Here is a 576716-nt window from a genome sequence, read left to right on the forward strand (position 1 = left end):
GACACCTCTCGAATACCCCTGTAATCTCGTGTATAATTTCAAGAAGAAAGTTACAATTTTTTCCTTCTCGGTGGTGACACTCTAGGGTGCAAGGAAGACAATCACAATCTCAGTATAGATATGATGATGAAGAGCTCAGTGTTGATCACTGTCGAGGCACGTTAAAGATGAAGATGATACACTCTATAAGACATTGATTACTGTCTTGACATAATTGTGATCCTACAATAATTCTCTCTTAACATAATATACACAATCATGATCTCAGCACAATATCCTATCGAAGATAATGTCATAATGAAGAACGATATGATGACCTCGTTGATATGGTGAAGGCCTCTATGAAGATACAACAATGATGTTCTTAGTGATGACAATAGTAATGAAGATCTCAATAGTACAGTGAAGATGATCTCAACAGTGATAAATAATAAGATTGGTGTCTTGGTCTCGGAGTGACATAGAAGGTCAAGTGTCATGGTCCTGGTGTTCGTCAATTGGAATCTCTATAAGAAGAATTATGTGCGGGTTTTCCTATCCAAGAGGGAGAGGTTTTTGCCCTGGTATAATGCCAACTTCTTGTGTTCTTGTCTCTTTGTTTTGGTAGCTATTTGATGAAGTAAGAAACACACACTCTAATAATGTCAAAGAGAAGGTTGTGCTAATAAAAAAGTAAAATGCCTCAAAAATAGTTATCAATTCTAAGAAGAATCTCATTAACTACATGTGCCATAGATTCTTCAACAAATGTATGGGTGGACAAGGTGTTTAACACACCTAATTTTTGCACAAGACGACGATTGTTCAAATTCCTTATATTTAGGGAACCACTGATAGGATTGCTTGTATTTTAAGAAAGAATCAAGTTTCTTCCACCTATAAACCGATAAATACCATTCGAGGTATGCTAAATTATGTCAAGGATTTGGTCAACTCTTCTAGCATGAATTAAGTTCTGTGCTCTTGTGGTGCTCCCTGTGTTGGTGAAACAAACTGATTTGTCAAGCAGAGGATTCAAGAGCATATGGCTAATATTAGACATTATCGGTTCCTTTCCTCTGCTCTTGCTAAGCATGCTGAGAAAACCAAGCAACATATTTGAATTGACGACTTCAGGATCCTAACTAGGATAGACCACTATCATTATAGGAAGTTTAGGTAGGCCGTTGAAATTCAAAAACACTCTGGCAATTTGAACAGAGATGATGGGTGGAAGATTAGTAGGAACTGGATTTTTACCCTTTCTTTTGGTTTTACTTCCTCCTAAATCCTTTCTCTCCCCCTTCCTTTTCCACCATCGTTTTTAATTATCTTTTGTTCTCTTATTTTTTATTATTATGCTTATCCTTATATTTATGGTTGCTATTATTGATTTCCATTTTTTGAGCTAACTAATATACTACTTAAATATATACATAGTATTAGGATTATATAGTTTATATACATATAAAGTAGTTTTTTATATACTATATTAGTGTGCATAAAAAAGTTTTTCTATTATTAATACTTATTATATTAATTTTTGAACCATTTTATTTGGAAAAAAAAAATATTTTATTCTTTATATTATTTAATAATGACATTTTTCTAACACACACATGGTTATATCACTCTTTCCCTTTTTTATATTATATTTTTCCTTTTGATATTAATTTTGGCTTTAAATTATTTAATTATTTGGTCTTATCTTGTTATTACTAATGATTATTTATTTATAGTTTTTCTTACCGTTCATGAGCTTTTTATTTCTTTTATACTCTCATTAATTATTATGAACATATGATTATTATGATCTCCTAAAGTTCAATTTACTTAACAACTATTTTCCATGCATCTCTCACCTATTTATCTCTCCTCTCTGGATCATATTTCATATCTCTGTCCTAAGGATGAACCACACTTGATGGCACAAAACACCGACCATAAAAAATTCAATTTGACTCTCCCGTAAATGCAAGAACAAAATATGACACTTAGGAACATGTCATTTTTAAAATTTAATTGAAAGGAAAAAAAATGGCATAAATACCTTTGAGATAGATCTAAACTCTTTATCCCTGACTAGTACTAAAAATATTTTGTGGAGGTTAAATCTTTACCATACAACTAATAATTATTGATAATTAAATTAAGGGTTTGGAAGCCCTATTCCAAAATAGACATGCCTATTGGTGCAACTAAGGCTTATGCTTTGCATAATTGGTGAAATGGAGGACTATTTTTGTGACTTGGTTAAATATTTTTTTGACCTTGATTAATTGGAAACTCTTTTGGTCACTACTTGGTTGCTTATTTTGGTTTTGGTGCAAGCTTCCTCTTGTTGCACACTTTTGATGCATTGGAGCCTTGGTTTGCACCTTGTTTCTCTATCCTACTTCATATAATTTTGTTCTTGGTTGTTGTTTCTATTTCAACTCTTTATTGGTGGCACATTGTAGCACATTATGGCTTAGAAGTTGTATTCTTTGTGGACTTTTGGATTGGGTCTCATCATTGTGGCATATGGTTGACTGACTTAGTGGAGTTGCAACCCTTGTCTTATGTGTTGAATTAATGACCGGTTTGGAATTTAGCATTTGGAAAAAAAATTCTTATGACTGTGGCGATGGATTTGACATGATGGTGTTGGGATTTGTTTTTATTGAGGGTATAAGGTATTTATTTCACATGCATGCAAACATTAATCCTTCTTGATGTGGGCCATGGATTGTTAATCAGATGAGGAGAAGCTTATGGATTTGTTTATCCTACCCACCACCTCCCATGTATGCTATCTCATCATCTTCTATCATTTTGAAATTTCTCTCCATTTGTCTCTACATCTTGTTTTGAGAATGACCTTGCATGGTTCTATGTTTTTCCCTATATGATTGAGTTCATCGATCATTGGTGACCTATGAGTGTGCCCTACTGTTGTGTGTTTGGACTTGGTGATCATGCTAGTGTTTGGGGGCTCTATTGATGTTTTTTGGAGATGAAATTTCCCGCTTGTTAATACAATCACCAAGGGACCAAGGTAGGCTTGTGGCCTTGTCACTTTCTCCTTGAATGTTTGGTTTGTCCACTGATAACTGGATTGCCACCATGCTTTTATATTATGAGTCATCACACGTGCTTAGTGATTTCTATTTTTCCTTATAAGTACCTATTATTTAATTTCTCCCTTGAATGAAAGTCTTTCTTAGAATGTTTACCTAGGCCACTAAATTGGAGTTCTGGGTGTTTTTTTGGTTTTTTTTACTCTTTTTCACTTGAAATGGAGTTGGTGCTTAGCTTAAAGTTGTCATATTGTGTTGTATGGTCCTTTCAGTTTTTTCCTCACATTTCTTTTGCATAACTTGTAGGTTCATATGTTGTTTTCCCTCTTGTTTGGTTTCAAATTGTTTGTAGTGTTGTTCTAATTATGTTTTGAATATTGATGTCCTTAGGCCTATGCATTCTCCTTTCCCACTTGGTAGTCATTATTTGCCTTTGCATTGTTAACAAGATTTAGGTGGGTCTTTGCTAGAGTTTTGATGGACTATGCTTAGGTTTGTGGAGATGAATGACATGATTGTACGATGATAATATGCTCTATTTCATCAATTTCTTACATGTTTTGCGTGGGCTCGTTTTACGACCTTATTTCACCACCTTTGGAGTTTGATATGGTATTCTTGATGGCACATTGTTGAGTGTCTTTTCTACTCATGATTTTGCCTATACTCGTTTGGATTCAATGTTCACAAATTTGATTTTTGTTAGAAGTTGATGATCATGGTTATTATACTATCTCTATGATCTCACTGCGCTCAACTTGATATCTATGTCAAGGATGGTTACCATATTATTTATCTTTGTGGCCTACTTTCCCTGAATTTGATATATATAGGTTGTTTTGATTGATATATATGTAGGCCCTTTCACCCTCGACTTTGAGATTGATACCTAGTGTTAGTGCTTGAAATTTCACCTCAGGCTGAAAAAAGTAAACTCCAAGGCAACATCAAACCACTTAGCCTCGTAGCTAGCCCTACGGGGCAGGAGAGGGCTCTCTTCGGTCTATCTCGGCAAAGATCTTCAACGGGCAGAGATAACCAATAAAGAACACTGATTTTAGGCTAGTAAACTGATAAAAAGGTTTGATTTGCGATTTTTAGGGTTTCGGTGGAAAGTTGGGGAAAGGCAATTTTGGGTGCGGGGATTGGACACAGTTTTCGCAGGGGGCTCTTTGGGGCAAGATAGGAGACTGTATTGATGCCTTTGAAAGAGTTGGATGGATGAGAATGACTGGTGAGGAGCTAAGGAGAGCAAGCAATCACCTTGAATTCCCCTTAAACAGATGAAAACATTGATATTAAGCAAACTTAAAAGCAGAGCATGGCAATCATGAATTCTACTTTAACACTTCATTTGCCTAATTTGCAGAAGGAAAAGTAAGAAGATGATTCACATAACAAACTTACAAGTACAAAGAGAAACACACCATCAATACATGTAACCACAGGAATCCCAAAAAGGACTGCAAAACCCTGGTCTTTCTTCCTTTGCCAAAATTGCAGAGATACAATGAGTAATACAATAGAAGCTTTCTCCCTCAAGAGTCCAACCATGAAAATGACTAAGAAAGTACATAATATAGGCAATCTAACATCTTTCCTTGCCTCTAGGGGTCGAGCTCACTATCCTAGGAGCTGTTTCAACCAATTCCAAACTGAGCACTAAAATCTAGGCAGTCAAAACAACTTGCCTCTATAAGCTAGGAAACCGATTCATTCATTAAATTTTTGCCTATTTCATGAATGAATATTCTAGAAGAGATAAATAAGTGTCAAAGTATCATAAAATTACATCATTTACATAAAGGAGGATCAAAATCCACTCCAAAAAGTCAAACCTAGTCAAAAATGCGTTTTGTTGAGCTGTAGGTGCATTTCTGTGAAAAAAGCCTGATGCGTAGCGCCCTAAATCTCAACGCGTAGCGCGCCTTTGGGCCTGCTTTTGAGGCACTTCCCGGAGTCCAAATGAGGCAAAAGTGGGCTTGTTGGAAAGGTCTGGAGGTCTAATTTCCAACCCAAGTGGAATTTCTGAATTTGGTGACAATTTTCCCCTCCAAAATTGCAATCTCCCAAGACTGCTTCCTGTGTGTCAAAAAAGTGGCAGAAAGTCATTTTTTGCATGTTTTTTGACCTTCTGGAGGCTCAAAACTTGATGAAATTTCTTGGAAATTGCTGAGCAAGTGTATTTTTGCATGAAAAATCCAAAAATGCTGAGTTCTCATGAAAAGGAGTTGCCCATCTTCAGGGTAGCGTGCGGCGCGCTACGCGTTGGGGAGGAAAACCTGTTTTTTGCCCAAAAAATTCACAAATGACCAAAAATGCTCAAATTTTTTTGAAATTTGTGCTGTAGGTAAGTCATTTATCACCATGCTCCTTCAAGGAAGCCTCGGCCAAGATGTGGAGGGGATCGGGCCTTTTTCTTCGTTTTAGTGCCTTGGCCAACCGTCCTTTGAGCACCTTCATTTTTGCCTTACATACGTGCATTCGAGCCCAATAATGGTTTTTCATGTTCCAGAGCATGTCCTTATCTTTGTTAGCCTTGGCCAGTAACCTCTCCAGATGAGCATTGACCCGGAGAAGCATAGCCTCTCGCTCAATGGGTACCAAATCACCGGGTCTCTTACGAGCCAAGTTGCGGTCTTCATGGATCCTCCGGAACTCATCAAGAGTGTGCTCATCCTCTAATTGCTTGTTGCGTTGCTCTAAATATGTGATTTTCCATTGTGCCATCTCTAATTTTTCTTGCAACAAGCGATTTTCAGCCTCCCGCTGCTGAATGATCTCCTTAAGCTCCGGGCTAGGAGAAAGGATGTCAAGATCAATGATGTCAATATCAGGATCACCTGACAATCTCTCCTCAATCATGGGCTGCTTGCCCCTCTCTGATACCCGTGCTGCTATCGGAAACGAGGCCCCTTCCACCTGGTGTGGAGATAACACTCGCGGTGCTGATGAAGAAGGCGAGACCCCTTCCACCTGATGTGGAGAAAATACTCGCCGAGCTGATGCAAATAAGGCCCTGTGGCCTCTCTGATATGTGATCAATGAAGCGGAGCTGACATGTCTAGGCTCAGGGATGTCATACTGCTGTGAAGGTCCTCCCTCCTCATGAACAACCTCAGGGGGTGGCTGTGGCACTGTGAAGAAATCTCGAGAGATGAAATCCTCCCACGGAATACCCTGCTGTGCCAACTGATGCATGACCACAATCTTGATCAAAGCATAATGGTAGATGCTCCTGTGTTGCTGTTCTGGGCTATTTCTCTGCACCAAGGGCACCATCCTCTCAATATTCCGGCACATGAAGAAAGGAATGTTCATCATCCGTACTCGTGTGAAATGCATCAACAAGCGGATATGGTACGAATACAAACGTGAAAATCTGCCCTCACAGGTGAAATAGCGAATGATGACCCTCATCAAGGGTGCATACTCATCTCTCAAGAATCTGAAAGGAAATACACTAGTCATGTGCCTCATATATACTGGTTTAATGTAGGGCTCATACTGAAATCTGTCCAACAGCTGGCGCTTGTTCCACTCTTCTCCAACATTGGGTATCCCTGTTGCTTGAGCAACAATCTCATGTGATAATGTAAAATCCACCCCTGCAAGATTCACATGTACGTTGTGCAAATGTAATACAAACAAGCGGGCCAATTCTCTGTGGTGCTGAATTTGAGAAATTCTTTCACAATATTCATAGCATGCTTGATGACGGAAACATGTGACTGCAAGTGGACAAGCTTGCAAATAGGCCAAAGAGGTGGGCTCCTCTCTCACATGCTGACCACCCTTACCACCCCTGTGAGGCCTCCTTGGCACCTCAACCTCCGGTGTTGACTCACGGTCATCACTTTGCTCATAGTCTGTTTCGGTTTCTGACATGATTTCAAGAGCAATATGGCTGAAATGTATTGCTGCTTCTGCTCAAATGACCTGTTGTTTTGACTGTTTGAATGCTGCTCCAAGGGGACAAAAACACAAGGGAGATGTTAGGGAGGGGGATTTTTAAGGGGACTTAGGGAAAATATATATAAAAGGGAATTTAGGGAAGGAATTATGACACATACACCATCACATAATCACAGTTTGCAGGGGTTTGGTAGGAGCTAGGGTTTAGGGAGATTTTATTGAATTTTAGGGATAGGTAGGGTCTTAGGGCTTTTGATTTTTTGTTAGGGAAATTAAGTGAAGATGACAAGGGAGGTGATAATGGGAATGTGAGGAAATGAGGGAGTGAAAAAGATGACCTTGGGCAGCAAACTCAAAGTCCTAGCTTCACTTGCAATTTGAAATTTTTAAACATAATATATATGAATTTCATCATGCTTCACACTTGCTGGTATTTGACACATTTTGCATGCTCATTTTCTTTAGGTAAGCAAAAAATATTGATGATTGGAGGCCTACCTGAACAATTTCGGAAATTTGAGGTCGTTTTGAAGCTTGTTGGCAATTTGCTGTAGGTGAAACCCAACGCGTAGCGCGCGGGTTCTAATGCGTAGCGCCCGCTCAACGCGTAGCGCCCGTGCTTTTTAACACTGGAACTTCTGCCTTGACGCGTAGCGCGCGGGCCCTGATGCGTAGCGTGCAGGTGCTGTCGCTCAATTCGCCCAGTTTCACACTAAATCGCCTTTCACACTTGCTCTTGGAGTCTTGGAGGCAAATGAATTGCAAAATGAGGAGAGAGGGGCTTTTATAAGCTTGATTTAAATTAATTTCCCTTCAAACCCACTTTATAATGTTTATGCAATGACACTTTTTTTTTAAAACTAATTACTGTTGACTTGTGGTTTCCTTTTTGTCATGAAATTGGTTGAAATGATGCTTTTTCTTGAAAATTTTTGCAGGGATAGCTTCTGAGGAGTCTTGGCAAAGGAGACCAGGGCGGCATGCCAACTTCTGGAGAATTTGAATTTTTACAAATTTTTACAAAAAATGAGAAAATGACCTTGCCTTCAAAAATAGGGTTTTTGAACTCAAGGTAATAATTAGCTATACAATATGAAATCTTCTGAAGTGGTGCTTTGCTAGACATCCCTCTGGTCTGCTGGGCATTTATTGACCTTAAAGCCATGACCTTAAAAGACAAAATTGGACTAAACCCTAGACCTAGTACTTTGACTTTCAAGACAAGACCAATGACCCTGTAAAGGATTTATTGACTGAAACAAACTTGATCCAGCAGTGCCAAGAGGGGAATAAAGACACAAGCTCCTCCATCAGGGTTATGGCATGCCTAATGGAATGCAATAAGATGACACTGATGAGACACCTACTTATGCACATGCAAAGAGCTTTGATCGCTGGTGGAGGGCTACTAGATCGACTCTAACATTGGCTCCAATGGGGATGGTAGCTCCTTGGAGGTGCCAAGAACCTTAGACCTCTGGGAGAGCAGACCAGTGCCTTTTAATCATTGGGCAATGGAGTCATTATTTACATATTTGACCCAAACTGGGACAGCTTTATTGACTTGACAACTGACTGAAAATTAGACCAACTTTGACTCAAACTAACTCAACTTTAAACAGAAAATGAACTGATAAAAACAACATGACAAACTCACACCAACTAATCTTCATCTTCAGAATTATAGCCTTCACCGCGGGCCCCAGACTAAAGATGAAAGATCAGTTCACACTTGCAGTAGGATAAAAGTAAAATGGTAATTACAATGATAATGACTAGAGCAGAAAATGCTCAGACATGGTACCTTTTAAGCAGTCGACCATTGACCGACCCTCCGAGACAATCATCACCGTTCATTTCTTTGAGAAGAAAGGCATTTGGACCACGGTATGCTGCAATTTTGTAGGGACCTTTCCATAAGTTATCAAACTTTCCATGTTTCCCTTTGTCTTCATTTCGGGCATCCCACCTCAAAACAACATCATCGATTTGGAAATCATCTGGTTTTGCTTTCCTGTCATAGATTTTCTTTATGCGCTCCTGCAACTTGAGAGTATTGTGAAGAACCTCCTCCCGTGTCTACTGTAAATGAATCATTTGACTAATCCGCCTTTGCATGGGATCCTCCTCACCACCAGCTTCTTGAAGCAATTTTGCTACCGGAATACTAAGTGAAGTAGGAAACACTGCATCTGTCCCGTACACCAGTTCAAAAGGTGACATACCAATTGACTTTTTCTGACTGACACGATCAGCCCATAATGCATTTACTAACTTTTTGTGCTAGCTCTTCTTGTTGATTTCCAACAATTTCTTTATGATGTTTACCAAGGATTTATTCGAAGATTCAGCCAGCCCATTTCCTTGCGGATGATAGGCGATCGAATGCCCCAAGCTGATATTATATTTGTAGCAAAAATCAACCATCTTCTTTGACTTAAACGCTGCTGCATTATCTGTAATCAACTTATGTGGACATCCGAAACGTGACAATATGTTATTTTCAAGGAAAGAAATAATTACCAAGTCCGTGGCCTGCCGGGTGGGAATGGCTTCAATCCATTTCGTGAAGTAATCGGTGGCTGTCAATATCCATCGATGTTGTCCGAAGATGCTGGATGAATTTCACCGATGAAATCCAAGCCCCACTGCTGAAATGGTGCGCTAACTTCAATGGGCTTGAGAGGCAATGGCTGTAATTTCTGCTTTCCTTGAAAAATTTGACATTCATGACAACTCTTGACTGATTTATATACATCTGAAAACAATGAAGGCCAATAAAAACCTGCTCTTAGGATCTTGTTTGCCTTGGTCTTCCAAAACAAGTGGCCCCCGCAATCCCCTTTGTGAAAATCCTCTACAGTTCTCTTAGCTTCCTCCTTGACCAAACAATTCAGCAATATTCCACCGGGGTCTTTCCAATATAGTGCAGATTTTATGATGCAAAATTTGGTAGCCTTTAATTTCAATGTCCTAGCTTTGTTTCGAGGCATTCCGGGAGGTGAAGACAATTTTTGAAGCACATATACAATATCAGCATACCAAGGAGAAGAAACAAAGATGTCAGATACCTGTAGTGCTGAATTCTCCTCGTCTTCATCGGATAGGGCAGCAATCAAATTAATGTCTAGGACATGGAGATTTGTTTCAGCCATCAATTTAGCGAGACCTTGACCCTTGATCAGCTTGGTAGGCTTAATTTCCACATCATATTCTAATAGCGCAGCAATCCACTTACCCCGCCTTCCTTCTGGTTCTGCTTGTACCAAAACATCTTTAACAGCCGCATTAGGAACATATGCCAAAATGTGAGAATTCAATATGTATACACAGAAATATTTCAAGGCTTTTACCAACACCAGTGCTTGTTTTTCAATGATATTATACTTCAGCGCTCCGTCCCTTATGATACGACTGAAAAAAGCAATGGGCTTCTCAACTCCATCTCTCTTTTGCATCAACACAGCTGCCAATGTATGCTCAGAAGCAAATGAAAATAAAATAAAATCTTGTGTATAATCCGGGCTGATTAGAGTTGGGGCTGAAGATAAAATTAACTTTACCAAATTGAAAGACTTTACTGCCTCTTCAGTCCATTTGAGCTGGCTGTCCTTTTTTAGCATGCTAGTGATTTCTCTGAGGTGTTCGGCAAGATTCGGAATAAAGCGACGCAGAAAATTCAACTTGCCATTAAAGGACTGAATCTCCTTCTTGTTTCGGGGCTGCTCTAATTGCTGAATAGCTTCCACATGTGCAGGATCTATACGAATGCCATCTTTGGAAATGATGTGGCCCAACAACTTGCCTTCACTCATGGCGAAAAGGCTCTTCTTCGGATTCAATGAGATACCATATTTTCTGCACTTTTGAAACACCGTTGTTAGATGATACAAATGTTCTTCATCAGATTTAGAAAACACAGTTAAATCATCAAGATAAACGACCAAAAAGACATCCTTCTCATTAGCAAAGGCCATGTCCATCGCCCTCTGAAAGGTAGCGCCTGCATTTTTCAATCCAAACGGCATCTTGGCATAATGAAATGTCCCCCATGGAGTAGTGAATGCAGTCTTGTCGCGGTCATCCTCATGCACCAAAATCTGATTGTACCCGGAATACCCATCAAGTAACGACATCCTAGATGCCCTAACTACCCGCTGCAATATATGATCCATCTTGGGCAGCAGATAATTGTCCTTTAGTGACACCTTATTCAGATTTCTGAAGTCTATACACAAGCGGATCTCACCGGTCTTCTTTCTCACGGGCACCAAGTTGGAAATCCAGTCGGAAAATCTGATTGGCACTATAATTCTAGACTTGTACAACCTGTTAACTTCCTTCTCAATCAAAGGCAGCAAATTAGGATTAATTCTTCTCAACTTTTGTCGGAAAGGCTTTTGATTTGGCTTTATGGGAATGGTATGCTGAATGATACTTGTGTCATAAGTTTTCAAATCTGAATAATCCCATGCAAAAACATTAGAAAACGAAGATAACAATCTGATATATTCTTTCTTTACCTTTGGCGACAATGCCTTTGATAGCTTCACCATCTTTGGATTTTCAGCTGTTCCGACATTCACTTCTTCAACACCTTCTTCCGTTGGCCTCAAGGTTGGTTTGCGGGCCACGTCATCTTGATCGAACATCTCTTCCAAAGGAATTAATCCTTTAGGAATGAAATTATCTTTAAGTTGCAATACATCCATTTGATTTACTTCCTCAGGTTCTGTATCTATGGAGATGTCTTTGAACTCACCTTCAACTTGCAGAAAATCCTTGATTTCTTCGTCATCTTGGAAAACTTGCCAACATCTTTGATTGTCTGGAACTGTAGGACGGTGCTTCACATAAATCTCAAACTTATTGCTGGAATTCATGGGGATTTTTAGATTGCTTGCTGCCTTAGCCAGTGCATCCGCAACACCATTTTGGATACGGGGCACACATGTCAAAGTATGTTCAGAAAACAGTTTCAAAATATCTAGGACAGCATTTCGATATGCTCGCATACGAGGATGCTTGGCCTGGAAATCACCTTTTACTTGCTTTATAACCAACTCGGAGTCGCCATATACTGCTATCTTCTTTGCCTTCAACTTCCGAAGGATTTTCAGGCCAGCAATGAGAGCCTCATATTTCGCCTCATTGTTTGAACAATCGAATGCCAATTTGTAAGAACATATTCGTACCTTGCTTGGGACTTTGTTTCGGACAGAAAATGGGCTTCGAATCCACACACCTATACCAGCACCATCACTGCCCACAACGCCATCGAAATCCATGGTCCAAAGACCATCCTCATCGTCTTCTAAGTGCTGAAAATGTGATGTCTCTGCATTTTCTGTTTGCTGTCCATTGATTTCAGCTGTTGGCTCCATGACAGCGGACCTCTCTTCACTTTCCTTTCTCAAAATTTCTCTAAAATTTTCTGTAATGTCTGGTATATCTTCTGCTTGAACTAACTGACTATCTATCTCATTAAAATCATCCGCAAACAAAACAAATGACTCTAAATCTGTATGTACATAATTTACAGGATGATTAACTGGCTTTTCCTTACTAGTGATCATGTATTTCATCTTTTGTTCCCGATATAATTTCCTCATCTGACCGAAGACCGGGATTGTAGCATAAGAAAAATCGAGCTGAAGTGTACCTTTGAGCTTAGCTCCCCAAGATCTCGAAAGCAACATTCCGAATCGCGGAGGAATATCCGCCACCACCACATCCATCAAAACATTCTTTGCTGGGATTTGATCTAGGCTCACTACCAAGTCCTTGATCAAACCAATACATTTTACCCGACTGGAATCAAACGAATACAAATCATGATATTTCCTCGTGATGTCTAGTCCCAGCTTTTCCATGATTGCTTTTGGCATCAAATTATGCGAAGCTCCCGAGTCAAACATGACATTATGTAAAACATACTCATGCAATCACAAACTGATATAGAATGGAGGAACATCACTTTCGGGAGACTCGCCATTTAAAGCGGGCCCAAAAATCAATTCCGGCTGATCATCTTCTACATTCACCGTGTCTAGCATTAGATCAAAATTCAGCATCTTGGAGATTTGGCCTCGGTAAGTGCTGTTCTTTATGATTTCCGTCAAAGGAATGGACACTTTCAACTTTGAAATTTCATTCTCCAAACTGAAAGCTGAAACCTTCTCACCTTCTTTGGCCGGAACTTCTCTTTTTTCAACTTTATCTCTCGGTGTACTTGATGGCTGATCTATCTTGCTTGCTGATGATGATTGACCTGCTGAAGGATCGCTTATCTCTTTCCCTTTTTTCTGTGGGGCAGCTGAACCATTCTTTTCTGAAGTATCTGTCCTCTTTTGGATGGGATTTATGGGAACAACTCGGTTTCTTAATTGTCTCTGCTGAGCGGATAAAGCATTCAAGTACCCTCTTTGATACTCTTCTGATTCTTCTTCAAGCGCTGCATCATTTGATAAGATATAATGCTCATCCTGAGGGACGATGGAGTTTCTCACCAACTCTTCTTCTTCTGTAATATAAGTGGGCAGATCATCAGGAGTGAAAAAGTGATTTTCCTCTCCTATAGTATCACCTTAATCCTCGGATTCTTGGCTAACAAAATTCTGCTGAAAAGGAGGTTTAATTTGCTGCTGAACTGCTGCCTCTTGTGCCCTTGTTTCACGCTGCTTGATTCTGTATTGTGGCTGCTGTGGACCTTGGAAATTAGGATTACAGATCTGCGGTTCCGGCTTGCTGAGATGAGTATGTTCAAGTGCCCTTTCAATCTTTTCAACCTTACGGAGGAGCTGATCTGATGTAGAAGCTTCCTCTTTGATTGTGACTCGCTTTTCTGCCTTCATTCTCGCTCTTTTATCATTCAAATTCGCTTCAACACTAACAGCAATTTTCTGCATATCCTCCAAGGTAGGCGGATCTCTATCTCGCAATGAATAAGCCATCTCCAGATCAAAACCATACGGGAATTTGAGAAGTGCTGATTTTCTAGATGGCCTTAAATCATCTGGAATAGCATTGTAAACTGTATTAAATCTGATTATGTAATCTTGAACGGACTCACCATGATTACGCTTGAGGTTATTGTACTCGACATTAATCTGAAGTGGATCCTTTCTGATTTCCCATCGATCTAGAAACTGCCTCTGAAGTGCTTCCAAGGTGGGTATGCTTCTAGCTGTCAAACCTCTGAACCATTTTCTTACTTCTCCATCAAATGTTTGTACAAACAAACGCATAGTTACATCCTCTTCATCTATCTCATATAGATCAAAGAAAGTCGTCATTTTGTCTATATGTTGCTGAGCAGAGATACTTTGTGGAGTGCCATCAAACATGGGAATTTTACTCTGATAATCGGCTGGCATATCATGCAGATTTTGGGGAAGAGCAAGGGGAGCAAATCGGGCAGCCATTGCTTTAGGTAGATTGGGTCTAGGAGTAGCAGGTGGAGTAGGTGTAGCTGTAGTATGAGGAGTATGAGGAGGAGAAGTGGTATGGGATGTAGAGGGCGAACCAACTGTAGATTCTGGATAAGTGATTATAGGAGAAACATAAATAAAAGGAGGATTGCTCTGCTCATGCGCTGTGATAGTGGATCCAATATGAACAGATATAGTTTCAACGAACTCAGTAAGATTGGTAGCGTGAATATCTGACTGAAGAGATCTTAGGATGAAATTGTCAACCAATTTGTTGTGTCTCTCAATGTCAAGGGCAGCTGCAAAATCAGGGTTGGGAACTAGAGAATCAAGTGCACTTTCAGATTTGGTTTTGAACAAGGACAACTCAAAACTCTTGTCAAAATCAATATCTTCAAGATACTCAAAAATAGCTGGACATGAATGAGATTTGAATATATGACCAGAATCGGAAGCCAGTTTGGATATCAAGGAACAAATAACCAATCAGCCTATGAAAACTCTTAACTAATCATCCAAAAGTTCAGAGTTTACAAATGAATTGGGGTAAAATGCAATCGAAGTGGCCGTATTCACAAGCTCACGGAGATTGACTGAAGCAGCGTTTATCTACTTCCACTTATGCAAAGCAAAAGCGTTTCGAAGGCTACCTGGCATAACTTCAGGCTCCGTCTAAGACTTATGAAACAAACACATCAATCCACAAACAAGTTTGTTCTCCCTAGTATGGTCGCCAGTATGTTAGCGCTTGAAATTTCACCTCAGGCTGAAAAAGGTAAACTCCAAGGCAACATCAAACCACTTAGCCTCGTAGCTAGCCCTACGGGGCATGAGAGGGCTCTCTTCGGTCTATCTCGGCAAAGATCTTCAATGGGCAGAGATAACCAATAAAGAACACTGATTTTAGGCTAGTAAACTGATAAAAAGGTTTGATTTGCGATTTTTAGGTTTCGGTGGAAAGTTGGGGAAAGGCAATTTTGGGTGCGGGGATTGGACACAGTTTTCGCAGGGGGCTCTTTGGGGCAAGATAGGAGACTGTATTGATGCCTTTGAAAGAGTTGGATGGATGAGAATGACTGGTGAGGAGCTAAGGAGAGCAAGAAATCACCTTGAATTCCCCTTAAACAGATGAAAACATTGATATTAAGCAAACTTAAAAGCAGAGCATGGCAATCATGAATTCTACTTTAACACTTCATTTGCCTAATTTGCAGAAGGAAAAGTAAGAAGATGATTCACATAAAAAAATTACAAGTACAAAGAGAAACACACCATCAATACATGTAACCACAGGAATCCCAAAAAGGACTGCAAAACCCTGGTCTTTCTTCCTTTGCCAAAATTGCAGAGATACAATGAGTAATACAATAGAAGCTTTCTCCCTCAAGAGTCCAACCATGAAAATGACTAAGAAAGTACATAATATAGGCAATCTAACATCTTTCCTTGCCTCTAGGGGTCGAGCTCACTATCCTAGGAGCTGTTTCAACCAATTCCAAACTGAGCACTAAAATCTAGGCAGTCAAAACAACTTGCCTCTATAAGCTAGGAAACCAATTCATTCATTAAATTTTTGCCTATTTCATGAATGAATCTTCTAGAAGAGATAAATAAGTGTCAAAGTATCATAAAATTACATCATTTACATCAAGGAGGATCAAAATCCACTCCAAAAAGTCAAACCTAGTCAAAACTGCGTTTTGCTGAGCTGTAGGTGCATTTCTGTGAAAGAAGCCTGATGCGTAGCGCCCTAAATCTCAACGCGTAGCGCGCATTTGGGCCTACTTTTGAGGCACTTCTCGGAGTCCAAATGAGGCAAAAGTGGGCTTATTGGAAAGGTCTGGATGTCTACTTTCCAACCCAAGTGGAATTTCTGAATTTGGTGACCATTTGCCCCTCCAAAATTGCAATCTCCCAAGACTGCTTCCTGTGTGTCAAAAAAGTGGCAGAAAGTCATTTTTTGCATGTTTTTTGACCTTCTGGAGGCTCAAAACTTGATGAAATTTCTTGGCAATTGCTGAACAAGTGTATTTTTGCATGAAAAATCCAAAAATGCTGAGTTTTCATGAAAAGGAGTTGCCCATCTTCAGGGTAGCGCGCGGCGCGCTACGCGTTGGGGAGGAAAACCTGTTTTTTGCCCAAAAAATTCACAAATGACCAAAAATGGTCAAATTTTTTTGAAATTTGTGCTATAGGTAAGTCATTTAGCACCATGCTCCTTCAAGGAAGCCTCGGCCAATATGTGGAGGGGATCGGGCCTTTTTCTTCGTTTTAGTGCCTTGGCCAACTGTCCTTTGAGCACCTTCATTTTTGCCTTACATACGTGCATTCGAGCCCAATAATGGTTTTTCATGTTCCGGAGCATGTCCTTATATTTGTTAGCCTTGGCCAGCAACCTCTCCAGATGAGCATTGACCCGGAGAAGCATAGCCTCTCGCTCAATGGGTACCAAATCACCGGGTCTCTTACGAGCCAAGTTGCGGTCTTCATGGATCATCCGCAACTCATCAAGAGTGTGCTCATCCTCTAATTGCTTGTTGTGTTGCTCTAAATATGTGATTGTCCATTGTGCCATCTCTAATTTTTCTTGCAACAAGCGATTTTCAGCCTCCCACTGCTGAATTATCTCCTTAAGCTCCGGGCTAGGAGAAAGGATGTCAAGATCAATGATGTCAATATCAGGATCACCTGACAATCTCTCCTCAATCATGGGATGCTTGCCCCTCTCTGATACCTGTGCTGCTGTCGGAAACGAGGCCCCTTCCACCTGGTGTGGAGATAACACTCGCGGTGCTGATGAAGAAGGCGAGACCCCTTCCACCTGATGTGGAGAAAATACTCGCCGAGCTAATGCAAATAAGGCCCTGTGGCCTCTCTGATATGTGATCAATGAAGCGGAGCTGACATGTCTAGGCTCAGGGATGTCATACTGCTGTGAAGGTCCTCCCTCCTCATGAACAACCTCAGGGGGTGGCTGTGGCACTGTGAAGAAATCTCGAGAGATGAAATCCTCCCACGGAATACCCTGCTGTGCCAACTGATGCATGACCACAATCTTGATCAAAGCATAATGGTAGATGCTCCTGTGTTGCTGTGCTGGGCTCTTTCTCTGCACCAAGGGCACCATCCTCTCAATATTCCGGCACATGAAGAAAGGAATGTTCATCATCCGTACCCGTGTGAAATGCATCAACAAGCGGATATGGTACGAATACAAACGTGAAAATCTGCCCTCACAGGTGAAATAGCGAATGATGACCCTCATCAAGGGTGCATACTCATCTCTCAAGAAGCTGAGAGGAAATACACCAGTCATGTGCCTCATATATACTGGTTTAATGTAGGGCTCATACTGAAATCTGTCCAACAGCTGGCGCTTGTTCCACTCTTCTCCAACATTGGGTATCCCTATTGCTTGAGCAACAATCTCAGGTGATAATGTAAAATCCACCCCTGCAAGATTCACATGTCTGTTGTGCAAATGTAATACAAACAAGCGGACCAATTCCCTGTGGTGCTGAATTTGAGAAATTCTTTCACAATATTCATAGCATGCTTGATGACGGAAACATGTGACTGCAAGTGGACAAGCTTGCAAATAGGCCAAAGAGGTGGGCTCCTCTCTCACATGCTGACCACCCTTACCACCCCTGTGAGGCCTCCTTGGCACCTCAACCTCTGGTGTTGACTCACGGTCATCACTTTGCTCATAGTCTGTTTCGGTTTCTGACATGATTTCAAGAGCAATATGGCTGAAATGTACTGCTGCTTCTGCTCAAAGGACCTGCTGTTTTGACTGTTTGAATGCTGCTCCAAGGGGACAAAAACACAAGGGAGATGTTAGGGAGGGGGACTTTTAAGGGGACTTAGGGAAAATATATATAAAAGGGAATTTAGGGAAGGAATTATGACACATACACCATCACATAATCACAGTTTGCAGGGGTTTGGTAGGAGCTAGGGTTTAGGGAGATTTTATTGAATTTTAGGGATAGGTAGGGTTTTAGGGCTTTTGATTTTTTGTTAGGGAAATTAGGTGAAGATGACAAGGGAGGTGATAATGGGAATGTGAGGAAATGAGGGAGTGAAAAAGATGACCTTGGGCAGCAAACTCAAAGCCCTAGCTTCACTTGCAATTTGAAATTTTTAAACATAATATATATGAATTTCATCATGCTTCACACTTGCTGGTATTTGACACATTTTCCATGCTCATTTTCTTTAGGTAAGCAAAAAATATTGATGATTGGAAGCCTACCTGAACAATTTCGGAAATTTGAGGTCGTTTTGAAGCTTGTTGGCAATTTGCTGTAGGTGAAACCCAACGCGTAGCGCGCGGGTTCTGATGCGTAGCGCTCATGCTTTTTAACACTGGAACTTCTGCCCTGACGTGTAGCGCGCGCCCAACGCGTAGCGCGCGGGCCTTGATGCGTAGCGCGCAGGCGCTGTCACTCAATTCGCCCAGTTTCACACTAAATCGCCTTTCACACTTGCTCTTGGAGTCTTGGAGGCAAATGAATTGCAAAATGAGGAGAGAGGGGCTTTTATAAGCTTGATTTAAATCAATTTCCCTTCAAACCCACTTTATAATGTTTATGCAATGACACTTTTTTTTTAAAACTAGTTACTGCTGACTTGTGGTTTCCTTTTTGTCATGAAATTGGTTGAAATGATGCTTTTTCTTGAAAATTTTTGCAGGGATAGCTTCTGAGGAGTCTTGGCAAAGGAGACCAGGGCGGCATGCCAACTTCTGGAGAATTTGAATTTTTACAAATTTTTACAAAAAATGAGAAAATGACCTTGCCTTCAAAAACAGGGTTTTTGAACTCAAGGTAAAAATTAGCTATACAATATGAAATCTTCTGAAGTGGTGCTTTGCTGGACATCCCTCTGGCCTGCTGGGCATTTATTGACCTTAAAGACATGACCTTAAAAGACAAAATTGGACTAAACCCTAGACCTAGTACTTTGACTTTCAAGACAAGACCAATGACCCTGTAAAGGATTTATTGACTGAAACAAACTTGATCCAGCAGTGCCAAGAGGGGAATAAAGACACAAGCTCCTCCATCAGGGTTATGGCATGCCTAATGGAATGCAATAAGATGACACTTATGAGACACCTACTTATGCACATACAAAGAGCTTTGATCGCTGGTGGAGGGCTACTAGACCGACTCTAACACCTAGTATTGATTATGGGCTCTTGCATTTGAATTTAGGGCCCAACTTGTTGGGTTTAGTTGGAAATTTTTATGGATTCAAATGTGAAAAACACATGGATTCCTAGAATTGGTTTGGATATGCTTGCATTTGAGTTTAGATTATGTCTGTTGTTAAATGATTTTCCCTAAAATTGATGGTGTTATGGGTATTCTATTTTGATGTGTAAGTGTGAAGCTCTCACTTTATCTTAGCTACTACTCATGTTATTCAAAGTGTAAAGTATGAATTTGACCCCTTTCTATGAAATATTTGTTTACTTTTTGGAACAATATAGTTCTAAATAAAATTTCACAAGTATTTAATACAATTGTGAACTACAATTCTAAGTTTGGACTTTCATTGCTTTCTTTTATGGATGTTGAGATGTATGGGCACCCAATTTTGGTTTTCTTGAGCCTACTATTGTCATATAATGCAATGTTGTACCTCTTTAATATGTTCCCTTTGCATAATATTTTGAATTCAAGTTTTTCCATTTGACTATGAGGATCTAATTTTCTTTATATGCTAGCTTGTTTTTAGGTTGTTAAATTTGAATGTTATAACAAATATTTTAGTTCATTTGATGTTTAATCTTAAGAGGCATCATCAACACACATTTTATTTAGTAGTACTTGTTATGGTAATTTATGGGATATCATCTCCACGTGTTTGATTTTATTAAGGCTCTATTGAGAAAGTTGTAAATTGATTTTTAGTCCACTTTAGTGCAACCAATTGTGCATATTGATGGGACTCTATGTTCAACCATGGAACTTAAATTTCCTAGTCAAAACAATATTCTTTATTTTTTCCATCTTCTCAAATATGTTATCTCTTCATTACTTTCTTAATTGTTTAATGTATCATGATTGCTTTGTTAGGAAGTTATGGTCAATAGTCTAATTTTACTAGTTGTTTTCTATGAATAATTTGACTTAAGAAAAGGTCTAGTTATTTCGGAGTTTGATATGCTCCTTGGCTGATTGTTTGTTACCTTTTGTTTATTTTTCTAATTATGATATTTTGTGATAGAAGCCATTCTCATGGGAGAAGAAGAGGATGCCCAAATGTGAATACTTAGAATTTGAGGTGAAGGAAAAATATAAGGTTTTATTCACACTTTAATGTTGAGTTTGAAGATAAAATTGTGTAGCTTGCATGGAGGTCACTAATGCTGATAGTATATTAAGGAAAAATTGTCATAAGGAAGTGGATATACATAAACATAATGAATTCCATGTTGGGAATGTGAAAAAATTGAGGGTGACACCTCAAAAGATAGATCAAGGAAGTGATGGCTATTTTAATTAGGGTGGATTAATCGAAAGTAAGGCCATAGTTGAGATAACAATCTAAGAAGGATTAGAATATAAACAATATGGCCAAGGTAATGAAAGTTACGGAAGAAAGAGGAGAAGGCAAGAGAGAGGTATGCCTTACCTAAAGTATTCAAGGGACAAGGGAAAGGAGAAAATAAAGAGGATGGAAGGGAGAATGTGAAGCCAAGAGAAGTAAATAAAACGTTAAGGAGAAGATGAATTGGCTCAAGCAACTTAAGGTAGTTGATCCAAAAATATATGTAAATGGAAAAAATTTCAAAGTTCTCATATTAGAGTGAGACAAGTTCCATGTCATAGAGCTCAAATAATTGCTTCCATTGCAATTTAAATGGGCTCAAACCGATTCCGTATGTGAAAGTTATTATAGTTTGAAGTTTTGGTCAAAATTGGTCAAAAAGTCAAAGTAAATGGTCAAAAGTCAACGTATTGTAAGAGACAACCACGTGGTCCAATCAAGAGATAGTAATATTGGAAAATGAAATGACTCCATGTGGCCCTATTGGAGAAGGGCATGTGGCTTTGGTGGATGGGTCAAAATTTATTGGCTGATAATCTCGGCGGGGATAAAACACCTAACCTCTCGGCAACAAATCCTACAACTTACCATTACACCTGTTAGGGTCCAAGGTTTTAGATATTAAATGTCTTTGTCTCTTTAATTCATTTTTAGTTTTTGAACAACAATTTAGCCTATGAACTACTATTGTTGTCATAGTCTAAATGTCACTATCTGACATCCTTGCAAGTCTTTCATAAAGGTTCCATAAAGATAAATAAAAACTTGAAGTGAGTCTGAGTCAAGGAGAAGATCATGTGGTCATCTGCGCATATAAAGTCTTTTATGGTTTGAAAGGTTATGTATCATTGGTCATTGGTCAAAATCATGAACAAACAATAAAATCTTTGGTCATTTTTAAGGTTTTGTTGAGTATGTTTTTGAGAATGGTTCATTAGCCCATTCCACCATTTATAACTCATGTTTCCCCCTTCATATAACCCTATTATACATTTTTCATTCCTATATCCTTTCCATATATTATAATACCTAAAATTCCTTCCATACGCCACCCCCCTACATATACATTTATATTTAATATCATATCCATATACACACTCCCTCCTAGTTCCACTTCTCATCATTACCACCTATATTCATAAAATCACCTCTCATCGTTATCATTATTGATATTACACCCTTACAAATCATGACTACCATTTGTCTTACATGACCATAATTACCCTCTTCAATTCATACTCATGATCAAAACAAAGCAAAAAGGATCTCATACCGCCCTCATTTCTCTCTCCAATTTGAAATTAGCGTTCTTCACTAAGGGAGACTGATAATCACACAACTTAGGGCCAAATGTGTCTTGGCAGAGGTTCGAAGGTAGGTGTTTCAAGTGGGAGAAGGTTGTTGCGCACTTGCTACACAAAATTCCATGTCACACAGTCATTGCGCAGACTAGGATCAACCAGTTTGGAAGCCTGCAAGCAAGGAAAGAAGCACTTAAAGGATTCTACACAACAAACCATCATATCAAGCACACCCATCTGCTCAGTTTTGTTCAAAACCATCAGCAACCATGCCAAGAAGGGAGGTTTGCTACACTCTGCTACATAATTTCCTCTAAAATTGACTGTTTTGGTCATCATTTTAAAAATAGGTTTATGACCAAATGGAGCCGAATTTAAAAAATCGGAAAGAGGTTTTTCTCAAGAACGGGTCAAAGAACAATAAAATCTTCTAGTTTCTGCACACGTATCATAGATCAGGAGTTTCTAATGCATATTTTTCGGAATTTGTATTCCCTTGTTTTAGTCATGGTTTTGCAAAGAAGGCTATGAGGAGTTGGGGAATAATTTGAAGAAAATGAGAGAGGTTTATTTCCAGGACAAGTTAATATACAATAACCTCCTTCAGGGTTTACAGAAATTATACCATTTGGGATCTATAGGTGTTTCTTCGAGGCCTATTTTCGTAGTTGTTGTTGGAAAAATTGTAAAAATTTTGGAATTCGGTTTGAGATTGTGGAAATTCATGGATATTTGAGTATTCCATTTGTTATAAGGTGGGTGGATGAGTGCATTGCTGAGTTAGGAGGATGAATCATCATCGATTCATTAGCCAAGTGTTTTCGATTGTGTGGAAAGTCATGCCAACATGGCATGCTACCCAGCTGCTACACAACGCTGCTCTGAAGACTTTATGTTGTTTCCTCTTTTTATATCAAAAAGTATGGTTCAATGTTTAGAAGGATTGTTGTGACTTTGGATACGTTTTATGATAGGATAATGTGATAAGATCTTGCTAAGTTTTTTTGTTTTTTTTTTAATCAAAGAAAAACACTGCAAAATATGTTAAAGTTTCTTCTTTTGTGTTTAATTCGATCCACTTCATGGATAAGAGATGCATTGCATCTAGACATGGTATTTTGAATGTTGTATGGCTATTTAATGCCAAAGTTTTGAAGAAAGAAAGGGTTGGATAGTATTGTGAATTGGGTTATTAGAAACTTGTGTACTGTGGTCTTGTTTTCATGAATAAAGGTGCTTATTGCTCAGTTGTTCCAGTGGACATTCACAGAGATACTTGTGGTATTGTGCTTCAGATTTGTTCCCTTCTTGTGATAGCTATATTATTCTATTTCTTTTACAGTCCTTCAATTTATGGGTATAATGATTCAGCTGTGTTAGAATTCATTCTCATATTTATCTAATTAAGCTGTGTCAAATGTTTCAGTTGCAAATGAAATATATTATACCCTTATTTTCTGTTTTTTCTTCTTAATACTTAGTCTCAAATATGCAACATTAGAGCCTCATCTGTTTCTGTTATATGTGAATGAGTATTATTTATGTTCATCTCCCACTATACTACAATTTGTTTCCTTTATTTGAAGTATGTGCCACACAAGCCTATGTGTGTGTAATTGGTTGTTATATGCATAAGCATCATAAGCCAATAGTTTTTGGATCACAAATATTCACTTTCCAGTAACCTTCATTTAGTTTCAACAAACATTTTTTCAAAAAATCCTTTTAGATCTGGTCTCTGTATGCCTTATAATGCCAACATATTTAGTTAACAAAAAGAGATCCCCTCCAACTAGAAAAGACCAGTTTCTAGCTAGAAGCGGTTTGTGGTTACCTCTGTGGCCCTTTCCTCAGGCTGGAGGGATTCATAGAGTGCTAACAACACCATTGCATTGAACCTTGATATGATATGGCATCGAGCTATAGTTATTGTGATATGGTTGTTTAACCAAAAAAAAGGTGGGGCAGAGCCCACCATATTTGGTGGCTTTCCCATAGCTAGCACTCCCCTCCATAACTAAAAACTAGCCTATATCCAAAGGACGACCCTCCATAACTAAAATGGAACATTAATACGGTTGTTACACCAAATATTATGGTGTTAACACATTATCATGTAAACTTCACTTGAAACTCTTTTAAAATATTATATTCCACTTTGTGTTATAATATGGTTTGTTAGAAAAAACCATAAGTTTTGTGATACGACCATTTATCATTGCGTTGAACGGGGATGCGGTTTTGAACAGCCAACCTCCTCCACATTATTATAAAATTATACCAATGCACCAAGCCTGGAGGTGGAATATTAGGGTTAGTCAAAACTATGCAAAGGAAACCAATGTCCTAGTCTTTTTCAGTGTTTTCTGTTGTGTTGGATTTCTGAGATCGAGAAGAACACAATGTTGGCATTATGGCTAAAGTGTTGTCCTTGATGGCAACCCATTCAGGTGATAGATCACAGTACTTCAAGTCAGCAGCAGAGATTGATGATCAGCTATCAAATATTGAAGAAAATAAGGGGTACGCAGGTACACCTTACAGAGGGTGCGTACACGCAGGCCTGTGTTACATAAAGTGCGTACATATCCGCAGTTATCCCGTTCAGGAGGTGCGTACCCCCAGTTCACTTACTTCAAGGCAGAGAAAAGCACACGCGGGGTTTCTTATGTTTAACCCTTGGTATTTAGCCGACGGTATTGTGTTATTATGGTTTTGGCTCTTGGTATTGATCCATGATTTGAGGAAGAGCTTGCCTATATAAAGCAAAGGAGATCATTTGGCTTGAGTAGGTTTTGGGTTGAACATCTTATGGGAGCTAGATCTAAAATACTATGATCTCTTGGGAGTAATGTCTAGATCTAAATAAGGCGAATCTGCTGATGGATTGAGATCACTTCGGCGCATGATCAGATCTGTAGATCTGACAGTCTGGGTTATTCTTGAAGTCTTGAAATTATCTATATCCGCAGGTACGCAAGTACAGTGAAGGAAAAGTGCGTAGGTACGCAGGCGCAGAAGCGCTGCAGGTGCGGAGGTCCGCGGTGCCACAGAAGGCGCAGCTGCGGAGGTACGCGGTGCCACAGAAGGCGCAGCTGCGGAGGTGCGCGACGCCACAGAAGGCGCAGCTGCGGAGGTGCGCGGCGCCACAGAAGGTGCAGGTGCGGATCTGCACAAGGATGCGCAGAGAAGCAGAAGAGGCAGTGCGGAGGTGCGCAGACAGGTAGAAGGTACAGGTGCGGAGATCCGCAGGCTCGGAGCAAGTGGAAGTGCGGATATCCGCAGATCTATACCAGTGAAGTTGCGGTCCCTGCTTGAAATTTGTTTTAACTGCCTTTGACTATTCTGCAGGGTTTTGGGTGCGTAACTGATGTTTGGTTACTGGTATTGAGTTCAGATAGCAGTGTTAGTGTCGGTCTTGAGCCCTCCATCGGTGATCAATAGCTCTTTGCATATGCATAGGTAGGTGTCTCATTAGTGTCAGTTTTGCATCCCACTAGGCATGCCATAACACTGAATGGAGGAGCTGGTCTTTGTTCCCTTCTTGGCTTTGCTGGATCAGGTCATACAACAATGTAATTGAGTCATGCTTGTTCTTATTTTTTGTCTTGAGATCCCATGGTCTTAGGTCTAGGGTTTTGAGTCAAAATCATTTCAAGGTAATGAGTCATGGTCAGTAAGTGCCCAGCAAGCCGGAAGGAATTTTGTACATATGTTTCATTATCATTTTCTTCAGCTACAGCTCACTTTATGCCTTGGATTTAAAAAACCCTGTTTTTAAATCCAAGGTCATGAGGAATTTGTAAAAATAAAGAAATCTTCAAAAATTTGTAAAAGTGCCGGCAACAACCCTGGTTCCTTCACTACAGTCCATCAGGTGGTCAACCTGTAAAAAGAATGGAGTCAAACGCATCAAGAGAGCTCATTTCAAGACAAAAAGACTCTAAACAGTGTTAAAAAGCAAAGCAAGTTGAAAACATTAGAAAGTGGGTTCTAAAGTTAAATTTTTTTTAAAGTGACCCTATAAAAGCTAATTTCCCTCTCAATTCACTCTTATTGTGCATTTGAAAGTCAAAAAATTTGTGTTAGAGGCAAAAGGAGGCAATTCGGGCAAGTTTCTGCAAGTTTCAAGGTTAGAAGTGGTGCACGACCATTCTGGACAGGTGCGCGACCACCTGGGTGCGCGCGACCAAACGGAGGCCAAAGCGCAGTGTTAAATAACACGGGCGCAACCAAACGAAGGGGCACGACCATTCTGAGGGCGTGCACGACCAACAAGTCTGCCCGCCTTGAAACTCTCCCAAACGCTCAAATTCACTCAAATTCACTCAAATTTTTAAAGGTATGCCTATTCCACGTGTTGTGTGATGGTGTTGAGGTTACAAAAGAAGATTATGATGATGATTTTATGCCAAGAATCCGTAGAAGATAGGTTGAATTGACTTGATGTTTTGCATGCATATGTTTGACTGTTTGTTGTTTTTCAAGGCAACTTTTTCCTAGTCCCTCCATTCATTTTCCCAAAGTTAAATTACATATGTTAACATGTCATTTTCATTAATCTCATTTGCAAGAAAAGCTCAAACCCTACCCCCAATCCTATGAAACCCTAACCCCTTCTAAACCATTTCAAAACCCTAGTTTCCCCCCATGTGTCATGTTCAAACCCTACACTAGTATATACAGCAAATTTACATATGTAAATACACAGCAGAATGAAAAGAAACAATATAAAAACAAAAAGAAAAAATGATAGCAAGGCATGCTTATGAATATCACACAAAAAACAGTGAAAAATGTAACTTGCATAGCCTTATAAAAACAAAAGAAAAATGACCTCTTGCTGTGTAAATGTCAAAGATTAGTAGCTGTATGGTGCTCATGACAAAAATTCATTAAATATACAGTTGCATAGTTATCAAAAGAGCAGTTTTGCTGTGCTAGGGTTTGCAAAGTGACATGGTATTTATCTCCCTATCCCTAAACTCTGTTTTCCCTTACCTTTCCCCTCATAAAAACCTTGATTCAATTGCTCATTAATCCCCTAAAATCCCTATGCAATTGATACCCTTCCCTTTTGACAAAGTATGTAATTGAAGACCCTAATTCACATATGACAAAAGTATGAAAGCTGCCAGCATTGTAAAGGACTGCTATTATGAAATATGGTTGGCAGCATTGTTGATGGGTTCCTACTCCCTAACCCTAATTCCCATATCCCTCCATCTCCCTAGTTCCCTTGATACAGTCCCTTTCCCATTTCCTTTTCAAATTGTCATAAAAACCCTTCTCTTCCCCTTGTAATCAAAATAACAAAATCCTGTTTCCCATTTAGTATCAATGACCATTTCAAAAGCTATGAAAAAACAGAGTATGCTCTTAAAAGACATTCAAAGTCAAAATTTAAGGAGAACAACCTGTTAATGGTTTATAAATGATGCTGCCCTATTCCCCTATGCCCATGACATCCTCCCCTCCATCATGATGATTTTCATTGTCCTTTCCCTTGGTGATCATAACACATTTTCCCTAATAAAGTATTGATTTGCAAATGATGAAAGATAGAATGACATGTTTAACATTGTGTGATTGTTTCCTTCAAAATTCCCTGTTGTTTATATATATTTTTTCCCTTTCCTTATGTAAATTCCCCCCCCTAACATGTCCCTCATGATGTTTCCCCTTGAAAACAACATACTTCACAGCATTTTGCAGGCAGGGCAGCGGTCATCTTGACTTGTTTATTCCACCTTGCTCAATAACACCATGTCAACCACTGAGACTAATGAGCAAGGTGATGACCGGTCTTCTTCTACAGAGGTTGAGACACAGCAGAGGCCTCGTAAGGGTGGCAAAGGTGGTCATCATAGTGGTTACATGTTTGCAAGGCTAAAATGGAAATTCTCCAAAGGAAGCTGTCTGAGGCCCGGAAGAGGAAGAAAAGGACAAACCCACTCCGCATCCTGGCTGAGGCATCTCTCACTCATCATGGTACTGATCAGCCTTGATCTAGCATCAAAATGTGAAAATTTTGAGAATTTTGGAGCATTTTGGAAATTTTTGGTAAAATTACAGGTTTTGCCCACGGTTTGGTCTCACCCCGGGTGAGACCATTTTGGAGGACTGCTCGGAATTTTGAAAACTTGGCATTTTTGGAAAGGGCATGCAAAAATAAAAATTACCAATGCTTGGGAGAAGCCTGGTTTTGAGTTTTGAGCCTCCAAAAGCTCAAAATACATAAAAAAAATGACTTTCTGCCCACTTTTTGAGTTGCAGAAAGTGACCTTGGGAGAATTGATTTTTGAGGGGTCAAATCAACTCCAAATCCAGAAATTCCACTTGGGATGGAAAGTAGACAGATCAAGCTTTCCAATGAGCCATCTTGCACCTGATTTGGACCAGTGGAACCCACTCAAAAACATCTGTGAAGGTGCGCGACCAGAACTTCCAGGGGCGCGACCAGAACTTTCAGATTTGCCAGAATTCACATTTTTGGTCAAAAAACACTGTTTTGACTATGGTTGACTATTTTTACTTGTAGATGATGGATAAATGTAATATTTTCATGGCACTTTGGTAGATTTTATCTTTCTTTACCCTTCTAGAAGCTTCCATGATGTAAAAAGTGAAAAATTAATGCATGGATGAGTTAGCTAAGTAATAGAGGCAAGTTGTTTGGCTGCCTATTTTCTAGTTCTTAGTTTAGAATTTGTTCAAACTGCTCCTAGAAAGCTGAGCTCGACCCCTAGAGGTGGGGAAAGGAGTTAGATGGTCTAGATGGTCTATATTATGCTCTCTCCTTCTCATTTTGATGGTTGGACTCTTGTGTAAGGAAGCTTTATTGTATATTGTGCATCTATTTCTGCAATTGAAGGAAAGGAAGGCCAGGGTTTTGCAGACATCATTGTGGATTCTTGTGGATTGATGTGTTGATGGTGTGTTCTCTACATGTTCTTGTAAGTTTGTTTATGTATTCCACATCTCTCTTTTGCTTCTAATTGGACAGATGAAGTGGTAAAGTTTGAATTTATGCTTTGACATGCTCAGCTTTTTAGTTTGTTCAATATTTATGTTTTCTACTATCTAGAGAGGATTCAAAATGGTTGTTTGCCCTCTTTAGCTCCTCCTCTATCATCCTTGATCATCCATCTCAGATTAAGGCATCAGCGCCCACTCCTACCTTGCCCCAAAGATCCCCCTGCAAAAACTGTGCTCAATCCCCGCACCCTGAATTGCACTCCCTCCAATTGCCACCAAAAACCCCAAAAATCATTAAATCAACCCCCCTATCAATTTACTAGCCTAAAATCTTTATTCTTAATTGGTCAGCCTAATCATATTGAAAGATCTATCAAATCTGACCCGAGAGAGCCTTCTCATACCTCGTAGGGCTAGCTACGAGGTGAAATGGTTTGATGTAGCCTTGAGGGTTTACCTTCCTCAGCCTAGGGTGAAATCTCAAGCGCTAACAAGCAGCATGATTAATGACTTATCTTTATGTACTAGATCTGGTTGATAACTCTCATAATATCATTGTATGTGTATGGATCTGGTGATTGGGTGATTCAGAAGATTGTTTGATTATGTGCTTCAATGTTGTTGTTGGGTCCAGTATGAAAATTGGATGAAACGTGGCCTTTCAGATTATGTATTGTGCTTCAGTGTATCCAATATGAAAATTGATGAAACATGGTACCTGAAGGAGAGAAGATTGTAGGCCGGCGCCTACGTACTAGTATCTAAGCTAGTACAAGAGCTAAAGGAAATCTTTGGAGCATTGTAGCAGGTAGTAGCCTGCGTACTAGTAAATGGATCGGCTAGTACAAGAGCAAAGGGGGTTGTAGGTCCCGTACTGGTATAAGACTGCACCAGTACAAATATTGTAAAAGGATTTTCTTATTAAGAAGAAGATTGAGATGACTTGCAGCAGGTGGTTTTCTCTCGCATTGGGTTTCCACCTTATATCATGGTGTTCATGTGTGTGCCTTATGTGTGATGATCTATTCTATGTTACTGCATCTGTTAATTGATAATATGGTTGATAATGTTCTAATGCACTCATTGAAGATCAACTAACTTAATCATAAGAAGTTGTGGAAGTAGCATGTATGAATCTGATTATGGAAATGAAAAAGTTTTATTAATGTGATAATACTGATTCACCCCCCCCCCCCCCTCTCAGTATTATTTCCAACACACAACAACACCAATTAGATATATATTTTATCTACTTTTTATATACTTTGATAGCATTGAATAATTAATAAAAGAGGCCTCCTCAACGAAGACTAAGGGCCCTAAGATGTAGGCTTTTGAGATAAGCCCAACTTTGTTATCAATTTTCTAGTGTATTGTTTTATGGTTTGTTGTTATCATTTTATGTTTTTGTTGAAGATTTTTCCACAACCAATTTCACATTTTTATTAAGGCTTTAATTGGTGAAATTATCTCATGCAAACATACTTAACAATTTTATGAACCAAACATCAAATTTGAATGATTGGGAATTTTAGATCAAGTGGTACCAAAGTGGCATTTGGTGACTTTGTTTTGAGTATGCATGATCACCAAGGAAAATTGAAGGTGTGGTGAAGGAGAGCTTGTAAGAGGAGATATTAAAATCGGCTCAAGGAGAAGAATAGATCAAAGTGAAGAGATGCCTACAAAAGGTGGTGATGAACATCCTTTTGGAATAGATGAAACTTTTGTGGATGCTTTCATGACTTTGAGAGCCATGGTCGAAAAAATGTCCTGTTCAAGAAGTCAAAGGAAGAAGATAAACCTAAAGATGAGGAAGCATAAAATCCTAAAGATGAAGGAACTTCAAATTCGGGTAAGAAGGAAGAAACCAATGGAAATAAGAAAGATTATTTTTCTTCTCGTTTTAATCATCTTGAAACTTCCTCTTTGAAACCTTTGTTAAAAATGGATGTGAAATTTGAGTTACCCACACATAATGGTGAGATTAACGCTGAGAAACTTGATAATTGGGTCAGGTAGATGGTGTATTGCAATGTGTAGCAAATCATTGATGATGTGGTCAAGATCAAATTAACATTGCTTCATATTAAGGGAACAACACTCATCTGGTGGTAGAGTAAGTTGTAACATGGAACTCAACATATTGGTAAGATATTCCATCATGGCATGATTTTATTGCTACACCTAGAAAGAAATTCTACTCATTGGGGTACTGGAGAAGACCTTAATAGAATGACAAAGTCGTAGAGTAAAGAAGGACAATCAATGCAAGAATATACAAACGAATTTTGTAAGAAGGATTTGATGTTAGATATCCCATTGCATACACAAGAAACTTTAATAAAATATATATGAAGATTACGTGAATATATTCACACTACTTTATTCATGTTTAGTCCTACTAGCGTGGATTAGGTGGTTGTTCAAGCAATTTATATTGAAGTAAGAAAAATATAGTTGGTGGATTAGTGTAATCATCGTCAAGAAAAGAAGGCAAGAGAAAGGGGAAGGTAAAGAAAGAAAAATCAGTTATGAGGAAGAGAAACTCTCTTTCAAGCATTGCAAGAAGGAAGGGTATGACGATGAGGACTGCGAGAAATTGCACCCCGAGATGGGACCAAAGTGGTTTAAAAATAAGAAGGGGAAGCAAAAAGTTGCAGCAAAATCACAACCATTGGATCTAGGGTCAGTTTCGAGTGATGAGGCTCAAGATGTAGTAGTGGGCTTGGAAGGTAAATTTGGTGATTCTTCTATTTTGTCTTCCACCTCTGTAAGAAAAAGGAATGAATTGTTTCACATCAAGGTGATAACCAAACATGTTAAAGTAGATACATTGTTTGACACAGGATCTCAAGTCAACCTTATATTTGAGGCAGTTGTGAAAAAGTTGAATCTAAAATACCACATTATAAACCTTATCCACTTGGATGGATGTGTAACAGTGCTAAGCTGCATGTAGCTGAAAAATGTAATCTTAGATTTTCTATTACATCTAAATATGTGGATGAATTTGAGATTGAAGTGGTTACTTTGGATATATGTGGGATTGTTGTTGGAAGTCCTTATTTTGTCTAACAAGAAAACAATCTACTTTGGGAATGAAAACAAGTATCACCTCTTCAAATATGGTGTGAAATACGTCGTCTGAGCTCATCGTATGAAATATGATTCTTCACTAGTGACTACAGGGAAATTGAAGAGGCTTGTGAATGCAAGCAAGATATTTTCACTTACGTTTGCAAGAGTGAACAAAGTAGATGTTTTGAAGCATAATAATGAATGGGTTGCATGTACACCTATTAACCATATTATGTTTCAAGGAACTTCAATGTTGCAACAAGAGATGTTTTCATGGGAACCCATTAAAAGAATTAAACATGTTGTTAGTTCATTGTCATTTACATCCTTGTATTTGTTGATGTTATTGATGCTTAGTGCATGGGTAGTGGCTGAGGTAATAAATGCAGGAGGGTGTGGGAAACTATAATTGGCTAACAATGTGATTTTAGTTCTCATGGTTTCTATGCAACTTGTTATGATGAACCATGTACAAAAAATAGGGTGGACAAATTCCAACCAAGTGGGGAGGTAGTACCCTCACTTATTTTCTAAAAAATCAGACTTTTGATTGTCCAAAATGTCTTAGTGGGGAGGAATGATCCAAAAAGGATCTGTAAATGGCCAAAAAATAAAAGTTATAGGATTTGAGTGAGACTAGTGCGATTGTGTAGAGCTCAAAAAATATATTATGGTGCAATTTGAACAGGCTCAAACTGAGTTTGTATGTGAAAGTTATTGCAATTTGAAGTTCTAGTCAAAACTAGCCAAAAAGTCAAAGTCAAAAGTCAACGTCTAGTTAGAAACAGTCACATGGTCCAATCAAGAAACAAAAATATTAACAAATGAAATAATGCCATGTAGCCCTATTGGAAGGTGCCACATGGACCTATCGGAGAAGGACATGTGGCTTTGATGGATGGGTCTAAATTTATTGGTCAATGACCTCATCGGATCAAACACCTAACCTCTCAACAACAAATATGGCAACTTACTATTACACCACTGCATCGAACCTTGCTATGCTATGGCGCCAGGTTGTAGTTATTGTGATGTGATTGTTTAATGAAAAAAGGTGAGGCGAAGCCCGCCATATTTGGTAGCTCTGCCATATAGCTAATGACTTACAAATATCCAAAAGATGACTCACACATTTCAAAGATATGTTTGGTTGACAGGATATTATGTGATAAGTTTAGTACATATAAAATGCCACATTAACATGGTTGTTACACCATATATTATGGTGTTAACGGTGTTAACACATTATCATGTAAAAGTCACCCAAAACTCTTTTAAAATATTATATTCCACTTTGTGTTATAATATGGTTGGTTAAAAAAAAACCATAAGTTTTGTGATATGACCATTTATCATTGTGTTGGTTGAGATATGGTTCAAAGGACCATAAATTTTGTATTTAATAAAAGGGTAGATTATGGAGAGGCGGTTTTGAATTGCAAACCTCCCCTACATTATTATAAAATTATACCAAAATGCCAAGGCTAGGGGTGTATTATTGTGCGAGGGGTGTATTATTATGCAGAGTCAATTGAATTTATGCAAAGAAAGCGAACGACTTAGCAGAACTTTGGAGGTTAATTCTGAGAGTTGTACTCAATCTTTTTCAATGTCGTCTATTGTGTTGGATTTATGAGGTCGAGCAGAACACAACAAGACTAGTCATAAATCTATTTTATGTACTTTTGATGTATTTTGATAAAATTGAAGAATTAATAAAAGAGGCCTCCCTAGTGAAGACTAAGGACGTGGAGATGTAGGCTTTTGAGATAAATTGAACTCTATTATCAATTTGTTGGTGTATTTTTTATGGTTCACTGTTCTCATTTTTAAGTTTTTGTTGAAAATTTCTCCACAATAAATTTCACATTTTTATTAAGGATTTAATTGGTAAAATTACCTCATGAAAACATAACAATTTTATGAACCAAGCATCAAATTTAAAGGATCGAGAATTTTAGATCAGTAGTTATGGAGGGGAAGGAGAGAAGGATGATGTAATCTATAAATCCATATAGGAGATACACCTTCCAAATGAAGGTGGATAAGAGGAGGTATGTTAATGGAAAGTTTCATCTAAAACATGTTCCCAAAAGGAGGTATGTTATAGGATAAGGGTCTCACTAATATGTCTTAACATCCATCTATATTCATAGTCTATTTTTATCATGTTCTTTACAACTTGTTTTAGTGATGGTTAGAGAAGACTGGTCCAAAATCATGCAACTGGATCCATGTATAATCTAAAACATGAAATATACAAAAACATGTCTTCATATCGAAATATACATCGTGCAAACTGCCAACACTACTACATTTGGGCAAAAATTCTGACAGCAGAATCTGACAGAATGGATAAAATTAGAAAAAGTGTCGGAAGTTAAATGTATTTTTTTTTCTAAAATCTCAATGCCCGTCGAATATTTGGCGGGAGTTCTTTAATGGTCAAATATTCAATAAAATGTCCTATCCCACCGATTATCCAATATTTTTCCTATAATTCCTCCTGTCATCGAATATTTGACGAGAGTTCTCTTACCGTCAGATATCTGACACTATATCCAATATGAAAAATATGTTGTCCAATTTCTGACAAATGACAAATAACCATTGGATAACGTTCAATTCCACCATTAATGGATTTTTGCACTGACAATGTCTAACATGAGACTGCTTTACGTTGACCAGTTTAACTAATTAAAATAAATATAACATTAATATTATAATTAAACATAATATTATTAATATATATTACTACTAATATAATATTATATGATTATAATATAAATTATATATATATATATATATATGCCCTAACATCATATAAATTTGACAAAGATGCTATATATATTAGTTGTGATTGTTTTGAAAGGTTGTAGGCTTATTTTGAGGTTAATTTTTGAACAAAATCATCACTGAAAGTTTGGTGACAAAATGTGTCACATAAAATTCCTCAAGGAGACCAAGGATACGTGAGATCAACATCAAGGGCTTCTGAGGATCAGAAATGTTATTGCCTTTGTAGAAATTGCAAGGGCTTGAGGCTAAGGCGAATTATAATAAAATCAACTAAAAAACATTGTAGAGACTATGGTCATGCTAAACACAGACATGGATATCATCCATTTGTAAGTTATTTATTATATGTCTTTGTATTGTAGATTGTTTTTGTATATATTTATATGTATATTGTATTTTAGATTGTATGTCTTTGTATTGTAAATTGTATTATCTTTTTATTGTAAATGTATTTTATAATATTCTTTTGGGAGGCTGGTGTTTGAACTCTGTTGTCATCTTGATGTAGACTAGACATATTATTTGATTATTTTCGTTAGGGTTGATCAAGGGGTTAGGTTGAGTTAGGGGTTAACTACTTTATGGGCTTAGGTATAAGGGGTTATTATTTAAGGGTTTAGGGGTTAGGGGTAAAGGGATTAGGGGAATGAGGTTAAGGTGTTAGGGGGTTAATTTGGACCTAGAGGATTTAGAGGTTAATCATGGGTTTTTATGGAGAATTATTAATAAGCTTTTAAAGTATATTATGCAAAGTATGACATTAATAAAGAACATGACATTATAATGATGAATGAAAAATAATATCAATATGTTTTTTATTATGGTCGTGACTACATATCTTAGAAAGTGTCTCACTTCTTACATGTCAAGAAAAGTAACATCTTTCTTAGATTTTTTCAACATATTCTTAAATATCTTGATAAATTGCACATGCATCATCATTGATTTATTGTCTTTGTTTCTTGGTCTCACCTAAGTTGTCTTTCTTTTTGTATTGGTTGTCTTTGTTTTCCTTATATATTATATTTGTAAACTGTTGTTATATCGATGTTTCAATAATCGCTATATATACTAATATTACTTTGTTGTTTGTAATTGTATAGTATGCCCCCTAGGGCATTTCTCAACGAGGAAGAGGTCGTTGTAGTACAAGTGCCTGTTCAAGAACATGGACTGATTAATATTGAGGGTCAAGCTAATGATCCTACAGAAGAAGATAATGATGTTGATAACATAGTTGAAGAAGACGGGACAAACAGATTGATCCAGGAGGCATTTAATAATGTTGGAATGGATGATGATGACAATTAGTATGGTGACAGTGCTTTTGATTTACCTATACTTGAGAGGGAAACTAAACCTCTTTATGAAGGCTCAAAAACATCTCTTCTCTTTGTTGTATTGTTGTTTTTCAACTTAAAGGTGGTGAATGGTTTGTCAAACACATGTGTGACACAACTCCTATGGTATGTAATATATTTTGTGACATTTAGTACTATATACATGATAAAGCAATTAATTTTTCCATTTTTTTAATGTTAGTACATTGATCTGCATCATTTCATTAATTTGTAACATTTTGATGCAATGTGTATGATTAATATTGTTCAGTACATTAACCAATACTATTTTTCTATGTTGTAGATTATTAGGTGATTTTTTGTTACCACCGACAAACGTTTTACCTCATACATACTGATATTTACATGCCATTATGAAAGATATTGGAATTGAGTATGAAGTTATTCATGCATGCCTTAATGATGATATTTTCTATATAAAATAACATGCTTTGAAATACAAATGCCCAAAATGTGATGACAGTAGATATCAAACTGATAAAGTAACAAAAAGGTGCCTCGCAAGGTTGTTCGTTATATTCCCATAATTCCATGTTTGCAACAATTGTTCAGGTGCAAAATCATAGTATAACTTATGGATTACCATGCAACAAATAGAAGTGAAGATGGTGTTCTTCGAATTCCTGCAGATGGATTTGCATTTACGAATATAGAGGAAAAGTGGATAGATTTTAAAAGAGAACTTCATAATCTCAGGCTTTCATTAGCAGCTGAAGGTGTCAATCCATTTGGAGAGCCCAGATCTACTTACTCGGTGTGACCCGTTTTTGTTATCAACAATAAAATTCCTCCGTAGAATTCAATAAAGATGGAGCACATAAAGTTGACAATGATTGTGCTAGGTATTAATTTGTTTAAAATAATTTTTTTTAGCACAATAACATCTCATTTGTCTTGTTTGTTTCATAATTATGTCCTATAATTTTTTGTTAATTTACTCATATGTGTTCAATTATGCTTCATCATTTTTTTTGTTTACTCATATATGTAGTAATTATGTATTGTATATTCAATCAATTAGGTAAGTACCATGTCAAAGATATGAATATATATATCAAGCTTCTATTGATGAGTTAGTGGAGTTATGGAACGATTTCACTATGTATGATATCTTTGGACTAGTAGTTGCGCAAAAGGAATTTGAATTCCATGCAATGCTTGTATGGACAATTCATGATGCCCCAGGGCTAACACATTTATGTGGTATATTATAACGTTACCCTGCACTTTAATAGTGTTTAATTTTATGAAGTTCATTTCAAGTATGTTTTTTAAATAGTTCAACTTTCATTGTACATACTTAAAATAATTGATATAAAAATTATTCCATTTCTTGTAGGTCTTCAAACAAAGGGTAAATTTTCTTGTCCAGTTTGTGGTCCTAAGATGAAATCTCGTCGTTCAAGAAGCTTAGGAAAGGAGGTGTTTGATGAGTATAGGAACTTCCTTTCTAAGAACCATAGGTACTGAAGTACCAAAATACATCTTTGCAATGGGAAAGAAGAGATTGGATTAAGACCATAGAGAATGACACCTTGTGCATGGAAATTGTAATATAATAGAGTCTCTCAAGGTATGTATCGAATTGTCTATGTATCAATATACATGATATGTTTAGATTATTTTATATTTATATGGCATTTCTTCATTGCACTAATTGACAGGTTATATTGTTGTTATAATGTCTTTAACTATGATTCACGTTATAGGTCATCAAGCCATTAATAATAGGGCACTTCCATGAATAATGAAAAGTTATCTCAAGCAATTCAATAGACTCCTCTACTATGAACACCTAGAAATTGTTCATTTGTTTGATACAATGAACATTGAGAAGAATGTAACAGAGGCCTTATGGCAAATCTTAGATGGAAGGAGAGAGAAATAAAAAATTGTCAAGATTTGTAATGACATTAAGGAGGCCGATCATGCATTGCAAAGTGAGATTCATTCAAATAGTGATGGAGACAACCAAAATATAAGCACCCTTCCATGGTTATTGACAAAGCAATAAAGCAAACATGTTAAAAAGGATATTGAAAAGAATAAATTTCCAACTGGATTTCCTTCAAAGATAAAGAATATCCTTACGAAGAAAGGTGAAATAGGTGGGGTAAAAACTTATGATTGGCATACGTTTATTAAGGTAATTATTTTGGTGTATATATATTTTATACATTGGTGAAAAATATTGTTAATTAGTGTTTTTTTTCTACTAATTTGGGAAAAAATAATAATTGATCATTATTTTTGTTGCAGTGTGTTCTACCTTTATCTCTCCTAGAAAACTTTGACAACAATGTCAAACAAGTTATATATGATCTTGGAAAATACATGAGGTAAGTGGAGATTTATGTGCAAAGTGTAATTTGTTCAATAAGTTGTTGTGTCACATATTTTTTGTTACATGTATTTTTCGTGTCATCATGTACTATATTATATATTTTTTGTTGAAACTTGTGATTTATTGACTTCATTTGTAGATGGCTTTTATGTATATCGTACTTATTTAATTTTTAGTCTTCCTTCATAATCCATTATTATGAAGGTATAACATGATGACAAATTATATATATGTGAATTGTTTTATTGTAATAGAGCCAGTCAAGAGTGGGATGCAATACATTTATATATTGTGAACAATCAAGATTGGATGAAGGTATGGATTGAATGATGAAAACAAGCTAATAATGGTAGGCTATCATGGTATGGTGTGTCTACATTGGTCAAAGAAGCTCAATGTAGTGGATATACCAATACTACATAGAGGGAAAATTATTTAGCATATGGTTTAAAAGATTATCAGGTAAACATATTCACCCATACTAAGTTTTTTTTATAATTATATTGATGCATATGGCTTGCTTTTTTCTTAATTTTCAAATTTTGCAAGTATAAATATGCATGCTTATCAATTGACAATGCATTTTTTAAGTGTTTGACATATTGCAATTGAAACACCACAACAAAATGTAGCGTAATGGCTATGAATTTCACATCAAAAGGTTGGATGAAAATATGAAAACTTATGATAGTGGGGTAATTGCAGTATTTCAAGTTATCAATGTTTCCTCTAGAGGTGACAGAAATCCAAAACTCTATGACAATTGATACTATGTGTATATGCATGATATACTTGAGTGTGACATTGAATCCTTCAAAATAGTTGTGTTCAATGTTAAATGGTTTAGGCAACAAATCCATGAATGTGACCCTGATAGAACTGTTATTGAGCATGCTAACGGATTTACCATGGTTGATACAAAGAATCTTAAGCCATGATCAAAGTGATATGTTCTTCCAAGCCAATGTGAACATGTACTTTATGTAGATGTTCCATGTTAAGCAGGTTGGTCATATGTTGTTAGATATGATCCTAGAGGAAGGCCCACAAAGTATAATGTAGTGGAAGAAGATGAAATTGAAGAAGAAGATGATGTAAAGGACCAAGGGATTCATGCTGTGTCAGAGGAAGATGTCGAAGAAGTTCAAGGAGTATATTTTAATAGAGACAATGTTAATTTAGATGAAATATATGATATTGACGTGGTGTTGGATGAAGAACTTGAAGAAGTAGAAGAGCATGTTCCAAATGATGATATAGACAATGATGATGATGTTGATATGGCAAATCATTTATACATGAATTATGAATGAGATGATACAGATGATGAGTTGGATGAGGAATAATATTAATGATATCAAAATGTTGAAAAGTACGAGGTATGTATTTATATGTTTTTAACTGGTTTGTTCTCTTTCTTTCACCTTAAATTTTTATTTTCCTAGTTTTTATGTTTGAATGTTACTATGCTTTTTCAAATATATTATAGTATATAAATTGGCTATTGGGGAATTGAGAGTCATGTGAGGGGGGGAGGTGCTATATGAGCTTCCACCTTCACGTGGTTGGCCTTGCTAAGTATAGAATATATTATTCTTGAAACAAAGAGAAACTCATTTACTTTTATACCATAATTTCCAATTTTGACTTTGGTTCGTTAAGCAGACGTACTAGGTGAGTTGGGAAATTGGTGAACCAGGTGACACGACAGTCGGGTGAACGTACGAAGTGAGGCAAAACCATGAATACCCATGAATTGAGTTCCCACCATCGTGTCTCATAATGATTTTTAGAAAATTGACTAAATTAATATTGAGGTGTTAAAATACGGTCTATAATTGATTGATTATGCATCATGGACATACCAAAAAAAGATAATATTTTGTTTTCATTGATGATCTAATGAATTGTGTTGACTGATTTTCATAGTATGGCAAGCACTCATGCCCTAGATGCACCCACACAAAGGCGGAGTACCCGGGTGCCCTTGGGGCATCGCGTGCTGGGCACGCTAGGACACCCACCCAGTTGGGGCACCTATGCGACGAGTTGGTGGGTTGACTAACTTGGAAAGAGATACCCACATAAAAGAAGTAAGGTCAACGCATGATTTCCCATGAAAAAGGTTCCCACCAAGGGGTCTCATAATGATTTTTAGAAAATTGACTAAATTAATGTTTGGGTGTTAAAAGTCGGTTTATAATTGATTGATTATGCAGCATGGTGCTAAAAAATTATAATAGTTTGTTGTCATTGATGAGCTAATGATTTTTGTTCACTAATTTGTACAACAGGGAAAACAGCTGTACCCTAGGAGCGCCTGCACAAAGGTGGGGCACTTGGGTGCCCATGGGGGCATCGCATGTCGGCCGATATGCCAGTGCTCCCGCTCGGTAGGGGCGTCCATGCGACGAGTTGGGGGGTCAACTTGAATTAGAAAGGGGTGTCTGCAAAAAAGAAGTAATGTCAGCTCATGACTTTCCATGAACAGAGTTCCCACAAGGGGATCTCATAATGATTTTTAGAAAATTCACTAAATTAATGTTTTGGTGTTAAAAGTCGATTTTTAATTAATTAATTATGCAACATGGAAATAGAAAATGATAATATTTTGTTGTCATTAATGAGCTGATGCTTTGTGTTCACTAATTTTCACATCAGGGTGAATGCTCGATACTTGGGCGCACCTGCACGAAGGCAGGGCGCTCGGGTGCCCATGGGGGCGTCGCGTGCTGGGCACGTCAGGGCGCCCGTGTGACGAGTTGGTGGGTCGACCCGGCTTGGAAAGGGGAACTCGTACAAAAGAAGTAATGTCGACCCATGACTGCCCATGAATAGAGTTCCCACAAGGGGGTCTCATAATGATTTTTAGAAAACTAACAAAATTGATGTTTAGGTGTTAAAAGATGATTTATAATTGAATATTGATCATGTAACATGGAAATAACAAATGATAATATTTTGTTTTCATTGATGAGCTAATGAATATTTGTGTTCACTGATTTTCATAGAAGAGCGAATTCCCACACCTTAGGCATGCCCACACAAAGGTGAGGCACGCGGGAACCCATGGGGATGTTGCGTGCTCATGGCCACTCCAGGGCACCCGTGCGACAAGTTGGTGGGTCGTTCCAACTTGGAAAGGGGCACTATCACAAAAGAAGTAATGTCGACCCATGACTTCCCATGAATAGAGTTCCCACAAGGGGGTCTCATAATGATTTTTAGAAAATTGACTAAATTAATGTTTAGGTGTTAAAAGTTAGTTTATAATTGATTGATTATGCAACATGGTAATAAAAATGATAATATTTTATTGTCATTGATGAGCTAATTATTTGTGTTCACTGATTTGCACAACAGGGAGAATGGTCACACCCTAGGCGTGCTCGCACAAAGGTGGGGCACGTGGGTGCCCATGAGGGTGTCATGTGTTGGCCATGCCAGGGTGCCCACCCGGTAGGGCCACATGTGCGAAGAGTTGGTGGGTCGGATTGACTTGGCAAGGGGCACCCACACAAAAGAAGTAATGTCGACCGATCACTGCCCATGACTTGAGAATGGGGCCAACATTGAAATCTTTTCAGTTTGTGCTTATATGCACTGAAATTTGACATGGTTATTGTAGATGCATGCATTGATGATATGGGAGGGTTTTGAAACTCAAATATGAATCACATAAGTAATTTGAAACTCAAACAAAAAAAATTATAACATATATAAATTTCAAGGAGATGAAATTATTTATTATTATTTACCATTTGCGGGCTTATAATGTAATTCACAATCCAAAGGTTGATAAAACTCCTTACCCTTCCATTTGAGAAAAATTCTTACCCTTCATCGTCATCTTTGTCATCATCGTCATCATCACCATCATCTTTGTATCGGGCAAGTTAGGCGACAGGTGAACCTAGCGACATGATAGTCAGGCAAACATGGTTCAATAAAGCTTTAAAAACTAAGACTTGATAAACAATGTCCCATAAACATTTTCATGGTATGAAACCTTCTATGAATATTTATTAGTATTTATCCTATTATATTTGATTCTAGTGTTCAATCTATTGATCTTTTAGAATATTTATTCAAGGTTTCATTAAAAGTATTTAAAGGTGACTTATTTCTTCTCATTATTACTTGTAGTAATCAAATTCCTTGAACAAACTTACCCTCTAAAACTTGTTTGGAGTTCTCCAAATACACACATAGCTGATATGATTCACTTATTTTCCATAGGATTTAGGAGTTCAAGTGGAATTCTCCCCAAATGTTGATCTTAAATTATACCCATCCTCAATAAACTCCTAAACTTGACATGTTATAAGATAAATCTAGCATATTCCAAGCCTAATATAACTGATTTAACAACTCATATACATTCACAAACATAAATTATTAATATACCCTAGTAATTCATAAATAAATATAACCATAAATATAATAAATAAAATAGCCATAAATAATGAACACATCGATTTCTGAGGAAAACTCGCCATAGAAACACTATAAGAATAAACTTAATAATCGCAATTTTTTTTCAATCCATGGTGATCCGTCAACATTCTTGAATAGAATGAGTTTCCTCTCAATAAATAGCATGCAAATTTGGTTTTGCATTGTTTAAATTATGTGGACAATCTTTTGTTCTATGACTCATAATATTTGGGCATATCTTGTAGAAATATACAACTTTTCGTCAAGATAACATTTAGGTCCCTATTAGTCAATTCTATATTTGTAATTGTATTAATTAGAGTGACCTTCATTTGTACATATTGTACACCATAGGCCACTTCATTAAAGGTTCAAGTTTTAAAGTCATTTTTGAGGCATCTCAATCTTTTATTCGTCTTTTCTATCAAATGATGATGGGATAGACCAATATTCACATGATTCCATATGTTATTCTTTCTTTATGGCTTGGAAAGTTTTTATTTCATGTATTCAAAGTGTACCCCTTACATTTTATAGAAGGCATGCTATGAACCATTCTATGAGCAAGTCCTTGTTGATTATATATGGGATATGGCTAAGAAGATATATAAACCTCTCATTGTATTCCAACACAAGTTCACAAGGCATCTAATTAGTGCCTTTTATTTTTTTTTCTATTAGATGTTTAACATATTGAGTTTTAAGGAATGATAAAATTTTTTCCTTCACTTCTATTTTTGTTTTTGTTTTTGTTTAATTCTCCTTAACATTCATAAATCATGTTAACATTCTTTTATTTAATTCTCCAACACACTTTGCAAATTTATTTTCTTTGTGTGTGGTATATCCATCACAGCCCATTTTTTCTCACATATGAACCAATGCTTTTTAATATCTTCATCACCCTCGTAGAGGGGTAAATGGCGGTGCAACATTTGTTTAAGGAGGAGGGATTTTTTTACTATATCGTAGTAGGTGGAGCTAGTCATAAGATAGTCAATGGTTTCTTAGTGTTTAATTGATCAACTTTGGTTGATTTTACTAGAAGGCTTATTTCATCGATCTAAAATTTTGATCTTTATAGTATGTAAAATGTCTTGTTTGTGGTTGCATCACTTCCTTGAAATGTTTGAAAAAAATTGAGGTATCCTCCTCAAATATCAAATCATATAAGGGGTACTGTTAGAATCAGTGTTTGCATACTGCCATCAGTGATAAAAGCTCCTCTTTTATATCATATTAGTGTCCCATGTTGTAATTTTTTATCATTCCACCTAGGTCCTCATGCACAAATTTACTCACTGATGGTAGCCCAAGTCAAAATCCCACTCTCCCTCAAAAAATCAATATTTGTTGGCCCACCTTCCTGTGTCTTAATGAGCATACATTCATTTTAAAAGCTCATTTCATCATGTCTTATGTCAGTCAAGTCTACATGAAGTCTCCTCACTCAAGGTTTTCGTTAGGTCTCTAGGTTTCATTTTTTTCAAGATCCAATAAAACACCATTTCACTGCATAAGGTCAGCAAAAGTATGAGAGTGAAAGAGATAATATCCTTTTTCATTCAAAAAGGATTTTAAAACATGTAACTATGGTTGCCAAAGCTCTAATTTTCATTCCAAAAGTAAAATTTTTGTTTCAGATTGTAATTTTATTTGAAAAAGAGAGATGTAATAATTTTATTTCTTTATGTAATTTTATGTTTATCATATGTAATAAGTCACTATTCCTAGTTGTTTACTCAAACTCTATTGCCAATATCATCCAAGCAAAAGTCAAAAGTAAGGACTGCCAAAACTTCAACATCATCTACCTGCAAAGGAAAAAGTCAAAAAGGAAATTAGCAAAGAGGTCAAAAAGGTGAAACGAAACATTAGAAAGTGGGTTTTAAATCTAAAAGATCAAATTCACTCAGCTATAAAGGACTTCTTGGCTTCAAACTCAGCCTCTTTTTCCTCTTACCACTGATTGAGAAAACCCAAAGAAAACCTTTTCACAGTTCAGGGAAAAAATCAACAGAACAAAGCAGGTGTTGCAGGTTTTCTTTTGGCGCTGCGCGTTCTCTTCTGGCACTATGTGTTTACTCGACGGTGCACTTTTCCTTAAGGCATTGTGCGCTTGCCTGAGGCATTGCACACTCTGCATTGGCGCTGTGCGTTTGTCCAGGAAGCCCACAGATCTCAGGGAACTCTTAGCATCCCCTATGACTATGACATCCTTCAAATGGCTAGGTTGTTATGATTTCTACGAGCAAGTTCAGGCAGTCCAACACCATCCTGAGTTGACTAGGCTCTTCATATGTAAACTCCAAGACAACCAAGTCACTCTAGTAGGTATCACTTTTACTCTATCTACTGCCATTATATTAGCTGCCACTAGGATCCCAGATGTTGGGGAGAAATGGTTTAAACAAGGTGATTTGGAGAGGCATTATTATGAGCCTTACATGAAACCAAGGTACCGAAATGAAAGAAGGGGCTATTTTCCTTTTTCACACCTCCTTGATAGATATGCCCCAATGATGAAGATTATTATGAAATATTTTTCATGTGAAGGTAGATTTTCTAGGGTCTATTCTTATCATATCCGACTTTTAATGCATTTCACTAGGGTAAAAATGCTCAATATACCCTACTATATTTTCCAAAGTGTTGAGAAGATGGCCTACATTGCCCAAAAGAGGGAGTATAAAGATCAAATGAAGAGTCTCTTTCATCATTCCCTCATTAAAATTATAGTCCTTTATCATCTCAAGGAACTCAACATTGCTTGGAGCACCTTCATAGCTAATCCCATATTCACTCATTCATCTACTCAGAATGTTCAAAGCATCCCTTCATCATCTCATCCTTCCACCTCCATTCCTCCATCTCAGCCCATAGATCATTCATCCTCATTTGATGAGTCAGCCACACCATCACCTCCATCATCACCATTCCATGAGCATATTCATTCACCTAACAGAGATGAATTCAGAGAGCAAGAGCACATTGAACAAGTTGAGGTCAACAAACCTAAAGGGGCTAATTTGGGCACTTTGACACATACTTATCAGAGAGGACATAGGCAAGTGTTTTCCCCACAGATTGTGGGAGGGGCCTTGCCTTCTTCATCAGCAAATCAAGTACAGAAGGGCAAGGAGAAGATGACAGAAACAAAAAGCCAATAGCAGCAGGAGGACCTTCATGAGACAAAACAAGATTTTCACTTAGTTGACCTGAGTGAGCATGGTGCAGTGAAAGCACAAGAATTTTCATCAAAGAAAAGGATGCAATCATAGGGGATCTCCAAGTCAACTTGCAGAGGGAAAAATACATCATTTCATACTATGAGTAGGAAAACAAGTAGTTTGAGACCAAACATGAGCTCATGGAGATTCAACTCATCAAGGAAAAGAGGGAGGCTGAAAAGGCTAAGGCTTTACTTGATGAAGCATATGGAGAATATACTGACCAATTGGAGGAACAGGTGTCAAGAAGAATGCCAAGGACCAGAGGCCTAAAAAGAGCATTGGAGCTAGAAAAATAAAAAGAGGCTGAACTAGCTAATGAGCTCACCCTAAATGAAGAATTTGCCAAAATGGTCAATGAGAACCGAGAGAATTGGCTTGAGAGGGTGAACAACCATCTTGAAAACCTCCTAGACAAGGCCAAAATGGAAAATAACATTCAGACAAACATGGTGAAGTATTATTTCCAAAGAAACCAAATAGCAAGGGCAAAGCTAAAGGCTGCTAGGGCAAGAATTGAAGCCGTAACTCACTAGGAAGAGAAGAAGAAGCTTGATATACTTGTAGAGGCTTCACTCCATGCCTAGCAACATAAAACATCAACTCCTTGGCAAATTTTGAAGACTCTTGGCTCATTTTTGGTAAAATTGGCCTTCCTGTCTTTTTTGAGACAATTTCATATCAGCTGTTTGGTCAAACGTGTAGCACCTTAGGCATTGCACACTTTTTTGAGGCACTTTTTGGAGGAATGGAAGACACCAGTGGATTTAGAAGGACCAAGACATCCTAGAAAACCATGTTTCCAGCCCTGGAAAGAAAAACAGGTGAAAAAGGCAAAAAACCACCTACAAATCATATTTCTGCCTCATTTCTGGACCAGGCGCTGCACGTTTGAGTAGTCTTGGGAGAATGGAGTTTTAGAGGGTCAAATCAATCCAATTTTGAAGACCAAGGGCAATTTGAGAAGCTAGAGAGGATAATCTTTCCAATGAGATATCCTGGGCTCAATTTGGACATCAGGAATGGAGGTAAAAGTCAGGTTGAAGATGGAGTTGCACGTTTGACACTGGCGCTACGCGTTTGACACTCGCACTGTGCGTTTGACAGTTGGCCCAGTTTTACACTATTTCTTTCCAAAATTGTTTTTTACCTATGGGAAATAACTTTTTTACTGATGTAATTGATGTGGTTGATGTAATTATTATGTTTTTACTGTTACCTAAGGTAAGTACATTAGGTAAATGGCCTCCATGACTTGTAATGAATTAGTTTGCTTAAGTTAGGGATAAGTCACTTTGACCACCCTACACTCTATCTATTAGTTTAGTTTTTGCTGTAACTACTCCTCCTCTCATGGATTCGACCCTTGAAGCTAGGATGAGTTGGTTTGAGGCCTATATCATGTAATCTTTCAGTTATTCTACAGGTTGGACTCTATTGGATGTTGTACTAGTGTTTTGGACTTTGGCATGAAATATATTGGATGTGTTGCAACTAATTTGGTGGGATTCCTATGGCATAGTACTTTGACATTGTTTCCTCTTCAGTTACATATGTATGAATGTTTTGTACCTTTCATGATCTATTTTATTTTAAATATGTTTGATTTTCAAGGTGTGATAAGTAGAATTCATCTTCTATCCTCTATTTTGGGAAAATCATCATAAATTGTTTCATTTATTCAGTTTAAAAATAATTCATGGTTTTCATGCTCTTTTTAGCACCTCACCAGTCTAAACCATTTCATCACTATACTACAAAGTGATAAAGTAACTTGCCTACCTTGCCCCATCAGATGTCTACAATTCTGACTCTCTTTTGCCCTGACCTAGTTCACTCTCTAACTTAATTCAATCATCCAATGACTACCCCAATCAAATCAAATCAAACAACCCCCTGAGCTACTATATCTAGCCTAAAACCCTAATCTATCCCGCCCTCTTGGCTGTGATTCTTTGGAGAGATCCCTGTCCAACTTGGTAGGTCTAGCTACCAAGTCAAAAGGTTGGTATGTGGTTACCTTAGCTGGACTCTTTCTCAGCCTTGGAGATCTAGAGGAGTGATAACATACTGGCACCGTTGTCAGGGAACGAAAGATTCATTTTCCCTGGTTGTACGACAAAGTTTAGATCTAATTGTTGATGGTGAACAACAGTTGGACACATAGGAAGTTTGTACCATTCACCTGGTGACTCCATTGACCGAAGATTTAGAAAATCAACACTTCATGGTGACTCCACTGCATTAAGATCAATAGCTTGAAGAAATTTCAAGATGGAATTTGTTGCAAGAAGGTATGCTTCAATGAAAAGAGATTACATTCCAAGTTTCTGAAATAAAATGCCTAAGGTAAATTGGCAAAGCAATTTGCCTATATTCAAAGATGTGAAAGGTTATGATGTTGCTCTTCATCTAGTGAGATTTCACATGCATGCGCATAGATTAAAGATTGATTTTCTTGAAGACTGCTTGATGAAGATATTCATGGCCACTCTGGAAGGTGAAGCCCAATCTTGGTATGAAAGTTTGCCGCCTACTTGTATTTATTGTTTAAATGATTTTCATACCATGTTCTTTGAAAGGTATAAATAATCTTGTCCATCCTTAATATTAGCTCAGAAATTCTGTAAACATGGTGATAGTTTTATTGAAAATATTGAGAATGTTTATGGAGATGATGAATTCATGGATGTTGAGATCATGGAAGCCTTGTATGAAAATCCATTTCAGCAACATAAAGAAAGATTAGAGGATACTTGTCAAGATACTCAGGAAAGTTCTCAATAGGATGAAGATATTTGTACCATTGAAAATGATGGAAGACAATGTCTTATTTCATATTTTCTTGCAGCAGAAGATGGTATGAAGGAAAATCAAGTTCCAATTTCAGATTGTGATAAGGTCAAGCTGGCTATTCCAGATTTAGATTTAGATTGTGATGATGAAGAGTATGTTGTTCTGGATCCCATGAAGGAGAGCTCTATTGTTGAGATCACCTTGAATGAAGAAAATGAAGTTATCAACCCAAGTGTTCTCATCCCACCAGAAAAAAGTTTTCAGAAGGAGGTAATCCAACCCCTTTATGAAAAACAAGACGAAATCTTTGTTCAAGTAATTGAAAAATACTCTTTGGATGAATCTATGGTAAATGATAGAAATTTCAGTTTTGAGTTTCAAGGACAATCTGAAGAAGGTAGTCACTTTGATACACAAGTTCATAGTCAGTATACAGTAGCTTCCTCTTTGCTTGAAGATGAAGAAATTCAACATCTTGATAGTCAAAAGGAATCACATGAAATGAATCAGTAGTCTGATGAAAATTTATCTACTCCTTTGCTTGAAATCAATGAATATATTCAACATCCTTGTCAAACTTTAGGAGGGAAAGAAGACAATTACTGTTTTAGCAAAATAAAACAAAAAGTACTATCTCCTCTGTGTGAAGATGAGATAGATCAACTCCTGAAAGGTCATGTTACAGCCCAAGCTAATGCAGGTTTGCAGTGTTCACATAGTCAAGAAGGTGTTAGTGAAACTTCTTCCACTTTTGAAAATGAGGACAGTCTTGAAATTAGATTTATAGATCAGCTAACAGATATTGCTTTCTTTCATGAAGATGATAGGGCTGTCATGTTTGATAATCTTGAAGAATATTTTCTATTTAAGAAAGACTTAAACTATGAATTTGAGGAGTATGAGCCTGAGAGAGACAGTATGCTAGAAATCGAGTCAGAATTTCTCATGCTCGAGGAATTTACAACCAACACTTAGATAGCAGAAGGTTATACTTCCCTATGCCTTCCTATCAATCAACAACCAACTATTCTTTCACATAATAATTAAGGGACTACTTGTATTTTTACTGTTGGATCTCAAGACAAGGTAATGATTCAGGATTTTCAAGATCCCTTCGAGAGTCTTTTGCAAGCATTGGAGAAGATGAATGTTGTCTGGTTTCAGTTGGTATTGCGAGTTGCCTACATGTACATCATTCTGCCTGCTCCAGGAAAGTGAAAGCAGAAATTTAGTAAGTATCCATCTGCTGGACTGGTTACACTGGAAGGATCACTTCACATGATTATACATATTTCTTCAGTAGGCAGCTGGTTGTCATTAGGATTTGAAGCCCTCAAATCTCGACGGTCTATTGCCATTAATAAGTTTTGTAAGTACTTGTGTCGGTTAAGTAAGTCAGTATTGAGTCATTTTGTAGTCAGTTATCAATTTGTCACAAGTCAGTTTGTGTCATTTGAGTTGTCAGCGTTTACTCTTGCAATTCAGTTTAAGTTTTTGACTGTATTGGCCCATATGGTTAGGCACTTGGTCTACGGTGTTCTTGACACCTCCAAGGAGCTGCCATCCCCGAATAAGGCCGATGTTAGAGTCAGTATTTGCATACTGCCATCAGTGATCAAAATCATCTTTTATATCATATTAGTGTCCCATGTTATAATTTTTTATCATTCCACCTAGGTCCTCATGAAAAAATTTACTCACTTATGGTAGCCCAAGTCAAAATCCCACTCTCCCTCAAAAACTCAATATTTGTTGGCCCACCTTCCTGTGTCTTACTAAGAATACATTCATTTTAAAATCTCATTTCATCATGTCTTATGTCAGTCAATTCTACATGAAGTCTCCTCACTCAAGGTTTTCATTAGGTATCTAGGTTTCATTTTTTTAAAGGTCCAATAAAACATCATTTCACTGCATAAGGCCAACAAAAGCATGAGAGTGAAAGAAATAATATCCTTTTTCATTCAAAAAGGATTTGCAAACATGTAACTATGGTTGCCAAATCTCTAATTTTCATTCCAAAAGTAAAAGTTTTGTTTCAGATTGTAATTTTATTTCAAAAAGAGAGATGTAATAATTTTATTTATTTATGTAATTTTATGTTTATCATATGTAATAAGTCACTATTCCTAGTTGTTTACTCAAACTCTATTGCCAATATCATCCAAGCAAAAGTTAAAAGTAAAGATTGCCAAAACTTCAACATCATCCACCTACAAAGAAAAAATTCAGAAAGAAAATTAGAAAAGATGTTAAAAAGGTGAAATGAAACATTAGAAAGTGGGTTTTAAATCTAAAAGATCAAATTCACTCAGCTATAAAGGACTTCTTGGCTTCAAACTCAACCTCATTTTCCTCTTACAACTGATTAAGCAAACCCCAAGAAAACCTTTTCACATTTTAGGGCAAAAATTAGCATAACAGAGTAGGTGTTGCGTGTTTTCTTTTAGCACTATGTGTTCTCTTCTAGCATTGTGTGTTTCCTTAAGGTGTTGCATGTTTCATTAAGGCGTTGCGCGCTTTCCTGAGGTGCTGTGCACTTTGCATTGGCTGTGCGTTTGTCCAGGAAGGCCACAGTCACCTCCTCAGCTCCTCCAAGGTGCATTCAACCTCCAAACAAGTAAGTAGCAGCTAAGGAATGTGTTTTTCTTCCTCCTCAAGTCACTCCCAAAGTGTTTGAAAGGTTTAATTGAAGATTTGGTTTAATTTTATATCTAAACCCTAGATCTCCCCCAAAAAACTACCTTGCACTCTCATTCCCTTTTATACACTCCCCTACACCTTCCTTCCCTTTCCCTAAACCTTTTTATCCTAGATACCCTCTAACCCTTTGTCCCAAAACCCTAAGTCCTAGGTGATACAACTACCTAGGCTCCCAAACCCCCTATATTGTAAACAATTTCCCCCATCCCCAAAGCTATCATACTACTACCCTATATCCCCCTCCATTACATATATCCCTTCACCCATCATCTTCATATTTACCCTTCCCCATTTACTATTTCCAAAAAACTACATTCCCACTACCCCATACCTCCCTAGGGTTTGATATTTAACACCATGGCAGATGAGGAATACAAACCACACAATGAGGAAGAGGAAACTGATAGAGAAGAAATAGAGGTCAAGAAAGCTCACAAAGGAGGCCAGATACACAGATTTGAGCCCACAGATCTCAGGGAACTCTTAGCATCCCCTATGACTATGACATCCTTCAAATGGCTAGGTTGTTATGATTTCTATGAGCAAGTTCAGGCAGTCCAACACCATCCTGAGTTGACTAGGCTCTTCATATCTAAACTCCAAGACAACCAAGTCACTCTAGTAGGTATCACTTTTATTCTATCTACTGCCATTATATTAGCTGCCACTAGGATCCCAGATGTTGGGGAGAAATGGTTTAAACAAGGTGATTTGGAGAGGCATTATTATGAGCCTTACATGAAACCAAGGTACCGAAATGAAAGAAGGGGCTATTTTCCTTTTTCACACCTCCTTGATAGATATGCCCCAATGATGAAGATTATTATGAAATATTTTTCATGTGAAGGTAGATTTTCTAGGGTCTATGCTTATCATATCCGACTTTTAATGCATTGCACTAGGGTAAAAATGCTCAATACACCCTACTATATTTTCCAAAGTGTTGAGAAGATGGCCTACATTGCCCAAAAGAGGGAGTATAAAGATCAAATGAAGAGTCTTTTTCATCATTCCCTCATTAAAATTATAGTCCTTTATCATCTCAAGGAACTCAACATTGCTTGGAGCACCTTCATATCTAATCCCATATTCACTCATTCATCTACTCAGAATGTTAAAAGCATCCATTCATCATCTCATCCTTCCATCTCCATTCCTCCATCTCAGCCCATAGATCATTCATCCTCATCTGATGAGTTAGCCACACCATCATCACCATTCCATGAGCATATTCATTCACCTAATAGAGATGAATTCAAAGAGTAAGAGCACATTGAACAAGTGGAGGTCAACAAACCTAAAGGGGCTGATTTGGGAACTTTGACACATACTTATCAGAGAGGACATAGGCAAGTGTTTTCCCCACAGATTGTGGGAGGGGCCTTGCCTTCTTCATCAGTGAAGAAGTTACATAAGGGAAAGGAGAAGATGACAGAGACAGAGAGCTAGCAGTAGTAGGAGGACCTCCATGAGACAAAACAAGATTTTCACTTAGTTGACCTGAGTGAGCATGATGACGGTGAAATCACAAGCATTGCCATCAAAGAAAAGGATGCACTCATAGGGGAGCTCCAAGTCAACTTGCTGAGGGTAAAATATATCATTCCATACTATGAGTAGGAAAACAAGCAATTTGAGACCAAACATGAGCTCATGGAGATTCAGCTCATCAAGGCAAAGAGGGAGGCTAAAAATGATAAGGCTTTACTTGATGAAGCATATGGAGAATATACTGACCAGATGGAGGAATAGGTGCCAAGGACCAGATGCCTAAAAAGAGCATTGGAGGCTGAACTAGCTAATGAGCTCACCCTAAATGAACAATTTGCCAAAATGGTCAATGAGAACTGGGAGAACTAGCTTGAGAGGGTGAACAACCATCTTGAAAACCTCCTAGACAAGGCCAAAAGGGACAACATTCAGAGAAAGATGGCGCAATATTATTGCCAAAGAAACCAAATAACAAGTGCAAAGCTCAAGGCTGCTAGGGCAAGAATTGAAGCCCTAACTCACCAGGAAGAGAAGAAGAAGCTTGATATACTTGTAGAGGCTTCACTCCATGCCTAGAAACATAAAACATTAGCTCCTTGGCCATTTTTGAAGACTCTTTGATCATTTTTGGTAAAATTGTCTTTCCTATCTTTTTTGAGGCAATTTCATATCAGCTGTTTGGTCAAACATGCAACGCCTTAGGCGTTGCACACTTTTTTGATGCAATTTTTGGAGGTATGGAAGATACCAGTGGATTCAGAAGGACCAAGACATCCAGGAAAACCATGTTTCCTACCTTGGAAAGCAAAATTGGTAGGTGAAAAAGGCAAAAAACCACCTAAAAATCATGTTTCTGCCTCATTTTTGGACCAAGCGCTACGCGTTTGAGTAGTCTTGGGAGAATGGAGTTTAGAGGGTCAAATCATGCCCATTTTGAAAACCAAGGGAAGTTTTGGAAACTAGACAGGATAAAATTTCCAACGAACTATCCTGGGCTCAATTTGGACATCAAGAAGGTAGGTAAAAGTCAACTTGAAGATGGCACTGCACGTTTGGCATTGGCGCTACGCAATTGATAGTTGGCCCAGTTTTACATTGTTTCTCTCGTAAATTGATTTTTACCTATGGGAAATCATTGTTTTAATGATGTAATTGATGTCGTTGATGTAATTATTATGTTTTTACTATTACCTAGGGTAATTACATTAGGTAAATGGCCTCCATGACTTGTAATGAATAAGTTTTCTTAAGTTAGGGATGAGTCACTTTGACCACCCTACACTCTAGCAATCAGTTCAGTTTTTGTTGTAACTTCTCCTCCTTTCATGGATTCGACCCCTAAGGCTAGGATGAGTTGGTTTTAGGCCTATATCATGTAATATTTCAGTCATTCTACAGGTTGGACTCTATTGGATGTTGTACTAGTGTTTCAGAATTTGTCATGAAATATATTGGATGAGTTGCAACTATTTAGGTGGGATTCCTGTGGCATGGTATTTTGACATTGTTTCCTATTCAGTTACATATGTATGAATGTTTTGTACCTTTCATGATCCATTTCACTTTAAATATGTTTGATTTTCAAGGTGTGATAAGAAGAATTCATCTTCTATGCTCTGTTTTGGGAAAATCATCATAAATTGTTTCATTTCTTTAGTTTAAAAAGAATTCATGGTTTTCATGCTCTTTTTAGCACCTCACCAGTCTAAACCATTTCATCACTATACTACAAAGTGTTAAAGTAACTTTCCTACCTTGCTCCATTAGATGTCTACAATTCTGACTCTCTTTTTCCCTGACCTAGTTCACTCTCTGACCTAATTCACTCATCCAGTGACTACCCCAATCAAATCAAATCAAACAACCCCCTGAGCTACTATATCTAGCCTAAAACCCTAATCTATCTAACCCTCTTGGTTGTGATTCTTTGGAGAGAGCCCTCTTTGTCTTGGTAGGGCTAGCTACCAAGTAAAAAAGTTGGTCTGTGGTTACCTCAACTGGACTCTTTCTCAGCCTTGGAAATCCGGAGGAGTGATAACAGGTACAATTATGATATTTTTATGTGGATTAGTATGTTATTATCTCCTTCCATACTTAACCAATTTCAATTTTTCTGGGGTATTCGAAGGAACAACATATCTCTCACATTTACATGGTTGTCTAGTTGATACCACCATGAATATCGTCAAGAACATACTTGTAAATGTTTGAAAAAGAATTCTTGAACACAAGGAATTATTGAACATAGACGACTTGTTACATAAGGATTTGGATGATTACGTATCATATGTCCTAACTCTCAACCTCCATGCTTTCAACATTCTCTAACAATCAAAGGGTAGTCTTACCATTTATATGTTTCACCATCTAAAGAGTAGCCTTACAATATTCACGATACATGCATGGAGATGTGTTGGCTAATTGAGCTTCGAATTCTTAGGTGAAAGATCCAAGTACATAGTTACAATGGCGAGCCACTAACTCCAATAGTGGAACATTAAGTCACTTCTTGCTTCTCCAAAGAATGATATTCTCTCCTATGCTAAGCTAGAGAAGCCAAGGCTTGCTCTCCAAAGTCTATGACTCCCAAAATCCCTTTGCTTGAGTTATGAGATTGCTTTTATAACAAGAGGAATGACCTTTCATATCCCCATGAATCCTCATGACTCTTATACTTCCAATGTGACCTTTTTACTTCCATAAGACTTTTGGACTCCTAAATGACCTTTGAACTTCTATAAGGCTCTTTTTTCCACATGTGGCTTTTCATATTCCACATGTGACTCTTGGAATTCCACCCATTTACATTTCTCATTTTCTTGAAAATTACATATCTACATTCACAAATGATGTGGTAACATGAAAAATCATATGACTCTTGATATGAAAATTTCACAAGACATGACTTGACACTGATGGCATGGACTTTATGATGGTGTGTCAATGCCAAACTTCTCTTCTTGTTGCTTCCTTCATGTCTTCATGGAAGTTCTTGCATGTGCTCCATCTTCATCCTCTAAGGGACTGAATGATATGGAATATTCATACAATCCCGATCTTTTATCTTTTGTCGTAATCTAGTGTCCCTTCATCTTCTTGCTTGATGAATTCTTCATGTTTCTAGCTTCATGAGTGTCTTCTCTTATGATCTCCTTAGCATCCTCCTTGAGCATCATCTTGTCATATCAAGATACAATACTTGAAGATGGAATTCACTCATGAAAATATGACATTAGTCCAAAAAAATCCTAGTCTATTTGATTCTTCATGCATTTCATTGACTGATCTGGAACAAGGTGCTAGGCTGAGGAGGAGGCTCAAGGATTGTGCAGTGCGTAGTTCCAGGAGGCAAGAGTGATGGTCTAGATATTGCGACTACGCAATGTGCAACATTTGAGGGTGAGAAATTAGAGAAATTTTGAGGTCTAAAATGGGCCTCCTAAAGATTATTATAAAATAAGAAATAATAAAATAAGATTAGATTACATCATCAAATTTTAGAGGGAACAAGAAAAAATTGATTTTTCAACTCGTATTTTCAACTTATCTTCCTATGGTTATACTCAAATTTCGAGTGGGAGAAATCAGTGGATGTAAAGTTAATTCCTCATCCAGGGAGTACCTATGTTGCACATTTTCGATGGATCCTTCTACACAAAAAATGAGAGATACATGAAAAAACATGACTGCAATCACATTTTTCATGTATTTCTCATTTTTCGTGTCACAGAGTCCATAAAACGTATGCAACATGGGTACTCATTATATGAGGAATTAAATTCCACATCCAACGAGTGCTCCTCCTCAAATTTGATTAAAGCTGTAGGGAGATAATTGAAAAATTAGTTTATTTTTAGTCTTTTTACTTTTTTACTCCAAAAATGGTGAATCATCCCCTATGGTTGACATCATTATCTGGAATCCTATTGGTTCTTATAAAGTTGATTTTGGTTGTACATTTTTTTTTTTAGGCCCATTTTAGCCCTCAAAATTTCTCTAATGGAAATGATATTGCGCAATTGAGGGAGTTAAGGAGACAACAATGAGGGCTTGATCACTAAAAAATGCGTCGTTCTGAGAGATAGGGAGGCACATGACTGCACAAATGGACAATTTAATGAGATATTGAGACAAGATTGCTCATTGTGATGGTGTAGTGTGCAGTTCTAGAAGTCCAGAGATTGAAAATTGCGTAGTTGAGCAAGTCAAGAAGGAAGAGCTTGTCACTATGATTACATAGTGTGCAGTCTTGGGAGGCTAGTGATTGCACAATTGGGGAAATTAGTGAGACAAAGAGGTAACACTACTGATTGAAACTGCACAGTGCATAGGAAATACTAACTGAGAGAGTTGATTGTGCATTTTTTTGAGGGAAAGAATGCTTGATTGAGCATTGTGACTGCACAGGGAGCAGTCCTTTGAGGCAGTGACTGTGCATTGCGTAGTTCCAAGAGGCAAGGAAAGATTCTTGTGTCCTGAGGCTACAAAATGTGCAGTTCAGGGAGATTGTTTGGGAGGAGTTTGACAAGAGAAGGATCAATTGCAGAAAATGACTTAGTGTGGGATCCAAGAGGCGAGAGATGGAATCTCAACATGAATTGAACATGAACACGCACTTATAGATGACCAACCACTCAAAATGGAAGCATTTACCATCAACAATCAACATGTTCCTATTGAAACACAAGTAGTACAATACTTTCCTCCAAGTGCGACACTTAAGATACACTTTGCGACGCAAGTGACGACACTAGTGAAAATGTGCCCCAGAATTAAGGAATGTGTCTAGCACATGTTTGTATTATGAATAGAGCAAAATAATGTAGGAGAATGCATCATAACTCCCTTCAATAATTTACAAATGACTCCCTTTGACTATATTTGACACTTCCCTAACCACAAGACAACACTTGCAAAAGTAAGAGAAAAGTGTAAATGACACTTGCAAAGGCTAAATAAAGTGAAAGTGACACATGTCAGAGTGAAGATTACATGAAAAAACACTTGTTAAAGTGAAAGCAATACAAACAAAAGTCTTGAACGTGAAAGTGACACTTACAAAAACAAAGGTGTGCCAAGGCGATAGCTGGGAAAACTCACCGAAATAGAAGCAAAATTGCAACCAAAGTGAGGGAGAATGTCAATGAGAGTGCATACTGACTATCGACATAGGTTAAACATTGCATAGGAACTGTATTGATAGACTATGCTATGCCTGCTCAAGCTTGCATAAAGGAAGTGTGCTTATGAATTCATTACAAACTAATCATGTTTAAGCAAGAGACTTCGACAGTTAGGAACCAGGAAGAAGACTTAAACACTTAGAATGACATCAATCGACAATGAAGCAACCATGAAATGATGGATCAAAATATACTTAGTAGGCTTCAAAATTGAAGTGCAGGCCAAATTTTGGAGGGTGTTTGTCACATCGACAACAAAAGGGAATACATAACATGAAAACGCATACATTGTAGAACCAAGGAGAAAACAAGAATATGGCCATTGATCCATTGGAATAAAAGGATTTCTCAATCGAAGTAGGGGACAAAGACACTCTATCAAGTAATCTATAGAAAAGGAGAGTGGTCACAGAGGAGTGAAGGAGTGATTTGGTAGAAAAAAAGTTGCTTAGACAAAGAGAAAGGAGCTCCTGGAGCCAAAAGGAAAGACTGAACTAAACTGGACCTTAGGTTGAAGCCCTGTGATTTTTTTAGAGGAGTGAGGAAGCCACTATGGCACTTACTTCTAGAGGAAAGTAGATAAGTCACCTAGGCATTGGACTCCACCTCTCGAGTGTGTGACCCTATCCTTGGTGTGATTCCCTTGAATAAGCACCCTCTCAGACTCTGGATCTGGCTCGAGGGTGGTTAGCTGCAAGAAATATTGCAATGTAAATGACCTATGGTTGGGTGGAGAGTGGAAGTCCCTCCTTAAGTTTCCAACTAATTTAACTCACATAGTTAACTATAATGATTTATGCATATTTGAATGGTCCATGATGATTATGCATGTTATGTTATTGAATCGTATATGGTTCTGCATAATTCATGAAATAATTCCTCAGTCATTGTATACTCATGGTTAACAGCTTGTCAACCATGAGTATACAGTGATTGAGGAATTATTTAATGAATTATGCAGAACCATATATGAGTCAATAACATAACATGCATAATCATCATCGATCATTCAAATATGCATAAATCATTATAGTTAACTACGTGAGTTGAATTATATATATATACTGAACTATTAGAATTGTGTCCTTCTTACCATCTTTATGAATTGCAAGATCACTTATATGATTATGACTGATTGTCTGAGGTTCACTTAGTTGACTAGTTATTTTATGAGTTCTTAGCTATCTTATATGTTTATGAATTCGACAGGGCAATGCCATACCCATGACTATAGGTTATCTTACATGTGTTAAGTTTATGTTATATTGCATGTTAAATGAGTATTTGGTTATAACTCATAGTTACTTAGTATATGAATGATGTGATTAATTCTATGGTTTTATGCACACTTATACATTTTTGTAACTTATAATTGTAATCAGTTGTAACATCCTTAGATTCATCGCTTTAACATGACACTTTTCCCTAGAGAGTCTTTTCTTAGGCTTTGCCATTTATCTTCCAGAAAGTGGTATTATGGGTATATTCCCTTGATCTTGAGAGATCCTTGTAAAAATCCCCAAATTTCCCTAATTTCCTTTATTCTTGTAAGTTATTGTAGAAATTAGGTGATCCAGGCATATGAGGGTTGCAAGGGTCAACACTCTAGTGTGGAGGCCAAATCACCACAAGGCTGCATTTTTAATTTTAAGAGTTGATGATTTCTGGGTTGGGCCTCACATGGGGTGTTTCGTTTGGATAAGGACTGGATCTCATATAGGCCAGATTTCTTTTTAAGGTGTAGTATCATATGGGATCTAGGGAATATAGAGGTGGTCATGGAAAGAATAAATGGGAAGGCTTGGATGCATCTAAAGATGGATTAAGTTTTGGAGGAGCTGGAGGTCTAGAAAATTAGGAATTAGGGTGTGATGAGGGTGCACATCTCTTAGAAGGACCAAATATGGCATGGCCCAAATACAATGTGATGGGATGGATTTCGATCAAGACTGGGTTACACTCAACAAGCATTGAATCTAAGAATCAAGGGATTCTAATAGTGCTAATAGTGTTGAATTTTGTGGGAGACTGGGTTGGTGGTGAGTTGGATATCATCTGGTGGGTCTTGTATTGGGTACACTATGAAACTATGGATCCAGATATTTGGAGGTCCAAGAGTGTAGAATGATGGTATTGTGTTGTAACACCCAAATTACCATGAACTAGATATAATGGGAAACTGTTGCAAATTATAATGGGGAAGGGCCAAGTGGGGCACATGCCTAAGTTGATGTGTTAGTACCACACATATCTGATAGGGACCACATGGATGACACGTATAATGCCATTGATGATGTGGACACTAATTAAGTTGACATGGTGGTGCTACAAGACCCATGTGTGGATGCCACATGCCAGTGTCCCGATGATGTGGATCTGTGTCATGTTGATGTGGCAGTGCCACATGCAAACACAACGTTGAAGTGGCCTAATATGATGGGCTAAACTTCAAATGGGCATAAATTTCAATATAGGAGTTAGATTGAGAAAACATTATATCTCTAGAAATATCTCAATGAATTGAATGCAATGGTGACATTTTATTTGAGTTTTGATGATGTTGGAAAAAGAGGATTCTTGTAACCCCATCTTCATAATAAACCTTGGATATTGGGTTAGGTTATCAAATAACACCTCCCACATCCTAAATTAGAACAAGGGGTGGGAGGGAATGTTACATTACAAACCTATAGTTTATCCTTGTAAGAAGCAAAAGGTGGTCTCACTTTCCACCATCGATGAAAAATATCGTGGTGGAAATAATGTTGACATAAAAATTCTATGGATTCAACATCTTATTGGATGAACTTGGTTTTTCAATTGACACAATGATTGTGATATATTGTGACTATTTTAGTTCTATATAGGTTGTACAGAATCATGTTGCACATGGTAAGGTGGAGAAAATGGAGCTTCATGTTCATTACTTGAGGTCATCGATACAATATAATATTGTGAATATTGTTCATTATAAGGTATATGATCATATTGTCGATATATTTACATAGTCATTATCACTATTTAAGTTTGTAAAACTTTAGGACATGAGTGGGCTTTAGGAAGTTGAAATTATGGAGGTTATATAAAAGTAATTTTAGCTCCTGAATCTCTAGAGAACTGTGTTGCTCCAAGGGCGTTGGAACAAAAAGATAAGTAGGTACATCACACCTATAGATATTATAGAGATAATGAATCAAAAATCAATAATCAACTAGGTTCATCTCTAAACCTAAATCCCTAGAGTATGCTTTCGGTTTAGAAAGGAACACTGAAAGTAAAAATATGGCTACTAAAAGAGTGGTCAGTAACAACTATAGAGAACAACATTCTCCATACCCTAATCTTGGTCAACATAAAAGGTTGAAACTTCAACATATGGATTGTAGATGAGAAAAATGACTGTTTCAATTATGACAAGTATAGTAAGGGTCTTAAATGTAGTGAGAAGAAATTATTCTACATAGATTTCTAGGAGTAAGATGATCAAGAATTGGAACCATCTCAAGATTTAAAACTAGGAGAGGCTATTCTAACCATATATTTTCATGCATTGGCTAATATTATTACTCCAAAAACCCTCAAGAAGAAGTGTAGGTTTTAAATTTGTCCAACTAATTCCTACAAATAGATTCTTAATAAAAAAGAAAAGATGCAATGGAAAACAAACACATAAACATAGAGATTTTATCCTAGAAAATGAAAATTGTGAAAACCAACAATATTTTTTAATGTATATTCTTCTATACAGTTTTACAACATATATCTCTCTTGTGGAATCCATGAACCAGAAATCCATTTATGCTGGATTAGAATACAATTGTAGTTCCTTAACCAAAACTACAAAACAATGGGAAAACCACCATGTACCACAAAACTATTTTTAGAAAAACTGTGTCGAAAACTTCTGAAAATAGATGCAAAAAAGAGCCCAACAAATTTGTTTGGTGGTGTTGCTCCTGAACCCCCACATAGTGGAGCTTCCACCCTCCGATGTGCATTGAACATTATATACTATGTGGGGATATTCACACAAATAATATAACACATACCCAACATTCTCCCACTTGTTTTCTTTGCACATAGGGGTCACAAGAGTACATAATCAATAATCTAGGGCAATAATGTCTAATGTTTCTCTACACCAAGTTAACTTCTCAGTTCTCATATTTTTTTAATGAATCTATAACATTCTTCAAGGTGTCCACTTTTTCTAGTAACACCTTTTTTTCAATCATAAGTGATAGTGAACATCAATATCCATTATCTTCGAATGATAACTTGAGTGCTTTTATAGGAGTATTGCACTTTGATTGTCACAATCTATCCTTGCAACTTTTTGTACTAATATAATACTCGAACATAATATCTATAACCATATTTCTCCCTTTCTTGCATGAGTGGCTGCCATATATTTAGCTTTTGTAATCTAGAGTGCCATTATAGATTGTCTTTTTCTCCTCCAAATAAGATAAACACATACCCACTTTTAGATCTTTTGCAATCCAAATATCTATCCTAGTATACATCAATAAACCCATGTATGTCCAACACTCTATCCAATCCCGATCTTCCTTAGTAGCACAATCAATGGCCTATATTACCATAAAAATACTTGAAAACCGTCTATGTTGTTATCCAATGCTCCTTCCCTAGTTTTGACATATACACACTCAATACTCCACTGCAAGTGTAATGCCGGATCTCATACAAACCATTGCATGCATCAAGCTTCCAATCACACTGGCATATGGAACATGGGAAATGTCCTCTTCCTCCTCTCGTGTCTTGTGACACTATTATGTAGATAAATTTACACCTACATAAATAGGTACCTTTATTGGTTTACATTCATTCAGATTAAACCTCTACAATATTGTCTCTACACACTTTCTCTAACTTAACAGATTTCTTATTTTCCTAATCTCTTTTAATTTCCATGCCCAAGATAAAATTTACAACACTTAGATCCTTATAGTACTTGTATTAAAGCATTTAATGATCTACTTTGGTCCCAGTATATAAGTATTAATTTTTTGATACCACATCCTTAGTGATTGCTTTAACCCATACAAATAATTTTTTAGCTTACATACTAGCTCTTTCTTTCCTTTCATAAAAAATCATTCTAACTGCTTCATGTGGATTTATTCTTCCAAATCCCCATGTAGGAATGTTGTCTTCACGTCCATTTTTTTCTACTTCAAGATCAAAAGCAGTAGCAATAGAAAAAATAAATATAATATAAGTTAACTTGGCAACAAGAGAAAAAATATCACCAAAGTCAATTCCCTCTACTTGGGAATAACCATTTTCTACTAACCAAGCTCTATATTTCTCCACTTTGCATTCTGCATTCAACATCTTCTTAAACACCCATTCGTTGCCAATGGGATTTATTTCAACATAAAACTCCACTAGATCCCAAGCCTCATTGTTTTCCAAGGTTGCCATATCTTCAACCATGGCCTTTTACCAGAGTTTTCTATCCTTTGAATCCACTGCCTCCCTAACAATCCTAGGATCATCATCAATAATAAATAAATTCAAATTTGAATGGAAATCAGGTGGAGTATACCTTTCTGGCTATCACGTTTTCAAGTGTAATAGATAAAAGCACTAATTTTTGAAATACTGATAATTACTTCAAATGATATAGATCATCTTTTAACAATTCTAGTTTATCATTAAATAATTACACTTCAGAAATCCAATCATAAAACGATAAGGAAAATATAGATCACAATGCACAAAGAGAACACAAGATTTACCGTGGGAAAACCCACTTGGGGGAAAAACACAACAACCTTTTTCTTAGAGAAATTCTTTAGTTAAACAAGACAGACATGTAGTGTAGCTAGTCACCTATGACATCCAACAAGATAGGGTGAAACCTGGTCAAGCATCCCTCTAGTCAAGTCAATTTGAGTCAAACCTCTTCCCTTTAAACTTTAGCCCTCTTAGATCTTCCCAAATTTTCAGCCTGCCCAAAATAGGTTGCCCATAAATTACCCATAATTTTGGCCTATCCTGAAACTACCAAGCATTTCATCCTATCAAGAAACTTCTACCGAGAAACACAAGTGTGAGCTAGCAGAGAGAGATGAGAGTTAGAGAGAGAGATGAAATTCATCCTTCTTTTCATCCTCCTTTTCCTTGTTATACTTTGCTTGGATGCTCAATAATTGTCTTTCTTGTGTGAGGTCTAATGGTGAATTTGTGGAGGACGTCAAATGCCTTTATATAGTGTTATGCCTATCCATAATGTGTGTGTATCTTCACTAGATGACTTGACTAGTTTGGAGCCAAAAATTCAAATTTCAAATTTTGAAATTTTCTATTTTGAATTCGACATGAAGAACATGTCTTATATAAATTATTTTAAGGGCTAAATAATCAAAATGAAATGAAGAACATGTCTTACAAATTATTTATACATTACAAGGGATAAAATATAAATTATGATGGCTGATCATAGCCACAAAAGTTCAACTCTCCCTCTTAGCTATGGAGGATTCATAATGACTAGAGATGTGTTCTTCATGTGATCAAATTTCTCTAATAAAAGGTCATAAAAAATCATCACCATAATCAATTCACAATTGTGACACATGGTAATCCAATAGAATCAACCATTTACCATAATTCGATTAAACACTTAAGACCTATGACATATCCTCACCATAATTTGGGTCAATGCACCAAACAGATGGTAAATCAATTGCATGAGCTAATCACCATCATTCAAGTCAATACTTTAGATCTATGGTGTGTACTCACCATAATTCAGGTTAGTACTTCAGAGACATGGGATATCATTTAACATACAACTAGTCACCATAATCAACATCGGTACTTGACACATGGAATCCTATCTAGTCTTGGCTCACCATCATTCGAGTCAATGACACATGGTGAATCACCAAAGACCAAAGTCTAGCTGCACAATCTAGGGATTGATTCTAAATATGATTATCTAGGATCAATCTTCCTCATTCAGGTAAACATACTACATAGGAAGAATAACTACCCTCCATTGAATCATTCTCCCTAATTCAAGTCAATATACTTGACACAAGGAGAATGTTAGTCCACAATTCTATCTCATCAACACTCCCTCTCAATGAGAGAGGAATTCTCAACAAGTCCAAGCTTGTCCCTAAAGTATACAAACTTTGGTCTGGATGGAGGCTTTGTAAGAATATCAACAATATTCTCATTAGTGGAGACATACTAGAGCTTCATTTCTCCCTTCTGCACCATGTCACAAATGAAATGGTATTTGATCTCAATGTGTTTCAACCTGTCATGGAAAACCTGATTCTATGTCAGCTTCACATAGCTTTGATTATCACAATATATCATGGTCAACTCTAGCACATGATCAAATAGTCTTACAAGTAACTTCTAAAGCCACACTGCTGCACGACTCACTAAACCGAATACTATATATTCTTCCTTGGAAGTTATGAGTGTGGCATATGTATTCTTCCTGCTCATCCACTAAATCATAACGAGGCCCAAACTAAAGGAACCTCTGGAGAAACTCTTTCTATCTTCATCACTACCTTCCCAATTTGCATCCATATAATCTTGCAACTATATATCACCATTTGAGACATATCTCAAACCATTGTCAAATGTACCACACAAATATCTCAATATGTGCTTTGCTTCAATCCAATGATCATGTCTCGGTTCCACCAAACTGGCTCAAAGTGTTCATTGCAAAGAAAATGTCCAACCCGGTATTAACTAAATACATTAGCAAACCAATCAAATTTTAGTACATGGATGGATCTACCAAATATGAATCAAAGTGTCTCAACTTTCTCAGATTTTTCACCATAGGAGTTGCCATCGATTTACATTCAATCATTCCAAATTTATGCAGGATCTTGATTATATATTTTCCTTGACCAAAAAATATTTCTCCAAGTTGCTTCCGTGCTTTTAGTTCCAAATAATAACACATCAACCTAATATCCTTTATATAAAATTCAGAGGCCAACTCCCTCTTACTTAAAAAAATGAGACATTCCACACTCAAAAATAAGTCATCAACATATACCAATATAATCATAGGTTCATTCTTCTCGACCTTGAAGTACAGGCTTGGATCAACATCACTTTTGGAGAAACCAGGTCTTGTCAGATAATTGTCAATTCATGTATACTAGGCTCTCGGTGCTTTCTTAAGTCCATACAAGGATTTCTTCAATCCGCAAACATGAGACTCTCTTCCATGGACCTCAAAACCTTGAGGTTTCTTTATGTACACTTCTTCCCCAATCATGCCATTAAGAAAATAAACCTTTACATCCATCTGATGTAAATTCCAACCCATAGAAGAGGAAATAGAAGCAATAGATCTAATGGTAGTATACCTAGTAACTGATGCAAAAGTCCCATCATAGTATTCTCCCTCTTTCCGGGAAAATCCTCTAGCCATAAATATTGCCTTGTATTTGTTGATACTTCCATCCAACACATGCTTGATATTGTATACCCATTTGGAGGCCACCAAATATTTCCCTTTAGGTCTAGGAATAATCTCCCATACATCATTCTTAATAATTGATTGGTATTCTTCTAACATCGAATCCTTCCATACTTGTTGGATGGATGCCTCTTCAAAAGTGGAAGGTTTAGAATCAATTAGAATAGTCATTAGTGCTCCATAACTGAAATACCTTTTAGCTCTATTTCTCTCCTTGAAGGCACCACATGGTGTTGCATGTCCTTCTCCATCCTACAAGGTACATCTAAGCCAAGTTGGCCTCTCCCTTACTTCAAGAAATAATCAGATCCATCAGTTCACTAGGCCCTTTTGGCTCTTTTTGATGATCTAAGGGATGTTTTGCAACTTTGGATGGCCTTGAAGATTCTTCCTTGGGAGCTTCACATTCTTCATCATTATTAGAGTCCATGGACACTTATTTAGTTTTGCAACATGAAACATTCTCATCAAAGGTAACATCCTTGCTAAATTCAGCTTGTCTTTCACCTAGAAAATAGATTCTATAGGCCTTTGATGACTCACTATATCCAATGAATATTCCTTTCTTTCCTGAAGGATCTAACTTCCTTCTCTTATCTTTAGGTACATGGATGTAAACAAGACAACCAAATATTCTCAAATGACCAACATTTGGTTTTTGTACGACGAATTCTTCTTCAGGAGTATTTTTTTCCAGAATTCAATGAGGACTTTTATTTTGAATGTAGACAATCGTCATGGAAACTTCACTCCAAGAAACATAGGCAAGTCTTGATCGTGCATCATTGCCTTGATGGATTCTTTGATGGTTCTATTATTTCTTTCAATAACTCCATTTTGTTGTGGATTCTAAGGGACTATCAAATCCCTACCAATCCCAACTCCTGAGATATTCTCCTCCATTATCAAATCTTAGGATCTTGATCTTTTTTCCCTTCAATTTCTCCACTTTAGCCTTGAATTCCTAAAACTTGTAAAAGAATTCATCATTTTTATTCATGAATTAAATCCATGTCTTGCAAGAGAAGTCATCAATAAATGTTACATAGTACAAAGAGCCTCCAAGATATTTCATTGGCATTGGACCACACACTTCAGAATGGACTAGATCCAAAATTTATTTGGACCTACTTTCGCTGCTTGGAAAAGGATTATTAACATTCTTTCTAAGAACACAACCTTTACATACTTCTTCACACTCCACCTACAATTTTGGAACACTTGAAACCATTTTTTTAAAAGCAAGAAAATATCTATAGTGAAGGTGAGTTCATATTCTATTCCAAAGCTCACATGGATTAATATCATTATGTACAAATGCTTGAGAAAGTTGTGCGAGATTCTATGCAACCTTCCTTCACAAATTCTAATTACTCTAGCATAATCTATACTATATCCCTTTGGCCATACAAGAACTTTTCCATCAACATATGCTACTCTATCTCCCTTATCTTCCAAACATGAAATAGAAACCAAATTATTTTTCAAACATGGTACATATAGTATCTTGTTTAGATGAATGTTTTCACTTGATTCCAGCTCAATACAATCTTTCCAATGCCTTTGACTGCATAAATATTGTTGTCTCCAAGTGCCAAATTTTGAGATAATCTTATTTCCATTAAGCTTTTGAGATTGTCACGATATCTCGTCATGTTCCTTGATGCACCACATTTTCTACAACCATACATCATCATTATCTGCAATAGAATCTGTAAGCGAAGAAAAGTAAAATAAATATTTATCACCTAATTCTTTGTTCTTGGGTCTCTTTGGAAGTTTCAAAATCTGTTGCAGTGGCATGCTACATTCCCTTTCTCTTTCTATCATTCGATCTTTCAGGATGATCATGTATATAGTCACCAAATTTTTGACATTGATGGCATTGGATCTTTGACATATCTCTCTTTCCCCTAGGAGAAAGTCTTCTTTCTTCAGGTCTTCTTCCTTCATTTTATCTTCCTCCATTTCTTCTATGAAATCCAAACTTATTTCTTCCTCCACCCTTCCTGAAATGTGTTGCATATTCTTGAGAGTCAACTTCTTTGGATCTTTGAATCTTTCCTCTTGATATGAATGTGATTCTTCTTGAGTACATGCAGTCCATAGTCCATCAAACTTTGGAGCTTATTTTCTAGCACATATTCCTATTGCAAATGAGTCCCATGATTCATGTAAACCATTAAGTGTTGTAGTCATTAGTTCCTTTTTCGGGAATTATTTCATTAATTTCTTGAAGTTGATCTCTCAATTGAGAAATCATCATGAAATATGAGGCCATAATATCATTCCTTGTCATTCTAACATTATGAAGCTCATTCTTCAAACTCATTGCTTGCTCCAATATTGTTGATAGTGTATAATCCAATTAGGGAATCATACATTTTCTTTGAAGAGTCAAGATTTGCATTATATGGAATAAAGTGATCTGTGACAGAATATACAATAATATGTCTAGCTATAATATCATCTTTCTCAAATTTTAGTTTTTCTTCATCCTTTTCAAGTTCAGTGACCTTGCCTTTCACAATACCTAAAATATCATTCTTTGCAAGGAGGAGACCAATCCTTGTTTTCCAAGCCCTAAATTTTGTATCTCCTTCCAATTTGTTTTATGAATTCATCATTGAGAACCCATAGTCATAGACAAATATATATATCTTAAATGAGGTCTTCTTCGATGCTCTTCCCAAATCTTTCCAAGAGTGATCTCAATGTCTTATTCTTCACCAAAGCTTTGATTCCATGTTGAGTTTTCAAGTGCAATAGATAAAATCACTAATTTTTGAAATACTAACAATTACTTCAAATGATATAGATCTTATTTTAATAATTCAAGTTTATCATTAAGAAATTACACTTCAAAAATTTAACCATAAAACCATAAGGACATGTTGTAGCTGCTACAACACCCTCCAAATTTTTTCCAACATTCATTTTGGAGCCTCTTAATGATCATGTGATCTACTATTGCTAGTCATTAGTGTTGTTCCATGCTTTCTATGAGTTTCTCTAAGTGTTCAAGTTCCTTTCTAAAGAAACTCGAAGTGTTGTGTTTTGTTAGAGGCAGCCCTGACACACCTTCTAGAGGTAGCTCCAACACACTTTCTCACATTAGTTGATCCTATTTCATAAGTATATGCCATAGACACATTTCCTTTACCTAGCACACTTTCTGATTGTAGTCGACACATTTGTCGCAAAGAGTTGCACCCTAATTGTCACACTTGGAGATTATTGTTGTTTTGTTGTCATATTAATGTATACTTATTGGTTTTGGGTATTGTGCATATCCTTGTCATGAGTTTGATTGTGTATGTGTGTGTGATCATGTTCAATACCTATTATGCATTCTCTTTCTCTCTTCTTCGTCCCACTGATGTCACACTTAGTCAATTTTTGGGTTCTTCCTTGTTCTCACATCTTGCGAGCATATGGCACACTTCCAAGCCTCAATAGTGAGACTATTGTCTCCTTAACTTGTGACCTGCACCCATCCTAAAGTAATACCCTTTCTAGGAGCATAGTGAATCTCTAGAGCATAATCACCCAACCTCTTGTTGCTTACACCTATGCTCTATGCCAAGCCTTGACAATCTTTCCTTATGGATCACATACTGCACTCACTGTGGATAGTAAGGTCACCCCTTGGCCCTTGTAGTTGTGACATGTGCTCAACTAGGAGACTCCTTTGTAGATATAATGCACTGCGCATCCTCAATCCTCAAGTCTCTAGCCACTATCTCCAGGACCTACACTTTATGCCCAAGCTTGTCCCTATCTCTTGCCCTAGCATGAGCCTCCCCCACAGTCTTAGTGCACTATCCCATCATAGTTGGAATCTTGCATGAGAAAACAAGATAGAATAGGTGATTTTGGGATTGATATTGTCTTACCATGAGTGAATTTCATTTTTAGGTACTATCATCTTAACATGGCAGATGATGTTCTAGGAGGTTATCCAAGAGAGGTTTCAAGAAGACACTTTTGGAGATGAGATACAAAGATGCCATCATGCAAGAGATAAAGGAATTATAAACTATGATAGATAGATGACAACCCAAGATGGTTTGGAAGGCTCTATGTTATGAAACCAACTCACAAAAAGATAGAAAAGATAGATCAACGCCTTAGAATTCAGCCTCTTCGAGGGGGCAACCTCCTTTACATTACACAAATGAATGATTCTTTGATGATTCAAATGACAAAACCTCCTTTCTATAGATAGGAGTCTAAGGATTCACAATATAACCCAGCTGACCTAACAATAATAATATAAAGGCACAAAAATAACAATAGAGGGATTCTATGGGGCACCATAATAACAATATGGGGACAATAGGGGCACAACAATATTAATAAGGGATACACCTACAATAGTAATGCGGTAATCACTAGTATTATAGGGACCTAACATGCCCCTCTCCTTCAAAAAAGTGTTTTCCTCAACACTTGAGTAGTTCTGGATGCTTCTGTATAAAATTATCATCCTCCCATGTGGAATCTTCAGCGGATAAGTTCTTCCACTTGATGAGATACTCCGAAATTGATCGATTTCGTAGTTGTCAAGTTCTTGTTTCTGTGACTGCTTCCAGTTCCAATATAATTTTTCCTTCCTCTTCAAGTTCTGGCAATATTGTTTGAACTGAGAGCTTGTCGCCTATAACCTTCTTTAAACATGAAACATGGAAAACTGGGTGCACTCGAGAAGCTGCAGGAAGCTCCAATTTGTATGCCATAGTACCAATCTTTTGCAACACCTTGTACGGACCATAATACTTTGGTTATAATTTATTATCCTTCTTAGCTTGCTTGAGGGACATTTGTTTATATGGTTATAGCCGTAGGAATATGTAATCACCTACATCAAAACTTTTTTCGTTGCGATGTTGATCTGCCGGTTGTTTCATTCTATTATGTGCCAACACGAGGTTATCCTCTAAGAGTTGGAGGACTTGTTGTTGATGCTCGACGTGATGTTCCACTGCTTGAACCTTAAAATTTTCTCTTAAATATGATGTGATGGATGGTGGCTGATATCCATAAAGTGCCATAAATGGGGTCATTTTTGTTGCTGTATGGAAGGAAGTGTTATACCACCATTCAGTCAGAGGCAACCATTTGACCCATTGTGTCTGTTTATCAGATACAAAGCAACAAAGATATCCTTCCAAACATTTGTTTACTATCTCAGTTTTCCCATCAGATTGAGGATGATAAGATGAGCTATGAGCTAACTGAGTACCGAGATAAGAAAATAATTCTATCCAAAAATTTCCAGTGAAAATGGGATCTCTGTCACTTACAATAATCTTTGGGTTTCCATGTAGCTTTTGAATTGTTTCCATAAATGCAGTAGAAACTGTACTGGATTTAAATGGATGTGATAATGCACAAAAGTGTGCATACTTGGTAAGTCTGTCAACTACCACCATTATGACACTCTTTCCCTCAGACTTGGGTAAACCTATGATAAAATCCATTGAAACCTCCTCCCAACGTTGGCTTGGAATGGATAAAGGTTGTAATAGACTCGGGGTCTTAATTGTTTTAAATTTATTTGTTGGCAAACCAAACATTCTGCCACAAACTTTTGAATATCCAATTTAAGGGCATCCCAAAAAAATTCCTTCTTAACCCTGTGGTAAGTTTTTAAAAATCCTGAGTGCCCTCCTAAGGGAGAAGTGTGCAATTCGATAAGAATATTTTGTTTGAGTTGGGAATTCTTACAAAGGTATAAGCGATCTTTGTACCATAACGAATCATTTTTCCAACTAAATGTATCAGATGTACTGGAATCTTGTTGTAACTTTAGAATAAGTACCTACACTTCTTCATCATTCTTCCATTCCTCCCTTGCTTCGTTTATCCAATCTGGTTGGATAATAGAAATGGCGCACAACAATGCTTCCACATCCTCATCCTTTCTTGAGAGTGCATCTGCCACCACATTTTGCTTCCCTTTTTTGTAGATGATTTCAAAGTCATAACCCAACATATTTGTGACCCACTTTTGTTGCTCTTTAGAGGATAATCTTTGTTCTAAAAAGCATTTAAGACTATCATGATCTGTTTTTACCTTGAAGTGTCTTCCCATTAGGTAGGGTCACCATTTCTTAAGTGCATGTAGTATTGCCAACATTTCCTTCTCATAAATAGCTTTGTGTAAAAACTTTCCCTTGATTGGACGACTTTCAAAAGCAATGGGTCTTTCATCTTGCATTAAAACAACACCAATTCCATTTCCTGAAGCATCACATTCCACAATAAAGGTTTTTGTGAAGTCCGGTGTAGCTAAGACCGGTGCTTGGCACATTGCCTCTTTAAGATGTTTGAAGGCCTTTGTTGCTTCTGGAGTCCATGAAAATGCATCTTTCTTCAATAATGTTGTTAGAGGTGCTACTATTCTCCCATAATTCTTAACAAACTTGCGATAATACCCTGTCAACCCGAGAAATCCTTGCAGATGATTTATGGATGTGGGGATTTTCCATTCCTTAATGGCTTTAATTTTGCTAGGGTCTACCTTAACTCCTTCATGAGATACAATATGACCCAGATATTCCACCTCTTGTACTCCAAAAAAACATTTGGATCTTTTTTCATATAATTGTTTCTCCTCCAATAGTTGTAGCACCTTGTCAACATGTTCAACATGATCCTTCCAAGACTTGCTGTAGATTAGTATATCATCAAAAAATACTAACACAATTTTTCTAAGGAAGGGTTTGAAAATGGAATTCACCAAACCTTGAAATGTAGAAGGTGCATTGGTAAGGCCAAAAGGCATGACCAAAAATTCATAATTACCCTCATGAGTTCTAAATGCTGTTTTCAGAATGTCTTCAGTCTTCATTCTGATTTGATGATATCCTGAACGAAGATCCAACTTGGTGAAGTAAATTGATCCATGCAATTCATCCAGTAATTCATCAATGAAAGGAATGGGAAACTTATCTTTATTAGTGATCTTGTTGAGCTCCCTATAATCCGGACACATGTGCCATGATCCATCCTTCTTGTGCACCAATACTACGGGAGCAGAGAAAGAACTTTGACTAGGTTGAGTTATACCAGCCTCTAGCATTTCTGCAACCATACGTTCAATTTCACTCTTTTGGGCATAGGGATATCTATATGGCCTGATGTTTGGAGGAACACTTCCTGGAATCAGATGAATAGCATGATCATGCTCACGAATAGGTGGGAGACCTTTGGGAGTCTCAAATACCTTGGAATGATTGTCCAAGACTTTTTGGAGATCTGGAGAAATAGATGATTTCGATGTGGAAACATCTAGCGAACATAATTGTGCAATTATACCTCTTTATTCCTTTTTTTAGAAGCTTTATCATACCATTAGAGTTGATTATCTTTCCCGGTTTCCCTATAATACCCCTTAATTCAACTTCCTTTCCTTCTACAGAAAATTTCATGAAAAGTTCTTGAAAAATAAAAGCTATTGTACCCAAGGATTGTAGCCATTGGACTCCTAGTACAACATCAACACCTCCCATTGGAATGGAAAGAATTGGGCTAGTCAATACATATTCTCCCATGGATAGCTTGATATTATGGCACTTTCCCAAGCAATTTATCATTCCTCCATTTGCAACCATCACTTGACACTCTGGTGCTAGATATAGGAAGCAATTCAATTCTTTTGCTACCTTACAATGAATAAAATTGTGGGTACTTCCTGAATCAATCAACACTATTACCTTTTTCTTCTTTATTTGTCCTTCTATCTTGATGGTTTTAGGAGTGGTAATTCCAGCAAATGCATTACAAGATATGGTCGGATTCATTTCTTCTTTATCTAGGTTTTGTTCCTGGAGTATATCCTCTTCTTTTGACCTTTCTTGCTCCTTTTCTTCTTCCTCTTCACAATCTATATAGAATAATTTCTTCTCGCCACACTTATGACCTTTAGTGTATTTGCTATCACAACTATAACAAAGCCCTTTTGCTCTTTTTTCTTCCAATTGTTGTGGTGTCAACCTTATAGGTTGTGGAAGACTAGGGGCAACAACACTTCCATCTTTATAGTTGTGAGTGGTATGCTTCCTAGTTGCCGTAATTTTGCTTTCCATTTTTCTTGCTAACTTGAATGCCTTCTCTAATGAATCAGGTTCCCAAAGGTAAACATCATGTTGGATATTAAACTTTAAAGTCCCTATGAACACATCAATCCTATGCTCCTCTGGAAATTCTTTACCCTTATGTTCAATTTTTGGAACTCCTCAATGTGCTCCATTATTGAACCCTTTTGTTTGAGACTTATCAATTAGCTAAAAAAAGTGTTGTTTTTTGTATCCTCATAATGTGTTGTCAATTCTTCTGTAAAAATTGTCCAAGTGATAATTTGATTACGAGAGCAAAGCCATTGATACCATACAAACTGATTTGGTTCCAAATATAAAGTTGCAATACGTACCTTTTGTGTGTTTCGCACATTATTGAGATCGAAAAATTGCTCCATCTGTAATATCCATGTTGCGGGATCCTTGCCATCAAATTTCCTCATATCGATTTTTGGAATATGGTGGGTTTTCGATCCAACATTAGAGTCTATGAAATCATGATTAACATTTCTTTTGTTTGCATCACGAGTTTCCTTTACTACCCTTTCACCATTAGTAAGTATTTCTTGTAGAAAATTTGTCAAATTTGTCTTCAAATCTACCATGCTTGTCTTCAAATCTATCTTCAAATCGTCCATCTTAACTTCCACGCCATTCATCTTAGCTTCCACGCCCTTTATCTTAGATTCCACGCCATTTATCTGATCTTCTGTTAGCTTTTGTGAGAGTGACATTTGTTGCACTTGGTCTTGTAATTTTGATATATCATGTAGCATTTCTTCCTCTTCTTCACGAGTCATGCTAGAGCTTTCAGGTTGCTTACTAGGTGTTTGCACTTTCTTTCCTCGGGGCATCAGTTACCAATAATAATACTCTACTATGCCCTTTGAATTCCTTCAAAATAATTTTTCAAACCAAGCTTAAGCAAAAATTAAAAAAAAAATCTACAAACCTTTTTTTTTCACTTTGTAGGAGCTCGATATTGCCTCTGATGTATCTCTGTAATTTTGGATCATCCAGTTTTGAAATTGCGACCTGCAGTATCCCTCTGTGTCCTCTTTCCAATGCCACCAGTCTGATCCAAATTGGATTCTCCAAGGAAGAGTTATGCTAAATCTCCTATAGTGACCTGATTATAGACTAGTTCAGTAGAGCGAACTTGTACGACGTGCCACATGTCCTTGTTTCAACCTTTGGCTTTGAAAAATATATACAAGAAACTACAGTCCATCCCCTTTCTATACCTTCTTACGAAATTTCAATCTGATGCTTAGAGAGAAAGTTATGATGATTTTCCCCGGGTCACTTGTTTGAAATGTAATTCAGGAGTCTGCAAAAAGACCAACTTCCTCAAATCATATCTCGACAAATATAGTGCGAAAAGCTCTGAAATTCAAACCTAAGGTTCAGTGCAATTTCGTATCAAATGGTTTTTTTTTGTTTTTTTTTTGTTTTTTGTTTTTTGTTTTTTTTTTTTTTTTTTTGTTTTGTTTTTTTTTGTTTTGTTTTTGTTTTTGTTTGTTTTTTTGTTTTGTTTTGTTTTTTGTTTTTGGCTTTTCTTTTTTTTTAAACATTGTAGAAAAAAAGTTATAGCGAAAATTCCACGATGACCTATTTGGAGCAGCAAAACCCTAGAATCCAAAGCTCTGATACCAAATGTTATGAAACTAGCTCACAAAAAGATAGAAAAGATAGATCAACACCTTAGAATTCAACCTCTTCGAGGGGGAAACCTCTTTTACATTACACAAATGAATGATTCTTTAATGATTCAAAAGACAAAACCTCCTTTCTATATATAGGAGTCTAAGTATTCACAATATAACCCAACCGACCTAACAATAATAATATAAAGGCACAAAAATAACAATAGAGGGATTATATGGGGCACAGTAATAACAATATGGGGACAATAGGGGCACAACAATATTAATAAGGGATACACCTACAATAGTAATGGGGTAATCACTAATATTATAGGGACCTAACAATCTAATACTATATCTAGACCTTTTAGAGGGTGAATATGAAGTACATTCTATATTTATCATGAAGAGTTGAAGACCTAGCAACAAATAAAAGAACTTGGCATTTACACATTACAATGAAGTATAATGTCACAGTTGTCAAATTATAGCTTCTCAAATTGTGAACATGAGAGTGTTATTTTGTTCCATGTATTCTCACCACAACTTTGGTGAAATGTAATTTTATAATTTCCAAAATTAGAAAATGTAAAATGTATGGAATCCCAAGGGTCACACATGGATGTAAGAGTCACTAGGAAGTCCAAGGGTCATGTAGGAGCTCAAAAATCATATGGGAGCTTAAGAGTCATGAGGAAGGTTAAGAGTCACATGGGAGGTGAAAGGTCACCTAATTTATTATAAATAAACCCTCATAACTCAAGCAAAGGACTTTTAGCCTTGGATTCTCAAGCTTGGCATAGGAGAGAATATCATTTTTTTGAGGAGCAAGTGGTGGCTTCATGTTCCAGTATTGGGGCTAGTGATGCATCATTGTAATTGTGTATCTTGGCACTTTCACTTAATGTTTTGAAGCTCTCAGAGCTGGGCATACTTTCATGCATGTATCGTGAATGTTGTAAGACTATTCTTTCATGTTTACAATGTATGTTTGTATTCATATGTACTAAAGAAAATGAACTATTTTGTTGGCTTTGGTATACATATTAATTGAATTGTGCATCCTTACTTTCTTTCATGATTTTTTTTACTATGTGAACTATTTCACAGATTAATTAATAATTCTTTCTACCTATGTGTGTGTCTTTATTATGATAGTACTATTACTTTTCTTCTAAAGGCTCACTCTATATTTTCTCATCCGTTAAAGTACTTTATGCACACTGCAGTTGCGTGTTTCACAAGGATAACTTACTTTCTTATCTCAAAAGTATATACATGCTCTCTTATGTTGTTTATTGCAGCCAAGGAAAATCATTAAGATCAAATAATGGAAGTCAAACCCATTTCCCAGATGGGGCTCCTATCCCAAATGGTGTGAGGTCTAGTTGGGACTTCATACTGGGGAGACCCCCTTGTGTTGTCAGACTTCCAACACCATCAAAAAGACATTAGAGATCACATTGCATAAAGATAACACAAGGTTTACCCTGGGAAAACCCAACAACCTTTTTCTTAGAGAAATTCTTTAGTTCAATAAGAGATACATCTAAAGCAACTAGTAAACTATGAAATTCAATAAGCTATGGTCAAACCTATTCAAGTAGCCCTCTAGTCAAGTCAAGTCAATTCAAATTTTTTCCCTTCAAACTTTGGCCCTCTTAGACCTACATAGAATTTTAAACTGCTAGAAAATGCCTAGAATTTCGGACTATCTAGAAATTGCCTAGAAGTTTGGCCCATTCAGAAACTATTGCTTAGGAAATCCCCAAAAACAAATGTGTGAGCTAGGAGAAAGAGACACGAGTTAGAAAGAGAGAGAAATTTGCTTTTCGTCCTTCTTTTCATCCTTCTTGTCCTTCTTGCACTTCGCTTGAATGCCTAGAAATTGTCTTTCTTATGTGAGGTTCAATGGTGCCTTTATGGAGGAGGTCAAATGCTTTTATTTAGTGTTTTTCCTGTCTATAATGGGTGTGTCTCTTCATTGGGATGACTTGACTAGTTTGAAGTCAAAAATTCAAATTTCAAATTTCAAAATTTTCTCTTTTAAATACGACATCAAGAACATGTCTTATATAAATTCTTTCAAGGGATAAATAATAAAAATGACATGAAAAACATGTATTACAATTTCTTTATACATTATAAGGGCTAAAATATAAATTATGAAGACCAACCATAGCTACAAAAATTCAACATTGGCTTCCTTTATCCTAAATTGATCTGCTTAGTGCCATATTTTGTGGTTCCTTCAATTAAAACTCTATATTTTATGGTTTCTTCTTCTTTCATAGGACTTCCTATTTGACAACATATTTGACTTATATAAATACCACACCTCAAATATACACAACCTTCTTAGTTTCCGTGTTCCAAAACTTATAACCTTTCAAACCATATTTATATTGAATAGTGATACACTTTTAAACTTTGTCATCTATCTTACTACCATTCTCCTTTGGAACATATACATAAGCATCACATCCAAATACCCTAATATGTTTAAGAAAAGGTTTTGTGTTAAAATTGGCAACTAGGGCCAAACTCCATGTGGGTCAGCTTATTTATGGCAGCTGATATTTTTATTGAATCCCTCTCATTGAGAGGTGTAGGATTGATCTAAAGATCATTTGATTCCGATAAGTATTTATGGAGATATGAATTTATTTTGATTATGGAATTATTATCAGGCTGACCAGCAACTTGGGTAGGCTCAGAAGCCCAATAGATGTGTCTATTCATCATCCACGTTTTAGTATAAATTGGTGAGGACTTGAAGTCATTTTACACATGTATTCTTGAGGTGATCTCCTCTCCACGTCTTGGGTTTTTGGAGAAGGAGAGAACAAAAAGAATACAATGGCCTAGAAGGAGCCCTAGCTGCAGATGATGCCCCAACCTTATCCACTGTAAATGAAGACATACGCAGGTCATGAAGGTCCCTACACATAGTCAATGAAAAAGCCCTGATCACAGTCAAATGATGCCCTAAATACATTGTTCAGATGCCTTATACTGATGCCATAATATGCATGCAGTCCTAAAGCCTTATATGCAGGCCCTAATACGATGACCAAAGAAGTTTTACATGTTATTCATAAAGACTCCTTTCATGCAGATCATAGAGACTCCTTACACACTGTTCATGGAGTCATTTACACACAGATTATGGAAACAGTAACACGTTGTTCATGGAGTCATTTACACACAGATTATGGAAACAGTAATATGTTGTTCATGGAAACCTAGCTGCAGTCACAACCGCAGTCAAATATGAAAGGAGCCGCAGTTAAGGGAGTCGTCTCTGCAGTGATGTTCTCGAATCTGGTAGAGTAGATTAGGCTCTATGGTTCGAATATCTCCAAGACTCTGTTGAATTATAGTGGCACGCTAATATACTCTGAGGCATGCGTTGTGGCACGCTAATGATCTTTGAGATATCTGGCATCACATCACACTACAATGGATTCGAATTCAGTTATGAATATTTGTATCGCAGCAGTTATTAATGTTCCTATGGTAGAGACATATGGTTATATGACAAGAATTTTAAAGTGATCCTTAATATGACTTTATATGATAGTAACTTGGATGAGATACATTTAGCTGTCATTAGAAGAGGGCTAAGCTGCTACCTTGGATCTAGGAATATGGAACTATAGCCTAGCTGCTTTGCTAGGCTGCAAGCCATAGCAAGCAGCTAAGGCTGATACACATATGACTATATGATGAAGCAATAGAAGTATAGTAGTAGCTTGATGATGAATGAGATCATGGGCATGATGTAGATCATGGGCAACATGATGTATGAGCAGCATAGTAAGTAGATCATGGACAACATGATGTATGAGATCATGGGCAGCATGATGTATGGGCAGCTCAGTGATGTATGAGATCATGAGCAGCAAGATGGTACTACACGGTAAGGTGCAGTAAATGAACGAGAGGCATCCCTATGATAGGTGAAGGAGTCACCTTAGAGAATCAGTTGAAGCAATATGTCTTCAACTGATCTCTGCCGATATCAAAAGTCAAAGTGTTGACTTCTATTGTAAATGTACTATCTCTCTCTCTCTCTCTCTTTCTCTGCTGAACTTTGAAGAACATAAAAGAAGAATAATCAAGGGTTTCCCCACATTGGGGTGTCCCTGGCTAGCGCCACATCTTGTGTCCTCTTGTCTTGGCTTGTCTACGATTTATATTTATGTTCTATCTGCATTTTACTTTATGCTGGTGTGATTGCTAATCTGGAAAAGAAATTTAAATAAATTTCTCTAGCATAGAACATACCTAAAATTAACATGGTTTTAGAGTGGAGGTGAAGATAATGCCCAAGCAAGAGTGAAAGAGCAATCACCGAAGACAGCTGGGACATGACAAAAGGATCAATGGGTTCCTCATCCCTCTTCTAATTCACCTAGGGTGAAGTCAAAGAAGGTGCAGCGGAAGTTTCTGATGGCCTACCTAAAGATCACTTCATTGGGAAGTTCGGATCAAAGGGTGGAAGGAAAGACGAATGCCTTGGAATAAGTTCAGCCATTATGTGAAGGAGTGTCCGAAGGATAGGGACACATCTCTTGATAAAGATGATAATCATTTCAGGGACATCTTCAATGATCAGAGGAATGACGAGTAATGCAAGTCATCAAGGAAATGGTCGACTCTTCAAAGAAAACAAGGAACCCCAGAATCTCTTTTATGTACCTAATCGCAAGAAGAACCTGGTGTCCATCTTGGAAATGGAAGTAAAAGGTTTCAAGGTGGCACTCGTCAATGGAAAGGTACATGTTCGAAAATAGAATTTTCAAAGATGTTTTTGAGTTCAGGGTTGTATTAAGTTACAGGAAGTCCACTAGGGACCATGTCCATTGACACATAACACTGGAGGTCTGTGAGTCAGATGGTGACAAGGAAGCCTGAATTCAAAAGGTGCATGAAAGTACATGTCTGAGATGTACCGAAGGAAAATCTTACAAGGGGACCATTCCTCTCATGAAGCAGGTCCACAGGTTTGGAACAACCTGTGGAGTTTCAAATTCATGAACAAGAATCTCATGTATACAGGTGGAAGAAAGCCCTCTATGGCTTGAAGCAAAACACCCCGGGCATAGTATGAGAGGATTGATAGCTGTTTAATGAAGCTGAGATTCACTAGGAGTGAAACTGATCCAAACCATTACTCAAAGGTTGTGGATGATAGACCTCTCATACCGGCACCTTATATGGACAAACTATTTTTGATAGGTGCAAACCCTCTCATTTGTAAAAGTAAGAGGGAGTTGGATTTCGGACAAATGTTAATATGGTGAGCTCATATTTGGTTGAGCTTCTCTGGATTGGTGCCTAGAATCTCCTGAGATATCTTCAGGGCACAATCTATCACGGATTGAGATACACTGCCGAAATATTTCAAATGCTGAGTGGGTAGGCAGTGTGGAGGATCATTAGAGCACTTCTCAGTGCTAGTTCTCTTTGGAATCTGCCTCGATATCCTGGATGAGCAAGAAGCAGAAGCTGGTGGCTCTGAGCACCACCAAGCCAGAATACATTGCTGTTAGTATGGCCTCCTGTGAGGCAGTCTGGTTGTGGAAGCTCTTCAGTGAGTTGTTTGTACACATGATGAATACCACTGTGATTCTCTGTGACAACCAGAGGTGGGATTCGATTACAGAGGAATCCTGTATTCGATGATTGCTCCAGAAGATAAACATCAGATGCTGCCTTATCTGGGATATGGTAAGTCGATGAGCAAGGAGGCTCCATCACATTGAGATTGATGTACAGGTCAGTGATATCTTGACAAAGCCCTGGGGAAAGATCAAATCTGTGATTTTCCCGTACGACTTGGAGTCGTCGAGTGACCCTTGTAAAACGGTCCCACATGTTGCATACATTGAGCTCTAGGAGCTCTAGGGGCTTGCGATTCTTACTGGAACAACATACAGCCACAGGGTGACTCACCCTCCCCTGGTGGTGCGCACTGGAACAAGATGATTCGCTTTCTTGTGGGACAAAATGATTCGTTCTCTTGTGGGATAGGATGATTCGCTCTCCTATGTAGCAGGATGATTAGTTCTCCTGTGAGGTCTAGATGATGTGTTCTCCATGACAATTATAGCAGGATGATTAGTTCTCCTGTGAGGACGAGATTGATTAAGTTCTCCTGTCGAGACATCTTACCCATGCAGTCAAGGACTCATGGGAAGTACCTCTCATCTAATCAATGAGCAGGGAAATGAAGATAGGGACCATAGTAGTACCGATGGATGCATCACTGTATCTACCATACTCCCTACACTAGGATGACCTTAATTGATCTGGGATCAATGATACTGGTCTGGGACCAGTGGTAGGAGTTGTACCTACTATGATGCTGACTTCGGGTCGGTTGAGATTGGTCTGGGACTAGTGGTACATACTCTGAGACTGACTTCAAGTCAATGTAGGACTGGTCTGGGACCAGTGAGAGTGGTACATACTATGACGTTGACTTCGGGTCAGTTGAGACTGGTCTGGGACCAGTAGTACACACTCTAAGACTGATGATACTAGTCTGGGACCAGTGGTAGGAGTTGTACCTACTATGACGCTGACTTCGGGTCGGCTGAGATTGGTCTAGGACCAGTGGTACATACTCTGAGACTAACTTCGGGTCAATGTAGGACTGGTCTGGGACCAGTGAGAGTGTTACATACTATGACACTGACTTCAGGTTGGTTGAGACTAGTTTGGGACTAGTAGTACACACTCTAAGACTGATGATACTGGTCTGGGACCAGTGGTAGGAGTGGTATCCACTTTGACGCTGACTTTGGGTCAGTTGAGACTGGTCTGGGACTAGTGGTATGCACTCTGAGACTGACTTTGTGTCAGTGGAGAATGGTATGACACATTCTCAATCAATTCTTCTTCTTCATGGTTCAACAGAGCTGAGCTGAGTAGAGCAGAGCAGAGCTAGCAGAGCTGAGCAGAGTAGAGCAGAGCTAGCAGAGCAGCAGAGTAGAGCAGAGCCAGCAGAGCTGAGTAGAGCTGAGTTGAGAAGAGTAGAGCCATAATAGCTAAGTAGAGCTGAGCAGAGCATAGCCAGAGCCATCAGACCTGTGCAAAGCCAACAGAGCTGAATAGAACAGTGCAGGGCACTGATGGCAGAGACACTACAGTCGAACATATGGATCAGCGGATGGAGTTCTCCCTAGTTGAGAGGGAGTGTTAAAATTGGCAACTAGGGCCAAACTCCATGTGGGTCAGCTTATTTATAGTAGCTGATATTTTTATTGGATCCCTCTCGTCGAGAGGTGTAGGATTGATCTAAAGATCATCTGATTCTGATAAGTATTTATGGAGATATGAATTTATTTTGATTATGGAATTATTATCAAGCCGACTAGCAACTTGGGTAGGTTCAGAAGCCCAATAGACATGTCTATTCATCATCCATGCTTTAGTATAAATTGGTGAGGACTTGAAGTCATTTTACACATGTATTCTTGAGGTGATCTCCTCTCCACGTCTTGGGTTTTTGGAGAAGGAGAGAACAAAAAAAATATGATGGCCTAGAAGGAGCCCTAGCTGCAGATGATGCCCCAATCTTATCCACTGTAAATGAAGACATACACAGGTCATGAAGGTCCCTACACACAGTCAATGAAACAAACCTGATCACAATCAAGTGATGCCCTAAATACGTTGTTCAGATGCCTTATACAGATGCCCTAATACAAAATCCTAAAGCCTTATACACAGGCCCTAATACGGTGACCAAAGAAGTTTTACATGCTGTTCATAAAGACTCCTTTCACACAAATCATAGAGACTCCTTACACGTTGTTCATGGAGTCATTTACACGCAGATTATGGAAATAGTAACACGCTGTTCATGGAGTCATTTACACGCAGATTATGGAAACAATAATACGTTGTTCATGGAAACCTAGCCACAGTCACAAAAGCGGTCAAGTATGAAAGGAGCCGCAGTTAAGGGAGCCATCTCCGCAGTGATGTTCTCGGATCTGGCAGAGTAGGTCAGGCTCTATGGTTCGATTATCTCCAAGACTCTGTTGAATTACAATGGCACGCTAATATACTCTGAGGCACGTGTTGTGGCACACTAATGATCTCTAAGATATTGGCATCACATCACACAACAGTGGATTCGAATTAAGTTATGAATATTCGTATGGTAGCAGTTATGAATGTTCGTATGGCAGAGACATATGGTTATATGAAAAGTATTTTAAAGTGATCCTTAATATGACTGTATATGACAGTAACTTGGATGAGATACGTTTAGCTGTCATCAAAAGAGGGCTAAGCTACTACCTTGGATCTAGGAATCTGGAACTATAGCATAGCTGCTTTTCTAGGCTGCAAGCCATAGCAAGCAGCTAAGGCTGATATACATATGACTATATGATGAAGCAATAGAAGTATAGCAGCAGCTTGATGATGAATGAAATCATGGGAATGATGTAGATCATGGGCAACATGATGTATGAGCAACATAGTGAGTAGATCATGGACAACATGATGTATGAGATCATGGGCAGCATGATGTATGGGAAGTTCAGTGATGTATGAGATCATGAACAGAATGATGATGCATGATGCAGCATGATGGTACTACATGGTAAGGTGCAGCAAATGAACGAGAGGCAGCCCTATGATAGGTGAAGGAGTCACCTTAGAGAATCAGTTGAAGCAATATGTATTCAACTGATCTTTGCCCATATCAAAAGTCAAAGTGTTGACTTCTATTGTAAATGTACTATCTCTCTCTCTCTTTCTTTGCTGAACTTTGAAGAACATAAAAGGAGAATTGATCAAGGGTTTCCCCACATTGGGCTTTGTCCCTGGCTAGCGCCACATATTGTGTCCTCTTGTCTTGGCTTGTATTCTGCGATTTATATTTATTTTCTATCTGCATTTTAATTTATGTTGATGTGATTGCTAATCTAGAAAAGAAATTTAAATAAATTTCTCTAGCATAGAACATACCTAAAATTAACATTTTGTACCAATCCATACCTCATGTTGAGTCTTGACATACAACATTGATGAAGGTGATATATTTACCAGATAACACACTACATCTACCCATAATTCCTACCCTAACTAAGCACCATTGAACATGCTCCTTTCTTTCTCCATCAATGTCCTGTTCATCCTTTTTGTAAATCCATTTTTTGAGGTGTGTATGGAGTAATATTCTACGTTTCTATACGACACTTCTTCTAGAATTATTCAAATTCTCCACCATTGTGTCTCGTCAACAACTTAATTATTTTCTCCATTCTATTTCATAAAATCCTTAAACTCTTTGAACATGTCAAAGGATTTAGATTTGTGTCCGAGTAAACAAATCCACGAATTATTTAATAAGTCATGTATAAACGAGACATGGTATACAAATTTACTCAGTGATGTAATTGGAATAGGTCCAAACATGTCATTGTGCACCAACTATAATATTCCCTCTCAGTTTGTAGAACCAGGGGACATTCTTACTCGATTCTTCTTTCCATATAAACAATGTTCATAGAAATCAAATCTAGAGAGAAACTAGACATACCATCTACCATACCATTATTGTGTAGTACTCAAAGGGCCTTCTCTTTAAAATGTCCCAACATTTCATGCCACAACATAGTCTTTTCTCCAGAGTCTGCAAGAGTTTTTCCCTCGTTTTCTCCACTCTCAAGAACAACAAAATCGTTGCACCCATCATTAACAATGCTTCCCAACAACATATACAAAGTTCCAATATGAACTCCCCAAACAATATCATTTCTCCTCAAATCATTGTGTAGGTATCCTTTTCAAACACTGTTTTTACACCTACATCATTCATCTTGCTTATAGAAATCAAATTTATGGCTATCCTTGTAGAAGACTAGGGAATGTTCAAATCCTTGCACCCATGAGCTTCAACTTGAATTTTCTTCATCCTATGATTATGGATATCGAGTCATCTCCTAAAAAACCTCAACACCATTGAATCTTTCATACTTGCAAAACCACTCCCTATGAGGAGTCATGAAAGCATGCACTTGAGTTGACCATCCATACCTCATTATCTACATGTGTACTTGAAGAAGCCAAGTACACATCCCCTCCTTGATCTGAGGAGGTTTTTACTTTTGTAGAAGGAGCATCTTTAGATCCCTTCCCTTTCTCAACAATTTTGGATCTACAATATTTATTATAATGCACTTATATTCCACATCTCCAACACACCTTTACGAAATATCCTTGATATTTAGATCTCCCACTCGAGGAATTATTTTTTTTATTTTTATTGAGGGAAATCCTCTTATAGACAAGGCATATCCATTCTAACTTTCCATTTTTTTCCATCTCATCACAGTATTGAAGGCATTCATACACTCTATCACTAAGCCTCCATCCTTCATCCTCAGGTTATACACCTTCTTCCACAGGAACAATTTGTTCACCAGGGACTTAGACTGATACATAGCACTAACATGCCCCAAAAATCCTTTTTTGTAGCTTCCCTGAAACATTCAGCAATACTAAATATGAGACACAATCATATTGTTCTCTTTTCCTTTCGATCCAACTTGGTCCAGTATTTTTTTGACATCGTTGTTCCTACAGTACATGGATCCACAATGATTCACCTATCTTTGTCCACCGACAAATATTCCATTTTGATCTTCCAAAGCTAAAAAATATGGCAATTGAATTTATCGATTTCTATCTTTGAACTATTTTCCACTTCCTTTTCACCACACGAATCACTTCCAAATATCTCCCACTATAACAAGGTCTACCACAAGCTTGAGCCCAACCCCTTAGCCACAAAGGCATCCCCTTGAAGGAAAAATAACTTTGATACCAAATGTAGGTTTTGACCATGTACAATTGATTGTTGCAAACTAATTCTTAATAGAACAAAAAGGATGCAATGGAAAACACAATATGAGGCATTATTTATTGGATAGGGAAGTTCCATAATATTAAGCTCAATTTAGGGGATTATTTATTGGATAGTCCCATGAATGAAATTCAAATGGGTGGTGTTGATTTTTAATAGGGTCCAATGGTTTCAATCATTGGAAATATGGCCATTAATTTTAGGAGATTTTTTATGAAAATTTCCTTAGAAGGCAAGGAAATTAAGCTCATAGTTATCCAATGGAAACCCTCTAAGTGATAAGTTCTAGCAACATGAAAAAAATACTCAAAATGGGCCATGGCATGGTGTCATTGCAAAAACAAATTCACAATATTTTAAAGCATCCATCATCCTTTACTCCAGTGGATCTCCAAAAGGTTATCAACATTCATTCCAAATTATTTGGAAAGATGACAGGGTTTCCACCTACTCAAGATCATGGCCATGTTATCCATTTGAAACCAAGAAGTGTACCACCTAACATTAGGCCTTACATGTACACATATGCACACAAGAGTAAGATTGGGCATATTATTCAAAAAATGTTAAATGCCAACATCATTCAATCTAGCCAAGTGCTTTATATTCACTAGTGGTGATGGTCACAAAAGGATGACTCATAGCATATGTGCCTAGATTATAGTAAAATCAACAAAATGACCATCAAATATAAATTTCCTATCCCTATCATTGATGAATTATTAGATGAATTGCAAGGAGAATTTTTTTTTACTAAGTTCAATCTTTACTCTAGATTTCATCAAATTAGAACAAGGAAAGAAGACATTCCCAAAACAACCTTTAGAAAACATGAAAGTCATTATGAGTTTTTGATACATCCACTTGGCCATACTGATGCACCTTCAACATGTCAAAACTTGATGAATTCTATTTCGAACCCTTCCTTACATTTGCGCTAGTATATTTTGATGATATAATAATCTACACCAAATCTTAGCAAGAGCATGTACAACATATAGACATGGTCTTAAAACTGTAGGAAGAGCAAAAAATGTATGTAAATCCTTTGAAATTTTCATTTTGGGTTCAATAAGTGGAATATTTGGGTCATATAATATCTCATGAAGGTTTCAAATTGAGCCCTAACAAAGTTAAAGCTACGATGGAATGGCCAATTTCCAAAACCTTGAAGAATATTAAAGGATTCTTAGGAATGACAGGCTATTACCATAAATTTATAAAGAATTATGGTAAAATAAAAACAACTCACAATTAAAAAAGGAGGCCTTTTCCTGGACTTAAGAAATAACCACAACTTATGAAAAATTAAGGAATCTATGTATACAACTCCTATCTTGGCCATGCATGACTTAACCAAAAACTTTATTATGGAGTGTGATGCTTCAAGACATCACATTGGTTCAATTTTAATGCAAAGAGGAAGGCCCCTTGCTTATGAATGTGGCCATATTAAAATAAATAACTTCCTCAAACCCATTTATGAAGGAAATGTTAGCCATATTACATGCAATTAAGAGGTGGCATCCTTACCTAATAGAAAGACACTTCAAGATAAAAATAAATCACGATACTTTAAAGTATTTCTTGTAACAAAAATTATATTCATAAGAAAATAAAAAATTGGTTACAAAGATGCTAGGTTATGACTTTAATATTATCTACAGAAAATAAAACACAATATGGTGGCAAAATCACTTTCAAGGAAAGAAAAATAAATAGAGGGTTTTCTATGTACTATTTCCATTTTGTGATATGATTGGATGGAAAAAGCAACAATATAATGTAAGAAAGATCACAAGCTATTCAAGATCATTCACAAACTACAAGAGGACCCAAGTATGCTAGATAAATTTGTGTGCAAAAAATGATTCATTTTGGTATCAAGATCACGTATATTTATATAAGAATTCCCACCTCAAACATAAGGTCCTTTTGGAATTGCACATTTTGTCTATAGGAGGGCATTTAGGGTTCTTGAAAAATTACCACAATATCAATAAGGATTTTTTCTAGGAAGGTCTAGAAATTAACGTTAAAAAACCTGTGGTTGAATGTGTAGTTTACCAACAGAATAAATGAGAGACAATCAAGACTCCATATCTCCTACAACCATTAGTTATACCAAGTCAACACTGTGAAGAGGTTTCATTGGATTTTATTATATATCTACCCAAATATAAAAGAAATAATGTCACCATGGTAGTAGTATATTATTGTGAACCTTGTGAATTAAAAATGATAACAAACCAATAATTATAGTCGGCTTCGAGGGGGAAACCTCTTTTTACGATGAATACAATGTACAAGAAAATATTTTATGATCCTAAGACTAGGCCTCCTTAGTGTGTGTGTGTGTGTAGGAGATAAGGGGCACAATTATAACAAAATGGGACCATCAAAGATTCTAGTCGACCTCCTAATATAAAAATTAAATAATGAATACTTATTATGGCCTTAATATAGGGCCCAAGGACCATAACATGGTCCCCCTATTTTAAAAAAGCTTTTCCCTAAAATCTTGTAGTTAAGGATGTTTCTTCATGAGCTACTCATTTTCCCAAGTAGCTTCTTCTAGAGGCATGTTCTTCCACTTTATTAGGTACTCCATGATGCTTCTATTTCAAAGAGATAGAGAATGTTGATCCATAATTTTTTCAGTTTCAAGAATAAACTTTCCTTCTTCATCTAATTATGAAAGTTATATTTGCACTAGTATTGTTTGTCCCACAAGATTTCTTAGGAAAGATACATGAAAAACCTTATGAATGTGAAATAAGGAAAATCTAATCCATACACCACTTGTCCAATCTTGTGAATAATCTTGTAGGACCCATAAAATATTGGAGCTAATTTTTTATTCTTATTCTGTTTAAATGTAGATTGCTTATAAGGTTGTAGTCTCATTAATTCCCAATTACTCTCCTCAAATTGTCTTTTGCTTAATTGTTGATTTTCTTGTTGATTCATCCTGTTTCATGCCATTTGAAGGTTTTCCTTAAGAATTGTCAAAGTTTCTCTAGCTTCCTCCTGATGTGATTCTATTTCTTGTAATTTGGACTTATCTTGTAAAAAATATGGGATACTAGGAGTATCAATCAAGGGCCTCAAATGGGGTCATTTTAATAGATGTATGATAGGTAATATTATACCACCATTCCACCAGAGGAAGCCATTTCATCCATTAAGATTGATTATTTGAAAAATAACATCATAGACAACTCTCTAAACATTTATTTACTATTTTTGTTTAACCATATGTTTGTGGATGATATGTTGAACTCAGTGCTAGTGTTGTGCCACTCATCTTCTATAATTCCTTCCAAAATTACCTATAAAATCTAGATCTCTCCCATTACTATCACGTTAGGAAGACCATGAAGTCAATCCATTTCCTTCATGAACACTTTGGATACTTGGATGCTTGTGTATGTACTTTGGATTCCACAAAATTGTGTAAATTTTGTAAGTCCATTGTCGACCACAAAAATGGAACAAGGAGGAGTGCTTCCAAATAATCAATCTGATGTTCATGGTCTCTAGATGGAGGTAGACCTTTGGGAATTTCTTGAACGACCCCATAGTGATTTTCCAAGGTGCCTTTAAATCATAGGGAACATTTTCATCTTCTTGCTCAAATTCCATAGAATATAGTCTAATCACAATTCCATTGCTACCCTTTTTAGGAGATTTCCATGAGAGTTGATGGCTTGATGAGTCCATATTTTAACCCTTTAAAATCATAGTGAACTCCTTCCTATTCAAATCTCATGAATAATCTATTATAGTTTGTAGAAATTGTAACCATTTTTCTCAACCATTGAATATTTAGAACAACATCGATGCCTCTAATTGAAATGGAATACATTTAGTTTTCAAATTTATATTCTCCCATACTCATTTTAATCATGTGGTAATTTCCCACACAATCAATACTCCCTCCATTCACAACTAATGCTTGAAAGTTTGTCACTATATATACAAACAACCAATATGCTCTACCAATCTTTTATCAATGAAGTTATGGGTATTACTTGAGTTAATAAGTAGTATGAGCCTTTACTTCTTAATTTAACCAACAATCTTCAAGGTTTGAGGACCTAAAACACTTGCTAATGCATGAACAAATATCTCACGCATGTTTGAATGAATGTTATGCATAATTTTCGTCGATATTTATTTCTATTTTAAGTTGACAAGTTCTTCTTCACTTCTTTGTGTAGATGCCTCCATTTCCTCATCATTATTATTTTCCAAGGTGAAAATTTTTGTTTCTTGACATTTATGCCCTTTTGACAATCTTTTGTTACAACCAAAGTATAGTAGTTTTGTTCCCATTTTCTCCATTTCCTTTTCTGATATTATATTAGGTTGAGGTAGGGTTGTCTTATGAAACCCAAAACTATCTTTGCTTCATAGGTATGCTCCCATGGAAAACTTGTGTGTATCCTTATTCTTGCCTTGAATATGACAAGAAAATTGCATAGTTTCCATAACATTTTCTGGTTGTTTTAGGAAAATATCATGTTTAATGTCTTCTTTTAATCCACCCATGTAAGATTCCAATAAATGTTCATTACTTATGTTATCCACCCTTGTGGAAAAAACCTGAAATTCTAAATTATAATCTTCAATTTTTTTATTCTTTTCAGTGGAATGAAACATTCTTGATCCCAAGCTTTCCCATATTGTGTTTCTAAATCTCTTGTAAATAAAACCAAAGTATAATGATAAAAATGGGGCTTCCTTTTAACTACCCATTGATACCATTGATAGGATTTTATCTCAAAATTCAAAGTTGCTATGTGAATCCTTCACTTGTCATCCATAATATTATGCAATTCAAAATATTTCTCTATTTGGTACAACCATGTAAAGGACCTTGTTGCATAAAACTTCTTTAATTCAACATTGGGAAGTTTCACGCCTTTAGGAAAACATCCACGAGTAACTCCACAATTAGAGTAAAATCCGCTTAAAATTTTCTTATTTTTGATAATTTATTCAACTTGAATATTACCTTTGTTTTCATGAATTTATTTAGACACATTAGCAATTAGAAGGAACCTCCCATTTACAACTTCTATAATATTTTGTCTAATTTGTTTCATCTTCTTATCAATTTCTTTCTTATTTTCCTCTATTTTTTATTTGATATCTCTTTTAACTGATTCTTAATTAGAAGGAACCTCCCGTTTACGACTTCTATAATATTTTGTTTAATTTGTTTCATCTTCTTTTCAACTTCTTTCTTATTTTCCTCTATTTTTTATTTGATATCTCTTTTAACTGATTCTTGCAACTGTGCCAACTAACTCTCCAACTTAGTTTACTAATAGTTTCCATATTTTATTTTTCATGAGTTATGGATGAGCCTTCATTAGGTTTAATTGGTGTAGTATCTTTTTGATCTTTCTTTGGAGGCATATGGGATAATAATAATACTCCTCTTTATCACAATTTTTAGTCACACAAAAGAAAATAGATTTTTTAATCAAAAGTTGTCATTTGTAAGTTACATACCTTATAAACTTAATTTGGAGAATATCTAAATGGCTATCCTTTTTTTTTATATATCTCTGATATTTGAGTTCTTATAAATCTAAAAATGTTGTTATGTAATACTCTGATACTACTCTACAATTCCACAAGTATGACCAAAATTTGATGTGTCAAGCAAAAGTTACAACAATTTTCCCAAGATCTGTTGATTTTTTGCCTTTTCCCAAGAGCAAACATGAAATGTACTCTGAAATTTTACAAGAGGTACTTCATTATGTCTGTTCATATCTTTCAAATTTCACAATCTGAGGTATCATAGAGAAAAGTTATAGCAAATATGTCAATATCACTTGTGTGAAACGAATTTCAAAACCCTTCACAAACCCTAAATTTTGGAGAGTCTCCAAAAGTATAGAGAACCAAAATATAAAATTTTAACCTAATATTCCTAATGATATCTTCGTAATGTGCTAAAATTTTCGTTATCTGAAGCATCCCAAAAAAGGGTTATAGAAAAAATCCCAAGATCACTTGTTTGAAAATAATTTCAGGTCGGGATCATTTCCAAACTCTAAATTCCATAGATTATAACCTAGACAGTATAGAAAACCAAATTCTAAAATTTTAACAAGATGTTTCCCAAGATCTTACCTTAATATGGTCCAAACTTCACTATCTGAAACATTCCGGAAAAAATATAGAAAAATGCGAAATTGACATGTTTGAAATTGATTTTAGGAGCATTCAATTGAACCAAGATATAAAAAAATTAAAAATTAAATTAAATTAACCAATTTTATCCAAGATTTATCTTCAATATGCACAAAATTTCACCATTTAAATTGTCACATGAAAAAATTATAACAAGAATTCCAATATAATTTGTTTGAAATAACAAAAACCTAGGATCATATGCTCTTATACCAAAATTTATGAGTCTTGTGCCTTGAAAATGATAAGAAACCAATATTTAAAGTCGTCCTCGTGGGGGGAGACCTCCTTTTACAATGAATACGATATACAAGGCGATATTTGAAGATCCTAAGACTAGGTCTCCTTAGTGTGTGTGTGTAGGAGACTTGGGGTATAATTATAATAAAATGGGACAATTAAAGGTTCTAACCAAACTCCTAATATAATAATCAAACTAATAATGAATGCTTATTAGGGCTGCAATATAGGGCCCAAGGACCATAACATAGAGGTTTCAGTGTATTTTTTTATATATCTACCCAAATCTAAAATAAAGAATGTTGTCATGGTATTAATAGATTGACTCACAAAGTAGGCCTATTTTTTCTCTCTTTCTCATCCTTTTAAAGCAAGTACAATAGCCACAACATTCAAGGAAATAGTTGAGAAGCTACAAGGAATCCCCAAGATTATTGCATGTGATAGAGATCCAATTTAAAACTTTGACTAAATCATTTTCTTGTTTAGAGACTCAATTGGCTCAACTTATCTTACCATCCTTAATCTAATGGGAAAATTGAGATTCTAAATAAACGTCTACAATGATATCTCCATTGCTTTGCACCTGATAAAAACCACAATAGGTCAAGCAGTTTCTCTTGACTTAATGGTGGCACAACACATCCTTCCATACTTCATAAAAAATGCCCCCATGTATTGCACTTTATTGTTATCATCCTAAATCCATTACATCGCCCTTGAAAGGGAACACAAACATTCAAGAAATGGAGGACCATATAAAGCACCAACAAGTGATTCTCAAACTATTGAAGGAAAATTGGCTACAACACAAAATATGATGAAAGAACAAGCAAATCAACATCACAAAGAAAGAGAATTTCAAGTTGGGGATTAGGCATTTTTTAGGATACCACCATACAAACAGATGCCACTCAAGCAACAAATGAAGAGTGATAAATTATGACCCAAGAATTATTGTCCCTTTAAAATGTTGCGGAGGATTGAAAGTTTGGCTTACAAATTAAAGTTACCTCCATCTTTACATGTACATCTAGTATTCCATGTTTCTTGCCTAAAGAAGGTAATCAATAACAAGATCCTAGTTCAAACTATTCTACTAGAGATTTATGAAGAAAGGAAAATCATGCTAGAATCAGAAACAATACTTGAAACATATATTAAACAACTATAAACTCGAGCAATTATCATTTCTCATAAAGTGGAAGAACCTACTAATGGAAGAGGAAAAATGGGAAGATGAACTTTTCACACAGACACATCCACAACTAATCATGATCCAAGTGGATATCGATGGCCATCCACCTACTCCACTAGGTGAAAGAAAATTATCCATCTTGGTAGTTTTTCTACAATTTTTCTAGTCCTAAATTTTTTGGGTTATTTTGAGCCACTAAATGGTGTTTTTTTTTATGTGACAGGTACCTAGGCTATAGCCATAAGTAGAGCTTGGGTCAGTCGAAATGTGTAATTCTTGGATAGACCTTTTCAATGAGCTACTGAACATGCCAAATAAATATTATATGCAAAATCTATGACCTTGGGAAGTTGATCTACCAACTAACCCCAGTGGGGTCCATAAGCCTTTTGGATTCATCTCCTAAGGTTAGGTTTTTGGATGTTTAGGGTTTCCCCATTTCTTCTAATGTTAAAAAGGGCCTTTTGACCTCATTGTAACTCACTCTAGCGAAGCTGCGTAGTTGTCATATTTCTTATTAGAGATAAGCTACCACCATTCAAGCTAGTTTATTTTCATTCTACATTTTTACAATTTTAGCACTTTCCATTTATTAATAGAAGTCAAGTTTTACTGTATTTATATGTTTTGGTTATAAATATGTATTTCATTTTGTTCCCTTCATAAATATGAATAAGTGGTGTCATAGCAATCTACTCTTTATCTGTTTTTATGTGCATGTCCCCAACGAGGTCGGGGTATAAGGATTTGGGACTCAAACTGTTTGAGCCCTTGCAAAATCGTCCTTGTTGACCTCTCATGGCACAAGAAAAGAAAGATGAGGGAGTAGGAGATCCTATTAAACAATTGCTCGAGGAATCCTCGTGTGAAAAAGGAACGAGATGATGGATAATTTTTCCCAAATACTTTGATAGACACCAATAAACAATGCATCTTCATCAAGTGGCCACTTTGGAGGCATCACCTCCTTCAATGTACAAGTTAATTTTGATATTCTTATCTTTGAAGGCCAAATAGATGTGGTTCTCTAGATAAATGGTTAAATATGCTAGAAGGGTATTTTTTGGTCCACAATTTTTTTTGATAGAGATAAAATTAATTTTGCACTCCTTAAGGTTATCCCCATGTCAAGGATTGGTGGGAGTCTTACCATGGGAAAAAGGCCATGGAGGAATCCACACTATTTATAGTTTCACCCACTTAACACTCTTTTTGGTATGCTATTAAAGAACAATATTACTCTATTGGAAGATATGAAGACCATCACACAAGATGGACCACACTATGACAGGTGAGGGACCAAGCAGCGCTAGAGTTTAGAAATATCTTTCATACTTTGTGCACCAAGCTAGGTATCAAAGGCTCTAAGCGACATCTAGTGCTCAAGTACCGTGGTTGTCTGCATAGATAAATCCAGACAAAAGTGAACTTTTTAGACATCTCCTCACTTGGTGTAGGATACCAATATGTTGTCAAATTAAGCAAAAATATAAATAGAAGAAGTGATACTTTGGATCTTGTGAATCCCTTAGATTAGAAACCGGACGAGGGCATCCCCAAATCATTGAACAAATGACGGAGATAGGGTGGACCACCCTAGGACAAACCATCTAAGCCACAAACAATGGTAATGGGAAGATGAAGAAATAAATCAGAAATTGGTGTGAGTTCCACAAGAGCTCCTCTCATAACATTGAAGAATGTCACACAAGGAAATCATTGGTGGCTGAGTTGAAAGTCTCAAAGTCTTATGCAAGTTTTGACTTTGAATTAGACTTATTTATTAGGAAGAAAATCATTGATGTAAACCTAGTGCCACTGTTTCCACCACCAAGGTCCAATAAATTGAACCCGAAGATACAGAGGAAGGTGAGTGCCTCTTTCACTCACATATGTGGGTGAAGGGTGCTCCACTACATTTCATTGTCAATAGTGGAAGTTAAAAGAACCTCATATTATTAGAGGTCGTCAAGTGGTTGAACCTGAAAACAACACCACACCCACAACCATATACCATCATGTGGCTCTACCAAGGGATAGATCTCCGCATTAGCCAATATTATTGCCTACCCTATGGCATCAAAGCCCTTCAAGGAGGAGGTATTGTGTGATATTGCTCCCCTCGAAATTTGTGACATTTTTTTAGGACAACCATACTTGTGGAAGTGTCATGTTGTATATGAGTCTAGACCTTGTAGTGTTTTTATTACTTCGTGTAAACAACTATATTGGATACTAGAGGTAGCTCCACCTACTGTCATTTCTTTGATCTCTACCAAGCAATGCAATAAGGTCATCTCCCATATAGGGAAGTTCCTCTTCTTCTTGATTCGCTCTCAAAGTCAGGAGAAGATTGTGGCCACATCTATGGCCTCCACACAAGGCCCCTCCACACAGCAGAAGCAAGTGGATAAGGATGTGGAATAATACAAATACATCTTCTCCTCACACATTAGGGTACCTCTGCATTGTTAGGCCAATCATTCAATCGATCTAACGCCTGATGCACCTCTACCCAATGGGCCAATCTATTGCCACTCTCTTTTGGAAAATGAGGAAATCAAGCACTAGGTCTCATACTTGCTCCAAAAAGAGCACATCCAACTGAGTTTCTCACCGTGTGGAAACCCAATTATAATCATGCAGAAGAAAGACGAGACTTGGAGAATCTACACTAGTTATGAAGCCCTGAACAAAAACACAGTCAGGAACTGACAATCAATTCTCCAAATTGATGAAATTATTGCCCAACTCAAGGGGGCCAAGTACTTTAGTAAGATTGATTTGAAGTCTGGCTACCACCAAGTCCCGATAGAACCAACTGATGTGTGGAAGACTGCTTTCAAGTCCAAGGAGGGTCTTTTTTAATGGCTGGTCTTGCCCTTTGGTTTGACAAATGCTCAAGCAATGTTCATGAGGATGATGGATGATATCTTGTAGCCTTTCACTAATTATTTTTTGGTTGTATATATGGATGATATCCTCATCTTCAACAAGAGTTGGGAAAAAAAATTGCAACATATTGAGCAGGTCCTTCACACTCTACGGTAGCACAAGCTATGCTCTAACTTGGAAAAATTCTCCTTCAACATGAACAAGGTCCAATACCTAGGCTACATTATTGTTGAGAAATGTGTGTGGATCCAACTAAGATCCAAGTCATCTGAGATTGGCCAGTTCCAACAACTCTCATAGAGGTTCGTAGCTTCTTGGGTGTTATGTAACCAACTCACAAAAAGATAGAAAAGATAGATCAACAACATAGAAATAAGCCTCTTCAAGGGGGAAACCTCCTCTACATTACACAAATGAACAATTTTTTGATGATACAAATGACAAGACCTCCTTTCTATATATAGGAGTCTAAGGGGACATAATATAATCAGAGCCAACATAACAATAATAATGTAAGGGCACAATAATAACTATAGTGGGCTTCTATGGGGCACAATAATAACAATATGGGGACTACATGGGAAAAACAATATAATAAGGGGGTTGTACTAATAACAATAAGGGGTTAAACTAGTAGTTCTGGATGCTTCTGTATAAAATTCTCGTCCTCCCATGTGGAATCTTTAGGAGGTAAGTTCTTCCACTTGATGAGATACTCTAAAATTGATATATTTTGTAGTTTTCGATTTCTCGGTTTTGTGACTGCTTCATGTTCCAATATGACTTTTCCTTCCTTGTAAAGTTCTTGCAATATTGTTTGAACTGGGATCTTCTGCAACTTTTGAATGAGTTCCCACCTTGCTTCATCATTCTTCTATTCATCCCTTGGTTCATTTATCGAATTTGGTTGGATAATTATATCAACCTCTAGCATTTCTACAACCATATGTTCAATTTCACTCCTTTGGGCATATGGATATTTGTAAGGCCCTATGTTTGGAGGAACACTTCCTGGAATCAAATGAATAGCATGATCATGATCACGAATAGGTGGGAGGCCTTTGGGAGTCTCAAATACCTTGGAATGATTGTACAAGACTTTTTGGAGATCTAGAGAAATAGATGATTTCAATGTGGGAACCTCTAGCGAACATAATTATGCAATTACGCCTCTTTGTTCTTTCTTTAGAAGCTTTGTCATTTCATTAGAGCTGATTATCTTTCTTGGTTTCCCTGTGATACCCCTTAATTCAACTTCCTTTCCTTCCGAAGAAAATTTCATGAAAAGTTCTTGAAAATTAAAAGCTATTATACCCAAGGATTGTAGCCATTGGACTCCTAGTACAACATCGACACCACCCATTGGAATGGAAAACATTGGGCTATTCAATACATATTCTCCCATGGATAGCTTGATATTATGGCACTTTCCAGAGCAATTTATGGTTCCTCCACTTGCAACCATCACTTGACACTCTGGTGCTGGATATAGGAAGTAATTCAATTCCTTGGCTATCTTATAATGAATAAAATTATGGGTACTACCCGAATCAATCAACACTATTACCTTTTTCTTCTTGATATGTTCTTCGATCTTGATAGTTTGAGGAGTGGTATTCCAGCCAATGCATTACAAGATATGGTCGGATTCATTTCTTCTTTCTCTAGGGTTTGTTCCTGTTGTATATCCTCTTCTTTTGACGTTTCTTGTTCATTTTCTTCCTCCTCTTCACAATCTATGTAAATTAATTTCTTCTTAGCACACTTATGACCTTTAGTGTATTTTCTATCACAACTATAACAAATTCCTTTTTCTCTTTTTTTCTTCCAATTGTTGTGGTGTCAACCTTGTAGGTTGTAGAAGGCTAAGGGCAACAACACTTCCATATTTATAGTTGTGAGTGGTAGGCTTTTTTGTTTCCATAATTTTTCTTTCCATTTTTCTTATCAAGTTGAATGCCTTCTCTAATGAATCAGGTTCCCAAAGGCGAACCTCATGTTGAATGTTATCCTTTAAAGTCTTTATGAACACATCAATCCTATGCTCCTATGGAATATCTTTTACCCTTATATTCAATTTTTGGAAGTCCTCAATGTGCTCCATCATTGAACCCTTTTGTTTGAGGTTTATTAATTGGCTAAAAAAAGTGTTGTTTTTTGTATCTTCATAATGTGCTATCATTTCTTCAGTAAAAATTGCCCAAGTGACAATTTGTTTACGAGAGAAAAGCCATTGATACCATACAAACATATTTGGTTCCAAATATAAAGTTGCAATGCATACCCTTTGTGTGTTTTGCACATTATGGAGATCGAAAAATTGCTCCATCTATAGTATCCATGTTGCGGGATCTTTTCCATCAAACTTCCTCATATCAATCTTTGGGACATGGTGGGTCTTCAATCCAACGTTAGAGTCTATGAATTCATGATTAACATTTCTTTTGTTCTCACCATGAGTTTCTTTTACTACCTTTTCACCATTAGTAAGAATTTCTTGTAGCAACTTAGTCAAATCTATCTTCAAATCTTCCATGTTGCTTTTCAGTTTTTCTTCTATACCATCCATCTTAGCATCCATGCCATTCATCTTAGCTTCCATGACATCCATCTTAGCTTCCACGCCATCCATCTTAACTTGCACACCATTCATATTAGCTTCCACGTCATTCATCTTAGCTTCCATGCCTTTCTTTATACCATCAATCTTAGCTTCTGTTACCTTTTGTGAGAGTGAAATTTGTTGCACTTGGTTGCGTAATTTTGATATATCGTGTTGCATTTCTTCCTCTTCTTCATGAGTCATGCTAGATCTTTCAAGTTGCTTACTAGGTGTTTCCATTTTCTTTCTTCGGGGAATCAATTAATGATAATTATGCTTCACTATGCCCTTTGAACTTCAAACTATTTTTTTCAACCCAAACTTACGCAAAATTTTAAAAAGACTACACAACTTTTTTCGTTTTGTAGAAGCTTGATATTGAATCTGTTGTATCTCTGTAATTGCGGATCTCTAAGATCTGAAATTGCTTCCTACCATGTCCCTCTGCGTCCTCTTTCCAATGCCACCAGTCTGATCAAAATTGGATTCTCCAAGAAAGATTTATGCCCAATCTCCTAAGATGACATGATTATATAATTTTTCAATAGAGCGAACTTGTACGATGTGCCACGTGTCATTGTTTCGACCTTCGGATCTGAAAAATATACAAAGAAAACTAAATTCCGTCCTCTTTTTGTAACTTCTTATGCAATTTCAATCTGATACTCGGAGAGAAAGTTATGACAATTTTCCGAAGGCCACCTGTTTAGAATGAAATTCGGGAGTCTACAAAAACCCTAACTTCCTCAGATTATATCTCCGCAAAATAGCGAGACAAGATCTGAAATTCAAACCCAAGCTTCACCACAATTTCAACTCAAATGGGTTTTAATTTCAGAGTCTGAACCTTCGTAGAAAAAAAAATTATAGCGAAAATTCCACGATGACCTGTTTGAGATGAAATTCTGGAGCTTGCAAAAACCCTAGCTTCCTCAAATCATATCTCCGAAAATATAGCGAGACAAGATCTGAAATTTGGACCCAAGGTTCAGATCGATTGCTTCTCAAATGGGTTTTTTTTTAGCTTCTGAAACTTCGTAGCGAAACTGTTATAGCGAAAATTCCACGATGACCTGTTTGGAGCAACGAAACCCTAGAATCCAAAGCTCTGAAACCAAATGTTATGTAACCAGCTCACAAAAAGATAGAAAAGATATATCAATGACTTAGAAATAAGCCTCTTCGAGGGGGGAACCTCCTTTACATTACACAAATGAACAATTCTTTAATGATACAAATGACAAGATCCTCCTTTCTATATATAGGAGTCTAAGGGGACATAATATAATCAAAGCCGACATAACAATAATAATGTAGGGGCACAATAATAACAATAGTGGGCTTCTATGGGGCACAATAATAACAATATGGGGACTACATGGGCACAACAATATAATAAGGGGGTTGTACTGATAACAATAAGGGGTTAAACTAGTAGTATAGGGACCTAACATTGGGTCTTGCTAACTTCTATTGAAGATTCATGTTGGGGTTCTATTATATCACTTGGCCCTTAAATCAAGTGACCAAAAGAGGAGTAAAAGAAAATATTTTTTGGTTTGAGTCACAACAGAAGACATTTGATAATCTAAAACACCACTTTTGATATACACCAATCCTCACATTGCCAGACTTGTAACAACCATTTGAGATTGACACAGAAGCCTCTAACTATGGTATTGGTGCAATCCTCACTCAATAAGAACATATTGTGGCCTATCACAGTGAAACCCTCTCTGGTATTATCCAGAGATACCCTACCTATGATAAGGAGATGTACTCCATTGTGTAGGCCCGCCAACAGTGGAAGCATTATTTTGGGAAAGGAGATGATCATCCACATTGATCACATGCCTCTACAATTTATTCAAACACAGGGGAAGTTAGAGAATGACTGCCAGCAGAAATGATCCAAATACCTGCAACAATTCAATTTGAACATCAAATACAAGAAGGGTAGCACCAATCATGTTACATATTTCTTCAGTTGGCCCCCAAACGTGGCACTAACCACAATTCTTAACTTTTGTGGGCAAGAGACCTCTGGGTGGCCACAATTATACAACAATGACTCAGAATTTGCTATCACATACCAAATGTTGATAGGAGGAAAGTAAGTTCTTGACTTCCACCTCTAGGATGCATTATTTTTCTACTTGGGCCACCTTTATGTTCCTTCAAGTGAGTGTGCCAAGCTAATCTGGGAGGCACATCATGATCGATTGGAAGGGCACTTTGGTGTGGAGAAGACAATAGCAATACTTCAGTAATATTTCTACTAGCCAAAGCTTCGATAGGATGTCTAGGAGTATATTAGATCATGCATTCCTTGTTCCATTACTAAACCAACCATCAAGAGTAGGGGTTGTACACTCCTCTACCTACCCCGGACAAGCCCTAGGAGTCAATCTCCATGGATTACATGTCAAGTTTTCCATACACCAAGCATGGAAATGATTGTGTGTTTGTGGTGGTCGATCAGTTCTCTAAGATGGTCATTATGGCATCGTGCAAGAAGATTATCCCAGGTGAAGCCACTGCTTCACTTGTCTTTGGGCATGTTTGGGTCCATTTTGGGCTACGTCAGACCATTATTTCAAATAGGGACAATAGGTTCCTCAACACCTTTTGGTCCAACCTATGGTGCCTCATGGATACCAATTTAACCAAATTGATTGTCTTTCATCCCCAATCAGATGGACAAATAGAAGTAGTCAACAAGATGATTCTGCATATCTTGCGCATGTACAACTCGAAGCAATACATGGGATGAAAACCTTCCATATGTTCAACATAGTGGTAACAAAGTCCTCCACACAACTCTATTGGCCATATCCCTTTTCAAGTGTGCTTGGGGTTCTAACTCACAGTAAAGCATCTTCACCGACCGAGTCCTCCCATGTCTTAGATCAAGGAAAATAGGGAAACCAAATTGTTGGAAGAAAATTGTCATTGATGTCAAAGGGAGAATTGTACTACATGCACATTGCTGAAGGTTTATCGCAACATTGCACCTATGCCACTTGTATTTGTAAAAGCTCAACAGGGAAAATTTTAAGAACCCCCCCAAATTTATATTTATAATAAATGGGTGAATCTCCATGGTATATAGGAAAAATGGAAGGCGATTTTATTAATAATATAATATGTATATATAATTTTTTGGCGAATCTCTCACCAGGCATGGCAAATATTTTACTCAATTATAAAATTTTGTAAGATCTTGGTGAGTCTTTCACTAAATAATAAAACTTTGTAAGGTCCTAGTGAATCTTAGCATTGTGATCTCTTAGAGAATTTTTTGAAAAGTATAAAACCATATATGATAAGAGCCACATGGTGGCAACATCACTGTTTTTTTTCACATTTCCACGAAATGGAACTTGTTTATAAAATTATAAAAAAACCAACCAAGTCCCTTATAATATGCAGGTAAGCTTATAACAGAGTCTGATACATCTACTATGCTTGTCTTCATTCAAGTGTCATAGCTGCTATACTTAACATTGTGAATCACAACTCTCTCAGAACTCAACTCTATAGTGTAATTAAAACCTTTGGAAATTGAATCTGACAACTCTATAAAAAGGATTAGTGAAATAGAAGCTTTTGTGAATGAGCCCACTAATTATCACTGCTAAACAATCAATCCAGACTATGAAGTCTTCCATCTTGATCACAATCGTGCTCACGATCAAGGGAGTGCGACCACCTAGCATGACATAATGGCCATCATAGCTTCCAATAATCAACAACCACCTTGCAAGGACATCCTAGCTCATGTCTCATGAATTTTATTCATCAATCTTAACTAATATAAATCTTATAAAGATAATATTAGAATCCTCTCCGGATTCACTGTTAATACAAGGGTAAAGGAAATTTTCTAGCTCAAGGCACTAGCCAATACCAACTTTGGTATTTGTGACCCCTTTATGGGGATGCACCTACCCTGCCTCGTTGGGTTTCTGCCTTGTAACATAGTTCAAGGATCACAAGACTTTCCAATCTTCCTACTCCATTAGACACACTTTATGAAAAGAAGCATTATAGAACACAAAATTTCACAAAAGGAAGAAAAATCTTAGCCAATTCAATATCAAAATCTTAACCACTGATTAATAAAGAATAACAAGTAGTGTAATGAATTGTTCCGAGTTATTTATTTACAAGTTGTAAAGAATGTAGTGGAATGGAAAATATTACTTAGGCAACCCTTCAATATTTTCTACTAATATGTATGTGCATGTACATATGAAATTAAGAGCATTGTTGAATACAAAGTTTCCTTTTCTCTTGCCTCCATTTTGACAAATCAGTGTGAAATCAGTGTCACTTTGAATCTCCTTTCCTGTGTGGATGTTTTGACAAATCAATGTGAAATCAAAGTCACTTAGAATTTCCTTTCCTGCGAGGGATCACATCCACAGTTGATTAGTAAAATATAATCTACTATATATTATGTTCAAGAAACTGACTGCAATCTACAGTGGAAACGAGACCTCAATTCTTATTCTGAATTTGAATATCTCAGGACAACATAAGAGATAAAAATGCATATGGCCTTAGTAGCTAGAAAACAATCACTCCATCATTACAAGACCACCTAGATTTTGGCACTTAATCTAATTTAAATAATGGCACTAGTTGTAGTGCTTATTTGCATTAACACCATGGAAAAGCAACAACAATGCTTCAAAGAACACTTACTAGAAAAGTTGCAACGTTCTGAGAATATTTAATGATAGCATATGAACCTCATAGCTATGATGGGGAAACTAGGGAACACAAATATTGGAAGATATCTCATACCAAATCTGAGAAAAAAAAAAAAAAGGGAAAAAAATCAAAATCTATAAATCAAGCAATGAATTGTTTATAAATCAAATACAATTCCTTTAACTAACAGTTAAATTGTGGTGATATATTTAAATATTTACTAAGAGGGTAACTTCAAACCATGGAATATTACCTTTGTCATTACTATCATCCCTCAGTGATTGAGATTACAAATCAATACTTATGGAAAGATTGTAAGAAATTCTGTGAAATAGTAAAGCGTAACCTCTATTTTCAAGCAACAAAATCAAGACATTGTTACATCAAGAGCCATAATTGATACATAATCAATGAATCAAGTCCTTGTATGGCACAAGCTTGTTTCACAACCTCTATTTTCTCAATAACAAAATCAAGACATTGTATGTGGTTATTGCCAAAAGGAAATTGCGTTCTAATTTGGAAGAGGATCTTATCAAAAGACATGGATTTATTCAAAGCTACAAAGCCTAATGGGTTACTGAAAAATAAGTTGGAATATGGGATCATGATACTTAAATTGAAAAAATATGCTTTCCTTTTAGAAACATTACAGTTATACAATGTTTTTTGAAAGCATTAGAATTTGAAATTGAGCCTTTCTATCAAAACAAATCTTCATTAACAGAATGTACTTTCCTACCTGAAACGTTATAGATATCCAAGAAAAACTTGAAAAGCATAAGAGAACTTAGCATAATGTACTTTCTTTCCTTCCTTAACATTCTTAAAGAGTTGAGGTTCCCCAAGTCATCAGGTAACTTTCGAAGGAAATGACAGTTAGTAATAGTCCAATTCACAACTGAAGATGTGCCACAAATACGAGGGGGCATCTACTCCAAATCACAAAAGTGCTCCAAGTTAAAATCTAGCATTATTGGAAGCTTAATGCTTGACTGGTTGTTATTGAACCCAGACATTTTTCCCTTCTTCACTAAAAGCTTAAAGATAGCTTCTCCAAATTCTACATGACTTTACTATGCTCTTGAAGTGGGGGCACATGCAGGCTCTCCAAGTGAATAGTCTTAAACTAAGTGAAGATAAGGCCGATAGATCATTCAGCGTGGATCTCTTTAACCCATAATTGAATACTATGTCTCTCTTGAACCCATAATTGAATACTATTAGGACTTTCAAATTTTTCATGGAACTCAAAAATGTTGGAAGAAAGTAATTGCTTCCAAAAAGAGTAAAACTAAAGCCTCTGCTTGAGGACAATTGATGTCACACCACTAACACTTCTCCATGGAATCTATATAGGTAAACCACAAATGCAGAATTCCATTAGAATATTGTGTTTATTGAATACACAAATGAAATCATTGCATTTCTTTAAAATATCTTTTGAAATCAAAATTACTGAAATTACATATCGATAACCTAGTGGGTGTAGGATAAAATTCACCCATGTCATTCATAGAAAGCATGAGAAAAAACCTAATACTATATATAAAACCAAGAAAAATTCAAATTCATCACTTCTAGGGACCTCATAACCACCCTGCCAATACACAAGTATGTTCCTGTTTGCAGCTAGAAAAATTACCCAAATTACAATCTGTTTACTCCAGCATATGTTGGAAAGTTATAGAAGGATGACTAGTGCAATCAATCCATTCCTTTTAGCCCTGGATTTGTTTCAGTTTAAAACAAAAGTATACAAATATACTTGTCCAATGTCTATGCTTTAACCATTCACCTTAAGATGTTTTTACAATATAATTTCTTAAGTCTATTTAATATTTTCATTATCATAAACAACCAACCTATATCCATCTTAACTCCACATCTACCACTCTTAGGGGGATGAAATTTATTTATCCCTCTGAGCACTTGGTAGACCCAAAATTAAGATGGATATAAGATGATAGAATTTCCCCTTTAAATAGTCTATGCTCACATCAATACCATGGTATTACCATGGGTCAATACCATGGGTTATCATAAACCTGGAGCCTAAAAATCACTATTAGTAATTTATAAAAATTAATAAAATTAATAGTTGAATTTTATTTTATTTTTTATTTTAACCAAGCTAAAATGTTTAACATACATTAAATTACAACATCCATTTTTACTCTTGATCCACCAAGCCCCGAGAGGAATCAAATATTTTTTGACTCTATGCTAGTTTGCATATCACGATATTTGGTACCTCTCGGAGTTAATAGACCCAGAGTAAAGATGGATCTATCCTGATTTAATTCCCCCATTTAAATAGGCTACATTCCAGGTGAATATCATAGGTCAATACCATGTGCCATTTTTATTTTTATTAATACTAATATTAAGGTTAATAATGTTTTTTGCATGGTATTAATAACAATCTAGTCCATGGTATTTGTCCCATAGTATTTTGGCCATAGGTTTCACCTAAATATAACGCATTTTTTGAGTGTTCGTGACTTACGGAGTAAATATTAAAAAATGTTTTATTTGTTTACCATACCTCTCGTTTATTTATATTTTTATTAATTTATCATACCTCTTTTACAAATATGGTATTTGGCCCATAGGATTCACTTAAATAAAACCTCTTTTTTGAGCCTTCATAAATAGAACGAGGGTTATGGACTAAATATAAAAAGAGATTTTATTTATTTACCGTACGTCTAGTTTATTTATATTTTTATTTATTTACCATACCTTTTGAGTAAGTATAAAAAGGGATTTTATTTATTTACCATACCTCCAATTTACTTATATTTTTATTTGTTTACACCCTTGCATGTATATAAGGTGACTTATGGAGTAAATATAAAAAATGTTTTATTTATTTACCATACCTCTCATTTATTTATATTTTTATTAATTTACCATACCTCTTTTATAAATATGGTATTTGGCCCATAAGATTCACTTAAATAAAACCTATTCTTGAAAATGGGTGAATGGAAGGTTGTAACTCCTAGTTTCAAGGGCTAAATTTGTTTTTTTACCCTCTCCCTTAAAATAAGGTGGGTTATTTGAGGTGATTTGTAAAAATGTGCTATGATGCAAAATATTCGCCCACTAAAAATTTAAAACCCCTTAATTTCATCAAAAAGCGAACATTTACCCCTAAAATTTTCTATGAAGCTCAAAATTACTTAACAATCACTTTCCAATTAACTCTAATGGTTAACTGCACCACAACGACGATTTATAAATATGGAGCAGCTAACACATAGTGGTGATCAATACGTAATGAACAAATCAATATTGGAGATGTCAACCCAACCACTGAAGTTACTTAAACCAATCTGGAAAATTATTTGCTTGCAGCTTTACTGTGAGTTGAAAATGTTGTATAGTCAACAAAATTGTGTACATATCAATACCCATGTTTGGCACCATTATTACGCTTACATCAGAGTGGTTTAAAGTAACCAACACAGTTTTCAATCGTATAGGCACGAGTCTCTTTCGATTCAGTGTTCAGTTGAAATTAACCATGAGCACACGATATTATTTGGTTCAACAAGTCAGCCTACAACTCATGGTCAGCTTCCTTTTTACAGGTCAACCCCAATTTAAACTACATGTCAAACATAAATTACAGTTCAACTTAAAAAATTGACACATTTATCTTATGAATATAAACGACTGAATTTTCCATGAGATTACAAAACTTGGATCGTGTGAAATAATTTAGTGAGAGCTCGGTGGTTTAGTCGATGAAGCCCCTGTGGATTTAAAAATGACTAACCCTGTGATATAGACGAAGCTATTTGTGCCAATGTTAACGAACAAGAAGTTGTGTGTTTGATGAGTATATAGTTCATTTTCGAGACACAAAGTTTGGATAAATTATACACAGTATCCGACGGGAAGAGAGATCCAAACTTATTAAAATTGATCATCACCGGTATAATCATTTTGCTTGGAAAATTTATCTAGTTTTTGCTCAGAGTGATATATTTTGGATTGAATCGATGCTTGAAGGGAAAATTTCCCTGTGCTCCGTTGATCCCGTTCCCGTGTGCACATTTGATCTGATCTCAAATCTATCTTTAGAAACATAAACATCCAATATATGTTGAATGTGTGAGACCCAGTACATTACTCAAAGTTTTCTTTTTGTAATCAGATAGGTTTTATCCGTAGATGGTTTGGTTATGCAAAGCCAATTTTTGAGCACCATGTGGTTGGTTATACTAGCATGGAAAATATTTGGGGTAGAGTATTTGAATCAGTCCTAGCATGACGTTCTTGGTACTCCAGCATAAATTGCGGTGAGTTGATCAATCACATATTCTGAGGCTATCTGATCTTGTAAATGTTTGAGTACGATGAATGGTCAAACTCCTTTGGCCTCTGATCAGGTTGAATATCCAGGATTTCAATAGTTCCATTGTTTGGTTTTGAAAGGGATAAAAAGCATTGGTGCATGGAGATCAAAACTAACAACATTGTCGCAGTTGAGTGTTGAAATGTTCTTACAGACCATTGTTGGGATCTTAATCCATAAGAAAATTGGTTTCTGAGCAGTGATCAAAAGTGTTAAAGGTTATGATAGTGTGTTATATTGGGTAGTAGGTGAGACAGATAGAGCCCAGTCATAAGGCAGACCAAAGGCACATTGAGTTGTGTTTGAGAAAGCAGCCCAAGGACATGTTTGGATGAGTACAAGTTCAATGATGATGATGCAATGAGACAACAATTGATAAGCAACAATACTTGATAAAGAGGGCAATGACAAGATTGTATAATTGTAAGTGGGCCATAAAAATTGTATAATTGTATAAAGAGTTTGTTTAGTGTTTTTGTAAGTGGGCCATAAAGATTGTATAATTGTATAAAGAGTTTGTTTAGTGATTCTGTAAGCAGGCCATTGTCCCTGGTATGGGAGCCCAAAGGTTTTATTTTATTTTTTATTCTACAGGGTGGTGTTAGGGAAGAAAGTTGTAGCTTCCTCCAGGAGGTTGTCACCTCCTTCCAATGGATGTTGGTATCCTTCTAGTAGTGGCCGGTAAATATCTTGGGGTTGTAGTCCTTCTAGTTGTAGCTGGTAAAATGGAAGTTGTAGCTTCCCTTGTAATATAATAAATTGTTAATATAATTATTTTGTACTCTTGATGTTATGTTATTGGTTAATGCTCTATGATCTTTAATTGTTGAAATTTATGAAATATTGATTCACCCCCCTCTCAATATTTCCAACAATTGGTATAAGAGCATGTTCCTTCATCATAGTCTAACAGTTGGAAGGCAAATTTGGGAACAAGATGGGAAAGGAAAAAATACTAGCCTCCAAATGCTTCAAGGAAAAGGAAAATGAAGCCTTCTTTGTTGCAATGATGTCAAAACATGTCGAAGTCATTAATGAAGATCAATTTGACCCAATTGTCATATCTTCACCACCTCTCGTATTTGATGGAACAAACTATGAGTTATGGAGCATATCTATGGAGACCTATTTGAAAACCCTAGATTATATATGGTTCACAGTTGTTACCAGAGATACAATGACAAAGGAATAAAAAGAAGACGATGTAAGAGAAATGAATATCATTCTAAGAGGATTATCAGATCCTATAAAAGGCAAGGTGGGACAATGCTCCTCAACTAAAGATATTTAGGAAAGGCTAGAAGATCTTTATGCAAAACAAGATGAAAAGGAAGTTGCTCACTTAAAGAATGAGGTACAAGAGGCAAAAAGGAGATAAGAAATTTTGGCAAGTCATCTTAAAGAAAAATCTAAGGACTTGATCAAGCTAGAAATTGAATTTGATCAACAAGAGAGAAATCTTATAGAAGAATTTATCTCCATGAAGACCTAGCTTGAAGAAGCAAGAAGAATTGAAGAAGTGACCAAATGCCAGCTAAAGAAGAAGGAAGAAGATTGCGAGAAGCGTGAAGAAGTTATATCATTAAGGGTTGAAGTTAAGAAGCTTAATAAAAAGTTGAAAAGCTTGCAAGGGAACATTGTCATTTGCAACAAATCAAGTCCAAGTGAACCTTCATGCAATGAATATGTAAGCACCAAGTCCCCAAAGGACATATTTGAAGAAAAAATTGAAAGAAGAAAGTTTTTCCTCGAGAGGCCAAGCGAGAACCTTAAGAAGCGTGAAGTTGCCAATCCAAGAAGTTATGATAATGTTCTCAAGAAGACACCTTATCAAGAAGAGCAGCAGAAGATTGGACCTCCTCCAAGGTAGAACAATTTCAAAAGACCATCATGGTAATCCAACTCACCAAGGTACCCAAGTATATTTCTTGGTTATTGTTATTCATGTACAAATTTTGGGCATAAGGCTAGGGATTGCAAAGCTTATAACAAGGTTAACTACAAAGGATATCATCAAAACCCTAGAAGCATGTTTACAAGTAGATAAGTCAATGGATTCTCTAGCAAAAGGTACACAACATTTGCTCCATCATTCAAGTACAACATAGAATGATTTAAATGCCATAAGTTTAGACATTTTGCACAAAATTGTAGATGTGACATGAAGTGGAAACCTAAGCAAATTAGGTAAGAAAACAAACCCACTAGGGTTTGGAGAAGAAAACATGTCAAGAAAGAAGAAGAAACATCATCAAGGGGAGGAGCCCAACAAAAGGAAGACACCCATTTCCGCTGATGCCAAAGGGGGGAGAGAGAAAAGATGGAAGAAGCATGATGACAAGGGGAGCATAGGTGTTGAAATCAATGACAAAGGGGGAGATTGTTGGAAGAAAATTGCCATTGATGTCAAAGGGTGAATTGTAGCACCTGCACACTGGTGAAGGTCGATTGTAGCAATGTGCCTATGCCACTGGTATTTGTAAAATCTCAAAGATACGTAATAGTCACTTTCCAATCGACTATAATGGTTAACTCCACCACAACGACGATCAATGAATAACACATAGTGGTGATCAATACATACTGAATAAAGAAATACTGGAGATGGAATATATGTGCAACGTCAATGCAACCACTGAAGTTCCTAAAACCAATATGGAAACTTATGTGCTTCCAGCTTCTCAGTGAATTGAAGATGCGAGATACTCAGTAAAACTATGTGCATATCAATGCCCATGTTTGGCACCATTATTATGCTTACAATAGAGTGGTTTGAAGTAACCAACACGGTTTTCAATTGTATAGGCATGAGACTCTTTCAATTGAGTATTAAGTTGAAATTAACTATGAGCACTCTATATTATTTGGTTCGACATGTTAGCCTACAACTCATGGTTGGCTCTGGACAAGTCATTCTTTTTTACAGGTCAATCCTAATATAAACTACAAGTCAAACATAAATTACAGGTCATCTTAAAAAATTGACACATCTATCTTATGTATATAAACGATTGAATTTGCCATGAGATTACAAAACTCAGATCACATGAAGATCATTTAATGAGAGCTCTGTGGTTTAGTCAATGAAGCCTCGTGGATTAAAAAAGGATTAACCCTGCGATAGAGACGAATATCTTTGTGTAAATATTGACGAACAAGAAGTTTTGTGTTTGGCAAGTATATAGTTCCGTTTGGAGACACGAATTTGGATGAGTTATACACAATACTTGAAGGCAAGAGATATCTGAACTTATTACAATTGATTGTCAATGGCATAGTTGCTTTTCTTGGCAAATTTATCATGTTTTGGCTTAGAGTGATAGATTGTGGATCGATCAATGTTTGAAGGGAAATTTTGCCTGTGTACCCCATGTGCCAGTCTGATTTGATCTCAAATATATGATTGGAAACATAAAGATCCAACATATGCCAAATGTGTGACACTCAATACATTGCTCAAATTTTTCATTCTATAATAAGATGGGTTTTATTCATAGCTGATATGGTTATGCAAATCCAATTTTTTAGCATCACGTGGTTGCTTATACTAGCACGACAAATCGTTGGGATAGAGTATTTTGAATTAGTCTTGGCATGACATTCTTGGTACTCTGGCACAAGTTGTGTGATTGATCAATCACATATTTTAAGGCTTTATCTATCTGGTCTTGTAAATGACTGAGAATGTTGAGTGTTGGAACTCTTTTGGCCTCTAATCAGGTTGAACATCCAACATTTCAACAGTCCATTTGTTTGGTTTTGAAAGGGATAAAAAGAACTGGTGCATGGAGATGAAAACTAACAACATTGTTGCAGTTGAGTGTTGACATGTTCTTGTAGACCATTGTTAGGATCCTAATCCATAAGAAAATCGATTTTTGAGCAGTGATCAAAAGCGTTAAAGGCTATTTTTGTGTCTTGTCTTGGGTAGAGGTTGAGACAAATAGAGGTTGGTCATAGGCAGACCAAAGGTACATTGAGTTCTGTTTGAGAAAACAAACTAAGGACATGAATTTGCATGAGTACATGCTCATTGATGATGATGTAGTGAAACAATAGTTGTTGAATAGTAGTACTTGAGAAAGGGGACAATGACAAGATTGTATAATTGAGTCTGTTCAATGTTTTTATAACTCGGCCATTGTCCCTGGGACAAGAGCCCAAGGGTTATTCTATAGGGTGGTAGGGTGGTGTTTGGGAAGGAAGTTGTAGCTTTCTTCAGTAGGTTATTTCCTCCTTCTAATGGACACTAGTAAATTAGGAGTTGTAGCTGGTAAACCAGAAGTCGTAGTTTCAATTGTAATATAAACAAATTTCTCATATAATTCTTGTGTACTCTTGACGTGATGTTATTGGTTAATGCTTTGTGATATTTAATTGCTGAAATTTATTAAATATTAATTCACGCCCCTCTTAGTATTTCCAACACAAATTTTTTGAGTAAATCCAACACCTCCAACAAGAAGTCCATGATAGCCTGGAGAAAGCCAATGCCAACTACAAGAAATGACATAACCAACACTAGGTCCCACATAACTTCAGATTGACTATAAGGTATGGCTACATTTACAAAAAGAGCAACTCTCAGGGCCTAATAGGAAGTTCAAACCACTCTAATATTGCTCATACACAATCACAAAGGTGGTGGGTGATAATACTTTTGAATTGAGCATTCCCCCATTCCTTGGCTTGCACCCAGTGTTCAATGTGTTGGAAAATGTAACTAGTATTGGTCTTCATAATTATTTAGCTCATGACATGATGTAATTTTTATATTTGTCAAAAGGAAGAAAAAGAAAAATATTGTTGCTTGGGTCATTAGTCAAATAGGTCAAGGCATCCATTGCATGCCTATAGGGATTGTGATGAGAAATTGTCATTGTCATTATGTAAAAGACCCTATTGGGATCTTAGATCAAAGAAATAAACACTATTTTGTAATTAAATGTGTCCTCCAAAAGACAAGTCGGCCAACCTACTCAAGTCGTCTTAGAGAGGGCTTAAAGAGCCTCTTGGAAAGGCTATATATAATAATGTACTTTGACCTCCTCAAAGAGTGAAATCTTTTGATCTGCAGTTAAGGAAAAGGATTGTGAAGATGCTAGAAGAGCCGAGAAGGAAGAAGAGTAAACTTGAAGGTTTAGATCTCTATTTCTTGGACAAATCACACGTGCATCCAGATATGGTTCAGATATGAAGTTGCAAAATAAGTGTGCATACATTGTTTATGGAAGTCACGATGGTCTACTTAGTCTTTTTGGGAGCCCTGGTATATGGTTAGGTCTTGGAAGTCTCCTTTAAAGTTGATAAGAAGAGAAGTTCTTATGGGTTTTCCCCTTTGATAGGTTTCGCCCTGACTTGGAGCCTATATCTTGTGTTCATGTGATCTTCATTGTTTTTGGCATTTATTTGATGATAAAGAACATAAGCATAATCAAGTTAAAGAAGAACCTAACGTCACAAGTAAATGTCAAGTAAAGGAAAATGTTAAGTTAAAAATGTTGCACTAATCCATTTTTCCAACATGGTATTAGAGCCAAGTTCAATGTCATTGGCAACTAGAAGATCACTATGATTTGAAGATTTGCAATCTCCTTGAAGGATGAAAATATCTAAGGAAAGATCAACGAAATTTTTGGATTGGATAAGGCCTAGAATAGGCCTATCTTCATCACCTTGTCTACTAAAAATACATATTTAATCTTGGTATCAACAACCTCAGGCCTACAACCTTATGTCAATGCTTCTAGAGGGATATTTCAATATTGTTCAGAGGGATGTATATCCCTGTGGTAGAGCAAGTGGTCAAACAAAGACCTGGAATAAGGATTAGGCTGAAATTCAATAAACTTGAAAAGTAGCTAATACAGATCTGAAAAACATTGTAAGAGGCCTATTCTTGTGGATGCAATGTGATTTCAGGAACCTAAAGATAGTCCTTTCGACCAACAAGAAGTAAGGAGAACCGAAACACATAGTTAATTTTGCTCCTAAGTTTACCCATACTACAATTACTTATCCAACCTCTGGGCGAAGGTACAGTGGTACCTTAGAGATCCAAAAATTGTAGTAAGAGATATTGAGAGGTCCAAAAATTACAGAAGAACAATGGTATCTTTAGAAGTCCAAGATTGCAGTAAGGCCGAAAATCACCCCTAAGACAACCTTATTGTCATTTTCAGAATCACCATCTTGTAGCATTTAAAGAAGGGTCAAGATCCCTACATTGAAAGGTCTGAGGTTCAAATAAATAACAAAGTGTAGACCGCATTGGATAAAAGGTCGATGCAGTAGTTTAGAGGTAGTTTAGGACTGTTTTGAAAGGAAATATTAATCCAAATCAAAGTATTTTTTGAGCCCTAAACAAAGAGAACAAATTACCTCTATTCTTATGTTCAGAACCAAGATTATAAGAGTGAAAAGTATTGTGAAAGAAGATTGGAGAAGAACAAGAGTTTCTCATGATATGATGTATAAGCTTCAAAGTTTGAAAGTCTGAGATAAGTACCAGACCTATTTCTAGATAGGGACTTTCGTAGAGTACAGATACCAAGTTTGAAAGAACAATGGCAGTCGCTTATTCAAAGTCAAAGAGAAACCTTTGTCGGTCACCTTGATAAGAAATGTTTGTCCAATAGAAAGAATATTCTTAGGATCATCAGGAGGCAAGCTTTGGAGTTTTTCACTTTTGAAACAATAGGAAGGTCATGGCAACAATGGAAGTGACAATGTCTTGGACAATGAAACCTAAAAGAAGGCTTTGTAACAAACTTCCAGTGATCATGGAGGACTAAGATATGTAGTCCTTGTATGTAAGGTACGTATAATTGCTTTTATGAATACAAGGTCTAACATGAATTGTATTAGCTTTTTCTGGGACATGTTTGGTTCTAAGGGTTTGTAGTCTTCACCTTGTCAAAGGTTGTTGGTAACTAGGATTTTGTAAACCCCAGTTGCTACTTGGAAATCCTAGTCAAGAGAGAAATCCTAGCCCTAATATGTTTTTTCCCTAATAGAAACCCTAGCTTTTGGTTTCTAGGGTTTGTAGATAGTCTATGGTGTATGGAAAACCCTAGTGAGGGTGGAATTGGATGAAAATTTGGGTTCAAACCCTAGGGATGATGTTTCAAAGGGAAATATCAAAGAACTTAGGGTTTGGATCTGAAAACCCTAGGAATTCTCCCTCTAAGATACCATAGAATCCCTAGATTAACAAAATTGATATCTTGCTCCTGTATTTGTATATTTTGCTTGGTGGCACTTGTCAGTGAATATTACAGGTTCATAATAAAGGAAGCAAAATGAGAAATATGGCCAAGCAAAGAAGTTAATGATGAGCATAATGCTAATCAATACTAAATCCAAAGGAAGCCATTGATGTTAACAAAAGATAAGTATTCTATTTCTTCTTTTTTTTCATTATATTATGGTTGACTTCCTTAGTATATCTAGTTTTATTATCACTTAATTATAACATTTTCTTTTATGACCTCCATGAAAGAGGATTGCAGGTATATTCCAAAAACTATTCGATAAATATGAAGTCAAGAGATTGTAGCTTGATTCAGAGGGAGCCTTATATTAAAATTTAAGGGTTTGGATCTAAAAACCCTAGCAATTTTCCCTCTAAGATACCATAGAATCCCTAGATTAACAAAATTGATATCTTACTCCTATATTTCTATATTTTGCTTGGTAGCACTTGTCACTCAATATTACAGGTTCATAATAAAGGAAGCAAAATGAGAAGGACGACCAAGAAAAGCAGTTAATGATGAGCATAATGTTAATCAATACTAAATCCAGAGGAAGCCATTGATGTTCACAAAAGATAAGTATTCCATTTCTTTTCTTTTTCATTCGTTATGGTTGATTTCCTTAGTATATCTAGTTTTATTATCACTTAATTATAACCTTTTCTTTTATGACCTCCCTGAAAGAGGATTGCAGGTATATTCCAAAAACTATTCGATAAATATGAAGTCAAGATATTGTAGCTTGATTCAGAGGGAACCTCGTATTAAAACTTGAAAAAGAAAAGCACCTACCCTATCTTGGAAAGTAAGTAAAAACAAAGAGGTACGATAGGAATCTAGGTAAAATATAATATATTTTAGATGATAGGAATCTAGGGCTTTAACTAGGGTTTATAGATAGAATCTAGGGTATATGGTCAAACCCTAGCAAGGGTTGAATTAAGTAAACTCGAGGGCTTGAAAGTCAAAATCCCTAGGTTGATGTTTCCACTGAAAGTAAAAACCATATTTAGGGTCAGGTCTTGAAATATCTAGGGTCTGTAACTAAAACCCTAGTAGTATCCTTTGAAAACCCTAGACTGACAAAATTAACAGCATGCTCTTGTACATGTATATGTTTTTGGTTCCACATTGATGATTGAAGATTAAGTTGTACCTCATTGTTACTTAAATATAGAACGTGCAAAGAAAAATAATAACCTTAGAAAAAGGTTTGATGAGATGGTGTATCTTAGGTTGAATAGCTCGTATGATGGTACTTAGGGTTGGTTGTTGATTTGGGTCAGCATCGAATGTGCTCTAGCCATGAAAATTGGTGGAGAGGCTAAAGCACATGAGATCTCCAAGTCCCAGAAATCGTTTTGGAAAATTCCATCCAGATGAAGAGTTATTAAAATAATTAATATTTTAATGAGTTCCTAAGTCTAAACTTAGGAAAATAAAAATATTTATTGGGTATTAATACTTATAAGGATGAAAAGTTTCTAATAGACGAAGATCAAGTCTATTTTAATCTTAGCCGTTGATTACGGACTTAATCTCGACCATTGATTCATCAACAGGAAAAGTATAAGAGAAGGCTTGAGGGTCAGTTGGAAAAATACGGAGGGAGACCAGTGAATTTTCGAGCGGGGCTTGCTAAGAAATTTGAACTAGAAGACTAGATTGTAGCAAGAGGTAGGGAGTACGCAACAGAGAGGTAGGGACAGTGCTAGAGGATCAGCACAGAGATCAGAGAGGCAGACGCAGAGTCACTCAGGAAGACGTAGAGGCAGTAGGATTGCACAGTCATTTGAGGGCCTGTGTGGGTGACGCAGAGAGGCCAAGTGTTGACGTGGTAAGGCAGAGCACTGACGCAAAGGATCTGGGAGCTGCACAAAGGGTAGTTGGACTGATGCTGAGCCTAGGGGAGGTGTCGGAGAATTTATCTCTGTTGGGTGAGCCAGTTTGGTACCCTAGTTGTACTCAAGAAAAGCTGATTAATAAAATCCTCCTCTGCTGCACCGGTTTTCCCGCATTGGGTTTTTCTGGGGACAATTGTCCAAAAATAATTGTGTTGCTATGTTTGATTCTCGTGCATGGGTTTGTTTCTGTTTAATGGTGTGATTTCTGCAGTAGAATTTATTTTAATATTTACTGAAGGGACTTTGTAAATAACTTATTGAAGAATAAGTAGGAAAAATAAATCAGTTGTTGTAGTAATAGATTTTTCACATGGTATCAAAGCAAGGAATCAAAGACAGGAAGGGAAAATCAATTATGGGTCGAGATCATGATGCAGAGGCATCTACGTCAAGAGACCCGTGCAGATTTTCAGATAATAGCACAAGAGATAGTAATCTGATTTCTCTATGTTGGCATCCAAATTGGAAGAAGAAGTTGCTTGTATGACAAGCTTTGCATCATTAGAGGTATGGTATATAGACAATGGAGCCTCCTGGCATATGACAAGAATTCGGGAATGTTTCTCAGATTATCAGGAGGAAAGGATGAATTTTTAGATCACCATGGGGAATAAGGCAAAGTGTACTCTAGTAGAGAAGGGTACCATAGTTTTTCAAACAGAAACGGGAGAGTGGTTTCGTGCTACCAATGTGCTACATGTGTCGGGACTAGAGATGAACTTACTTTCTGTATAACAAATTCAAAGCAAGGGCTATGACGTTTTCTTCATTAAGGAGAAAGTATACGTCAAACACCCGAGTTGGAAAAAGAAAGTACAGATCGGAATCAGAAGTCAGGTTGTACAGGTTACAACTAGAATCACCAATGGCACTGATAGGTAGTAATGGAGACAAGGATTTGAATGAACTATGGCACAGAAGAATGTGACATTTGCACTATGGGGCTCTGAAAATTCTCAGGAAAACTGTAACAAGAGTTCCAGATCTTAATACAGAATGATATGATGTATGCAGAGGATGTGCTCTGGGCAAGTATGCCAAAGCAGCATTTCCTAGAAGTAAAAATAGGGCCAACATTGTACTAGGATTGATACACTCAGATATCTGTGGACCAATATCCACTAAAGCTCTTAGTGGTGTCGAATACTTCATCACCTTCATTAATGACCACTCTAGGAAAACTTGGATTTATTTTTTGAAAACCAAGGACAAGGTTTTCTGTCGATTCAAAGAGTTCAAGGCTCTGGTGGAGAATCTGACAGGGAAGAAAATAAAAGTTTTGTGCTCAGACAATGGTGGAGAATATGTCGATAAGGACTTCACTGATTTTTGTGCTAGAGAGGGCATCAGAAGGGAGTGGACAACTCCCTACAATCTGGAGCATAATGGAGTAGCAAAAAGGAAGAACAGGACTATCGTGGAAGCAGCCAAAGCCATGATGTATGATCAGGATATGCCAAAATTCCTATGGGCAGAAGCATGCAACACAATGGTCTATGTTCATAATAGAACTCTTCATAGGGCATTGGGCAAGATTACTCCAAATGAAGTCTTCACCAGGAAGACACCTGAAGTCAGCCATTTCAAGGTATTTGCCGTATACCCGAGGAGAAAAGGAAGAAGTTAGATCAAATGGCAAAGAAAGGATATCTAGTGGGATATAGCGAAAATTCTAAGGCATATAGAATCTCAAGGAGCAGGAAGGTAGTAGTCCGACACGATGTGAAGTTCATGGAAGATAGGGCCTTCAAAAAATCTCGAGAAATTCCTTCTGAGGAGCAGTCAAAAGATGAGCTGTTGGTCAAACCACTTCAACCAGCAGAGGCCAAGAATTATCCCTCGGAACAGGAAGAATCAGAGGAAGAGGAGGAGATAACAGATGCACCTGTTACCAGAGGAAGAACGAGCCGAGAAATTCGACAGATTCTGCGGGATGCAAAAGATTTCATTAGCGCACTAAGAAACAATAAAAGGGAGTGAAAACATCTAGCTAGATATCATGCCTTAGTAGCTGAGGATGGGGAACCTTCCAGTTTTGAGGAGGCCACTCAACATCAAGTTTGGATGGATGTGATGGTAGAGGAATACAACTCTATAATGGTGAATGATGTTTGGGAAGTAGTATCTACGCCTCAAGAGAGATCGATGGTAGGTTCAAGATGGATCTACAAGATTAAATACGTTGCAAACGGTAGTGTGGAAAAATACAAAGCCAAGTTTGTGGCTAAGGGGTATGCTTAGAAGGAAGGAATTGACTACGAAGAGACTTTCGTCCCAGTAGCCAGGTATACATCTATTCGAACCGTGATATCTCTTCCAGCACAGATGGAATGGGAGATTCATCAGATGGATGTCAAAATGACATTCTTGAACAGGGTAATAGAAGAGGAAGTATACATTGAACAACTAGAAGGCTTTGAGACACATGAGAAGAAGTCTCATGTATGCAGATTGAAGAAAGCCTTATTGGGCTCAAACAAGCACCTAGAGCGTGGTATGGTCGAACTGATGGCTACTTACAGAAGATGGAGTTCGTCAAGAGTGATACAGATCCAAATCTCTATTATCTGGTTGTAGAGAATTAGCCTCTAATACTAGTATTATATGTGGATGATCTCTTCCTGACAAGATCATCTAGGCTCATCAAGGACTACAAGAAGAATCTAGCCACAAAATTCGACATGAAAGATTTGGGACAGATGCATTATTTCTTGGGGTTGGAGTTTGGTAGCAGAAGGGGGAGATCTTCTTTGGACAAGGAAGATATGCTACAGAAATTCTGAAGAGATTTAGGATGCAGGACTATAGGCCTATGGCTACTCCAATGATCACCAATTGGAAGAAAATTGATGCATCAGAAGACAAGTATGTTGATCCCACGTTATACATGCAACTCGTAGGGTCCCTGATGTATCTGGTCAACACTCTCAATCAGTTCATTGTGGAACCAAAGAGGGTGCACTGGGCAGTATCCAAACATGTTCTCAGATATATATAGGGAACAATCGATTATGGACTCTTGTACACCAGGAGTAAGGATATCAGATTGAGTGGATTTACTGATGCAAATTGGGTTGGAAGTTCAGTGGATCGAAAAAGTACCTCTGGGTACTGTTTCAACATTAGATCGAGAATGGCCCCCTGGTGCAGTAGGAAACAAAAATTTGTAGCTCTGAGCTCAGCTGAAGTGGAATATATGGCTTCTAGCACAGTGTCGTGCGAAGCCATATGGCTCAGAAAATTGCTTATGAACCTATTCATAAGAAGGATGGAAGCAGCCAAGATCATGTGTGATAATCAGAGTTGCATCAAGCTCTCCGAGAATCTAGTATTTCATGATCGGTCAAAGGACAATGATATTTGGTGTCACTTTGTCAGAGAGTATGTCCAACGAGGAGTTGTACAGTTGAGCTACACTCCTATAGGAGAACAGGTGGCATACATCCTTAGCAAGGTCGTTGGAAGAAAAAAGTTTTCTTGTTTCGGGGAGAAGATGGGGATGATAAAGAATCCATTTCAGTAGCAAAAATGGGTATGATGTTGCAGTGCAGATGCAGTCATGGGAGGAAAGGACCAGCAGTAGCACAGATGCAGAAGGAGTTGCAGTACAGATGTAGCAGTGGCAATGGTAGAGCCATGGGTAGCAGTACAAGATGCAGTAGTGCAGAGGATGTTGGGCAGAAAGGCCAAACATCAGCACAGGTACCGGTGTCGGATGATCAGGGTGATGCTTCGTTGTGGAGTATTACTAGATCACATTCCTCGCTAAGAGGGAGTGTTGATTTGGGGTAGCATCGGATGTGCTCTAGCCATGAAAATTGGTGGAGAGACTAAAGCACATGAGATCTCCAAGACCCAGAAATTGTTTTGGAAAATTCCATCCAAATGAAGAGTTATTAAAATAATTAATATTTTTAATGAGTTCCTAAGTCTAAACTTAGGAAAATAAAAATATTAATGGGTATTAATAAAGATAAGGATGAGAAGCTTCTAAGAGACAAAGATCAAGTCTATTTTAATCTTAGCCGTTGATTAGGGACTTAATCTCAGCCATTGATTCATCAACAAGAAAAGTATAAGAGAAGGCTTGAGGGTCAGTTGGAAAAATACGGAAGGAGACCAGTCAGTTCGATTTTTGGAGTGGGGCTTGCTGAGAAATTCGAACTAGAAGACTAGATTGCAGTGAGAGGTAGCGAGTACGTAACAGAGAGGCAGGGACAGTGCAATAGGATCAACGCAAAGATCAGAGAGGCAGACACAGAGCCACTCAGGAAGACGCAGAGGCAGAAGGGCTACGCAGTCACTGGAGGGCCTGCAAGGGTGATGCAGAGAGGCCAAGTGCTGACGGAGTAAGGCAGAGTGCTGACGCAGAGGGTCTAGGAGTTGCGCAGAGGCTAGCTGGACTGACGCTGAGCCTAGGGGAGGTGTCGTATAATTATCTTTGTTGCGTGAGCCAGTTTGGCACCCTAGTTGTACTCAAGAAAAGTTGATTAATAAAATCCTCCTCTACTACACTGGTTTTCCTGCATTGGATTTTTTTTGGGACAATTGTCCAAAAATCATTTTGTTGATGTGTTTGATTCTTGTGCTTGTGTTTGTTTCTGTTTAATGGTGTGATGTCTGTAGTAGAATTTATTTTAATATTTACTGAAGGGATTTCATAAATAACTTATTGAAGAATAAGTAGGAAAAATAAATATGTTGTTGTAGTAATAAATTTTTCACATTGGTATCTTGGCAAACCTAAAAAATACCTAGATCCCTGTTATGGTGGATATCTTGGTCTAGATGATACCTAGATTCTAGTTAGGGTTGGTATATTGACATAGATGATATCCAGATCCATGTTAAGGTTGGTACCTTGGCAGGGAGCCTAGATGGTACCTAGATCTTTGTTGGTGTCTTGGCAAGTAGCCTAGATGACACCTTGATCCTTGAGTTGGTGTCTTAGCAAGTAGCCTAGATGACACTTGGATCCTTGTTGAGTTGGTATCTTGGCAAGTAGCCTAGATGATACCTAGAACCTTGTTAGGGTTGGTGTCTTGGCAAGTAGCCTAAATGACACTTGGTGTCTTGGCAAGTAGCCTGGATGACACCTAGATCATTGTTGGGATGCTACTTTGGCATATAGCCTAGATGGTACCTAGATGGGTTGATACCTATATCCCTAACATTGTACATGTTGTTTGTGATACTCTTTTCATGAGAACTTTTCAAAGAGAGCATTGTCATTGTATCGGTTAAACAAATATGATTACCACGCTAGTTAAGAGGGAATGTTGGAAAATGTAACTAGTATCGATCTTCATAGTTATTTGGCTCATGACATGATGTAATTCTTATATTTTTCAAAAGGAAGAAAAAGAAAAATATTGTAAAAGAAAAATTGTTTTAGCATGGGTTACATGCTTGGGTCATTAGTCAAATAGGTCAAGGCATCCATTACATGCCTATAGGGATTGTCATGAGTAAAATTGTCATTGCCATTATGTAAAAGACCCTATTGGGCACTTAAATCAAAGAAAGAAATATTATTTTTGTAATTAAATGTGTCTAGAGGGTTCCAAAAGACAAGTCGGCCAACCTGCTCAAGTTGGCCTAGAGAGAGCTTAAAGAGCCTCATGGAAAGGTTATATATAAGAAGGTACTTCGACCTCCTTGAAGAGTGAACTCATCTAATCTGTGATCCAGAAAAAGGAGTACGAAGAGGATAGAAGAGACGAGAAGGAAGAGGAGTAAACTTGAAGGTTCAAATCTCTATTGCTTGGACAGATCACACGTGCATCCATATATGGTTCATATCCAATGTTGCAGAAGAAGTGCGCAGACATTGTTTATGGAGGGTAGGCTAGTCTACTTTGTCTTCTTGGGAAGCCTAGTCTATGGTTTGTTCTTGGAAGTTGATAAGAAGAGACGTTCTTGTGGGTTTTCCCCTTCGAGGGGTTTTCCCCTGCCTTGGAGCCTATATCTTGTGTTCACGTGATCTTTCATTGTTTTTGGCATTTATTTTTATGATAACGAACAGAAGCATAAAGAAGAACCTAATATCACAAGTAAATGTCAAGTAAAGGAAAATGTTAAGTTAAAAATGTTGCACTAATCCATTTTTCCAACACAATGGAGAGTTGCTTCGACCATATTATCCACCTTCGTTGGACACCTCAGAGGAAGCTGAGAAATTGGCCCCCATAAAGCTCAATCCTAACTACATTGAACAAGTTACAATGGATCATATCATGGACACCAAGACAAAGTATACCGACCAATAACACATCAAACTCTATCAAGTTGTGAAAGCCAAGCAACTTCTTCACTAAGGCAAGTGGCTCACCACAAGCGAAATTCAACAGAAGTTTCCCCATCTAATGGGGCACTCAATGCAATGGAGACCATTGCTTCTTAAGGGGAAGGATTGATCCAAGTGGATATTGGTGATCATCCACCTACTCCACTGGCTCAAAGCATAATCTCCATCTTAATAATTTTTCTACAATTTTTCAGGTCTTAAACTTCTGAGGCCGTTTTGAGGCATTAAATGGTGTTTTCTTGACGTGGTAGGGACCCACTCTATAACCATAAGAAAGCCTAGGTTAGTCGAAATATGTAATTCTCAAGTAGACCTTTCCAATGTGCTATCCAGAATGCTAAATGGATATTGTATGAAAAAGTTAATGAGCCCGAGAAGTTGATATACTAAATAACCCCAGTCGGACCCATAACCCTTATGGCACTTCATCTCATAGCGTTAGGTTTTTGAATGCTTAAGGTTTCCTCATTGTTTTTTATGTTAAAAAGAGAATTTTGGCCTCACTGTAACTCACGTTGGCAAAGACATGTAGTCATCACATCTCTTCTTAGAGAAGTTACCACCATTCAAGCTAATTTGTGTTCATTCTGCATTTTTATAGTTTCAACACTTTCCCTTTATCAATAGAAGTCAAGTTTCATTGTATCTTTGTGTTTTGGTTATAAAATTTGTATTTCATTTTGTTCCCTTCATAAATTTGGATCAAATCAAGTGTGAAAATAACACTTGTTTGAAGGGGAGGGGCATATTAAGCCCTAGACAAATCCACATGTTAAGCATAAAACCCCATCTAAAGCCCTATATATTGAATTATATATCCATGTTACAATAATGTTGTTTGTTAAACCCTTTAATTGTAATTGTATTTTTTGTTTCACATGCACTTATAAGAACGAATTTTACAATCATCTCATCTCATTCTTAGACATGTTTTATTGTAAAAGTTGGTCTCCCCCTCAAAGAGGCTTATCTTTAATTCTTATATATTTCTCAAACTATTGAAACTTTTCTGTTTCTATTTTCAGGGTATTTTCTCTTTATATATTTTGGTGTTTGGAAGTGCCAATGAAAGTTTGATGTATGTTATTGTCTATATTAGAGCATACATCACCTATGGAATGAGAGTTTTGAATAGGTATACATCAAAACCAAGAAATGAATGTTGGACAGTTGTAAAAAGGATCTTCAAATATTTGTGTGACACTTTAGATTATGTAATCTATTACCATGAAGGACTTGGACTAAACAATGTTATAGATGTAATCTAATGAAGACTTGCACTGAACAAGTGCTCAACCCATTTGGCAAAGTCATTATGAGGAACCAAAGGAAGATTGTCAGTACACATAACAACAAAAGATTAGTGGATGAAGCCCTGAGGGTTAGCTCAATTGGTTGAGTCCCCATTGTTAAATCACTTTTGCTATTGAGAGGTCACAAGTTCAATTCTCTCGACACTCTCAAAGTCAGGCTTTATAGTTGCGCTGGTGGGAAGTGATCCCTTCGGGTGGATCTTCATGGTACAAATATTTCGTGGACGTAGTGGTCATTGATCTCTAGGGTCGTGAACCTCGTAGAGAAATTAAAAAGTAAACAAACAAACAAAGAATTAGTGGATAAAAACCACTCGTAGCAATGAAGTTGTAAGATTGCAAAGAGTGTGTTCGTGTATTGGTTTTATATTAAAATCTACGAGGATAAATTGTGACAATTGAAATGTAATATCACTAGAAAAAACGCTGCCAATGATGCTAACATGAAGCACATTGATGTGCAGTATCATTTTATTACAGACATGCTTGAAGACAACGCATCGTTGAAGGAAGTTGACACCTTGAAATATGTTGCAGATTCATAAATAGTGTCTTGAGTATTGAGAAGTTTTCTCGATGCAAGGAATCAATTGACTTCACTACCCCAAGTAGTGGATTTTCTTATTTTGTGAGCTTCCTATTGCAAAATATTCAAGTGGGAAATTGTTAGATGTGTTGTACTCTTGCAAATATATAGTGTACTTCCCAACACATTTTTGTGAGGCCTAAACTAATAAACCCTAGATTTAAATAAAAATAAATAAATTGCTCCTTATTGTCCAAAGACAGTTATAGGTGCACTTATGGGTTTTCTGGTTGGTTTGAGATCATGGTTTTATACCTAATCAATTAAGCAATTAGAGTTGGGATCTGATCCCGTTTAGTAAATTAAATTAATTGAAGTCCTGCAATACCTACATATTGTATTGTGAATGGTTAAATTAATATAATTAGAGAGGTATGACTCTATATGTTGATTTTCCAAGATAACGATTTCTGAGATATATCTTATGTATGCTTTTTTTGTAAATATGCCATTGTTTCATTGTTTCTTCTATTAGTATTATTATGATTGAATAAGCCAAAAACAAACAATTCCAGAAGAAAAATTCAATTGGATGGACTTGAAGTTGATTCCACCACAATTGGATGGTGACATTGACGTCGGTATTGGAGCTTCAGGAGCATCAAGTTGAGAGAGCAAGAATAGTAACGCAGAAAATGATCTAGAACATGACTTAGAGGATGCTGTGTAGTGATGATTACAATATGAAGACTTTTGGACTTGATTACCCATTTATACCCTCTATGTTTACGTGTCTCACATAAATGTAATTGCATATATTTCAAAACTTGTATTTCAAAATAATGTTAGATATTCACACCCTGCACCATAGATGAACTAACTTTCTATATTTGGTGTTTACTAGTTTAGATTTACATAGATGTACACGAATACATGTTTTCATTAGATTTTGATTATCTTGTGTTTTATTCAACGCAGATTTTATAGCAATTGTTCAATCACACTGGTTCGGCTCCAGTGTTTCTAATTTGAGCGCAAAACAGTTCCAGTTCTCATAACTTTGTTTCACTCGTACGAGATTCAGTAAAAAAATATGATGTCTTTATTGAGCTATTTTGATCTTCAGATTGTAGTATTCGACGATGGTTTAAAACATTGATCCAAGCAGAGGCAAACCGCTGAAGAGCTCTAACGCTAGAAATTCTTGTAATATAAAATGTGCATAAACAAGCAATATCATGTAACATATTACATTATATTATGGTGCATAAATAGCAAAACAGTGACTCTATTCATGATAAAAACACATTTTTATATTTCTCCATAACGAAAAGGTCAAGCTGGATTTCTCCAATAACCTCCACGATAAAACACACTATTATCTGCAGAAGATGGAGAAACTAAAATGTTTAAAACAAATTGACGATCACTCGATCTTAATACAACCTTTTTACATGGAAGATTAGTACAGTAACTGTGGGAAACTTGAAATCCCTCAATCACTAATTGAAAGAATTATCTCTAGCATGTAAATGTAATTATGTAATTCTAACAAAGTCCTGGAAAGGATGATGATATGGCCCGGAGACTCGTACATATTTGGACATTAAAAAAATGGTAACTGTGGATATACATGGTGAAAAAATCAACCAGTCAACCACAGCGGTTATATCAGTAAATACAAGATCAGACAATGGACACATTCGCTTGCAGAATCATACATATTTGAACAATGTGACATGAAGCCACTTGCATATCGGTCGAATAGGAATCATGATTTGTAAAACCCATCGGAGTTAGGATTAGGAGATTATTAGGAAGGATTTCTCAGCAATATTTCGTACAATAATATATAAATAAAGAATATGGACCATCATCAGTGCTGTATCCCTTTGGTAAAGAAGGAATCAATTGGGACATGTTTTCTTTTCTTTTGAGGACTCCCCGGCTTCTTGCCAACATATGGCGTCCCATGGGATGGCTGGCCGCCAGGCCTGCTAATTAAAAATAAACCCACCTTTTATAAATATACAAGTTTGCAAACTTAAATGACCCACTGAAAAATATATAGAACCTACAACATCTTGCAACATACATTGGGTAAAGAACTCACCATCTAGGCCTCTTGTTGTGTTGCATATTTAATTGTGCTGATGTGATAGATGGTGAGTCCTCCTCCTGAAGCATCTGTGCCAGATGGTAGTCGGAGTGTTCCTGCCTCTCTACAATAAAACTTGCAGGTAACTCAAACCCACATAGTGAGCAACTGGAATCATCTTTCCAAAACATCATGTCTGAGAATCGAGATAGCAAATCTACTTTATCCTGTCTCTCGTTACTACTGCTGTGCCATTCACTTCCCAGAGATTCATTAATATCTTCAATACAATTCCTTTCAACCTTTGACCTCGAATTCTTGAAGTTCCACTCTGCTGTGCCCAACTTATGCAAAGAATTGGAGCTAGCTTTCTGATTCCTGCCCTCATTTAAGCTTGGTTGTTCAAATTGATCAGATGCAATTGTAAGAGGTTCACCTTTAGTATGGGCTAGGTTCCCCTGATGAACACCTTCAATGAAATTTTCTTTTGACCCAAAATCAGCATGTGGATTTTCTATTTTGGCAGAGACCTGCTCAGCAAGTAGCCTTGATCAGTTCAATTTGCTCATTATATTCAAATAAAGTGTAGCTAAACCAACAGGAAACAAAATTAGATACCTTCTCAATCTCACTGGCTAAGCATTCTAATCCCCCAGTCTCCCTGGCAAATATGTCATGTTCCAATGTTAAGGGTTGTTGTGCCAAATCATTTACAGGATATTGTGGTCGATAATACTTGAGCAGACTATTACTTGAGTCAATATTGACAGCATCATGGCGATCAATTTCATTGCCAGGAATGGTACCTTCACTGGAATATGTCAAATCCATTTCCATATCATTGTAAACATCCCTATCAGTGTTTAAATAACTTTTAGAACTGCCACCCCGTTGAGTAATATTTCCTGAAGATAAATAGCTGGTAAGAGTTTTCTGAGTGGGATCAGAAGGCCCAGATTTTTCATCCTTGAAATGTGATATCCGGAGACCTGCTCAAGAAGTAGCAGTAGCACAGACTTTAAAAATAAAGCAATTTGCAAATAAAACAGTAAATGGAACAAGCTAGTAACATTATTGCATAAAGTGAGACCTGACATCCAATCACTACGCTTCTTGCATTTTTCATTTTGTTTCTTACCCATGTGATCTTACACTTAATCTCTTCTATTATCCATGGCTCTTACTTCCATCGCTATGAGAACCAAACTCATCATTGGATAGTATAGAAAATTATTGTAGTAAAAGATAATCTTGTGGTTCTTTTTGGAGGTGAAATAGTATCTTCTTATGTGTTCATATAATAATTATTAATAAATAGTAGTCATAATATGTTTCTAGTCCAGCTGAGTCCCACTGGTATACCAGCTATTGTAGTTGGTGGTTGAGCCACCCTCCATCTAGAATTTCTCAGGAAAAGGTGGAGAGCCTGCAAAGCTTTCCTAGACCCAAGAAAAAGTGAAAACTAATCACTTGAAGACAGGAGAATTTTCCAAAGATAGATGTAAATTTATAAAACTCACAAAAAGGCTACAACAGCAAACTGCTATACAACCACCTGGGAGCCTACAGGCATGGAAAACATAACTGTTACAGAGTCTTGATTTGCAGCATTTCAAATCATAGTCATTTTCTTGTACAGCAGAAGGAAAACAATGAACAAACAGACAGAAGTCATACTGGATATAGCAAACAAGGAAACTTTTAAAGCTACACAAAACAGAACACTGAAAATGCTATAAGTTTAATAAGTGTAGAGCCACCTTCTCTGCAGCAAGCTAATAGAAATAACAAATAAGACATCAAATTGCAAAAAGGAAAGGAAAGGAATAACAATGCTCCAGTAAAGCCATGGTTTCAGAATAAATAAAAGACAGTAGTCACAACAATACAAACCATAGGAAATTAGCATGCGTACCAAAGGCAAGTCAAAAACAATCTTTATTATGTAGTTATCTAGGTTCTACAATATGAATCTCATATTAATAATATAGTTATGATTACTTTAATATTATTCTTATTATTTAGAGTTTAGGTTTTTAATTTTACTTTAATCACTATTGTTTGTTTGTGTGTATACGAGTATAGGCCTTTCTTATTTTAGGCTTTAGTAGTATTTTATTAATTAATGTATCCTTAGGGTTTCTGATTTCTTAAAAAGCTGACCTATTCATTTCTTCTTTCTGGTCCCACATCATCTATATTTATTGATTTAACCCACATACCTGTTCCTGCAACTCATTGTCCTGAAGATGAATCCTATTGTGGATTTGAAATGTCAACCACATAAGAATGAACACTGTGGATCATTCTCCAGACACATTTTCTACAAATTCCAACTACAGAAATCTCCAAACAGTGATTAAGGTTATATATGATCAAAAAGTACAAAGGTAGGCAGCCAAAATGATATGACCTTAAGGGGAGCATATATGGAGTTAAATGTTTATGTAATGGCATAATGTATATGTTACCTCAAATCTCGCAGGTCTTGTAAGAGTAGCTCACAAAGCAAGAACTAGACCAAGGGACAACAATATGAAGTGTGGCCCACTATCACTACAGCCACTACCTCCTGCTCTTTTGTGGACTTTCACCACTAGAGAGGCTTCCCTATGTTAGGTCACCTAAAGGATCTATCAATTCCAAGGGATAAAGTAAAAAATAGGCTTAAGGAGGGCTGATCTACTTAAGAACAGGGCGTAGCTAGCACAAGGCAATTCAAATCCTCTAGTAGACCTAATTAAGGCACAATGTGACCTAGGGCTTGAGAATTAGCAAGGTAGATAGGTCAACCTAGGATCACAAGGCCAAGAAAAGGCTTCCAATATATGTATACCTTCAGTTCATGGAACAACAAGCCTTCAATAAGCCCCAAGTTGAAACCTAGGGCAAAATATGGCTTTTCTAGGGAAAAATATACCTAGGGCAAGGGGTGTTTTCCCTAAAATAAAGAGATTATCCATGGGAATGACTTGATTTGGAGGTAAATACCTTACCTCCACGTCTTGAATCCCTCTACTAAGGAACGTTTCAAACTCTAGTTGAAAAAAGTACTCTAGCACTAGCTAGCGGCCTACCTTAAGAGGCTAAAAAACAAGTCTTAGAGGAGAAAAGTGAATTTTAAGATGAGTTTCAGGATGATCAGCCATGCAACAAAGGCCAATGCCTTGACCTTGGCTGATAGAGCCTAGGGGATGGTTAAAGATGACTAAACCTTGGCAAAAGAATAAGGGAATAAGAAACCCTAGCTATCACTTTTGTGAGGGAGCAAAGTCAATGGGGACAGCAAGTTGATAGGTTCACCCATGGGATTATCATTCACATTCTATAAGTGGGTAATGCATGCAATACTATCATCAAGAGTCCATAGTATAATTTTCAACCATAAATTTGCATATATAAACCCTAGATAATCAACCATTCCATATTATAGGCACAAAATAACAAAGATTTATCAAATACAAGGTACACTAACAAAATAGAATGCATGAATGAGTCATTCATTGCTCCAAAATGATATCTCCAGAGCCAAAGAATAGCTCCATTAGCAAAAATCCACCATAGATCACATCTCCATAAAATTCAAGTCACAATTTAGCTAGGTCGAATTCTCTAAGAGGGATGAAATATTCATAAGTGATGATAATCAAATGAAATGAACCTATACTCTATTTATATGAGGATTAGATCACCTAATTATGATTTACAAAACCCCTAAAACAAGTTTAATTGCTAATTGACCTTGGGTTACAAGCCAACCCATTAGCTAACAATAAATTATGCCTAATTTTCTCACACGTGTGAGTTGTATCCTCTAAAATGCTAATGTCATCCATCATAAGTGCTCCAACTGCCATGTCCAAGGGTGATGAGGTGTCAAAGGAGTAGAAGCCTGAAACATCCAAAATTTGAGGGTTGGCCCTCAAATTCACCTCACTATCTCTTGTGGGGTCCCAAGATCCAGCTAAGGTGCCATAAAGTGGCCTCCATAGGTCTCCTCTATCAAACAAGGCCTCCTTCTCTCCAACGTTAGGGCTTCCTTTGGTGTAACAATCCCTCCCTAGTCTCTCACTGTAAGACCATCCTCATCTGGTCTTTGAATCAACTACTCCCCATCAAGTTGTGTCAAAGCCAGCCTGGGGACATACTGGGTCCAGTGGTTCATCCTGAAGAATCCTCAAAACCACATCAATGTTGACCAATGTCACGGATCTTGAAGGTAGTCTAGGACATGTGACATCTGCTAGTGCTGCTAGGAGGCTCGAGTCTCTCAATGTTGCACCTTCTTGGGCCAATGTACTTCTCTACAAGGCTTGGGTACATGTGGAGTGGGTGCCCAAATCTTGGGTTGTTGAACCACCTAACAAGAACAACATGGATTCGACTAAAAGCAAACATTCATTAGGGACTAAGACAATAATGCACCCAGGTGAACCAAACTTGAATGTTAGGGGCAATTAAATACTTCAAACAAAGATCCCCTTCCAAAATCAAGACCAAGATCTCACAAAAGTGTTATTTCCCTAAGTAGGGTTGGCTAATGGTTAGTCGTATTAGGTGTTTCCAGCCCCTAAGGGGCAGTAACAGTTCCCTAGTCCACCCTTCAATTGATAGGTGCTAGTGCACAATAATGTGGTAATGGAGGGGGAGAAGACTTCATGGTCAAGTGCTATGGTCAAAGAAACTAGCTGATGGAGGAATCCACATCCTGAGTTTATAGATGTGAGAGAGCATTCGTGGATGCATGAGCTACCAGTTCGAGCTTGATTTTTCCACCCCTCGTGTGCCTTTTAGCTCTTCTTGATTATTCCTTGTATTGCTACTTATAACTAAGAGTTAGAGCTTACTTTCTATGATGTAGCGGTTTTATTACCCCTTTAAGATGAAACAATTTATCACTCATTGAGGTTGGGACATGCAAGGGTTCCTTTTGATGTAATTGAGCATCATGTGCTCAGGAATCAGGTGATGACCATATGAGGTAGGTAGAGCTGATGTTAGGCTTTTTCCCACGTGCTAATTCTTATGTCCCAACCATCTTTTGCTTTTAGATTTTTCTTTATTTGTTTTGTTGTGGCCATGATATGCCTTTTCCTTTTATTTTAGCTAAATCAACCCCCCCAGGGCAAAGTTTCCAAGCCCTACTCAAGGTATGTGAACATATGAGTGCCAAATCTCCAAGAACAATGACAAGTTGTAACCGAAGAATGGAGATGAGATATGAGACTTGTAATGTGGCATGGAAGGTGTTAAATATAATATAAGGAAGATGGAACACACTCAAGGGCAGACTCACTATCCTCTCTATTTGGAGTTTTTGACACTTTCAACCAACCTATGCCAATCTGTAGATCTGTTTGTGAACAAGTTTGGTATGGTGCTCATTCTATATGAACAATGTACTTATTTTCGATCCAGGTCAAGGGTTTATGTAGAAGTGGATCTAAAAGGGAAGATCACTCCACTTATCTTTATCATAAATTTAGATGGTATTTGACAACATTAGGTCATATACCTTAATCATTCAAATGCTTGCTTTTCTTGTCAACCGAAAGACCACCTCATTCATGACTAACCCATCAAAGGCATTCTCCAAATACCTCCTAGGGTACGAAGTTTTACTAGTGATTGAAGCTTCTTTTCCCTCGTGGATATGATACCTTCTGGTTCTAAAATGACCCTTCCTTCATCTCTAAGGATGGAAGCGTTGTTTGTGCTGATCGGTAGTCACCAAATTGTTAAAGGAAATGTAACTAGGTTCGGTCTTCATAAATGTACTTTTGATATTTGTATTTATTCAAGAAAAGAAATATTAGTTTTATAATATATGTCAATGAGTTTTTGCTCATTGAAATAGGTCTAGCACAAGTTAAAGTGCTATAGGTGAGCCAAATAGTCAAAAGAAAATGTTGAAGACCTTAAGGGCATGTTGCACCATGTATATGTTTGTACAGAAGTCAAAGAATACTCCTCCAAGCAAAGTCAAGTCTCCTCCTAAGCAAAGCCACCATCGAAGAGTCTCCTCCAAGCATGTGACACCACCAAAGAAGCCATTTGAAGTAAGCATAACAAGTTAGCCTACAAACAGTCTACAAGTCGGCCTAAAAGGAGGGACAGTCCTCTATATATAGAGTGTGAAAATTCTATCACTGCAACATCTGATTTACTTTTCCTATTTATTCTTCAATAAGTTATTTATGAAATTCCTTCAATAAACATTAAAATAAATTCTGCTACAGATATCACACCGTAATATAGAAACAAACACATGTACAAGAATCAACACATTGACACAGATATTTTGGACAATAGTCCCCGGAAAAACCTAATGTGGGAAAAACAGAGTAGCAACAGAGAATTCTATTATTCAACAATTCTTCAGTACAACAGGGTGCCAAACTGGCTTACCCATAGAGAAAAAAATCTCCAGCACTTCTCCCAGTCCTAGCGTCAGCTTGGCTGACCTCTGCATGGCTCCCAGACACTCTGTGTTAGCCCCTGCTTGACTGCATCAGCCCTGGGCCTCTCTGCGTCACCCATGCAAGCCCTCTAGTGACTGCGCAATCTCCTGTTGCCTCTGCGTCTGCCTGAAATGCCCTGCGTATGCCTCTCCTGCCTTAGCGCTGGTCTCGTGTGCCTGATCTCGTCTCTCTGTTCCGTACTTGCTGCCTCCTAACTGCTCACCAAACCACTAGTTTTAATTTCTCAGCTAACCCCACTCCAGAAATTGAACTGACTAGTCTCCCTCAGTGTGTTCTCCAAGCGACCCTCAAGCCTCCTCTTATACTTTTCTCGTTGACAAAATGACGGCCAAGATTAAGTCCCTAATCAACAGCTAAGATTCACTCTAGCTTGATCCATGACTTTTGGACCCTTCTAAGACAGCTTTATATTAAATCGCATTAATATTTTATTTTCCCTAAGTTTAGACTTAGGGACTCCATTAAAAATATTAATTATTTTAATATCTCCCAAACTGTTTAGACTCCGCCCAAACCATTTCTGGGTATTGGAGATCTCGTGTGCTTTAGCCTCTCCACCAATTTTCGTGGCTAGAGCACATCCGATGCTACCCCAAATCAACACTCGCTCTTAGCGAGGACTGTGCTCTAGTAATACCCCTCACTTAGTATCACCCTGATCATCCGGCATCGGTCCCTGTGTTGATGCTAAGCCTCCCTGCCCAACATCCACTGCATTACTGCATCCTGCACTACTACCCATGGCTCTACTACTACCACTGCTGCATCTGTACGAAACTCCCTCTGCATCTGTTGTCGCTGGTCCTTTCTCCCAACACTGCATCCGCACTGCAACTCCCTCTGCATCCGTGTTGTTATCACTCCTATTTCTGCTACTGAAACGGGTTCTTTACCATCCCCATCTTTTCCCTGAAGTCGTCAAACTTTGTCCTTCCAAGGGCCTTCGTGAGGATGTCTGCCACCTGTTCTCCTGTAGGAGTGTAGCTTAACTGTATAGCTCCTCGTTGGACAGAGTCCCTGACAAAGTGACACTGGATATCAATATGCTTCGACCTATCATGAAACACTGGATTCTCAGAGAGCTTGATGCAACTCTGATTATCGCACATGATCCTGGTCGCCTCCATATTCCTTCTGAAGAGGTTCACAAGCAGTTTTCTAAGTCATATGGCCTCGCACGAAGCTGTGCTCGCCGCCATACATTCTGCCTCAGATGAGCTCAGAGCCACGGACTTTTGTTTCCTACTGCACCAAGAGGTCATTCCTGATCCAATGTTGAAACAATACCCAAAGGTACATTTTCGATCCACTGAACTTCATGCCCAATCTGCATCAATAAATCCACTCAAACTGATATCCTTACCTTTCGTGTACAAGAGTCCATAATCGATTGTTCCCTGTAAATACCTGTGAACATGTTTGGCTGCTGCCCAGTGTGCCCTCTTCGGTTCCACCATGAACTGACTAAGGGTGTTGACAGCATAGCAAATGTTTGGCCCTGTGTTGACCACATACATTAGGGACCTTATGAACTACCTATATAGGGTGGGATCAACATCCTTGTCTTCTGATGCATCAATCTTCTTCCAATTGGTGATCATTGGAGTAGCCATGGGTCTACAGTCCTCCATCCTGAATCTTTTCAGGATTTTTGTAACATACGTCCCTTGCCCAAGGAAGATTTCTCCCTTCTGCGGCCAAACTCCCAACCCTAGGAACTAATGCATTCATCCCAAATCCTTCATATTGAATTATGTGGCTAGATTCTTCTTGCAGTCCCCAATGAGCCTAGATGAACCTATCAGAAAGAGATCATCCACATACAATACTAAGATTAGCGGCTCGTTCTCTACAACCAGATAGTATAGATTCGGATCCGCGTCACTCTTGACAAATCCCATCTTCTGCAACTAGCCATCTATTCGACCATACCATGCTCTAGGTGCCTGTTTCAGCCCATACAAATCTTTCTTCAATCTGCACACATGAGACTTCTTCTCATGTGTCTCAAATCCCTCTAGTTGTTCAATGTATACCTTTTCTTCTATTACCCCATCCAGAAAAGTTGTTTTGACATCCATTTGATGAATCTCCCATCCCATCTAAGCTGCAAGAGATATCATAGCCCTAGTAGACGTATACCTGGCTACCGGGGCGAAGGTCTCCTCGTAGTCAATTCCTTCCTTTTGAGCATACCCCTTAGCCACAAACTTGGCCTTGTATTTCTCAACAATGTCGTCTGCAGCGTATTTGATCTTGTAGATCCATCTCGAACCTACCATCGATCTGTCTTGAGGCCTTGGCACTACCTCCCCGACATCGTTCACCATTATGGAGTTGTACTCCTCTACCATCGCGTCTAGCCAAACCTGATGTTGAGATGCCTCCTTGAAACTGGCAAGCTCCCCATCCTGAGCTACTAATGCCTAATATCTATCTTGTCGTTTTCGCTCCCTCTTATTGTTTCTTGGCTCACCGATGAAGTCATCTGCATATCGCAGAATTTGAGGAAGTTCCCTGCTAGTTCTTCCTCTGCCAGCAGGTGCTTCTGTTAGCTCCTCCTCCTCATCCTGAGAATCTTCCTGACCCGAGAAAGAATTTTTTACTTCCATTGCTTGAAGAGGCTTAACCAGCGGCGCCTCTTTTGACTGCTCCTCGAAAGGCATCTCACGAGATTTTCTAAAAGCCCTGTCCTCCATGAACTTTACATCTCGTCGAACTACTACCTTCCTGCTCCCTAGAAGGTAGATTCTGTATGCCTTAGCGTTCTCACTATATCCCATCAGATATCCTTTTTCCGCAATTTGATCCAGCCTCTTCCTCTTTTCCTCTGGTATGCGGCAATATGCTAAACTCCCAAATATCTTGAAATAACTGACTTCAGGTGTCTTCCCTGTGAAAACTTTCTCTGGAGTAATCTTGCCCAACGCCCGATGAGGAGTCCTGTTCTAAACATAGACTGTTGTGTTGCATGCTTCTACCCACACGAATTTCGGCATATCCTGATCATACATCATGGCCCTAGCTGCTTCTACAATAGTCCTATTCTTTCTTTCTACTACTCCATTCTGCTCTGGATTGTAGGGAGTTGTCCACTCTCTTTTGATGCCCTCCTTAGCGCAAAAATCAGTGAAGTCCTTATCGACATATTCTCCACCATTATCTGAGAGCAAAAAAATTATTTTCTTCCCAATCAGATTCTCCACCAGAGCCTTGAACTCTTTGAATCGACAAAAAACCTCGTCCTTGGTTTTCAGAAAATAAATCCAAGTTTTTCTTTTATGGTCATCAATGAAGGTAAGGAAATACTCGGCACCACTAAGAGCTTTGACGGACATAGGTCCATAGATATCTGAGTGTATCAATCCTAGTACACTCTTGGCCCTGTGTTTGCTCCTAGGAAATGTTGCCTTGGCATACTTTCCTAGAGCGCATCCTCTGCATACATCATCTCGTTCCGTACTCAGATCCGAAACTCCTGTTACAGTGCTCCTGAGAATTCTCAGAGCTCCATGGTGCAAATGACCCATTCTTTTGTGCCATAGTTCATTCAAGTCTTTGTCTCCATGATTGCCTATTAGTGCCATTGGTGATTCTAGTTATAATCTATACAACCTGTTACTTTTGATCCCGATCTGCAATTTCTTTTTCCAGCTCGGGTGTTTGACGTATACCTTCTCCTTGATGAAGTAGACATCATAGCCCTTGCCTTGAAGTTGTGACACGGAAAGTAAGTTCATCCCCAATCCTGGTACATGCAGCACATTTGTAGCACGGAACCATTCTCTCGATTCTGTTTGAAAAGCTATGGTACCCTTCCCTACTATAGTACACTTTGCCTTGTTCCCCATGGTGATCTGAAAGCCCATCTTCTCTTCTCGATATTGTGACAAACATTCCCTGATTCCCATCATATGCCACAAGGCTCCACTATCTATATACCACACTTCTGATGATGTAGAACTAGTCATACAAGCCACTTCTTCTTCCAACCTGGAAGCCAACATAGAGAAATCGAAGTCTCTTTCTCTTGTGCAATCTTCTAAAAATATGTGCAAGTCCCCCGACGTGGATGTCTCTGCATCGTGGTCTCGACCTATCACTGATTTTCCCTTCCTATCTCTGATTACTCGGTCTGATACCATGTGAAAATTCTATCGCTGCAACATCTGATTTACTTTTCCTACTTATTCTTCAATAAGTTATTTATGAAATTCCTTCAATAAACATTAAAATAAATTATGTTGCAAATATCACACCGTAATACAGAAACAAACACATGTGCAAGAATCAACACATTGACACAGATATTTTGGACAACAGTCCCCGTAAAAACCCAACGTGGGAAAAACGGTGCAGCAAGGGAGAATTTTATTATTCAGCAATTCTTCAGTACAATAGGGTGCCAAACTGGCTTACCCACAGAGAGAAAAAAATTCTCCAACACTTCTCCCAGTCCCAGCGTCAGCTTGGCTGACCTCTGCGTGGCTCCCAGACACTCTGTGTCAGCGCCTACTTGACTGCGTCAGCCCTGGGCCTCTCTGTGTCACCCACACAAGCCCTCTAGTGATTGCACAGTCTCATGTTGCCTCTGTGTCTGCCTGAAATGCCCTGCGTCTACCTGAAATGCCCTACATCTGCCTCTCCTGCCTCAGCGCTGGACTCCAGTGCCTGATCCCGTCTCTCTATTCCATACATGCTACCTCCTGATTCCTCACCAGACCACTAGCACTGACTGGTCTCCCTCAATGTGTTCTCCAACTGACCCTCAAGCCTCCTCTTATACTTTTCTCGTTGACAAATCAACGGCCAAGATTAAGTCCCTAATCAACGACTAAGATTCACTATGGCTTGATCCATGACTTTTGGACCCTTCTAACACAGTTTTATATTAATTCGCATTAATATTTTATTTTCCCTAAGTTTAGACTTAGGGACTCCATTAAAAATATTAATTATTTTAATATCTCCCAAACTGTTTAGAATCTGCCCAAACCATTTTTGGGTATTGGAGATCTCATGTGCTTTAGCCTCTCCACCAATTTTCGTGGCTAGAGAGCATCTGATGCTACCCCAAATCAACATAGAGGTTGTCCACTCCATTACAACGTCAATCAAGGAGCTCTGAAATCTGCGAAGAAAAGAGGCAAGAGAAAGGGTAACGAAGGATGAAGAAGAGGCCTCCTAGTGTAGCGAAGGAAGGAGGAGAAAAACCGAAGTGAAGAGGATTGTTTCTAGGGCTAGAAACAATCACACGTGCAAAGAAAGGGTGGTTAAGTCTGCGGGTATGACAGCAGGGACAAACAGTCCATTAACTAGTGTTGTTTGGGCTTGAAACTAGGCCTACAAGGCCTCCCAAGTAAAGTGAAGAAGCCTATCTCTCTAGCGAAGGAAAGGAACCCTAATTCTCTAGGGTACATATCACACGTGGGAAAGCTAGGGCAGTTGTATAGTCATACACCTAGACTTCAAGAAGGGTTCCGTTGGATCAAGAGAAGGGTGTCTCCTTAAGTGAAGAACATCTTGAAGGAAGGAAGACGGATATCTCATCAAGAAGCAACATAGCCGAGGTCTATCTCTAGTCAAAGCAGTGAAGAAAAAGGATGAAGTGTTGGGGAGCAAAGTGCCGGAAGGAGGAAGTCCATGTGTCAAGGAACATAGTACAGAAAAGAGGAAAGACTTGACTTGTGCTTGGAGGACATTCTAGTCAGGGGTCTAGGGTTTGGTATTGGTTAATAAGAAGCTTCAATAAGAGAAACTTTCTAAAGGGTTTTCCACTCAAGAGAAGAGAGGTTTTGGCCCTGACAGAGAGCCAACATCTGTGTTCTTGTCTTTACGTTTTTGGTAGCAGTTTGATGAAACACACACACTAATAATAAGAAGAAGATCAAGCTAAGATAATTGTAAAAGTGCTCCACAAATTGTTATCAAGTCAAAGAAGAATCACACTACATAGGATTGCCCTAGATTCTTCAACATGGTATCGGAGCTAAGGTAACACATCAAGGAAAGGGAAACTCAAGAACACTGATCAAGGAAATGCATCTACAAGGTTGAAGCATCAAGCCAAATCTACTCAAGGACAAGAAAGAATTACAAGGAGAATATAAAGCAAAAGGAGAAGCCTTTTGTACAAAGGCACCTACAAAGAAGCACAGATCAAAAAGGGACCTACACCTCAAACCAAGCCATCAAGCAAGTCTCACCATCAAGCAAGCCCACTTGGAGAAAACATCTTGAGGAAAATCAAGATTCAAGGAAAGCAAGCCATCAAGACTTCAAGGAGAAAAGAAGTCAACTACATTTCAAAATCTATCAAGTATATCTCCCCTTCTGAATATACATCAATGTCTTTTTGCAAGGAAAGCAACAAATTGGTAGGTACCAATAACTTTCTTGCATGGAAGAAGAGGACTGATCTACTTCTCAAGGAGAATGAACTTCTAGAACATGATAAAGGGAATATCACCATCCCTGCTAAGGAACAAACCCAAGCCTTAGCCAAAATAAGGATAAGACAAGAGCTCGAAGCATTCTAATAGAATCTATCAAGGACTCTCTCATTCCTTATGTCTCCAAATTTGAGACATCAAAAGAAATTTATGATAAGCTAGTAGAGCTATTCTCGGTATCCACAGTCGGAGAAGTGATATCTCTAAGGAATGAATTGTACAAGATGAAGATAACAAAAGAAGGAATAGCTCCCTACTTCACGAAAATCTCTGAGATGAGGGACCAACTTCAAGAGCTAGGGGAAGTCATGTCCAACAAAGAAATGACAGTCGTAGTACTCAATGCTCTACCTAAGGACTGGATTCACATCAAGCATATATGCCATGAAGGAAGCTACCACACTTAGTGAAATGTGGTCTCTATGCAAAACAGAGGAAACCAAACTTAAAGCAAATGAAGATGTGGGATCAAAAGAGCAAGCATTTGCTACCATGGCCAAGAGAAAGGGAAAATTTGGCAAATTTGGTCCATGAAGAACAAACAACAAAGATATGTCCAAAATCCAATGTTTTGGATGCCAAGAATATGGACACTACAAAAGGAATTTTCCTAAACTTAAGAAGGGCAACAACAACAAGAGAAAAAGGGAAGAAGCTCATATGACTCAAGAAATAAAAGAAGAAGACAAGAAGCAAAAGAAGGAAGATCCTCCGGATCTCTACTGTGACTAAGTCAACCTCGTTGCTTAAGTCTTCTTTAGAAGTTTTGAGTAGTATAGGAGCATGTAGGAATAGAATAAAATTACATGGCTAGAAACATCTTCTAGAATCTAGAAGCATGATGTACATGAGTGCAAAATACTCATGTAGAAAGAGCACTTATAAATAAGAACAAAATGCATGGTTATAAATATCTTCTAGAATATAGGAGCATGGTAGATATAGCTCGAGATATTCATGTAGAAGGAGAATACCTAGAATAGGAACTCATCCACTATGAAAGAAAATTGATCATGATTAAGAATCTTAGAAGACCTCCATCATCAAAAAGAAAAGAAACATTTGCAAGGTAAGGGTCTTCAAGATCCTATGATGGAATCTTCAAAAGTAGATTCATAAACAAAAGCAGATGTCTCATTGGGAATCCCATTCATGGGATTCAAGAAAAGGATGATATGCAAGCAAGCTAAGATGAAGCAAGAAGGGCCACACCAAGGAAAATCAAATGAAGCTAAGATGATCAAAGGAGAATCGAGATGAGGTATGTATGCATCAAAGTCATGTTATCATTTGTATATTATTGAGTCATGGGAATGGTTCTATGACATGATCAAGTAGGAAAGAATATCTTTCACCAATGACATGCTCGAAGGCATGTACTACAATGCAATGAAGGTCAACAAAAGGAAATACTCACATAAGGAGTACAAGATTGCTGACTAAGAAGCAAGAAGAAAGGTCGACTAGTCCTAGAAGCAAGCAATGCTCCCACAAGGACCATAAGGTGGTTGACCAATCCATCCAAGAAAAAGAAAGAGATCAAGCATGTGAAGAACACCATGGTCAAAAAGAATCACTATCTGACAAGATACTTTGAAAACATCTCTCAAAAGAAGGCATGACAACTCTGACAAAGGAAGAAAAACACTGAAGGACCCTTGACACATGTGAAGGCCTTGGAGATACAAAAAGTACAGATAACTGATTCTGCTCTACAAAGATGTCATGATTAAGAAATCCATCTAGCAAAACTCAAAGCAATAACAAGATGAAGTCATGAAGGACTACTCGACCAAAGCATGGGAACAACCAAGTTCAATGAAGCATCCATGAGAAGAGTATTCTGAAGCATGGACATGATGACAAAAGAGTAGCCAGATGACAAGAGATCTTGTTATATGCCAAGAAGACCACTTTCAACAAAGGAAGCAATGACATGACAAACCAGGAAGGAAAGTGATCGATGGATGGTGCCCTACTAAAAGAAAGTTTGAACCAAGACTTCATGACATTGAAGGAAAGAAGAAGATCAAGCAGCTGAAGGACCCACGAAAAAGAAGTTGTTGATGAATGGACAAGTCCCTAGCTAAGAGGGAGTTATCACAAGTTCCCAATTACAAAGGAACTTGGACAAATACCTAGTCAGAGGATACTTGGGCAAGTCTTCCTCAACTGAGAGGAAGTAATAGACACAACATTCTTGTCTTCACTTGGGAAGAAAGAATAGGAGGATTGGGTAATCATCTGGCACCCGATACTCTTTGAGGATGTGTAAGGCATCCAAGACAAGAGTAGGCAAGAGAAGCGATATTCTTTGAGGGTTGGGAACCCAATTCAAGTGTTGTGATGGTATGTCTAAATAGATGAGGAGAGGCCAATATTTATAGTGTATGAAGGTTGTTCATTAAGCCGACATGCCATACCTTTAAGCCGACTTGAACATGATATAAAGCCGACATGAACACTCATATATAAATATATATTTATGCCGAAAATGCTTTGCTTCTTTTATATTCGTTTGGAGGAGTCAATTGTTAGCCTTTTGTTCTTGACCTTCAAGGAGTCTTGCCACATGATTCTGCTCTTGATCTTGGAGTCATACTTGTACATTTTCAAGTGTAAACATTTACATCAATGGCACAAACCTATCACCTAGCCTAGAGCTCATAATGAGAGCTATTAAAACAAATACATTTTTGAGCATGAAACCCATGACTCAAGCCCCAAGGGTTAGCTCAATCGGTCAAGTCGGGGCCTCGCCAATGGGAGGTCACAGGGTCGAAACCTGAAAGCTCTTGGGGTTAGGTCTGTGGTGACCGAGGGGTGGACCCCCTTCGGGTGGGGTCCACCCAGATTTCTCGAACCTGGAGTAGCGGATCAACTGACTAGGGTCCGTGAACCAGCTGAAAATAAAAAAAAAAAAAAAAAAAAAAAAAAAAAATGAAACCCATGACTCAAATTGACAAAATATTTTGCTAGATACAATTTACATCATTTACATTGGAATGTGTCATTATGAAGACGGAACCTAGTTACACTTTCTTCAACACTCCCTCTTAAATAGGGAGGTATTCATACATACATGGTCATTGGACAATTTTTCAAGTTCACATAAGAATTCCCATAAGAAGATTGGATTTGCAATCCATCTGTTATAGCATCATTTCAACCAACATTGTTTTCACACAGCAAGGCCTTGACTAATAGCTTGATCTCTCACTCAGATTAGAGCACAATGTTGGCGAGACCAATGAATGATAGACACACATCATCATTGTCTCTCTCAGGGTTATACCCACCTGAGTGTTCTCTGAGTATGCCCTACTAGGACTATTCTCATCTTGGGTTCCCAGCCCTCAAGAATATCGGTCCTCTTGCCCACTCTTATCTTGGATGCCCTACCACATCCTCAAAGAGTGTCAAATGCTAGATGATTCCACAATCCTCCATTCTTTCTTCCAAATTGAAGACAAGAATGTCGTGTCTAACTCTCCCTCTTAACCAGGGATGAGTTCCAAGTTTCTCTTTACTCAGAAACTTACTTATGTTCCTTTGCTCATAGGAATCTTCCAGAGCTCCCTCTTAAACAAGGACTCTATCATTAGTGCTTTATAGGGTCTTCTAGTTAACTGATGATCCAACATCTTGATGTCATCAATTTCTTCATATGTAGGGCTCAGCCATCCTTCACTTTCCTTCATCATGTCATTTCCCGGAAAGTATCCTCCTTGGATCTACATCTGGGGCTTTCTTCATAGGGCCAACTAGCTCCACCTTTCTTTCAGCGGTGATTGCTCGAGGTACATAGTTGTGGCACAACTCTTCTTACCATGGCCCTGCACACATACCCAAATTTATCCAAAAAGTTAGAAACCAAAAAAAACAAATCACATATTACCTTTTTGGTGATGGCCTTTTCTAGTGACATCTTCTTGTAGGAATCAACACCCTGCATACATGTTGACACATCTCCATAGATATCTGTAATCAAGGGTCTTCAACTTTTCAGACTTCTATCCAAGTCTCCATATCTTTCTGGGAGATTCCCTCATCAAATCTTCTCTAGATGTTGACTGCTTCCATCATGGTTGCATATCTCACGATCTCTATCATCCTTACACCTTTCATTTCCAGGAACTTCCAATCAGAATTCCTTAATTGTAGTCAACTACCTCATACTTCATATGAGGACATATTATGTTGATTTCATCTTTAAATCTTTCAGAGGATGACATCATGCTTGATCCAAGCTACCTGCAACCATGTGACATGATATTATTAAACACAAATATACATACCTCATTCATCTTGAATCATACCATGATTCTTGCAGCAGACTTCTTGAGGGACCTTTGACCTGCAACGGAATTGACTGGATCCTTACAGGTTTTCTTGGTACCATCATTTTGACCTGGATTCTTTATAGAGGATATTTTCCTGTAGAAATTCTTCAAAGATTCGGAGAATCAAGATGTTCTCATCTTAGAATTTCCTACACATAACAATTTCATTTCTACCTAGAATCCTTACCTAAAGACATACAATATACATTAATCATAACCATTAACAGTATTCCCAGAGAATTCAACATATCCTCAGTCATCAAATGTTCATCTATGGATGTTACCATATCCATAGTCAATTCATTTTAAAAGTGTTACTTAAACAACACATAAGAATGTTCATAATCACAACATGTTATGCTAACTAAGACCTATAAAAGAAAACAGAAGGTGATCCTTTAATCATAGTAAAGATCCTCAGGCTCCTCCTTCTTCGGCTTCTTTTCATTGTCTTTAGTTTCCTGGGCGACATGAGCTGCTTCATGTTTCCTCTTGCCATTCTTCTTTCGCTTGGGACAATCTCTTCAGTAATGTCCATATTTGTGACATTCAGAGCATTAAATATTTGACATGTCTTTCTTGGGATGTTGCTTGTGACCGGAACTTTCAAACTTTCCGAACTTCCCTTTTCTTTTGAACTTGGCAGCAAATGCTTGCTCCTTGGATGCAACTACAATATCTTCCTTGGCCTTTAATTGGGGTTCTTCCACTTTGCATATTGCCCATAGATCATTGAGTGACGATGCCACCTTCTTAGCCCATATGCTTGTTGTAAAGTTTCCCCACTCCTCAGGTAGTGCATTCAGCACTATTGCAGTCATCTCTTGATCAGACATGATTTCTCCTCGTTCCTGCAACTGATCTCTTATTTCAGAGACCCTCATGAAATATGAAGCTATACCTTCTTCTTTTCTTATCTTCATTTTGTATAACTCATTCCTCAGAGAGATCCCTTCTCCTGCAATGCTGACGAAGAATAAATCTATTAGTTTGTCATAGACCTCTTTGGCTATTTCAAGCTTGGCTACATAAGGAATCAGAGAGTGCTTGATAAATTCTATGAGAATCTTTTATGCTCTCACTTTGTTCTTGTTATGCTTAGCTAGATCTTGACTATCAGAAGGAGCAGCGATTTTCTGTTGTACATAATCAATAACTTCTTGTTCTTTCAAAGTGAGGTCAGTGCTCTTCTTCCAAGCAAGGAAGTTGGCAACTCCAACTAACTTATTGCTTTCCTTGCAAGAAGACATCCTTTCAAGATTAGGTTTTGCTCAAATCAATAAGATACTTACTTGATGTAATGATCCTTGAAGCTTGACTTTAGATTGCTGCCTTGAAGGAGCTTGAGGAAGCTTGACTACCCTTGAATGTTAGGGAACCTCAAATTTGCTTGCCTTATCCTTGAGGATCTGCTCTTCAACTAAAGTAAGAGGATTCTTGATTACTTCCTCTCATAGATCCTACACTTTGATAGATCTTGGAGTTTCGGAATGTGGAGCTGAATTCTAAATCTTGCTTTGCCTTCAATTTCAGTTGCCTTGCCTCTTCCTTAATGTTCTTTATCAGCCCTTCCTTGATCTGCTACCATCCCTCTGATACCATGTTGAGAAATCTGAGGGGCTTGAGACAATTCAACCAAGATCTTTTATATGTTAGTGATCACTAACTTCATCAATCAACTACCATGCATAATACACAAAAGAACAATAACAAGATATAGGCAACAGCCACGGCAAAACCTCTCCAAACCTGAGAGGAAAACCCAAGGTAATTCTTCTTATAGTTTCTTCACTTTGACAAAATTTCCAAGACCAATACAAAGACCCTTTGACCAAGTGACTCCAAGATCAAGGCTAGAATCTTCTCTTACTGTTGTCCTTTGATTTACTGCAACATGGATCAGATCTGCTACCAAGAATGGATGATCTGGCTTCCTTCTTCCTTCCTCTTCCTCCTCCAAGCTTCCCTTGCTCAAGATGGTCCACTAGCCTAGTGGATCTCCTCAACGCTTGCCTTGAAACAATGTGATCTGTTGAACTGCTCAGAAACCCTAGCCGTAGTCCTGAAAATGTCACTGTCTTCTCACGTGGGAGTGAGCTATTTTCTCTTGTAGCCTTCCTCTTGCCTCGCTATGATTGGAGCTTCCTTCTAGTCAAATATCCGAACTCTTTAGGCCTAGAATTAATCCCTATCATTAAGATAACCTAGGACTGTAACACAACCCTAACCGTGATTTGTTCCTTCGCACGTGTGATAGGGTTATGGCTCTTCTAGCCCTCCAAACACTTCGTTCTTGATGTCTCTGCTCTCCAAGCAAATTTGTCCTCCAAACAAACCCAAAATCGAACTCTTTCCTTGATGATGAGAGCACATATAGTGATGCCCTAGCCTCGCACAGAATCCCTGCGGTTATAGACAGTAGAACAAACCTTCTACTTATGGTCCTGTGGCTCCTTGAGATGATCCTTTCTTCGCACCTTTTGACAGACTTCTTCGCATAGGAGAGAGACCCAATTCAAGTGTTGTGATGGTATGTCTGAATAGATGAGGAGAGGCCTATATTTATAGTGTATGAGGGTTGTTCATTAAGTCGACATGCCATACCTTTAAGCCGACTTGAACATGATATAAAGCTGACATGAACACTCATATATAAATATATATTTATGCCGAAAATACTTTGCTTCTTTTATATTCGTTTGGAGGAGTCAATTGTTAGCCTTTTGTTCTTGACCTTGAAGGAGTCTTGCCACATGATTCTGCCCTTGATCTTGGAGTCATACTTGTACATTTTCAAGTGTAAACATTTACATCAATGACACAAACCTATCACCTAGCCTAGAGCTCATAATGAGAGCTACTAAAACAAATACATTTTTGAGCATGAAACCCATGACTCAAATTCACAAAATATTTTGCTAGATACAATTTACATCATTTACATTGGAATGTCTCATTATGAAGACTGAACCTAGTTACACTTTCTTCAACACAAAGTGTCAGAAGGAGGAAGTCCATGTGTTGGGGAACATAGTATCGAAAAGAGGAAAGACTTGACTTGTGCTTGGAGGACATTCTAGTCAAGGGTCTAGGGTTTGGCATTGATCAATAAGAAGCTTCAATAAGAGAAACTTACTAAAGGGTTTTCCTCTCAAGAGAAGAGAGGTTTTGGCCCGCAGAGAGCCAACATCTATGTTCTTGTCTTTATGTTTTTGGTAGCAATTTGATGAAACATACACACTAATAATGAGAAGAAGATCAAGTTAAGATAATTGTAAAAGTGCTTCACAAATTGTTATCAAGTCAAAGAAGAATCGCACTACATAGGATTTCCCTAGATTCTTCAACACAAGTGCCCTTTAAGGCAAGATACATGGAAGACATTGTGGACACGACTCTTATCCAGAAGGCTTAAACTATATGCAACTTGGTTGATCTTTTTGTTGATCTGCTATGGTCCATAGAACTTTGGTGCCAATTTATTTTTTCCTTTTTGTTTTAAGGGCAGTTGTTTGTATGGTTGGAACTTGACAAATACCCAATCTCCAACTTCAAATTCTCTCTCGGTTCTATTTCGGTCATCTTGTTGTTTCATACGATTCCTTGCATTATTCAAATTTTCTTTTAGAGTTTGGACGACTTTTTGGGTTTCTTCTAACTGGTTTTTAACAGCTAGCAGCTTCGTCTCGATGATAGCAAGGTCCTTCCATTTCAGAGGTTCGTAATCGTACAAAGCTTGAAAGGGAGTCATTTTCACTTATGTGTGGTAAGCGAAATTGTACCACCATTCGGCGAGATGTAACCATTGAGCCCACTTGTTTTGTTTGTCTGTGGCATAACAACACAGGTAGGCTTCCACACATTTATTGACAACCTCGATTTGGCCATCTATTTGAGGGTGGTAAGCGAAACTCATGTTGAGGTAGGTTCCTATATGATTAAAAAATTCCTTCCAAAAATTACCCTTAAATTTGACATATCTATCGTTCACAATAACCTTCGAAAATCCATGTAATTTGTAAACATTTTTGCAAAATATTTCAGCGATTTGTTGTGCTGAATCTAATTTCCTCATTGCAATAAAGTGAGCATGCTTGGTGTTAGCGCTTGAATTTGGCCTCAGGCTGAAAAAGACAAAATCCAAGGCAACATCAAACCACTTAGCCTCGTAGCTAGCCCTACGGGGCAGGAGAGGGCTCTCTCCGGGTCTATCTCGGCAAAAGGTCTTCAAAGGGCGGAGATGACCAATAAAGAACACTGATTTTAGGCTAGTAAACCGATTGAGAAGGTTTGATTTCAGATTTTTAGGGTTTTGGTGGAAAACAGGAGGAGAGCAATTTTGGGTGCGGGGATGGGACACAGCTTTTGCAGAGGTCTTTTTGGGGCAAGGTAGGAGATTGTCTTGATGCCTTTGATTTAAGTGAATGGATAGGAATGACCGGTGAGGAGCTAAAGAGAGCAAGAAACTTTTGAGAGTTCTCTTTAGATAGAGGAAAACATAGATATTAAGCAAACTTAAAGGCAAAGCATATAAATTATGAATTCTACCTTAACACTTCATTTACTTAATGTGCAGAAAAGAAAAGTGGGAAAATGATACACATAACACACTTACAAGTACATGAGAGAAGCACACCATCAACACAAATAACCACAGGAATCCCAAAAAGTGCTGCAAAACCCTGGCCTTTCCTTTGCCAAAATTGCAGAGATACAAAGTGTAATACAGTCTAAGCTTATCCCTCAAGAGTCCAACCATGAAAATGACTAAGAAAATACATAATATAGGCAAGCTAACACCTTTCCTTGCCTCTAGGGGTCGAGCTCATCCTTCTAGGAGCTGTTTCAACCAATTCTAAACTGAGCACTAAAATCTAGGTAGTCAAAACCACTTGTCTCTATAAGCTAGGAAACCAATTCATTCATTAAATTTTTGACTTTTTATGAATGAATCTTCTAGAAGAGATAAATAAGTGCCATGACATCATAAAATTACATCAATTACATCAAGGAGGATGAAAAATCACTCCAAAAAGTCAAAACTAGTCAAATCTGCGTTTTGCTGAGCTGTAGGTGAAAATCTGGCAAATTTCCCTGATGTGTAGCGCCCCAATTCTCAACGCGTAGCGCGCCTTTGAGCCAACTTTGAGGCACTTCCCGGCATCCAAATGAGGCAAAAGTAGGCTTGTTGGAAAGGTCTGGATGTCTACTTTCCAGCCCAAGTGGAATTTCTCAATTTGGTGGTCATTTGCCCCTCCAAAATTGCAATCTCCCAAGACTGCTCCCTGTGTGTCCAAAAAGTGGCAGAAAGTCATTTTTTGCATGTTTTTTGACCTTCTAAGGGCTCAAAACCTGATGAAATGTCTTGGCAATTGCTGAGCAAGTGTAATTTGTCATGACAAATCCAAAAATGCCGAGTTTTTGAGGAATGGACTTGCCCATCTTCAGGGTAGCGCGTGGCGCGCTACGCGTTGAGAGCAAAAACCCGTGTGGCACAAAAAAGTCAAAATTGACCAAAATTGCTCAAAATTTCCTGAAATTTGAGCTGGAAGTGCATCATTGAACACCATGCAAGGTAGCTTCATCCAAAATATGAAGGGGATCGGACCTTTTCCTCCGTTTTAGTGCCTTGGCCAAGCGTGCTTTAAGTACCTTCATTTTTGCTTTGCATACATGCATTCGAGCCCAATAGTGGTTCTTCATGTGTCAGAGCATGTCTTTGTCCCTGTTTGCCTTTGCTATCAACCTCTCTAGATGTGTGTTCACCTGAATGAGCATAGAGCTTTGCTCCTTAGGTGTCAAATCACCGGGTCTCTTACGAGCCAAGTTCTAGTCTTCTCGGATCCTCCGCAACTCATCAAGAGAGTGTTCATCCTCTAATTGCTTGTTGCGCTGCTCTAAATAAGTAATTGTCCAATTTGCCATCTCCAATCTTTGCTGCAACAAGTCATTTTCAGCCCTTAGCTGTTGGATGATCTCCTCTAACTCTAAGCTAGGAGAAATGATATCAAGGTCAACAACATCTATGCCTGGAACACCTGATGGCCCCTCATCAATCTTGGGCTGCTTGCCTCTCTCTGGTACCTGTGCTGCTGTCGAAAGCGAGGCCCCTTCCACCTGATGTGGAGATAACACTCATTGTGCTGATGAAAAAGGCGAGACCCCTTCCACCTGATGTGGAGATAATACTCGCCGTGCAGATGCAAATAAGGCCCTGTGGCCTCTCTAATATGTGACAAATGGAGGGGAGCTGACATGCTCGGGCTCTGGAATATCAAACTGATGTGAAGGCCCTCCCTCATCACGGACAACCTCAGGAGGTGGCTGTGGCACTGTGAACAAGTCACGAGAAATGAAATCCTCCCATGGAATACCCTGTTGTGCCAACTGATGCATGACCACAATCTTGATCAGTGCATAATGATAAATGCTCTTGTATTGCTGTGCTGGGCTCTTTCTTTGCACCAAGGGCACCATCCTCTCTATATTTCGACACATGAAGAATGGAATGTTCATCATTCGTACCCGTGTGAAATGCATCAACAAACGGATATGGTACGAATACAAACGTGAAAATCTGCCCTCACAAGTGAAATAGTGAATGATGATCCTCATCAAAGGTGCATACTCGTCTCTTAAGAATCTGAAGGGAAAAACACCAGTTAGGTGCCTCATATATACAGGTTTGATATATGGCTCATAATGAAATCGGTCCAACTGCTGGCGCTTGTTCCACTCTTCTCCAATATTGGGTATCCCTGTTGCTTGAGCAACAATCTCGGGTGACAATGTGAAGTCCACTCCTGCAAGATTCACATGCCCATTGTGCAAATGTAGGACAAACAAGCGGGCCAATTCCTTGTGGTGTTGAATTTGGGAGATTCTCTCACAATATTCATAGCATGATTGATATCGGAAACATGACATTGCAAGTGGACAAGCTTGTAGATAAGCCAAAGAGGTGGGCTCCTCCCTGACATGCTGACCACCTTTACCACCCCTGTGATGCCTCCTTGGCACCTCTACCTCTGGTGTTGATTCACGGTCATCACTTTGCTCATAATCTGTTTCGGTTTCTGACATGGTTTTGGAGGCAAGTGACTGAAAAATAATGCTGACTGTGCACCCAATGAACTGCTGTTTTGACTTGTTTAGATGCTGTTACCAAGGGGACAAACACACATGGGAAATGTTAGGGAAAAGGGAACATTGAGGGGATTAGGGAAAACAAATGTGAAAGGAAATTTTAGGAAAGGAACATGGAACATATACAATCATAAATTGTGGGATTTTAATGGGAAGTGGGGTTTAGGAAATTTACATAGGATTTTAGGAATTAGTAGGGTTTAGGGATTTTAATGATTTTTAATAGGGAAATTATATGATTGCATGGAAAAATGTCAAGGAAAATGGTGATGAAAATATGGGGAAAGAGGAATGGAAAATGGGTAACCTTGGGCAGCAAATTTCAATGAAACCCTAACACATTTACATTTTTAAATTTGATACAGCAAGGTAGGGTTTTACTCCATATTAGCATGGCATTTTTGCATGTTCATTGCTCATTCATCTTAGCCAAACCAAAACTACCATGGATTAGAGGCCTACCTGAAAAGATTTGGAGAGAGAAGCAGTTTTGGTAGCTTGCTGGCGATTTCCTGAGCAAGAAACCCAACGCGTAGCGCGCCCAGCCTGATGCGTAGCGCGCCTCCAACGCGTAGCGCCTGAGTTATTTAGCACTGGAAAATGCGCACTGATGCGTAGCGCGCCCCCAACGCGTAGCGCGCCTCCTATGATGCGTAGCGCGCTGCTGCAACTGCTCAATTCGCCCAATGAACCTTGAAATTGACTTGACAAGTATTCTCTTGAAGTGTTGAGAGGCAAATGAGCTACCAATGAAGAATGGCATGCTTTTATAGGCTTCCTTTTAATTTTTACTTGCCCAAAACCCACTTTGTAATGTTTTGAATGTTGACACTCTTTGCTTTAATTGGCTCTGACCTTTAATTTCATTTCTTTGAAAAATTGGTTGAAATGATGATTTCTTCTGAAAAATTTTGCAGGGATAGCTTCTGGGATGTTTTGGCAAAGGAGACCAAGGCTACACTTCGACATTTGAAGAATTTGAAATTTTGAGAATTTTTACAAAAATGAGATAATGACCTTGTTTTCAAAAACAGAGTTTTTGAGAACAAGGCAAAAATTTAGCTGTACAATGATAAGAAATGTTTAATGAAGGACATCCCTCTGGCCTGCTGGTCCTTGATGACCTCTCAAGACAAAATTAGACTCAACCCTAGACCTAAGACCTTAAAACTTAAAGCAAAATGAATGACCCTTTGAGGACTTTATTTATTTGAACAAACCTGAACCAGCAGTGCCAAACAAGAGGGGAATAACGACATAAACTCCTTCCACCAAGATTATGGCATGCCTAACGGAATGCAACATGATCACACTGATGAGACACCTAACTATGAAATGCAAAGAGCTTTGATCTCTAGTGGAGGGATACTAGACCAACTCTAACACTTGGTAAGTCTATCAACTACTACAAGAATCTTATCCTTACCATCAAACATAGGTAAACCTTCAATAAAGTCCATTGATATTTCCTCCCATTTTTGATTCGGAATGTTTAAGGGATGAAGTAATCTGGGTGTCATAATATTTTCATTTTTATTTCTTTAGCATTTATCGCATTCAACTACATACTTTTGAATATCATTGCTCATTCCCTTCCAAAAGAAGGATTGGCGTGTGTTGTAGTAGGTATTAAAGTATCCTACATGTCCCGCTGACAGTGAATCATGCGCCTTTTTGAGAACCTTGGCTTTAAATTTGGAATCTGCATTCAGATAAATGCTTCCCTTGTACCATAGAATATTGTTCTTCCATTCAAATTTTGAATTATGAGGAAGATTATTGATTATAACACTTGTTTCTAGTTTTTTTGCGTATTCACTTTGAATTTCATTAAGCCATTCGGGAATAACCACTGACACTATGAGTAACGATGGTTCTTCGTCTCTCCTCGATAAGGCATCAACTACTACATTACCTTTCCCTTTCTTATGTAATATATCCATGTCAAAGGTAGCAATTTTTTCTATCCATTTTTGTTGTTCTGTAGATAGCGTTTTCTGCTGGAGAAGATGTTGAATACTATTATGATCTATTCGTATTAAGAACTTACTTCCCAAGAGATATTGTCTCCATTTGGCTAATGCGTGCATAATAGAAAGCATTTCCTTGTTGTATGTAGACTTGAGACGTTCGTGCTTATTGAGCTTTCTGCTTTCGAACGCAATTGGATGACCATCCTGCATTAGTACTGCTCCTATGCCAAAACCCGAAGCATCACATTCAATTACAAATGGTTTTGAGAAGTTTGGAGTTGCTAATACAGGGGCATTAGACATAACTTCCTTCAAATCTTCAAAACACTTTCCTGCTTCATCATTCCATCGAAATGAGTTCTTCTTTAGAAGGTTTGATAGGGGTGCGGTTATATGGGCGTAGTTTTTAATAAATCTTCGATAATATCCGGTCAACCCTAAGAATCCTCTTAGCTTGGAGATATTAGTTGGTTTGGGCCACTCCTTTAACTCCTTCTTTGGATATTATATGTCCAAGATATTCTACTTCTTCCTTCCCAAAGGTACATTTGGACTTCTTGGCATAAAACTGATGATCTTCCAATAGTGTAAGAACTTTCTCCAAATGTTGTAGGTGTTCCTTCCAAGTTTTACTGTCAATTAAAATGTCATCAAAGAACACTAAAACGAATTTCCTTAGATATGGACGGAATAACTTGTTCATAGTAGCTTGGAATATTGTTGGTGCATTGGTTAACCCAAAAGGTATTACTTTAAATTCGTAGTGACCTTCATGTATTCGGAACACAGTTTTTGGTATGTCTTCCAACCATAGTTTTTAAAACCTGTGCCGGTGACCGGACCAGTCCACCTAATGAACCGGTTCACTGACCAGAACCAGTCTAACCGGGACTGGTTTGGTCTAAACGAACCGGTTTTAAAAAAATACATTAAATAATTAATTTTTAATGAAACAAAACTATTTTTAAGATGTAAAACCATGATTCCAAGCCAATAGAGACAAAATATGCAATTTTTGCTCATTTATATACCATGTAAAGGTGAATATATCAAAATGGCACCGATTGCAATACATATCATTGACAAAATAGCAAAATACATAAGAAATGAGGCTCTAAATGGCCTATAAAGTCCAAAGACAATGCTGCAAGCTATGAGGCCATTGGCTTGCTACAAGTCTACAGTGTACACATGATCAATCATCAAGTTCATCACCAATACTAGACACAGGATCATCATCAGGAGCTACATAGACATCATTTGGTTCAGAGTCTGAGGATGCCTCAGCTTGATCTGCAACCTCAGTATCAATGCCACCAATGACAATAGAAGTGGACCTAATGGAAGCACGAGTTTGTCGACCTACATGACTAGTGCTTTCCATTGGTTCTTTGCCTTTCCTTGATGCCGCTACTGATCCTAATTCTGATGCCACCACATAATCTGCGTCATCCCCCGCTAAAGCCATGTCGATATCAAAATCAGCCTCAAACACAGGTTCTTTAGTCTCCTCCACCCATTCTGATGTTGGATCAATATCGTCCAACACAATGGGATCTAGATCAGGAGTTTTGCTCATCATTTGGAGCTCCAATTGCATTTATTGTTTACCCCCAAACCATAAATCCTGAAAACCATTAAGTCTGCTGAATTTTGAGTGAAATCTAAAATTCTAGTTTCTCCATATGAAATCCAATGAGGTCGAAACCACTCTCAAACATCCCGAGTCATTTCATTTCATCCTTTTACTTTAAGAATTTAACATTACCATTAATTGCCAACATTGTTAGGGTTGAAACACCCTTAGTTTCCCCCCAAAACCCCTGAAACATAGTAAAAAATATGCTTTTTTAACTTTACGGTGGGTGTGCCTAAAAACCGGCCGGTTCCGTCCTATACCGGCCGATTTTCACCGATTAGGGCAAAAAATTGGCGAAATGGCCTTCCCAACCGCGTTTTCTGGCCGGTTTAGACGGCGGCCTTGCTAATCGGTTGGTTAGACCGATAACCGGTTTTTCAAAACGGTTTTGAAAACTATGCTTCCAACCTTATTCTAATTTGATAATATCCTGACCTTAAGTCCATTTTTGAGAAATATTTAGCGCCATGTAGTTCATCCAGCATTTCATCGATGAAGGGAATTAGGAACTTGTTTCTATTTGTTATTTTGTTTAGTCCTTGATAATTGATACATAACTTGAACGATCCATCTTTCTTCTGCACCAATACAACTAGAGCAGCATACGAACTTTTACTTTTTGAGATGATGCCACACTTTAAAAGATCTTGGATTAATCTCTCAATTTCCGTTTTTTGATGATGTGGATATCGATACGGTTTGATGTTGATGGGATTTGATCTTGCTTTGACTTCTATTGTATGCTCAATTTCTCTATTAGGAGGCAATTTCATTGGCATGTCTTGGAAGACTCTTTCGTGCTTCTGAATTAGGTCTTGTACTTCTGGTGCTTCTTCGTTGATCAATTTTGAAGTTAACATTTCTAATTGGTGACATTGTACTACATAGGCTGGTGCTCCTCTTCGAATCATTTTCATCATTTGGGATTATGATACGATTTGATTCTCAGGTGATTGGAATCCATATAACTTGTATTTCTTCCCTTCCCATTTAAATTTTATAAACTGCTTTTGATGGTTGGCAGGGTAAGTACTGAGGGTTTGTAACCATTGGATACCTAAGACCACATCTACTCTTCCTAATGGTACAATTATGTAGAACAAAAATTCTAAATTAAAGTCTTGAATCTGCAATTTGACTTTATGGCATTTCCCTACCTTTTCAATCTTCTTATCGTCGGCTACCATAACCTTCATGTTGGGCATGGTAATTGTGAAAATGTTCAATCTCTTCACCATGGTTGAGTCCAAAAAAGTGTGGGTGCTACCAGTGTCGATGAGAACCATTACATTGTTCTTCTTGACATGTCTTTTTAATTTTAATGCTTGGGTTGTGATATACCTATCATAGCCAATAGTGATACTTGCGGAATGCTTTCGTCGTCTAGTTCTGGAGAGAATTCTGGGGTATCTTCGATTTCTTCTACGTTTGATTCATCACTATTTGAATCATTAGTTGCTTCACCGTTATACAGATTCTTGGTCTCTTTTCTTTTAGCACACCTATGTTTAGGGTCCCACTTTTCACCATAGCGTTTGCACTTGCCCTCTTTTATCCTTTGCATTTCCACGCTAGATTTTTCTCCTTCACGAAGATGTGGTGGAACACATTTTGTGTTATCCGTATTCGCAAACTAGGGAAATCTTCGTCTCGAATATACTTTTTTAGCCTTTGACCACAACATCTTTTCAAATTTCTTTTCAGTAGCTTTTGCTTTTTGTCTTGCTACTTCTATCTACGTAATGTCATGAAGCTCAAGTTCTGCTCGTAGATGGGTTTTAAGTCCGGAGGTGTACGATTGGATTAGACGAGTTTTTGATAATCCAAGTACTCGTGTTGCTAAAGTCTCCCATTCTCAAGTGTATTCATCCACATCTCCTTTTTGTCGCAATCTGGTGAGTGTTGAAAAGAACTATTCTTCCTTGACACCTTGGAACCTTTTAAAGAACGCATCCTTAAATTTTCTCCAAATGATAGCAAGTGTCGTCTTCTTCCACCGCATATGCCAATTATATGCCTCGCCTTCCATTTTTATGGAAGCATGCCTGATAATTTCATCATCATTGTCAATATCGTAAATCTTGAAATATTCTTCTCCTTTATTGAGCCAAGCAATGTTGCATTTTTCGTTATCGTCGAATTTGGGTAACTTTATTTTTGCTCTTCGTTGATATGTCACTAACGGCGGGGCAAAAAAAGAGCATTATTGGTGTATGGATTCCAAAGTTTCTTATTTTGAAAATTCGTGTTACTATTTCCTTGATTAAGCATGGAAGATGTCTTCAGAGAGTCGGGTTTCTCATGTGTCTGATGATTTTGACGAATTTGGAGAATTGAGATGTTGAGTCGCTTTATTATTCTGGGGTATTTGATTGAGTGTAATCTTCACGCTGGTACAAATAAAACCCAACATCACCATAGCTTGATCCACCTTAACTGAAAGGTTTACCTGATTCTTTTTAAATTCATTCTTGTTCTCCTCGAGCTAACTCTTTATTTCATTTGTTGTGTCCTGCAATGTCTCAATTTTGTCACCATGTTCAGTCACCTTAGCCTCAAGTTCTATCATTTTTTTATTGAAATCGACCATCGACATTGATGCAGCCATTGATCTGGTATGCGGTAGAGTATACTTATCCAGCATAAATTTTTATTTTTATTTTAAATTGACCTAATTTTTTTTAAATAATAAAATAATATATATATATATATAATAACTATATAATATATATATATATATATATATATATAAGTTACAATATGAACAGTTTAATGGGTGGCGGGGAAAAAACGGGATCGACAGTGATGACACACGACGTGGACATGGAACAGGGATACACAGGAGGCTGAAGCAGTGGAGACATGCGACGACGAGACGACTAGAGATGGCAGTGGTTTTAGTGGTTGTGGGTAGTGGAAAGGGACGTCGACATTTGTGAAAATGGGCTCTGGTCACTACAGTGGTAGCGATAAATGGACAGGCGGTTTGTGTGGCAGAAACGGGCGGCTTGTGTGACAAAAACGGTGGATTGACTTGTGTGGCGGAACCGGTGGATGACGCGGCTGGAAAATGGACAATGGTTGGCAAGCAGGGACAGAGGAGTAGTCAGCAACATGGTGGATGGAGTGTGCACTGTGCAGCGAGGAGCAAATCCGCTATGATACCACATGCAGGAGACAAACCGGCAATTGTCATAAAAATATGTATTTTATTAATAATGAATTGAATTGATGATTTACAGGATGAGAGGCTCAGGCTTAAATACAGCCCTACGTGCCCCTTAGTGAATGGGCATATCTTTGATCATGCGCTATGCCCTAATTAACTAAATAGTTTACAAAATACTTAATTTTTATATAACACGATCCTAAAGTTCTATTGTAATTTGATGATCTGAGGTATGTGTTAGGATTCCTCTTTTATTTGTTGGTCAAAGCTTGTGGAGCAGATCTAAAATTAACTTAGCACAAATAGCAATCATTGAGCAATGTTGTAATTGGGCCACTACCCTTGGTACAGGAGCTCTAGGGTTTTTGTTTCATCTTTTATTATAAAGGGTGGTAGGGTGGTGCTAGGCAAGGAAGTTATAGCTTCCTTCAAGAGGTTGTCACCTCCTTCCAGTGGGAGTTGGTAAACCTAGGATTGTCACCCTTCCATTTGTAGCTGGTAAAACCAAATGTTGTAGCTTCCATCATGATATAAATAAGTTGTTTATATATATATCTTGTGTTCCTTTGATATGATGTTATTGGTAAATGCTTTATGATACTAAATTGTAAGAAAAAGTGAAATACTAATTCATCCACCCTCTCAATGTTTCCAACACCTTCAGCCAATTAAACCCTAGTATAAAACACTAGGCTTGTAGTGGGTTGGTTGGAAAATCTCATGGGAAGCCTCCCATAGCCTTGTGGTAGGATTTGAAGGTTGAAGAGTGCGGACCTAGGCCGAGGTGATTGTGAGCCTTTGTCCTGTTTGTGTGTATACCATAGCAGATTGTATTATCTTCAACAATCCTCTAAACGGAGCAATAACAAACTAAAGAGTGGGGACTCATGTCAAGGTGACAGTGGGCACTTGTCCTGTGTGGTGTCGCCCTAACATCTTGTCTAACCTTAACAAGACTACTAATTTGTTGGCAACAGGCCTAGGTATATGGCGCTTTCCTACTATTGGTTTTGTAAATGGGACAGATCAGAAAATATTGTCAATACAAGAGCATCCTAGATGCCATGTTTAGGATTGAGAGAAAGTTGCATTACTCCTATGTCCCTACTCAAGCTATTATTATCTCTCAATTTTACAAACAGTTAATCCAAAATTTGAAAATTTATTTCCTGTTAACCTTGTTGGGTGGTATGAAAGAATTGGCTACGATACCCACTTGTCATCATTGAAGGAGACACCATCACGTCAAGCTAGAGTATGTCCTACTATAACAAAATCTAGCAGCACTTGCAGAGGGAAACCCTACAAGACAAGTAGCTAGACTAAGGGTTAACAATGGGACAATGGCCCACTGTCACCACTGCCAAGTTCCCATGCTCTTTACGGACTTTCACCGATCGGAGGAGTCTCAGTAAGATTATGATTACCTATAATAGGTATTCTAGGGTTTAAGTTGCAAGGTGATGGACTAAGATCTTTCAAGGAATGCTCAAAGTTATGATATAAGGCTTCAAAAGACACTTCATTTCCTATAAGAGAACAAGGAAAAAGAAGCACAAGATCTAGGGTTTCATGATTCCGCTTGGTTAAAAGTGCTCCTAAGATCAAGGAAATAAGGAGAAAGGGCTTCTTAAGATATACTTCACCCTGTACTAAGCTCATACATGTTGAAGAATGTAACTAGTGTCAATCTTCATAATTGTATTTGTCACAAGAAATTTTATTATTAAAGAAAATGACTTATTAAAGCATAGGTTTCATGCTTGGATCAATGATTTTTAGGTTTAAGCCTCCATTGAAGGCTTCTAGGTTTTCTCTTGAGTCAATAGAGTCATTTCCATTTTTATTAGACCCTTCTTGGGCTTTTATATCATGTAAAAGAATTGTTTTTGAGTCAAAAAGGTCATTTGTCACCTCCACACCAAGTCGGCCCTGTCCTCATGAAGTCGGCCTGGATTAGGGTTATTCGACCCAGCAAAAAGGCTATATATAGAGAGGCAACTCGACCTATTTGGAGCACTCACTCATCAAGTTCAATCTACAAGAGAAAGAAGCAAAAAAGAAGAGTGAAGTAGTTGGACAAGGAAGAAAGAAGTTGGGAAGACCTAAATCGAGTTCTTGGGCAATCTATCTCTCACACATGCAAAGTTTCTAGGATGTAGCTGGTGTCAAAATTATGAATCTACTGCAGGTCCAAAATTTTGTTGTTGGGGGCCAAAATTTTGTGTAGTAGATCTGCCCTGAAAATATATTAAAATAGAAAATATACCTAGAAATAACAAGATCAATCCAATAATATAACATGAAAATGCTTCTTTATTGATAAAACCTTTGAGGTAGGGTAACACCATACAACTACTTCTTAAGGAAGGAGAGCACTCCACAAGCCATATGTTTGTCAATACAATAATCTTTGACATCCCCTAATGAAGAGTCTCTAACCTCTACATAGACTTCATACATACAATACCATCGGTCATTACCATGGGTCTCTCAATATCATACATCTAATACAATGGGCTTATCGCATTATTCCTAACTACTTGTGGTCCCTTACATTATGTGGGTTAATCACTTTATTTATTAATTATGGCCCATCACATTATCACATTATTCCCTTTGGTACCTCCCTCTGTACCCCATATTATCCCCCCTAAGTATACTACTTTCCACCCCCTTAAACATGTTTTGTCCCCGAAACATGACAAGAACACGAATAATAAGATCTACTCAAAAGAGTAGTCCACTGGTACCATGCACGTGCATCTAGCTATCCAAGAGAAAGGTGATTACTTGATCTAGTTGATGCCTCACTCGCTTGAGATGGACCTTGTTTCTGGTAGTTCCTCTGTGTTGATGTGTTGTGGGTGATCGTCGCGCCTCTGTGTGTGTCATCCAGGGGTTGTTGTCCTTGTTGTTAATTCTTTGCCCCCTTGTTGGTTGGTGTCTAGCTAGGTGTTATGGGTGGTGATATGTTGAAGTTTTAACAAATGGTGTATCTTTCTTTAATTCGCCACCTAATGGAGCCTGAGTGGTATTTGGTACCTGTTGTGGCGCCTGCTGTTGTTGCTTGTCTTTCAGTGTTACTTCCACCATTGATTCATCATCTGATGTGTCTACACCTGTAGCATTTTCTATTTCGGCCTCTTTGGACTCTACCTATTTATTGATGGAAATATCATGTAATGTAATTTTCTTCTTTTTATACCAGAGCTTAAAGAATTTCTTTTGCACATTAATATTGATAGTACCAACAGATTCCATCCAAGGGTATCCCAAAACAACATCCAAATTAGCCATATCTTAAGCATAAACATCAAAATGCAATACATACTTATCCATAGAAATCTTCAAATCTTTATAACATTAAACATCCTCATTATCAACCTGTGTGTTTTCAATGTGTTTTGTTTGGATTTGAAATCTTTTAGCTGAATGGACATTAATCAAATTATGTTTGCAACTAGGATTGATGGACACAGTGATATTCTCTTTCTGAATATATCCATGAACCTGTAATAAAGAGATACCAGCAAAAAATAACCCCTTATTTTTCTCTTTGTCCTGTTTTCTGGCATAAGACCATTTGTCCAGAAGGACTTTTTCAAATTCTTCATCAAGAAGGCTTACCAACTTCTGACTATCAAGTGAGTCCCACCATTTAGCCGCCTCATTTTTCAAATAAAGTCATGTTGCATCTTTCCAAAGTGTTGTCCATGCTGACTTAAGATTTTTTAGGAATTCTTCAATAGTGGGACCATTATCACGTCATGTAACAAACATTTCAGTATAAGCCATGAAGTAGAATAAGGGTTTTGAAAAAATTTACCTATTTTATGCGGCAAATTTAAAATGGACACAACATGATCAATATGGTTTGGAATCCTTATTATAGCTTGTTTTTGGAAATGGGACAATCATTTTGCATCCTCCCATGTGATGGAAAATTTGATCTGAGAACTTTGGAACTCGAATTCGCACTACAACTGTCCTATCATCACAAAAATTCTAAAAAAAGAGTTGACTTTAAATCAGCAATATCTTCCTCATCCGAACTTCAATTCGACCGATTTTGTTTTTTAAATTGGGTAATTTTTCAGACGAGCTTAGATTTGCACTCTTTTCTGAAATTCTGTAAAAAAAACTGCGAAATTTGACAAGAGGGCCATCGTCCATGAATTTCTATCAGAAAAATTTCTACAACACAATTGATTTTAAATCAGCAATATCTCCCTCATTTGGACTCTGATTCAGTCGATTTTTTTTTAACTCGAGTATTTTTCTGCAAAAAATGCAGATCTGCTATTTGTTTTCTCAAATTTTGCACCAAAAGTTTCAAATCTGATCTGCAAACTCGCCATCCAAAATTCCTACAAGAAATGAAAAAAAATGCTTCCCCTCTTCACCCAAGAAAGTGCTCTAATACCACTTGTAGTAGATCTGACCTGAAAATATATTAAAATAGAAAATATACCCAAAAATAATAAGATCAATCCAATAATATAACATGAAAATGCTTCTTTATTGATAAACCCCTTGAGGTGGGGCAACACCATATAACTACTCCTTAAGGAAGGAGAGCACTCCACAAGCCATATGCTTGTCAATACAAAAATCCTTGACATCCCCTAATGAAGAGTCTCTAGCCTCTATATAGGCTTCATACATACAATGCCATGGGTTTCTCACTACTATACATTTAATACAATGGGCTTATCACATTATTCCTAACTACTTGTCATCTCTTAAATAATGTGGGTTAACCACTTTATTTATTAACTATGACTCATTACATTATCACATTATTCCCTTCGGTACCTCGCTTTGTACCCCATATTATCCCCCTAGGTATACTACATTCTTGATTGAAACTGCGACTAGGAAACTGACACTTGGAGAAACTAGCAAGGGTCATCTACAAGGAGGAAGGGTTGACTTGATAATTGGAGGAGGTCATTGTCTAGCTCTAAAGGGCCTTGGATTGTCTCATATTGATTTGAATCTATTAGTGGAGGAATTGGACTAGGTTTTCCCTTTGGAGGGGTTTTACCTTTGCTGAGTGCCTACATCTTGTGTCTCTTGTTCTTGAGATCTTCATATACATTTTATTTGGTAATTGCTTGATGAAAGATAAACTAATAAAAAAGCAAAAGAAACCAACATAAATCACAAGTAATTATCAAGAAAGAGAAATCAAACCCTAAGCATTGTTTTCTCAACATGGTATCAGAGCTAAGGTGAAAGAAGCGCTAGTTGAAGATCACTTTGTTGGCTATCATTTGAAGAAAGGAAAAGCAATCTTGGAAGGAAGGGTTACTCCCTCAATGGCAAGTTACTTGAAGATGGGACTCAATTGTTGATTTTAGGTAGCATCGGATGTGCTCTAGCCACGAAATTTGGTGGACAGGTTCGAGCACATGAGATCTCCAATACCCAGAAAGAGTTTGGGCAGATTCTAAACAGATCAGGAGATATTATAATAGTTAATATTTTTAATGGAGTCCCTAAGTCTAAACTTAGGGAAAATAAAATATTAATGTGTATTAATATGAATCTGTGTTAGAGTGGTCCAAAAAACATGGATCAAGCCAAATCTAATCTTAGCCGTTGATTATGGACATAATCTCGACCGTTGATATGTCAATGAAAAAAGTATAAGAGGAGGCTTGAGGGTCACTTGGAGAATACATCAGATGATCAGTCATTCTATTCTTTAGAGCGTGGTTTGCTAAGAGACATAGAATCAGTGATCAAAAGAGCAACAGAGGGGCATTGAGTACAGAGGAACAGAGAATGCAGAGATTGTGCCGGGAGAGCAGCGCAGCAGCCAAGGAGGGTGACGCGAAGCCAGAAAGGGCTCACAGAGGGCCACACAGAGGCAACCAAGTGTTGCGCAAAGCACTAGAGGGGCCAGCGTAGTTGACGCAGAAACTCCCAGAGCTAACGCGAGGCCTCTTGGGGCTAACGCAGGCCAAGAAAGGCTGACGCAGGGCCAGCATGAGACAGAGAGGGGCTGACGTAGTCCAGATTGGGCAGACACTAGGGTTGCAGGAGCAGTTTTGTGCTGAGGAGATACCGAAAGGGTTTTTCGGGGTTTCAGCGAGAAGATTTCTCTCAAATTCTCTATTGGGTAGGCTAGTTACGGCACCCAGATTGTACTTTGATATTGTTTAATAAGAAAACCCTCAGATAGTTGCACCGATTTTTCCGGGAACATTGGTCCAAAAATAATGGTGTCGTGTGGTGTGTTTGTTCTTGTTTTTTTAGTTGTTGATCCGTAATATGTTGAGCATGCACTGGTGTTTATTTTCAGTATTTACCTTTCTAATAACTTGTTAAAGAAAAATAACAAGTAGGTAGGAATAAATCAGAAAAAGAGCATGAAGAGTTTCTAGATTAAGTAAACTTAGAAACTTCAACATGGTATCAGAGCGTGATTGCAGATCACAGGAGAACTAAAATACATCAGCGGAGCGGAGCAATAGCAGCAGAAAACAGTTGTCATGAGGTGACAGAAGTTGTTTCTAGCAGCGCGAAAGCCAAGGAAGTGTGACGTGGAGCCATCAAGAGCCACGCAGAAGAAGTCGGGAACTGCACAAAGCCTCAAAGAGGCCAGCGTTGCTGACGCAGAGGGCCAGAGGGCTAACGCAGGCACATCCAGGGTGATGCAGATCCAGTGTGAGACAGAAAGGGGCTAACGCGGTTCACAGAGAGGCAGCTGTTGGGGTCTAGAAGGCTGCAGGAATATTGCAAAGTGGAGCTGGTGAGGTCTTCTAGTCAGAATTATACCTGACAGAGCAAGGCTAGAGGAGTTGTTACCGAGGGTTTCTAGCCGAGGAACCCGGATCAGCAGTGCAGTTGCACAAGACGATCAGAGTAGGGGGCATCTCGACAAGCAGCAGAAGGATTTCCAAGAGGAAAATCAAGATTCAGAGGGAGCCAAAAGATAACTTCCAGACGGGAAGTAGAGACTTAGAGGAGTCAAATAGAGAACTTCCAAGAGGGAAGTAGAGGAGCGTCATGGCACTACACGGAGTAAGAGACCAGGATAGACTGGACGGAGCATCGAACTTCGCGGTCTAGAAGGCCAGAATCTTATCATTGCTTGACAGGAATCATGTCAAGAACTTCGCCTTGAAGGTTATAGCTATCCTAGTCGACCCCAATGATAACGACAAGTACGAGGAGGTGATGGCGAGGGCCAAGTGCATTATCCTTGACAGGGTCAAGGATCATGTGGTACCACATATAGCCGAGAAGGAAACGACAGTTGAGATGTGGGAGGCTCTCAAGAACTTGTACCAGCATACTTCTATGCAGAGAAGAATGCTGCTCGAGAACCAGATGAGGTCGTATCAGATGAATAAGGGTCAATCGATTGACACCTTCCTCGGAGGACTGAATGAGATCCGAGACCAGTTGATTGCTATAGGAGTGACTCCGAATCAGGAGCTTATGGTGAGGACAGCCCTGAATGTTGTCTCAAAAGATTGGGAAGTGTTTTTCCATAGCATCCTAGGCAGAGGGACTCTCCTACCTTGGGACAAGATGTGGGTAGCTCTTCGCCAAGAAGAGATCAAACAGCAGTCGAAGACAAGTAGCAGCAGCAAAGGGATCAAGGTCAAGGAGGGGGAGGAGGATGTGGCCCTAGCATCTAAGGGAAAGCAGGAGAAGCGGAAGAAGAAAGATCTCTCCAAGATCAAGTGCTTCCACTGTGGGGAGCTGGGTCATTATGTGACCCAGTGTCCAAGGAAGAAGAGTAAGGAAGATTCTTTTGAAACTAAGGCAGTGCCAGCACGGGTAGAGAAGGAAGTTTTGATAGACGATGACTATGCCATGAGTGCATATGCACCACTTGAGCGGAAGTGGAGAGACATCGAGTTGTAGTCAGGCCGACTACAGGCGATGAGGGGCAGGATCCTTGAGGTACCTAGCCTCTTGGATTAGACCTTGCTACGGGAGCCCCAACGAGGAGTAGCAGGACTGGTTGGGTGGGTAGAGACGAATGTGGATGGAGCGACAGAGGGAGCTACAGTGCAGGAGTCCCGAGACAGCGCAGAGCTAGCATGCTGCGACAGTGCAAGAGGCACAGGAGTGTTGCACCAGTGCAGGGAGGCACAGAGAGGTGTGCAATGGTGCGAGATACAGGTAGTTGTTGCAGCAGCGCAGAGGTCAGAGAGGGAGCACTTGTCAGTGGTAGAGGGAGCTTCAGCATCAGTGGGTGTCTCTAGCCCAACAGGGAGGTCAGTTGGGAGATCAGTTACTTATTTCTCAGTAACTGAGTTGCAGTGCAACAGTGGGCAGCACGATGCAACATGATGAGAGGAGATGTAGTGTTGGGAGAAAGGACTAGCAGTAGCACGAATGCAAAGAGAGTTGTCGTACAAATGCAACAGTGGCAGTGGCAGAACCATGGGCAGCAGTACAGGAGGTAGCAATGCAGAGGATGGTGGGTAGGAAGGCCTAGCATCAGCATAGGTACCGATGCCAGATGATCAGAGTAATACTCAGTGAGGAGTATTGTTAGAGCACAGTCCTCGCTAAGAGGGAGTGTTGATTTGGGGTAGCATCGGATGTGCTCTAGCCACGAAATTTGGTGAAGAGGTTCGAGCACATGAGATCTCTAATACCTAGAAAGGGTTTGGGAAAATTCTAAACAGATAAGGAGATATTAAAATAATTAATATTTTTAATGGAGTCCCTAAGTCTAAAATTAGGGAAAATAAAATATTAATGTGTATTAATATGAATCTGTGTTAGAGTGGTCCAAAAAACATGGATCAAGCCAGATCTAATCTTAGCCATTGATTAGGGACTTAATCTCGATCATTGATACGTCAACGAGAAAAGTATAAGAGGAGGCTTGAGGGTCACTTGGAGAGTACACCAGATGACCAGTGATTCTATTCTCTAGAGAGGGGTTTGCTAAGAGAGATAGAATCAGTGATCGGGAGAGCAGCTGAGGGTCATTGAGTATAGAGGAACAGAGAAGGAAAAGATTGTGTCGGGAGAGCAGCGTAGCAGCCAAGGAGGGTGACGCAGAGCCAGAAAGGGCTCATGCAGGGCCACGCAGAGGTAGCTAAGTGTTGCGCAAAGCACTAGAGGGGCTAGCGTAGCTGACGCGGAGGCTCCCAGAGCTGACGCAAGGCCTCCTGGGGCTGACGCAGGGCTAGCGTGAGACAGAGAGGGGTTGACGCAGTCCAGATTGGGCACACACTGGGGTTGCAGGAACAGTTTTGTGCTGAGGAGGTGCCGGAAGGGTTCTCCAGGGTTTCAGCTAGGAGATTTCTCTCAAACTATGAGGTAGCTGCTAAGGAAATTCTCTATTGGGTAGGCTAGTTAAGGAACCCAGATTGTACTCTGATATTGCTTAATAAGAAAACCCTCAGATAGCTGCACCAATTTTCTCGCATTGGGTTTTTCCGGGGACATTGGTCCAAAAATAATGGTGTCATGTGGTGTGTTTGTTCTTGTTTCTTTTAGTTGCTGATCTGTAATATGTTGAGCATGCACTGGTGTTTATTTTCAGTATTTACTTTGTAAATAACTTGTTAAAAAAAAATAACAAGTAGGTAGGAATAATTAGAAAAAGCGCATGAAGGGTTTCTAAATTAAGTAAACTTAGAAACTTCAACATCAATATCCTAAGAATTGCAGGAAGATGGATTGGAATGATCATCTATAATCTGTCTAGGAGAGTTAAGAGTGAAGGATTCTTAGTTGCACTTACAAGTACACTTGATGATCAAAACGCATGGATCATTGATAGTGGAGCCTCAAGACATATGACAGGAGAAAGTGGACAACTTCATACTCTATCAAGGGAACTATCACCACATGCAGTGGAGCAAGGAGACAACAACAACTATGCAGTCAAGGGCCTTGGATCTACACCATTGAAGCTAGAAAGTGGAGCAAAGCTACACCTCAATAAGATCCTTTATGTCCCAGGTTTGGAAAAGAATTTACTTTCCATTTCTTGTTTAGAAGATAAAGGAGATAGGGTTGCTTTTGTAGATGGAAAAGTTTTGGTTTGGGGAAAGGATTCAAGTATTGGAAATGCAAAAGTTATTAGAGTTCGTGAAGGAAGCCTATATAGAGTTATAACACCATCTCCTCAAGCCCTAGTTCACATGAAGATCAATCCTATTGAACTTTGGCATATTCATTACAAGATAATACCCTCTTAGTCAAATGGTAAAGGGCATCCCAAACATCAAGGAAGATCATGAAGGAATATGCAAGGGATGTGCTTTGGGAAAGAATACTAGGACCCTTTCACAAGCAATGATACAAGGTCTAAGGAGATATTAGACCTCATTCACTCCGATGTGTGTGGGCAATGTCTAATAAATCTCTTGGAGGCCATCTTTACTATGTGACCTGTTGTCGCATGGAATGTCTAGGCACCACAACAACAGCTCAGATCGGGGGTTGTCACCCTGATCCCCAATCTTTTCATCAACCTTATCATTGGGAAGAACTATGGAATTAGACAGAATAGCATAATTCCCAATGTCAATTGTTCTTTAATTATCTCATTATGAGGTCTCTTAGGATCTTCAACATGGAATCTTCTCTCGGACTCTATTAAGTCTTACAAACCCATCACCTCTACAAGAAGGAATCGTAGCATATGACCAATTCATTTGAATATTCCCTCCTAGATCAGAGGCCCATTTTCTAGATAAAAGCATACCCCAAGCATCAAGCACATCCATAACAACAATGTCCATAACAATCATAATGTCAGGGTAAACCGATAAATGAACTTGTAAATCCTTGATTAACCCATGAACTTCAATCTTCTTAAAATCCATGGCACATATATTGTAGTAAGGCCTAGAAACTCTTAAATTAAGTTGTTCCATGACCCTCTTGGTCATGACACAAGCTGATGCACCAGAATCCAGTATACAATTATTCAATTTATATCCATTAACCATCAAAGTGATAAAGAATGGTTGATGATCCTTCTTATCTGAATCCAAACTTTGCAAATATATAGGAGCATCCTGATAATCAGCTTCAGGTGCCTTCTGTTGAGAAACATTCACTTGAGGAGCTTCAATAGCTTTTAGTAACTTAGCCCTCCGGGAAAGAATCTTCGCAATCTCGGCGATATGAACCCAGATTTTTGCATTATAAAACCAACTTCCCAAATCGATATCTAGTCCAAAGTTTGAACCCAGGTTAAAACTTTGAGGGGGAATTTCATTCCCACTTTGATCTTTATCCCTTCTTTGATAAGTTAAACCTTTATCTTTAGCAATTTCCATGACTTGCTCTTGATAAGGCTTTTCACCAAATAATTTAACCATCATATCATTTTTATGCTCAAAATTATTTATACTAAAAGTTGATGTGGAAGGCCCAACATCTCGACTATTTTCCTTAACTTCCATCCAGTCTGCCATAAACAAAGAAAACTCTTTACCCACTACATTTATTTGATTACTTGCCCCAAACATTCCACTATCCAAAATCCTTTTAACCATGGGGCAAGTAGCCTCCTCATGAAGAGCATCACAAACCCGACAATAAGGCGGAGCTTCATCGATCAAATTAGTAGATTCAAGCAGAATAGGTGGTCTCTACTCACTAGATTGACCTTTCTTCTGTATATTATTATTTCGATTATTATTATTACTTTTAGGCTAGAAATTCTGCATTTGAGCTCTTTCCATTTGAACCAACCTAGTCTGCAAAGTAGTTATCTCCTTAGCATGGTTAGAGATTAATTTCGCTTGGTTAAGCTCCATGCTTTCAATTTTTTGCAGTAATTTTTTAATAGGGTCGTCATCAAATTCTTTAACCTCTTTTCCTTTAGGTTCTTTCAATTTTGTTGAAGCCCTATCAAAACCTGGGATTTCAGACTTCCCAGATGCCTTCTTATCTTTTTCAAGCTCTACCGCTAAAGCTTGACAATCCCTATAATTAGGAAGTTTAGCACGTCTTAATTCATAAGAGGGATCAGGGCTAAAGGCATCAATATAGAAGTCCCGAAGAGATTTATCAGGAGGTTTATAATCTTGAGGTAATTCCTTAATAATATCATTGAACCTCTTATTAAATTCTTCTATGGTCTCATTTTCTTTCTTTTTAATGATACTGATAGCTTTTACGAGATGCCTTTCTTCTCTCTTATCTCCATACTTTTCCTTAAAGGCATTAATAATCAATTGCAAAGAATCAAATGAATTATGAGGCTTTTCCGTAAACCAATCTAAAGCATCCCCCTCCAAGGTAAGAACAAAAAGGCTCATTTTTACATCTTCATGATTATAATCAGCAGCCCTCGCATACTTACCCAGCCAAGAACCAAAAGCTTTCAAATGAGCATTAACACTAATTGCATTATTGCCCTGAAAGGAAGGCAATTTATCCATCCCATGATCTGGAAAATCATTGGGATAACCTTGAATGTTAGCAAAGTTACAAGGGTTGAACACGTTCATGATGTCATACTCAACCAGGTTAGGAAAAAGCAAATGGATATCAGAGAGAGCTTCTTGTCCGAGATTAACAAGAAGGGTACGAGAAGAGAGTTTGTGTAATCGTACTCTGAGAGCCCTTTCAGGATCAGGAGCAGGATTAACCAAACTGCTCGAATGTCTTCTAATACACACTATTGTAGAAGACAGAGGAAGTGGAGTCGCCACTCAGACAAAAATCTAACTCGAAATAATCCAAAAGCAAGGAACCAAGGACAAGGAACTTATCCTAGCAAGAGACGAAAGGATGAGAAGAATGGAATGAGATGAATGTCAAATTTCGTAAAGCCAAAGTCCAAGAAATTGGTCCCCGGCAACAGCGCCAAAAAAATGTTGTCGCATGAAATGTCTAGGCACCACGACAACGGCTTAGATCAGGGGCAGGATAGAAGAGCGAAAAGAGGTTGCGGATGGCAGCGAGGCAGGAAGGCAGGGGGTTATGAAACTTTTGAGGGCCGCAAGGGCTACGGATAGGTAGAGATGAGGGAGAAATATGTAGGTTCGGAGGTACGATGATAGCGGAAAGGTGAGCAGGGAGGGGACGCTGCAGGTTAGAGCTACAGACAGAATGCGTGAGTGGAGGGTTTTGATTTTGAAGAGGCAGTGAAAGTTTGCAAGCACGCAGAGGAAGATGCAAACCCGGGCAGTAAATGGATCTGCAGATTCGTGGAGAATGTAGACAGCAGCGAAACACTGTGGGCTCTATAAAAAAAAAAATTCGAAATTTTTTTGCAACAGAGAAATTGAAAACCTCAGTTAGTAGACAGGTAGCCAAAAAAACAAAGAGAAATTTCCAGATTAAGATGCTCCACTTCTGTTGTACGTTTCCCTCACAGCAGCCAAAACCTCGGCCCTCACACCCCGCATCCAGTCAACCCATATCATATTCCTCCCTATGCGTGTTCTGCTCTCTGCCTCGACCTGCAAGCCTTCACGCAGCTCCTTCCCATTGCTCAGATCTCATCGCTCCACCATCGAGTTGCTCTTTCCGTCCACCTGCACACACAACAAATACGCATTCAATTTTTTTTTATTGCTATGTATGCAGTTTGGTTAGGTTAGGTCTTATTTCTATTTAGTTTGGGTTAGTCTGATTTCATTTCTTTTGAAACGTTAGTTAGATTTGTTTTTTTAATTTGGGTTTTATGTTTTGACTTCTATTTTTTAATTTTTGGTTTTAATTTGATTTTTGTATTTTACTTTTGTTTCATTTGATTTTTTTATTCCATTTAAAATAAAAATCTAAAACATTTAGAAAAATTTTAAAAAGCCTCTTTTTTTAAATCTTTGTGACATTTGTTTTTTTCTTTTATTTTGATTTTTTTTATTTTTACAAAATTAAAAATCATAAAAAAAATTTAAAAAAATCTAAAAATCTAAAAAAGATTTTAAAAAAAAATTGTGTTTGGGACTGAGAATAAAATAAACTAAAAAGAGGATTTGCATTTTCACATTAAAAATTTTAATGTGGCCTATTGCCCATTAAAATTTCAATTTATTAATCCTTTTGATTAATTTTGGGTCACATTAAAAATTCCTAATTAATCATTTACCACATTAGTCTTGCTTCATAAAACTTAGCACATTGAAAATTCTTCCTAAGGACTAATTAAATTGTTAATCTATAGTTCCTTCTTGGTGTCTTTTTGTGTTAAGGGTAAAATCTCTAAAGAAAACTATTGTGGTATTAACATTTTTTCATTTCTCTATAATTAAACACGCTTAAATTTTTTGTATCTAAAGATTGACTATAGGAAAGTGATATCCCGGATGCGGGTGTTTGTACGAGTGGCAGCGAGGAGCCACATGTATAACATGTGCTGCCTCGTGTTCATCTGGAATTTTAATACCTCTCGCCGCCGAAGAGTTAAGTAAGGAGAAGCGATTGCAGAGCATTCAATGCTGCGCAAGGTGAAATGGGTAGGATGCAGAGGGCAGTTAAGGAGTTCGGGTTTCGAGAGAATTTCAAGCGGTTTAAGATGGAGGAGAGTATGTTGCAGGTCCCTGCTCAGAGCAAGGATCACGCTGCTCAGGCTCCCGTGGGCAATCTCCTCATTCACGCGGCAGTTCTTGTGGATTCAGCAGGCTATCAGAAGGCCGAGGGAAGTCGCGAGCTGGTATACTCTGTTGTATGTTGTTTTTGTTTTGGTGAGCTTCATCTCAGAATTGTGGCGAGAGGACTTATTGTTGTTGGGGGGCGACTCAATTCGGGAAAGAGCCCATTCGCAGCTCAGCTTCAAATCACCGGCTCCCCGGCAAACATGGTCAGACCAAGGCAACGGTTGCTCAGCAGGAGAGGGTCCGCTCGAGGAGGTTCTTCTCGCCGCCCTGGTGAGGAATCCCACCACCACTGCTGCTGTTGTTACTGTCACAGAAGGACAGGGGCCACGTCCATCCAGGCAACTCAACACATGGAGGTGGGTAATACCAGCGCTGGACATCACTCTCTTCCAGCTTTCGGGTCTACCATCTTCACGCTTGGCAGTTCGAGGGACAATTCCCGCATCAATGCACACATCTCAGTTCTATTCACTGAGGATTTTCAGGAAGATGAAGGCGGTTCGGGCAGCAAGGAAGAGCTCCCAGGCGAACAGCCGGGAAAAGTCGAGAAAGACCCAGTGGGGGTACCTGAGCAGCCTCCCAAACGACCTCAGGAGCAGGAGGCGTCGACTTCAAAGAGGGATGCAGGGGAAGAATGGGACGGCCTCCCCGAACACTACGGATGGTGCCGAATTATTGAGGAAGAGCCGGAGGACTAGCGTCCAAAGGCACACTCTGGCGCTCTCCACTTTTGTTCAGGTCTGGTATGGGTCTCTCGTTCCTGTCTGTGTCTGGTATAGGTCATATGTCTATGTTTGTGTCTCCCCAGTTTATATTCATGCTTATGTACGCACAGGTTATGTCAGTAGGTTCTGTAAGGGTGCTGTCAGTCTTCTAACGCCCCTGCGAGGGTTGGATTTTTGTTCCGAAGCCCCTGCGTGGGCAATTTTTGTTTGATTGTGAACAATGTTATGTCATGTTATGATCTGGAAGAGGCTCTGTCTGGAAACGAGGCCCCTGCGAGGGCCAACTCTGAGATGTGAAATGCTAACCCAACGAGCCACAGTAGGCCTTGGGCAACTTGACTCTTTGCTTGTAATGCTTTCTTGTACATAATATAATAGAATAGAATAGTTTTACCGAGAAAAAAAAAGACTATAGGAAAGTGATAAATTTTCCTAGATCTGGGTCACTAAGCATAAATCATTTTAATTCTAGGATTGTGAATTTGTTAGCAATTAAACTTCATGGTTTTTTTTAAGTATTTGGATCCCTAGAAATTTAAATGCTAGAATATTTTGCATCTATTAAAATCGATCGTCATTGCTTGAATTATTTGATGTGTGTTACATGTTAGATATTTTGCGAATATTTTCAAGTAATTGTTAAAGTACTCTGTCGTGGAATCGTAATAGATTGCATATCTTTGTTTCCTAAGCTGAGTATTTTTGAACATCTGTTGACATTGATATTAAATTGCAAAGAAGTTTTTGTTCTCTTTGAGCTATAATTGTATCAAAAAGATTTGAAATAAGCTTGTGGTTTAATTGTAATATTTTCAGGGGTTTATTTTTAAGTCTTCATCCAATAAAGCAAACATTTCATTTTGGTAATTGAGGGCTTTTGCGACACAAGTGTTTCTAATCCTCAAGTCTAACTTCATCTCATCATCTAGTGCATTTGCATATAAGTTAGTTTTGCATAAATAAAATTTACTTCCAAGCATAAGCTTGGTCGATAGAGAGATAGGTATCCATCCATCTTTGCTTGAGAAGCTTGCTTTTAATAGTACTTAAAGCAGTGACGTTGTAGTCATTAGAGCCACAGTTCTCTGCAGCGTTGGAGGCACCAGGTATTGTTAGATTTTCAGGAGAGGTATCGTTAGTCACACCTTAGTGTGCTTCACCTTATCTTCTCTCTGCCAATTACTACGAAATCAGGCTCAACACAGAAAGGATCGAAGGATTCAAATTCAAATAGGCATTTAACTAAAATTAACCAAGATTCTTGCATCTCACATTAACTTTAAGATCTGCATTTCATATAAGATAGTCATTCATCTAAGCAAGGGTTGTTAATCGATTACTTGGTCTTAATTTCCATAGCAAGATCGTTGACTCCATAAGGCACTGGTATCAATCATTTAAAATCTAATCAAATCTTATAAGTCTTGCTAAATCTTAATCAAGTACTCAGTCGCTTTACTGTGTCTCCCAAACTGGTTGGTTCCCAACTAGTTCTTCTTCATTCCATTTTTCCATAGGGCCTAACCCCCTTAGCCTGTTGTAGGGAGACAGCTTAAACGGAGAGATTGGGGATCAGGGTGACATCCCCCGATCTGAGTCGTCGTCGTGGTGCCTAGACATTTCGTGCGACAACATGACCTTCATTGACGATCACTCTAGAAATCCATCACTCTATCTTCTCAAGACAAAGGACGGAGTATTTGAAAAGTTCAAGGAATTTAGAACCGAAGTTGAGACCTTAACTGAAAGAAAGATAAAGACCTTGAGATACGGTAATGGAGGGGAATACACTTCAAAAGAACTGATTTCAAATTGTAAAAAAGCAGGTATTGAGAGGGAGCTCATTGTTCTCTACAACCTCAAGCAAAATGGATTAGCAGAAAGGAAAAATAGAACCACTGAAAAATGCATAAGGACAATGATATTTGCTCAAGATCTACCAAAATTTCTATGGGGATAAGCAGCCATGACAAAATAGACGTCCTCATAGAATCCTTGATAATATGACACTGGAAGAAGCACTCGCAAGGAAGAAGCCATGTGTAGACAATCTGTGAATATTTTGGTGTCTCGCATTCATCCATGTTCCAAAAGACAAGCGAAAGAAGTTAGACTCTACAAGTGTAAAAGGTATCTTCATTGGTTATAGCTTTTCATCAAAGGCTTATCAAATCTACATCAAGGAAGGAAGACAAATCGAAGTTAGTAGGCTTGTTATATTTGATGAAAACCATGCTTACGAAAGATCCAAGGATATACCAATCGAATCCGATGAAGAATATGTATCGCTATTTGAAGAAGAAGAGCGACATGACAAGGCACTTGCAAACCAAGAAGAAGAAGAAGAAGAAGGACCAAGTGAGCCTATTCAAGAAGAGGCAACATTGGTTAAAAGCTACACTTTAAGATGCCAAAACTTAAAAGGACATGGAGCAACTAAAGGAACTTTCAAAGAAAGCAAAAGACCAAAGAGATAATCAGGATATGTAGCATACATGACGAAGTTAATCGAAGTAGAACCAACTACCTTTGAAGAAGTAACTCATCAAGAAGAAAGGAAGAAAGCGATGCAGGAAGAATATCAATCCATCACGAAGAATGGGGTTTGGGAACCTAGAGACAAATCGGTTGTCACTTCCAAATGGATTTACAAAATCAAACATGTTGCTGATGGAAGCATAGACAAATACAAAGCCAGATTTGTTGCAAGGGGTTTCTCACAAAAGAAATAGATTATGAAGAAACCTTTGCTCCTACTGTCAGGTATACTACTATTAGATCTTTGGTTTCGCTAGCTACTACTATGGGATGGAATATCAATCAAATGGATGTCAAAACAACATGTCTAAATGGAACCATTGATGAAGAAGCATATATTGAACAACCGAAAGGCTTTGAGATAAATAGCAGGGATACTCATATTTGCAGACTCAAGAAACCTCTATATGGCTTGAAGCAAGCTCCTAGGGATTGGTATGCAAGGATGGATGCATGTGTCTTAAGAATTGGGTTTGTCAAAAGTTTTGCCGATGCAAACCTCTACATCAAGATAGTGAAGAATGAACCAGTCATTATACTACTATATGTGGATGATTTGTTTATTACAAGTGTGGAGCACAGAATTCTAGAATGCAAGAAAATGTTGGCAACAGAATTTGAAATGAAAGATTTGGGACTCATGCACTATTACTTGGGCTTGGAAGTTTGGCAAAAACTCAGTGAGGTATATCTTGGTCAAAGTAAGTACATAATCAAGATGTTACAAAAGCTCAGTATGATGTATTCCAAGCCTATGACTACTCCCATGATCACAAATCTCAAGAAATTGAGAAGGTCCGACTCTAGTCTCGTCGATCCTACAAGCTATCATAAGTTGGTGGGCTCTTTGATGTACTTGGTGAATACGAGACCTAATATATGCTTTGTTGTAAATGTTCTTAGTCAATTTCAGTTGGAGCCTCGTCATGACCATTGGATAGCTACCAAGCATATTTTGAGATATGTACGCGGTACAATTCATCACTACATGAAGTATGATGGAAAAGAAGTTAAGTTAACAGGTTTTATCAATTCTGATTAAGGTGGCAGTGAGACTGATTGAAGAAGCACTACCGTTGGTTGTTTCAGTTTGGTATCTACAATGATTTCATGGATGAGAAGAAAACAAGACCTTGTTTCGTTAAGTAGTGTTGAAGCGGAATATGTTGTTTCATGTGAAGTAGGAAAAGAAGTTGTTTGGTTAAGAAAACTCGTCAGATTTGTTTGGAAAGCCTCTAGATCCTACAGTGATAAATTGTGATAATCAAAGCAGCATTAAGATGTGTGAAGACCTTGTATTCCATGCCAGGACAAAGCATATTAATAACAAATACCATTACATTAGGAGTTTGGTACAATATGGGGTCGTGAAGCTACAATATATTCCAACGGATGAACAGGTAGTTGATGTGTTGACGAAATCTCTTTCGAATAAGTTTGAATATTTCAGAAGCATGCTTGGATTGGTTGATGTTACAAATTTAGTTGATAAGGAGAGATGAATCATCTTGTGGCAACAAGAAGCTTGGGAGGACATTTGGCCAACCTATGTGTTGATGTCTAGATCCCAAAGAAGGGAGGGTGGTGTTGGTCATGGAGCTCCGACCTTGGATACACGCCTAGATCCCTAGGTTGGTGTTAGAGCTTAAAAGTTTGATGGTACCTAGAAACAATAAAGATTGAGTACACCTTAGTCCCACCCAATTAGAGCACCCTGCTCAAGTATCTAATCTGTAGCACTGTGTGCGTTAGAACCCTTCATAGTTCATATCATTATGAGATCTTCCATGTACCTATATTTGTATGTAATTATGAAAACCTCCCTAGTTAAAAGGGAGTGTTGAAGAATGTAACTAGTGCTGGTCTTCATAATTGTATTTGTTAAAAGAAATTTCATTATTAAAGAAAATTACTTATTAAAGCATGGGTTTCATGCTTGGGTCAATCATTTTTAGGTCTAAGCCTCCATTGAAGGCTTCTAGGTTTTGTCTCGAGTCAATAGAGTCATTGTCATTTTCATTAGACCCTTCTTGGGCTTTTGTATCATCTAAAAGTAATTATTTTTGAGTTAAAAAGGTCATTTGTCACCTCCACACCAAGTTGCCCTTGTCCTCATGACGTCAGCCTAGATTAGGGCTATTCGACCCAGCATAAAGAAGTAGATGGAGAAGGAAGAAAGAGGATGGGAAGACCTAAATCGAGTTCTTGGGCAATCTATCTCTCACACATGCGAAGTTTTTGGGCTATAGTTAGGGCTGAAATTCTGAATCTATTGCAGGTCCGAAAATTTGTCGCTGGAAACTGAAATTCTAGATTAAAGCTACAACTAGGAAGCTAACAATTGGAGACTTTGGCAAGGGTCATCTACAAGTAGGAAGCATTGACTTGGTGATTGGAGGAGCTCTTTGTTTAGCTCTAAAGGGTCTTGAATTGTCTCATCTTGATTTGAATCTACTAGTGGAAGAGTTGGACTGGATTTTCCCTTTGGAGGGGTTTTGCCCTAGTTGAATGCCTACATCTTGTGTCTCTTGTCCTTGTGATCTTCATATACATTTATTCAGTAATTGCTTGATGAAAGATAAACTAATAAAGAAGTAAAAGTATCCAAAATAAATCATAGGTAATTATCAAGAAAGAAGAATCAAACCCTAAGCATTGATTTCTCAACAATACAACCCTCAAAAAGTGCCCAAGTTAAGGAAGCATAGCTAGGGTTTCCCTCTTAGGGCAACACCTAGGGCAAGATATTTTATGGACGAAATCTAAGTGGATGCCCACCAAACTTGGAGGTCAAGTGGCCAAAATCCTAGGCTTGATGTTTAGGCTCTTAGATTCCCACAAAACCTCTCCCAAGGAAATTTTCTCTAAGCCCTAATTAGATGTCCTACCTTAAGAGGGCTGAAATTTAGAGAGAAGATTTTATGGAAGAAAAATAAGGTTGACCACTAAGCACTTGGATTAGTGCCTTGTCCTTTGGGCATATGGAGTCTTAGGAGGTTCAAGAGGAACTAAATCGTCTCTAAGAGTTGACAAACCAAGTACAATGTGTACAAGTACTATTTCTAAACCACTGATAATTATTTGTGAATTATTAGGGCTTCTTTTAATCTTTCTTCTTCATCAAATAATTACACTTTAGAAATTCAACTAATAGCAACGACAAGAAAGTAGAAATCACAGTGCACAATAGACAAGAGACACCAGAAATAGGCCAGTGACCAGGGAAAAACCCACAAGGGGAAAACCTAGCAATCTTCTTTCCTTAGAGAACCAATCCAACAAGAGATATCAAAGTCAAGATATGGTCAAACTAACCAGCTCCACCAAGTGTACAAGTCAACCCTCTTTGTAACAACTTTGTACTAGATCTTTGTCTCACCGATCACCACAAATTCAGATCACAAGTCACGATAGACCTCTGTATAGCAGTCAGCACAAGTTCGGATCACAAGTTACCACAAACCTTTGTAGAGCAGTCACCACAGGTTCGGATCAACACAGATTCGCACACCAGTTTCTCAAGTGTCACCACAGGTTGACAAAATTCAGATCTTTGTTCACAATGTATTACCACAGTTTCGGCCTTCTAGCACAAAATTCAAACTGTGTACAGGATACAAATCACTTCAAGAGACTTCAAAGATACTTTTTATTCAAGATACCTTTTCAACCTACTTCTATATATGATCTTTATGCCCAGAATGATGTATATATGCTCAAACAAAATTATGCCTTTGAGGAGGATGAAGTACCTTTATTTATATCCATTCATGAGGTTGAATGGGTGTGTGTATTAGTTGAGACGACTTGTAGAAGATGGAGGGCCAACTTGCACACTTAGAAGCCAAAAACAAATTTTCAAACATTTAAAGTTTTGTTCTTTTGATAGATACAAAATTTTGATTCTTTTATGAACATATACATCAAATACGAAGACCAACCATAGCTACAAATTGATGCCCTAGGTACCAATTCCCAACATTTACACACTTTTGAATGGTGTTGTCATTGATGCCAACATTAGTTCCTGAATGCTTTTAATATTTGTCTGGATTGCATCAGTTGGAAGCTTCAATGGACAAAAAGTCCCAGAAGATAGCTAGCCTCTATAGTGTACCCCACGTTTGATGAAGATTTTGGCTAAGCAATCAGTGAAGTTGCAAATGAGACTATCATAAGATGTTTCTCCTCGTCCTGCCAATTCCAACGATATACGACATGCCTCGTCATTCATCTTGGTTAGGGAGATATGCTCGATCAAAGATTGAAGCCATGTTCTTGTGGTCAAAGTCCCCATAATGAGAAGATGTGGCAACTTATTAGTGGCTAGAAAATTGATCAAATCTTGAAAGGATTAAGTTAAATATTTTGTGGTGTTGTCACACAGAATGTCTAGGCACCGCGACAATGTCTCAAATCGGGGGTTGTCACCCTGATCCCCAATCTCTCCGTTTAAGTTGTCTCCCTACAGCAGGATAAGCAGGGTAGACCCTATGGAAAAATGGAATGAAGAAGAACTAATTGGGAACCAACCAGTTCGGGAGACACAGTGAAGCGATCAAGTACTTGATTAAGATTTAGCAAGACTTATATGATTTGATTAGATTTTGAAAGATTGATACCAGTGCCTTATGGAGTAAACGATCTTGCTAGGGAAATGAAGACCAAGTAATCAATTAGCAACTGTTGCTTAGATGAATGAGTATTTTATATGAAATACAGATCCTAAAACTAAGAATCTTGGTTAATTTTAGTTAAATGCCTATTTAAATGTGAACCCTTAATAATTTCTGTGTTGAGCCTGATTTTGTAGTAATTGGCAAAGAGAAGATCAGGAGAAGCACACTTAGGTCAGATTAACGATACTTCTCCTGAAATTCTAACATACTCGGTGCCTCTGACGCTGCAAAGAACTGTGGCCCTGACGACAGCAAGGTCACTGTTTTAAGTACTATTAAATCAGGGTTTTTCAAGAAAAAACAGATGGAGATCTATCTATCTATTGACCAAGCTTATGCTTGCAAGTAAATTTTATCTATGCAAAGTTAACTTATATCCAAATGCACTGGAAGATAAGATGAAGTTAGACTCGAAAATGGGAAAACACTTATGCCGCAAAATCCTTCAATTACCCAAATGAAATGCTTGCCTTTTTTTAAAAAATAAACTCTTGAAGATATTATAGTTAAAACACCAGCTTATTTCAAATCTTCTTGATACAATTTAGCTCAAAGAGAACAAAAACAACTTTGCAATTTGATATCAATGTCAACAGATGCTCAAAAAAATACTCAGTTTATGAAACAAAGGATATGCATTTTATCACAATTCCATAACAAAGTACTTAATTTTCAGAAATTAATTTTTAGGACAGCAGTAAGAAAATCTTTATGACAGCAGCAATATGACAATGAAAACAATAAGCTATCAATGATATCTTTATGCCAAAAATTTACCGAAATTTTTCCAAACTTGCCCACATGAATTATCAAAAAATTTCAGCCTATTGTGATGTGATGTTCACACCTAATCCTCAGCGGTTGGGTAAACTGGAACGTGAACAGTCATCAAGAAGATGAACTGTTCCGTCTCCTTTTTGTATATAAACAATAGTTCTCTAATGAAATAATATATCAGTTTTTCTTCTGCTCATTCTGGAGTTACCCTGCGCTGACATGGTATCAGAGCACAGGTCCCAAGTCCCTTTTTCTGGCGTGCCTTGTAACTCCTCTGCCTCTGCCAGCGCTCTCTCCTCTAGTGTAATTGCATTCGTTGGTTAACGCCTCTGCCTCTGCCAACGCTCTGTCCTCAAACGGATATGTCAATCTGCCACACCTGCTCTGTCCAAAATCGTTCCAGCGTTCCTCTGCATGACAACGCTTGTCTCTGACCTGCATCTGCCACACCTGCTCTGTCCAAAATCGTTCCAGCATTCCTCTGCGTGACAACGCTTGTCTCTGACCTGCATCTGCCACACCTGCTCTGTCCAAAATCGTTCCAGCGTTCCTCTGCGTGACAACGCTTGTCTCTGACCTGCATCTGACATTTGAAATTGAACCGTCAAGGTACCTGAAGCGCTCCACATCAAGCCTTGAACACATCCGGCTAAAGACTGGGTTTCAATGCGTTTGTGAGGTGCTGGGTATTAGATGTGTCTGTGAGGGTCTGGATGTATATTCCCGGTTCATTGAAAGCCGCTCGAGCAAGTTCTTGTTGCTGAACGTGTCCCCTGCCCACACAGTGAAGACAGTGAAGTCCATTCCCAAGTTGGAGAATTCATGGCGCCCATCGTGGGGCACAAGTAGAGCTCTGAGGCCGGACTGTATTTTTCGGCATTTGTAGCTCCGCTTGCATTGCTGGAGAGCCGGCGTTTGTAGCAGATTGACTATCTGTGCGTATAACATCAGAGAAGCAGCTTCCATTGGAGGGCTTGGGCAAGGCGTGAATGGGAAGTTGAGTGCAGCGATTGCAGACATTTTGGAGTCCAAACTATCAGTGGACAAGTCACGCTTTTATATCAAGTTTTATGACGTGGAGGGATCCTACTTTGGTTTCAGAGGCTCCACATTTTAGAAATTTGCGTGGCGGAAGGTTCCAGCTCTAGAGAATTTCATATAATCATAGATGGTTGATGCAAAATAGCTCACATGGACTGGACATGGAAAGCATTTATAAGTTTCATAACATTTTTAGCATAGTTTATTTAGTCCACGTTGCATCTTGTTATAAATAATGTTTCATATACTCAGAAACTTTTGCACCAGATTCATATTGCAAGACTTGTGAAATGAATAGAAGTGGCATTCGTAGATGGTTTTCGAAAGGCTCAGTAGTAAATGTCTTATTAGATAGCCAATTTAAAAATATGGCGACATGAGAGCACTGTAATTTATTTGAGAGCAGTTTTGTCATCATTTATTATTTGAGAGCAGTTCGGATTCTGTTTGTCATCACTCACGACCGCAAGGATATGAGTGTGAATGTCCGAATGGAGTCAAGTATTGCGCAGTTTATGTAAGCAGTCTTTCAAAGCAGTCAAAGTATTGTGCAGTTTTCAAAGGGTTTATTTATCATTCTGAGTATTGCGTTGTTCTTCAAAGTATTTATATATATCAATCAAAGTGTTTGATATTACGCAATTTATTACACAGTTTTCTTTTGAATGATAATGCTGCATTGAAAAGTTATCATTTCAATGTTGATGCTTCTAGCAAACATTAGAGGGATTTGAAGGCTGTAACGTAAGGAAAGTTTTTTTTTATCAGCAGAGATATTTTTTTACAGAATGCATTCAATCATCTCTATGGTCGGAATAGTTCTCACTGGCAAGGAGAACTATTCTGAATGGTCTCGGATGGTAAAACACACCCTCATCTACAATGAGTTGTGGAAAGGAGTGTGTGTCGGAGAAGAAGACAAAGACCCTATGCAGCCTACATCAGATAAAGAACCTGTCATTTGGGAAAACAAGAACAGCAAAGCCTATGCATTGATCGCAGCATCTGTAAATGAAGAAGTAAGTCGTCATATTTCATCCTATTCCACTGCCTTTGAAGCTTTACAAAAGCTGAAAGAACTCTATGATTCACATTCTGCACTTGAAGTTGTTCAGCTCATGATTAAACTCTTCACTCTTGAACTGAAAAATAATGATCCCCTTGCTCTTGCATCTGAAATAAAGTCTATAATGCATGATATTAAATCCACTAAGGTTGAGCTGGATATCTCTCTTATTGCCTTTCTCAAAGCACTCTATCCTACCTACTCCAATTATCTTGAGTCTTTACAAGCAAATGGAAATCTTAAAGACATAACCTTTGAGTCTCTTGTGAAAAAGTTTGCTGAAAGAGAGAAAGCCTTTGGAAAGAAAACAGTCCCTGAATCTTCTGAAGAGACTGTTTGCCTTGCTCATAAAGAAAAGCATCCTGCTCAAGATTCTACAAGAGGAAGAGGTGGACGAAGAGGAAGAGGAAGATACTTCAGAGGCAGGGGGGGCAGTCATTCTCAAAGAGAAAAGGCAGATCTGCATTGCATTCGCTGCAAACGAAATGGATCACATGATGCTTCTACATGCAAGCTACCATGGGACAAAATTGAGCAGAGAAGAAACCAGCAAAAAGGTAAAACTAATGACACAGACAAAGGTAAAGCACCTGAATCCGCTCACTATATTGAGGCACAATGTAACATTGGAGTAAATGGAGATTTGTTTAATGCTTCACTTGCTTCTTCGAAAAATGATTGGCTGCTTGATTCAGGAGCAACCTGTCATATGACTCATAGGAAAGATTTTTTTGAAGATTCACTAACAATGTTGATGGAGCAGTATACTTTGCAGATCAGTCAAAAATCAAGCCATCAGGGCTTGGCACAATCAGGCTTAAACTGCCTGGTCTTCCAGACTTTCTTCTGGATCATGTTCTATATCTCCCATAGCTCAAGAGAAACTTGCTGTCCCTGGTCCACATCCGCCAGCAAGGTCACTCCATTCATATGTTTGATGGAAAGCTTGAGGTAAGAAAGGCATCTGACCACTCACTTGTCATGAGGGGTATAGAAGAAGAAAGACTTCTTAAACTGCAAGGAACTTCTGCTCATGCACAACATTTCTCATATATTTCTCATCATGAAGAAGGTACACTTCCATCAAGTTTATTATGGCATGCTAGATTTGGACATTTAAACTATGACAGTCTCCGCTTATTAAAGAAAAATGGTGTTGCTGGTTTGCCTACAATTCCTAGAAAACATAAGCAATGTGATGCTTGCATTTTAGGAAAGCATAGCAAACAGTCTTTTCATGATTCACATTCAAGAGCACATAGGAAGCTTGAACTCATTCATTCAGATTTATGTGGTCCAATGCATGTTCCTTCTGCAAATGGAAATAAATATATCATGACATTTATTGATGATTACACCAGAATGTGTTGGGTTTATTTATTGAAGAACAAATCTGATGCTTTTCAAACATTCAAGAATTTTCATAAGTGGATTGAAAATGATGCACAATCTCATATTGTGTCTATTCGCACTGATAATGGAAAAGAATATACATCAAATGAATTTGAAAACTATCTTCGCCAACATGGGATCAAACATCAAACAACTGTACCTTATAATCCCCAACAGAATGGTGTAGCAGAAAGAACGAATAGAACAATCTTGAATATGGTACGATCCATGCTTTTCTTCAAAAATGTAAAGATAATGTTTTGGGCTGATGCTGTTCTATGTGCTGCATATATAAAGAATAGATGTCCATCTAGTGCTATAAGAAACAAGACTCCTTATGAATTGTGGTATGGACATGTTCCTTCGGTAAAACATCTCAGGATTTTTGGTTCCACCTGTTATGCTTTAATACCAAAGGTACATAGAAACAAACTTGGTGCTAGAAGTCGTAAGTGTATCTTCCTGGGGTATTCAAACACCTCTAAAGCATACCGTCTCTATGATGAAGTAAATAAAAAGTTTGTTGTATCTAGAGATGTCATTTTTCTTGAATCATCCAAATCTGACAGTGTTGTTGAGCGGCAACTTGATCGCTTGGATAGATTCACAAAAACAAAATCATTTCAAGAGTTTGATAATCAGATTCCACATCTTGAAGGGGGGATTCCTATACTAGATCAACATGTGGAATCTTCTTCTGAAGAACAATCTCCCTTGCGTGAAACTCCAACACCGGATGATCCTTTAAGTGATGTAATTGATAGAATTGGGAGACTCAATCTTGATTCAGTCCCAACTCAATCAACAGAGCAGCCTGGACCATCTCAGAAAGGTCCCCCAAAGTGGCTGACAAAGACACTTGAAAGTGTTCATCCTGATGAAATTAGAAAAATAGGAACCAGAAATACAAACCGACAAGATGGAGGTGATGTAGATGACTCTAATTCACTTGTTGATATGGATGTTACTTATGATTGTGAATTGAACTTGTCTACAGATTTTGAACCAACTTCCTTCAAAGAAGCTGCTTCTCATGATGAATGGAAAGAAGCGATGTAGAAGGAGTATGATGCCCTCATAAAGAATGGCACTTGGAAGCTGGTTGATCCTCCATTTGGAACCAAACCAATTGGCTGCAAGTGGGTCTACAAGAACAAGTACAAAGCTGATGGCTCACTTGACAAGCACAAAGCTAAGCTTGTGGCAAAAGGTTTTGCACAGAAGGAAGGGGTCGATTATGAGGAAACTTTTGCCCCCACAGCAAAATGGGCCACCATCCAGACACTCTTTGCACTAGCTGCCCAGAACGGTTGGAAAGTCCATCAAATGGATGTAAACACTGCATTCTTGAATGGAGATCTAAAAGAGAATGTTTTTATGTCCCAACCTGAAGGATTTGTTGTGAAAGGACATGAACATAAAGTATGCAAACTTGTGAAGTCCTTGTATGGCCTCAAACAAGCACCACGAGCCTGGTATGAAAAACTAACTGAGCATCTTTTGAAACTCAACTTCAAACATTTTGATCTTGATGATGCAACTTTATTTGTCAAGAAAGTTGGCAAAACAGTTGTATATCTTGTGGTATATGTAGATGATCTTTTAATGACAGGGAACAATGAAATCTATATTGCATCCATAAAGAAAGAATTAGGAAAAAGTTTTGAAATCACTGATTTGGGCTATGTTCATTACTATCTTGGCATTGAAGTAACCCAACATCCAAAATCCATATTTCTTTCTCAAAAGAAATACATTGGAGATTTGTTAAACAGATTTGGCATGACAGAGTGCAATCCTCTTTCTACTCCAATGGAACAAAACTTGAAGCTCACATCTATTGAAGGAAAGGAATTTGAGGATGCAACAAAGTATAGACAGCTTGTAGGAAGTCTCATCTACCTCACTACTACCAGACCAGACATTTCATTTGCTGTTGGAATCCTCTCCAGGTTTATGCAAAAGCCTTGTGAGGGACATTGGTCTGCTGCAAAAAGAGTTCTAAGGTACTTGAAGGGAACTCAAAACCTTGGAATCAAGTATACACAGGTGGACGACTTCAACTTGATTGGATACTCTGATTCAGACTTCGATGGAGACAAAGAAACTAGGGTATCTACTGCATGATATGCTATGAGTCTTGGATCAGGAGCTATCTCCTGGAGATCACGCAAACAATCAGTTCCAGCAGATTCCACAACAGAAGCAGAATACGTGGCAGCAGCTGAAGCAATGAAAGAAATTGTGTGGCTCAGGAAAATTCTTGAAGATTTGCAGGTAAAACAAGTACAATCAACTCCACTCATGATTGATAACACCTCTGCAATAAAGTTGGCCAAGAACCCAAAATTCCATGATCGTACTAAGCATATCAATACTAAATATCATCTGATCCGACATCATGTTGAGGCCAAAACAATCCATCTCCGTCATTGTTCCACAAATGAGCAAATTGCAGACATCTTCATTAAAGCGCTTGGAAGAGAAAAGCTTGAAAGATTCAGAACGATGCTTGGACTCACCAACATCCCTTCAGATTAAGGGGGGGAATGTTCACACCTAATCCTCAGCGGTTGGGTAAATTGGAACGTGAACAGTCATCAAGAAGATGAACTGTTCCGTCTCCTTTTTGTATATAAACAATAGTTCTCTAATGAAATAATATATCAGTTTTTCTTCTGCTCATTCTCGAGTTACCCTGGCCTGACATGTGATTTCCGGAATTATATCAGATCTGATATACTTATTATAGCCAGCAATTAAAACATGAAATAAGCCTAATGATAAATGCCCAACTCAAGAAATTAATTCCTTAATGTATTAGAAAACTTAAGAACTGATTTTAGGCTAACCCACATGAAATTTTTCCATTGTTATATTCCAGACTTCAGAAATAGAATTATTCAGAGATAACAGTCACCCAAAATGTAGATCTAGGCCAAATTTTTGATACACATCAAACATAAATGACTTATTAATGTATTTAGCAATTTTTTTAGTTAATTTCAAACCACTTAGATGTGTTTTTCACCACTATTAGAGAAGTATATGACTGTTGTAGCAAACAATGAGGAAAAAGATGGTTTAGAGATCAAAACCTTAGGCCCTAGGCCTTGAAGATCACTTGCCCAAGTTGCCCAAAAAATTTCAATACTTGAAATCCAAATTTTCTGCAAAAACCCACCAATGATTAGTTTCAGAAAAATTAAATATTCAAATCAGAAATGAAGCAAGGGGAATCTAGGGCCAATGAGAGCTAGCACAGGGCCAATAGAACTAGCGTTGGGCTAGGAGAAGGCAGATCTGGGCTTAGGAACCCCAAAACTTGAAACCCTTGTTCTGAAAAAAAATTATTTTGCTTCAGATCTTCAAATTTATTGCAAAATCTTTAATGGTTGGCCTTGCAAAAATATTTGGGACAAGATATTGCCCTCCAGGGCCTAGATCTGTCTCAAAACCCCCAGATCTGCTTGAAAAAATCTCAGATCTGAAGATTTACTTGGCTGATTTCCCAAATCTATTCATGCAAACAATCTTTGAGCCCAGATCTTGCCCTCCAGGGTCTAGATCTAGCTCAGATCTGAAAATTTTCTTGGCTGATTTCTCAGATCTACTCCAAACAATCTTTGAGCCCAGATCTTGCCCTCCAAGGTCTAGATCTAGCTCAGATCTGAAGATTTTCTTGGCTGATTTCTCAAATCTATTCCTGCACACAATCTTTGAGCCCAGATCTTGCCCTCCAGGGTCTAGATCTAGCTCAGATCTAAAGATTTTCTTGGCTGATTTCTCAGATCTATTCCTGCACAAGTGAAAAGAGAAAAACCCAATACCCAATATGTACAAAAATAGAGAAAATCCCAAAAACCCAAGTGTTAAAATTCAAAATTATGTTACAAAATTTCATATCTACACAAGTAAATAACAGATCTATACAAATAATTTATAGATCTATCAGATCCGAGGAGTATGATTCCAACTCCACTCCCAGATCTGATAATCTAAGGCTCTTAATAGCCAGATCTATCAAAATTTCCACAAAATATTTAAAAGATTTTGAAATTTTAGAGAGGTACTAGCCCAAAAGGACCCTGCAAAGAAAAAGATTATCGTTAGATAAATCTTGAGGCTTATATAAAGTAGGCTCTTCAAAAAATATGTGTTGAGAGTTGGTTGGTCCAACCGAGAACTATCCCCAAACGCTCAATGAGAACCTGAGAATCTTCTGCAAACACTAGATCAACCATCAAATCAAATAGAGAAATAGAACAATAAAATTCTAAAGAAATAGAGATACCTGCTACTTCAATCAAAATAAAAAATATTACCCTAGATCCAACAAACTGAATAAGATACCTGTATTCAGATTATTCTAAGAGAGCTATTGATTGATAGTTTTCACATAATATTAAGCAGAAATTAAAACAATGTTACCATAAATTCGTGAAGAAGAACACTACAACACATTGAAACCCCAAAGACTTTTGCATTAATTCAAAAAAGTATACAAGAGAGCTTGAGAGCTTAGTACACGATCAAAAGATCGAATCATCTCAACTGACAACTGACCTCCTATTTAAAGATAAATCTTCCAACGGCTAGTTTGAGTGATCCTTATCAAAGTAATCTCGACCGTCGATGAGAATTAAAATTTCTTTTAATCTCATTCGTCGAAATATTAATTATTGAGGAAATTTCGAATTTCTCAATTAAATGCATTTTAATTAATTCAAAAATTAAATTCTTGAATTAATTTCCTCAAAATTTTGAATTTGACTTAACTCCAGGGACCAAAGGCCTAAAATTTAGCAAAATAATCAATTTACCTTAGTCCCTGGATCTTTTAAAATTTGAATTTTTAAGACCCACGAATTTTGCCTTCGGAAAATTTAAATTTACCTAGGACCTATAATTAATTAAATTTCTGGCTTAGGATTTTAATTAATTTTGGCCAAAAAATTTAATTAATTAACCTATGAGGGGATAAATTATTTTTCCAACCCTCAAGACACTTTACATCATTATTTTCATATCTTTTACATCACAAGGGGAAAACCCATCTGAAATAGACCCTCACAGACTACCCATTTCTGCGACACAAATATAATCCAGCAGACTAAGCAATTTGTAATAAAATAACCTAACCAAATAGTTAGGATTATTCCCAAATCACTTTTACACAGATTCGATCTATAACACTAGGACTTGCTTAAGATCCTAGTGACAAAATTCATTCCGACTTTGGGGTAAGACTGAAGGAAAACTCTGCCGACCATCTGAGAATGGATCGGTGAGACAAAAAACCTCCCGGAATGTAGATTGTCACCAGAAAATTAGGTTTACCTAGGCAATTACATACATGACATGGATCTGCTAAGACTTTTTACAATTTACACATGCAAAAAAGGTTTACTATGTAACATGATGATCACACTGATGATGATAGTTGAACGGCATGGACACGTTGATCTAACGCTATCCCTTTGCAAAAAAGGGGGGTGTACTGTTATGGGTCGTTGACACATAGTGGTCAACATGTGGTTAAAACATTTTGTGGGGTTCAAATTTCAAATTTAAACAATTACTTCCAAAGTGCAAGTTAGCCTCAAATAAACATGGGGTTTTTGGCTCCAATTAATTTAAAAATTGAATCATTTCCCTCCATTTGAAGGTTGATTGGGCCCCTCCTAGAAGCCTTCTCGATCATTATGAAAAGAAGCTTATTCTCTCTTCATAAGGCAAGCAATTTGAACGTTGATCTTGTGCAAAAATTCTTTGAAATATCTCTACGACCAAGGTAGTCAATCACATCTAAAGAAGGTCAAAATCCTTTGGTTTGTCTCTTATTGATGGTTATGGAATTCGCTGAGGATTTAGGCCTATTCTAAGGCCATCCATCTCTCTCTCAAGGGAAAACTGATGCAATATCTGAGACTTCTGCGAACCTACCAGTTCAGAGTCTTTTCGGGACCTACTAGGGCATAGATCATTGAGATTTGAAGTAGTTTTTTCAATGTTTTCTTTGGTTAAGGGATTCGTTGAGGGTCTGAAGTCATTTGGCCTCCTCATCAGGGATTATATGAAATGTTTTAGGCTCCTTCATGTAGAGAACTGAGGTTGCCTGTGGAAAAATTCAGGCCTGTAGCAAGGCAACTTCTGGAGTCTGGACATATTTATGACATTTTTCGTGGAAGCGTGACAGCTATCTGAGGTTATTATATTTGTTGAGGTCATTGCATTGCATCGCTTGGCTTATCTGAAGATCAGAGGCCTCCTTCCTTTCGACCTAAAGCTTATCAAAAGTTCATCACACAAGTAATCCGTGGGACTGATCCTCAACTAAGTACTGTGTGTAATTTCCATGGGCATTTGAAGGCTAAACAAAGATCTGTGGACTCTCTTTTGTAACCCTATTCACTGAAGAAAACAAAGGTTTGATTTGAATAAGATAAACAGACCTATTTGGCCTTGAAAAGAAATCATCTGTGGATATGTTGTTCACTCCTAAACACATCAGATCTGAGATATCTTAAGAGGTATGTTTTGTATGCTAACTTTGATTTATGTTGCGCAAACTAAGGTCTCCAAGATTGGCTATAGCAAGTTTGATACAATAAGACTTGAATGTGTGATGACTAAGGTTGTTTGGCACTTGTGTTGTCCTTTTCAAATCAATTTTTGAGCCATTCATCCAAGCTTCTCTGAGGCATGATTGCAGCACTCTTTTGGCAAGAAACCGCTTGATAGGACTTACCTAGCACATCTTTTAATTGCAAACCCAGATTGTGTAAAAAGATACATCTATGTGTGGTATCTCAATGGTACAAGCTATACATCAAATATACTAAACCAGACATGTACCCTCTCCTAGCAAATCTAAGAAACATCTTTAGAGGGTTTGGTATATAAAAGCATCATTGTGTCTTCAATTGATCAGTTGACCAATGTTTTCAAAGAATTTCAATTAGGGCATCATTGTATTGAGGACAGTTCTGTTAAAACATTATTTATATAAGCTAATTATGCTCTCAAATGAGAGTGCATCATTGAAGTAATATTTATGCTTTGTCTCAGACCTAATTTGAGGTTTACAAGGTCTAATCATTGTAAGTCAGTGGCATCTTTAGCATCTATAGCAGACTAGACAATAGCAAAATAAGAAGATTGGACCATTTGACATTAGCAGACTTAAGGGTATCTACAGTGGCGCATTGGTTCAAAGGGCTAAGGAATCTCTATTTCAGGGTTTATCAGTGAGCTCATCAAGTCTTAATGTATTGTTTTAAGTATATATTTTATTGTTGTTAAGAAGATAGAGATGTTGAAGTCTGTCGGGGTAATTGACAGCAGCATTTGGGTTGGTAGCATTGCAGACTAGAATAGTTGAACTAACTGCTTGTGGTCAAGACAGAATATTATAGTTATTGATTCCTCCATGGTTGAATGAACTTTGTAGTGTAGCACTGTTACATTGAGAAAAGAAGAAAGAGTGTTCGATGTATTGCTGAACTGAGCAGCTAGTGTTTGCGAGTATATGTTGATTTGTTGTATAATATTACTAGGGTTTGACAAAGACACATGTGACTTCAACAAAACTATTCACATAAGGCTTATTGTTGAGAGGTTGGTGTGGTTGATGTGTTGAGAATGACAGAGTTTGTCATATGGATGATAAGATCATGATGTTAGGGTGATACTATTAGGGTTTGAGGACTGACAACAAGCAGATTTATGATGCAATGAAATTATTTATTTACTTTGAGCAAAGAAGAGACAGGTGGATCCAATCTGAAAATTATGAAAAGTGGTCCCCTTGCTGATTAGGGTAGCAGACTGCTGCAAAGAAAGAGAGTGGAGATCCTGATAACACTTCAGGGTGGCAAGGTGGTGCTAGGGCAGGTTGGAGCCAATGCAGGATGTTGGAGCATCCTTTCAGTTGGAGCTGATAAAACCAGGGCGTTGGAGCGTCCTTCCAGTTGGAGTTGGTAAATCAGGGAGTTGGAGCTTCCTTTAGGTTGGAGCCTGTAAACCAAGGCATTGGAGCGTCCTTCTAGTTGGAGTAGTCAAATCAAGGCATTGGAGCATCCTTCCAGGTGGAGTTGGTAAATCAAGGAGTTGGAGCTTCCTTTAGGTTGGAGCCTATAAACCAACGCATTGGAGCGTCCTTCCAGTTGGAGCTGGTAAATCAGGGCGTTGCAACATCCTTGAAGTTGGAGCCTGTAAACCAGGGGGTTGGAGCCTCCTTCAATTGATGTTGTAAATCTTGGAAGTTGGAGCTTCCTAATTGATGTAAATTTTCAAGGCCTCTATCAAGAAGCATTCGGTAGTTTTTCTCCTGGAAGGGTTTCAACCTAAAAATCTTATGTATATTGTCTCCGATATTGTGCATTGTTGAATGGTGTTCTTGATTTGTTTTTCTAATCTGATGCTAATGTTAATTAATGCTCTGTGTAGTTAAAAATTAACTAATTGAAAGGAAATATTGCTTCACCTATTGAAAATTGGTCGTTGAGGGTGTTGAAGAATCTATGGCATTCAAAAAATACAATTATTCTTCTTTAAATGATAACAATTTGTGAAGTATTTATACAACTTATCTTAGCTTGATGTTTCCATTATTATTAGTGTGTGTATGTTAGCTTCATCAAACTGCTATAAAGACAAAAGAGACAAGAATACCAATATTTGGCTTTCTGCCAGGGCCAAAACCTCTCCTTCTTGGAGAGGAAAACCCACGCAAAATTCTTATAGAGATTCCATTAACGAATACCAAGACCATGAACCTTGACACAATCTGCCTCTCCAAGACCAAGACATCAATCCTCTTCCTTGTCACTGCTAAGATCATCATCACTTCTGCGCTATTGCATCATTGATATCTTCATTTTTGCTACCATCATTGATCACTTCATTGTTGCACCATGATTGTCCCTTGAATTTGCTACAGAGGTGATCTCTGCATTTTCAACAAGATCATGATCTTACACAAACTAGATCATGATTTTATCCTTGTCACAGCTTCTTCCATTATGTCGCCATCACTGTCATTACTACAGTAGCACTTGACACTGCTTGAAACCCTCATCACTGCACCTCTATATCCTTGGACTTCGGAATTCTTTTCAACATGATGATATATACATATGTCGAGACTGCGATCTAGGATCATTGCGATATCTATTAAGTGGAGACGAGGATAGTAAGGGTTTTGAAATCCTTCCCATCATATACGCATACCTTGACTGTTGTGAGGTAGATCCACGGAGATTGTGAACTTACCTTCTAACTAGGCCGAGACTATGATCTTACCTTCCTTTCATCATGCCAAGATTGTCATGCTCCTTCACTGTTATGGATCCGAGACTAATCATATTGTTATTGTTGATACTGCAGTTTACCAGGACTATGGAGATATTCTTATGCTGAGGTTAACTATCCATTCGAGGTCCTGTCTGCTCCTCCATGCATCCAAAGTGTAGCTTGCCTGCACCTAATACCCATCTAAGGTGCAGTCAAGCCCTTCCATGTATGCCTACTCGAAGTGCGGATCTGCTCCTCCATTCTCATGCGAAATTTCAGAGAAAGAACCCGAGATTTGTCTCTTCTTATTTGCGGAGACCTGCACCCATCTTCACAAAGTTTCAAAGAGAAATGCGAAACTGTGATCTACGTTTTGTGGATACCTTGACGAGGTATTTATAGTGGTGAGTCACCTATATTTGAGCCGACATGACTTTTATTTATTTAATTAATTCTATTTTGGAGCCAACATGAAGAATTTCTTCTTGTTTTTGCTTGCAGACTTCTTGGAGGATTATGCTTGGTCTTTGGAGGGCTTCTTCACAACTTTGCGGACTTGTATACATTTACATAAACTCATGAAGAGTTTCTATACATATGACATGACTCTTTGACATATAAATAAATCCTAAGGACATCAAGAAGAAGTGTTTCACCTAGTGACACTTCTTGCTCATGAAACCCATGTAGCAAGGCATACAAAAATAGTTTATTTCCTTTTATTACATCATTTAAAAGATCAAGTCATTATGAAAACCGAACCTAGTTACACTTTCTTCAACACTCCCTCTTAACTGGGGAGGTATTCATAATGGTACTTGGTCATTCTCAATCTAAAGAATTTCTCATAACAAGAATCGAATTTGCAATCCATCTGTTATAGCATCATTTCAACCAACATTGTTTCAGATAGCAAGGCCTTGACTAACAGCTCCATCTCTCTTAGATCATAGCACAATGTTGGCGAGACCAATGACTGATAGACACACATCATCATTGTCTCTCTTAGGGTCATACCCACCCGGGTGTTCTCTGACTATGCCCTACTAGGACTATTCTCATCTTGGGTTCCCAACCCTCAAAAATATCGTACTCTTGCCCACTCTTGTCTTGGATGCCCTACCACATCCTCAAAGAGTGTCGGATCCCAGATGATTACACAATCCTCCATTCTTTCTTCCAAACTGAAGACAAGAATGTCATGTCTAACTCTCCCTCTTAACTAGGGACGAGTTCCAAGTTTCTCTTCACTCAGAAACTTGCTCGAGTTCCTTAAATCATAGGAACCTCACAGAGCTCCCTCTTACCCAGGGACTCTATCATCAGTGCTTTATAGGGTCTTCTTCATCACATGTAGCGTTCAGCCATCCATCACTTTCCTTCATCATGTCATCATCGGAAAGTATAATCCTTGGCTTTACATCTTGGGCTTTCTTCACAAGGCCATCTATCTTCACCTTTTCTTCAACGGTGATTCACAAGGTACATAGTTGTGACATCCTTCACAACTCTGCTTACCTTGGTCCTGCACACATACCCAAACTTTTCCAAGAGGTCAGACACCAAAAACAAATCACATATTACCTTTTGGTGATGGCTTTTTTCCAGTGACATCTTCTTGTAGGTATCAACATCCTGCATATATGTTGACACATCTCCCAACGATATCTGTTGTCAAGGGTCTTCATTTTTTCAAACTTCAATCAGAGTCTTCACATCTTACTGGGATATTTCCTGGTCAAGTCTTCCTAATCCTCTGGATGCTGATTGCCTTCATCGTGGTTGCATAATTCACGATCTCTTCCATCCTCACATCTTTCATTCCCAGGAGCTTTCAATCAGAGCTCCTTAATTGTAGTCAACTACCTCATACTTTATATGAGGACATATTATGTTGATTTCATCTAATGTGACTTAAGTCTTTCAGCATCCTTTCAGAGGAGGAGATCTTCTTTTCTCTTGATCATGCTAGATCTATGTCACCTGCAACCATACACATAACATTACAATATTAAACAAATATAAGCATACATACCTTGTTTTACCTTTGCTTCTTCCAACAGCTTCCTTGATTGAAAAGATTTTCAATCCCTTGATCTGCTTCATTTCTTATGTCCTCGGACCCTCATCTCATGAATTCCAAAAGTTGGATTTCCTAATGAGACATTTGCTGCCTTCCCGGACTAGGGATCCTCCGCTGAGGTTTCTATCAGAGATTCTTTAGGATCTAGTATATCCTTGTCTAGAAAATGCTTTCTTTGTCCTCGATGACTTCTTCCTTTTCTCAAGAGCTATATCCTTCATGATTCCCATGTGAGCTCTTGCTTCCATGATGCCACGATGCATCTTCTTACCATGATCATACCTGCAAGGATTTCTGATAGGATCCTTTTGAGAGGGACACCATCTCATTCATAATGGAGATCTATTACTCCCTCTTTCCCTGATCCCTTTCTTCAGCTTCCTCCATCCTTCAGGTAATCTTTCCATAGCACTATTTTGTCAACCTTTCCTTTGCACATATTTGAGTCCTTTGTCTTTCTCTATTCAACATAGAGACCACAAACTGTTGATCTAGGTAACCTTCTTGTTCATGGACATTTGTTACCTTGCTTGTCAATATCAATATCAATGATGATTATTTTCTCATCATTTTTCCCAAATCTCATAACTAAGATCTCATGAAGATATTTCTTCATTCTTCTTTACTGCATTTCAGATAGTATATCCTCTAGTATTTCATGTATCCTTCTTATGTCTCCTTTCTTAAGAGTTCTCATGAATTCAAAGGAGACCTTGATGTACTAACTTCTCTAAGGATTATAACAATCTTTTTCATTCCATGCAAGAACCTTGATGACCCATCCAATATATAGGTCTTCTTGCAATCATGAAGTCATAAAACCAAACTTTATTATAAAATGAAAAAGGTACTTACTTGATTGTGAAGATGAAATCTTCACCTTGATCAAGTTGGCAGAGTTAGAGTAGACATATTGGTGCTTCCTTCGGTTGAGATCTTTGATAGGCAGATTGCCTTCCTTGCCTTCAAGCTATCTTGATTTATATATCAACAAACTGTTGATATAATTGTGTAGTATGCAGCATTGACTTGTGATTGCTTGTCATGATATAGAGATCCATCAATTAGTGAACACCTTCATTCTACATCAAGTATTGTCCATGCAAATTTGAAAACCATGCAGTAGATGATCTGCTTCTTTGAGTAGGAATCCGAAATGTTATTTATTGAAAGGATCCAATCACAGGAATGTTGAGATCATGCTATGATGTGGATTGTGGAAAACACCAAAGTTGTTGCTATAAACCAAAGTTCTGAATACTTCGTCTTCAGATTATTGATCTCCAAAACCCTTGTTGTAGTTCACTGCAGTTGTAGACTACTTCTTAGACTTCGATCCTCTTCGAAACGGTGTCGTCTTTAAGATACAAGATCTTGTTGTTGTAGATTGTCTCCTTCATCAACCATCTTTGTGTTTACATACTGTTGTGCTAGACTAGGGTTTCATCAAGGTAGAGATCTTGATATTCTTCAACTTGCTATCCTTGAAACTTGATGTTGGCATGTCTCTTTTCTGCCCTCTCTTTGACTTCTGAACCAATCCCTCTAATACCATGTTGAAGAATCTAGGGCATTTAGAAAATACAAGGATTCTTCGTTACATGATAACAATTTGTGAAGTATTTATACAATTTATCTTAGCTTGATGTTTCCAATATTATTACTGTGTGTATGTTAGCTTCATCAAACTGTTATCAAGACAAAAGACAAGAACACAAATATTTGGCTTTCTCCCAGGGCCAAAACTTCTCCCTCTTGGAGAGAAAAACCCACGCAAAATTCTTCTTATAGAGATTCCATTGATGAATACCAAGACCATGACCCTTGACACAATCTACCTCTCCAAGACCAAGACATCAATCCTCTTCCTTGCCACTGTTGAGATCATCATCACTACTGCATCATTGATATCTTCATTTCTGCCTAGCAAATCCTATAGAGACCCCTCTTCCACTTAGGAAAAGTCAAATTTGCACTTGGAAAAATATTATTATGTTTTTGTTGGTTGGGGTCAACATGAAAACTACAAGTTGGCCTAGAGAGAGAAATTGACCCTCCAAGTCACCATATGAATACAAGTTTGTTGACCTCACTTGGAGACCATCATCACACATCACTTCATTCATTCATTGGTTCATACACTTCTGAAATTGCAGGGCCGAATTCACACGTGTGAAGGAGAGAGATGAGATTTTGTTTATGAGATGACTTTCTATTTTTGGGCATACTTTGACCAAAATTGACTTGGGCTGATTTCATTTGGTTTGACTGGATTTTGGATCTGTTTTGGAAGGTCGAATTCAGGGAGACTTTGACCGAATTGTTCTAAGCACTTTGACTGGTTTGACCACAGGTCTGAAGCTAGGGTTTGACCACAGGTTGACTTTGTGAGTTGACTGAAATTGATGGCAAATTTGTGGATTGTTTTGACTAGGTTTAACTAAACAAGAGAGGTCGAATTTATTGCTACTTTGACCGAACTATTCAAAGCACTATTGATCATAGACTTTGACTGGTTAGGGTTGTCATTGAGTGTTGTTGACTGTACTTGCGCAGGGCCGAAAATTGCAAACTGGTATTTTGACGAGATTTGACTTTATTGCTCATCATTGATTGGTTAATGGATTGTTGTATTTGATAGTCAAGGCTTTGACCTTTGACTTGTTGATGGATGTACTTTTACTATGTATCTCAGTTGAACAGTTGATGAATATCTAATAGAAAAATAATTTGGTTGGGTTTGTGAAAATTCCTTGAAATGCAACAACTAGAAATCATTCTTCTAACTGGTTAATTATTATGTAGTTTATTTCCTACGACAAACAACAAATAATTCACACTACAATTTCTTCACCATAAAAAAAATATTGCGGAAGCAAAAATAGGAACTAAGAAATGCTAGCACACACACATAAAAACGACAGTTATTTTTGGTCAATTGTGCCTAAAAAATCCCAATGCGGGAAAACCGGTGAAGCAATTGAGGGTTTTATTATTATGCAGCAGCAGAAATTCTAAGTAGAATAAAATGACACCAAACTAGTGTTTCTATCTAAGTGAAATACTAGCAAAAATATCTAAGGGAATTTACCCTCCTCAAGCAATCTCGCAACAAACTAAGCCTCAGAAACTGTCTCTCCAAACCTTTGTGTAGGCCCTTTGCGCTGCCTCTGCAGAGGCCTACACGCACTAGCTAGAAATTGCCTCTGAAGATGAAGTCCTGTGTTGCTGCCTCCAAAAGTGATTCTCCTGGCCTCCTGGAAATTTTCACGACCACTGGAAACTAAATTGACCTACTCAATTGAATTGAACTGCTCAACTGAGGCTCTGCGCAACCTCCTAGAGAAATAATACGGCCTCCTCTCACTGCCTCTTCGAAACTGGAAACTCCTCCAGAATATTGTTATACTGCCCCTCTGCCACTTGCTACTTGATCACTGACTCGATCTCATTGTCGAGTCACCTCCAACTGGGAAATCGAACTGCCTTGATCAATGAGTATCTACAACTGGTGTATTCTCCATCTGCCCATCAACCTCCTCTTATAATCTCTAGTTGGGACTCCAACTGCTAAGATTAAAACTTAATCGATGGTTGAGATCATCTCCAAGTCGATCCTTGTAAGTTTCTAGAGAATTCTCACCTTTCTCAATTAATTACAATTAATTAACCATTTATCCTAAGCTAAACTTAGGAAAATTTAAATGATGGTCAATTAATTTGATTAAGCTATCTCTAGGTGGAATTCCATAAACAGTTTTTGGGTTTTCGAGAACTCATGGGTTTTAGCCTTTCCACAAATTTTCAAGACTAGAATATCATCTGATGCTACAAAAACTAACACTCCCGCTTAGCGAGGAAGGTGTTCTCCAACTATCTCCATAACATCCTCCCCACACTACTAATGTCTGACCACTGTAGTTGCCTGCCACTGTCCACCAACCACTGCATTAACCTTGATTCATCTACTATTGACTATAGTTGAACCATGTTGTATCTGTGCAACTGTTGACACTGCACTGTACAACTTGTACTGTTGCCAACTTTGCATGCACACTACAACCCAATTAACATCCCTCTCACTGTTGTTGCTACTGCTGCAACTGAAAAACATCCAAAATACTGAATCAACTATGTCTCTGTGATGCAACTATCCCCTGAGCCTTTGACTGCTACTAGCCTCTACACAAAAAATATGCCTAGAATTTCCACTTACTCATACATTCAATTAAGCTGGAATCGAATAATTGGGATGCAGAAGAATACCTGGTTATCCGTTTGAAGGCATTTTGGACTGTTGTTGCTCTCATTGCGGTTACCAAACTAATTATTTCCTCCCAGCCTATCCGGGATAAACCTGTCTGGTTCCCAGATCCATAAGACTTCGAAATAGAGGTCTTCTGGCCCCCATGCCCAAAACCACAAGAACAATTGCTCAAGATTCTGTGTTTCTCTCTTTGCTTCTCCCACAATTAGAAATAGAACCCTCCTTCAGTGCTCTTCGTCCTCCCCTGTCATGATCCTCTCAACTCCCTTATATGCCCCAAATCCACCATCTCCTCAACAGCAAAAAATCATAGAAATTATAGTCAAACAGATCCACACATGTCAAGACGAGAGAGAAAACTCGTTGTCCAAGAAGAGATGTCAAACTGCCCAATCATGTGAGGAGAGAAAAGAAGATTTGTGTTTGTGGATGTGCCAAAATGATCTCAACTCAACTTGTATTTATACAAATCAATGTGGGTCAAAAGTCATGTCTCTTGGGCTTCATAAGCCTACATGATTGTGGGGCCGACCTTGACAAAAGTCATCTTTGTGGGCTTGACTTCAAAAATACATCTCTTCTTGTCAGAATCCATCGTGCCTTACGTCAAAATTGATCCTCTCAAGAAGAGGAATCCAATGCCATCATCATCGCATGCAAATGAGCTGTGTATAGTGGAAATGGACCTTAGTTGTCAATTTTTAACAAAAGACAATATCTCAGACTCCAATCTGAATGGGCACAAATTCTGCAAATGCCCTATTCATTTTACATGCCAATGGATAGACAACAATCACAAAATGAATTTCCTTCTGAAATCAGCACCAAACTTTCCACACGCAATAATGATTAATAAACAAGGGTAGTTTTCTCCTTTTAAGGGTTTTTCAATATATTTCATCCCTTTTTTGTAATTGCAATTTGGAACCATATCATATACTTTAAAGTCAAAAGTGTATGACAATGACTTGATCACATGACTGTTTGACTACAGTCTAAGTCAAATCAGAGAATTAGGGTCTGAATTGACCAATTCTGACTACACTGATGTGGAGATGAAGTAGCAATTCTTTGCAACTCCAAACACAGTGATTTAGAAGAATAGGAATAACTAAGGAAAATGTGGAGAGCCAAAGTCACTAAGGAAAATGTGGAGAGAAAAAATAAAATGGAAAAAAGAGCCAAGGTCTAGTGCTTCATAGGGATCCCACAAGCATTTGATTATGGGTTTCTTTGTTTGTTTTTGTTTTTATTTTGTTTTCTTCAAGTTTCTTCAGGAGGTGGGGGGGATGCTGCTTACAGTGATCCTCCAGTTAAGAGGTTGTACTAAGAGGGGCATTTCTATGCCATCAAAATCACCCAAAACCTGCACCTCACCTCATCCACACCAACTCGGGGGATTCTGAAATCCGGTCCCAGTGTTAATATAGTTAAATCAACTCATGAGTTACAACTTCCCACTAGACCACACTCTGATGGACATTATTATGACTAATTAAAATCTGAGGACAAATTAAGAACAGAAAAAGGAAATCAAGCAAGAAAATCACTGATTCTTTCCATATTTATCATTATTGCTGCAATAATTCCAAGAAGCACCTTGGTAATGTCTCCTACTAAGAAAGCATTCACTATAGACTAATCATAAAAACAAACCTTAGACTTATCTATGGGATAATTCAAGTGATGCAAATCTTAGATTTTAGGGAGAACTATGCATGAGACAAAAAAAGACATTGATATTCTCATTGCTAACGAACTATCTTCCCCCTTCCTAAGATGCACTCATACTATTCTTGTTTCCCTTCATATAAAAAAGAGGCAACTTTGGGTTAAGTCATATATATATATATATAGCATGCCTTAATGCACATGGTAAACATTAAATCCATTGGGCTAAGTTCATTTCCCAATAAGAAAACTTCAAAGTAAATCCCTTACCTATCAATCTCAAGGATAGAGGAAGCTCAGCTTTAAGCAACTTCAAAGAATGATGCAAAATGTCGTCTTTTGAGCAAATATATAATTGTAAAGAAACTGCTCTGGTTCGGACCTACAATTACAGTTGAATTTTCAGTAATATTATAAGGAAAATGGAACAATTAAATTAAAATAATTTCAAACATCGAATTTACACTTTGACATGAGATACCCCTCAAGGAATTATTTCATCATCTTTCGACTTCTCAACGCACTCTCATACAGGTTATTTCTTCACAAATATATGACTAGAAACCATAATGAGCAATTGAAAATAACAAAAAAATCCAAGCATTCCAATAAATGATCATGTCATCAAATAAACACCAAGTCTCATCTGCATTACAATCTTACTTTAGATGTACCTCAAATGCTATGGTCTTCAGCTTGAGAGTTAATGTACGCCCACGAATACCTTCCTTTTCCATGTCTTTTGACAATGTATTGGCAATGTCATCTAAAAAATGAGACATAAAAGAGTTAAAAAAAACAATATTATGAGCTTCAAACATGGAAAATTTATTCAACGTAGCCATGCCGTGCATCCTATAAGAAAGATTACATACACTTGAGATAAACCAACAAATCACTACATCTGGCATAAAATTAAAATCTCGCTATTTGAATTAGCTCAAACCAAACCAAAGTAGTTGACATTTTTACAATATTGGTACCTTTGTGAATTTTATAGAGTATTTGTGTTGCAAATAGACAGTGTATTATAAATATGACAATAGATATGTATAGATTCATCTCCCGTGACAAAAAAATAACTCATACAACCAACTACCATTTTCTTAATATATATAAATAAAGACTATTTAACACTCTACATATTTTAACCTTACTTATTAAGGTAACATGGGACTTTATGCATTATGTCGTGTTACCAAAAAATCGTGCACCTTACTGCAAAGCCTCACTAGGTGGGTAACACAATCTATAACATAGGAGAGTCATCACTGTCACCTTAGAAACTACTACTCTCGTTATAGTGATGGATACAATCCAGCACATAGTAGGCTTCCCTAGTAGATCCCCAAGATCAAATAACCCAGCCAGACCAAGCTCAGAGCCCCCAAGGACTCTACGATAATTACCACCAAGTAATAAAACTATACAGTTAAGGTTTACTGTGAATTTAAGGGGAATATCCAGATTTGAGTTCAAAGGGTCCTGTTGACCTCTCAAATGTCAACTAGGGGATTGTCAAAGATGCTATAAGCAGAGTACATTTTTTTATGGTCAAAGCAGTCAGAAATTCAAATGGTCATCATCATCTTTCAGTGAATTGTCAAAATTATGTAATCCAAATTCTGCAGCCCTGGGGTAATTGTAAAAATGTTCTAGTACGATGAAATTGAGTCATGTAACACATCTAGGTAAGCTTATGATTTTTGCTAAAGAGTTTCACTCTAGGGAGTTTTTTTTCCTTAGCTAAATATTTGTATTTCCTCAAACATCAAATAATTGGTTAAGTTTTTCTCCCAAACATACCCGAAAGCTAGAGTGGGGTTTGATGGTGAAGTCTTATGTGAATCCTAGTGTATAGAGGCAATGTAAAATACCATACTAGGTCATGTCTAAACTCTTGCAGAATTTGGTTGTGTCTAAGTCTCTAATTTTAATTATTAAAATTTCCCACTAGTTAGGATTTTAATAATTGTTTTTGATGTAAATGTAAAATGTAATGTCTATAGAAGTTGATGGGGGTATCCGTAATCATAATTAGACCTCAACACCTCAACTTTCTATTGAGACGCATTTTGAGGGTTGAAAAATATGTCTATCCCCTCAAATTTTTATTATTTTCATTTTCCGGCAAAAAATGGCAAATAATTAGCGAAAATTTGGTCATAAAATTAAAATGAGAGAAAAATAAAATTCTCTCCAAGTGAAAAATAATTTAAAAAGCATGTGGACTTTCCCGAGGAAGGAATCAAGTAAAAATTTGTGCAATCTCCATAAATCAAGGAAAAGTCCCACAAGAAATTCGTTGGTCTAGAAAAGGAATTATTCTCCAAGATATTCAATTTTTTAATGAGATGGTCCAAGTTGGTTAAGTTGAATGAGAAGATTTCGAGGAGAAAATTTGGAGAAAATATTTTTTGGACTAGGATCAATTTTTTTTTGTTAATCCAGCGCCATCATCAAGGAAGATCGAACTTCATCAATGGTCAGGGTTATTTTGACATGGATCAAGCTTTCAACTAGTCATTTTTTGCTGGAATCAAGTGAAATTTGTGCAATTCATTGGACCTAGCCATTTTCACTTGGAGAGGGATCTAGATCTCTCATTTTTTTCTATAAATTGAGCTCAAAGCTCCTCATTGTGACATTTTGTAATCAGGCTCTTGGCTCTGGAAGTTCTATGTACTCATGAATTTTCTGAATAATAAAGCAAATTTTTGGGGTCAATTCATGGTGGTGTTCCTCTTTAGCTCTCTATGGTAAAAAAAAGATTTGAATGTGTTCATAATGCTCTATTGGTAAAAATATAAATTTGCTATTTCACTTAACAATTTGTGGATCTACTATTTGTACAGGTATCTTGCATTAGTAGTTGAGTTTAGAGAAACACTACAAAAGTAGCAACTCTAGTGGGTTTTCGGTTGAACCCCTAGGCCTCCATTTCGTAGTGTTATTTGGCTCCTTGTGATCTAACAAATTCTATCTTAAGTGTGTAGATGTTCAACTGGTGCTATTAATTGTTATTTCTATTTTCCTTTGTGGATTTATTAGTGTATAATTATCTTACAATGGTATTTGGACTTGGAGAAATACTTTAGATTTGGGCGGATCTAGTGGGTTTTTGGTTGAACGCCTATACTTCCCTTTCACTGTACTATCCAATCTCATTCAGATCTAACAATCATTTTTCGAATGTGTGTAGAAACTATCTTGTGATTCAGATCTTGAGCACTTGGGGATGTTCTCAGTTGAACTAACCAACTACTCAAGCAATGGAAGCTGAAGAGCCTACTTTGGTTATCACCAAGGACTTTCTAACGAATTTTTGCTGGGGTTTCTTGGTCATATCTCGCGAAAATTATTTATTTCTAATCTATTTTCTCAAGTATTGTGCTTTTATCGAATAGACCTAGCTATTTAGAGCTTGTATTGTAAAACCCAAGAGCGAAGTTGTACTCACACTCTTTCAGCCTATAGATCTGTAAATTTGTAAATAATTCTTTGTATATCTTTACTAACCCCTTATATATAATTTTGTTCATCTTGTAGATCTTGTGTATTTTTCTATGTTGCACGAGTTTCCGATACATGGGTACTTCGGGTACGGGGGAACAAGTATCCGGTATGGCTAGAAGCTTTGCCCAAATTTACAGGAAACGTCAAGTTGGGAGCGACAATAATATAATATATTAAAATTTAATATATATTAAAAATAAAAATAAAATAATTTATTTATTTCCATCCAAAACTTGCCAATTAAATTCCATCCTATAGATTCCATCTTGCAATGAAATATGTAAAAGATTGAACTTTGAAACACTGCCAAAAAAAATCAAAATATTAATCCATCAACAATTTGCCAATGAAATTCCTTGCCAGCAAAGAAACATGCGAAACTCCCAAACCAGAAAAAAGGCTATTATTACTTGATTATTATGTGATTTCATGCAACACTATATTATATTCAACTTCAAAATTCAAGTTTGGAAATTCATAAAATGAGACTGACTAACAAACTACTCTTTCTCTTTCTGACCATCGCTTAATTTGTTGAATCTTATCATTAAAGCTTCAAGATAGACTTCAAGAAAGTAGACTTATTTGCAATTGTTGAACTTCAAGATTTGCAACAGAAGTTGCCAAGGAATGATTGGCAACTGTCTATATTTTGTTGAAACCTTTGCTACATCTCCACATCTCTGTCGCTTTACAGAGCCCATGCAGTCCATCCCCCTAACCTGTCATGTATCACTTAGAAAATAAACAAATGGTACTTTCTCTGCTCAAAATAGGTACCCGAAAGTTGAAAATCTGCTCAAAATAGGTACCTGAAACGTCAAAATCTGTTGTAGTGAAGCTCCCGAAAAGCTCCAAAGTACCCTTTGAAGCTCTCAACAATTTTGGAAAGTTTCCTACCAGCTCCCAAGCTCCCAGGAGCACAGGAGCGTGGGGTACGTGCTCTCCAATCCCTGGGAGTAGTACCCGTGTTACTATGGTATTTTTCAATTCTCACTCTCTTTCCTTGCAGATCTGAAAATGAAGTGAGGATTTGGACTTGGATTTTTTGACATATTGCTTTGCAGGTTGATTTTTTGAAAATTAAGTGGAAAATCGATTTTTTGCTGAAGCCAAACTCTCGTCTTTCCGGACAGCTAGGGTTTCTAAGTGTATTAAAATTATTTTGATTGAAGATCAAATTGTTGAAGGCCTGGAAATAATTTCTAATTTCTTTTTTTTTTTTTTTTGATGAAGGCCAAGAGCTTTTGAAGGCCTTCTCTTTGTTCCTAAAGCATAGATCTTTAAGGGTTTCACTTAACAAAATTTATAAAAAAAATTCCATGCCATTTTCTTAAGATCGATTTGCAAAGACTACTTGAGGTTTTAACGATTGTTTTTTGCAAATTTAAAACAATTTTTTTGTGAGGCCGCAAGCAGATTTTGAAGCCATTTTCTTGTCTGGCAATAAGCATTTTTAGAGGGTTTTGATCATTAATTTTTTTAATAAATTTTTGAAGCCCCTTTTCACATCGATCTGAGAAATTCGTTTAAAGGTTTCACGCTTCTTCTTGCAGGAAATTTCACATTTTCTTGGGCTTTGAAAATTAAATTTTTTGAGCAATTTTCCCTCAAGTCGAGAACAAACAAGCCATCATATATCACTGGATCGAATTAAATTATGGGAGCCATCCTACCCTTCTAAGCAAAATCGAATTTCTTGGAGGGTTGTTTTCAAATTTCTGAAATTGAATTAAATTTTTGGAAGTCATCTTCAATTTTCTATAAGTCGCCTTCAGATTTCATTTAGAGCAAGATCAAATTTGAGGGTCTTTTTATTATTTGAAGCAAAATCGAATCTTTTGAGGAGTTCTCTTCATATTCTGAGCCTATACGAAATTTCTCTGACGTCTTGCATTCAGAGAAATTTAATTTAAGGATACTAAAGTTAAAATTTATTTTTTTTTAGGCTCCTCTCCTTGCCGTTGGGTTTCTTATTCATCCATTACGTTAATTTTCTTCTTAAGCTTAGATGTCAATTTTTGGGAGTGGATTTCAATATTGGGGAAGTTGTTTCCTTTGGGATAATTTTTTTCAATTAAATGTTTAAATAATCATTATAAAAATCTCTTCCCAAAGGTTAATTTGAGGAGGGGTATTTAATTCCCACTTTGTAAATCCTCCTTAATATTTTTTTTGAATGCTCACGTTTGTCTAATTAGGGTTTTCTTTTGTAATTTTAATAAAATAAATTTGTTTTTCCTAGAGGGGGCTCGGGATTTGTCCCCATGGTATCCCACCTCCTTATTTAAAGGGAGGATTTCTTGTGGTGGTGACTAGCTTCATTAGATTAGTTTTCTCTGTTCATTGCACTTTGGATCTAATCTCTTGCATTGCTTATTTTGGTTGTTGTTAGATCTAAGCTTCATTGTTAATTTGATCTAATTGCTATTGTGATTCTCTTAGCAACTTGGTCTAATTTACACTTGAGAAGTTCTTGTCTTATCTCAATTATGTCTTAGATTGAAAAATTTTATCTCCAACAATTAGATACTTTTAGCAATCTCATTTGCCATCATTTACCTATGCTTTCATTATATAATTCTCACTTGATCTATTTGTCATAACATAATATAAGTGAAGGAACATTTTAAGAGCACTTTCCATTAAAGAAATTTGAGTTATTGTTTTAGCATTTTCATCTAATTGTCATTTCCTTTAGTATCTTAGTTTCATTGAGTAATCTTTATATGCTTCATTGAATTATTTTCATAAGCTAATCTTATTTTGTGCTTAAAATAATCTTGATCTTAAATGGATTGGTATTGCATTCTTTGAAGCATCTTGTTCTAATTGTATCTTATTGAAGCATTGTATTGACATTTGCATCTCATTTTCCTATTAGATTTAGGCTTACATCTCTAAAATTTATCTCCAAGCATAAGCTTGGTTGATAGAAATTTTAGGACCAACTTCCCTAACTTTCATTTCAATTTGATAAATTTGAGTTTGAAGTAAGGTTAAAACATGTGACCTCACAGTTCTCTTGCAGCCAAGCCCTTGTAGGAACGAAGGCACGTGGATTTTCAAGGAGGCTAGGTGGGTATCATTAATGATGGACTAAGCACCTCCTCGGCCTATCCTTCTTGCAAACTACCCCAGTCCTTACCAAGTTTTGATAAATTGAGGGGAAAATTCATCATAGTCTAGGCATATAAACTAAAACCAACCAAGATTTTTGCATCACATGGTCTAATCTTGCATTCATTCATCTAACATTGTCTCATTTGGCATTTTGTTGATTTGTGAGCATTTCATCTTACTTGCAACATTGCATTGTATTTCTCTTGTTTATCATTTTGAATTACTTGATCATTGGCTCACGTGATATTGTTCTATGTTTTATGAGCATTTCTTTAAAGTACAAGTTTCATTTACATTGCAAGTTCTATCTTATTGCTCATATTTCAATTTCTTGTACTTTGACTTGCAGCATTGCTATCTTAAAATTTGAAGCATTATTTTCATTTGCAAGTATTATATCCTTACTTGAGTATTTTTATAAGACACTGATCTCTCACCTTTATATCTATTGATGCCATATTGATCTTAGTTAAATCCATCTTTTAACTTGCTCATTAATATTCATGCTTGCTAATAAATCTTTAAATCAAGTTACTTTGAGATGCAATAGTCTTGCCCTTAGTCTCCTAAAACTTTTTGTTTCAACAAGTTTTCCTTTACTAATCATCTATAGGGACTACCCCCAGCAGCTTACCTAGGAGAGAGCTTAAACAAAGAGAGTTGGGATCAGGTGACAGCCCCTTCTCCAAGTGTTGCGCCTTAAAGATTATACCTTGTGGGCTTGAAAAATTTTCCCACATTTAGGTGTACATCTTAGATGACAACAGGTCTTATGGTTGTTTTAATAGTTCAAGTCAACCAATATAAACTCAACGAAGGTCCATTAGCAATAAATTATACAATGTTGTAGCAAACTAGCTTGTAAAATGATAAATTGCAGCAATACACCAGTTTATGACAATAGATATAAACAACCCCGGAATCTATGACATTAAACTAAAAAATAAGGGTTATGATAAGAATAAAATAGAAACTTAATTATTGTTGAAAAAGGTATAACTAGGTTCAGTCTTCATGACATTGTAATTATGATTTTTGAAAACAAGAAAATGAAATTATTATTATCTCTTGCTGCATGGGTTTTATGAGAAAGAGGTTTATTATTTAGTGGCTCCCATTGGGAGCCTTAGGATGTATTATCAAAATTCAAAGTCATGAAAAGCTCTTCTTGAGCATATATGTAATGGATATGATTCTACCCAGTGTCTAGATTAGCCCTCCAAGACAAGCACAATCCTCTTGAATAAGGCAGAAAGCCAAACGATGTAAAACACAATAATGTCAACCTGCAAATGAATTTAAAGGACAGTCATGTCGGCTCAATAAAAAGACACAATGGTTCACACTGACACGTCAGCTAATTATGGAGGACAAGTCACAAACCACAATATATACCCCATTAGGGTCTGTGCAGAAGAGGGGTACAGAACTCAGATTCATCTGAGATTTTCGATGAAATTATAGTGTTTCAGGACTTCGGATAAGGTTCAGGAAACTCGGTTGCCCCTACACCTTCATGGGTAATCACAGAAGCAGCGTTCCAGTCTTGGCATACTTATGAAGAGGAGGACACTCTTTGTCTCAGCCTCCTCACAAAATCTTAGCACTGACTGCCTCAACGCACAGTCATAGTCTCAGCATACATGAAGGATCTCGGTAACACTCTGTCTCGGGCCTCGGCATATACAACGCAGTCACAGACTTGATGATCATTGTCTCATAGTCTCAGTGGTGTTCTAATGAAGATCTTTGTGGTAGCACAGCAAAGTGCAACAAAGATGTAACAGCAATGGTGGTACAGTAGAGATGATCTCATTGAGAGTGCAGCAATGATATAAGTGAAGGAGCAGCTATGGTGAAGTCCTCCATGAAGGTGCAGCAATGATGTTGCAGCAATGAAGATCTCGATAGTAGAGTAGTGATGGCCTCAATGATGCAGCAATGATGATGATCTCAGCAGTGTCAAAGAAGGGGATTGGTGTCTTGGTCTTGGAGTGGCATAGTAGGTCAAGGGTCATCGTCTTGGTATTCGTCAATTGGAATCTCTATAAGAAGAATTTTGTGCAGGTTTTCCTCTCCAAGAGGGAGGACTTTTGGCCCTGGCAGAAAGCCAACATCATGTGTTTTTGTCTCTTTGTTCTTGGTAGCTATTTGATGAACTAAGAAGACACACTCTAATAATAATAACAAGTGAAGATTGTGCTAAGAAGTAAAGTTAAATAACTTACAAATAGTTATCATGCAAGAAGAATCTCATTAACTCTCACTGCCCTAGATTCTTCAACATGGTATCGGAGCTAAGGTGCTGAAGTCAAAGGAAGGGCAGCAAAAGAGACATACAAGGATCAGTCTTCAAGAAGGACATCAAAGCAAGGTTGAAGAACTTTGTCAAGATTGAAGGATTAGTCTACAACAGCAATCAAGAATCAGTCTACAACAACAAGAGCTTGTATCTCCACAGTCATCATCAAAAGGCCACCAAGACCCTCATCAAGATGTCTACAAAGTAAGGTAGCACAAAGGACTTCAAAAACAAAGATTACATCATCTTGGAGAAGATCGAAACTCTAGGAGCAATCCAGATCTACAAGAGAAGGCAAAATATATTGAAGGCAATAACGCATTGTCATCTTCAATAAAGAATCATCTCCTTGCCCTAGAAGAAGATCACCCGAGGAAGCAGCAAATCATCCTCATCAAAAGGAGCAGCCTTTTCTATTAAGGAAAGGCTCTCTCATTTGAATGAAGATCATTCAAGAGGGAGCTCTAATGCATTTGCTTCAACCACTTCCAACATGAACAAGGTGAGGATTTTATCTTCACATCTCAAGTATCTTTCCTTTTATAATCAAGTTGGGTTAAATGACTTCGTGTTTGCAAGGAGATCTATAAATCGGTTGGGTCATCAAGATTCCTTGCATAAGAAAGGAGGATAGATATAGTCCTCGAAAGAGAAGTCATATGAAATCAGTCCTAGGTCCTCTCATCCCTATGTAGCAGGAGAGGTGACATAAAAGAGAGATATGAAATGCTAGAAGATATACTCTCTGAAATATAGTGAAGAAGGTCATATCACTTAGACCTAATTGAAGGTATCAAAGAATGAAGGAATATCTTCATAAGATCTCAATTGGGAGATGAAGATAATCATCATTGTTCTAACTGATAGGCAAGGTAACAAATGTCCATGAACAAGAAGGTTACCTCATTCAACAATTTGTGGTCTCTATGCTAGATAGAGAAAAGTTGATGGCAAAAGTATTGAAGGTTAAAGGACTCAAACATGTGCAGAAAGGAAAGGGAAGTTTGATCCTCAAATAGTATAGCTAAGATTCAATGCTATGGAAAGATTATGGAAAGAAAACTCATATCGCCGGAAGGATGGAGGAAGTTGAAGAAAAGGACAAAGGAAAGAGGGAGTAACAAATCTCTACTATGATTGAGATGATATCCCTCACAAAAGGATCCTATCATAAGCTCCTAAATCTTTTGTTACAGATATGACCATGATAATAAGATGTATTGTGGCATCATGGAAGCATTAGAAACAAGAGCTCGTGACATCACCATGGGAATCATGAAGGACAAAATCCATGACAATCAAACATGAAGGATATAGCTCTTGGGAACCTCATTGGACATTAAAGGAAAGGAAGAAGTCATCCAGGACAAGGCTCATCATACATCAAGTCAAAAAGGAAACATCTACCAGATGGGGATATGCAAGATCCTCAAGATTCTCTGATGGAATCCTCAACAAAGGGTTCACTAATCTAGAGAGGAAGCAAGTGTTTCATCAGGAAATCCAACTTATGGAATTCATGAGATGATGGTATGATGACATGAGAAATGAAGCAGATCAAGGGATTGAAGATCTTTTCAATCAAGGAAGTTGTTGGAAGAAGCCTAGATGACCTAAAGGTAAAATGAGGTATGTATGCTTGTATTTAATATTATAAATTCATGTCGTATGGTTGCAAGTAACATGGATCACTACTTCTATCTTGAGAAGCATGATCAAGAGAAAAAGGATCTCCTCCTCTGAAAGGATGCAAGAAGGCATAAATCACACTAGATGAAATCAACATAATATGTCCTCATATGAAGTATGAGGTGGTTGACTACAATCAAGAAACTATGATTGAAAGCTCCAGGGAATGGAATGTGTGAGGAAATAAGAGATTGTGAGATATGTAACCATGACAAAGCCAATCAACATCCAAAAGACCAAAAATATTTGACTAGGAAATCTCCCGGAAAGATATGAAGACTCTGATGGAAGTCTGAAAAAGATGAAGACCCTTGACAATGGATATTTTTGGGAGATGTGTCAACATGTATGTAGGATGTTGATACCTACAGGAAGATGTCATGATGAAGAGCCATCTCATAAGGTACTATTTTGTTTAATGTTATGTTTTGATTTCTTGAATAATATCTGGATGAGTTCATGTAGAGCTACTAGAACAAGAGTTGTAAGTACAAGAACAACTAGCATTCATGTGGTGGATGGAAATCCCTGAAAGAAACATGATGAGGAAGAAGTAGCCATATGAGGAAGGTTACAGATATGTATCAAGAGGCCACTTTCCATGAAGAAAGGAATGACATGACAAACCAAGAAGGAAAGTGCTGGATGGCTAATGCCCTACAAGGAAGAAGCTCGATTGAATTTCATGACATCAAGGAAATAAATTGATCAAATAGCTAAAGGACCCACGAAGAAAAATTCATTAAGGATTTTGCTACTGTCATATTTCTTTCAAACTGCACACCGAAAACCATCCATCCTCTACGCATGTTGTCTCTTCCTTCTACCATCTGGCAGCCTCAGTGTCCTGCAACAGTTGCTCTTCCTCTCTGCGTTTTCCGTACGCTCTTAAACCTACATTACTGCAGTCTCTCTTAGCGAAATCTCTTCAGCTCTGTACGCTTCTCCTTTCCACGCATCACTGGCACGCTGTTCTCATTGCAGCTCCACACTCCCTCAAACCTGCAAAACTTGCGTGAGACCCTTCCTCCATCCATCTCCGTTTTTTTGCGTCTTCACCATTCCATCGCTTTCCTCATCGCTATTCGTCCTTCACCTTCTGCCAACGGATCTTCAAGCTCCACGCTGCCGTACTACTCTTCAATCTCCACGCATTTGCATGCTAGCTCCTCACGCAATTTCATTTCTGCTGCCTCTTAACGCTGCCCATTGTTGGCCTTACTCTTCCACACAACCATCTAAAACCTGCGTAGTCATATTCTCATCGAGCCGCCTGGTCTTATCCGCGTATCTGCACATATGCATTACGAACAGCAAACAAAATACACACAGGTTTCTCATTTCATAAATTATTTAGGGTAGTGTATTTCCTTTCTTAGTTTCGTTTCAGTTAAGAATTAATTTTTTTTAGTTTTAGTTTTAGATATGCGTTAGCTCATTTTAGTTTTAGATTTTAGATTTAAATTTTTGTCTTAGTTTAGATACATTTAATTTTGTTCGATTAAAGTTATTTGTTTTGTGTGATTTTTCTTAAGACGGGCTTTAGTTTTGACATTTAGATCTTTTTCTTTAAAGTTTAGTTTTGTTTTCATAAATCAAAAAATCTCATTAAAAATATAACAATAAAAAAATTTTAAAAAATGAATAAATCATAAAAAATATAAAAATAAAAAGAATTTCAATTTTCATTTTCTTTTGTTATAGATGAGGTGTTAGTGCTTTTATTTTGTATTTAGCATAGTTAGTCTTAGGGTTAGTATATTTAGATTTTAGTTTTAGGAATTAAATCTTTACGTTAGCTTAGTTCAGTTTTAAATTTATTAAATTTTAAGTTTTTGTTTAGCTTTAGATTTCTTTAAATAGATTTAATTTTGTTTAAAGTTAGATTTTAATAATAAAAAATCATAAAAAGTTTAAAAATAAAAAATTTAATTCTCATTTTTTTCTTTTTTCAGATTAGCTGTTAGTTTCAAGTTTTGTTTTGTTTTATTTTTTTAAATAAAAAATTATAAAAAAATAAAATAATAAAATCATTAAAAAAAAAAACTTTTTTCAAGTCCGAGTTTTATTTAGAATTCAGATTTTATATTGTGTATATAAATTAGAATTTAGATCTTAGTTTTAGACTTTATTTTATAATATTTAGTTTTAAATTCCATTTCATTTGTATATATTTAAATTTCATTTTCATTTAGTTTAAATTTAGATATTTTGGTCTATTTTGATATAAGAAAAAATATATAAAAATATAAAAATTAAAAAATTTTGAAAAAGACTAATTAAAAATTGAAAATTCATTTTTGGTGTCTTTCGTGGTATCTATGTTCCACTTTTCTATAGTTAAATGCACTTAAATGTTTATTTAAAGTTAGCTATATGAAAGTGGTAATTGATTAGCATTTAAATTGTATGGTTGTTTAAAGTATTCAATCTTTAGAAATTTAATTGTTGGATCATTATCAAAGCGTTGAGTTTATTGAACATCTTGCATCGCTTAGGTTATTTGATGATAAATGATTGTTGATGGTGGAATTACAAAGTTCATATTTCTGCGGCATTTGATAAACAACTATTTAATCATTAACTCCATAAGGCACTGGTACATTAATTCTTAAAAATCAATCAAGTAGTGGTATCGCCTTGTTGTGTCTCCCAACCCAACTGGTCCACAGTTGGTCTTCCTTTGTCCCATAGGGTCTACCCCCCTTAGCCTCGGGAGACGGCTTAAACGGAGAGATTAGGGATCAGGGTGACAGCGCCCGGTCTGAGCATTGTCGTGTCAATCTATGCGACAACACGGTCCTTACCATCATCTCTTCATCTGGCGTGGCTCCTATGGAAGTTATTTGGTCCCGGATCTCCTTCAACTGACCGAGGAAGTGATCTATCCGCTCCCCCTTATGTATCTGGTATGACCGTAGCTGATTCTCAAGTAACATCTTTCTCTGCACAAAAGTATGTTGGTACAACGTCTTCAAGGTGTCCCACATTTCCTTTGCTGTCTCCTTCTCGGCAATATGTTGGACCACATGATCCTTGACCCCATCAAGGATGATACATTTCGCCTTGGCCATTGCCTCCTCGTACATCTCATTATTAGTCGGGTCAACTGGGATAGCCAATGTTCTAAAGGTGAAGGCCTTGATGCAATGCCTATCTAGAATGGACAGGATCCTAGCCTTCCAAACCACAAAGTTGGACACCCCATTCAGCCTGTCCTGATCCCTCAGTCCATTCATGGCCATCTCTCTGCTCCTTCTGTCGACTCCTCCAAGTCTCTCTACTTCCTTCCAGAAGTTCTCTCTTCGACTCCTGCTGAGTCTCTCTACTTCCCGCCTAGAAGTTATCTATTAGACTCCCTCTGAGTCTCAATTTCCCTTCTGGAAATCCTTCTGCCAATTGTCAAGTCGCACCTCTCCGATCTCTTGTGCACCTGCAACACTGATCTGGATTCCTTGGCTAGAAATCTGCCTTGGTAGCAACTCCCTCTACCTCGGTTTTGCCCTGTTAGGTATTGTTCTACCCACAGTACCCCACCAACCTCACTCCCGCAAACTGCCCATAGCTTCCTAAACCCTGCAACCAAAGGACTGAGCCTCTAGGCTCTGTGCAATCCCAGCACTAGCTGAAATGCTCCCCTAGCCAACTGCATCAACCCTCCTAGTCTTTGCGTGGCTCTGCGTGAGCCTTTTTCTGCCCTCCTCAGCCTCTGCGCTGGCCTCTCTCTGGCCCAGACTGATGACACAGTACCTCTGCGTCAACTCTTCTTCTGTCGCTTTCTGCAAGGAACAACTTCTGTCACTCGAGACAGTTGTTTTATGCTGCAAATGCTCTGCTTCAACTGATGCCTTCAGCTCTCCTGTGATCTGCAACGACGCTATGATACCATGTTGAAATTTCTAAGTATTACCCGTTAGAAATTTAATCTGTATTCTTTTGGTTTATTTCTTCTACTTGTTAATTACGAAAAAGTTATTTAAAACATATAAATAACAAAATAAACACAATACAAACTCAACTATCTACAGAAAAACAACTGAAAGAAAACAAACACACAAGTGACACCATTATTTTTGGACAACTCGTCATCGGAAAAACCCAATGCAGGAAAACCGGTGCAGCAATTCTGAGGGTTTATTATTATGCAGTATGTAAAAAATTATATCATTGCAACATCTGATTTACTTTTCCTACTTATTTTCAATAAGTTATTTATGAAATTCCTTTAATAAACATTAAAATAAATTATGTTGCAGATATCACACCATAATACAGAAACAAACACGTGCACAAGAATCAATACATCAACACAGATATTTTGGACAACAGTCCCTGAAAAACCCAATGTGGGAAAATCGGTGCAACAAGGGAGGATTTTATTATTCAGCAATTCTTCAGTACAACCGGGTGCCAAAATGGCTTACCTAAAAAGAAAAAAATTCTCCAACACTTCTCCCGGTCCTAGCGTCAACCTGGCTGACCTCTGCGTAGCTCCCAAACACTCTGCGTCAGCCCTTGCTTGTTTGCGTCAGCCCTGGGCCTCTCTGCGTCACCCACGCAGGCCCTCCAATGACTACACAGTGTCCTGCTGCCTCAATGTCTGCCTGAAAGGCCTTGCGTCTGCCTCTCCTGCCTCTGCGCTGGTCTTTTGTTGTTGATCCTGACTCTCTGCTCCGTACTTGCTGCCTCGTGCTGCTCTCCAAACCACTAGTTCGAATTTCTCAACTAATCCCGCTCCAGAAATCGAACTAATTAGTTCCCTTAGTGTGCTCTCCAACTGAACCTCAAGCCTCTTCTTATATTTTTCTCGTTGGTCCATCAACGGCCGAGATTAAGTCCCTAATCAACTGTTAAGATTAGATCTGGCTTGATCCATGACTTTGGGACCAATCTAACTCAGTTTTATATTAATTCACATTAATATTTTATTTTCCCTAAGTTTAGACTTAGGGACTCCACTAAAACTATTAATTATTTTAATATCTTCCAAACTAGTTAAATTCTGCCCAAGCCATTTTTGGGTCTTGGAGATCACATGTGCTTTAGCCTCTCCACCAATTTTCATGGCTAGAGCACATCTGATGCTATCCCAAATCAACAGTCCCTCTTAGCAAGGATTGTGCTCTAGTAATATTCCTCACTGAGTATCACTTTGATCATCCGGCATCAATCCCTGCGGTGATGCTAAGCCTCCCTGCCCAACATCCTCTGCACTGTTGCACCCTGTACTGCTGCCCATGTCTCTACTACTGCCACTGCTGCATCTATACAGCAGCTCCCTCTGCATCCATGTTGTTGCTGGTCCTTTTTTCCCAACATTGCATCCGCATTGCAACTCCCTCTGCATCCGTGTTGCTATCACCCCCATTTTTGCTACTGAAACGGGTTCTTTATCATCCCCATCTTTTCTCTGAAGTAATCAAACTATGTCCTTCCAAGGGCTTTGGTGAGGATGTTCGCCACATGTTCTCCTATAGGAGTGTAGGTTAACCGTACAGCTACTCGTTGGACACAGTCTCTAACAAAGTGACAAATATGCTTTGACCGATCATGAAACACTGGATTCTCAGAGAGCCTGATGCAACTCTCATTATCGCACATAATCCTAGTCGCCTCCATTTTCCTTCGAATAGGTTCACAAGAAGTTTTCTAAGCCATATGGCCTCACATGAAGTTGTGCTTGCCACCATATATTCTGCCTCAAATGAGCTTAGAGCCACAGACTTCTGTTTCCTACTGCACCAGGAAGTCATTCCTGATCCAATGTTGAAACAATACCCAGAGGTACTTTTCCAATCCACTGAACTCCCTGCCCAATCTGCATCAGTATATCCACTCAATCTGATACCCATACCCCTGGTGTACAAGAGTTCATAATCGATTGTTTCCGTAAATACCTGAGAACGTGTTTGGTTGCTGCCCAGAGCGCCCTCTTCAGTTCCACCATGAACTAAATGAGGGTGTTGACAGCGTAGCAAATGTCTGGCCTAGTATTGACCATATACATCAGGGACCCTATGAGCTGCCTGTATAGGGTGGGATCAACATCCTTGTCTTTTGATGCATCAATCTTCTTCCAATTGGTGATCATTGAAGTAGCCATAAGTCTATAGTCCTCCATCCTAAATATTTTCAGGATTTCTATAGCATACCTCCCTTGCCCAAGGAAGATCTCTCCATTTTACTGCCAAACTTCCAACCCTAGGAACTAATGCATTGGTCCCAAATCCTTCATATCGAATTTTGTGGCTAGATTCTTCTTGCAGTCCCCAATGAGCCTAGATCATCCTATCAAAAAGAGATCATCCACATACAATACTAAGATTGGTGGCTCATTCTCTATAACCAGATAGTAGAGATTCAAATCCACGTCACTCTTGACAAATCCCATCTTCTCCAAGTAGCCATCGATTCGACCATACCATGCTCTAGGTGCCTGTTTTAGCCCATACAAGGCTTTCTTCAATCTGCATACATGAGACTTCTTCTCATGTGTCTCAAAGCCCTCTAGTTGTTCAATGTATACCTCTTCTTCTATTACCCTGTTCAGAAAAGTCATTTTGACATCCATCTGATGAATCTCCCACCCCATCTGAGCTACAAGAGATATCACGGTCCTAATAGATGTATACCTGGCTACCTGGGCAAAGATCTCCTCGTAGTCAATTCCTTCCTTTTGAGCATACCCCTTAGCCACACCTGGCTACCTGGGCAAAGATCTCCTCGTAGTCAATTCCTTCCTTTTGAGCATACCCCTTAGCCACAAACCTGGCCTTGTATTTCTCAACACTGTCGTCTGCAGCGTATTTGATCTTGTAGATCCATCTCGAACCTACTACTGATCTATCTTGAGGCCTTGGCACTACCTCCCAAACATCGTTCACCATTATGGAGTTGTACTCCTCTACCATCGCATCTAGCCAAACCTAATGTTGAGCTGCCTCCTGGAAACTGGCAGGCTCCCCATCCTAAGCTACTAATGCCTGATATCTATCTGGTTGTTTTCGCCCCCTCTTATTATTTCTTGGCGCACCGATGAAGTCCTCTACATCTCATAGAATCTGACGAAGCTCCCTGCTAGTTCTTCCTCTGCCATCAGGGGCTCTATTAGCTCCTCCTCATCCTGTGAATCTTCCTGATCCGAGGAGGAATTCTTTACTTATGTTGGTTGCAGAGGTTTAACCAACGGCTCTTCTTTTGACTGCTCCTCGGAAGGCATCTCACGAGATTTTCTGAAAGCCCTGTCCGCCATGAACTTTACATCTCGTCGAACCACTACCTTCTTGTTCCTTGGAAGATAGATTTTGTATGCCTTAGCGTTCTCGCGATATCCCACTAGATATCCCTTTTCCGCAGTTTGATCCAGCTTTTTCCTCTTTTCCTTGGGTATACAACACTACACTATACTCCCAAATATCCTGAAATGACTGACTTCAGGCGTCTTCCCTGTGAAAACTTTCTCTGGAGTAATCTTGCCCAACGCCTGATGAGGAGTCCTATTCTGAACATAGACTGTTGTGTTGCATGCTTCTGCCCACAGGAACATTGGCATATCCTGATCATACATCATGGCCCTAGCTGCTTCTACAATAGCCCTGTTCTTCCTTTCTGCTACTCCATTCTGCTCCGGTTTGTACGAAGTTGTCCACTCTCTTCTATTGCCCTCCTTAGCGCAAAAATCAATGAAGTCCTTATCGACATACTCTCATCCAGTATCTAAGCGCAAACTTTTATTTTCTTCCCAGTCAAATTCTCCACCAAAGCCTTGAACTCTTTGAATCGACAGAAAACCTCGTCCTTGGTTTTCAGAAAATAAATCCAAGTTTTCCTTGAGTGGTCATCAATGAAAGTAAGGAAATACTCGGCATCACTAAGAGCTTTAGTGGACATAGATCTGTAGATATCTGAGCGTATCAATCCCATACACTCTTGGCCCTGTGTTTACTCCTAGGATACGTTGCCTTGGCATACTTTCCTAGAGCACATCCTCTGCATACATCATCTCGGTCCATACTAAGATCCGGACCTCCTATTATAGTGCTCCTGAGAATTCTCAGAGCCCCATGGTGCAAATGTCCCATTCTTCTATGCCATAGTTCGTTCAAGTCCTTATCTCCATGACTGCCTATTAGTGCCATTGGTGATTCTAGTCGTAATCTGTACAATCTGTTATTTTTGATCCCAATCTACACTTTATTTTTCTAGCTCGAGTGTTTGGCGTAAACCTTCTCCTTGATGAAGTAGATGTCATAGCCCTTGCCTTGAAGTTGCGACATGGAAAGTAAGTTCATCCCCAATCCTGGTACATGCAGCACATTTGTAGCACGGAACCGTTCTCCTGAATCTGTTTGAAAAACTATGGTACCCTTCCCTACTAGACTACACTTTGCCTTGTTCTCCATGGTGATCTGAAAGTTCATCTTCTCTTCTTGATACTCTGAGAAACATTCCCTGATTCCCGTCATATGCCAAGAGGCTCCACTATCTATATACCATACTTCTGATGATGCAGAACTAGTCATACAAGCCACTTTTTCTTCCATCCTAGAAGCCAACATGGAGAAATTGAAATCTCTTGTGCAATTTTCTGAAAATCTGTGCGAGTCCCCTGACGTGGATGCCTCTGCATCATGGTCTCGACCCATAATTGATTTTCCCTCCCTGTCTCTGCTTACTCGCTCTGATACCATGTGAAAATTCTATCACTGCAACATCTAATTTACTTTGCCTACTTATTTTCAATAAGTTATTTATGAAATTCCTTCAATAAACATTAAAATAAATTATGTTGCAGATATCACACCATAATACAGAAACAAACACATGCGCAAGAATCAACACATCGACACAGATATTTTGGACAACAGTCCCTGGAAAAACCCAATGTGGGAAAACAAGTGCAGCAAGGGAGGATTTTATTATTCAGCAATTCTTCAGTACAATCGGGTGCCAAACTGGCTTACCCAACAAAGAGAAAAATTCTCCAACACTTCTCCCAGTCCCAGCGTCAGCTTGGGTGACCTCTACGTAGCTCCCAAACACTTTGTGTCAGCCCTTGCTTGTCTGCGTCATCCGTAGGCCTCTCTGCGTCACCCATGCGGGCCCTCTAGTGACTGCGCAATCTCCTGCTGCCTCGGCGTCTGCCTAAAAGGCCCTGCGTCTGCCTGAAAGGCCTTGCGTCTACCTCTCCTGCCTCTGCGCTAGTCTTTTGTTGCTGATCTTGACTCTCTGCTCTGTACTTGCTGCCTTCTGTTGCTCTCCAAACCACTAGTTCAAATTTCTCAGCTAACCCAGCTCCAGAAATCGAACTGACTGGACTCCCTCAGTGTGTTCTCCAACTGACCCTCAAGCCTCTTCTTATACTCTTCTCGTTGGTCCATCAACGGCCGATATTAAGTCCCTAATCAACGGCTAAGATTAGAATTGGCTTGATCCATGACTTTTGGAGCATTCTAACTCAGTTTTATATTAATTCACATTAATATTTTATTTTCCCTAGACTTAGGGACTCCATTAAAAATATTAATTATTTTAATATCTTCCAAACTGGTTAGATTATGCCCAAACCATTTTTGGGTCTTGGAGATCTCATGTGCTTTAGCCTCTCCACTAATTTTCATGGCTAGAGCACATCTAATGCTATCCCAAATCAACAAAGTATATCATTGAGTACAACTAGGTGCCAAATTGGCTCACCCGACAAAGAAAAATAATCAACAGTAATACCTCTCTATTCGGAAGGAGGTATTTAGAAAACCTGCCCCACGAAACCCTCACCAGCAAAACTGAAGCACTGCGTCAGCCCTCATGGCCTCTACGTAGCCCTCTGAGGCACTGCGCAGCCTCTGGGACCCTATGTGTCACTCATGCTGCCCTCTGCATGGATGATGAGCCCTCTAGCCTCTGCGCTAGTCTCTCGGCACTATCTCTACCTCTCTGTCCAGTGCTCACTGCCCCTCGTTGCTAATCATTGATTCAAATTTACTTAGCAAACCCTACTCTAGTAAATCAAATCACTGATCACTCTGGTGTATTCTCCAACTAACCCTCAAGCCTCCTCTTATATTTTTCCTATTAGTCCTTCAATGGTCGAGATTACATCTCTAATCAACGACTAAGATTAGATTTGGCTTGATTCATGACTTTTGGAACCTTCTAACCCAGTTTTATATTAATACCCTTTAATATTTTATTTTTCCTAAGTTTAGACTTGAGAACTCCATTAAAAATATTAATTATTTTAATATCTCCCAAACCAAGTACAATCTGCCCAAACCATTCCTGGGTCTTGGAGATCTCATGTGCTTTAGCCTCTCCACAATTTTCATGGCTAGAGCACATCCAATACTACCCCAATCAACAACTTAATTAATTATGCTCGAGGTGGCATTCTGGAAAGATTAATTGATGGAACACCTCAATGTAATAGCTCGTTGGAACAGAAACGAGAAGATCTACATGATGGGACTTTTGGATGGGAGTTTCAGTGACGTGAGGAGACATGGTGACCAATTTATCCTTTTCCCGCATTAAAAATAATATTTTAATTAAAATAAAAGAGGAAAAGTGCTCCATGATTAAAATAATAATAAAATAGAAAATTCTAGAGGGGTCCATCAGATCTATAAAAGAGGACGAGACCAGGGGAGGACATATTAGTTTTGATATTGTTTCTTGTATGAGAGGTTGAGAAATTGGTTCTCTACTCCATTGGTAGCCCTAGGACGAAAACCCTCGGGTGGTATAGAGAGATTGGGCAAGCACCCATCTCCCTTTGGTAGATTCATTCAGAATCCACAGGTGTAGTGGTTGATTTCATGTTCAGTTTGGAAGGCAGTTTCAGTATTATTAGATATCATGGAGGGCCATCCCCAATGATTGTATTAGCATATATTTCTATAATAAAGTTGGATCTTGTTGCTGCATTTCTCATTGTTTCTCATGTTGTGATCTTTAAATGAGATTTTGTGCAATTTATAGATTTATGGTTCGGGTTTTACACGGAAATCTTTTGGTTCCCCTCTTTCCCCTGTTGTTGCGAATCTTTTTATGGAAGATTTCGAAGCCAAAACTTTAGCCTCGGCTCTTCTCCTTCCCAAGCTTTGGGAAAGATATGTAGATGACACTAATGTCATCTGGCCCCATGGCCTAGAGGAGCTGGAACTTTTCTTTAATCACCTCAATAGCCAGTCCTCTGCCATTAAGTTCACCATGGAAAAAGAGGTCAATGGTAGCCTCCCTTTCCTGGATATTCTTATATCCAAGAATAACGATGGCTATCTTTCCCACACTGTGTTCCGAAAGAAAACGCATACTGAGCAGTATCTTCATGCGGATTCCCATCATTTCCCCGCTCAGAAGATGGGTGTTCTCAACACCCTCGCTACTCGTGCCCTTAGGATTTCTGATAGTAAGAGCTTTGATAAGGAGAGATCCCATCTCCTTGATGTCTTTGTGGAGAATGGATATAGTAGGCGCCTAGGTCAGAAGGCTTTCCGTAAAGCCTCTAAAAATATGTTAATTAAGAAAGAGCCTAAAGTGCGTCGTCTAGGTGTCCATCTTCCCTATGTCCAAGGAACCACGGACAAGATTGCTCGGATCCTTAAGAGGTATGAGATTCCCTCAACCTTTAGGCCCCTCAACACCATTCGCAATTCCCTCTGATCGATGAAAGATCCCATTAACCCCAAGGACATGAAGGGTGTCTACTTGATCCCTTGTTCTTGTGGGACCCCCTATATTGGGGAAACAGGGCGCTCCATCCATCAGAGGATCAGCGAACATGCAGCTGACCTAAGACATGGGAGATCCAAGTCTTCAGCTTTGGCGGAGCATGTAGAAAAGACCAAGCATTAGGTGTGTATAGAGGAGGCCAAGGTTGTCGCCAAAGTTGCTCATTTCCATCATCGTAAATTCAGGGAAGCTATTGAGATTGAAAGAAGGCCAAACAATCTCAATAGGGATGACGGCTGGAAGATCAGTAGATGTTGGATCCCCGCCCTTTCATCCTAGTCTTTCTCTTCCTCCCCCCCCCCCTCTTTTTTCTTCTTCTTTGCTGTCGTTAGTGTTTGTCCTTCTTGTTTTAAGGCTTTTTTTGGTTCTTCTCCTTCTTTTCTAGCGCTCTTTCTATTTGCTTCTTTCTGATAATTTTTTTTTTTTTTTTATATATATATATATATAAATATGATCGTAAATATTAGTATTATTATTATTTTTTTTTTTTAGCATATTAGTAATTTATAATTACTATAACCATCACCTTGAATTATATTACTTATACATTTATCTAAATAATTTCTGTTGAAAATTAATAAAAATAAAATAGATAAATAAATAAATAATAAAAAATATAATGGAAAATAAAATTTTAACCTACCAATAAGTAATCACCATATAAAATAATATTATTTCTTCTTTTCTAGTAATTTAACTAACTAACCTAACTCTTATATATATATATATATATATATATATATATATATGGTCTTTATTATAACTAATTCCCCTTAATTTATTTTTAGATTTATACCTTTCAACTAACTTTTATTTATTTTTTAATATTAACTTTAATTTGGTCTTTATCATAACTAATTCCCCTTGCTTTATGATAAGCATCGAAAGAAGTGTTATGATAATCCAAATAGAAATCAATGTCTTCAGGGTTTTGGAAGGTGAGAGCTCGCGGCGATGGTGGAACCCTAGCTAGGGTTTCGGTTCAGGACCCCGTTTCATGGCGATTGGCACCTGGATTACCACTGGAATGACAGATCTGACCGCCTGAGCACCGACAGTGGACTCGCTTTTCACGGGGTGCTATTTGTCTTTCTCTGCCGCGATCCCCTCCCCGTTTACCTGCCGTCACCGCCCTCCGTTCTTCCCGCTGGACGGCTCCAGCTTCGATCACGGTCACAGGCTATACTCCGACAGTTAAAATGGGTGATGAGGATATTGTAGATTATGAAGCGGACCCCATGCCCCAACAGGAAATCTGGGCACACACCAGCAGACCGTGCTTAATACCGAGGAGTGTCGCACTCAGGGTCGAGACAGACAGGTGCTTCATCGAGGAACCCGCATCTGCCGCTCAAAGGAATAGCAAAATCTCCTGAGTATAACCTCGCCGACGCTTCACCGCTGGATTGTCCGCCATTATCTCCTGCTACCCTTCAGATCTTGGGCCCTTGTTTTCAATCCTCGCCAACCTTGGACGCTCCGCTTCAACTCCACATTAGACCTGATTTCCCCCCGCCCCCGCCTCCTCCGCCCCCTTCTAGCTCCCACTCCCTCTCAGTCTCCTTTATGCCGCAGACCCAACGGCTCCCCCCCCACCCCTCCATTCCCCCTCCCTGGGTACTTCTACCTCGGCTCCCCGTTCCCCTATTAGGTCTGGCGTTTTCACTCCGCCGTTGATACCTGCTCGCTCTACAGGATCCGCCCAACACAGCTCCTCGGACCCGTGCCGCAGACTTCTAAAGGAGACCCCTTTTGGTAAGCGCACTGAGAAGGTAAAGAAAGGCAGATGCCTACGTGCTATTGATCCTGATTTCAGCGTTATTTTTGGGCCTGAAGCTCCGATGCCAGACGTGATGGACGCCTCTCGTAAAGTCCTGGTGGGTCGGGTTCGTGGGCGCACCTACACGACCGAACGATTAAAGCTATGGGTGGAGGAGATTTGGGGTTCATTGCTTAAGGATCTTCCAGAAGTCATGGTCCTCACCCGGGGCTGGTTCGCCTTGCACTTCAATCGGCCAGATCTCACCCAGTGGATTCTTTCACAATTCTGGCACATAGAGCTAGCTCCTGTCATGCTCAAGCGATGGGATCCCTTATTTGATCCGGAAAGAGAACAATTGGGGGCCGGCCCCATCTGGGTTCGTCTCCCTGGATTGCCATGGCAATTTTGGAACACGTATGCATTTATGAGGATTGGGAACACACTCGGTACTTACTTGGAGCACGACCGTTCATTTGAGAAGACGGGCAATAGGTCCATGGCTCGTATTCTTGTTCACATGGATATCAAACCGGGCCTAGTGGAGAAGATCACTCTGCACCACGGACATGTCTCCCGGAAACAGCTACTGGATTATGAGGGCGTCCCCTTCCGCTGTCGTAGATGCCATAAAATTGGTCACCTGTACAAGGATTGCCCATTGGTTACAGGGTTGTCAACGGAGGATCCAAAAGGCCCTCGTCAGCAGTCTACTGGGGACCAAAATACTGGAGACAACATACCTACTACTGGTGGTCTGGCACAGCAGGAGAATTCTACTAAGAAGCAGGGTGTTGATGCAAATAAGAGCACTCGAAGGAAGGCATTATCCTCCACAGAGCCGCCGCGTACACGTTCCAAGACTGCAGAGGCTGCACCAAAATCGGCGGAGGCTGCATCTACTCATTCGGGTATTGCTCCATTCCCTCTCAGTAATCCTTTTATTTCTGATGCATTGCAATCTTCTATGCACTCATCTATTCGGACTCCCTGCACTGATTATGATCCCCCCCCATCCATTTTGTGTACAATTGCCCCGCCTCCGCCCACTTTTTCTACCACCCCCCCTCCTACAATCCAAAATTGGATTGGCCTGATTCCCCTCCCTCCCCGGTCGCCTCTGGAGCACATCATTACCACCTACGGTCCCGGGCCCGCGCTAATGTTTTGGGACTGGGATCATCCCCTGGTCGTCACCGCAAGCAAAAGCGTGGTAGACCATCCCAAATCTCCTCTGCTAAGCTTAATGCGGTCGCAGATGTCGCCATGGGCCGATAGGTTACTATTGAACGGACACTTAGAGCAAATGAGCCCCTGACCTGTGTTTCCCAATATCTGGCTCTCCTTCAATTGTAGGGGACTAGCCAACCCCAAAAAGCGTTTGGCGCTGAAGCGGCTCATACATGAATCTAGATGTGACATTATTCTTCTACAGGAAACTCTATGCACTGCTGAGATGGCGGTGAAAACTCTTCAAGCTATGCTACCTGGTTGGGTTCTACATGGGTTGGATGCCTGTGGTAGATCTGGTGGGCTTCTTATTGGCATAAACCCTAGAAAATGCAGACCTATCTCGGCTTGGGGGGGCTGTGGATTTCTTGGAATGGACATTATTCTGGGAGAACTCGACATCCCGATCAGATGTATTAATATCTATGGGCCTAACCAGAATCGGTACACCTTCTGGCAACATTTCCTGTCTGGCCACCATATCACTCAGAATACTATCATTGGGGGCGATTTCAATTTCTCTTTGGGCGCTGGGGAAACCTGGGGTCATCAGGCACAGTATGACCCTCTTGTGGAACAGATGAGCATGTTACTTGATGCACACCATCTTGTGGATATTCCTATGAACAAGAAACTCCCCACTTGGCACAATCAAAGAACTGGTGAGGCTGCTCTTGGAAGGCGACTTGACAGATATATGATGCATGAAGAATTGATTCAGATGTTTCCCTTATACAGACAGTGGGTCGGAACTGGGGGCCTCTCGGATCACCAACCGATTCTCTTACAGATAAGTGACAATAATACAAAGCCGCGCTCTCCCTTCAAATTTTTTGTTGGTTACCTCCAAGACCCGGATTATCACAAGCTGGTCACTGAATTCTGGGCATCACAACCTCCATTGAGAGAGCAGAGGAAAGCGATGGATTTTTGCACTCGGCTAAAGATGCTCAAATCTTTGACCGAGACTTGGGCAAGAGCAAAACGGGATAGAGATGATCAGTCCCTGAAGTATATGGAAGAGCAGATCGCTAATCTGACTGATGAGAGAGGTGCTGGATTTCAATCCGATGCCACAAAATCTCAATTGTGCCAATTGATGGAGCAAAGATCGAAGATATTGCAAGATAAAGAGGAACTATGGCGACTCAAAAGCAGGGCCATCTGGCTCAAAGCCGGGGACAATAATACAAAGTATTTTCATAATCTTGCAAACGGCAGAAAGGCATCCAATACCATTTGGAAGCTTCCAACGGAACCAGATGGATGGGCTACTACACATCATCAACTTGCTAGATTGGGGGTTGAACACTTCAAGAGACTCTTCACGGCCCCAAACAATGTCAATCTGCCTGACATCATCAGACTTGCCGGAAAGTTCCCTCGCTTTGTTGGGGAGGAAGACAGAGAAGATCTTGACCTACCAGTCTCATCACAAGAGTTAGAAAGTACCCTCAAATGGTTTAAGAAGGATAAGAGTCCTGGGCCTGACGGATGGCCAGTGGAGTTTTACCTGGCCTTCTACGATCAGATAGGAGCGGACTTATTAGCTGTCGTCGAGGAAAGCAGGATCACAGGGCACATTCATCCCCCTATGAACCAAACCTTCATTGCCTTGATACCTAAATCAGATGACCCCATATCCTTTAATGATTTCCGCCCTATTTCCCTCTGCAACTGCCTTTATAAAATTATCGCAAAAATCATAGCTAATCGCATCAAACCTATCCTATCTTCGCATATCTCAGCTGAACAATTCGCCTTCCTCCGTAACAGGGACATCCAAGAGGCCATTGGCACTGCCCAGGAAGCCCTACACTCCATAAAGCTGAAAAATCTTAAAGGTATCTCATTAAAGATTGATCTAGCAAAGGCCTTTGATAAAGTGAATTGGCTCTATCTCAAGATGATCCTTACACATCTGGGATTCCCACACCTTCTTATAAGCTGGATTATGGGATGCGTCTCCTCGGTCTCCTTTGCTATCCTTATCAATGGTGCAGCCTCGGAAAGATTTAATATCAACAGGGGTATTAGGCAAGGATGCCCCCTCTCCCCACTACTCTTCCTCATTGTCATGGAGGGTTTGAGTAGGCTCATAGCGGAAGCTAAAAGGAATGGTGATATCAGCGGACTCATAATCACTGAGCAGTTTTCACTTACCCACCTTTTGTTCGTTGATGACATTTTAATTTTCCTTAATGGAAGTGTACGAGACATCATTGCTTTGAAGGAGATAGTGCTGCTATTTTGTAAAGCCACGGGCATGGAAATAAACAGGGACAAATCCACCAGATCCCTGATGCGATGCACACAACAGGAAACTCTGCTGGCTGCTCAGCATTTTCCCTTCTCGGAAAGCCAGCTGATGGATGGTATCAAATACCTTGGCTTCAGATTAAGACCGGATGGATATAAAGTGGCCCACTGGACTTGGCTCATTTCTAAAATTGAAAAGAGGATTATAGGCTGGCAACACCGTCTACTGTCAAAGGCGGGCAGACTTCTATTAATCAAATCTGTGCTTGAGGCAACACCTGTCTATTGGATGTCGCTTACTTGGATCCCAAAAGGTATTCTACAAAAAATACAACAAATTTGTAATAGATTCCTGTGGAATGGCAACAAAAAGGGTAAGATTTTTGCTTGGACCAGGTGGGCTATTGTCGCCATGCCGAAGAGATGGGGAGGATGGGGGATTAAATCTCTGTCTGAATTTGCACAGGCCCTGACTGCAAAGCAGGGTTGGTCACTAATCAAAATGGACAGCTTATGGGCGGAAGTGGTTCACCACAAATACATTTGGCCTTCCAGCATTACGGATTGGATTCGCAGACCTACTTGGCACCACTGGCATATCCGCAATTTGGAGGGCTACTCTAAAAGCTATGCCCCTAATCCGCGACAACCTGCTATGGAAAATAGGGAATGGTGCACAGGTCCGCATCGGTTTGGATCCATGGCCCGGCTCGGGGAATGCTCATCTACTGCCTGAAGGATTAATTCGACACCTCAATAACAGAGGCATCAAATATTTGGCTCAAATCGGAGACCCGCATCGATCAACTATATTTTCACAAGCTTGGGTTACGGATCGACAATGGTTTCTGCCAGAGGATTGGTCTGCACTTTGGCAAGGTTACATTCGGGCCCTCATCGAATCTCACATCAAGTTGCAGGAGGAGGCAGATGAATTAATTTGGGCCCCAGCCAAATCTAGTACTTATGCACCAAAGCTCGGTTACATGAAGTTAATCGAAGCAAAAAAATCGGACATTCTTAAAAACTGGTGGCGGGATGTCTGGCAGCTACAGGCACAGCCCCGTACCAGACTTCATATGTGGAACATCATAGCTGATAAACTCCCAACAGGTACCACCCTAAAGAAGCGGGCTTTCTCTGGTCCAACCTGGTGCGTCCTCTGCAAGAATGAGGAGGAATCGACGGTTCATCTTTTCCTTCACTGCGAAGTCACAAAGAATATATGGACACAAGTCACGCAGATGCTCAATATAAATACTGTCTGGCAAGGGGTTGATATTCTCTCGGCATGGGATCAATGGTGGACTGTGGTGTCCTCCGAAAAGGCCAGGAACCTCCCGCTGGTGGTTTCCTGGTACATCTGGAACAGTCGAAATGTTATAATTTTTGAGGACTATAAAGTTACCTGGCATCTTCTTCCGCCTTCTATCTGCGCGGCCTACACTGAAATTCCCTTTGAGCATAAATCTAATATCCCACGGAACATACAGCCTGAAATCATCAACAAGGAATTGCCCTGGGCTTATTTTGACGGGGCTGCGCCCCTACAAGGATGTGGGGGGGGTATTGTTTTCCATTTATCTGACTCACATTATTATCACTTGAGATTGGGTCTGGGGATGGGCTCTAATAACTTTGCTAATTGATTACTTTGAGACATCTCCTCTACTTTGCTCTTACCAAACATTGCAGACAAATACAAATTTTTGGGGATTCAAAGATTGTTATTGATTGGGCAAACAATATCTCTATTTGTCAGGCATATTCTTTGAAACATATCTTGGAAGAAATTGTTTTTCTAAAAACACATTTTGACCAGATCACTGTTTCTCACATCTACAGGGAAAGAAATGCGCTTGCTGACCGGCTCTCGAAAGAAGCGGCGGATCGTCACATAGGCGACTGGCAGATTGATGAGTACACTCCTGAAGGCATGCACAGTTACTACCACCGCCCATATATCAACGGCCTTCAACAGGGGGATCCCCCTGATACATAGAAGATTTTGATCTACATGTTTATTTATTGTATATATCAGCTACACTATATCGACTCTATGTCTAGCTATTACAGCATGAGGATTCTATGCCTCGGATACCTGTTTTATTTACTGCTACATAACTCTGTTATTTCCGGTACTATGTGTGTTTTGGATACTGTATACAGTATCTACCATTTTTGGACATTACAGGACGGTTTGTAAACATTTTGATCAGTGGATTATACCACATTACAGCATATGCTTCGGCATCAACAACATGTAATCTCTGTTATTATCTTTTTAATAGAAATTACGAACTCTATTTCTTCGGAAAAAAAATTCCCCTTGCTTTATTTTTAAATCAAACCATCAACTAATTTTTATATATTTAATATCTATATATATATATATATCTATATATATATATATAAGTCAGGTCCTTAATCTAACTAACTTTTATATTTATATATTTAATACATATATATATATATATATAAAAGTCAGGTCTTTAATCTAACTAATTCCCATACAAGTCACGATTTTATTAATTAACGTAATCAACATCTATAATCTAACTAACTCCATTTAAATTATCATTTTGACTTTTTAACTACTATCCCTAAGTCAAAGTTAGCCGTTGATCAAGATAGCCGTTGGAGGCTCTGCTCAGACTATTTAACATGCATAGGCTAGATTTGTTTCTTCAACTTGTCCTGACGATGAGCCACACTGGTTGGTTCGAAACGCGTCGACAAATGTCTCTCTTTATGTGATTTACGCCGAAGTTCTACTTATAAATGCATCATAGTTTTATATGAAGTGTCTGTTCCAAAAAAAACTGACTTGGGACATTACAATAAGCCTACAATGGCTTATTTGTATGAGGGCATGGATAGGGTCTGTTGTCACTCAGATTGTATAGGTACATGCAACAACGACTCAGGACAGGGATGTCACTCTGATCCTAGCCCACTCCATTCTAGTTGTCCCCCAACAACAAGCTATGGGGGGTAGTCACTATGGAAATACGAATATGAAAGACAAGTTGGCAACCAACGAGTCCGAGAGACACGATTGAATGGCCTAGCTACTTGGTTAATTTTAGCAAGACTTAAAGATTAGATTAGACTAGATTTGTATATGAGACTAGTGCTTTATGGAGTCAATTTCATGCTTATTACCAACTAGGTGCCAAGTAACCAAATGAACAATTGTTGTTTAGATGCCTAACTATCCTAGATGAAGTGCAAATCCTAAAAGCTAAGTGAAATGCAATATCTTGGTTGATTTTAAGTTAGATGCCTATTCTAAATGTAACCTTCCTCTTAACTGTTTTGGAACTAGTCTCTAGAGTAGGTTGTGGGCTGGAAGCCAACGGGAAGCAAGCAAAGGCTTGATTAACAATACCCCCCGTGTTCCAACCACCCGATGCCTCTGGCGCTACAGAGACCGTGGCTCTGATGACTGCAAGGTCACAGTGTTAACCACTAAAGAGGTGTTGAGTCCCTCAAGCTAACTTGAGAAAGGGTGGCCCTAAATGTCTATCAATCAAGATTATGGTTACAGGTAATTTATTAAGTCCAAGACTGACTTAGAATGATATTCAAGGATTGAGTGTTTCTTGGGTTAAGATTGCTTAATGTTTTAAGTACTTTAGTTATGATTGGCCTTATGACAAGAGTACTTAACAATATATTGAAAGGCAATCTTAATCAAGACCAAGTGCTTAATGATACAAGTGCCAACAATAAACAAGAGATATTCACACGATAATTACCCAAGTGCTCAAGAAAAAATTATCTTCCACAAGATATTAAATAACAATAGCAATCAAGGAAACTTAGAGCACTTATCCACTTAACAATTAGCCAATGATTTACCAATAATGATTTTACAACAAGATTACCAATGATCTTATGCCAAGACAATACCATGTAGATTTTACAATGATTACTACAATTAGAAATCTCCAAAGATGAATGCCAATGTTACTTAACTCCAATTGTCAAGAGACATTCAAATAGATTAGAAGCCTTTTAGCAAAGAACACTTATATGCCAAGATATTAAATCACAACCAATTAGATTGCAAGTGTTTTTAGCAATGTTGCACGGGTACCGCTCCCGATCATTGGAGAGAAAGTACCCCAAGCTCCGACGTTCCTAGGAGCTTAGGAGCTGGTACGAAACGCTCCAAAATAGGCAGAAACTTTGGTTGGAGCGTTGTAGCTTTTTGGGAGCTTGTATCGGCAAAAAACATGGTTTCCAGAGCAAGTTTCAAGTAGGAGCTTGGATTGGGAGCCCGTAGGAGCTCTGATCCATCGAGGAGCGTATAGACGCTCCTCGATGGTCGGAGCTCCTACGGGCTCCCAATCCATGCATACCTGATATATTAAAAATTAATACATGAGTTGTTTCATGGTGGGAAAGGACACAAAACTAGTAGCTCAAGTATTGGAGGGATTAGGTTATGACGATACTCTGGATTGCCTAGAAAGTCTCCATCAAAATGCCTTCTAAAATATCATCTCGACATCCAGTTGGATGATGAATCTGAATGCACGCCGGAAAAACCTGTAAGAATTATTTCTGTATTTAATCTTTGTCCTGTGAAAAGTAGATGTCCCGGTGGATTCTTATTGCCCCTAATTGTTTGTTTTTCTCAGATTGGTGACGACTATAATATCTACCTTCCACACCCAAGGGAAAGATATAAAATTGCAATGCATGATCAAATAAGGAGTTTAGCAAGACGTTACGCTATGGAAGAGTCTCGTACCCCTAACCCTCTTTGACTCAGCTGCTCAGATGATATACAGAAGATATTGTTGTTGCAAGTATGTGTATTCTGTGCCCAGTTTTTTATTACTTTTAAATAATCCATAGAATACAAGCATTTGACTTAACTTTGTTATTCTCGTTTGTCAGGGCAGAGCAGAGTCGTGTTGGATATGAGAGATTCGGACTCAAAAAGGTCAGAATCAAGTTGTTTGCATGAAGTACTTAATTAAGAAACCTAGGACCAATAATCGTCTTGTGGTTGATCTCTGAGGTGCATCGGTGGGTGTGTAATCTTATTACTGTAACTGTGGTAAGTTTAATAAGACTAGTGGATTTGGGAAATCTGTGTAGACATCAGCCTCTCATGACAAGCTATCAACTGCTTTCTTTTCTGGAAAACTAGGGAAGTCATCAACTATCCCTCGAATTGGGGACACGGCGTTTTATGAGATTGTGGGTGTTTAATTTTTGCAGAGATTAGATCTGTAATAACAATCGATACTTTGAATTATTAAAATATTTATCACTTGAAATGGACTTACGAAATTTTTGCAGATCACCCCATAAATACATTCCATCGCACGAAAGTTTAACGTCAAAGTGGTGGATTTTGTCTTTGTTGCATCTCCATCTAAGTTTCATGCGAAGATGGAAGAGTTCCAATCGCACGGTGCTATATTGATGTGCTTTCTCACTTTTCCATCTCCCCGCAATCACAGACAGGATCCATGCGTACCCGAAAATTAATATATATTAAATTTTAATTTTTAATATATTATATTATTGTCGCTCCCAACTTGACGTTTCCTTTAAATTTGGGCAAAGATTCTATCCGTACTGGATACTCGTTCCCATGTATCCAAAGTACCCACGTACCGGAAACTCGTGCAACATTGGTTTTAGCCAATATCCTTCAATGATTACACAACATAAAATGATTATTATGAGATGCTTGTAACCAAGAGTGACAAAATTCACAAATTCACCTAAGAGACACAATGATGTTCAATTATGGATTAAGTGCTTATATGAGTGGATTTAGTGCAAAGAGAAAGAATTTTAGAGAGTATGCAAGAGCTTATAAGAGACAAGCGAATGTTAGATTCCAATGTTTAACGACCTTCTTCACAATAGCACTTAGAACCATGAAACAACTAACCAATTAGAATGTAAAGCAATGAGAGCAATTATGTAAATTGTATTCCAATGTTAGGATAGATTTATGAAAGTAGTAAGTTAATTATGTTTAGAGCATTCCTAGATACAAAGTAAGATGTCCAATGCAAACAATAGAAGCCCAAATGCCAAATAAACTTTACCAACACAAGATCTTGATTACTTTAGCTCTCTTATGGTGCACTTTTCACTATTGTATCAGATCTGATCACACATATTATGCAGGAATACCAGTCAATGATATATATGAAGTTCACTTAAACAAGATTAGCCCAACTCATGCAATTGATTCCTTAATATGTTAGACAATTTATGAATTTATTTTAGGCTAGTTAGAATGAGATTTTTATCACTGTTATGAACCAGATAAGGTTGTTGTAGCAAACAGTGAGAAAGAATGAGGGTTAGAGGTCAAGCCCTTAGGCCCTATGCCTAGTAGACCACTTGCCCAACTTGTCCAAATTTTTGTCAATGAATTGAACACCTGTAAACACAAAGCTTAAGCCAAATACCTCTGCAAAACACACCAATATTCAGTCCAAAAATCAAATCTTCAAATCAAAGATGGAAGAGGGCAATGAGGCAAGGAATGAGGGCTAGGATAGAGGGGATAAGGCCAAATAGGCCTACGGCTAGGCAAGGAATCCCATTAGGGTTGCAGCTAGGGGTTTAGGGGTTGCCAAGCCCATGGCAAGCCCAAAGAAGGCTACCAAGGCTTGTGGCAAGGTCAAAAGAGGAAGCTGAGAGGGATTGGATGGGCTAGAAGCCCATGGCAAAGGCAGTGAAGGCAAGCCGGGGCCCTCTAAGGGCCAGACAGTCGCCCTAAAGGGAGCCGCAGGCCTTAAAAGGCTATGACCAACCTTGAGGAGGCCCTAAAGGTTGAAGTTGAGGCTAAGAAGGTTGACGCTGAGACCAGAAGGGGCCATGCTAAGCCAACGAGGAGAAAGACTGGGCCTAGGAGGCCTGAAAATTTTGAAACCTCGCTAGAAAATTTATTTTGCTTCAGATCTTCAATTTCACTACAAATTCTTCAGTTGTTGGCCCTGCAAAAAAATTTAGAGACTAGATCTTACCCTCAAGGGCGTAGATCTAGCCCTAATCTAGCAATTCTTCTTGATTTTCTCCAGCACAAATGAGAAGTAAAATGCCCATAACCCCAAATATATAAAAAAAAAAAATCAAAACCCCAAACCCCAACTACAAACAAGGTTTAGAAAAATAAAATTTATTTACAAAATATTATTTTACAACATAATTTACAAATTATACAAATGTACAATGCTTGAAAAGATTTCTTGAGGAATAATTTTTTAAATAAAATTTTGACGATTGTTAGATGTGTTTCGAAAAATAGATGTTAACCATAGCCTTAGCGAAGTAAAAACATCACATAAAAGGTTCAAAGTCCAAACATGGTCAGCCTATGTCCACAGTCTGTGAACTTGGAGCCCAAGGGTCAGGGAACCTGCAAACTCTATATATTTTCTCAAGAAAAATCATTAGAACATATAATGAATTGGATCACCTAAGATAAGCCCAAAACATACCAATAGAATGTTCCTATCATCTGCAAATGAAATAACGATTCAAATAATATTAAAGCATAATATAGGAATGCACATACCACAGATCAGTGAGAGAAAGACAACATGAACTATACCCCAAAGTCTTTTATTATTATATTCAAACGTTCTCAGCAGAATAGTGGCTTCACACCAGCGTTTACAAAATTACATTAAATCCAAATCATCCTAAGATGTATAATAGAAGCAAAATGCCTTCTATTTATAGAGAAATTCCTCCAAGTGGAAAATAACGGCTAGTTGGCTTGATCCCCATCAAAATAATCTCGACCATCGATAAATCCTCGATCAACTTTTAATCTTTGTCGTCGAAAATAATTATTTTTGAAGAATTTTTGAATTTCTCATTAAAACCACTTTTTATTAACTCAAAAATAGTTATTTTGAACTAATTTCAACAAAAAATTGACTTTGGCTTAACCACCAAGGTCCAAGTGTCCAATTTTTCTTGAACTCTCCAATATTCACTTGGTGGGGGGCCTCCAAAAATTAACTTCTTCATAACCCACGAATTTTTTTGGTCATTTCCACTTGAAGAAATTAATTTCTCTAATTTTAGTTTTTGACACTAAATTAATTAATTTTTTGGCTTAGGATTTAATTTTATTTTTGAGAGAAAAATCAATTAATTGACTCATGACTGGATTAATTATTTTTCCACCCTCAAATATTTTAGCCATGGTGTCTAAGTATACGAGGGACCATGCACTAAAATATTTTTTACATAAGATTTTACAAATTTAACGCTCAAAAGGGGAATACCCATTTGTTATAGACCTTTATAATATTTACCCAATTCTGCGACACAATATGATCTAGTAGACCAAGTAATTTGTAATAAAATAATTTAGCCAATTAGCTTAAATTACGCCCAAATCACTTTTACAATAGACTCGACTAAAACACTAGGACTCACCTAAGACTTCGATGATAAATTCCACCCTAGATTTGGGATGAGGCTAGACAGAAAAGCTATGTCAATCATCCATGCTTAGAATCAGAGATAATCAGTGAGACAAAAAACCTCCTAGGATGAAATTTGTTGCCAAAATCATAGGCTTACCTAGGTTGTTACATAATTAAACAGGCGTACTAGCATCATTTACATTACAAATTTGCATGACAGATTGCTGGTTGATGATTCTAACTTTGAAAATTTCCCTCAAGACTTTGGACCCTACTTCCTTGAGAAAAGCTGAAAAATGGGGGCAACGGGGCCAAGGAGATCATTCGTGCTTATTATGCATATGGGTTTCGTTAGGTTTAATACAAAAATGATGTTATAAAATGCGATTGATAGTCGGTGGAAAGGGATGCTTCATCGACCCATTCATGCAGTAACATTGTTCCTCAACCCCGCATTTTCATACACATGCAGCTTTGATTTTGATGGCAAGGTGATGGAAGGGCTCCATACCTGTATTCATAGGATGGTACGTGATCTCGAGCATTGCGTCAAAATCAATCACGAGATACAGATGTATCAAGATGGCAATGGCCTATTTGGCTTTGAAGATGCTATTCGTGAGAGGACCCTCTTCATGCCACATAAGTGAAGTCATGACTCATTAGGATTTTCAATTTATTAATTTATAATTCTAGATTTTTTAAATTCAATTATGTTTTATTTGAAAGTTTAATTATGTTTCAAGTTTTTAACTTTTAAGTTTTCTTTATTTTGTTGTAGATGTTTGGTGGCGAAGCTATGGCGCAGGGGCACCAAATTTGCAGAAATTGGCCATCAGAATCCTAAGTCAAACCTGTAGCTCTTAAGGGTGTGAGCGCAATTGGAGTGTATTTGAGAAAATACACTCAAAGAAGCGTAATAGGTTATAACTTTGGACTTCAACTTTCAACTGAGCAATTACATTTATTATAATTTACTAATTTATGACTCTCAAGTGTCAAGACACATTAAATTTTTTATGACACTCTTACAGTTTGGAGTTCTCACGACTCAATGACTTAGTGTATGTGCGTTACAATCTCCGACTACAAGTGAAGCGAATAGAGAAACTATTGGATGTGGATGCCATTTCCCTAGACAATATTGATGTATTGTCTAAGTGGAGGGTGGAGTCTGAGGTTCCCATCATGGAAGAGTCACCTACATGGTTAGAGGAACCATTAGTACAAGGGCAACAAGAGGAGGACTCGGGGGAGAAGCAGCAAGAGGAGTAGGAGGCGCAGGAGGAGGAGCATGTGGGAGCATCAGCGACAACACCATTTGCTATAGATATAAGAGAGCATAGCTCTGTACCTAGCAGTCATTATTTGACATTAAGTGCAGGGGCCAGGGCCTTCTACTACTAGGGGCAGGAACAGAAAACAGCCCATTATGTTTTCCTGTAATGTAATGACCCATCTACCAGTACAAACGAAATTGAATTATTAGCATGCATACGAGGCATGCATATGATAGCTACATATGCATGTGTCGCCTGCACTGCACTAGTAGTCATATTAAATTATGAAGAGATTCCAAGTATAGGATAAAAGACGTAATTGTTGAAAATACTAAATAAATATCTAGCTCGCAAAAATATATTGGAATATGTATTGTAGTATGTGTCGTCATCATAATAAGTAACCATAGAATATTATCCAAAAGTTTTAAATTAAATTATTTAAAGTTTAAAAGGGAGCTATATTGTCATAAAAGAAGTAACTCTTAACTAAAGGTTAAACATTAAAAGAGGTATAATATAATAAAATATTAAATAAATCTTAATTAAAAAAGGGGACTACGTAATATATGTTAATATCACCTAAACCCTTATAAAGTGATGAGTGTCAAAATAAAGTGTGACTACCTCTTTAATTCACTGTGAGGAGCCACGTAATAGACAGGGGGCACTCAACCAAGGCAATGGAGTATGAATGAACGGAGGTTCTAAGAAATAAAAGGAGAAGGGAGTGCAACTGAAAAGGGATCTTTTCTGTTTTGGAAGCGCAGTGTGGGGAGGAGGTAGAGCGCAGTGTTGGGAGGAGGAAAATTACCTGGAGAAGTACAGACAGTAAGGACTGAGCCTTGTTGTTCTTGAAGTTTTTGGGCACGGAGACTAGATTGCATCAATTGAGAAGCATTCTGGAACTGAGGTTGTACCCAGTTTGGCTAGGAGGTTTTGGTCGTTTTGGTAAGGCAGCGGGAGCTAGAGTCACGACAGAGCAGACAGGTTGGTACTCAATAGAAGAATGGATAAATTTTGTATTAAAATTTCATATTTGTGAGTAGAAATATTGTTAAACTCTATTTAATTTCAAATTTAAGGCTTCACAGTTTTTCTGAACATGAATTTGCTAGACCCTGTTAAATTCTGAATTTAGGGCCCTTACACGTAAAAGGGAGAGAGGACACTGATCGCAGATAGCTAGCTGCTAGTTTTGTTTGTTTTGCTACATATAACTCATGATGATGAGATACTTTTATATCTGTGATGTTATTTTGTATTGGTTCACCACATTTGAGTCCTTGATTGGACAATTATCGGGGATCAGCAAGATTTGGTATCGCTTTTGATCTATCATTTTTATTTGACATCCACTATCTCATATATATCAGTGCTTTCTTCATATTTATGTGCCAATCTGTTTATTTCATGTTGTTGTTGCTCTATATGTTTAAAAATCTGAAGAAAAAAAATGAATATATTATGCATTTTTTATGTTTGTCGATATTTTCGTTGATATTGCCGAAAAGATGTTTTCAGGACCCTCGTCAATATTTTGCCAATACCGATATTATCAACACTGGTTTAGGAGCTCATCCGAAGGTTTTGAATGATTCACATATTTTATATGGCTCGCATATGTTTACAATGGTTTAATCTGAACTAAGGCTCACTTTATAGTGGTGGCTCATACGCATTGTTACAGCAATGGCTCATATGAATTGTTATACAGTGGCTCATACGCATCATTATAGTGGGACATTATTACAATGGCTCATACAATGGCTCACATTGAATTTTCTATTGCATGCTTTCTCTAGCTCGCAATGATTTTTCTATGGCACGCATTGGTGGCTCGTATACTTTGTTCTGCAGCTTGCACAAATATTTGTGGCTCGATATTTTTATTGTAACTCGAATCTATTCCTTGTGGCACGCACTGTGAATTTTGTAGCATTGTATTTGACATCGCTACATTTGTGTGATATATCAATGGTATCACAGTACTCTAAACATCATCAAATTACAGTAGCATCATTGTTATATGGTTCATCTAAGGCTCGATGGCATGATCACTATACCCTATGGTTTATATCACATCATGATGGCTCGCTCTTGAGTATAATGGTTTGCAAAGAGTGACAGCAGCTCGTTATTGACTACAGTAGCTTGTATTATTGCTTATGAGTTTCGTTTTATGCTTCTATGGTTTATATTCATACTTTGTAAGGTTCACATCACCCTCTATGGCTCACATTTGTTATGGCTAGCATACATACTATAGCAGCTCACATTAGTATTCTTTGTGGTTTGGATTTCAATGATCAATGTTACTACGTCGTGTGTGCCTATGAGTGAAGAATAACAGGGACCTATGGCAATTGTATATATGATGGAACCTTGACATTACGAGGATCTTTTATGTAGTAGTAACCCTATATATATCAGTGACCTTAATGAATAGTAGTGACAACAACTTAAATTCAGTATGAAAGTGGTATACGGACATCAATAAGGATCGTGATGATGACATATGTTAGAATAAACTTGATCACAATAATAAGATACTCTTGCTAATAGTGACTTTGATGACAGTTGGCAATTGACATACTCTTGATATGTGACAATGATCTGCATGGCATTTGATGACTGACATGACAATGATTTTGATGATTGACATGGCAGTTACCTTGATGGTAACATACCCTTGATGACAGTAATAACATGATGGATGACATATGTGATAGTGTCTCTATGGCAGATGTAATATTGTATATGACAGTGATATGATAGTAGCTCTCTTGGACTTGTTTCGTTCAGCTCACAAACGAAGTTGTGAACTGACATGGGTTGGCCCTAGGAGGTCTGATGTGATTGTTCTATCTCATTCTCATTGTACCTTGTATCTCAGTTGAACAATTGATGAATATCTAATGGAAGAAGAATCTGGTTGAATTTTCCCCCTCGTAGGGTTTTGCCCTGGTCTTTGACCTAAATTATGGTGTCTCTATTGTGTATGCTTTTCTTCTATTATTCCTTATTGTTTTGTTGCATCATTGATGTTTATTGTTCTCTCTACATAATTGATAATGATGATATGATGTTATGGGGTGAATGTAATATATAAATGAAAAAGTTTGGAAATGCAATTATCTACAACAGAGAAAAATCTAGCCCTAAAAATTAACATGGTATCAGAGCTGGGCTGAAGAAAAGTCATTGAATATCGCCCCCGTGAAGACACCTACGATGAAATTCATAATCGAAGCAGAGTGAAAGGGATGAAGATGGCAAAGACCTAAAGGAATGCTAGGGTTTGAAGGAAACCCTAAGGAAGTCCTTTGTTTTTGTAAATTGAAGCTAGGGTTTGAGAGAAAACTTAGGAGTGGCCTTGGATATGGCTTGGGTTCTGTAGCATTGAAACCCTAGCGTGAAGCAAAATCATCATGATAAGTGAGAAGCTATTGAGTCATGCAAGTACTTGTGACATATCAAGTGTAACCCTAGATGGACTAGTCTCCCATTAGGAGATGGTATGATGCAGATCTAGTAATCATCTTGTACATCGATAGTTGGGCTCGATTGCCGATGAAAGAGATCAAGGATATAGAGGAAGCATTTCTTCTTTTGCAGACGACATTGACATATGGTTGATGCACAATGGTGAATCCTAGAGGCGGGATAAGAGGGAGCTAATAGCTTTCTACAATCCTCGTTAAAGATAAGTACTTTCAAGATTTATGTTATTTCTTTGTGACAATGCTCTTGTTTAGATCTATCGATTTAGACTATTGTTTAGTTTTCCTGCATGAATATTTGAATGCTTCTTTCACTAACCTCTTAGATGAGATCAAGAAAAGCAAATCCTAAGGATCATCGGGATGTAGAATAGTGCAAAAAGAGTTAGGTCCAAGAGGGAGCCTCATTCATTATCAGGTACACTTTCAATATGTTTATTTACTTTGCTATTATTGTTCTTGCTTTTATTCTAGGGTCTATAAGTACATCAGATGAATGTGAGGACCAAGTCCTCCATATCGAGATTGAGGAGAATGTTGAGCCATCCCATGATTAGGGTTGCACTTGATAAATGGAGAAGAGCTCAGACCTTAAAGGAAGGATTATGTCTCTCAAGTTGATGTCTATGATTGAGGAGGTTTCCTATTCGGAGGGAGTGGACTGTTAGGTTGAACGCAATCGTCTGGTAAGATGATGAGAACAATATGTCCTTCATGCAAAGATCATTCTCAATAACAAGATGCAGTAGTGTCAGATGCTTCTGCGATATCAAGCTCAACAGTGACAAGGAAGACATTCTCAGAGGGAGAGGATTGTGATAAGATCTTAGCACCTGTTGTCAAATGCACTATTATCTAATGTATGTGAAGTGAGATTCCTTCATGATATTTAAGGAGGTAGCATACTCAAGGCTACATCAAGGCCTTGATGTGCATGAGATGAGACTCATGATTTCAGATTGAAGAAAGTCCCATATGGACTCAAGCAAGTCCCTTAGCCCTGACATGCTTGGATTGATGGACACCTGATGCAGATCCCAACCTCTCTTTAAGGTTGAAGGTATTTCCTTAATGTTTGGTTTTATATATGCTAATAGTTTATTTCTGACAAGATCAAATCATCTTAGTTTTTCTATGACAGAGGGAGTTGACCTCTGAGCCCAGATGATCAACATCTTGAGATGGAAAGTATAATAGAGAGATGTTGAGGTCTTCATTGTTAAAGTATGTTGTCAAAGACTTGACATGTTTAGAGTGAATCCTCCTCTGATTCAAATTTGATAGCCAGATTCAGAGTGTATTTTCTTTGCATTATGCATCTGAGACAAATAGAGCCTAAATATGTATTGGGATAACTACATGAAACAATTAATCATGGACTGAGATACACTGTTGGACTTCATGGATTCACCGATGTTGACTGAGACTAAAAATGTTGTTGACAGGAAAAAGCACATCTAGGAGCTACAGTAGTAGCTAGCATGGGGTCTTCCATGATTTCATGGATGATCTAGAAACAAAAGTTTGTTGATTTGAGTACAACTGAGGCAGATCTAATTATTGAGGTAGTGTGATTGAGAAACCTCATTGGAGAGTTATTTGAGCATGTGTTGGGCATGACTATGATATATATACTATGATACTAAGAGTGGGATCCAATTTTCAGAGAATCCCATGTTTTATGATCAGTCCAAGCATATTGATATTAGATATCACTATATCTGAGATATGTTGCAGAGAGGAGCAATAAGGCTCCAACTCATCTCCTGATGAGCAGATAGTTTACATTCTTACCAAGCCTTTGCCAAAAGGGAAGTTCTTGGACTTTAGAGAGCAGCTTGGACTGGTGAATGTGACCCTCCTGGGAAAGGATCATGGTTGATTGACGACATTGAGCTATGCTCCTCCCCCGTGTTTGAGCTCCCATGGAGAGGAATCGAGTCGGAGAGCTCTTGGGGTTGAGGGAACTCTGGACAATAGGCATGCGTGATCCTTACCTTCTGTGGTAAGTTGTATCTCTCCTATTGTCACTATAGGGTGTGTGTGATCCTTGCCATTTATGGCAAGTTGTATCTCTCCCTATCAATTTTAGGACATGATAGACTATACCCCAATATGCAACCTACCCACAAGCTAGGCTTGTACGGATTGCCACCCATCTGGCCAATGTGTGCAGAGACTTGGGTGTGTGTGATCCTTACCATTTATGGTAAGTGGTATCTCTCCCAAGTGATGGCATGCAGGTGTTCTACCACTTGAATCTTGAGGGTGAAGGTGGGAAGATCAGTAGACAATAGGTGAGCATGATCCTCACCCTTTGCAGTAAGTTGTATCTCTCCTATTGTGAGAGAATAGGTGTGTGTGATCCTTACCCTTGTCGGTAAGTTGTATCTCTCTTATTGTCGATAAGATATAGGGTAGCAGATTAATCCCCCCTATTGCATGTGGATACAGAGGGTCAAAGTGTCTTGAAGGACCTTCCCTACTGTTAATGACATGAGGTGAGAGTGTCCCATAGGACCTTCCCCATTTTCGGAGACATAGGGTGGTAGTGTCCTTAAAGACCTCCCCTATGATGATTCTTCTTCTTTAGATCGAGACATCATTGTTCAGCTAATGATCAAAGTTGAGATGAGATGGATGACTTGTTGATGCAGCTGAGATGAGGTCATGGAACTTGATCTAGAGTCCAGTAGGGCTTGGAGGATCTAATCGATTCCCCCAACCGTCAGTTGTAGATTATTCTTCTTCTATGAAACGAAACGAAATGAAATGAGATGAGACGTGATGAGATGTGATGAGACATGATGCAACAATGATGACAGATCTGAGAGGACACTTATGATGAGGATGGAAATTCCTCCCTAACTGAGAGGAAGTGTTGAAATTTGGGCAGCTATGGGACGAATTTCCCATGCAAAACCCTACTGCCCCAAAGGAAGCCCAACTACCCCAAGATGAATCCAAAATTGTATAAAAGAAAATTGTTATTATTGATTAATTAAGTGACCCAAAATGATGTTAGGGAAATACTCAATCTAACATATGCAAATAATAAATTTATGTGGCATAAGTTCAAGTTAGCTCTCCTAAAGGAGGCACCCTTTCACCCATCCTAATGTCTATATATTCGACCTCTTTAAGCTCATTAGAAACACAAGTAGTTCACACAAGAAGATCATTTGATCTCTAAGGCAACCATAGGTTTAGGAGCTCATCTGAAGTTTTACAATGATTCGCATATCTTATATGGCTCGCACAGGTTTACAATGGTTTGATCTGATCTAAGGGTCACATTACAGTGGCGGCTCATACGCATTGTTACAGCGGTGGCTCATACGCATCATTATCACAATGGCTCATACGCATCATTAAAGTGAGCATTGTTATAGTGGCTAATACGCTGGCTCGCATTGAATTTTCTACAACACACTTTCTCTAGCTCGCAGGGATTTTTCTACGGCACACATTGGTGGCTTGTATAATTTGTTCTGCAGCCCACACAAATATTTCTGGCCCAATATTTTTATTGTAGTTGGGATCTATTCCTTATGGCACACACTAAAACTTCTGTAGCATTGTATTTGACATCGCTACATATGTGTGACATCTCAATGGTATCACAGTACTATGAGCATCATCACATTACAATAGCATCATCATTATATGATTCATCTAAGGCTAGATGGCATCATCGCTATACCCTATGGTTTAAGCCACTATATCACATCACAGTGGCTCGCTCTTGAGTATAATGTTTTCCAAATAATGACAGTGGCTCATTATTGATTACAGTAGCTCGTATTATTGCTTTTGTCGTTCACTTTTTGCTTCTATGGTTTATATTCATACTTTCTAAGGTTCGCATCACCCTCTATGGCTCATATTTTTCATGGCTAGCATACATACTACAACAACTCACATTAGTATCCTTTGTGGTTTGTATTTCAATGATCAATGTTACTATGACGTGCGTGCCTATGAGTGAAGAGTAAAAATGACCTATGGCAATTGTATATATGTTGGAACCTTGACATTACAGGGTCTTTGATGTAGTAGTAACCTTCTATATAACAGTGACCTTAATGAATAATAGTGACAACAACTTAAATTCAGTGTGACAATGGTATATGGACATTGATAAGGGTCGTGATGATGACATATGTTAGAATAAACTTGATGACAGTAATAATATACTCTTGTTGACAGTGACTTTGATGATAGTTGACAATTGACATACTCTTAATATGTTACAATGATCTGCATGGAATTTGATGACTAAAATTACAGTGATTTCGATGATTGACATGGCAATGACCTTGATGGTAACATACTCTTGATGACGGTAATAACATGATGGATGACAAATGTGATAGTGTCTCTATCGTAGATATGATATTGTATATGGCACTGATATAATAGCAGCTCTCTTGGAGAGGATGAAGCGTCTGCATCTGCCTCGAACCTGCATAGAGGCGGGTTAGGGTTTTCCTCCTAAGTCACTCTGCACATCGTCTGCCCCGGTCACGCTCCCTAACCTACACACTGCCTCCTCTGACTTACCCTCCGTAGTCTCTCGGGGCATACCTGCATCACTGATTGATCTGGCAGCTGGTGCGGATATCTCTCGGGTTGTCGTTAACAGAAGCATGGAGATGGATCAGGTGGACTATTCGAAAGATCCCTTCGCATCGGTCCCCATCTGGATGACCACACGCCCCCCCCCCCCGGATAACAGATGTGTCTTTGTCCTCACTTCCTTCTTCCCATGACGGTTTCCCCTTGGCGGTTTCTTTGTTGTTGCTCTCAAATCCCGATCCCTCGTGTCCGGTCAATCAACTACCCGATGTCTCCCTCCCTTGGTCGGATTATGCTACCCCTCCTCCCTCTCCGGCATCCCTACACTTCCTAGCCTCCTGCATAGACCTTGTTCCCCTTTATTACCCATCGGGTTATTATATTTCTCCCCCTGTCGACGTTTCAACCTACCCCTCTTCCTCTGTCCCAGAACCAAACCCTTCGGTTATACCCTCTAGACCTTGCTCTACCCATCCGAATACCCTTGTTTCTGGCCCACCCTCATTGGGTTATTTCGAAGGGACTCCGACTTGCCCGGCGAAAGGAGATACTGAATAGAGGACAGAAGAGCAGGATCTTCCACCTAAACCCTCCTTGGGTGCTCGGCACGACAAGCAAGCAAAGCAGGGAAAGAAATCAAAGTGTGTCAAGGCAAAGAATCAGGACATATCACTCTGCCTTAGGGAAGGTATAGAAATGTGGGAAGTTGTGGATATTGCGGAACAGGTCCTGGTTGAGCGCATTTGAGGGTGCACCTACTCATCAGCCAGGCTTCAACAGTGGATCTTGGAGATTTGGGGGCACATACTATCAGAACTTCCAACTGTTACCACCCTGGCACGAGGTTGGTTCGCTCTACACTTCCAGAGGGTTGATTACACATCATGGGTACTCTCCAAGTATTGGCACATCGAGCTCACCTCGGTCTTGCTCAAGAGATGGAGCCCTATGTTTGATCCAGAGCGGGAACAATTAGGAGCCGAACCCCTTTGGGTAAGACTCCCCGGCTTGCCCTTGCATTTTTGGTCTAATGACATTTTCAAGCGCATTGGCAATGCTTTGGGCACTTATCTGGACCATGATAAATCCTATATTTCATCTGGTAACATGTCCCTGGCTCGGATACTGGTTCATCTAGACACTCAGGAAGGATTAGAGGAACAAATCACTCTCTATTGGAAGCATTTCACTTGCATTCAGATCCTCGACTACGAAGGGGTACCCTTCCGATGCCGTCACTACCACAAAGTCGGGCATCTTTATAAGGAATGCCCCTTGGTAAAGAATACCACTGCAGAGGAACATCAGTCTGTGGATCAGGAGATCGCCCCAGATGCTCAAGTTTGTCTCGCTCCTTCGGGCACTGTACTAGTGACTACTGCAAAGGCTCGTGAGAAGAAGCGCGGCACAACTCAAATTCGGCCTCCCTCGCCACCTCTCACCAGGGCTCGGGCGGCGGCTGCTGTTGCGCTTTCTTCGGGTAATTCCAATCTTTGTTCCTTTGTCAATTCCCTTACATCTTCTGCATCTGTGATATTCTCCACTGCATCTCATTGTAGCTCTGCATTTGTATCTGCTCCCCCCTCCTTGACTTGCCCCTTGAATCAACCCTCCCCTATCTTTTCCTGTACCCCTCCCTCCTTCCCAGAGCACAACCTAACGGTTACTCCCTCAGAGGCATCGGACTCCTCTATCCACTCCCACTCCTACAACCTCTGATCCCTGAATCGCCCTCTGATTCAAGATTCTTGTGGTATTGGAATTATCTCCCCTCCCCTGCCTCCTAAACCACCTTGGGGTCGTCCCTCCTCTATTTCGAAAGTTATTTTACAAGCTGGTATAGATGTGGTTGTTGGTCGTCAACTAGCTATTGATCAGGTTCTTAGAGCACAGAATACCCTGGTGTCTTCCCCCCAATGAAGTGGCTCTCTTTCAATTGCCGAGGGTTAGCTAGTCCCGTCAAAAAACTAGCCTTTTGCAGACTCTTGAATACAGAGAGGGTGGATGTCATTTTTTTACAGGAGACACTCGAGCTTATTGATCACATTATTCCAACCCTTGAATCACTGATTCTCGGTTGGCAATTTCATGCTTTGGATGTGTGTGGGAGATCTAGAGGCATCACCTTGGGGTTCAATCCTAGAATGGTCAAATTATCCAATATCTGGGGAGGGTTTGGATACATTGGGGCGAACATTTATTCATCTGATCTTTGTTTAGATATTTGGCTGATCAATGTATATGGCCCCTGCCACAATCATGTCACCTTCTGGGAACATCTCCTCAGATCAGGTCCCCTTCAAGCTGATAATATCATTTTGGGTGGTGATCTTAATTTTTCAATTGGACATGCTGAATCATGGGGACACAATGCCCAAACTGACTCCCTATCTGATACATTTGAATCCCTCCTTGAGGAGCATGGGTTAATTGATATACCCATGGCTCGACTTCAGCCAACTTGGAGGAACAGGAGGACTAGGGATGCTATGCTAGCCCGAAGATTGGATCACTTCCTTATCAAGGAGAGACTATTAGGGAATTGCCATAATTACAGACAGTGGGTTGGATCGGGGGGTTTGTCAGATCACTCCCCCATATATCTTGAAATCAGTGGCCACGATCATAAGCCCAAAGCACCTTTCAAATTCAATGCAACATGGTTGAAGGATCCTGAGTATCTTTGTCTTGTATCTGAATATTGGAAGGCAAATCCTCCCAGTTCGGGCTGAACCATATCAAAGGGGTTCTCACATAATCTCATCAACCTCAAGCGTATTCCCATGAAATGGGCCCATAACAAATGATTGCATGATGATGATTCCCTTCGAACAATTGAGTCTGAGATTGTGAGCTTAGAGGATGAGCATGGAAGAGGCTATCTGTTTGATGATTTTAAGTCACATCTCACTTCTCTTGTAGCTGAACGGGATAAAATTTTGAAGGACAGGGAAGAATCATGGAGACTCTGAAGCAGAGCAATTTGGCTGAAAGAGGGGGATGATAATACCAAATTCTATCATAAATTCGCCAATGGTTGTCGTGTTATCAATACTATTTGGCAAATGACAAATGATCAGGGACAGCGGGTACAATCATTTCAACAACTGGCCTCCCTCAGCTCATCACACTTCCGGAACCTATATAGGGCTCCTCACAATGCATTGTTGGCCAAAGTCATAAGAGTGGTTGGTTTATTTCCCTGCTATGTGGAACAGGAGGATGTTGAGGATCTGCTTAAGCCTATCTCGATGGGGGAACTAGAGTGCACACTTAAATGGTTTAAGAAGGATAAGATCCCTGGACCAGATGGATGGCCTGTTGAGTTCTATATTGCTTTTTTTGACATACTTGGGGAGGACCTTCTAAGCATTATTGAGGAATGTCGTACTTCGGGTCGCATGTATGAAGCCTTCAACTCCACCTTTATTTCTCTCATTCCGAAGACAGACTATCCTGAACCCTTCAATGATTTTCGACCAATCTCTCTCTACAATTGTATTTACAAGATAAAGGCCAAAATCATTGCCAAGTGACTTCGACGCATCCTCTCAGCACATATCTCACCAGAGCAATTTGCATTCCTCGACAACCGCCAAATACATGATGCTATTGGTACAGCACAAGAGGTTCTCCACTCAATCAAGACGAAGATATTGAAAGGTATGATTCTTAAGGTTGATCTTTCTAAAGCTTTTGATCATGCAAGTTGGCTATATCTTAGAATGCTATTAACACATTTGGGATTTCCTCTGGAGTTCATCAATTGGATAATGTGTTATATCACAAAGGTATCTTTCAGTGTACTTATAAATGGCTCTGAATCTCCATTCTTTCATGCAGAAAGGGGACTCAAACAAGGATGTCCTCTCTCTCTACTATTTTTTCTTATTATGGAAGGTCTTAGTAGACTCATATCTAAAGAGTGTCGCTTGGGGCGCATACAGGGCATCAAGATCACCAACGATTACACATTAACACACTTATTATTTGTAGACGATGTCTTGCTTTTCCTTAATGGGAGTATTGGGGATCTGACAAATATATACTCTGTTATGCTGCTATTCAGCACTGCTACAGGCATGGAGACCAATGACAGTAAATCTACCATTACAACATCTGGTTGCTCTCCCCATGAGATTCATTTCGCACTTCACAGATTCCCCTTTACTTTACAATCTATGGATGATGGCCTCAAGTACCTTGGGTTTCGTCTTAAGCCTTTGCATTATAGAATTGCAGATTGGATATGGCTGGTGGCAAAGATTGAATGCAGACTCAATATCTGGCATCATAAATACCTCTCGAGGGTCGATCGCCTTGTACTCATCAAATCTGTTTTGGAAGCAACTCCTGTCTACTAGATGTCCTTGGCTTGGATCCCAAGGGGCATCCTTATGAGAATACAAAAACTATGTTGCAGATTTCTATGGAAGGGAAGACAAGATGGACGAATATATGCCTAGGTCCGTTGGGAACTGATAGCCCAACCTAAGAAATGGGACCTGACTCATTTCTCCACCGCCCTAGTAGCCAAATTGGGGTGGCAGATTCTCACTGCACATGGTTTATGGACTGAGGTTGTACTTCATAAATATATTTACCCCCTTCGTATTCTGGATTGGATTAGATTACCCTCTTGGAACAGAACAGGCATCTCGATAATCTGGAAAGAAGTTCTTAATTCTATTTCATATATAAGTGATGGTCTAACTCGGAAGATTAGGTCAGGTACCTCTGTTAGAGTAGGATTGGACTCCTGCACAGGAAGTGGCAATGCATACAGTCTACCACAAGAATTGATCACATTATTATCCAACACAGGAATCTCACATCTTGAGATTGCAGACCCTGGGAACTCCAATTGTTTCTCCCAAGCTTGGAAATCAGCTATCCAACTGGGCATACCAGACATATGGCATCAAGATTGGCTTAACTACATTAATGCTCTCACAGAATCTCATGTCAGGATCATTGATGGGGACGATGAATTGATATGGGCAAAGGCAAAGCACGGCAAATATACCCCCAAGGATGGATACCCTATCATATTTTCTGCTTATCGACCACCAGTTCTTGAGAGGTGGTGGAGCATACTGTGGAAGATGAAAGCCCCCCCCCCCTCGCTCTAGACTATTCATGTGGACTGTTCTCCGGAACAAAGCACCCACTGGGGATAACCTCATGAAACGTTCCTTTAATGGACCTTCATGGTGTTGTTTATGTCGTCAAAACTCTGAAACCATTGATCATCTTTTTCTACACTGTCCTGTTACAATGGAATTCTGGGGACTGATCCTCTCTTCTCTTCCCTTACCCACCCGATGGCAAGGCAATTCTATTCAGGAGGCTTGGCATACTTGGTGGTCGTTGGTTAGGCCACTAAAGGCTCAGAATATTCCTATCCTTTTCTGCTAGGCCATTTGGCCTGCTAGGAACAAGCTTATATTCAGTAACATAACACTCCATTAACCAGAGAATCGAAGAACATGCAGCAGATATTAAGCACAACCGCTCTCGTTCCTCGGCTTTAGCTGAACATGCACTGAAATCCAATCACCATGTCTGCATCGAGGATTCCCGGGTCATCACCAAGATTGATCACTTCCATCATAGGAAGCTTCAAGAAGCCATTGAATTTGAAAAATGTTCTATTAATCTTAACAGGGATGATGGTTGGAAGTTAAGTAGAAGTTGGATCCCTGCCCTCTTTTCATGATTTTTTTTTAATATATATATAATAATTAATAATTGATTATTTTTATTTTTATGTTGCAATTTATATCCTCTTTGACCTCCCTATTAAAATATTATCCAATCTTTTAATATAATAATATTTAAATATAATTGTTGAATATTATTCATTTTTAATAATAACCATATTAAACTTATTTTTAATTATATATTTACAAATATTCAATTCTTATTATATTATTAAATTAATCTAACTAATTTTGAATTCAATATTATTTTAATTAAAAATATTAATAAATTAAAATAAAACATAACAAAATAATAATAAATTTATTCAACTATTTTTTTTAACGGCTAATTCATAACATCTATTTCCTAACAGCTAACTCTAGAACAGATGCATCCTTGCTATTTAAACATTCTGATTGACTAATTTTTTCACCTTTGTCCTGATGATGAACCACATTAGATGGTTCAAAACATCGACCAAAAACTCATGATGTGATTAATCCGAAAGAATTTATCAAAACATAACACCTCTCTGGAATCTTGTCTCTGCCCAGGTACTATCCATCTATTCCTTAATGCCTGATGATGATCAACCTGCCTCCCAGCGCACTGTTATCCTTGAAGTAATTGATAAAAATATCCCCTGGGCCTATTTTGATGGCTATGCACAAGAGGTGGGATGTGGGGGAGGGAGCCATATTATATCTATCTGACACTCACTTTTTCAAAATCCAAATGGGGTTGGGCAATGGGACAAACAATTTTGTTGAACTAATCACCCTCAGAAATCTTCTACAATTTGCATTAGAAAAACAGTGTAGACATCTGCAAATATATGGGGACTCCAAGATCATTATTAATTGGTTCAACAATATATCTATTTGTCATGCTTTTTCTCTGAGGCATATATTGGATGATGCACTTCGTTTAAGGGCCCAATTTGATTCCATTGTTTGTCACCATATCTACAGGGAATGCAATCAAGTTTTCGACCATCTTTCCAAGGAGGCTACGGTCAGGCCTAGGGGTTCATGGCTGATTCTGGCGCAGTTGGACAGGGAACATTACCAGTACTACCACAGGCCATATATTGACATCAGAGTATAGGGGCCTGAAGGGCCTATTTTTTGTATATTTTTTATCTCCATCCTGTATATATCCTAACTGAACACTATGTTGTATATATATAATATTGACATGTAAATATGCTATCACTATCAGCACTCCCCATGGAGGTTTTTGTACTCAGCATTTTTGAAGGGCGAGTTGCCCCAACTTATAGCATACGCTTCTATAAGCATCTAAAATATGTAATTTTATAATCTTAATGAAAATTACGATTTTTCCTTGAGGGTAAAAAAATAGTAGCTCTCTTGGACTTGTTTCGTTTAGTTCACAAACGAAGTTGTGAACTGACTCGGGTTGGCTCTATGAGGCCTTATGTGAATGTTGTATCTCATTGTCATTGTACTTTGTCTCTCAGCTGAACAATTAATGAATGTCTAATAGAAGAAGAATTTGGTTGGGTTTTCTCCCTTGTGGGGTTTTGCCCTAGTCTCTGACCTAAATTGTGGTGTCTCTATTAAGTATGATTTTCTTCTAATGTTCCTTATTGTTCTACTGCATTGTTGATGTTGATTGTTCTCTCTACATAATTGGTATTGGTGATATGATGTTATGGGGTGAATGTAATATATAAATGATGAAAAAATTTGAAAATGCAATTATCTACATCATAGAACAATCTAGCCCTAAAAATTAACATCGATATAGTGGTTGACAGTTTGACAAAATTTGCACATTTCTTTGCGATCCCCACAGATTACTCGGCCAAGCAGGTAGCAAAACTCTTCTTCAGAGAAGTTTTCAGGATTCATAGACTACCTAAAAATATAGTCATTGATCAGGATAGTAAATTTTTGGGGGCATTTTGGCAGGAACTCTTCAGGCTAGTCAGTACAGAATTAACCCCAAGCACTAGCTATCACCCGCAAACAAATGGAAAAACGTAGATTGTGAATAAATGGATCGACATATACTTACGTAACTACATAACTAGTCAGCAAAAGGTGTGGATCAAATGGTTATATCTCGGGGAGCATTGTTACAACACCACTTATCATTTGTTTATTGGGTTGGCACTTTTCAAAGTACTGCACGGTTATGATGCTCCATCCCTTCTTGACGTTGTCTTCGGAGACAGTAGGGCCCCATTAGCTAAAGATTGGATACAAGAGAGCCAGGATATTCTCATGATACTCAGAGAAAACATGTAGGCCGCCCAAAATCGGCAAAATATTTACACATACCAGCACCGAACAAAGTGCATTTTTGGGGTAGGGGACCTCATATTCTTGAGATTGCAACCATATAGGCAATCTACACTCAAGAAAAGAAGTGTTGAAAAGTTGAAGCTAAGATTTTATGGACCCTACAAAGTTCTCCAGAAAATAGGAGAGGTGGCATATGAGTTAGAATTGCCAAAAGAAAGCAGAATTCATAATGTCTTCCATGTTTCCTGTCTCGAGAAGCTTGTTGAGCAGTGGGTCACTACTTATCAAACCACCCTCTTTGGATGAAGAAGGACAATTGGAGTTAATTCCAAAAGCAATCATGGTTGTACGAGAAAAGAGACTAAGAGGCAAAGTAATTTCATAATATATTATTAGATGGAAGAACCTTCTCGAACAAGAGCTACATGGGAAGGAGAACGAGTTTTATAGCATCCTAATCTGCAATTCCTTGAGAGCAAGCAATTTCAAGAAGGGGGGATTGTAATGTCCTCTCGAAATTGATGGCTAATGGAGGACGAAATATCCTATCCAACCTCGTAGGATATAGCCTTGTTAAAGGGGTAAAAACCCAATTTTTCATATGTTGGGGCTCAAAAACCCAAAATTAGGGGTTGCACCCACAACCCCTCACATTTTGGAGCCCATGGAAAATTTATAAATAAAAGAGGGTTAAGATCAAATGAGGCATCATCAATTGTGGATCATATCATCTGTTTTCTTGAGTTGTGGCTCTGAGGGTTTTAAGAACCCTTCTCTCCTCCTAATTTCGGTGGTTAAATATTCCACCCTAGTTGGTTCTAATTTCCTATTTTTCTACTTGTTCTGGCACAAGTTATTGAAAAAAGTCTCTTGTCTGAAGAAGATTAACAAGTTAAACAAATCTTTTCTAAGGCAACATCCACCTAAAGCAATATAATTCGAATTTATCCCTGAGGTCCTGCAAGTTGGTTTGAAGGTCAAACCATGGCAAAGTTTTGTGACAAACCAGTCTAAGGCCTTACGTATCTACTTTGTGGAAAAACAAGAGTATGATTCATGACGCAAACCACATATCTTGAGACCAAGTGAAGACAAAACAAGATTCTTGTAGCCCTTCTGCAACAGACATGGATCATGTGGTCATGTTGTGATAGGCCAAAATTCCAGAAGTGATCTTGCGACAAACTGAAAATTCTGAAAGTGATTTAGTTGGTAAATCCGATTTTTCTGAGGCTGAGCAATGTCTTCTGAGTTCGTTTTCATTGGTTCATGTAGCAAACCAGATATTTTTATGAGGTTAAACGTACCAACTAAGGCTCCCAGGGTTTCAAAAGTCGGTCCACAAACCCGAAGTCCTAAGTGCGAGCATTAAGCTAAAACAGATCCAAGACTGTTTAGAGGCAAAACGAGTATAGACCTGAGGCCAACTCGGGTATTTGAGTAGACTAAATTTATTTATCTAATTAGGGTATTTTTATACAAATTGAACTTGTTAGGGTCTATTTGTATTATATTTGGATCTCATTGGTTGATGGTACCGTTGGAATATATTGTTGGGTTTATTACATTATCAGTTAGCGTTGTTTATTGAAATTATATACTTTGTATTTGAATCAATATGTTGTACACAAAAACAAAAACAAAACATATTGTATTTATTTTTCTTGTTAGATCAGGGCCTCCCTCTCGTCCTAATGATGAACCACACTAGATGGTTTGAAACATCGACCCCAAAAAATACTAATGTGATTGATCCAAAGAGCCAGTTCTCTAAACATTATGAATCACAGAAGCTTGAATTCAGATAAAAAAATAAATAAATAAAAAATTGTCTCTAAACATTATGAATCACAGAAGCTTGAATTCAGATAAATAAATAAATAAATAATTAATTGTTATTGAAACCCTATCTATTTAAGGAAACCTAGGGCAAAATTTTCCTTGCAATATTACAGCATTCAGACTGCTTCAAAAGACAAGCGATTCATCTAGGCATAAAGAATCAAATGAACACCTTTTGTGCCTAAAAACTTGTAGCATGATGCCTTGGAAGATGCAAATGCATTGTGAACTATGAGACTATCAAGATGCAAAACCAAGGCCAAGGGAAAGTGCAAAATACATAAGACACATGGCACATGTGGGGTAGGAGGTGCACTTGGATCAAAAGGGATAATGACAGGGAAAAATACAGATAGTAATCACCCTTACAAGGCATTTTGGATGCAAGTTCTCCCTTAAACCATGATTCCTCGCAATGCCTATTTCATGATAGACGCACACCATCCCGGGATATAAGAATATCCATCAAGGAAGGGATTTAACACCTCCCAAGGGTAAGTCAACAATGCCATAGAGGCACACAAGTCATGAAACAAACAATACCAAAAATAGTCATGGTTGTTGACACAAACAGGGATCTAAGAGTCACTTTCACAAACAACACACACCCACATGGCTTTGCAAGGCTATAAGGCACATCCTCAAGGCTTATATGGCATGGCCAAGAAGTCCTGGAGTACCCCTATTGAAAGAAGGGCAACAAGTTGAATGACCAAGGCTTTGGCCAGAACCTTCTAACAGGTACACACGGGAAATTGGCCACCAATTAGGAATCAACTCTAGGTCACCCACTTTGGGGATGAATTTGATAAAACCCTAGTTGTTGTCAACTCCAAAGGATTACTTGCTCAAGGCATGTTTGTATATCTGTAGAAGGTTCAACCTGATGAATGGCTACATGGCCTTGTCAAACTAACACAAGAAACCATCAAGCCTAAGCACTTTTTCATCCAACATTTCTTTGGGCATAACTGTCAACTCATCCAAGGAGAGGATCTAATAATAGATCATTTTCTAATCCTTGAAAACTTTGATGGGAATTTCATCCAAACATTCATGCATGCACACTTCATGTTTTCCATATAGGCTTTGCCTTGGAAAACAATCTTGCAATTGGCATTAAACTCATGTTTAATTGCCTCTTACTCCATGATACACCTTTCCCCAACTTTGAGGGTTGTTAGCTACTCTCTAGCTTCCTTCATGTCTAGGACTTTTAAAAAAAACCCTTCATAGGATGATTTGCAATTCACAAGTGGTGCAATCTAGCTCTAATCTAGTCTCTCGAGGTTTTACACTTCTCTTCAAAACACAACAAATGGAGCAACTTGGCCATCCTTTTTTGTCCCAATCAATGGCAATATACTTTAGTCCATGCGAGACCTCCTTAAATTCTTTCTACATGACCCACCTGCAATTATGAATGATGGTAGCAATATGTTGCCCATATTCTCTCATAAATGTCACAACACAAGAAATGGCATCAACCCATTATACAATCCAGCATTCCACTTAACAAGGTTGAATTATAAGATTCCAAATTGTCTTGATATAAGCAATGAAATTGAAACTCTAAAGGTTACAGATATTCATGATGTAGCTAGTCCTTTGCATATGCATTTTCTGTGGTCCCCATAATATCTAAAACCATGTCATCTAGTGGCTCAAAAGAGTAGTTATGCTAATTATACACATTGGTTAGCTATCAAGGGCATCAAAATAGAAAGAGTTGTGTTTTGAAAACATGTAATGGTCAAGCCCTTTTAATTTTCTTCCCTACCCCAAATGAAAATTATTCCAAGTAAATTAGAGCTCCATAGAGAGATAATACCAAGCTTAGTTAGGGTCATACAATTCATCTCTAGATCTGAGGGACAAATAGGCCACATTTTCCACAAAGAGGATTCAAGATGACAATATAATCTCCTCATATTCTTGGTGTTCGACCATACTGAAATCCCCAAAGAAGAGCCATGGGGCATTCGAAAATGCATCTACCAATAAGCATCACCCTACTTCTCTTTCCCTAGAATTATTAGAGGCATAAATATTGTTGCCCCCAAAAATGCGACCATCCACATTGAATATTATCCAAAGAAAATGTTGAGAAGAGTCTACCACTATGTTGAGTACAACCCCTACAAGATGCGGAGCAATGAGAGCATCTAGCTCAAAATCACCTTCCATGTGATTTGAAACAAACATTTTGGAGCCCAATCAAATAACAAATAAAGTCATTGATAGCATTAAACCAATGATTTTGACTTCCTATAAACATAGCAAACCAAGTCTAGACAAAATTTGGCAAAGTGTGTTTTTTTCCAAGGTAACTTAAGCATGGACATTCCATGATACAATCTTCATTGGGAATTAACAATATCTTGCATCTCCTCCTCATTATCATTGAGACTAAGGAGAATGTCAAAAGAGTTCAGAGATACTACCAAGCTTAGTTGGGGTCATACAACCCATCTCTAGATTTGGCGAGAACTAGGCCACATTTTCCACACAACAGATTCAGGCTACCAAGATAATCTCCTCATCTTTTTGGTGTTCGACCATATTGAAATCCTCAAAGAAGAGCCATGGGGCGTGTTGTCGCACGGATTGACACGACAACGCTCAGACCGGGGGCTGTCACTCTGATCCCCGATCCCTCCGTTTAAGCCTGTCTCCCGCGGCTAAGGGGGGTAGTCCCTGTGAGATGAAGAGACCAACTGTCGACCAGTTGGTTGGGAGACACGAGACACGATATGAAAAACACCAGATAGATTTGATTAACTTAGTAGACCAGTGCCTTAAGAGATTTTTATTTTAATGATTACTTGTTAAATGATATAGAAGAATAAACCGTGAACAGCAATCATCTATCATCAGCTAAATCACAATGACCAAAACGATATCCGGCAACTGAAAATTTCGAAAAGATGAATGCTAAACCACCACGAGAATCATAAGTCATTAACCAGATGTCAATTTCGTGTCTCGACTTGAAAATTTTAGATCTCAGTATGAAAGATATGACAATTCCCGAAAGTGACTGGATCTGATGAAGAGAATTTTCCACAAAAAATTTTTATATTTTTTCAAAAAAAAATTTAAATCTTTTTTATATTTTTTATTTTTCAATATTATAAAAAAGGGAAATTAAAAAATCTAAAAATTTAAAGTTCAAAATCTATTTAAAACTAAAATCTAAAACACTAAACCTAAGCCTAAAATTTTTTTTAAATAAAATCTTTTATTATTATTATTTTTTTTTTTTTTTTTAAAAAACAAAAAAAAAATAATTCTAATCAAATCTAAAACATAAAATTAAAACAAAACTATACAAATTTTAAACTAACCTAAAAATCAAATCAAAATCTAAATGACAAAACTAAGCTTAACCTTTTTTTTATTTTTTTTTTATATTATAAAAATCCTAAAATCTAAAACTAAAATCTAACGTAACCTAAAACTCTAGATATAAAAAAAAATAAAATCTAACTAAAATCTAAAAAAAAATTCATTTCTAAACTAAACTATGCAAAAGCTATAAATGGAATAATTTACAAACTAAATCTAAAAATATAAATCAAAATCAAAACGCATTTCTTTTTTTATTTTCTATGAAAGCAATATATATGTATATAAACAAAAACTTCAAACTAATTAAAACCTAAAAATTAACCTACGCCTATCCCCTTTTTATATATACATATTCTTTTTTTTAAATCAAAGACTCAAAAGAAAATACGATTCAAAGTCTAAAAGAAAATAAAAACGAAATTACAATGAAACCCTAATCTAAAGACTTAAATTAACTAGACGTAACCAAATACAAGACTGTAAAGCAATTACTGTGCATAACGTGATACACTACGGCGACTGGTAAGGCGGAATCGTGACGGCTCAGGTAAGAATGGATCGGCTTGAAGCACACACCAGACAAACGATGATATACTGAATCGTGAACCTGGCTCAGCGAAAGGATGAATGCGCAAATAGAAACCACGATGAAAGAACAGTCAATGGCGGCGGACAGAAAAGGAATCAAATCGGTTTATCGTTTTCATAGCACAGGTTGACGGCAACTGCGTGAAGAGTTTCAATGTGATAGCAGATGACAGCGATGGATAAAACTAATTCGAAGCTTAGCTGAAATGCTTGCGAACGATAAAAAAACTGTTAATCCTTACCACAGTTAAATACGCAGCAAATCGTGTGTCAATCTGTGGTCATGTCTGGAAAAAGCCGCCGGTTTTTTTTTTTTTTTTCTGAGGAATTCTGCGTTGAGGGATTTCTTACCTGAAGAGAAACTGCTCACGCCAGAAAGCTTCAATAAATGCTTATCTTACATGGCATCGCACTCAGTTATGCCCACGTACAAATGATGAAAATCGATGCCTCATGTTAAACTCCTGATCAATGACAGAGCTCTGAGCGTGCACATGAAATTTAGACCAGTATCTGCGTCCCTGATGAAAATAGAGCCTCCACGCAGAATAGCCACCGCCGATTCACTTGAGCGCAGTGACAGGTTGATGTAGCAAGTGTATTGCCCAGCCAATGTACTGATATATGAATGGATCGCCCCCAAAAAAATTTCCGCCCAGAATAAATGTATGCTTTGCAACCTCCGCAAAACCCTTGCTATCGAAAAACTAATCCTATACCTGCGAAAGAAAAGAAAGCTTAAAATAGTATATGCCAAAAATTAACCTAAAAACCCTAAACCCTAATGAAGACGGGGTAAAATGCAAAATTTTGAAATTTGAAACCCTAGAACAGCTAATTAATTTACAGATTTGGCCCCTTTAACAGCCAGATTTAGCAATAAGCACGGAAAACATTTTAAAGAACAGAAATTTCAGATCCTCACTGCGAAAAACTTCAGAAAATCTCTTATGCAGATCAGAAAAATAAAACTGAATGATAGACCCAGGATCAAATCCAACTGGGCTCAGCAAAAAATGCTTGCGGGAGTTGGCTGGTTCAGCCGAGAACTTCCCCAAACGCCCACAAAATTTCCTTCAATGATGTTTTCTGCACAGCTCAAAACAACTGTCAATAAAGAGGGCAAAAATGCTGCTAGATCTCAGGAAGTAATGGAGATACCTGCCATTACTTCAGAAACCCTAACAGCACCCAAACCCCAGCAAGTGAACAAGATACCTGTGCTCACAATACTCTACGAAAAGCTATTATTAACGGCTAAAAATAACATATGCAGAAAATGAAACAATCTCATAGCATTTCAAGAGAGTAACACCAGCAAGATATGGACCCCAAAGTCTTCTTTTATTAACCAGAAACAGATTTACAAGAGAGCTTCTTCAGTATCAGACTCACAGATCGAATGAATTGAAATGACCCCTAGCACCCTATTTAAAGGTAATGATCCCAACGGCTAGTTCGAGTGATCCATGTAGAAATGATCTCGACCGTTGATGAGGATCAAGACATCTCTTGATCTCATCCGTCGATTTATTCACTTAAAATATTATTATTTTATTAGTTAGGGTTTTTGCTTTATTATTATTAATTTTTTATTATTTTTTTTTTTTTTATTTATTTCATTTTTTAATTTTTATTTATTTTATTATTTTATTATTTTTATTCATTTTTTAATTTCTTAATTCATTTTAAAATGGATCATCGAACTAAGCCTTCGGAAACATCACCTAAGACCTAGGACTTAGGACTCATGAGGGGATTTAAAACATTTTTCGACCCTCAGGACACATTACATCATGACTTTTACAATTTACATCTCAAGGGGACAAGCCCACTTAACACAGACCCTCATAAATCACCCAGTTCTGCGACACAACTATAATCTAGCAGATTAACACACTAGGATTCTCCTAAAGTTCTAATGACAAAATGCATCCCGGCTTTGGAGTCAGGTTTGAAGGAAAACTCTACCGATCATAGATCGGTGAGACGAAAAACCTTCCGGGACATAGATTATCATTAGAAAGTTAAGTCCACCTAGGCAATTTTACATACATGACTCTGATCTGCTTAGATTATTTACAATTCATACATGCAGACTGGGTTTACAATTGAAATGATCAAGCTGCTGATGACTGTAGGCTGGCACGGACACGTCGTTTAGGTGCTACCCCTTTCTGCCAAGAAAAGATGGTGTACTGCATGGGAAGTTGACCAGTAGTGGTCAACATCTGGCTCTACTTGGGGACACGTTGCTGCTTGCAGGAATGTGAGAATCCAGAATCTGCATCCATACAACACAAAAATAAGTAGCATCCATCCAAAAATTATCATATAACATTAAGCACAGGAAAGATAAAAGCTCTTCATTTATTGACTATCTAAAGCAGAAACAAAAATGCGGAAAAAACAAGGAGTAGGGTTAGAAATACGATACAAAGGATGCCCTATGGCATCAGATGTGTTCAATATAGTGCATACTGAGCATTTGCCTGCTTTCAGGCAAATCTGTCGGCTGCTTGTCGGATATGCCATGTCCAATTCTGCATATGGTAGGACTTTTTCCTATCCGAAAATCAAGCTGCTCACGGCCGTCTAATATATCAAATCTTCGTCTTATCTTCTTTCTCTTGCGCTTTTTCTTTCTGGCTGGTTGAATTACTGATGACCTGGTACTTTCTGTTTCAAAGCTATCAGATGAAGTATGTAAGATATGCGTGCTATGTCTTTCTTCATCTTGCCTCTGATCTTTATCATTCTTAAGTCTGTCTGGATCACCCTCAATCAACCATCTTTCAATCGAATCAACAACCTCCCAATAATAAGATGAATCTTGTTGCAGCAAATGAGAAGACTCCTGATCTGTTGATGTTTGCTGGTTTCTCTTATCCTCTGCCAGTTGCTGAAACCTTTGAACTTGTATTTTAATGGCATCCATCTGACTAGAGTGTTCAACCTTTGTAGCACTGATTTGTCTGGCATGGTGTTCTTGCATGTCTTTTATTACTTTAACATTCTTTTCCTTTATGTCCATCAAGCAATGCTGCATAAAATTTATTTCTTCTTTATGATTCGCTTGCATGTCAGCCACTTGATTATTATGATTGAACGTCATGATAGTCATTTCCTCATCCATAGTTAATAACTTGTTTTGCATAGAGTCAATTTCCTTATCATGATCAGCTTTCATGGTCATCATATTTTCCTCTAAGACTGACAACCTGCTTTGCATGATTCTAATTTCTGTTTCATAATTAGTTTTTATGGCCTCAATTTCTTTAGCATGGTGACTTTGCGTGACCTCAATCTCCCTGTTACGTTTTTCCAGATGGGTGCATAAAGTTTTCACATCATTGACATAATTAGTTTGATTGATTTCCATATTTCTCACCAGCATCATTAGGTCTCGTATAATTTGCTTTTGCTCTTCTTTTTCATTGTCAATTGTCCCTGATTTTTCACTATCATGAACTTGATCTGCAATATTTCCAGTGGATGACACATTCTGACATGATGAATCGTCTTGGGATCTTTCAGCTGGACCTCTTATCAAATTACTTTCATTCTGTTGCACAATTTTAGAGGCAGAAGGCAAGCTGTTTGCATAACCATATCTATTTTTAAAAGCATCGACAATGTCTTCTAAAGAAGTGAAAGATTCCTTTGGAAAATTGTTAAACCAATTCAAAGCATCATTTTTTAAAGAAAGGACAAATAGACGCATTTTGATATCTTCATGATTAAACTGAGGGGATCTACAGTATATGGTCATGATGCGAGTAAACAAGACTATATGCCTTCTAACAGCGATTGGATCACCATCCGAGAAAATAGGTAACTTAGGAATGGCGTCTTCCGGAAAATCATGGAGACGTTCAGTAAAACGACATGGCTTAAATGAATAATCCATGATGAATGATAAGGGATTAAAAGGATGATAGAACTAGATACCTGCTCAAGAAAATCAAGGGATGAAAACAGTGGAGTCGCCACCTGAACAATGAATCTGATTCTAGGATCCAAAAGGTAACCACAAGCAAATATGAGGAAAGCTTCTTGTCTGAGAAAAATGAGAAAGTGGAGTCGCCACCCAAACAAGAAACAAATCCAAGAGATGCTGCTGATATGGGACGAAAAGATGTCAATAATATTGAATCTGCCAGCTCAACTGAGAGATGAGAGATGAGAAGATAAATGTCGATGAAACTCCGAGAAAACAATTTCCCCGGCAACGGCGCCAAAAAATGTTGGCGTTGCCGGGCCAGATGAAGAGATAAGAAATGAGAAAAATGATTTGTCGTTTGAAACACCGAGAAAAAGTATTCCCCGGCAACGGCGCCAAAAAATGTTGGCGTTGCCGGCTCAAACGAATGATAAACAGATGAACGATGAATGATGAAAAGACGAATGAAACGCCGAGAAAAAGTATCCCCGGCAACGGTGCCAAAAAATGTTGTCGCACGGATTGACACGACAACGCTTAGACCGGGGGCTGTCACTCTGATCCCCGATCCCTCCGTTTAAGCCTGTCTCCCGCGGCTAAGGGGGGTAGTCCCTGTGAGATGATGAGACCAACTGTCGACCAGTTGGTTGGGAGACACGAGACACGATATGAAAAACACCAGATAGATTTGATTAACTTAGCAGACCAGTGCCTTAAGAGATTTTTATTTCAATGATTACTTGTTAAATGATATAGAAGAATAAACCGTGAACAGCAATCATCTATCATCAGCTAAATCACAATGACCAAAACGATATCCGGCAACTGAAAATTTCGAAAAGATGAATGCTAAACCACCACGAGAATCATAAATCATTAACCAGATGTCAATTTCGTGTCTCGACTTGAAAATTTTAGATCTCAGTATGAAAGATATGACAATTCCCGAAAGTGACTGGATCTGATGAAGAGAATTTTCCACAAAAAAAATTTATATTTTTTCAAAAAAAAATTTAAATCTTTTTTATATTTTTTATTTTTCAATATTATAAAAAAGGGAAATTAAAAAATCTAAAAATTTAAAGTTCAAAATCTATTTAAAACTAAAATCTAAAACACTAAACCTAAGCCTAAAATTTTTTTTAAATAAAATCTTTTATTATTATTATTATTTTTTTTTTTTTTTTTTTAAAACAAAAAAAAATTAATTCTAATCAAATTTAAAACATAAAATTAAAACAAAACTATACAAATTTTAAACTAACCTAAAAATCAAATCAAAATCTAAATGACAAAACTAAGCTTAACCCTTTTTTTTTTTTTTTTTATATTATAAAAATCCTAAAATCTAAAACTAAAACTAAAATCTAACGTAACCTAAAACTCTAGATATAAAAAAAAAAAAAAAAAAAAAATCTAACTAAAATCTAAAAAAAAATTCATTTCTAAACTAAACTATGCAAAAGCTATAAATGGAATAATTTACAAACTAAATCTAAAAATATAAATCAAAATCAAAACGCATTTCTTTTTTTATTTTTTATGAAAGCAATATATATGTATATAAACAAAAACTTCAAACTAATTAAAACCTAAAAATTAACCTACGCCTATCCCCTTTTTATATATACATATTTTTTTTTTTTTAAATCAAAGACTCAAAAGAAAATACGATTCAAAGTCTAAAAGAAAATAAAAACGAAATTACAATGAAACCCTAATCTAAAGACTTAAATTAACTAGACGTAACCAAATACAAGACTGTAAAGCAATTACTGTGCATAACGTGATACACTACGGCGACTGGTAAGGCGGAATCGTGACGGCTCAGGTAAGAATGGATCGGCTTGAAGCACACACCAGATAAACGATGATATACTGAATCGTGAACCTGGCTCAGCGAAAGGATGAATGCGCAAATAGAAACCACGATGAAAGAACAGTCAATGGCGGCGGACAGAAAAGGAATCAAATCGGTTTATCGTTTTCATAGCACAGGTTGACGGCAACTGCGTGAAGAGTTTCAATGTGATAGCAGATGACAGCGATGGATAAAACTAATTCGAAGCTTAGCTGAAATGCTTGCGAACGATAAAAAAACTGTTAATCCTTACCACAGTTAAATACGCAGCAAATCGTGTGTCAATCTGTGGTCATGTCTGGAAAAAGCTGCCGGTTTTTTTTTTTTTTTTTTTCTGAGGAATTCTGCGTTGAAGGATTTCTTACCTGAAGAGAAACTGCTCACACCAGAAAGCTTCAATAAATGCTTATCTTACATGGCATCGCACTCAGTTATGCCCACGTACAAATGATGAAAATCGATGCCTCATGTTAAACTCCTGATCAATGACAGAGCTCTGAGCGTGCACATGAAATTTCGACCAATATCTGCGTCCCTGATGAAAATAGAGCCTCCACGCAGAATAGCCACCGCCGGTTCACTTGAGCGCAGTGACAGGTTGATGTAGCAAGTGTATTGCCCAGCCAATGTACCGATATATGAATGGATCGCCCCCAAAAGAATTTCCGCCCAGAATAAATGTATGCTTTGCAGCCTCCGCAAAACCCTTGCTATCGAAAAACTAATCCTATACCTGCGAAAGAAAAGAAAGCTTAAAATAGTATATGCCAAAAATTAACCTAAAAACCCTAAACCCTAATGAAGACGGGGTAAAATGCAAAATTTTGAAATTTGAAACCCTCGAACAGCTAATTAATTTACGGATTTGGCCCCTTTAACAGCCAGATTTAGCAATAAGCACGAAAAACATTTTAAAGAACAGAAATTTCAGATCGTCACTGTGAAAAACTTCAGAAAATCTCTTATGCAGATCAGAAAAATAAAACTGAATGATAGACCCAAGATCAAATCCAACTGGGCTCAGCAAAAAATGTTTGCGGGAGTTGGCTGGTTCAGCCGAGAACTTCCCCGAACGCCCACAAAATTTCCTTCAATGATGTTTTTTGCACAGCTCAAAACAACTGTTAATAAAGAGGGCAAAAATGCTGCTAGATCTCAGGAAGTAATGGAGATACCTGCCATTACTTCAGAAACCCTAACAGCACCCAAACCCCAGCAAGTGAACAAGATACCTGTGCTCACAATACTCTACGAAAAGCTATTATGAACGGCTGAAAATAACATATGCAGAAAATGAAACAATCTCACAGCATTTCAAGACAGTAACACCAGCAAGATATGGACCCCAAAGTCTTCTTTTGTTAACCAGAAACAGATTTACAAGAGAGCTTCTTCAGTATCAGACTCACAGATCGAATGAATTGAAATGACCCCTAGCACCCTATTTAAAGGTAATGATCCCAACGGCTAGTTCGAGTGATCCATGTAGAAATGATCTCGACCGTTGATGAGGATCAAGACATCTCTTGATCTCATCCGTCGATTTATTCACTTAAAATATTATTATTTTATTAGTTAGGGTTTTTGCTTTATTATTATTAATTTTTTATTATTTTTTTTATTTATTTCATTTTTTAATTTTTATTTATTTTATTATTTTATTATTTTTATTCATTTTTTAATTTCTTAATTCATTTTAAAATGGATCATCGAACTAAGCCTTCGGAAACATCACCTAAGACCTAGGACTTAGGACTCATTAGGGGATTTAAAACATTTTTCGACCCTCAGGACACATTACATCATGACTTTTACAATTTACATCTCAAGGGGACAAGCCCACTTAACACAGACCCTCATAAATCACCCAGTTCTGCGACACAACTATAATCTAGCAGATTAACACACTAGGATTCTCCTAAAGTTCTAATGACAAAATGCATCCCGGCTTTGGGGTCAGGTTTGAAGGAAAACTCTGCCGATCATAGATCGGTGAGACGAAAAACCTTCCGGGACATAGATTATCATTAGAAAGTTAAGTCCACCTAGGCAATTTTACATACATGACTCTGATCTGCTTAGATTATTTACAATTCATACATGCAGACTGGGTTTACAATTGAAATGATCAAGCTGCTGATGACTGTAGGCTGGCACGGACACGTCGTTCAGGTGCTACCCCTTTCTGCCAAGAAAAGATGGTGTACTGCATGGGAAGTTGACCAGTAGTGGTCAACAGGGCGTTCAAAAGTGCATCTACTAACGAGCACCACCCTATTCTTCTTTCCCTTAAACCATTAGAGGCATAAATATTGTTGCCCCAAAAAATGTGATCATCCACATTGAAAGATATCCAAAGAAAATGTTGAGAAGGTTCTACCACTAGGTTGAGTACAGACCCTCAAGATGGGGAGAAATGAGAACATCTAGCTCACAATTTCCTTCCATGTGATTTCAAAACAAACATTTTGGAGCCTAGTCAAATAACAAATAAGGTCATTAATAGCATTAAACCAATGAATTTGACTTCTTATAAACATAGCAAACCAAGTGTAGACAAAAATTGGCGAAGTATATTTTCTCCCAAGGTCACTTAAGCATGGACATTCCATGATACAACCTTCATTGGGAACAAACAATATCTTGCATCTCCTCCTCATTATCATCAAGACTAAGGAGAATGTCAAAAGGGCTCGAAGATGATACTAGTCTTCTTCTAAATAATAAAATCCTAAATAGTGATAGATAATGGCCTTTGAAGTATGTTATTAGTCACTTCCTCCTCCTATATATAGCATTGGGGGTGGACAAGGCAAGCCCTACACATCCCTCCTTACTAACAAGGACCAAAGTTCTTGGCACCACTTTCCACACTAGAGATACCAAGAGCCATGATGGTGTGGTTGGTGCATGCATCTTTTGCACCATGGCCTTTGTAGGCCCCTCACCTTTGTTTCCACTCCCCACTTCCACGCTACGCCCAGAAGCATCATGGGAATAGGTATCAGCAAGGCCTTAGGTGGTTTGAGGAACTGGTTTACTAAGGCTCAACCAAATTCATCAAGGGGCAATCCAAAATATAATGATCCAGACTTTGGCAATGATAGCAGGTGGGAGATTAAAATATCACACAATCTAACAGTGAATTTTGTCCCCCACCTTAGTATAGACACACTGTTACAAATATTTTGGCATGTTAAGTTTGATGCAAACAATAAGTTAAGGTTAGGCTTAAAGAACCTCTCCGACTCATGGCAGATAAACCCTACCAACAGTGCTGAAATCTTTTTTAAAAACGGTCATATTTGCATTAGTAGGCAAAGGAATTCCACCCAGAATGGAAAAGAAAGCTAGGTGGCTTAGTCAACAATGAAGCACTCAAACCAAAAGAAGAGGACTTGTTGTCCCTCAAATTGTACATGCACAGTGCGACAACGACTCGGGTCGGGGGTTGTCACTCTGATCCCAGACCTCTTCGTTCTAACTATCTCCCAACAACAGCTTATGTGGGGTGGTCCCTATGAAATGTAAGGATGAAAGACTTACTGGCAACCAATAGGTCTGGGAGACACGATTGAATGGCCTAGCTGCTTGGTTAATTTTATCAAGGCTTAAAGATCATATTAGATTTAAATGTGAGACCAGTGCTTTATGGAGTTAGTTTCTTGCTTATTACCAATTAGATGCTAAGTAACTGGATTAACAATTGTTGCTTGGATGCTTGACTATCCTAGAGGAAGTGCAAATCCTACAAGCTAGGTGAAATGCAAAATCTTGGTTGATTTTAAGTTAGATGCCTACTTTAAATGTAACCTTCCTCTTAACTATTTTGGAACTAGTCTCTAGAGTAGGTTGTGGGATAGAAGCCAACGAGAAGCAAGCAAAGGCTTGATTAACGATACCTCTCCTATGTTCTAACAACCTGATGCCTCCCACGCTGCAGAGATTGTGGCTTTGACGACTGCAAGGTCACTGTGTTAACCACTAAAGAGGCGTTAGGCTCCTCAAGCTAGATGAAAAAGGGTACCCTAAATGTCTATCAACCAAGCTTATGCTTGGAGTTAAGTTATTAGATGCAATACTAGTCCTAGAATGAGATGAAAGGATTATGAGTGCTTCTTGAGTTAAGATCATTTAATGTTCTTTAAGTACTTAGTATTGATTATCTTATAACAAGAGTACTTATCAACAAATTGAGAGACAATCTTAAAACAAGACAAAGTGCTCAATAATACAAGTGCCAACAAGATACAAGATATAATTCCTCAATAACCACAAGAGATATCAACTTAATACATGAACCATCAAATGACAATTAGAACAATTAGCCAATGATTCTCAATACAGGATGCCAACGCTTAAGGTAGACAACAAGATTATCAATGCTCGATTAAAGGCTTCCCAAGATATGTCAATATTACTTAATGACAATTATTTAACTTAAATCTTTAATTATCATTCATAAATAGAGATTAACAAATGAAAAAAGAATGACAATATTGAGAGCACTATTTACCAAGGTTCTTATGCCAATTATGAAAACAAAAGATTACCCAATAGATTAAATCTTTTCATTCAATTAGTGTTAACCAAGATAGAAAAATCTAATGAGCATTTAGGCTTATTCACTTAGGCAACCAAGATGATATCAATGTGCTTTAGAGAATGAGGTTATTAGATGCGAACTTAGGAAAACTTTGAAACTCACAATGAACCACAAGTGTTAGTCCTCTAATTGTCAAATCATTTAGCAACTAAATTGAAAGCAATGCCTTTAATTATGAGCAATAGAGCATGAGCAAGTGAAAGCACTTACGTCATATATGTTCTTATGATATTCAACAAGCAATAAGTAACTTCTATGACAGCAGTAGAGAAATTATGAGAGCAGTGAGCTACCAATGAGCTAACTTGTGCCAAAATGTATCAAACAATTTCTAAATGCCAATCCAAGTTTGCCAATATGAAATCTTAAATACTTTAGCCCTCTTATGATGTAATTATTGCTGTTATATCAAACCTCAGTATGCAGAATGACTGAGATTACAGTCACCATGATTATGCAATTTAACTCAAAACAAAAATGCCCAATTTGTGCAATTAATTCCTTAATGTGTCAAGCAATTTACAAGTTGACTTTAGGCCAATTTAAAGTGTCTTTTGCCACTGTTATGAGTTTGAATTCTTGCTGAAACAAAACAGTGAAATAACTGCTGAAAAGTGTAACTAGGGTTGGTCTTCATAAGAACATGTAATTGTGATGTTTGTAAATGATGTAAAGAAGAAAAATAAAATTGTTATTATGCTTGCTTCATGGGTTTCATGAGCAAGAGATTTTATTTTTAGATGGCTCCCATTGAGAGCCTTGGGATTTGTCATTAAAGTCAAACAGTGAATGTCATGTATGGAGAGCCCTTCATGGGCATGCTACAAATGTATACTAGTCTACCGACTTTTCAAATAGCCCTCCAACGACAAGCACAAGTCCTCCTCTCGACCTCCAAATGAAGTAAATGGCACATGTCAACTCACCAAAATTAGAGACACATCCCTTCGATGAGGTCGTGTCGGCTTATATATACGGACAAACTACTATATATAGGGACCTCGGCCTATTCCATAGTCAGAGAATTTCAGATAATTGTTGCGAAAATCGCAATTGGGATTAAATCGGCGAGGGGAACAAATCGGAAAAAATGGGAAAATTTCAGAAAAAAATCATAAAAATGGGGAAAAATCGGGGGAAAAATCGTAAAATACAAAAATATTCATTTTTTTCAATTTTTTTAATATCTAAAGCATCTACAACATAAAATAAATACATTGACACATAAATATGATAAAAGAAGTAATATATAAGATGTGTAATATCATTTCTAGTGCTACATCACACATAACAGTGAATCATGTCCTGAATAGTAAGTCCTGACTCCTGAGTCCTAACTCAGCTTCAAAATATCAACAAAAAATATAATAATGTATCTCATATCATGAGTCATAATGTCATATACAATGAAATGAACCAAATAACTAATACTATTGATTTCCTCTGCCCCTCTTGCGAGAAAATGCAATGGCTTTCCCTTTCCCTCTAGAAGTAGATGCCGGTGGAGTTGGTAGTGGACTCTGCTATGCTCTAGAAGCTAAAGAACTAGGAGCTATAGGAGGTAGACCATATCCTCTACTGGTCGCAGGGGTAGCCTGGGTAGGTGGTGTCACCTCCTCCTCCTTCTCCTCCTCCCCCTGTACACCTTCCACTACCTCCTGCTCTAACCAATCATCGGTAGACTGCATGAGAGGCCTCTCGGCCTCAACCCTCCATGTAGCAGTGGTGTCAATCCCATCCAATGAGATGGCCTCCATATCAGGTATCCTCCCAAGTTCCCTCACCCACAATCGAAGATTGTAGTAGACGTAGACCATGTCATTAAGTCGCTAGAACTCCAACCTGTACAAAGATCATAAAATAATAATTATAAAAAAAATATTATTGAATGAATTCAAAAAATTAATTGGAAATTTGGAATATTTTAAGTTTTGAGTTTAACCTGTTGTGCTTCTTGTTGTGAAATTTTTCAAATACACTCCAATTGCGCTCGCATCCTGAGGAGCTACATGTTTGGTTGAGGATTCGAATGGCAAGCTTTTGCAGATGGGGTACTCTGGCACCATAGCGAGTCCACCATGCATCTACAACAAAATTACAAATAAGATAAACATAAGAAAAAAATGAAATTTGAAAGTTGAAGCAAAGTATTAAGTTACGAATTTGAAGAGACAATGAAATTTGAAACAAACTAAAAAATACCTGGCATTTTAGTCTTCCTATCAACCACAGCCATTTCAAAGCTAAATGTGCCACATACCATCCTGTATATCTCCATTTCTTTGGAGATTTTTGCATGTTCCGCTGGAGATCGCACCATCCTTTGAACACAGGTTAAGAATCCATCCATGATCTCAGCATCAAATAAGAACCCACATGGGCAAGAAAATGCAGGGTTCAGGTAGATCCCTACAGCATGAATGGGACAATGGAGTGTGTTGTTCCATCGTTCATCAATCACTTCCCATAGGAGGAGTTGTTTCTGAAACCGCTCATTTCTCTTATCATCATAGTAGGCCCGAATGGATTCTTTGAACCTGTCCATGGCCTCATACACATAGCGCATTGCGGGTTTCTCACCATCAACTAATCAAAGAACCTTCACCAAAGATTCAATAATGTTGCACACCTCCTGCACTCCCGCCCAAACGTTTTCCTAGTATGAAACTAATCTGCATATGGCCTCTCCCTCTAGTTTGCGGCTAAATGTCAAAGCACGCCACTCATCTGAAAGAAACATTCCTGCATATGGCCTCTCCCTCTAGTTTGCGGCTAAATGTCAAAGCACGCCACTCATCTGAAAGAAACATTCTCTTCACATCCCACATAGAATTCAAGAGAGATTGAAAAGATATGAAACTGGTGGCAAACTGTGTAATAGCGGGGCGCACCAACTCCTTGTTGTTGGTGAATTTTCTCATCAAGCTAAGCACAGATGTATGATTATATATAAATTTTGTAATGTTTTTTGATGAGTCAACAATATCTTTGACAAAGGAAATTTTTCCTATGTCCTCCAACATCAAATCAATACAATGTGCAGCACAAGGTGTCCAAAATAAAATAGGATGCCTCTCGATAATCATCTTGCCAGCAATAACATAATTTGCAGCATTGTCCGTTATGACTTGGACAACATGTTCTGCACCCACCTCCAAAATAAACACATCCAGCAAATCACATAATAATTTTGCATCTTTGATATGTGAAGATGCATCAACAGATTTCATAAACATTGTCCCCTTGGGACAATTAACCATGAAGTTTATAAGGGTTTTCCCCTTTTGGTCGGTCCAACCATCTGGCATCACAATGCATCATGTTTGTGCCCATGATGCCCTAAACTCCTCAAATATTTTGGTGCAATCAACCTTTTCATCTTGAAGAATGCGGCCTCTAAAGTCATCATAAGAAGGGATTTTGTACTCTGGACCAACAATTGCAATAGCATCAATAGTAGGCTGGAAAAATGGATTATTCCTTACAATGTTGAAAGGAATATCACTCCAAAGGAGAAACTTGCCCAACAACTTGTCAGCTTGTTCTTTCTCCTTTTTTTTTAAGCATTGAAGTGATAGATGGTTGTGAACCAGTCGTGGTTCTAGGAACAAAAAATGATGAGGTAGCTACAGGGTTGGTTGTAGACATTGATGTTGAAGTAGAACCAGTGCCACTTTCATATTCACCTCCTAACACTCTCCCTGCTAGTTGCTTCTTCAGATCTGCTTTAGTCACTTTGTCTTGCTCTAATTCTTCCAATGATCTAATGGCTCTTTGGATGATTTCCGCATTTGTATTGCTGCAAGACCCTACCTCATGTCCAGGGATTTTTGCAAGGTGATACTTCAATCTATAACCCCCCCCCCCCCCTTACATATGATACCCACACAACTTGCAAAACAAGTTTGATCTATCAAACCCTCCATCAGGTTCACCAAATTCCCACAGAGGATCCAATTTCCTTGGCATGTTTGTAACTTGGTTGAACTCTTGAGTTTTAATGTAAGCTGAAGTTTGAAGTTGAACTTATGGCACAATAAGAATTGCAAGTTAAAAAAATTTAAAAAAAAAATTACGTACATGACACAACACATTGAATTTTTGACAACAACAAAAAAAAACCTCAACTCAATCCAAAAATAATAGAAAAAATGCACATTCAAACCCAATCAAAAATGATGCAAAAAAATAGAGCACGAGAAAAAATTAAACTAATAAATTTAACAATCAAGTTTTTGCATTTTTTACCAAAATGAACCCTCTCCACTCTATGCAACAAAAATGAAAAAAAAAAAACAAAAAACACCATCAAATCCACTCAAAAATCATTGATAATCAATGGGTTATAGAAACCCAAGCAAAAACAAGAAAAAAACAAAACAAAATGGCCAAATTTGTTGCCCATACCTGGAAACCACGGTTTGCCAAAGAAATTTGATCCAAACACGAAGTTCTCTTGCTTGGGATGCTAAAATCTCATGTTTTTTCCTCCTCTGCCCTAGTGGACACCTTCCTCTCCTCCTCAGCTCTCAAACAAGTCTATTGTCTGCTAAAAATGAGAAATAAAACTCATCAAATTGCTTATAAAACGCGTTGTCCCAGTGCCCCACGATTTCTTCCATTCGAATAGCAATTTTTTCAAAAAATCGTGACATTTTCAGCAATTTTTTCGAAAAATTAAACAAAAACAAAAAACTTCATAAAAATCAGGCGATGACATCGGCTGATTCAAAAAGTTGCAATTTTCGCAATACTATTTCAAATACATCTCTGAGTTTTTCAGAAGGACTGTTGAAGGGACAAGTGCGAATCCCTCTGGGATTTCAGGTGGCCTAATGCAGAAGCAAGCTCGGATATCAGTGCAATGAAAGAAGCTCGGATAGGGTACAAAACTATAGAGATAAGTTCGTTGTCATCTCGCTGTCAAGAAGTGGAGACCACCTCTGAATATTTGAGTGACAATTGCAGTGACACAGTTCGGTACAACTCAGTGTTCAAAGGAGACTACAATTAGATAAAGTATCAAAGGTGAAACTCTGTCTCGGTACAGCAAGGAGAAACTTGATGAGATTACAATGATAAAGTAATAAAGGCTCGGTGCAATGTTATCAAGGACTCACAGAAGTAAGGTCTCGGTTATATGACAGCGAGGAGATCTCAGTGTGAAGACAGTAATAAGATCCAGTGACGCTACGAAGGTCAAAGTGGAAGAGGAGACAAGAAGAGTGATTGTCAAGAGAACTTGTGTCTTGGTCTTGGAGTGATAGTTGAAAAGTTCATCTTCACTTGTCAAGTAAGTATCTTTCATTCTATAATCTAATATAGTAAAATGACTTCGTTTTGCAAGGAGATCTATAAGCTAGTTGGGTCATCGAACTTCCTTGCATGGAAAAGGAGGATAGACATAGTCCTCGAAGAAAGTGAAGTCATTTCAATAGAAAAGACTCCAAGCCATCTGAAGTTCAAGCATTATCTAAATACATGAAAAGGGATCAAAGGGCTCAAGGAATTCTTATGAAATCAATCAAAGGTCCCCTCATCCCTATATAGTAGGATTGGAGACATCAAAGAGATATATGATAAATTGGTAGAACTATTCTCCAAAGATGAGCTAAGAAAGTTCATATCACTTAGATTTGATCTACACAAATTGAAAGTATCAAAGGATGAAGGGATATCTTCATAAGATCTCAACTACAAAGATCTGGGAGAGATGATAAGGAGATAATCCTCATTATTCTAAATGCACTAACTCATGAACAAGGTAACAAATGTCTATGAGGATAAGAAGGCTATCCCATTCAACAACTTGTGGTTTATATGCAAGATAGAAGAAGACAGGTTGAGGGCAAAAGTTGAAGGTTAAAATGAAAGGATTCAAACATTTGCAGGAAGGAAAGCGAAGTTTGCAAAAAATGGTCCTCATAGCTAAGATTTAATGCTATGGGCATTATAGGAAAGATTGTCCTAAGCTCAAGAAGGGTAATAACGAGAAAGATAGAGAAGTCATCCAGGACAAGGCTCATCATACATCAATCAAAAGGTAACATTTGTTGGATAGGGATATGCAAGATCCTCAAGATTCTCTGATGGAATCTTCATCAGAAGGTTCACCAATCAAGATAAGAAGCAAGTGTTTCATCAGGAACTCCAACTTGTGGAATTCATGGGATGATGGTATGATGACATAAGAGATGAAGTAGATCAAGGGGTTGAAGCTCTTTTCAATCAAGGAAACTACCAAAAGAAGCCTAGATGACCTAAAGGTAAATGAGTTATGTATGTTTGTATTCGATATTATGAAGTCGTGTTGTATGGTTGCAGGTAACATGGATCACTGCTCTATCTTGAGAAACATGATCAAAGGAAAGGAATATCACTGCTCTATCTTGAGAAGCATGATCAAAGGAAAGGAATCTCCTCCTATGAAAGGTTGCAAGAAGGCATGGGTCACACTAGATGAAATCAACATAATATGTCCTCATATGAAGTATGAGGTGGTTGACTACAATTGAGGAACTCTAAATGGAAGCTCCTGGGATTGAAATGTGTGAAGAAAGGAAGGAAGAGATCGTAAGATATGCAACCATGGTAAAGGCAATCAACATTCGAAAGACCAAGAAGATTTGACTAAGAAATCTCCCTAAAAGATATGAAGACTATAATGGAAGTTTGAAAAAAGATGGAGACCCTTGACAATGGATATCTTTGGGAGATGTGTCAACATGTATGCATGATGTCGATACCTAAAGGAAGATGTCATGATGAAAGACCATCACAAACATAAGTCTAATTTAAGTGTTCATTTCTTATTTTGAACAAGTATCTAGATGGGATTAAGCAGGACTGCCAAGGGAAGAACTATGGATGTCTTCCTAGAGGACCATGTAGAAGGATGTAAGATCCTTCTGAAGAAGATAACATGAAGAAGGCAGCATGACATGAAGCAAGACCAGATGTAGGCTGATGGATCACTTTCTGATGAAAGGAATGATGGCATGACTAACTCATGGATGAAAGTGATGGATGGTTTGTGCCCTATGAAGAAGTCCCAAAAGATGAAGACTCCTTAACGAAGAAGAATTTCATGAAATCGAAGGAAGGAGTTGTTCAAAGCAGTTGGTTGTCCCATAATCTCCACCTAAGGAGCTGTTGTAGGTCCCTAATTAAGAGGGAGTCTGAAAACAAGTTTTTTACATGGAAGAAACTTGGAAATTCCTAAGCCAAGAGGGAGCTTAGGCACATTCCTTCTGTAGGAATGAATACATTCCTTTATAGAAATAGATATGTCCTCCCTAATTGAGAGGGAGAGATAGACACATCATTCTGGTCTTCACTTGGGAAGACAGAATGAAAGGATTGGGTAATTATTTGGCATCCAATACTCTTTGAGGATGAGATAGAGCATCCAAGATAAGACTAATCGTGGAGGACCAATATTCTTTGAGCACTAGGGAGTCCAAGATAGGAACAGTCCTCATGGAACACACCCTGAGAACGCAGGTGGGGTATGTTCCAAGAGAGACAATGATGAGAGTGTCTATAAATCATTGGTCTCGCAAGCATTGAGCTCAGATCTTGTGGAGAGATAGAGTTGTTAGTCAAGGCCTTGCTATGTAACAATGTTGGTTGATCTGATGCTATACAAATGGGTTAACAATCTGATTCTTCTTATGAGAAATTCTTCAGATTGATAATGACCAAGTACCATTATGAATACCTCCCTAGTTAAGAGCAAGTGTTGAAAAGTGTAACTAGGTTTGGTTTTCTAATGACATGAAATTATGATGTTTGTAAATGATGTAAAGAAGAAAAATAAACTTATTATCATGCTTGCCTCATGGGTTCCATGAGTAAGAGATTTTATTTTTTGATGAGAGGTTGCCGCTAGGCTAAGGAAAGGGCCAAGAGGCCCTAGAGGGCAACGAACTAGGGTTCCAAGGCCTAAAACACCTGCCGCCAGCCACAAAGAGGTTGTGGCTAGGAGAGGGAGGAGAGGGAGGAGGGATAAGGGAAAACAAGGGTCGAGGAGGAGGAAAAAGGGAGGTTGAGGCAAGGAGGAGGCCTTCTATGGCCTGTAGCAAGGATCTCAGGGGAGGTCGAGGGCTTAGAGGCTTACAGCCAGGCCTGCAAAGGCCAAAAACACCCACGGCAGGGGCTAGGAAGGCAGGTTGATGCCCTTAGGGGCCTACAGCTAGGCCTAGAGGGCCTAAAAGGCTGACGGCAGCCCTAGAAAAGGCCATGCTAGGGTTTCAAGGGGAAAAATAGGCCAACAGCTAGGCTAGGAGTGCTAGACAGTTAGGATGGAGGAGGTTGTTGGGCCTAGAGGCCTAACAAATCTAGAAACTCTTGCCAAAAATTTGAATTTGCTTCAGATCTTCAATTTCACTGCTCAATTCCTTGATGTTGGCCCTGCAAAAAATTGGAGACTAGATCTTACTCTCAAGGGCCTAAATCTAGCTCAAACCCTAGCAAATCGTCTTCAATCTCACTTGCACAAATGAAAATACAAGTATCCAAAACCCCAACATATATACAAAAATTCAAAACCCCAAAACCCTATCTGCAAAAATTAGAAAATTTTATGTACAAAGATTAAAAAATTGATTTACAAAATATACAAATATACAATGCTTGAATGATTTTTTGAGGGATAATTTTTTTGTAAATTTTGACAATGGTAGATGTATTTTGAAAGATAGATATTAACCACGGCCTTAGCAAAATAAGGAAATCACATAAAATATCTGAAGTACAAACAAGGTTAGCTTGAGCCCATAGTCTGTGAACTTGTAGCTCAAAGGTGAGGGAACTTGCAAACTCTATATATTTCTTGAGAAAAATCATTAGATCATACAATGAATCAAATCACCTAAGATAAGCACAAAACTCACCAATAGAATGTTCTTATCATCTACAAATGAAATAACAATTCATATAATATTTGAATCACAATATAGGAACACACATACCCAACACACACCACAAATCGATGGGACAAAGACACCATGAACTGTACCCCAAAGTCTTTTATTATGAAATTCAAAATGTTCTCAACAGAACAGTGGCTTCACACCAGCGTGTACAAAATTACATTTGAACAAAGATCAAGATGAAAAATAGAAGCAAAATGCCTTCTATTTATAAAGAAATCCCTCTGAGTGGAAAATAACGGCTAGTTGACTTGATCCCTGTCAAAATAATCTCAACTGTCGATAAATACTCGATCAACTTTTAATCTTTGTCATCCAAAATACTTATTTTTGAGGAATTTTCGAATTTCACATTAAAACCATTTTTTATTAATCCAAAAAAAATTAATTTGGATCAATTTCCACAAAAATTTGACTTTGACTTAACCATCAAGGTCCAAAGGTTTAATTTTTCTTAAAAAACCTGTTTTTGTCTTGATGGGGGACCTCCAAAATTTGACTTCTTCATGACCCATGAATTTTTTGGTCATTTTACACTTGGAGGAATTAATTTCTCTAATTTTAATTTTTTTACTCTAAATTAATTAATTTTTTGGCTTAGGATTTAATTTTTATTTTGCCAAAAAAATTAATTAATTGACACAAAAGGGTATTAATTATTATTCCACCCTCAAATACTTTAGCCATCGTGTCTGATTGTGAGGGACCATGCAAAGGTATTTTTAAATCTAATATTACAATAATTCAACCCTCAAAAGGGGAATACCTGTTTGTTATAGACCCTCATAATTTTTTACACAATTTTGTGACTCAATATGATCTAGTAGACCAAATGATCTGTAATAAAATAATTTAGCCAAATAGCTTAAATTATTCCCAAATCACTTTTACAATGATTCAACTAATAAAATTAGGACTCACCTAAGACCTTGTCAATAAATTCTACCCTAACTTTGGGGTTGACGCTAGAGAGAAAAACTTTGCCAATCATCCGTGTTAAAAAACACAAATAATCAGTAAGACGAAAAACCTCCTAGGATGAAATTCGTCGCCAAAATCATAGGCTCACCTAGGTTGTTACATAATTTAATGGTCGTACTAGCATCATTTACATTACAAATTTGCAGAATAGGTTTACAATGACATAATAAGCTGTTGGTTGATGACCCTAATCTTTGAAAAAAATTGGTAAGCTTCCTTGGAACTATGAAAAGATGGGTGCAACAGGACCAATAGGGTATTTTTACATATTGAAGTTCCTTGTTGCAGTGCATTCCCAACATGGTTCTTGTTAGGAATTGAAATACAAAAAAGTCATTCGTAAGGCTTCTGGTTTGGAAGCATCACCACCCAAAGGGCTCCTAGGCTCTCCCCTAGTCAAGTTATGGATAATAGCTTCAAGGGGAACCTACCCTACCAAATATCCTAGCAAGATTCACTCCTTATAAGCATCAGTGGTCACAAATAGTATCATACTAATCAACAAGAATTTCTATAGTACCCTACCAAATATCCTAGCAAGATTCCCTCCTTATAAGCATCAGTGATCACAAATAGTATCATACTAATCAACAAGAATTTCTATAATAATATAAGGGTCTAATTAAGAATTACCTCATGGTACACTTTCAGTACAAACTTCCATGGGCTCTGTTGTCGCACAGATTGTCACGACAACGCTCAGATCGGGGGCTGTCACTCTAATCCCCGATCTCTCCGTTTAAGCTTGCCTCCCGCGGCTAAGGGGGGTAGACCCTATGGGAAAATGAATGACCAACTGTGAAACAGTTGGGTAGGAAGACACGAGGGAAAACAAGCACTTAATTGATTTTTATTAAGTTAATAGACCAGTGCTTTATGGAGTTAATGATTAAATGACTAGATGTTGCAAAAATATATATCGTGTAAAACAAACATTTATCATCAAATAACCCAAGCAATGCAAGATATCCAGTAAATTCACAATGCTTTAAAGATGATCCAACAATTAAACTTAAAGAAAAATTAAATGCTTTAAAAGATCACAGAATTTAAATGCTGATCAGTTGCCACTTTCACATAGCTAACTTTAATTAAACCTTTAAGTGCATTTAGCCATAGAGAAATGGAACATAAACACTGCAAAATTCGCCCAAAATGAAATTTCCAAGATTTTGTTAAGCCTTCTCAAAATATTTTAATTTTTTGAATAAAACAGAACTAAAGACTAAGTAAATGGAACTTTAAATCCAAAAAATTGAACTAAACTAAAAGGAAACTTTTTATCAATTTTTTTTATTTTTTACTTCTAACAAAATTAAATCTAAACTAAAATAATTCAAAACCTAAACTATAAGAAAAGAAAAAAATTTATGTTTTTTATAATTTTATAATTTTTACGATTTTTAATTTTTATATTTTTTATGATTTTTAAAACTTTAAATTCAAAATAAAACTAAAAAAATAAAATTTAATCTAATCTAATCTAAAACTAACACATTAAATCCAAAAATTAAACAAAATACAAAGCTAAAACCCTAACCAAAGTCTAAAGAATTTTTATGAATTTTTTTTAAATTTAAAATGAAACAAAATAATATCTAATTTAAAACTATCCCAAGATTAGAAATCTAAACAAAAAGAATTAACATAATCTAATTCTAAAACTAACTATGCTAACCTAACTATAATACCTATACATCCAACGCATATAATAAAACCTGGCCCGTATATACAAAAATTCAAAACGTGCTCTTACTGTGACGGCGGAGTGTTTTCGACAGCGGACGGGGAGCAACGATTGACAACGGCTTTGCAGATGGGAAGGTTGGACCACGCGTGTTGTCGCAGGTGATGAGGGCGGGCAAGGGAACTCCTGCGTATTTGCTGATATTTTCAGTCTTCAAGCCTGCCGCAGGTGAGGGAATATACGCAGGTGGTTTGAAGAGGCACAAGGCATCTACGAAGGAAAGCGATGGTGAGTGCGTTTGACAGCTTGCAGCAGAGAGGAGAGGACTTCACGCAAGAAAAAGGCACAGCAGCTATGAAACAATGCATAAAATAAACGTGGGTGGCTCAGATTTGAGGGAGCTACGTGGGCAAAGAAAAACCGCGGAGACGTGAAGAGTATGCAAGGAAATATTTCTTGGGTTTTATTGTGCAGGCGATATTGCAAATGGATGAGGGAAATGGGCTGCGTGCAGCATGAGAGGATGAATGAAGGACACAGCGTGAACTTGCAGTGAAGGCAGCGGATTTGAAGAGGGAGATTGATCGTGTGTATCAGGGAGAGGTGAGGACGCAGCAGCTGCTGGAATGAGCTTGGGGCAGCGTGGAAGGATGGCCAGCGTAGGAGAACTGTAGGGTAAATGGCCAGTTCTGCAGTTAATTTCCAGATTTGCAAATAACTGAATCTGAAACCCTCGAACAACGAAATGGATACCCTGCAAAAAACTGATTGTGAGGCCAGATCTTGCCCCAGGGCCTAGATCTGGCTTCCAACGAGAAATCTCTTCCTGCAACCTGCAAAAGAACAGAGAAACCAGAGACAAAATATACAAGGATAAAACCCAAAATTTAATAAATTAATTACAGTTTTAATAGATAAATGACTCTAAACAGCCAGATTCATCAATAATCCACAGACATGTTATCAAAATTCCAGATTTACTGTGAAAAACTTCAGAAATCTCTCATGCAATTCAGAAAAACAAACTTAAATGATAAACCCAAGATCGAAACTGATTGGGCTCTACAAGAGAATGCTTGTGGGAGTTGGTTGGTTCAGCCGAGAACTTCCCCAAACGCCCACTGATCTTCTTCAATAAGGGTTTCCTGCACAGCTCACTTCAACCATCAATAAAGAGAGAAAAACAGTACTAGATCTCAGATGCAATGGAGATACCTGCCATTATTTCAGAAATTCTAATGCCATTCAAACCCTAGCAAGTGAACAAGATACCTGTGTTCAACAATACTCTACAATAAGCTGTTACTAATGGCTGAAAATTAAAATATGCAGAAAATAAGATAGCTCACAGCACTTCAGGAGAGTAACACCAGCAAGATTTCAACCCCAAAGTCTTTCTTTATTAGCACCAGAAAAAGTTTACACGAGAGTTTTTTTCAGCACAAGACTCACAGATCGAATCTTGATCTCAAATGACCCCTAACACCCTATTTAAAGGAAAAATCCCCAACAGCTAGTTCGAGTGATCCATGTCAAACTAATCTCGACCGTCTATGAGGATCAAGATTTCTTTTAATCTCATCTATCGAATTTTTAAATGCATTTTAATATATTAAAAAATTAAAATTCTGCATTTATTTACTCAAAAATTTGACTTATTATTATTTTATTATTTTTTAATTTTTTAATTTATTTTTTTAAATTTTATTTTATTTTATTTTTTATTTTTTAATTTTTTTTTTAAATTTTAAAATTTTATTTTTATTTTTAAATTTTAAAATTTTATTATTATTTTTATCTATTTTTTTTTAATTTTTTTAATTTTTTTTTTTGGATCCTCGAACTTAGCCTTCGGAAAAATCACTTAGGACTTATGAGGGGATAAAAACATTTTCTAACCCTCAAGACACTTTACATCATGACTTTTACAATTTTACATCTCAAAGGGGAAAACCCATTTGACATAGACCCTCATAGACCACCCAGTTCTGCGACCAAATATAATCTAGCAGATCAACACACTAGGATTCCTCTAAGATTCTAATGACAAAATTCATTCCGGCTTTGGGGTTAGGCTGAAGGAAAACTCTGCCGATCATGGATCGGTGAGACAAAAAACCTTCCGGAACGTAGATTATCACTAGAAAATTAGGTCCACCTAGGCAATTTACATACTGACTCAACTCTGCTAAGATTATTTACAGTTCACACATATGCAAACTGGGTTTACAACATAAATTGATCAAGTCGATGATGACTGTCAAATGGCACGGACATGTCAATTAAGCGCTATCCCTTTTGCGAAAAAAGGGGGTGTACTGCTATGGGAAGTTCACACGTAGTGGTCAACAGGGCCATTAGCAGAGCCACCTCCACTTCCTTCATCTGTCCTAGTGTTTTCCATAATGACAACAGCAATTGCCAATATCTAGCATTGGGCTAACCATTACAGGCTACCCTATTGCTGTATGATCTGGGTCACAACCTGTCAAGGCCAATTAGGCCAGCAACGAAGTCAAAAAGACAAGTTAATGCAGGGGGTGGGCAGCAGATCTCAAACATTGTACCATATCCAAAACCCTAACTCTCTCTTTATTCAGCAGGATGGATGTTATTGGTCCTGGCCCCTGCGTGATTTTGACAGCATAAATACACCCTTCATAGTGGGGCAGCTTAGAAAATGGATTCTATAAGAAGTATTTCCCAAATGAATTTGAATAAATATCAGAAAAACAGTGTAAAACCATTCTATGGTTGCTATCGTATTCAAATTTTCCCCAGATAATGCAAATCACTAGATACTCTAAATTGAACCTAATATGTAATACAAGATGGAAACTGCATAGCTCAATATCCTCCAACAATTTTACTCATCATTCTACACCATCTACAAAATCTGACACCCACATGCCACTGAGTTCCTCCTTCCACATTTGGATCACAGGTCTAGTAGAAATTTCCTGAAACAAAAACTTTGTAACAATACAAAACCCTGATTTTATGCATCATCCCAGTTGAAAAGGTTAATGGTCAGTGAAGCAGAAAAATGACAAGTTTCACAGGACACTTGAAATATTGTAGTCACTATTTACAGAAGCATATAAAAAGTGTGCCAATGATTTTGTCCCCATTACAAACTAAGCAAGAAGAGAATATTATTAAATTAACCAACATGTGATGCAGCTCCACTAGGCAAGATCTTTCCTATAATTGCAAACCCCAGTTATATTCTGTAAAATTGTAGAAATTACCCAACAATACCCAAAATCAATCTCTTGTGTCTAGCCAAATTCATCTAACCAAAAAATAACAGCAGCCATTGTGCTATGTAGTATAAGAGAGGTAACAAATTAATATATTATTTGCAAATTTAAAAATTAAAATTGATAAAATATCTATTTAATAAAAATATCCAATTGATAAAGGGAACAAACAAACAGTAATACAAGAAGGCCTGATATGCACTAACCTAGCTTCTTAAAAATCTCAACTTCATCATTAGTAGCTGGAAAGGTGCGCTCAGTGCTTATACTCTTGCGATGTTCCTCTTCTGGAGGTTCCACTCCACCCAAACCTAACCCTACAGATAAGAAAAAATCTGCAACAAATTGCTGAAAATAAGAGAATGCATTCTCATAATCATAAAAATAGATGTCCAACACTAAGCTACAGATATAAATATGCCAACACAATATTCACAGATACAAGGCCTACGATGGTGTCCAACTCTAAGCTAGAAGTATATATGTCATCATGTCTCCTCATTCTATCATTCATTAACTATCCATGCCTCAATCAACAGTATTTAAAACAGTTTTCTGGAACCCCTGAGCAGAACTTAGAGAGCAATCTACTACAAGAAGAGTGCATTGTACTTGAGGTCCTATTTATGAGCATTCATTCCAGAATACTAACATTTCAGGGAAGCAGTGATGAGCACTGACTATATTTCAGTGCAAGTATATTTTTAGTGTTCCTCGTGCAATAATACAATTAGAAAAGCGGAGAAACCTATTATTGATGCTATAGCATATCTTAGACTAGATCTATGAAAAGATGAAGATATATTTTTATCTTCAGTGACCAATTTTGAAATCTCATGTTATAGATACATGTCATTGTGCAAAACAAATTCTTTGGAAACGAGAGTGATTACCTCCCAAATTAATTGTTTCCACTATCTGGTCAAATTAGATTGGTATCAGAGCACTATTTTATCTCTTACCCTAGTCCCCTTGGAAATTGCATTTGCTCCTAGGCATTTTCTGAAGATTTCAGCACATCTTGATTGAATATAAATGTGAGAAAACATAATTATAAGAAGAGAAAGAATAGAAAATCATTTTTCTCTCAAATTAATTGTCTCGACTACCTTCTCTCAAATAGATGTCTCATACCCAAATTATTCACTATTACAAAAGACAATTCTGACACTAATGGTAGGAGAGACATTTTGTCTATTATATACTTATTTCTCCCAATCTATTGGTTGTTACTTTAACTTAGAGAAATATAACAAGATTAGAGATTCCTCAAAACACTTCCTCACTTTATTAAACTAAATTGATATATCATAAGTTATAACTTCTTTTCTTTTCTCGGTGCCCTCATATGTATGACGTTCCTCCTCTCTACTTTAAACGAAGGCATCATCATATACATTACCATCGGACTGACTGAAACTTTAATATTTTTCTGATAAAAAATACCTTAACACAAAATGATCCATATTCGAAACAACTAAATGCTGCATGATGCGCACCTGCTGAACATTGTGAAAAAAGTGCACACACCATAGCACGCTTTTGAAGCAAATCATCACAAGTATTGATGCCTAAGACATCCTTCAGCATACGCTCTGTCACCTTTCCAATTCCGCTAACCTGTAACAATCAGCTAGCATTTCCATCAACTTGTATTACAAAAACAAGCATCGAATGCCTGCATTGCACCAAGTGAACATAAGAAACAAGTGATCACTTGAGTTTTAGAATAATAAACACTCCTTATGTCTTCTATTTAAAGAACTCTAGTATCTTTTGGCACAGGAGTATACAAGCAAAAATCATTCATAAATAGTCCAGGAAATTCTTAATACAAAGATACTATCAAAAGATGAATAAGATAGCTGCTAATATTAGATTAGAAAAATTTATTAAGCTTGCAACCAACATAACCCAATGTTCTCATTTAGTCGAGGATATAATGCAGAACAACGGAAAAATTGGATTTACGTCCAATCCCTTGCATAACATTTTATAAATGCTAATTTTAGGCAACAATGGTTTGTTCTATGCTTTAGAGCAATTTTACTTCAATTTCTTTATTAACCCAGTATCAGTATTCAGATTAGCAATCACATCAACATGATAGTAAAATGCAGATAGAACACAAACATAAACAGTAGAAGACAAGCCAAGACAAGAGGACACAAGATGTGGCACCAGCCAGGGGCAAACCCCAATGTGGGGAAACCCTTGATCAAATCTTCTTTTAGTCTTCAATAGTTCAGCAGAGAGAGATGGTACACTTTAAAAATCTGATAATTTATAACAGCAGCAAAAGAGCCCTAAACAGAAAGGTCAACACTGGTCAACAGGGAAGATTTAACCCTCAGCAAATCGGTCAACTTCAATGTCCAAACAGCAAGACAAAACAGCCCTCAAAACAGTCAAATTCAGCCCAGTCAAAGTCTGGTCAAATAGCCCACCTGCGGTCAGCCCTAGTTGCAGTCAACGATTGTCAACACTTGGTCAAATTGTCCAGAAATTCGGTCTCCTAAAATTTCGGCCTCCTAAAATTTCGCTCTCCTGAAATTTCGGACGTGTGCAGAGAGACCCCCAGAAATCCGTACCCAATCAATGAGGAGGGAGAGAGAGAAGTGTGAAGATGAGTGTGTCCAAATGAGGCTAAGTCACCTTCTATTTGTATGCAACGTTGAGGATGAATAGACGTGACTATTGGGCTTTTGGAATCTGAGCCTACATAAGTTTGCTAGCCGACCTTGACAATTTGACCATAATCAAAATAAATTCATAACTTCATTTGTACATGTCAGAATCGGATGATTTTTAGATCAATCCTACACCTCTCAAAGAGAGGAATCCAAGAAAAATATCAATTGTCATAAATAAAATGACCCATGTGGAGTTTGGCCCTAGTTGTCAATTTTAACAATAAACAATCGTGTAATCTCATGCAATTGTAAACCTGGCTTCCATTTTAAAATATAACTTGATGCAGGAGCATAAGGCTTGAAGACAAATTCGAAGAATTATTCCAAAAATACAAAAAAATCCTACAGGCAAAGGTGTGGGATCTTTTAGCCATCAATTTCCATGTTTTTCTAGTTAAGCATAGAACTAAAATATAGGATTTGATCATGATATAATAAATTTTAGTTAGTTAGCTATAGTGGAGATTCTCGAGGAGAATGCCTCGCAGGACAGATAGGGTTAAATTTTAGCCTTTGAATTAGGATATGGTTGTTAGGATGAATAGTACTTATGTCATTTTCACACTATTCTAAGGGGATTTTGACTGTTAAAGAAATTTGGCTTTCCAAGAGCAAATCTAGTGAATTGGAGAAAATTAGTCTCTGTGCATGTGAATGAGAAATTCCTGTCAAATCCCGAAAGATAATCTCCTTCGAAATCTCTTTGTTGTCGTGAAATTCGAAGTTTAATTGTTGTTTTGCGAGATTGAATGAAATCGTGTTGACTGTGTTAAATTTGTGTTTTTCCTTTTAACTGAGTTTCTCGTGAATTTTGAGTGTGCTGAGCGAACGGTCGAGATCAGTGGAGGAAGACCAAGGATGTTGTGGCGTGAAGATTGAACTTGGATCATTAGATCTTGGTCGAGACAGATCAACGATGTTCGAGCGCAGAAGTTAATAGACAGTTAACGAGCCAAAACAGGTTGGAGAAACCCACAAGCGGATTTCTGGCAGAAGAAAGGCCGTAAGCGGTATTTTTCCGATTGGCTCCAATTCCATACACGTCATGACACGTAGCAGAGAGGAGAGAGAGAGAAACCGCTTATCGGGCGGGTTTAAAGTGCGCAAGTGTCCCGGCCGATATTCGTTTGAACCGTTAGATCTGGTGGAGCAAGATCGATGGTTGACAGACGAGGAGCAGGTTCGAGGTCGGGGAGAGTTGTGACCGTTGGATCTTGAATAGATCAATGGTGAAGAAGTGTCGACGAGTTTTAGAAGGCGGATTTCAAGTTTTATTAAGCTATGGTTTATATTACCGTCGGGTCCGGACTAGTGGAGGTTTAGCGGAACTCTGCGGTTCTTAGAGGAGTCTGCTAACTTAGTGGAAGCTCTAAAGTTGTCAGTGGATGACAGAGAGCCCATTGAACTAGCAATTACACCCGCAAACAAAAGTAGAAGATATAATCTCGCAGTTTGGGAGATTAACACTCCTGCCTGCACCCAGATCGCCATCATTAGTGGTATCAGAGCAACCTGTTGACACTAAATTGAATCTTAGAAGCAAGAGAAGGAAGTCCAATATGGCTTTCAGAGTTGGAAGAGGACGAGGACGTGGTAGAAGAGGATGACCAATTGCAAATGCTGAGGTGATGGAAGCTATGCAACAGATGCAGGCTAGATTAGAAGCATTAACAGCAGGGAGAAATATAGATGATGGAGATGTTAGTGAGCCTGAGGTTGAAACTGAAGAAGAGGAGGAAACTATAGTAGTTACTCCTGAGATGAGATTCTTCCAATCAGTGTTGAGATCCACAGCTAGGCCAAAAACTGAGGTTTCAATATATGCAGGAGGATTGAATCCAGAAGAATTGATAGACTGGATTAATGGCATGGAGAAATTCTTTGATTATGAAGAAACAGAAGATGAGAAGAAAGTAAAGTTTGTTGTCACCAAGCTAAAAGGACATGCAACACTTTGGTGGGATGGAGTGCAGGCAGAAAGAAAGAGTCTTGGCAAGCAACCAATCAGGAATTGGAATAGGATGGTAGCAAAGCTAAGAGGTAAGTTTCTACCAAGTAATTATCAGCAAACCTTGTACAAACAGATGCAGAATCTTAGATAGAGGTCTATGACAGTGAGAGAATATACAGAGGAATTCTATAAGATAAGTATAAGAGCTGGACAAACTCAGGATACAGATGAGAAGAAGGCTAGATATGTGAATGGTCTTAGGATGGACATCCAAGATGAGATAAGTATACTGTCTCCTAAAAAAGTAGAAGAAGCTTATCAGGTGGTACTGAACGCTGAAGGAAAAATCATGAGGAAACAATCTGCCAGAGGAAGAGGTACTTTCCAAGGAAAAGGAAGTCAAGGTGGTAGAGGAAGATCTACAGTGCCTAGAGATGGAGCTAGCAGCAGCTCAACCCAGCATGAAACCACAGAAGGTGATGCAGGTAGCAGAGAGAGTTTTTCCAGAGGAAGAGGAGGCAGAGGCAGAGGAAGAGAAGTAAGATGTTACAGATGTAACAAACTGGGACACAGAGCTTTTGAGTGCCCAGAGAATGCAGGAACAAGTCAGAGGAATGCAATTGTTGCTCAAGTTGAGGAAGAAGTAGCAGTAGTGACAAAAGAAGAAAATGTACCAGAGAGAGGAGAATCTTTGGTAGTCAATAAAGTTTTGCTCAAGCCAACAAAGGAGATAGTTGAACCATCACAAAGAAAGACTTTGTTTAGAACAATGTGTAAGGTTCGAGGGAAATGTTGTCAGATGATCATTGATAGTGGCAACACTGATAATTTGGTCTCTACAGAAGTGGTGGAGAAATTGAAGTTGAAGACAATGAGACATCCAACACCTTACAAGGTGTCATGGTTACAAAAGGGACATCAGTTGTTAGTGAATGAACAGTATGAAGTGGAGTTGCAGTTGGGCAAATATAAGGATAAAATTGTATGTGGTGTGATGCCTATGGATGTGTGTCACATATTGCTTGGGAGACCTTGGTAATATGACAGAGTAGCTATGCATGATGGAAAAAGAAATACCTACAAGTTTGGTAAAGATGGTGTTAATCATACATTGCTGCCTATGGAAGAAGAGGATGCATCAAGAAAGAAGATTGATCCAAAAACTCTATTACTAGGAGGAAAGGAATACTTACAGCAGATTGAAGAAAATGAGGTAAATTTTGTTGTAATTTGCAAGCCCAAAGTGATAATGACTTCTACTAAAGTTTCTGATACCCATTGAAATTCAAGAAATGTTGGAAAACTATTGTGATATCATTGTTGATGATTTGCCTAATGAGTTACCACCCATTAGAAGAATTAGCCATCATATAGATTTGATTCCTCAAGCAAATCTACCAAACAAAGCAGCTTACAGAATGACTCCCACAGAAAATGAGGAGGTTAGAAAGCAGGTTCAGGAACTGCTTGACAAAGCACTGATCAGAGAAAGTTTGAGTCCATGTGCAGTACCAATAGTGTTGAGTCCAAAGAAGGATGGAGGCTGGAGAATGTGTACTGATTCAAGAGCCATCAATAAAATCACAATCAGGTACAGATTTCCTTTACCCAGAATTGAAGATTTAATGGATTGTTTGAGTGGAGCAAAGTATTTTACAAAACTAGATCTTAAGAGTGGGTATCATCAGATAAGGATAAGAGAAGGGGATGAGTGGAAAACTGCTTTTAAGACAAATGAAGGATTGTATGAATGGAGAGTAATGCCTTTTGGGTTGTCAAATGCACCAAGTACGTTTATGAGACTCATGAATGAAGTTCTTAAAGAGTTTATTGGTAAATTTGTAATAGTATATCTGGACGATATATTAGTTTACAGCAGGTCTAAGGAGGAACACATGAGACATCTGAATTATGTCTTGCAAACGTTACAGCAAGAGAAATTATTGCTGAATTTGAAGAAATGTTCATTCATGACAGAGGAATTAGTGTATTTGGGTTTTGTTATTTCCGTTGAAGGATTGAGGATGGATCCAGAGAAGATCAAGGCAATCATGCAGTGGCCTTCACCTAACAGTATCTTTGAGGTAAGAAGTTTTCATGGTCTTGCTAGTTTTTATAGGAAATTCATAAAGAATTTTAGTAAGATCAATGCTCCTATTGTTGAGACTATAAAGAAGGATAAACAACCATTTAGATGGACTGCTGAAGCAGAAAAGAATTTTCAGCTGTTGAAGAAGAAGATCACTGAAAAACCTATTTTGGTTCTACCTGATTTTAGTAAACCTTTCCAAGTGAAATGTGATGCCAGTGGAGAAGCTATTGGAGGTGTTTTAAGTCAGGAAGACAGACCTATAGCTTATTTTAGTGAAAAGCTGAATGATTCAAAGAAGAAGTATTCTTCTTATGATAAAGAGTTTTATGCAGTTGTGCAGTCATTGAAGAAGTGGAGACATTATCTAATGTCAAAAGAGTTCATACTTTATTCAGATAACCATGCATTGCAGTATATTATGCAGCAGCCAAAGCTTAACCAAAAACATGCCAAATGGGTAGAGTATCTTCAGGGCTTCCATTTTGTCTTGAAGCATATAAATGGCCAATCAAACAAAGTTGCAGATGCTTTAAGTAGGAGAAATACATTATTTCAAGAGAGTCAAATTCAAGTGTTGGGTTTTGATTTTCTTAAAGAATTGTATGAGACAGATTTAAATTTTAAAGAGGCATTTGAAGATTGTAAGAATCCTGTTTTGATGGATAGGAATAAATGGTTGGATTATTTCTTACAAGATGGATTGTTGTTTAAGAGAAATCAGTTGTGCATACCAAATTGTTCTATGAGGGAGAACTTAATCAAAGAGAAACATAGTGGTGGACTTGCAGGACATTTTGGTATAGATAAGACTTATGAACAGATGAACAGATTTTATTTCTGGCCGAAAATGAGATTTGAAGTGGAAAAATATGTGAAAACTTGCAAAGTCTGTCAATATGCAAAGGGAAGAAGCCAAAACACAGGTTTGTATGTTCCATTACCAATTTCGGATAGGCCTTGGGATATGGTAAGTATGGATTTTGTTTTGGGCTTACCAAAGACTCAAAGAGAAAATTATTCAATTTTTGTTGTAGTGGACAGATTTTGAAAAATGGCACATTTTATTCCATGTTATAAAACTAGTGATGCTACTCACATTGCTAATTTGTTTTTCAAGGAGATTGTAAGAATGCATGGGTTGCCTAAGAGTATTGTCTCAGACAAGGATTCCAAATTTGTTGGACATTTCTAGAGGACACTATGGAAAAAGCTGGGAACTAAACTTAGTTTCAGTTCTGCCTATCATCCACAGACTGATGGACAGACTGAAGTTGTGAATAGGAGTTTGGGTAATCTTTTAAGGAGTCTTACTGCAGAAAATCCAAAGCAGTGGCACTAAGTATTGGCACAGGTTGAATATGCATATAATGACTCACCTAACAGGAGTACAGGGCAGAGTCCATTCCATATAGTTTATGGAATGCATCCAAGAGGAGTATCTGAGTTAAGAAACTTGGGAAAAGACGAGATGAGAAGTGTCGAGGGAGAAGATTTTGCTTCAGAAATACAAGCAATACATGAACAGGTGAAACAACAACTACAAGATAGAAACATCAAGTACAAAAACAAAGTAGACATGAGAAGAAGAGAAGTGAAATTTGAAGTTGGGGATTTGGTTTTAGCACACCTAGGGAAGGAAAGATTTCCAAAGAGGGAGTATAACAAATTGAAGTTCAAGAAAATTGGACCATGCAAAGTATTAAGGAAATTTTCTGCAAATGCATATGAAATTGAATTACCCCGTGATGTTGGAATATCTCCAATTTTCAATGTTGCTGATTTGTACAAGTATGAAGGTGAAATTGCAAATGATACAGAAGAAGACCAAGAGACACAGGAAATTGACTGGGTAAAACAGTTACCTACAGCAAAGGAATTACAGCTAGAAAGGATTTTAGACAAGAAAGTGTTCAAGAAAACCAGAGGACAGGAGTACTTTCAGTATTTGGTCAAATGGAAGGATCAGCCAATTGTTGAAGCTACTTGAGTAACAAAAAACATGCTACAGAAATTGGGCAATTATGTAAAAGAGCTCATGGACAGGAGCCCATGAAGAATTTTGTCCTCAGAAGTCTGATGCAGGAGCATAAGGCTTAAAGAGAAATTCGAAGAATTATTCCAAAAATACAAAAAAAAATATTACAGGCAAAGGAGTGGGATCTTTTAGCCATCAATTTCCATGTTTTTCTAGTTAAGCATAGAGCTAGAATATAGGATTTGATCATGATGTAATAAATTTTAGTTAGTTAGCTGTAGTGGAGATTCTCGAGGAGAATGCCTCGCAGAACAGATAGGGTTAATAAATTTTAGCCTTTGAATTAGGATCTGGTTGTTAGGATGAACCAATACTTATGTAATTTTCAGTTTTCACACTATTGTAAGGGGATTTTGACTGTTAAAAAAATTTGGCTTTCCAAGGGCAAATCCAGTGAATTGGGGAAAATTAGTCTCTGTGCATGTGAATGAGAAATTCCTGTCAAATCCCGAAGGATAATCTCCTTCGAAATCTCTTTGTTGTTGTGAAATTCGAAGTTTAATTGTTGTTCTGTGAGACTGAATGAAATTGTGTTGACTGTGTTAAATTCGTGTTTTTCTTTTTAACTGAGTTTCTCGTGAATTCTGAGTGTGTTGAGCGGACGGTCGAGATCAGTGGAGGAAGACCAAGGATGCAATGGCGTGAAGATTGAACTTGGACCGTTAGATCTTGGTCGAGACAGATCAACGGTGTTTGGGCGCAAAAGTTAACAGACAGTTAACGAGCCGAAGCGGGTTGGAGAAACCCACAAGTGGATTTCAGGCGGAAGAAAGGCCATAAGCGGTATTTTCCCGATTGGCTCCGATTCCATACACATCGTGACACATAGCAGAGAGGACAGAGGGAGAAACCGCTTATCGGGTGGGTTTAAAGTGCGTAAGTGTCCCAGCTGATATTCATTTGAACCGTTAGATCTGGTGGAGTAAGATCGACAATTGACAGACGAGGAGTAGGTTTGAGGTCGGGGAGAGTTGTGACTGTTGGATCTTGAATAGATCAACGGTGAAGAAATGTCGCCGGGTCTTAGAAGGCACATTTCAAGTTTTATTAAGTTATGGTTTATATTACCATTAAGTCCGGACTAGTGGAGGTTTAGCGGAACTCTGCAGTTCTTAAAGGAATCTGCTAACTTAGTGGAAGCTCTAAAGTTGTCAGTGGATGACAGAGAACCCATTGAACTAGCAATTACACTGCAAACAAAAGTAAAAGATATAATCTTGTAGTTTGGGAGATTAACACTCCTGCTTGCACCCAGACTGCCATCATAACTCATCTTTACAAAAGAAGTTTAACAATAGTGAATTATTTTGCAATATTCTCTAATGTAAAACAAGATCATTTTGAAGGCTAAGCAAACAGATAGAGATATAAATGTATGATGTGAAAATAGGATAACAAATAAATTTAAGATTGAAACTCTTAATATCTATGAAACCGGATTCGTCCCCTAGGCCCTATTGTGTTCTAAATCCGGCAAATCGAACACGATTCGGGCAGATTCAAATCCGGAAATCGGGATTCGTCGTGTCCGATCAAAACATGATCAAATCTGGATCGTGTCCCGATTAGACACGACGAATCCCGATTTTTGGATTTGAATCCAAAAAAAGGGATGTCCAGCGGCATTATAAAGGCTTTTTAGGCCTTTCTATTTTCACATTCACTTGTATAGTTTGTTGTGGGTGTTTCGGAGCAAAGAGAAAAGGGTGTGGAAGCATTTTCAAATCAATTCAAGCAACAGGTAAGTGCATTTTCTCTCTTTTTTTTGTATTTTTATTACAGCAGTTTCCATGTGAATTTCTTTTACAAATTTGTGCATTTTTTGTTTATTTTTTACAGCATTCGTGGTTCAATCAAGGGCAGCTAGGAAGGGACAAAGGAAGGGGAAGAATGTCCCCATTGGAGATGCCTCTCCACTCCCAATTTCATCAAGGTCTGCAAGTGTTCCCTCTATTGCAAGTGGGGCTGCAATAGCAACTTCAAATGTTGAAGGAAGACTTCCTCCTCAAGGTAACAAATATCCCTTGTCGAAATATGTCACAAGAGAGCAAGGGCCACCCAGCAAGGTGAAGGGAGGAGGCAATGTGAGTTGGAAATGCAGCTATTGCCACAATACTTTCACGAGCACATATTTCCGGGTGAAAGGTCATTTGTTGCCTTTACCAGGTTGTGGAATTGAAGCTTGTACAAATGTGCTTTTACTAAAGAGGAAAGAAATTCTAAGATAGTCTAATGTTGGTATGGCGAATGTGGCTACAAAATCAAAAAAAAACCAAGAATAATGACCCCCTTCTATTCTTGAGGAAAAGAAGCAACAAATTACCATTTGAGAGTTCTGGTGGGGGACAAGTAGCAAAAAGAAAGGCAAATTCACTTGGTCCAATGGACAAGATTTTTCAGAAGAAGAACCGGGAAGAGCTTGATCTCACCATTGCCTTTTTTTCTATCAAAACCTCATATCCTTTAATGTTGCATGTTCACCTCTATTTATTGATATGTATAGAGCTCTAACTCAAGGGGCTCCATCAGGGTATGTGCCTCCTGGGTCAAAAAGCTTAGAACCACATTGTTGACGAAGGCAAAAAAAGAGGTGGAAAAAATGCTTGAGCCTATTAAAGCATCATGGCCAACATATGGGGTTAGCATTGTTTTTTATGGATGGACAGATCCAGCACGGCACCCACTCGTCAACTTCATGGTGTCTTCCTTGAATGGTTCAGTTTTCTTGAAAGCAATGGATGCACTTGGACAATACAAGGATGCACAACATATGGGTGAGTTGTTTATTAAAGTTACTAAAGATGTAGGTGTTGATTCTTGTGTTCAAATCATTAAAGATAATGCACCTATTTGCAAGGTTGTTGGCATGATTGTGGAAGCTAAATATCCACAAGTGTTTTGGACACCTTGCCTTGTCCATTCATTGAACTCAGCATTGAAATCTATTGCTTTTGATGTGCTTTGGATTGGTAACATTATTGAGGATGCACGGCATATCCGTAACTTTGTACAAAATCATACAAATGCCCTCACTATCTACAAGAAGTACGTCAATCTATCATTGTTGAAGATTGTGGATACACGGTTTGCCTCTTCATTCATCACTTGAAGAGGTTGAAGGAGATCAAGACCGCTCTTGGGGCCATGGTTATTTCAGAGTTTTGGTCTTTTTGGAGAAAGACAGATCAAGTAGCTTCTAAAAGAGTGAAGGACACAGTGTTAAATTATGTTTGGTGGGAGAGGGTAGATCTACTTATTCAGATCATGGACCCTATCATTTATTTGCTTCGATTTGCAGATACAGACCAACCCATCCTAGGAGAGGTTTATGAGGGATAGGATTCCACGATTGAGTCTGTGAGGCGCATTATTTTATAGTGTGAGTGCCCTGAGTATGACACATCATCAAAGGCCTTCTTCACCAATGTTGAAATTTCTAAGTCTAACCGTTAGTTATTTCTCCTACTTGTTAATTACAAACAAGTTATTTAAACATATAAACATCAAAATAAACACAATACAGTCTCAACCATCTACAAATCAATAGCTAAAAGAAATAGCAAAGACACAAGTGACACCGTTATTTTTGGACAACTCGTCCCCGGAAAAACCCAACTTGGGAAAACCGGTGCAGCAATTCTGAGGGTTATTTATTATGCAGTATATCCTTGAGTACAACTAGGTGCCAAACTGGCTCACCCGACATGGGAAAAATTATCAGCAGTAATACCTCTCTATTCAGAAGCAAATATTCAGAAAATCTGCCCCACGAAACCCTCTCCAGCACAACTAAAGCAGTGTGTCAGCCCTCCTGTCCTCTACGTCAGCCTCAAAACCCTTTGTGTCAGCCCTCTAAGGCACTGCGCAGCCTTTATGGCCTTTTGCGTCACTCCTGCTGCCCTCTGCGTGGATGACGCAGGCCCTCTAGCCTCTGCGCTGTCTCAACTAGCCTCTGTGTGGCCTGCTCTGGCTTCTGCGTCTACCTCTCTTCCTTTGTGCTGGTCTCTTGGCACTATCTCTGCCTCTCTGTCCAGTACTCACTAGCCCTCGCTGCAAACTAATGATTCGACTTTTCTTAGCAAACCCCGCTCTAGAAAAATCGAATGACTGATCACTCTCGTGTGTTTTCCAACTGACCCTCAAGCCTCCTCTTATACTTTTCCTATTGGTCCTTCAACGGCTGAGATTAGATTTGGCTTGATCCATGTCTTTTAGAACCTTCTAACCCAGTTTTATATTAATACCCATTAATATTTTATTTTTCCTAAGTTTAGACTTAAGAACTACATTAAAAATATTAATTATTTTAATATCTCCTAAACTGGGAAGAATCTGCCCAAACCATTTGTAGTTCTTGGAGATCTCATGTGCTTTAGCATCTCCACCAATTTTCATGGCTAGAGTACATCCGATGCTACCCCAAATCAACACTCCCTCTTAGCGAGGACTATGCTCTAGTAATACTCCACACTAAGCATCACTTTGATTATACGACACCGGTACCTATGCTGATGCTAGGCCTCCCCGCCCAACATCCTCTGCACTGCTGCATCCTGTACTGCTGCCCATGGCCCTGCCACTGCCACTGCTACATCCTGTACTGCTGCCCATGGCCCTGCCACTGCCACTGCTACATCTGTACGATAGCTCCCTCTGCATTTGTGCTACTGCTGATCTTTTCTCCCAACATTGCATTTGCACTGCAACCCCCTCTCATCATGTTGCATCGTGCTACTGCTAACTGCTACTGCACTGCATCTCAGTTACTGAAAAGTAAGTAACTGATCCACCCAACTACTGACATCCCTATCAAGCTAGAAACACTCTCGATGTTGAAGCTCTCTCTGGCGTTATCTCGTGCTCCCTCTACTGCCTCTACGCTACTGCAACAACTCCCTGCCTCTCGCACCACTGCAAACCTCTTTGTGCCATCCTACACTGTTGCAACCTCCTCTGTGCCTCTCGCACTGCTGCAGTCTACTAACTCTGCGTTGCCCGAAACTACTTCACCATAGCACTCTCTGTCGCTTCATCCGCATCCGTTTCTACCGACATCCGTCAATCCTGCTACTCTCTCTTCGGGGCTCCCGTAACAAGGTATAATCCAAGAGTTTGGGTACCTCAAGGATCCTACCCCTCATCGCCTATAGTCTTTTTTACTACAGCTCGATGTCTCCCCACCTTCGCTCTAGAGGTACATGAGCACTCATGGCACAATTGTCATCCTCCTCTACCTCCTTTTCCGCCTTCGCCAGCACTACCTTGGAGTCAGACACCTCTCCCTTATTCTTCTTCCTCGGACACTGGTTCACATAATGACCCAGTTCCCCACAGTTGAAGCACTTAACCTTGGAGAAGTCCTTTTTCTTCCTCTTCTCCTGCTTCCTTGCAGATGCCAGAGTTGCATCCTCTTCCTCTTCCTTCTTGATCCAGACTCCTTTGTTGATACTTCCCGTCTTGCTCAGCCGTCTGATCTCTTCTTGGCGAAGAGTCGCCCACAATTCTTCCCAATCTGGAAGGCTCACCCTGCCCAGAATGCTCTGGACGAATGTCTCCCAATCCTCGGAGACTCCGTTTAGAGCGGTCCTCACCATCAATTCCTGATCCGACGTGGCCCCCTATGGAAGTTGGTCCCAGATCTCCTTCAATCTCCCGAGGAAGTGATCTATCTGCTCCCCCTTCTGCATCTGGTATGACCGCAGCTGATTCTCAAGTAACATCGTCCTCTGCAGGGAAGTATGTTGGTACAATGTCTTTAAGGCGTCCCACAATTCCTTTATCATCTCTTTCTCAGCAATATGTTGGACCACATGATCCTTGACCCCATCAAGGATGATGCATTTCACCCTGGCCATTGCCTTCTCGGACTTCTCATTATCAGCTGGGTCAACTGGGATAGCCACTATTCTCAAGGCGAAGGACTTGATGCGATGTCTATCTAGAATGGACAGGATCTTGGCCTTCCAAACCACAAAGTTGGACGCCCCGTCCAGCCTGTCCTGATCCCTCAGTGCATTCACGGCCATCTCTTTGCTCCTCCTCTCGACTCCTCCAAGCCTCTACTTCCCTCTGGAAGTTCTCTCTTTGACTCCCTCTGAATCGCTACTTCCCTTCTAGAAGTTCTCTACTAGACTCCCTCTGAGTCTTGATTTCCCTCCTGGAAATCCGTCTGCCAACCGTCGAGTCGCCCTTCTTCGATCTCCTACACACCTGCAACATTGATCCAGACTCCTTGGCTAGAAACCCACCTCAGTAGCGACTCCCTCTAGCTTGGTTTTGCCCGTTAGGTACTGTTCTAACTCAGAAGCAACAACACCCCACCAACTTCACTCCTCGCAATCTACCTGTAGCTTCCTAAGCCCCAGCAACCAAAGGACTAAGCCTCTAGGCTCTGTGCAATCCCAACACTGGCTGAAATGCTCCCCTAGCCAATTACGTCAACCCTCCCGATCTCTATGTGGCTCTGCGTGAGCCTTTTCTGCCCTCCTCAGCCTCTGCGCTGGCCTCTCTCTGACCCGAACTAATGATGCAGTCCCTCTGCGTCAACCCTTCTTCTGTCGCTTTCTGCAAGGAACAACTTCTATCACTCACAACAGTTGTCTCTGCTGCAAATGCTCTACTTCAGTTGGTGCCTTCATCTCTCATGTGATCTGCAACCACGCTCTGATACCATGTTGAAATTTCTAAGTCTAACCATTAGAGATTTTATCTGTATTCTTATGGTTTATTTTTCCTACTTGTTAATTACAAACAAGTTATTTAAACATATAAACATCAAAATAAACACAATACAGACTCAACCATATACAGATCAACAACTAAAAGAAATAGCAAACACACAAGTGACACTGTTATTTTGGAACAACTCGTCCCCAGAAAAACCCAACTTGGAAAAACCATTGCAGCAATTATGAGGGTTATTTATTATGAAGTATATCCTTGAGTACAACTGGGTGCCAAACTGGCTCACCCGACAGAGAAAAATAACCAGCAATAATACCTCTCTATTCAGAAGCACATATTCAAAAAATCTGCCCCACGAAACCCTCTCTAGCACAATTGAAGCACTACGTCAGCCCTCCTGGCCTCTGCGTCAGCCTCAAAACCCTTTGTGTCAGCCCTCTGAGGCACTACGCAGCCTCTATGGCCTTCTCCGTCACTCCTGTTGCCCTCTACGTGGATGACGCGGGCCCTCTGGCCTTTGCGCCATCTCAGCTAGCCTCTGCGTGGCCTGCTTTGGCTTTTGCATCTGCCTCTCTTCCTTTCTGTTGGTCTCTTGGCACTATCTCTGCCTCTCTATCCAGTACTCACTGCCCCTTGGTACAAACTAATCACTGATTTGACTTTTCTTAGCAAACCCCGCTCTAGAAAATCAAATGATTGGTCATTCTCGTGTGTTCTCCAACTGACCCTCAAGCCTCCTCTTATACTTTTCCTGTTGGTCCTTCAACGGCCGAGATTACCTTTCTAATCAACGACTAAGATTAGATTTGACTTGATCCATGTCTCTTAGAACCTTCTAACCCAGTTTTATATTAATACCCATTAATATTTTATTTTTCCTATGTTTAGACTTAGGAACTACATTAAAAATATTAATTATTTTAATATCTCCTAAACTGGGAAGAATCTGCCCAAACCGTTTCTAGGTCTTGGAGATCTCATGTGCTTTAGCCTCTCCACCAATTTTCATGGCTAGAGCACATCTGATGCTATCCCAAATCAACACGGCATATCCCAGTGCTGTGAAAAGCGCGATTAAATCGCGATTTAATGAAAAAAACGCGATTTTTTCACCTTACCGATTTAATCGCGATTTTTATATGAAAAAATCGCTTACTTTTTTTGCCGATTTTTATTGAAAAAATCGCGCATTTTTCAAAAAATCGTGCTTTTTTCGAAAAAAAAATCGTGATTTTTAACGAAAAAAACGCGGGGGCTCGGGACAACACGATTTAAGAAAAAAAAAATGGTTTTTCATTTGGTCATTTGGCCAGTCGCGCACGTGGAGGGAGGAGGAGCTCTTGGAGACCATTGAAGAGGGTTTTCAGCCAAATCTAAGTGCTTAGAGGAGAAAATCAAGAGCAGACCACCGATTTCTCCATAGAAACGGTATGAGGATTAATTTTTTTTTGTTTTCATTGTTTAAAAACATTGTTTTTGTATGTTTTTCATTGTTTTTGGTTGGGAAACTTGGTATGGGCACCATTTTTCTTTTGTTTAAAAAAAAAAATTGTATTTCTTCATTGATTTGGGATGGGTAACTTGGTATGACTATGGGAACCATTTTTTTTTTGTTTTCATTTTTTTTAAACATTTTTTATGTTTTTTTCATTGTTTTTGGCATTTGGCATTTGCCATTTGGTTGGGTAACTTGGGTTTGGATTCTGGAATGGTTGGGTAATTTGTGTTTGAAACTTTGAACTTTGGAATGGTTGTTTTAGGTTGGGTTATGGGTAACTTGGATTTTCATTGTACAATCATCAATGTAAAAATTAAAAATTAAAATACTAAATTGTAATTTGTAAATTTGTAACTTGTAATTTTGTAAATGCTAAATTGTAATCCTAATCCTTATTTTCCCATAGGTTCACAACTGCACCAAAACACCATTCAAGACTTCAAGTTTGCAAATTCAAAGTTCAAAAACAAACATGCCAAGGAAATTGGATCCTTTCTAGGAATATGGTGAACCTAAAGCTCCAAATGATAGACAAAACTTGAATTGCAAATTGTGTGGAAAGGGATATACGGGGGGGTGTACAGGTTGAAGTTTCACCTTGCACAAATCCCTGGACATGATGTGGGGCCCTGTATAAATACAAATCCTGAAATTAACCAAAGAGCCATGAGAGCATTGGAAGAATTAGAGCACACTAGAGAGGCCAAAGAAGAACTCAAAAGGCAACTAAAAAGGTCAGCTGAAGGAAGTGGGCCAAGTGGCACTGGTTCTACTGCAACATCAGTCAATCTGGTAGCTACATCATCATTTTTTGTTCCTCGAACCACACCTGGTTCACAACCATCTATCGGTTCAATGCTAAAAAGAACTGATAAAGAACAAGCTGACAGGTTGATGGCAAAATTTCTCCTCTGGACTAATATTCCTTTTAGCGTTGTAAGGAGTAATCCATTTTTCCAACCTACTGTTGATGCTATTGCCAGTGTTGGCCCGGGGTACAAAATCCCTTCTTATCATGATTTCAGAGGCCGGATTCTTCAAAATGAAAAGCGTGACTGCACCCAAAGATTGGAGGATTTTAGGGCATCATGGGCACAAACAGGATGCACTGTTGTGTCAGATGGTTGGACTGACCAAAAGGGGTGAACCCTTATAAACTTCTTGGTTAGTTGTCCCAAAGGGACTATGTTTATCAAATCTATTGATGCATCTCATCAAATCAAAGATGCAAGAACTTTATGTGATTTGCTGGATGTGTTTATTTTGGAGGTGGGTGAACAACATGTTGTCCAAGTCATAACGGACAATGCTGCAAATTATGTTACTGCTGGCAGAATGCTTATGGACAGGCATCCTACTTTATTTTGGACACCTTGTGCTGCCCATTGTATTGATTTGATATTAGAGGACATAGGGAAAATTCCCTTTGTCAAAGATATTGTTGACTCATCAAAAAGCATCACAAAATTTATATATAATCATACATCTGTGCTTAGCTTGATGAGAAAATTCACCAACAACAAAGAGTTGGTGCGCCCCGCCATTACACGGTTTGCCACGAGTTTCATATCTCTTCAATCCCTCTTGAATTCTATGTGGGATGTGAAGAGAATGTTTCTTTCAGAGGAGTGGCGTGCTTTGTCAATGAGCCGCAAACCAGAAGGAGAGGCCGTATGCAGACTAGTTTCATACCAGAAAGACTTCTAGGCGGGAGTACAGGAGGTGTGCGCCGTTACTGAACCTTTGGTAAAGGTTCTTCGGTTGGTTGATGGTGAGAATCTCGCAATGGGCTATTTGTATGAAGCCATGGATAGGGCCAAAGAAGCCATTCGGGCCTACTATGATGATAAGGGAGATGATGGGTTTCAGAAACAACTCCTTCTATGGGGAGTGATTGATGAGCGATGGAACAACACACTCCATCGTCCCATTCATGCTGCTGGGCTTTTCCTAAACCCTGCATTTTCTTATGCATGTGGGTTTGATTTTGATGCTAAGATCATGGATGGATTCTTATCCTATGTCCAGAAGATGGTGCGATCTCCAGAACAACGTATAGAGATCTCTAAACAAATTGAGACATATAAGATGGCAGGTGGCACATTTGGCTTTGAGATGGCTATCACTGATAGGACGATTAAAATGCCAAGTATTTTTTAGTTTGTAACTTTGTTTCAAATTTCATTGTCTCTTCAAATTCCATTTTTTTCTTATGTTTATTTAAAATTTTATCTTTAATTTTGTTGTAGATGCATGGTGGAAAATGTATGGTGGCAGGGTACCCCTTTTGCAAAAGCTTGCCATTCGCATCCTCAGCCAAACATGCAGCTCCTCAGGATGTGAGCACAACTGGAGTGTATTTGAAAAAATACACAACAAGAAGCGCAACAGGTTAACACTTAAACATTTAAAATATTGCAAATTTCCAAATAAATTTTTGAATTCATTATACAATATTTTTTTTATAATATTAATTATTAATTATTATTTCATGATCTTTGTACAGGTTGGAGTCCCAGCGACTTAATGACATGGTCTACGTCTACTACAATCTTCGATTGTGGGTGAGGCAACTTGAGAGGACACCTGATGTGGATGCCATCTCATTGGATGGGATTGACACCACTGCTGCATGGAGGGTTGAGGCCGAGAGGCCTCTCATGGATTCTACTGATGATTGGTTAGTGCAGGATGTAGTGGAGGGGGAGGAGGAGGAGGAGGAGGAACAGGAGGAGGAGGTGACACCGCCTACCCGGGCTACCACTGCCACCAGTAGAGGACGTGGTCTACCTCCTATAGCTCCTACTTCTAGTTCTTCAGCTTCTAGAGCACATCAGACTCCACTGCCATTTCCACCAGCACGGGCACCAGCATCTACATCTAGAGGGAAAGGGAAAGCTGTGGCATTTTCTCGCAAGAGGGGCAGAGGAAATCAATAGGATTAGACTTTCATTTTATTGTATATGACATTATGACATGATGAGATACATTATCATATTTTTTGTTGATATTTTGAGGCTGAGTTGGGACTCAGGAGTCAGGACTTACTATTCACGACATGATTCAATGTTATGTGTGATTTTAGCGCTAGAAATGATATTAAACATCTTATATATTAGTTTTTTTATCATATTTATGTGTCAATGTATTTATTTTATGTTGTAGATGATTTAGATATTAAAAAAAATGAAAAAAATGAATATTTTTTTACCAAACGATTTTTTCCCGCTTTTTTCCGATTTTTTCCCGATTTTTCCGATTCGTTCCCTGCGCCGATTTAATCTCGCTCGCGTTTTTCACAACATTGGCATATCCGTAACTTTGTACATTCATTGAACTTAGCCTTGTCCATTCATTGAACTTAGCGTTGAAATCTATTGCTTCTGACGTGCTTTGGATTAGTAACATTATTGAGGATGCACGGCATATCCCTAACTTTGTACAAAATCATACAAATGCCCTCACTATCTACAAGGAGTACATCAATCTATCATTGTTGAAGATTGCGGATACATGATTTGCGTCTTCATTCATCATGTTGAAGAGGTTGAAGGAGGTCAAGACCGCTCTTGGGGCCATGGTTATTTCAAAGTTTTGGTCTTTTGGAGAAAGACAAATCAAGTAGCATCTAAAAGAGTGAAGGATACAGTGTTAGATGATGTTTGGTGGGGGAGGGTAAATCTACTTATTCAGATCATGGACCCTATCATTTCTTTGCTTCAATTTCCAGATACAGACCAACCCATCCTAGTAGAGGTTTATGAGAGATGGGATTCCATGATTGAGTCTTTGAGGAGCATTATTTTATAGTGTGAGTGCCCCGAGTATGACACATCATCAGAGGCCTTCTTCACCACTATACAAGATATTCTTGTCAGCAGATGAGACAAGAATTGCACACCTTTACATTGTTTGGCTCACTCGTTGAAACCAAAATACTACAGCCATGAGTGGCTAAATGGTAGACCTTCCCAAAGATTCCCTCCTCACATGGATGGTGAAATCTCACAGGGGAGGAAAGATGCATTAAGGCGGGATTTTAAGGATCGAGCATCCCTTGATGAAGTGGAGGATGCCTTTGCAGAGTTTTCCACTAGCACTGGTCGATTTGTAGGATATGATCTAATTAGAGACAAGGGGGCTAAAAAGCCCTATTCTTGGTGGGCAAATCATGGAGCAATAAGCCCTCCTCTATAGCAGTTAGCCATGAGGCTCCTCTCTCAGGTGACTTCATCCTCTTATTGCGAGAGGAATTAGAGCACATATGGGAATTTGTATAGTGTCAAGAAAAGCAGGCTTGAGCAATCCAGAGAAGAGACAATGGTGTATGTGCACACCAACCTTCGTCTTATTTACAAGCACAGGGATGGGTGGTTGAAGGAAAAGACAAAGATGTGGGAAGTTTTTCCTGATGATATGGGTCTGGACAACAGTGTTGAGTTGGCATTGGCCAACTTGGATCTCAATGATCCAATGCTAGAGCCTGTTAGATTTGATGATGATGATATTATAGAGGGGTCATCATCCACACCATCATATGCAGAGATGACTTTGGATACAGAGGAGGATGATGCAGCAGAGGCGAGTAGTGGTGACCATGTTGATGAGGACAGTGATGCTGATTTTGATGATGACTATGAGGATTGATGAGTCATGAGTCATGAGCTACCTACTACCTTGAGGCTTGTATACTTGTAGACTTGTAGTTGTAGTTGTTTTGTATTTTCTATTTCTATTTGCCATTGGCATTGCACTACCTATGTAAACAGTAACACATTTTGATTTTGATGACTTAATGAGAAAACTACAGTATCTTTATCTTACTATCTTGTCTTTCTCCTATTGGATCATTTATGAATTGAATATGTATTATAATTTATCATTTATCATTTATGTCACAATTGTATTTGTAATTTTGTATGCATAATGTTACTTTGCGAAACTTACATCTAGATGAAAATCTATGTTTGAATCAATGAATCAGTATCATGAATGAGAATTTGTGTAAGAAATATCTAATTTTAATATATATATATAGATATATATAACATATCCGAACGTGTCTGTATCCGACACTCGAATCCTCGTATCCATCGAATCCCAAATCCGCGTGTCAGGGGACTTAGTTTAATATATGTAAAATATAGTTTATCTTTAAAACATTAATTAATAGTCATTGGGAAATCTCGTTATACATTTTTAAAGGAAATACAAATGGATATGATGAAGCCAGCAGGGAATCAACGTCCATACAATTTGCTTCTAATTTTGAAAAGGTAAAACAGGTTGTGATGAACTAGGCTCATCTAAAGAAGCTAAATGATGAGAAGAAAATGGTGGAGGGTGGATGAAAACTGGATATCAGATACAACAGTGAAGGGGTGGATTTTCTCTTCAAGGAAACAAAGGCAGAAGTCAGTCAGCTTGAAGAAAGAAGTTACAAGATGATATAGAAGTTGCCTGGATGAGCAAATGCAGAGCTCTTTGGCTATCTCTAGGTGACTAGAACTCAAAATCTATTCACCATTATGTCAACTACATGAAACACATAACCACAGCTTGGAATGTGATAAGCATTGATGGAACTTTGGCAACCAGCTTTGAAGATATTGCAAGGAAAGGTGTTGACCATTTTGAAAGTATTCACAAGGACTAAGGACCCACCACAATTGCAGAAGTGGTAAGATTAGGATTATTTTGCCCTAGTTTTGTGACTAGAAAAAAAATGTAAGTTTGTTCAAGGAGGTTTCAAAAGAAGACTAGCAAACAACCCTGTTGCACACATTTTGTCAAAGTTCCAAGGAAGCAGGAGTACCAATTTTTTCAATAGGATCGGATCATCTATCAGCGGTTCATATGTTATTGTACACTCCTTCTGGAAGTTATGTAATGTAAATGATGCTAATAAGACCGTGAATGTATGTAACAACCTAGGTAAACCTATTATTTTGGTGAGAATTTCATCCTATGAGGTTTTTCATTTCACTAGTGCATTTGTGTTTCTAAACATGGATAGTCGGCAAAGTTTTTCCCTCTAACCTCACCCCAAAGCTAAGGTGGAATTCTTCGTCAAAGCCTTAGGTGACTCCTAGTGTTCTAGTCGAGTCTTATGTAAAAGTGATATGGGAATAATTTAAGCTATTTTGCTAAATTATTTTATTACAAATCACTTGATTTATTAGCTCATATTGTGTCGTAAATTGGGTATTTTTTTGAGGGTCTAAGACGAACGGGTATTCCACCTTTGAGGGTTGAAATGTAAATCTTATGTAAAAAATATTTTAATGCATAGTCCCTCATATTTAGACACCATGGTTAAAATATAAGAGGGTGGAAAAAATAAATAATCCTCTCATGTGTCAATTAATTAAATTTTCTAGCAAAATTAAATTAAAATCCTGAGCCAGAAATTTAATTAATTAGTGTCATTATTAAAATGTTTTAGGAAAATTAAATTCTCCAAGTGAAAAATTTGTGGGTCCTAAAAGAATTAATTTTTGGAAGTCCTTCACTAAGGGAATATCAGATATTTCAAGAAAAATTGGACCCTTGGGCCTTAGAGGGTGGAAAAAATAATTAATCCTCTCATGTGTCAATTAATTAAATTTTCTAGCAAAATTAAATTAAAATCCTAAGCTAGAACTTTAATTAATTAGAGTCAATATTAAAATTTCTTAGGAAAATTAAATTCTCCAAGTAAAAAATTCGCAGGTCTTAAAAGAATTAATTTTCGGAGGTCTTTCACTGAGGGAATATCAAATATTTCAAGAAAAATTGGACCCTTGGGCCTTAGTGGTTAAGTCAAAGTCAATTTTTTAAGGAAATTGGCTCAAAATAATCAATTTTGAACTAATTAAAATGGAATTAAATGATAAATTCGAAAATTCCTCAAAAATAAAAATTCAACAGCTAAGATTAAAAGATGATCAAGTATTTTTTGACGGCCAACACTATTTTGACAAGGATCAAATAAACTAGCCGTTATTTTTCACATGGAGGATTTATCTATAAATTAGAGTCATTTGAGTCTCTAGTCATCTGATTTGTGGCTAAGAAATTGCTGCTAAAGCATTCATGTAAACTATTGTCATGCTGGGAACTATTTTTTCTATCATAGTAAAGTCTTTGGGGTGCAACTTGAGGTGTCCATGTTCATTGATTTGTGGTATGTATTGACTACGGGCATTCCTATGTTGTGTCGATAAATAGTAAGATTTGTTTTTCATTAGATGGAGATAAAATCATTCTATAGATAGTTTTTGGCTAATCTTAGGTGATTTGATTTGCCATATAATTAGCATATTGTCTTGAGATAAATACATAGTGTTTGTAGATACTTCAGTCTTTGGTCTCTAAGTTCACAAATTGTGGACAGGAATCAACTTTCATTGGATCATGAATATTTATGTGGTGGCTTAAATCTTCGTTAAGGCTATAGTGTGCATGGAGTTTCTAAAGTGGTTTTAGCCATTTATCAAAGAAAATGACCATAAAAAAATTACTTATCAAAAAATTAATTTTTTAAAACCCTTGTTTATTTGTATGCTCGTAAAAAAAATATGTAAATTATTTTGCTAATTGGGGTTTTGGGATTTTTAAGATTTTGTATATATTTGGGTTTTTGGGTGTTTTATTTTCATTTATGCAGGTCAAATCAAGAGCAGAGACTGAAGTAGAGCCTAGGCCCTTAAGGGTAAGATCCAGTCTCTAAAATTTTTGCAGGGCCAATCACAGAAGAATTTTAAGAAAGTTGAAGGGTTGAAGCAAAGTAATTTTTGGAGCAAGGGTTTCAATATTTTTAGGGCTCATACCCTGGTTTACTACTCCAAACCCTCAACATTAGCCCTTCTGCCCTCTACGTCAGGGTTTCAAGCCTAACCTCAGCATTAGCCCTTCTACCCTCTGCATCAAGGTTTCGAGCCTCACTGAGGTTAGTCGTAGGCCCTAAGGCCCTCGTCCTTCCTCCTCTTTCCCTATGTCTTGGTTTAGGGCCAGTTTAGGTCAGTTGTGAGGTTTTGAGGCCTCAGCCTCCCTTCCACGGCCCTTCGTCCCCCTCTGTCCTCCCTTCTCCCTCTTCTCCTCCCTCCTTTCGTTAGTCGCAACCCTTTAAGGGCTTGCAGCAGCCTTCCTAGTGTTGATTTGGGGTAGCATCGGATGTGCTCTAAGCCTCAAATTTTGCAAGGAGGTTTGGGCACAGGTATTACAAAGAACCCAGAAAGCATTTTGGGAAATTCCACCCAGAAGTGATTTTATTAAAATAATTAATATTTTTAATGTCCTCCCTTCTCCCTCTTCTCCTCCCTCCTTTCCCCTCCTTTTTTTAGTCGCAACCCTCTAAGGGCTTGCAACAGCCTTCCTAGCGTTGATTTGGGGTAGCATCGGATGTGCTCTAAGCCTCAAATTTTGTAGGGAGGCTTGGGCACAAGTATTACAAAGAACCTAGAAAGCATTTTGGGAAATTCCACCCAGAAGTGATTTTATTAAAATAATTAATATTTTTAATGGAGTTCCTAAGTCTAAATTTAGGAAAATTAAAATATTAATGGGTATTAATCTAATCAACGATGAAACTTCTAGAAAGAATCACGGATCAAGCCAAAACGTTCTGAGCCTTTGATTATGTTTTAATCTAGGCCGTTGGTTATCCAACAAGAAGATATAAGAAGGGGCTTGAGGGCCATTTGGAAGACACAGACAAATTGAGAAAATCGATTTTATGAGGTGAGAAGTTCTCAGGAGGAAAATCGATTGAGGAGATCTTGCAGTAGAGGGGCAATGAGAATCTGGGAGAAGGAATTTCCGAAGAGTACCACGCAGAGAGAGAACAGAAAGACATCCAGAGGAAGGCTGACGCTGGCCTACATAATGCTGACGCATAGGCAATACAGTCAGTGAGGGGAAGTCGAGTTCCTGCTGAGGGAAGTCGAAGTTCAGTTGCCGGATGCTAGGGTGTGAGTCTGGGAAGCAGAAAAGTCGATTTCTTAGCCAGCAGAGGATCCAGAGGAGAGGCAGCGTAATACCCTAGAGGGGTGACGCAAAAGTTGCCTAGGGTGACGCAGTTTTGTGCAGAGGCCACGCAGAGGGTAACACAGAGCCTCTAGAGCTGAAGGACAGTCTTTGATTCTCCAGTGACAGGGTGAGATCATTTCACCAGTCTTTTGTTTAGTATTTTCACTGTAATGGATTGCTAGTTGAGCATCCTAGAATTGTACTCAGAATTTTCTCCTGCATAATAATAAACCCTCAAAGTTGTTGCACCAGTTTTCCCGCGTTGGGTTTTTCTGGGGACTATTTGTCCAAAAATAACTGTCTTATGTGTTGTATTTTTCTTTCTTGCTCAGTATTTTGTTTCCGCATATATGTAAATTAAGTGAAGGTTGCAAATGTATTTGCTTCGATATTTACCGTAGAACACAGTAAATAACTTGCATGATTTAATCAGGTAGGAGAAGTAACATCAGTTTGCTGCAGTAAGGATTCCAGCTTCGGAATTTTCACACCTAGGCCTCTAGGCCTTTAGTCCCTAGGCCCTAGGGCTCTCCCCAAGCCCTCGGCCTCCTTCAAACCCCAGCTTCCAACGCTTTTGGGCCTCTTCCTTAGCCGTTAGGCCCTCCAAGGCCTCTTCCCTCCAGCACTGACCCTCCCTGGCAATTTTTGGCCCAACGCTTAACCTATTGGGCTTGGTGTTGGCCCTCCTTGGCCCTAACTTGCCCTAGATCCATCCTTGAAGTGTTTAGGACTGACTCTTGGTGGGTTTTGCAGAGTGTTTGGCTCAAAAGGTTTGATTTGCAGGTGGCAACTTCATCACAAAATTTTGGCAATTTTGGGCCAAGGGATCTTCAAGACCATGGGCCTAGAGTTTGCTCTCTAAACCCTAGCTTTTCACTATTTTACTACTGCAGCAAATTTTGTTTCATAACAGTGATATAAGTGCTCAAGAATACATTTAAATTGGTCAAAATAAGTTAAAATGGCAAAATTTGAAGTTTCTTAAAATTTGGCCACTTAGGCATTCATCATCTAGCCTAGATCTGAAAATTCTTGAGTAGTTTTGATTTACATCTTGTGTTGATAATCATTAGTGGATAAGTGCTCTGGTCTCTTTCAATTGTTAGCATCTTGTGGATTATAGTTGAAATTTGCACTTGTATCTTTAAGCATTTATGTTAAATTATGGTATGTTCTATGTTTATAACAGTTTACCCTTTTTTTATTATTATATTCCACGGATTAGCAATCACATGTACATAAAGTAAAGTGCAGATAGAACATTAAACGATTGACAGAAAACAAGCCAAGACAAGAGACGCAAGATGTGGCGGCTAGCCAGGGACAAACCCCACAATGTGTGGGGAACCCTTTGATCAAATCTTCTTTTATCTTCAATAATTCAGCAGAGAGAAATAGTACAATAAATCTGATTTATATCAGCAGTAACAAACCCTAGATCAGCAGCACCAGCGTTAGCAGCTTCATCATCAAACTAGGGCAGACGATATCTCTCAAACCGACCGTCGGATCGACATGATTCCACCACCAACAGTTGCGGCTTCCAGAGGAGGTTCAGATGAACCTACAGCACAGTTCAGATGAGGAGATCTTCTAATCCACGCAGGTCAAACTTTACTTCTGCAGTGGCAGCTTCAGTTTCAGCAGCTTCCTTCAAACTAGGGCAGTCGATATCTTGCAAACCGTCCGTCGGATTGACTTGATTCCACCACCAAAAGTTGCGGCTGTCAGAGGAGGTTCAGATGAACCTACAGCGCAATTCAAATGAGGAGATCTTCTAGTCCACGCAGATCAAACTTTACTTCTGCAGTTGCAGCTTCAGTTTTAGCAGCTTCCTTCAAACTAGGGTAGTCGATATCTTGCAAACCATCCGTCGGATTGACTTGATTCCACCACCAAAAGTTGTGGCTTTCAGAAGAGATCCAAATGGACCTATAGCGCAATTCTAAGGAGGAGATCTGATGGTCAACGCTGGTCAAACTTTGGATCTGCAGTTGCAGCTTCAGGTTCAACAGCTTCCGGCTTCACATGTGTGAGAGAGAGACCCTTTTCTGCGCAGTAGAGACAGAGAGATGTGATGAGATGAGTGAGTCCAAATGAGGAAAAGTCCTATATTTATACACAACGTTGGCGTTTGAATAGATATGACTGTTGGGCTTCTGAACCTACATGAGTTGTAGGTCGGCTTGATAATAATTCCATAATCAAAATAAATTCATATCTCCATGAATACTTATCGGAATCGGATGATCTTTATATCAATCCTACACCTCTCGACGAGAGGAATCTAATAAAAATATTATCATCCATGAATAAGATGACCCACATGAAGTTTGGCCCTAGTTGCCAATTTTAACAATTTATCTTGTTAAGATTGTTGTTTCATCATTGCTAGGTACTCTTGCTTTAAGATAATTCATATCAAGTACTTAAGTAACATAAACTAATCTTAACTCAAGACTCAAGAACTTATCATCGTTGCACAAGAATCCTCGGACTTAGTTTACATTAATAATTTACATCCAAGCATTAGCTTGGTTGATAGAGTCCTAGGGCAACTCTTTTCCAATTAGCTTGCGGAATTCAACTCTTCTTAGTGGTTAACACAGTGACCTTGCAGTCGTCAGAGCCACAGTCTCTCCAACGCCAGAGGCACGGGGTGGGTGGAACACAGGAGGAGGTATCGTTAATCAGGCCATTGCCTGCTTCCCGTTGGCTTCCATTTCACAACCTACTCTGCAGACTATTTCTCAAATCAATTAAGGGAGACGTTCAACTTAGACTAGGCATTTAATCTAAAAATAACCAGCACCCTTGCATTACACCTACGTCTTAGGAATTGCATATCATATAGGATAGTCTATCATATTAAGCAGCGGGTGTCCATCTGGTCACTTGGTTTCAATTTATATAAGCAAGAGTTGTGACCCCATAAGGCATTGGTCTCATACTTGAAATCTAATTTAATCGTTAATCTTGCTAAATTCTACCAAGTAGCTAGGCCACTCATTCGTGTCTCCCAAACAAGTTGGTTCTCAACTTCTTTTCCTTCATCTCATTTCCATAGGGACTACCCCCCATGGCCTACCATTGGGAGACAAGTAGAACGGAGTGGGTGGGGATCAAAGTGACAGCCCATGTCCTGAGCGGTTGTTGCAGTGCATGTGCAATCTGGGTGACAAGTCCTACATAGATTTTAAAAGGATAGAAGTCTTGGCCCATATGGCTGACCAATTGAATTCGTTTTAGATTTTAGGATATTATTTCTTGATGTTTTTAGCTCAAGCAAGTAATTCTACACAAACCAAAGTGTCTAGGCATGCAAGAAGTAGCCCACAGATCTCCTTAGAACACTTCCTCAAGAGTGAGCAAATTGTTTTTGTAACTTAGCCTAATTTTTTACTTAGGAAACGCACATAATTATTATGTTGGCTAATTAAGTTAAAGTAAAATTAGAAAAAGTAAAGTAAAGTAAATTACTTTAATGATTATATTTTAATGTTAGCCCTTTGTCTCAAGTGAGACAAGATCTAATCTCAATCGTCAATCACTTTGAAGATTGTGGTTAGGAATATAAGTCAATGTAAAGTTATAAAAGCAAGGCTAGGGAGAGGAGAAGACACACCATACAGCAGCACAAGACATTGAGAGAGGCATTTCAATGAGGAGTGGAGAAGGACTTCCATTCTAGTGTGTCGCGCCCAAGTAAGTGTAGAAGGGCAAGTTCGAGATCCAAAACGGAAAAGGGGCTCGAGGATCGATCTAGGGCCTAATATGCTGGACTCGTTCCAAGACATTTTGTATATGTAATCTTTCTCCAAGCCATTATCCCAATATGGGAGCCCAAGTAAGTTATGAATATTAATGAAGAACAATTAATTTGGCAAAATCTATTTGTGTCAATATGATTTACATTGGTTGTGTGAAATTTGCTTCTGCTAATTAAGTTAAGAACTTAGTCATGCTTTCATTTAGTACATCTATAATATGCAAGGTTAATAAATTGTTGGGTGTTAAGTTTAAGGAAATATTAACATGGTATCAGAGCAAGAAACTTTGAAAACCAATCTTTGAATCACGCAAGAAGCTAGGTTCATACAAGATTTTCAATGCCAAGTTCAGCCATGATCGTACGAAACACAGATTTTTTACAGGGCTAAACAAAATCGAAGGTATGAAATTCGTAAAGTGGTATGGATGCGAGTTCAATTGCTACATAGAGGGGCTAAAGACAAAGTATTAAAATATTTTTTTTTAAAAAGGAGAGTCAACAACCCATAGTGGGCTATCAAACATCTCAACAACTATCTGCAAAGAGTGACATTAGAGTGGGTCGAGTAACAAAGAGAATTCGTTGGGCGGGCGGTTGTTTGTAGGAAGTTGGACAAAGCATGAGCATGAGACTGTAGTCGCCAAAGCCCGTGCAGAGAGCCCAACCTATGGTGGCTAACAAGGGTTGTCAAGCCAACCATAGCTGCCACAAAAGACAGTGCAGCAGTAGCCGAGGGTGTTAAGTAACAACAATGTGCAACAGGTCGAAGTGGCAGGTAGGTCAACCGATAGAGCAGTTTGTAGGCACAGTTGGTGTGAAAACAGAGGTCAAGGTGACATGAGTTAAGTGGATGCAAGGACATAAACAGCCACAACCACCACAGCTAGCCCACAACAAGGAAGTCCATACTGCGTGAGAGGAGCCAATTGCATAGGCAAGGTACTGTCGTCAAGGCTAAAGAGAGGTTGACAACAGTCGGTAGTGGTCTGAGAGTCAAGTAAGGTAGCAAGTTTTGGAGAAAGCAGCCCATGTCATTGACAACAAAGGAACGATCAATGGGGTCTAACCGACAAACAAAGAAGCGTGTGAGTGGACATGTCGTCACTAATTGTAGACAACAAGTTGTGAGCGGGGGAGGCAAGGCAAGTAGTGCAGAGTGCAGGGTCGAGAGAAGAGACTCAACTGGCTAGCAGAAGGGCTAGCCAACAGTCAAGAAACAAATGTCAAGACCCACCGAGGTGAAGGAAGATTCAAGGTGTGCGCAAGTGATGAATTCGGGTAGCAGGCTAGAAGTGTGATTACGACCCAGAGTGATTGGCGAAGGTCAATCCATACTAATCAGGATGTCACAACCAAGACTTTCTAAGTTGATTTTTCGATTTCAAGATGGCAGCAACCAGTTTGAGGTTTAAGGAAAGGTTGGAGGGAAATTATAATTTTAGTCCATGGAAGGAGAGAATAGCATTGGCTCTCATGGAGAACAACCTATGGGATTTTGTAAAAAGTCCAATTACACCTCCTACAGATGCTACAGCTCTGGCTGCCCATAATTTGAAAGATATGAAAGCCAGACATATCATCATGGATATGATGAAGGATCATATAATCCTTCACATATCAAGAAAGAATAGTGCCCAGAAGATGTTGACCATTCTGATGAGTCTATATCAAAGTGACAATCAAAATCAGAAAATGGCATTGAGGGGAAAGTTAAGAAACACCAAGATGACAGAATCAAACACAAAGGCATCGTACCTCACTAGGATTCCACAAGTTTGAATGGAACTGTTCGGGTAGGCCATATTAGATAAGAAACTTGTAATGTTTGCCTTAACCAAGTTCGCAAAACCATGGGCTACCTTTGTGACAAGTGTTCTAGCACGAGAAAAACTACCATATTGGAGTATATTATGGGATAACTTCACTTAGAAGAAACTCTGGGAGAAAGCATTGTCTAGAGGACAACAGAAGAGTGGGAATAATGAGAATCTTGCTCTTGTTAGTTAGGCAATGAAGAGCAAAGGTTCAAGCAGCAAGGGAGATCAGCCAACCTCACAACCAAGAAGACGAAGGACTTAACTAGGTTCAAGTGTTTTGCATGTCATGAGATGAGACACTATGCTTCATAGTGTCTAGATAGGAAGAAGGGTGGAGAGGGCATGCAATCAACGTAGCTACGTTAGGAAAAGCTTAGGAGGGGCTTTCCAAGAAGTTTGAAACTAATTTCACACTTTTGTAATGTCCCCGACCACTTAGGGGAAATCAGACGGGTTATGCTTCTAAGTTTTTGTAGCATCGGATGTGTTCTAGCGACGAAATTTGATGGAGAGGCTAGAATGCATGAGATCTCCAAAAGCCATAAATCGTTTCCGAAAATTCCACCTAGAGATGACTTAATTATATTATTAGCCTATTTTTTTAATGTTTCCTAAGTCTAAACTTACGAAAAGTAATTAATTAAACAAAATTAATTAAGTTAAGGTGAGAATTCTCTAAAAACTCACACAGGTCGATCCAGAAATGACCTAAGCCATTGATTAAGATTTAACCTTGATCATTGGAGTCCCAACAAGAAGATATAACAAGGGATCAATGTGGTGATGGAGAATACACTTGAGCAATTTGATTTTCTTAGCAGATCAATTTCCAAAGAGCAGCAGCAGTTGCCGGAGAGCTAAAGATCTCAAAGATAGTGAGGGGCAGAGAAAATGATCTGGAGGAAGTTCTCCAAAACCGAAGAGGCAACAACAAGGAGGTCGAGTTATTCCTAGTGAGGCAACGCAAAGGACTGCACAGTTTCTTCAGAAAAGCAATTCAATTTGGCTAGAGGAAAAATCGATTGAGCTTCCAAAGGCCGAAGAAGTCTTCTAGAGGGCTAGAGAATCAGTTTCCTCAACATAGACAGGAAAAGTGACTTCATTAGATACAGTTCAAGGGCTAGACGTCATAGGGCCTGCGCAAAGGCTGATGCAGAGGGTCCAGGAAGACAAGTTTTCTGAAGCAAAGTTGTGTCCAGGATGTTTGTGGAAGGGTAATTACCTTACATAATTTTGGCCAGATTTTCCTCCTGTTTGGATTGCCAGTGGGGCATCCATAGATTGTACTCAGAATTCGTTGTTGAATAATAATAAAACCCTCATCTACTGCACCAGTTTTCCCAAGTTGGGTTTTTCCGGGGACTTTTGTACAAAAATAACAGTGTCATTTTTATGTGTGTGTGCTAGAATTTTCTCAATTTCCAACGCTATTTTCTTCCGCAGTTTTATTTGTGAAGATTGCAATGTGATTTATTTGATATTTGTCGTAGCAAATAAATTGTTAAATTAATTAACAATTAGAAAAATAAAATTCAGTTGCTGCAATAGGTGAAATTTTCACATGGTATCAGAGCATGAATGATCAGTCGGGAAGTTCAGAAGCAGAGGAACGAATTTCACAGCTCAGAGGGAGCAGCATACCGAAATTCTTAGAGGCAGCGCAGTGCTCAGACAAGTAGGCCAAATTGTTGGGGCATGAATTTGATTTTCAATTGCAAGGTTGCAGAAAAGTCGAGTTGCCTAAATTAGTGATTCCAAAGTCAAAGGAAGCAATTGCAACTCAATTTTTCACTGAGTAGATTCCTTAGTTGGGCGCAGAGAGTTTTGCAGCAACAGAACTAACATCAAGTGGAAGAGAAAAGTACACACGGCAGAGGGAAAATTTCTCTCAGGGAACTTCGAGTCTTAGAAGTTCGATTTTTCCAGGCAGATTGGTAGTAGCAGCTAGTAGAACTGTGCATTCCAGAAGGGAGTGCGAGTAGTAGAGCAGCAGCCAAGCAGAAGGAAAGGGGGAGCTTTCGAATTGATCAAAGATGGCCACAACGGGGCTTAGAGATCAAGATAGGTTGGATGGAGCTTCCAACTACGTCATCTAGAAGGCTAGGATGTCCTTCTTTCTAGATGAATATGGCCTAAAAGCCTACATATATAATGTGGTGGCAGTGCCCCATGAGGCGGATCAGCTCAAAGAATACAGGAAAGAGATGGCAAGGGCGAAGCAGTTGATCTTGGATGGAGTCTGAGATCGTATAGTCTCACATATGGCCGATAAAGGTACAGCCAGAGAGATGTGGGTAGCTCTCTCCACGCTATATCAAGGTACTCCTGAGCAACGAAAGACGTTCCTGGAAGAAAAGTTGAGATGCACAAGAATGCAGAAGGGAGAAGGCATAGATCCCTTCCTCGTCAAGATTCAGGACGTCCGAGATCAACTTGTAGTTGTTGGAGCAGCACCTCAACCATCAGAGCTAGTGTAATTGGCACTAAACTGTCTCGAAGGATTAGCAAGTGTTTGTCCAAAGTATATTGGGCAGAGACACTTTTCAAAGATGGGATAGGATGTGGGCTGCAAATTGGCCCTGTGCAAGCACGGTGCAGAGGCTGACACAGAGGGTCCAAGAGGACGAGTTTTCTGAAGGAAAGTTGTGTCGAGGTTGTTTGTGGAATAAGGGTAATTCCCTTACATAATTTTGGCCAGATTTTCTTGTTGTTTGGATTGCCAATTGGGCATCCATAGATTGTACTCAAAATTCATTGTTGCATAATGATAAAACCCTCATCTGCTGCACCGGTTTTCCCAGGTTGGGTTTTTTTATGGACTTTTATCCAAAAATAACGGTGTCATTTTTATGTGCGCTAGGATTTTCTCAGTTTCCAGTGCTATTTTCTTCCGCAATTTTATTTGTGAAGGTTGCAGTGTGATTTTCTTGATATTTTTTGTAGCTGATAAATTGTTAAATTAATTAACAATTAGAAAAATAAATTCCAGTTGCTGCAATATATGAAATTTTCACAATGCTAGCCCAATAACTTCCCGTAGGCTAAGGCAGGGAAAAAAATTAGTAGGGGAACATGATTCGCCTAGAAAAACTTTATAATTGTCTAAGGGGTAAAATGGGAGACATATCCTAGGCTAGTGAAAAGTCACTTTAATTTTATATAGTGAAAGTCTTCTAAAGTGACAATAAAAAAAATAAAATGGTAAAATAACAGCAAAAATTGGCCACTCAATTATAAAAAGAGAAAAGTGAGAAGTCTTTTCTCATTCTTTCACTTGCATTTTTGAGAAAATGAGTTCTTGAAGAGTTTATGGGAGAAAAGCATAAGGTTTGAGAAACCCTAGCCACCATAGCTAGCTTCGGTGTTGAAACTAAACACCCTAGCTAGTTCAAGAGTGAAATCACTTAGATTTCACCATTGTGCTTTCATGGAGAAAAAAATTGCAGGAGATATTGAGTTGGAAGAGGTTTTATCAGTTGATTTTATTTCCTGAGATTGTGTTTTCTATATTTCTTGTCACAGGCTCACGAGGTGTAGAATAGACGGTGATGGGGTGTACTGTTAAGTCACTCTGTGATGGGAAGGTCACCGGTTCAAATCTCTATGGGCAAAAATCCAGCCATGCTAAGGGCTGGTGTGGCCCAGGCCGGGTGCGATCCCCAAGTGATTTTGATGGATTAGATGCCCCTGGGTCGTGGTTTCTCAAGCCACGAGTCAAGCCTGCAGTCAAACTCAGACAACTTGACAAACAATCAAAAAATATTTATTGTCACAGGTGGAGGCACACGCTATAGCTAAGAACAATTTGGCCATTGAAGAGGGTCTACGCTTGGTCAAAAGTTTGCTGGGTAGAAGTGGTCATTTGTGGGCTCACCAGAAATGAGTTTCTCTGCTAAAAAGAGGTTCGAGCTCCTTCCTTGCTACCCAGGTCGAGTTCTGTTGGCTGAAGGGTGATTTTTGCTATGTATTGAGGGTTGTAGACTTCCATAACAGTTGTTGGTCTTATCCCTTGTGAGATGGGATGTGTATATTTTCATAATAGATAAAGGTCGAGTTTGACCCTCTTACCTGAGGGACGAAGTGTTGGACAAAGGACAAATTTCCTACCCATCTCTGTTGGACATATTGCACAGAATTCTTATTTCTCTTGTGGGTCGAGTCCTCTTACATTATGGGTCGAGTTACTCACTGGAAGGGTGTGGTTAAACTGCTGTAAGCTGGTGAAATGAGTACAGGTTCTTCTGTGTCATTTTGAGATTGTTGTCTCTATTGTTTATCTCTGTATTGACCGAGAAAGAAATTATCAGACTTTGCCATATGTACCTATGTGATGTTTTAAAGCAGAAATCCATTTAATATGTTGCAATAAAAATATTTATAACAGTGATGTTTCTCTCTAGGTTGGTTATGTCATCTATCTTTATTTGGGAGTATGTTTCTTCTTTATCTTTATTTATCTTTATGTCATTTATCTTTATCTTTATAACAGTGATGTTTCTCTCTAAGTTGGCCATTCTTATTTCTCTTGTGGGTAGAATCCTCTTATGTTATGGATCGAGTTACTCACTGGAAGGGCATGGTTAAATTGTTGTAAGCTGGTGAAATGAGTCCAGGTTCTTCTGTACCATTGTGAGCTTGCTGTCTCTATTGTTTCTCTGTGTTGACTGAAAAAAGAAATTATCTGACTTTGCCATATGTACCTGTGTGATGTTTTAAAGGAGAAAACCATTTCATATGTTGCAATAAAAATATTTATAACATTGATGTTTCTCTCTAAGTTGGTTATGTCATTTATCTTTATTTGGGAGTCTGTTTGAAGCTCATATGCCTCTGCGTACTCAGGTTTGGAAATACAAATATATATGGTTATATCTACAGCAGTCCACAATTTCCAGTTCATTGGTAATGATATGCATATCAATGAATGGTGACATTTTGAAGGTCAAATGGTAACTTGGGTTGTTGGCTGAAGTTTGGTTGCATAGATTTGCCAATGTGTTTGCCCAAGTTAAAAATAAACAAAAACTACACCTCCAACAGTGCTCTCTCAATATGCTTGACGAAACCTCTCACTAAGAAGTTCATTAAACTCAGAGATTTCAGTGTCCATCTTGTGCTATTTCCTAGTGGCGATCTTACAACTTCTTTCCTGCCTTTCCTCAGGCACATTATCAGTGGCTGTGTGGCTACTAGATAGTGAAGCAACATGGCATATGATAAGGGCACATGAGTTGTTTCACAGCCTTACCGAGTAGGACTGAGAACTGCAAGTAGAGTTTGGTGTTGATTCCAAACATGTAGTGAAAAAGGGTTGGTATGGTGATATTCCAACTTGAGTCGAGAGGCAAGCTAAAAGTAAAGGACATGCTATGGGTGTCAAAACTCAAGTGGAGTTTGCTCTCAGTATCTATGATAGAGAAAGAAGGGGTTTTGTGTTGCATTCTGGGATGGACAGGTGTTGATCAGAGTTAGGGGATCTAACTCTGACGATGACCACGTCGTTGGAGTTATAGAGATCAACCTATATAAGATAATGGGTCATCCTATTCGAGCAATGGCAAGAAACAAAGCAGTGACAGAGAATAAGGAGCACGTAGTTCTGAAGGTTGACCAGTTGAGAGGGGGTCAACCTTCAAGTTCAAGTGGCGAAGAGTAGTCGACATATTCCTCCAAGTCAGTCAAGATCTTTTGATATGAGATGACCTTACAGGATGTTCAAGAAAAAGATGTTATGTAAAAAATATTATTTAGCATAAATTTTGTTATGCAACCAGCTCACAAAATAGAAGAAGAGATAGATCAACGACTTGAAATAAGCCTCTTCGAGGGGGGGAACCTCCTTTACATTACACAAAGGACCAATTCTTGGATCATACAAATGACAAGACCTCCTTTTTATATATAGGAGTCTAAGGGGTCACAATATAATCAGAGCCGACATAACAATAATAATGTAAGGGCACAACAATAACAATAGTGGACTTCTATGGAACACAATAATAACAATATGGGGACTACATGGGCACAACAATACAATAAAGAGGTTGCACTAATAACAATAAGGGGCTACACTAGTAGTATAGGGACCTAACATGCCCCTCTCCTTCAAAAAAGTGTTTTCCTCAATGCTTAGTTCTGGATGATTTTATATAAAATTATCATCCTCCCATGCGGAATCTTCAGTGGTTAAGTTCTTCCACATGATGAGATACTCTGAAATGGATGGATTTCGTATCGGGCAGGTTCTTGATTCTATGACTACTTCAGGTTCTAATATGATTTTTCCTTCCTCGTCAAGTTCCAGCAATATTGATTGAACTAGGAGCTTGTCACCTATTGATTTGGGGTAGCATCGGACGTGCTCTAGACATGAAAATTGGTGGAGAGGCTAAGGACATGAGATCTCCAAGACCCAGAAATGGTTTGGACAGATTGTACCCGGTTTGGGAGATCTTAAAATAATTAATATTTTTAATGGAGTTCCTAAGTCTAAACTTAGGAAAAATAAAATATTAATCGGTATTAATATAAAACTGGGTTAGAAGGTTCCAAAAGTCATGGATCAAACCAAATCTATTCTTAGCTATTGATTAGAGATTTAACCTCGATCGTTGAAGGACCAACGAGAAAAGTATAAGAAGAGGCTTGAGGGTCAGTCGGAGAACACACCAGAGTGATCAGTCATTCATTTTGCTAGAGCGGGGTTGCTAAGCAAAGTTGAATCAGTGTTCAGCAGTGAGGGGCAGTGAGTACGAGACAGAGAGGCAAGGACGATACTGGGAGACCAGCGCAAAAGCAGAGAGAGCGAGAGCAACAACCAGTCCAGGCTACGCAGAGCCCAGAGGGGTTGCGTCATCCACACAGAGGGCAAAGGGAGTGACGCAGAGGGTCCCAGAGGCTGCGCAATGACTCAAAGGGCTGATGCAGAGGGTCCTGGGGCTGATGCAGGTTAGTAGGAGGCTGATGTAGTGGCCAGAAGGGCCAGCACTGAGGTTCAGTTGTGGCGGAGAAGGTTTCATGGGAGAGGTTTTCTGAATACCTGCTTCCACATATAGAGGTATTGATGTCGTGTATTTTTTCTCTGTATGGTGAGCCAGATTAGGCACCCAGATGTACTCATATAGACTACATAATAATATAACCCTCTGAATAGATGCACCTATTTTCCCGCATTGGGTTTTTCCGGGGACATGTGTCCAAAAATAACGGTGTCACTTGTGTGCTTGTTTTCTTTCAGTTGATGATTTGTTGATGTTGTGACTGTATTGCATTTATTTCGGTATTTAAATGTATTAAATAACTTGTTCGAATTGAAACAAGTAGAAGAAATAAACTAGCAGAATACAAATTTATTTTCTAACGGATAAACTTAGAAAATTCAACATCACCTATAACCTTCTTTAAGAATGAAACATGGAGAATTGGGTGCACTAGGGAACATGCAGGCAACTCCAATTTGTATTCCATACGACCAATCTTTTGAAACACCTTGTAAGGACCATAGTACTTTGGTGATAATTTCTTATCCTTCTTGGCATGCTTGAAGGGCATTTGTTTGTATGACTGTAGCCGTAAAAATATCTAGTCGCCTACATCAAAACTTCTTTCGCTGCAATGTTGATTTGCCTTTTGTTTCATTCAATTCTGCACCAAAGTGAGGTTATCCTTTAATAGTTGGAAAACTTGATGTTGATGCTCGATGTAATCTTCCACTGCTTGAACCTTAGAATGACTATCCAAGACTTTTTGGAGATCTGTAGAAATAGATGATTTCGTTGTTTGAACTTCTAGTGAACATAATTGTGCAATTACGTCTCGTTGTTCTTTCTTTAGAAGCTTTTTCATGTCGTTAGAGTTTATTATATTTCCTGGTTTCCCAAAAAAAAAATTAAAAGCAATTGTACCCAAAGATTGTAAACATTGGACTCCTAGTACAACATCAGCACCACCCATTGGAATGGAAAGCATTGGACTATTCAATACATATTCTCCCATGGATAGTTTGATATTATGGCACTTTCCAGAGCAATTTATGGTTCCTGCATTCGCAACCATCACTTGATACTCTGGTGCTGGATATAGGAAGCAATTCAATTCCTTGGCTATCTTAAAATGAATAAAATTATGGGTACTACTTGAATCAATCAACATTATTACCATTTTCTTTTTGATATGTCCTTCTATCTTGAGAGTTTGAGGTGTGGTAATTCCTATTAATGCATTACAAGATATGGTCGGATTCATTTCTTCTTTCTCTGGGGTTGGTTCGTGGTATATATCCTCTTATTTTGACGTTCTTGTTCCTTTTCTTCCTCCTCTTCCCAATCTGTGTAAATTAATTTCTTCTCAGCACACATATGACCTTTAGTGTATTTGCTATCAAAACTGTAACATAGCCTTTTTGTTCTTTTTTCTTCCAATTGTTGTGGTGTCAACCTTATAGGTTGTGGAAGGCTAGGAGCAACAACACTTCCATCTTTATAGTTGTGAGTGGTAGGATTCCTTGTTGCCATAATTTTGCTTTCAATTTTTTTGCCAACCTAAATGACTTCTCTAATGAATCAGGTTCCCAAAGACGAACCTCATGTTGGATGTTATCCTTTAAAGTCCCTATGAAGACATCAATCCTATGCTCCTCTAGAATATCATTTACCCTTATATTCAATTTTTGGAAGTCCTCAATGTGCTCTGCTATTGAACCCTTTTGTTTGAGATTTATCAATGGATAAAGAAGGTGTTGCTCTTTGTATCCTCATAATGTGCTATCATTTCCTCCGTGAAAATTGACCAGGTGACAAGTGGTTTACAAAAACAAAGCCCTCTATACCATACAAATTGATTCGGTTCTAAATATAAAGATGCAATACGTACCTTTTGTAGCGTTGCACGTCATGTAGATCAAAATATTGCTCCATCTATAATATCCAAGTTACCAGATCCTTGCCATCAAACTTCCTCATATCGATATTTGGAATATGGTGGGTCTTCAATCCAACGTTAGAGTCTATGAAATCACGATTAACATTTCTTTTGTTCTCATCATGAGTTTCTTCTAGTACCTTTTTGCCATTAGAAAGCCTTTCTTGTAGCAACTTTGTCCCACCTTCCTTCAAACTTTCCATGTCTTTCTTCAAATCATCCATGTTGCCATTCAATTTTGCTTCTATACCATTGATCTTATTGATCATATCTTCGATAACATTCTTCAAATCATCCCTCCAATTTTGCTTACTAGCTGTTTCTATTTTCTTGATTCAGGTCATTCTTTTTCTTGCTTTCAGAAGCTAGATCTTGAATCTGTTGTATCTCTACGATTTCAGATCCCCATGGTCTGCAATTTCGTCTTGTGGTAGCCCTCTGAGTCCTCTTTCCAACCCCACAAGTCTGATTGAGATTGGATTCTCCAAGAAATAGTTATGCCCAATCTCCCACGATGACCTGATTATAGACTGGTTCAATAGAACGAACTTGTATGACGTGCCATGTGTCACTGTTTCGACCTTCAGCCCTACAAACAATACCCAACAAACTACAGTCTGTCCTCTTTCTGGCACTTTTTACGAAATTTGAATCCGATGCTCAGAGAGAAAGTTATGACGATTTTTCCAAGGTCACCTGTTTGAGATGGAATTCGAGAGCCTACAAAAACCCTAACTTCCTCAATTCATATCTCCGAAAATATAACGAGACAAGATCCGAAACTCAGTCACGAGGTTCATCAAGATTTCAACACAAATGGGTTTTAATTTCAGCGTTTGAAGCTTCATAGAAAAAAAGTTATAGCAAAAATGCCACAATGACTAGTTTGAAGCAACAAAACCCTAGAATCCAAAGCTCTAATACCAAATGTGATGCAACCAACTCACAAAATAGAAGAAGAGATAGATCAACGACTTAAAAATAAGCCTCTTCGAGGGGGCAACCTCCTTTACATTACACAAATGTACAATTCTTGGATCATACAAATGACAAGACCTCATTTTTATATATAGGAGTCTAAGGGGTCACAATATAATCAAAGTTGGCATAACAATAATAATGTAAGGGCACAACAATAACAACAGTGGGCTTCTATGGGGCACACTAATAACAATATGGGGACTACATGAGCACAACAATACAATAAGGGGGTGGTAATAATAACAATAAGGGGCTACACTAATAGTATAGGGACCTAACAAATTTAGGTTAATTAGATGAAAGGGAATGATCATAAGATCATGCCCTTTCCCAAAAGGGTACCCATGGCGATATATAAGCTAGGGACCCTCATTGTAATCATCATCATTTAGTTTATCAATAATATATGTTTCTATTTTATACTTAGCATTGTTGCTCCATTTGGTATCAGAGTGAGTTCACTCCTCGGTGTGTACAGTGCAATGATCAGGCATTGGTTCCAGTTGTCTGTTCGTCCTGCCCGTCCATCGATCGTAAACCCTCCCTGTTGTCCATGTTGATCAGGCATTGGTTCCAGTCGTTCGTTTTGTCCGTCCATCGATTGTAACCCCTCTCCGTTGTCCGTGCTATTTTCCCTATCTTCGCGTGTCCCGACCAACTGTCCAACCAGCCGTCATCCAAACACTGTGTCGTTAGCATCCATCGAATATAACCCTTCTCTGTCTGTCTGTGTTGTCTTCCCTATCTTCATGTGTCCCGACCAAGCCGCTCGACCATCCGTCATCCAAACACTGCGTGGTTAGCGATTGGTATTCTTAACTCTGAATACCATCCAATAAAAAATAATAAATAAATAAATAAAAATCATGTATGGATCTCTCTATATATATCTACATAATATATGTTGTGATTGATTATATAATTATTAATTATATAATCATTTTGTATAGTTATAATTATATAAATTAATTAATAAGCATGTGTATTAATTAATTAAAAAAAGGTAAAATAAATAAATATATATATATATATATATTAAAAAAATTAGGGTTAACTTGAGAATAAAAAAATAAAATAAAAATAAATAAATTAAGTTGGATAAATATACACCACCACATACCTGATCAATGTCTTCATCAATGTCAATGGTTGATTTTAACAAGAAATTGATAGATCTTTAGAGTAAGGTCAACGGACATGCCGAGAAAATTGAGGAACTCCAAGATACAACGAAGAGAATAGAGAGCCAACTCGAGCAAAATCATAACGAATTTAAAAAGGATCCTGCGATCCAAGGTGGACCAAAATCATAATGTTGCTTCAATTGCTCATGATCAAGCAATGGCGATGTTGACCTGTATTTGTGACAAGTTGAAGATTACACTTGATCAAATACCCCAGAATAACGAAGCTACTCAACATCCAAATTCTTCAGATACATCAAACTCATCAGACTCACATGAAACCCTTGAGTCTCCAAAAACATCTTCCATACCCAATCAACAAAATAGTAACACGAATTTTCAAAATATGCAACTCTAGAATCAATTCTCAAATATGCAATTCTCGAATCAATACCCCTTCTCCACTCCACCAGTTACTACAAATCAACAAAGAGAAAAACTTGAGCTTTCCAAATTTGACAGTAACGAGAAATGTAGTGTTGCATGGTTCAATAAAGCAGAAGAATACTTCAAGATTTATGGTATTGACAATGATGATGAGAAGATCAGGCATGCATCCATGCAAATGGAAGGTGAAGCATATAATTGGTATATGTGGTGGAAGAAGATGACACTTGCTATCAGTTGGAAGAAATTCAAAAATGCATTCTTTAAGAGGTTCCAAGGTGTCAAGGAATAAGAGTTCTTCTCAGCACTCACCAGACTGCAACAAAAAAAGAGATGTGGATGAATACACTCGAGAATGGGAAACTTTAGCTACATGAGTACCTGGACTATCAGAAACTCGTATCATTCAATCATACATCACGGGACTTAAACCCCATCTCCAAGTTTAGCTTGAGCTTCATGACATCACTTTTATAGAAGAAGCAAAACATAAAGCAAAAGTTGTTGAAAAGAAGCACGAAAAGATGCACTAGCCAAAAGTAGAAAGAGTATATTTGAAACGAAAATTTCCCCAAACTGCGAACACAGATAATACAAAATATGTTCCACCACATCTTTGTGAAGGAGCCAAAACTAATTTGGAAATGCAAAGAATGAAAGAAAGTAGGTGCAAAGGTTGCAGCAAAAAATGGGACCCATGTGCTAAGGGAAAAGAAACCATGAACCTGAATACATGTGAAGCAATCAATGATTCAGACAGTGAAGAATCAGATGTAGAAGAAAATGAAGATTCTCCACAATTTTCTCCAGAATCAGATAACAAGAAAATTCCACAAGTGTCATTATCAGCCATGACAGGTATATCACAGCCCCAAACATTAAAGTTAAAAGGACATATCAAAAAGAGCAACTTAATGGTTCTAATCGATACTGATAGCACCCACAACTTTTTGCACTCAACTATGGCGAAAAGGCTCAACATTTTCGCGTTTCCTGTGCCCAACATGAAAGTTATGGTAGCTGACAGTAAGAAAATTGAAAACGTAGGGAAATGCCATAAAGTAAAATTACAGATTCAAGACTATAATCTAGAATCTCCGTTCTACATTGTACCATTCAGAGGAGTGGATGTGGTCCTAGGTATTCAATGGCTACAAACCCTTGGCACTTACTCTACCAACCATCAAAAGCAATTTATAAAATTTAAATGGGAAGGGCAGAAATACAAGTTATATGGATTCCAGCCCCCTGAGAATCAAATTGCATCATCATCCCAGATGATGAAAATGATTCGGAAGGGAGCACCAACTTATTTAGTGCAGTGTCATCAATTAGAGATGCTAACTTCAAATCTAGTTAACGAAGAGTCACCTGAAGTTCAAGAACTAATTCAAAAGCACGAAAAAGTGTTCCAAGACCTTCCAATGAAGATGCCTCCTAAAAGAGAAATTGAGCACACAATTGAAGTCAAATCAGGATCAAATCTCGTCAACATCAAACTGTATCGATATCCACATCATCAAAAAACCGAAATCGAGAGATTAGTCTAGGATCTTTTAAAATGTGGTATTATCACAAAAAGTAGTAGTCCATATGTTACTCCAGTTGTATTAGTTTGAAAAAAGGATGGATCGTTTAGACTATGCGTAGATTACCGAGGGCTAAACAAGAACAATTAAAAACAAATTTCCAATTCCTTTTATCGATAAAATGTTGGATGAACTAGATGGAGCTAAATACTTTTCAAAATTAGATTTGAGATCAAGTTACTAACAAATAAGGATAAGGTTGGAAGACATAGCAAAAACTGCTTTTCGAACACATGAAAGTCATTATGAATTTAAGGTAGTGCCCTTTGGATTAACTTATGCTTTCGTGACCTTCCAAGCCACCATGAATGAGGTATTTCGTTCATATCTAAGTTTCTGTTAGTTTTCTTTGATGATATTCTAATCTATAGCAAAACATGGAAGGAGCATCTACAACATCTAGAGCAAGTTCTCACTATATTAGAAGAACATCAGTTCTACGCAAAGATGTCCAAGTGCACCTTTGGAAAAGAAGAAGTAGAGTACCTCAGACACATAATATCCAAGGAAGGAGTAAAAGTAGATCCTAATAAGATCAAGGCTATAAAAGAATGGCCCAAACCAGTTAACATCTCCAAGTTAAGAGGATTCTTAGGATTGACTAGGTACTATCGAAGGTTTATTAAAAACTATGCCCATGTAACCGCACCCCTAACGAACCTTCTAAAGAAGAACTCATTTCGATGGGATGATGAAGCAAAAAGGTGTTTTGAAGATTTGAAGGAAATTATGTCTAATGCACCTGTATTAGCAACTCCAGATTTTTCAAAGTTGTTTGTAATTGAATGTGATGCTTCAGGTTTTGGCATAGGAGCAGTATTGATGCAAGATGGTCATCCAATAGCTTTCGAAAGCAAGAAGCTCAATAAGCGAGAACGTCTTAAGTCTACATACAACAAAGAAATGCTTGCTATTATACATGCACTAGCCAAGTGGAGGCAATATCTGTTGGGAAGTAAATTCTCCATACGAACAAACCATAACAGTCTCCAGTACCTCCTCCAACAGAAAACGCTCTCTGAAGAACAACAAAAGTGGATTGAAAAAATTGTTGCTTTTGACATGGAGATATTACATAAAAAGGGAAAGGACAATGTAGTGGCAGATGCTCTCTCCAGAAAAGATGAAGAAACATCCTTGTTTGCAGTCTCAGCTATAATCCCAGAATGGCTTAATGAAATCTGAAGTGAATATGCAAAAGACCCAGAAACATGTGCTATAATCAATAATCCTACTCAAAATCCAAAATTCGAATGGAAAAACGATATTTTGTGGTATAAAGGGAGAATTTACCTAAGCCCTAACTCTAAATTTAAGTCCAAGGTCCTCAAGGAATCCCATGACTCATTTTCAGCAGGACATGTAGGGTTCTTTAAAACCTACTATAATGCACATCAATCTTTTTTCTGGAAATGAACGAGTATGGACATTCAAAAATATGTAGCTGCCTACTCAATATCCTAAATATTCCTAATCAAAAGTGGGAAGAAGTATCAATGGATTTTATTGAAGGATTACCTATGTCAAACGGAAAGGACAAAATTCTTGTAGTAGTCGATAGACTCACAAAATATGCACACTTTAAAGGGATGAAGAAAACAGATTCAACAATAGAGATCATTGAGATATTTTGTAGAAATGTCTACAAATTACATGGTTTTCCCAAAGTCGTTGTTAGTGATAGAGGTGAAATTTTCTAGATGGAAATCCAACTGCAATCACTGATATTATTTCTTCTACTTATTAATTCAGAAATAAGTTATTCACCATGTTTATATGGCAAATATCAAAATAAATACTACAACAGCCTTCACAATTAAAATACTACGGAAAATAAATGCAAGGAAAAATACTAGCACAAGTATAATCACAATGACAATTATTTTTGGACAATTGTCCCCAGAAAAACCCAATGCGAGAAAATCGGTGCAGCGGATGAGGGTTTCTTTATTAATCTTCAGCAAAAATCTCATGTACAAGATACAACCAGTGGAATAGAAGAGGAATCTCTGTGAGAAATTTACTGACAGTTCTCTCACACTTCCCGTCAAGATTCTGATCCTGGAGAGGACATGTTGCCCCCTTTTCGTCTTACTGCATCAGCTTTTACGTGAGGACTGCACATTCCCAGTGTCAACCTTTGTGTTGTCCCTCTGCGTTGTCCCTTCTCTGCTCTGCGTCTTTTGCTCTTGCACTCCCCACTGATGTTGCTAGCCTCTCTCTCCTCCTCACCTGCAACTCTCCCTCTGAATCGATTTCCTCTTGCCAAACTTCGACCAGTGAGAAAATCAATTTTACTCGGGTCACTGACTATCTGCCTGGTTTATTTTCCAAATGCCCATTGAAGTCCTTGTAATCCTCCAGTTGAGAACCAACGGCCCAGATTAGATTCTAATCAATGTCTCAGATCATTTGGACTCGATCTTCGTCTTCTTCTAGAAGTTTCACCCACGATTAGATTAATACCCTTCAATATTTTAATTTCTAAAGTTTAGACTTACGTTCCCATTAAAAATAATTAATTATTTTAATAAAACTGCCTCCGGGTGGAATTTACCAACACAATTTCTGGGTATTGTGAAATACATGTGTCCAAGCCTCCCTGCAAATTTTGAGATGCACAACCATCTCAAAAAGATCCTCCCTCATCTGAATGGAAACTCCACGCTCCTCCAATCTACCAACCTCCTGCAAAACTATCTTCTCAGACTCTCATACCTCTCGAGGATAAGTGTCTACAAACACTACCACCCTGCTAGTTGTTTGTACATCTGCCTGCTCCTCATCATTCGCTGGCCCCAAGGATGGTTGTGCATCCTCCTCCACCATGGGCTCAACATGAACCTCCAACTGACTCTCCCCAAAAGGGTCATCATGCATACAGTGTATATCATCCTCCTCAGCCGACTCATTCTCCACCGTATGTCGTGCTATCTCTTGCCGCCTACACCAACTTGTTAGTGAGAAAAGTTTTTAACCCCACAAGGTTTGGTTGGTGGAAAAAACTAAGAGAAGGGTTTGTCACCTATTCCTGACTCTCTTCGTTTAAGCTATCTCCTAGATTAACTAAGGGGGTGGTCCCTAAATGGAAAACTAAATTAGCTAAAGGGGTGCTCCCTAAATGGAAAACTAAGTTAAAAGATGTGAGGTTTCTAGGAGATGTTAGAGTCAAATGGATTACTTTTTTAAGATTACAAGCAAATATGATATGAGCAATATGAGCTAGAATCAACTTCAATAACTATCAACACATGAGATAATAATAAGTATATGTAAAACCAGTGCCTTCAAAATATTGCTCAAAATGAATGATACTTGCTCAAAATAAAATAAGGTGCTTCAGATTGAAACACAAGTAATCCTGAAAATGAAACAAAAGATGTTAGCAAAATCAATGCAAGATATTAAAATGCTTTCAAGATATATGATCACTTATTAATCCAAAGCATACAAAGAAAGAATATCTTGCAAAGGAAACCAATTAGAATTCTACTTGCATAATGAGATAATACTTGCCCAAAGTATCCAATTCAACACATATTCATAAATGACAAGTGTAATGACTATTTGCAAGTAAAACAATGAGATGTGTTAATATGAAATGCACCTAAACTAAAATTGGATGCAATTATCTTGGTAACTTTTAATCTGAATGCCTAATCTAGGTGAGAGATCTTCCTTTTGAGCTCTTACCAAAGGGTAAAGATTGGGGTGACTGTAAGAAAGAGGGGCCTAGGACGCGGTGGTGTCATTTACGATACACTTCCCCTGAGTCTTGTGAAAATTCGGAAACCCGAATCCTATTGCAGCAACTAGAAATTGTTCTCCTAATTGTTATTTTAATTAACAATTTATTTACTATTTCCTACAGCAAATACTGAATAACTAACACTGAAACCTACACAAATAAAATTGCAGAAGAATAAACGCTGGAAGAAACGCTAGCACACACACATAAAATAACACAGTTATTTTTGGACAAATGTCCTCGAAAAAACCCAACTTGGGAAAATCGGTGCAGTAGTGAGGGTTTTATTTTATTATGCAGTAGTGAAATTTGAGTACATCTATGGATGCCCAACTCGCAATCCAAAAAACAAGAAAATATGGCATAGATATTCCCTAAGAAACCCCGGCGCTCTCGCTTCATGCACTTGTGTTCCTGCACTTGCACGTTCCTGCACTCGCACGTCCCTGCAATTGCATGTTCTTGCACTAGCGCGTTCCTGCAATTGCGCGTTCTCAACCTCTTGTTGCTTCCTCTCTAGATCTGGAAATCTTCCTCCATATCACTATCCCTGCCCCTCACTGACACTGTGTCCCTCTCTAGATCGAACTCTACTGCTACTAGATCGATCTGCATAAGGAAATACTGCTCAAGTGTACTCTCCAAGAGCCCATCGAATTTTTCTTATAATCCTCTGATGCGACTCCAATGGCCAAGATTAAATCTTAATACATTTGAGGTTCTAGAACATTCACACCTTGAGTTAAATAATTCTGATTAATTAACCATATTCCCTAAGTTTAGACTTTAGAAATATTTAAAAACTGGTTAATTATCTAATTAAGTCATTTCTAGGTGGAATTTCCAAAAATGATTTCTGGGTTTTGGAGATCTCTTGTATTTTAGCCTCTCCACAAAATTTCGTGGCTAGAACACATCTGATGCTACAAAAACTAACACTCCCTCTTAGCAAAGAATGTGTTCTAATGCTCCACTGCACATCCCATGACAACACCCTGTCTCTGCATCATCTCTTGTCATGCTACTAATGTCTGACATTGCTGCCCACCAACCACTACGCGACTCTGATATATGTTGCATCTGTGTTGCTGCTAACGTTGTTGAACTATTGCCAACACTGCAACTCCCTCTCCTCTATTGTTGTTGCAACTGCAACATCTACAATTGAAAAGCATCCTAAATATTGAATCAAATGTGATCAATATGATGCATCTATCTCCAGAATCTCTGACTGCTACCAGTGTCTGCGTTGTCCTTGAGGAATCTGTGTTGTTGTTGACTCTACACTGTGCCACCTGCACTGCTGCCAACTTTGCACTGCACTCCTTAGCATCTGACTGCTACTAGACTTTGTATTTATCACTCTGGCATCTGACTGCATCTACTGGCATTGAGTATACGTAGGGGGTATTATGGGGTAAAAAGAGAGGTACCCAAGGGAATAATGTAATAATGTGATGGGTCATACTTAATAAATAAAGTGGTTAACCCGTATCATGTAAGGGACCACAAGTAGTTAGGAATAATATGATAAGCCCATTGTATTAGATACATGGTACTGAAAGACCCAGGGTAGAGGCTAGAGACTCCCCATGGAGAGATGTGAAGGATTATTGTATTGGCAAGCATATGGCTTGTGGAGTGTTCTCCTTCCTTAAGGAGTGATTGTATGGTGTTACCCTACCTCAAGGGTTTTGATATTAATAAAGATCTTAAGTTTATCTATTCTTCTCTTGTATTGGCTCTTGGGTTTAATTGCAGTATTGGTTCGATCTTGTTATTTCTGGGTATATTTCTAGTTTTATATATTTTTAGGTCAGATTTATTTTCATATATTTGCAGGTCAGATCTATTACAGAGCACATCCGATGCTACCAGAAATTAACACTCCCTATTAGCGAGGAATGTGCTCTAGAAATGCACGTTGTTGAAGCATCACCCTGTTCTGTAACATCTCCCTCTGTGTTGTTGATGTCTGACATCACTACCCACCAACTATTGCGAAAATGTTGCATCCGTACTACTGCTGACCCTGCCACTGCCAACGCTGCAACTTTCTGTAACTGCAAAACCATCTGTTTCTGCAACTGAAACAGATTCTCTACCATACCCATCTGCTCCCTGAACTAAATGAACTTAGCTCTTCCTAGAGCTTTTGTGAGTATGTCTGCTACCTGATTTCCTGTGGAGACATACTGCAACTGTACTGCCCCACACTGAACACAGTCTCTAATAAAGTGACATCTAATATCAATGTGTTTCGACCGATCATGAAATATTAGATTCTCAGAGAATTTAATACAACTCTGATTATTGCAGAAAATACTAGTCGCCTCCATCCTTTTCCTGAACAAACTCACAAGCAGTTTTCTAAGCCATATAGCTTCGCACGTAGCTATGCTAGCCGCCATATATTCTGCTTCTGCTAAGCTTAGAGCTACCGACTTCTGCTTCTTGTTCCACCAAGAGATCATTCCTGATCCAACACTGAAGCAATACCCGGAGATACTTTTCCGGTCTGCTGAACTACCTGCCCAATCTACATCTGTGAATCCATTCAATCTGACGCCATCTTCTCGGGAGTATTTCGACCCATATTTGACTATTCCACACACATATCTAAGAACGTGCCTAGTTGTTGCCTAATGCACCCTTTTCGGTTCCACCATGAACTGACTAAGGTTGCTGACAGCGAAGCAAATGTCTGGCCTACTGTTGACCAGATACATGAGCAACCCAATGAGTTGTTTGTACAAGGTGGGGTCCACCTCCTTGTCTCCTAATGCATCTATTTTCTTCCAGTTGGTGATCACGGGCGTAGCCATGGGCTGACAATCCTGCATTCTGAATCTCTTGAGAATCTTTGTAGCATATCTTCCTTGTCCAAGGAAGATCTCCCCATCCTTCTGCCACACTTCCAACCCTATAAAATAATGCATCAACCCCATATCCTTCGTTTCAAATTCTGCTCCAAGTTCCTTCTTGCAATCCTTTATGAGCCTAGATGACCCTGTTAGAAACAAGTCATCCACATATAATATCATAATAAGTGGCTCATTCTCCACCATTAGATAGTAGAGATTGGGATCAACATTACTCTTGACGAATCCCAACTACTGCAAGTAACTACCAATCCGACCATACCATGCTCTGGGTACCTGCTTGAGCCCATACAGGGACTTCTTTAACCTACATACATGAGTTCTCTTCTAATGAGTTTTGAAGCCTTCGTGTTGTTCTATATACACCTCTTCTTCTATCACTCCGTTCAAGAATGTTGTCTTGACATCCATCTGGTGAATATCCCATCCCATTTGAGCTGCTAGGGATATAACGGATCTGATAGAGGTATATCTGGCTATTAGGGCAAAGGTCTCTTCATAGTCTATTCCTTCCTTTTGTGCATACCCCTTTGCTACGAACCAAGCCTTGTACTTCTCTATACTTCCATCTGCAGCATACTTGATCTTGTAGATCCATCTTGATCCTACAACTGATCTATCCTTTGGCCTAGTACCACTTCCCAGACATCATTCGTCGTGATAGGACTATACTCTTCTACCATGGAATCCACCCATACTTGGTGTTGTACGGCTTCCTAAAAGCTAGAGGGTTCTTCAACCTGTGCTAACAAGGCTTGGTACCTGTCAGGTTGTCTACACTGCGTCTTCTCGACTCTAGGAGCTCCAACAAACTCCTCTACGTCCCTCAATGTCTGTCATACTTCTCTACTGGTTTTTCCACTCGTGGTGGGAGGCTCAATCAAATCCCCCTCCTGTTCCAGTCGTTCCACCTACTGAGAACTACTTGGATTTCCTTCTTTCGAGGAAATATTGGTATTGGTCACTATGCTAGTTCCAAGTGTTTGTCCTCTTGCTTGTCCTCCTTGCTGCCCTTGTTGCTGTTGGACTAAAGGAATATCTACTGACTGATCTTCTGCTGGCATCTCTCGGGATTTCCTGAAAGCTCTAGCCTCCATGAACTTCGCATCTTGTCTTACTACAATCTCCCCGCTACTAGGAATGTAGATTCTGTATGCCTTCGAGGTCTCGCTATATTCTACGAGGTACCCATTTTATGCAGTCTAATCCTGTTTATTATGCTTCTCGTCTGAAATGTGACAATATGCCACACTTCTGAATATTCTAAGATGACTGACTTCAGGATTCTTCCCTGTGAAGACACTTTCGGGCATTTTCTTCCCCAAAGCTCTATGAGGAGTTCTATTATGGATATGCACCGTTGTGTTGCAAGCTTCTGCCTATAAGAATCTAGGCAAACCCTGATCATACAACATAGCCTTTGCCACCCCAACAACAGTTCTATTCTTATGCTCTGCTACTCCATTCTGCTCCGGATTATATGGAGCTGTCCATTCTCTTTTGAGGCCCTCTTTTCCGCAGAAATCTGTGAAGTATTTGTCTGTATATTCTCAACCATTATTTGAACGCAATACCTTTATCTTTTTCCTTGTCATGTTCTCAACGAGAGCCTTAAACTCTCTAAACCGATCAAAGACCTCATCCTTGGTCTTTAAGAAATAGATCCAGGTTTTTCTAGAGTGATCATCAATAAAGGTGACGAAGTATTCGCCACCACTAAGAGCTCTTGTGGACATTGGACCACAGATATCTGAGTGTATCAATCCCAATACACCCTTTGTTTTGTTTTTACTCTTGGAAAAAGTTGCTTTAGCGTACTTCCCTAGTACGCATCCTCTACATATATCATCATGCTCAGTACTAAGAACTGGAACTCCTGTAATAGACTCTTTGAGCATCTTCAATGCTCCATGGTGTAAGTGTTCCATTCGCCTGTGCCATAGCTCATTTAGTTTCTTTTCACCATTAAGATTGATGCCTATTAGTGCCATTGGAGATTCGAGCTACAACCTATACATTCTGTTGCTTCGAGCTCCAATTTGTCTCTTCTTCTTCCAGCTTGGATGTTTGATGTATACTTTCTTTCCAATGAAGTATACATCGTATCCCTTGTCCTGTAACTGGGACACTAAAATCAAATTCATTCCTAAGTTGGGCACATGCAAAACATTAGTGGCTCAAATGTTGGTTCTCGCTTCTGTCAGAAATGCTACGGTGCCTCTCCCTACTGGAGTACACTTCATTCTGTTTCCCATAGTAATCTGGAAGTCCATTTGCTCTTCTTGATAACTCAAGAAATATTGTCGTACTCCAGTGATATGGGCTGAAGCCCCACTATCAATGTACCAAACATCTATTGCTGTTGAACTTGCCAAGCATGCGAATTCTTCTTCTAATCTAGAAGATAATCCAAAGACATCCTGATTTTCCATCCTTCTTTGTGTTATTTTCTTATCGATTTTTGACGCTTTTCTGCCCCAGCAACTGTTGCAAAATATTGTGTCCCAGCTGAAGATCTGCTTTGCAAGGAAAAAATACTTTGCTCCCTTCTACCTCTGGTAAGCTTCAATCTGGAGATCGAATTTCTCTGTCGACTCACTCAGAGAAATCGATTTCTCCTCAAAACTTCATCCTCCTTGGCCTTCGAATTGTGTTGCCTCTGGGGTTTCAAATTACTACCTCTACAATAATTTCGAAATTATTTTCCTCTCTGCTTCTAATCTCTTCTACTTAAGATCTATGCTCCAATACCATGTGAAAATTTCTAGATAGTTAGAAATCCAAATGTAGTGATTGATATTATTTCTTCTACTTATTAATTCAAAAATAAGTTATTCACAGTGTTTCTATGGCAAATATCGAAATAAATTCTACGGCAGCCTTCACAATTAAAATATTGCGGAAAGTAAATGCAAGGAAAAATACTAGCACAAGTATAATCACAATGACACAGTGATTTTTGGACAATTGTCCCCGAAAAAACCCAATGAAGGAAAACCGGTGCAGTAGATGAGGGTTTCTTTATTAATCTTCAACAAAAATCTCATGTACAAGACACAACCAGCAAATAGAAGAGGAATTTCTATGAGAATTTTACCGACAGTTCTCTCACACTTCCCGGCAAGATTCTAATCCTAGAGAGGACCTGCTGCCCCCTCTGCGTCTCACTGCGTCAGCTTCTGCGTGAGCACTATGCAGTCCCAACGTCAACCTCTGCGTTGTCCCTTCCTTGCTCTGCATCTTCTGCTCATGCACTCCCGACTGATGTTGCTACCCTCTCTCTCCTCCTCACCTACAACTCTCCCTCTAAATCAATTTCCTCTTGTCGAACTTCGACCAGTGAGAAAATCGATTTTACTCGGGTAACTGACTATGTGCCTAGTGTCTTATCCAAATGCCCATTGAAGTCCTTCTTATAATCCTCCAATTGAGAACCAACGGCCCAGATTAAATTCTAATCAATGGCTCAGATCATTTGGACTCTATCTTCGTCTTCTTCTAGAAGTTTCACCCACAGTTAGATTAATACCCTAAGCCCTTTAATTATTTTAATTTTCTAAGTTTAGACTTAGGGTGCCATTAAAAATAATTAATTATTTTAATAACACTGTCTCCGAGTGGAATTTCCTAAAACTATTTCTGGGTATTGTGGAATACATGTGTCCAAGCCTCCCTGCAAATTTTGAGACTTAGAGCACATCCGATGCTACCAGAAATCAACAAGAGATGCCAAATTTAAAGGGAATTTTTGGAAAGAACTCTTCAAACATGTTTGGACACACCTCAACATGAGTTCAGCGTATCATCCTCAAATAGACGGACAAACCGAGACTGTCAATAAATGCTTAGAAGCTTACCTTCATTGTTATGCAACAAATAAGCAAAATAAGTGGGCTCGGTTGTTACACCTCACTGAGTGGTGGTACAATTCAACATATCACACGTCTGCAAAAATGACCCCATTTCAAGCTTTGTACGGCTATCAACCTCCTAAATGGAAAGACTTGGCCTTCACTGAAACTGGAGTTCTAACAGTTGAAGACCAGTTAGAAGAGACCCAAAATATCCTTCAAGCATTGAAAGAAAATCTAAGTATTGCAAGGAATCGCATGAAACAACAAGCCGACCGGCATAGATCGAAAAGAGAATTTGAAGTTGGAGAGTGGGTATTCGTTAAGCTTCAACCTTACAAACAATTATCCCTAAAGTAGAAGGGTAAAAACAAGTTGGCACAGAAATTCTATGGTCCATACCAAATCAACAAAAACATCAACCTAGTAGCATATAGCTTAAGTCTTCTTGATAGTAGTCGAGTTCACAACGTTTTTCATGTATCTTATCTTAAAAAGGCATTGGGAAAACACCAATCGGCACAAACTACCTTGCCAATGTTAGATGATGAAGGCAAGCTCATTCTAGAACCAAAGGGAATCATCACTACCAGGGAGAAGAAGTTACATTCACGAGTAATTAAAGAATACCTTATCAAGTGAAAGAATATGCCAGAAGAAGAAGCCTCTTGGGAGACAGAAATATTTTACCAGAAACACCTGTCATTACGTATGCTTTGAGGACAAAGCATCTTTCAAGGGAGAGGCAATGTTATGTAAAAATTATTATTTAGCATAAATTTAGGTTAATTAGACGAATGGGCACAATCATAAGATCATGCCCTTTCCCAAAGGGGTACCCATGGCGGTATATAAGCCAGGAACCCTCATTATAATCATCATCATTCATTTTATCAATAATATATATATATATATATATGTTTCTATCTTATACTGAGGATTGTTGCTCCAAAGGAGGCTCCTAGGAACGAGTCCAAGAGGACCAATAATTTGAGGATGTTTCCAGACCAGGGGGTAGGGAAGGCTTCCAATTCAAAGGGAGAAGCCATAATAGTGGATGCAGTTCCAAGATCAAAGCCAGTTCTAGGGGGTAGAAGTACCTCCCTTACTAAGAGGGAGTGTTGATGTTTGTGGCTTGGGTAGGTACTTCTACATAGGTCTAAGTGTCTAGGTGTGCAAGATGTTGCCCACAAATCTCCTTATGGCACTTGCTCAAGTGTTAGCAAGTTGCTTTTATAACTTATAGCCTACGTTTTGACTTCGGAAAAGCACATAATTATTATGTTGGCTAATTGAGCTAAACTAAACTTAGGAAAACTAAAGTAAATTACTTTAATGATTATGTTTTAATCTCAACCCTTGATCTCAAGTGAGGTGAGATCTAATCTCTCATCAATCACTTTGGACCACACCATGCGGCAACATAAGATATTGAGAGAAGCATCTCAGTGAGAAGTGGAGGACTTCCATAATTCTAGTGTGCCGGCTCCGAGAAAGTGTAGAAGGGCAGCTTGGAGATCCAGATCAGCCATGGGGATTGAGGACCAATCTACGGCTTAATTTGTTGGATTAGTACCAAAACATTTTGCATATGTAATCTTTCTTAGTTGGGCCATTATCCCAGGATGGGAACCCAAGTATGTTATGAATATTAATGAAGAACCATTGATTGGGCATAATCGGTTTGTGTCATTGTGATTGAGATTGGTTGTGTGAAATTTGCTTTTGTTAATTAAGAACTTAGTTGTGGTTTCATTCAGTAGATCTACAATCTCCTAGATTAATGAATTGTCGGGTGCTAGGTTCAAGGAAAAATTAACATTATTGTCGAGGATCTGTCAAGAGTTGTGGAAGAGTCAAGAGCAACTGACAAAATCCTTGTAGCCTTTAATGCCACCTTTATAATTTTCATCCATAAAAGTGATAAGCCATCTTCTTTGGATTGATTGAATACAGACCTATTTCCTTACGTAACCACATTTACAAGATCATCACAATGGTTCTCGCAAAGGTTATTAAAAGAAGAGTTAAAAGGATGCTCTCAAAATCTATCTCTACTTAGTAGTTTACCTTGCTTGAGGGAAGACAAATCCATGACGCCATAATTGTAGCTCAAGAGGGTCTCCACACCATAAAAGCCAGGAAATTCAAAGCTATGGTGATAAACATGGATCTGTCCAAAGCCTATGATCAAGTAAGCTGGTTGTATTTAACAGTAACATTAATTCATTTGGGTTTTGGTTTTCCTTTTGTCAACTGGGTAACTAACTGTTTGACCACTGTATCTTTTACTATCCTATCTAATGGTGCTGCCACCAAATTCTTCAAACCTGAAAGGGGTTGAGACAGGGCTGCCCGTTAGGACCCCTTCTCTTCCTTGTTGCTGAAGGGTTAAACAGAGGCTTGATAGAAGCAAAGAGGTCTTAGAAAGACATAGAAGGATTAGCTTCAGGTTCGTAAGGTCTGGTTGCAGGGCGAAGAGGGGAATCCCACTGGTGAAGTGGAAAAGACTGGCAGTACCAAGGACTTTGGGGTCTGGGGACTGAAACATGTCTTCGACTTCTCTAGAGCTGTAGCTGCTAAAAGTGCTTGGAGACAGATACAAGGCAAGGGCCTATGGTGCCATGTGGTTACACAAAAAATATATATTGCCTGAAACTGTTGAAAAATGGATTAGGAAACTAGTGAAAGGGATACAGAATATATCTATAATTTGGAAAGCTGATATACTGGCTTGCCCAGTGATTGGTGACTTGATTCTATTGATTCTTGAAGGTGGGGGATGGCAGGCACTGCAGAATTGGAGAAGACCCCTGGACTGGATGTCATTCAGACTTCAGGGTCCCTGCAGGTATGGTTCAGTATATAAGGGACAGGGGTCTATACATGCTTTATCAGATAGCTGATCCTGATGTAACAGTCAGATTCCAGCAATTCTGCTAAAGAAATCTGACTGTTACAGAGGAGAAATACGCAGATGCAGATGGGCTGTCAAAGGATGGTTTACAATTAACTCATGGACAAAGGATTATCCAGGAGGATGACAATGAACAGTTCATAAAATATGAGCACATTCCTGTTCCTCAGAGCATCAATATTTAACATACTGACTGGACTGATCGAGACCTGTTTATTCACTATGTTTTTCTGAGAAATGCTGTATTTTTTATGTAATTAACCATGGCACATATTATGCTATATTTCAAATGCTTTACTACTGGATAGGGATACATGTAGACAGAAAATAGAGGGATGCCATATGGGATCCTTTTAAGATTATCGTCTCTTGTGATGCATACTGTAAAAGGTTTTATATGAGGTAATATTTGACCTGGGGGAATATTTATTTGTACAGAACTGGTGACAATATTTCATGGAGCTCATTGTAATGTTCCCTATGAATTGACTGCCAATGGAGGACAAAATAGCCAATCCGACCCCATAGGCTATAGTTGTGATAAAGTGGTAAAAACCCAATTTTTCCAATGTTGGAGCAACATTGTGCAAAAATTGGTTGGTTGGGGCAAAAAAACCCAAAATTGGGGGTTGCCCCCACAACCCCTCACATTTTGGAGCCCATGGAGAAATCTATACATAGAGAAGAGTTGAGATAAAATGAATCATCATCATTGGATCAAATACATCTGTTTTTTTTGAGCTGTGGCTCTGAGGGTTTTAAGACCCCTTTCCTCTATTAATTTCGGTGGTGAAAGATTCCACCCTAGTTAGTAAACTTTCATTTTATCTTCTGTTTTGCTCTGGTAAAGCGGGATTCTATCTATCTGAGGATATTGAAGTTTGGTGGCAAATCAAGGCAAGAACTCAACTTGTGGAACTGTTCAGGACTATTCTGAGATGATTTTCGGTGCATTCACCTCTGCAACAGTCACATTTCTGTAGCAGAATTGCGGGTATTCTGGTAAGGTTTCTCTGAGGTGCTTCGAAGTTCGACCTACTTGTGGCCCTATTCAACACCCTATTCTGAGGCTATTCAGGGCACCCTAAGGCAACCCACAGACATCCGCAGGTCGCAGGGGCTGCAGACTGGCCACAGGGCCGAATCTAAGGCAGAATTCAGTGTCCTTCTTCTGAGTCAACATGGAATGATTCTGAGGGAGCTCGGTCTGAAGCAGCTTGGTCTTTTCTTGAAATTTACCTGAGGCAGCTCGGCCACATTCTGAGGCAGGTTGGGTACTTTGAGATAGGGCACAGTAGGGTTTTTGCAGGACTTTGATCCCTACAGATTTGTAGCAGGAATTTACTCTAAGCTATTGACAATAGGCCAAGAAAGAAGCTCATACTCTGTAAGTGTTAGTAGAAATTAAGGCAGTGAATCTGGTTCGTTTTACATACAGTATTGAAACGGTACGTTACTGGTTTTCTTGGACAAATCAGTCCTGTTCGTCGTGGACTTGCATATTGTTGTAAATTGATCCTAACTGTCTGCTATTGTTATTTGCAAAATTGGTATATTTTATGCCTGCTATCGTGTGAATGTATGGAGCCCTATTGATTTTCTGTTGAAGACCCTAGCTGAAAAAAAGAAGCCCTGGGAAGAGAAATTACCTTAGAACACCACAGTGATGTCAGACTTGTGCATCCTGCCAGCCTAAGGGATTACAATGAGATCTTGGTTATTGGGTGAGTGACCAGCACTCGTTCAAATCAGAGCACTGGCTTCTCCCAAAGCAATCATGAGGATTTTGGTTTAGTCCCAACACTGATCTTCATAAGTACCCAGTCATAAAACAAGTGCTTGAGGGGTACAAGGCACACCCTGGTCAGTGTACATGGCTATACCCTCCTGTTGAAGTTTCTAACTTTACTTAATTTAGAAACCCTTGATGCACTTTTTCTGATTTATTCCTACCTACTTGTTATTTTTCTTTAACAAGTTATTTACAAAGTAAATACTGAAAATAAACACCAGTGCATGCTCAACATATTACAAATCAGCAACTAAAAGAAACAAGAACAAACACACCACATGACACCATTATTTTTGGACCAATGTCCCCAGAAAAACCCAATGCGGGAAAACCGGTGCAACGATATGAGGGATTTCTTATTAAGAAATATCAGAGTACAATCTGAGTGTCGAAACTGGTCTACCCAATAGAGAATTTCCTTAGCAGCTATACCTCACAGTTTGAAAGAAATCTCCTAGCTAGAACCCCAGAAAATCCTTCTGGCAGCTCTTCAACACAAAACTACTCCTGCAACCCCAGCATCTGCCCAATCTAGACTGCGTCAACCCCTCTCTATCTCACGTTGGTAATGCATCAGACTTTCTTGGCCTGTGACAGACCCAGAGGCCCTGCGTGAGCTCTGGGAGCCTCTGCGTCACCACATTGGCCCCTCTGGTGCTCTACGCAGCACTTCTCTGCCTCTGCGTGAGCCCTTGCTAGCTCTGTGTCACCCTCCTTGGCTGCTACGCTACTCTCCCGGCACAATCTCTGCCTTCTCTATTCTTTTGTACTCAATGCCCCTCAGTTGTTCTCCCAATCACTGATTCTATCTCTCTTAGCAAACCCCGCTCTAGAGAATAGAATGACTGATCATCTGGTGTTCTTCTCCAAGTGACCCTCAAGCCTCCTCTTATACTTTTCCTTTTGAAACTTCAACGGCCGAGATTAAGTCTCTAATCAATGGCTAAGATTAGATCTGGCTTGATCCATGTCTTTTGGACCACTCTAACATAGATTCATATTAATACACATTAATATTTTATTTTCCCTAAGTTTAGACTTAGGGACTCCATTAAAAATATTTATTATTTTAATATCTCCTGATCTGTTTAGAATCTGCCCAAACCCTTTCTGGGTATTGGAGATCTCATGTGCCCCAACCTCTCCACCAAATTTCGTGGCTAGATCACATCCGATGCTACTCCAAATCAACACTCCCTCTTAGCGAGGAATGTGCTCTAGTAATACTCCTCATTGAGTATTACTCTGATCAACCGGCATCGATACCTGTGTTGATGCTAGGCCTTCCTGCCCAACATCCTCTGCACTGCTGCCTCATGTACTATTGCCCATGGTTCTGCCACTACCACTACTGCATCTGTAAACAGCTCCCTCTGCATCCGTGTTGCTACTGGTCCTTCCTCCCAGCACTGCATCCGCACTGCACCTCCTCTCATCATGTTGCATCGTGTTTCCCACTGCTGCACTGCAACTCAGTTACTGAGAAGTAAGTAACTGATCCTCCAACTGTCCTCCTTGTTGGGCTAGAAACACCCACTGATGCTGAAGCTCCCTCCACTGACAAGTGCTCCCTCTCACTGACCTCTGCGCTCCTGCAACAACTCCCTGCATCTCGCACCGTTGCACACCTCTTTGTGCCTTCCTGCACTGGTGCAACACTCTTGTGCCTCTCGCACTACTGCAGCCTACTAGCTATGTGTTGTCTTGGGACTCCTGCACTATAGCTCTCTCTATCGCTCCATCCGCATCCGTCTCTACCACCCAGCCAATCCTGCTACTCCTCATCGGGGCTCCCATAGCAAGGTCTAATCCAAGAGGCTGGGTACCTCGAGGATCCTGCCCCTCATCGCCTGTAGTCCGCCTGACTACAGCTCGATGTCTCCCCACTTCCGCTCAAGTGGTGTGTGTGCACTCATAGCACAATCATCGTCTATCAAAACTTCCTTCTTTGCTTGTGATGGCACTGCCTTAGTCTCGGAAGACTCTCCCTTACTCTTCTTCATTGGGCACTAGGTTGCATAATGACCCATCTCCCCACAATGGAAGCACTTGATCTTGGAGAGATATTTCTTCTTCCACTTCTCCTGCTTTCCCTCAAATGCTAGGGCCACATCCTCCTCCTCCTCCTTGACCTTGATCCCTTTGCTGCTGCTACTTGTCTTTGGCTGCCATCTGATCTCTTCCTGGCAAAAAGCTACCCACATCTCATCCCAAGGTAGGAGAGTCCCTCTACCCAAGATGCTCTGGAAAAACACTTCCCACTCTTCTGAGGCAGTGTTCAGGGTTGTCCTCACCATAAGCTCTTGATCCAGAGTCGCTCCTATAGTAGTCAACTGGTCTCGGATCTCATTCAGTTCTCCAAGGAAGGTGTCAATCGATTGACCCTTCTTCATCTGCTACAACCTCATCTGGTTCTCGAGCAGCATTCTTCTCTGCACAGAAGTATGTTGGTACAGGTTCTTGAGAGCCTCCCACATCTCAACTGTCATTTCCTTCTTGGCTATATGTGGTACCACATGATCCTTGACCCCGTCAAGGATAATGCACTTGGCCCTCGCCATCGCCTCCTCGTACTTGTCGTTATCATTGGGGTCGACTAGGATAGTTATAACCTATGTCACAAGGTTCGCCGAATTTGAACCTTGAGGTTCGAAATTCGGCGAACCCAAAAAAAATATCAAATTTGTTCATGTTTGGCGAATCTGATAGTCGAACCTCAACGAATTCGAATTCGAACCTGAAGGCGAACCTAAAGACGAACCTAAAGCCAAATTTTAAAATTAAAAAAAAAAAAAAATTGTCGTTCGAGGTTGAGTTTGAGTTGCTTTTGTCAGTTGTTTTAAGGTTTATGAGAAAAACCACGGGCAGCACATGGTTTTCTCTTGTTTCGCTTACCACCACTTAGTTTCCCATGGTGGCCACTGGTTTGGCTTTATTTACCATGGTTGTCTATATATTTTCACAAGCCAGCTTCAGTTTGAGTGTACTTGCTCTATTGTGCTCAGTGTTGTCGTTGTGTGTTGTATTGTATGCAATTTCCTCAATTCAATTTCTAAATGCTACTTGTCCCTATCGCCTGGAGTGTGAAGTGAATAGTGGTCGTGATTTGTGGCTCGTGGATGCTCACTGTTGTTCATATAGCTTTATTGATTGATTTTGATTTTTTATTATTTTATGTCATATATATATATATTGAAAAATATGTAGAGTCGAACTTAATGTCGAACCTCATCAAAAAATTCGAATTCGAATTGAACTTAATTGTTGTCGAACTCGAATTCGAACCCGAACTGTGTGACATAGGCTATAACCTTCAAGGCGAAGTTCTTGACACGATTCTTGTCAAGCACTGATAAGATTCTGGCCTTCCAGACTATGAAGTTCAATGCTCCGTCCAGTCTATCCTAGTCTCTTACTCTGTGTAGTGCCATGACGCTCCTCTACTTCCCTCCTGGAAGTTCTCTATTCAACTCCTTTGAATCTCTATTTCCCGTCTGGAAGTTCTCTTCTGGACTCCCTCCAAGTCCTGATTTCCCTCCTGGAAATCCTTCTGCCGCTTGTCAAGATGCCCCCTACTCTGATCGTCTTATGCAACTGCACTACTAATCCAGGTTCCTCGGCTAGAAACCCTCAGTAACAACTCCTCTGGCCTTGCTCTGTCAGGTACTGTTCTGACTACAATACCTCACCAGTTCTACTCTGCAATATTCCTGCAGCCTTCTAGACCCCATCAACTGCCTCTCTGTGAACTGCGTCAGCCCTTCTCTTCCCCATGCTGGTTCTGCGTCACCCCGGATGGGTCTGTGTCAACCCTGGGATGCCCTACATCAACCCCCTGGCCCTATGCGTCAGCAACGCTGGCCTCTCTGAGGCTCTGCGCAGTTCCTGGCTTCTTCTGCGTGGCTCTGGTTGGCTCTGTGTCACACTTCCTGGCTTCTACGCTGCTAGAAACAGCTCTATCACCTCGGGACAGCGGTTTTCTGCTACTATTGCTCCGCTCGGCTGATGTCCCTTAGTCCTCCTATGATCTGCAATCACGCTCCGATACCATGTTGAAGTTTCTAACTTTACTTAATTTAGAAACCCTTCATGCACTTTTATTTATTTATTCCTACCTACTTGTTATTTTTCTTTAACAAGTTATTTACAAAGTAAATACTGAAAATAAACACCAGTGCATGCTCAACCTATTACAGATCAGCAACTAAAAGAAACAAGAACAAACACACCACATGACACCATTATTTTTGGAGCAATGTCTCTGGAAAAACCCAATGCAGGGAAATCGGTGTAGCTATCTGAAGGTTTTCTTATTAAGCAATATCAGAGTACAATCTGGGTGCCAAAACTGGCCTACCCAATAGAGAATTTCCTTAGCAGCTATACCTCACAATTTGAGAGAAATCTCCTGGCTGAAACCCCGGAAAATCCTTCTGGCAACTCTTCAGCACAAAACTGCTCCTGCAACCCGAGCATCTGCCTAATCTGGACTGCGTCAGCCCCTCTCTGTCTCACGCTGGTCCTGCATCATCCTTTCTTGGCTTGCATCAGCCCCAGGTGGCCCTGTGTCAGCTCTGTGTGCCTCTGCATCACTACGATGGCCCCTCTGGTGCTCTGCGTAGCACTTGGCTGCCTCTACGTGGCCCTACGTGAGCCCTTGCTGGCTCTGCGTCACCCTCCTTGGCTGCTGCGCTGCTCTCCCGGCACAATCTCTGCCTTCTCTGTTCTTCTGTACCCAATGCCCCTCGGCTGCTCTCCCAATCACTGATTCTATCTCTCTTAGCAAACCCCGCTCTAGAGAATAGAATGACTGATCATCTGGTGTGCTTCTCCAAGTGACCCTCAAGCCACCTCTTATATTTTTCCTCTTGATACTTCAACAGCCGAGATTAAGTCCCTAATCAACGGCTAAGATTAGATCTGACTTGATCCATGTCTTTTGGACCACTCTACCACAGATTCATATTAATATACATTAATATTTTATTTTCCCTAACTTTAGACTTAGGGTCTCCATTAAAAATATTAATTATTTTAATATCTCCTTATATGTTTAGAATCTGCCTAAACCCTTTCTGGATATTGGAGATCTCATGTGCCCCAACCTCTCCACCAAATTTCGTGGCTAGAGAACATCCGATGCTACCACAAATCAACACCTCCTATAGAAAATAAAAGAGATCAATCTCTTGAATCTAATGGTAAGAGAGGCCTAAGGAAATGGAACGAGTTTTGGGCCAACTGCAGGAAAGACAAATCTGAAGGTACTAACGGTAAGCCAAGAACAGGAAAATAGAGTGCAAAGATTGCGTCATTAAGTGTGAACTATGGCATGGAAACTCCAGGCGGGAAAGGGGATGCTACACAAATTACTCCCAAGATTGATCAAGCACTTGAGTTAGAGGATAAGAGGCACACTGGTGATAAGGTCAAACAATATAACTCTCTGGGTGAAAGAGATATGGGCCATGCTGACAGTGAAGAAGTATTGGCTAGCCAAGATTCATTGGAAATGAGTGTTGTTGTTACATCAGATGCCTTTGGAAAGATTACCTCTTGTACCAAATATGCAGAGTACTGTTAAAAGAAGGTTGCATACCTTGCAACCCAAGGTGAGTTTGGGAGGAAAAGTGCAGAAGGCAATGCATCAGGGTGAGACTCTTCGACAGCATATGTGCATGGTGCTGCTTCAATACCATCTGCTTCTGAACCTGCAACCGTTGAAGTTGTCATCCAAAAGGGAGAAAGGATACACAAATTGGACTTCACTGCAAAAGGTTCTTCTGGATTGGGGCATGATCTTCCAAGTGTATAAGACGATGAGAAGGAAGGTGCATTTTCTGCTGACGACTCTGTAATCACGGGTACTGTTGATAAGTATAATAAGAGTGTTGTATATGAAAGTGAACCAAAACTCCTTAGAGTTGTTATATGTCATGTAAATCCCCCTATATATAACAAGGCAAAAGCAAGTCCAGCAAAGGCAGTGTCAACAGATGAAAGGAATATAGCTAGTCACTTGAGTGCAAATGTTGCGGAAAAACATTCCAATATAGTAAGTTCAGTCAGTGAAGTGCTCACTGAATCTGAGGATGTACATGTTCAATATCCTGTAAAAAGTGGAGGAAGGGTAGACAGATGAAAGGAATATAGCTAGTCACTTGAGTGCAAACGTTGCGGAAAAACATTCCAATATAGTGAGTTCAGAAGTGCTCACAGTATCTGAGGATGTGCACGTTCAATGTCCAGTAAAAACTGTAGGAAGGATATAGACAGTTTCAAGAAGGATACCGGTGGGAGGCATAAGTAGGAGGCTGCATTATTTGAGGAAATACACACAGCCTCAATCAATTCTGAAAACATAGGTGATAATGGCAGAAGTGCCCTCAGACACGTAATTTTATTAATCAGAAAAAATAATTACATAATTGATTTTGCAAGAGTTTACACCCGAACAACACAAACACTCTTGCAATGAGCTATATATAAGCTCCATGTCCTAACTACCTCTAATTATGGATCACTTATTAAATAACAAGTGTCCATTTACAATAAATGCTATTCAAACCAACTAGCTAACTAATCTCCTAAAATAGAGCCTAAGATACGACACATTTGGAGAGTCATATCTAGTTACAACAATATGCTAATTCTAAAAGTCTCCATTAAATAATTAAACATTCTAGAATAATAATTATTAATTTAATACCTTAAATTAATAATTATTTTATTCTAATTTTATAACCTATGATAAAATTGTATTTTTGGATCATCTAACATTCCCCCCTATGATCCAAAGATACATTACAACGGATACCAAGTTCATCCCTGAACTTAGTAAATTTTATTCTGCCAAGCGGTTTCGTGAAAATGTCAGAGATCTGATCTTCGGAAGGACAATAAACTGGCTTGAGGACATCTTTGGCAATGAGAGATCTGATATGATGATACTTGGTGTCCACATGCTTTGTCTTTGAATGAAAAACTGGGTTCTTGGCAAGTTTGATGGCTGATTGGCTGTCAATGAATAATGATGTAGCTTCTGCCTGACAAATGCCCAAGTCCTGCAAAATTCGGCGCAACCAAACAATTTCACATGCTGCTTCCCATGCTGAAATATACTCTGCTTCTGCTGAAGAAGTGGCCATTGTAGCTTGTTTCTTACAACTCCAAGATACTGCTGCTGACCCCATATTCATTAAATAACCTGATGTTGATGCTCGATCATAGCAAAGTCGGCATCAGAATATCCACCAAGTACAAAAATTTTAGTCTTTGTATAAAGAAGACCAAAATCTTTTGTTCCTTGGATATATCGAAGAACTCTTTTGGCTGCATTCCAGTGGCTGTCTCGTGGTTCCTGCATAAAACGTGAAAGAATACTGGCTGCATAAGATAGATCAGGACGAGTATTTGTCAAATAAATCAAGCTGCCAATCATTATGCATTTTAAACTTCTTGAGTCAAGCTTAGTTCGTTTTTCTTTTGGAACTAAGGCATAACACACTGACCCAAAAACTCTAAGATGTTTAACTCGAGGTTTGAAACCAAACCAAGCTTCATAAGGTGTGATTCCGTCTAAAGAAGCAGTTGGAGATCTGTTTCTTAAGTAGACAGTTGTATGTATTGCTTCCGCCCAATATGTTGGACTTAACCTTTTGAAAGTTAACATGGATCTCGCCATGCCTAACAAAGTGCGATTCATTCTTTCGACTACTCCATTTTGCTGTGGAGTGTAAACATTAGTGAGATGTCGTCTTATGCCATTTTCACTGCAATAAGTTTTGAATTCATTTGAAGTGAATTCTCCTCCATTATCTGTCCTGAGAGTACCTATCTTTTCTTTGACTTCATTTTCAACAAGTTGGCGAAAAATTTTAAACTTATCAAATGCTTCTGACTTGTTCTTCAAAAAGTAAACCCAAGTCATTCTGTTGAAATCATCGATGAATAGTAGGAAATATTTGCATCCACCAAAGGAAGTTTGTAGTGGTCCACAAACATCACTGTGAACTAGTTGTAGCTGCCTGTTTGCACGCCATGAACTTGTTGGAAAACTTTCTCGACTTTGTTTGCCATAAATGCAAGCTTCACATTTTGCATTTTCCCTTTTGAATGTGGGAAGTCCTTTAACCATTCCTTGTTTCTGCAATTGAGAAAGACTCTCAAAATTCAAATGTCCATATCTTACATGCCATAGTCTTATAGGTGAAATACCTGTAGTCACTGCCCCTGCAAAATCAGAATGCCTTGGAATAACTGTCCCTTTCATCCGTAACAGTTTTCCATCTTCATAACCTGTCATGACTGTTTTCAAGTTCTGTTTCACTGAATTAATCTTCACTAAACCATCTTCCATAATCACCTGATGTCCTGCTTGTCGAATCATGACTAAAGAGAGCAAATTTTTCTTAAAACTGGGTACATACCATACATTGGAAATCATTTTTTCTCCAATGCCAGGGAGAAAAACTTTTACTACTCCTTTTCCATAAGGAGTATGTTTTGTATCATCAGCAAGAAAAATGGAATTAAGTTGGCAATCTTGAAAATTCCAAAAAAAATCACGTCGACAAGTCATGTGCTGAGTTGCCCCGGAATCCAAGATCCAGGCATCTTCATAATCACTTCTAAGATGGGATGAAATTTGTGATGCTGGTGAGGAAGTAAAAACATATTCTGAGTTATCACCATCTTGATCATTTGCAAATTGCGCTGAATGCTGCTGAAACTTGGGAATTTTATTAAGTGATGTTCGACAATCTTCAGCATAATGGCCAACTTTGTTACATCTTCGACACACAATTTGACTTAAGTCTCTTCCTCTTCCTGAAGATTGTCCTCTGCCTCTGCTTTGACTTCTATTTTGAGATTGTCCTCTACCTTGATTATTATATCCTTGTCCTTGAAAATTGCCTCTTCCTTGGTTGTTTCCTCTACCTTGAAAATTATTTCTTCCTCCTCTGTTAAAATTGTTTCCTCTGCTTTGGCTTCGACCTCGATTATGTGCTGCTTGATTCTGATTCCATCTGCCTCTGCCTCGAGAACTGTCTGCTGATGATTTACTACTGCTGGCCTCTGTGAGAAAAACATCTTCACCATCTTTCTTCTTCTTCCCAAAAGTTTTATCATGTTGACTCAACATTTCACAAAGCTCATCAAACTTTAGTTTCTCTAATTTCCCAGTTACTTGTAGAGTCTCTAAAAAATGTGTGTAGGAAGAAGGAAGTCCAGCAATTACAATTGTGACCATAAAGCTATCATCAATTGCGGGAAAACCAGCATTAATAATTTCTTGCTTAATATTTTTAAGTCTTGAGATATACTCAAGAACATCACCGCCTTCAGTTAATTTTTGTTGCAACAATTTTAATTGTAGATCAACTTTCTTTGATTCAGGCTGTGTATCAAAGAGGTCTTTAAAAGTTTTCAACGCAGACCATGCATCTATAGCATTTTCTATATGGACATACATTTCATCATTCACAGACGATTTAATAAGAGCTAAGGCTTTAGCATTCTTGATTTCCCATTTTGCTAGTGCAGCTGCATCTGTGGGTTTATTTGGCTTAACATCTCCATCACATATTCCCTGCCATAATTCATTGTAAATGAGTGTGCTTTCGATGAGACAATGCCATGTTTTATAAGATTTGATGCCTTCAAGTTTGTCAGAATCAGAAAACAAATTAATCAACTTAGACATTGTAGCGTTGAAGCGTCGCACCAAGAATCAGAACAGAAATGACAAGATAGTCAACATAACTCACCACACAAAAAACACGACTATCGGGGCTTGGCCTTGACCCTCGAATAGTCGTCAAAACAGGAGAAAATTGACTGAGCTTTGCACTTGGCTCTAGTCAATTGCTCAAATTTTTACAAGGCAACTTTCAAAATTTGACTTTTTACAATGGTGCTTTTGCACAATATGGTAAAAAAGAAATTACCCCCCCTCAAAGTAAAATTACTTTGAGTTACAATGTGATGATCCCAAAAAACTTCTTAAAAACAAATTACAAATAAAGTCTCCTTATTACTCCAAAATTTACAATCCCTAACATTTACAAATATCCCTTATTACTCCACAAAACATAAACTCCAAAATTAAAAAATCATGAGATTTCTCCAAAATACAATATACCTTATCCCTCCAAATAAAAAATATTCCTTGTCTCTCCACAAAAAATTACAAACAATGGAAAAAACTTTTCACTCCATTAACATTACAAAATTAAAAAAATTCTTATTGTTGGCACTCTGGCTTGTCGCTGGCAGGTTGGCTCATGCTGGCTTGTTGCTAGCAACAAAAAAAGACAAAGCAGCTCAACAAGATTTCGATGTCGTTCATTGGGCAAAACCTTCAGGTCATTCATAAACGCTGCGTTGCCCTGACTAGAAATTGCAGACAACTTCTTCTCTGCTATTTCTTTTCCATCTTTTGTGTTTCCCTTGTATACAGCGCCATGAAAATTATTCGTTGACTCTATGAGTGCTTCCAAGGTAAAGAGAATTTGTTCCTGATTTAGTGTCCGTTCTGAACCATATTCATGTGTGTCTTCACCCAGCGCAAAGGGTATTGGCCTCCTTGAAATCGCAAATTTCAGTTTGCTCCGCGTGGTAAACAGACAGATCACTACGGCGAGGAGAACGCCTCCCAAAATCCCCAAAATAGTGCATATTATTTCTGAGGAACCTTCCCTCTAGAAGTAGTAAGAATAGATGTGCTGCAAAAACAATAGAGGAAAATAGGCCTTTGTCCTGCGGTTATATGTTATACTTCAAACAATTTTGATCTTCAAAGTTAAAATATAGCCTTAATTGTCACTTTTACTGCGCACATTTGTTCAAGTTGTTTCAGTCCTTCGCCTAAAATCGACTCTGATTGATCCTGAAATGCTGATTTCTATCTCGTTGTCATCACAGCTAGAATTGCTTCCGATCGCGTTGTCATCACGGCTAGTATTACTACTCTAACTACTATCAGAGGAAAACTCAGATGTTGTGATAACAGATGACTGAAGACTTACCCGTAATGCTCCGCTATCATCACTGTTGTCAAAGCTAGATATCAAAACTCACTCACACTCCTCTCTGTGAGAAATTCGGCGACCAAATGAAGTTGTGGCCTTTCTAACCGCATTCGTGTGCAATACCCTTAATAATAGAATTATATAGAATGTTTGAAAGTTAAAACAGACGCAAACAAGTTATTTGGGCCCAATCTTTCAATGCTTAATCCGTGGCAATCAAGCGAATGCACAACAGAGAATGATTTTTAGATTTAAAAATCTAAAATCGATGATATAATTAAAGTTGTTTTCCAAAAAAAACAGATGCCAAATCAATAGATTGCATATCAAATATTAACTGACCAAATTAATGGAGTTTTTCATGTGCCTATAGAGCTGGAATCTCCTCTTCACATCCACTGCGGCATTACTGGAGCTCTGATACCACAATAATGGCAGAAGTGTCCTCAGACACGTAATTTTATTAATCAGAAAAAATAATTACATAATTGATTTTGCAAGAGTTTACACCCGAACAACACAAACACTCTTGCAATGAGCTATATATAATCTCCATGTCCTAACTATCTCTAATTATGGATCACTTATTAAATAACAAGTGTCCATTTACAGTAAATGCTATTCAAACCAACTAGCTAACTAATCTCCTAAAATAGAGCCTAAGATACGACACATTTGGAGAGTCATATCTAGTTACAACAATATGCTAATTCTAAAAGTCCCCATTAAATAATTAAACATTCTAGAATAATAATTATTAATTTAATATCTTAAATTAATAATTATTTTATTCTAATTTTATAACCTATGATAAAATTGTATTTTTGGATCATCTAACAGGTGAGTATGAAGCAACTGTAGAACAAGATGTCTTTCCTATCAATGAAGACAATGCTGGTGTGGAACAACCATCCAAAACCACCCACAACAGTGAGGTATCAGCTATTCAAAGTGAAGTTTCTAATGCAGAATCCGATGAGGCCAGCACTACTATCAAAATAGAAAGTCCTAGTAAGGAAGATCCACTTAAGCAAATAAATGAGACGCTGAAAGATCCAACGGAATTTATGCAATGCTCTCTTGGTGAGAAGGACGAGTACGAGAAGATTATAAGCTTCAAAGGGGTCAACAAGGAAGGTGTTGAAGTAGCTTTTATGTTGTTACGACATCTTCAATCAAAGGATGTCTTTGAGAAGTACTACAAAGTTCAAACAACTTCTCTCAGGCAAGACTGTTTCAGATAATGCAGAGAGCAGCCTGATTGAAAAATGGCAGGCGAAATGTGGTTATCAGTTCACATCAAAATTAGAAGGTATGTTTACAGATATGAAGACCTCTCGTGTCACAACACAAGGTTTTACTACAATATTGGCTGCATCTAGTAATGACAATGAAGGCCCTCCTGAAATTGTGATTCCATACAACAACTACGTAAGAAGTTTTAACTACTCATTTTCTATTGGGACACAGTTAATAAAGAAAGTTGAAACCAAAGATGCAACTGAAAGAAGGTACACTGGAACAATTGTTGGAAAAAGTGGTGTTGATCCTATGAGGTGGCCTAATTCAAGAGGGAGATCCTTCAAGGTAGGTTGGAATGAGCATGCAGCACAGGAAAGGCAGAACAGGGTGTCTCCATGGGAAACCGGGCCACTTCTGTTACAGGATTGAATGCTCCATCAGATCCAAGAGTGAAAATACTGAGGACAAGTTTTCACTCTACACTGACAGAACTGTCTATCCCTAATGGGGATACTTTATCAGACCTTGGAAAATCATCAAGATTCCAAAGGATCTTGCAAGGTCAAGAAATGTCAGTGTTAAAGATGCTTTTTAAAAGTGATATAATGGATTTGATGAAATATCAAATATCTGATTTAAGGCACTGAATATTGAACATGAATTCTCTAAAGGATCAAGGAGGACAAGACATGAAATATGGCCTCTATCAGGAGGAACGGATATTTCTTCTTCCTCAGAATTACCATGTGACAATCAGAAGTATGGATGGTCACATGAACTTGAAACTCCAAGCTCCATAAATTGCCCATCAGCAAAGAGCCCAGATGCAACCTAACAACAATGCAGGTGCTTTACACAACTACAAGGTAGGGGGAATGGTGTTGCACTATCTTTAAGGAATGGGACTTCCACTACACCAGCTTCTTTACACTCTCCTCTTTTCAAGTCACCAACAGTAAGCCATTCAGAGCTACATCTGTCTACAATATTCCCAAGGTCTGTAGTAAGTGACCCTCAGAAAAGTGAGTTATAATGGGGCTTTGGGCAACCTTTTTCTTCTGAACAGAGTCCCTCACAAACCATGAGTGCTACCTCCAAAACAGTGGAAACAGTTGCCAAATGGGAGACTTCTCCATCCTTCCCTCGTGTATCAGAAAATACTGAAGTCAAGAGAAGTAGGGAATTTCTCAGAATTCTTCCCGAGGGAAACCATGTGTTTTGTATTTCAGGCAGCATGACATTACTTCAGAAGCACCCTGCCCATGGGCAAAAGATATTAACGCAGTGAAAGAAGAATGGCATTGCAAATACTTTGGGATTTCTCCGCTCAAGGAATCTACTTTTATAAAGACAGAAGATGGTGTCAGCTCAGATGGTGGGTTGCATAAACCATGCAGTCAGGGTCCTCTCTAGACAAGGATGTCCAACCAAGAAAAGCCTTCACTCTTGAAGATAGGAGCACAGATTTTGCAGCACCCAGGTTGGACATTGCTTGAGGACAAGCAATTTCAGAAAGGGGCAACTGTAATGTTCCATATGAATTGATTGCCTATGGACGACAAAATAATCTACCTATGGAGGTTTTTCTACCCCTTTAGGCTATAGTCATGATAAAGGGGTAAAAACCCAATTTTTCCAATGTTGGGGCAACAGTGTGCAAAAGTTTGGCTAGTTGGGGCAAAAATACCAAAATTGGGGGTTGCACCCACAACCCCTCACATTTTGGAGCCCGTGGAGAAATCTATAAATAGAGAACAGTTGAGATCAAATGAATCATTATCATTGGTACAATACATATCTTTTTCTTGAGCTGTGACTCATTTTAAGACCCCTTTCCTCTACTAATTTCAGTGGTGAAAGATTCCACCCTAGTTAGTAAACTTTCTTTTTATCTTCTGTTCTGTCATGGCAAAGCAAGAAACCTATATATCTGAAGATATTGAAGTTTGGTGGCAAATCAACGCAAGAACTCAACTCATGGAGCTGTTCAGGACTATTATGAGGTGAATTTAATTTTTCGGTGCAATCTCCTCTGTAACAGTTGGATTTCTGTAGCAGAATTTCAGGTATTCCGGTAAGGCTTCTCGGAGGTGCTTCGACCTACTTGTGGCCCTATTCGTCACCTTATTCTGAGGCAATTCAGGACACCCTAAGGCAACCCGCAGACATCTGCAGGCCGCAGACTGGCCACAGGGCCAAATCTGAGGCATAAATCAGTGCCCTTCTTCTGAGTCGGCGTGGAATGATTCTGAGGCAGTCCGGTCTGAAGCAGCTCAGTCTTTTCTTGGAGTTTTCCTGAGGCAGCTTGGGCACCTTGAGATAGAACACAGTAGGATTTTTGCAGGACTTTGTTCCCTACAGATTTGTAGCAGGAACTTACTCTAAACTATTGACAGTAGGCCAAGAAAGATGCTCAGACTCTGTAGCTGTTAGCAGGAATTAAGGCAGTGAATCTGGTTCATTTTACATACAGTATTGAATTGGTACATTACTGGTTTTCTTGGACAAATCAGTCCTGTTCATTGTGGACTTGCGTATTGTTGTAAATTGATCATAACTGTCTGCTATTGTTATTTGCAAAATTGGTATATTTTTTGCCTGCTATTGTGTGAATGTACGAAGCCCTATTGATTTTCTGTTGAAAACCCTGGCTGAAAAAAAAATCCCCAGGAAGAGAAAATTACCCTAGAACACCACACTCATTAAAGGCGTAAACAATGCTGCACAGCATTTACAAAATGTTATTTTGTTTTTTGGAATAAAATTACAATATGTTTTTGTGGATAAAATGGTTTTAAGATGTAAGAATGGCAAATATAAAGGAGTAGCACAATGTGATTACTCAATGATAGAAAACAATTATAAAATCCAACAGATTAATAGAATTGAAAGTCATATAGTGTAAAAATTTAGTGAGTTTCTTTATGCTTTGAAACTTTAATGGGGATAACTAGCAAGAGAAAAATACCAAGTAAAGACAGTCAAAATTTTATAAATGCAGTCTTGTTTCCAATATGAAGATACAACAGAATGTCACAATCAAAATGAATTGATGAGAGATACAGTGAATACAATATGCCATAAAAATGATGTCTTCCAGGTAGGTAATTGTAACAATCCTTGGAAAACTTGTTTGTAAAAGTGCAGTAAAGTTGTCACAACTTGAAAACCAATTACTAGGTAAGCCATCAAATATTACCGATACATAATTGAGATTGAAAGAACTCAAGATAACATAGATATAAAGAAGAAAACTATCGTTTTAAGCCACAAAAACCTAGCAAGAAACACAATTTTGGGAAAACCTTTCGTATTGGCAATGATGACATGAATGCCATGATAGCAGGCTGCTCGTTTGGCAAGACAAACTGTCCATCGGGTTTGTTAATGTCAGAGCAAACCTGTAAAAACAGCCCTGAAAAACAATCAGTCAACTTCCAAAACTACAATTAGAAAGCATGGCACCCACAGCTGAGAATATAATATTACAAACCCATTACCAATAATAAGCGACAGAGTTTAGAAGATTCAATATTAAATAATAAGTAATAAAATGCATTACATTTGATAGAATTTGACCATTCATCTTATGAAAATCTTAAATGTTAATTACAGGTGATTTTTATGTTAGTAAGGGTTAGTAATTAATATCAGAAAAACTTTATTTATTGGTGGTACTGACTGACTAAATTTTAACACAACCATAGGATTAATTAGTGTCTAGGCAACATCTAAAATGTGAAGAGACTACATACATGAGGAATCTACTCCATTCTATACATTCATAATTTTACTAAAATAACTTGTTGCTAATGTATGATACTATTCCTGTGTATGCAGCTGATGTCAACATGATATCAAAGCAACGTTGAATAAAGAAAAAAACAAATTTACCATGCATGGAGAATGAAGATCTGATAGGAGCACATCAGCAATGTCCAGCATTCAAGTTTTTTTCCTTCGAAAAAACCATACTTCCCTTCAAATTTGAAAGAAAATACATTTTGTATATACACACTAGACGTGTGCATTCACCAGGAATTTGCCCAGATCCTTGTGTGGCATATATAGTAAAAATTTTGCATATGCTTAAAGCATTCAGAGAAGACGGCCAGAACGGCACTGAAGAGAAACATAAACAAAAGAGATAAACAAAATATAATACAATGGGGAAGATCAAGTAATGTAGAAGTCGCTTATCTTCCCGTTCTTTCCTTTCTTTTTTTGCACCTGCTGCCATTCCCGGGATTGGGGCCAACTGGAACCAAAGCCAACTCACTCACGCATGTCTCTGGACGATGTTCTTTATCCGAATCTGAGCTTTCTGAAACATGGACAAGCTTTGTGCCCACCAATCAATCCTCCTTGTGTGTCTCTTTTGTCTGATGATCTGAACCCTGGATTGATTCTATATCTCCCCTGTTCTGATCAAGGGTAGCAACAGCGTGGGTCGCATCTTCCCCTACTGCTTGTTTGCCATGATGAACCTATGCATCCACTTCTGCTTGGACTGGTTGGCTCTCCATGAATTCTTCTTTCTCTTCGTCTGAAAGGTGTGGATCTGGAAACTGCCATCCTTTTTGTTTATAGGCCTGCCTCTTTTTCTTTTTTGGGTTCTGTTTTGCCTGTGGACATGTGTTCTACAAGTGTCTGACTTGGAAGCATGTTTGGCACCGGAAAGTCATACTCTCGTAATATAATACATGGGTCCAGCTGAAATTTTGTGTTTCATTTGAATATGGTCAGGTAGCCCTTTACTAAGGTATATCTCTAGAGTCTACACATATTCTGGCAAAAATAAAAAGACCTTTCTCTGTTCTTTCACGGTCCATCTTCTTGAATTTTCCAAGAGTATTCCCAATGTCCTCTAGGAACCTATGCTGCCAGAATGGTAGGGGGAGGTTTGGAAGTCTCATCCATACCGGCATTGACGAAACCACCATAATTGTAGCATCAAATTCCGGAAACTATGGTGTAATGAAAAGGCCATCATTACCCAAAACCATGGCCCTTCATTCAGGACAAAATCCAGTTCTTTTTGTGTCAAATTGAACAATGAAAAATCTTTAGAGCATAAATAAATTTCACAATTTGGTGTCCAAAGAGAAAAAATCCATTGGTGTAATGCTTCGGCTTTAGGCTAAAAACCATTAAACCTACTAATAACAGCCTTAGATTTGAGGGCCAAAAAGACAGAGTTTATCTCAAAGATTTACTTCCATGGCTAGAGCTTTCTCCATTTGTTCAACAATGTAGGCACCAAGATTGCTTTGGATTTGTGGTCCTGGAATATTTTGGGGTTGTTTGAAAGGAAGGGGAGCCTTTCCTTTTGCTGCATCCTTGCAAGAAACTGATCCATTTTGTATCCTAGATCCTGCAGCTCCAACATGCAACCTCAAGTTCAGAACTATGGTTGTATTCCTGATGATGCCATAGTCTTTGATCTTTGAACCATCATGGAGCAGCTTCCCTTCAGATATTAGAATTTGAAGCTCTACAAGTATGCCCCACTTATACTCAATACTTTGTTTCAGAAGATTGACAGAGTCTGAGGCATTTGTCTAGAAAAGGGATGTCTTCCCAAACACATTCTTTATAAAAATCTGGAAAGAAAGCAAATCCCCCCTGGCTAAGGAATGAAACGCTCCAGACAAATAGGGTGTGTGGCCTCTTTTTGTGGGACAAAATCCCTTCTGTGAAAAGATACAGAAACCATCACCAGCCCCAGCACACCCAAAGCGGCACTCACAGGAAATGTCGACTCAGAGAAGAAGAATTAAACATAACGCAGCCCTAATGGACTCACTCTTTGTATCTGACTCAAGGAAGACCAAAAATATACCGTGAAATCAGTTTCAAGTCCCACAACAAGTCTACACAGCACAGATTTGGCAACGAAATTGACCCTTTCTTGATTTTAGACAATGTCACAGAGCCTAGCTCTATCTACCGACGCCAAAGCCAAAAAGCTATAGCTAACCAGTCTTTCCAATGCAATCCAATCCAAACCAGTCCCTTTGTATGCACATCCAAGATAAAGCTAGGTTATACGCCTCCCATTCGAGGCAAAACCCCAGCTCGCAAACAATGCTTCAGACCCCTAGCAATGCATGGGCAAAGCGCAAAGTGTTACCCACCAAAAGTGGGTACCCCTAAGAGAGATTTTCTCTGATTCATCTTCTTCCAGCCAACAGTGAGCAGCCCTTGACAGCCACTTTGTAGCTGATGTGATGTGCCACTTTATCTCTGCCGCCTCCAACAGTTGTATTTTTTCTCGCCCATTTATCAGGAGCACATGTTAAAAGGTGGGCAATCTGACCAAAGAGGTATGTTTTTCATTGTGAAATCAAGTGCTTATGCCTTTTTTTTCATTTGGCCATCTTGGGCATGGATTATGGGGTGACTCGGAAGAAGAAAAGGCTTTGACCATGGTTTTGTTCCTTCACCTTAAATGGGGGGTTAATCTTCAATCCTAGTCCCATGGGATCTCCCCTATTGGCCTATGGCTTTAGGAAGGGCACTACATGGGAAACCCCAATTTTGGTAGCATTGTCCCGTTTTCCATATTTTTCACCCCCCTCCGCACATTACAAGCCCTATTCTACCATTTCCCTTCTCTAGGTCCACATGACTATTGTGTCTACAGGGGCTGGCACACCCCATTGCCTTGTTCACATATCTGGGTCAGGCTTGGAAACGTCGCCCTACAGGTTGATACAACGAAAAGAAAGTTAAAAAGCATATCATGGTCACACGCAAGAAACAAAAGAAATCTTAAAATGCAAAAGATGGCACGGACATTAATAATAGCACGTGGGCAAAAGCCAAACATGACCTCTACCCCTTATCATTATGGCCATCACCCTGGTTCCTAGGGCTAGATTGCGCCATCACATCATTAAAGGAACCCATGCACGTCCCAACCCCTAGTGAGAGATGAACTGCCCCACCTTTAAGGGGTAAATAACCGCTACACATCATTCACGGCATGCTCTCATTTCCTAGAGCTCTGAGTAGTAATATAAAGAAAAATCAAGAAAAGGCATAAGGCAAATAAAGAGGGGTGAAAAAACAAAGGTCGGGGTAACTAATGCAACAACGATTGCTCCCACCTCACATTTGTACACCAAATATGTGGACTTCCTCATTATTGCAACACCTTTGCCTATGACATTTGGCCTTGGAACCCCTTCATCCTCATTTTGTTCCATCATTATTTGTTAGTTTTTGGTAGTATCGGAAGTGCTCTAGCCTTGAAAATTGGTGGAGAGGCTAATGCACATGAGTTCTAAAGAACCCAGAAACCATTTGGTGAAATTCCACTCGGATTGTATTTTATTAAAATAATTAATATTTTTAATGGGGTTCCTAAGTCTAAACTTAGGGAAATTAAAATATTAACGGGTATTAATCAAAATATGGGTGAGAATGATCTAGAAGGCAAATCAAGTCATATTTTAATCTTAGTCGTTGATTACAGAATTAATCTCGGTCATTGAAGCCTCAACAAGAAAAGTATAAGAAAGAGGCTTGGGGTTCATTTAGAAACACACAGAGATTGAGGAAATCGATTTTTTGAGGTGAGAAGTTCTTAGGAGGAAAATCGATTAGGGAGATCTTGCAGCAGAGGGGCAGTGAGAATCTGGGAGGAGGACTTTCCGGAGAATACAAGGTCAAGGTAGAGAGAGGACAGAAAGACGTTCAGAGGACGGTTGACACTGGCCTACGCAAAGGCAGCGCAGTCAGTGAGGGAAAGTCAAGTTTCTGCAGAGGGAATTCGAAGTTCAAGTGCCTGAAGCCAGGGCGTGAGACTGGAGGCAATAAAGTCGAATTCTCAGCCAGCAAAAGATCCAGAGCAGAGAGGCAGCATAATACCCAGGTAGGGTGACGAAGAAGCTGCCCAGGGTGACGCAGTGTGACGCAAAGGCCATTAGAAGGTGACAAAGAGCCTCCCAAAGCTGAGGATGAGTCATTGATTCTCCAGTGACAGGGTGAGATTATTTCACTAGTCTTTTGTCCAGTATTTTCTCTATAAAGGATTGCTAGTTGAGCATCCTAGATTTGTATTCAGAATTTTCTCCTGCATAATAATAAACCCTCAAAGTTGTTGCATCGGTTTTCCCACATTGGGTTTTTCCAGGGACTGTTTTGTCCAAAAATAACTGTGTCCTATGTATCTTGTCCTTTGCTCAATTTTTTGTTTCATGTCATCAAATTTAAAGTAGTGTAGGTTGTAAAAGTAGTTTACTTCAATATTCAGAAGAATAACTTGATGAATGTAATTAAAATCAAGTAGGTGATGTAGATTAAGATTTGTTGCAATAGGCATTCCTTGAGGAGTAGGAATTTTCACATGGTATCGAAGCATTGATTTTGAAACAAATAGAGTAGATCCAATGCTAAGCAGAGAGGCCAATAGCTACATTTGGCAGCAATTTGACTCCCCTTGAAGGGATTGCAGTCCTTTGTTGATTTGGGGTAGCATCGGATGTGCTCTAGCCATGAAAATTGGCGGAGAGGCTAAAACACATGACATCTCCAAGACCCAGAAATGGTTTGGGCAGATTCTAACCGGTTTGGGAGATATTAAAATAATTAATGTTTTTAATGGAGTTCCTAAGTCTAAGCTTAGGAAAAATAAAATATTAATGGGTATTAATATAAATCTTGGAAATACTGAGAGGGGCGTTGAATTAGTATTTATTTTCAATTGTTACTTTTACCAGTTAGATCACTTATATTTAGAACACAAAATGAACAATGATAAGAATAAATACTTTTATTAATTGAATCAAGTACAAATGAATGAGTACAATAATTGTTGCCAAGCTCCAACTTGGACTTTTGTGAGGCTCTGACCCCTAAGGCTTCGACCCTTTCTTATCCAAGGCACCAACCTTGAGTTTAGGAGGACCGACTCCAAGGACACCAATCCTCAATCTTCCAGGCTCCAATCTATATTTTCCAAGCACCAACTTGGACTTCCAAGGTTCCAACCTTGTCAATTTTGAGGCACCAACCTCAAGGACTCCAATCCTATATCTGCTTCAGGCACCGACCTGGTTTCTTGAGGACTATGATCCTTTAGGGCTCCAACCCTATTCTCCAAGGCACCAACCCTCTGGGCACCAACCCACTCTCGTACTTTGTCTAGATGTGTTTGATTATACTTCACGGCTCCTAATATCTTCTTCAACGAGCCCTTTCAATCTTCAGCAATGTTGTCAACTTATCGTTCACGTCACATCATCGATGACAACCTTGTTCTCTTCACATGAAGGTGTCTCTGTTGTCCTTCATGATACCTAATCAATTTGTCCAAGTCACCTCATGATGGCTTATGCATCATGGTCTTCAAGAGTGTCTCCAAAACTTCAATCAATGTGTGTCCTCAATCAATTGGACAAGTTCTGCACAAGTTCTTCCAAATAGTTGTTCACTTGTTGTTCACTTGATGTTCATATGTTGTTCACTTGTTGTTCAATTGTTGTTCACTTGCTGTTCAATTGACCTCCTGCTGTTCAATTGTTGTTCAATTGACCTCCTGCTGTTCAATTGTTGTTCAATTGACCTCCTGCGTCATTTGTTGTTCCTGTTGTTCAATTGTTGTTCAATTGACCCTCTGTGGTTCAATTGTTGTTCAATTGATCTCCTGTTGTTCAATTGACCCCCTGCTGTTCAATTGTTGTTCAATTGATCTCCTGCTGTTCAATTGTTGTTCAATTGACCTCCTGCGTCATTTGTTATTCAATTGACCTCCTGTTGTTCAATTGACCTCCTGTTGTTCAATTAAAAAACAACCCTGTTCATACTCAAATAATCTTCTTAGATCCGCAGAGTGTCCTTTTGAACTGTTATCTGAATCACTGTCAAACATAGGTCCGAACCTTTCAATAAATAACCCAGTCAACGGACTGTTCGACCTTCGGCTTCCTTCTTCTTCCGCTGGACCTTCGACTTCCTTCTTCGCTCGCTCGACCTTTGGCTTCTTCTTTCCTGCACTCGACCTTTGGCTTCCTTCTTTCCCATTGTTCGACCTGCGGCTTTCTTCTTTCCGCTGTTCAGCCCTCGCCTTTGTTCTTTTCTCTGTCTCGCTCAACCTTCGTCTTACTTTCACGTTCATGAGTTGTGAACTCTCCTTCTTCTCTCTGTAATCGATGGCCAAAATTCATACCTCAAGTGAAGCGTTTCAACTTGTATATATATATGACTTTTTCCAATAAACGAAATGACCCATTCATTGGTGGAGGGGCCAACTTGTGCATGAGGTGGTATATTAAAATATATCAGAGGGCCTTTTGTTAATATTCACAAGGACCACATGGAGGTCCCACATGCCACATTATTAATCGCAATCGCAATTATCTGAAATCCCGCAATCGCAACTCTTAACATCATCGATGTAACATGTCACCTCGTAGCGGATGCGATATTTAATAAACCGTTTTTTTTTAATGAGTTCGTCGATTCCACACCTTTATCACAATCGGCGGTTTGACAGCCCTTTGAAACTTGCGATACTGCGGATGGATGCGATATGATATTGAATTGTATTGCAATGGTGCAGCGGGTCCGTAATGATATTGCAATCGCAATTTTCAAGTGGCATTCCTTTGTGATACATAACTTCCAACGCTGATGTGATATTTCATTAAGGCATGTTGTAATGGGACCATCGGATCCATAACTGATATCGCAATCAGGGGTTTGAGCAATGTCTACATAAGTTAATAGAGTTGCCGATAAGTTTTCTGCCAATATTATATACTGTCGAAAGGGTTCCCATGGTTCATTACTTCCTCCGATATGGCTCTTACTCTTGGCATATGCGATAGATCTGCATTGTCTTGGCTTGTCGCTCTTGTGGTTTCCGATGAATTCTTCCTGCTCCTACTGCTTCATGGATCTGCTCTGCTTGGCTTCACACATTATTTACTATCCATAATATTGCCATATTGACATCAATGACAACCTAGATTAACAATCTCCCCCTTTGTCATTGATGGCAATATTCTTCCTCTCTCCCCCTTTGACATCAATGGCAAAGGAGTGCACAAGGACTCCCCCTGTCGAACTGCTTCCCCTGTCAAGTTGGTCCCTCTGTCAAATTGCTTCTGTTCTTTATGAACATTAGATCTTTATGGATATGTTACTCCCCCCGTCGTGGTGCTCTTCTTTTTACTCAAGATAGAAGGATTGTTGCCTCATAATCAGCTAGCACATTATCCCTTCTTCATGTCTCAGAACTTCTTCATCATGGCTTCAAAAGATGGTCCACTTCAATGCTTCAAAAAAAAAAAAAACAAACTCCAAATAGTCATACACCAAATGTCCAAGTCCAAGTTTTTACGCTTCTACACCATATTCTGTTGTCTCCACAGTCAGAATTAAGAGGTCTTCACAGTCTGAATCAAGAGAAGATGCCATTGAAATTGTCATTCTCGCTATCTTTCTTCAAATCAGGACTCCTCTGTATCTTTGTGCTTCTCCATAAGATGTTGAGCTATATTCGACAACACAACATTCTCCCCTTTTTTTTGATATTCAATCCGTGACTGTCTTTTAAATTCTTTCTACTGGTTGACAACTTTTTGCAATGCTTCAATTATGTTAGATGCTACCAACTGCTCTTGCTTCAAGCTCCATTCCCAAATGTGTCTGTTTGTTTGAAGGTCGCCTCTTTTACTGTCCTCGATTTACCTGTTCTAACATCATATCCCGAGTCAAGACATTCAACTTCTATAATACCAGCAACATAGTTATTTGCCCTATTTCTATAGCATTAAATGGCCTTCTCTGCTGCTCCAATTTCTACTTAGTGACCAAGTGGAAAAACATCTTCAACAACAATCCAAAGAATGGTTACAAGATCATGTTCTTCAATGTAGTGCTCCTGAGAAATTATCTTTATCAAAGAATGATTGTTAATATAGCTCATCAAAGATTTCATAAGGACCCTCTCACGGATAGCTTTTGCAATAATGATCAAGAATCGCAGGCTCCCCCTAATTGTATGCATCATCTCTTTTTGGCAAAATCCCATCATCAAACACTCGGAATATTAAGGATATCTTCATCAAGTCAACAACATGTGTTGTTGGCTGGAGAGTTCAAGAGATTTTCAGATTGTATCGACTTTCTCCTCCATACTTGTGTAACTTTCTTTTCTGGCATGGTTCTAGCTTGTATAGGAACCCAAGTTAAGTTACAATCACGTGCCATATGACAAATGTTATGACACTTGAAGCATTCTATATTGTTCATGTATAAAAATTCATGACTTCTTCTTGAAAAATTGCTTCTCGGAGATTGACGAGGACCATTATAACTATCTTTGTGATATGCCCTACAATATTTTGCCTCATGCCCAAAGTTTGTACAAGAATAGCAATAATCAAGAAATATACTTTGGTACCTAGGAGAAGAAGGTTTCCTTGATGTACTTCTGAAGGCTTTTTTCCTTGGGATCCTTTGATGATAACCATTGCTTCTTGCATCCTTGACACCATCTGCATTTCTTCTTGTAGGAGGGTTTCTTCCATGGTTGTCTTGACTCTTCTCCTTGCCTTTGCTGGAACTGGGAGCATCAACATTTCTTCCAGGCTTCCTCACATCCTTGTTGTTTGAAGCATTAGGGTCTGCATCATTCTTACTTGAGGATTCACCTGCATAGCCAAGACCTGATTTATCGAGAGGAGACCTTTAATGACTTAGGATGTTATCTAAGGTTTGAGAACTTTTCAAGTTAGCAATTCAACTTCCTTTTTAATAAAGACAATTGCTTCCTTCATTTTCTTGCATTCTTCATCCTTCTTTGATAGAATGATCTCCATTTCTTTCTTCATCTTGGTTGCTTCACATGATTGGGCCTTAAGCGAAGTGATCTCAGATTTTAACTTGGCGATGTCATCATCCTTTTCTTCTAGTTGGCATATCATGGTGTTTCTTTCTTTTTCTGCTTCATCAACTTGTCCTTCTATGAATGTCAAAGCTTCAATCACCTTCTCAACTCCTTGTGCTTGTTTCCTTGCTTCTTCTAGTTGAGATCTAAGGGATGAGACCTCTTCCTTGTATTGACCAATCTCTACTTCAAGTTTGTTCAAGCTCTTGTGCCTTTGTTCAAGATGGCTTGACAAGGTATCTTCCCGTTTCTTTGCCTTATCCAATTGATTTTTCATATATATGACTTCTTCATGATGCTTTCTCTTGTTTTGATGAAATTCTTCCTTAATCTTGGCGAGCTCCTCATCTCTTTCTTGTACTTGAAGCTTGACAAGGTAAACTTCCTTCCTTGTCTTGTCTTGGTCACCAACTTGCGCTTTCTTCTCAAGTTCCTCATTTTCCTTTTTCAAATTGTTTATCTCTTCCATGGCAGCCATAAGTTTAGTGAGGAGATCTTCTTCAAAATATTTTTCATTTTCTTCATCTTCTAGATCTTCTTTAGCCTTGATGTCATCTTCGGGTTCTGGATTTCCTTCTTGTTTTCCATCATTTTCTTGACTAGAGATCATTGTCAACGCTCCTTTTGAGTGACGATCATGAAATTTATCCCATATGCCTTTTGCTGACGAACATTTTTCAAAATTGGCTTTCATAGAATCAGGTAGCCCATTCAAGATTGCTTCCGTTGCTCTTGTATTATGTTCCTTGGACTCTCCATCCATCATGCTATCAGCAATCACCGATTTCCAGACTTCAATGCCTTGAGTCTTTAAGAAATTCCTCATTCTTGCTTCCCATATATCAAAGTTTCCATTGAACAATGGAGCCTTCACAAATTGATTGACATCAATTTTGGTGGTTGAGGGAGACACATCTTTAGGAGGATTGGATACTTTCTTCCTTGGCTTCGCCATTTGTGTTCTAACTTCTAATGATCAACCTTCAAGCGGTTAGGCTTTGAGTGAAGGTATTGGCTCTGATACCAATTGTTGGAAATACTGGGGGGGGTGAATCAGTATTTCTTTTCAATTGTTACTTTTACCAGTTAGATCACTTATATTTAGAACACAGAATGAACAATGATAAGAATAAATACTTTATTAACTGAATCAAGTACAAATGAATGAGTACAATAACTGTTGCCAAGCTCCAACTTGGACTTTTGTGAGGCTCCAACCTCTAAGGCTTCGACCCTTTCTTATCCAAGGCACCAACCTTGAGTTTAGGAGGACCGACTCCAAGGACACCAATCCTCAATCTTCCAGGCTCCAATCTGTATTTTCCAAGCACCGACTTGGACTTCCAAGGTTCCCACCTTGTCAATTTTGAGCCACCAACCTCAAGGACTCCAATCCTATATCTGCTTCAAGGACTAACCTGGTTTCTTGAGGACTCTGATCCTCTAGGGCTCCAACCCTATTCTCCAAGGCACCGACCTTGTTGATCGAGGCACCAACCTCCGGGCACCAACCCTCTGGGCTCCAACCCACTCTCGTACTTTGTCTAGATGTGTTTGATTATACTTCACAGCTCCTAATATCTTCTTCAACGAGCCCTTTCAATCTTCAACAATGTTGTCAACTTATTGTTCACGTCACGTCATCAATGACAACCTTGTTCTCTTCACATGAAGGTGTCTCCGCTGTCCTTCATGATACCTAATCAATCTGTCCAAGTCACCTCATGATGGCTTATGCATCATGGTCTTCAAGGGTGTCTCCAAAACTTCAATCAATGTGTATCTTCAATCAATTGGACAAGTTCTGCACAAGTTCTTCCAAATAGTTGTTCAATTGTTGTTCACTTGTTGTTCACTCGCTGTTCAATTGTTGTTCACTTGCTGTTCAATTGACCTCCTGCTATTCAATTGTTGTTCAATTGACCTCCTGCGTCATTTGTTGTTCCTGTTGTTCAATTGACCACTTGTTGTTCAATTGTTGTTCAATTGATCTCCTGTTGTTCAATTGTTGTTCAATTGACCCCCTGCTGTTCAATTGTTGTTCAATTGACCCCCTGCTGTTCAATTGTTGTTCAATTGATCTCCTATTGTTCAATTGTTGTTCAATTGACCTCCTGCGTCATTTGTTGTTCAATTGTTGTTCAATTGACCTCCTGTTGTTCAATTAAAAAACAATCTTGTTCATACTCAGATAATCTTCTTAGATCCGCCGAGTGTCCTTTTGAATTGTTATCTGAATCACTGTCAAACACAGGTCCTAACCTTTCAATAAATAACCCAATCAACAGAATGTTCGACCTTCGGCTTCCTTCTTCTTCCGCTAGACCTTCGGCTTCCTTCTTTGCTCGCTCGACCTTCGGCTTCCTCTTTCGTGCATTTGACCTTTGGCTTCCTTCTTTCCCGTTGCTCAACCTGTGGCTTTCTTCTTTCCACTGTTCGGCCCTCGCCTTTGTTCTTTTCTCTGTCTCGCTCAACCTTCGTCTTACTTTCACGTTCACGAGTTGTGAACTCTCCTTCTTCTCTCTGTAATCGATGGCCAAGATTCATACCTCAAGTGAAGCGTTTCAACTTGTATATATATATGACTTTTGTCAAAAAATGAAATGACCCGTTCATTGGTGGAGGGGCCGACTTGTGCATGAGGTGGTATATTAAAATATATCATAGGGCCTTTTGTTAATATTCACAAGGACCACATGGAGGTTCCACATGCCACATTATTAATCGCAATCGCAATTATTTGAAATCCCGCAATCGCAACTCTTAACATCACCGATGTAACATGTGACCTCGTAGCGGATGCGATATTTAATAAACCATTTTTTTTTAATGAGTCTGTCGAGTCCACACCTCTATCGCAATCTGCGGTTTGACAGCCCTTTGAAACTTGCGATACTGTTGATGGATGTGATATGATATTGAATTGTATTGCAATGGTGCAGCGGGTCCATAATGATATCGCAATCACAGTTTTCAAGTGGCATTCCTTTGTGATACATAACTTCCAATGCGGATGCGATATTTCATTAAGGCGTGTTGTAATGGGACCTCGGGTCCGTAACCCATATTGCAATCAGGGGTTTGAGCAGTGTATATATAACTTAATAGAGTCGCCGATAAGTTTTCTGTCGATATTATATATTGTCGAAAGGGTTCCCATGGTTTATTACTTCCTCCGATATGGCTCTTACTCTTGGCATATGCGATAGATCTGCATTGTCTTGGCTTGTCGCTCTTATGGTTTCCGATGAATTCTTCCTGCTCCTGTTGCTTCATGGATCTACTATGCTTGGCTTCACATCATTATTTACTATCCAGAATATTGCCATATTGACATCAATGACAACCTAGATTAACAAATAAAACTCGGTTAGAAGGTTCCAAAAGTCATGGATCAAGCCAAATCTAATCTTAGCCGTTGATTAGAGATTTAATCTCGGTCGTTGAAGGGTCATTTAGAAGATACACCAGAGTGATCAGTCATTCGTTTTGCTAGAGCGGGGTTGCTAAGCAAAGTCGAATCAATGATCAGCAGCGAGGGGCAGTGAGTATTGGACAGAGAGGCAGAGACAGTGCCGAGAGACCAGTGCAGAGGCAGGAAGCAAGAAGCAACAGCCAGAGCAGGCCACGCAGAGCCCAGCAGAGACAGCGCAGAGGCCAGAGGGACTGCGTCATCCATGTAGAGGGCTACAGGAGTGACGTAGAGGGTCCCCGAGGCTACGCAGTGCCTCAGAGGGATGATGCAGAGGGGTTTGGGGCTGACGCAGAGGGGTTTGGGGCTGACATAGAGGCCAGAAGGGCTAGTGCAGAGCGTCAAAGTTGCTGGAAAGGGTTTCGTGGGATAGGTTTTCTGAATAGAGAGGTATTGCTGCCGAATATTTTTCTCTATCGGGTGATCCAGTTTGGCACCCACCTGTACTCAAGGAAATATTGCATAATAATATACCCTCAGAATAGTTGCATCGGTTTTCCCGCATTGGGTTTTTCCGGGGATATTTGTCCAAAAATAACGGTGTCACTTGTGTGTTTGTTTTCTTTCAGCTGTTGATCTGTAGATGTTATGACTGTATTGTGTTTATTTCTGTATTTAAATATTTTAAATAACTTGTTCGAATTTAACAAGTAGAAGAAATAAACCAGCAGAATACATATTAAATTTTTAACGGATAGACTTAGAAATTTCAACATGGTATCAGAGGGTGGTTGCAGATCATAGGAGAGCTGAAGGCATTAGCGAAGCATAGCATTTGCAGCGGAATCAGTTGTCCCGAGTGACAGATTTGATCCTTGCAAAAAGCGACAGAGGAAGGGTTGACGCAGAAGGACTGCGTCATCATTCCGAGCCAAAGAGAGGCCGGCGCAGAGGCTAAGGAGGGCAGAAACAAGCTCACGCAGAGACCAGGATGGTTGACGCAGTTGGTTGAGGTAGTTGTTTTGCCAGTGTCGGGATTGCGTAGAGCCAAGAGGCTCAGTCCTTCAGATGCTGGGGCGTAGGAAGTTGTGGGTAGTTTGCGGGAGCAAAGCTGGTGGGGTACTATGGTCAGAACAGTACCTAATAGGGCAAAACCAAGGTAGAGGGAGTTGCTACCGAGGCGGATTTCTAGCCAAGGAATCCAGATCAGTGTTGTTGTTGCACAGATGATCGGAGAAGGGCAACTTGATGATTGGAAAAAGGATTTCCAAGAGGGAAATTGGGACTCAGAGGGAATCTAGCAGAGAACTTCCAGACGGGAAGTAGAGAGACTCAGCAGAAGTCGAACAGAGAACTTCTAGGCGGGAAGTAGAGAGACTCGGAGGAGTCGACAAAGAAGAGCAGAGAGATGGTCGTAAATGGGCTGAGGGATCAGGATTCAGATTTGCTGCAATAGGGGTTCCTTGAGGAGTAGGAATTTTCACATGGTATCAAAGCATTGATTTTGAAACAAGAAGAGCAGATCCAGAGCTAAGCAGAGAGGCCAACAGCTGCATTTGGCAGCAATTTGAATCCCCTTGAAGGGATTGCGTAGTCCTTTGTTGATTTGGGGTAGCAGCAGATGTGCTCTAGCCATGAAAATTAGTGGAGAGACTAAAGCACATGAGATCTCCAAGACCCAAAAATGGTTTGGGCAGATTCAAACCAGTTTGGGAGATATTAAAATAATTAATATTTTTAATGGAGTTCCTAAGTCTAAGCTTAGGGAAAATAAAATATTAATGGGTATTAATATAAAATTGGGTTAGAAGGTTCCAAAAGTCATGGATCAAGCCAAATATAATCTTAGCCGTTGTTAGAGATTTAATCTCGGTCATTGAAGGACCAACAGAAAAAGTATAAGAGGAGGCTTGAGGGTCAGTTGGAAGATACACCAGAGTGATCAATCATTCATTTTGCTAGAGCGGGGTTGCTAAGCAAAGTCGAATCAATGATCAGCAGCGAGGGGCAGTGAATACTAGACAGAGAGGTAGAGACAGTGTCGAGAGACCAGCGCAGAGGTAGGAAGCGAAACGCAGCAACCAGAGCAGGCCACGCAGAGCCCAGCAGAGACAGCGTAGAGGCCAAAGGGACTGTGTCATCCACGCAGAGGACTGCAGGAGTGACACAAAGGGTCCCAAAGGCTGCGCAGTGCCACAGAGGGCTGACGCAGAGGCTAGAAGGGCCAGCGTAGAGCTTCAGAGTTGCTGGAGAGGGTTTCGTGGGGCAGGTTTTCTAAATACCTGTTTCCGAATAGAGAGGTATCGCTGCCGAATATTTTTCTATGTCGGGTGATCCAATTTGGCACCTTGTTGTACTCAAGGAAATACTGCATAATAATATACCCTCATAATAGCTGCACCAGTTTTCCCGCAACGGGTTTTTCTGGGGACATCTGTCCAAAAATAACAGTGTCACTTGTGTGTTTGCTTTCTTTCAGTTGTTGATCTATAGATGTTGTGATTGTATTGTGTTTATTTCGGTATTTAAATGTTTTAAATAACTTGTTCAAATTTAACAAGTAGAAGAAATAAACCAACAGAATACAGATTAGATTTCTAACGGATAGACTTAGAAATTTCAACATCCTTGCTGAGAAGCAAAGATTCAGAGGAAATCTCTCTCTGAGAGAGTCTACAGAGAGGTACAATTTCCGAATCGTGGGCTTGTAGAGGCAGAGAGAGTGACATAGAGCCTTAGCGTAGTGCTTGAAGGGCGTAGTTTCTATCGGGGCAAAAATTCGTCGGAAAAAAGCAAAAACACATAAAGGGGGAATTTTCTCCTTATAGAACTTTTCACCAGAAGTTCGAATATCTCACTTGCTAAGCTACTGAGCAGTGACTAGAGGAGTCAGTTCGACAGTTGGGTGAGATGGCATCGCATGGGCTCAGAGATCAGGACAAGTTGGAAGGTGCTTCCAACTATGTCATATGGAAGACCTAAATCTTAGTTGTTCTAGAAGAATATGATCTTGAAGCCTACGTGAAAAGTGTTGTAATTGTTCCTGCTGACAACGATCAAAAGAAGAAGTACAAGGCTGAGCAAGGGAAGGCGAAGAGGCTCATTCTCAATGGACTTCGAGATTATGTGGTCTCACACTTGCAGGGCAAGGATACAGCCCAAGAGATATGGGAAGTTGTGTCTTCTTTGTATGAAGGCTCTTCCAAACAGCAGAAGATGTACCTAGAATAGAAGTTGCAGCAGACACTGAAGCAGAAGGGAGAAGGGGTTAACTCCTATCTTCAACGTCTTCAGGATACCACAAATCATCTTGTTGCAGTGGGGTCCACTCCTCAGTCAACCGCGATGGTGAGGATAACCCTGAATGGAGTCTCGAATGAATGGCAAGTCTTCGTCCAAAGCATATTAGGCAAAGAAAGACTACCTTCATGGGAGGAGATGTGGGCAGCTCTTCAACAAGAAGAATTAAGGGGGGGCCTAGTTAAGGTCAACCTCAATAGCAACAGTGGGAGTGGCACGAAGACTAACAAGGAGGAGGAGAACGCAGCGCTAGCATCAAAGGGACAACAGAAGCAGATGCGGAAGAATGACATTTCGAAGGTGAAATGTTTGAGTTGTGGCGAGATGGGCCACTATGCATCCCAATGTCCTTTGAAGAAAAAGGATAAGGATGAGAAACATGATCCTGAGGTTGCTCCAGCAAAGATTGACGAAGATGAGTTTGCCATGAGTGCCCACGCATCTCCAGGAGGGAAATGGGGCGAGATTGAGTTGTAGTCGGGAGGACTACATGTGGGCAAGATCCTTGAAGAGTCCACCTCTTAGATCAATTCCTTGCTACAGGAGCCCAAGGTTCAGCAGTAGCTAGATGAACTTAGTGTCAGATAATGCAGTGGATTGTCTGGAGAGACAGATGCAGTAGTTGGAGACAAGAGACTAATCAGCGTAGAGCAAGGTTGGCAGCAGTGCAAATGGCACAGTGCAGAAGTCAGCAGCAACGCAGAAGATTCAGAGGGTCAGAGACTAGTAGCAGTCAGATTCCAACATTCATGGTATTATGTTGAACACAGTTAAGTTCAGTTAATTTTGGATGTTTTCAGTTGCTTCTCTCAACAACTAGGTTGCAGTATGAATGTAGTGTTAACAGTGGTAGTGTTAACAACATAGCAGATGCAGTATTTGAGAGGGAGTTGTAGTACAGATGCAGCAGTGCCAGTGCCAGTGTCATGGGCAGCAGTACAATAGCAATAGCAACACACTATTGGTGGCAGCAACAGTACAGAAAGGAGGTGCTTTAAAGACAGAGCAACATGCAGGTGGACATTGTTGCTAGAGCACTTTCCTCGCTAAGAGGGAGTGTTAGTTTTTGGTAGCATTGGAAGTGCTCTAGCCTTGAAAATTGGTGGAGAGGCTAAGGCACATGAGTTCTAAAGAACCCAGAAACCGTTTGGTGAAATTCCACCCATATTGTATTTTATTAAAATAATTAACATTTTTAATGGGGTTCCCAAGTCTAAACTTAGGGAAATTAAAATATTAATGGGTATTAATAAAAATATGGGTGAGAATGATCTAGAAAGTGGATCAAGTCATGTTTTAATCTTAGCCATTGATTAGAGACTTAATCTCGGTCATTGAAGTCTCAACAGGAAAAGTATTAGGAGGCTTGGGGTTCATTTAGAAACACACACAGAGATTAAGGAAATTGATTTTTTGAGGTGAGAAGTTCTCAAGAGAAAATCGATTGGGCAGATCTTGCAGTAGAGGGGCGGTGAGAAGCCGTGAGAAGGACTTTCCGGAGAATACAAGGCAAAGAGAGGACAGAAAGACATCCAAAGGAGGGTTGACGTTGGCCTACGCAGTGCTGACGCAAAGGCAGCGTCGTTAGAGAGGGGAAGTCAAGTTTCTGTAGAGGGAATTTGAAGTTCAGCTGTCAGAAGCTAGGGTGTGAGACTGGAGGCAAGAAAGTCAAATTCTCAGCCAGCAGAAGATCCATAGCAGAGAGGCAGTTTAATACCGAGGAGGGGTGACGCAGAAGTTGCCCAGGGTGACGTAGTTAGACGGAGAGGCCATCTGAAGGTGATGCGACACCTCCCAAAGCTAAGGATCAGTCATTGATTCTCCAGTGACATGATGAGATTATTTCACCAGTCTTTTGTCCAGTATTTTATTTGTAAAGGATTGCTAGTTGAGCATCCTAGAATTGTATTCAAAATTTTCTCCTGCATAATAATAAACCCTCAAAGTTGTTGCACCGGTTTTCCCACATTGGGTTTTTTTGAGGACTATTTGTCCAAAAATCACTGTGTCCTATGTATCTTATTCTTTGCTCAGTTTTTTGTTTCATGTAATCAAATTTAAAGTAGTGTAGGTTGCAGAAGTAGTTTACTTCAGTATTTAGAAGAATAACTTGATGAATGTAATTAAAATCAAGTAGGTGAAGTAGACTCAGATTTGTTGCAATAGGGGTTCCCTGAGGAGTAGGAATTTTCACATTATTCACATGCCACCTATTGATCGAAGGATGTACCAAGGACCTGTCTTTCCCCTTAGGGGTCGAGAACACCTAATAGGAATGCCTATTAGCCACTCCTACCTCGGGAGGTAACACTATTACGTGATCAAAGCCCCAAATTTGGAAGAGAAGCCCTGTATGAAGTATCAATTTTCCCTTGATTAACAACCTTGGTTCACTTGGATGCACTAATGATTAATTGTACCTAATGGTGAAGATGCAGCATTGGACAATGTGTGTGATTGGCAGGTGGTGTTCATCATGGGTTGGGCAACTTAACTAGGGCCCAGTCCACTAAAGGAGCGTATGACACCCTACAACTGAAGCATTGAGAGCCATGTGACTCCTATCTATGAAGATTCCTTCAACCCAGAATCCCTACTTCAGCAACTGATTAAACATCTCCTATTTGTTAATTGTTGAAACAAATTTTTTATTGCTTTCTACAGCAAATATCGAAGCTAACACACTGCAACCTACACCAATTAATTAATATGCCCAAAACAAGAATAGAACAATAGAGAAAGATACAACACAAGTGACAGTTATTTTTGGACAAATGTCCCAGGAACCAACAAAAATTACAAAAACAAAAAAAACAATGTGGGAAAACCGGTGCAGCAGATCTGAGAGTTTTATTATTAAGCTGAATTATTTATGAATACAATCTCTGGATGCCCTTTCAACAATCCAGTTACAGAGAAAATCACTTAGCAGAAGAAACTGGCAAGATTACCTCACTCTACGCCAGTGTTGATAATATCGGTATCGGGAAAATATCGGCGAGGGTCCGGAAAATATCTTATCGGAAATATCGGCGAAAATATCGGCAAAATATCGGCAAGCATAAAAAATGCATAATATATTAATTTTTTTCAGATTTCTAAACATATAAAGCAATAACAACATGAACTAAACACATTGGCACATAAATATGAAGAAAACACTGATATATATGATGTCAAATAGAAATGATACATCAAACTTCAAAGGCGATACCAAATCCTGCTGATCCCTGATAGTGATAATTGTCCAATCAAGGACTCAAACAAAAATTAAAATAACATCACATCCTGCTGATCCCTGATAGTGATAATTGTCCAATCAAGGACTCAAACAAAACAACATCACATATATAAAAGTTTAAAAGTATTTCATCATCATGAGTTATAAACTTATATGTAGCAAAAGTTGCAAAACAAATAAAACTAGCAGCTATCTATCTGAGACCATTGGCCTCTCCCTAGCAGCTTTCTTTCTGTCTTGTTTAGCAATTGCTTCACGAGCTTTTTGTATAACCTCTGCACTAGAAACCATACAAGGCATCACATCTGCTGCATCATATGCAGAGAGTTTAGCCAGATGGTATTTCAATCGTGTAATCCCTCCTGACATCTTGGTCCCACACAAGTTGCATGATATATATGCCTGATTTGCCCCACCAACAGCCTCCCCATACTCCCAAAATGGGTCCAAGGCTTTTGGCATATTTGACATTTGTAGTGAACTAATTCAAACCTAGGGCACAAAAAAAACAAAAAATTGGCATTAAATGAGTATAACTATACAGTGCCCAGCGAACACTCAAGAAACTATTTTAATTTTTAAAGCAACATCTTCATGTTCAGAATTTAAACAACAAAAGCAAGCATAAAAAATGCATAATATATTCATTTTTTTCAGATTTTTAAACATATAAAGCAATAACAACATGAAATAAAGTTTAAACACATTGGCACATAAATATGAAGAAAACACTGATATATATGATGTCAAATAGAAATGATATATCAAAGGCGATACCAAATCGTGCTAATCCCTGATAATTGTCCATTCAAGGACTCAAATGTGGAGAACCAATACAAAATAACATCACATATAATAATAAAAGTATCTCATCATCATGAGTTACATGTAGCATAACAAATAAAACTAGCAGCTATCTATCTACTGCCCTCTCCCCCTTTTACGGGAAAACATGATGGGTTGTTTGTCAGGCCTGCCCCTAGTAGTAGAAGGCCCTGACACTGCCTCTGTACCTAATGTCAAATAATGAGTGATAGGCATGGAGCTATGCTCTCCTATATCTATAGCAGATGGTGTTGATGCTGATGCTCCCGCAGTGTCCTCCTCCAGCTCCTCCTGCTCCTCCTCTAAGTGCTGCTGCTCCTCTGACTCCGAGTCCTCCTCTTGCTGCCCCTGCTCTAATGGATCATCTGCCACTGGCTCCTCCAACCATGAAGGTGACTCCTCCAATATGGGCTCCTGAGACTCCACCCTCCACGGAGACAATACATCAATATTGTCTAAGGAAATGGCATCTGGATCCACTGGTGATTCTATTTGCCTCACTCGAAGTCGGATGTTGTAATGCACATACACCAAATCGTTGAGGCGTGCAAACTCCAACCTGTAAGAGTGTCAAAAAAAGTAATGAGTCTTGACTCTTGACTCTTGACACTTGAAGGTCATAGATTAAAAATTAAAAATTACAATAAGTGTAATTGCTCAACTGAAGGCTTGAGTTCAAAGTTATACCTGTTGCGCTTTTTGGCGTGTATTTTCTCAAATACACTCCAATTGCGCTCACACCCTGAAGAGCTACATGTTTGACTCAAGATTCGTATAGCCAAATTTTGCAAATTTGGTACCCTTGCACCATAGCTTCGCCACCAAAGATCTACAACAAAATAATGAAATAAAAAATTCAAAAACTTAAAAGTTAAAAGTTAAAAGTTAAAACATAATTAAATTCAAATTTCTAATTTCTAATGAGTGATGACTTGTCACTTACGTGGCATGAAGAGGGCCCTTTCCTTAATGGCATCATCAAAGCCAAATAGGCCAACACAATCCTGATAACTATGTATCTCGCGGCTGATTTTGCGACGAAGCTCAGAATCAGGTACCATCCTCTCAATACAGGAATGGAGCCCTTCCATCACCTCGCCATCAAAACGAAATTTGCATTTGTATGCAAATGCAGGGTTGAGGAAGAGTGTTGCTGCATGAATGGGTCGATGAAGCATCCCTGTCCACCGACTATCGATCACATCCCATAACATCATCTGCCTATTAAGGCCAGCAGAACCCTTGTCTGCATAATAGGAACGAATGGCCTCCTTGGCCCTATCCATGCCCTCATACAAATAAGGCATTGCAAGCTTCTCTCCATCCACCAATCTAAGAACCTTTACTATAGGTTCGCTAACTGCACATGCTTCTTGTACTCCACGCCAAAATGTCTCAGAGTACACCATTTTTTCAATGGCTATCCCATCAGGTCTCTTGCTGTATCTACAACCACGCCAATCATCAGACACAAACATTTGCTTCAACTCGTACTGACATCGAAGCAAAGACTGAAGAGTAATAAAGGTTGTGGCAAAACGTGTGATGGCAGGACGCTGCAACTCCTTGTTTCTAGTGAACCTCCTCATAAGGCTAAGAACAAAAGCATGGTTATAAATAAACTTGGGGATGCTCCTAGCCATATCAACTGCCTCCTTGATGAAGGAGAGTTTCCCCATATCCTCAAGCAACAAATCAAGACAATGCGCTGCACATGGAGTCCAGAACAATGTGGGATGCCTCTCCATAAGCATTCTGCCGGCAGACACATAATTAGCTGCATTGTCTGTTACGACTTGCACCACATTCTGCACACCAATCTCCTGAATGAACCCATCTAACAACTCACATATCGTTGCTGCATCTTTGATATGTTCTGATGCATCCAACGATTTAATAAACATGGTACCTTTAGGACAATGTACCAAGAAATTTAGAAGGGTCCTACCCTTCCTATCTGTCCAACCATCAGACATCACTGTGCATCCAGTGACTTCCCATGTCTGTTTCAACTCCGCCAATCTAGAGTTGATGTCCTGTTTTTCTGCTTGAAGAATTGGCCCCCGCAACTCCTCATATGTGGCACTTTTGTACCCTGGGCCCACAACAGCAATAGCATCACACATTGGTTGCCAAAATGGATTGGTTTTTGTGATGCTGAGAGGTAAGTCACTCCAAATACACCTCCCCATGACTCTATCTGCTTCTTCCTTCTTTTTTTTATAAAGCGATTTTATGCCAGGTTGTGCTCCAGCTCCTGTTCGTGGAACAAAAAATGATGACCTCGCATTCACACTAGCAGTAGCGCTAGCATGTGATGGTGTGCCAGTTGTGGAGCCCCTCCCACTAGGGCCAGTAGGGCCACTACCCTGAACATCAAAATCAGGAGAAGATATCCCAAAAGATCTACCTGCACGTTCAGCTTTGTTTCTTTCCGCCTCTTCCTTCTTTCTGTCCTTTTCTTCAATTGCCTCAAGAGCTTTTCGTATAAGCTCCGGACTAGAAACTTTACAAATGCCAACATCATGTCCAGGGAGTCTAGCAAGATGGTATTTCAGTCGTGTAACCCCACCTGTCATCTTGTCCCCACACAATTTGCATGAAAGATATGCATGATTTGTCCCACCATCAGGGATCCCATACTCCCAAAATGGGTCCAAGTTTTTTGGCATATTTGTATTTTGTAGTGGGCTAACTCAAAAGGAAACCTACAGCACCAAAAAAAATTTGGAATTAGTAACTTAATAAGTTATTAAGTAATATATAACCCTTGTTTTTTTAATATATAAATTTATAAAATTCTGAAGAAAAGCTCAGATCGAACTACCCAGAAGAAATGTCAAGCATAAAATCAAAATTCTGGGCAATAAAACACTGCAGACCTGGGCCCATAGACTGAAGTTCTCAAGGGAATCGAACTGCATCATTTGAAGATTTAAAAGTCTAGAAATTAAGCATTTACAAGGCCGAAATCCTTATGTTAATGAGCGAGGTTCCGAGATCAAGTATTGAAGTCTGAAATCTATATTAAAATCTGAACAGTATCTCATTTCAGAAATCTGAGAACTTCAGGAGTCTGTACATTTTTATGGTTAATCAATTCAAGGAATAGAATATCTCATTATGGACTAAAAGAAGCCTTTTTCAAGCCCGCATAAAATTTACTTGTTGACTGATCAGGACCGAATTGTTTGAAAGCCTTATAAGCCTAGCTGAAAGGTCAAAAATTTGAAGCCACAGTCTCTTATGAAAAGGTACCAAGACTTCTGTTGAGAAAGGACAAAAATCTATGCACATATATGATATATGTATAAGAAATAGGCCTCAATAGTCACATAAAGCCGACCTGGAAGGACCATATGATCAAGATCTACATGCATTTTGGAATGGGTGTCTAGAAAGAGTAAAAGAAGACTTTTCTGCGTTTTCTACCATCAAGCAAGTAGTCTATATCAATATAAAGAGGAGTATATCTAAAGAGCTGTAGCAGTTCCTTCTTGGAAACCTCTACTACAAGTAAAGAGAAGCAAGTATCAATATCACTCTTTATGTTTTAGTCAACTAACAATGTGTATGCAGTTTGCAACAAGCTCAATAGAATACCAAAACAAAGGTATGTGTAACTTGTTCATTTGTAAAGAACGTGATTCTTAGAAAATTAGTTGATTAACTCCTAGATAGTACATATGAAAAATCTCACTTGCTTCCGCTTGTCTAGGATTTGTAAATAGTTAGAGATATATGAACAAGAATAAATTATTGGTCTTTGTCAAATATATATGTCGTAGACAGTCTTGGAATAAGTTAGGAATCTGAGCGGCTGAGCCAAAATAGTGTTAGATGGTGGCTCTTGAACGGTGAACCATTGTATAATACATAGAAGCGGAAAGAAGATGCCATTTGGAAGTTCTAAAGAGATTGGAATGTTGAAGAAGTTGTGCCATAGGGTCATCGACCGCATTTTGAATAAGAATCTATCCGGCCAGTATATAGACTCTAAACTTTAAAGTATTAAACCCTCCGCAGCCAAAGTATTAACGCTGGGGCATACGCATACCTGTAAAGTTGTAAACCGAAACCCTCCGCAGCCACCGTTCGAACTTCGTAGCGTCTCCAGGCTCCAGCTCTCACGAAAGTTCGAAACATAAATGGCTCATTTAGGGCCTAAACCCATTTTATAAAGGCTGCCGGCGATTTTTATGGTCGTCTCGCGATATTTGATAAAATATCGCCGAAATCTCGTGCATATCGCGATAAATTCGAAAATAGCAAATATCGCGATTTTTTCGGGGCGAAATTTCGGCTCGCCAAAAATATCGCGATATTTGCGAATATCGCCGATATTTCGGCGATATTATCAACACTGCTCTACGCTGCAAGTCTCGTCTGATCCGGCAGCTGAACTGCAAGTTCCCTGGCTACTTTTGTGTTGCCCCTGCGTCAGCCTCTAAGTCAATGCGACAGCGCAACTGAGAATCGATCTACCTTCAGAAGCCTTTTCCAGCCCTCCCGGCTCAGAAACGTCAGCTCCTTCAGCAAATTCGGACCTCTGCGCTACTCTGTGTGGGGCTTGCATGAGCCCTCCTGGCTCTGCATCACCCTCTCTACCCTCTACGTTGCCTCCTCTGTGTGTCTCTCTGCCTCTCTGCTGAGTATTCTTGGCTCCGGAGAAGATCCTCAAGCCAAACTTCCTCTGCCCCTCTCTATACAAGCTCACTATCGAAATTCTCTCGGCAACTGCTCTGCTTCAGAAAATTGAACTTTTGAACTCTCTTTGTGTCTTTCCAAGTGACCCTCAAACCTCCTTAAATAATCTCCTCGTTTACATTCAACGGCCTAGATTAGAAGCTAATCAATGGCTAAGATCATTTATGCTTGATCCTCGTCTTCTTCTAGAAGTTACACCCACAATTTATATTAAAACCCTTTAATTATTTTACTTTCCTAAGTTTAGACTTAGGGTCCCATTAAAAATAATTAATTATTTTAATAAAACTGCTTCTGGGTGGAATTTCCCAAAACGCTTTCTGGGTTCTTTGGAATACATGCGCCCAAGCCTCCCTACAAAATTTGAGACTCAAAGCACATCCGATGCTACCAGAAATCAACACTATCACTTGCAGAGCATCATTATATTCCATGGGCACCTACAGCACCCCAGCAATCTACGCTTTGGCCCACATTATTCATGAGATTATGCACTTGGATCAGCATGCCCCTAGCTAGCTTAGCAGTACATATAGGTTGTGGCAGCTGATCCAAGGCTCAGATGAGGTTTTTCTCACCCCTTGAGACATGGGAGGGTTAGCACCATACTTTGAACCCTCCATGTTGGAGCAGGACCAGCTTATTCTATTGGCAGGAGACCCATGAGACCTATTTTGTGCCACAAGCACAAAACTGGGGCCCACGGGATGATTTGCATGGAGATTGAGAGGCCAACCCCTAGACCATGATTTATGGAGCGTTCTACACTTGACTTAGCATTGGAGGAGCCCAACGCTTGCCCTAAAAGGGCCTACATGTTGGAATTTCTAAGTTTAACCCGTTATAAATTCTTCTTGTACTATCTGATTTATTTCTTCCTACTTGTTCAATTACTTAGCAAGTTATTTACCATGTAAATACTGAAAATAAACACAAGTGCAGTATCAACATCTACAGATCATCAACTGAACATAAACAAGCGCACAAGTGACACCGTTATTTTTGGACCAATGTCCCTAGAAAAACCCAATGCAGGAAAATCAGTGCAGCTATTCAAAGGGTTTTATTATTATGCAGTTTTCAGAATACAACCAGGGTGCCAGAAATGGCTCACCCAACAGAGAATGCCATCGGCAGTAGTAACTCTCACTTGGAGACAGATATTCCGGCTGATAAATCATCGGATGAACGATCCCACAACAACAATTGCAGCTTCTGCTGCTCTGCGTCACTCTGATAGGGACTGCGTCACCCTATCTGGCTCACCAACTCCCAGTCTATCCCACGAAATCCTCCAGCGCTGCCTCTAGGCCCTGCGTCAGCTCCGCTAGCCTCTACGTCAGCTCCTGGAGCCTTTGCATCAGCTCCTGGAGCCTTTGCGTCAACCCCTAGACCCTCTGTGTCTCACACGCTAGCCTCTCTAGCTCTGCGCAGCTCCTAGCTGCCTCTGCGTAGCCTCCAACTGCCTCTGCGTCAACCTCACTGGGCTCTGCGCTGCCTCTCTGGTACCAACTCTACCTCTCTGCTATGTATTCACTGCCCCTCAGTTGCAACTCAGATCACTCACTCGATTTCCTCAGCAAACCCTGCCCCAGAAAATCGAATTCTTGATCTCCCTTGGTGTGTTTTCCAACTGACCCTCAAGCCTCCTCTTATACTTTTCTCGTTGGTCCATAAACAGCCGAGATTAAATCTCTAATCAACGACTAAGATTAGATTTGGCTTGATCCATGACTTTTGGACCCTTCTAACCCAGTTTTATATTAATACCCATTAATATTTTATTTTTCCTAAGTTTAGATTTAGGAACTCCATTAAAAATATTAATTATTTTAATATCTCCCAAATGGTTAGAATTTGCCCAAACCATTTTTGGGTCTTGGAGATCTCATGCGCTTTAGCCTCTCCACTAATTTTCATGGCTAGAGCACATCCGATGCTGCCCCAAATCAACAATACACAGGCATGACATCAGCGTTTTGGCCTCTTTTGTGGGCTAACTTTTATGTTTTGCATTGCCAATGAGGTTGGCTTGTAACCTCACTTAGTATCAAGCCCATTATTTTACAATTTGAGGGGCTATGAGGCTAAATTAGAGATCATAAGACATGTATAAATAAGAGAGAGATCATTTGATCCTCTCATCATCATCACACTTGGAGAATTCGTACCCTCTTTAGAAGAATTTGGACTTGTTTCTTTGTTGGCTATTGAAGCATCTTGGATGCATTTCGATGTTTGGAAGCTAATTCGATTTTATCTTTGGAGCTACTTCTTGGATAATGGATAAATATACTACAAGTTGTCTTGTAAGTGCTTAATGTTGATGAAATTTCCCATTGAAATTGCCTTATGTATGGAATTGTTGCTTCTAGAATATGTTAAATTGTGCCCTATTTGTTGATAATTAATTTTTGAAAGGCTTTCTAGCTAAGTATTACATATGTTATTCATTGTATGACATGTAATGAATGTTCCTAGTGGAGAAATTCCTTAAACTCTCCATCAAACTCTATTCTCTTTTGAAGTGAGTAAAATTGTAAATGCTAGAACTTGGTAACTAGCACATCGATTTTTAGCCTCCTTAGGAAAGCTTTAGCTCATCTTAAGCCTCCTAGACTCCATATGCCCAAAAGACAAGGTACTAATCCAAGTCCTTATTGGTCAACATTACTTTCCCTCCATAAAATGTTCTCTTAAAATTTTGGTCCTCTAAAGGTAGGACGTCTAACTAGGGCTTAGAGTTAATTTCCTTGGGAGAGGTGTTGTGGGAATCTAAGAGCCTAAACATCAAGCCTAGGGCCTCGGATACTTGACCTCCAAGTTTGGTGGGCATCCACTTAGATTTCGTCCATAAAATCTCTTGCCCTAGGGATTGCCTTAAGAGGGAAACCCTAGCTATTCTTCCTCAACCTGGGGACTTCTTTGAAGGTTGTATGAATTTAGTACTTGTTGAAGTATATCATAAGAAGCCTTTTCTCCTCATTGCCTTCATCTCGAGAGTACCCAGATCCATGCAAATCTGCGAAACCCTAGGTCTTGCGCATTTCTTTCCTAGGTCTCTTGTAGAAAGTGAATTGCTTCTTGAAGCTTTGTGCCTTAAACTTGAGCCTTTCTTTGAGAGATTCTAGCCTATCAACTAATATCGTAACCATAGAATACCTTTCATAGGTGATTACATCCTACCGAGACTCCTCCCATCAGTGAAAGTCTATAAAGAGTGAGAGACCTTGATTGTGGTGACACTGGGCCATTGTCCCATTGTTAACACTTAGTCTAGCTATTTGTCTGGTAGGGCATCCCTCTCCAAGGCCTGCTATATTTTTTGGTAACACAAAAGATGAAAACCTAATTTCTTGCGCATACTCCATTCTCTCGTCTCATCCAACAATAAATTCTTGCAATCATGTCAAGTGAATTTGAAACAAAGATGAAATGGCTTCTATTCAGCATATGTTCGACTAAAGTGTATTGTTTTCTTACCAGAGTTCCCAAACAGAGATATTAGTGATACTCTTACTCATTGTCAGATTAGCAACTTCTTCTCTACTACCAAGAGTTCTTTCACCTTGGGATGCTAGCAGGGATTCAACCCTTGCTCCCACCTCAACTTTGGCTTCTTCTCCAAAACCTAGCAAAAACATTTATAGGCCACCACAGATACCTCTTCAGGAGCCTATCAAACTAAAACATTCTCCAAGGGACAACATCAAACAAGTATTTTAAAGAAGATGTTCCCATTCTTGGCTCTCGGGAATCTCCTTATCACTTACAGAGTACTCCTCATCCGTAGGACCTTAGAGAAACTAATGTTGTTGCAATCGACATAGGGATAAAATGGGCAAGGGTCAAGAAAGTAAAAAAAATCGTAAAAATCAGGAAAATATCAGCAAAAACATCAACGAAATTTAAAAAAAAAAAAATACAAAAATTTAAAAAGCCAAAAAAAGCCAACTCAAATCACCCAACAATTTTTTCACTTGTTTCCTAATTTTTTTGCAATATTAACGATTAAATGGTGATTTTTCCAATACTGAAAAAATCGCCAATTTTTATGGTTGCTTTTTTCAGCTCGGCTGAATAATCGCGACATCACAATCCTTTCGCGATTTTATTTTATGTTTGCAACACCGACGGATACCTCTTCTGGGGCCCATCAGTCCAAAACATTCTCTAGGGGGCATTATCAGACAATTTTTTAAGGCACACTTTGCCATTCTAGGTTCAAAAGACTCTTCTTATTACTTATAGTCAATTCGCCATTCCCATCCCACGATCCAAGATCCAATCTGGGTGCTCCTAAGGTTTAATATTCGTGCCTCTAACTGGTAACCGGTAACTTGTAAGACTCTACTACATTGTGATTGTAATTATTGTTTACTCCCTTAGATATGTAGAGTTTCATTATCATTCTTCATATCTATGTTTTCTTTCAAATTATTGGGTATTGTGTACCTTACTACCTAACCACAACATCTTTAGTAAGTATTAGACACGTTGTACATGAGTTATTTTGTGTAGTGTTGAAAAGTCAACATTGGCAAAAAAATCAACGAGGGTTCTAAAAACATCGTTTTGGAAAATTCGGCGAAAAACTTGTAAAACAGCAACAAACATTAAAAAATGCAGAATATATTCATTTTTTTTCAGATTTTTAAACATATAAAGCAACAACATCATCAAATAAACACATTGGCACATAAATATGAAGAAAGCACTGATATATATGATGTAGTGGATGTCAAATAAAAATGATACATCAAAGGCGATACTAAAGCCTATTGATCCCTGATAATTGTCCAATCAAGGACTCAAATGTGGAGAACCAATACAAAATACATATATAAATGTATCTCATCATCATGAGTTACATGTACAATGGCGAAAAGAAACAAAACTACCCGCTAGTTATCTGAGATTAGTGCCCTCTCCCCCTTTTATGGGAAAAAAGGATGGGTTATTTGCCAAACTTGCCCCTAACAATAGAAGGCACTAACCTTGCACAAATGTCAAACAATGACTAATGGGTATGCAACTGTACTCTCTTATATCTATAGAAGGTGGCGCTGATGCTACCACATTCTCTTCCTCCTCCTGCTCCTCCTCTGAGTCCTCCTCCTCTTGCTGCCACCATTGTACTACTATTGGTTCCTCCTCTAACCATACAGGTGACTCCATGATGGGAAGCTCAAACTCCACCCTCCACTTAAACAATACATCAATATTGTCTAAGGAAATGGCATCCACATTCGGTGTTTTCTCCATTTGCTTCATCCATAGTCGGATATTCAAATGGACATACAACAAGTCATTGAGGCATGAGAACTCCAATAAGAGTGACAAAAAAATAATGAGTCTTAACTCTTGAGGGTCATAAATTACAATAAATGTAATTGCTCAATTGAAGTTCAAAGTTATAACCTGTTGCACTTCTTTGAGTGTATTTTCTCAAATACACTCCAATTGTGCTCACACCCTGAAGCGCTACAGGTCTGACTAAGGATTTTAATGGCGAATTTCTGTAAATTTGGTGCCCTTGCACCATAACTTTGCCACCAAACATCTACAACAAAATAAAGAAAAGTTAAAACATAATTAAACTTTCAAATAAAAAATAATTGATTTAAAAAATCTATAATTCTAAATTAGTAAATTCTAATGAGTCGTGACTTTTCACTTACATGGCATGAAGGTGGTCCTTTCACAAATAGCAACATCAAAGCCAAATAGTCCCAATACCATCTCGATACATCTCTATCTCGCGATTGATTTTACTGTGAAGCTCAGGATTAGGTTCTATCCTATGAAGACAAGTATGGAGCCCTTCCATCACCAAAATCAAAGTTACAATTGTACGAAAATGAGAGGTTGAGGAAAAGTGTTGTTGCATGAATGGGTCGATGAAGCATCTTTGTCCATTGACTATCAATCACATCCCATAACATCATCTATTTATTAAACCCAGTGGAACCCTTATCTTCATAATAAGCTCAAATAGTCTCTTTGGCCCTATCCATCGAATCATACAAATAAACCATTGCAAGCTTATTGCTATCTACCAATCTCAGAACCTTTACTACATGTTCAGTAACTGAGCACACTTCTTCTACTCCTTGCCAAAAGGAGTCAATGTACACCAATTTAGCAATGGCTCTCCCATCCTCTCTCCTATTGTATCTACAATCACGCCACTCATCACAAACAAACATTTGCTTCAACTCAAACTGACATTGAAGCAAAGACTGAAGAGTAATGAAGTTGGTGGCAAAACGTGTGATTGCAGGACGTCGCAACTCCCTGTTTCTGGTGCATCTCCTCATGAGGCTAAGAACAAAAGCATGGTTATATATGAACTTGGGGATGCTCCTAGCCATATCAATCACCTCCTTGATGAAGGAGAGTTTCCCCATATCCTCAAGTATTAAATCAATACAATGTGCAACGCATGGAGTCCAAAACAATGAGAGGTAATTGTCCATAAGCATCCTACCAACAGCGACACAATTAGCTACATTATTTGTTATGATTTGCAACACATATCAATGTTGCATATTTTATGATGCATCCATTGATTTAATAAATATGGTACCTCTAGGACAATGTACCAAGAAATTTAGAAGGGTCATATCCTTCCTATCAGTCTAGCCATCAGACATCATTGTGCATCCAAATGCCTCCCATGACTGCTTCAACTCCGCCAATCTACACTTGATGTCTTTCTGCTTGAAGGATTGGCCCCACAATTCTCATAGCAGCTTTGTACCCTGGGCCCACAATAGAAATAGCATCACACATTGGTTGTCGAAAAGGATTGTTTTTGGTGATGTTAAGAGCTAAGTCACTCCTAAAAAAGACACCTTCCCATAACCCTATCTGCTTCTTGCTTCTCCCTTTTTTTATCACTAGTTTTTTTTAAGCTTGTGCTCCAAATCCAATTCACGGAACAAAAAATGATGACCTCTCAGTAGGTGAAGCTGTGGAGCCCCTCCCACTACCCTCAAGCTTAGTCTTAGAGGTACATAGCCCTAAATATATGCCTACACGTTCGGCCTTGTTTACAGCTACCTCTTCTCTCTCTTTGTCCTTTGCATAAATTGCATCATGTGCAACTCTCATAATCTCTGGGCTAGATTTAGAACAAAACCCAACATCATGTCCAGGGATTTTATCCACGTGGTATTTCAGTCGACAAATATCTCCTATCATATGCAGCCCACACAATTTGCAATTCAGCATTTGTTGGTTTGTCCCACCTTCAAGGTCCCCATATAGCCAAAATGGGTCAAAGGGCTTTGGCATATTTGCAGTGCAAATATTTAATGAACAGCTTCAAAATTCAATCCTAGGGCACCAAAAAAACAAAAAAATGGCATTAAACCCCCACTACACAAAAAATAATATCCGCATTTAAAAAACAATTTTTTACAAATTTAAATTAGATTTTTTGCAATGAAAAATGGCAATAAAAGAGTGCATAAAAAAGTTAAAAATAAAAATCAAGCTTCTTGTCCAAATATGGAAAAAAAACCTTGCATTGGTTCATGGGCATGAAAATCATAGCAAATGACAACAATAAGAATAAGGAAAATGTTGGTAGGCAAGGAGGCAAGCCACCATATGCCTAAATGTATGGAAAAAATCATTAACACGTGGGTATTTAAGAACATACTTGTGAATGTAAGAAGAGAAATTTGTTTGGCTTATTTGGCAAATGATATTGAACCTTTGATCCACAAAAAATTCTTTGTTGCATTTTCGTCAATTGGTCCCTCTTGAATCCATTTTCTCATTTTGAAAATCTCACCACTAAAATTCTTATTGCAGCAACTCGAAATTATTCTTCTAATTGTTAATTAATTTAACAATTTATTTGCTATGGAAAATACTAAATAAATCACACTGCAACCTTCACAAATAAAACTACGGAAAATAAAGCATTGGAAACTGAGAAATATTCTAGCGCAAAAAATTAACACAATTATTTCTGGACAATTGTCACCGGAAAAACCCAACTTGGGAAAACCGGTGCAGCGATTGAGGGTTTTTATTACTAAGCAGCAGTGAAATTCTGAGTACAATCTATGGATGCCCAACTGGCAATCCAAACAGCAAGAAAATCTACCCAAAATTATCTAAGGGAATTTCCCTTCCTCCACAAGCAACCTCGACACAACTTCTCTTCAGAAACTCGTCCTCCTAGGCCCCTCACGTTGGCTTCTGCGTGGTGCTTGCACAGACCCTTGGATGTCTAGCCCGGAACTACCTCTGACTAAGTCATTCTGCCTAACTCTGTTGAGGAAAACTATTCTCTGACCTTCTAGAAGACTTTCCAAGCCTCTGTAAGCTGAATCCAATTTTCCCTCAACTAAATCGAATTGCCCTCTGAAGTTGACTGCGCAATCCTCTGTGTTGCCTCACTGGGAATAGCTCGGCCTCTTGTTGTCGCCTCTCCAGATCTGGAAAACTTCCTTCGAATCATTGTCCCTACCCCTCTCAGTCTTTGCTTCCCTCTTGCTCGAATTCTTTCGGCTACTGCCTCTGGAAAGTTGAACTGCCCAAGGAAATTGAACTCTTCAAGTGTGTCATCCATCTACCCATCGACTTCTTATAATCTTCTGTTGGACTTCCAACGGCCAAGATTAAAACTTAATCAAGGGCCTAGATTAATTCCCTGTCGATCCGTGTGAATTTCTAGATGATTCACACCTTATCTCAATTAATTTTGATTAATTAACCCCTTTTCCTAAGTCTAGACTTGGGAAATAATTAAAAATAAGCTAACAATCTAATTGAGACACTTCTAGGTGGAATTTCTATAAACGATTTCTAGGTTATGGAGAACCCTTGTGTTTTAGTCTCTCCACAAAGTTTCGAGACTAGTACACCTCTGATGCTACATAAACTAACACTCCCTCTTAGCGAGGAAAGTGTTCTCTCTAGTGTTGCCTACTCTACCACAACACCCTGCCTTTGTACCACCCTTTGTCGCACTGCTGATGTCTGGGTACTTCCCACCAACCACTACGGAATTCTTATGTTGCATTTGTGTTGATGTTGACATTGCCATACTGCTGCCAACCTTGCATCTGCACTGCAACTCCCTCTCATATGTTGTTGCTGCAATTGCAACCACTGCAACTGAGAAGCATCCTAAATATTGAATCAACTGTGTTTAGTATGATGCATTTGTCTCCTGAGTCCTGACTGTTACTAGCATCTGCACAATCCACTGAAGAATCTGCATTGTTGATGACTCTGTTAATGAGCCTCCTACTCTGCTGCGAACTCTGCACTGCACTCCTCAGCGCCTAACTACTACTAGTCTGCAATTGTCACCTGGGAATCTCACTGCATCACTGACACTGATCCATCCTGCTACTGAATATTGTGGGCCCTTGTAGCAAGGTAATGATCTATGAGGAGGACACCTCAATGGACCCTGCCCATGTCTGCATTGCTCTCGAACTAAAGCTCTAGATCGCCTCACCTCTCTCCCGAAGGTATAGTTGTGAACATAGCAAAATCTTCCTCCAACCTGGAGGATAGCTTATCGATCTCAGCGAATACTGCTCCCTAGTCGTGCTTCACCTTCTTGTCCTTCTTCCTGAGAAGACACTATGTACTGTAGTGGCTAAGCTCACCACACCCGAAGCACTTTACAATTTACCTTTAACAGGTCCTCCTTTTTCTTCTTTTCCCCTTGTCCCTGACTGGGACCCTTAGATGCTATGGCCACATTTTCTTCTTCCTTTTCACCCTTCACGACCTTGCTGCTACTACCACGATGGTACTCTTTACTAGAGCCTACCTCAAATCCTGCTACTATAGATCATACCACATCCTGTCCCATTTAGGCAATGTGTCTCTGCCCAAGATACTTTGGACAAACACCTGCCAGTCATCTGAGACACTATTCAATGCCAATTGTACAACCTCTATGGGTTGGGGTGCCTCCCCAACGGCTAATAGTTGATCTCGAACTCCCTAAATCTTGGTGAGGAAGCCATCTATGCTCTCACCCTTCTGCATCCTTATGCTCCTCAGCTTCTCTTGGAGAAACATCTTCCGCTGCTTGGAAGAACTCTAAAATAGCTCAAAGAGAGCATCCCACATCTCCTTGGTCATACCTTTGTCTGCCACATGTGAGACTAGATGATATCAAACTCCATCAGAAAATTATCCTCTTCACCTTCGCCATAGCCTTTTTGTACTCCTTGAGTTGATCGAGATCCTGGGGTACTGCTACGACAATCTCCACATAGGCTTTCAAGCCATATTAATCTAGAAGGAAGGACATCCTAGCCTTCTAGATGACATAGTTGGAGGCTCCCTCCAACCTATCCTGATCTCTAAGCTCGGCTATGGCCATCTCTAACTCTGGTTGAAAATATCCCTCTTTCCCTCTGCTTGGTTTTTGGATCTGTTATACGCACTCCCTTCTAAAGTGAGGAAATCTGCTTACAGCTACTGCCAATTTGCAGCTGGAAAAATCAAACCACTAAAACTCGAAATCCCCTAAGAGAAATTTCCCTCTATGTGTGCTTTTTTTTTTCCACCCTATGTTGATTCTGCTTCTGCAAACTGCAGCAAAACCCTCTTCACCCAACCAAAAAATCTGCTCAGTGAAAATTTGTATTGTTGTTTCTTCCTCTGCATGCTAAAATCACTATTCTGGGCAACTCGAATTCTCTGCCAACCTACAACTGAAAATCGAACCCTTGCCCAGCAATTTGTACTCCTTGGCTAGGTATTGCGCAGTACTAGATAATTTCAGCTTGTTGCTCCCTCTAAACAACGAAATTCTCTTCTTCCGCTTTTGAGCTTCCCGGCTGATAAATCTTGCTCTGTTACCATGTGAAAATTTCACCACTGAAATTTTTATTGCAGCAACTGGAAATTATTCTTCTAATTATTAATTAATTTAACAATTTACTTGCTACGGAAAACTCTGAATAAATCACACTGCAACCTTCACAAATAAAACTGCAAAAAATAAAGCGCTAGTAACTGAGCAATATTCTAGCACACACAAAGAAACTAACACAGTGATTTCTAGACAATTGTCCCCGAAAAAGAAACCAACTTGAGAAAACCGGCGCAGCAACTGAGGGTTTTAATTATTAAGCAGCGGTGAAATTATGAGTACAATCTATGGATGCCCAACTGGCAATCCAAAAGTCAAGAAAACCTGGCCAAAATTATATAAGGGAATTTCCCTTCCTCCACAAGCAACCCCAACACAACTTCGCTTCAAAAACTCGTCCTCCTAGACCCCTCACACTGGCTTCTATGTAATGCTTGCGCAAACCCTTGGATGTCTAGCACAGAACTGCCTCTGAGCAAGTCGTTTTGCTTGTCACTGCTAAGGAAAATTATTCTCCGACCTTCTGGAAGACTTTCTAGGCCTCAGGAAGCGGAATCTATTTTTCCCTCAGCGAAATCAAATTGCCCTCTAAAGCTGACTATGCAGTCCTCTACTACTCGACCTCTTGCTACTGCCTCTCCGGATCTAGAAAACTTACTCCAGATCACTATCCTTGCCCCTCTCTGTCTCTGCTTCCCTCTGGCTCGAACTCTTCCAGCAACTGCCTATGGAAAGTCAAATTGCCCAAGAAAATCGAACTCTTAAAGTGTATTCTCCATCTACCCATCGACTTCTTATAATCTTTTGTTGGACTTCCAACGGACCAAGATTAAAACTTAATCAAGGGCCCAGATTAATTCCCACATTTATGAGTTTCTAGATGATTCACACATTATCTCAATTAATTCTGATTAGTTAACCCCTTTTCCTAAGTTTATACTTGGGAAATAATTAAAAATATGTTAATAATCTAATTGAGACACTTCTAGGTGGAATTTCCAGAAACGATTTCTAGGTTATGGATAACTCCTGTGTTTTAGCCTCTCCACAAAGTTTCGAGACTAGAACACCTCCGATGCTACAGAAACTAACATTCATCTCTCAACTTTGTATCTGATAAATACGATTGTCCTTCCTCTATTGATATTTTTCAAGTGTCTTCTACCAATAATTTATTTTGATGTTTTTAACTGATATTTTTGCACATTTTGAAAACATGATCACATCAATAAGTAAATTATACATAAGACATCAACAATACAATCACTGAAGAAGGAGCCAGAACACAAGACATTACCCTGGGAAAACCCTCAATGGGGAAAAACCCAGCCAACCTTTTCCTTACAGAAACAATGCAACAAGAGATACATCAAGGTCAACGAGCCAACCACCACAGACCAAGTCAACCCTTCATAATTTTGTCCACAAAAGCTCTGCAATGAGGCCTCCAAGTCTTCCTTAGAACTCACACTGTACCACAGAGAATGAGTCTTCAAGAGGATTGAACTCCATGCTCTGTCTCAGCCTCAGAGTTAGGATTATGTCATAGAATTTTCATTCACTCCTCAAATGAACAGATTCTCAAACCTTACATTTATTCCTCAGACCTTCACATATATAAGCCTTAGGCTTGTGCATATATTAGCCTCAGACCTACGCATAAGTTAGCCTTGGGACCCTCGCACTTTTGCCTCAAGAACCTTGCACTTTCTGCTTCAAGATTCTCGCAAATCTGCCTCAAATCAGATCATCCAAAGTATGAGTTTGATGGAGACGAATTGGCTCTATTTATAGTGTTTTGTGTTGGAATTTCTAAGTCTGACATGTTAGAAACCCTTCATGCACTTTACTGATTTATTCCTACCTACTTGTTTTGTTAATTAACAAGTTATTTACCATGTAAATAGTAGAAATAAATACAAGTACATGCTCAACACATTACAGATCATGAACTGAAGGAAATAGAAACAAGCACACAAGTGACATTGTTGTTTTTGGACCAATGTCCCTAGAAAAACCTAATGCAGGAAAACCGATGCGGCTATCTGAGGGTTTGATTTATTAAGTAGTTTCAAAATACAATCTGGGTGCCAAATCCAGCTCACCCAATAGAGAAAAATCTCAACAGTAGTACCTCTCTACTCGAAAGCAAATATTTCGGCTAAAACCCCGGATAAACACTCTGGCAGCTCCGCAGCGCCAATCTGCCCCACGAAACCCCAACATCAGCCTCTAGGGATTGCATCAGCCTCTTTTTGGCCCAGCGTTAGCCCAGCATCACTCTAACTTGGCTTGCGTCAGCCCTCTGGCCCTCTGCGTCACCTGCGTTGGCCCTCTGAGGCCCTACGCAGCTCCTCACTGCCTCTACATGAACCCTTGGCTACTTATGCGTCCCTCTCTCCGGCTACTACACTGATCCTCCTGGTGCTATCTCTGCCTCTCTGCTTCTGTATTCACTACCCCTCAGCTGCAACTCTAATCACTCTCTCAACTTTCTCAGCAAACCCAGCCCCAGAAAATCGAAATCTTGATATCTTGATGTGTTCTCCAAGTGACCCTCAAGCCTCCTCTTGTACTTTTCTCGTTGACAAATCAACAGCCGAGATTAAGTCCCTAATCAACGGCTAAGATTAGATCTGGCTTGATCCATGACTTTTGGACCATTCTAACACAATTTTATATTAATACACATTAATATTTTATTTTCCCTAAGTTTAGACTTAGGGACTCCATTAAAAATATTAATTATTTTAATATCTCCCAAACTGTTTAGAATCTGCCCAAACCCTTTCTAGGTATTGGAGATCTCATGTGCCTTAGCCTCTCCACCAATTTTCGTGGCTAGAGCACATTCAATGCTACCCCAAATCAACATTTTGTCCATGCAAAAAAGGCACGTCTCTTGGGCAGGTCGACATGATCCTTGGAGGGCCGACTTGGTCTTTGTGGAGGAAAAATACAAAATTAAATTTTCATTTTTCAATTGTTACTGAGCATACAAATAAATAATTTATTTTTCTTGCAAGCATGAAGAACGTGTTTCATATAAATTTTCTTTTGCAAATATGATTCATATTTCAATATTACAAGTACAAAAGAATATTATGAAGACCAACCATAACAACAAAATTCAACATCCTCTACCATATGGGAAGCAACCCTCAAATCCTACCTCCACGTAACTGGGTCCACCTCTTTTCCCCCAAAAATATTCTCATGCCCTAAGAAGCAATGGTACAATGTGGACTTCAAAGCTCTCCAACGCCAACTTCAACATACCTTCTCTTATAATCGTCATTCTTATCCTATCCTTAAAGCTTCCTACAGATGACTCCTCCACCACAAGCAACACCTCTTCATCACATAGAGGAGATGTGAATTGCATGCTTCCCTTCTCCATACCCTCAAAAGATTCTAATGCACCTTCTTACCTCACCACTCCCCCCACCTAGATCCTGATCCAGATTCTATGTTTTCTCAAACTTTTATCCACTATATCATGTCCTTGGACAAGCCCTAATTCAAGTCACCTCTCCCTCGCCTTCTTTCTATTTATTCTCATATAGAAATATCCAAGCCAACAAAGCAGCAAACGAGGAAGAGCTCCAAGCAAAGTTCATGCACATTCTTTATTCTCTATATTTCCACTTAGTCGACTTGTTTAACCATGTTGTTTGTACAAGATTTCCACAAGCTTGGTCACATCACACTATTCACCCAACCCATAAATCAAGCCCTAGTGCAAATTTGAACAACCATAGAACAATCACGGTGGGCCACACCTTCTCCAAGCTCTATGCTACAATCCTTCATATGAAGCTCTCTAGGGAGCTTGAGAGGAGACTCCTTAGAGCTAGGGGAGAAGTAGGGTTTCAACATGCACACTAGATCACTAATCACATGTTTACACTCAGAGACATCATTAAGGAGGCACATCATTACTCTTTGAAAGTCTATTGTTCTTTTGTAGGCTTTTGAAAAGCTTTCGACTATGTTCCCTTTGAGACTTTACTACAGAGACTCATTGTCATCAATATTTCCAAGACACTCATGATTACCATTATGCACCTATACCAATCAGTGCTTGGTCGTCTCCACACTACATATTGGATGTCAATCTGAAGTACCCTTGGGGTCAAACAAGGGTGCCCCCCATCCCCCACCCTTTCTGGCATCTACATAAATGAGCTTGAGTCCTTTCTGCAAGATCATATCCAGGATAGTAATGAGTGCCTCCTACACCAAGTCTTGGTCTCTATCGTTGCATAAACAAATGTTATGGATCTTTAGCTGCTCTTGAGAGACAATGTTTCCATCATTGTTTTTAACACATTTTGTCCAAGATGGCTCTTATGGATTCCCTTATTTGACCCGCAACCGTCTATGGTTCAGAGGTTTGGGGACCTTGTTTATTGGACATTGATTGGGCTTCAATTGAGAAAGTGCAAACTATTCTCCTTCAATGCATTATCAAATGCAAACACACTGTGCCCCAACACAGCGTCAGTGCAGATTTCGGTGCTCACCCCTTCGAGTTTAGTAATCAATGATGAGGATTCCAGTCCTCTTTACAATAAATCCAATACGATAATGTGTAGGGCTCCAACCCTAGATGAAGACACCAATCTTGGAGCCTATACCAAGAGAGGGTTGGAGCCCTAAAAAGTAGGAGTCCTCAATATACCAGGTTGGAGCCCTAAAGTATAGGAGTCCTCAATATACCAGGTTGGAGCCTGTACCAGAGATAGGGTTGGAGCCCTAGAGGTTGGTGCCTCAAAGTTGACAAGGTTGGAGCCTTGGAGAGTCCAGGTCGGAGCTTGGCAAAATACAGGTTGGAGCCTTGGAGAGTCCAAGTCGGAGCTTGGTAAAATACAGTTTGGAGCCTGGGAGATTGAAGATTAGTGTCTTCATCTAGGGTTGGAGCCCTACGCATTATTGTATTGTATTTATTGTAAAGAGGATTGGAATCCTCGTCATTGATTAATAAAATTCTTATTCTATCAATGTTCATTTTGTGTTCTAATTATAAGTGATCTTAACTAGTAAAAATAACAATTGAAAAGAAATATTGATTCACCCCCCTCTCAGTGTTTCCAACAATTGGAATCAAATCCAGTACCTTCTTTCAAAGCCTAACAGCTTGAAGGTTGATCCTTAGAACACAAATGGCAAAGCCAAGGAAGAAAGCCTCCAATCCTTCTAAAGATGTCTCTTCCTCAACTATGAAAATTGAAGACAATCATATTGGGAAAGTTCCATTGTTCAATGGAAACTTTGATGTATGGAAGGTAAGAATGAGAAATTTCTTAATGGCTCAAGGTGTTGAAGTATGGGAATCAATGATTACTGACAGCATGATGGAAGGAGAATCCAAGGAATATAATACAAGAGCATTGAAAGCAATCTTGAATGGGCTACCTGATCCTATGAAGGCCAAAGTGGAAAAATGTTCATCAATGAAAGATATGTGGGACAAACTTCATGATCTTCACTCAAAAGGAGCATTGACCAAGACTGCTAGTCAAGAAGATGATGGAAAGCAAGAAAGAAATCCAAGCCCCATTAAAGACGCTGAAAACAAGAATGAAGACATCAAGACCAAGGAAGACCTTGAAGATGAAGAAAATAAAGATGACTTCGAAGAAGATCTCATGGCGAAGCTTGTAGCTGCCCTAGAAGAGATAAGCAGTTTGAAAAAGGAGAATGAGGAGCTCAAGAAGCAATCACAAGATGGTGACCATGACCTTGACAAGACAAGGAAGGAAGTTAACCTATTCAAGCTTCAAGTTCAAGAAAGAGATGAGGAGTTCACCAAGCTTAAGGAGGAATTTCATCAAAACAAAGGAAAGCATCATGAAGAAGTCATATCCATGAAAGCTCAATTGGATAAGGGAAAGAAAAGGGAAAAAACTTTGTCAAACCATCTTGAACAAAGACATAAGATCTTGAACAAACTTGACGCAGAAATCGATCAATACAAGGAAGAGGTCTCCTCCCTTAGATCTCAACTAGAAGAAACAAAGAAACAAGCACAAGGAGGTGAGAAGGTGATGGAAGCATTGGCACTCATAGAAGGATAAGTTGATGATGCAGAAAAGGAAAGAAACACCATGATATGTCAACTAAAAGAAAAGGATGAAGAGATCTTTAAACTGAAATTAGATATCAACTTTCTCAAGGCCGAAATATGTGAAGCAACAAGGATGAAGGAAGAAATGGAGATTAGTATAGCAAAGGAGAATGCAGAAATCTTCAGGATGAAATCAGATATCATCTTCCTTAAAGTAGAAGATAATGAAGCAACACGAGTCAAGGAAGAAATTGAAAACAACTAGCTAAGAAAAATGATGATTGTGCAAAATTGGAAGAAGAGATTGTTTCACTAAGGAAAGAAGTTGAATTGTTGAACAAAAGCTTGAAAAGTTCTCAAGCCTTGGATGACGTGCTCAACCATCAGAGATCTCCATTTGATAAAACAGGTCTCCGTTATACAGGTGAATCCCCAAACAAAAGTGAAGCAACTCGTATTTCTTCAAACAACAAAGATGTGGAGAAACCTGGAAGAAACATTGATGTCCGCAGTTCCAGCAAAGGCAAAGAGAAGAGTCAAGATGAAATTGGAAGAAACCCTGCTCCAAGAAGATGTGAATATGGTATCAAGACTGCAAGAGGAAACAAATCTAATCAAAGGCTTCCAAGACAGAATAACTTTAGAAGTGCATCGAGACAAAACTATGCAGAAAGTGTTAAGGATGCAAGAGGAAATGGATATCATCAAAGAATTCTGAGGCAGAATGCTTTCAGAAGTGCATCAAGGAAATCATCATTTCCCAAGTACCAAAATTTATTTCATGGTTATTGTTATTCCTGCTCAAATTTTGGACACATGGCTAAACACTGCAGAGCCTATGAAGATCCCTATCAGTTCTCCAGAACAAGATTTACAAAAAGAAACTATGCTCTCTCTTTCATGTTTAAGACTGAGTGCTTCAAATGTCATAACATTGGACATGTGGCTCATGATTGTAACTTTTCTAGGGTTCCTGAACAAGCTCAAAGCATAACTACTAAGCCAGAAAAGAAAGTCACACAAGTCTGGAGAAAGAAGCAGATTGGATCAGAAATCCTCTTGAACACTCAAGCCAACAACACATGTTGTTGATCTGATGAATACATCTTTGAAAGATTTTGATGATGAGATTATGCCAAGAAGAGACCATCCATACAAGTAGCAAAGACCATCCATACAAGTAGGGGGACCTTGTGATTCTTGCAAAAGCTATCTATGAAGAGCCCTATGAGTCACGTATGGAAAATTGTGTTATTAGGCATATCTCCTAATAGATAATCTGTTGGAAGTAACTCCATTGAAGAAAATCATCTATTGATTGAAGATACCTTCCACTTACAGCAATTTATCGTGTTTGAAGCAAAGAAAAAGCTAGAGAGTTTATGCAGGCAAAGGGATCCAATTGATCATCTACAATTGAATTGTAGACAGTCACTAACATTGGAAAATTACAGGTTGCTGAGATCACACTGATAGATGCTTGGTAAAGATAGAAAACTGAAACTAATCTCAAAAGATTTTGAATGGAGCTAAAATCTGGAAATGACATTTGTGGAAGCCCACAGCGGTTGAATAAGAAGAATATACAAACAAATATTATAATACTTGATGGATGGAGTAAAACAGACCCAGATCAGTATAGCACCATTGGAGAACTATAGAACAGAATGACAGAGGTGATTGAGCAATATGATTACGAAAGAAAAGGGAGCACAGGTTCAGCGGGGTTGTACAAGCTATTGTCTAAGCAACAGCGGAAGAAGCAACATGACAAGAAGCAGCATGATAGGGGGAGTTCTTGGGCACCCCATTTGCCATTGATGTCAAAGGGGGGGAGAATGTTAGAAGGGCAAGAATATTGCCATCAATGACAAAGGGGGAGACTGTTAGTTAAGGTTGTCATTGACGTCAATATGGCATTGGTTGTGATGGCAAATTCTTGTGATCCGTGATGTTGCCCATTGATCATAGTTATGAAATTTCTTATGAAGATGCCATAACCTCATGTATATTATGATATCCTTGATGAAGGACTTGAAGACGTATGATGACATGGTTGGAGATCATATGATGAGATGAAGGACCATATGGATTGAATATAGCACAAGCCATATACAGATAAAATAGAAGCGTTGGACCCAAGGAGGAAAGCCATCAGAAGCCATCAAAGGACAGCCATCGGAAGCAAGAGGAGGGAATCCATCAAAGCCATCAAAGAGAAGCCAAAGGAAAGCATATGCAAGCCAGGAGCAAGAGCGACAAGCCAAGGAGGAGCAGATCCAAAGAGAAGACCGCATACGCCCAAGAGGAAGAGCCAAAGGGTAGTGTTAGCGCTTGGAATTCACCTAGGCTGAGATAGACAAACTCTCAAGGCTACATCAAACCATTTCACCTCGTAGCTAGCCCTACGAGGTATGAGAAGGCTCTCTCGGGTCAGATTTGATAGATCTTTCAATATGATTAGGCTGACCAATTAATAATAAAGATTTTAGGCTAGTAAATTGATAGGGGGTTTGATTTAATGATTTTTTTAGGGGTTTTGGTGGCAATTGGTGGAAGTGCAATTCAGGGCGCGGGGATTGAGCACAGTTTTCACAGGGGGATCTAAGGGGCAAGGTAGGAGTGAGTGCTGATGCCTTAATCTGATGATGGATGATAAGAGATGATAGAGGAGAAGCTAAAGAGGGCAAACACACAATTCGAATCCTCTCTAGACAGTAGAAAACATTAAAATTGAACAAACTAAAAAGCTGAGCATGCTAAAACATGAGTTCAAACTTTACCACTTCATCTGTCCAATTTAGAAGCATAAGAAAGATGTGAAACACATAAACAAACTTACAAGAACATGTAGAGAACACACCATCAACAATCAGATCCACAAGAATCCTCAAAGATGTCTGTAAAACCCTGGCTTTCCTTGCCTTCAATTGCAGAAATAGATGCACAATATACAATAAAGCTTCCTTACACAAGAGTCCAACCATGAAAATGAGAAAGAGAGAGCATAATATAGACCATCTAACTCCTTTCCCCACCTCTAGGGGTCGAGCTCAGCTTCCTAGGAGCAGTTTGAACTAATTCTAAATTAAGCACTAGATAATAGGCAGTCCAACAACTTGCCTCTATTACTTAGCTAACTGATTCATGCATTAATTATTCACTTTTTACATCAAGGAAGCTTCTAGAAGGGTAAAGAGAGATAAAATCTATCAAAGTGCCATGAAAATATTACATTTATCCATCATCTACAAGTAAAAATAGTCAACCATAGTCAAAACAGTGTTTTTTTACCAAAAATGTGAATTCTGGCAAATCTGGAAGTTCTGGTCGCGCCCCTGGAAGTTCTGGTCGCGCCCCTTCACAGCTGTTTTTGAGTGGGTTCCACTGATCCAAATCAGGTGCAAGATGGCTCATTGGAAAGCTTGGCCTGTCTACTTTCCATCCCAAGTGGAATTTCTGAATTTGGTGTTGATTTGACCCCTCAAAAACCATTTCTCCCAAGGTCACTTTCTGAAACTCAAAAAGTGGGCAGAAAGTCATTTTTTTGATGTATTTTGAGCTTTTGGAGGCTCAAAACTCAAAACCAGGCTTCTCCCAAGCATTGGTAATTTTTCTTTTTGCATGCCCTTTCCAAAAATGCCAAGTTTTCAAAATTCCGAGCAGTCCTCCAAAATGGTCTCACCCGGGGTGAGACCAAACCGTGGGCAAAACCTGTAATTTTACCAAAAATTTCCAAAATGCTCCAAAATTCTCAAAATTTTCACATTTTGATGCTAGATCAAGGCTGATCAGTACCATGATGAGTGAGAGATGCCTCAGCCAAGATGCGGAGTGGGTTTGTCCTTTTCTTCCTCTTCGGGGCCTCAGACAGCTTCCTTTGGAGAATTTTCATTTTAGCCTTGCAAACATGTAACCACTATGATGAACACCTTTACCACCCTTACGAGGCCTCTGCTGTGTCTCAACCTCTGTAGAAGAAAACCGGTCATCACCTTGCTCATTAGTCTCAGTGGTTGACATGGTGTTATTGAGCAAAGTGGAATAAATAAGTCAAGATGACTGCTGCCCTGCCTGCAAAATGCTGTGAAGTATGCTGTTTTCAAGGGGAAAAATCATGAGGGACATGTTAAGGGGGGGAATTTACATAAGGAAAGGGAAAAAATATATATAAACAACAGGGAATTTTGAAGGAAACAATCACACAATGTTAAACATGTCATTCTATCTTTCATCATTTGCAAATCAATACTTTATTAGGGAAAATGTGTTATGATCACCAAGGGAAAGGACAATGAAAATCATCATGATGGAGGGGAGGATGTCATAAGCATAGGGGGATAAGGCAGCATCATCTATATACAAGTAACAGGCAGCTCATTTCAATTTGTTTTGAATGTCATTGAGGAGTATACTCTGTTTTTCATAATTTCAAAATGACCATTTGATGCTTTGGGAAACAGGGATTTAGGGTTTCTAATTGTAAGAGGAAGGGAAGGGGTTGTTGTGATCATTTTACAGTGGAAGGGAGAGGGGATTGTATCATAGGAATGAGGGAAAATAGAGGATATTAGGGATTAGGTTTAGGGGGGATAATGGAACCCATCAACAAAGTCTGCTGCCAATCAATTTTTGTAGCAGCAATTCATTTAAAACAGAGGCAGCCTTATTTTTTCATTTGCCATGAGTAATTAGGGTTTCACTGTGTGATTTGATCATAGGGAGGGATATTCAATTGCCTAGGGAGTTTAACTGAAGGGACAAGCAATTGAATTAGGGTTTACATAGGGAATTAGGTAGGGGAAAAAAAACAGAGTTTTGAGGAGGGGAAAAAGATACCATGTTACTGCAAACCCTAACCACAGCAAGTCTGATTTCTTTGATGTCTATGCAAATGAAATTTTGTCATGACCTTATTGAGCTTTGAAGTCTTTGACATATACATGAGATGACCCTTTTCCTTTGTTTTTTCTGAGGCTATGCAAAATGGCAAATTTCACTGTTTTTACAATTTTTTGAGTGCATGCCTTGTCATCACTTTTTTATTTGTTTTTTATAATGTTTCTTTTCATTCTTTTGCTGTACATTTACATAGGCATTTTGCTGTGTTACTAGTGCTTAGGGTTTGATCATTATACATGGGGAAAAGGTAGGGCTTATAGGGTTTGAAAGGACTAGGGTTTGCAAATGATTTAGGGGTAGGATTTGTATAATTGACTTGCAAATGAGATCAATAAGTTTGACATGTTAACACATGTAATTTGTATGGGAAAATAAATGGAGGGATAAAGGAAAAATTGCCTTGAAAAATAACAAACTGTCACACATATTGCTTGCAAAAAACAACTATCATTTAACCTATCTTTTTATGGATTTCTTGCATATAACCATGGCCATAATCTTCTTTTGCAACCCTAACACCATCACCAAACATGCGAAATAGGCATACCTTAACAATTTGAGAGAATTTGAGGGTGATTTTGGCGTTTGAGTGAGTTTTACGGCAGACAGAGTTTTTGGTCGCGCACGCTCTGAGAATGGTCGCGCTCCTCCGTTTGGTCGCGCCCGTGTTATTTAACACTGTGCGTTGGCCTCCGTTTGGTCGCGCCCACCCAGGTGGTCGCGCACACCTGTGGTTTGGTCGCGCACCAGTTTAACCCTTGTAATTTGCAGAAACTTGCCCGAATTGCCTCCTCTTGCCTCTAACACGAATTTTTGACTTTCATTTACACAATAAGAGTGACTAGAGAGGGAAAATAGCTTTTATAGGTTCATTTTTAAAAAAAAATTTAACTTTAGAACCCACTTTCTAATGTTTTCAACTTGCTTTGCTTTTAAACACTGTTTAGAGTCTTTTTGTCCTGAAATGAGCTCTTTTGATGCGTTTGACTCCGTTCTTTTTGCAGGTTGACCGCCTGAGGGACTGTAGTGAAGGAACCAGGGTTGTTGCCGGCACTTTTACAAATTCCTCATGACCTTGGATTTAAAAACAGGGTTTTTTAAATCCAAGGCATAAAGTGAGCTATAGCTGAAGAAAATGATAATGAAACATATGTACAAAATTCCTTCCGGCTTGCTGGGCACTTGCTGACCATGACTCATTACCTTGAAATGATTTTGACTCAAAACCCTAGACCTAAGACCATGGGATCTCAAGACAAAAAATAAGAACAAGCATGACTCAATTACATTGTTGTATGACCTGATCCAGCAAAGCCAAGAAGGGAACAAAGACCAGCTCCTCCATTCAATGTTATGGCATGCCTAGTGGGATGCAAAATTGACACTGATGAGACACCTATAAATGCATATGCAAAGAGTTATTGATCACTGATGGAGGGCTCAAGACCGACACTAATAGGTAGAAACAATGATATCAGAGTAGCAAAGAAAAACATATCGGCAAAATATCCAGAACTGAATCAAAGAAATCATATCAGCGTTTTAATTATGCATCTCCACCCAAAAACTCTGATCTCTGATATGTGATTTGCTCCAACTTCCGATATGTGGACCCGATGTGTTTTAATAACGATTTAATTACTAAATCGCATCTGCCCTTTATCGGAGCTTTTGGAATGGGACCTCCGATAAGATCCTCCGATGAAGCCTAATCTCCGATTGCGATATGTTTTGCGGACCCGACTGGCCTTATTATAACATTTTAATGTAATATTGCATCCGTTGCGTCGCAACTTTCCTATCGCAAGTTTTGCAGGCATGTCATGTTAAAACCTCCAATTGCAATATGGTTATGGACCTGAATGGTTTATCAAAACGATTTTATTGAAATATCGCATCCATCAAAGCTCGGAGTATGTTGCGGACCCGATTGGATTATCAAAATGATTCCATTGAAATACGCATCCGCTATGTCGGAGGTCAGAGCAATTAGGGGCAATTGTGTTATAGGAATATCAGCGTTGTTGACATCGGAAATTTGGCATGTGCACAACTTAAAATCTTCGATATCCGTGTAGTTGCGATATGCGGGAGTAAAGTGATGATGTGGCATGTGGGACCTCCCAACATTCATTGTAATATGGCTCTAACCCCTCCTATGTTGCTATTATAATATTGTTTCCGTAAACAATGAAACTATGTTATTTATGGTTGATTATTAACAAAAACCCCTTCCAATATACTTTTATTGTGCCACCTCGTGCACAAGTCGGCCTCTATTCTAATAAACGTGTATTTTCGTTTATTGGCGAAACTCATATAAATACAAGTCAAATACTTCATTATCAAGCATAGATCTCGGTCATGTATCACAGAGAGGAAGATACAGTTCACAACTCGTGAACTTGAAAGAATAAAAGAAAGGAGACTTTAAGGCCGAAAAGGAAAAGAAATTTTTTATTGGGTTAAACTTGAATTAATCTTTGGAAGGCTCGGACCTGTGATGAATTAATCTGTAGAAGAAGTGCAGACCGTGACCTGAAGAACAGTCCTGTGGAGGTTCATTTAGTAGCTCGGTTCAGTTCTATACCACTGTCACGGATTTGTGAAAAGATTAATTCTCAGATCTGTATGACCTCAGACCAGCCCCACTACCAAGTTACATAACATGGTCCAACTTAATGTCTTTTTTTTTTACTTCCGAGTCCATTTAAATAGTTAAGATGTAGCTACTGCAGAACTTTTTCCACTAATGACACCGCATCAACATAAGTATACAGTACACACCATGATAACATCCAAGTATTTGATCTAGCATTAGAAATTTGTCAGCTCCCCAATCAAAAAACTACAATTTCTCTGTATATCATTTCATAATATGAAGTGACTCATAAAATATACTTAAAATATGATGGAGCATTCTTCAAGCATGCATTATAAATAAAACAAATCCTCAGCAAAAACCACAGAAGACCTAAAAGAAACACAGGAAACAGTACCAAACCAGTAGAACTGAAAAAAAACCAACTTGGAATTATAAGAAAGGAGCAACTGAACTCGGGAATATAATTCCTGGAGCCTCTTTTATTTTTATTCTGCTCCTGCTCCGGTTTCTGCTTCATTTAATCATTTTAAAATAGATAGGATTGAGTACTGTTAACACCTTTGAGGACTTTAAAATTGACTTAGATATTAGAAAGCCATTATTAGTAGAATACAACAGATTATTCATATTTCTTCTTCTCCTGAAGACATATTATCCAAGGTCTTAAAACCAGTTTTTTCTTTAAAAATGACAAATGAAAGGCAAAAATATTTGCACCTTTGCAAGCAAGCGATTGGCTGCCACTCCAGCACTGCAAGTAAGACCCGTTTCAACATGAACAGCATGTCTTATCTCTTCTGCAACCTTTTTAAAGAAGAAACTCCAGGTAAGATTCAAGAAACAAACTAGACATTCTAAACTAATCATATTCACATGATGAACCAATAAAAAGTGAATATTAATAAAGTTGTCCAATGAAGCTCAGGAGATGAAAAACAAAACCTAATAACTCCAGGTAAAGGGGTGGAAAAAACTGAAAGTACAGCAATTAAATGGGCTCACAAGATGATCCTCTAGAAAGTAAACATCAATAAAATTATAAATAAAAATTCTATCCTCAAATCTAACATGATCACACAACAATCCATATTAAAAGCAGATGGTAGAGGAAAACATTGTGATTTGCTACAATTCTATCAGTGAAAAGGACCAAGGATACTACAAACAACTCACACTTTCTCCACTCATGCAGCGCTGCCTACACACATCGGTCACATCAAGATATGCTTCATCCAGGCTTCTTGCAATAAATCGAGAATCATATTCGCGAAACACTAGTGAAACGAAAATAACTTTGTCTCTTCAGTGAGATTCAGTAGAAAAATGTGATTCCAACCCAAATGCTTCTTAATACTAAATATATGATAGGATTTGGGTTTGCAAAACCTTTTCTAGTTAGTTCGCTGTAATGTGAATACTTCTGGAAATTCGTTGGCACAAAAATCAAATCAGGACACAGCTTTCGAGCAATGAATCCTGGCATTGCAGCACGAACCCCAAATTTCCGTGCCTGTAGATAGATAGGTGAACTCATCCATATGTATTGACTCGAGATTCAAATGACATCCCAAACAAATAATTAACCTTCGTTTATATATTGCAAGATTACCATTTAAATACATTATTGTAATTGTTACTTTGGGTTCTGAAAGAGGCAATGAATGTTTGTCTAAAATGCAAGTATACTTAAACAAAAAAGTAAAAACATGTAGTTCTTAGAACTGCTTTCCTTCAACACTCCTTGTCACTGCAATGCCTATCACACTACCTTCACATAAGTAAAGAATCTAAATATAAAGTGAAAGGGAAAAATGCCAATGATAGTAGATGATGCAGAACACTTTATACCTCATAGTTAGCTGTGCAAATCATCGACATGTTTCCCACAGCCATGGGTTTCCCTACCAGTGAAGGGTTTTCTAGTGTCTCAACAGCTGCATAAAAAGCATCCATATCAACATGTATCCATGTCCTTGATAGATCCCGGGACCCTTCTAGTTCCAAAACTCTTCTATCTGCAATCTACAAGTTTCCAGGTATTCCACATCAAAGCAGTTAAAGGTAGAAGCTAAATGACTAATTATATAATCAGGTGAGCATCCACTACACAAAAAAAGGCAAAGAGAATGTGGTTGATTAACGGAAACAAAGTCCAAATGCTTATAAAAATACAATGTGTCTATCTGGCCAACCTCTGAGATGTATCGATTGACCTAACTTGAGGAGAGAACGTGATATTTCCACCAAATGTCAATGCCTACTCCATCTAAAACAATCTTTGGAAACAACTTTGTAATAATGAAGAAAGAATGGGGAAATTTCTGCAGCATACCTTCTCAAAATCAGCAATATCAGAAGCAGTGAGCAGAGCTGCCCGACAACGCAAGTTTTCTATCCTTTGCTGAATATATGTTTCCTTCCGCTGTTCATTTTCAAAATATTTTGATCCTTTACTCATCTCATAAACAATCTTTTGCACCTTTTCCTTGTCCACCCCATCCATTCCTGAAAGAAGAATGAATCTGTTAAGAAGACCATGATGGACTAAGTAGGTTATCATTCAAAGTAACAAGATATGACATAGTGTATCACTCAAAGTTAAAAGATATGACCTACTGTTCACAATTTGAGAAGCAACAGATAAATCCTGATAAATGTATAATGGCCTTCTACAACTGCTACAAAGGACCAGAAGAGACACTCCAGCCATAAGATTCATGTTGATTCTTGTAGCTCGGGCAGGAACTACTACACAGGCCTTGTGTCTAGGCATGCAGAAGTCGCCCACATTCTCCTTAAACCACTTGCTCAAGTGTGAGAAAGTTGATGATGTAACTTAGCCTAAGTCTAACTTGGGAAAAAACACATATTAATATGTTGGCTTATTGAGCAAAAAGAAACATCGGAAAAGTAAAGTAATTTACTTTAGTGAGTAAGTTTTAATCTTAGCCGTTGATCTCAAGTGAGGCAAGATCTAATCTTGGCCGTTAATCATTTTGAGATTAGGGTGAGGGTAAGGGATTTAGCTCAATGGAAAGTTAAGAAAGCAAGGCTAGGGAGAGGGAGAAGACGCAGCATACAGCGGCACTAGCCTCAGGAGGAGGAGTGTGATACTCCAATGTGTTGGGTCCGAGGAAGGTACAAGGAGCAGCAAGGGAGACAAATCCATATCAGCCAAGGAAGATCGAAGAACAGATCTAGGGCTTGATCGGGTGGATAACTCTAGGTTTACTGCTATATATGTAATTCCTCAGTTAGGCCATTATCCTAGGACGAGAAACCAAGTAGGTTCAGATTAATTTATTAATGAAGAACTGTGATTGGGCAAAAAATATGTCATATGTAATTAAGATTGTAATTAGATTGGTTGTGTAATTGTGTTTCCATTGAATATTATGTTAGGAACCTAGTTGTGTTTTTATTCCGTAAGTTTTATGCTAGGAATTAAATGACAAGAGTTGGGTTCAGAAACTAACAATTCTTGGGTGCAGAAGAATTAGATTCTCCCTGGACAAACTAACAATTCATTTATTGTGGCAGAGAACAATTGAATGAAGCTATCAAACAAGAAAAATAGAAAGTTATTCAGGAAAATTTTGCATGGCTCTACAAAAGGGTATAAGTTTCATCACGACAACAAATAGTGGTTGGGAGAATGCTAAGATTAGCGTCATTGTTGAGCAATTTTATTGAGTGGAATGGATTCCACAGCGTATGGCCAGATCCAATGTTGATAAAATCAGCAAAAAATCGCAAAATAGCCAATTTTCCCCTTCCTGAAAAATCACCGAGTAAAAATCACGATTTTTTAGATTTTGAAAAAATCGTCGGAACGACGAGCCCTCAGGTTTTGAAAGGCAATGTTGGCTTCTTTTTTTTTGTCATTTTATTTTGTTGTTGCAGAAGGAAGGGGAACAACTTACAGTGATTTTCAAGGATGGATTAAGGGACAAACAACTATTATCATCACCAACAAAGTTTTTTAGTGGATCAAAGGTTCAAAGATCATTTGCAAATCAGCCAAACAAACATCACTTCATCCATTCACAGGTATGTTCTTAAATACCCCCATGTTAATGATTTTTTCCATACATTTAGGCATATGCTTGCTTGCCTCTTTGCCTACCAATGTTTTCCTTCTTTTTCTGTCATTTGCTATGATTTTCATGCCCATGAACCAATGCAAGGGTTTTCTCCATATTTAGACAGCGAGTTTGATTTTTGTTTTTAACTTTTTTATGCACCCTCTTATTGCCATTTTTCATTGCAAATAATGTAATTTAAATTTGTAAAAATTTGATTTTTTAAATGAGGAGGTTGTTATTTTTTGTGTAGTGGGGGTTTAATGCCATTTTTTTGTGTTTTCAGTGCCCTAGGATTGAATTTTGAAGTTGTCCATCAACATTTCCACTGCAAATATGCCAAAGGCACTGGACCCATTTTCGCAATATGGGGAACCTAAAGGTGGGAGAAACCGGCAAAAGCTGCATTGCAAATTGTGTGGGTTGCATATAACAAGAGGGATTTGTTCACTGAAATACCATCTAGCTAAAATCCCCAGACATGATGTTGGGCTTTGTTCTAAATCTAGCCCAGACATTATGAGAGTTGCACATGATGCAATTGACGCAAAGCACAAAGAGAGAGAAGAGGCAGCCGCAAACAAGGTCGAACGTGCATGCAGATATTCAGGGCTATCTACCTCTAAGACTGAGCTTGAGGGTAGTGGGAGGGGCTCTACAACTTCACCTACTGAAAGGTCATCATTTTTTGTTCCATGATCCAGAGTGAGAGCACAAGTTTCAATGAAGTCAGTCATAAAAAAAGGGAGAAGCAGGAAGCAAACAGGGTTATGGGGAGGTATCTTTTCTAGAGTGACTTACTTCTCATCATCACTAAAAACAATCCATTTTGGCAGCCAATGTGTCATGTTATTGTTGTTGTGGACCTAGTGTACAAAAGTACTAAGCACATCAACTCTAGATTGGTGGAGTTGAAGCAGTCATTGGAGGCCTCTAGATGCACAGTGATGTCTGATGGCTGGACTGATAGGAAGGGTAGGACCCTTCTAAATTTCCTGGTACATTGTCCTATAGGTACCATGTTTATTAAATCAGTGGATTCATCAACACATTGATATGTGAGTTGTTAGATGGGTTCGTCCAAGAGATTGGTTTGCATAATGTGGTGCAAATCATAACTAATAATGCAACTAATTATGTGGCTGCTGGTAGGATGTTTATGGACAGGCAACGCTCATTGCTCAAAACTCCATGCATTGCACATTGTATCGATTTGATGCTTGAGGATATGGGGAAACTCTATTTCAATAAGGAGGTGATTGATATGGCTAGCAACATCCACAAGTTCACATATAAGTTTATAACAATGCTTTTGTTCTTAGCCTCATGAGGAGATGCACCAGAAACAAGGAATTGCGACATCCTCAATCACATATTTTTCCACCAACTTCATCACTCTTCAGTCTTTGCTTCAATGTTAGTTTTAGTTGAAGCAAATATTTGTTTGTGATGAGTGGTGTGATTGTAGATACAGTAGGTGAGAGGATGGGAGAGCCATCACTAAATTGGTGTATAGCAACTCCTTTTTGTTGAAAAGTAGTGAAGGAATGGATTCCTTGATTTGTGCCTTAATTCAAGGAATTCAATTTTGTGATCTTCTTAATCATGCACGTGTTCCAATGATGTGGACGAGTTCAAGAAGCAATTTGATTAGTAAGAATTTGTGGAGGACCGAGTTTCTGTCCTCTAGTGTGAGTTAAATTGGGAACTGAATGCTTAAGTGGAGTTAACCTGCTAAATTTTAGGAGAATCTAGTTAACTAATTGTGTTGACTTTTCTTAACTAGAAAAGCTCCAGTTCAACTTCCTAATTTAGAAACTCACTAACAATAGCCAAATTGAAGTGCTTATAAGGAGATCGAAGGCACACTTTGTAATCATTATTCTTGAGCGCGAGTTTGTGAGCAAGAGGGCTTGTGGAGGAAAGAGCCAAGGTTTCCTTGTGCGAATTATTGTGGAGTGCAATTTCTTCTTGGAGTGCACATATAAATAGGGAAATCCCCTATTTAATAGGAGCCAGCGCTAAGAAACAGGAGGTTATTTACTAAGGATTTGCACTAGAGAATCGGAGCCTCTAGTGCGCATACAAGGAGGAAGCAAATCAGCCATCAAGCAGGGGTTTCAGGCCTAGGACAGGCGAGAGAAACGTTGTATTTTCAGATTGAAACAAACTTGTATTTGTATCAGATCTATTGCTCAATTTTCCTTAATAAAATTTTGAAGCAAGCGAGGGTTTTCACTGTTGGGTTCCCTAGAAAACTGTGTTGTATTGTGTGAAATTGTGTCTTTTATTTTTGTTCTATTATGTTGCGATTTGGTAGAGAAATTATGTGTCTATGTGAAAAGAAAATTTGTTTTCAGATTGTTCATACTAGAAGATCAGAATTTCGTAGATTTTCTACATCGTATCAGAGCAGTGAACAAAAATCAATTAGCACATAGTCTTCAAGATGACAACTCACACAGAATTAGGATTGCGAGAGCTGGATAGACTGGATGGCTCTTCAAATTTTGGTGTTTTGAAGGTCCGCATATTGTTCTCATTGGACAAGTTGGGCTGAAAGAATTCATTGAGAAAGGTGTTGCAAAACCTTTAGATCCAGACTAGTTGAGGCTCTTCCAAAGGTAGATGGCCAAGGCAAAAAGGATGATCTTGGATGGACTTCGGGATCATGTAGTCCCTCATGTTGCAGGTAAAGATACAGCTAAGGACATGTAGGATGCCTTAGTCAAACTCTACCAGAACTCTTCCAAGAATCAAAAGATGGTCCTCAAAGAGAAGTTAAGGGCAAATGTAGAAGGGTGAGAGTGTAAATGACTATCTCACCAAAATCCAAGAAGTCCATGATGAACTAGCAGTTGTTGGAGAGAAGCCCATGGACACAGAGCTAGTGTGTGTGGCTCTGAATGGGTTTACCAAAGATTGGCATACTTTTGTTCAAAGCATTACTGGACGAGATAAGTTGTCGGATTGGGAATGGCTATGGAGTGACTTCATCCAAGAGGAGCTTAGGCTCAAACTAGTTGAGACTTCTAGCAGTAGTGGCAAGGGTTCCAAGGTTGAGAAGGAGGAGGAAAATCTTGCTCTTGCAGGAAAAGTCAAAGGCAAGAAAGGCAAAGGGAAGAGCGAGAACAGTCAAAAGGGTGACAAGAAGAAGACGGATCTAAGTAAGATCAAATGCTTCCATTGCCATGTTTTTGGACACTATGCTTCCAAGTGTCCTAACCGAAAGAAGGGGGGGTCGAATAAGGAGCATGTCGCTGCACCAGCTAAGGTAGATGAGTTTGCCTCTCAGTTTGAGAAGGACTTCTCATTGATAGCTTGCATGGCAAGCTCAATAGGGAGCAATACGTGTTATATTGATTCAGGTGCCTCTTTCCATATGATTGGGAACAAGGAGTATTTCAGCGAGCTAGATGAGAAGGATATCTAGGTGAATATCGAGCTTGGAGATAATGGAAAGTATGCTACCAAGGGAGTTGGTATTGTTAGCTTTGAGAGGGAGTCAAGTAATCCTCTTCATCTCAAAGATGTTCTCCATGTTCCAGGGCTGAAGAAGAGCCTAGTTTTTGTTGAACTAGGTTGTCATTGATGTCAATATGGCAATATTCTGGATACTAGAGGATGACATGAAGCCAAGGGGATGCAGAGCAGATTCATGAAGAGACAGGAGCAAAGGCCATCAGGATAGCCGAGCCATATATATATGCGGAAACAAACATATATGCAAGGAGGTGGTCTTTGAAAGACACTGCCAAGCCAAGAGGAGTAGATGGAGACGAGAGGAGCAGACAGAGCCACCAAGCCATCAGAGAGCCATGTCAAAGCAAGAGGAACGCTGCCTGTAAAACAGGCATATCGAAGCAAATGGAGCAAATGGACCGAGAGGAGCAGATGGAGCAAGAGGAGCCAAGAGGAGCAATATATATAGAGCCATCGGTATATGCCAAAGAGGAGGTGCACACAGAGCCATCGGAGGAGCTACAGGGGCAAGAGGAGCCATCGGAGGAGCTACCGGAGCCATACTTATAGACCATACATATATGCCAAAGAAGAGGAGCAATGGAGCAGATAGAGTTAGTGGAGCTACAGGAGCAAACAGAGCAAATGGAATAGAGCATATATATATGCCATATCGAAGGAGTGTCAGAGCAGAGGAGCCATATCGAAGACAATACTTCATATATATATAGTTGTGTTTAAAGCCAAACTTTCATCAAAGCGGGAGAATACATAGGAACCGTTTGATCTACCGGATCAACGGTCCAAAAGAAATCGCAGAGGAGCAGAGAATCCTTATCGCATCGGCGAAAGTCCCTTGGAGTCGTCAGAACTGTTCAAGGTGCAAGCAGCGAAATCCGGAGCCGAAACTCTTATCAAGCAAAATAGAAAGCATATCGGGTCCGCGGAGGACTTGTATCATTTCGAAGGTAGCGATCAGCGAAATCGCCGAAGGACCCGGAGCCGAAACTCTTATCAAGCAAAATAGAAAGCATATCGGGTCCGTGGAGGACTTGTATCATTTCGGAGGTAGCGATCAGCGAAATCGCCGAAGAACCCGGAGCCGAAATTAAGTTAGGAAGGAGTATAAGGAGGTGTCGGGTCCACGTTCCTTGTCGGAGAACGGAGCAACAGTGCAGTGGACGCGATATGCGACTTAGCGCTGACCGTCCGATCTGAAGGAATAATGGACAGCGGAGATCTAATCGGCAATCGGCATATCGGAGCGATCGCGTCGGAAGGATCGGGGGAAGCAATATGTGACATCGCCGATAATTGGAGCCGAAATAATATAAAACAGAGCCTAAAGGTGCGTCGGGTCCGCAGACCCTTTGTATTACAAAACTGCCGATGCGAACCTGCCGAAAAGCCGGACCCAAAATCATTAAGAAGCAAAGTATAGAGGGCCGTCGGGTCCGCAGAACTATCGCATCGCAAGAGGCCGCGATAACCCGGACATCCCGGACCCGAAGTCATTTTAGGAAGGGATGTAATCGGCGTATCGGGTCTGCAAGGGCGTCGGAGGTCGGAGTTAAGGGATTAATTGGGATCGCCGAAATCCGGACCCGCCGATAATTATAAAGGCGAGCGGATAAGATTTGAAATCCGCGAATGTTCATATTGAGCAGAATTACATGGGTTCCCGTGTATTAAAATATATGTGACCGCGGGGTTTTATAGTGTTGGCCATATATTTGTATATGTGCATTTCCGTGGGGCTTTAAAGCTTAGCCCGATAGTTAACACGCGGTTGGGCGGTGGCTTCCGATGGGTGATTAAAAGCGCCGATAAAAAGGTGGCTCTGATTCTAAGTAAGTCCAAGGTTTATAGAAGGCACATAGCCTAAGGAAAGCTTTCGATAGACATAAAAGCGGTGATAAAAGGGTGGCTCCGATTCTTAAGTGTGGAGGCGAAAATACTGTAAGGAACAGTCCCGATAGCTTGAGAAACCAAATCATGGCGATTATGATTATGATAAGGACGTGGTTGTCCGTTAAAAAATGCCATCCCTGTGTATGCCCACAATCATTGGCAAAGCAGCGCTGTTACAAGTTTTTGAACTTGTGTTCTCTACGGATGACTCGATCCTTGCTCATTGATTCAACGTGTCCTGTGAAAACGAATGGACAGAGGAAGCTACAGCGACAAACAAGCCAACAAGTGAGGAAGCTGAAGCAGGCGAGAAGGAAGCCGAAGAGCCAGCAAGAAAGAGGAAACGAATGGACAAAGACAGGTATGCATAAAACAGTAAACAGAGGACTGCATGTGTGGTGATGGTTGTTGCAAACAAACCAGAATATGAGGTAGCAGAAGCAATAGAGGTGGTGGAGCATTGTTTGAATTTGCTAGTGAACACTGCTGCGGCTGTTGAACACTGTTGGAGCTGCTGTGGGGGTGAAGAACCAGAGTGTGAGGTAGTAAAAGCAGCAGAGGTTGTAGAGGCTGCAGAAGCAGCGGAGGTTATAGAGGCAGCAGCAGCAGAAAAGGCTATTGGAGACTATGCGTGGGCAGTGTGCAGAGCTGTGAAGACTCATCCATAAGAAGACATGGTTGTCATTGATACTGTAGTTTGGAGACTACAGTGAAGCTGTAAATAGACAGAACTCAGCAGAGAAGAGTTCTAAGAGCAGAAGGATTGGAGTCCTTGGGGTTGGAGCCTTAAACGTGAGAAGGATGGGAGTCCTTGAGGCTGGTGCCTCAGAAGTGAGATTGGATTGGAGTCCTTGGGGTTAGTGCCTCAAAAGCAGGAAGGATTGAAGTCCTTGGGAGTTGGTGCTCTTAAGTCCAAGATTGGTGTCTTGGGAAAATAGAGTTGGTGCTCTGGAGGTTGGAGCCTCACCAAAGTCCAAGTTGGAGCTTGGCAACCGATTGTGACCATCTATATATTGTATTTATTTTACTGCACAGTTATATTAATAAAAGCATTTATTCTTGCTGTTCATATTGTGTTCTGAATATATATGTTTTAACTGGTAAAACAATAGTGGGAAAAAGAAATACTGATTCACCCCCCCTCTCAGTATTTCCAACAGTTTTAGTAGTTTTCCTTGAGGACAAAGGGTAGGATGACATATTTAGCAGAGGTAAGGCTTACCTCAAGCATCTAGCTTCAACAGCAGTGAAGCAAATAGGTGTGAGGGTGAAGAAACTCTACAAGTTGTAGGTAGAGACAGATGCAACCTTGAGAAACAAAGCAGGAGGTGCAAATGTTGGTGAACTTTGGCACAAGTGCATGGGACATTTGCATCATGGGGCGCTAAATATTCTTCAACAGATTTCCACAGGATTACCAGCAGGCGGCCTTGACAAGAGTGAAGTGTGCAAGGGGTGCACACTTGGCAAGTATGCCAAGTCTTCCTTCCATGGTCAGGATAGCAGAGCCAAAGGGATTTTGGAGTTGGTGCATTCAGATGTGTGCAGGACCTTTTCTTCTCCATTATTGATGAGACACAGGTATTATGTTACTTTCATTGATGATTTTTCTCAGAAAACTTGGATTTATTTTATGAAAAAGAAAGATGAGGTCTTAAACAGGTTCATGGAATTTAAGTCCCTAGTAGAGAAGCAGACCGAGAAGAAAACCAAGGTAGTGAGAAGTGACAATGGTGGAAAATATATCTCCAATGCCTTCAAGGAGTTTTGTGCAAAGGAAGGTATTAGGAGAGAGTTGATAGCACCTCATAACCCTCAGCATAATGGGGTGGATGAGAGTAAGAATAGGAGTATTATTGGAGCAACTAAGGCAATTTTGCATGATTAGAATCTACCTAGGTTCTTGTGGGCAGAACCATGCAACACTGCATTATTTCTACAAAACAGGAGTCCACACAAGGTGATTGGACGAGTCACACCAGAGGAGGCTTTCCCAAGCAAGAAGCTTGATGTTTCACACTTCTGGATCTTTCGCACAAAGGTCTACTGTCATATGTCCACAGATAACAAGAAGAAGTTGGATACCACAGCAAAGAAGGGTATCTTTGTAGGGTGTGGTGAGACATCTCAAGCATATAGGGGGTATCTTCCAGGACTTAGGAAGACAATTCTCAGGTGAGATGTGAGATTCCAGGACGATCAGGCTCTAAGAGTTTCCTTAGAGTGTAAGCAGATTGCAGTACCTGGGGAGAAGCTACTTGCTCCCAAGCAAGAGTCACAGCCAGCACCTTAGATTCAAACACAGCCATAGACTAGCAACAAGAGGGTAGCGCAGCAGGATTTGTAGCAAGATGAGGAGGACAAGCCAGGCCAAGTGGGAGGTTGATCCAGGAGGCTCAAGATCAAGTCAAGGCTCCTAGCACTATGTGTAGGCAAAGTAAATAGCCAGAAAGGTACACAGGTTATATGGCACTAATGACAAAGTTGGTGGACACTTAGGCTTCTTCTTACAACGAGGCAGCCTCTCAAAAGGTTTGGCAGGATGCCATGGTGGAGGAGTATTCCTCTATCATGAAGAATGATGTCTAGGAGGTTGTTCCACAACCTGAAGGGAAATCAGTAGTTGGATCCAGATGGGTGTACAAGTTGAAGCATGGAACAGATGGGAGCGTGGAGAAGTTCAAGGCCAAGTTTGCGGCCAAGGGCTTCTCACAAATTGAGGGCATAGACTATGAGGAGACTTTTGCCCCAGTAGCACGATATTCATCCATCAGGAGTATTTTGGCACTTGCAGCACAGATGGGGTGGAAGATCCACCAGATGGACGTGAAGACAGCCTTCGTTAATGGAGTTGTTGAGGAGGAGATCTATATAGAGCAGCATCAGTAGAGACACATGTGTGCAAGCTGAAGAGAGCTCTTTACGAGCTTAAGCAGGCTCTGAAAGCATGGTACACTCAAATTGACAACTACCTTTGAGGATTGGGCTTCCCGAAGAGTGAGGCGGATGCAAACCTATACTACATCATGGTTGGAGGGCTTCTGCTCATTCTAGTTCTCTATGTCGATGACCTTATATTCACTGGAGATGAGAGCTTGATCCAGGATTGCAAGGAGGACATTCCAAGGGAGTTTGAGATGAAATATATGGGGTTTATGCATTATTTCCTTCGCTTGGAAGTTTGGCAAGGTGATGGTGAGATCTTCATGGGACAGAGCAAGTACACAGCAGACATTCTTTGGAGATTTCATATGCAGGATTGCAGGCCCATGGCCAAAACTCTAGTCACAAATTCGAGGAAGGTGGATGCTAGCAGAGGAGAGCGAGTGGATCCTACAGTATACAAGCAGCTCATTGGGTCGTTGATGTACTTGGTCAACACATGACTTGATATTTGTTTTGCAGTCAACCAGCTGAGTCAGTTCATGGTGGAACTGACTAGAGTGCATTGGGTTGTTGCAAAGCATGTGTTGAGATATCTCAGAGGCACAGCGGACTATGGATTGTGGTACAGACAAGTTGATGGAGTGAGGCTTGAGGGCTTCACAAATGCAGATTGGGCAGGGAGCTCCACAGACAGGAAGAGTACTTCAAGTGGCATCTTTAGCATTGGGTCAGCAGCAATTTCTTAGTACAGTAAGAAGCAGAGATCTATTGAACTCAATTTAGCATAGGTCGAGTACATGGGTACTAGTTAGGTAGCTTGCGAGCCTATTTGGATGTGGAAGTTAGTTGTGGGACTTTTCAGACAAATAATGGAGCCTACCATGATACATTGTGATAATCAGAGTTGCATTAAACTCTCTAAGAATCCAGTGTTTCATGATCGTCAAAGCATATCGAGATCTAGTATCACCATCTTAAGGATTACGTGTAGAAGGGGATAGTCAAGCTATCTTACATTCCAACATGGGAGCAGACAACAAACATCTTGACCAAGGAACTGGCAAGAAGCAGTTTTGTTCATCACAGAGATAAGTTGGGACTTGTATAGAATCCCTTCCTCGCTAAGAGGGAGTGTTGAAAAGTAGCAAAGGAATGGATTCCTTGATTTCTGCCTTAATTCAAGGAATCAAATTTTGTGATCTTCTTAATCATGCACAAGTTCCAATGATGTGGACGAGTTCAATAAGCAATTTGATTAGTGCGAGTTTGTACATGACCGAGTTATCTGTCCTCTAGTGTGAGTTAAATTGGGAACTAAATGCTTAAGTGGAGTTAGCCACCTAAATTTTAGGAGGATCCAGTTAAATAGTTGTGTTGACTTTTGTTAACTAGAAGAGCTTCAGTTCAACTTCCTAATTTAGAAATTCACTAACAATAGCCAAATCGAAGTGCTTATAAGGAGATCGAAGGCACACTATGTAATCATTATTCTTGAGCACAAGTTTGTGAGCAAGAGAGGAACGAGCCAAGGTTTCCTTGTGCGAATTATTGTGGAGGGCAATTTCTTATTGGAGTGCGCATAGAAATAGGGAGATTCCCTATTTAATACGAGCTTAATCAGCAGTAGGAAATAGGAGGTTATTTCCTAAGGATTTGCGCTAGGAAATCAGAGCCTCTAGTGCGCATAGAAGGAGGAAGCAAATCAGCTATCAAGCAGGGGTTTCAAGCCTGGGACAGGCAGGAGAATCGTTGTATTTTCAGATTGAAACAAGCTTGTATTTGTATCAGATATGTTGCTCAGTTTTCCTCAATAAAATTTTGAAGCAAGCGAGGGTTTTCCAAGTTGAGTTCCCTAGAAAATTGTGTTGTTTATTGTGTGAAATTGTGTCTCTTATTTATGTTCTATCCTGTTGCTATTTGGTAGAGAAATTATGAGTCTAGACTCTATGTGAAAAGATAAATTGTTTTCAAATTGTTCATACTAGCAAATCAGAATTTTGTGGATATTCTACACTTTTGGCAAGGACTAGAAGAAGTGTCCTTGATTATTGTACTTGTAGTAAAGGTTCTGACACTGGTAGATAGTGATAAGCCTACAATGGCTTATTTATATGAGGCCATGGATAGAGCCAAAGAGACTATTCGAGCTTATTATGCAGACAAGGGTTCTATTGGGTTTAACAAACAGATGATGTTATGGGATGTGAATAATAGTCGATGGACAATGATGCCTCATCAACCCATTCATGTAGCAGCACTTTTCCTCAACCCCACATTTCCTACAAATGCAACTTTGATTTTGATAGCAAGGCGATGGAAAGGGGCTCCATATTTGTCTTCATAGGATGGTCCCTGATCCCGAGCTTCACAACAAAATCAATTGCAAGATAGAGATGTATCAGGATGATGTTGGACTATTTGGCTTTGATGATGCCATTCATGAAAGGACCACCTTCATGCCACGTAAGTGACAAGTCATGACTCTAGAATTTACTAATTTAGAATTCTAGATATTTAAATTCAATTATTTTTTATTTGAAAGTTTAATAATGTTTTAACTTCACTTTATTTTGTTGTAGATGTTTGGTGGCGAAGCTATAGTGCAAGGGCACCAAATTACAAAAATTTGCATTAAAATCCGTAGTCAAACCTGTAACGCTTCGGGGTGTGAGCGCAATTAGAGTGTATTTGAGAAAATACACTCGAAGAAGCACAACTGGGTATAATTTTGAACTTCAATTGAGCAATTATATTTATTGTAATTTATGACCCTCAAGAGTCAAGACTCGTTAATTTTTTTATGACACTCTTACGGATTGGAGTACTCGTGCCTTAATGACTTGGTGTATGTCCATTACAATCTCCGACCATGGATGAAGCAAATGGAGAACACCAGATGTCGATGCCATTTCTTTAGACAATATCAATGTATTGTCTAAGTGGAGGGTGGAGTCTGCGCTTCCCATCATGGAGGAGTCATCTGCATGGTTAGAGGAGGAACCAATTGTAGTACAACATAAGGGGCAGCAAGAGGACTCGGAGGAGGAGCAGCAGGAGGAGGAGAATGTGCCAACATTAGCATCACCTTCTATAGATATAGGAAAGCACAGTTCCATACCCATCAGTCATCATCTGCACTCTGGTGCATGGCAAAGGCCTTCCACTGTTAGGGGAAAGTCTGGAAAATAGCCCATCATCTTTTACCGTAAAGGGGGGAAAGGCATTGATCTCGGATAGTCAGTTGCTAGTTTTGTTCTTTGGCCATTGTACATATAACTCATGACGATGAGATACATTTATATATGTGATGTTATTTTGTATTGGTTCTCCACATTTAAGTCCTTGATTGAACAATTATCGGGGATCAACAAGATTTATTATCGCCTTTGATGTATCATTTTTATTTGACATCCACTACATCGTATATATCAATGCTTTCTTCATATTTAAGTGCCAATGTCTTTATTTGATGTTTTTGTTGCTTTATATGTTTAAAAATCTGAAAATAAAAAAATGAATATATTTTGCATTTTTTAATGTTTGTCGCGGTTTTCCTATTTTTTCGCCGATTTTTCTTAAACAATGTTTTCACGACCCTCGCCGATTTTTTGTTGATGTTGACTTCATCAACACTGGCCAAAACAAGTTTGTGTGCACCCTCAAACCCACTTTTCTCCTATATTTAACCTTTGTTGCTCTCTACCACTTGAATTATTTGACTATGTGTGGAGGTTCTCACATAATTGACTTTAGTTGGCAATGACAACTAGCAGATTGAAGTATATCAATTGAGATTTAGGATTTTACAAGGTTTAGTGGGGGAAATAATTATAGGATCACCAATGACCATCTTCAAGCAGTATTAAATTGCTGCCAATTTTTCAAAACAAAACTTTAGCAACCTTGCTAAAGAGAAAGTGGGACAAGAAGTTACCCCCAATGCCTGAGAGTGATGAGATCTATAAATCTTTAAAAGTATGTGATTGGGTTAAAGGTAGAACCTCTAGGAAGTCATATAGAGAATATACTAAGGAAAACCTTAATATGTCGCTTCATAGTTATCTAGCCATCAGCAAACATGATATTCAACTAGATCAACCATTATTGGCCAAGAAGTTAAGAACGAGTTAGCCATATGGCTTCACCCAATAGGGTACTTCTTATTACCACTCAAACTCTCTCCTAAAGGGAAAAAAACGACCCCAATTGGAGAGCCTACAGGCAACCCTAAAGCAAAATAGACTCTCACCTCAATGGCCTTTCCCCACTCTTTAAACTAAGGGAAGAGATATCCTAGTCAAGGGGGGAAACCCTGCAAGGATACAAGTCAAGTCAAGTTAGGTCATTGTAGAGAAAGGGGATCTTTCCTAACTTCGGCTTGACTAAGACAACTAGCAACCTCACCAAATCACTATCAAAGTTGAGGATAGATAGATAATTGCAAGCTTTTTGCTAGATTAAACAAGCTTTAATGATGTGTAATTGAGAGTCGACAAGTGCTTGTATTATGAAATATTATAATTTTTTGCCATAAAACCCAATAGAATGTTAATTTTCCACAATTTTCTATGTTGTAACAATCACTTAAACAATTTCATCTTTCAGTAGAAATCACTTTTCAATTTATTTTTCAATCACCCAATAACAATAAGCAATTGTAGATAGAACAACAAACAATATGCATATAGAAGACAACCAAGATCAATGAGACACAGAGATTTAGGTCAAAGACCAGGAAAAAACCCCACAAGGGGGAAAACCCAAGTCATGACACCATAACATCAGATCATCATTAGTTGACTTCGCACATGGAAGGCATGATGCTAGATGATGATATGCGGTGAATGTAATATTTTGTTGACTTTGCACGTGGGGGAATCTTCTGTGATTTTTCTGGGCAGCAATTGAAATTTCTATGGAGAATACAGGTGACCTAAAATCGATTTAGTTGACTTGAGTTGACCAACATGTATAGGAGGCTAAACATATTTCTATTTGACCAAGTCCTACCTGGGTTTGGTTACTGGTCAATTTGACTTTTATTTGACTGGAAAGTTTCAGATTGTATCTTTTATTGAATTGGACAATTTCTCTAAGAAAAGGTTGTTGGGTTTCTCCTTGGTTAGGGTTTTCCTAGGATAAATTTTGTGTCTCTTGTTTGGTTGTCTTTTTATGATCCTACTCGCTTTATTGTTTATATTGTTGAGATTTTTTGTGTAATTGTTTAATGATGAAGGTGACACAAGAAAAAGTAATGAAATAATCATTGGAAGTAATTATCAGTATAGGAAATCATGAAAAATCAACAAGCATCACCCTTCATTCTTCTCCTTTTGTCTAGCCTTTATGTGAAAATTCGGAAACCCGAATCCTATTGCAGCAACTGGAAATAATTCTCCTAATTGTTAAATTAATTATTAACAATTTATTCACTGTTTGATATGGCAAATAATGATCAATCACACTGCAACCTACACAAATAAACTGCAGAAGAAATAAACGTAGGAAAAAATACTAGCACAGACAAATAAAATGACATAGTTATTTTTGGACCAATGTCCCCGGAAAAACCCAACTTGGGAAAATCGGTGTAGCAGTTGAGGGTTTTATTATTATGCAGCAATGAAATAATATGAGTACAACTAGATGCCGAAACTGGCAATCCTACAGAGAAAAACTAGCAAGAAAAATCCAGTCAGGAATTTCCTCACTCCACAAGCAAATTCGGGCTCTGACCTCGGCTTAAATTGAGTCGTCCAAATTGGCTCTAGGCAGCTACTGTGTCACCCTAGCATAGTCACTTCTGCACTCAGCTCAAACCAGCTTCTCCTCAAGCCATCTAGTCGGCTGCTATCTAGGAAAATGTCTCTCCTAGCCTCCAGAACCTCAACCCAGTTTTTGGCACTGAAACTCTGCTTTTCCCCAGCATAATCGAAATTGCCTCTAGAGGCTACTGCGCTGCTCTGCGTCAGCCTCACTGTGGCTCACTTGCCTTTTTGGAAATGCACTCATCCGAACTGGAATCCTTCCTCCGGCTCCATTGCCCCTGCCCCTCTCTCACTACTTTGATCTCACTGGCTCTCTCTCCGGCAACTGACTACTGCTACTCTGAAAATCGATCTGCTTATGAAATCGAACCTCTCACGTGATTTCTCCAAGCCCCATCAACTTCTTCTTATAATCCTCTGTTGAGACTTCAACAACCAAGATTAGATCTTAATCAATGGCTAGGATTAACTTGAAGTCGATCCATGTGAATTTCTAGAACATTCACACCTTAACTTAATTAATTATGATTAATTAGTCATATTCCCTAAGTTTAGACTTGGGAATTATTTTAAAAACGACTAATAATCTCGTTAAGTCATTTCTAGGTGGAATTTCCAGAAACGATTTTTGGGTTTTGGAGATCTCATGTATTCTAGCCTCTCCACAAAATTTTGTGGCTAGAACACATCCAATGCTACAAAAACTAACACTCCCTCTTAGCGAGGAATGTGTTCTAGCATTGTTGCTTCCTGTAGCAACACTTTGTCTCTACATCATCTCTTGTCACGTTGTTGATGTCTGGTTGTTGCTGACCACCAACCACTGCGCAACTTTGATATGTGTTACATCTGTGTTGCTGTTGAACTGTTGCCAACACTGCATATACACTACAACTCCCTCTCCATATGTTGTTGCTGCAACTGCATCATCTGCAATTGAGAAGCATCCTAAGTATTGAATCCACTGTGATCAGTATGATGCATCTGTCACCCGAGTCTCTGATTGTTGCTAGTATCTGCGATGTCACTGAGGAATCTGTGTTGTTGCTGACTCTGCACTATGCCACCTGCACTACGCACCCCAGCATCTGACTGGTACCTGTGACTGTCACTTTGGCATCTAACTGCATCAACTGCGACTGATCCATTCTACTATTGGAAATTGTGGGCCCCCGTAGCAAGGTATCAATCCAAGAGGTGGACCTCCTCAAGAATCCTGCCCATCTGTAGCACTTTAGGGCTACAGCACCTGTTGATATAGATTGTCATTAATGTCAATATGAAGCCAAGGAGAAGCAAAGCAAACTTGTGAAGAACAGGAGCAAAGCCACTAGAAAGAGGATCGCATTAGCAAAGGTACATAAACAGAGTCATCGGAAGTCACAGAGAGATATGTCCAAGGGAAACCGCTATCGAAAGAACAAAGAGCAACAGAGCTATCAAAGCAGAGAAGAGAAGCAAGTGTAAGAGCGGAAGATTGAGGAGGAGCCACATCGGAGGAGCCATATCGGGAGTATCGCGTGTAATGTATGCCCAAAAAGTGAGAGGAAGAGTCCATCGGAAGCCCTCAAAGAAGCAGGTTACGGAGCAAGAGAAGCATAGAGGAAGATTCATTTGAAACCACGAGAAGCAAAGAGTAGAGGAGTATATATATTATATAGATGTGATATAATAACACGGACCCGAACAGGTTATAGCAACAATCCTTAATATGACATCGCGTCCGCCCATCGGAACCCTCATATCGCAAGTTATAAAGGGTTGTCACCCCCGAAACCTCCGATTTTATAAAGGTTGGAAGAGTTAGCTCCTAAAGCAAGAGCGACGTAAATCCATCAATAGCGAACAAGATCAAGTCAAGGAGGAAACAGACGGAGAGTGCATGAGATCCGTTGGATCTTATAAATCGACGGTCATTGCATGGCAGAGATGTGAGGGCGTTAATTCGCGAGGAAAGTGGTTCCGCAACAGGAAATGGTATTTCGGGCAAGGTAAAAGTGGTAAGTGGTATTGAAGGGTGAGCACCCGATTCCACTAACTGAGCGACACGTAGCACTTGGGAGGAGAGAGGAAACCTCTTTTTTGGACGAGTAATCCCCATGCTATTTGTCTACCCGAAATCAATGTCAACCGTTGGATCAAAAGGAGGTGAAAAACGGTGGAGATCGAACGGACTGGTTGGTGATCAGGCTAAGCGACAACCATCGAATCGAGCACCAAATCAACAGTCTAGATTTAATCGTTGATCGCATTTCGGGAAGGTTAAGTGACAGCGTGGTGGTATGCCGATTGTTGATGGGCCGATCTGCCGATGACTGATAGCGATGAAGTCGAGCGCCGATCGGAGATTGGTTAATGCAGAGGTCAGAGAGCGTTGTGGAAAGGATTGGAGGAGCGGACCCGAGATGTTATAGATGCGGGTGTAATGCATTTGAAGTCCGGCCTTATGTGTTCGGAGGGTGTATTTCCATGTATTCATGTGGTTCCGATAAATGTGTTGCCCGGGGCTTAAAGTCAAATAAATGCTTCTGATAGGTTTGGGTCCATTGCATGAATATTGAAAAAAAAGGGGGGCCTCTCTGATATAGTTATTTCTTTAATATGCAATATTGTTGTAATACGGCCTCTCTTCCACATTAACGTGTCCTGTAAGAATTTGATGAATCCAAAGAGACAAAGGAAGCCGAAGAGTGAGCGCAGAGGACGCCGAAAGATCAAGCGAGCAAAGAGAAAATGAGCAGAAGCCAAAGGTCAAGAGTATCAGGCATATAAAACAAAGAACAAGGGAAAGTTTGAGGTGCTGGCGAACTGTAAGAAACAAAGGAAGCCGAAGTTCTGGCAGAAGTGGAAGGAACAAGAGGACAGAAGTAAGTCATAGGTCCAGCAAGGTTGGGAGCAGAGAATTACAACCAAACAGATCCAGACAGCTATAGCAGAGGGTTGGGGCCCTTGAAGTTGGTGCCTCAAAACTGAAAGGATTGGTGTCCTGGGAGTTGGTGCTCCTAAATTCAAGGTTGGTGCCTTGACAACACAGAGTTGGTGCTCTGGAGGTTGGAGCCTCACAAAGAGTCCAAGTTGGTGCTTGGCAACTGATTGAAACCATATATATATATATATATATACATATATCTATTACATCTATTATCTATCTATTTCTGTGTTCCAAATATAAATGCTTTTTAGCTGATAAAATTAATAATTGAAAAGAAACACTGATTCACCACCCCCCTCTCAGTATTTCCAACAATTGGTATCAAAGCGAGCTCCTTCATATCAGCCTAACAGCTTGAAGAAGGATTTTTAGTCATGATAAGAAATCAATAAGTGTCAGGAAGACCTCCTCTGTTCGATGGCACAAATTTTGGTTTCTGGAAAAAGAGAATGTCCTACTACTTAATGTCTCTTGGACCTGAAGTTTGGCACTCGGTCTTAAATGAGTACATAGCTCCTTCCACTCTTCCAACAGATCAAGACGAGAGGAAAGTCTACTTGCAAATGCAAAAGCCTTAAACTCCATCACTAGTGGAATCACTAATTCTGAATTTACAAAAGTCACGAATTGTAACTCTGCCAAAGAAGTATGGGATAAGCTAATTGGCTTATACTACGGGGACTCCAAAGTCAAGAAGGCAAAGCTTAAAACTCATAGAAGGAAATTTGAAAGTCTGAAAATGGATGATGAAGAAGATATTGCATCATACTTTCTCCAAGTAGCTGAAGTGGTCAACTCTCTTAAAGGATTGGAACAAAACATTGAAGAAAGCACCATTGTTCAAAAGGTCTTAAGATCTCTCCCAGACAGATTTGACTCCAAAGTAAGTGCCATAGAAGAAGTGAAGGATCTAGATACTCTCAAGATGGATGAACTCCATGGAATCGTCATTGCCTATGAGATGAGAAAAGGTTGCCCAAGTTCCAAAGATGCAGCATTCAAGGCCTCAAAATCAAAAAAGGGGAAAGAAAGGAATGTCAGTAGTGATGACTCCGATGTTGAATCCAAATTGGCGCAATTTGTACGAACGCTGAAGAAAGGATCTAAGCTAAAAGGTAAATACCCTCTTATTTGTTTCAAATGTGGAAAAGTAGGTCATTATGCTACAAAATGTCCTCATAAGCATGATAGTGATGATGAAGAAAAATCTAAAATGATGGTATACAAAAAGAAAGGGTTCAATAAGAAGAATTTCCTCTCTAAGCAAGATGAGTCTGATGAAGATGAATTTGTAATCATCAAAAAGAAATCAACTAACCAGTTCCCTCACCGCAAAGGAGGTAATGAAGAATTAGGTGAAGAAAATGACCATGTTGGAAGCCAAGAAGTATTATTCATGGCATTCACAAATGATGATGACTCAGGGCTAGATGGAAATGTAGATGAATTGTTAATAAGTGCCATTGAAGAAAATGAGAAATTACGGAATAAAATCATTTCTCTCAAGGTAGAAAACGAGGAAACAAAAAGAAGGGAAGATCTCTTGAAAAATAAGCTAAAAGAAAAAGAAGAAGCTTACGAAGAACGTGAAGCCGAAATAGTATATCTGAGGAAGGAATTGGAGCAAGTTAAAAAGGGTTGGAAAAGCTCTCAAATACTTGACACTATCCTAAATAATCAAAAACCTCAACATGACAAATCTGGAATAGGTTTTAAAGGAGAATCATCAAGTACTAAGAATAATGCGAAAAGCTATGCCGATGTACTTTCCAGCAACCCAAAAGAAGAAAGATTATTTCATCAAAGGCTCATCCCAGATCCAAAGAATGAAGAGAGAGTAACTCCAAGGAAGAATGTTGATTTGAATCATGGATGTTACAACAGATACAAAACAGTATTTCATCAAAGGCCCATCTCAAATCCAAAGAATGAAGCGGGAGTAACTCCAAGGAAGAATGTTGATTCAAATCATGGCTATTACAACAGGTACAAAACTATCTTTTTTGGGCATTGTTTCCATTGTAAAAAATTTGGTCATCAAGCTAGACATTGCATGGCTCGTAAGAATGACACACCAAAACTGAAGGATCAAATAAACAAACCATATGGCCCCAAAGGGCAAGGACAAATCAATACCTACAATTCTTTTGATCCCTTGGCCAAATTTGATATGATTTGCTCATTATGTAATAATAATGGACACAATGAACAAAATTGCCCACTCAAAAGAGGAAAAGCAAGAAGTGAGAATCCCAACACGGATAAATGTGGCCTAGCTCTATGTGCTCAAAATAATGAAAATCATTGGTTTGTGGATAGTGGGTGCTCCAGACACATGACAGGGGACAAAGGGAAGTTTGTCTCATTGAACAAAAAGGAAGGAAATGTATCCTTTGGAAGTGGATCTGCCAAAATTGCTGGAAAATGAATTGTTACTCTTATTAATGGAAAAGGAAAAGCTCAAAATGCTTTGCTAGTAAACGGTCTCAAACACAACCTCCTGAGTGTGAGCCAAATCTGTGATCAAGGACATAATGTTGTCTTTAGCACCAAAGACTATGAAATAAGGAACTCCTGCTCAGGGGAACTTGTGGCGAAAGGGGTTAGAACACCAGATAACATCCATATTCTGAACATGATTTTCAAATTCAAGAAGATAAATGCTACTTAAGTCAAACAAATGAAAGTTGGTTGTGGCACAAGCGACTTGGACATACAAGCTTCGATAACTTGATCAATATCAGCAAGATTAAAGCAGTACAAGACATTCCAAAGTTATTCAAACCAAATCAAGGAGTATGTGGCCCATGTCAACATGGAAAGCAAACTAGAACAAGTCACAAGACCAAGGAGTTCTCCGCATCAAAGCCTTTGGAGATCATTCATGCTGATTTATGTGGACCAACTAGAACTCCGGCACTCCAAGGGGAAAGGTACTTTGCTTTATTTGTTGATGACTATACTAGAATGATGTGGGTATATTTTATTTATATATATACGAAGCATTTGAGTGTTTTAAGAATCTTAAAGCTCTTGTGGAAAATGAAGAGGACTCTAAGATAAAGTGTCTGAGAACAGATAGAGGGGGAGAATTCACATCAAAAGAATTTGATGAATTCTGTAAAATACATGGAATTAAAAGAGAACTCTCTGCTACCAGAACACCAAAGCAAAATGGGGTAGTTGAAAGAAGAAACCAAACAGTTCAAGAAATGGCAAGAACAATGTTAATAGCAGCTAACTTGCAGACAAAATTCTGGAAAGAAGCAGTCGGGACAACTGTCTATACATTGAATCGAACTCAATTGAGACCAAATAATGAAAATACTCCTTATGAATTATGGAAAGGAAGACCTGCATCAGTAAAATACTTCAAGATTTTTGGAAGCAAGTGCTTCATAAAAATCAATGATGACTCACCAGGAAAATTTGATTCACGGGTTGACGAAGGGATCTTTCTTGGATATTCTATAAGAAGCAAAGCCTACAAGTGCTACAATAACCGACTACGGAAAATAGTGGAAAGCATTGATGTAAAAATTGATGAAGACCTTCCAAAAAAAGAAATTGCAGAACATGAAGAAGATCCTCTCATTGAAGAAGAAGAACCTGAAAAAAAAGAAAAAGACCAAGGAAAAAGAACCATCTCAAACCCCTTCAAAGATGAAATTTCTCCAAAAATATCACCCAAAAGCGCAGATTATTGGCAATATGGATGAAGGGATGCAAACTCGAAGAAGGATGACTAGTACACCAAAAAAGAATGATGTTGCTCTTCTATCCATGATAGAACCAGAAACATTTACTCAAGCAAGGATCCTCATTGGGTAAAAGCCATGGAAGAAGAAATGTCTCAAATTGAGAAGAATGAGACATGGGAGCTGGTACCTTGTCCAAAGGACAAAAACATAATAGGAACCAAGTGGGCATTTAAAAACAAAATGAATGAAGATGGACAAATCATCAGAAACAAGGCAAGGCTTGTTTGTAAAGGCTATTCACAAATTGAAGGAATTGACTTTGAAGAAACATTTGCACCAGTAGCTCGTGTGGAAGCTATTAGGATGTTCTTGGCATTTGCTTGCTCAAAAGGATTCAAAATCTATCAAATGGACGTAAAATCAGCATTTCTGAATGGGGAACTCAAGGAAGAAGTCTACATGGAGCAACTAGAAGGGTTCAATCTAATAGAAGGAAAAGACTTTGTTTGTAAGTTGAAAAAGGCATTATATGGGTTGAAACAAGCTCCTAGAGCTTGGTACACAAGATTGGATCACTATCTACAACAACAAGGCTTCAAGAAGGGGGTGGCAGGAAGTAATCTCTACATAAAGACAGATGAGGATAAGTTACTAGTCACACTTGTTTATGTTGATGATCTCATTTTTGCTAGTAATAATGATGAGATGAGCCATGAGTTTTCTCAAAATATGTCAAAAGAGTTCGAGATGTCAATGATGGGAGAGTTATCTCACTTCCTTGGACTACCTCAAAGCACGGCAGGCATGTTTATATCTCAAGCCAAATATCTTAAAGACATGCTTAAAAGATATGGAATGGAAGAATGTGCACCCATGAGCACACCCATGACCACGAGTTGCAAATTGAGCAAAAATGATGACTCCCCTCCGGTGGATGCAACTCATTACAGGTCAATAATTGGAGCCCTTTTGTACTTAACTGCTACGAGACCCGACATTATGCAAGCAGTAGGAATGGTGGGAAGATTTCAATCAGCCCCTAAACAATCCCATTTGTTGGCTGTAAAAAGAATTCTCAGATACCTGAAAGGAATTCCTGATTTCGGTCTCTGGTACCCTAAGAGCTCAACTCTTACTTTGATTGCATACACCGATGTTGATTGGGCCGGAAGAGTCGATGATTGGAAAAGTACCAGTGGAAATGCATTCTTCTTGGGAGACTGTTTAGTATCTTGGCTCCGCAAAAAACAGACATCCATATCACTATCTACAGCTAAAGCCGAGTATATAGTTGTCGCAGATTGTTGTACTCAAATACTATGGATGAAGAAAGCTCTAAAAGATGTCAACATAGGTACAAATCAACCAATTACCATCTATTGTGATAACACAAGTGCGATCAACCTCAGCAAAAATCCAGTCATGCACTCAAAGACCAAACATATACCAATCAAGTATCATTTCCTTCGTGAACAAGTAGTTGAACAAAACATCATCTTGGAATATATCAATACTAAGGAGCAGATAGCTGATATTTTCACGATAACTCTTCCTTGAGAAGCATTTGAACATCTTCGTCAAAAGATGGGGGTTATCTCTTTAGCATCACTTAAGTTGATTCATAAAGATGTTGCAGGACAGGGGGAGCAGTTCGACAGGGGGAGTCCTTGTGCGCTCCTTTGCCACTGATGTCAAAGGGGGAGAGAAGAAGAATATGCCATCAATGAAAAAGGGGGAGATTGTTGATCTAGATTGTTATTAATGTCAATATGAAGCCAAGGAGAAGCAGAGCAGACTTGTGAAGAACAGGAGCAAAGCCACTAGAAAGAGGATCGCATCAGCGAAGGTACATAAACAGAGTCATCGGAAGTCACAGAGAAATATGTCCAAGGGAAACCGCTATCGGAAGAACAAATAGCAACAGAGCTATCAAAGCAGAGAAGAGAAGCAATGTAAGAGTGGACGATTGAGGAGGAGCCATATCAGGAGTATCGCATGTAATGTATGCCCAAAAAGTGAGAGGAAGAGTCCATCGGAAGCCCTCAAAGAAGTAGGTTACGGAGCAAGAGAAGCATAGAGGAAGATTCATTTGAAACCATGAGAAACAAAGAGCGGAGGATTATATATATTATATAGATGCGATATAATAACACAGACCCGAATAGGTTATAGCAACAATCCTTAATATGACATCGTGTCTGCCCATTGGAACCCTCATATCGCAAGTTATAAAGGGTTGTCACCCCCGAAACCTCCGATTTTATAGAGGTTGGAAGAGTTAGCTCCTAAAGCAAGAGCGACGTAAATCCATCAATAGTGAACGAGATCAAGTCAAGGAGGAAACAGAGGGAGAGTGCATGAGATCCGTTGGATCTTATAAATCGACAATCATCGCATGGCAGAGATGTGAGGGCGTTAATTCGCGAGGAAAGTGGTTCCGCAACAGGAAATGGTATTTCGAGCAAGGTAAAAGTGGTAAATCGTATTGAAGGGCGAGCACCTAATTCCACTAACCGAGCGACACGTAGCACTTGGGAGGAGAGAGGAAACCGCTTTTTCGGGCGGGTAATCCCCGTGCTATTTGTCTACCCGAAATCAATGTCAACTGTCAGATCAAAAGGAGGTGATCAACGGTGGAGATCGAGCGAACTGGTTGGTGATCAGGCTAAGCGACAACCATCGGATCGAGCGCCAGATCAACGGTCTAGATTTAATCGTTGATCGCATTTCGGGAAGGTTAAGTGACGGCGTGGTGGTATGCCGATTGCCGATGGGCCGATCCGCCGATGACCGATAGCGATGAAGCCGAGCGCCGATCGGAGATCGGTTAATGCAGAGGTCGGAGAGCGCTGTGGAAAGGATTGGAGGAGCAGACCCGATGAAGTTATAGATGCGGGCGTAATGCATTTGAAGTCCGGCCTTATGTGTTCGGAGGGTGTATTTCCGTGTATTCCTGTGGTTCCGATAAATGTGTTGCCCGGGGCTTAAAGTCAAATAAACGCTTCCGATAGGTTTGGGTCCATTGTATGAATATTGAAAAAAAGGGGGGCCTCTCTAATATAGTTATTTCTTTAATATGCAATATTATTATAATACGGCCTCTCTTCCGCATTAACGTGTCCTGTAAGAATTTGATGAATCCGAAGAGACAGAGGAAGCCGAAGAGTGAGCGCAGAGGAAGCCGAAAGATCAAGCGAGCGAAGAGGAAACGAGCAGAAGCCAAAGGTCAGGAGTATCAGGCATATAAAACAGAGAACAAGGGAAAGTTTGAGGTGCTGGCGAACTGTAAGAAACAAAGGAAGCCGAAGTTCTGGCAGAAGTGGAAGGAACAGGAGGACAAAAGTAAGTCATAGGTCCAGCAGGGTTGGGAGCAGAGAATTACAACCAAACAGATCCAGACAGTTACAGCAGAGGGTTGGAGCCCTTGAGGTTGGTGCCTCAAAACTGAAAGGATTGGTGTCCTGGGAGTTGGTGCTCCTAAATTCAAGGTTGGTGCCTTGACAAGACAGAGTTGGTGCTCTGGAGGTTGGAGCCTCACAAAGAGTCCAAGTTGGTGCTTGGCAACTGATTGAAACCATAGATATATATATATATATATATATATATATATATATATATATATATATATGTACTTGATTTATTGCAAAGATCACATTAATAAAAGCATCTATTTTTGTGTTCCAAATATAAATGTTTTTTAACTGATAAAAATAATAATTGAAAAGAAACACTGATTCACCCCCCCTCTCAGTATTTCCAACAGCACCAAGTCATCCCACTTCACTCCTAGAGGTATGTCAGCAAACATGGCGAAGTCTTCCTCCAACCTGGAGCACAACCTATCGATCTCTATTGATGCTGCCTGTTGATCCCGCTTCTTCTCCTTGTCCTTCTTCTTGAGAGGACACTGGGTACTGTAGTTACCAAGCTCACGACATCTAAAGCACTTGACCTTTGACAGGTCCTTCTTTCACTGCTCCCCCTGTCCCTGACTGGGACCCTTCGATGCGAAGGCCACATTCTCCTCCTCCTCCACCTGCTTCGATCCGTTGTTGCTGCCACTAATGGAGCTCTTTACCAAGTCTCGTCTCAACTCCTCCTGCTGCAAATCAACCCATATCCTGTCCCACCTTGGCAAGGTGTCTCTGCCCAAGATACTTTGGACAAATACCTGCCATTCCTCGAAGACACTGTTGAGTGCCAATCACACTAGCTCTGTGGGTTGCGGCGCTGCCCCAACAGTTGTAAGCTAGTCCTAGATCTCCTGAATCCTAGTGAGGAAGGTGTCAATGCGTTCCCCTTTTTGCATCCTGGTACATCTTAGTTTCTCCTCTAAGTACATCTTTCGCTATTCGAAAGTGCCCTGGTACAGCGTGGTGAGAGTTTCCCACATTTCTCTAGCAATCCCTTTGCTAGCTATGTGTGAAATAATGTGATCCCAAACACCATCAAGGATCAACCTCCTTGCCCACGCCATCTCCTTTTTGTACTCCTTTAGTTGATCTACATCCATGGGGATAGCTACCACTGCATCTATGAAAGGCTTCAGGCCATATTCATCCAGAATAAAGGACATCCTTGCCTTCCAGATGACATAGTTGGAAGCACCATCTAACCTGTCCTAATCTCGAAGTCCTGCAATGGCCATCTCAAACAATGTCGAAAATCTTATCTTCCCTTCTGCTTAGTTGCTACTAGGCTAAGCGCACTCCCTTCTGGAGTTAGAAACTCTGCTCACAATGACTGTTGATCTGCAAGGGAAATCGAACTTCTTCAGACTAGAAGTTCCCTGAGGAAAATTTTCCCTCACTGTGTACTCTTCTTCCACCGGACGCTAGTTCATCTCTAGCAAACTGCTGCAAAACTACTGCGTCCAGCTAGAGATCTGCTCTGCAATAAATACTAGTTGCTCCCTCTGCCTCTGGAATCCCTCGATTTGGAGAGATCGAATTTTCTGTCCCTCTTTAAAAAATTGATTCTCCTCAAGAAATTCGACCTCTTGGCCAAGGTGATTGCACTACCTCTAGGGTTTCGATCGTCTACCCCTCAATGAACAACGAAACTCCCTCTTCCTTCGCCACTGAGCTCTTCAGCTGATCATCTGCGCCATAGTTGCAGGAAGCGCCCCCCCCCCCCCAGATCCTAGGCCGGAATCGCGTCCCGTACGGAAGCGTTCCGGAAGCGCCAGCCGAAGCGCGATTCCAGTTTTGACGAAGCGCGGTTCCGAGTTTTTGGAGCGATTCCTGGTTACACTTACGTGCTTGTGACACTGGGGTTACACTTTCGGGTTGGGTAGCCATGAATATTTTATTGTCAACGTTTATTCTTATACAACTACATGTATAAATTTCGTTTCGTTAATGTGACGTGGGAAAGAAATTACGCGTGGCCCAATTACGTAGAGCTTAGGGCCTTTTAATAAGACTGTTATAGTTATCGTTATTTATAGTCATGTGTTTAAACGGAGACTCGAAGGTATAATTGATACGAAAATCCATTTCTTATAAATTAATGCTTAATTTAATTTCAACTTCAAAATTATTGTTATAGTGTTATAAATAGAAAAACAATATATCACGATTATATTTATATTTTCATATAATCTTAATGCTTTTGAAAGTAATAAAATAAATAAATGTTTATAATATATCTATATATATAATAAATTTTTTATTTTATATATATATATATATATATATTCGAGTACAAAAATAAATATATTTAACAATTATTTATTTATTATATTACATAAATAAATTATGAATATATTTAATAATTCTTTATTTATTATCTTGTCAAAACATAATCATTTTTAATATTTTAAATGGAGAAGAAGTGAGTAACATGTTGCAAAGTATATAATACCATTTAAATTTATGATCCAGATTCTAGAACAAAGTTTTTGGAATAATAGCGCCATATTAATAGAACAAAGTTTTGGAATCATGGATGCCATATCTATCTTGATTTATGCAAAAATATGCATGTTTTCATGTCTTCTACAATTAATTTGGTATTTGGGATGTTTGTTTTGAGTATAAATGCAAAAAAATATAAAAAAATATATATATATATAGCAGACGCTTCTGCGGACGCTTCGCTTCCTAGATTTTTGGAAAATGACGCTTCCGCGCTCCCGCTTCCGCTTCCGCTTCGCTCCCGCTTCGTGCAACATTGATCTGCGCTCTAATACCATGTGAAAATTCGGAAACCCAAATCCTATTGCAATAACTGGAAATAATTCTCCTAATTGTTAAATTAATTTTTAACAATTTATTTACTGTTTGCTACAGCAAATATTGAATCAATCACACTGCAACCTACACAAATAAATTGCGGAAGAAATACTAGCACACACACATAAAATGACAGTTATTTTTGGACCAATGTCCCCAGAAAAACCCAACTTGGGAAAATCGGTGCAGCAGCTGAGGGTTTTATTATTATGCAGCAGTGAAATAATATGAGTACAACTAGATGCCGAAACTGGCAATCCTACAGAGAAAAACTGGCAAGAAAAATCTAGTGAGGAATTTCCTCACTCCACAAGCAAATTCGGGCTCTGACCTCGGCTCAAATTGAGTCGTCCAAACTGGCTCTACGCAGTTACTGCGTCAGCCTACCGCAGTCACTTCTGCACTCAACTCGAACCAGCTTCTCCTCAAGCTATCTAGTCAGCTGCTACCTAGGAAAATGTCTCTCCTGGCCTCCGAAACCTCAGCCCAATTTCCAGCATTGAAACTCTGCTTTCACCAGCAAATTCGAAATTGCCTCTAGAGGCTACTGCGTTGCTCTACATCAGCCTCACTGTGGCTCACTTGCCTCTCTGCAACTGCACTAACCAGATCTGGAATCCTTCTTCTAGCTTCACTGTCCCTGCCCCTGCCCCTCTCTCACCGCTTCAAACTCACTGGCTCTCTCTCTGGCAACTGACTGCTGCTACTATGGAAATCGATTTGCTCATGAAATTGAACCTCTCAAGTGATTTCTCCAAGCCCCATCGACTTCTTATAATCCTCTATTGAGACTTCAATGACTAAGATTAGATCTTAATTAATGGCTAGGATTAACTTGAAGTCGATTCGTGTGAGTTTATTCACACCTTAACTTAATTAATTTTGATTAATTAGTCATATTCCCTAAGTTTAGACTTGGGAAACATTTTAAAAACGAATAATAATCTAATTAAGTCATTTCTAGTCGGAATTTTCAAAAACAATTTTTGGGTTTTGGAGATCTCATGTATTCTAGTCTCTCCACAAAATTTTGTGGCTAGAACACATCTGATGCCACAAAAACTAACTCTTTGTCTCTACCTCGATTCTCTAGGAACATCAACCAACACAGCCCAATTTTGATCAAACTGCATGTTGCCCACCAAGAGTGGGGGATCCCACAAGAGAAAAAAAAATTCCAATCATCTCTTCCAGTCAGCCAGTCAACAGCCCTTAACAACCACCACTAGTCGATGACGATGTGCCATTCATATTCTCACCCATCTCGCAGGAGCACATGAACGAAGGTGGGCTTCCAATCAAAAGGTACTTTATTCATTTTGCAATTGAGTGCTTATGCTTATTTGCATTTAGGCTTTGGGCATGGATTATGGAGTGACCTAGAAGAAGGAGGGATTTTGACCACGATCTTGTTCCCTCACTTTAAATGGGGAGCTAATCTTCAACCCTACTCCAGTGGGACCTCCCTTAATGGCCCAATAGGTATAGGAGGGGCAATACTTGGGAAGCCCTAATTGAGATAGTGTGTCCCACTTATCCCAATTCCATACTTACCAATTTCCATCTTACACTACAAGCCCTATATTCCACCTTTATTCTTCGGATTCCACTGACCATTGGTTCTCTAGGATTTGGCACCCATACATCCTCATACCTGGGTAGGGCCAAGAACTTGGCCCTAGGAGGTTGATGCAGCTAAAAGAAAAGGGAAAAGCATATATTGGCCACGAGAAAAATAAAAGAAAAAATATTAAAATGCAAAAGATGGTTGGGACATACACATTAGCACGTGGGAAAAATGCCTAACATGAGCTCTACCTCACCCCTTATAGCCATCACCTAGTTCATGAGCACCATATTACTCCTATACATCATGAAAGGAACCCTTGCATGTCCCAACCCTGATGGGCAATTAGTTGTCTCATCATTGAGAGGTAATACAACTACCATACATCATACAAAGCAAGCTCTAACCCTTTGAGTAATACAAAGAAAAAATCAAGAAAAAGTAAAACGCACATAAGAGAGGTGGGAAAAAAGGTTGGGTCGATAACTCATGCTACCACAACAATGTTATCATAACCGGACTGTGCATCAAACCGGTAGACCCCTTGAACCAAGAACAAGTCAAAACCGATAAAAAAATCGAACCAAAAAAACGGTCAACAAAAAACACAAAATATTCAAATTTTAAAGAAAAGCACATATATTCATGTTCATCCATATCAATCCAAATCAATATTAATTAATATACACAAGTAAGCAGAAATTCTCATTTATAGAACATGCAAGGGTGCACATAACCAAAATAACATCAAGTGCAATCCATCTTTGAACTGAAAATACATCAAAAAACAGGGCCTAGATGGCCTCTTGCATCCAAAAAAAAATCATGCTACAACAAATACCTACATATCATCAAAATCTTTGCCTATATTGGGATTTTCATCATCAATATCAGCCTCTAAGCATTAAAATAAGATAAAAAAATGCTTAACATGTCAATTCAAGATTTTGCTTGAGTGATGGGTACATCTTTTGTAGGATCATAATAGAGGAGTTAAACAATCAATGCCACTAACATCAAGGTACAAAGAGGGATTGGCACTCTTGATTCAATGCTAGTTCGATACTCTCATACATGACAAAATCCATGTTGGAATCATGATTGTCGTTAGACCAAAACCGCAAGCATTAGTCTCCACTACAATACCCAAAGTTAGGATATATGAAAGTCGGTTAGTCCATCTCGCGAAACACACAAGGAACGTTGAACCCAATGTCCAACAATCTCCCCCCTAGCGTGAGCCGGGTGAGTTTCGAACTCGAGACCTGTTGCTCTGATACCACTTGTTGAATCACGATTTCCATTATACCAAACCCTGCAAGCATTAGTCTCCACTACAATCACCAAAGTTAGGATCCACGATACGCAGTTAGTCCATGTCGCGAAACACACGAGGAGCGTTGAATCCAATGTCCAACAATCTCATGGAGACATTGCAATCCCCCCAATCCTGAAATCCTAAAAAACTATTAAGCCTACTGGATTTTGAGTGGGATCTAAAATTCTACTTTCTCCATATGAAATCCAATGAGTTTGGAACCACTCTCAAACAACCTGAGTGAATTCATGGTAATGTTAAAAATTTAAGTAAAAATATGAAAATAAAAGATGAAGGAGAATGTCACTTTTACTTTAAGAATTTAACAACATCATGAATTGCATAGCAATAGTAGGGCCATAGGCTTGAATATTAGGCACCTATTATGGGCCAGTATCCTAGTAATAGGAAAAATTAAAAAAAAAAAGAAAACAAGCTCCACACGTTGTGATGTACGCTGCTTTACGAAACCGGCCAAAAATTATTCAAGAGGTCAGTCCAAACCGGGTTTGCCCTCCAACTGGTTGAACCGACCAGTTCAGACCAGTTCGACCTAGTTCTAATAACACTGATCCACAATTGCTCCCTCCTCACATCTATACACTCAGGATGTGAATCCCCATCATGTTGGTCCCTTTGACCATGGCACTTGGCCGTAAAATCTTCCCCCCTCCATTACCATCATTGTTCACATAACACCTATTGATTGAAGGGTGGACCGAGGAAATGTCACTTCCCCTTGGAAGCACCTAATAAGGTTGTCCTTTAGCCACTCCTACCTAGGGAGGTAACACTATTGCGAGTTCAAAGCCCCAAATTTGGAAGGGGGGCCTTGCCTGAAGCGTTAAATAGCCCTTTACATTCAAGCTTGGTCCACTTAGATGCAAAAATGATTATTGTAACTGATGATTTGTTGCTTTCACCAGACTCTATGATGTGATCGTTAGGTGGTTCAACAGCCAAGAACCAATCACCTTAACTAGGACCAGGATTCCAAAGAAGCATATTGACACCCACAAGTGAAGCGTTGAGAGCCATGGGACTCCAAGCAGCAGTAGAGCATCATACACACCCTTGGGCACCTCCAGCACCCACAACGTTTTGGCACTTTTCCCTACATTAAATTATTTTTGGGATGATGCACCTGGACCCAGCATGCCCCCAGTCAGCCTTAGCACTTTGTGAAGGATGGTAGTTGATCCAAGGCCCAAATGAGGATGGTCTCACCCTTTGAGACATGGGAGGGCTAACACCACCTTGGAAGCCCTCAATGTTGGAGTAGAGACAGGCACTTTGGCCATTTGGAGACCCATGAGACCACTTTTCTGCCTCAAGATGAAATTTGGGGTCCACAGAGGGAGATTGACAAAAACCTAAGGGCCAACCCTTAGGAAGTGACTTTTAGAGGGTTCTACACTCAGCATGGCACCAAGAGACCTTAACGCATGCCCGGGAGAGGATCATGCATGGATGACGTCATCATACTCTACCCTATAGGTCACACGTGTGGGCAATTTTATATGTTTTGTCTTGGCTAGGAGGTCAGTTTATGACCTCACTTCTTGTTGTGACATTATTTTATTGTTTTAGGGGGCCTTAGGCTAAAATGAACTTTAGTACTTCTCATATAAATAGAGGAGAGATCACTCATTTGTAAATCAACACACACACTTGTAATTTTGGCCTCTTGTGTAATTCAGCCTTCTTGTCTTATGGAGTAAATCGGATCTATGAATGCATTTTGACATTTGGGGCAAATTGTTTGTCTTTGGAGCTATTGTCCTGGAATAATGGATGGAATTTCATGCATGTTATGTTGTAAGTGAGCCTATTGTTGAATAATTGTTTTCTTTATGTCTAATGTATGGAATATATTGAATCTAGGGTTTATTATTGTGCCCTAATTTGTTGAAAATTTATTAAATGGTATCTAGATGTCATTATTGCATGCATTACTCATGAATAAAATGTGATTGAATATCCTAGTGGTGAACTTTAACGAGCTCTCCTATAAAACTCCTTGATCCATTGCATAGGTAATTGCTAGGGTTTTTGGCACTAGGGCATCAAGAATTCTTCCTCCTTATCAACCTTTTGGTCTTCCAATCAAATCATAGACTCCATTCTCCCAAGGAACAAGGCATTGGCCTCCTTGTTGGTGATCAAATTCATTTCTTATCCACAAACTTTATCTCTCTTTCTCTAAACCTAATTCAACCCCTTTAAGGCCAAGCTCTCAAACTAAGGCTTAGTGTGAATTTCTAGGCAAGGAAGATTTATGGAATTGGAGAGTCTAAATGCCAAGGGCATAATTGGTTGCCTGTAAATCAACTCTCATGATAGGCATTCACTTCAATTTCATCCATAAATTTGCTTTCCCTAGTTGTTTACCCTAGGGTAAACCCTAGCGTGGTGTTGCTTCAACTTAGGGGCTTGTTTGAGGGTTCCATCCACCTTTGTCTTGTTGAAAATCATTGTTTGGAACCCTATCTTAGCATCTTAACCTTGGGCCTTTCCAACTCTCAACCAATTAATCAAAACCCAGGTCATATCTTGGCTAGTCTAGGCCTCTACAAGGAAAGTGAATTGCCTCCTCTTCATAGTTAGAGCCTTAACATTGTGTCTTCCCTTGGAAGCCCTTTGTGTCACCTTATACTTCAAATTTTGGAATACCTATTAGGTGATCTATATACATATTGGGACTCCTCCCATTGGTGAAAATCCATAAAGAGCAAGGGGTTTTGGGTGTGCTAACAGTGGGCCATCACCTCATTGTTGTCTCTTCATGTAGTATTATTAGCCTTGTAGGGTACCCCTCTCCAAGGCCTGCTAGATTTTGCAGCAACACTACCTAATCCAAGCCTTAAATATGGGACAAAAAGCTTGACATGCCTGATCAATGATATTGGTTTGAGTGAGGGTACATTTTCGCTAAGGCCATGACAAAGGTGTTCATCAATCAACACCACCAACACCAGGGTACATATATGGCTTAGTGCTCTTGATTAAATGTCAATCACATACCCTCATACATGATAGAATCTAATGAAATGTCACAATTTTATTGATCCTAAAATCCTAAGAATTGTTACGTCTATTGGATTTTGAGTGGGATCTAAAATTCTACTTTCTCCATATGAAATCCAATGAGGTCAGAACCACTCTCAAACATCCTGAGTCTATTAGGTCCCTATAATACTTGTGTAGCCCCTATATTGTTATTGTTGTGCCCCATAGAATCCCACTATTGTTATTGTTGTACCCTTAATTATTATTGTTATGTATGCCCTAATTATAGTTTTACCCTTTAAACTCATATATATACCAAGGAGGTCTTGTCATTTGAATCATCCAAGAATTTTTCATTGTATTATTTGTAAAAGTAGGTTCCCCCCTTGAAGTGGACTATAATTATTTTTTTATTATCATTTTCAAGTCGCAATGATCATAACATTTGGTATCAAAGCTCTTGATCCTAGGGTTTTGTTGTTTCAAGCTAGTCATCATGGCATTTTCACCATAATTTATTTTTTGTGAAGCTTCAGACCATGAAATTTTTACCACATGGAAATGAAATCTTGATGAACATCTAGTTAAAATTTTAGACCTTGGTTTGCTATATTTTCGGAGATATGGTCCAAGGAAGTTAGGGTTTTTGTGTGCTCGAGAATTCAGTCTCAAACAAGTATCGCAAGGAAATTGTCATAACTTTTTCTTCGAACATCAAATTTGAATTCCATAAAATGTGGTTGAAAGTGCACGTATTGTAGTTTGTCGGGTAGAAGTTTCAAGGCCAAAGCTTGAAACAATGACATGTGGCAGCCCATACAAGTTCGCTATACTAAACCAGTCCATAGTCAGGTCATCGTGGGAGATTTGGCATAACTTCATCTCAAAAAATCCAAACTCGATCTAACTTGTGGGAGTGGAAAAAAACACATCAAGCTACCTCAGAACGAAGTTTCAAACCTTGAGAGGCCGAAATCACAGAGATACAGGAACTTCAAGGGCGGGCAAATCAACAAGCTCAGAAAAACCAAAAAGGTGTGCATTTTAAAATTGCATAACTTCTTTTTTAAATCAGTTTGAAGTGGTTCTAAAATCACTCACAAACAAAAAGATGATACAACCATTAAGCCCATAGAAAGCTCTACTATGACGTATGAAGAAGAGGAAGAAATGCAACATGATATATCAAAATTACGAGAACAAGTGCAACAATTTTCGCTCTCACAAAGAGCAACCAAAAATGAATTGGAAGCGATGATGAATGTTAAGAACGATGGTTTAAAAGGAGAAATAAAAGGGGACATGGACGGTTTGAAGGAAAGTTTGACAAGGTTGCGACAAGAAATGCTTCCTAGTGGTGATAAGGTATTCCATAAAACTCATGATGGGGGAATGTGAATCATGATTTTAGAGACTCCAACTTTGGGTTGAAAACCAACCACATTCCAAAGATCGATATGAGCAAGTTTGATGCCAAGGATTCAGTAACTTGGATACTACAAATGGAGCAAGTATTCGATCTACATGATGTGCAACACAAACACATTGCATCCTTATATTTACAACCCAATCAGTTTGTGTGGTATCGATGGCTTTGTTCTCGTAAGTCACTTGTCACTTGGACAATTTTTACGGAGGAATTGATAGCACATTACCAGGATACAAAGAGCAATACCTTATTTAGCCAATTGATAAATTTCAAACAAAGGGGTTCAATTGCGAAGCACATTGAGAAATTTCAAAGATTGAATATCAAGGTAACTAATATTCCAGAGGAGCATCTCACTGATGTCTTCATAGGGACTTTAAGGGATAACATCCAACATGTGGTTCGTCGTTGGAAACCTAAGTCATTGGAGAATGCATTCAAGGTGGCGAGAAATGTTGAAAGAAAAATCATGGCAAGGAGATCTACCACTCACAACTATAAAGATGGAAGTGTTGTCATTGCTAGCCTCACACAACCTACAAGGTTGACACCAGAACAACTGGAAGAAAAATGAGCAAAAGAGCTTTGTTACAGTTGTAATAGCAAATACAGTAAAGGTCATAAGTGTGCTGAGAAGAAATTATTTTACATAGATTGTGAAGAGGAGGGAGAAAAGAAACAAGAAACATCAAAAGAAGAAGATCTTCACCAGGAACTAGCTCCAGATGTTGAAGAAATCCATCTGACCATATCTTGCAATGCATTGGCTAGAATTACCACTCCTCAAACTCTCAAGATAGAAGGATATATCAAGAAGAAAAAGGTAATAGTGCTAATTGATTCAGGTAGTACCCATAATTTTATTCATTGTAAGATAGCCAAGGATTTGAATTGCTTTCTATATCCAACACCAGAGTTTCAAGTGATGGTTGCAGATGGAGGAACTATAAATTGCTTAGGGAAGTGCCATAATATCAATCTAACCATGGGGGAATACGTACTAAAGACAAGGAGACTTGGTAAGATAATCAACTCTAATGGCATGGCAAAGATGTTGAAGAAGGAACATCAAGGTGTAATTGAACAATTATGCTCATTGGATGTTCAAACATTTAAGTCGCCTATTTCTCCAGATCTCCAAGGAGTTATTGACAATCATTCTAAGGTATTTGACACTCCAAAGGTCCCCCACCTATTCGCGATCATGATCATGCTATTCACTTAATTCCAGGAAGTGTTCCTCCAAACATCAGACCTTACAGATATCTCTATGCCCAAAAGAGTGAAATTGAAACACATGGTTGTAGAAATGCTAGAGGCTGGTATAATTCAACCTAGCCAAAGTTCTTTCTCTTCTCCAGTAGTATCGGTGCACAAGAAGGATGGATCGTGGCATATGTGTCCGGATTATAGAGAGTTAAACAAGCTCACTATTAAAGATTAATTTCCCACTCTTGTCTTTGATGAATTGTTGGATGAATTATATGGAGCAATTTACTTCACCAAGCTAGATTTTTGTTTAGGATCAAATTGAGTTGCGGGGGAGCCCCCCCCCCCCCCCCGCTTCGAACCCGCTCCCAATCCGCGCTCCGGGCGGGAGCGACTCGGGAGCAGGTCGGGAGCGCGCTCCTGATAAAAAATTTTGCGCTCCCTGCCAAAATCGGGAGCGTCGCTTCCGGAGCAAAAATTACAGCTCAGGAGCGATCAGGGAGCGATTGCTCCCAATCGCTCCCGAGCGTTAAAATTTCCTCCGGGAGCGATTCGAACGACGTTCTAATTTTAAAAAAAAAAAAATATGTTTTAAAATCACAATGGGGGCAAAAAACATTTCATTATCACTTGAATGAGTTGAGTTTAGCTGGAGAGCAAGAGCAAAGGAGCGAGGAACAAGCGTTGAGGAGCAAGGAGCAAGCCTGCAAAGAGGTTAGTAACTTAGTAATTTAGTATTTTAAACCTTAGTTAGGTAGTAATTTAGTTTAGTTTAGTTAGTTTAATTTAGTTTAGTTTAGTTTGTTAACTTTATTTAGTACAAAAATCATGAATCTAAATTAAATTAATTAATCTTAATAAATTAAATTAATTTTCTCATTCATATTCCCATTCCCATTCCCATTAAATTTTGCAGATTCAGAAGCCTACAAATATCAAACATCATGGACCTGGCTATATTTCTTGGCATTTTCCTTTTCTTGGTCCCTTTTATGGTTATTATGGTGCTGGAGAGTAGGAAATGGAGGGGCCAAAATTAAGAGGGGGATGAAGAAGCTGGAAAAAGTGGATTTGATGAAAACCCCGGTGAGGAGGAGCTGCAGGAGGGTGAACATGACTCTCAAAAAACTAAACAAGACCAAACCCCATTGTGGAAATATGTTAACAGGTCTGAAGCAGGGAGAGGGGGTGGAACCACTAAATTTCGTTGCCCCCATTGCAACAATAATTATACAGGTTCATACACCCATGCCAGAAAACACCTCTGCGAGAAAAGGCCATGGGATGGAGATAAACAAATAGGAATCAAAACTTGTCCAGCGGTGTCAGCAACGGATAGAGCCAAATACATAAGGGAAGAGGAGGAAGCCCAATACAAATCTAAAAAATCAAGGGGTTTCTTTGAACCAAGCTCGCAATCACAAGCACAAAGAACTCCTTCATCATCCTCCCAAGGCAGTGGATATGGAGGCACAGGGTCATCAGCTTTAAGGCGTAGAACCATATCAGATTTCCTTGATGAGGGGTGTAGGAATGATGTGGATTCAAAGGTTTACAGGTTTCTCTATGCATGTGGGATACCATTCAATGTTCTTCGCTCACCTTATTGGCACGAAATGGTTTCTGCCATAAATGATGCCCCTAAGGGATACAAGAGCCCTGGGTATGACAAGGCAAGAACCGTTGGACTTGATCATGAAAAAGCAAAAATATCACATTCTTTGAATAGAATGACAAGTTCTTGGACTAACCATGGGGTGTCCATTGTCTCTGATGGATGGACAAATGTAAAAGGCAAGCCATTGATAAGTGTTCTTGCTGTGTCTGTTAGTGGTGCCATCTTTCTAATTGCACATGATTACTCAGACAAGTTCAGGACCGCCATCAACATTGCAGAAGCATTACTTGGAACAATTGACCGTATTGGGCCATACAATGTCATCCAAGTCATCACTGATAATGCTCCTAATTGTAAGGCAGCGGGAGTAATTATTGAGGATAAATACCCCAACCTATTTTGGTCTGGATGTTTGGTTCACACATTGAACCTTCTGATGCATGATGTTGTCAAGAACAAAAATGCACAATACAAATGGATTGGTGATTTGTACAAGAAAGGCAAACAAATGATAAAATTTATTACAAATCATAGCAATACCCATGGCCTTTTTCGCAGTCACTCGAGATTGGAGTTGTTGAAGATTGCGAAGACCAGATTTGGTAGCTATTACCTCACCTTCAGGCGCCTTTTGAAGGTAAGAGAGTCATTGGCTAGCATGGTATCAAGTCCACATTGGCAGGTATTAAAGGAAAGGGCTACAAATGCAGCTGACAGGCGAGGTTTTGAACTGGTGGAGGAGGCCGCTCTTGATGGTCAGTTTTGGACAAGTGTGAGGCAAGTATTGGATTTCACCAAGCCCATTTATCACATGATTCGGTTTGCAGATACAGACAAACCAGTGATTGGCGAGGTGTATGAGCAAATGGATACCATGTTGGGGCAAATAAAAGATATTGTTCATAACAGAGATCCCGACTTGTACAAACTGATTCACGATTGTGTGTGTGAACGGTGGAATAGACTTAATCTTCCACTACATTGCTTGGCGTATATCCTTACGCCAAAATACTACTCTACATCTTGGTTGGGCCAACCTGCACCAGGGGGTGGGATTAGGACCAAACCCCATTTAGATGCAGAGGTAACTAGTGGATATTTGCAAGCATTAGAAAAGTTGATACCTGACAGGGAGGAATGTGCAGCTGTGCGCCTTGAAATAGGCAAATACTTCAATGGCACTGGTTTGTTTGGTACCTTCCATGCAATGGAAGACAGAGACAGATTTGATGCTCTCACATGGTGGGAAACATATGGTGGCCATGGACTTTTGCCAAAATTGGCAAAAAAAGTTCTATCACAGGTTGTAAATACTTCTTCTGCAGAGAGGTGTTGGAGCACCTACAGCTTCATACATAATGTGAAAAGAAACAGACTCAATGAAAACCGAGCAAAAAGCTTGGTTTATGTGCACTACAACTTGAGGTTGTTGAGTCATTACTGTGATCAGGCTTATGAGGATCCCACATATAAAATTTGGGACAATCACCCAGAGGATGACAATTTGGAGGATGGTATAGTGCATCTTGAAGAACTGGAAGAGGAACTTATAAGGGATGAAGATGAAGCAGCTGCAGCTGCAGCAGCCATGCCACCTCCACCTCCACCATCCAGTAGCAATGCTCGAGTTCCGAGTCTTGTTCCTTTGCTGTCGCCACCTCCATCTACACCCTCACATGGAGGGCATGTGCCTTCTAGTTCTGGTCGTCGGTCTGTGCGGGAGACTCCTAGAAGACCACCACGACCTGCTTATACTCCTGGAGACTCTCGTGGCAAGGGCCACATGTAGATTTACAGTTTACTTGTCTTTTCTAGTTTCTATTAGTTTTCATAACTGTTGAGTCTTGAGTCCTTGACTCTTGACTCTTGACTCTTTCATATCATAATGATATTTTTTGTAAACAATATATGACTGTGACAATGAAAATTTGAAGTTTGAAGTTGGCATTTATAACTCGGTGGTAATGATTGTGAATTATGAATATGATGCTTCGTGAAAGACTAAAGTTGTTTCATTTCATTTCATTATTCATGTTTCATTTTATAACATTTCATTTCATGTTAACAGTTAGAAGTTAGGACTTAGAAATATCTAAGATATTATTTCTTGTGATGGTTAAACTTAGCTTACAAGTACAACTTTGGTGATCAATGATGATAAATGTTATATATTAAATTTTCAATTTTGAAAGCTTGAAGTTGAAACTTTAAGATTGAATTTGATGAATCATGATTCACGAGACTCAACTTGTTGCAGTTGTAATATGTATTTTACTAACTTGTGGACATGGTTGATGAAGATTATAACTTCTAGATGATTGATGTGATATGGTTCAATGATCAATTTATGTTTTTTTTTTATGTTTTTTATATCTAATTCATCATTCTACATGTTTTTGTTGACATATATGTATCAAAAATTAAAAAAAAATATATATATATATATATATTTAAAAAATCGCTCCAGGATTCGCTCCCAAACCGGGAGCTTCTGAAAATGTCGTTCCCGCTCCCCGCTTTCGCTCCCACTCCCAAGTAACATTGGGATCAATGTTGCATGAAGCGGGGACGAAATGGGGACGTTTTTTGGAAGCGGGGACGCGGAAATGTCATTTTCCAAAAACCTAGGAAGCGAAGCGTCTGCGGAAGCGTCTACTATATATATATATATTGCATTTATATTCAAAACAAACATCCCAAATACCAAATTAGTTGTAGAAGACATGAAAACATGCACATTTTTGCATAAATAAAGATAGATATGGCATCCATGATTCCATTGTAGTTACTAGTATGTAGTATGTACATCAATGATTAATTATTCGAGCATCAACCATCTATATTCTAGCAATTACAAACATACATCAAATTTTTAAGCATATTATAAAACATAAAACATAGAGCATACTATGATTTATCTAGCAAGTGAGCAACTGTCAACATTTGTCATGTCCAAAATTCAAATAATAATGTTTACAAAATAGGTCACTTGGTCACCACCAAGCCAAAAAGGTTCAAATTCACAAGCCTACAAGTCTAATGATTAATCTATGACAAAAGTAGTAAGAATATATCTACTAATCTCTCCTCTTTCCACCACGAGGAGTACGTGGTGACAATGAAAAAGATGGTGCTTGTGGAAATTGAGGCACTGAAACTGATGAAGACGAACCCCTTGCTGTTGGTGTTGAACCATGGAACCTAGGAACCAAGGGACCAGATGGGGGTGGCATCTCAACACGATCATCATCATCTTGGAATCGCTCAAAAAATTCATACAAAAAAAACATGGAGGAAGCTCGCGATCCGTACGCTTCGTACTCCGAAGCTTTACGCTTAGTACGGCTGAAGCACTATCCGAAACGCGTTTCGGGCACATGCTTCCTGAAATTTCTAAGAAGCATGTTTATCAGCCCGAAACGCGTATCGAATGGCGCTTCCCCCACGCATCCGTACGGATCATGGATCGGGGTTTTGATCCAGGGGGGGAACGTTTCTTGCAGCACTATTTAGGATATCATCTAATTAGAATGAAGACTAAAGACATTACCAAAAACAGCATTCAAAACTCACGAAGGTCATTATAAATTTTTGGTCATGCATTTTGGCCTTACTAATGCACCTTACACATTTCAAGGTTTGATGAATTCCACTTTCAAACCCACCCTTAGAAAATTTGTGTTAGTATTTTTTTGATGATATACTAATCTACAACAAGTCTTGGAAAGATCATGTTCAACATGTTCAACATGTTGACAGGGTGCTCAAACTATTGGAGGAGTAACAATTGTATGCAAAACCCTCCAAATGTTTCTTTGAGGTACAAGTGGTGGAATATTTGGGTCATATTGTATCTCATGAGGGCGTTAAGGTAGACCCTAACAAAATTAAAGCCATCAAGGAATGGAAAATCCCCACAGCCTTAAGGCATCTTCAAGGATTTCTCGGGTTGGCAAGGTATTATCACAAATTTCTTAAGAATTATGGTAAGATAGCAGCACTTCTAACAACATTGTTGAAAAAGATGCATTTTCTTGGACTCTAGAAGCAACTGAAGCCTTCGAACATCTTAAAGAGGCAATGTGTCGAGCTCTGGTCTTAGCTACACCAAACTTCACAAAAACCTTTACTGTTGAATGTGATGCCTCAAGAAATGGCATTTGTTGTTGCTTTAATGCAAGAAGGAAGACCCATTGCCTTTGAAAGTTGTCTGATCAAGGGAAAGAATTTACATAAACCTATTTATGAGAAGGAAATGTTGGCAATACTACATGCCCTGAAGCAATGGCGCCTTTACCTAATGGGAAGGCACTTCAAGGTAAAAACAGATCATGGTAGTCTTAAATACTTCTTGGAACAAAGATTATCGTCAAAAGAGCAGCGAAAATGGGCCACAAAGATGTTGGGTTATGACTTTGAAATCATCTACAAAAAAGGGAAGCAAATGTTGTTGCAGATGCACTCTCAAGAAGGGGTGAGGATGTGGAGGCATTGCTTTGTTCCATTTCTATTATCCAAATTGATTGGACAACTGAAGCAAGGGATGAAAGGAAAAATGATGAAGAGGTGTGGAGACTCATTCAAAAGTTGCGGCAAAATCTTAGTGCATCTGATACATTTATCTAGAAAAATGATTCACTATGATACAAAGATCGCTTATATCTATGTAAGAACTCCCAACTCAAACAAAAGGTTCTTTTGGAATTGCACACCTCTCCTATAGGAGGGCACTCAGGATTTTTAAAAGCTTACCACAGGGTCAAGAAGGAATTTTTTTGGAATGGCCTTAAATCTGATATTTAGAAGTTTGTGGTTGAATGTTTGGTTTGCCAACAAAATAAAGTCGAGCTAATTAATACCCCAGGTCTTTTACAACCATTAGCCATTCCAAGTCAACATTGGGAGGAGGTCTCAATGGATTGTATCACGGGTCTACCCAAGTCCGAAGGAAAGAGTGTCATCATGATAGACTTACCAAGTATGCAAACTTTCGTGCATTATCTCATCCTTTCAAAGCCAGTGCAATCGCTACTGCATTCATGGAGGCAGTTCAAAAGCTACATGGAAACCCAAAGATTATTATAGGTGATAGAGATCCCATTTTCCTTGGAAATTTTTGGACAGAATTATTTTCTTGTCTCGATACTCAATTGGCTCATAGCTCATCTTATAATCCTCAATTTGATGGGCAAATTGAGATAGTGAACAAATGTTCGAAAGGATATCTTCATTGCTTTGTATCTCATAAAAAAACACAATGGGTCAAGTGGTTACCCCTAGCAAAATGGTGGTATAGCACTTCCTTCCATACTGCAACAACCCCATTTATGGCACTTCATGGATATCATCCACCGTCCATCACATTGTATCTAAGAGACAAATCTAAGGTTCAAGCAATGGAAGATCACGTAGAGCATCAACAACAAGTTCTCTAACTCTTAAAAGATAACCTGACTCTGGCACAGAATCGAATGAAACAACAAGTAGATCAGCGGCGCCATGAAAGAAGTTTTGACGTGGACGATTCGGTATTTTTACAGCTACAACCATACAAACAAATGTCCCTCAAGCAAGCTAAGAAAGATAATAAATTATCAGCCAAGTACTATGGCCCTTATAAGGTGTTGCAAAAGACTGGTACTGTGGCATACAAATTAAAGCTACCTACATCTTCACGAGTACACTCAGTTTTCCATGGTTCATGCCTAAAGAAGGTTATAGGTGACAAGCTCCCAGTTCAAACTTGCCAAAACTTGACGAGGAAGGAAAAATCATATTGGATCTTGAACCAATCACTGAAACAAGAATCTGTCAACTACGAAATCGATCAATTTCAGAGTATCTCATTAAGCGGAAAAACTTACCAGCTGAAGATTCCACATTAGAAGATGAGTACTTTATACAGAAGCATCCAGAACTACTCAAGCGTTGATAACAACACTTTTTTGAAGGAGCAAGACATGTTAGGTCCCTATAATACTAGTGTAGCCCCTATATTGTTATTGTTGTGCCCCATAGAAGCCCATTATTGTTATTGTTGAGCCCTTGCATTATTATTGTTATGTAGGCCCTAATTATAGCTTCGCCCTTCAGACTCCCGAGTCCTATATAGACCAAGGAGGTATTGTCATTTGAATCATCCAAGAATTGTTCATTGTATTATTTGTAAATCCCCTCGAAGTGGACTATAATTATTTGTTTCTTATCATTTTTAAGTTGCACGGATTATAACAGAGTCAATTAGCAGTAATGTTAAAAATTTAAGTAAAAGGATGAAAACGAAAGATAAAGGGGAATGTCATTTTTACTCAATGTTTTAAAACTAGGTCGCCTAACTCAAATTTGGGCTGGTTGACCCAGCCATACCCCTACCCGATCCTACTAGGCCAATTATCCATTTCGGTGGTCGGTGCATTATTGAACCAGTCGAGTTAGTCACCGACTCAGCCAGTTCGGTAACAGACCGCCTAGACCAACCAAGCCGAACTTAAACCGGTCGACCTCAGCGGCGGGGAAAAAAGGTGTGTTAGGTTGACTTGAAATCATTTTTTTTTGTTTAAACTATTTCCTAGCCCCATTGCCCCTCTACCCCTCTCCCACACCTATAAACGTGACCCAACCCCCACATATTTCCTCACAGCTATCTCATTGCATTTGTGTGAGCATTTGGAGTTGGTTTTTGGAACAACATTGAGGAGGTCTGACTCCGATTCAAAGTCTAAGTCAGATGATGTTGCCTTGTCTAGCAGTACTGTGTCTAGTGACTAGTGTGTGAAAATTCCTAAACCCGGAATCCCTACTACAGCAAACCGATGTTGCTTCTCCTACTTGTCAATCCATACAAGTTATTTACTGTGTTCTAAGATAAATATTGAAGTAAATACTACTGCAACCTTCACTTAATTAAATTATAAGGGGAAACAAGATAATAAGCAAGAAAGAAAATACAACACATATGATACTGTTATTTTTGGACAAATGTCCCCGGAAAAACCCAATGCGGGAAAATGGTGCAGCAGCTCTGAGGGTTTATTATTATTAAGCAGTAGCAAATTCTGAATACATCTCTGAATACCTCACAGGGTTATTCAGTTACAGAGAGAAATACTGGCAGAAAGAATTATGAGGTTACCTCACACTATCACTGGAAATCCTGGTTGATCCAGCCCAGACTAATTGCTCCAGGCTTTGCCGCTGCCTCTGCGCAATATCTGCGTCAGCTCAGCATCAAGCTCTTTGGGGACTGCGTCAATCCTCTGGCCGGTCGAATTGTTGCCCAGGAGATTCGATTTCTGCCTTCCAGTCTCACACTCCGGCTGTCGGCTTCTGAAACTCGAATTCCCTTTGCAAATTTCGAACTCCTCACTAGCTTCTGTGTTGCCTCTACGTGGCTCTGCGTCAGCCCCTCTGGCTCAGCACTGCCACTGCTAGATTACTCTCTGCCTCTCTCTGTTGATGATTCTCCGGCTGAGAAAATCACTTTCTCTCCAAATGTTATCTCTGCCCCTCAACTGCAAGAAATCTCCTCAATCGAATTTTCCTCCTGAGAAATTCTCACTTCAGAAAATCGATTTCTTGATCTCTCTTGGTGTATTTTCCAAATGACCCTCAAGCCCCTTCTTATATCTTCCCGTTGGACAACCAACAGCCTATATTAACTCCTAATCAAAGACTAAGATCATTTTGACTTGATCTCCATCTTTATCAAGAAGATTCACCCACAATTAGATTAATACCCATTAATATTTTAATTTTCCTAAGTTTAGACTTAGGAACCCCATTAAAAATATTAATTATTTTAATATAATCGTCTCTGGGTGGAATTTCCCAAAACGGTTTCTGGGTTCTTTGGAATGCATGTGCCCAAGCCTCCCTACAAAACTTTAGGCTTAGAGCACATCCAATGCTACCCCACATCAACACTCCCTCTTAGCGAGAAATGTGCTCTAGCAATATACTGTTGTTGCATACTGCTCTGACTTTGAAGCATCGTCATCTGTGTTGTTGATGTCTGACATGTTGTCCACCAACTACTGCGCTGCTGCTGTATATGTACTGCTGCCTATGACACTGCCACTGCCAATGCCACATCTGTACTACAACTCCCTCTCAAACGCTGCATTTGCTATGCTGCTAGCACTGCCACTGCTTACACTGCATCCATATTGCAACTCAGTTGCTGAGATAAGCAACTGAAAACACCCAAAACTAGACAAGTATCCAGTGGATACACCTCGGTGCTGAAAGCTTGATTGCTGCTAGTCCCACGCTGTCTTCTGAAGCCACTGCGCTGCTAAAGCTCTGCACTGTGTCTCCATGCACTGTTGCCTCGCTGCTCAAGTTCTGGCGCTGCTAACTACTGCATCTGTCGTTCCAACACTCCATGGCACCAACTGAAAACTCCTCCACCCCACTACTACTAACCATGGACTCTCGCAACAAGGTGATGATCCAAGAGGTGGGTTCCTCAAGGATCCTGCCCATCTGTAGTTTTATCGAACTACAACTCCAAATCAACCCACCTCCCTCCTGGAGGTATCTTGGCTGTCATGGCGAACTCCTCCTCTTGTTCGATCTTTGCAGCTGCAACCTTAGGATCGTGCTTCTCATCCTTGTCCTTTTTCTTCAAAGGACACTGGGATGCATAGTGGCCCATCTCGCCACATCTAAAACACTTCACCTTGGAGACGTCTTTCCTTCGTCTCTGTTGCCCCTGTTGCCCCTTCAATACAAGGGTTGCATTCTCCTCCTCCTCCTTGGGCTTCGACCCACTGCTGCTACTCCTTCCGTCAAGTTTGACCTTGACTGGGTCTCTCCTCAGCTCCTCTTGTTTTAGAGCTGCCCACATCTCATCCCAATTGGGCAATAATGCTCTATCCAGGATACTCTAGACAAAGACTTACCACGCATCTGAGACAGAATTGAGGGCCAGTCTAACCAACTCTGAATCCTGAGGTGTATGCTCGACAACTAACAACTCATCACGAGTCTCCTTCAGCTTCATGAGGAATGGATCCACACGCTCTCCCTTCTGCATCTAAGCAGATCTCAGTTTCTGCTCTAGGTACATCTTCCGCTGCTCGGAAGATCGCTGATATAACGTGGCCAAGGCATCCCACATCTCCTTAGCAATCGCTTTGCTAGCAACGTGGCACACCACATGATCCTTGACTCCATCCAGGATCATCCTCTTGGCCTTTGCCATCTCAGCCTTGTACTTTTTCAGCGGATCTGCATCCGCAAGTTCAACCACCACACTGTCAACATACCTCTTGAGGGCATGCTCATCCAGAAGGAAAGACATTCTAACCTTCCAGATGGCGTAGTTGGATGCTTCGTCCAACCTACCCTGATCCCTCAAGCCACTAGTTGCAATATCTGCCAAAAATGTCGAAAATCCCCTCTCTGCTTCTCACTGTTGCTGCTCAGTGAATGAGAAAACGGACTTCTCGGCTAGAAGTCTGCTGAGGAAAAATTCCCTCAAGGTGCTTGTCTTCCTTCTTCTGATGTTTTTCAGCCAAGCAAATGGCCCACTGAAAATCAGTGTCCCACCAACTCCCTCATGTTGAGGCTTCAGTGCTACTCCCTCTGCACCTGCAAAAAATCGAACTGGAAGTCCTTCTCTCCGTCGGCTCAGTCAAATAGAGACTGCCTCGAAAATCTACACTCTTGGCTTGGAACTGTGTCAGCTCTCTGGGGGTTTTGAACTGTTGCCTCCTGCAGCTTTTTCGAACTCCCTTATTCTGCTTCAGCGCTGGATCTACCGGCTCTACTCTTCTTGCTTCACCTGCACTGCTCTGATACCATGTGAAAAATCCTAAACCCGGAATCACTACTACAGCAAATTGATGTTACTTCTCCCACTTGTCAATCCATACAAGTTATTTACTGTGTTCTACGATAAATATCGAAGTAAATACTACGGCACCCTTCACTTAATTAAATTACAAGCGAAAACAAGATACTGAGCAAGAAAGAAAATACAACACATATGACACCGTTATTTTTGGACAAATGTCCCCAGAAAAACCCAATGCGGGAAAACCAGTGCAGCAGCTCTGAAGGTTTATTATTATTAAGCAGTAGCAAATTCTGAATACATCTTTGAATACCTCACAGGGTTATACAATTACAGAGAGAAATATTGGAAGAAAGAATTGTGAGGTTACCTCACACTATCACTGGAAATCCTAGCTGATCCAGCCCCAGACTGATTGCCCCCAGCTTTTCCGGCTGCCTTTGTGTCAGCCCAGCGTCAAGCTCTTTGGGGACTGCGTCAATCCTCTGGCTCGTCGATTTGCTACCCAGGAGATTCGATTTCTGCCTCCCAGTCTCACACCCCGGCTCTCAGCTTCTGAAACTCGAATTCCCTTTGCAAATTTCAAACTCCTCACTAGCTTTTGTGTTGCCTCTGCGTGGCTCTGCGTCAGCCCCTCTGGCTCAGCAATGCCACTGCTAGATTACTCTCTGCCTCTCTCTATTGATGATTCTCCGACTGAAAAAATCACTTTCTCTCCAAATGCTATCCATGCCCCTCAACTGCAAGAAATCTCCTCAATCGAATTTTCCTCCTGAGAACTTCTCACTTCAGAAAATCGATTTCTTGATCTCTCTTGGTGTATTTTCCAAATGACCCTCAAGCCCCTTCTTATATCTTCCTGTTGGACAACCAACGGCCTAGATTAACTCCTAATCAAAGGCATTTTGACTTGATCTTAGTCTTTATCTAGAAGATTCACCCACAATTAGATTAATACCCATTAATATTTTAATTTTCCTAAGTTTAGACTTAGGAACCCCATTAAAAATATTAATTATTTTAATATAATCGTCTCCGGGTGGAATTTCCCAAAACAATTTTTGGGTTCTTTGGAATGCATGTGCCCAAGCCTCCCTGCAAAATTTGAGGCTTAGAGCACACCCGATGTTACCCCAAATCAACATAGTGATCACGAAATAGTGTTCTATATTAGTGACTTGTAGTCTTGCAGTTGTATTGTTTTGTTGTAGAGGCCATTTAGAGCCTCCTTGGTTATGTGTTTTTGTTATGATCTCTATATATTATATGTATCGGATAGTGCACTGGGTACCATTTTGATATAATAGATATATTCATGAGCATACTTTGATCATATGTTGTCTTCTCTCTATTATTCTAGTGCTTTGAGTTTGGAAACGTGAATGGAAATCTTTAAAAATATGTTTTTCATAAAAAATTAAATATTTAACGTACTTTTTACAAAGGCCGAGTCATTGGAATCAACTAGACAGAGTCGATACTGAGTCGAAGTTGACCATCGGTCGGTTCTAAGTTCGAGTCCGAGTTTTAAAACTATGCTTTTACTTTAAGAATTTAACATTACCATTAGGAAGCTTTTAGGAAGCATCTAGGAAACATCCAGAGAGCACCTAAGGAGCATACAAGAAGCATGATAAGAGCACAAATCAGTACATGGGAGAATGGTTCGACACGCAATGGTTCTAAATTTGCAATAACCATGCAAATTGAGCCTAAAGCATGGTTCTTCTTTTTGGAAGTGTGATTCTAGGGACGCTTCAACCATGGTTTCGCACGGTACACAAATCCAAGGTTCAGTACACGGAGGACGTTTCCTGCAATGCTGGGTCACACTGAACTAGGGACAATGGATAACCAAGGTGAAGTGTGGGAACAAGGGTACAATCAAAAGCAATCAATTATCCAGTTGAACCTGTGATCAACATGATTATAGAAATAATTCGTGTCCCTACTATATGAGCCACTTTCCTTCAATAAGTATGCCAAATGGGAGAGAGCATTGACCAGAGCATGAATGGAGAGCTATGGAGCAAAGCTATCTGTGGATCCATGATACGGTTGTTAGTTGTATGGCTAATGAAAGAGGAGATTAATTTTCACCTAAGGGTTACCCACTTGGGTGGTAATAGGGCAGATGTAAAGCCCCACTACATGAATGGGAAAATGGATTGTATGTTCCATCAATCATCAAACAACTACCATATCACTAACCGTTTGCCTAACCTCTCATTCCCCTCATCCTCATAATAGGTACAGATAACTTCCTTGGCCCTATCCATCACCTCATATTCATAGCCCATTGGAGGTTTCTCCCCATCAACCACACTATGAACCTTTACCAAAGGTTCGCTAATGGAACACACTTCCTCCAATCTTACCCAGAAAATCTCGCACTAAACTAGCCTGACTATGACATTCTTGTCCATTCTACGGCTATATGAGCTAGCAAGGAATTCATCTAAAACAAATAATGTATTCAACTCCAACATACAAGTGTAGATATACTGAAGAGATATAAAGTTGGTGGTGAAACGTGTGATTTCAAGTTGCACTAGCTCCCATTTCCCTATGAATTTTTCTTTAAGCTAAGAATGCACACATAATCATGTATAAAGTTCTTCAATGCTCCTAGTTGATCCAATGATATCCTGAATATAAGAAATTTTGCTAATATCCTCTAAAATCAAAACAATGCAATGGGTCGCACAAGGAATCCAAAACAAGGTCAGATGACATGTCAACAGCCACATAATTAACAACATTATCCATTTTGATTTGGATAACATGCTTCAAACCCCTCTCCTCGATGACCCATTCAGTAACTCACATAATAATGAAGCACCTTTAAAATATGTGGATGCATTGTCAGATTTAATAAACATCAACCCCCTAGAACAATTAACCAAGAAGCTAAGAATTGTCCTACCCTTCCCAGCTATCCAATCGCTTGACATCGTGGTACATTCAATGGCTTCGCATGATTCCTTAAGCTCCTCCAATTTGCAAGTGCAATTGAACTTTCCATTTTGATAAATAGGTCGTGTACCTCGAGCCAACAATAACAACATCAAACACCACTTAGTAGAATAGGTTGTTCTTAATAACGTTGAAAGGAACGTCACTACATGGAAAACATCTACCCACAACCTCGTTTACTTTTTGCTTTTTGCTTTTCCTTTATTCTAAGTATTTACCTGGTAGAAGGTTGTGCCCCGACAAAGGTTCTTAAAACAAAGCAAGGTGGGGTTGCTGAGGAAATTGAGAAGGTGAGTCTACAAAGAGACTCTAACTTCCCTCTTGTCCCGAAAAAGTATGTGGTTCCCAAGGTTCTTGCAAATCCTCTAGTTGCAAATTCAAGTCTCAAAGTTGCTCTCCTCTTTCTTCCCACTTGATTCATTGAATGATTAATTGCAATAAAATTTATTGCTCTCTTCTTTCTTCCCACTTGATTCATTGAGTGATTAATTTGCAATAAAATTGATTCTCGAGGTTCATTTCTCACATAATCCCACTTCATGCCCTCAAATTTTTGAAAGGAGGTATTCCAAGTCGCTGATTGCACCATTCATTTCTTTCCCACAAAACTTGCAAGCCAACCTTTACAAATTATGAGGGTCAAGCATCTTACCATATTCCCACAATGAATCCAACAACTTTTGACATTTTCATAGGGCGTTAGTTAAACCCCGGGCACAAAATGAAATAGAAAGTAATACAGAATGCTAGAAATAAATATCAAACATACATAAACATTAAATGTCCCATTACAAACCAGGAAGAAGTGGCATAGCTAACAGATATTACAAACCCTATCCTAAACCTCCAAAAACATACAAAATACAAGCTTAAATTTTCACATACCTGGGGATACGAAAACAGTAGTCAATTGGGGTTATCTCAAGTGGTTGAGTGGAATGATTATTATCCTACACACCCAGGTTCAAAGCCTCACTGCTCACAAGTTGAGCTTTAAAGTTTAATGCCTTGAAGAATATTGTTGTAATGGTTTTGAGACTAAACACTCTTAATACTGCTTAATTTGAGTATAATTGTGACCTGGCCTGGTACCAGCAGCCTCACTATTGCTTTTGGGCTGAGAGGGAAGCCAATTTCTTTCTTCGGATTTTAAAAAAACAATAAATACAAAGAAATCCCCACTCCACAATTAATCTGCTAAAGACAATGACAACACTCAAATTCCCCGTGTCAACACGATGGAAAATGGTGAGTAATCCCTTTGCTCTCAATCCGCTACTTTTGCTTTTCGAAATGACGGAGAAAAAATTACAGAAATCGAACTTTAGAGGCTTCATATTGTGGCTCGGACAATTTTTTCCATAGGCTCTCAATATTTCGACCATATATCGTGATATTTTGAAATGTTTCTATTTCCGCACCAAATATACTTTTGGTGAAACTGACTGCTTTGAGATACCCAAAAATTTCTGAGGAGCGCACACAGCTTTATCACTTTGAAATTCATGTCATTCGGTTGGAACAGACCACAAAGAGAACGGAGTGCCAGTAGATGGCTTAGTACTCTGTCGACTTCGCCCATTAACCAACCTCTTGTTCACCAATTCGAATGTCATTTCACACACACCATAAAAGTTATTCATCAAAATGTTCAATGACATGACCGCATGAAAAATAACGGTGGCTTCAGCAAATATCAACCTCGCTGGCTGTGTTCTGCTGTGCGTCATTTTTTAGGATCCAATGTGCCTAATGACCCTTGATCAATAGGGTTGCCGAATCCCAACAGCTTGCTCCTCGCCCCTGGGTGATTTTTTTATTGCCAACGAAGCCTCATAAGTGTATGTATGCATTTATTTCATTTTTCTTTGTCGTGTGCTAAGAAGAAGCCAATAAGATGGCGTAAAATCTAAATTGTCAATTTATACAGACTGATTATTCTAACCAGTGACTGGAAGCCCTTAATTCAACAATATGGCCATATGTTTCGCAAAATTATACAGACTGATTATGCTAACCACTGACTGGAAGCCCTTAATTCAACAATATGGCCATATGCTTCGCAAAATTTACGCAGATTAAAGCCCATTCCTGCCGAATACCAGACCACCGACCTTTGATACATATTAATGGGTGTGATGAAAGCTCTTCGACAATTAAAATATAAATTATTAGAAAATTAAAAATATTTTGAACAGAGTGTGAAATTTTGCTTTAAGTTAGCGAATAAATAATTTAGACGGAATCCAACAATTTCTCTACACGGTGTATAAACCTTAAAGAAATCGCTGCAAAGTTGAGGAAACTGGAGGCAACGCAAATTTTAACTGAAATATATAGTGCATTAGAAAAATGAAGAATACCGGCTTTTGCATTGGTGAATACAGTGTGATAGGACTGCCATGGCTGGGCATTTTCATCGGACTTTGTAGAACTCATTCGAAATCTGTCGAGTAAAACCTTTCTCGTCTCCTCTGCTCTGCTTCGGCTGGTCAGGTGGAAAGACCGGGAAAAAGGCTTTGATCTCAGCGGCCCCGCGCATATTAAAAAGAAAATGACTTTTTATTTTCTATTCATCGATATGTTTTTTTAAGCTGTGTGGTTTCATTCTATTAATTTTGGTAAATAATGCACGTTACATTCATATATCTATGAGCTAGGTATCCATGAATTAGGTGGTCTTAATCTGCTCGGTGGGAAACCAGATTTGTTGGTCACTTATCTGCAAAATAAGTCATCCATAAACACAAAACTATACATTTATCCAGCCAAGCCATATACATTTGAGAGTCTTTGTACTTCCTATGTACTAGATAATTGTAAAACATAACTGCTAATAAGTTTATAGCTATATAAAAACATTCAAAAGAAAGATTTGGGGTGCTTGTTCATCATCACTAGAGTCGACTAGAGCGGGGTCATTTGCAGTAGAACCAGGAAGCTCCGAGTGCAGAATGCACAGGATATGTTGCTTGATCCGGCTCAGCCTTCCACTCTGTTGCTGCAATTGAAACTAGATTTTTTCCAATTCCTTCATAAACTTTGACTTCTCTAAATTTCCCTAAGGGCCTGCACACTGGTTTGGAGGTGATTACGCACGCTGCTATGGAGGGGACTATTTCATGGCCTTCGTTGGGATGATTTTCATCATCCAAAACAGACGAATGGTCTGCTGATACTAGGTTACTCTCCCTCTTGTATGACCTGAGTCTGGTGCTACCTCCTGCCACTCGTCCAGGTCCAGCTTGAAATCTTCCTCTACCTGGCAGATTTCCTCCTCCCACTCTGCAATTAGTCACTTTATCGGGTTCGAGTTGCTCACGTGGTAGGCTTGCGCTGCTCCATCAATGGTGCATGATACCGCCTTGCGCCCACGATCCCTCCTTGTCGCTCCGCTGGAAGAGTTGGGCAAGTTGCCTGGGGCTAGGGCAACCTTCCTTTGCCTCCCACAACCTCTGTTTCCCCCTCCATTGTTTCTTACCCCCTTTGCTCGAGCCATGATTCTTCCTCGGTCTGTCGAATTCTCTTCTCCTCCCTGTTCTTTCAACTTTACTCTTGCCCAAGGCCACGGGATGGGAACTCGACACAACCAGTGGTCTCGTCCCTTCGACAAACCTGCTACAAAGTCAAAGAATACCAGACAAGTAGGAATATCCTTCCACTATATGGATTGAATACCAACACATGATTCTTGTGTCGTCATGATTACCAGCCTTCCCCTACCCAATGCAGAGTTGGACAGGACAGAATGGAGGCATAGCAATAATCGTCTTAGCATTCATCATATTGTTACAATTTCTAGCAACATTCAAATTAATTGTCCAAGCACTTTTACTATGACTAAAGTGGATTACAAGTATTTCGTGGGGCTAAGTCCCTCTCCCCCTAAACCCTCTGCATAGTAACCCCTTATTGGGTGCTTAGGCTCTAAAATTTGGACACGAATTGAGCAGGGTCAATTTCTCTTTCTCCTCTTAATCCCAAACCCTCCCTCCATCTCTGAACTGGTTGTCACTCACACCAAGGAGCCTAACCCAGGGAAATTGCCGCCAGAGTCTCGGTCTAACTCTGCAGAACCCCCCCCCCCCTGTCCACTCTGTCAGCCTCAATGGAGGGCGGTGTTCGTCATCCCTCCTTTCAACTCCTTCTACCCTACATGCCCCCATCCGCGACAAGCAAATCCCAAATTTCACAGACACTGGGACAAGCAATACAATTGTCGTTGGCCCTCCCATGTACCAAAAGAGGTCATGCCTCTAACCACTCAAAAACCCATTATCCCTCAATCCCGACACAGGTAAGTTCTCATCAGAGGGTTGCCTACTCATCTCCATTTTAACTGAATTGGCAAGGTGAAAACTAAATACATATCAGAGAGCACTCCCAAGGTTTTTGGACGTTGTCTTCCTCCTGCAGCAAGAGAACCCCAGGACTGGGATCACCCAAACATCGTTCCACCACCACAAGACCTTTCTTACCCACATTGCTCACATACACTTTTGAAATGAGCCTATGCCCGCTTCAGATGGCCTTAACTCCTCCCAGCTCGCATGCATTAACTCTCGCATGCTCCCTGCCACCTTTCCAATTGTTGCCTGCATGCGAAGGGTGGCGGGGACCTTACAACTTGCCTTCATGTCCTCGTACATCCCATTAATTCTGGCTCACACCCCCCAATCAAGGGATTCATCAATGTGTTTTGATTTTACATTTATATGTCGTTTTTTAATGTATCTTGTGTAGGGAGGTGCCTTTGCTGGTGTGTTTTGATTTTACATTTGTATGCCATTTTTAAGTGTACCTTATGTATGAAGGTGTCTTTGATGATGTGTGTTCGTTAAGGTATAAAAAAATATTTTTTATTTATGTTGGTAAGAAAAGGTGTATGATTTTTATTAAATAATTTTATTATATTAATAAATACATTTAACATATAATTAAAAAATCAAAATAGTATACATAAGTTTTTTTAAGATGTTTTACAAATTCTATTATAATACTTTTTTAAGATTTTTCGTATCTTTTAATGAGGTGGGAGGGAGGTAAGGTGAGGCAGACATCTCATCAAGCAATAAAGGAGGTGGATGTGTTATGTTGTACTTCCACCAAACAATAAAGGAGGCGGACATGCCATGTTGTCCCTCCACTAAGTGATCATTAGTCCATATCCAAAGGTGGATCTTACTCTACTCATCATTCATATCCAAGATTGTCTCCACATGCATGGAGGATGAAATAATCATGGTTCAAAGGTGGATTTTACTATGCTCATCATTCATACCCAAGATTGTCTCCAAATGCATGGAGGATGAAATAATCACGGTTCAAGTGGTTCATTGATTTGGTGCAGTGCATTCTCGGCAGTTGTTATAATTGTTACTTGCTCCCCTCATTTACCACCCAAAATCCAAGAGGATCCTCTATCTATGCAATCTCAGGCTTACGGTTCTCCTACATGGCAATCTTGTTGTTTCCTTTATAATATATTTCCTATGTTTGGACATTGGGTTTAGTGTGTGCCATTTTAGTGTCTCCCCGTTATCTTTTGGGGCACCAACACATTATATCAGAGATCTATAAGGTATTGGAGCTTGATTCTCATTCTCTTGTTATACATCCACCTCTTCAGTGGTTTCAATCCTTCCTTCTTTTGTGCTTCCCACCACTACTTGTGGCATCAACTTCCATTTCTAATCATGATGACACAACAAGGTTGCAACAAGAGAGGAGCTGGTTATTATGAGGCCAAAGGATATTTGTATGCACGTTTCAAAGGTAAGTCTTTAACCCAACAATTCAGAGCTCAAATTCCCTCAAAAATTCAGCAAGAGCTCCAAGAAGCAAAATGTGAAGTAGTTGAGGAGAGAGAGTGTATTTATGATTCAAATATTGTTGTAGAGGTTAGTGCTTGGGTATTGAACGTAGGGCACACCAAAGGTAGACAAAACTAGTATTTGCACATCATTAATCTCTACTGTAAATTGAAAACGTTGTTAGGCAAGGTGCTCCTAGATTGTAATGATGACAGGGACAAAATTATGCTCATGTTGGACGAGATGTAACTGCATATGAAAGACTCGACCAATAAAATTAAGTGTCTTGAAGTACACCTAGTTTCGCCTCCCAATCCAAGGACCACCAACAATTGTGTTGATGACCCCATTAAGGTGGGTCTATTTATCTCTTCATAGTTTCTTTAGTTTCTCTAGTTCCTCTATACGTTGCCATCCTAAACAAGTAGTATGCTAGACAATGTATGTTTTGATCAAGGAGAATATGTTCTCCTTGGTTGAAATTTTGATTTCAAACTTTCACTGTCAAATAACATGTTGCATAGCCACTAGTCTAGTTTCCCTAGTGGTAGACCAAGGGTTGGCAGGAAATCACTAAGCATGTGAAATCGTGAATTATCAATGAAAATTTTAGCTCTAAAAACATAAATAAACTAGTGAATTATGTTGCTTTGCATAATCTTTTATATCCACGTGAGTATTGTAAGTATTGTTGATCAAAATTATTGTAACTACACTAACTCGGTGCTAACACACTTGTTCTCATTAATAAAATGCTTTGGTGTGACATATTTAACGTTGAACTTTTAATGCAATAAGTTGTTTTTGTTTTTGAAAATTGTAATACTCAAGGGCGAACCTTGGGACTTTTAATGTAATGGATTGTTTTTTGTTTTTTTTAAATTGTAATACTTAAGCTTGAGAAAAAGTCCAACCTTGAAGTTTTCAATTCACTAGGTTGGCCCCCTAAAAATAAAACATACCTTTGGAAATGCCCCTATCCTCTATTTTGGTTAATGAACAATAATTATATGTAGTTGGTTTCAAGTCCAATGCCTTCAATGGTGCCTCCGCAACACCACAATTACATGTATAGTGTTTGTTAGTCCTTAGTTTTGTCACCAAAAAACCACTTAAATAAACATCATTTCAACATTATTCATCCTTTGTCTTCACCTTTGCTTCATTTTGCTTACACTCTGTCCAATAAAGTCAAATAAAACCATAAAAGGTATTTTAGTATTTTAATTTAATTTTTATTGTTAGGCAAATTTTAAGTGTTGAAAAGTTGTTTTACCAATTTTTACAATAAATAATTCGATGTGGTAATTGCTTGTTTGTTAAGATATTTGCAAGTGGTTTGGCGAAAATCGAGAACATAGGTTTTGTTCCTAACGTTAATGAGATGGATCAATTCCTCTTGGATCCACAAAAATCCACACGCAGATGCCTAGTTAAATTGTGGTCAATGTTGGCATACAAAGGAAAATCACATTGTTATAGCAAACAAATCTGCCCCCATTTCAACAATCCATCACTTGACATGATTTTAGTTGCCATAGAGGTTGAACCTTATGGAGACTAATGGTAAATCAATCATTTAGTTAGCTTATGGAAGTTTTTTAGCATTTTAATATCATTTTTTCTTTGTATAAATACTCATACAATTGAAGGCATAGGGATTAAGTTCCTTCATACAATTAAACTTTTAATTTTATCTCTTGGCATGTGCACCTTTCTCCCTTGTGCACATAGTCTAGTTTCTTATGCAATGTGTTGTTGGTAGATATTTCTTTATTTTCTCTTTAAATTATTTTTATATATGTGTAAAATAACCTTTGTTTATGTGTGGCAGCAATTTCTATTGATTTAGTGTAGAATTTGTTTTTAAAGTAAGGCTAAATCTTAGTTTGTGGTAATGATTGAATGGTATACACATTATTGTTGCAAACTTCTTTCATCTATGGGCATAGAATGAAAACACTACAACTTGATTTTCCACCCATTGAGACCCAATATATCCTTGATTAGCTAGCTAAACTTGAGTTTGTTTTCCTTTGATTTTATCTAGAATGGTCTTTCAATTCAATGTATGAACAAATAGAATTTATTTCTGGATCAATAATCTCCACTAATGAAGAGAGTACAATTGTGTGAGCCTTTTGAGGGGTGATATCCCACAACTTGGATTTCTACATATGCAAGCTTTGGTAGCCTAGATTGGAAAAGATTAGTTCCATTTTGTCTTGATAGTTATATTGGTGGCCTAGAACCTTGTTTTGCTTTGAAATAGTTCAACGAGAGTTAGTCTTTATTTTTCACAAGAACCGTGAATATTTTGTATTAAAAAGTCATAAGTGTAAAGCTCATATTGTACATGCCAAAATTGATAGAGATATTTTTCCCATAGTTTCATACCATCTCTATTTTCTAGGTGTTTCATTTTTACAAAGATATTGCTAGTAATCCCATTACAGTGCTTATAACTGTGCTATAAGTGGTCAATCAAAAAAGAAAACTTACAATTCATCCATTGTGGTTATTTATGAATCTAATAACCCTTAGACAATGTTTTCATCTTCATGATTTTCCAGCTGGAGCTTTTCCATTTGAATATGCACCTCATCCAATTGGGGGGTAGAACATTCACTTGAATTTTCAAACTAAAAGCGTAGTTTTGATTGGTTGTATTCCTGCAGTAGAGAAGAAGCTCTTCTATTGGACAACATTAGTATGGTATTAATTGGAATTGCCCTTGAAAATAATATTCTTCTGGGCTGCAACTAAAATTTGAATGCAATACACAGAAAGCACACATAATCTAGAGTCTCAGACCTTCTCCAGCAGGGTATCAACCCTATGGGAATTGATATTAAAATTGAGAAGGGGAACCATCAATATCCCTTCTCCATCCATTAAAATATACAGAAAATAGTGACAAAGACTTCAATGGAGACATATGCCTCTAAATCCAATATGACTAGTAGAGAGGGACACACGAAGAATAGGCAGACAAGATAAAGCTTGAAAAGAGCACTTTCTAGTAAATAAGGGACCCGAAGAGCCATTGAACATAACACTGAGGGGATACATTGAAAAGAAACATAAAAATGAGACAAATGACTTGAAAATACAAGCAAGGGGTTTCCAAACTGAGAGGAGAATGATCAGAAGGGAAGGGGCAAGAGATACACCTCTAATATATACACTCTAGAGGGAAGGTTGAAGACCTAGAATTGAAGTTGTAGCATCCACAGAGCAACATAGATGGAAGTCAGATATGGAGGTTTAATAAATCAAGCGAGGCATCCAAATGAAGCTTTCAACCACAAACCACCATGCATAGGTATGAGTTTCAATTGTATAGTCCCCTATGCTAAAAATTATGAATTAAACATTCACCTCCAAGGAATTTCTTCTAACTTCTCTTGATGATTTAGGCACTTCCATCGGAATGCAACCTATTGATGCTTCTTCACAGGCTTCATTTGATCACCCATCATGGTTGTGAGCGGAGAAATGATGGGACCGAAACCACCCTTGAGCATGATTTGTATACGTCCACTGGATTTCAGCTCGAAGACTCTAGATGCAATCAATTTACGGAGGGTGTGTGTACTCCACATGGAAACATCTGGGATACAAAAGATAGGAACCCTCCATATTTATTTCTTTGATTGAATTATAACATATGATGTGATTCATAAAGAATATTAGGGGAGAGGGTGTTTTTTAATTTGGCCTTGGCATGTTATGTCTCCCTCGGGGAGAGTAGAGCCCATATTGGCCTTACCATTTGCTACCAGGTTGTTCACCCTTAAAACATGGAATAATTGATTTACAGGGATGAGAAAGAGGATATTAAGAATGTGTTTGATAATCCAAGCAACTTATGATCCTTGGGAAAAGTGTTTCTTATAATTAAGGATAAAATTAGGAAAGGGTCTCCAATCACTATGATCTCTTGGATATTTAGTTGCACAACTTGTTTTATTCCCTGGTATAGAGCACAGGCTTCCACAACATTATTGTTCTCCTCTCCCAATCCTCATGAAAATTTGAATTTTGTTTTGTTTTGAGGATGAATAATCAACCCCCCTAGATCTTATTGCCCCTAGGTTTCCTTTCACAACCCCACCAAAAAATAGAATGTATTTTTTGTGTTTAAAGGTCTGTGTCTTGAATTCATCTCCTGTGATTATGATTTTCCAATGCCCTTTGGTTTCTTTGCAAACTAAGGGGGTGGATGAAATATTGAAGGAGTTTAATGATACTAATTCTTGGGGATACAAGTTTGAGTCCGCATCCTTTATTTCTTTGGCCTAAAAAAATTCCCCTATAAGTCCAATTGCCTTTGAAACAACTTTGATGCACTTTTCTTCCTCATTTTGAAAGATGATTTTATTTTTGGCTAACCACAATTTCCAACACACTACTTTTATAGAAGTTTCCCATATCCTTTTCATTTTATTCTTTCCTATAAAGGTGTTGGAAATATTAGCAATATTGTGAGGCGGGGGTGAATTAGTATCGAGCTATTTTAAAACCCTTTAAAATTATTAGCAGTCAATAAACTAGCATGCAAGAGTGCATCAAATATACATGAACTTAATAATGAGAATAAATTCACAAATGCATAATCAATTGCATATACATGAGGAGATAACAATATCTAAGATTTATGAGCTCCAACTCAATGGAGGTTACAATCTCCTAGGATTTTGTCAATGACAACTGACAAGCGGCATCAACTCTCTTTGGTTTTCCTGCACCAACAAGAAGGAGGTTACAACCTACTAAGGCACAAGCTCCAATTTGAACCTCAATTGCTCAATCGAATATGACTTCTTCTACTTGTCCAATTTTATTTATTTATTATTTTTTTTCATTCATTTATTTATTTATTTTTACTCAACTAAGTACTGCCTTGCTCACTTGTTTCCCAACAAACTTCCTTAGCATGTCCGTAGCTCTTTAACTCAACTCTTTTCAACCTCATATCATCTTCATCAATTAAGCCTTTGTGGTTTGTAATGTCAATGACTTCAACCTGCAACAAAAAGTCTAAATTCACCGTGCAATGATGTAATATCAATGACAAAGGGGCTAAATTTAGTCTGCAACAAACCAACATAGAATTAATGTGTAACTAGAATGTATTCTTAGAAACGTGCACAAGAGAGAGCTTGATTTGATGCAATTGTTAAGAAACAAACTTGGCCTAATCACCCTTAATATATGCTCTTCATACCACCGAAATTCACCTCCTTCTAGTATGTTTGTTCAACAAGTTTAGAGTTTCTTATATACTTGAACAAATGTCGTGAATTGTCATTTTGAGTCTCCATGTATAGGCTAGTTATATTGTTTGGAGGGAGGCCTATTTAGGGCCAACCTAGACCTAAAATATAAGAGTTTCCCTTTTTAAAAGACACATATATTTATGGAGCTAGCTTGAAGTTGATTGGATATTAATTAATTAATTTAACCTTAAACATGAGAAGGAATGTCTTGTCTGTAATAAAGGTTGACTTCTCAATTATTTAATGGACCACCTTGATTAACATTTGAACCATATTAAACTTGTTTTTGTCATCCATTTTACATTGGGTCAAAACCATTTTAATTTGGGATAGATTATGAACAAATTATAAACTTGAATATCTCCCTAACCAAAAGGATCCACAAGGCATGCAATCTATCAAATGAAATGGCTTGATGAAGGAAACCAAGTGGCAATTGTCTTGCATCCAAAATCACGCCCTTTCACATGTATATTAACAAACAAATACTGGGGTTTCTTCCAAATCATCAATGGCCCATTCACTCTTGACACCAATGATAATTTCTTCCAACAATTTCCCCCGTTTTCATTGATGTAAACAGTCATGATCCCCTTGTCATCATGCTTTATGTGTCTCCATACTTTGTTTCCTTTCTTTCCCCCTTTGAAATCAATAGAAAAGGGTGACTTTCTTCTTTGAGGATGCTCCCCCTGAACATATGGCACTCAATAAAACTTCTCTCTTCTTACCCTTCCCTTCTTTGTTGTCCCTAAGGCCCTTTTTCTTTGTTGCAATTTTATTTCGCTCCGCTTGGTCTAGGATGTATATGTTGTTTGGTCTACATGTCATTGTTAAAACCAATATTCTCGAGACTTCTTCTCTAATTTCACATTTTTGAGAATTAAAAAAGACATTATACCCTTAATCGCACATTTTACCGACACTAAGAAGATGGTGCTTCAAACCCTCAACCAACAAAACATTTGCTCTTTTCATGTTCTCTTTCAAGACTTATTACACCTTTTGCAAGTATCTTAATGAAGGAGTTATCTCTAAATGCAACACTACTGCTTTTTCTTTTTAGGCTAACAAATTTGTCTTGGTCACGTATCATGTATTGAGAACCCACTGTGTATGTACCATTCGTCTTCTTTATATTCAACAATCAACATTAGATTGCAATGTTCCTTCTTTTTATTTTCCCATATCATAGTTGGCTTCTCTATCTTTGGAGCATCTACCTTCATAAACCTACAATCCTATGCCTTGTGACAAAGATTATTGCACTTGTAGCATACAATGTTATGATTCATCATTGGTTCAAATGGATTGTAATTTTTGTTAGTAGATCCATGAACATTTCCCATTCTATGATCATTTCTTGCATATCCATAATCATTCTTGCTTCTTATCTAGTTGCATCTTGTATTGATTTTATAATGATTTGCTTTATGCTCGAAATTTCTGCAAGAGTGAAAATGACCAAGAAAAATATTTTCGTGCCTACGAAAGTTGAATTGCCATGATAATCTTCTAAAATGGTTTTTCCTTGGAGGAGATTCAATCCATTGTTGATCTTTGTCCTTGATTTCATTGTTGTCTTCTTTGTGATAGGCAACACTTCTAAATTCTTTTTCAATTTCTTCCTTTGGAGGCTCGGAACTTGTGTCCTCTTTGCTTGAAGATGCATTTGTATAACCAATACATGTTTATTGCATGGTGATATTTGATAGCTTAGAATGTTATCCAACACTTGTGAGCTCTTCGAGTTCTTGTTGAGCTTGTCAACTTCAACCCTCATTAACACAACCTCCTTTTCAAGCTTCTTACAATCTTCTTCTTTCTCCATCATCTCGATATTCATTACCTCCTCATCTTTGTTTGCTTATTAAAGTTGGAATTTTAAAGAGATATCTCCTTCATCATGTTTTTCAAGTAACCTTTTCAATTCTCTATTTTTGTTTCCTAGGTTGCCATTTTCCTTTTCATTATTCTTCAAGTTTTCTTTAAGATCTTCATCTTCTTGTTCGATTTTTTTATCATTTTTGAGTCCCAAAAAAGAATATATTTTAATGTTTGGTTCTTCTTTTTCTTCACCTGAATTAATGACTCTCCATTAATATTAACATCACGATTAATAATAATAATAATTTTTTAATATATTAATAAATTAATATCATAATTTAAATATTATTGCTCAAATATAGTTGTTACTTGAAAGTATGTCTCTACATTGCTTTCTATTTAAGCCTTTGCCATGGTTTGCCTCTTCATTTGGTCCTATGATGAACCACACTTGTTGGTTCGAAATGCGTCGGCCAAAAATTTCTCTTATGTGATTTCTACCGAAAGACTTTGCTTAATTAATTATGGATCACAGAAGCCTAAATACATAAATCATGATTATTATTTTGGGTTTCTTGAGTAATGAAGATAACTTATCTTGCTTCCTTTTCTTTTGTATAACTCTCATCTATAGATTTGTTGTCTTCTTTAAATTAAATATTTTTCTTGTGGAAGCTTTTATTTTCCCTGAAAGGACATCTATTAGCATAATGACTTATTATGCCATAATTGAAACATTTAAAGTGTAACTTACCATTCTGTTTTTTTGTTCCCCTCTTGAACTTTCAAACAAAATTTGCTTCTTCATCTGATTCATCGTCGATGTTCCTTCTACCTCAAGTTATTTATTTCTTGTCTTCTTCGTGGCTTTAAAAAATTTATTCTTTGTTTGACTGTCCAACCTCTGCATATGTTCTCATTTCTCATGATACAAGGGTGTCATGTAATTCATCCATTGTCATACTAATTAAATCCTTGTTTTCTTATGTGTTAGATACCTTAGCATCGTATCTTAAAATAAGTGATCTTAGCACTTTTTGTACGATCAAGGGTTATTGACTTCTTCTGCTAATCCTATGATGGCATTAACAACTTCGTCTACTTTGAGTAAATAGGTAGCAATATATTTTGTTTCATTCATTTTCATATTTTCAAACTATGCTATATGTCATTGAAGTTTGACCTGTTTAACTTTGTCATCACCTTCAAAAGGACTTTTAAATTTATCCCAAACGTCTTTCACTGTGGTGCACGTCATCACCTTGGTCTTAATAGTTCTTAACAATCCACTTGCGATGGCATGATGAGCCTCTGAACTACAATTAAACAATTTCTTCTCATCTGGACCAGTTCAAGGATTTTTTGGGGTTTTGTAGCCATTAACAATGGAGAGCCAAACATTCACTCCCAAAGCCTTCAAGTATGTTTCCATGCTATTGATACATAATGCATAATCATTTCCGTCAAATACCTAAATTGTTCTTGAAGGGATGCTTCCCATTTGATCCATATTTATTCAAAATCTTCTCTCCAGTGATAAGATTGTTTTGAGGGTAACCCACTTTGATACCAATTGTTGGAAATAGTAGCAATACAAATTGTGACATCCCATGGTTAATATTTTTCCCCTTTGTAAGTAAATTGTAATTAATTAAGTGTCGATACAAAGGGACACAAATTCCATATTTCTTGAGGAGGGAGATTGCTTGAGGAATGGGTTGTTTTAAATATCAATCTTTGGTTGGTTAAGTGGGTTTACTAAACAATAAATTTAACTGGAAAAATGATGGACAGGCCCAGGTGTCCTTTAGCTCTAACAATAAGCAATAAGAGGACAAAATATTAAAGGCAACATGGATTGCGTTGTCCTAGGTGGTTAACTTGTGTGGAGCTAGGAAAAAGGTAGACATTTAGTTTGTTTGGGGGATTGGACCAATAGGAAATGGGAAAAGGTGAATGCACTCTCTCATGTTCTCATGTAGATGTTGGAAATAATACTGAGGGGGGGGGGGGGGTGTGAATCAATATTATCAGATCATTAAAACTTTTTCAATGCTCAAAAACATATACGCTACTTCAGTTGAGTGAACCCGCGTGTACACGCTGCTGTGTCTAAAGAAACTAGCGTATATCCAGAAATCTTATGATTCAGTTAGCTTATCTTCAGTAAATGCATCAGAACATTATTAACCATATTAACAGTAAACAGGTGCAGTGTAACAGAACAGATCATCACACAAAAGCCACACACATGAACACAAAGATATAAGGTGGAAACCCAATGTGGGTGAAAACCACCTGCTGCAAGTCATCTCAATCTTCTTCTTAATAAGAAAATCCTTTTACAATATTTGTACTGGTGCAGTCTTATACCAGTACGGGAGCTACAACCCCCTTTGCTCTTGTACTAGCCGATCCATTTACTAGTACACAGGCTGCTACCTGCTACAATGCTCCAAAGATCTCCCTTAGCTTTTGTACTAGCTTAGATACTAGTACGTAGGTGCTAGCCTACAATCTTCTCTCCTCCAGGTACCACGTTTCATCAATTTTCAGACTGGATACACTGAAGCACAACATATAATCTGAAAGGCCACTTTTCATCCAATTTTCATACTGGACCCATAACTATCATCGAAGCTCAAAACAATCATCAAACTCTGAATCACTGAAACCCTGTTAACAACACCGTCACCAGAACACAGAGCAGACACAGAACTCTGTAATAACCATCAGACCCATCTGAAACTTCAAATATCAAGCTTTACAATGTATACGCTACTTCGATGAATCAAACCCGCGTGTATACGCGCTTTTGCCAAAGACAACCCGCGTACATATCTAAAAATAATTTCTCATAACTTGCAGCTGTACCAGACATCAGTCATACTCATAACACTTATAGAACAATACATGCGTTAGTATGTAGATCTAGAATAAGCATCATAAAGATAGTTCATTTCAAACCATTTGATCCCGATCTCTCCTTAGATCTTGTTCTCAATCAGCCGGTGAGATCCCTCCTTAGCTCAAATCAAGCAATGCATCATCAACCCATAACCTGCATACTGGATCTCATGCTTCTTCAGATATTCAAGACATTTCAGATGCCCTTGCCTAATGATCTTCTTCTCCTTATATAGCCTTAGGCCTTGCTCAATACCTCGGGCCAAAACCATAGTAACACAATACCATCAACTTCAAAACTAGGGATCAACACGTCCGTCGAGACACCAAGGTCCAAAACCATAGGCACAACTTCCAAGGAATAACCGCCGTGGACCAAAGATAAGTTTTCCACATACACTCGCTTTTACTGAAGCCAACCTGCGTGTACACGCGACTTGGTATATAGCGAACCTGCGTATACGCGACTTGGTATATAGTGAACCTGCTTGTATACGCGACTTGGTATATAGTGAACCAGCGTGTATATATTTTTCTTCATACTTGTAGACTGATCATCAATTCCTTGCTGCTATCCTTCTGCACTATGATTTGTTATCAGTGTGATTTGCCATCAAGGACAACACTTGTCTCATAATGCCAACAGTAGAGACTATGGAAGAGAGTGCACAGGAAGCAGATAAGAACATTGGAAGACGCAGGGAAGGTTGCAATCAGAATTGGTAATTAATCAAGCTTTGGAGAGATAAGACCAGCTAAAGAACCCTAATGGAGGCTTGTTAGGTGAAAGCATTAGAGAGAGTAGTGGATTGTATATAAGGTTGAGGAACCCACTGGAAACTTGTGGATTGATGAACCTACCGGATTTGGGGAGAGACCCTCAGGTGCTTATGAGGGCTAATGAAACACCAAGAGTTGCCTTTGGGCCGAAGCTCTGGTACTTGTCTCATTGATTAACCATCTGGAGAGGTGACCTCTTTTCCCATTAATGACTTATCCACTGATGAACCTTCCTTGATGTGGACTCTCTTCTCCTAAATGGAAACTGGAAACTCTTTGTACTATGGTATCATGGCATGCATGTGATTATGCCTGAAAAGACTAAATGAAAATGTATGTAGCTGGTGGATGAAGCTAGTGTGGCCTTGTGGCATACGATTTCAATTGTTTTGTTGGTTGAAATTCCTCAAAAGCACTCCAACTTAAGCATCAGAATTTGGTTAGGGGTGAAAACTACAAGTAATTGTGGTTAAAACTTGTCTATGGTTGGGTGGAGAGTTAGAGTCCCACTCTCAGTTGTTATATCTATTATAAGCTAAGTATACTTTTATTTTTTGTCCTTGTGAGAATTACATCTTTATTTATCGTGTGGAATCATTGCCATGTTAATGCAAAGGAGTGTTGTTTTCTTGAATGAGTAAGGAATGTGAAATTTTTGTGTAAAAATGCTCATGAATGTTTTCCTTAAGAAATGGTTTATTCCTATAATTATCCTAAGTCTGTGAATTGATTTATGTGACCTATGTATGAAGAGGTGGATGACCTATGTTAATTAGTTGAATGAATGCATGAAAATGATAAGGGCGGTGGGGCTTGGTTTACAAGTTGTAAGCTTAAGAGGATTACCGTGCACGGGCACACACACACATATGTATGTATGTGTGTGTGTGTGTTATATTCTTTCCATGACTAGTGACATGTGTTGTTATGTTGCATCAGGCGTAGCAAGGAGGGGGGGACGCAGTAGCCCCGGGTCTGGGGCAACACCTCGAGATTTTTTTTTATACGGACCCAGTAATAGTTGGGTGAACCCAAGGATGGTGGGCGAACCTACCCATGCTTTTGCGCATGGTTTTCACGTATGGTTTTGGGCATGATGGTTTTCTCTCTTGGTATTTTGTAGATCTGGTCAAGGGAACTACGATTATGTTCTAATCCAGGGTTAATGGATCAGGGTTTAAGAATGATTCGGTATGTATATATATGTATTGTAACATTGAAAGGAATATAATGAAAAATCAATCTGGTTTTCGTGGTTTAGGTTCCAAGAGAAAAATATTTATGTATATTTTATATTATCGCCGCATTGTTTATTTTTTTGTTTTAAGAATTTGTTTGCAGGTAATTATGTACAAGGTTAAAACCTACAATATGCAAGTTTTAGGCCGAGGGGCATTATAAAACTATACCTATATCAGGCCAAGTTGGGAATAGAACCACCGCAGTCAAGGTTTAGATTAAATCCTAGCCTGTATATGTATAAATAACGGGTGTTAAGGCAAGAGTTCCTAACAAACTATCGCGTGCAAGCCTTATGCATGTTTATGTGCATATGAATCAAGTGGGGGTTGAATTTCAATAATATTAGGGCTCGAGCACTAAGTCGTAATGGGCCCTTGTGCTATATAACCACTGTGATCTAGCTTTATGGGAAGAAAGGCTCAAGTATTCTCATATTATAAAGGTTGCAAAGCTAGAATATTAGGACATGGAGGAGCCAAGAGTATTGAACCTTATAATTCAAGTGACGAGGAGCAGGGGCCAAGTGTGTAAGTGAGGGAGATCTAGGTCATTGGGGGATAAGCATCCATGACTATTGGATGGATCCCAGTGATTTGTCCCCGCAAGTCCCAAAGGGAGCACCATGAGGGAACTCCTGAGATCAAATTCCCATATAATGTGAAAGTCATGAAATGTGTGGTTCAAAGAGCACATGGGACCCAACCTACGTGGAATACGTGATGTAAGATGATGTCATCCCGGCATTTAGGATCCGTGACAACACCTTAAACCCCGTTACCCAGAGATTTTAGACAAAGTGCAAGTAAAATGGCTGAGATTTAAGTCCTTGGGGTGACATGGCGTGTGGGCCCTTTTAAGTGGGTACGAGTGTTGTGTGGTGCGAATGTGTTCGCTTGTTGGTCAAGGATGCTTTAAGTCTTAGCGTGGAGTTACAATGCCACATATCCTGCAAGGTTGCCCTCGACATTTTCGACAAGGAACAACACGGGAACTTGACGAGATTTACTCCCCTGGGGTGACGTAGCTATATCATTGGAAAGGTCCCGATGAGATAAATGCAATAATGTCATCCATTTTAAGATTTTAAAAAGTTGAAAATGGTTAAAAATTTAGACCCCATTTCCATAACTCGACGAGGTCGAGTCAGCATAGTAGTTGCCTCCTTCTACCCATAGTTTGGGATAGGCTTATTAGGGGGCACGTCACAGTGTGGTATCAAAGCTTCTAAGTTCAACACTTGGATTGGATGGGCTCTATCACAGAAGAAACTAAGCAAAGCTTTAACACTGGAACTTGAAGATCCACTGAGGCCTTGAAGCCTTGTTATGAGTGTTAGAAACCTAATTGTTGTTAGTGATTGATTATGTGTACAATTTGGTGTATCTTTCTATGCATGTAGCATGGAATTAACAATGTATTTGATTTTATTGATATTAATGCACTAACTATGATGTAATGTGGCAGCTAGCCTCACACCAACAAATTTCCATCAACAAGCCAAGGTGATAGTCACTTATTATGCATATGATTCTTTTTTAAATGTAGTAGTGACGTGTGTGTATGAAACACATAAAACACACTAAGGCCCAAAGAGATGAAAGACAAAGACCACAAGAACAACAAAGGGTGGTAAAATATAGAACCAATAGATTAAAGAAATAATAGTGCAATGGTGCAATATAGCTATGATGAATCACAACATGGAAATGCAAAGGAAAGATCATTTAGACAACAACAAGAGGTGTAATCTCCTGATTGGATGGACATGTTGAGGAGATTGAGAGAAAAAATACGAAATTACAAGGGTGACAATGAAACGCTTGTCAAAGCATAGGAGAAACAAGCAGAATTCAATGCATTCATATTGCAAAGCCTATTCGACTTACTGTTAAAATTAGCAACTAGGGCCAAACTCCATGTGGGTCATCTTATTCATGGCTGATAATATTTTTATTAGATTCCTCTCGTCGAGAGGTGTAGGATTCATCTAAAGATCATCTGATTCCGATAAGTATTTATGGAGATATGAATTTATTTTGATTATGGAATAATTATCAAGCCGACCAGCAACTCATGTAGGCTCAGAAGCCCAACAGACGCATTTATTCATCAAAAACATTTGTGTATAAATACAGGAGGTCTTTTCCTCATTTGGACACACTCATCTCATCACATCTCTCTGTCTCCCCTACGTAGAAAAGAGGTTCTTCTCCTACTGCGCAGAAAGAGACTCTTCTCTCACACGTGTGGAAGGAAGGATGTAGATTTAGGGCTGCAATTGCAGATCAGAAGTTTGACCAGTGTTGACCATCAGTCTCCCTCTTAGAACTGCACTGTAGGTGAACCTAATTGTCTTTGGAAGGCTGCTTTTTTTGGTGAAGGAATCAAGCCGATCCGACGGTCGATTTGCAAGATATTGTCTGCCCTAGTTTAGAGCTGATCTAGGGTTTGTTGTTGCTTATGTAAATCAGATTTATGTACTATTTCTCTCTGTTGAATTATTGAAGATAAATGAAGATTTGATCAAAGGGTTTCCCCATATTGGGGTTTGTCCCTGGCTAGCAGCCACATCTTGTGTCTCTTGTCTTGCCTTGTTTTCTGTCGATTGTTTAATGTTCAATCTGCACTTTACTTTATGTACATGTGATTGCTAATCTGTGGATAGTAATAAGAAAGACAAGTAAACTGCTCTAAGCATAGAACAGACCATAACTTAACATGGTATCAGAGCTGAGGTGAAGACAAAGCCCGAGCAAGAGCAAGAGCAATCACCGAAGAGAAGATTGGCAAGGCTATCCTAAAAGAACTATGGGGTCCTCAACACTCTTCCCTGCCGAAGACAAGCTCCATGAGAACTCTGACTATCACGGATGGAAGATGTCTGTTGGGTGAAACTATGTTCGTTTAATTCCGTTGTAGTACTTACCCAACTATTTAATTTGTCAATCCGAGGTCCGTAGACTTACGAGACACATGCACTATATATGCAGGACTGAAGTGGAACTAATCTAATCTAATCTAAAATTACTGAAATCAAATTAAAGCATTGAAACACTAACTAGGAAAGCAGGAAATTGCATAAAGGAAAATAAATACAACATGTGAAGAAGTGAATGGCAAACAACATATGTGAGCTCACAAAAATAAAACTATGTCAAATTATATTACAAGAACTAAATTACAAATCATGAAAGCATAACAATGAATCAAAGTTAATCTATATTCTCTATTATTCATTATTCCAATGAAGAGAGAGCACTCTCTTATATACATGAGGAAGATAACCTTTCCATAATTACATATCAAATATTCTCTCAAGCACTCTCAACTAGTTTCCCATTATTACAAGATATCATCGCACAAATCTCTCAAACATGATCTCACAAATCTCTCACATATCTTGGATAAGATATGTCTCCATGATTTTCTCCTTAGGATAAGATATGCCTCCATGATTTTCTTCTTAGGATAAGATATGCCTCCATGATTTTCTCCTTAGAAAAAGACTTGCATAATTATCTCCTTGATATGGTGGAGGAGATATTAATTCTTCACATATTTCCTACACATCACAAAACTCACATATTCTTGAGATATATAAAAATATGTACATTTTCTAATAATTAATCATAAATTCACTTATAATACAAAAATGAATAAAATGGAAAATAGGAAGGTGAAACCCAAATGTATGTATGAAAGTGATATGATAACAGGTTAATGGGATGATGAAATGTAAGGAATAGTGAAGAAAAAGGTGGATGAAAATATGACATTTCTGAGTCCCAACAATGTCTCTCAATCTGACTTTAGAAGATCAGGGTGTGTTGGACCATGTGAGAGGCAATATTGTTGAGCCTCCATCAAATTCACCCGTTTCTACCAGGAACAAATGGAAAACCGGTGAAGTCAAAACAAAGAAGATCATCTAGGACTCTATCTACAAGTGCTTGGTGACCTACATCTCCGACCTGAACACCTCTAAGGAAATCTACGATGACTTGTGAGTTTATTTAAAGTTAATGACGCAAATCAAGTTTTGTTTCTTAGAAATAAGTTGAAGGAAATTAAGAAGGGCAAAGATGAGAGCATGCAAGCATATTTCTTAAGAATCACCGAGATCAAGAACGATCTCCTATCTATTGGAAAAATTATTACTGATAGGGAAATGGCACTCTCAACCCTTGGAGGATTACCATCTGAATGGTACATGTTCAGGACTACTCTTCTCAACAATAACGTAATTCTCGGTTTCAAGGAATTAATGGCAAGATGCATTCAAGAAGAAAAAAGGATAGAAGAGCAAGAAATGCCCATGCCTAAAGGTCCTCTTGCTACCTTTTCTTCTCATGCTAAGAAAAGAAATAATTCGGGACTAAATCAAAAAGAAAGGCTGGACCTAAGGGTGGAAGAAAAGGACGATGTTACATTTGCGATAAAGCAGGTCACTATGTAAGGGAATGTCCTGATAGAAGGAACTCTCACCAGGAGGATGATCAAAATCCCTCTCATGGCAACCAAAGGAATGACAAATCTAATAGTAGAGGTAAAAGGAGTGTTGGGAATCAAGGAAGAGGACAACCATTCAAGAAGGTTAGAAATTCCAGGTATGAATCTAACACTATTGACAATAAACAGGATGAATATTATCTACCAGCTGCTCTATCTACCTCTGCTCCTTCGGACTCACTAGGAAATTGGCTTATTGATAGTGGTGCCTCAAGGCACTTCACTGGTTGCAAAGAAGTTCTCCATAATCTGATAGAGAAAGAAACTAACCTAGAAATTTTCCTTGGAGACAATATGAAATATCGTGTGAAAGGTGTAGGCAATGTCTCTCTTAAATTGAATCAAGGTAATACGATCCACTTATAGGATGTATTATATGTACCTGACCTCAAAAAGAACCTGGTGTCCATCTCGGCAATGGAAGACAAAGGCTACAAGGTGACCTTCAGCAATGGCAAGGTACGTGTATGGAAAAACAATGTTAAAGATGCCTTTACTCTTGGGTTTCGTGTTGATTCATTATATCAGGTCGGTGGAAGTCCGCTAGGTGTCATGTCTTGTGACACATCTCTTCAGTCCGAACTTTGGCATCGGAGGTTTGCCCACCTTCATTATAAAGCTCTACCCGATGTAAGACAAATGGTGACAGGGATGCCCGAATTCCGAGTAGAGAAAGAAGGTGTATGTCCAGGATGTGCCGAAGGAAAGCTCAAAAGGGGACCATTCCCCTCAAGCCAAAGCAAGACCTCCAATATATTACAGTTGGTTCACTCAGACATATTTGGTATGATGCCTGTGAACTCCTTGGGAGGATATTCATATTACCTTACTTTTACAAATGACTATTCTCAAAAGACTTGGATATACTTCTTGAAAAATAAGGATGAAGTGTTCTCTTGGTTTCGACACTTCAAAGCCTTGATCGAGAATCAAACCGAAAAGAAGATCAAGATCTTAAGGACTGATAATGGGGCTGAATATGAATCTAACAAGTTTCATGACTTTTGTAAACAGGCTGGCATTAAGAGGAGACTACTACACCATATACTCCTGAACAGAATGGTGTGGTGGAAAGGAAGAACCGTACGATTGTGGAAGCTGTCCGTGCCATGCTCCATGATCAAAGAATTCCGAAGTTTCTATGGGCCGAAGCTGCAAACACCGCCGTATATGTACAAAACCGATGCCCTCATCAAGCATTGGGCTTCAATAATCCTGAAGAAATGTTCACCTGTAAGAAACTTGACGTAACTCATTTTAGAATTTTTGGAAGCCCTGTATATTTTCATGTGCCGAAAGAGAAAAGGAATAAATTGGGTGCATCTGGAAAGAAAGGAATCTTCACGGGCTATGGTGAAAATACTAAGGGGTATAGAATCTATGTAGCCGGTCAAAGGGAACTCGTGATTAGTCATGATGTCGCCTTTGACGAAGATATGGCTCTCAGCAGGGTGAACAATCTTCCTACTTTAAGGAGCTCTCAAGAAGTTGACACCAAGGAACCTAAAGAAAAGGATGATGAAACAATGCCTCATGTGGAAGAACCCATGGATCCTATTGATCCACCTGAGCCTTCCTCTTCTAGGAAGAGGCCCTCTTGGCTTAGGGGGCTACTCGATGATGCTGAAGGACACACTGCACCCCGAGGAACCTTCCATGTAAGTAAGAAACCTAACAGGTATCAGGGATACTTGACCATCATGAGCATGATCATACAAAATGAGCCTTCATCATTCTCAAATGCCGTCAAGCATCAAGTATGGAAGGATGCTATGACCAAAGAATATGAGTCTATTGTGAAGAATGATGTCTGGGAAGTATTTCCCAGACCCCAGGACAAGACAATTGTCACTTCTAAATGGCTTTACAAGATAAAGCATGCAGCAGATGGAAGTACAGAAAAGTATAAGGCTCGTTTTGTTGCTCGTGGCTTCTCCCAGAAGGAATGTATAGACTGTGATGAGATATTTGCACCTGTTACCAGATATACCACCATCCGCTCGATCATAGCCCTTGCGGCTTCACAAGGATGGAACCTACATCAGATGGATGTCAAGACCGTGTTCTTGCATGGTTCGATCAAAGAAGAGGTCTATGTGGAGCAACCCGAAGGATTTGAGATTTATGATCGAAAATCTCATGTATGCAGGTTGAAGAAGGCTCTCTATGGGCTGAAGCAAGCACCGCGAGCATGGTATGAGAGGATCGATATCTACTTGATGAAGCTGGGATTCACTAGGAGTGAAGCCGATCCTAACCTTTACTTTAAGGTTGAAGATGACAAACCTCTCATACTGGTGCTGTATGTGGATGACCTCTTCCTAACAGGTGCAGACCCTCTCATTCACAAATGCAAGAGGGAGTTGGCTTCTGAATTTGAAATGAAGGACCTAGGACTGATGCACTATTTCCTAGGACTCGAAGTTTGGTAGAAGCCAGGGGAAATTTTCCTATATTAGGGACAATATGTGGTGAAGATATTGGAAAGATTCGGTATAGTGGACTGCAAGCCCGTAACTACCCCGATGGAGCTTGACTTCAAAAAGTTAAGCGGTAGTGCTACTGGACCTGTTTTACGAAATGCCACCAAGTATCGTCAACTTGTCAGAGCATTAATGTTCTTAGTGAAACCCCATCCAGACATATGCTTTGCAGTAAACACATTGAGTCAACATATGGTTGAACCTCACCACATACATTGGATTGGAGCCAAGAATATGTTGAGATATCTTTGTGGCACAATTACTTATGGGTTAAGATACACTGTTGGAGATGTGAGACTACTTGGATATACTGATGTTGATTGGGCAGGCAGTGTGGTGGACAGTAAGAGCACTTCTGGGTGCTATTTCACCATGGGATCTGCTTCGATATCCTGGATGAGCAGGAAGCAGAAGTTGATGGCTTTGAGCACCACTGAAGCAGAGTATATTGCTGCCAGCATGGCCTCCTGTGAGGCAGTCTGGTTGCGAAAGCTCTTCAGTGAGCTATTTGGATTTACATTGGATACCACTGTGATCCTATGTGACAACCAGAGTGGGATTCGTTTGTCAGAGAATCCTGTATTTCATGATTGCTCCAAGCATATCGATATCAGGTACCACTATATTTGAGATATGGTGTAGCGAGGAGCAATAAGGCTCCAACATATCGGTACAAATGAACAGGTCGTCAACATTCTGACAAAGGCCCCAGGGAAGGTCAAGTTCCTGACTTTTTGAGAACGACTTGGTGTTGTTCAAAGACCCTTTAATGAGGGTCTTGTATGATGTATTGAGCTCTGGGAGCTCCAGGGGGGCGCGGGGTACTTCTTCGAGCGACATGTGACCACAGGGTGACTCACCATCCCCTGGTGATGTATGTGTACAGGGTAAAAGAATCAAAACTTTCCCTGTGACGCCCTGTGGCAACTGTGTAGCAGGACTATTAGTTCTCCTGTGAGGTCTGGATGATGTGTTTTCCATGACAATTGTGTAGGAGGATGATTAGTTCTCCTGTGAGGTTTGGATGATGTGTTCTCCATGACGATTGTGTAGCAGGATGATTAGTTCTCCTGTGAGACCTGGATGATGTGTTCTCCACGGCGATTGTGGAACAGGATGATTCGCTTTCCTGTGGGCCAAGATGATTAGTTCTCCGTGGCATCCACTCGACAAGATGATTCGCTCTCTTGTGGGACAAGATGATTCGTTCTCTTGTGGGACATGATGATTCGCTCTCCTGTGGACAAGATTGATTAGTTCTCCTATCGAGGCATGCTATCCATGCAGTCTGGGACTCATGGGAAGTACCTCTCATCTGATCAACGAGCAGGGAAATGAGGATAGGGACGATAGTAGTACCGACAGACGCATCGTTGTATCTACCGTACTCCCTATGCTAGGATGACCTTCATTGATCTGGGATCAATGATACTGGCCTGGGACCAGTGGTAGGAGTTGTACCCACTATGACACTGACTTCGGGTCGGTTGAGGACTAGTCTGGGACCAGTGGTACACACTTTGAGACTGACTTTGAGTCAATGGAGGATAGTATGATACATCCTCGATCATTTCTTCTTCATATTTCAGATAAAGCAGAGCAAAGCAGATCAGAACAGGGCAGAATAGAACAGAGCAAAGCAGGCATAATAGAGCAGAGCAGAGCAAGGGTCAAGATGTACAGGACAGTGCATTTGATGGATGAATAATAGCGACTGACAGACAAATTGCTGATGGAGTTCTCCCTAGTTGAGAGGGAGTGTTAAAATTGGAAACTAGGGCCAAACTCCATGTGGGTCATCTTATTCATGGCTGATAATATTTTTATTAGATTCCTCTCGTCGAGAGGTGTAGGATTGATCTAAAGATCATCCGATTCCGATAAGTATTTATGGAGATATGAATTTATTTTGATTATGGAATAATTATCAAGCCGACCAGCAACTCATGTAGGCTCAGAAGCCCAACAGACGCATCTATTCATCATTAACATTTGTGTATAAATACAGGAGGTCTTTGCTCATTTGGACACACTCATCTCATCACATCTCTCTCTCTCTCTCTCTCTCTTGTGCAGAAAAGAGGCTCTTCTCCTACTGCGCAAAAAGAGACTCTTCTCTCACACGTGCGGAAGGAATGACGCAGATTTATGGCTGCAACTGCAGATCGGAAGTTTGACCAACATTGACCATCAATCTCCCTCTCAGAACTACGATGTAGGTGAACCTGACTCTCTGTGGAAGGTCACATTTTTTGGTGAAGGAATTAAGCCGATCCGACAGTCGGTTTGTAAGATATTGCCTGCCCTAGTTTAGGGCTGATCTAGGGTTTGTTGCTGCTGATGTAAATCGGATTTATGTACTATTTCTCTTTGCTGAATTATTGAAGATAAAAGAAGATTTGATCGAAGGGTTCCCCATATTGGGGTTTGTCCCTGGCTAGCCGCCACATCTTGTGTCTCTTGTCTTGGCTTATTTTCTGTCGATCGTTTAATGTTCTATTTGCACTTTACTTTATGTACATGTGATTGCTAATCTGTGGATAATAATAAGAAAGATAAGTAAACTGCTCTAAGCATAGAACATACCATAACTTAACACTTACAAAGGTAGAGGCATCATGATTTGGGGACCAACCATAGAGACATGCATAGCCCATTAGGGCAGGAAAAAAGAACCAATGGGGAAAATGAGAGCAAATCCAGAAAGAGGTGTCGGTTTTCAAGTGAAGACACGGTGAAAGGAGGCACTCTGATAAGAACTCCTAAAAACAAGTTCAGCACTCATGAGAAACAGTATGAGGATACTCATAGGAGACCACGTTTTCACCACCATCATCATTATGGGAAAATAAGAGAGAGAGAATATGTGCCCGAGGAGTTTAAAAAGGCCAAGCCTCCTACCATTGATGGTGAAATCAGGAAATCAGAGGTTGTCGATGCTTGGCTGTTGGGAATGAAGAAGTTTTTTCTGAATCCACGATTATTCAGAAAACATGAAAGCAAAGGTAGTCACATTCAACCTAAGAGGCAAGATTGATACATGGTGGGAATATATGAAAAATGTAAAGGGTGTAGGAGAAGAAGAATTGTCCTAGAAGGAGTTTGAGGAGTATTTCAGGAGAAAATATCTATTTGAGAGATAGTTTGACAACAAGGTGGAGTTTTATGAGCTTAGATGGGGGAAAATGATAGATGATGAGTACACTACCAAATTCTTAGAATTGTTAAAGTATGTTCCCTTCCTTAAGGAAGAGAAAGAAAATATTCTAACGTATGTTAACGGATTGCCACAACCTTTAAAGGATAGAATTGAGTTTGATGATCCCAAGTCACAAAATAATGCAATCCATAAATTGAAACACTACTATGAGCAGTCTAGGCACAAGCTTGAATATAAATCAAATTGGAAATTCAAGGAAAATCACCAAGTTTAAAGAGAAAAGGAAAAAGGCAACCAAGGGAGCAAATGCGACCCTGTTAACCAAGAAAACTAGCAGAAGTATAACATTGTAAGCAAAGGTTGTCATACTCAAGATAAAGCCAAAAGTTAGGAGAAGGGTACATATAAGTGTTGGACTTGTGGAGGAAATCACCTAAGGAAAGATTGCCCACAACAAAAGCATGTTGGTCTGACACTATACAACACATGGGAGGCAGAGACAGTCACATGCGTAGCTCAAAGTATACACAAAATTTACGCAACGATGTATAATTGCCAAGAAAATCACTGGAAAATGATTATAGAGATGGAAGGTATGTTATGTGAGCAAAACATTTTAATTTTGATTGACCTCGGTTCAAATTTTAGTTACATCAGTCCCACTGTTGTTGAGAAATGCACACTAAAGAAAGAAGCACACGACGAGTCTTGGTTGGCTCAATTAGCAACAAGAACCAAAAGAAGGGTAATCCAATGGGTGATATCATGTGAATTTGAACTCAATGGTATGCCAATAGCAACAAATATCAATTTTCTTCCTTTGGGTGCATACGATATGTTGTTAGGCATGGATTGGTTGTATACACATTGGAAAAAAGTAGATTGTTATGAGAAGGTTATTCAATGCCTTGTCCCTGGAAGTCCAAAAGGGAGCACCATGAGGGAACTCCCAAGATTAAATCCCAAGGATGATGTGGCAGGGTGGGCCCATGTAGGGCGTGTACACCAACTACGTGGAAAGCATAATTCTCGTATAACATGAAAGCCATGAAATGCGTGGTTCAAAGATCAAGTGATACCCAACCTACGTGGAATACATGACGCAAGATTATGTCACCTCGACATTTAGGATCGGTGACGACACCTGAAACCCCATTCCCTAGAGGTTTTAGGCTGAGCACACGGTAAAATGCGAGAGATTTAAGTCCCGGGGTGACATGGCACACAGACCCTTTTTAGTGGGTATGAGTGCTGTGTGGTATGAATGTGTTCGCTTGTTGGTCAAGGACTATGTTAAGCCTTAGGGTGGAGTTACAATGCCACATATCCTAGAAGGCTTCCCTCGACATTTTCGACAAGGAACAACATGGGAACCTACCGAGATTTACTCCCCAGGGGTAAGGGTCGTGCCTGTATATTATATGAGGGATATGTGTGTGTGTGTGTGTCGTATATTGGACCTCTTAAAAGTGTTTAACAAGTATGAGCAGGTCTATAGATACCATGTGGCCTATGACTTGGACAACCACATGGATGCCACATAGGGACCACACAGGCGCCACATGGTAGGGAGATGATGTGGTGCTATCTAATTGGCCAAGACTTTAACCAGCCATATCTTTTGATCTGGGAATTAGATTGAGACAAAGTTTATATCTTTGGAAAGGTCTCGATCAGACAAATGCAATAACATCATCCATTTTAAGATTTAGAAATTCAAGAAAAGTTAAAAATTTAGACCCCATTTCTATAACTTGACGATGTCGGGTCAGCATAGTAACTGCCTCCTTCTACCCTTAGTTTGGGATAGAGTTAGTAGGGGTTACGTTACAATGTGGTATTAACACTTCTTGGTTCAACACTTGGATTGGATGGGCTATATCACATAAGAAACTAAGCGAAGGTTTAACAATGGACCTTGAAGATCCACTAAGGTCTTGAAGCCTCATTATGAGTCTTAGAAACTTTATTTTTGTTAGTGATTGATTGTGTACAATTCGGTGTATCTTTCTATGCATTTAGCACGCCATTAATAATGTATTTGATTTTATTGATATTAATGCACTAACTACGATGTAATGTCACACCTAGCCTCACACTAGTAGATTTTTATCAACAAGCCAAGGTGATAGTCACTTATTATGCATTTGAATTTTGTTAAAATACACTAAGGCCCAAAGAGATGAAAGTTAAAGACCAAAAGAATAATGAAGGGTGATACAATATAGAACCAATAGACGAAGGAAAGAATAGTAAAATGGTGCAATATAGCTCTGATGAATCACGACATGGAAATGAAGAGGAAAGATCATTTGGACAACAACTAGGGGTAGAGCCTCTTTGTTGGATGGACATGTTGAGGAGCCTGAGAGAAAAATTCAGGAGTTACAAGGGTGACAATGAAAGGCTTGCCTCTGGAGTTTTGATTTTTTGGATGGAGGGCTCGAAGGTGCGCAAATTTGAAACCCTAACTGAGAAAGGTTAGGGTTTGTTACTACTTTTTACTGTAGACACTGCTGCAGCATTGCTCCCTCTGCTGCGCCAGTACTCACCATCAAGGTTGGCAAGTCAACCTCTTCCCTCTCGCTATCACCAAGATCCACTGTCCATCTCTCGCGGTCTTCGGTTTGTCTGGAGAATGTCGGACATGGATGAAGACGTGGTTGACCACTCCGCTGACCCTAACCCCTATGAGTCCATCTGGACGAGCCCTAACCATACGTCGGAGGTGTCGGTTACTAGGCCTCTAGTATCATCCCTTTCGTTACAGTCAGGTTTGCCTCACCACCGTTTCGACCCTGACCCTTCCGCTCACGCCATTCCATTCTCCGACCTCTGAATAGATTCGTCAGGCCTTGACTGTCCTCCCCTCTCACTGGCTACCCTCCATCTCTTTGCTACTTGCATTCCTCCTTCCCCTTCATTTAATTATGTACCACCAGATTTCCCAAATCTGGCATCCTCCACTGCTATCCATTTTGCGGTAGGGCTGGTCACCGCAGATGATTCCATTCTGCTCTCGTCTGACCCTTCACATATCTCGCACTCATCGCCTGTACCAGGTCTTTCTACCTCGCCGTTTGGTTGTTTTGATGCCCGTACTGTAAACCCTCGCAATGACATCCCACAATCTAAGCAACACGTTTCGGGCACTTAGAATCCTCTCCAGGACGACCTGATTGCTCCGCGTCCCAGCAAAGACAAGAAGTTGAAGTGTGTAAAGGCCTCTCGAAAGAATCTGGAAGTTTGCTTTGGTGTTGGAGTGAAAATGGGGGAGGTGGTGGACACGACCAACAAGGTCTTGGTTGGAAGATTCAGGGGGAGAGCGTACTTTGCTTCCCGCTTACGTCTATGGGTTATGGAAATTTGGGGGCACATCCTCACGAAACTCCCCACTGTAACTACTTTTGCTTAGTGTTGGTTTGCACTGAGCTTTCTGAGGGAGGATCACACCACTTGGGTCCTTTCGCGCTATTGGCATATCGAGATGGCCCCTGTACTGCTCAGGTGTTGTTGCCCAGTATTCGACCCTAAGTGTGAACATCTGGGAGCAGGCCCACTTTGGGTCAGGCTACCTGGTCTCCCCCTTCATTTTTGGTCAGAGGATATTTTTGCACACATTGGGAATGCACTTGGTACATTCCTTGACTATGACAAGTCTTATGAAACATCTAGTAACAAATCCATGGCTCATATACTGGTGTATTTGGATACTAGAGAGGGACTGGAGGAACAGATTACACTGCACTGGCGCTGATTCACCTACATCTAGCTCCTGGACTATGAAGGTGTGCCTTTCAGGTGCAAAAGGTGCCACAAGGTGGATCACCTATATAAAGAATGTCCATTGGTTATCTCTATTGCTTCCCCTATCAAAGAATAGGCTGCATTGGCTTCGGATGCACCTCCACCTGCTGAAGATCTGACTTCTCGATCTCAGGGAACGAAATCCATAGATTGCGGGGTTGATCAGATGTCGGTCTCGACTTCTCCGAAGTCACCCTCCTCACCTATGACGAGATCCCGGGCTACTGCTACGGCTGCTCGCTCATTGGGTACTTTCATCCCCTCTGCTCTACATCTTTTTTTAACTCATATGTTTCTACACAACATCTTCATGTTTCATTTGCATCTATACCTAGCATTTCATCGTCCCCCTTATCATGCCCTTTGAACCTCCTCACTCCATCTATCTCCACCACTCCGCCCTCTATCCCTGGACTGAATACTCTTCCTTCTCCAGAGCTCTTTGCCACCTCTGGTCACTCACACTCTTACAATCTCCGCTCTTGGGTATCTCATCCCCTCGATCATGCTGGGATCAGATTGATCTCTCCCCCCAAAACTATCAAGATATCTAGGGGTAGGCACTCATACATCTCCAAGGCTATCATTCAGGAAGGGGTGGATGTGGCTATGGGTCGAAAAACCACACTCGACAGGGTACTTAGAGCATCGAACACACTCCACCGGTTTCCATCATGAAATGGCTCTCTTTCAACTGTAGGGGCTTGGATATCCCTACTAAAAAACTAGCCCTAAAATATTATTGGATTCTGAGCCTTTTGAAATTATATATGTGCAAGAAACCCTCTCTAAAGATGATCAGATTATCCCTGTTCTTCAAGCTTTGAAACCGGGTTGGATCTTGCCTCATTGGAAGATCAATAGGCATTGCAGTGGGGATCAACCCTCACTTTATTAATGTTATTTCAACCTGGGGGGGAATAGGGTTTATTGGCATGGATGTCTACTCTTCAGAACTATGGATTGAATTCATAATCATTAATATATATGCTCCTTGTCTCAACCAAGATGATTTATGGACTCATCTTCTCAATTTATCCCTGGTCAATTCAGACAAACTCATCATGGGAGGGGACTTGAACTTTTCTACTAGTTTTGGGGGATCATGGGGTAGCAATGACCACCTTGATCCCCTATCGGACTCCATGTCCCAACTTCTAGAGCATCACCAACTAATTGACATTCCCATGAACAAGTTACAAACAACTTGGTGCAACAGAAGAACGAAAGATGTTGCCCTGGCTAGGCGATTGGATAGATTTATCGTCAAGGAACAACTGGTTTGTGCTTTGAAAAACTATTGTTAGTGGGTGGGATCAGATGGAATCTATGATCACTCTCCTATCTATCTTGAATTGTATGGTCCCTTCCTAAATCGTAGGGCCCCTTTTAAATTCAACTCCCCCTGGATGAAGCACCCTGATTCCACCAAGATGGTGATTGATTACTGGCATGCACATCCACCTTCTCAGGGGAGATTAATTTGTGAAGGCTTCTATCAAAATCTCCTCGAGATCAAGAGTTTATCTATCCAATGGGCCAAGGATAAAAGAAACCAGGATTATCAGTCCCTCGGGATCATAGAAGATAAGTTGGTCGATCTTCTGGATGAGCATGGTAGAGGATTCACATCTGAAGAAGCTAAATCCTATCTCATTGATCTAGAGACCCAAAGATCCGAGATTCTCAAAGACCATGAGGAAACTTGGCGAATTAGGAGTCGGGCTATATGGTTAAAGGTTGGAGATGACAATACAAATTTTTTTCATAATTATGCAAAGGGGAGAAGGGCCAACAACCCCATTTGGAAAATTCCCACTGAGGATGGACAATTTACCTCCTCCTTTCAGCATTTGGCCCACCTAGGCAATACACAATTCCAGCAGTTGTTCAAGGCGCCCCCTGGTGCATCTATTGTCAAAATTTTTCGGGTAGCTTGGCTTTTCCCTCGCTATGTTGACCAAGAGGACTCTGAAGATCTTATCAAGCCTATCACCATGGGGGAATTGGAGAGCACACTCAAATGGTTTAGAAAAGATAAGAGTCCGGGGCCGGATGGGTGGTCTATTGAATTTTATATTGCCTTCTTTGACACCATTGGACAAGATCTCCTCAATATTGTGGAGGATTGCAGGCTTACCAGTTGATCGAGGCAATCAACTCCACTTTCATAGATCTAATCCCCAAAGTAGACTCTCCCAGCACTTTCAATGGTTTTAGGCCCATCTCCCTCTGCAACTGCCTCTACAAGATCATTGCTAAGATCATTGCCAATCACATTAAGCACGTTCTCTCTCATCACATCTTACTTGATCAATTTGCTTTCCTTCATAATCATTAAATCCATGAAGCTGTTGGTATTGCACAAGAGGCCCTCCACTCCATTAAGATGAAGTAGATTAAAGGAGCCATCCTTAAGATCGATCTATCCAAAGCATTTGACCAAGTCAATTGGCTATACATTAGAATGCTCCTTACTCATTTGGGCTTCCCCATATCCTTTATTAATGGGATCATGTGTTGTATCACCACATCATCATTCAGTGTTCTCATCAATGACTCTTCTTCCCACTTCTTTCATGCTGAGCATGGACTGAGACTAGGATGCCCTCTATCCCCTCTTCTATTTCCCATGGTAATGGAAGGACTCAGTAGACTAATCCATTAGGCCAGAAGGGAGGGGCGAGTTCAAGGTCTTAAGATCATTGTGCTATTACCCACCTCTTGTTTGTGGATGATGTGCTCATTTTTCTCAATGGTAGTATTCGGGACTCCTCTATATTCCATGATATTTTGATGCTCTTTTCAGCTGCTACAGGTATGGAATCAAACAGGATGAAATCCATAATTACCTTCTCCGCTTGCTCTCCTCAGGAAATGCAAATTGCTACACAAAAATTTCCCTTCCAAAGACTACAACTGGAAGAAGGACTCAAATACCTTGGGTTCCAGATTAAACCTCACTGTTACAAAATAGCAGATTGGACATGGCTGGTGGCCAAGGTTGAAAATAGACTTCTCAACTGGAACCATAGGTTCCTATCTAGAGCTGGGCGATTAGTTCTCATCAAATCGGTTCTGGAGGCAACACCGATGTATTGGATGTCTTTGGCATGGATACCCAAAGGTATTCTCTCACAGATTCAAAAAATTTGTTGTAGATTCCTTTGGAATGGTCACAAGGAAGGGAGACCCTTTGCTTGGGTGGGATGGGGCCACATAGCACTCCCAAAGAAGTGGGGTAGTTTGGGTTTAAAATACCTCCCATCCTTTGCTCATGCACTAGCAGCTAAGATGGGATGGCTCATCCTTACCTCACACAGCCTATGGACAGAGGTGGTGCATTTCAAATATATCTGGCCCCTACATATAATGGAATGGATTCGGCTCCCATCATGGCATAAAATAGGTATTTCTTCGATCTGGCGTGTTGTCCTTCATTCTCTGCCTACCATCAGGAATGGTCTTGTATGGCGCATCCGTGATGGCCAATCAGTGTGGATAGGCATGGATCCATGGACAGGAAGGTATGGACCGACTTCCACCCGACCTTATTCATTTCCTCAAGCACCATGACATTCACAGGCTTGCTAACATTGTTGATACGGAGAATACCACTAGATTCTCTCAATCATGGAAATTAGTAAAGATTTTAGGCATCCCTGATCAATGGCACCAGATATGGACTGACTATAAAAATGCTTTGATAAAATCACATGTTCGCATCATGGAGGGTGCTGATGAACTCATTTGGGCTCATGCTGGACATGGTGTATATACACCTAAAGAAGGATATCCCATCATCCATGCATCCCACACACCTCTCGTGCTTATAGATTGATGGCAGACTATATGGAAGCTCAAAGCCCCTCCTCGCACAAGACTGTTAATGTGGAATATCTTAAGGAGCAAAACACCCATTGGGAGTAATCTGATGCAAAGGTCTTTTTACGACCCTTCTTGGAGTGTTTTATGTCAACAGGTAGAGGAAACAAATGATCATCTATTTATTCACTGTCCCACTGTGATTGATATATGGTCACAGGTTCTCACTTCTCTCTCCATTACTATCCGATGGCTCGACAATACCATTGTGGAGGCATGGAATCACTGGAGGGAGGGGACCTCGAACCTAAAACTCCATTGTCTTCCCCTGATCATCAGCTGGACCATTTGGCTGAATAGGAATGGAGTTATCTTCAGAGACAGAGCTGTCTGTTGGCCTGTCTCCATTGCCCATATCATCAATGCATATAACGAAATTCCAAATGAGGACTCTTCTCCTCATGTTCGGGTTGTGATCCCAAAAGTTATCAACCGCAATTTTCCATGGTCTTACTTTAACGGTGCTGCACAGGAACTAGGTTGTTGTGGGGGGGGGGGTATCCTATGTCACCAATCTGAAAACCATTTTTTTAGCATTCAGATGGGGTTGGGGGTGAGCACAAGTAAATTTTCCAAACTAATCACCCTCTGACACTTGCTCCATTTTGCACTTGCACATGAATGCAGACATCTACAGATATTTGGGGATTCAAAAATCATAATAAACTGGTTCAACAATGCATCTGCATGTCATATGCACTCACTCAAAAATATATTGGATGAAGTTATGTTATTTAAATCACAATTTGAATATATCTCGTCAACATATTTACAGGGAGCGCAATCAGGTTGCCGACCTGCTATCCAAGGCAGCCATGGTCTAGCCCAGGGGGATTTGGCTTATAAAGGAACAACAAGGTGAAGACCATTTCCAATACTATCATCAGCCATACATAGATCAAATCTACCAACGGGCTAATAGGCCCTAATTTTGTAGTATATATTTGCACTTTTTCACAGTCTATGGTATATATTTATTTGTATATAACATCTACATGAACAATCACAACATACCCTGTTATGGGTAAATTTTGTATAGACTTCTTTGTGATGGCCACAATACAACATATGGCATATGCCGCATAGGCATCTACAACATGTAATTTTCTCTTTATAATAGAAAATTGTGATTTTCCCCCAGGGAAAAAACACAATGAAAGGCTTGTCAAAGCATAGGAGAAACAAGAAAAATTCAATGCAGTCATATTACTAAGCCTATTAGACCTACAAAGGCAGAGGCATCATGAATTGGGGACCAACCATAAGGAGATGCAACGCCTATTAGGGTAGGAATAAATAACTAATGGGGAAACGAGAGCAGATCTAAAAAGAAGCGCTGATTGTCCAATGAAAGGAACTATTTTAAGCACTTCTAAAAAGAAGTTTAGTTCTCATGAGCAACAATATGAAGTTGCATATAAGAGGCCACATCGTCATCACCATCATCATCATGGAAAAATAAGGGAGAGAGAATATGTACCCTAGGAGTTTAAAAATGCCAAGCCTTTTACCTTTAATGGTGAAATGAGGAAATCAAAGGATGTCGATGCTTGGCTTCTGGAAAAGAAGAAGTTTTTCTGAATCCATGATTATTCAAAAACATGAAAGCAAAGGTAGCCATATTCAGCCTAAGAGGCAAGGCTAATATATGGTGGGAAGATCTGAAAAGTGTTAAGGGTGTAAGGGAAGAAGAATTGTCCTAAAAGGAGTTTGAGAAGTATATCAGGGGAAAATATCTATTTGAAGATACTTTGAAAACATCTTGGATTGGGGCAAATGATAGATGATGAGTACACCACCAAATTCTTAGAATTGTTAAAGTATGTTCCCTACCTTAAGGAAGAGAAAGAACATATTCAAAGGTATGTTAGCAGACTACCACAACCTTTCAAGGATATAATCAAGTTTGATGAGCCCAAGTCACTAGAGGACGCAATCTTGAAATTGAAACACTAAAATGAGTAGTCTAGGTGTAGGCCTGAATATAAATCATATTGGAACTTAAAGGGAAACCGCCAAGTTGAAAGGGAAGAGGCAAAAGGCAACCAAGGGAGTGAGTGCAACCCTGTTAACCAAGAAAACCAACAGAAATCCAGCACTGCGAGCAGAGGTCATTCTACTCAAGATAAAGCCAAAAGTTAGGAGAAGGGTACATATAAGTGTTGGACTTGTGGAGGAAACCATCTAAGGAAAGATTTCCCAAAACACAAGCATGTTGCCTTGAGATTTTACAACACATGCGAGGAAAAGATAGTCACGAACATAGCTTAAAGTATACACAGAATTTACGCAGCAATGGATAGTCACGAAGTTGATAACTAGGCAATGATTATAAATATGGAAGGTATGTTATGTGACTGAAACATTTTAGTTTTGATTGACCCTAGTTCAATTTTTAGTTACATCAGTCCCACTGTTGTTGAGAAATGCACACTAAAGAAATAAGCACACGACGAGTCTTGGTTGGTTCAAATAAAGAAAAGAACCAAAAGAAGGGTAAGTCAATGGGCGATATCATGTGAATTTGAACTCAATGGTATGCCAATAGCAACAAATCTCAATTTTCTCCCTTTTGGTGCATACAATATGTTGCTAGGCATGGAATGGTTGTATACACATTAGACAAAAGTAAACTTCTACGAGAAGACTATTGAATGCTTTGTCCCCAGAAGTCCCAAAGGGAGCACCATGAGGGAACTCTCGAGATAAAATCCCCGTGATGATGTGGCAAGGTAGGCCCTTGTAGGTGTGTGTATGTCGACTAGGTGGAAAGCCTAATTCTCGTATAACGTGAAAGTCATGACATGTGTGGTTCAAATATCACATGGGACCCAACCTACGTGGAAATCATGATGCTAGATGATGTCACCCTGACATTTAGGATCGATGACAACACCCGAAACCCTGTTCCCTAGAGGTTTTAGACAGGGCGCACGGTAAAATTCCTGAGATTCAAGTCTCAGGGTGACATGGTGCATGGCCCCTTTTCGGTGGGTATGAGTGCTATGTGGTGCGAATGTGTTTGCTTGTTGCTCAAGAATGGTGCTAAGACTTAACGTGGAGTTGCAATGCCACATATCCCGGAAGGTTTCCCTTGGATTTTTCGGTAAGGAACAAAATGGGAACCTGCTGAGATTTACTCCCCTGGGATGACATGGCTATAAAGGGTCGTGCCTGTATATTAGATGAGGGATATATATATGTGTGTGTGTGTATATATATATATATATATATATATATATAATGTTTGTCATATATTGGACCTCATAAGGGGGCTTAACAAGTATGAGCTAGTCCGCAGCTACCATGTGGCCCATGACTTAGACAACCACATGGATGCCATGTAGGGACCACACAGGCACCACATGGCGGGTAGATGATGTGGCACTATTAAATTGGCCAAGAATTTAACCATCCATATCTTTTGATCTGGGAATCAAATTAAGACAAACTTTATATCATTGGGAAGGTCTTAATAAGACAAATGCAATAACATCATCCATTTAAAGATTTTATAAAGTAAAAAAGGTCAAAATTTTAGACCCCATTTCCATTACTCAACGAGGTCGGGTCAGCATAGTAACTGCCTCCTTCTACCCTTAGTTTTGGATAGGGTTAGTAGCATGTATGTTACAATGTGTTATGGGAGCTTCTAGGTTCAACACTTGGATTAGATGGGCTTTATCACAAAAGCAACTAAGCAAAGGTTTAACACTAGACCTTGAAGATCCACTGAGGCCTTGAAGCCTCATTATGAGTGTGAGAAACCTGATTATTGTTAGTGATTGATTGTGTGTACAATTTGGTGTATCTTTGTATGCATGTAACATGGCATTGTGTATCTGATTTTATTGATATTAATGCACTAACTACAATGTAATGATGCAGCTAGCCTCACACCAATAAATTTATATCACCAAGCCAAGGTGATAGTCACTTATTATGCATCTGAATTTTATTAAAATATAATAGTGATGTGTGTGTATGACAACACATAAAATACACTGAGGCCCAAAGAGATGAAAGTCAAAGACCACAAGAATAACAAAGGGTGGTACAATATAGAACCAATAGACCAAGGAAAGAATAGTAAAATGGTGCAATATGGCTCTGATGAATCACAACATGGAAATGAAGAGGAAGGATCATTTACATAGCAATGAGGGGTAGAATCTCCTAATTAGATGGACATGTTGAATAGCTTGAGAGAAAAAATAAGGAGTTACAAGGGTGACAATGAAAGGCTTGTCAAAGCATAGGAGAAAAAAGCAGAGCTCAATGCAGTCATATTGCAAAGCCTATTAGACCTATAAAGGTAGAGGCATCATGATTTGGGGACCAACCTTTGAGACATGCAACTCCTGTTAGGGTAGGAAGAAAGAACCAATGGTGAAAATGAGAGTAGATATATAAAGATGTGTTGGTTTTCAAGTGAAGACATAGTGAAAGGAGGCACCCTATTAAGCACTCCTAAAAAGGAATTTAGCACTCATGAGCAACAGTATGTTAGGTCCCTATACTACTAGTGTAACCCCTTATTGTTATTAGTACAACCCCCTTATTATATTGTTGTGCCCATGTAGTCCCCATATTGTTATTATTGTGCCCCATAGAAGCCCACTAATGTTATTATTGTGCCCTTACATTATTATTGTTATGTCGGCTCTGATTATATTATGACCCCTTAGACTCCTATATATAGAAAGGAGGTCTTGTCATTTGTATCATCAAAGAATTGTTCATTTGTGTAATGTAAAGGAGGTTTCCCCCTTGAGGAGGCTTATTTCTAAGGCATCAATCTACCTTTTCTATCTTTTTGTGAGCTGGTTTTATAACATTTGGTATTAGAGCTTTGGATTCTATGGTTTCGCTGCTCCAAACAGGCCATCGTGGCATTTTTGCTATAACTTTTTTTCTGCGACGTTTCAGAAGCTAACAAAAAAACCCATTTTAGAGGAAATCTCGCTGAACCTCGGGTCCGAATTTAAGATCTTTTCTCAATAAATTTTCGGCGATATGATCTAAGGAAGTTAGGGTTTTTTCAAGCTCCATAATTTCATTTAAAACAAGTCATCGTAGAAGTGTCAAAATAACTTGTTCGCTACGAAGTTCTAGAAGCAAAAAAAAAAACACACACACACACACATTTTTGAAGAAGGAAGTTTGAACTCAGGTACAAATTTCAGATCTTGTATCGCTATATTTTAAGATATATGATCTAAGGAAGTTAGGGTTTTTGCAGACTCCCGAATTACATCTTAAACAAGTGACCTTGGGAAAATAGTCCTAACTTTCTCTCTGAGCATCAGATTGAAATTTCGTAAGAAGTTATAGAAAGAGGATGGACTGTAGTTTCCTGTTTATGTTTTTCAGATCCAAAGGTCAAAACAGTGACATGTGGCACTTCATACAATTTCACTCTTCTGAAAAGGTAGATAATCAGGTCATCTTGGGAGATTGTGCATAACTCTTCATGGAGAATCCAATTTCAATCATACTGGTGGCATTGGAAAGAGGACACAGAGGGCTACTGCAGGTCATGATTTCAGAACTAGAAAATCCGAAATTGCAGAGTTACAGTCGTTTCAAGATCAAGCTCCTAAAATCAAGAAAATGCAATATGAGGAAGTTTGATGGCAAGGATCCGGTAAATTGGATACTATAGATGGAGAAATATTTTGATCTACATGAGGTGCAACTGTTACAAAAGGTACGTATTGCATCTTCATATTTAGAACTGGATCAATTTTTATGGTATAAAGGGTTGTGTTCTCGTAAAGCACTTGTCACTTGGTCAATTTTCACAGAAGAAATGATAGCACATTATGAGGATACAAAGAGTAACACCTTCTTTAGCCAATTGATAAATCTCAAACAAAAGGGTTCAATGGCAGAGCACATTGAGGATTTCAAAAAATTGAATATAAGGGTAAATGATATTCCAAAGAAGAAAAGGATTGATGTCTTCATAGGGAATTTAAAGGATAACATTCAACATGAGGTTCGTCTTTGGGAACCTGATTCATTGGAGAAGGCATTCAGGTTGACAAGAAAAATTGAAAGCAGAATTATGGAAACAAGGAATCCTACCACTCACAACTATAAATATGGAAGTGTTTTTTCTTCTAGCCTTCCACAACCTACAAGGTTTACATGACAACAATTGGAAGAAAAAAGAGAAAAAGGACTTTGTTACATTTGTGATAGAAAATACACTAAAGGTCATAAGTGTGCTAAGAAGAAATTATTTTACATAGATTGTGAAGAGGAGTAAGAAAAGGATCAAGAAACATCAAAAGAAGAGGATATACACCAGGAACCAACCCCAGAGAAAGAAGAAATGAATCTGAACATATCTTGTAAAGCATTGAAAAGAATTACCATTCCTCAAACTCTCAAGATAGAAGGACATATCAAGAAGAAAAAGGTTCAAGAAGTGAAAGATCACATCGAGAAATAAGAAATGAATCCGACCATATCTTGTAGTGCATTGGCAGGAATTACCACTCCTCAAACTATCAATATAGAAGGACATATCAAGAAGAAAAAGGTAATAGTGTTGATTGATTCGAGCAGTAAGCATAATTTTATTCATTGTAAGATAGCCAAGGAATTGAATTGCTTCCTATATCCAGCACCAGAGTGTCAAGTGAGGGTTGCAAGTGGAGGAACCATAAATTGCTCAGGAAAGTGCCATAATATCAAGTTATCCATGGGAGAAAATGTATTGAATAGCCCAATGCTTTCCATTCCAATGGGTGGTGTTGATGTTGTACTAGGAGTCCAATGGCTACAATCCCTGGGTACAATAGCTTTTAATTTTCAAGAACTTTTCATGAAATTTTCTTCAGAAGGAAAGGAAGTTGAATTAAGGGGTATCACATGGAAATTCAGAAATATAATAAGCTCTAATGGACTGACAAAGCTTCTAAAGAAAAAAATGAGGCGTAATTGCACAATTTTGTTCGCTAGAGGTTCCAACATTGAAATCATCTATTTCTCCAGATCTCCAAAAAGTCTTGGACAATCATTCCAAGGTATTGGAGACTCCCAAAGGCCTCCCACCTATTAGTGATCATGATCATTCTATTCATTTCATTCTGTTGGGTAGCAGATCCCCCCATAGCAGATTTTTGGGGCTTGTAGCCCGAATGCCGGTCAAATGTAATGTACAACCCCGCAAAATGTGGGCACGGAGCGCGAGAGTCTAGGGTTTTCCACCCTAAAATATTGTAATTTAATATAGAATGTGTCGGCCTAAGGTATAAATAGAGCGAGGCTCTAAGGGTAGAAGTCAGTTTTTGGTTAGAGTTGATCTCAAGTGATATGGGTTTCTGAATGCGATATTCGCTCTCAGTCTGTAAGTTTGAGTCTTGGGTTGTAGGAGTAGGAAGAGGCTCTGTAGCTGTGTGCACGGACCCTTGCAACTGAGTGCGCAGGGCGGTGTTGGGGTTGTAACGGAATAGAATTTTAATAAAAGCTAAGTTGATTATGAAATATTATGCATCTATTCGTAGATCTGTATGTTTATGCTTCTGTTATATATTTATGCATCTCCTTACATTTTATGATTGTGCGCACTTGTTATGAATGTTGAATGATTGATAAGAATATTGGGCCCACAAAATTAAGTTAAGATCTATAATAATAACGCAGTAAGGATAAATGATCTAGACCGCACCTCTTCGCGCTCTTTCGCTGTGGGGAGCAGCATAAGCGCGCATGGTTGGTTCCCGAACTTCCCAGACCTCATCAAGACATCCCTAAGGTGTGGAAACCTGGTTCCAGCACCCTCCCATACTACCTCAGGTGAGACCTTCGTCTACGCACCACAGACTGCTGCCGAAAGGGCTAGTAGTTTCAGGATTTGTTTGGCTAAATCAATTTTGAACCTGGGTCAGTCCTCAAAAAGCCAACAAATGGTTCTGTTGTCGGGACCGAGATCTTCCTACGGGATGTCTGATGTCGGAACACTGGAACCCTACGAAGAAGGAAATTGAAGAGTGGTTGGATCAGAAACTTCATGAGTTCGTGGCACAGGGAAACAGAACTCCACAGATATCCGAGAAGAGGTGGCTGGATCGCTACGTATATACGGAAATCCACGAGATCTTCTTCACGTCCTTCTCTTCAGAGCTGTATGATTGGATCGCGAGGTTAGTCGACAATGAGGGAAGGTATAAGCTCGATCAACTGATAGTGTGGACTCCAGAGTTAGTACGCAGACTAGAGGCATCAGAAGATAAGATCGCGCAGGCCTTGGATCATTGGCTTGACCGAATAATAGGGGGTTTTAACACTGAGTTTGCAATAGACACAACTGTGAGCTATAGCAAAGCATAATGAAGTTTCTCAGGGGACCGCGATGTAGGTACATTAAATCCCTGAACACCTAGATTAAGATGTTGTTATGTGAAAAACGAGTGATGCGAATACATTGATGTTTGGAACGATGCGGAGTGGAAGAATCTACAAAGGGACCGAGGGATTAGGAAACAGTCCTTTAATTTCACCTTTGCGAGAGAGCGAGAAAGAGTGCTCTCGGGTTTCTTCGAGGATTGCGGTCAATTTAATAAGGCAGCGCATTCTGCAGTTACCACTCGCTTCACCTCCTTCACATCCATCTTTGCCAACACCAACTCCACCAAGCCAATAGTTTAGTATGGCGAGCGCGATTAAGCTACCTGTATTCAAAGGAGTAGGAAATGAGGACCCAGATCAGTTCTGGTTCGTGGTAAGAGCAGTGTGGGAAGCACAAGGGGTTATATACGATAACATTAAGAAGGCTACATTAGTGAGTGCGCTGCAGGATCGCCCGTTAACATGGTATATCAAGCACTCGAATAATCACCCAAATGCAGGTATAGAGGAGATCCAGAATGCGTTGAATAGAGAATTTAGTCAGCCGAAATTAGAGACACAGTCAATCAGCAGATTTAAAGATATCGTGATGCTCTCAAGCGAGACCCCCTGGGATCTGGATCAGAGACTGAAGAGTATGATTTGCGAGGCTAATATGACGCTGACGGATGTGCAACATCGCGCGTGGTTTGTGGTGTCTTTGACACCCCACCTGAGGACGACACTGTCACAGCAGAAGCTTTCAACCCAGGCTGAAGCATTGGAAATGGCGATGAGGTTGCATGAAACACCGATACAGGATCCAGGGCTAGGAGTTCAACAAATTCATGCACAGCTACAGAATCTCTGCCTGGAAATGCAGAGCTTGAAGTAGGATTGGGCACTGTGGCCAGAGGCGCGTGAGGAGGTGTGGTGTATAAAATGCAAAAGCCAGGGCTACGATAAGGATCATTATTCGGTATTCGCGAACTACTTGGCAGGAGGGGGCAATTCCATTGAGATCGAAGGCACAAATAGGGCCCAGTGCGATACCCCCGCTATGGTGTGCGATCTGTCAGATAGGAGGAAAACACGCAATGGAAAATTGTCATCTGTTGCAGAAGTATACACAGACTCTGCAGCAGCTGTTTCGTAATTTTTGTAGGTCGGTGGGCCACGACGAGCATACTTGTCGCAACTACGAGTTGATGATGGAGCGGACCCCAACCTTTAGAATGTAGACAGAAACGCGATGCCTCAACCCAATCATGGGGATGGCGCGTGCTGGATTTCAGGGGCGAGGAGGAATGGCACCAGGAAGGGGCAAGGACAGTTAATTTGTTACAATTGCAGAGGATCGGGGCACTACGCTCCCGATTGTACCAACCCAACGAGAATATATTGTTCGTACTGTTCTCAGTTTGATCATGAAGCAGTAGATTGTCTTACGTTGATCTCGCAGATGCATGAGAAAGGGGTACTTCAGCCTACTCTAACGTAGAATATTCAAATGACGAGGTCTGAACCGCGCGAAGAAGATCCCAACGTGAACATGGTGCTCAAAAGCGGCACGACCACAAGGGAAGACAAAGAGAAGTAGCCTGAGGAGGATACATTTTTTCGCAAGGCCCCTACAAAGGAACTGGAGTTTGACTTGGAACGTGCAAAGGAGATGCTTATGGAAGCTAAGAAGAGCTTTGCGGAGGCCTCTACTTTAGGTAGTAAGGATCAACCAAAGACAGGGATGGATCCTTAGATTCTTACTACCTTTCTAGAGACATGTATGAAACTGTTGCATGACAATAAGGCAGTTAAAGGCCTACATGAGCTGATAACTAGGTGCACAGGGTCAGGTGAACTGCGCGTAGTCCGGAAACTAGGAAAGCATACATTGGGCACCGAGAGGGAAATGAGATTGACGTCGCATATTGGCGAATATGAAATGGATCAGGTAATCTTGGACTTGGGGTCTGACGCGAATGTGTTACCAAAACAAACATGGGAACGTATGGGTAAGCCCGCGTTATAGTGGTCCCCTATTTAATTACAGATGGCAAACCAACAAAATATCTTGCCCATGGGGAGGTTGCAAGGGGTAATAGTTGACATTGAAGGCACAAACACACAGACGGACTTTGAGGTGATAGAGATTGTGGATGACAACATCCTTACCCCGTGTTGCTAGGAATAGACTGGGCCACTGATATGAATGGAGTCATCAACCTGAAAAAGCGGAAGATGATATTTGAGAAAAAGTCTCTACGCGTAGTAGTTCCACTAGATCCAGCCAAAGGAGCGTGCTACACTGAACCTGTGCGCGACAATGAGCTGGATTGCATTTACTAGATAATGGCGCAAGACTAGGATTGGGTAAACACGACGACAGATGGGAGAATCTCATGGGAGCGCGACAGTTCTTGTACTTCAGATTCAGAAGAAGAGATAGAACGCTGACAGAATCGGTTGCACGAAGTGACAACGCTGAATTGCAACATGATAATTAGATCATTGCGGTGCGTGAAGACCGAAGCAAGGAAACTGCCAACATATGATGGGGTAACAAGAGTGGATGAATTCTTGGACAAATTTGAAAGTGCAGTACCGGAACAACAACGGTAAGATGGAATGGAATGGGCGTTGCGCGCAACACTTGCACGATGGTGGAATAAACATCGGAATAATATTGGAAACTAGCGCAAATGTAGAAGACAGATGCGCTTACAGTTTGGAAGTCCCAAGCGTCGAATGCGAGCTGGGTAGCAAGGAAGAAGCAGTCTGCGCACCCACTTATGTTGATGGGTGCAATCGTGTGCTGTGCAAGCACGTCCTAGATTGAGGATCGAAAATTAGAACCCAATGCAGCAACAGGAAAAGTGACAAACATTCCACGTCAGAGCCTTCACAAAGCTATGCGGAGTCATGAACAAAGTTCACCAGGCACGACGAACTGACTGGGACCTGCACGTACCAGTGGTTCGATGGGCCTATAGAACCATAAGCACAAATCGAAGCGCGGAGATGACCCAAACACTGGCAAGAAGAGAGGAAACCAGGAGAGCAAAAAAGAATCCCCACATCACAGCTCCCGCAGTTGGGGTAGGACGCGAGGCCCTGGGTAAAGGAATTAGCTAGTTACAGGAAGCCATTCGGCGAGGGAGCTTGAAACTTCGTGAAATCGATAAAGATTAGGCACGGTTGAGGGAGAAAAGCGTGATATTGGACAAAGAAATCAGCGAACTGGAAACCGAAGTCGCGCAAGTGGGCCATGAGAAACTAAGCATGATGAGGCCCAGTCTAGCCAACCCTACTACTGCATTACAAGGAGTTGCGACCCTGCTACCATGGAGGCGACCGCACCTTACTAAATAGGGGAGCGTATCATACAAAGAAGAACGTGACGCACTAATGAACGCAAGGGTAGTTGAAGGGTGCCTGCGGCTCGGGCTAGCAGGAAAATTGAAGTCTCACACCAGGGGTGCGACCACCTGACTAGCTATAGGAAGCATAGTCTTAACACTCCAAGTAGTTGAAAGAAGGCACGAGACTATAAACGAGTATGTAGGAGAGATGAGCAGAAAGGTGGTTCCGCGCATGGTCAGTATGTCATAGAGGTTGCGATCACGCGTAATGAGCTGCGCTGCTGCGTGGGTAGGCTGGGAGGTGACCGTTGATGTCACTGTTCATGACAAGAGGTCCAATTTAAGGCAGAAAGGAGTGAGCGGCAGGCCATTAAGACAGGAATTAAGAGCTAAATTCGGGACGATCTATCGCCAAGAAGGTATTGATGACTCAGAAGTGGAGGGAATGGTCGAATTCAAATTCAAACGTTACTATAAATCCCTTGGGGTTGCTCAAGGCAACACTTGGTTGTTTGAGATTTGAGCCAATATAGAGCATTGAGCACCAAGCTACTTTGCCACCCGTGAGTACGCAACCGACCAAATCCAGTGTAGAAACGATGACGGTTGCGAGAACCAGAGTGCGATTTGTGGAAGTTACTCCAGAGCCTCGTGTGACCCAGGAAGAGCCTGGAGAGGTAGCATATGCACCAGAGGTTCAAAAGTCCCCACGCACGCCGCGGCCACGGAAAGACAAGTAGATAATGAGGCCAGTCTGGGTACCACCACGGAACCCACAATTTAGTCAATTATCAATGGCAGAGAAGGGCAAAGTTGTTACCATGGAAGCCGAAGAAGAGGAGGAAGAGTTGCAAGACCTGATCACCCAAATTGAAGCACAGGATGATGAGGCAGAGAATGTTTCCCAAGTACCTTCGGCAATAAAGTTACCCCGACATCCCCCCATGGAAAGGGACAACCAAGATACCGGAGGACCTGGAGGCCATAAAGAGTGCGCTCCAGACCCCACTTCTTCTGGATGAACTAGGGCTTGAAGGTCTGCCGCTGGGACGAGTACCTAATATAAAGTTTGAAGACTAGGACCTTGCAGACAGCGAGAAGTTCCCACAGTTGGCCGCGGAGCAATAACAGAAATGGTTACGCGGTGTGGACAAGGCTGGGTTACTACATCTGTGGTGGATATGCCACTACCACCGCGTGTTCGTCACGATCTTTGTCATTCGGCAGCTACTGTGTTTAGTACATGATGGGTATCTCTGGCTGGAGGAGCCGATTCCCATCATGACCGATTTAATTCACTGGATTTCTCGGCTGCCCATGAAAGGAAACAATCTCGCAACCATAGCAGGAAAGAGAAACGACTTCGCCCTTGCAGAAGCTATGAAGGCCAAAAATATGCTAGAGAAGAGGAAGCGAGGGTATGTAATAGCGAGCATCAAGGACAAAGGGGTGCGTGTAGCCACCTAGCTGCTGCCCGACAAGCTTATGAGGAAATGCCACGCAGACGAGGTGCCAACATCGGTAATTGCTTTGGCAAAGTAGTGGGCAGATGGCGTCCAGTTCAACTGGGCGCAGTTTCTCTGTGATGAGTTTTTCACAAATTGTCGGGAGGCATAAGAGCAGGGTAAGACCTTCCACTATGCATGGCTGCTCTTTTCCATCCTGTTGGTTGCTAGGAAGCTGCCACAGGATAGCCAGTTTCCCACCATTGAAAGGAACCTACCGAAGCCGCGAGGTACACCTCACTTTGGGCAACGAATGACGCGACGAGGGTTTGCGAGATCAAGGTGTTTTGGGTGTTCATGGAGGTGAGCATCCAAACTTGGATCAACCGAAAGCTGCACTTGTCCCCGCCAGTATACAATAGTTTGCAAAGCGCGGCAAAATTCAAGGCGGATATGCATAATCTGTATATCCGGGCGCGAAAGGATCCAGCCCAGACGTGGGTGAAGCTTTCGTTCATTACAACAGACGATGCAATCTTCGATGTAATGGCGGCATGGTCTCCGAGTGGCGCGCTTCGGACTTGGCAGAGCTAGAAAAGATCACCGCACAACAGCGGAAGAAGGAAACCAAGCTGTGCATCGCGAAGCTGGCAAAGAGAAAGCGCCGGGAACAAGAAGCGGCCACGCAACAGAAGGAAACTGAGGCAGCAGTGACAGTGCAGACGACAGAAACCACAACTGCGCCCACCGAAGAGACTGAGGAAGGTCAGGAAATGTCCACAGAGTAGGACATATAGGAGGAAGATGAGGCAGAGGAACGCACAAAAAAATTGACCCAACTCAAGAGGCCGCACGTCCAGGAGAAGCCAACCGCACGGAAGAAGACAAAGACAATGAAAACCTCTGAGGGAGCCCTTCTTGATAGTGGTGAACCAGTTCACGATGTCACTAAGGATGCTCTTGAAGAATTGCTGACAGAGCAAACAACTGTGTTGGGGGCGCTCAAAGCGCAGTTGGCAAAGTTACAGGTGTGACCCCTAGGAGTGATGACACCGCACCTCGCGGAAGGTGCATCCGAAGCTGAGCAGATGTTGTGTGCCCGCACAACAAACACTTTAGTGTTACCAGAAGGCATCGTCTTAGCAAAAGCTGAAGGTGACATGAGGGGTTGGGGGTTGAATTTGGCCGCCCTTCCCAGAGAAACCCTTTACTAGCTGCAGGATGGGGTAACTGTTGAGCTTCGCGTGCAGGGAGGGCCATGCTCTCCAAGTCTTGAGCTAGCAGAAGGTGAATTTAGAACAGCTCAACCTGCAGCGCGACAACTTGGTTGCACAAAACCAGGGATTAGAACAGGCCGTGGAGGAGGCTTGTAGCAGTATTCCAGAGTTGGCCGAGCCGGCGGCACTCCCCACCGCAGAAAAGATTCACCAATTAGCAACCGGAGTCCGCAAGACCCAAGAGTAGCCTGTGAAGTTTTAGTTGGAGCTGAACTTGTAGATCGCGGAGCTGTGACTAAAGGCGCAACCCTCTAGATCCCTGGAAGTCAGAGAGCAGCGCCACCGCGCCATTTAATCGGGGTTGGAAGTGATAGAGCACATTGTACAGGACTCCACGGGATTGTTGGATCAATCCCTCTTCATGCTCACTTCACTGCAAGAGGATCCAACACTGTAGCAGGTAGAGACAGAAGCACGGGAATTGCAGCAGGCCTATGACAATGTCCGGGGCACCGCGTAGACAGTCGCCGTTACTCAGCGACTGGCTAAGATGAGGGAGGCCCAGGCTCTAAAGGCACAGGTGGACGCTGCGCGTTAAAAAGAAGCAGTGCTTAAAGAACGCATCCAGCCCTGACTCGAGGAAGCATTCACGGTCACCACCACGATCAAGGGGAAGCTGGCCCAAATGCAGGATACATATGCGCAAAAGTAACAGGGTGCCTCTGACAAAAATGCATCCAAGATTCGAGCATAATTGATACAACAGACAGCAGAGGAATGTGTGGCAGACATCCGCGAAGGACAGAAGTTGCTGGATGGAGTTTGAGAAAAGATCAACGCACCAGCCAAGTGACTCGACACGAGTCACGTTGATTGTGTTGGGGGCTTGTTGGGCAGCGGATCCCCCCATAGCGGAATTTTGGGGCTTGTAGACTGAATGTTGGTCAAATGTAATGTACGACCCTGCAAAATGCGGGCGCGGAGCGCGAGAGTCTAGGGTTGTCCGCCCTAAAATATTGTAATTTAATATAGAATGTGTCAGCCTATGCATTGGTCCTCGGACCATGGGAAGGTATAAATAGATTGAGGCTCTAAGGGTAGAAGTCAGTTTTTGGTTAGATTTGATCTCAAGTGATATGGGTTTATGAATGCGATATTCACTCTGAGCCTATAAGTCCGAGTCTTAGGTTGTAGGAGTAGGAAGAGGCTCTGCAGCTGTGTGCTCAATGACCTGGTAAAGTCCGCAGCTATGTGCGCGAACCCCTGCAGCCGAGTGCGCAGGGCAGTGTTGGGATTGTAACAGAACAAAAGTTTAATAAAAGCTAAGTTGATTCTGAAATATTGTGCATCTATTTGTAGATCTGTATGTTTATGCTTCTGTTATATATTTATGCATCTCCTTACGGTTTATGATTGTGCGCACTTGTTATGAATGTTGAATGATTGATAAGAATATTGGGCCCACAAAATTAAGTTAAGATCTATAATAATAACACAGTAAGGATACAGGATCTAGACCGCGCCTCTTCACGCTCTTTACAGAGCTACACGAAGGTCAGACAGCTGCGCGGAGCAACGTAAGCGCGCAGGGTTGGTTCGCGAACTTCCCAGACCTCATCATGACATCCCTATGGTGCGAAAACCTGGTTCCAGCACCCTCCCATACTACCTCGGGTGAGACCTTAGTCTGCGCACCGCAGACTGTTGCCGAAAGGGTCGTAGTTTCGGGGTTTGTTTGGCTAAATCACTTATGAACCTGGTTCATGCCCCAACAAGCCAACACATTCCAAGAAGTGTTCCTCCAAACATCAGGCCTTACAGATATCCCTATGCCCAAAAGAGTGAAATTGAACGTATGGTTGCAGAAATGCTAGAGGCTGGTATAATTCAACCTAATCAAAGTTCTTTCTCTGCTCCAGTAGTATTGATGCATAAGAAGGATGGGTCATGGCACATGTGTCCGGATTATAGGGAGCTCAACAAGCTCACTATTAAAGATAAATTTCCCATTCCTATCATTGATGAATTATTTGATGAATTGCATGGATCAATTTACTTCACCAAGTTGGATCTTCGTTCAGGATATCATCAAATCAGAATGAAGACTGAAGACATTCTGAAAAGAACATTTAGAACTCATGAGGGTCATTATGAATTTTTGGTCATGCCTTTTCGCCTTACAAATGCACCTTCTACCTTTTAAGGTTTGATGAATTCCATTTTCAAACCCTTCCTTAGAAAATTTGTGCTAGCATTTTTTGATGATATACTAATCTACAACAAGTCTTGGAATGATCATGTTCAACATGTTGACAGGGTGCTCAAACTATTGGAGGAGAAACAATTATATGCAAAAAGCTCCAAATGTTTCTTTGGAGTATAAGAGGTGGAATATTTGGGTCATATTGTATCTCATGAAGGTGTTAAGGTAGATCCTAGCAAAATTAAAGCCATTAAGGAATGGAAAATCCCCACATCCATAAAGCATCTGTAACGATTTCTTGGGTTGACAGGGTATTATCGCAAGTTTGTTAATAATTATGGGAGAATAGCAGCACCTCTAACAATATTATTGAAGAAAGATGCATTTTCATGGAGTCTAGTAGCAACAAAGGCCTTCAAACATCTTAAAGAGGAAATGTGCCAAGCATCGGTCTTAGCTATGACGGACTTCACAAAAACTTTTGTTGTGGAATGTGATGCTTCAGGAAATGGAAATGGTGCTATTTTAATGCAAGATGAAAGACCCATTGCTTTCGAAAGTCATCCAATCAAAGGAAAGTATTTACACAAAGCTATTTATGAGAAGGAAATGTTGGCAATACTACATGCACTTAAGAAATGGCGACCCTACCTAATGGGAAGACACTTCAAGGTAAAAACGAATCATGATAGTCTTAAATACTTTTTAGAACAAAGGTTATCCTCTAAAGAGCAACAAAAATGGGTCACAAAGATGTTGGGTTATGACTTTGAAATCATCTACAAAAAAGGGAAGCAAAATGTTGTTGTAGATGCACTCTCAAAAAAGGATGAGGATGTGGAAACATTGTTTTGTGCTATTTCTATTATCCAACCAGATTTCATAAACGAAGTAAGGGATGAATGGAAGAAGGACGAAGAATTGTGGCCACTCATTCAAAAGTTGCAGAAGATCCCAATTCAAACAATATTGCTAGCACTTGAAGAGGAAGGGAAAATCATATTGGAGCCTAGAGCAGTCACAGAAACAAGAACCTGAAAGCTACGAAATCAATCAATTTCAGAGTATCTCATCAAGTGGAAGAAATTAACCACTGAAGATTCCACATGGGAGGACAAGAATTTTATACAGAAGAACTACTCAAGCGTTGAGGACAACACTTTTTGAAGGAGAGGGGCATGTTAGGTCCCTATACTAGTGTAACCCCTTATTGTTATTAGTACAACCCCCTTATTATATTGTTGTGCGCATGTAGTCCCCATATTGTTTTTATTGTGCCCCATAGAAGCCCACTATTGTTATTATTGTGCCCTTACATTATTATTGTTATGTCAGCTCTGATTATATTATGACCCCTTAGACTCCTATATATAGAGAGGAGGTCTTATCATTTGTATCATCAAAGAATTGTTCATTTGTGTAATGTAAAGGAGGTTGCCCCCTCTAAGAGGCTTATTTCTAAGGCGTTGATCTATCTTTTCTATCTTTTTGTGAATTAGTTTCATAACACAATATGAGGATACTCATAGGAGGCCACATCGCCATCACCATCATCATCAAGGGAAAATAAGGGAGAGAGAATATGTACCAGAGGAGTTTAAAAAGGCCAATCCTCCTACCTTTGATGGTGAAATGAGCAAATCATAGGATGTTGATACTTGGCTGTTGGGAATGAAGAAGTTTTTCTGAATCCGCGATTATTCAAAAAATATGAAAGCAAAGGTAGCCACTTTCAACCTCAAAAGCAATGTTGATATATGGTGGGAAGATCTGAAAAATGTAAAGGGTGTAAGAGAAGAAGAATTGTCCTAGAAGGAGTTTGAGGAGTATTTCAAGAGCAAATATCTATTTGAGAGATACTTCAACAACAAGGTGGAGTTTTATGAGATCAGATTGCGGAAAATGATAGATGACGAGTACACCACCAAATTATTAGAATTGCTAAAGTATGTTCACTACCTTAGGAAGAGAAAGAAAATATTCAGAGGTATGTTAGTAGACTACCACAACCTTTTAAGGATAGAATCGAGTTTGATGAGCCCAAGTCACTAGAGGACACAATCCATAAATTGAAACACTACTATGAGAAATCTAGGTATAGGCTTGAATATAAATAAGATTGGAAATTTAAGGGAAATCACCAAGTTTAAAGGGAAGAGGCAAAAGGCAACCAAGGGAGTGATTGCGACTCTATTAACCAAGAAAACTAACAGAAGTCCAAAATTTTGAGCATAGGTCGTTCTACTCAAGATAAAACCAAAAGTTAGGAGAAGGGTACATATAAGTGTGGGACTTGTGGGGGGAATCACCTAAGGAAAGATTGCCCATAACAAAAGCATGTTGGCCCAAGACTGTACAACACATGGGAGGCAGAGACAGTCATGTACGCAACTCAAAGTATACACAAAATTTATGCAACAATGGATAGTCACCAAGCTAATAACCAAACAATGATTATAAATATGGAAGGTACGTTATGTGACTAAAACATTTTAGTTTTGATCGAACCTGGTTCAAATTTTAATTACATCAGTCCCACTGTTGTTGAGAAATACACACTAAAGAAAGAAGCACACAACGAGTCTTGTCTAGTTCAATTAGAAATAAGAACAAAAAGAAGGGTAATCCAATGGGTGATATCATGTGAATTTGAAGTCAATGGTATGCCAATAGAAACAAATTTCAATTTTATCCCTTTGGTTCCATACGAGATGTTGTTTAGGCATGGATTGGTTGTATACACATTTGACAAATGTAAACTATTATGAGAAGGCTATTGAATGCCTTGATGAAGAATCATATAGGGAAAAAAAATACTACTTTAGTGAGAATGATCACATCTATGCAAGCTAAGCACAGCCGCAGAAAAGGGTGTCTTCTATTCGCTATACATATTTCTAGCGATGCTGAAGTTGATAACATTGCAGGGAATGAAGATAGTAAGGGCCTAAATAGATATCATATTTTGCAGCAGTACTAGGATGTGTTTCCTCTAGACATTCGTAGATTCCCTCCCCGTGAAGAGGTATACATTTCCATTGAGTTGATGCTAGGAGCATCACCAACATCCAAGACACCATATAGGATGAGCATTCTTGAGTTGGTTAAATTTAAATTATAACTGAAGAAGATGCTTGACAAGGGTTACATGAGACCGAGTGTATCCCCATGGGGAACACTAATATTGCTTGTAAAGAAAAAGGAAGGCACACTTAGGCTATGCATTGATTAAAGGTAGTTGAATAAGGTGACCATCAAAAACAGGTCTCCCTTGCCACATATTGATTATTTATTTAATTAGTTACGAGGAGCAACAATCTTCTCCAAGATTGATTTGAGAACAGGATACCATCAAGTGTGCATTAAGGATGAAGATATCCATAAGGAAACCTTTAGAACTATGTATGGACATTACGAGTTTGTGGTAGTGCCCTTTGGGCTTACTAATGCCCCTACAATTTTCATGTGCCTTACAAACAATGTATTTCACCCTTAATTGGATAAGTTTTTGATGACCTTTTGGTCGATTCAAAAACCGAAGGGGAAGATGAAAATAATTTGGTTGCGCTACAGTTACTAAGGGAACAGAAGATTTATGCAAAGTTTAATAGATGTGATTTATTTCAATCACATATCCACTACTTGGGGCACATTGTCTCAAGGGAGGGAGTAGCAATTGATCTCAATAAGATCAAGACTATCATGGAGAGGTGAACACCTAAGAATGTGGATGAATTTAGGTCCTACATGGGACTAGCAAGAATTTCTCCAAGATTGGTTGTCCAATTACTGCCTTGCAACGGAATGGGAATAAACTTGAATGGACAATTGATTATGCAACAAGTCTTGATAAGCTAAAGTAGTTGTTAACCAATGCACCAATACTAAGAATATAAGATCCTAAAAAGGATTTCATTGTATGCACGGATGCCTGCAATGAGGGACTTGGTGGAGTCTTGATGCAGGACTGCCAAGTGGTTTGTTATGAATCACAAAATTTAAATGAGCATGAGTAGAATTATGTAACCCATATTTTGGAATTGGTTGCCATAATCCATGCCCTAAAGATGTAGATACACTACCTCCTTGATAGAAAACTTACTCTAATGACTAATCACGGAGGGTTGAAATATTTGTTTGATTAGCCTAAATTAAATACACATCAATCTAGATGGTTGACTATGCTCAACTATTTTGTTTTTGAGATCAAATACATTAAAAGCAAGGAGAACAAAGTTGTTAATAGACTCAATGGAATTATGAAAATAAATCATATAACAACTCATAAGTTCTTATGGACTTATCTTGAACAAAAGATAAGAAACGTTGGTAAAGAAGACGAAAAGTATTAGCAATTAAAGGATAAGCTACAATAAGGCTCTCAAGGAAATGAAGGTAAGGACTATTGCCTCGCAAAAATGGGGTTGATTAAATTCAAAAACATAATTTATGTGCCAAATAACAATGACATGAAGAAACTCATGTTAAAGGAGTTTCATGCCAAGTCGTATTCTAGCAGCCCAGGTTATTAAAAGGTGATGACAACAATAAATAAATTCTATTTCTCGCCTCATTTCAAAAGGGAGGTGGCAGATTTCATCTCCAAGTGCATAGAGTGCCAACAAGTAAAGGTTGAGGGAAAACACCTAGCTGGCTTATTGCAGTCTATTCCCATCCTTGAATGCAAGTGGGAAGTAATTTCTATGGATTTTATTACAAGGTTATCAAAGACTTATAAACAACAAGATGCAATCATGGTAGTTGTTGACAACTTCAGAAAAATGGCTCACTTCCTGGTTGTTGAGTCCACAAATTCATCTAGTGAGGTGGCTAAAATCTTCATTAAGGAGATAGTGAGGCTACATGGAGTTCCTAAGAAGATTATCTCAAATAGATATGCCAGTTTTACTTCGAATTTTTGGAGAGATTTATTCGTAGGCTTGGGAATAGAGTTGGCATTTAACACATTGTATCATCCTCAAACTGATGGGCAAACAAAGAGGACAAATAGGATCCTTGAAGAGATGGTAAGGATGTATGTAATGCACCACCCCAAGAATTTGGAAGAATATCTTCCACTTGTAGAGTTTGCATATAATAATGGGTACCAGGAATAATTAAAAATGAGCCCATTTGATGAATTATATGGGAGTTGTAACACTCCTATCAGTTGGAGCAATCAAATAAATAGGGTCCTTATTGGGTGTGATATGTTGAAATACATGGAATGAGGAATGCAGACCATGAGAAGGAATTTAAAAGTGGCACAATATAGGCAAAAGATCTACGCAAACCAACATAGGGTTCACAAGGAGTTTCTAGTTGGGTAACATGTTTTCCTGTGAGTTAGACCCAAGAAGAGCTCCTTGAAATTTGGGGCATGTGCCAATTTGGCACCACAGTTTTGTGGGCCATTTGAAGTGCTCGAAAGAATAGGGTTAGTGGCCTATATGTTGGCCTTACCTATAACAATAATATTTCATGATGTCTTTCATGTTTCATTGCTTCAAAGATATGTGTAAGATGCTAATCATGTAATTGATTGGTTTGTGTTAGAAGTAAAACCAAAGGGAGAGTTCCAATTGAAACCTCTATGCATCCTAGATCAAAGGTAGCTCACGCTCTAGAATCTAGCATTAGCGCAAGTCAAAAGTGTAGTGGAGGCACTTTGGGCTTGAGGAAACCATGTGGGAAATGGCTAACCAGATGCATGAAACATATCCTTTCTTATTTTCTGAGTAGAAGCAAATGTAAAAACAATGTAAACTATGTATAGAGCTATGTATATAAAGCTCCATAATCAACAATGCTTGGTTTAGAGCATGTTTTGTTGTATATGGTTATTGAACATTGAGGACGGTGTTCCCCCCAAGGTGGAGGGGATTGTGACATCCCTTGCTTAATCTTTTTCCCCTTTGTAAGTAAATTGTAATTAATTAAAGGTTGAGACAAACGGACATAGATTCCAGATTATTTGAGGAGGGAGAATGCTTCAGGAATGGATGGTTTTAACTATAATTCTTGGTTGGTTGAGTAGGCTAACTGAACAATAAATTTAACTAGAAAATTTATTGATCTGAAAATTGATCATCCTTTGACATTTTGCAAGATTTGATAAATTTGGGTCTTCAAACGATAACATAGATAGTAACTTATTCAAAAGTGAATAGTTAAGTTTTAAATGAACTTAAACATTAAACAAATTCATATGCAATCTAACATGGTAAAAATTAAGAGGAGAAAAACCATGTGATAACAGAGTTCACCCCTCCTGGGCTACATCTCCGAGCCCTACTCCAATGGTTAGGCCGCTTTATTGATCTCGGAAACAAAAAGAGTACATTGAAAATATTTGACTCATAGAGTAAACCTCCTTCTAGAGTGGCATTATTTACCCTTCAGAGAAGCATTCTCCTTTATAGAAATCTGACTCACAAGTTGACTCCCCTTTACAAAGAAATGATAGATCCAAAAGAAAAGGACTCTTTCACTGAATGTGGCAACAGGTCCTTGTACTAATTATGAGATCAAAAAGCAAGCACAAATTCAACTGCTTCATAATGAAGTGTTGAAATGGTCTTCTCCCACAATAATACTTAGAATATTTTGAAAATGGTTGGTCTACTGAAGAAACATATGTTGTAGTTGTGTTCGGAAGGCTTGAAAACCCATGTCTAGGATCTTTCCATACTCAACAAGATCTCTGTATGAACTCAAAACAATCTATGTCTGCAACACAAAAGGACTTGACTCATCAAATTGTCCAACACACAATGCTCAAATCACAAAAATAATGCTAACAGTATGTCTAAAACACTAAAGAACCCCTGTGTAGGCTCTTCTTGGACCCAAAAAGACTGAAAAATGACCAAGTTAAGCCTTCCTGGAACATTTTTTCTGTTATTTGTCGTGCAAAATGGAAAAATTGTCTAACCAGGCAACGTATTCCGCCTTTGGGAGTCTCGTTGAGAAACAATTTTGTGGTCTTTTAGCGCAAATCCCACTGCAAAATATCGAACGGTTAGTTGGGCGCATGGGCCTCACTACCACCCCTTTTTATGGTCATGTGGCACAATATGGCTAGGGTTGAGTGCCACGCGCCAACCCTCCTCCTTGACACGTCCATCATTAGTTCTGTGCAACCTTTGGGACAGAGGGTTGGGGCTTATCTACCCATCCCCCTCTTTATCCACCTTCATGCTGGTCATGTGGGTTCTCCATATGGCTCGAGGCCAGGGTTAATTGCCCACGCCGCCCCGCTCCACTATCACCGTAGTCATATGGTGTGCCTTGTAACCAGGGCTAGGGTTGGTCAGGGGAGTCTACCAGCCCAGGCCCCCCAAAACCATAGAACTGTTATGCATTAAATATATTCGATGCCCATAACATAACAAGAACTAATGCGGTGGTATAGTGGTATGTCATTGCGTTGGTTAGTCGGAGGTCAGGGGGTTGAACCCCGTCGGGTCGATTAGCCAACCAAACAAATTTTTGCATGAGCCCCGAGGGCAACATGGTGCCTTCTAATTGGCCCATTTCAAAACCAAATTGACTAATCAAATTATGCCACGTAGTCCTGTACGACTTGCCACATGTTAGCATGATATTGGTTCGCACTGCACACTGTACCTTCTAGTCAACAAGCCAGTCAACCCTGCAAGTTGAATTTTTTGTTGTTTGCCAAAAACTTCATAACATTATAACTTTCACATACGGTATCGAATTGTGGCGATTCAAGCATCATTGGAATCATAACGATGAGATCTACAATTTTGAACCGGTTTCCGACGATTCCAAGCAATTTTATTTTTGAGCATATTTTGATCCTGTGGATCAATTCTAGACAAGCCTTAGTGTCCTTTAGCTCTTACAACAAGCAAGAAGAGGAAAAAATATTAAAGGAAACATGGCCTGCATTATCTTAGGCAGTTGACTTTCATGGAGCTAGGAAAAAGATAGATAACTAGTCTATTTGGGGGATTGGAGGCATACGAAATGGGAAAAGGAGAACACACTCTCTCATGCACTTGCGCAGAGATTATGGAAGAGAGCGCACAAGCAATGAAGAAGAACACTGGAAGACATAGGTAAGGTTACGATTAGAATTGGTACTTAATCAAGCTTTGGAGAGATAAGACCAGCTAAAGAACCCTTGTAGAGGCTTGGTTGAAAGCATTATAAAGAGCGATGACTTGCATGTAAGGATGAGTAACCCACTAGAAACTTGTGGATTGATGAACCTACTAGATTTGGGAAGAGAACCTTAGGTTCTTGTGAGGGCATATGAACAACGAGGAGTTTCCTTGGGGCTAAAGCTTTGGCGCTTGATTCATTGATGAAACACTTGGAGAGGTGACCTCTTTGCCCATAAGTAGCTTATTCACTAATGAAGCATCCTTAATGTGGACTCCCTTCTCTTGAATGCGAGCTAAAAAATCTGTGTAATATGGTATTCTGGCATAGACGTGATTATGCCGGAAAAGACTGAATGAAAATGTGTGTAGCCAGTAGATGAAGGTTGTGTGGCACTGTGGCATCTAGTTAGTTATTATGTTGGTTGAATCCTTAGAAGCACTACACCTCAAGCACTGGAATATGGCTCGGGGTGGCATCTACAAGTAACTGTGGTTGTAGCTTGTCTATGGTTGGGTGGAGAGTTAGAGTCCCAATCTTAGTTTCCAGATCTCTTATAAAATGAGTATACTCTTATGTCTTTTGCTTGTGAGAATTGTGTTTATGTTTGTTATGTGAAATCATTGCCATGTTAATGTTGAGGAGTGTCTTTTTCTTGCATGAGTAAGGATTGTGAATTCTTGTGTAGAATTTCTCCTGAATGTTTTCCTTAAGAAATGGTTTATTCCTGTAACTATTCAAAGTCCGTGGATTGTTTTACGTGACCTATGTATAAAGAGGTAGACAACCTCTATGAATTGGTTAAATGACTACATGAAAATGATGAGGCTAGTGGGCCTTGGTTTATAATTTGTGTCTATGTGTATGTATATATACTAGCAGGCTATTGGCCGAGTCTTGCAAAAACTCATGAGGGATTACATTGGTCTACACGCACACACGCACAAACACACACATGTTGGCGAAGGAGCCTTACAAATCTATACCTATACCATGACAAGTTGGGAACAAAACCACCGCAACCAAGGATTAGTTTAATTCCCAACCTGTATATGTGTCAATAATGGGTGCTAAGGGTAGAGTCCATAGAAAACCACCGGGTTCAAGCCTTATGCATATCTATGTGTATATGCATCAAGTGGGGGGTTGAGTTTCAATAATACAAGGGCTCAAGCACTAAGTGATAATGGGTCCTTGTACAATAGAACCACCATGACCGAGTTCTACTAGCGAAAAGGCCCAAGTATTATCGTATTGTAAAGGCTACAATGTTGGAAGATTAGGACTTGGAGGAGCCAGGAAGGTCAAATTTGATAAGTCTAGTGACTAGGAGCAGGGACCAAACACATCAAGGCAGGAGATTTGTGTTATCGGATGATGAGTGTTCATGACCGTTTGATGAATCCCGATGCTTTGTACTTGAACATACCAAAGGGAGCACAAAGAGGGAACTCCAAGGATCAAATTCTTGGGATGATGTAGCGGGGTGGGCACCACGTAGCAGATAGATGACGTGGTGCTAACTAATTGTCCAAGAATTTAATCGACCATATATTTTGATTTAGGAATCGGATTAAGACAAAGTTTATATCATTAGAAATGTTTTGATGAGATAAATTCATTAACATCGTTTGTTTTAAGATTTAAGAAAGGTAAAAAAGCTAAAAAAAAATTACCCTATTTCCATAATGGGAAATTAGGTGCATCATATACTGGACCTCGTAAAGGGGTTTAACAAGTATGAGCGGGTTTGAAACTGCCATGTGGCCCATGACTTGGATAGCCATGTGAGAACCACGTAGCAAGTAGATGTCGTGGCGCTAACTAGTTGTCCAAGACTTTAATCAACCATATATTTTGATTCGGGAATCAAATTGAGACAAAGTTTATATCATTGGAAAGGTCTTGATGAGACGAATTCATTAGCGTCATTCGTTTTAAGATTTAAGAAAGGTGAAAAGCTCAAAAAATTATACCCAATTTTCATAACGAGAAATTTGAGGTCGGGTCGACATAGTAACTTCCTCTTTCTACCTTTAGTTTTGGATAGGGTTAGTAGAGGGTACATTACAAGGGGATAAATCAGTATTTATCTCTTTTAAAACCTTTTTAAATTATCAGTAATCAATAAAATAGTATGCGAGAGATCATCAACAAGAGTGTATAATATATACACAAAACTTAATAATGAGAATAAGTTCATAAATCCATAATCAATTACATATACATGCAAAGATAACAATCTTAAAGATTTATGAGATCCAACTCATTGGAGGCTACAAACCCCTAGGATTTTTTTCAGTTGCAACTAACAGGGAGCACCAACGCCCTTTGATTTTCCTACACCAACAGGGAGGAGGCTACAACCTCCTGAAGTACAAGCTCCAATTTGAACCTCAATTGCTCAAACAAATTTGACTTGTTCTACTTGTCTTGATATGCTTCATATCCTCTATCCATACTCATCCAAGTACTTCCTTGCTCACTTATTTCTTAATTGTTTTCCTTAGCATGCTCACAACTCTTTAACTCAACTCTTTTCAACCTTGGGCTATCTTCTTCAATTTGGCCTCTGTGGTCTGCAATATCAATGACTTCAACCTGCAACAAAAAATCTAAATTTGGTCTACAATATTGTAATATTAGTGAAAAAGGGGCTAATTTGATATGCAATATCAGTGGCTAAATTCAATCTACAACAAACCATCACTAAATTAAATTGTAACTAGAATTTCTTCTCAGAGAACATGCACAAGAGAGAGTCCAGTCTGCTGCAATTGTTCAGAAACAAACTCATCCTAATCACCTTTGATTTATGTTCTTCATACCACCAAAATTGACCTCGTTCTAGTCTCTACCTTCTCAACGAGTTTAGAGTTTCTTTTATACTTGATACAGATGCCACAAATTGTCACTTTGAGGCTCCATGGCAAGGCTATTTATATTGTTTAGAAGGCGACGTATTTTAGTGCAGACTTTAACCTAAAATATAAAATTTCCCTTTTTAAAAGACACACTTATTTCTAAGTCGACTTGAGTATGTTTGGATATCAATTAATTATTTTGACCATAAACACGAGGAGGATTGTATTGTATGTAGTGGAGGTTGACTTCTCAATTATTTAGTAGACCACCTTGATTAGGGGTTGGACCATATTAAACCTATTTCTTTAATGCATTTTACGTTGGATCAAACAAATTCAATTTGGGGTGATTATGAAAATTTTTTAAACTTGAATATCTCTCCAACCAAAAGAATCCACAATGCATGCAATCTATCATATGAAATGGAGTGATGAGGGAAACCAAGTGGCAGTGGTCTTGTATAAAAAATCATGGTCTTTTACACCTATATTAACAAAAAAAAATAGGGGTTTCTTCCAACTCATCAATGACCCATTCACCCTTTGACATTAATGACATTTTTTTCCAACAAAAGGATTCCATTTACCACTCAGACCATCTCCCAATTAGATCTGAGACACTATTAGGCACATTAATTTTAAGCTTGATAGAGTTGAAGATCATATCCCAGGTTTCATCGGAAAATATGTATTCAAGGAAGAGATGGTCAATAAAATCCTATTTGTTTTTGCAGAGAACATAATATGAGGGACTTTGAATCCCACAATTTGAGAGGTTTTCCACAATCATTATTTTTTTATGGTCCAGAGTCCAACACAAGGGGATCTAGGTTAATTAAGATGTGATCAAAAAAATATATGCTCCAAAATTTTTCCATATCTAAGAATTTCCCCTATTTGGGAGGGGCTAAAGGATGCATGAATGTCTTTCCATGACAATGAATTTATGATGGAGAACTTGTTTCCACCAATTACCATTTTCTATTATTGAACACTATACTAATTTGGATCCCAAAGTAATATTCATAAGATACAGATCTCTTATTCCCAATCCTCCCATATTTTTGGGAAAGTGGACCCTCTTACAATTAATTAATTTAAATTTTATGGAGTTTGTTCTACCTCCTTTTCAAATAAATTTTATGATTTCTTGGTCCATTCATTGTTTCATAGTCATGGGAGCTAGGAGGACAAAGAACTTATAAATAACAGGCACTGACAAATTTTTGTTTATTAGAGTTATCCTTCCTCTTGGATTCAACCAATGAGCTCCCCATTTCTCAAATTTAGTTTTAATTTTTTATATCAAACTATTCTAGAAAGGGTTAGGAGAAGGTTTTAAACATATGGGAGTCCCCAAGTATTTGAAGTTGGTCCCATAATATTTACTTGAAATTTTGATGATTTGTCCATGTAATCCTTTGTTGATATTCCAACTATATAGATGAACTTTTCCTTCATTGATTTTGCCACTGAGATTGCTATAAATTCATCTACAAGTGATATGAATCTGCGAGCTGTAATGCAAGATGCTCCCCTTAGCATAATGGTATCATCAACAAATTGAGAGTGATTAACACTTATGATTCCCTCCATAAATCAAATTCCTGGGAGGAGGTTGTAGAGGTGATCATGTTCAAGGTGTTTTCTTAGTGATTTTTCCATCAAAACAAAAAGGATGGGCGATAATGTACATCCTTGTTGGAGACCACGAGAGGCACAAAAGAAGCCAATGAGACTTCCATTAACCAAGGGGGGAATCCAAGGAGAAGAGATGCATGCTTTCACCCATTTTAAGAAGTCCTATGAAAGGCCCATATTCATAAGAACAAAGAATAAGGAGTGCCTTAATCTGTCAAAGGCATTGGCCAAATCAAGTTTGATCGCCATTCCTTTGTCCACTCTAGACTTGTTGGGGTGAATTGCTTCTTGGACTAGAACAATATTATCCAAAATTTTCCTTTTCTTTATGAATCTTCCTTGATTTTCTAAAATGAGATTGGGGACGGTAGGTTGTAATGTTTTCAACATGATTTTAGTGATTATTTTGTATGAAAAAAATACATAAAGAGATTAGGCTAAATCTTTCAAATGAGGAAGGATTTACCTCTTTCGGGACCAACAATAGGAAGGAGGAATTAAGAGTTCCCCTCATTCATCCCGACTTTTGAACAAATGAGAGCATCCTGTATAAGTCGAATTTGATCACTTCCCAAAAAATTTAATAGAATGAGCCAATAAAACCATAAAGTCTCAGGGACTTGTTCGAATCAAAGGACCAAACCACTTCCCATATTTCCTTGGTAGATGTAACTTTTATTGACTGGGCATTGATCTCAAGAGTGAAAATATGTGGGACATGGTCCAAGAATGTCAACTAGAGTTAGTATTCGTATCAACATCTCTTATCACTTATAGTGCAATGATTTAAAGTACTCATACCATTTCTAATCATAGATCTTAAGTATGAATTCCACTCTCATTAAAAATTGAATTTCATTTTTAAGCTTTAATTATTTTCTTTGTTAAAGTTTGAATTTTATTTTCATTCAAAGTTTGTTTATTTTTTCTTTTTAAACAAAAATGAGTACTTTTGGTATTAAGTTTGTGCCCAGACACAACAAATACTTGAGAGATTACAATGCTAATTTTCAAGGTAAACCAGAGTTCGAAGTGATCACAAGCCCATTACATGGAAAGGCACTAGTAGTCTAACTATAAGCCCATTTACATACAGTTTAAAAAAGATGCAAAAGGAGCAAAAGACACATAGACTATCTAGTCATAAGAATGAAAATTGCTCATTTTGCGTTGCTGGCCTATTGAGGTCAATGTGTCGCTTTCCTGGGTCCACCTAGAGTTGATATTAGCCTGTATGGACATCTCTGTTGAGTCTACATTCCATAATTATGCCCCAAAAGTACATCTACCTAATCCTCTAGGTGAGAGATATGATGTTGGAGAGCCAACAATTGGTCAGAGACTTTCAATTGTGAATGACACAATTGGCAGGTTTTTACCTATAGATCATAGTCGGCCCTATGGAGGGCATCCTAAGCATACAAAAAATATGTGTAGGGGGTTGTTGATTAGGAGGGCTCTTAATTAGTGTCAGAATTCATGAGAACACACAGATGGAGACCGCACTAGATGTGAATGCTAGAAGGACACCACCCAAACTTCCCCAAGTTGACTAGAAGAGGAAGATGCTTGTCTAGAAGGTTTTGGGAGCAGGGAAATTTAGGCACAAGCTTCAAAAATCGAGCCATAGACCACTTTACATACCTAGAATTATTGAATCCGAAAGCACAGATCAAAGAATGATGGACATAGAAAATCCCTTCCAAACCACAGAGGGTGTCAAAATTCTACTTTAAGACAAAAGATAGTGATTTACCTCCTTGCCCACGAACCAAAATTGTCTAAAGGTCTCTTGAGATGGGTGGCCAAGCTACTACTAGAATGACATCTAATAGAGCCTCAAATCTCTTCAATAAACCCAAGAGGTTGAAACCCATATGATAGAGTGAGGATCCTTCTTCACACGAACTTCCATCCAAACCTTAGAGATTGTAGAATTCCAAATTGAAAACAGAATGCAGAGAGTTACCTTCTTGCAAGATGGCCAAAACATGCCAAAGGACTCTAGAATTCAGTAGCCAAGGTGTTTTTGGGGTGTCTTCAGAGTTAATGAGCCTTCTCCTCCACAATTCCCAAGAACAAGAGTGTTTAACCCACAACTTCACCACGTAGAGAAGGAGTGACTGATACTAGGAGTGGAGCTCTTCGTAGAACTGCCAAAAATTTATAATTTTGGAAACCACAATTTAATCCAAAGACAGAACCACATACATGTTGGTAGGCCACAAAGATGTTGGAGAAAATTTTAATGTTGACTCAGACATTAATGTAACAAGGGCAAGGCGAATGATGAATTTATTGCTCGTTCCCCTGCCAATCTACGCATTCCTCATCAACTAAACAATTCATTTTCTAGTACGTCTCCCTGAGAGAGCCAAGGTCAGGGTAAATGATTGCAATAATGTTGGGTATGTGTTATATTCTTTCCACGAATAACCCCAAAATACTTTTCTCTGGGGGGTTTTGCGCATGGTTTTAGGCATGATGGTTTTTAGCCCATGGTATTTTGTAGATCTAATTAAGGGAACAACAATTATGTTCTAATTCGGGGTTAGTGGATTGCGTTTTATGAATGCTTCAACATGTATATATATGTATTGTAACATTTAAAGGAATATAATGAAAAATCAATATGGTAGTCCCAGTTTTGGGATCTAAGGGAAAATCTTTGTACATATTTGTTTTATGTTCTCGCCATTATTTTTTTTCTTTTAAGAATTCATTTACGGGTAATTTTTGTACAGTGTTAAAACCTACATTTGGTATCATAACAATTTCAGCTTCAAGGGGACGCCTTTGTTGTTGAGGGGTTTTACTCGAGTCTGTGGTAGACCTTGTTTAGTGGGAGATCTACAAGATCGATTATTATGGTGAAAGAAGATGGCAAACAGTGGAAAGATAGAGATCGAGAAATTTAATGTTTAGAGTTTTGAGTTGTGGAAGCTAAAGATGGAGGATATGTTGGTGGACTGAGATGAGTGGATTGTTGTAGATCCAAGCATGACACCAACGGGAATGTCGGCACAAGATTGGGAAAAGTTAGATTGGAAAGCGAAGAGCACAATACGATTGTGTCTCTCAGATTCAGTATTGTTGAATGTATTAGGGGAAGCTACGAAAAAGGCTTTATGGGACAAATTTGGGACTTTGTATCAATCTAAGTCTTTGGTGAACAAATTATGAAAAAAGCTATATAACCTAAGTATGAAGGATGGAGACTCGGTGACAGAACATCTGAACGCGTTTAATATTGTGGTAAGCAAGTTGTTATCTCTTGATATAAAAAATTTAGACAAAGATAAGTGCATTAGTTTATTATGTTTTCTGTTAGGATATTCCGACACATAGGATATAGTTAAGTTCAACTTGGTCTAGTTTAGAGTTAGGTATAGAGTTAGGTAAAGTGTGTTTCTTTACCGTTGTACATATTGTAACTTACAATCCGACGGTTCACTCTCACCTCAGTATTATCGACACTTGATTCGTGGCTTGACACCCGATTGGTCCATGAGTTCTATTTAAAGCGCATGGAGGGTCATTGTTCGGGTAATCCGTGCATGAGAGAAGCTTATGTAAATTTTCATTCTTTGATTAATAAATTGCCTGTAGTACCCACGTTGGGACAGGCCGTGGACTGTTTCCCTCCTTGCACTCTGAGGGTTTTAACCACGTCAAAAATACTGGTGTATTGATTTGAGATCTGGTTGTGAGCGGTGTCCTTTTGGTATTCTTTCTGAGGAACTTACCCTGTAAATTCCTACATGGTATCGGAGCTATTTGAGGGCCGCGTCCGTTGGTGATCCAAATCTGAAGCCGGTAGAACTGCATGCGGCTGTTGTTTCCTAGATCTGCTGTTTTTGACTGCTTTCGGGCCGAGAGGACTGCTCTGTTGCGTTCGGAGCATCTGTTTCAGTGAGGAACCCCTTTCGTTTCACGCGAAAAGGTTTCCGGTAGCCCTAGCTGCGTCATTTTTCAGATCGGGAGGTATACAGTGTTTTTTGCAGTTTACTGTTATTTTCTCTCTGCTTATTTCGGTTTCGGTTTATTTAGCCTTTTTTTTTAATCGGATCTATACCTTTCATTTCTGCGTATGCTCTTTGCCCTGCGACTCTGTGCGATCTGGGCAAATCAGAAACAGAAAGGAAGGATTTTTCTCATGCGTATGCTCTTTTCCCTGCACCTTAGTGTGATCTCGGAAAATAAAAAACATTGAGAAAAATATTTAGTTTTTCGGCTAAAGCTAACTTTGAGATTTTTTTTTTTAAATTTCTAGTTTTTTGGCTAAAGCTAACTTCGAGCCGCAAGGTTCGTTTTTCTTTGCATATTCGTGTTGGGTTTTGTGTTTTGTGTTTTGTAGGGAAAAAGAGCTTTCTCAAGGCAAGCACGCAAATCAAGGCCCCCCCCCCCTCTCTCTCTCTCTCTCTCTCTCTCTCAAATTTTTTGTATAGATCAATTGGTTCAAAGCTATTTTAAGAGAGTAGAGGTCTTGGGTTCAAGTCTCCATTTTGTGGGGGCGGATTTTTTCATTCCCGCACATTCGCGCACTTTGCCGGCATCGTCAACAATTTTTTTTTAAAAAGCCATAACTTCTTCATCCGGAAGCCTTTTTCAGAGCCGTTTTTTTTAAAACCGCCTATTTTTTCGAGATCTATCCATTGGACCACTTACTTTCAGCATCTTCAGCTTCAGTTTTTTTCAAAAAAATGGAAAGTCCATGCCAAGTCATTCTTGACAGCACTAACTACTTCCAATGGGTAGCCTACATGGGAGATTTACTTAGAAGTAAAGGTCTCTACAGAATAGCCACAGACCAAGAGAAGAAACCAAAAGATGAAGACAAGGCGGCAAAATGGGAAAATAGACAAGATCAAGCACGTGGTTTGATAGGGATGTCTGTTTCTCCTGATCTTAGATTCCACATTGCAGAACTTGAGACTCTTCATGAAGCATTAGAAAAACTTGCTAAAGTTTTTGGAATTAAAAATGAAATTAGAGCCCATCAACTTGAAAATGAGCTGCTTACTTTGGATCCTAATAATTTTTCTTGCATTGAAGATTTCTTGTCCAAATTCAAGACCCTTAGATATCTCTTGGAAGGTGTTAAAGTTAAGAAAGAAGATGGTAACCTTATTTATTCCATCCTTACTAAGTTGGGACCAGCCTACTCTGTATTTGTTTCCACTTTCCATTCTACAAGGGAAGCTTTCATTTGTCAAGGACAAGAATACAAGGCCCCTTCCTTTGACTCCTTTTGTGATTCCTTAATAAGAGAACAAGAAAAACTCTTACACCTTGGTCTTCTTAATCTTGGAAACTCTTCCACGAAAGCATTAGCCGCCCAGCAGCAACCAAATTCAAAGAATCCTAAGAAGTCATATCCTCAAAAGAATGGTCCTAAACCATCTCAGCCTCAAAATGAAAGATCATTTCAGCAAAATGATAAGACTAATAAAAACAAATGGAAGAAGTCTGATAGACATTGTAACTTTTGTAATCGAGATGGCCACTTAGAATCTAAATGCTTTAAGAAGATGGAAGCCTTGGAAGCCGCAATGAAGAAACATAACATCCATGTGGAGCCTACTTCAACTTCAACTTCCGGAATGGCACTTTCTGCATGTCATTATCAATCATCTCAGTCTGGTTATGCATTAAATGTATCTTCTTCTTCTTCTCATTCTCATGAGTGGCTCATTGATTCTGGAGCCTCTTGTCACATGGCCAAAAATCAAGCCATGTTTTCTTCTTTAAATGATTGTAACACCAAAAATATATATATTGGTGATGATAGATCTCTTAATGTTGTAGGGACTGGAACTGTTCATCTAGACAATGGTCAGTTTAATGATGTATTATGTGTTCCAACCTTATCCTGCAACCTTCTATCTGTCTATCAGATAACTCATTCAGGTGAAGGTAAAATTGTTGAATTTTCACCTCATGATGTTGTAATCAAGGATCTAAAAGATCCTAAACAGATTCTAGCTACTGGTCTTGCTGATGATTCCAAAAGGTTGTATAAGTTTCACACCTTTGGGTCATCAAATCTTCCCTCAGTATTTGTTGCTCATAATGATGAAGTGAGCAAACTTTGGCATGAGCGATTTGGTCACTTAAACTATCGCTCCCTTCAGCATCTATGTAAAGAAAATATGGTGACAGGTCTTCCTATGGTATCTTGCAGAGATGGTGTTTGTTCCGGATGTGTACTCGGAAAACATCATCGGGACAGTTTTGACAAACGTGCCTCTTGGCACGCCTCAGCCCCTTTACAGCTTGTGCACAGTGATTTATGTGGTCCTCTTCCTGTTGCTTCATTCTCTGGCTGCAAGTACTTCTTAACTTTCATTGATGATTTCTCCAGACGCACTTGGGTATACTTCTTAAAACTCAAGAGCGAAGTATTTAACACTTTTTTGGCCTTCAAAGCCTTTGTTGAAAAACAATCTGGACATCAAATTCTTAAGCTACGAACTGATAATGGTGGAGAATATGTTAAAAACACATTCATCAACTTTTGCACTGAAAATGGAATTCAAATGCAACATACTGTTCCATACACTCCACAACAAAATGGTGTAGCTGAAAGGAAAAATCGCACCTTAAAGGAAATGGCTAATTGTATGCTGCAATCTAAAGGACTCAGTCTTAGTTTTTGGGCCGAAGCAATTAATTGTGCAAATTATATAATCAATCGCACTCCTACTAAGGTTCTAGAGAATATCACTCCAGAAGAAGCTTGGAGTTCCATTAAACCAGATGTAAGTCACTTTCGTGTGTTTGGAAGTGAAGCATGGGCCCATATTCCAGATGAAAAGCATAAAGCTTTAGAACCTAAGAGTGAGAAATGCACTTTTGTTGGATATTCTGAAGATGTAAAAGGTTATAGACTTATTCCATTTAAGTCCAAAAATGTTATCATTAGAAGAGATGTAAAATTTGATGAAAATAAATCGGCCTGCGAGCCTAGTCCGGCGGATGTGCCACCTCTTCCTATCTCTTCTACTTTTGAAAACATTTCTTCTTCAGATGATGAAAGTGAGGATGACATTCCTCCCCCACCTTCTCAGGATCCTCAACTTCCAAGATGGGTCCGTGCTACTCGAGATGCAGCAGGTGATCTTGCCGGTGATCCTACAGATCAGCGACGTACACGTTCTCAGTTTGAAAGAGCCTCTTCTTTACTGGCTCAAGCTCCAGTAAATCATGATCCTGACACTTTTGCAGAAGCTTCAGGCCATCCACATTGGGAAGCAGCTATGAATGAAGAATATCACTCATTGATGACAAATGATACATGGGATCTTGTTCCTCTACCAAAGGGACGAAAACTTGTAAGATGTAAATGGGTTTACAGAACCAAGTATGGACCAGATGGCAAAATTGATAAACATAAAGCTCGTCTTGTTGCTAAGGGCTTTTCACAGGTTGAAGGCATTGACTACACTGAAACCTTCGCCCCTGTTGCCAAAATGAACTCTATCCGCCTTGTTCTTTCCCTTGCTGCCTCTTTAAAATGGGAAGTCCATCAGATGGATGTTAAATCTGCCTTCTTGCATGGGGACTTGCAGGAAGAAATCTATATGGAACAACCCATTGGCTTCATACAAACAGACTCCAGCCTTGTGTGTCGACTTAAGAAATCCCTTTATGGTCTCAAGCAAGCTCCTCGGGCTTGGTATGCCAAAATGGATAGCTTTCTTTTAGAATCTGGCTTTTCTAGGTGTCATTCTGACAATACTGTCTACACCAAGAAAGTGGGTGACTCTCTTATCATCCTTGTTCTTTATGTTGATGATCTTATCCTTACTGGCAGTGATCCCAACCTTATAAACCATGTGAAGTCTATCCTTAAAAAGAAATTTGAAATGACAGACTTAGGACACTTACACTATTTTCTCGGTCTTCAAGTCTTGCAATCCAAGGAAGGTATTTCCCTTTCCCAGTCCAAGTATGCTTGTGATATTCTTCGTCATTTTCACATGGAAGACTGTAAGCCAGCCCCTTCTCCCTTTCAGTCTGGAGTCAAACTTTCAGTCTCTTGTACTTCTCCTGAAGTTGATGCTACCTTATACCGTCAACTTGTAGGAAAACTCTTGTACTTAACCCATACTCGTCCTGATCTTTCCTTTGCTGTTGGCCTTGTTGCTCGTTTTATGCAAAACCCCCGTGAAAGTCATTGGAAAGCAGCCAAAAGAATACTTCGTTATGTTCGAGGTACAGTACAGTTTGGGATTCATTACAGTGCCAAAGCAGCTCCTCTGTTAGTTGGTTTCACTGATTCTGATTGGGCTGGTGACCCTGATGATCGGAAGTCTACTGCCGGTTATGTCTTCACTCTTGGTTCAGCACCTATTACATGGGCTTGTAAGAAACAGGCTGCCATTTCTCTTTCGTCAGCAGAAGCAGAGTATCGTGGTGCCGTGGAAGCTAGTAAGGAAGCCTTGTGGCTTCGTCAGATCCTATCAGAGTTTGGCTTTGAGCAGCAGCATCCAACCACACTTTGGTGTGATAATCAAAGTGCCATTCAGCTATGCAAAGATCCAGTTCAGCATCAGCGCAGCAAACACATCGAACTACACATGCACTTCATCAGAAAGCTCATTCATGACCATGTTCTTGAAGTGCAATATTGTCCAACAGATGATCAGGTTGCAGACATCTTCACAAAGGCTCTCACAGAGGCGAAGTTCACTAAACTTCGATATATGCTTGGAGTTCAGGAAGTTGTCACTAAGGGGGGATAGGCTCTAGTGCCTCCTTCCTTCTCCTATTGTGTCATATTTGTAAATCCTTCAATCCTATCCCAAGTTGTTCTTAAGGGGGGATGTTAGGATATTCCGACACATAGGATATAGTTAAGTTCAACTTGGTCTAGTTTAGAGTTAGGTATAGAGTTAGGTAAAGTGTGTTTCTTTACCGTTGTACATATTGTAACTTACAATCCGACGGTCACGATATGTAGTGATCCGACGGTTCACTCTCACCTCAGTATTATCGACACTTGATTCGTGGCTTGACACCCGATTGGTCCATGAGTTCTATTTAAAGCGCATGGAGGGTCATTGTTCGGGTAATCCGTGCATGAGAGAAGCTTATGTAAATTTTCATTCTTTGATTAATAAATTGCCTGTAGTACCCACGTTGGGACAGGCCGTGGACTGTTTCCCTCCTTGCACTCTGAGGGTTTTAACCACGTCAAAAATACTGGTGTATTGATTTGAGATCTGGTTGTGAGCGGTGTCCTTTTGGTATTCTTTCTGAGGAACTTACCCTGTAAATTCCTACATTTTCTACGAGATTCGTGGGATAGTCTAGTTGTTGCTATAGGTATCAATGCAACTACCTTGAAGTTTGATGAAATAGTCTCATCCTTGCTGTTGGAAGAAATGAGATGAAAAAAGATGGAAAGCCAAAATGGAGATACTGTGTTTGTGAGAGGACGGTCCCATAACAGAAACAAAAATAAGTCCTCAAGTGGGAGATCTAAATCTAGAGGGAGATCTAAATATCTAGGAAACCATGTAAAGATATGCTGGAAATGTTGAAAAGAAGGGCACTACAAAAAGGATTGTAAATCTAAAACTCTTGAGAAAGGAAAGGGATTTGATGGTTCTCCTCCCGCAGAGGCAAAAACCATCTCATATGAAGGTGGGGATATGTAGTTGGCTTCTTATTCAAGTACACATGTAGATCATGAGGCATGGTTGATTAACTCAGGTGCATCCTTTCACTTCACTCCCCATAGAGAGTGGTTCTGTGAGTATGAGAAATATGATGTTGGTGATGTTTTCTTAGGGGATGACAGGAGGGCCATAATCATCAGACGAGGAAAAGTCAAGATGAAGTTGCAAGGTGGAAGGATTAGAACACTTACTGGTGTTTTGCATATTCCTGCATTGGCCAAAAATCTAATTTATGTAAGTAAGATGGATGATGCAGGTGTAAAAACAATGTTCGAGAAAGATACCTGCAAGATTGTTTGGGGAGCACTGGTATTGATGCGGGGAGTTTAAATTGGAACTCTATAAAATATTTTGAGTAGCATGGTTATTGATGGGCGCAACAGTTCTGTGGTTCTTGAAAGTGGAGTAGAAAATCTAGTGGTCTCTAGAGAAAAGACCATGCTATGGCATCAAAGGATTAGACATATTGGAAAGAAGGGCCTTCAAATGTTGCATGGAAATGGTATGGTAGAAGGTATGTCTAATTTCTCTATGGATTTCAATTTCTATGAACATTGTGTATATGGGAAGCATAATCGGGTGAGTTTCCCCTCAGGTGCTAAGAGGGCTAAAGGGATATTAGAGCTTGTGCACAATGATGTGTTTGGGCCTATGTTAGTTCCATCAGTGGGAAACTCTATGTACTATGTGTGATTTATAGATGACTTCTTGAGGGATACATGGATATATTTCCTTAGGAAGAAATCTGAAGTCTTTGACAAGTTTAAAGAATTTAAGGCTCTGGTGGAAAATTAGACAGAGAAGAAGATCAAGGTGTTGAGGACATATATTGGTGGAGAGTTATGCAAGAAGGAATTTGAAGTGTTTTGTAAGAAGTGTGGTATAACATGACAGAAAACTACTCCATACACAACTCAACAAAATGGAGTTGCAGAAACAATGAACATGAAATTGATGGAAAAGGCAAGAAGCATGCTATGGTGCCGGGTTAGGACAAGAATTCTGGGCAGAGGCAGTGGATACGGTATGTTACCTGTTTAATAGATCACCTTCATCAACATTAGAGGATAAGACTCACATGAGGTATGGACTGGTAAGAAACCATCTTAATCACATATTAGGGTATTCAATTGTGATGCATATGTACATGTTCCAAAGGAGAAAAAAACAAGTTAGATAATAAATATGAAAGGTGCATCTTTATTGGGTATAAGGATGGTTTAGAAGGTTACAAGAATTGGAACCCAAAAACAAAGAAGGTTGTTTACAACCCAGATGTGGTGGTTAGAGAGGTAAAGTATGTTATTAAACATGAAGTCCTACCGAAGGAACCTGAAAAGATAGAGTTTGAACTGAAGGAGGAAGAATCATACTCTACAACATAACATGAATCAGAAGAGGAAGAGCCATAACCTCTAGTTTTGAGAAGATCAGTTTGAGAGAGAAGGAAACCAGAGAGGTATAGCCCATATTCTTTCTATTCACATTTTTCTTTATCTATTATTGATGATGATCCCAAAACTATCACGGAGGCAATGGATTCAGAGGATGGAAAACTCTGGAAAGAGGCCATGGTTGAAGAAATGACATCTTTATATAAAAATGAGGTTTGGGATCTAGTGGAGTTGTCGGTTGGAAGGAAACCCATTGGCAGCAAATGGGTGTTTAAGAAGAAAATGAATGCAAAAGGAAAGGTGGATAAATACAAAGCTCGATTGGTAGAAAAAGGTTATTCCTAGGTGTCGAGAATTGATTTTGGTGATATCTTTTCTCCTGTTGCAAAGTTAGCTTCTATTATATTACTGTTATATGTTGATGTTTCTTTTGATTTTGAAGTAGAATAGATGGATGTGAAGACAACATTTCTTCATGGGGATATGGAAGAAGTGATCTACATGAAGAAACCTGAAGGATTTGCAATGAAAGATGAGAAAGAAATGGTATGCAGGTTAAAAAAAGTCCCTATATGGGTTAAAACAGCCACCAAGGACTTGGTATTAGGAATTTGATACATATATACGAGGACTTGGCTTAACCAGGAGTAAAGCGGATCATTGTGCGTATTTTAAATTTTTTGGTGACTGTGTTATTTATTTGTTCTTGTATGTGGATGATATGTTTCTGATTGGAAATGACAAATAAATTATCGAGGATTTGAAGACCCAATTGTCCTCTAAATTTGACATGGAGGATCTTAGTGCTGCAAACTAGATTTTAGGTACGGAAATTAAATGAGATAGGGCAAAGAGGAAGCTCGGGTTAAACCAGAGGAAGTATGTCGAGACAATATTGTAGAGGTTTAATATGCAGGATAGTAAACTGGTGAAGGTTCCTATTCATGTAGGTGTAAAATTATCTGCTAAACAGTGTCCCAAGACACAAGAAGAGGAAGAGGACATGTCTCATGTTCCATATTCAAGTACGGTTTGTAGTTTGATGTATGCAATGGTTTGCACCAAACTAGACATTGCACATGCAGTGGGAGTATTGAGGAGGTTTATGTCAAAACCAGGGAAGGACCATTGGACAACAGTGAAGCGAGTTTTCAGGTATTTGCGTGGCACTAGTGAATATGGTTTGTGCTACCAAGGAAGACTGTGACTAGACATAGTTTTGGACATTCATGGCTTTGTTGATGTGGATTGGGTTAGAGATCTAGATCGAAAAGCATCTACAAGTGGGTATGTGCTTAACCTATTTGGAGGAGCAGTCAGTTGGACGAGCAAGACACCATACACAGTTTGTAGTGGCACTTTCAAGTATAGAGGATGAATACATGGCAACCACTCATGCAAGCAAGGAAGCAATTTGGTTGCAGAGATTGTGTTCAAGTATGGGGTTGGTACAACGAGCTATAAGGATAGACTATGACAACCAAAGTGAAATTTTCTTGGCAAGGAACCCTGCTTATCATTCAAATACAAAGCACATTGATGTTCAGTATCACTTTGTGAGGGATATGGTTGAAGAAAAAAAGGTGTTGTTGGTAAGTTGGACACTTTGAAGAATGTTGCAGATGCATTTTCTAAGTCTGTGGGCACTGAGAAGTTTTCTTGGTGTAGAGAAACAATGGGCATTGCAATCTTGGATCAATTACTATGCACTCCTAAAACCACTTGCGTGGAAATAAAACAACAAGTGGGAGAATGTTGGGTATGTGTCATATTATTTTTGCGACTGACCCCGAAATATTTTTGTTTGGCATTTGATGCAGTGCCCCAGATTTTTTTTTTTGCTAGTTTTGCGCATAGTTTTCACGCATGGTTTTGGGCATGATGGTTTTCTAACCATGGTGTTTTGTAGATCCGGTCAAAGAAACTACGATTTTTTTCTAATCCAAGGTTAGTGGATTGGGGTTTATGAATACTTCAACATGTATATATTTGTATTGTAACATTGAAAGGAATATATTGAAAAATCAATCTGGTAGTCCCAGTTTTGGGATCCATTGGAAAATATTTGTGTATGTTTGTTTTATGTTCTCACCATTATTTTTTTTGTTTTAAGAATTCATTCGCAGGTAATTTCTGTGCAGGGTTAAAACCTACAAGTAATACCAAGCATGTGGGGTAGAGGGCAACATAAATACACGATGACCATTTCCATACGACGCCACATCATGGAGGATGATAACCCAATCGTGATACAATACCTTTCATCCAACGAAATATATGTAAAGTTTAAGGAGATCCTCGGATAGGGGAAATTGGGTGAAGGGGGATATATATAATTGGGAGAGGAGGGTTGGGTTATTACCATAGAAACTATATTCCAAATAGGGGAGGGACCAAAGGGGGTACAAGATCCTAGGATCCATATAGGTTAAGGGGATATGACAATAACTGTTAGAGTTGCTAATCCAAAGAGCAAGCCTTATTGGCTTGCAAATCAACATCCATGTTATTGATTTTGAGAATATGATAGAACTCCTTGGTATGAAATGATGCAACCAATTTTCTAATTCTTTGAAGCACAAAATCAAGGGAGTTGTCCTTTGGGCAACTCCCGTTAATGAGATAGTGGATCATAAGTAGTGAATCTCCCTGGACAATGATATCTTTAATGCCCTTATCTTTAACAAGATATAGACCTTGCAGGAGACCATACATCTCAGTTTGGTTGTGGTTTTTCTTCCCAGGCCTCATGAAAAAATTATCCATAGTTATTCCATTGGGATTAAGTCAAAGTTTGTTTAGTTACAAACACACACACACACATATATATATATATATTTATTTTAACTTAATTTTATTATTTACCCAAGCCTTTAATTATCATTTTTTATTAGTCTTATAAAATCTCATAGTTCATTTGAATTGCATTCTTAGTTAAGCTTGATATTTCTTAAAGTGACATATTGGGAAGCTAAGCTGATTCTTTCACATATAGTGAATGTGCTTCATCCGTTTACAAATTTCATATTGATATGATAAATATCTTAATTTTTGGAAGTAAATTAAGTGTAACAATGTTCTGGATTGAATTTCTATTAATGACTTAGGTATCTCACCCAACACCTTAGTTTAGGGTTTTTGGTTAAAGGCCCATATCTGTAAGTAGTTGGATTGAAGTTATGAGTTAGATTAGTGTCTAATTTCCATTTGGTATTTTGGTTAAGGACCCATATCCACCTATTAAAACGACTTTGAGTTTTGCATTTGCAACGTGTTATGTAGGCCCTAAGTTATTGAGGTGATATTTATATGAAATGCAAGTCTTACTACTATATTAACATATATTTGTGGAAGGATTTTGCTTCATATTGGTAGGTTTTGTTTGAATTATTTATATGTTGACAATGTGTTTTCAATAGTCTTGCATGCATAATAATTGTGGGATACATGGATTATAAAATTATTCATCTAGAAGCTTTGTTAATCTAAAAGTTACCTTTGGGATGCAAACTTGTGAATTAATATCATGACATCCTCTCTCATTTTCTTAATGACAATATCAATTGTTTCAATATTGTCCCATGTTAACATGCATACAACTAAGATATATGTGATTTAAAAGGTATTTTCCATATAAAAAATTGTATCGATATGAAAGTGATATTAAAAATGCAAGTATCTCTATCAAAGTGACAACACCCTCCTTCCTTTTAATATGAATATCACATATCATTTAAATGACATACATTGTAAGCCCTATCTAATTTATGGCCATTATTATATAATATCTACATAAATTACAACACTTGTAACTTTTATAATTGTAACTTTTATAATAGTGGAAAAACGTATTATAACGCAATTGTCAAACTAGTAGTGGGGACAACCATCATTGACTACTATCCACGAATGCAAACTGACTCATCACTGTTATTAAAAGAAAACCACGCCACCTAGGATTACCCGTTGGTGGTTCGTAAGGGGGTAGGCTTTCACTCATGCTAGATACATATAGGTCTTGGGTTGTTAACTAGTTTCCTTACATCTGAGGAAAACAATCTCTTAGCCAAGAAAAAGCAGTTTCATACTCGATGCCTAGTTACAACACTTATTATAAAAACATCTTATATGAAATTATATTTCACTTCAATTTTTATTTCAAATTAAATTTATATTCCACTTCACTATTTTGTTTTATATTAAAATTGCAGGGCATTTTATCTCGCAATGTCTAAACATACTACATTTTGGAATTTTTGGCTAGAATTCGACGACTTTTTTTTTGCCAAATCTTAATTTTTGTTGTGTAAAATGAGTTTTTCACTACAAATAGATTCAACACCCTGAAAAACCCCTCGGGCACTTTGATTATGGAGAGTTTATGACTCAAACTTGTGATTTCAAGAAATCCATGTCGTATTCTGGACAAATTAGCTCGGAAACCCTCCTAAACATAGATTAGATAGATTACAACATTTTATTTTAGTACTTTCATCCAATATTAAGATTTCATTCTATGCATAAAATGTCCATATAAAATTGACTAAATTTCAAGTTAAAAAATAAAAAATTTAAACAAAAATGAGATATTTATAAACTCTTTCCCACTTTTTGGAAATTAAAAATGCAAGGATCAATAAACACCTTTGAAGAATGGAATGAAATAGGTTCATACCCTTTACGTTATATCTTTTTTAAATAGTGGCAAAACCTATCATAATTCAATTTTCAAACCAATAATGGGGACGATCACCCTTCACATTATATCTATTGATAAAAGAGTGAGTTAGAAACTTTCTTGAATAAACTCTTACAAATAATATTTTGTTTAAAATTTAAAATGTTTAAAAAGATAATGCGTAGCTACCATATACATTTATTCGTAATTATTGTTTTTTGGAATAATTATTATTTTTATTTATAATATTAATTGGCATTATTGTTTTTCATAATATTTTTGTTATTTAAAATTAATGTAAGTTTGAAGATGTATTGAATAAATAATTTAAATTTATTTGAAGATGTGTTTATGAGTATTATGTTATGTTTGAAAAAATATTTATGAATTCATTTATTATTATTAAGTATTTGTATAATTGTTTTGAGATTTAGAAATTTTCATGAGACCATTTTAATATAAATTCATTTTGATATAATTTATATTGCCAGCTTAAGTCCCAAGGGATAGCTGAGTTGGTCGAGTTCTTGTTGCTAAGTACCTCGCCTATTGGGAGGTCATAGGGTCAAATCTCCTCGATGCCCTTGGTATTAGGCCTTACTAGTTTGGTTGACAGGTAGATCCCTTTAGATTGATCTACCTGGATTTTCTCGTGGATGTAGCGGCCAAGTAGTGTTCATGAACCACCTTTAATTTTTTTTTATAACACCACTATATTATAACAACCCTTCATGTTCTTTTCCCTAATGAAGAATTAATGAATCAAAGCTTAGAGTTCATCTCCTTTGCAACTACACCTTTTATTCACATTCAATCAAGCTTAGCCTTTTATTCACTTTCAATGAATGGAAAAGCTTGAGAACCTTGGCCCTAGTACAACTCTTTGTAAAATGTTTGTATTAAATACTCCAAAATTGCTAACCTTATCAAAATCCTCTTTCAGTGATTTATGTCATTTTATCCCATTGAGTCATGCTTTTTACCATAATCAATAAGAAAGAGGTGATTCACATCATTGAATCTTAGCACCATTCAATCCAATAATTTTATCCTTCTAATCTTGGGATGAAATTTTGTTATTAGTCCCTGCCCCAAGGCAGTCAGGGACTATAGGAATTGATTTTGAACGATGTACTAATTAGGTAATAGTACCAAAATGAGTTTTAAGATGCTAAACCAAAGTTTCACGAAATTATATATTCATTTTTAGAAAAATTACGACCTTCCATGATTTTAATCAAAGTTTGAACTTCGAGGTCTTATTTGGCCTCTTCCCCAGGCACCAATGACAATGATCGTATTAGAATCTAGGATATAGCTGGATTAGAAACTAGGATGAATTCATTTTTTCCATGTTAGGGGATCTCCCTGGTAAGAAGTCCCAACTAGACCTCAGATTGTTTGGAGTAGGAGTCCCAACAGTGGGTAGTAAAGCTATGTATTGACTGCGATAACGCGTAGAGGTAAGCAGGATATATTTGTCGGAAGCAAGTGTGTGACCTTATAGTAAGTCAAGAGAGATGCATGGGGAGGTTCTAACACACAGAGGAGGAAATAAGTGTGTTCGTTAGATCCCTGTAATAGTATGAAGCCTGAAAGGAACACACGAGCTGAAAGACACCACAAACTAGAAAGAAGAATAGTCGACAATCCAAAGTGACGAGTTAAACCAACAACACGCTTCAATAAGATTCATACAATCACATACAAAATAGTCCATACATCAATGCGTAAGTTAAAACTACATACATTTCTAAAGTAAACAGAATAGTCAAACTACAATAACAACATATGCATGAAACGTGTTGGCTCTGTTATATTATATAAAGTGAAAGTTCCATCCATACATATAGCCATGATAGCCACTAGCCCCAATAGTGGAACGTTATAGTCAACATCACCTACTCATCCAAAGAGATGTACTCTCTCTGCACTAAGGAGAAGCCAAGGCTCGTCACAATACTCTCCAAGCCCTCTTTAGCAAAAGCTTGGCTCCCAAAAGCTCATTCTATGAGTTATGAGGTTCTATATATAACAAAGGGTGGGGTGACCCTTGACATTCCCGTTTGTGACTCTTGGACTACATTCATGTCTCTTCAACTTCGTTACATATAACTCTTTACATTACACATGATTGTTTGCATTCCACTAATGACACTTGGAATTTCACTTTACATTACATCTAATTACAATAGTTACGGCTCATAGTAGTGAGGTGCCCAAGACAACTCATAACACAACTTGACATGACACTTTTGACATGTACTAGCTTACTGTGGTGTCCATATCAAGTTGTTGTGATGTTAAGTGATGGATGTGTCCTTCAAAGTACTTTATATTCATCTCCGCATAGATTGGTGTTGCAGGGTCTTCAATGGTATTGGTCTTTGCAAGATGGTTCCATGCATGTGTTTCTTTTGCTTGCTGTTTGATATTCTTCGCAAGTACGTTCAACTGCGAGAAAGTCTTCTAGCATGCACTTCTTCTTCATCCCGTTCATTGTCGCGCCATGCTCCATCAATGTACTTGTTCCTGCAATTCACTCATGACGGGATGACATCAAATCCAAAACCTCCTAACCTAGCATGATACATTGTTATGGTCTTTCTGGTCGAGGCGACCGAGAGGGAGGACAAGACACTGAAACTACGCAGAGCACAAATCAGGCTAGGATGAGAGGCTTTGGAGGACAACCAGGAAAAACTATGCAAATATCACTAGGAGTCAGATTTGCGCAATCCTGGATAGTAGTGACAGCTACAAGGTGGAACCTAGATGGACAAAACTGTGCAATTCCCAGGCGGATGACAAGTCAGGGTGTCCGGGGGAACTGCTGGAAAATTCTGTGCATTTTTCAAGGTGAGGACTAGGGAGATCACTCGGGGTCCAGCTGAGAATCTGTGTAGATTCTCTGAGAGAGACAAAGTTGAGCAGCAAGGGACTCTGGTAGGAAATTTTGTGTAATTTTCCAGAGCAAGGCATGCTGGGCTACGTGGAGTTACTGGTCATAATTGTGCAATTTTGGGAGACAGTGCAGGACAGGAAGTTGCTGCAAAGTTTCTAGAAATAGTGCAAAGCAGGGAAACAATAGGTGTACCAGCCATATCTGCACAATTTTTAAGGACAACAGGGCAACCCAACGGGGGGTTTGTTAATCAAATCTGTGCAATTCTCATAGGGAGAAACGGGCAAGCCAGCAAGGGGCCTTCCAGTCAAATCTGCTCAATTCCTTCTAATGATAGGCAGTGGGGGCTCGACTCACATGATTGTGTAGTTTTTGCGAATAGTGCAGGGCAGGCAGTTGGGTAACTTCTGCACAATTTTGCGGAGCAGTGCAGCCCTGGGTCATAGTTTAGTTCAGATTTTCCGGAAGACCAGAGGGAGGCTTGATGAGTGATCTTGCAGGAAGCGCAGATTGGATCAGACTTTGGGACAACTTCTACATATTTCTGGGAGGCTGTCAACTGGCTCACTTCTAGGATTGCACAGTGAAGGCTGCCTTGGAGGATAGCCTCAAGCTTTGTGCAGTTCTGGGTAGCAAAGCAGGGTCACTAAGAGCTGAGACTACGCATTGCAGCTCAGTTGGGGTTCGGTTGAAGGAGGGTTGCCTAATCAACACATTTTCAGGAAAAATGACTAAGTGCGAGAGCAAGTGAACTCATGCATACATGAAATTGTGATCACACACTTATCATAACTCGACGATAAGACACCTCAAACTAAAAAGACAAACATGGAAAAGCATGACCCTCTGCGGGACTGTCTAATGGTGAAAACGATAAGTGCAACACTTGGGATAGACCTTTCGATGACCGTGACGACACTTGCATGATAGTGCTTGCAACTTTGTTTGTGAGTGTGATGGGTGTTCACATAGCTAAGAGAACCCAAACACACAAAGCCAAACCTTCAAAATCACCAAAACCTGATTGCAAGCATGACATAGCAATCAACATGCCAAAGACGACAGTTGGTTCAACAAGCAAAAATGAAGCAAGACACGTAGGGGAAACACATGGAATGACTTTCAGTGCTTGCAAACATGCATGTTATTGAAGACATAATGATATGACAATGACAAGCAGTCCTTCAAGCTACACTAAGGGATGTACTTCAAAATATGTATTTTACTTACCATACTTACCCTCGAGATGATATGTATCCAATAGAGTTTGCATGAGGTCCCGATATTTTATCATAACTTGGTTTCTTGGTCCTTCTCCTCAACTCCTTGAGAGTGATGTAGCATGTCACCTTTTCCTATAGTCACTGAGATATAGATCAGTGTAGTTTCAACGGGCAATGACTACTGGTGGGATGAGGCCTTGTGAGGACCATCTATGCAGTTTCTAAATGCAAGACAGATTAGACAACTTGGACAACACCACATAGTTTTGAGGTACAAGACACTATTGTGGGATGGGGTCTTGGGAGTACACCTCTGCACAGTTTTTGAGTGCAATGTAGCCTAGGCAACTAAGAGGTAATACTACGCAGTTTCTGAATGTAAGGCACTATTGCAGGATGGGGTCCCAGGATGACAGTTCTGCGCAATTTTCCTGAGCAAGGCTGTCAGACTACTCTGCACATTTTTGGAGAGCAGTGCTTGATACCTAACTACTCTGTGCATTTCTGGAGAGCAGTACTGGCTGCCTGCTTGCTCTGCATATTTCTAGAGAGCAGTGTTGGGTGGGAAATAGAGGGGCAATACTGCACAGTTTTTGAAGTCAGTGGGTTCCGGCTGGGGAAGGACACTGGAGGCAACCACTGTGTAGTTTTGGATGCTAAGGGACACTGGGGTGTCTGTGTGTTACGTAGTTCCACCAGGCAAGGTGTTGGGAACGGGATCCCCCAAGGATAGTTTTGGGGCTAAAAGCCCATGTTTTGGGTCAAGTTTTGTAATAAAATTGTAATGTCTCCGCATTTTGTGGTCACGGAGTGCGAAGGTGTCATGATTCATAAAGGGTTGTCCACCCTTATTTTGTAAAGTGTAAAGTCGGCTGTAAAGATCTACCCATGGTCGCGGACCATGAGATTGTATAAAAAGAGCTAAGTAAGCTCTAAGTAGCCTTAGAAGAAAAAGAAGTCTTGAGCGATAAGGAAGAAGTCTTTAGAAAAGTCCAAGTTTCGGGTCGTAGCGTAGGTAGAGGCTTTGTAGCTGAGTGTGCAGAGGCCTAGGGTGGAAGTTGGCAGCTAAGTGTGTGGACCCCTGTAGCTGTGTGGGCAGGGTGGATCGAGTCTGTAATCATCTGAAGATATCAATAAAGAGAAGCATTCTACAAATTCTCTGTCCTTGTTTCCTGTTAATGCATCTTGTCATATTTTGTATGAATTTCATTTATAATGCCTATGTGATGCGTGAATGTATGTAATTATGTTGTAATTGAACGCAAGTAAGGATATCTGCTTATGCGGTGCTAACTGTGATTGTTTAATAAGATAAGTAAGACACTTAAGGTAATTTGGGAATCTGCACAATACGTTGCCCTAATAGCGTGAAATTACCTTAACCGCAGGTTAGGGCTGCGCGAAGGTCAAACGTACCCCTTCGTGGAGGTACTGAAGGGCGGAATAAAGGGCTAGACTGATAGAGCATAAAACTTAGTGACCTGCGTGAAAGTAGAAACAAAAGGAATAAACTGACATCACGACCATCTCAGGGTGCGGAAACTTGGTTCCAACATCCCCCCATATTGCTTCAGGTGAGACTTCGGTTCGCGCTCCGTGGGTTGATGCCGAAAGGGCCAGTAGTGTAGGGATTTGTTTGGCTAACTAACGCTGAACCTGGGTCAGGCCCCACGCAGCCAACAAATGGTTCCGTTGCCGGGGCTGGAATCTGCATAAGATATGTGTGATGTCGTATCACTAGAATCCAACTACGAAAGAGATTGGACACTGGTTGGATAGGAAGATCCACGAATTCGCGACGCAGGAGAACAAAAACCTGCGATTGACATAGGAATAGTGGTTGGACAGGTACCTATATACAGAAATCTACGAGATCTTTTTCTGTTCCTTTTCGGTTGAGCTATATGAGTGGATCGCGAAGCTAGCGGATAGCCAAGGAAGGTGGAGACTTGATGGTCCTATTGTTTGGACCGCGGAGTTAGTACAGAGATTGGAAGCATATGAGGATAAGATCGCCCATGCTATCAATCATTGGATCGATTGCATCATAGGAGGATTTGTGACTAAATTCGCCGTCGATACCTCGGTCAGCTACAACGAGGTGGAGCAGTGATTTTTCAAAGTTCTGTGAGGTAAGTACTTGAAGTCTTTGAATACTTGGATTAAGATGTTATTGTGCGAAAAACGGGTTATGCAGCTACCTTGATGTTCGGAGCTACGAGAAGAGGAAAGACTTACAGGAACGAAGGGAGAAAGGGTCTCGAATATAGTCCATTGATTTCACCTCCATTGGGAGATGAAGAGGGAGTAGTGCAGGCTTCTTCGCGAAGTTTTATTCAGTTAATAAGACAAGGATTCCCGCGACTGCCACCTCCACCCACACCACCTCCAACTTCACCACCATCACCTGCGACTTCACCCATACCACCTCTACTGTAGTTCAGCATGGAAAACTTAGTAAAGCTACCTTTCTTCAAAGGCTTGGGAAATGAGGACCCAAACCAATTTTGGTTCGTTGTGAAAGCTGTCTGGGAAGCTTAGGGTGTCACAGATGATCACATGAAGAAGGAAACACTTGTTAGTGCTCTGCAGGATCGCGTGCTAACCTGGTACATTAAATACTCTAATGATAACCCAACCGTGGGAGTGGCAGACATTCAGACCATGTTGTATAAAGAATTCAGTAGGCCTAAATCTGAGGCACAGTCGATTGTGGGGTTTAAAGAAATCGTGATGAAACCGGGCGAAACACCTTGGGAATTAGATCAGAGTTTGAAGTGTAAAATCCACAAAGCTAATATGAAATTAACAGATGGACAACACCACGAATGGTTCATGGCTTCGCTCCTGCCACACCTAAGGGTTACACTGTCACAACAGAAGATAATGACTCAGGTAGAGGCCTTGGAGATTGCAATGAGACTACATGAAACACTGATGAAAGATTCGAAGCTGGGGGTTCAACAGATCCATGCGCAGTTGCAAAATCTTTGCCTTGAAATGAAAAGTTTGAAGCAGGACAGAACAGTTCAGTCGGAGGTGCGCGAAGAGGTATGGTGCCTACAATGTAAGTGTCAGGGGCATGACAAAGACCATTGCCCAGTCTTTGTGAACTACATTGTAGTAGGGGGACCGATGCCTTTGAGGTTGGAAGCTCAAGCAAGACCAAGCGCGGGGCCTGCGTTGTGGTGCGCTATATGTCAGGTAGCAGGAAAACATACGACAGATAACTGTCATTTGCTACAAAAGTTTGTACAAACACCGCAACAACTATTCTGCAACTTCTGTAGGTCGGTAGGGCATGATGAGTGCAACTGCAGAAGTTATGAATTGATGATGGATAAAACACTCGCCTGTAGGGTTCAGGCAGAAACGCGACCCCCTGACCAGAGCACAGGCATGGCACGAACAGGCTTTCAGGGCCGCAGACGAGGTTGAGTAAGAGAAGGACCTGGCAGGGGATGGGGACAACTAATCTACTACAATTGCGGAGGACTAGTAGACTACGCCCGCGATTGCACTAACCCAACACGTCTGTCGTGCAAATATTGCACTTTGTTTGATCATGAAATAGAGGACTGTCCTATGCGGATAGCGAGGATCCGCGACAAGGGGCGTTACCGCCTCAGCTAACTCAGAACCTGTAGATGATGATGTCTGAGCCTCTCAAAGAGGATTTGGATGTGAATATAGTGCTCCGAAGTGGAATTGCAACAGGGGATGATAAGGAGAAACAACTCGAAGACAACGCATGGGTTCGTAAAGCTCCGGCGAAGGAGGTTGAATTTGATTTGGAGTGCACACGTGAAACGTTCATGGAAGCAAAGAAGAGCTTCACTGAGGCCTCCACCTCAGGGAGAAAGGATAAGCCTGATTAGGAAATGGACCCTTCTATGCTTACAACCTTCCTAGAGACCTGCATGAAGTTGTTGCGCGATAGCAAGGCTGTGAAAGGGATTATAGGAGCTTATAAATAGATGCGCCGAAAACACTTCGGGTGAACCGCACGTGGTACACGTAAAACAATGACAGGACGAGAGATGAGGCTGACTGCGCAGATAGGAGAATATGAAACGGGTCAGGTTATTTTGGATTTGGGGTCAGACACAAACGTTCTACCAAAGCAGACTTTGGAATGGATGGGAAGACCCGCGTTGCAGTGGTCTCCGATTCAGTTAAGGATGGAAGCAGAAGATCATCCCCATGGGGTGGATGCAGATATTGAAGGCGCGACCGTGTTGGCTAACTTTGAGGTAATAGAAATTATGGATGACAACAACCCCTACCATGTGCTCTTTGGCATAGGTTGGGCTACTGATATGAATGGGGTCATCAACCTAAAGAAGCGAAAGATGATATTTGAGAAGAAATATCTCCACGTAATAGTACCCCTAGATCATGCTATACTGACAATTCGCAATTATGAGAGTGATGATGATCTGGACTGTATCTATAAGATAATAGCGCGAGACCATGACTGGGTGAATCCAACAATGGATGGACGAATCACATGGGATCTCGAGAGTTCCTGCACCTCAGACTCTGATGAAGAATTAGAGCATTGTCAGAATCGGTTACATGAAGTAACCACACTAAGCTGTAACATGATGACTTGGTCGCTCTGCTGTGTGTCATCAAAGGTAAGAAATCTGCCCTCTTATGATGGCCCGAATGATATATATATCTTTTTGAATGCATTTGAGAGGGAGGTACCAGAAAAGCAGCGCTTTAGGCTTTGGAATGGGCACTGTGCGTTACGCTCGCAAGGTGGTGGGGTACACACAAGGGCAGCTTTGAGGATTAGCACGAATGTAGGAGGATGATGAGAACATGCTTTGGGAAGCCGAAGGTACAAATGACAGACAAGTATGATGGGAAGCATGATCCGCGCGTGCACTTGGCCAAATGGGCTCATGATTATTGAGTGAAGACCCAACTTGAATGGGTGCACTTGTTCTGTCACACCCTGGATGTCATCTCGATGAATTGGTACTTAGAAACAGATCTCTGCCATGGTACAGGTGAATGGGATATTTTGCGTGAAGGATTCATAATGACATTCAACTTTGAAGACGGCTTTGACTGTATTAAAGAAGCACTACAAGAAGTGAAAGCAACAATCTTTACAACACCGCGGGATCTTTAGACCTGATTCAACCCGATTACACTACTCAGTTGAGTCACGCGGTGGAATGCTATAACGTAACCGCTGAAGAAGAAGATGAGGATCCGCGAAATATTAACATCCCTGAAATAGAAGGTCACCACGAGGTTGAGGGACTGTAGATTGAGAATCCTGATATAACTGAGCCGCTGAAAACGAAACAGGTAAAAATTTGGTACGGAGGTAGAGCCCAAATTCGCGAAGATTGGAGATTACTGGGATGACATGATGGTGGATAAGGTTGTTGAATTGCTTCGTGAATACCAGGATTTGTTCCCTACCAAGTTTACGGATCTAAAAGGGATAATAGGAGACTTGGGTGTTATGAAAATCATGTTGAAGCCCAACATGAAACCGGTTAAGGAAAGACCTTACCGTCTCAATCCGAAGTATAAGGAGAAGGTCCGCTTAGAGCTAGACAAGATGCTCACGGTAGGCATCATTTAGCCCGTAGAAGAATATGATTGGGTAAGTTCAATGGTGGTACTGGAAAAGAAGCAGAAGGATGAAATAAGGATATGCGTAGATCTCAGGAAGTTGAATGACGCTTGTGTACATGATCCTTTCCCGACTTCGTTCACTGATGAAGTGTTGGACAATGTAGGTGGCTAGGAAGCATATTCCTTCACTGACGGGTTCTTTGGGTACCATCAAATGAAAATCGCACCGAAGGATAGGACCAAGATGACCTTTGTGACTGAGTGGGGTTTTTTCAGTACACTGTAATGCCTTTCAGATTGAAGAATGCGCCTACGATTTTTCTTGCGTAGTCATTGCTACGTTCAAGGAATTTATTCATAAGTTCCTGGAAGTGTACTTTGATGACTAGACTATGTTTGGGCTAGTGAAACGCCATGTGGCAAGTTTGCGTCTGATACTAGACACCTGTCGAAGATACTAGATCGTGCTCAATCTGAAGAAATGCCTGTTTTGTGTTCCTTTTGGGACTCTATTGGGTCATGTGGTTTGTAGATAGGGCCTGATGGTAGATCCCACAAAGATCGCGGTGATACTTAACTTGGAAGCACCGAGGAGTGTGAAATAGCTGCGCGCTGCCCTAGGACATACTGGATATTACAAAAAGTTTATCAAAGGCTATGCCCAGATCACTGCACCTATGGAAAAGTTGTTGAGAAAGGATGTCACATTCCGCTGGAACAAGGATTGTAAGAAAATATTGGATGTATTGAAAGAAAATATGGTCATCGTGCCGATTCTAGTCTTCCCGGATTGGAAGAAGAAGTTTCATGTACATGTCAATGTGTCATGTATAGCGCTGGGAGCAATACTGACACAGGTTGGCGGAGGACTCTTAGACCATCCTATAACGTTCGTAAGCAGAAGGTTATCCAAGGCGGAGAAGAACTATTCCACCACCGAGCACGAAGGGTTAGCCATGGTATACGCGCTCCAGAAGTTTAGACACTATTTGCTAGGTGGCCATTTTAAGATGTATATGGATCATTCCGCGTTGAAATACCTGGTCAATAAGCCTGTGTTGGGGGGGAGAATCTATAGGTGGTTGTTATTGTTCCAAGAGTATGATTTTGAAGTTATTGTGAAGCCTGGACATCTGAGCGCGGGACCAGACCATCTGTTGTGCATCGAAACAGGGGAAGAGACCACTAATTTGGAGGAGGGATTGCCTGACGCACAAATATTTACAGTGCACGTTGCGGATGGTCATTTTGAAGATATCATACATTTCCTAATGACAGGAACTACCCTAGAAGGTTACACCGTCTAACAAAAGAAGGAGTTAGTGGTGTGTGCGATAGATTTTTCTGTCATTGTTGGGCATCTGTACAAAATGGGGTCTGATGAAATATTGTGACGATATGTATTAGAGTTTGAAAGGAGTAGTGTCCTCGCAGATGTTCATGGGGGCACCGCGAGAGGACATTATGCTGGAAGAGCGACTGCGCAGAAGATTCTACGCACAAGGTTGTGGTGGCCAACCCTCCATCAGGATTCAAAAGCTTACTGCAAAGCGTGTGATGTTTGTCAAAGGACTGGTAGGCCATCACGGGGGACGAGCTACCTCTGAATCCACAAATGACGTTACAACCCTTTGAGAAATGGACGATAGATTTTGTAGGACCCATTCAACCCCAAGGGAATAATATGGGAGCGAGGTACATTATCACGGCCACAGAGTATTTGGCTCGATGGGCAGGGGCATAACCTGTAAAGGATTGTACAGGCGCGACTGCTGTGAAGTTCCTTTTTGAGTATGTACTGATGCGATTCGGGTGTCCAAATATTTTGATGAGTGATTGCGGTACGCACTTTCTAAATGAGATGATTAGCGTGCTGACAAAGGAATTTCAGGTGTATCACCAGAAAAGCACACTGTATCACTCACAGGCTAACAAGACAGTGGAAGCATTCAATAAAGTGCTGGAGAACGCGCTGACCAAGGTTTGGAATGCTCAACGAAGTGACTGGGACCTGCGCATACCCGCAATACTATGGGCCTATCAGACGACATGCAAGAAGTTGACTGGACAAACACCCTTTAGGCTTGTATATGTTGTTGAAGCGGTGATGCCCATAGAATACATTGTGCCTAGTCTGCGCATAGCGACACTCACGGGTATGATAGATCGCGGAGCCCTGGAAGACAGGCTCGCGTAGCTAGCTTATCTCGAGGAAGAAAGATTTATAACTGGATTTCACCAACAGGTCCAAAAGCAACGCGAAAAAGCATGGCATGATCGACACATTAAGCTGTGCACCTTTAAGGTAAATGACCTGGTTTTGTTATATGACAACAAGTTTGATAAATTTCCAAGGAAATTTAGAATGCACTGGTTAGGGCCCTATGTCATTAAGGGGCATAGGTCGAGTCACTAACGTACCTCACCCTGCCGGGGGGCATGATGGCGGCCTTAACAGTCGAGCATGCTTACGCATCCTACTAATTTGGCCATTTTAGCTTGGCGGAGGTTTTCACATCTTTCTCTCCTATTCTTGTATCGATAGAGGAGCAGTTCAGTTGGTCAAATTGAATGGAGATCCCTTCCCAGGAAAGGTGAATGGCAGTCGATTGAATCCATACAACGGTGGTCCGACCATGTGACTATATGAAGGTATCACGGTCTTAGCGCTCCAGGTAGCTGAAAGGAGGCGCGGGACTATAAACTACACTACTCGGGTTGGGGAGCTATGCGGTTGGAGGATTGTGCAAAGTAGGGAAGTGTCATAGGGTTCACAGTAGCGCGAAGGGAGTTACGCTACCTAGGGAGAAATCGTGCAGGTCGACCGAAAAGTAACCGTTTAAGTCACTGTTCATGATTTGATGGAAGAAATGCGGCCAAATGGAGCGGGCGGCCGACATTTAAGACAAAATTTATGGGTCAGATCCTTGAAAATCTGCCACCAATCCGGCATTAATGAACCAAATGTGGGGGGAATGGTCGGATATGAATTCAAAATTCCCTATAAATTACAGGTGGCTACCCAACCAAAAACACTTGGAATTTTGAGAATTGAGTTGTTGAGCTCTCAAGCACATGAACCGAGAATTATTCGAGGCTTTGATAGCGAGTTAAACGTTTGAGAACTTACCAGAGACGACACGCGCATTATTGAGTAGCGTTATGTCGATTCCTGCAACAAATATGGACACCAAAGGAGTGACAACAGAGGAGGATATCCCGGAAGTGGTTACAAAGGCAGAAGAAGCTGCTCTATAAGTTGCTGAAGTATTAGCGGAAGTCCCCAAATCACCATGGACACTGAGACCAAAGCCAACCCGAACCAAGGAGAGGGCGAAGGATAAGAAGGGCAAGTAGCTTGCAATGCCGGTGCACGCATCGCCGAGAAGAAACCCACCAAAGGACAAGCCCACATCACAAGAAAAGGTTAAAGCCATAAATCTGGAGCTGAAGGAGGAAGAAATCGAAGACATCCCGATGGATGAGGAGGATGTGGGGATAGACGTGGAGGAAGTTGAAGCCCAGGGTGCTCACCCTATCACTCGGTTTCCTAAATACGTCCCTTCACGCAAGGGCAAGACCAAGGTGCCAAAAGATATCGATGAGAACAAGGTTCCCTTGCAAACCCCTCTGCTGCCAGATGAAATTGTTTTTGAAGGACCTCACTTGGGGCAGGTTCCTCTGTTAAAACTCGAAGACTAGGACTTGGCTGACCATGAGAAGCTCCCACACTCGGTGATTGAGCAACCGATGTGCCGAATTATCAATACAACCACCAGAACGACAACATTGGAGCCGTGGAGGTGGCTCAGAGGAGTAGGCAAGTCAGGTTTGCTCAACCTGCTATGGGTGCCGCACTATAACCGCACGCTGATTACAGTCTTGGTCATCAAGCAACTGCTATGCTTGGTGCATGATGGGTGTCTGTGGCTGGAGGAGCCAATACCCATCACTCACAGATTTATCCATAGGATCACGCGGTTGCCCTACACAGGAGAAAATCCAGCCATGATGTTTGGCGGAAAAGGTGGTGAGCAGGTCCTCGCGGAGGCCATGAAAGAGAAGTTTAAGCGGGTGAAGAAGTTACGTGGATATGCCATATCTAGCATCTGTGACCCTGCTGTAAAGGTGGCTAAGCAAATTTTAGTTGGGAATGTGATGAGGAAGTGTCACACCGATGAGGTGTCGGTGCCTGTCGTCGCACTCGTAGCCCAATGTATCGAAGGAGTCTAGTTCAATTAGGCGGACTATCTTCACGGTGAGTTCCCTGCGAACTATCACGAGGCACAAGATCTTAGCAAAACATTCCACTACGCGTGGCTCTTGCTATCTATTGTGTTGGTAGCATGGACCTGCTAGAGGACAGTCAATTCCCTTCAGTCACGTCAGACCTACTAGAAGCAGCGAAGTATCCTTTGTTGTGGGTGACCAAGGATGCGCAGTGCATCAAGGACAACAAGATATTCTGGATCTTGATGGATATGAACATCCGCATGCCCATCAATCGCAAACCATGGTTTTCACCTACGGTGTTCGCCAACCTGCAGGGCTATGCGGAGTTTAAGGCCGGTTTTCACCATGTGTCCATCAGGGCGTGGAAGGACCCTACGTAGACATGGTATGCCTTGCCTTACTTGGCAACGGATGATGCCATTGATATAGTACTTGATCGATGGCTGGAAGAATGGTGCACTACAACAGATTTGGTGGTGGGAGGGAGCAAGTCTGTCGCGTAGCGCAAGGAGGAGGTCAAGCTCAAGATGATGCAGCTGGCCGAAAAGAGAAAGAAGGAGACTGCTAATAAGGCCCAGGCGGAGCACGATGCTGCTCAGCAGATGGAGAAGCAAATAGGTGGAACAGAGCAGGGCTCTGACAAAGGCACGAGGTCGCCTTCACCTGAGACAGAGGAAGAGACGGACAAGCAGATAGAGAAGCACGGTGCGGACCCACAGGCGACGTCCTTCCGCATTAAATGTCCAAGGGAGCAAGAGAAAGGAGGGTCCAGAAAGAAATCCAAGGCCACTAAGACTTCGCTGGACCCAATAGCCCTCACAGAGGGCGATTTGCATGACATCGATGACACGATGCGGGATGTCATTGCGGAGGCCCTACAATAGTTTGAGCAACAACAACAACTAATATTGGGGGCTATCTAGATAGGTATGAAGGAGCTACAGACCTGCGCGTCACAGGCTGGCATGGTGTCCGCCAACCTTGCTATCGACACTTCATAAGCTACCGAGATGCTGCACATGAAGGCCTCCAACGCGATAGTGTTGCCTGATGGAGCGCTGACCATGAAGAATGAAGCTGATAGACCCACTGTCAATGCCCTCAAGGGGGTAGGGTTCAATCTGGCAGTGCTCCTTGGTGAGGCACTCCACCTATTGTAGGATGGAGTGATTATGGAGTTGAGGGCCCGTGAGCACCGCGCCCTATAGGTGATTAGCGAGCAGGAAATTAACAATGAGCAGATGACACTACAACAATACTCTTCCATCACCACCATGACCAAGGCAACTGACCAAAACAAGTGTATACTTCACGTCATGGAGGAGGCATGCCGAATGTTCCCTGAATTAGCCATTCCTGATAAAGAACCAGTTAAGGTGTGTGTCTACAACTGGAAATAGGGGTGCATGACTCTCGGACAAAAATGGCGAGGGTTCAGTTGGAGCTGAACCTGCAGATCATCGAGTTACAGTTGAAGGCCCAACCTTCAACTCCGCCAGAAGTAAAAGAGAAACGTGCAATCGCTATCAGAGAGGCAATAGTGGTGGTTGGAAGTGCAGTAGCAGACTGCACACAACTTTTTGAGTAATCGTTCGAGGTCCTGACGAGCTTGCAGGAGGACCCTAATCTATAGTGACTGGAGGCAGAATTGTGCGATCTACAGCAGTGCTATGATGAGGTCAAAGGCACAACGTGAACCGTTGCGCTCACATAGAGATTGGCAAAGCTGCTGGGGGCCAAGAAACTGAAAGAACAGGTGGATGCAACGCTGCACATGGAAGTAGTGCTGAAGGTGTGACTGAAGCCTTGGATGGATGAGGCTTATACGGTTATGACCTCTATTGAAGGAAAGCTTGCGACTCTGCAATCAACTTAGCAAAAGCTTGAGGCCGACAGTTCAGGAGAAGTGACTGAGTAGATGGTTGAAGACGCGAAGTAGGTGACCACACATTGCACTGCCGAGGTTGCAGTCATACAGGTCGAGTTGGGAGGTCTTCATGCTAAAATATCTGTGCCTGCAAAGTGACTTGAGGGAGAGTCACGATGTTTGTATTGGGGAGCCTGTTGGGAACGGGATCCCCTAAGGACAGTTTTGGGCTAAAAGCCCATGTTTTGGGTCAAGGTTTGTAATAAAATTGTAAAGTCTCTGCATTTTGTGGTCGCGCAGCGTGAAGGTGTCATGAGTCATAAAGGGTTGTCCGCCCTTTTTTGTAAAGTGTAAAGTTGGCTGCAAAGATCTACCCATGGCCGCGGACCATGGGATTGTATAAAAAGAGCTAAGTAAGTAAGCTCTAAGTAGCCTTAGAAGAAAAAGAAGTCCTGAGCGATAAGGAGGAAGTCTTTAGAGAACGCCAAGCTTCGGGTCGTAGGGTAGGTAGAGGCTCTGCAACTAAGTGTGCAGAGGCCTAGGGTGGAAGTCTGTAGCAGAGTGCGCGGACCCTGCAGTTGTGTGCGCAGGGTGGATAGAGTTTGTAATCATCTGAAGATATTAATAAAGAGAAGCATTCTACAAATTCTCTGTCTTTGTTTCTTGTTAATGCATCTTTTTATATTGTGTATGAATTTCATTTATAATGCCTATGTGATGCGCGAATGTATGTAATTACATTGGATAATTGAATGCAAGCAACGATATCTGTTTATGCGGTGCTAACTATAATTGTTTAATAAGATAAGTAAGACACTTAAGGTAATTTAGGAATCTGCACAATACGCTGCCCTAGCAGCGTGAAAGTACTCGAATCGTAGGTTAGGGCTGCGCGAAGGTCAAACGTACCCCTTCGCGAAGGTACTGAAGGGTAGAATAAAGGGCTAGACTGACAAAGCCTAGAACTTAGCGACCTGCGCAAAAGCAGAAACAGAAGGAATAAATCGACATCACGACCATCTTAGGGTATGGAAACTTGGTTCCAGCATCCCCCCATATTGCTTCGGGTGAGACTTCGGACTGCGCTCTGCGGGCTGATGCCAAAAGGGCCAGTAGTGTAGGGATTTATTTAGCTAACTAACGCTGAACTTGGGTCCCATGTAGCCAACACAAGGGAAACAAATTGAGGGTTGCAGAAGCAAAGTGTGCAGTTGCAGAAAGCTGGATTAGCCTTGGTTGCTCGGAAAACTAACTAAGTGTGAGATTAGTGAAATTGGTGTAAACAGTGATAGGACTTGACTATGATCACATACGAACACTTAGTGATACAACATAGACCATCCAGAATGTATAAAACATACTTTTCTTGATGCAATAACCTTCGTGTCAAGAGTGTGTGAAGTGAGTGTGAAACATGTCTATGTGATGAGAACAACCCATATGCACAAAGATTCCCCTTAAAGCATAACAACATCCCCTTTGCATGACAAACAATAATCCCTATGCCCAAGATGACACATACAGCATAAAGATGAGAACGTGAACAAATATTGAGATCAAGGAGGGGGCTTGATATCATCAACTTACTAGTAAGTGACCAAGGAATGATCGATCATAGGATCCAAGGTAGGCTTCAAAATTTGCATGCGAGCCAACATTTGGAAGATGGTTGTAGCTGCTACAATATTTGCAACACACTGGTAGAACTCCAACTCTCTGTATGGGCGTTGTCTTGTGAAAGCGAGCCTAACTCTTCCAGAAGTATTTTTTGATTCTTTGATCATCATGGCTTCCTCACTAGCTTGAGTAAAAGATTTAGGCCCTACCATTCTTTTGATCGGTCAGCACACATACCAAGCCAAGTCAACTGAGTTGTTTTAATTAGGGATGATGGGTATATTTATGCACAAGTATAACTGTCAAAGTTTTAGTTTTATCTCTGGTGTTGCTTCGCTACCAGTAGGCCTGGACAATACCCTGGTGGAGTCACGCATGAACACAAGCATCGCTCTGCTTCCAGCGAGCTTGGACAGTTCCCCACATAATTACTTGCATGACCTTTTTGTGGAGGAAGCATTTCTCTTCTTTCACCTTATTCATTTTACATTTTCATTTTTTTTTTCAATTTCAAAGAACTGTGCATAAGCACTAAATTATTTTTCATGAGGCGGAAGAGGGATCCCGACTTATTGAGATCAGAAGAGGTTGTCCCTTCAAAGAAGTATGTTATATATACCTCTGACATACTTTAAGGTTTCCCCCCTCACATTACTCTACTTGACTGAGCTGACAAGGGTTAACCCACAAAAATCGATTAGAGTAGGTGGTAATAGTTAAAAGTGCAAGTGTTGTGTTTTCACCAAGACTCACTCTGAACAAAACGTATTTTCGTTTGGGTATCATCAATTGAAGACACCAAGATCTTCATAAAGAGGGAGGACAATAGATAAACAAATGTTGATAGCTGTACAAGTCCTCTTATATTTGGCCGGCTTGTCTCAAGAGCCAAACATAGTTTCATGTGAGGCTAAACTACGGGTGCAAACAAGCAAACAAACAAGAAAGCAAAGAGAAGAAGTAAAGCGAAAGAAAAACAAGTAAGCAAAGACAACATGCAAGCAAAACAAAGCAAACCAAAAAGCAAAGAAAAGCAAGAAAGCAAACACTACTCCTACTCCTACACTAAATAGTGCATGGGTTTGCTCATGTAAAGTGATATTTCCAATGCAGCCACCAATGCATTGGTTGGCCCATGTTGGTGAAGGCATGGTTAACAAGAAAGATATACATGAAAACCAAAAAACTGAAAAGATAAAACAGTGAAGACCAACACACTATGAGTTTAAAGGCGTCCACAGAAAAGAAAAGAGTAAAAGCATAGGATAAGCATTCTGTAGACCTACCATGGTGTTGCGACACACTGTACGCAGACGATAAGCATGTACACTCTTTTGATCTTGACTGTGATGGGATCACCTGATTTCGGTGGAGGATGTGAAATATGTGAACTAGATTGATCTTCAATGCACATAGGAGAGTGATGAGGAGCCTCGGGTGTTTCAACAGATTTTCTGATTGGGAGTGGAACTGACCTCAGGATAGCGAGGGCCTGACATAACCATCAGCGTAGGTTGAAGCACCTCGACAGCTTGAGGGGTTTCCACTTCATTAGCAGATAGATCATCAAAGACTAGTGGCTTAGAAATATTAACAACAAGTGAATCATCATCATGATTGAATGAAGGAGTAGAAAGATCACGACAACCACGATCAGAAAATTCGATACATGCATCGACATCCTCATGATCTTACGAATCACACAGAGGGGTTGATGAGCAAGAATGTTCATCCTCTGTGTTTTTGAAAATGACAGATAAAGGTTTGCATAGATTTTTAGAGAAAGATGTGTCCTCTCCGCAATGCAATGATAGATTGACATCTGGTGTGTCTTGTGAATGATAAGAAGTAGAAACATCCGATGATGGGTTTTCATAAGGAAAATCAAAAGTGGCAAAATCACAAGAGATGTCAAGATAGAGCAGATGAGGCGTGGATAGAAGGAGGTCATCCTTCACTGTAGTTTCTTCTTTAGATTCTTGCACACACTCATGATGAATGATAGCGCAGGTTGGCTACACAACATCAACTCTATCGAAAACCTGATCCTTGTGAACAACAAGTGTGGAGTCCAGAACGGGAAAACACAACACTACACAATTCAGAGGATCAACAGAATGCAGGGATGGAGGTTGAGGAAACAAGTCCACGTGAAAACCAACAATCTTGCAAGCCAAATATGTGTCGATATTAAGAGAAGGCGGGGTGGGAGGATGTGACAGTTCAATAGATGTGCACGCACCTTCTCCCACCTTGCACTGTGGAGCTAGAGCTATTTGATTTGAAGAGGATGGACAATCACTTGTGACAACAACCTTGTCTGTCTTAGATTTGGCATCTCTACCACCGAGGTATGCTGGGAGGGGTTCGAATGATTATAAGATTTGCGTATTTTCAGATATGTGAAGAAGATACTTAAATATTCCATCAAGAAATTCCCAATCAATTTCATATTTAGGGAATCGAAATCCAAGATTACGAAAACATGTGTGAAATTTCTCAACGGATTCATTAGGAGCTTTCCATAATTTCATAATTTCTTTATTGAGTGCTTTACAGTCAAAATGATAGAAATCATGTGTCAACTCTCCAACCAAGTGATAGAGAGAGTGAATATATGCTACGGGAAATGTGACACACCATTGTAGTGCGTGCCCTCGAAGCGTGGATGTGGACAACGAGCAGGGAACAGAATCCTCTTAGATTTCATGCCTTTCGCAGAAGCCTGTGAAGGCAACTGGGTGTCTAAGCAAGGCTGCTCCGCCTTCACCATCGTATGTGTTACGTGACAAGTCATTCCAAAGATCCTTCGATACTTGAAAATCTTCTCCATAAGAATGACATGTTAGAGGATAAAATGTAACATAAATCATGGAAGATGTGTGGAGATTCAAAACAATCTTTGGGGACTCAGCTTGTAATCTAGCCCTCCTTCTAGCGGCATGTTGATGGTGTTGGACCCGCTAACATGTCAGGGGATTTCCCTTGTAAGAAGTCCCAACTAGACCTCAAACCATTTGGATTAGGAGTCCCAATAGTGGGTAGTAAAGCTATGCCTTGATTACGATAGTGCGCATAGGTAAGCAAGATATCTTTGTCAGAAGCAAGGGTGTGACCTTGCAGCAAGTCAAGAGAGATGCATGAGGAGGTTCTAACACACGAAGGGGGAAAGAAGTGTGTCCCTTAGAACCCTGTAATAGTACGCATCCTGAAAGGAACACACAAGTTGAAAGACATCACAAACTGGAAAGTAGAATAATAAAAAATCCAAAGTGATGAGTTAAACCAACAACACGCTTCAATAAGATTCATACAATAACATACGAAATTGTCCATACATCAATGCGTAAGTTAAAAGTACAGACATTGCTAAAGTAACCAGAATAGTCGAACTACAATAATAAGATATGCATGAAACCTGTTGGCTTTGTTATATTATATAAAGTGAAAGTTCCATCCATACATATAACCATGACAACAACTAACCCCAATAGTGGAACGTTATAGTCAACACCGCGTGCTCCTCCAAAGAGATGTACTTGCTCTTAACTTTGGAGAAGTCAAGGCTCGTCACAATGCTCTCCAAGCCCTCTCTAAGCAATGCCTAGCAAAATATTGGCTCCCAAAAGCCCATTTTATGAGTTATGTTGTTCTATATATAGAAAAGGGTAGTTTCACCCTTGACATTCCCCTTTGTGACTCTTGGACTACCCTCATGACTCTTCAACTTCGTTACAAATAACTCTTTACATTATACATGATTGTTTGCATTCCACTAATGACACTTGGAATTTCACTTTACATTATATCTAATTACAACAGTTACGACTCATAGTAGTGAGGTGGCCGAGACAACTCATAACACAACTCGACATGACATTATTGACATGTACTGGTTGACTATGGTATCCATATCAAGTTGTTGTGCTATTAAGTGATGAATGTGTCCTTGAATGTACTTTGTCTTCATCTTCACATAGCTTGGTGTTGTGGGGTCTTCAATGGTCTCGGTCTTCGCAATATGTTTCCATGTAGGTGTTTCTTTCACTTGTTGTTTGATATGCTTCGAATGTACTTTCAATCGTGAGTAAGTATTCTAGCACACGCTCCTTCTTCATCCCATTCGTCATCGTGCCATCATCCATCAATGTACCTATTCTTGCAATTCACTCATGAAGGGATGACATCAAATCCAAAACCTCCTAACCTAGCATGATACATTGTTCTAGTGTTTCGGGTTGAGGTGACCAGGAGGGAGGAAAAGACATTTAAACTGCGCAGAGCACAACTCAGGCTGAGATGAGAGGCTTCAGAGGACTGTCGGGAAAAACCACGCAAATGTCACCGCGAGGCAGATTTGCCCAATCCAGGATAGCAGTGACAACTGCAAGGTGGAACCTAGCTGGATAGAACTTCAGAATTCCCGGGAGAAAGACAAGTTAGGGTGTCCGAGGGAATTGCTAGACAATTCTGCACATTTTTCAAGGTGAGGACTGGGTAGGTCACTCAGGTTCTAGCTAAGAATCTGCACAAATTATCTGAGAGAGACAAAGTTGAGAAATAAGGGACACTGGCAGGAAATTCTGCACAATTTTCCAGAGCAGGGCATGCTAGGCTGCGGGGAGCTGTTGGTCATAACTGTGCATTTTTGGGAGACAATGCAGAGCGGGGCAACAACAGGTGTACCAACCAAATCTACACAATTTTAAGGGACAACAGGGCAAGCCAACAGTGGGTCTGTCAGTCATATTTGCGCAATTCTCAAGGGAGAATAGAGCAAGCCAACAAGGGGCCTTCCAGTCAAATCTGCACAATTCGTTGGAATAATGCAGTGACAAGAAACATGGGCTCGACTCACATGACTACGCAATTTCTACAGACAGTGTAGGGTAGGTAGCTCGACAACTTCTGCGTAGTTTTGGGGAGCAGTGTAGCCTTGGGTTATAGTTCAATTCAAATTTTCCGGAAGACTAGAAGGAGGCTTGATGAGTGATCTTGTTGGAAGCATAGATTGGATCAGATTTTTGGACAACTTCGTTGAAGTTCTAAGAGGCAGCCAACTGTCTCACTTCCAGGATTGCACAGTGTAGGCTGTCTTGGAGGATAGCCTCAAGCTCTGTTCAGTTCTGGGCAGTAAAGTAGGGTCACTGAGAGCTGATACTACGAAGTGCATCTTAATATGGATCCGGTTGAAGGAGGGTTTCCCGGTCAACAGATTTTCAGGAAAAATGACTAAGTAAGAGAGCAAGTGAACTCATGCATACATGAATTCATGCATGCATGAAATTATGATCACACACTTAGCATAACTTAATGATAAGACACGTCAAAAAAGCAATACAAACATGGCAAAGAATAATCCTCTGCAGGACTATCTAATGGTGAAAGCGACAAGTGTGGCACTTGGGATAGACCTTTGGATGGCCGTGATGACACTTAAACAACAGTGCTTACAACTTTGTGTGTGAGTGCAACAGGTGTTCACGTATCTAAGACAACCCAAACATACAAAGACAAACCTTCGAAATCTCTCGAACCATATTGCAAGCATGACATAACAATCAATATGCCAAAGATGACAGTTGGTTCAACACGTTGTTGAGCTAATTTATTCACACAAATTAACAAAAGTATTCATTATCAATCCAGGTTTGTAAAACTTGGAGGCAAGTCCACAGTATATGGATATCAGGTATAGCCAAGCTTAGAAGATGAATTTTGAAGAACTAAAGAAGTACATATTACAAATATAAGCCTATATTAACAATTTCTAACTCACTTTTGCAATGAAGGAAAGATGAAGTGGCTCTTAACTTAAGAGATCCATTTGTGTCCTTCTCTCTCAATTATCACTTAATGAATAGAAATAAGAAATCATGAATTAACAATAGCTTAAGATGCATAAATCAACAATGAAGGAGACTCTTAACTTAAGAGATCTTTGGGCATTTTTCATCACAACTCATTCATCATTGTGATATCATAAGGAAAACTGCTTGCATGTAACATAGGAGAATTCTAGCTTTAATCTATCAATTCAATAGAAGGAGAATTCAACTTGAACACTTTGTTGTCCCATCTTACTAAAGTGATAAACAAACTAAAATTCAATAATATAAATCATCACACATCAATTCATAAGCAAATCTGAAACAAAGCAAATAAACAAATTCTAAAGTAACCAGTTCATGGAAAATTAAGCTAATCTAACAATGAAGTGTACTTAGCTTGGAGTGGGGGCCCTCCACCCTTGCTTTGCACACTTGAGGTTGATATCAAATGCTGAAACTTCAGTCACTCATCCACATCAATGAACAACAAAATGAAAGTAGAACAGGTTCTTCAAATTAATCTCCAAAATCCAAATGTCTCAGCATAAAATTATACAAAAATTACATATCATAAGCCTTCAAAGTCTTGGCTTAAATAGAAGTTTATGAAACAAACTAATCTAAAGTCTCTCTAACAATCATATCTATTCATATCCATCTATTTAATTCAAATTCATTCAATCCATCCCAAGAAATATGGACAATCCCATGAAATCACAAAACTGCCCTATTTCCTAGGGATTCTCTGGGTGACTAGTCATGTTTGACCAACCTTTATCGAGCCTAATAAAGCTTGTTTTGACTTAACCAAGTGGAGTTCAGTCCTAGTTCCCAAGCTTTCCATTCATGCATCCATCTCAAGCCCAAGTGTCCTGTAAATATGTCATCCACATAGCTATTACGAGAATTTCTGATTCTGTCCAAAATCGCACTTGAAACTCAATTTTCATAAAAACTTCTAGAAATTGAAAAATTAAAATTAAATACATGAATATGCATAAAGGACATCAAAATGAGATGGATGTGATAGAAAATGGATGGAAAATATAAGGATTAAGTAAGTTTCCTTAAGCAAAAATATACCAAAACTAAGGGCCAACACAAGCGAAAATGAAGCAAGACACTTAGGGGAAACACGTGGAATGACTTTCAGTGCTTGCAAACATGCATGTTATTGAAGACATAATTATATGACAATGAAAAGTAGTCCTTCAAGCTACTATAAGAGATGTACTTCAAAATATGTACTTTACTTACCATACTTACCTTCGAGATGATATGCATTCGACGAAGTTTGCATGAGGTCCTGATCTTTTATCATAACTTGGTTTCTTGGTTCTTCTCCTCAAGTCCTTGAGAGTGATGTAGCATGTCACATTTTACTGTAGTCACCGAGAGATAGATCAACGTAGTTTCAATGAGTAGTGACTGCTGGTGGGATGAGGTCTTGGGAGGCCCATTTGTGTAGTTTTTGAATGCAAGTCAAATTGGATAACATTGCACAATTTTGAGGTACAAGACATTGTTGTGGAATGGGGTCCTGAGAGGACACGTTTGCACAGTTTCCGAGTGCAGTGCAACTTGGGCAGCTGAGAGGTAATACTGCGCAGTTTCTAAATGCAAGGCACTGTTGCGGGATAGGGTCCCAGGAGGACAGTTTTGCGCAATTTTCCTGAGCAAGGATGTCAAACTGATCTGCACATTTATGGAGAGCAATGCTTTCTACCTAACTACTCTCCACATTTTTGGAGAGTAGTGTTGGCTGCCTGCCCGCTTTACATATTTCTTGAGAGCAGTGTTGGATGGGCAACTAAGGGACAATACTACGCAGTTTCTAAAGATAGTGGGTTCCTGCTGGGGAAGGACACTAGAGGCAACTATTGCGTAGTATTGGATGCCAAGGGAGGCTAGGGTCTCTACACATTACGCAGTTCCAGCAGGCAAGGGAAACAACCTGAGGGTTGTAGAAGCAGAGTGTGCAATTCCAAAAAGATTGATGAGACTAGGTTTCTCAGAAAACTGACTAAGTGTGAGATCAGTTAAACTGGTGTAAACAGTGATAGTACTTGACTATGATCACACACGAACACTTAGTGATACAACATAGACCATCTAGAATGTATAAAACATAGTTTTCTTTATGCAACAACCTTCGTGTCAAGAGTGCGTGAAGTGAGTGTGAAACATTTCTATGTGATGAGAACAACCCATACGCAGAAAGATTCCCCTCAAAGTAGAACAACACCCCCTTTGCATGACAAACAATAATCACTATGCCCAAAGATGACACACACTGCATAAAGATGAGAACGTGAACAAATCTTAAGATTAAGGAGGGGGCTTAAGATCATCATCTTACCAATAAGTGATCAAGGAACAATCGATCACACAATCCAAGGTAGGAAATTTGCATGCGAGCCAAAATTTTGGAGGGTGGTTGTAGCCGCTACAACACCATCTTTTACGGTAAGACCATTGCATAGTGTAATGAAAAATCTGTAATACCTCTATACTGTCACACACCTCTATACTGTCACACACTAAGCATCATTGCCTTCTTTGAGTTTGAATTCATAAGCTATAACTCTCTCAAACTTATTCCACATTTGGATATTTTGTGGTGGTTCTCACTCTCATTTTCTTGCTTTTGCAGAGAGCTCCAATTGTTGGGATACTAACACAACATGACTTTATGACAACACATATTTTTGATCTCCATCCTTATCTTGGAGAAGGAAAACCAAAATTGTTGGTATCGTAGCCATCTCGGTTAAAATGAGCATGTCCTTCCAACTACAAAGATTGAAGAGTTTCCAAAGAAAATGTGAGTGTACTATGAATATTTTGCATGATTAATTTTCAATAATTTATCCTGTTATACCCCAGGAGTTATTTTATGTGTCCTAAGTGCCACTTTTGGTTTTGTGGGTAATACTGTGAGTAGAGACTGCTTGTTTTATTTTAATCTTTACTTTATTTGTCTTCAATATCTTGTTGTCTACTTATTTTTAAAGTAGACTGTGGTTTTTTCTTTACGTTCAATACTCTTTGTGGCCTGCTCCATACTGAAATTGATATTTCAATTCAGAATTTCTTAAGTCATTCAATAATGATGACTATGGTTTTTGTTTTATATCCTCCACACTTAGCCTTCTACCTTGTCTACTATCATTTTTCACCTTTTGGAGTTGGTCCATATTCTTATCAAACAACCTTTTCCAGCAATGCTTAATCAAATATTGTGGCTATAATATTGAAGATGGCTCAATTTTCGTATGGTCTAGGATAAATGTAACTGTAGTTTTTGTTCTGCATCTTTTTATTTTTATAACTTGATTTCCAGTTTTTTGTAGTTGGTTCATACTATTTATCAAACCACCTACCATTTCTCTAGCGAGTGAGCCTTTTATAGCCTAATAAAATACTGCTATGATATTGGTGTATTTCTATACTCCATATTTTATGTTGGAGACAAACCTTGATTCTATTTCCCTAATAACTGGTCTTTTGGTTTTGTAGTATTACTGTTGTTTTCACTGTATTTTTCTTTGCATCTTGTTGTCTTCTTAAGGGAGTAGATTGTTTTCGTTCTACCATGCAAAATTATCTCTCCTTTGTGATTTGTTCTGCATATCTAAATTTCATTGCACTGCACTATCAAATACCATGCTGGAATTTGGAATAGACCAACATATCTAAACATTATATGAGTCTACTATATCAAACTCAATAAAGTTCCAGCTTAAACCATCACGAATTGAAGCTTAAAAGCTAAATATTGCACTTATAATGGACTCCGAGCCACACACTTTATCTAATGAAATTGTGCTTGATGTAACACCATTTCTACTATGTCAATGCATTATGTATCTTTGTTTACATGCTATACCCTCTGAAGCAACATTGTATGTGGCAGCAATTGTTTCCCTCCTATAATAGTTGTATCAACATTAGTTCATTGTCAAAATCCTTTGAAATTCCTTAAAATGGTTAGTTCATTGTCAAAATCCTTTGAAATTCCTTAATTTAACCATTTTATGACTATGTTGCAAGTGATGTTTTTTTATTACAATGCTAAAAAAACTTAATTCATAGTAAATTTTTTTGCATATCATTTCCACTTTGTTGGAATTTGGAATAAAGAAACATATCTGATCATTATATGAGTTTTCTATATCAAACTTAAGAAAGTGCCTCCTTAAAACATCATAGATTGAAGCTTGAAAGCTAAATATTGCGCTTCTTGGAGGAATACATCATCAAGTTTAGATCTCCTCATTGCATCTCTCACAACCGTCTTATGAATTGGGGTTGGTTCAAATCCATCTATAACATAGGTAATACTAGGCATACAATTGCTTATTTCATTCCAGTTCTATCTTACAAAGAGTATATTACTAAGCATCTAACCTTTTCTAGCATTGCTTAATAAAATATTGTGGCTATAATACTGAAGATGGCTCAATTTCCGTACGGTCTAGGATAAATGTAACTGTAGTTTTTGTTCTGCATCTTTTTATTTTTATAATTTGATTTCCAGTTTTTTATAGTTGGTTCATACTATTTATCAAACCATCTACCATTTCTCTAGCTAGTGAGCCTTTTCTAGCCCAATCAAATACTGTTCTGATAGTGGTGTATTTCTATACTCCATATTTTCTATTGGAGACAAACCCTTATTCTATTTCCCTAATAACTGGTCTTTTGGTTTTGCAGTATTACTGTTTTTTCAGGGTATTTTTCTTCTGCATCAAGTTGTCTACTTAACGAAGTAAATGGTTTTCGTTCTACAATGAAAAATTATCTCTCCTCTTTGACATGTTCTGCATATCTAAA

The 576716-nt window shown here is 39.1% G+C and overlaps 3 protein-coding genes across 5 annotated transcripts; 1 reads left to right on the top strand and 2 right to left on the bottom strand.

Annotated features, from left to right (window-relative positions):
• Window positions 1-128829: 128829 nt before the first annotated feature.
• LOC149140176 (DNA/RNA polymerases superfamily protein) lies at window positions 128830-470478 on the bottom strand. Of its 3 annotated transcripts, none has more exons than XM_089447576.1 (14): window positions 470309-470478; window positions 416375-416547; window positions 415891-416064; window positions 415429-415552; window positions 415216-415316; window positions 414760-414846; window positions 364521-364616; window positions 290639-290759; window positions 289346-289474; window positions 205382-205473; window positions 204978-205089; window positions 130031-130401; window positions 129428-129942; window positions 128830-129308 (listed from the first exon to the last, which is right to left on the bottom strand). In XM_089447576.1, exons 1-14 carry the CDS (start codon window positions 470382-470384, stop codon window positions 129191-129193), a joined length of 2289 nt encoding a protein of 762 aa, XP_089303702.1. In that variant the 5' UTR covers window positions 470385-470478; the 3' UTR covers window positions 128830-129190. The 3 variants fall into 3 exon arrangements, with proteins under 3 accessions (XP_089303702.1, XP_089303701.1, XP_089303703.1); XM_089447575.1 differs by having other exon boundaries at window positions 128830-129311; XM_089447577.1 differs by lacking the exon at window positions 470309-470478 and having other exon boundaries at window positions 128830-129311; window positions 415891-416057; window positions 416375-416506.
• Window positions 295808-309140, top strand: LOC149140177 (uncharacterized). Its single transcript, XM_089448400.1, has 5 exons — window positions 295808-295867; window positions 299583-299651; window positions 299750-299843; window positions 308342-308483; window positions 308599-309140. Exons 1-5 carry the CDS (start codon window positions 295808-295810, stop codon window positions 309029-309031), a joined length of 798 nt encoding a protein of 265 aa, XP_089304526.1. The 3' UTR covers window positions 309032-309140.
• LOC149140178 (uncharacterized) lies at window positions 385526-386180 on the bottom strand. Its single transcript, XM_089448408.1, has 2 exons — window positions 385838-386180; window positions 385526-385723 (listed from the first exon to the last, which is right to left on the bottom strand). The coding sequence occupies exons 1-2, from the start codon at window positions 386178-386180 to the stop codon at window positions 385533-385535; spliced, it is 534 nt and encodes a 177-aa protein (XP_089304534.1). The 3' UTR covers window positions 385526-385532.
• Window positions 470479-576716: the final 106238 nt, after the last annotated feature.

This window comes from Pinus tabuliformis, chromosome X, assembly GCF_031772625.1.
Source record: "Pinus tabuliformis cultivar Carrire ecotype Pingquan chromosome X, CPIR1, whole genome shotgun sequence".
NCBI lineage: Eukaryota > Viridiplantae > Streptophyta > Pinopsida > Pinales > Pinaceae > Pinus > Pinus tabuliformis.

What these genes read in the sequence shown, in the direction of transcription:
- LOC149140177 (XM_089448400.1), top strand. Translation starts at nt 295,808, where the DNA reads ATGGATCCAGAGAAGATCAAGGCAATCATGCAGTGGCCTTCACCTAAC. An exon ending in CAAATCAATTCAAGCAACAG is followed by an intron (nt 299,652 to 299,749) that starts GTAAGTGCATTT and finishes TATTTTTTACAG; the next exon opens with CATTCGTGGTTCAATCAAGG. An exon ending in CACAACAAGAAGCGCAACAG is followed by an intron (nt 308,484 to 308,598) that starts GTTAACACTTAA and finishes ATCTTTGTACAG; the next exon opens with GTTGGAGTCCCAGCGACTTA.
- LOC149140178 (XM_089448408.1), bottom strand. Translation starts at nt 386,180, where the DNA reads ATGGATAGGGCCAAGGAGGCCATTCGTTCCTATTATGCAGACAAGGGT. An exon ending in AAGGGCCCTCTTCATGCCAC is followed by an intron (nt 385,724 to 385,837) that starts GTAAGTGACAAG and finishes ATTTTGTTGTAG; the next exon opens with ATCTTTGGTGGCGAAGCTAT.
- LOC149140176 (XM_089447575.1), bottom strand. Translation starts at nt 470,384, where the DNA reads ATGAGTTCTACAAAGTCCGATGAAAATGCCCAGCCATGGCAGTCCTAT. An exon ending in ATTCACCAATGCAAAAGCCG is followed by an intron (nt 416,548 to 470,308) that starts GTATTCTTCATT and finishes TTCTTCTTTCAG; the next exon opens with GAATGGATGGGGTGGACAAG. An exon ending in TTTGCACAGCTAACTATGAG is followed by an intron (nt 415,553 to 415,890) that starts GTATAAAGTGTT and finishes ATCTATCTACAG; the next exon opens with GCACGGAAATTTGGGGTTCG.